The sequence below is a fragment of the Elephas maximus genome, chromosome 19 (genome assembly GCF_024166365.1).
Source record: "Elephas maximus indicus isolate mEleMax1 chromosome 19, mEleMax1 primary haplotype, whole genome shotgun sequence".
In the NCBI taxonomy this organism is placed as follows: Eukaryota; Metazoa; Chordata; class Mammalia; order Proboscidea; family Elephantidae; genus Elephas; species Elephas maximus.
The window spans coordinates 58,483,279-59,055,191 of record NC_064837.1 but is presented as its reverse complement, the minus strand read 5'-3'; the positions used below and the strand labels follow the sequence as shown (position 1 = coordinate 59,055,191).

At 44.8% G+C, this 571,913-nt stretch overlaps 8 protein-coding genes and 1 non-coding gene across 31 annotated transcripts; 4 read left to right on the top strand and 5 right to left on the bottom strand.

Moving 5' to 3' along the window:
* Nucleotides 1-15,423: 15,423 nt before the first annotated feature.
* On the bottom strand, nucleotides 15,424-15,495 carry TRNAQ-UUG (transfer RNA glutamine (anticodon UUG)). The gene has a single exon. It is a non-coding gene; the product is annotated as a tRNA-Gln (tRNA).
* A 49,075-nt stretch (nucleotides 15,496-64,570) lies between these two features.
* Nucleotides 64,571-119,051, top strand: FAM20A (FAM20A golgi associated secretory pathway pseudokinase). Its single transcript, XM_049859242.1, has 11 exons — nucleotides 64,571-65,664; nucleotides 103,938-104,122; nucleotides 105,254-105,304; nucleotides 107,369-107,447; nucleotides 110,772-110,864; nucleotides 111,678-111,793; nucleotides 112,355-112,535; nucleotides 113,589-113,698; nucleotides 114,109-114,190; nucleotides 114,911-114,970; nucleotides 116,226-119,051. The coding sequence occupies exons 1-11, from the start codon at nucleotides 65,261-65,263 to the stop codon at nucleotides 116,488-116,490; spliced, it is 1,626 nt and encodes a 541-aa protein (XP_049715199.1). The 5' UTR covers nucleotides 64,571-65,260; the 3' UTR covers nucleotides 116,491-119,051.
* A 387-nt stretch (nucleotides 119,052-119,438) lies between these two features.
* PRKAR1A (protein kinase cAMP-dependent type I regulatory subunit alpha) lies at nucleotides 119,439-137,409 on the bottom strand. 3 transcript variants are annotated; one of them, XM_049859243.1, is made up of 11 exons: nucleotides 137,100-137,409; nucleotides 133,968-134,152; nucleotides 129,324-129,494; nucleotides 128,407-128,498; nucleotides 127,606-127,667; nucleotides 126,718-126,764; nucleotides 125,848-126,006; nucleotides 124,506-124,566; nucleotides 123,374-123,495; nucleotides 122,131-122,212; nucleotides 119,439-121,616 (listed from the first exon to the last, which is right to left on the bottom strand). In XM_049859243.1, exons 2-11 carry the CDS (start codon nucleotides 134,142-134,144, stop codon nucleotides 121,444-121,446), a joined length of 1,146 nt encoding a protein of 381 aa, XP_049715200.1. In that variant the 5' UTR covers nucleotides 134,145-134,152; nucleotides 137,100-137,409; the 3' UTR covers nucleotides 119,439-121,443. The 3 variants fall into 3 exon arrangements, with proteins under 3 accessions (XP_049715200.1, XP_049715202.1, XP_049715201.1); XM_049859245.1 differs by lacking the exon at nucleotides 137,100-137,409 and adding an exon at nucleotides 136,774-136,866; XM_049859244.1 differs by lacking the exon at nucleotides 137,100-137,409 and adding an exon at nucleotides 136,679-136,767.
* Nucleotides 137,410-175,983: 38,574 nt separating this feature from the next.
* WIPI1 (WD repeat domain, phosphoinositide interacting 1) lies at nucleotides 175,984-224,870 on the top strand. Of its 6 annotated transcripts, XM_049858731.1 has the most exons (14): nucleotides 175,984-176,160; nucleotides 180,803-180,885; nucleotides 182,644-182,813; nucleotides 188,770-188,866; nucleotides 197,252-197,349; nucleotides 198,029-198,121; nucleotides 198,885-198,955; nucleotides 199,807-199,914; nucleotides 202,605-202,769; nucleotides 203,743-203,850; nucleotides 204,503-204,621; nucleotides 205,280-205,380; nucleotides 210,000-210,073; nucleotides 222,749-224,870. In XM_049858731.1, the coding sequence occupies exons 1-14, from the start codon at nucleotides 176,081-176,083 to the stop codon at nucleotides 222,927-222,929; spliced, it is 1,548 nt and encodes a 515-aa protein (XP_049714688.1). In that variant the 5' UTR covers nucleotides 175,984-176,080; the 3' UTR covers nucleotides 222,930-224,870. The 6 variants fall into 6 exon arrangements, 3 of the variants coding, with proteins under 3 accessions (XP_049714688.1, XP_049714689.1, XP_049714690.1); XR_007513931.1 differs by lacking the exons at nucleotides 210,000-210,073; nucleotides 222,749-224,870 and adding an exon at nucleotides 207,295-209,574 and having other exon boundaries at nucleotides 205,280-207,180; XR_007513930.1 differs by lacking the exons at nucleotides 210,000-210,073; nucleotides 222,749-224,870 and adding an exon at nucleotides 207,257-209,574 and having other exon boundaries at nucleotides 205,280-207,180.
* Nucleotides 210,853-344,476, bottom strand: ARSG (arylsulfatase G). 3 transcript variants are annotated; one of them, XM_049858725.1, is made up of 12 exons: nucleotides 344,200-344,476; nucleotides 295,875-296,682; nucleotides 268,753-268,940; nucleotides 264,622-264,669; nucleotides 262,088-262,199; nucleotides 258,975-259,112; nucleotides 246,851-247,047; nucleotides 245,591-245,671; nucleotides 233,896-234,004; nucleotides 227,607-227,727; nucleotides 220,680-220,770; nucleotides 210,853-211,127 (listed from the first exon to the last, which is right to left on the bottom strand). In XM_049858725.1, exons 2-12 carry the CDS (start codon nucleotides 296,090-296,092, stop codon nucleotides 210,853-210,855), a joined length of 1,578 nt encoding a protein of 525 aa, XP_049714682.1. In that variant the 5' UTR covers nucleotides 296,093-296,682; nucleotides 344,200-344,476. The 3 variants fall into 3 exon arrangements, with proteins under 3 accessions (XP_049714682.1, XP_049714683.1, XP_049714684.1); XM_049858726.1 differs by having other exon boundaries at nucleotides 344,214-344,476; XM_049858727.1 differs by lacking the exon at nucleotides 262,088-262,199 and having other exon boundaries at nucleotides 296,509-296,682.
* On the top strand, nucleotides 317,329-335,243 carry SLC16A6 (solute carrier family 16 member 6). 3 transcript variants are annotated; one of them, XM_049858728.1, is made up of 6 exons: nucleotides 317,329-317,524; nucleotides 324,438-324,676; nucleotides 327,865-328,008; nucleotides 329,427-329,555; nucleotides 332,120-332,935; nucleotides 334,179-335,243. In XM_049858728.1, the coding sequence occupies exons 2-6, from the start codon at nucleotides 324,445-324,447 to the stop codon at nucleotides 334,427-334,429; spliced, it is 1,572 nt and encodes a 523-aa protein (XP_049714685.1). In that variant the 5' UTR covers nucleotides 317,329-317,524; nucleotides 324,438-324,444; the 3' UTR covers nucleotides 334,430-335,243. The 3 variants fall into 3 exon arrangements, with proteins under 3 accessions (XP_049714685.1, XP_049714687.1, XP_049714686.1); XM_049858729.1 differs by lacking the exon at nucleotides 317,329-317,524 and adding an exon at nucleotides 317,607-317,927; XM_049858730.1 differs by lacking the exon at nucleotides 329,427-329,555.
* A 2,942-nt stretch (nucleotides 344,477-347,418) lies between the features above and the next one.
* On the bottom strand, nucleotides 347,419-369,380 carry AMZ2 (archaelysin family metallopeptidase 2). 9 transcript variants are annotated; one of them, XM_049860508.1, is made up of 9 exons: nucleotides 369,297-369,380; nucleotides 368,773-368,892; nucleotides 368,368-368,466; nucleotides 367,365-367,647; nucleotides 366,827-367,000; nucleotides 366,584-366,712; nucleotides 352,811-352,974; nucleotides 348,574-348,750; nucleotides 347,419-347,618 (listed from the first exon to the last, which is right to left on the bottom strand). In XM_049860508.1, the coding sequence occupies exons 4-9, from the start codon at nucleotides 367,645-367,647 to the stop codon at nucleotides 347,463-347,465; spliced, it is 1,083 nt and encodes a 360-aa protein (XP_049716465.1). In that variant the 5' UTR covers nucleotides 368,368-368,466; nucleotides 368,773-368,892; nucleotides 369,297-369,380; the 3' UTR covers nucleotides 347,419-347,462. The 9 variants fall into 9 exon arrangements, with proteins under 9 accessions (XP_049716465.1, XP_049716467.1, XP_049716464.1 ...); XM_049860510.1 differs by having other exon boundaries at nucleotides 368,739-368,892; nucleotides 369,287-369,379; XM_049860507.1 differs by having other exon boundaries at nucleotides 369,287-369,379.
* A 22,737-nt stretch (nucleotides 369,381-392,117) lies between these two features.
* Nucleotides 392,118-433,410, bottom strand: GNA13 (G protein subunit alpha 13). Its single transcript, XM_049859738.1, has 4 exons — nucleotides 432,901-433,410; nucleotides 430,312-430,538; nucleotides 398,939-398,989; nucleotides 392,118-393,561 (listed from the first exon to the last, which is right to left on the bottom strand). Exons 1-4 carry the CDS (start codon nucleotides 433,181-433,183, stop codon nucleotides 392,989-392,991), a joined length of 1,134 nt encoding a protein of 377 aa, XP_049715695.1. The 5' UTR covers nucleotides 433,184-433,410; the 3' UTR covers nucleotides 392,118-392,988.
* A 61,778-nt stretch (nucleotides 433,411-495,188) lies between these two features.
* On the top strand, nucleotides 495,189-564,076 carry RGS9 (regulator of G protein signaling 9). Of its 4 annotated transcripts, XM_049859735.1 has the most exons (20): nucleotides 495,189-495,266; nucleotides 495,352-495,416; nucleotides 506,961-507,057; nucleotides 511,813-511,863; nucleotides 513,610-513,716; nucleotides 514,093-514,144; nucleotides 514,395-514,453; nucleotides 514,797-514,873; nucleotides 518,845-518,926; nucleotides 528,468-528,539; nucleotides 539,805-539,834; nucleotides 540,907-540,968; nucleotides 541,984-542,097; nucleotides 543,865-543,980; nucleotides 547,152-547,239; nucleotides 548,651-548,789; nucleotides 549,734-549,819; nucleotides 552,249-552,366; nucleotides 561,065-561,564; nucleotides 563,675-564,076. In XM_049859735.1, exons 2-20 carry the CDS (start codon nucleotides 495,360-495,362, stop codon nucleotides 563,826-563,828), a joined length of 2,061 nt encoding a protein of 686 aa, XP_049715692.1. In that variant the 5' UTR covers nucleotides 495,189-495,266; nucleotides 495,352-495,359; the 3' UTR covers nucleotides 563,829-564,076. The 4 variants fall into 4 exon arrangements, 2 of the variants coding, with proteins under 2 accessions (XP_049715692.1, XP_049715693.1); XR_007514010.1 differs by having other exon boundaries at nucleotides 495,218-495,416; nucleotides 561,065-562,835; nucleotides 563,707-563,755; XR_007514009.1 differs by having other exon boundaries at nucleotides 495,218-495,416; nucleotides 561,065-562,835; nucleotides 563,675-563,739.
* The last annotated feature ends 7,837 nt before the right edge of the window (nucleotides 564,077-571,913 follow it).

Here is a 571,913-nt window from a genome sequence, read left to right as displayed (position 1 = left end):
AATCCACTCGATGGCAACAGGTAGTAGTAGAGCCAATGAGCTACTACAGGACTAATGGAGTCCCTGGGTGGTGCAAACCATTAAGCAGTAGGTTATAATGGAAAGGTTGGAGGTTCAAATTCACCCAGAGACACCTCGGAAGAAAGGCCTGGTGATCTACTTCCGAAAGATCACAGCTACTAGAAACCTATCGAGCACAATTCTACCCTGATGTTTACTAATGAACGAGAGATGAGAATTTTTGGAAGATTGCAGGTATTAATATTTTTTGGTCCCCAAATCACACCTTCTTTGCCTGCATAAAATGCCAGTCCTGGCAGGAAGTACCAGCAACTCCTTGCCACTTAGGAATGAAAATAAGTGTCAACAGGAAACCATGTTTATTTTTTACCACAAGTCAGCTAAACTCCCACACCTATGCTGTGTGTTTCCTCTGCTGGGTGCTGTGAAGAACAGCAAGAAAATGGCCCTCCCCTTCTCTCTTTCTCCCTCATCCCCACCCAAAAAGAACAAACTTGATGCCCAGAGCTGATTTCGACTCATAGTGACCCCGTAAGACAGAGTCCAACTGCCCATAGGTTTTCCAAGGCTGTAATCTTTGTAATCTTCCAAGCTGCTATATTACAGTCCCCCTGTTGGGTACAGAGCGTGTGAAAGATTGCAAAGTAGCCTGGGAGAGGCACAGCTACGGACAGGGGTCAAAAAAGGCTCTTCATCCTACATCGAGGATTCCTCAAGAGATTCACTTGAAGTTCAAGAAAACAAAGAGTTATTTAGTTATGATTATGCTAGTGGGGGAAAACCCTGGTGGCGTAGTAGTTAAGAGCTACAGCTGCTAACCAAAAGGTCAGTGGTTTGAATCCACCAGTTGCTCCCTGGAAACCATATGGGGCAGTTCTATTCTGTCCTATAGGGTTGCTATGAGTCCTAGTCAACTCAACAGCAATGGGTTTGGTTTTTGTTTTCAGATGCTAGCGAGGAGCCCTGGTGGCATAGTGGTTAAGAGCTTAGCCACTAACCAAAAGGTCAGTATTTCGAATCCACCATCTGCTCTTTGGAAACCCTACGGGACAGTTCCACTCTATCCTATACTGGGACTATGAGTTGGAATCGACTTGATGGCAATGTGTTTGGGTTTTTTTTTTTTTTTTGATATGCTGGTGAGGACAAGGTGGCATTTGATGAAAAGCCCTAACATATTATTACTGAGTCACGAGGTAGACAAGGTGGCTGCTGAAAATGTTTCTGTGATGAAATGATGTGGAAGAAAACAATAGAACCCTAAAGCCACAGAATAGGGTGTATGTTTCTGAACCTTGCTCACCAGGGCTAGTTAAGTTTGCCTTCAAAAAATTATTTTGCAAATCCTGGGTGGTGCAAGTAGTTACGCACTCAGATACTAACCAAAAGATTGGCAGCTCAGTACACCCAGAGGCACCTCCGAAGAAAACCCTGGTGATCTGCTTCCAAAAGGTCGCAGCTTAGGAGTCTCTGGGTAGCTTAAATGATTAAGCACTCAATTACTGTCTGAAAAGTTGGCAGTCTGAACCTATCCAGAGGCACCTGGGAAGACAGGCCTGGCGATCTGCCTCTGAAAGTTCACAGCATTGCAAACCCTATTAGTTAGTTCTACTCTGCACATATGGGGTCACTATAAGTTAGAATCGACTCAGTGGCAACTGGAAAAACAAACAAAAAAGATCATTTTGCTCATGATTTCCTCGGTAGATTTTCTTCATCCAGCAGAGGCTTTTCTTGAGAGAAGCTGAAACATGACCACCTGTTCTAATTCCAACTCTTCTTTGAACTTTCATTTAAATTACTATGATCATTCTCAGCCTTCCACAATGACACACCTTGGAAGGCCGAAATGTCTCTGAGGTGCAGGCCTTTAATGAGGATCTTAGTCCAAGAGATATAATTTGACCAGTCTGCCATGAAGCGTTCATCAGCTCAGCTGGGCTTTGCCCCTACTTGCCTTGAACTTCCCTTACCCCCTTAGGATGCACCCAGCTTGGTTCCTTCCCATTTTCTCATGGCATACAAAAAAAAAAATCCAGTGCCATCAAGTCGATTCCGACTCATGGCACCCCTATGTGTTACAGAATAGAACTAGCCCATGTGGCTTTCCTGGCTATAATATTTATGGAAGCAGATCACCAGGCCTTTCTTCCGCAGTGCTGGTGGGTGAGCTCGAACAACCTTTCAGTTAGTAGTCAATCACAAACCATTTGCCCCACCCAGGAATCTTCTCTCATGACATGTTTTTTGTTGTTGTGTGCCATTGAGTCGATTCTGACTCATGGCGACCCTATGTGACAGGGTGGAATTGCCCTATACGGTTGCCTAGGCTATAATCTTTACAGGAGCGGTTTGCCAGGTCTTTTTCTCCCGCAGAGCAACCAGTGGGTTCAAACCACCAACCTCTCAGTTAGCAGCAGAGTGCTTAACCATCGCGCACCAGAGCTCCTACTCTCATGGCATGGCATAGGCACCTGGATATGTCTTTCTGCTGGTATCCATCTGCCCATCCCTTCCAACAACAATAGTATTGTAGTCAACCACTAACAGGCAGATTGGAGAAATATCCTTATGCATGCTCACATGGGCAAAAAACAGCCATCATAAAGTGATTCAACTGAGAAGAAAGTTGTTTTAAAACGTAGTTGCCCTGAGTTTTTCCAAGTGTTGAAGAATCTGGGTCTTTGTTCTGACTCTTTCCCACATGCAGAGGATACTGAAGACTCCTCTCGAAGTTTCAGAAAAGCAAACCGCCAATGTTCTCAATGTAGCGAGGATCTTGAGTGAACAGAAGCTGTGTTTCCCTGGGATTCTGGTATTCATAAGCGTAACTCCGGACCTGGTGGGCACATAAGCTTGATCCAATAAGAACACCTCCACTGTTGGGAGAGAAGCAACAATTTTCTGCAGGGGTCTGTCACTCAGATCAACCTCTCACAGACTTATGCCTCAGTCCTAGGAGGAAGGGGACTACAAACGAGAAGATGGAAATGCTACGAGACCATGGGAACCAAGACAGCATTGTTCTGGAACCAAGAGGCGGTAACTCAAAATGGGAAGAGAGAGGAATCCCTATTTGGTAAGAAACATGAGCAACTTTGGCAACTCAAAGGCATCAGCCGATTAGCAGGTCTCAAGGTTCCCGCACTGACACACTCAGCCTCCTAGGGCGCGCAGCTACATGGGGAGCAAGAATAGGCGCCGGCACCTCTGGGCGAATTGGAGACAGTGCCCTTAGCGGAAATGCCAGCATCTTTAGTGGTGGGTGCCTCCTGCAGCAATGCCCTGGCAAAGTGTCCACATGTAGCTCAGCAGACAGAAAACAACATCAAAGGGGCCTAGGGCAGAAGAAAAAGAACATGACAGCAGCCAGGGGTAACACAAAAATGTGTTTCTCTGCACATAGGAGGCACACCAGGAATAAGGCGCTACCTTCTGTCAAAATGATACTACCCCTCTCTCATTCCTTTCTGAGTTGGCCAGTCTTCCTTACCTTCTCTTCTGAAGTGGCAAACAGCATGTATTTGGGCAATAGATAATGGATCAGTGTGCTGCGATGTGAATAAGAATAAGAAATAAAGCAGTCTGACTTGGAGAGAAAAGAAATAAATAGAGATCATTTTGTTGTTGTTGTTAGATGCTATCTAGTCAATTCCGACCCATAGCAACCCCACATGACAGAGCAGAACTGCCCCATAGGGTTTTCTAGGCTGTGATGTTTACAGGAACAGATCGCCAGCTCTTTCTTCCATGGCGCGCCTGGGTGGGTTCAAACCACCAAGCTTTCAGTTAGCAGCCAATCACGTAACCCCTGTGTCACCAGGGTTCCTTGGGTTCCTCTGAGTAACACTGAAAACGAACACAGGGAAGAATGAGTAGAAGGCATATCAACCCTTCTAATAATGTTCTTTTCATTTAACCGCTTCCCATTCTCACCACCATCCTGTCCAGAGTTAAATATTTGATGAGTAGAGATGTTCACCCCAAAACAATTTCCTGTGTGTTGTTTCCTGCTTGGATTTTGGTCTCCCAGATGCTGACGTTGCAGCCTGCACCAAAGGAAGTGTGGAATGGGAAGACAATGACAAGGCGGACTTGAACCTTAACTGCTGTGTCCTCAGTCCAGATGGGTTTGTCCTTAATTCTCCTGGGCTACTGGTGGGTAAGCCACCGCCATTTGAGCTAGCTAGTACTTTGCCTGGTCTGGTCTTGATTTAAGAGAGGAAGTAAGTCACAAATCCTTATGGGCAAAGATAATTGCAACGGGACATGCTAACCAAAGTCTTTTCCTCATTGTCACTGCATTCAAGATGACTCCATCTCACCAGGCTCTGCCACAGTAGTCTTGCCAGAGCCCGGCCCCAGCCTTCCTGGGCTTTAATGCGGCCATCAGTTAATCTTCGAATTTCTATGCATCCCTTTTCCACTAGATATTCTGTGAAGCTTTAAAGACATTTTTCTTTAGAGCAACAACTCTAAGTTATCTAAAGAATTTTGTACTTGTGCATTTGAAAATCTAATTTTTCAGTTCATAGGTTGATGAATGAAGCGGTCTATTATTTTTACATATACTGTGAACAGGAGTCCCTGAGTGGTGCAGACAGTTAATGTGCTCAGCTGCTAACTGAAAGGTCAGCAGTTCAAACCCACTAGACACCCCACGGAGAAAAGACATGGTTATCTGCTTCCATAAAGACTACAGCCTAGGAAACACTATGGGGCAGTTCTACTCTGTCCTACAAAGTCACTATGAATCGGGATCAACTCAGTGGCACACACCATATTGTGAAGAAGAGTCCCTGGGTGGTATAAATGGTTAACTTGCTCAGCTACTGACTAAAGGTTGGTGATTTGAGTACACCCAGAGACACCTCGGAAAAAAGGTCTGGCAGTCTGCTTCCCAAAGGTCACAGCTATTAAAACCCTATGGAGCACAGTTCTACTCTGACACATAGGGGGTCCCCATGAGTCAGGACTGACTCCACGAGAACGGGTATATGGTCAACTGGCCTAAGGGTTATATGCACAACTCTTGATTCTGTTTTTAGATAATGCTAGCCACTGAAGAAGTTTAGAGTGGGAAAGATTTGGCTAATCCCTCATAACCTTCCTGCCAGGTTATAAGGAAAGCAAGTCTCAGACCAAACTCTGCTTATCACATGGTCATTTAGTCAACATTTATTGGAAGTAGGCACAAAACGGAGCCCTGGTGGAGCAACAATTAAGCGCTTGGTTACTAACCACAAGGTTGCAGTTCGAACCCACCCAGAGGATCCATGGGAGAAAGACCCGGCAATCTGCTCCTGTAAAGATTACAACCATGAAAACTTTATGGGGCAGTTCTACTGTGTCACATGGGGTCACTGTGAGTCAGAATCGACTCAACAGCACCGAACAACAACAACAGGCACAAAACAGTTCACGGAATCAGTTCTGCAGACTCAAGTGAAGCCCTACCTCTCTGTCTTTTGGGTGCTATGAACACCACCTTTAAATGAAAGACTTAGTCAAGACAGACTTAACAGCATTCCAGGAGTCTAATTCAGTTACTCTCAGTTGGCTCCTGGCCACCAGAAATGCTCCAAAACCAGAGGCTGGACACAAGGCCATTTAGTGATCCAGCCTCGGGTGCCCACTCCAAGGGTACAGGCTACAGACCCTGATCATGGAGGGGAGGGATGTCTCTAAAACATTTCAGCCAACCCACAAAACCCAAACACTTCAATTTTCTCCAATGAGGGCTCATTTTTATCAATCATCATGCTCATTACCAAGGTCTTAATTTTACCAATAAAAGCCTTACCAGTAACAATCACTGTGTTATCTAGAAAAGCCTCGGATATTGATAAAAATCTGGATAACAAGCACTTGTAGTAGCTACCTTGGCTGTGGCACCTCTGAAATGCCAGTTATCAGTTCCCACCGAGGTGTTTCTGACTCGTGGCGACTCTATATGTGTCAGAGTAGAACAAGGTTCCACAGGGTTTTTCAGTGTTTTTAATTGTGTTTTAGGCGAAAGTTTACAGCTGAAATTAGTTTCTCATTCAAAAATTTACACAAATCGTTTTGTGGTATTGGTTGCAGTCCCCACAATGTGTCAGCACTCTCCCCTTTTCCCTTTACAAGGGTGCCCCGTGTCCTTTCCTCCAGTTTTCCTGTCCCTTCCTGCCTCCTCATCTTTGCTTTTGGGCAGATGTTGCCCATTAGATCTCTCATACTTGACTGATAGAACTAGGAACCACGTTTCTCGCGTATGTTATTGTTTTATAGGCCTGTCTAATCTTTGGCTGAAAGGTGGCCTTTGGGAGTGGCTTCAGTTCTGGGTTAGCAGGGTATCCAGGGGCCACAGTCTCAGGGGTCTCTCCAGTTCCTGTCAGATCAGTAATTCTGGTCTTTTTTGGGGAATTTGAATTTTGTCCTACATTTTTCTCCTGCTCTGTCCAGAACCCTCTATTCTGATCACTGTCAGCGTGGACGGTGTTGGTAGCCGGGCACCATCTAGCTGTTCTGGGAGACTGTGGTTCATGTGATCCATTAGTGCTTTGGACTGATACTTTCCTTGCATCTTTGGTTTTCTTCATTCTCCTTTGCTCCGAATGTGATGGGACCAACAGATGTATTTTAGATGGCTGCTCCCAAGATTTTAAGGCCCCAGATGCTGCTATTCACCAAAGCAGGATGCAGAACATTTTCAATGGCTGGTTTTTTGGAAGTAGATCACCAAGTTTTTCTTCCAAGGTTCCTCTGAGTGGGCTTGAACCTCCAATCTTTCAGTTAGCAGCCAAATGCATTAACTGTTTGGGCCACCCAGGGACTCCACCTCTGATATAGCCAACTGGATACCCGTACTCCTTCCCGCCCCTGACCTGAACCCCTGCCCTGTGTGAATTCTCGTTTGGAGCGACTGTCTGCCCCTAAATTTGAAACTGAAATGACCAGGCACAAGCATAATTTTACACTGTCTCTGCTAAAGCACTTTAAAATGGAACACTGCAGTTACTTGTTATGACTCGAATTCTAAATCACAGCCTCAGTCAAGCCCATCTTAACTCCTCTGAGTATTCGAGTTTATTATTTCACGTGCGATGCTGGGTGCTTCTTACATGGAGTGTGTAAAGATGAGGATAATTGGCATGATACCCTTGTAATGTTGTGGAAGCAACAGACATGTAAGCACATTCTTTGAGGAAGAAGGAAAAGTGGAGAAGAAATTAAGTGTGTAAGTAGGCTAAGTGAAAAAGCAGCTTGTCTCAAGAGTCCAAATTGAAGCGTTGTTGTTATGCTCTGCGTGTCTTTATGATCCCATTCAAGTGATATGCTTGATGGTAGATTGTTACACCTGGACATGAGGCGTGAGTGAGTTAAAGTATTAACTACCCGGCTGAAAAACGTGTATGTAAACTTGCTTTGATATGTTGTTGCTGTTGAGTTGATTTTCAAATCATAGCAACCCCATGTGACAGAGTAGAACAGCCCCACAGGGTTCTTTAGGCTGAAATCTTTCCAGGGCAGATTGCAGGCTCTTTCTCCCACAGAGCTGCTGGGCAAGTTCAAACCGCCAACGATTGGGTTAGCAGCCGAGCACTTAACCACGGTGCCATTGCAACGCTCCTTTGCTTCAATATAAGAGTAAAATAATAGAGAAGAATGGGAGGAAAGGTGAAGAGTTCTCTTTATACAAGTTGTGTTTAAGTTGCCTATGAAATATGTAAGTGGTGGAGATCCAATGGGTTGTTGGATGTATGGAAGGGGAAATTCTTTATGATTGGGTAAATAAAACAATAAAAAACATGTTTAAATGCCAAGGAGAAGCAGCCTGGGAAGATGTTGATGGTATAGGAGAATTGGGGGGTCATGCATGGAGATTCCAAGAGGCAAAAGAATAAGGCTGGGTGAGAAAGAAACAGAGGAAGGGCCAAGTGCGAGCAAACACATAGCAGCATGAGGAAAAGGGTACAGCAGAGAACACACATCCAGATGGCAGAGACTACAGCTGATGGGGGAGTGAGATGTGATGTGAGGACCTGGGCATCAGGTCTCTAACAAAGAACATTGGTGGCTCAATGATTAAACACTCACCTGTAAACAAAAAGTTCACAGTTCAAACCCACCCAGCCACTCCGTGGGAGAAAGACCTGGTGATCTCCTCCCAAGATTTAAAAAACAAAACAAAAACCCCATTGCCATGGAGTCAACTCCAACTCCTAGTGACCCTGTAGGAAGGAGCAGAGCTCCCCAACAGGGTTTCCGAGGAGGGCCTGGTCAACTCGAACGGCCGACCTTTGGTTAGTAGCCATATCTCTTGACCACAGCTCCCCACCCCGACCCAGTGACACATAAACATGCCTCCTCACCTGGGAAGCCCTCCCACATGCCCCAGTGGATGCTTTCATCCAAGGAAGAATCCAGAAGTTGAAGAGCACCTGAGAAAGCAAACTCACACACAGGTGTGCTTTCTTTTTTTAACGATACCTATTTATAGTTTTATCCGAATTTACGAAAAATTTGGAAAACACTCAAAAAAGCACAAAGAATAGAATTAAAATAACGTCATCTGCACTCCCCTGCCAAAAGTAACCACGTTACCATTTTAAAGTGTACTTCCAGGCTTTTTTTCTTCACATACATGACCTGTAGTTTATTAAAATGGATCCAGTCACATAATAATATATCCTGGATGTTTTTCCATGTCAGGAAATATTCTACTACTACAGTCATTTCAGGGAGCCCAGGTGGCGCAGTGGTTAAGAGCTCGGCTGCTAACCAAAAGGTCAGCAGTTCAAACCCACCAGCAGCTCATCAGGAGAGCAATGTGCCAATCTGCTTCCGTAAAGATGACAGCCTTCGAAACATACGGGGCAGTTCTACTCTGTCCTATAAGGTCGATATGAGTTGGAATCAACTGGATGGCAACGGTTTTTTTTTTTTTTTTTGTAGTCATTTCAGAGGCTACATAAGATTCCATGGTCCAGACTGATTTTCCAATTTTTCATATTTTTTGAAAATTGTGATTGATACACTTGTAAATAAATTATTTCCTTGGGATAAATTCGTAGATATGGAATTGATGAATCAAAAGTTAGGCATATCTGTAAAGCTTTCGAGCCACGGCCAAATTGCCCTGTAGAAACTCTGGATTAGTTTAGTCTCCCACTAGAAGTGTATAAGAGACAACTGTGCCGTCTTCCAAAAACACCAACATTGGGAAGTCCAATCATACCAACCACACAAACTAAAGTTGTCCATCTGCCTCACAGAGGAAGTAGTTAATTGCAGACTGGTCAAGAGCTTGGGCTTTAGAATCAGATATTCCTGGGCTCAAATTTGTGGTTCTGTCACTTACGGTTAGTGAGACTTTCAGCTGGTGATCTTAAAAAAAAAATTAAGGGATAATTGCCAGCCCATCAATTATGCATGTTTAAAGCATACAATTTCAATCATTAAAGAGCTGGAGTGGCTAGGCTAATATCAGACAAAACGGACTTTAAGACAAAGTGTACAATTTGATAAGTTTTGACATATTTATAGTCATGAAAGATTGTGAGCACATCCTTCACCCCCAGAAGTTTTTTCATGCCCTTTTGCAAGCCTTCCCTACCTGCCTTTCCCACTCATATCCTCAAGCAACCACTGATTTTTCTGTCACTCTAAGTCTTTTAGGGAGTCCTGGTGGCAAAGTGGTTAAGAACTCAGGCTGCTAACTAAAAGATGAGCATTCAAATCCACCAGCTGCCCCTTGGGAACCCTACGGGGCAGTTCTTCTCTGTCCTATAGGGTCGCTATGAGTCGTAATTGACTTGAAGGCACACAAGTTAAGTCTAGAGTTTTTTTTAGAGTTTTGTGTAGATAGAACCACACAGTTTGTGCCCTTCTTTGGCTATCTTCTTTCACTCAACATAATTGTTTTTGAGATTCATCCATGTTGTCACATATATCAATAGTTCGTGCTTTTTATTACTATTTGTTTATCTAATCATCTGATCTTCCGATTTTTCATTTCTATTGTAAACGTTGTAGTTAACACACCTGTAGAAAAAAAAACTCTTTGCAGAAATCTATTATTATTTCCTTGGGGAGAATTCCTAGATATATAATGGATGAATCAAAAGATAGGCATATTTATAACACTTTCAAGATATTGCCAAACTATTTGATTATCCAGTCAACTGCTGATGGACATCTGGGTTGTTTCCAGTTTTTGACTACACAAATAAAGCTGTGTCTCTGCTCAAATGTCACCTTATCAGAAAGGCCTTCCGTGACCATCTTATCAGAAGCAATGCCCCATCACTCTCCAGCCCCTCCCTCTGCTTTAATTTTCTTCCTAGAACCTACAGCCAGTATGCAATTTATATTGAATTGCACAACGTCCACCTTTCTCCACCCCGTTAAACATTTTGTTTTATTCACTGCGGTCTCCCCAACCCTATAACTGTGCAGGGCCAAACTCAAGGAGGCAGACCAGCTGGGAAGCTGAGGCAGTAATTTGGAAGAGAGATGATGGGGGCTCTGGACATGGTTAGGGCCTTGAGAATGGAGACTAGACAGCTTCAAAAGACACAAAGAGGTCAAAGTGATAGAGCTTGTCATTGTTTGGATATGGGACTCAAGGAAACAAGAAGAGTCAGGACAGCTCCTGGGTTTAAGGCTTGAGCATCTGTGAGGATGCTAGTGTTACTCACTGATGTGGGGTACTGGAGAAGGAACAGGTTTGGGGGGCAAAGAGGATGAACTCACTCTGGGACTTCAAGAACCTGTAAGACATCCTAGAGGCGCCATTCAGCTGTTGGTTGGCTACATGAATCTGGAGGTCAGGATGACTACTATGTGGATGACAAGTTAACACAAATAGGTGGCAGCTAAAGTTGAGCAAGAGGATGAGGTTACCTGGAAAAGAGTAAGTAGAGTGAGAACAGAGACGGTAGGCCAGAACTATAAGGAAGACCAATGTTCCTGGTCAGAGGGAGGGTGGTCTGCAAAGGTGACAGCTTGGAAAAGTCAGGAGAGAGGAAGGAATATTCTTCTCCTTGATTGACTAGCAGCAGGAAAGAGTCTACTTTTGGCAAAAGGTAAGTGAAAGATTTGGTGAGGGTGAATTTAGGAAACTGGCAAAATCAGGTTAGGGCTGAGGATGGGAAGCTCGAGAGACTGAACGAACAGTTCATGTCAGAGGCTGGATGTCCTGGAGGGAGAAGAACTGTAGCAACAAGTGAGAGTTCAGGATACAGTGGTATAGGGTGGTGTGTATGGGGTAGTGACATCTCGGGAAGCAACAGTCAGGGCTGGTGCTTTCTAAGGATACATGGAATCACGGCAAGCTTACCTCCATAGTACATTATTGGGCAGAGCTAATAAGAGCAACCCCATGGCATCTGTGATAGCCATTGTTCACCGATGTGGACCTTAAACTCAAGTTGTTGAATGATCCCCTAGAATTAGTCATCAACTTTAGTAATCCCCTAGTCTTAGTTATCTAGCTGCTGTAACAGAAATACTGCAAATAGGTGGCTGCAAAGAACAGAAATTTCTTTTCTCACAGCTCTGGAGGCTAAAAGTCCAAATCAGGGTCTTGGCCATGTTGGCTTTTTCCCTGTAGGAGCCCTGGGCGCTCCTTGGTTCCTAGGCTTGGAGACTGTCTTCACACAGCGTCTGTCTTCCCCCTGTCTGTGCACATCCCTCTGTCTATTTTGCTGTTTTTATAACTCAGACATGATTGAGAACACACTCCACTCAAGTATGATCCAATCAACGTATTTTGGGGGGACACAATTTAATCTATCACATCACTACTTACTGACTTGCCTACAAAGACCCCTAACACTCTGGTCTCCCCTACCTTCTCTTCAAAACATAATTCATTTGAATCTTCTAGATTGAATTCACGGAAGTCATCTGTACTAACAAATCCACCTAGATTTGGGAGTTTTGCTTTGTTCTATTAACTGCCTATAAAATGCTAATAAACACAGTTTTTTGGGTTTTTTTTATTTTTTTTTAACAGTTTCCCAGCTACTGGAGAAGAAATAGAAAAGCAAAATTCCACCACAAACAACTCTCACTGAATTTTGATGACGATTCTAAAACTTTCTCTCTGGTACCCAAAAGTAATTACACTCAGTTGGGGCAAAGAAATCATTGTTTTCTAATTATAGAACAGACATTTTATAGAAGCAATTACCCCTACGCCACCAGTAAAAATAATTTAACAAATTGATATTTGATTTAGGAACCAGCTGTGTGATTTTCCCAGCAAGAAACCCTTACTAGAATAAAAGGGTGGTCACTTACATGGACCAAATGCTTTTCAGAGTAGCTCTTCCTTCTGAGATTCCAGGAATTGGGGAGTAAGTGCCTCTTTCCTGCTTCTGTGGAAGCAGGGGGCACTTTATCATGGTGGAGAGGGATTTCATGAGCACATCTTTTTTAGCAAAACCCTGATGTGGAGATGACAAGTTAAAATATTATGATTCCATCCATCATGTTCATAATGCCTTATGCATTTGCATCTCTAAGGAACCAGATCGGAATAAACAAATTCCTGGCACCTTCTCAAATTCTGTTCTCCGGCCTCTATCTCTTAATAATTTCCAGAAGACATGGTGGAAAAAGACGCAATGGTTCATTCTGGGTCAGCTTCCACAGTGAGTGATTGATGTAAGCACTGGAATCTTTCTTATGGTAATGTCTTCAGAAGACAGAGCAATGTGTGGATGTGAGGACATGAGCCCCATTCATTCGGAAACTCAACACGCAACAGAGATGTTTACAACCTGGTTTCATCAGGAAGACATCTCCGGCTCATTTCACTGAAGTAAATGTCAAAGTGGCCTTTGGAATAATAAGACCCAAAAGTTTGTTAGTAGCATCTCTTCTTATGAAACTAGGAACAGTAGCCCTGAAGAGTCATTTGGTATATCAGAAGTTTGGTTCTCACAGCTCTGTTTGCCAAATTGTTGTTTCATTTATAAATGAGAGGCTAGCCTGCAAAAAGAGTGAAGGCCTAGGTTCTAGAACCAAACCTCAAACCTATACAAGAAACTTCAGGGGTGGGACCCAGGAAACTGTATGTGACTCTGATTACCCTTTGGCTCCTTTGATGATATTGTGATTTTTCCTGGAAGCAAGGCTTAAAGAATAACCCAAAAGCAAAGTCTGTTGAAACTGGCGAATTTCAATGATCCTCATAGAACATATAGGCTTGCGGAATATGCAAAAAAGAAAAAGCTACCAGTCCTGCCACGACCTCCTTGGAAAAAAAGTTCATTCAAATGCTGACCATACGCTGATTATTCCCTTTTCCTAGAAGTAGAATTTTTTGGTCAAAGAGTATGAACCTTTTTAGCTTTCTTTTACTTTGGCGTATTTCAAAATACTCTGCACATTTTTCTACATAGAAGTTAAGATAAAACTAATTTAAAACAGCCATGTAATTATTTGCTCAATAGCTAACTCCGTACTGCCCTGTAAGCTACCTGAGGGCAGAGGCCATGACTAGCTCATACCTGACAGCCCGTGTGGAGTGAATGAACTTTATCAAGTCTTCAAACACCAAATTCTGCTGAAGTAAAGAGCTTCAGCTATTTATAAGTTTGTGGGACTCCTAAAAGGAGCCTGCCTTATATAATAAAAATAACATTGAGCTAGGAATTAGAAGACATACGTTAAATTGCACCCATAAGTCACGTCACCTTGAACAAGTCATTTAACCTCTCTGAGCTCCAATTAACACTTTGGCAAAATGGAGATAATAACTTCTGCCCTTCTAGGAGAATGTCACAGGATTAATGAAATAACCTATGAGGTTGAGTTTTATCAACTCTAACAGTCTATGTAGACCTCAGTATTATGACTGTAATAAAAATTTGTGATAAAATTTTCTTGTAATAAAATGAAACATACTTGTGACAGCTATCATTTCCTCCAGGAAACAATTTCTTCAGATTCTTAGAAACGCTTATCATTTTACCATATCGCTGGCATAGACATATCAGCGGAGCCAAGAGCAACCAGAATGGGTAGCTCATTCCAAGCTCTTAGGAAACAGGGTCATGCTTCAGGAAAGGAAACAAATATTTGTTGTTTTGCTTCACATCTAATCTTCACATCACCTCCCAAGGTCATGGGTCGATACTTTTTAGTGGGCAGATCCAGCTCCTCACGGCCTCGCCGCTGTGCCCCCCATCCAGAGTCCTTCATCCCTGAAAGCCATTTTGTACAATGTGACCTCACACCTATGCTCACAGATGATTGGTCTAGGAAAGGACCCTGATCCAAGCTGGCCCAATCAGAGTATCTCTTCTGGGGGCTTGGAAAATGTTAGTCTCCATATTGGCTGAAGCTGTATCCTCTCTCTGTCTCCATTCTTTTCTCTCTGTCCTCCTTCCTCTCTCCTCCCCTTTCCCCCATCTATCTGTAACCACGCACCTAAACCAAGGGGTAGACGAATCACAAAACATTAGTACTTACCATGAACAGTTTTCCCCACAACCATTAAAAACAAGCTTGTGGCTGCACAGAACAATCACACAGAAGAAGCAGACAAATCACTCCCCAGGCCAACAGCTCACTTGAATGCAATGGAGAACATGATATAGATTTTCTGTGCATTTGAAGCAGGAGACCTTTCCTAGCAAGAAACAGCTGTGTGATGCGTGGCACATCAGACAATGAATATGAGAAACCATTTTGAAGAAGCCATGTGTCACCAATCTGGAAGGTCACCAAACAAGTATTTTTAATTAATGACTGACTTTCACAGCCAAGTTTTTACAGGTGTCCTCCAGATCCCCACCCCCAGTAGGTAGCTGAGAAGCAGTCTGGGGGGTGGGGTGGGAGAAGAATGAAGAAACTGGGACGAGAGAAGGAGAAATAATTTTTCCTGGGCTTCTGGTGGCTTTCCTGCTCCTGGTTCTTGTTCTTAAGTTACACGAGACACTCTATCAGTCTTACAAAAAGTCCCTCCTTTTTTTTTTTTTTTTTTATTTTGCTGCTGAGTCCTGGTGGGTCAGTGGTTAAGAGCTCAGCCGCTAACCAAAACGACAACAGTTGGAATCCACCAACTGCTTCTTAGAAATTCTGTGGGGCGGTTCTACTCTGCCCCATAGGGTCGCTATGAGCCGGAATCTACTCCGCAACGGGTTTTTGTTTTTTTTTTTTTGGTTTTGCTGCAGTTGGCTTGAGTGAGGTTCTGATAACTGTAACAAAATAAATCTGTATAATACTGATATTCCCATATATATATCCATTGCTACCGAGTCAATTCCGATTCATAGCGACCCTATAGGACAGAGTAGAACTGCCCATAAAGCTTCCAAGGAGCACCTGGTGGATTCGAACTGCCAACCTTTTGTTTAGCAGCTGTGTCTTAACCACTATACCACCAGGGTTTCTAAAGGTCTAGTGAGGTCCCACCGAGATTTGAACTCGGATCGCTGGATTCAAAGTCCAGAGTGCTAACCATTACACCATGGGACCTGCTGATAGATATTGCAATCTCTTTTTTTGATGAGGAAACTGAGAATCAGAAAATTTAAGTAACTTGCCCAAGATGAAAGATTTTCTTGGCCAAGTTTATCTAGCTCCAAAGCCCAGGTTCTTTCCACTGAACTCACAAGGACAAGGATGTGTCTGAATTATCAAGGTAGCCTGCCTTGTCGATATCTCTCTTCACAGGAAGTCTGCAGGAAGTCATCTCATGAGAGAATCTTCTGGCTCATTCATCGCTCCTCTGTTCCCTTACAATTCATTTGTCTTCCCAGGGTTCTGGTCACGGCACTAGCCTGCCTGTAGGTGAGATGTGAGAGACACTGGGAAAAACTCCACATCCCTGAAATCTTTGGGTCCTGGCTGCTCAGTGAGATGGATTTGGGGGGGCACAGCTTTCAGTACATCTCCTCTGAGACCTGAGGCCAGACAGGGTGCTTGCTGTTTACCCCTCTATTTTTTGTTGGTGTACACAGAGATTTAAAAAAAAAAAAAAAAGATCCCACTGCCCTCCAGTTGATTCCGATTCATAGTGACCCTATAGGACAGAGTAGAACTGCCCCAGAGAGTTTCCAAGGAGCACCTGGTGGATTTGAACTTCCAGTCTTTTGGATAGCAGCTGTAGCACTTAACCACTACGCCACCACGGTTTCCAGAGATTAAAAAGCAAGTAGCTAATTTAATTCCTTCAATTCCTTCCAGTCTGCCAAAGACCAACATACTCTATCTGCCCGCCCACCGTGTTTCACAGACAGGCATTTCTGAAATTGGGGAAGAAGCCTGCCATTGAACTGAATTTATACATTGGAGTTTTCTTTATTTTTGTAAGAAACTGAGGAGAGAGTATATATCACTCACAATCCTACTATCCTAACACTCCCAGTGTTAAGAATTTGGTACATTTTCCTCACAACCTTTTTCTGATGCATCTGTTTATACAACCTTGCTGTAAGTGTTTATCTAATTTTATAAACCACTTTTTTTGGTTTTACTCATCATTATGTCATGAGCATTTCTTCATGTTGCTGCATGGTCTTTATCATGGTGAATTTAAGGATGGGCAAACTCTAAGGCTGTAGTATAATAGTGGTGGACATTTGCAGAGGGTTCGTGACTTTTCTTGCATCTCAATTTCCTCTCTATAATGGCCAATATGCTTATTAGTAACAGTTGAGCCAAATAGTCCCTCTGCCCACTCCCTGGAAGGCAGGACATGGGAGCAGAATATACGTTCAGCCAAGCATGCTCCCACCCAAGGCTTTAAGCCTTGTGAGAAAAACGTAATGGTGCAGGGACACTTACGATACAATTCGCTGTTGCGGAGTTGGCACGGAATTCCAGCAATAGCACGTGGAGTGTCCAATGGTGGTGGTACCAAAGGCAACATCACACCCAGCTCATTCCTGGGGCCTGGCCCTGGCTCTGGTCCCCATTCTCAGTCTTCCTTGGGCCCTAACATTTCCAAGGCAGGTTCCCTCCTCCTTCCCCATGGATTCTGAGACCTCTCAGATAGTCTTACAATAAATTCCTTTTCTGCCTAAACTAGCCAGAGGCAACTCCCATTCCTCACAACCTCACAACTGACTTTTCTCCAACAGCTTGGACAGTTGAGGTCATTCCTTCTACTCAATCAACAACTATTTATTAAACCTCTACCACGTGTCCTCTGCTGTTCTATGAACTAGAAATAATAAATAAAACAGTAGTACAAATAAGTTTTTTATTACATAGAGTTTATATTCTCGTGGAAGTCTAATGTATGTTTTAATGGAAGATAAAGTTATTTCCAAGTTATCACTGTTAAGATTAACAAAATTTTTGAAGAACGAGTTGCCGTCCAATCGATTCCAACTTATGGTGACCCCGTCTGTGTCAGAGTAGAAATGTGCTCCGTAGGGTTCTTCACGGCTGATTTTTTCAAAAGTAGATTGCCAGGCCTTTCTTCCGAGATGTCTCTCAGTGGACTTGAACCACCAACTTTTCAGTTAGCAGGCATTAACCATTTATACCACCCAGGGACTCCAAGCAAAATTTATATAAACCAAAACCCACTGCCGTCGAGTCGATTCCGACTCATAGCGACCCTATAGGACAGAGTAGAACTGCCCCATAGAGTTTCCAAGGAGCGCCTGGTGGATTTGAACTGCCGACCTCTTGGTTAGCAGCCGTAGCACTTAACCACTACGCCACCAGGGTTTCTGAAGCAGAATTTAGAGTAGTGTAAATAGTTGAGGAAATGTGCTTAGAAGGTTCCAAAGGGTTGTTTTTGTTGTTAGTTGCTGTCGAGGCAATTCCAATTCATCGTGACCCCATGCAGACAAAATAGAATTGGGCTCCGTGGCGTCTTCAAGACTGTGACCCTTCGGAAACAGATCACCAGGCCTGTCTTCTGAGGCACCTCTGCATGGGCAGGGGCTCGAATCACAAACCTTACAGCTAGCAGTTGAACACTTAACTGTTTGTGCCATCCAGGAACCTTCCAAAGGCTTGAACCGTCTGCAACCCCTACTCCAGAATGGAGAGCCTGCATTACCTTACCTTGATGCTTGCCTTCTATTTCGTCATTGTCTGCTCTAATGTTTATTTCTTTTCTTCTACCTTCTTTAGCTTTATTTTGCTGATTTTCTCCTAACTTCTTGGAGTGAGTGCTTGGTTAAATAATTTTGAACGTTTCTTCTCTTTTAACATATGCATTTAGGGCATTTTCCTCAAACATGGATTTTACTAGATGTGTGTTGCTATTTAATATTTCCAATATCATTCAATTCAAAATATTTGCCACTTCCCATTATGAATTCTTCTTTGTCCCCATAATTTGTTTATAAGTGTATTTCTCAATATTTTTGTGATTTTTTTTAATCAACTTTATTTAGGTATAAGTTACATACAATAAAAGACACGCATTTTAAGACTACAGTGTAGTGAGTTTTGACAAAGGTTAACACCTGTGTAACCATCACCATAATTAAGATATACAATATTTTCTTCACTCTGAAAGCTTCCCTGAGTCCCAGGCAACCACTGATCTGCTTTCTGTCACTATAGATTAGCTTTGTCTGCTCTAGCTTTTCACATAAATGGAATTATAGACCATGCACTCCTTTGTGAGTGCCTTCTTTGATGAATCATAAATGTCTCAGAATCAGCCTTCTATTGTTGCATGTATCAACATACAACACGGCTGAGTAGTATTCCATTGAATGGATATATCACAGTTTATACCATTCACTGGTGAACATCTGGGTTGTTCCCAGTTTTTAGTGATTATAAATACAACTGCAATAACCATTTGTGTATAATTCTTTTGAGGGACTTCTGTTTTCAACTCTCATATTCAAATACCTAGGAGTGAAATTTTTTAATCGTATGGTAAATGTATAAGCTTTATAAGAAACTTCCAATCTTTTTTCCAAAGTGATTCTACAATTTTACATTTCCAGCAGTAATTAATGAGGTTCTAGTTGCTCCGTGTCCTCACCAACACTTGGTATTGTCAGTCTTTTTAATTTTAGCCCTTCTACTGGTTTTAATTTGCGTTTCTCTGGTGACCGATGATGTTCAGCATCATTTCATGTGTTTTTATGGCCTTTCAAATATCTTCTTCTGTGAAGTATCCACTCAAATATTTCATCTGTCTTTTAATCAGGTATTGTCCTCCTATTATTGAGTTATGAGTGTTCTTTATGTATTCTGAACACAAATTATTTGCATATCTATGTATAGGAAATATTTTATCCCGATCTGTGGCTTGCTTTTTCTTTTCTTTTTTTTTATTGTGCTTTAAGTGAAAGTTTACAGTTCAAGTTAGTTTCTCATACAAAAATTTATATGAGAAATTTTATGTGACCCTATTTGCTCTCCCTATAATGTGACAGCACACTCTTCCTTTCCACCCTGGATTTCCCGTGTCCTTTCAGCCAGCTCCTATCCCTTTCTGCCTTCTCATCTCACCTCCAGACAGGAGCTGCCCATTTAGTCTCATGTAGCTAACAAGTACTCTCTTCACGAGTATCATTTTATGTCTTGTAGTCCAGTCTAATCTTTGCCTGAGGAATTGGCTTTGAGAATGGTTTCAGTTCTGGGCTAACAGAGAGCAAGGAGGCCGTGTTTTCTGGGGTCCCTCCAGTCTCAAGTCAGACCATTAAGTCTGGTCTTTTTCCTAGAATTGGAGGTCTGCACCCCACTTTTCTCCTGCTCCGTCAGGGACTCTCTGTTGTGTTCCCTGTCAGGGCGGTCATTGGTGGTAGCCAGGCACCATCTAGTTCTTCTGGTCTCAGGCTAACAGAGCCTGTGATTTATACGGCCCTTTCTCTCTCTTGGGCTAATATTTTCCTTGTGTGTTTGGTGGTCTTCATTCCCCTTTGCTCCAGATGGGTTGGGATGAATTGATGTATCTTAAATAATTTTGAAGTGGCTACTTGCTAGCTTTTAAGACCCCAGACGCCACACCTTTTCCTTTTTTTAACTGTGTGTTTTGAATAGCAGTAGTTTTCATTTTGATACAATACTACACAGAGGTATAGCTTCTGCCACACCACACAACATTGGTTAATTTCTGGGATGTTCATTTTGTTTTTAAACCCTCCAGTGATAAGATTCAGCGAGGAGTACCGTCAGTCAGTTTTGTCTGTGCCCGCCCATGAGCTTGTGAAAACCTGTCTAGAACTTTGCAATTTGTGAATATGCAGCCTCAATTAAAGTAAATGAGCTGGATGTTTCGAGTGAAAATATCCTTTCTTTTGCCAATTCCAAACCAGGCATCTTACTTTTTGAATTTGATTGCAGTGATGATGTGAACAGGCAGAGCCCAACTTAGTCTTCCACAACAACCCTTTGGGAACGTTTTACATGCAGCTGTGCTTCAAGTCTTGCTATTAAAGTCAGTCTCAGGTTTGTGAAATCAAAGTCCTCAACGTTAGGTATGTTGGAGCCATAATTTCTGTGATGAAGGGAATGATGGAAAATTTACATCTGAAGATTTACCTGCTTTTAGTCCGGTTAAATAAAGACCTTTGTCTGTCTTGGTTTTTTCCCATCTTCATAAACAAGGACCAAGCAAAAAACATAAATAAAATGAGGAAATTTTCAGAAAACCAAACTTATTCGTATGATTATTACTATAAGTTAACATTTATTCTGTTCTTGCCAAAGGTCAAGCATTCATTGTATTAGGCTGTTAATATGCGTTATATTATCTCACTCAAGTATTAGAAGAATCCTACCATATAGACAAGGAGTTCCTGTGTGGCACAAAAGGTTAAGGGCTCGCTACTAACTGAAAGGTTGGCAATTCCAATCCACCCAGATGTGCCTCGGAAGAAATGCTTGGCAATCTATTTCTGAAAAATCATAGTCATTGAAAACTCTGTGGAGCACAGTTCTACTCTAAAACACAAGGGGTCTCCATGAGTCAAAATTGACTCAACAGCAACTTGTTTGTTTGTTTGTTTGTTTGTTTTACCATATACCCAGTGCCCAGTGCCGTTGAGTATAGATACTCCTATTATTCCCATAAGGAGCTCTGGTGGCACAATGATTAAGCACTTGGCTGCTAACTGAAAAGTTAGTGGTCTGAACCCACCAGCCACTCCATGGGAGAAAGATGAGGCAGTCTGCTTTGGTAAAGGTTTACAGCCTTGGAAACCCCGTGGGGCAGTTCTACTCTGTCCTATAGGGTCACTATGAGTCAGAATTTGGCTCAACAGCAATGGGTGTGGTTCTTATTTGAAAGATGAGGAAGCTAAGACTGAGTGAGGTTGAGTAACACGGCCAAGGTCAACTACATATTGGAAGCACCAGAGCCAGGAATCAAATGTACACTTTCTCACTCCAAAGCTGATAGCCTCATCTATCTACCACCCTATACTACATCTGAAAATGTGTTGTCACCAGTATTATCCCAATAACTGAACTAATTACTATTAGTTTATCTCACCTCACTACAAACTCACATAGGGTGTGCTATCTGGATTAGCCACACTTTCAAAACCACAGCCCGGCGAAGTCCTCAGGTGTGCGCTGTTCTCCTTCTTTCTCCAGCTCTGGATCTTCCACCTCTTCTCACTCCACATTTCTTTGGCTGTGATTGGGTGAAGCTGAATTGTTGTTGTACACCATTCAATCAATTACAACTCATATTTAGCGACCCACTGTGACAGAGTGGAATTGCCCCATGGGGTTTTCTTGGCTCTAATCTCTACGGGAGCAGATTGCCAGGTCTTTCCACCGTGGAGACACTAAGTGGGTTTAGTTAGCAACTGAGCACTTAATTGTTACACCATCAAATCCAAGAAACCCAAACTCCTCAGTCTCGTCTATCAGAAACCCATTTGCTGCTGAGTCGATTCCAACTCCTAGAGACCGTATAGGACAGAGTAGAACTGGCCCATAGAGTTTCCAAGGCTATAACTTTTACAGAAGCAGACTGCCACATCTTTCTCCATCAGAGCAGTTGGTGGGTTTGAACTGCCAAACTTTTGATTAGCAGCAGAGCTCTTAACCGCTGTGCCACCAGGGCCCCATGAAAACAATAGTATGAATAAAATGTGCATAAACAAAAAAAACCAAACTCATTGCTGTCGAGTCGATTCCAACTCATAGCAACCCTACAGGACAGAGTAGAACTGCCCCCATAGGGTTTGTAAGGAGCGCCTGGTGGATACGAACTACCAACCTTTTGGTTAGCAGCCATAGCTCTTAGCCACTGTGCCTCCCGGGTTTCCAAAATGTGCATAGGGTGGGAAAAGTAAAAACACACCTAGATCTATGCAAATTACATGGCCATCCATGTGGGCCTTTTATTTTGAAGCAGGGTAATATATTTGAAATATTAAAAAATGTTCTGTCCTTTTTGGCTTTTCCCCCACTTTTAACAGCAAAGCTCTTCTACGCTTATTGATTTAGGAGGTAATGTTAAGAAGGAAAGAGAAAAAAAAAAATCTCTTTTCCTAATTCTGACATTTTAAAGCCTGGATTGTTGGGGGAATAGAAGGGACTCACAACTTGGATTAAATATTTCCAGGAAAATATCTTGAGTAAGAGCAAGGCCATGTGGGAACCAACAACAGGAACAAGGAAGTCTCTACGACATGCTCAGGCCAATGAGGGAGGACCAAATTGGGGGGCAGATGTTTCATCCAATGCCCATACGACCAGATTACATCATGAACTTAATAAATCCATGGGATATGTGTTGTTGTGTGTGTCAAGTCAATTTTAACTCATAGTGACCCTACAGGACAAGGTAGAACCGCCCTGCCCCATAGGGTTTCCACGGCTGTAATCTTTATGGAGGAGGAGCCCTGGTGACACAGTGGTTAAGTTTTCGGCTGCTAACTAAAACATAGGCAGTTCAAACCCACCAGCCACTCCACAGAAGAAGGATGTGGCAGGCTGCTTTGATAAAGATATGGCCTTGTGAACTCTATGGAGCAATTCTACTCTGTCCTGTAGGGTCGCTATGAGTCAGAATCAACTCCGCTGTAACAGGTTTGGTTTGGTTTAATCTTTACATCACAATAAACAGAGGAGGTATTGAAGTTGTCAAAGACTTCATTTTACTTAGATCCACAATCAACACCCATGGAAGCAGCAGTCAAGAAATCAAATGACACATTGCACTGGGCACATGTGCTGCAAAAGACCTCTTTAAAGTATTAAAAACAAAGATATCACTTTGAGGGGTAACGTGCGCCTGACTCAAGCCATGGTACTTTCAATTGCCTTATATGCATGTGAAAGCTGGACAATGAATAAGGAAGACTGAAGAAGAATTGACGCCTTTGAATTATGGTGTTGGTGAAGAATATTGAATATACCATGGACTGCCAGAAGAACGAACAAATCTGCCTTAGAAGTACAGCTGGAATGCTCCTTGGAAGCAAGGATGGCGAGATTACATCTCACGGACTTTTGGACATGTTATCAGGAGCGACCAGTGCCTGGAGAAGAACATCATGCTTAGTAAAGTAGGGAGTCAGCAAAAAAGAGGAAGACTCTCAATGAGATGGACTGACACAGTGGCTGCAACAATGGGCTCAAGCATAACAATGATTGTGAGGATGCCACAGGACCAGGCAGTGTTTATTTCTGTTGTGGGGTCACTATGAGTCAGAACCGACTTGATGACACCTATTAGCAACAATCTCTAAGGGCCCAGATCACCAGGCCTTTTCTCCTGGGGAGCCACTGGTGGGTTCCAACTGCCGGCCTTTGAGTTAGCAGCTGAGCACTGTTTCACCACCAGGGCTCCTATGGGATACCTAGTTCCCCAAAATTTAAGTAGAACCCCAGGAGAGGAAGAAACCCTAAATTAACTGAGATTATGCTTTTTCCAACCTGGGGGAGTTTTTAAAAATAGAAGTTGTTTTTCTTGTACACTCAAGCTTCTAGATTGAGAGTCACACCTATGTCAACTTGTACATTTGAATTCACACCAGGAGAGCATTAATGGCAGACTTGCGTCTCAAAGGGAATCTTCGGAAAGGATAGAGAGGGCTTACAGCACAGTCTGGGAGATTTCTGGACAGCAAGAGGATAGGCAGTGTTTCATGCCAAGTCAGCTGGTATGAAAGGACACTTTGTCTCTTTATAGGCATACCAAAGTAGGAACATCCAACAATTCTGAAACACTTCTTGGGAAAAGGGCCAAAAAGTTATAGAGAGTTAAAGCCCAATACCCTAGACTAACACTGAACCCTCTTGGAACATATTGGGAACCTTGTTTCCCGGCAAAGGCAGAGCTCCGCCTTTGTACCTGGTAGACATGATGCCATTGTTTGCTTCTCTTTCTGAGAGTGGCTAAATAGACTCCCTTTTTAACTGACAAATTTAAAACTAAAAAAAACCCAAACCCACTGCGTCAAGTCAATTCCAACTCATACTGACCCTGCGGGACAGAGTAGAGGTGCCCCATAGGGTTTCCAAGGCTGTAATCTTTACCGAAGCCGACTGCCACATCCTTCTCCCACAGAGCAACTGATGGGTTCGAATGGTCCTTTCAGTTAGCAGCTGTGTATTTAACCACCGTGTCACCAGGGCTCCTTCTAACAAATGTAGGAGGTAGAGATCCATAGAGACATCTGTGCTGAAGCAGGCTTCCCTCGGATACCCAGTGTCTTGTTTCACCCTTGTGAGTTTGTTACTCTACTTCAGGTGGTAGCTGGGCCAGCCTTTTGTACTTCCTGAACCCAAGCGATGTCTTGGGAACAGGGCTGGTAAATAAAAGGCAGGAGAGGTGAGTCCTGCAGCAGTAGAAGTTCTTGGCCTCTCTGGTCCAAGCATGGTCCCAGGATCAGCAGCCATAGTATCGCCTGGGAGCTTGTTGGAATGCTGGACCTCAGGCCGCATCCCAGACTTGCTCATTCAGAATCGGCATTTTCTCAAGATCCCAAAGTGACTTGGAAAACACATTGAAGTGCGAGAAGCAGTGGTCTAGGGAATCAACCTCAAGGTTCTGGAACGACAAAGCCCCCAAGTGCTCTAGCAATAAGAGTTCCTCACGCTGGGAGCTCAGTGTAATCACAGGGTTGGCATGGACCAGAGTGAAGGCCCTCTAGCTGTTGTTGTCGGCTTTGATTTGATTTGGACTCGCAGCGACCTCTCGTGACAGAGTAGAACTGCCCCAGAGGGTTTTCAAGGCTGTGACCTTTTGGAAGCAGATTGCAAGACCTGTCCTTTCAGGAGCCTCTGGGTGGGTTCAAACCACCAACCTTTCCTCTAATAGTTGAGCATGTGAGTATTATTTTTATTTAAATAAACTTGGCTTTTTTTTTTTTTTTAAAGCCTCATCATAAGCAATAAATAACATCTGTGAAATCAGTATTCTGGTGTGCTAGCTGTAAGTTTTCTAATTCTCATTAAAGTGAAACCATAACTATGGGAATAAAAATGTTCACATGTCTATAAAAATGTTACTTAGAACTCCAGGAAGTCTCTCAGTTCCTGCATTAACGTTTTATTAGCTTTCAGCTGCAGTTTAAATGTTTTGACATCAAATCTCTCCACCCAAGTGATCTGTACAAAATCCTTTGGCTTCTAGCTAGGTCAGCCAGCTCAGCTGAGGACCAGAACCACCAATCAATTTGCCCAAGCTAATACAGCCAGTGCAGGGTGGACAGAAGGTTAGACCACACCTTTCTCATTAAGGAGTTGGCGTCCCACCTTCAGGTCCCTGGGTAGTGCAAACGATTTGCTCTTGGCTACTAACTGAAAAGTTGTGGTTCAAACCTACCCAGTGGTATTGCAGGAGAAAGGCCTGGCAATCTGCTTCTGTAAAGATTACAGGCAAGACAACCCAATGGAACAGTTCTACTTTCTAACAAATGGGTCAGAATGAGTCAGAATCAAGTTGATGGCAACAGGTTTGGTTTTCGGTTTTAAGCTCTCCCTAACAAGCACTCAGACAACTGCTGTGTCTACAGCCCCAATACCAAGTCTCCCTGTTTGGGGACTTTTGTCCTATTCCTGTAATTATTTAGAGTCAGGAGCCCTAGTGGCGCAGTGGCTAAGAGCTCGGCTGCTAACAAAAGGTCCACAGTTCAAATCCACCAGCCACCAGCTACTCTGTCCTATAGGGTTGCTATGAGTCAGAATCAACTCAACAGCAATGTGTTTGGGTTTTTTGGGGTTTTGATATTTAGAGTCAGAGTCCCCCTCCTTTCGCATCTAATATGATTGCTGGGTTCCGACTGGAGCTAGAAGTAATGGTTTCTAAATGTCTCGGCTTTCATTTCACAGTTTTTCTGAGTCAGGAAGGCAGGAGCATTTCTAAAGCCGTCAAGATTTCTCTCACCTAACGAAAGCAATGGCTTGGTTTTCCTGCCGTTCTGTTTGTCATAAATCATATATCAAAGGATGAGCCTCGCGGGCCGGATGCCATTCTCCTTAACCATGTACAGCTACTACAAAAGGAATGCAGGAGCCAGCGCTCATGACTGGCAGCCTCCAGCCCAATTATTTCTTTTCTGGTTGTTTTCTGTACATTAACAAGTGACAGCCTAGTGATTCTTGACAACATTAATTAATGGATGAGGAAGGAGAACAAATTAGCACTATCAGCCCTGCATCACGGGAAGCATAACAGCGTTCTTGGACATTATGTTACTAACATTCAGTTCAATTCAGTAAATAATTGTGGAGGACTGCAGGCAACCGCAAGTGCTACATGAGTTATTGATGTTACAAGAACTTGATGTGGCCTCTTACAACCCTCACAGAAGACAATTGTGTCTATTCCGTAAGGATCCCCAAAGAAAAAGTTTTCCATTTCTGTTTATCTAAGTCATTCATTCTCAATGGGGCCAATATCACCCCCAAGGAGACAAAAATTGGTTCTTGGGGAGTGAAACTATCTTAGGTATTACAATGTTTTGTAGCTCTCCAAAGCTCAACTCTACCCAACAAAATCTTATTCCTTAGTATTTAATATCTCTCATTGTTGTCGTTGTTGTTGTCGTTAGGTGCCGTGGAGTCACTTCTGACTCAGAAGTGACCTTACGCTCAACAGAACAAAACGCTGCCCAATTGTGTGCCATCCTCACAATCGTTGCTATGTTTGAACCCATTCTCTCATTAGAGAGAAATTTAATTTAAATTAATTCAAGTTGTTAATGTAATTTAATAATTTAAATTTTTTCCTTGGAGGGAGTGAAATAGTAAAGGAAAGATTGAGAAATAGATCTAAATGAAAGTAGACTTCAAATGTGCTTCTCCTGTGACCTAGCAAATCTGCTTCTACTAAGCCTCCTAGAGAAAGAGTTCCCAAAAGATGTATGTATACAAAGTTGCTGATGGCAGCTTTTAATAGTGAAACAATCGGAACTTCCTTCAGTGGGAAATGGCTGAAAAAACTATGGTACATTTGTATTAAGAAATACTATGTACATGCTGGAAACCCTGGTGGTGTAGTGGTTAACAGCTATGGTTGCTAACCAAAAGGCTGGCAGTTTGAATCCACATAGGTGCTTCTTGAAAAGCCTATGAGTCAGTTCTTCTTTGTCCTATAGGGTTGCTATGAGTTGGAACTGACTCGATGGCAATGTTTTTTGTTTTTGTTTTTTAATATATATTGGAGCCCTGATAGTGCAGTGGTTAAGGGCTACAGCTGTTAACCAAAAGGTCAGTGGTTCCAATTCACTAGCTGCTCCTTGGAAACCCTATGGGGCAGTTCTACTCTGTCCTATAGGGTCACTATGAATCGAAATCAACTCGACAGGGACGGTTTTAGTTTGATTTGTGTATGTATTATACTATATATACTATAATGGAGTCCCAGGATGGTGGAAATGATTAAGCGCTCAACTACTAGCCGAAAGATTGGAGGTTCAAACCCACACAGAGGTGCCTCAGAAGACAGGCCTGTCGATCTTCTTCTGAAAGGCCACGGCATTGAAAACCCTATGGAGTAGTTCTAATCTACACACATGGGGTCTCCATGAGTCAGAACCAACTCGACTTCAACTAACAACATATACTACAGTACTATATTTGTCAGGGGGGAGGGGGGAACCCTGGTGGCGTAGTGGTTAAGTGCTACAGCTGCTAACCAAAAGGTCGGCAGTTCAAATCCTCCAGGCGCTCCTTGGAAACTCTATGGGGCAGTTCTACTCTGACCTATAGGGTCACCATGAGTCAGAATCAACTCGATGGCACTGGGTATGTATGTGTGTGTGTCTTAGTTATCTACAGCTGCTATAACAGAAATACCACAAATGGAAGGCTTTAACCAAAAGAAATTTATTTTCTCGCAGTCTAGTAGGTTACAAGTCCAAATGCAGGGCTTCGGCTCCAGGGGAAGGCTTTTTCTTTCTGTCGGCACTGGGGAAGGTCCTTGTCCTCAATCTTCCCCTGGTCGAGGAGCTTCTCAGGCGCAGGGACCCCGTGTCCAAAGGACGTGCTCTGCTCCTGGTGCTGCTTTCTTGGTGGTTTGAGGTCCCATGTGTGTCTCTGCTCCCTCATCTTTTTTATATCTCAAAAGAGATTGGCTTAAGACACTATCTAATCTTGTAGGTCTCATCAATATAACTGCCTCTAGTCCATTTTATTAACATCATAGTGATAGGATTTACAACACATAGGGAAATCACATCAGATGACAAAATGGTAGACAATCATACAATACTGGGAAACATGGCCTAACCAAGTTAATACACACATTTTGGGGGAACACAATTCAATCCATTACAGTATATATATATGTAAAAGAGTGAAATAAGCCTGCATATAGAAAGAAAAACTGACATGGAGAGGCCCCCAAGTTATATTATTAAGTGAAAAAACAATCTATAGAATACATATGCATGATTACATGTATGTTAAAACAAACACACACCAGATCTATGTGTTTCTACACATACCTGTTATATATATAAATGCAGAGGAAGAGGAATGGAAGGATACGTCCCAAAGTGATAAAGCCAGGTTACCTCTGGAGAAAGGAATGGATTTTGAGGGTAGAAGGGTAGTTGAAGGGGTATAGGGGCTCTTTACTACCTAGTTCTGTGTGTTTTCTTTTTGCATTTTATACCAGAACAGTCATGAGTAACATATAATTAAAGAAAAATAAATAAATAAATAAATAGTAATACAAAAATAAATTCTACCTCATCCACCCACCTACTGCTCTGAAGAAAAGACTTGTCACTTGATTTCTAAGCAAAAGTGGAAATCAAAAGCCTGCATGCTCCAGTTGTATTAAAGTTTCATGTTTTTAATCAAAGGATAGAGAAACGACCTGCCAAGTCTTTGAAAAATCGATTGACTCAGGTTTGAAGTCATAGAAGAAGTAAAAAAGTAAAGAGAAATTGATTTTACTGCATACAAATGAAAAGCTAGTGGGCAACGCTTCTAGGGGTCAGTTTGGCAATGTGTGTCAGGATGTAAAGGAAATGCCCATCAGTCCAGCAGCCCTGCTTCTAGGAATTACCAAGGAAGTTTACTGCTGTGTGCTTTACAATCAAGAAAAATTAGAAATCATTGAAAAGTCCATTAAAAGGGGATTGGATAAGCAAAATATGGCAGATAGATACAAAGGAACGCTTTGTGTTCACTCCGGATGATGATCTATATTTACTGACATGAAAAGAGATCCACAAGATATTATTGTACACAGAAGTAGGTTATAGAAGAGCACAAAGACAATGATTTTATCTGTGTAAAGTTGTATTGTTTATGTGTTTGTATATACACAAGGGGCCTGGTGACATAGTGGCTAAAAAAAGCACTTGGCTGCTAACCAAAAGGTTGGTGGTTCGAACCCAGCAACAGCCCCACGGGAGAAAGATGTGGCAGTCTGCTTCCATAAAGATTACAACCTTGGAAACCATATGGGGCAGTTCTACTCTGTCCTGTAGTATGGCTATGAGTTGGAATCGACTCAGCAGGAGGCAACAGGTTTGATTTTTGGTTTATGTATATGCACAGAGAAGTGTCTGGAAAAGCGTTCACCAAAATATTAACAGGTGGTATCACTGGTTGGTGGGCCTTCAGGTCATTTTTACGTTCTTGTTTGTTTTGTCCTGTATAGCTTCAATGCTGATCAATGCCTGTGACTTAAAAACAACATTATCTTAGATAAAAAAATAACAAATCATAAAATACATGTGTAAGGAAATATACAGAAATAAAGAGGTAAAGTGAGAGAATGAGGAAAATATTTGTATCCACTATAATAGGCAAAGGACTCGCAGGACCGAGCAACACAGCCAGAGATCCCCATCCTGGATCCACCACTAATGGACTGGGTGACATGGGCAAGCTACTGATTGGTCCAAGAGGGATATCCTACATATTTCTCCTTTATCTTCTCCACCAAACTCACTAGTAAACGTAAGTGAACAGTTAATGATAGGTAGATATTTGTCATGAGATTTTAACATGAAAGACAATATTAACTAGCATCGGGAGACAGGAGCAGAGAAAGTGTGTGGGTACTGCACCTGGTGCAACCAAGATATGATGGAACTAGAGCCCCCAGGGAAAGCCCTCGCCCAGTGGAGGACTGCAGTGAGTGGCTCAATGCCACTGCCTCCCTGTCCTCCCATGGAACAATTCTGAGGTTTGTTTCACAGCCTCTCCAAGGGCTCCCAACAGGATTGAGCCCAACTTGTCCACAGCGATAATCCACTCCTTAAACGCAACATTGGTTGGCTGGTCTCCCTGTCTCTCTTTCCCATCTCACCCTCCCTACTCCCTTGCTTCCACTTCCTGAGGGCACCTCTTGAATGAACTGCCTGGTCCCACATCCTTATCTCAAGGTCGTCTTTGCTCACTGTTGCCAGATTTAGCAAATAAAAATAGAGGGTCCCCAGTTAAATAGTATCAGATGAACAATCAATAATTTCATAGTATATCACATGCAATATTCAGAACATACTTACAGTAAAAATTGATTGGGCTTTCACTGGCCAATTCTTTCAGAAGAAGACCATCAGGTCCTTCTTCCTAGTCTGTCTTAGTCTGGAAGCTCCACTGAAGCCCGTCCACCATGGGTGACCATGGTGGTATTTGAGATATCGGTGGCATAGCTTCCAGCATTGTAGCACCGTGCAAGCCACCTCAGTACGACAAACTGACAGACGAATGGTGGAAGAAGTCAATAGTTAATGTATAACGCCAAAAATCAAGAAAGACCATCATAAGCATGTTATTTTTAAAAACATGGATGCAAATAACAAAAGAAACATCTAAAGGAATTGATAGTGGTTGTCTCAGGGAATCAGGATTTGGTGTGACGAAGGGTGGGGTAAAGGACTGTTACCTTTTATTTTATTGTTCATGCTACTACTGGGATTTTTAAATCATGTACAAGCATTACTTTAATTTCAAAAAGTCGTTTTAAAAAGAAAAATTGATCCATTTATTTACATTCCCATTCAGAGTTTTCGAGAGGGTCTCTCTCCCCACACTTGGACCAACATCATTTTTATTTCATCTTAGCTACCCTGATGGGTGAAAAAATTTGTTTCTATTTGTTTCTTTCTGGTACTAATAATTTTGAACACTTGTATTCCTATGTTTCATGAATATTAGTGCTCCTCATTATACAATTTACCCATAAATCTTCAGCCAAGTTTTCTATTGTGGTGTTCTTTGAAAAAAAAAAAAATGTTATATTTGTTTTTATAGGATTTTAATACAATATACATGGCTGACACTACATTTAACTTCAAACCAAGCTAATGACACTGAGAGATGGTAATTTATAAGTTTAAATCGTGGAAATACTACATAAATGCCAAGGTTTCAAACAAAACAAAATAGAATTATTGAGGGCCTATTCTTAGTATGAAAGAGCCTTGGTGGTGCAATGATTAAATGCTCAGTTGCTAACTGAAAGGTCAGCAGTTCTAGCCCACCCAGTGGCTCGATGGGAGAAGAAACCTATTGTCATCGCGTCAATTCTGACTCATAGCAACCCTAGAGGACAGAGGAGAACTCCCCCATAGAGTTCCCAAGGAGTGCCTGGTAGATTTGAACTGCTGACCTTTTGGTTATCAGCTGTAGCTCTTCACAACAACGCCACCAGGGTTTCCATGAGAGAAAGACCTGGAGATCTGCTCCCATAGATATTACATCCTAGAAAACCTTATGGAGCAGTTCCACTCTGTCACACAGAGTCACTATGAGTTGGAATCAACTTGACAGCACACAACAACATTCCTTAGTATGAATGCAAAAACCCACAATATGTTTTTTGGGTACTTACTGGACTAGTGGTTTCAACTGATTTTCCTTAACTTTATGTTGCTTTTACCTAGATCTCTTCCCTTATTTTTTTTAAAATCTTGTTGTATGGTATTTATGGAGCCCTGGTGGCACGGTGGTTAAGAGCTCAGTTGTAACCACAAGGTCAGCAATTCGAATCCACCAGCCACTTCTTGGAAACCCTATGGGGCAGTTCTAATCTGCCCTATAGGGTCGCTATGAGGAGGAATCGACTCGACGGCAACAGGTTTTTTTTTTATGGTATTTATTAGTTTTCTGTTGCTGCCTATCACAAAAGTCAGTGGCTTAAAACAACCAGTATTTGTTTACAAACAATTTCTATGGGTCAGGAATACAGGGGTGGCTTAGCTGAGTGATTCAGGCTCAGGTCTCTCATGAGGTGGCAGCCAAGATGTCGTGGGCTGCCTGGGGCTGGAGGGTCCACTTCCCAGATGGTGTCCTCACATGGCCATTGGCAGGAGGCCTCAGGTTCTGGCTGACTGTGGGCAAGAGGGCTCAGTTCCTCATCACGTGGACTTCCTGCTTAGTACTGCTTGAGGATTCTCATGACTTGGTAGCTGGCTTCCCCCAGCATGACTGGTCTTAGACAGTAAAATGGATGCAGCAATGTTTTTATGACCTAGTCTCAGAAGTCACACTCTACCATTTCTGCAATATCCTATTGCTTATGCTAGTCATCCCTATTCAGTGTGGGAAAGGATTACATGGAGTGTGAAAATTGGGAGACGGGTTATTAGGGACCATCTCGAAGGCTAGCTACTGCAGGTTTTGTTTTGAATTTTTTATTGTGCATTGGATGAAAGTTTACAGAGCAAATTCATTTCCCATTCAATAGTTTATGCGTGAAGTGTTCCGTAACACTGGTTTTATTCCCCACAATGTGTCAGCACTCTCCCCATTTCCTTCCTGGATTCTCCGTTTCCTTTTATCCAGATTTTCTACCCCATCCTGCCTTCTCATCTTTGCTTTTGGACAAATGTTGCCCTTTTAATCTTGTAGAATTGATTGTTCTAAGGAGCATATCCTTCTCAGATGTTATTATTCATTGTATGGGCCTGTCTATGGTTTGGCTGAAAGGTGGTCTCTGGGAATGACTTCCATTCCACTTCAGAAGGGTATTTTAGAGCCATAGTCTTGGGGGTTCTGCAGGTATATATTTTTCTAAGTTTTTATAAACCTTATTGAGGCAAGATGGGACATAAATAAAGAAACAGACACTGGCACATGCAAAGGATCCTAAGTGTTTTACTGTTTTCATCAAATCTAAAATGCCGGAAACTGAAGGATATACCGTTATTCTCTGTCCTTCTAAAAAAAAGAAAACACTGCACATTAAATTATGAAATGATGTTTCCTTATCACTTTGAATTTTTTATTTTCTACTTATCAAAAAACCTGCTTTAGACTTATTTGGAGTGATTTTTCTTATGGTATACCATTCTCACGCCTTAATGAAAAAGAAAATACAAGAGAAATAACACACTTAGAGTCTAAATGTTCTAAATTGCTTCTCAAATCAGAGTCACCACTGCCCACGTTTTCCATGTGGAATTATCCCTCATGACGATTCTCCTGCTGGGTTTTCTTTCACCACACTAACACCGGTTCTGCAAGTTCTGATGTTGGCGCTTTCTCGATCTTACCACAATCAATCACAACAGCCACTTGTTGCTTTGCAATTTCTTTTATCTGTCCTGTGGAATTTCACAGTTTCCCCTGCCTTCTACTGCTTTGGAGGCCTGGAAGTGCAATGGTTAAAAGCTTGCCTGCCAACCAAAAGGTCAGCAGTTCGAATCCACCAGCTGCTCCTTGGAAACCTATGGGTCAGGTCTACTGCATCCTATAGGGTCGCTATGAGTCAGAATTGACTCGACAGCAATGAGTTGGGGTTTTTTTTGTTTGTTTTTTTCCTACTGCTTTGTGTGGCATGGGATCAGATATCCTCTGACGTGTATCTCAGGAAAAATAAATAATACAGCTTCATCCACTCATGAGTGTCTTTCTTTCTTTGGTCCCATGAAAGAGTTAGTCATTGTTTTACAAGAAAACATGAAACTCTGGTCATTCCTCCAACCGTGAATACTTGCTTCATAAATATCAAATTTAAGCTCTGGCTCGCTCACAGGGAGATAGGCTACACTATTCGCAGTGACTTAAAGTTACAAGCTCTTGCATCCTCAGGTCTGTGGACGTGACCTTGACCAGTCAAGGACAGCAGAGGCAACGGAGCACAAACCTCATAGTCACAGCCATGAAAGGCTTCCCTGCCAGTGTAACGTCTCCCCCAGGCTACTGTGTAAATCGTGCTTCCAGCTGAGACAGTGAATGCTCTAAACCTTCACAACCCCTTGATTTTCTGCCACATCTATTTTGCCAACTCCTGACCCTGAATAAATCCAACCATCCAATTTCTCTGTTGCTGCTCCCAGGCTGCCAGGTATTGCTGGAGGAAATTCTAAAACCATGCCGATCGGCTCTGGTACAAATCCAAGCTTCACAGCCTCGTTTGGCTGGTCATTCTCCACGGCTCACGCCATGTGAACTCCCTTTCTGAACCCTCCTACCTTACAGCAGTGAGAAAAACACCTTTCCACACTCTTCCATCCTCCATATCACAAACCAAACCAGTTGCCCTCGAGTCAGTTTGACTCATGGCAACCGCATGTGTGCAGAATAGAACTGTGCTCCATGGGGCTTTCAAGGTTTTGGTAGATCATTAGGCCTTTCTTCTGAGGTGCCTCTGGGTGGGTTCAAACTACTGACCTTTTGGCTAGTAGTTGAACGCTTGTAACCTGACACTACGAATGCCAGTAAATTTCCATTAGTCCTTAAATTAGCCCAAGCCAGGTTTGGCCCACCCCACATGCACAGAAAGGCCAGCTGTGACCACTACTTGACCTCAACAGAGGACGCAGCAACAGGAGGAACAAATCAGAAGGAAAATCATCACCCGGACCCTATTCTGAAGCGAGAGGTCCAACAACCCCCATCACCTCCTGTTTCCTGGCTGCCTTCTAGAATTTTCCCTCCCCAGTACGCCTGCGTGGCCACCATCTTACTGCCCAAATCACATATAAGCCCTGCATTTTTTTTTCCCCCAATAGCTCAGGGAGCTGGATCTGAGGCACTTCTTCCCAGCTTCTTGTTCTGTGCATTGCAATAAAGTTACTGTCTCTTTCTCAAAGACCAGTGTCCAGACAATTGGCAAGTGTGAGCATGCTTGACAAGGACCCATGCTTAACTCTTTTGCCACCCAGGGACATATCACAAGCAGTCAGTCAACCATTTAAAAGCTATCGATTGAGTGCCTTCCATGTGGGAAGCATTGGGAGGACAGCAGTAAGCTAGACCAGATGTCTGCCCAACTTTCAGTAGGGGGACTGACAATGAACAAGTAACCAAATACAAAATATAATCAGATGGTAGGAAGTCCTCTACAAATGCAAGTAAGCCACCAAGCTTACCACATTCCTTCACCAACCAGACTTCCTCACCATTGCTGTTCCCCTGTTTGGAAAGCTCTTGTGGTTATTGTCTGCTGCTGCCAAGTTGGCCCCTAACTCCTGGCAATCTCTTGCACAAAGGAAGGAAACTCTGCCTGGTCCTGCGTCATCCCCATGATCATTTTCAGATGGAACCATTGTGATCCAGAAGGTTCTTAGAGGCACACTTTAGCCTGGGCTATCCCTTCTCGTTGTTAACGTCTTTATTCAAACACCCCTTCATCTCAGAAGTCTTCCTTGACCTCTGAGACCCACATGCCAAGAGGCTCCAAGACTCTGCAGTGATCTTGCAAGGGACATTACAGAAATTTTAGATTCTCAAGGAGAATCCACTGATAGTTGATAGCTTTTGGATGCTGAGGTTCCTTGGTCGAGGTAGTTTACAGTTTCAATATGAGGTCATAGTCCAGTCCTGTTAATAACCTCATGTAATGGCAAAGTTGGGTTTTAGGTGATTGGTGTAATGAAAAGCAAGTAGCATGTGGAAATCAATGTGGAGGAGGAAGTGAGAGTGTGGTGTCCAATCTGATTCCAAGGTGGGGAAGCTGTGCAGCATCCCACTGGCACACACAGATCATTGGCAAGGGAATGCCACTATCTTGGGACAAAAAAAGTATGTTTTTTTCTTTTGATTTATGTGTATTATTTCTTAAAACAGCTACTGTTTTAGGACATGAGTAGTTATTAAGTTGTTTCAACCTAACTACTCAATAAACAGAACTGTTAGGTACTTCTCTCGGCGAAGGCTGCCATGAAAGAATTACCAGTTGCCGTCGAGTTGACTCCGACTCAGGGCGACCATGTGTGTCACAGTAGAACTGTACTTCACAAGGCTTGTGCTGATGATTTTTCAGAAGTAGATTGCCAGGCCTTTCTTCTGAGGTTCTCTGGGTGGATTCAAGCCTCCAACCTTTTGGTTTGCAGCCAAGCACGTTAATCATTGACACCACTCAGGTACTCCGTGCCTAATACAGTGCCTTGTTTATCACACACTCCATGGGAAGGACATAAATTAGAGTCATGCTTCCAAATTCAGAACTAACTCTCTCTCTCTTTCTCTCACTGCCCCCTCAATGGCTCATCTAATTCATGAGTGTGGCAAAAAGGTCAGAGTTTGCTCAACTCAGTCCCTCCCTGTCTTCTCTCATCTGGAAACCAGCCACCTATAGGAACCCTATATTCTACTATAGTTTCATCTGTTGTTGGCCATCTGGAAAGATTATTGGGGCAGGGTCCTTCCCACAAGTAAGGCCACCAATTTGGGGGAGGGGTGTAAGTCTGATCCAAAAAAAACCAAACTAAACCCCTTGACGTCAAGTCAGTTCCAACTCATAGTGACCTTAGAGCAGAACTGCCCCATAGAGTTTCCAAGGAGCAGCTGATGGATTCCAACTGCTGACCTTTTGGTTAGCAGCGGTAGCTCTTAACCACTGTGCCACCAGGGATGCAGGGGAGTGTAAACTGCCTATTGGCCAAATCTAAGCCATACTTTCCAATATAGAGCTTCATGGGTCACAAAGGTGATATTTTGATTTCCATCTGTTTGATTCCTATGTCTATTTTTCAATTGTTCCCAATTAAGGCAGGATAGACGGTTGTTATTTTCTAGGTCATCTCAAAACCTAACATACTACGTGTATTCTCTATGTGTCCTGGATTTAAGTGACTTGAATTTTGTCCCAGAGATTTATTTTTGGTTTTCTCATCCTGAGTAATATTGAGCAAACTAAGCCTTACTTTATAAATAGTATAACAGGAGCATGGTATCTTTCAACTGAGGAAATTGAAACAGTTGGGGCTTGAGAAACATCATTTGTTATTTTACAAACAGTAGGGGTTGGGTGGAAAAAAAAAAAAAAGCAAAATGGATTTTCCATGTCAAATTTCTCTTCATCTGTAAACTCTTCTCAGAGAAATTTATCTGGCTTCCTTTCCCTTTGGTCATTGAATTTAATTTCCCAGGAGTGTTTGTTGTTTTTGTTTTAGTTTAGCTTCTATTCTAAGTTTGTAACATTTTTCCTATCCTTGACGTCCCCGGTCATCTCTCTCCTTAATCTGACACTTCTCTACCATTCCTGCCCTCTACCCCCTACTCTCTGCTTTTATTTTTCAGCAAAGTCCATAGACAACCAAACTCCTGCTTCTCTAAGATCCCTTACGAGCTTTTGCATTCTTTTGTTATTATCCCAAAACATCTGCCAAGTGAACCTTCCACTTTTGGCCTTCATAGCACCTGAGAGACCCATCTTCATCCAGTCCCATTATATCCTTTCTATCTCCTTCTCCCCACTGACTCCTCCCACCTACATTTAAACATGCCCAGGTCTCCCTGTTTAGAAAACTCTTACTTCTCCCATCATTTGTTGCCCACTTCTAGCTACCTTCCCTCTCACCTGCCTTCCCTTCACTCTCAAAAATCTTAAAGCATCGTGATAGACGCTCTACCTGTATTTCCACATCATACAGTGTTGTATGGGGATTGTCCCGTAGCTCCGTGACCTTCTGCTGCTAACCCAGCCACTCGACTGAAAGATGGCTCCTAATGTTCACCAACGGTTCCTTCGTCACCTTCTGCAGTCTTTATTCAGTCTTCATCCTTCTGGCCTCTTTTTCCTAGTCATCCAGTGCTGCTATAACAGAAGTACCACAAGTGGACGGCTTGAACAAAGAGAAATTTATTCTCTCACTGTCTAGTACACTTCACTTCAAGTCCAAATCCAGGACGTCAGCTCCAGGGGAAGGCTTTCTCTGTCTGTCGGCTCTGGAGGAAGGTCCTTGTCATCAGTCTTCCCTTGGTCTGGGAGCATCTCGGCACAGGAACCTCAGGTCCAAATGACACGCTGTGCTCCTGGTGCTGCTTTCTTGGTGGTATGAGGTCCCCATGTCTCTCTGCTAGCTTCTTTCTTTTATATCTCAAAAGAGATTGGCTTAAGACACTACCTAATCTCGCAGACCTCATCAATATAACTGCTGTTAATCCATCGTACTACACCATAGTAATGGGATTTACAACATATAGGAAAATCACCTAAAATGGTGGACAATCACACAATACTGAGAATCATAGCCCAGCTAAGTTGAAAGATATTTTGGGGGGACACAATTCAATCCATGACACTCTTTTACTGCATCTGACACTATGGACCCCTTTTTTGGTTAAGGATACTATCCTACCCTCATCAGCTTATTTACGTGTCTTTTTCCCATGTCATTGTTCGTTGTAGTCAATCCCAACTCATGGCGACCCCAGGTGTGCAGAGTAGAACTGCTCCATGGGGTTTTCAAGGCTGTGACCCTTTGGAAGCAGTTCACCAGGCCCATCTTCTAAGGTGCCTCTCAGTGGGTTTGAGCTGTCAATCTTTCGGCTAGTAGTCGAGTGCCTAACTGTTTGTGCCACTCAGAGATTCCTTTCTTTTTCCAATATTGGCCTCATAGCCTCCTTTCTCCAAAAACTGCAGCTCGGTCCTGGATCTTGATTAACACTGTGGCAGGCACTGACGACTGCCATTCTCAGCTTCTATCTTATTAACAGAACAAGGCGCTCAGCCCAACCAGGGCAAACTGCTTCCCTTCGACAAGGATTGGTGTATGGGTGGGAATGTGGCCCATTTCTGATCAATGATAAGGAGAAGACCTCTGAGGGTTCTAGAAAATACTGTACTCCCTATAAGAGAGGCACAGAAGGAGAAGTATAATGTTGAGCTTAGCACATGTCCAAACTGAGTTGCCTGTGAGATATCCAGGTGGAAGTGTCCAGTCGGCAGTGAAACAGATATGTCCAAAACTCACAAGGACGCACAGATTTGGGAATGTGGACCACACTGCAGAGCACCATGCTCAGCACCCACTTCACCCCTCTTCTAGCAAGGTTTCCTGTCTTGCAGAGGCTCCCGGTTGTTGTTAGCTGCAAACGGTTTGCCCCGACTCATAGCAACCTCATGTATAACGGAATGAAACACTGCCCCGTCTCCCATCATTCCCATTATTGGTTGCGGAAGATCAGACCATTGAAAATCCATAGGGTTTTCATTGGTTGATTTTCAGAAGTGCATTGCCAGGCCTTTCTTCATATTCTGTCTTAGTCTGAAAGCACCACTGAAACCTGTTCAGCGTCATAGCAACACACAAGCCTCCGCTGACAGATGGGTGGTGGCTGTGCGTGAGGTGCATTGGCAGGGACTCAAACCCCAGTCACCCACATGGAAGGCAAGAATTCTACCACTGAACCACCAATGCTCCCCCACAGAGTCTAAAATATTGTAGCTAGGTGTGGCCACGGAATTGCTCTGACCAATGATGTGAGCAGAAGTGTTACATGGGACTTCCAGAAAGACTGCTTAAACTTTGAAGACTCAGGTGGGAGCTAGGCTCTTTTCACCCTTCTGCTTTTTCACCTTTCTTCTGGTGGGATCAAGGATGTGCTGGCTGGAGCTCCAGCAGTCATTTCAACCATGATGTGACCTTGAAGATGGAAGTCACACAACGAAATGTTAGAGAGGAGAGATAGAAGGAACCCAGATTCCAGAATTACCATGAGCCACCATACCAGCCTTGGCCTGAGCACCTCCAGACTTGTTTTACACTTATTTAAGCCACTGTTATTTGGGGTTTAACTGATACACCAAGTCATTATTAATTTATAGGTAATCTCTGGCACAGAGGATAAGAAGAGGCTACATCTGAGCCATGAGAGTGGAAAAGGTCTTCTGGAAAGAGCCTATAGAATGGGAGGAGAAGAATATGCACAGATCCTGGGCAAACTTGATGCAAAGGGCAGAGGAAGACGAATCAGCCAATAAGAGTTCGGAGGAAAAGCCAGAGAGTTAAAAGGATGTGTTAAACCTGAAAACGTGCCACTCAGTTTCCCCTTCAAGAAAGAATGCCCAGCTGCAGGGAGTATGTTTGGTTCACAGCCTCTGGCTGTTAACGCTATCATGGTCCACTTCAGCTTTTAAGCCAAAGTCATGACCTTCTTGGCATATCCCCTAGCCAATGACTGAGCAAGCTATGGGAGGCAAGATCAATTCTTCTTGCAGTGGCCCTTCCAATCGTTGAACAAAGCATTACACAAGGGCCAGGTGACTTCCACCCAACACAGGATTCCTCTCACAGGCCCTCTTTGCTCCAGAGCCCCCCACTGAGCTGACAGAGGTTTTATCACATCTGCATCACAATCTGATGGCTCCCTCTGCCCAGTAGATCATTCATACTGCTTCCCAGAGAACTCAACTAGCACAGAAGATGAGATTACCCATACCCCGTACCACACCCGTTGCTGTCGAGTCGACTCCAACTCATAGCGAACCTATAGGACAGAGTAGGACTGCCCCATAGGGTTTCCATGGCTGGTGGATTCAAATAGTCAACATTTCGGTTAGCGGCCAAACGCTTAACCACTGCACCATATTACATGAGTTAAACTATATTATTTGCTTTGACTACATAAGCATTAAATAATTTACCAAATGAAGGGTAGAAGGTTAGTGATATCCTCAACTAAGCAAAACCACCAAATACAGGTATTCTGAAAGCACTTTACTTTCCAATTACAATAATTAGTCCTCCCCGCTTTTTAAAAAAATTTTTTTAATCTATGTGAACCCAAAATACAACCATTTCCCATCAACATTCTCTCCAAAATATCATCCAGTTCCATTTGCTTACTTTTCTCTTAAGTTTTATCTTGCAATCAAATATTATGTAGGAAAAATGAATTCAAGTGAATTAATAATATCATGGGTAAAGGAATACACTGAAGTTCCTTCATGTGTGTCATTACTGATTACACCCAGATTCAGCTATATTGTGGCATAAATCATATTCACGCAACACTTAACTCCATACAGTATATGCTCCATATAATATGATTAACTTACAAGCAGGTACTAAACCTGTTCCCAGAACCTAATGGCCAGAAGTGTCACTGATAGAATTCATTGAAAAGATTCTTGCTTCTGAGAACCATTTATTTCATAAAGACAGAGGCTCATTTTTCTTTTTCTCCCTCTTATGTCAGTCATCATTTAACTCAAATTACACTTCCAAGAAAAGCACGTATATCTACAAATATGCTGGCATTTCCTTCTTACAAGGAAAATAGCAGACGAGATAAAAATATTTCCCCAAGTCCAGAGAACCACTCACTATTACTGGTATACTATTACAACTCTCTGACAGTCTCTTTCAGGGATCAGAAAAGTACCACCCATGAGTTGAACCTGTCCCACCACTTGTTTTTTGTAAATAAAGTTTTATTAGAATACAGCCATGCCCGTTAGTTTACGTATTGTCTACGACTGCTCGCACTACAACAGCAGAGTCAAGTCATTGCAGCAGAGACAATCTGGATTGCAAAGCTCAAAATATTTACTACCTGACCCTTAACAGAAAAAGCTTGGCAACCCCTGTTCTAATTGAAAAAGCATGGTATGTTCTTACATTTCAGATATTTATTCGTTCACGTCATCAACATCTTAACATGTGTTAACATTAACTGTTTAGAGGTGTCAGTCTGAAATCAGACAATGCTTTTTAAAGACCATGATACCTGCTCTCGTTTTCCTTGAGTGGTTATAATTTTATTAATTTAATTTTTTTTTAATTTTTTTCTACCCAGAAGACACTTAGAATCTTGAGCGCACCACGTGATATTCAGTCATGGGGTTTAAATTTCAAGCTTTAGCACAAAAACAAAAACAACAAATTATTAGTTCCCAAAAGAGACTGGCTATATATAAAACAACAGCTTTAAGAGAAAGAAAAAGGTAATTATGCCCTAACTTCCGTCTTTTATTATTTCTTTTTGGAAAGGTTGCCTCTTGGAATAAAAGATGATAGTCTTTTAGAATGCCTTTCATCCTTGGGTTTTTTGAAGTCAGGAACTTTCCTATTTAAATGGTGCAAAATCTCCCCAGGAACGCATGGGTGAATCACAGCAGGAGAAAGAGAAGGAGGAGGGAGGAGGTCTGCACTGCGAGAAAACCCAACAGGGAGATTCAAGCTTGATTTGCTGCTCTAGATGGTGACAGCCACACATTTGCTCAACATAAAGAGGCCCAGGAGACTGGGTGACTTTCTGGTCTCCAGCTCCCCTGTGTCCAGCTTTTAGCTCTTTTCAGTTTACCCTAGAGAAGAAACAAAATAAAAGTAGGCCTCTGTGACGATTTTGACCCTTCTTCTGATCTTTTTTGATTTCTCCTGATGTTTCCTTTTCTAAGTGGGTATAATTCTTTGGGTTTTTGTGAACCATGGGTTCTGCCATGTTTCTCAGATGCTGAAATCAGCACTTCTCAACGTAGCCCCTAGTTTTTCATATGCCAACGAATTTTCGTTTCCCTTTTAGTTCTAAAGTAATATAAATTTTTTTTGCATAAGCTGCTGAAAAATGCTAGTAAGAAAAAGAAAATTTGAATAATCCATAAATCCTACTACCTGTAGAAATGGCATGGTGGCAGCATCAGGCCTCCTCGTCTAACTTCACTAGACAGAGGAGAGAGAGAGAGAATCACCATTAGTATCAACAGCCCAAGACTGGCTCCTATGAGGTGGAGGTCAGACATACCTCCTCTCCAACCGTTTTATCAATTCTGACACCAGCTGTCACTCCCACAGGACTCTCTACTTCTCCACTGGGTTTGATAATTCATTGCAATGGCCACACAGAACCCACAGACAATACTCACGCCTATTTATTAGGGAAGTAGCAGGTTACAGTTCAGGATCAGAAATGACTCAGGATATAGTTTTTTCATCTGGACAACCTGATCAGGCCTCCCTCAGGAGGCAGGCCTGTCTCTCTGGCCCTTGGCCCCTCGGCCCCTCACCCAGCCTCTGCCCTGCTTGAGCAAGTGTTACAAATCTCTTTAGTTCAGCCAATAACTGCCTGGGGCACCCCACTCCACCAGTAAACCTCAGCCCAAAGGCACTCAACTCTCTCACTCCATGAATCAGCGCACCCAATGTAGCTGCCTCGCTCCGTGGGCTGGGAAGCCCACCCCACTGTCTCACACCTGGTTCTGCTGTTGCTGGTTCTCTGCCATGCTTGCCGCCCTTTCTAGCTGTCTTGCGCTGTCTCCATTGTTATAGCTCTCTGTCTCCTGGGCCTAGGAGGTTCTCAGCACAGGGATCCTGGGTCCAAAGGATGTGCTCCATCCCTAGCTCTTCTTGGTTGTAGTGGGTCCCTGCCATCTGCTCACTTCTCTCTGCTTTTATTTCTTGTAAGATAAAAGTTATGACTCAAGTAAGGGCATGACTTGAACAAGGGTGGTAAGTGTGGTGACTGGGGTAAGGGTGGTGACTTGAGTCACACCCTCTAATAAGGTGGTGACTCAAGATACATCCCATCTTTTAATCTTGCCTTATTAACATAACGGACAACTCATTCCCAAACGGAACCATAATCACAGGCATAGAGGCTAGGAATTACAACACATCACAAAATGGAGGATAATCACATCAGATCACAAAATGAAGGATGGCTGCATCATTACATAACTGCCAAATTACATCATTACCTAACTGAGAAATTACATCATTACATAACTGCCAAACCACTGAAGATCATGGCCCAATCAAGTTTGCGCTTAACCTTGACTATCACAGGTTCCATACACCTTATTTGCGTAAACCCACCCAGTCTTTTGTTGGGGACTAACAAGATTATATGGCAAGAAAGACCATACAGAAGAGCCCCATCTCCCCACACAACCCAAAGAAACCACTGTACATTTTTTATATATATTTATTCACACATGTGGTAGGTTGAATGGTGTCCCTAAAAGATATGTCCACCTGGAATCTGTGAATGTGATCTTATTTGGGAAAAGGGTCTTTTCAGATATAATTACTTAAAGATCACAAGATGAGATTATCCTGTGGGCCCTAAAACCAGTGACAAGTGTCTTTATAAGAAGTGGAGAAGATTCATACGAAGGAGAAGACCAAATGAAGGTGGAGGCAGAGATTGCAGTTATGCTGCCGCAAGTCAAGAAACACTTTGAGTCATCAGAATCTGAGAGATGCAAGGAAGGATTCTGCCCTAGAGCCTTCAGAGGGAGCATGTCCCTGCAGACACCTCGATTTGGATTTCTGGTCTCTCTGGAAGTGTGAGAGAATAAATTTCTATTGTTTTAAGCCACCAAGTTTGTGGCAATATTTGTTACAGCAGACCTAAGAAACTAATAGACTACATTTGTTCAAAAATATTTATTGAACAACACGTACATAAATATTTATTGAACAACTATGAGTCAGATACTGTATCAAGGAACTGGTGAATAAGACGCCAAACCTTCCAAAGTTTTTTTCTATGCATGCATAGATATATATGTATAAATATATTAATAAGTGGGTCATAACATAAGTTATTATTTAATACACCTTTCCACCTAATCAGATAGACATCTTTTCAGGTTAATAAATATGGCTCCATGAACCACTATTTTGCTCAAGCAGTTCTCAATTCGAGAACATTGAGCTTCTTTCAATTTTTTTTTTTTCCTTCTATGTTGAAATAACCATTCTCAGTGGTGTCACTCAGGAGGTTCAGGGGGGAGGTGTGGACCACACCAGGTGACACTGTCAGAGGGGATGACACCAAAATGACTGTCTATAAAAATATCTCTGTAGTCAGTTTAACACCAAAAACATTTTTTGTAAGTTCAGCTTACATGTATCAATATACCTACGAGGCTAAAACTCTATGCTAATTTACTTTTTGAACTTTCTAATGCACTCAAGTCAAGCTGTTATTATACTCAATTACAGTGATGCTTGGAATCACATGGGTTCGTCTGCACATGCTACAACCATGTGTGTGTTTTTTTTTTGTTGTTGCTGCCAGTGTTTTTATAGTCGTTTATTTGGTCAAATTTTCTGGTGTTATATCTACAGCATTGTGGTAATTAGTATTTGTGAACCTATATCAATAGCTTTTTTGAAAACAAAGTAGTAATTAAAGGAAAAGAATAACTGATATACAGGAATTATGATATAAAAGTAACATTAGTACAAAAAACATTACTAAGGATTCCATGTGGTCTGATACGGGAGGAGGTCCGTGTGTGTGTGGTGGCAGGGACACCAGGAGTAACGGCACTGGGTAATAACAACCCTAGTGACACCACTGCCATTCTTTAACATTTATAACATTTTACAGACACCTTTAATTATTTCCTTAAATTTTTAGAAATGGAATTTGGAGGTCAACGTCTACACCAGTTACCAGTTTATTGTCTCTCAGCTCCAAGTTTATCCTTCTTTCCCCTGCTTTCTGATAGTGGACTGGACCCTGTAAACATTTCTCCTCTGCCAGCTGGCACAATGATAAGCTTTGGAGATGGGGGGAAGGGAGGTGCCGCTAGAGGAACACTGTAAGTCTGTAGTGGCAGAAAGACACTTCCCTTCTGGATCTGGTCCTCCATTTTATTTATTCAACATGGGAGCCCAGGAGCCCCCCGTGGATCAGCTCCAACCACAATTCCAGACCACACCTCCCCCACCCTGAAACTGTTTCCACAGTAGCTGTGGCAACATCTTCAGGCAACTGTCTCTCTATCCCATAAGCCACTTCTACAGACCAACTTGGTTGACTATCTCTAGCAAGTTTCTTCACCAGCAGCAATGAGGTTTTCCAGTAGTAGACATTCCCTCTTTAAAGGGATCTAAATCTCAGCCTTGGTAATGATCGTGGTGGTGATGGCGGGGACCCTCTGAGTCCTTAGTTCTTTCATTGTCCATTCTGTCTCAGCCTAGAGGTGGTAGCTGATTTTTTGTACACTGCCACTTCTGAATCCCTTAGAGAGGTCTTACCACACTTACTGGTTAATTTTTTATATTAAAATTTTCCTATTCAAATAACTGGCATGGTTCTGTCTCCTGACTGGACCCTTATAAAGTCTACATGTATCTACATTACCAAATTCACTTCCAGAACAGCTGTTTCGATTTACAATCTCCTCCTCAAGACCTAACCTATTCTGGATATTTCATTCTTTTTTTTATCAACAGAAATATGATTTTTAAAAATTATCTCTTGTTAATTATTTTAACTTGCATTCCTTTGATTACTACTGAAGTAGAGCATTTTTTCACACATTCACCAATTATCAATATTTTCAAAGGACTGTTGAGAATTGACTCAGTGGCAGCTAACAACAACACTGAGAAAAATACATATAGTACAATCCCTTTTACGTGTTTTTAAAGACTATGAGTATCTGTTACAGAAAAATCTGTGAAAGCTGAAACCAGGGCCAGACGAAGGCATGTGAGGGCCCTAAACACTGATAATCTGTGGTGCCCCCTCCTCTGCTTACTCGCACATTCCAAGGGGATATGAGTTAGATAACGTCTTAGTCGTCTAGTGCTGCTACAACGGAAATACCACAAGTGGATGGCTTTAACAAAGAGGAGTTTATCCTCTCACAGTCCAGTCGGCTAGAAGTCCGAATTCGCTATCCACGATGTAACTTCTTTTTAAACGCAACTATAACATCGTTTAGTGATTGAACACAAACGTGGCATATGTCATTTTTGTGAAATGAGATGAACTGGATTATAAAATTTTTAGTGGATGTGTCATACTAAGATTTTCGAGACACTAAGATTTTTACCATATGCCACATTTTCTAAAAAACAATATTCCACATATTCTACATCAAAGCAAGTGAGTCAGTGAACATAGTTGTTTCAACAATCGATATAAAGTTCCGTTGATCTCCCACAACGAAAACTTGCCTTTCAACAGTTTTGCTTTAAAAGGCTCATACTTCAATTCTGATGCTTGTTTCATAATAAATTCTGTAGTTATAAGTGAACAAATGAGAAGATGACATAAAAGAAAATTTAATGATCCAGAAAATATAACAATTTACCATATTTTTAAATAGATCATCTCTAACATGTTAGAATTAAAAACGTTTCTTCCTGTTCTTTGCTCTTACAAATTCCTCAATGATTCCATCACAATTAAGCTGCTGAACAATATCTACTTCCGTACATAAGGAGCCCTGGTGGCACAGTGGTTAAGAGCTTGACTGCTAACCAAAACGTCGGCGGTTCGAATCCACAAGCTGCTACTTAGAGACCTTATGAGGCAGCTCTACTCTGTCCTATAGGGTGCTATGAGTCAGAATCAACTTGACAGCAACAGGTTTGTTTTGTTTTTAAAAAAAAATACGTAATAAGGATAATGAATCAAGTCTTTCTTGAACTGTTGTGTGCTCCCTTTTCCTCGTGTCCTGTCTGCTTAGCATCTATGGGTCTTTGCTTTGCACAACTGGTACCCCTGTTTTGCTGATGCCTTAAGCACATACTTACCTTGCTTATTGGGCAATCGGTCCCTGGCAGGAAACTGTGTAAGGCAGAAACCTATCAGAGAAGGAAAACTCAAATATTTTCCACTAAAAAATGGGTGATAGAAAAGCGGTAAGGCTGGCGAGACCCAGGAAAATAAGGCAGTCCCGTTAAGTTCCAGCTCTCACAGGTTTCACTGTATATTGAAAGAGTCATATTAAACCAACAATGGTTACATCTGGGGAAGGAAACGGGATAGAGGAAAGGAAGAAGGAAGGGGGTTTATTACTCTAAAATGTTGTATATTGCCCAAATATTTTACAAAAAGAAAATATTCCTTATCATTTTCATAATTAAAAATCAGTAAATCATGAAAACAAGGTGCGGCCGATCCCTCTTCCTGGCTACACCTACTGTTGCTGATTGAGTTGTTGCTTCTTTACAGAGCTGAGCAATCAGCTTTGGAAATGGCTTATCTAGACCTGCAACCGCAGGCTCTGGCCCTGACCGCTGACTCCTCACTAAGGCTGAATCTAGAACGCTGAAAGGAAGAGAGGGCTTTGTCCTAAGCTCCTGGGCATGGCAGCTATAGTTCCCATATTTCCTAGGATAGAAGAGTCCTGATTTTTAGTGCACAGCTTTGTTGTAAGAGCATGTGGAAAACCAAAAGTTGGACCCTAAGTCCGGATTTTTATTTCGTAAATTATGGTCACCATATATCCAGGGAGGAGCAGAAGGAGAAGGAGCAAGGAGGCCACAGGGTCCATTTGCTTTTTTCCAGTTACCAGGTGAATCCAGTTGAAGCTTATGACATATGGGACTTGGTCTAATCCAAGTCCCTGGAAGGCACAAACAGTTAAGTGCTTGACTACTAGCCAAAAGGGTGGCGGTTCAAACCCTCCCAGAGGTTTCTCAGAAAACTGGCCTGGCGATCTTCTTCCAAAAGGTCACAGCTTTGAAAACCCTATGGAACAGTTCTACTCTGCACACATGGGGTCACCATGAGTCAGAATCGCCTCTGTGGCAGCTAGCAAGAACAACAAAGTCTAATCCAGAGAAAAGAGGGGTCAACTAGGTCAGCACAGGGATAGGCTGTTCCCAAAACAATAATCATCTTCTACTGCTTTTATCCTTGCCTCCAAATTTTAAAAAAAGCATGAAGAGTTAAGATGATGTAATTACACATATCAAAAAATTGGTAATTTTGTGGTTCTTGTTTGACAGATCTGAAGCATTACCATATTGTATCATACCATACTATACCATACCTGTTGCCATCGAGTTGATTCCAACTCATGGAGACCCCATGTGTTACAGAGTAGAACTGAGCTCCATAAGGTTTTCTTGGCCATGATCTTTACAGAAGCAGATTGCCAGCCTTTTTTGTTTTGTTTTGTTTCTGCAACACCAGTGGGTGGGCTTGAACTGCCAACCTTTCCATTTATAATTGAGAAGAAATCACTTGCAATGCCTCTGGACCTTTCCAAGAAGGAAGCCTCCTTTAATTATCCAGACAGCTACTAGGCTTCTGTTGGGCTCAGCTGCATAGGGATCAGAAATGGAAATGTCAGCCAGTGGGAGCAGAGCAGATTGCCCTACAAATGAAAGGATCAGTGTGGGGTGGAATAAAGAGAAGAGAACTGGCATGGTAAAGTGGAGTTTGTAGAGTGGCAATAAGAGAGTGAGAAAATGACACCATAAAGCACAGACTTCATGAAGAGAGACACATGTATTAAGGATGTTTAGAAAGGTATATACTAAGTGTAGTATTTAAAAAAAAAAAAATTGCCATTGAGTCAGTTCTGACTCATAACGACCCTATAGGACAGAGTAGAACTGCTCCACAGAGGGGAACTGTCCCAAAGGATTTCCAAGACTGTAAACTTTACAGAAGCCAACTGCCACATCTTTCTCCCACAAAGCGACTGGTTGGTTCAAATTGCCCACCTTTCTGTTAGAAGCCAAGTGCTTAACAACTGCGCCACCAGGGCTCCTTTACTTAATCTCACCAGGCCTTAATTGCTTCATCTATGAAATGAGGTGATTGGTCTAGATGATTTCAAGGTCCTGCTAGGTGTAGTGGAAACCCTGGTGGCATACTGGTTAAGTGCTAACCACAAGGTCTGCAGTTCAAATCCACCAGGCACTCCTTGGAAACTCTATGGGGCAGCTCTACTCCGTCCTACAGGGTCGCTATGAGTCAGAATTGACTTCACGTCAATGGGTTTGCTAGATGTAGCATTCCGTGATTCAAAGCTCTTGTCTCTACATTTTGCCAGATATTTACTACCCAGACACTTTGTACCACTTCATAGCACTCCTGGAAGCTGGGCCAAGAAGGCTGACAAAAAGCAAAAGCAAAAAAAAAAAACCCATTGCTGTGGAGCTGATTCCCACTCACAGCGACTCTACAGGACAGAGTGGAACTGCCCCATAGGGTTTCCATGGCTGTAAACTTTACGGAAGCAGACTGCCACATCTAGCGGGTTGGAACAACCAACCTCTCAGTTAGCAGCCGAGGGCTTGCTTCTCCACCCCTCAGCTTTTTAAAGTCATTTGTATTTATTTTAGCCGCATTGATGTTCTGAGGCTGAACTTTGAGCCAGAAGGAGCTATTTATTTGTGCTACATTTGTTTAATGTTTGTCTCACCCACCAGCCCTGAATTCATGTAACAGCTTGGGAGTTGCTAGATAACAGTTAAAACACTTTAAGGCATGACTTTCAAGAGACCCCCCCCCCCCCCCCCCCCCCCGCAACCCTGCCAAAAAAGGAACTTCCCACCTTCTCAGAATAGCTGTGCTGTCAAGGCAGTCAAAGAGGAAACAGAGAAAACACATCTGTTGTTGTTCAGTCTGGCATCTAAAGCTCGCCTGACACGAACAAGGATGCTGCTCGGAACAAGAATTCCACGATCTGAAAGCAGCTACACACATATTTGTGAATGTCTTCCAATTCTAAAATGTAAACACAGTCGATTTAAGTCCAGATTCTTCTTCCACATATTCTTTGCCCTCTGTTATATACCTCCTTTAAAAAGAAAAGGGTGCAAATTTCCCCGACTGCCACCCCTTTTTTAACCTGCTTAAACTTAACACTAAGGCCCAACATTTTATCATTACCGTCTATTTAAGGAAATGGAACAACCGAGGATAGGGAGCCACAAGGTAAATCAAGTCATGTTTTTAATTCAACATTTTAAGTATACAGAAAAGCAAAAGAATAACATGACCAACTTCCGAATACTTATCACTTAACTTTGTCAGATTTTAACACTTTGTAATATATTCTTCAGATCTTTTTTCTAAGAAATAAATCATTTCATATACTTACTGAAGTCTCATGTATAATCTTCAACAAGCCCATTTCTCTCATTTCAACCCCAAATGGAACCACTATGCTGAATTTACCGTTCCTTCTTCAGTATGTTTTTATAATTTTGCTGCATATATATTTATTCAAAAACAACATTAAGAATTATTTTTCCCAGTTATAAAGCTTAAATAGTTACATACTGCTATACACACACGTATACACATACATACCAAAACAAAAACCAAATCCATTGCCATCAAGTCGATTCTGACCCATAACGACCCTATAAGACAGAGGAAAACGCCCCAAAGGGTTTCCAAGGCTGTAATTTTTACCGAAGAGACTGCCACGTCTTTCTCCCTCCAAGCAGCTGGTGGATTTGAACCACTGCTCTTTTGGTAAGCAGCTAAGAGCTCTAACCACTGCACCACCAGGGCTCCTACTTGTATGTAGGATTATATGTATGTACTTACGTAATCTCATATAAGTACTCACACCCATTTACAGCTTGCAGGTGTTTCCACGTTGGGAAATGTAGTTCTCGTTCTTTCATTTAACAGTTGTTTCCCGTGACATGACCATACCACAATTCATTTATTCTTCAATGGGTGGGCATTTCTATTTTTTGCAGTTTGCTATTATAAGCCAGCCCACAGTGAAAATTTGTGTGGATATATATATGCATCCTTTGTTTTTTATCTTATTTTACTTTTAACAAATAGTTAGGAGAATAATATGACAAATAAAGTTGACCATTTCTTATGTACACTATCCTCTCTATGAGGCAGAATCGACTCGACGGCAGTGGGTTTTTTTTTATCCTCTCAACCAGTGGTCTTATAAGCTAATGAGACCAGTCTGTACCAGAATCTTATAAGCCAGGAGGAATCAGCTGATTGAAAAGGAATATTGCTGGCCCTACTTCCAAAGATTTCCAACTCAGTAGATCTCTGGTGTGGCCCTGGAATTTGCATGTTCATAAGCACCCCAGGTAACTCCCTGGTCTATGTTGAGGACTTAAGGTGTTGGTCATAAATAGAAATTTCTGGACTTTCTAGCTGACAATAATAAGAGGACTTGGTACAACTCTGAATCAAAAATGGCTGTCTTAAGCTCATTCCATTCTGGACCTGCCATTCAGAATAGCTTTGTCTCTCCTCTCTCGTTGATGGCTAAGATAGCTGGCAGGGAAAGGTAGAATTGTCCTCACACGTATACACGGCAGTAAAAATTCTGGGGGCATAGATGTCTACGGTTGGCATAACGATCCTATTATTTATCTCTTTCCTTGTATATCACTCTCTCAGTAGGTGCCTTAAGATTCTTAAGATTTAGACGTTCTAACTGAACTGGGTACTGGGTTCTAACTGAACATAATGGTTAACACTCATCAAGAGCCAGATTTTATAAATCTGGGTTTTTATTTTAAATATTCTTTTCCAAACCCTCTCTCCTTCAATACATGAGCACACATAGACCACACGCACAAACACCATTTCTTAAATAATTATTTTATTTTTGTTGTTATTGTTGAGAATATACACAGCAGAATATACGCCAACTTAACAATTTCTGTTTGTACCATTCAGGGACATGGCTTACATTCTTCGAGTTTGGCAACCACTCTTTTTAACCCTTCCTTTTTAAGTTGTTCCTTCCCCGTGAATTCACTGCCCCCTACGGCTCCTATCTAATCTTTAAAGTTGCTACTGTCAGTTTGATCCCATATAGATAGTTCTTAAAAGAGCACAAAGTCCAAGTCAGAGATTCTTTAATAGTTAAGCTAAACCACTCTTTGGTTCTGAGAAGATCTCAGGGAATATTTTTGGTTTAAGGACCAAACCCCCAAAAAACCAAACCCATTGCCGTCTAGTCGATTCCGACTCATTGCGACCTTATAGGACAGAATACAACTGCCCCATAGTGCTTCCAAGGAGCAGCTGGTGGATTCCAACTGCCAACCTTTTGGTTAGCCACTGAGCTCTTAACCACTGCATCACCGGACACCATTTATTCTACAGGATTTTGTTCCTTCTTGGCTACCCACCCTAGATGTACTAAGCAAGCCCTGTGAAGGAAGAAACGGGAAGGAGAAAACAGGCTGGCCCTGTAGTCATGGAGTTAGAGTCTAGTGTAGAAAACCAAGCGCATAAATAAGAAACAGCTAGCCGTGTTTTAAGCAACATGGGAACATATGCAAGATAGAATAGAGCGTAGTGTTCACAAGTTAAGGGAATCTTGTGTTTGCATGTCGGCTTTCTGTTGTTTTCATGATTTAATTCCTAGATATAGCGAGCCTGCTATTTAGCTAGACTGAAAGGAACACAAGTGCTCTTTGCGTTTGCTCCTCTTAATGCATGCAGTGGTCCAGACTCCTAGCCTGCTCAGTGCACTGCTTCATATTATCTCTTAATTGTCTCTTAGGTACAGACAGACCCTGTCTCTCTAATGATAGAAGATGCTTGAAGACAGGAACCACGGTTTATATTTCCTCCGTGTCTCCTGTTGTTGTGTTATTAGGTGCCATCAAGTCAGTTCCAACTCATAGCAACCCCACGTACAACAGAACGAAAAGCTTCCCAGTCCAGTGCCATCCTCACAACCATTACTATGTTTAAGCCCACTGTTGCAGTCACTGTGTCACTCCATCCTGGTGAGGGTCTTCCTCTCTTTCGCTGACCCTCTACTCTACCAAGCGTGATGTCCTTCTCCAGGGACTGGTCCATCCTGATAACACGTCCAAAGTACATTAGACAAAGCGTCTCCTACAAAGTCCCAAGCCATGCCATTTTAATATCACCAATAGTTAAGCCCCTACTGTGTACCAGGCCCCGTGTACGATGCTACAGCTGCAGAGATGGACAAGATCCTGTCCTCGGTGGTTTCCCTTTATTCACGCAACAAACATTCTGTGAACCTTTCCCAAGTGAGAGGCTCTGTTCTCAGACGGAGATGAGCAACACTCTCCCTCTTCACTCAAGCTTCGTAGTCCAATGAGGAAGACAGACACACATACAAACAAGTAAGCACAGCGTGATCAGTGCTTCAACAGGGGCGTATGCAGGACCTATGGGTTTATATCAGAGCACATGGCACAGGGCTTGATGGCCATGAAGAGAGCAGCAGAGAAAACGGGACAAGTGGCCAACGTCTGGAAAGACAATGGGCTTTCTCCAGGTGGGGAAGGGGAAAGGGCTTTTGATTACACGCATGTCTGCGAGAGCATGAGGCACTCGGAATTACAGACACTATTGGGGGGTGGGAACTGGGTGGGGGCATATAAAGGAGAGGTGGAGGATGAAGCTGGAAAGGAAAGCAGAAACCAGACCATGAAGAGCCATTGCCACGAGGCTTATCCAGAGGCACTGAGAAGCTATGGAGGATTCTCAGCAGAACTCTCTTCATGCTAGAAAGCTCACTCTGGCAAGAACACAGGTAGGCACGGAAACGGGACAATATTGGAAGCGGATATATGCAAGAGGGTAAGCAAAAAACGATGAAGCCCTGGATGCATTCAAAAACAGGAAAAATGGGGGAAAAGAGGGGCTGGATTTGCAATGAGAGGCTTGAAGCAGAATGATGGATTCTAGTAAACAGCAGTTTGGGAAAACTTAGGTGTGAACTGAGGGGATGTAGATGAAATTGAAGGAGCCCTGGTGGCGCAGTGGTTAAGCACTTAGCTGCTAACTGAATGCCTCTCCCAGGGAAAAAGATGTGCCAATCTGCTTCCGTAAAGATTACAGCCTTGAAACCCTATGGGGCAGTTCTACTCTGTCTATGGGGTTGCCATGAGTCAGAATTGACTCAACAGTGACGGGTTTTGGGTAGATGAGGCTGAGGTTGCCATGTAGGTATTGCAAGGAGCCTCGATGGCGTAACAGTTAAGCGCCTGGCAGCTAACCAAGAGGGTGGCAGTTTGAACCCACCCCATCCACTCTGTGGGAGAAAGAGTGGTGATCTTCTTAAAGATTACAGCCTAGAAACCCTATGGGGCAGCTTTACTGTGTCGAATGAGGGTCCCTATGAGTCAGAATGGACTGGACGGCACCAAGCAACAGCAGTTATTAGGAGCACGGTTTAACGCCTGACTCCCTCAGCCACTTGCTATGACACCGCTCTAGACACCTCAAAAGTTGCAGGTTTCTAAGAGGGGGCGGAGCCAAGATGGCGGACTAGGCAGACGCTACCTCGGATCCCTCTTACAACAAAGACACGGAAAAACAAGCGAATCGATCACATACATAACAATCTGCGAACCCTGAACAACAAACACAGATTTAGAGACGGAGAACGAACTAATACGGGGAAGCAGCGATTGTTTCCAGAGCCTGGAGCCAGCGTACCAGTCAGGTACGGCACAAGCACAGAGACCTGCTCCACCCTCCTGAACTAACCCCGGGAGGGGGACCAGCCGGTTCCGGCGGGCGGCGTGGGACGCAGCCGGTAGGAGAAGTCCCCGGGAGGCAGTGACTGGTCTTGGAACAGAAAGAGCAGCATCCAAGCCGGGGAACCGTCCCGCAGGGATTTGGACTGGACGCAGGTACGGCATAAACACGGAGAGTTGCTCCACCCCCCTGAACTAACCCCGGGAAGGGGACCAGCCGGGTCGCGCGGGCGGCGTGGGACGCAGCCGGTAGGAGAAGCCCCCGGGAGGCAGCGACTGGGATTGGAGCGGGGAGAACAGCGTCCCAGCCGGGACACTTGGTCACGGCACAAGCACAGGGACCTGCTCCACCCATCTGAACTAACCCCGGGAGGAGGCTCAACTGGTTCTTGGGGCGGCACGGCCACGCGGCTGGAGGGACGAGAAGTCCCCGGGAGGCAGCAACTGATTTTGGAGTCGAGAGTGCACCGTCCCAGTAGGGGAGCCTTGACGCTGGGCGTGGGGCTGGAAGCAGAGGATCTGACCGTGACTCCAGCGGGCCAGACCCCCCGGGGGCAATCTCCACACAGCCAGCACACATAGGCGACGCGCCCGCGGGAATCTCAGATATAATAGTCATTCCAAGCAAGACAAGCACCTCTGGCTATATTCTGAGGTGCTACTCTCCTATCTCTCTGTTCCCTCCCCCACCCTCCCCAGGCGGCTTCATTAACATCTGAATAGCCTGAGCCAGAGGGAGAACTCTGATAGGGATCTGACTGCATTTTTTTTTTAGCGGATTTTCTGGAAAAACTAGTTTCCCAGTGATGGCTCGGAGACAACAATCCATATCAAACCACTTAAAGAAGCAGACCGTGACAGCTTCTCCAACCCCCCAAACAAAAGAATCAAAACCTTTCCCAAATGAAGATACAATCTTGGAATTATCAGATACAGAATATAAAAAACTAATTTACAGAATGCTTAATGATATCACAAATGAAATTAGGATAACTGCAGAAAAAGCCAAGGAACACACTGATAAAACTGTTGAAGAACTCAAAAAGATTATTCAAGAACATAGTGGAAAAATTAATAAGTTGCAAGAATCCATAGAGAGACAACATGTAGAAATCCAAAAGATTAACAATAAAATAACAGAATTAGACAACGCAATAGGAAGTCAGAGGAGCAGACTCGAGCAATTAGAATGCAGACTGGGACATCTGGAGGACCAGGGAATCAACACCAACATAGCTGAAAAAAAATCGGATAAAAGAATTAAAAAAAATGAAGAAACCCTAAGAATTATGTGGGACTCTATCAAGAAGGATAACCTGCGGGTGATTGGAGTCCCAGAACAGGGAGGGGGGACAGAAAACACAGAGAAAATAGTTGAAGAACTCCTGACAGAAAACTTCCCTGACATCATGAAAGACGAAAGGATAGCTATCCAAGATGCTCATCGAACCCCATTTAAGATTGATCCAAAAAGAAAAACACCAAGACATATTATCATCAAACTCACCAAAACCAAAGATAAACAGAAAATTTTAAAAGCAGCCAGGGAGAAAAGAAAGGTTTCCTTCAAGGGAGAATCAATAAGAATATGTTCTGACTACTCAGCAGAAACCATGCAGGCAAGAAGGGAATGGGACGACATATACAGAACACTGAAGGAGAAAAACTGCCAGCCAAGGATCATATACCCAGCAAAACTCTCTCTCAAATATGAAGGCGAAATTAAGATATTTACAGACAAACACAAGTTTAGAGAATTTGCAAAAACCAAACCAAAGCTACAAGAAATACTAAAGGATATTGTTTGGTCAGAGAACCAATAATATCAGATATCAGCACAACACAAGGTCACAAAACAGAACGTCCTGATATCAACTCAAATAGGGAAATCACAAAAACAAATTAAGATTAATTAAAAAAAATAAATAAAAATACACATAACAGGGAATCATGGAAGTCAATAGGTAAAAGATCACAATAATCAAAAAGAGGGACTAAATACAGGAGACATTGAACTGCCATATGGAGAGTGATACAAGGCGATATAGAACAATACAAGTTAGGTTTTTACTTAGAAAAATAGGGGTAAATAATAAGGTAACCACAAAAAGGTATAACAACTCTATAACTCAAGATAAAAACCAAGAAAAACGTAACGACTCAACTAACATAAAGTCAAGCACTATGAAAATGAGGATCTCACAATTTACTAAGAAAAACGCCTCAGCACAAAAAAGTATATGGAAAAATGAAATTGTCAACAACACACATAAAACGGCATCAAAATGACAGCACTAAAAACTTATTTATCTATAATTACCCTGAATGTAAATGGACTAAATGCACCAATAAAGAGACAGAGAGTCACAGACTGGATAAAGAAACACGATCCATCTATATGCTGCCTACAAGAGACACACCTTAGACTTAGAGACACAAACAAACTAAAACTCAAAGGATGGAAAAAAGTATATCAAGCAAACAATAAGCAAAAAAGAAGAGGAGTGGCAATATTAATTTCTGACAAAATAGACTTTAGACTTAAATCCACCACAAAGGATAAAGAAGGACACTATATAATGATAAAAGGGACAATTGATCAGGAAGACATAACCATATTAAATATTTACGCACCCAATGACAGGGCTGCAAGATACATAACTCAAATTTTAACAGAATTGAAAAGCGAGATAGATACCTCCACAATTATAGTAGGAGACTTCAACACACCACTTTCGGAGAAGGACAGGACATCCAGTAAGAAGCTCAACAGAGACACGGAAGATCTAATTACAACAATCAACCAACTTGACCTCATTGACTTATACAGAACTCTCCACCCAACTGCTGCAAAATATACTTTTTTTTCTAGCGCACATGGAACATTCTCTAGAATAGACCACATATTAGGTCATAAAACAAACCTTTGCAGAGTCCAAAACATCGAAATATTACAAAGCATCTTCTCAGACCACAAGGCAATAAAACTAGAGATCAATAACAGAAAAACTAGGGAAAAGAAATCAAATACTTGGAAAATGAACAATACCCTCCTGAAAAAAGACTGGGTTATAGAAGACATCAAGGAGGGAATAAGGAAATTCATAGAAAGCAACGAGAATGAAAATACTTCCTATCAAAACCTCTGGGACACAGCAAAAGCAGTGCTCAGAGGCCAATTTATATCAATAAATGCACACATACAAAAAGAAGAAAGAGCCAAAATCAGAGAACTGTCCCTACAACTTGAACAAATAGAAAGTGAGCAACAAAAGAATCCATCAGGCACCAGAAGAAAACAAATAATAAAAACTAGAGCTGAACTAAATGAATTAGAGAACAGAAAAACAATCGAAAGAATTAACAAAGCCAAAAGCTGGTTCTTTGAAAAAATTAACAAAATTGATAAACCATTGGCTAGACTGACTAAAGAAATACAGGAAAGGAAACAAATAACCCGAATAAGAAATGAGAAGGACCACATCACCACAGAACCAAATGAAATTAAAAGAATCATATCAGATTATTATGAAAAATTGTACTCTAACAAATTTTAAAACCTAGAAGAAATGGATGAATTCCTGGAAAAACACTACCTACCTAAACTAACACATTCAGAAGTAGAACAACTAAATAGACCCATAACAAAAAAAGAGATTGAAAAGGTAATCAAAAAACTCCCAACAAAAAAAAGCCCTGGCCCGGACGGCTTCACTGCAGAGTTCTACCAAACTTTCAGAGAAGAGTTAACACCACTACTACTAAAGGTATTCCAAAGCATAGAAAATGACGGAATACTACCCAACTCATTCTATGAAGCCACCATCTCCCTGATACCAAAACCAGGTAAAGACATTACAAAAAAAGAAAATTATAGACCTATATCCCTCATGAACATTGATGCAAAAATCCTCAACAAAATTCTAGCCAATAGAATCCAACAACACATCAAAAAAATAATTCACCCTGATCAAGTGGGATTTATACCAGGTATGCAAGGCTGGTTTAATATCAGAAAAACCATTAATGTAATCCATCACATAAATAAAACAAAAGACAAAAACCACATGATTTTATCAATTGATGCAGAAAAGGCATTTGACAAAGTCCAACACCCATTCATGATAAAAACTCTTACCAAAATAGGAATTGAAGGAAAATTCCTCAACATAATAAAGGGCATCTATGCAAAGCCAACAGCCAATATCACTCTAAATGGAGAGAACCTGAAAGCATTTCCCTTGAGAACGGGAACCAGACAAGGATGCCCTTTATCACCGCTCTTATTCAACACCGTGTTCAAGTCTTAGCCAGGGCAATTAGGCTAGACAAAGAAATAAAAGGTATCCGGATTGGCAAGGAAGAAGTAAAGTTATCACTATTTGCAGATGACATGATTATATACACAGAAAACCCTAAGGAATCCTCCAGAAAACTACTGAAACTAATAGAAGAGTTTGGCAGAGTCTCAGGTTATAAAATAAACATACAAAAATCACTTGGATTCCTCTACATCAACAAAAAGAACACCGAAGAGGAAATAACCAAATCAATACCATTCACAGTAGCCCCCAAGAAGATAAGATACTTAGGAATAAATCTTACCAAAGATGTAAAAGACCTATACAAAGAAAACTACAAAGCTCTACTACAAGAAATTCAAAAGGACATACTTAAGTGGAAAAACATACCTTGCTCATGGATAGGAAGACTTAACATAGTAAAAACGTCTATTCTACCAAAAGCCATCTATACATTTAATGCACTTCCGATCCAAATTCCAATGTCATATTTTAAGGGGATGGAGAAACAAATCACCAATTTCATGTGGAAGGGAAAGAAGCCCCGGATAAGCAAAGCACTACTGAAAAAGAAGAAGAAAGTGGGAGGCCTCACCTTACCTGACTTCAGAACCTATTATACAGCCACAGTAGTCAAAACAGCCTGGTACTGGTACAACAACAGACACGTAGACCAATGGAACAGAATTGAGAACCCAGACATAGATCCATCCACGTATGAGCAGCTGATATTTGACAAAGGACCAGTGTCAATTAACTGGAGAAAAGATAGCCTTTTTAACAAATGGTGCTGGCATAACTGGATATCCATTTGCAAAAAAATGAAACAGGACCCATACCTCACACCATGCACAAAAACTAACTCCAAGTGGATCAAAGACCTAAACATAAAGACTAAAACGATAAAGATCATGGAAGAAAAAATTGGGACAACCCTAGGAGCCCTAATACAGGGCATAAACAGAATACAAAACATTACCAAAAATGATGAAGAGAAACCAGATAACTGGGAGCTCCTAAAATCAAACACTTATGCTCGTCTAAAGACTTCACCAAAAGAGTAAAAAGACCACCTACAGATTGGGAAAGAATTTTCAGCTATGACATCTCCGACCAGCGCCTGATCTCTAAAATCTACATGATTCTGTCAAAACTCAACCACAAAAAGACAAACAACCCAATCAAGAAGTGGGCAAAGGATATGAACACACGTTTCACTAAAGAAGATATTCAGGCAGCCAACAGATACATGAGAAAATGCTCACGATCATTAGCCATTAGAGAAATGCAAATTAAAACTACGATGAGATTCCATCTCACACCAACTAGACTGGCATTAATCCAAAAAACACAAAATAATAAATGTTGGAGAGGCTGTGGAGAGATTGGAACTCTCATACACTGCTGGTGGGAATGTAAAATGGTACAACCACTTTGGAAATCTATCTGGCGTTATCTTAAACAGTTAGAAATAGAACTACCATACAACCCAGAAATCCCACTCCTCGGAATATACCCTAGAGATACAAGAGCCTTCATACAAACAGATATATGCACACCCATGTTTATTGCAGCTCTGTTTACAATAGCAAAAAGTTGGAAGCAACCAAGGTGTCCATCAACGGATGAATGGGTAAATAAATTGTGGTATATTCACACAATGGAATACTACGCATCGATAAAGAACAGTGACGAATCTCTGAAACATTTCATAACATGGAGGAACCTGGAAGGCATTATGCTGAGCGAAATGAGTCAGAGGCAAAAGGACAAATATTGTATAAGACCACTATTATAAGATCTTGAGAAATAGTAAACCTGAGAAGAACACATACTTTTGTGGTTACGAGGGGGGGAGGGAGGGAGGGTGGGAGAGGGTTTTTTATTGATTAATCAGTAGATAAGAACTGCTTTAGGTGAAGGGAAAGACAACACTCAATACATGGAAGGTCAGCTCAAATGGACTGGACCAAAAGCAAAGAAGTTTCCGGGATAAAATGAATGCTTCAAAGGTCAGCGGAGCAAGCGCGGGGGTCTGGGGAACATGGTTTGCGGGGACTTCTAAGTCAATTGGCAAAATAATTCTATTATGAAATCATTCTGCATCCCACTTTGAAATGTGGCGTCTGGGGTCTTAAATGCTAACAAGCGGCCATCTAAGATGCATCAATTGGTCTCAACCCACATGGAGCAAAGGAAAATGAAGAACACCAAGGCCACACGACAACTAAGAGCCCAAGAGACAGAAAGGGCCACATGAACCAGAGACCTACATCATCCTGAGACCAGAAGAACTAGGTGGTGCCCGGCCACAATCGATGACTGCCCTGACAGGGAGCACAGCAGAGGACCCCTGAGGGAGCAGGAGATCAGTGGGATGCAGACCCCAAATTCTCATAAAAAGACCAAACTTAATGGTCTGACTGAGACTAGAGGAATCCCGGCGGCCATGGTCCCCAGACCTTCTGTTGGCACAGGACAGGAACCATCCCAGAAGACAACTCATCAGACATGAAAGGGACTGGTCAGCGGGTGGGAGAGAGATGCTGATGAAGAGTGAGCTAATTATATCAGGTGGACACTTGAGACTGTGTTGGCAACTCTTGTCTGGAGGGGGGATGGGAGGATAGAGAGAGAGGGAAGCAGGCAAAATTGTCAAGAAAGGAGAGACTGAAAGGGCTGACTCAAGAGGGGGAGAGTAAGTGGGAGTAGGGAGTGAGATGTATGTAAACTTATATGTGACAGACTGATTGGATTTGTAAACGTTCACTTGAAGTTTAATAAAAGTTATAAAAAAAAAAAAAAAGTTGCAGGTTTCTCAGAAATTGGCAACCAGTTAATCTTCAATTCCAGATAAAAAGGAGATGGTTCTTGGAACTCGTTAAATGTCCACCACCATGCCCAAGTGAGTGAAATCACTGGGAATAGTATTCGCCTTGAGGTTTTTCACTGGACTGGGCATTCAGGCCACGTTTTTGTGCTCTTGAAGACGTTCCCTTTGTGGTATCTTCCTTTTTCAGACTTTTCTATTTTTATCCTACCCATGCACAGTCTCTAACCTAACTCAGTGTACTACAGGAACCAACAAGTGATCATAAGTACAGCAAACATATTTAGCACTTATAACATGTGCGAGGGCCATTCTCCACCACCCCTTTGTCTGTTTGTCGAACTGTGGTGGCTTGCATGTTGCTACGATGCTGAAAGCTATGCCACCTATATTCAAATGCCAGCAGGTATCACTCATGGGTGGGCAGGTTTCAGCAGAGCTTCCAGACTAACACAGGCTAGGAAGAAAGGGCTGGTGAACTCCTTCCAAAAATAAGCCGATGGAAAGACTCTGGATCACAACAGAATATTATCCAATGGATTGATCCAACGAGCGTGATGACGCAGGACCACTCACCCTTTCACTCTGTTACATGGGGCCACCAGGAGTCAGAGTCTACTCAATGCCAACCAACAACAGCAACAACAGGGGCCATTTCTAAGCAACGTATATACATCAAAGGCCACAAGAAATCTGCCACTGAACCACAGAGGAAAGAACACTGATCTGAACCCACAAGTCAGAGTGTGTAAAGGTGTGGTAGACTCCAGTAAAGTTGGAGAAGGGGTTAAAAAAAAAAAAAGCCATTGCCCTCAAGTTGATTCCAACTCATAGTAGCCCTGTGTGTTACAGAATAGAACTGCTCCATGGAGTTTTATTGGCTGTAATCTTTATGGAAGCAGGTTGCCAGGCCTTTCTTCCATGGCACTACTGGGTGGGTTTGAACTACCCAGCTTTAGGTTAACAGTTGGGCACAAACCATTTGCACCAGCCAGGGACTCCAAGGACAGGTAGCTCATGGTGGAAGATGTATTCTCCTGAGCCATTCAGCAGGGTGGGCGCCTTCCCAGTCAGACTTGCAAGTTTCTGGACTATCTGAGGAGCAGGAGTTCAGGGCTGGCCTCCACCCTCCTCTCCCCTCCCCTCCCACTTCCTCAAAAGAAAACGGGTGCTGGGCTATAAATGACCTCACAGGATGTCAGGAGGAAGTCCAACGTGTGTCCTCCAGGAATGCATTTGGATGGACTATTTTCACACCAAGGTGGACTCAAAAGGTGGGACAGTAAGTTGGGACGAAACTCCATCCAAACAGGAAATTTCCAAGATTCTAGGTAAAACTGATGCCTTGTTTTTAAATGTCGGGCTTTTTCATTCAGTAAAGTGGGTGTTTCCTGAGCACCTACTACGTGCCAGGCACGTGACATGAAGTGGAAATGAACCCAGTATGTGCCCAGCATGTATTGGAAACACAAAGGAAAAAAAGACAATCCCTCACCGCTCCCCCCCCCAAAAAATGTGGCAAAGTTCACAGGAGAGAACCCAGGCGGGGGCTATGTCCTTTTTCTAAAAAAATAAAAGTCCTGAGCCCGCCCCCCCCCCCCCCCCCCCCCGCCGCTCGAGTCCCCCAAAGTGTCTCTGAACTGAGCCCAGGGCAGGCAAAGTGGGAAGCCTGGGTTGAGGGGGATGGGCGTGGGAGTGGGTTGGCTGACAAGGTGGAAGGGCAGAGGCGGCAGGGGGACCGGGGGTTGGCTAGCGAGCTGCGCCAGAGGCAGGTGCCAGCTGAGAGTGGGCGGAGGTGCGGCGCCTGGCCAGCGGGGGGAGGCCCCGCGCTACCTCTGCCTCCGGGCGCCGGGCGCACAGAGCAGCCAGGAGGAGCCCCTGCTTCGCCAACTCCCCGCTCCCACCGCCGTGCCAGCCAGGGCACGGGCGTCCTCGCCGCCCGCAGAAGGAGCAGTCGCCGCAGCCGCCGAGGAGACAGCATCCTCCCGAGAGCCGCCCCAGGCTCCGCAGTCACCGTCCTCCTCCCGGGGGCGAGCGTTGCCGCCTGCGCTCTCCTCTCCTCCTCGCCGTCGCCCCTGCCCGCCGCTCCGGACCGCACCCGGGGGCTCGTCACCTGCCGCGGGCGCCGGGGCGGGCGGCGCCGGGGAGAGAAGGAGCGAGAACCGGGCGCCCAGGGGACGCCGTCTTCCCGGCTCCACTCTGCACGGGAAAGGCACACCCGCCCACCCCGCGAGCCCCGGCGCTCCCTGCAACCAGTCCCCAAGTTCAGGGGCGGCACCCCTGGCTCCCCAGCTCAGTGGCTGCCGGCCCTCAGGACTCCGGGCGCGTCTTCCGCCTGCGCCCAGGCGCCCTCCTGGGTCCCCGGGGACGGCCCGCGCCTCGCCGCCCCGCGCCCCGACTGGGCCATGCCGGGACTGCGCCGGGACCGCCTGCTGACCCTGCTGCTGCTGGGCGCGCTGCTCTCTGCCGACCTCTACTTCCACCTTTGGCCCCAAGTGCAGCGCCAGCTGCGGCCCCGGGAGGACCCGCCGAGCTGCCCCTGCGCCGGTCGCGCCTCCTCCCCTGCCTCGGGCTCCGCCGCAGCGTCCTCGGACTCCGGCCCGGCCGCGCGCAACTTTTCCCAAGCCGGGCCCCAGACTGAGCCGGGCGGCGACAGCCGCAGCGGCCCGGGCTCCAAGCTGCAGGCCCTCTTCGCGCACCCGCTGTACAGCGTCCCGGAGGAGCCGCCTCTCCTGGGCCCCGAAGACTCGCTACTGGCCGGCCAGGAGGCGCTGCGGTATTACCGGAGGAAAGTGGCCCGGTGGAACAGGTGAGGACCCCGCCCGACCCCCCACGTCGGCCGCCAGTGCGTCCCGCTGCGCCTTCCCCGCCCGCACTCGGCTTGGCCGGCGGCGACGTCCCAAACCCTTAAGCCGGGCGCTTGGCTTAGCGTGTGTGCTCCCCATCTTAACACCCCCTCCCCCAGCTGTTCAGTCTCAGAGTAAGACAGTGCAAGAAAAAGTTTCTAAGCCGCCTCACAGCGAAGAAACTCTCTCCGGACCCTCCCTTTGAGCCACTCTTGTTCACTCCTTAGCCCCACTCGTGTTCCCTGATCCGTTTCTCCTCTTTCGCCTTGTCCTGATGTGGAAGCAGCTGCTGGACTTCGGTTTCTCGGGCTGAGGTTTCCGGGCTGGTTCGAATTCAGCGCTCACCTCTGTTCTTTGGGTAGACTTGGGCGCCTTCCAGAAAGCAACCCTACTGCCCGGAAACCCCTACTCTTTTTCCTTTCCCTTGCCTGGTGTCCTTTTAAAGAGGTCAGCTGGGGCAGGAAGTAAACGGTCATTTCCCACAGCCATTCTCTGTTCGTATTTAAAACGTGGTTTCTCCCTGGAGAGTATTGTAACTTGAAGGCAGTTTTATTACCGCGGTGATTTGGGCCGACTTGAATCTGAGACTTGAGGCTTCAGCAGAGGAGATAAAATTCTGCCTGGGATTGTTTAAAACCCAAAGCAAAATGTAGAGAGAGAGAGGAAAAAAAAAAAAAACTTAGAATAAGAAGGATGCTTTTGCAAAAGAAAGTGGAGTTTTGGAGAAGGCAGATGGTTATTGCTGAGACCAGCTAATGGCAGGAAGCCTTCATCTGGTTAAGGACTCGGTTTTGAAGTACATAACTTGTTTTACATACCACTCACAGCCAGCACTCACTCTTGCGCCACACCCATCGCTTTCCTTAATACAAGAGATTTCAAAATGAGATGTCATCAAGTGCTTTTATAGTGCCTCGGGAGAATGGCAGACCATAAATCTCTGTTGAAACTCAGAGCTAGTCAGATGCCCACATTTAACTGTTTGCTCATTGCTCTGTAGTCCTGAGACTTAGTGAAAATAAAATAAGCCTTCCGAAAGCAAAAAGGGGACGAAGCATGGAGATCTTGGCCGAAATCGCTGTAGTGATTTCAATTGCAGCTCTCTGGCTGATGGTTTTATATTAGAAAGATAGTGGTTCTCCAATCCATGGCTAATTGTGCCCAGTAAAAAAGCAGTTTGAGAGGGCTTTTTCAGACACGGTCGTTTTCAGTATTACCTTCATTTCATCGATAGCACTGGTGTCTGGATCAGTGAACTAGGAAATTTTGCCCTTAGAAATTTTGTGTACCTACCTCATGTGGATTGCAGGTCGTTGGGTGGCACAGATGATTTCTGAGCTCGACTACTAACCCATTTAGAACCACCCAGCAGTGCTGCAGAAGAAAAGCCTGGTGATCTACTTCCATAAAAAGGACAGTTTGAATTTGAAGGTAAGGGACTGTTAGCCCAGTCACTTGCAGACTTTAATCAACGTAGATTAGCATTCGTTTTGTGGTTTTCCATGGTCATAAACTTACTGTGTTACTCTGGTCCCACAGGGAAGGCCAGCAGAATTTTTTTGCAGAAAAGCAAAAAATCATCATCACCCAGCTTGTCTTACAATCTATTCTGAGCTTGATGTGTACACCTCTGTATGTCACAAAAAACGCATTTACTGACCAGAAAAGATCTTGGTTATTTAGTAGATCAATGGGGGTTAGTGACCTTGTGGTATTCAGAGGTAATAGGTAGTTTTGTGAGGTTCGTTGGATATGACAGTTGCGATACATACCCACTGTCACCTCTTTTGAACGCTCAAAATCGCAAGTCCAGGTTTGCAGGCGATAACAGGAGGGTCAGCTGTACTTAGGAAGGTTGAAACGACCTCAGAGGCAGAGAACACCCCACCTTTCCCCAAACTGTAAATGTCCACATGATGATATTAATAAGCATATATGTTGTTACTTATGTCGGTTAAAAATGGAACATGGAGGACTCATTAGCCAGTGGGAATTTGACTCAGGCTTAGAGTTGTATTGTGAGAGAGAGTCATTTATTATGACCTTAAGTGAGCCTGTGCCCTTAGGACACGTGGATCTGCAGAAACCTCTGTGCCTGCCACATGCAACGTGTAACATCAATGAAGGCTCCAGACCTTAGGACAGATAAATAATTGGAACAGACAGCAGAAGAAGAAACAGTGCGTGACTTTGCTGATTGTCTTTCTCTTGCACAGACAGTAGCCCTTTTTGTTTGTAGCTACAACCTAGACAGTATTTTCAGTCTAGTGATTTATAGACATATGTCTGTGCCTCCATGCCCATAATTACCTAGCATTAGCTGGTATCCAGAATAATGGTATCAGCAAACCATTCTCCACATTAGGAGATGTACAGGTAAGAAAATAAGCCAAGTCAGCATTCTTCACCATTTGCCCTGAAGAGACAAATGAGTCTCTCTGAGTAATTTTTTTTCTCTCTTTTTTTTTTTTTGCCACACCAACAAGTAATGCTATGAAATCAGAAAGTATCTTTCTACAACCTGAGTCATTACCAACACCAAAGAAACCAAACCTATTGCCATTGAGTCAATTCTTCCTCATGGCAACTCCATGTGTGCAGAGTAGAACTGTGCTCCACAAGGTTCTCAATAACTGTGACCTTTGAGAAACAGATCACCAGGTACTTCTTCCACCTTTGGGTGGGTTTGAACTAGGGCTTCAAATCCATTCTTCCTGGTTCAGTCATGGCCCAGGAAGCAACACCAGGACAGACACAAATTTTTTAAATTTGGTTGAACCAGAACCATAACTGGAATGGAAAAAATGACAGGTTAAAGTCCTGCTAGAAATTTAATCTCTGTCTTGGAAAACAAAGGCAGCATGTATGTTGTTGCATAGCAACCAAATCTCTCGCCTGTCCGATTTTGCAGAGTCGAAAGAGTGGTGCCCCCCTCAAAGATGGCGGCCAGTCACACCACTTTGAATATGTTTCGCTCTTCTAAGTCCTGGCAATAATCCAGTCACACATTAGGCTCCTGAAAGGGCTCGCTACACCTCTTCCGAGTCTCACATCCCAGGACTTCGACCCATAATTTTTCCCAATCTGGTTATGGTTTCAGAGCACCATGAATTTTTAAAATTTGTGTGTGTTCCAGTTTCACTTCATTGGCCATGACTGAACCAGTTCAAACTGGTTTGAAGCCCTGGCTCGAACTACCAACCTTTTGATTAATAGTTGAGTACTTAACTGACTGCAGCAACCCGAGACTCAATAGCAATTTCAAAAAAAAAAAAAAAAAAATGTTGCTGTCAAGTCGATTGTAACTCAGGACGACTCCATGCTTTACAGAGTAGAACTGCTCCATAGGGTTTTCTTGGCTATAATCTTTACAAAAGCAAATTACCAGGCCTTTCTTTCACGGTGCCACTGGGGGCGGGGGGCATCGAACTGCCAACCTTTAGGTTAGTAGTTGAAAGCAAACCATTCATGCCACCCAGGAACTCCATTACCAATAAACAAAAAACCCACTGCCACCAAGTCGATTTCGACTCATAGCAGCCCTGAAGGACAGAGTAGACCTGCCCCATAGGGTTTCCAAGGCTGTAATCTTTACAGAAATAGACTACCACGTGTTCTTCCCAAGGAGCAGCTAGTGGGTTGGAACCGCCAACTTTTTGATTAGCAGCTGAGGGCTTTAACCGTCACCACCAGGGCTCCTTCCATTACCAGTAAACCAAAACCAAACCCACTGCTGTCAAGTCGATTCCGACTCATAGTGACCTCATAGTAACCCCATTTCCAAGGCTGTAAATTCTACAGAAGCAGACTGCCATATCTTTTTCCCAAGGAACTACCGGTGGTTTCGAACCACTGACCTTTTGATTAGCAGCCAAGCTCTTTAACCACTGTGTCACCAGGGCTCCTTTCCATCACCAGCAGGAGGTAGGTAATAGCCTGTCTTTTCCCTCCCAGCCCATTCCCTTTCAATTTTGCACAGTGGAAGAAGTTTATACACTGTTTTGAATGTTTCAGGTGTTCAGTCAATATTTGTTCATTTGATTTCAACGTTTAGTTGAGCTGAAATGCAAAAGACCAGGCATGTGTAGGGTGGGATGTCAGTGAGCCATCTGACCCTCAAGCTTTCTGCAAATCTCCGCAACCTGCTATTCTTCCCTCCTTCCTTCCCTTTTCCCCTCAAAATGTCACTAAGTGTGGCACAATCCAAGTTAAAAATGCAATCAGGGAAAGTGTTTCTGTCAGATCGTCAGCCGCTGATCACAGCCAGGGAGCCAACACCAGGCTCCATCAGGCACAATGACACATTTGGCACCTGTCTTGAATGGTGAAGAGGAGACAGCACAGGGAGCAAAGGAAATGTCATCTTCACTATTTCAAGCCATCAACTAACAAGCCAGAGTTACGCTGCTGTTAGTCGTTTTCCTTACCAAGCAATGACGTAGGTCAGGGCTTACCTGCAACACAGTTAACAGTTCACTGGTTGCTATCCTTGCATCCTTAAAGGCAGAGCTTTGGATTTCTTCCTTGGCTTTCAAGCTGTCCAAACCGGACATCTGTCCTTTGAAGGTCAAAACTGGCCAGCTCGGCCTGGCCTTTTGCCCCCATATCTTTGGTCAGTTCCTTTGTAACCCTGTGGACTTGGCTGGCAAGGTCAAGCAGGGGGATGGCTCCTCAATCTAGAGACTCCAGCAGCTACGATACAAATTTAATTACTCTCTGCATTTCTTTCTTGACATCGTCCCCAGATAACAAGAAGGTTACATTTTCCTGCAGAATAGGTCAGCAAGTCTTAGACGTGGGGCGGGTATGTGTATGTGTGTGTGCACGCACATGTTTCCCACTATCAGAAGCTCCTGTCTTCTCTACTTGCTGTCGCTGCAAGAAAGCGTGGTCCTCAGTTTCTCTTTGAACATCACAGCAAAGAGACTGGGCAGCTTTTCAAAAGTGACAGTTGTTCAAGGGGAATAAATTGGCTGAAGTTTTTCCGGGGGAAGCTTTGAGAAGATCCAGGAGCCAGGCAGACGGAGGAGAGGGAGGAGAAAAGAGCCAGAAGAGATGAAAAAGAATTCAGCTGGAAATGAGAACTGTCTAGTCTAGGAGTTTTTGAAAGAAAAGCTCCATTCCACCATGGTATTTGTGGAATGAGCATTACCCAGAAATGCTGGTCTCTTTTTTCCCACCCCCTCTTCCTTTCCCCACTCTCACCTTCTTATCCCTTTTCTCCTAATCTCAGGCCAGCCCCAGGCTATTCAGAAATAGAATTCTTCAGAGCAGACAGCTCAACTGTAGCTTGGGTGAAAGTCCAGGTCCTCACCTAGTAGGTAGTGGCGATTGACATTTCCCCAGAGTCAGCAGGGCCTTGGTCTCTCCTCTGATTCTTCTGCTGACGATTCCAGGCTAACAAAGGAAATGGTCTTTCTGTATTTGAAAATGGACCAACCACATCAACCATGACCTGTGTGTGGTTAGCAGAGAGAGTGGGAATCCGACTCCCATTTCCCATCCACCCCACCCTTGTTAGAGCCTTGGAAAAGCGATGGCTGGTGCAAACCGTTAAGCCCTTGACTACTACTAACCAAAAGGTTAGTGGTTCAGACCCACTCTCAGGTACCTTAGGAAAAAGGTCTGGTGATCTGCTTCCAAAAGATCACTACCTTGAAAACCCAATGGGGCAGCTGTACTCTGCAGCACATGAGGTCGCCGTGATTTAGAATCAGCTCGATGGCAACTGTTTGAGTTTTTTGTGGTTGTTGTTGTTTTGGGGGGGTATTGTTTTAGTGGTTTCTGAATCCCTGGATTGTAGCTGGAAGAAACGTCTCCATTCTTCTCAGAATCAAAAACTAATCCAGAAGGCATTTCCCGGTTCCTTCTCCCCATTTCCAAAGCCCAGAACTTATTTCCGTAGCAAAGGCCTAAATCAAGAGACTACCAGTGTGGCTCATCCCAGGAAGACAGGTACTTCCTGTTTCCAAATATATCAGAATGAAGCCCCTTGGCCAAGAATTGAAAGATGCTCTTCAGCTACTCCATTTCTCCCCATCCCTAACACACTCCTCTCACCTCAGCCACATTCTCATCAATCCCGGGACCCCAGCTGTTCAATTCTTTATGTGCGAACCCCCCTACCCGAAACATGCTTTCTGTGTGGCAGGCACTTAGCACAAGCTTGTTAATTTAGGTACCACAACTCCCCTAGAAATAGGCACTTGTGGTAGATAGAACTCCAAGACAGACGTTCAAAATTCCCCCGCCCTGGTGAACATACCCTTTCCTGGATATCCAATCAAATGCTAATCTAGGTTCTGCTTCAAAGGGATCTTGGATCTTACAGATGTAAGTAAAGTCCTGGTGTTTTGCAGATGTAAGGGAGCCCTGGTGGCGTAGTGGTTAAGAGCTCAGCTGCTAACCAGGTCGCCAGTTCAAGTCCACCAGCTGCAGTTCTACTCTGTCCTATAGGGTCACTATGAGTTGGAATCGACCCGACAGTAACAGGTTTTTTTGTTCGTTTGTTTAATAGAGCCCTAGCTGCACAATGGTTAATGTGCTTGGCTGCTAACCAAAAGGTTGGCAGTTCAAACTCACCAACTGCTCCATGGGAAAAAAATGTGGCAGTCTACTTCCATAAAGATCACAGCCTTGGGAACCCTATGGGACAGTTCTGCTCTGTCCTACAAGGTTGCTGTAAGTTGGAATTGACTCAACAGCAGTGGGTTTAATTAAAGTCCCAGATCGGTTGACCTTGAAATAGGGCAATTATTCAGGTGGGCCCATCACATGAGCTCTTTAAAAGCAGAGGGTGTTTTTTTCTCCGGCTTGTTGAAGTCAGAGATTCAAAACACGAGAATGATTTGACATACCATGGCTGGCTTGAAGATGGAGGGGGCCAGTGGCAAGGGATATGAGCGATTTTAGGAGCTGAGACTAGCCCCCAGCTGACAGCAGGCAATGAAACAGGGGCCTCAGTCCAATACCCGAAAGAATGTGAATTCTGCCAACAAGAATGAGGTTGGAAACGGAACAACCAGAACGGGAATAATGAAAATGTTCACACATTGTGCGGAATGTAACTGATGTCACTGAACAACTTGCATAGAAATTGTTTCATGGGAACCTAGACTTCCATGTAAACCTTCACCAAAAACATAATAAAATATTATTAAAAAAAAAAAAAAAAAAGGAATGAGCTTGGAAACAGATTCTTCTCCAGAGCCCCAGATGAGAACTCAACCCAGCTAACACCTTAATTTTAGCCTTCTAAGATCCTGCGCAGAGCCCTGGTGGCACAATGGTTAAGCACTCGACTGCTAACCAGAAGGTTGGTGGTTCAAACCCACCAGCCGCTCCTCGGGAGGAAGATGTGGCAATCTGCTTCCATAAAGATTTCAGCCTTGGAAACCTTATGGGGCAGTTCTGCTCTGTCCTATAAGGTCACTATGATGCAGAACCTACTCGACAGCAACGGGTTTTGTTTGTTTATTTTAAGACCCTGCACAGAGAAGCCAGCCACATCATGCCAGACTTCTGACCTACAAAATAGGTGTTGATTTAAGCCACTAAGTTTGTGGTAATTTGTTACACATCAACAGAAAACAAATATGGTCTTGTTGTTTACTTTGTTTTATAAAGGAAACTGGGGGCAAGGTTATACAATTTGCCCAAGGTCAGGCAGCTAGCAAAGCACAAGCAGGGTTTGTCCCCAGAGGGTCTGGCTCTAGAATCCAGGCTTTTCACCACCAGCTCCACCGCCCAGTGTCCTTAGATGCCTACAGTTTCTAGCTTTTTCTTTTCTGGATGGGCTTTTCCGACTGCCCCCGCCCACTCAGCCCTTCCTTGACTGTACACACCTTCTCTGTGTATACCTGGTTGTTTTTTACACCTATGCACTATTTCCATCTACAGCTTCATGGCAGTTATCTGGAGTTTCACGTGACGATGAGTGACCACTTGCTGTTGGCACGAATGGCCCTCAGTTTGCACATGGTCACTGTTGCACATCTCCTTCACTGTTTGCCATGGGGTGGTGGTTGTTAGCTGCTGTCAAGTCGGCCCACAACTCATGGCAATCTCACGCACAATGGAACGAAGCGCTGCCTGGTCTCACGCAATCCCCTTGATCAGTTGTAGATCAGACAGTGTTCTGCTGTGACCCATGAGGGTGTGATCCATAGGGTAGACCCAGAGTAATTCTTTACAGAACAAATCATTGGGAACAGATGACACTAGAATTTGGGGGTTGCTAGTTGATGGTCTGTTTTCCTCTATTTATATAAAAAAAAAAAAAAAAAAGCATTGAAGGAGAGTTGAGAAAGTGTCATTTGCCAAGAAAGAATGAATTTCTTCAGTTTCATGTGCTTTCTGAGAAGGAGCCGCCAGGCAGTCCTGCATTAAAGAAAAACGAGAAACGCAGAGACCGTGATTTAGCCAAAGTAATCCCGGCTCTGCCCCTTGGCAGGTGCTGACTTGTGTTTTGTTGTGATTATTCATTAAGCTGGAGGCTGATGAGAGCCTGCAGTTTCTGCTGAAGTAGGTTTGTGGAGACCTGGGAGCCGAGTGGGAATGCCATACTAAACAGCTGTGGCTTGAGTGGAGCAGAAGTTACTAGGGGCCAAAGCATCTGTGTACCTGTTAGTACAGACAGGCACACACACATATGTGCCTGATGAAAATCACAGTATAGAAAAAAAAAAACACTCAGCCCTTTTTGTGCCCTGCCGCTTGGCAGAATGCCCTGTGGTCAGAATGTGGAATCTAGACAGAAGTGAATTTGAATGCCTGGGAGATGCCAGTGTCCAGGATTTTCCATCACTGGAGGCTGGCTTTGGAGGCCAAGCACTTGGGGCAGCCAGTGGAATTTGGCCTGTGCAAGAGGCAAGGTTAAGTCCCTGGAAAGGGCCTATTTTATTGGGTTCACTAGTAATAAACCAGATAATGAATTTCAGAAGCCTAAGGGAACAGAAAATAGTGGAACACAATGGTCCCTAAGAAACCAAGAGCCTGAAATAAAATTCAGCAAAATATTGAGAATGAAAGAGAAACTTGAGGGGTGTTGGCACAGGAGCACATAGATTCCAAAGCTGGACCATAAATGTCTAGGTGGATGGGGAAGAGATGAGATTTTAGAAAACTTGGAAATGGTTGATGGCCAAAGTAAAGCAGGGCTATTCAGCCCCGGGAAGTCAAGTACAGCTCTCAGCAAACTTGCCTACAGTTGTCAACATTTGAGTCAAGCTCCAGTGGTTTTAGGTAAATATTTTGATGATGCTAACCAAAACGGAGTCTATATAGAGGGACAGATTGTCTCTCCTGGCCCATTCCAGTGTCTCGTGTGGTCTCAGTTTCACGGATTGAAATGGTATTTGTATACTTCTGGCTCATTTCCTTCAGGGGCTGAGTAATCATGAACCCTGTAGGGAAAGTATATTTATCTCCTCTCACAGTTGAGCTCATGTTCTCTTTACCCTGAGTCAAGAATTACACATAACCAATAGCTCCCCTGAGCACAAAGAGATACCAGAGAAAGTCAGATTGACAAACCACAATTCCGTAATCAAATCAATGTTCTTGTCACAGTGGTTTTTAGATTGGGCTCATTGGGCCCAACTGAGTTCAAGTGCTGAGCTCCACTCGTTCTCTGAAATTTTATGCAAAGTTTGCATTCTGTGCCTATGTGCACTTTCCTAAGCAACAGCTCATTATATTCTCAACGTATTCCCTACATTCGTCAGGATATCCAGCTCTAGCTTAAGTAGGAAAGGGAGATGTAGAGACTCGGGTAACCCAGCCTCAGGAAGGGCAGGAGGAGTTGGCCTCAGAGCAACTAGAAACAGCTTTGGGAACACCATCAGGATTTTCTTTCTTTCTGCCTGTTGTTGTTAGTTGCCACGGACTAGGCTCTGACTTGTGACGATCACCTCATGTACAACAGAATGAAGCCTCGCCCAGTCCTGTGCCATCTTCATGATTGTTGATATGCTTGAGTCCATTGTTGCAGCCACTATGTATTTTAAGTGCCTTCCAACCTAAGGGAGCCCTGGTGGCACAGTGGTTAAGAGTTCAGCTGCTAACCAAAAGGTCAGCACATGGAATCCCCCAGCCGCTCCTTGGAAACCCTATAGGGCAGTTCTACTCTGACCTATAGGGTCACTGTGAGTCAAAATTGGCTCAATAAAAAAAAAAAATAGCAACAGGTTTTTTGGTTTTTTCCTTTAACCTAAGGGGCTCATCTTCCAACAGTATATCAGACAATATTCTGTTGTGATCCACTGAGTTTTCATTGGTTAATTTTCAGAAGTAAGTCACCAGGACTTCATAGTCCGTCTTAGTCTGGAAGCTCCACTGAACCATGTCCACCATGGGTGACCCTGCTGGTATTTGAAATACCAGTGACATAGCTTCCAGCATAATGGCAACACACAAGCCACCACAGTACATCAAATTGACAGACAGGTATCTCTAGTCTCTCATCCCCTCTATGTAGTCCATCGACCTGTCTTCATCTCCTCCTGTGGTGTAAGACATGACCACCAGTGCTCAATATCCTATCAGCTCTGGGGCCAGAGAGGGGTGAGAGCTTCTCCCATCTCCAGAGAGAAAGCTACTGGGCAAAGATGCTAACTGGCCAGGTCTGGAAATACAGCCAGGCTGTAGGGGCTATGATTGCCCCAGCTTGAGGTTGATGCTGGGAAGGTGCAGCTTCCCATTCAGCTTCATTCTGTCGTGCATGCGATCGCCATGAGTTATGGGCCGACTTGACAGCTACTAGCAACAACCCCACAGTGCAGTGTAGAGAAGAGCAGTTTCCCAAAAGCCAGCGAAAGCACAGATGGCAAGGGCCCTGGAGGAACTGCAGTAACCAGAGTGATGCCACTTATGTCTGCTACAATTTCTGACTCCTATCGCCACTGTTAAGGGGCCCTGGTGGTACAGCTATTAAAGCACTCAGCCGCTAACCCACCATCAGCCCCTTGGGGGAATAATGTGGCAATCTACTCCTGTAAAGATTACAGCCTTGGAAACCCTACTCTGTCCTACGGGGTCACTTTGAGTCAGAATCAACTCAATGGCAGTGGGTTTGGTAGGTTTTTATAGCTACTCTTCTGGTATTTTAGTAAGAGCATTCTTAAATAACTGCATTCATAACGAATTCTTAACATGTACAAACTTTTGGTACAAACCATTAAAATCCTCCCAAGGAAATAGAAATCTTAATATATTTGGACATCTCTTAAATTGACCTTACTCTCTTCGTGGGAGCCAAAAAAGAAATTGATGTGGACTCAGCTCATCCATGGGCTCATGAAAAGTCTCTGAAGCAGGAGAAAGAAAACTTGGTGGGGAGCCAAGGTTGTTGTTGGGTGCTGTCAACTGGATTCCAACTCATAGTGACCCCATGTGGCAGAGTAGAACTGCTCTATTGGGCTTTCTTGGCTGTAATGTTTATGGAAGCAGGTCTTTATCCCACGGGGCTGCTGCTGGGTTCGAACTGCCAGCCTTCTGATTAGCAGTTGTGCCACCAGGGCTCCTTCTCTGCGTTAATCCTGAGAACAGCTCTATGGTCTTCAGGCCTAAGTTTCTTGATTTGGAATGAAGAGGGTAAGTCTGTGACCTCACAGCTTTGTTTTCCAAACTTTGAACATCTTCAACCAAGAATTCTTCATCTTCAAAATAAACAAATAAAAATTCTTCTTCAAAGTCTGTCCAGGTGGAAATATGGAGCAATTGATTTCAAGCTATGCTTCATAAACTACCAGGGTTCTAAGAGGTACTTCACAGGTTCTGCAAATGATGGATTACGTTTTGAGTTTAAACACGTATACCTTAAGCAGCATTCCTGGGTGGTGCAAATGGTTGGGACACTCAGCTGTTAACCAAAAGGTTGGAGGTTGGAGTCCACCCAGAGGCACCTTGGAAGAAAGGCCTGGTGACCTACTTCTGGAAAATCAGCCATTGAAAACCCTATGGAACACAGTTCTACTCTGACACACATGGGCTCGCCATGAGTTGGAGATGACTCAATGGCAAGAACTAGTTTTTTGTTTGTTTGTTTAATAATATGCCTTAAGCTAGTTTTGACATGAGAAAACCACACCCATTGTGTTTTGCATCATTGTAGAGCATTGAGCCTGCCGAGAGGTAACTTATGCTTACAGCTAGTTTCCCCTCCCATCTTTGTTTAATTGAGGAAGATCCTGAGGTTGCAAGCTGAGCTGTTAAAACCATTTCCAGTTGGAACTAATGTGTGTTTACCAGTGTTTTTTAATACTCTGCTACCAAAATGATACGTGGAAATTGGATGCTGAAATAAGATTATTCCTGACCTTCATTACCCTTGATTTTGAACGTTTGAGGTAATAATCCTAGTACCCTGACTATTCTCTGAAATTAACTTTTAAAAATAAATTTATATCATTGACCATATAAATTAAATTTATAGCAATAAATTACAAATTTTATCTGTTTTATATACTGGGGAGTTCTGTGTAAGATTTCTTCCACTTCTAGAAATTTCTTGAAAACCACTGATATGGAATATATGTAAATTGAGTAAACTTATTGTTTTCCTTTTCTCTAAAATTTATGTGCCTGAAACACAAGCCTTCTGATCCTCCTCACCACCAACTCTTATCTGTTGCCACTGATGCTATTCTGGTATCTAGTATCTATTGCTACTGACACTGTACAGTACCTGCTCCCTATTTGCCCTCCCCCTTTTTTATGGCTTTGCCACTGTTGTGGCCACTTGAGCATAAGAGAGCTTCTTTTAGGCCCTGCCTCCTGTTGCCTTTTGCTGTGGAACAAACCACTCCAAACTTAGTGGCTTAAAACACAAACACTTTTTTAGCTCATGATCCTGCAAGTCAGCAATTTGGACTGGGCTCAGCAGAGTGGTTCTTCTGGTCTTTGCTGGGCTCACTCAGGCATCTGTGGTCAGCCACTAGATTGGCTTTGCTGATCTTGGCTGCACTCCCTCACATCTCTGGGACCTTGTCTGTGATGGTGTGTGTCACTTCTGCCACATTCTGTTGGCCAAACCCAGTCAAAGGCTATCCGGGGAGATTTGAGTATCTTGGTCCTTGAAGGGGAGTGGTCTACACAATATAGCTCTAGTCTATGGAGCAAAAACTCATGGGAAGTCCCCTCTGCTGGTCGGTTGTATAGCAGTGAGCAGGCAGCTGTCAGTGCTAAGAGCAGCTTCCCCTGGCATCACCCCAGGCTGACCAGGTCTCAGTTGTCCACAGCGTGGATCCACGGCTGACCTACATAAGCTGTGGTGAAACTACTCAACAGGAACCACAGGCACCGCCCTTGCACTGAGGCCCTTCAGAGGCAGGACTTCTCAGAGAACTCACCATTGAAAGAGTGGACTGGATAAAAATACCCTCCCTGCAACTCAGTGGCATCAAAGCAACACAGGAGAAAATTGTGCTCATGTTACAATAATTACGCTATTGTAAAATGATGGTGAGAAATTGAGAATAGATCTTCTAGTATCATATGATTCGAGAAAATTAAATACATCATCAAGGACAGATTTTCTACTACAAACATTGCCTCAGTAGCCTGGAACCTGTGACAGCTAAATGCCTGAGTTGTCACTTCTCTGAAGTTGGAAGAAGTCGGGAGACAAGTCTTTCAGCCGTAAGGTCTCTTAGCATTTCCTGAGCAAGCTCTGAAAAGAAATTCAGTCAGTTTCCGTCATGAATCCAAAGGCTGCATGGCTGTCACTTTATTCTTTTTTAAGATTTTTTTAATCCTTTAGATCGATAAATGAAAGCTAATAGATTATCTGCTAGATAATCTTTTAGATCTATCGTAAAGATCATGATGATATATCACGACATAAACTTAAAATAGTTGAGAAAAATGGATCAAAAGGAAAAATAAGGATACACAAGACTGCCGGAGCCAACAGCGAAGTTAGCTGTACCCAGGGCAGCAGCGACTACGGTAAAAAACAACTATCGGTAAAAAACAGCCAGTTGCCCAGGCTTTACCCGTTGCCATTGAGTTGATTCCTGCTCTTGGTGACCCTGTGTGTGTCCGAGTAGAACTGTGTTTCACAGGGTTTTCAGTGGCTGATTTGTTGGAAGAAGGTGGCCAGGCCTTTCTTCCAAGGTGCCTGTGGGTAGACTTGAACCTCCAACCTTTTAGTTTTAGCCAGTTCACTTAACCATTTGTGCCACCCAGTTGCCCAGGAGGAGTACAATAATTCTGACACTCATTCAGGGTGTGGTGTCCTCCCTGTGCCCCCCAGGGAGGACACTGTGTGGTATAAGAACGAGCATCTTCCACCACAGTGCTATTCTGACACACGTGGGGAGTTGTCATGAGTCGGAATCAACTCAATGGCAACTGCAAAAACATGGACAACTGGCTGTTGTATACCTTGTAGACATGGGCGCTCTTGCCCCTGGGCACAGCTAACTTCACTCTTGGCTCTAACTTCACCAGTGATGGCTCTAGGGCGTCCCTCAGTATAAGCAGATGGCACTGTGCCGTGGAGCAGGTCCATCACATCTTTTCCACCCAGGCCCGGCACCACACAGTCCAGGGGCTCAGCCCTGCTGCCTTATCTTATCTACACAGAATTTAAAGCCTTGAGGTTCTACAGGAATGTTGGAAGGTGCAGCCTGTGGGCAGTCTGTGAAGTTTAATTTTTCTAGCAATGTGTGTGATCCACATTGAGGGGCAATGCATTAAGATCACCCCCCAGCTGCACCTGGATGGCAGCTTTTCAGAATTGTCCTTCAGCACGGAGAAATAGACTTTGCAATTAGCTGAACTCAGAAGTGAGAACAAAGGGCTCTTTATGAAGGTCGTGGAATCAAATGGAATATGTGAGTGAATTCAAAGCCACTGACCTCTGTCCAGAGGTGAGCTGAAGGTCCCAGGGCTGGCCTGGGTTTTCTCCAGACAATACTTTTGGATTTTCTCTGACAAAGGAGCTGATGGACAATCAGTACCTCAAAGCCCAATGCCATGGAATGCTGCTGCAATCCTTTTGGCTGGAAATATATTAAAATAGATTATAACCAAATGTCCACCTTAGGGATTAAAAAAAAAAAATCAATAAAGCAACCGTTGAATGTGTCATTTGAGCAATGTAATGTACTTGTGTACCCTCCAGGTTCAACTCATTGCAAAATGTACACCCCAGGTAACTAAGTCAGAAGTCTTTCTGTCGGCTTATTAGCTCTAAACCCGTTAAAAGGTGGGGGAAGTCAACCAAAAACAATGAGGTTGGATCTATAGTAATTGATCTGCAGCCCTTCATTTTGGCAATAACAGAGCCAGTTGTCTGTTAAGGCTACTTATGTTTTGTGTCATTAAAACGGTTTTATCTCTATTTAGCAAAAACCCTTTCCTCACTGTCTTGGCAAGGAATGCTGTGCCTGACTCATCCAAAGACCTCACTTATTCATTGTGTTAGTCCTCCAGGGCTGCCGTAACATCATGCCACAAACTAGGTGGCTTAGAAGAACAGAATGTATTGTCTTGCAGTTCTGGAAACAAGAAGTTTGAAATCAGGGTGCCAGCCCTGTTGATTCCTTCTGAGCTATCTGAGGGAGGATCTGTTCGAAGCCTCTCCTCTAGCTTCTGGTAACAGCCAGGGATCCTTGGCATTCTTTGGCTTGTAGGTGCATCACTCCACTCTGCTCCTTCATCATCCCATGGCCGTCTTCCCTCTGCCTGTCTCTCCTCTTTTATTAGAACCCCTCACACATTGGATTAGGACCCACTGTGACTTCTGGTTAACTTAACTGATAACATCTTCAAAGATCCTATTTCCAAACAAGGTCATGTTCACAGGTACCAGGGGTTAGGACTCAACATGTCTTTTGGGAGACACAATTCAATCTTTAACACTCGTTAGGGTACAAGTTAAGAAGAAGGTGGGCCAGAGAGGTTGGGTCCCTGCTGGAGATGGTCAGATGGCTCCTTCTTGTCCTTCCATTCTCCTTTTTAAAGCTGCTGCCTCAGAGGGCCTTTCCTGTCCTACCAACTTAAAGGAGTTCCCAGGCATACTCCTTTACCAACCCCTGTTCTATTTTCACCATAGCTCCTAACACAACTTACCATCTTCTTGTCTGTTGATTGGCTTGTTGTCTAACCTCACTAGATTTTAAACTCCTTAAAGTCTGCAGTGAGTTAACTGTGGCCCCCCAGAAAGGAAATGTTCGTGTCTTAATCCACAGAGCCTATGAATATTACCTTATTGGGGTGAGGGGGAGGGAGAAGACTTCGCAGATCTTGAGATGATCCTGCATTTGCATCTTGGATTTCCCAGTGGGGCAAATGTCCTTCAAAGAGAAAGGCAGAGGGAAATTTGGGACAGGCAGGGGAGGAGAAGACAAGGACAGAAGAAAGAAGGTGGTGTGGAGACAGAGACAGAGACTGGAGCGAGGCAGAAGGCTAGGGCAGCCACCAGAACCCAGAAAGGCCCCAGAGGGAGCGCAGCAGTACCTGGCACCTTGATTTTGGACTCCTGGACTCCAGAGCTGTGCGGGAATACATTTCTGTTGTTTTAAGCCACGAAATTGGGGGTAATTTATTACAGCAACCCCAGGAAACTAATACAAGGACCGAGGCCTTGTTTGTTTCTTCAGTGTTGGAACCCCCGTATGTAAAATGTTGCTTGTTCATAGTAGACATTCAGTAAATGTCCAGTAAAGAAATTAGTGAAAGGAGTTCTTAAGAAGCTTTGTAGCTAGGTGAAACCAAAAACTGACCAGATGCTGCCAGGTCAGCTCGAACTCATGGCAACCTCATGTATGTCAGAGTAGAACTGTGCGCCATAGGGTTTGCAATGGCTGATTTTTTAGAAGTAGATTGCCAGGCCTTTCTTCCAAGGTGCCTTTGGGTGGACTCAAACCTCCAACCTTTCAGGTTACTACCGAGCATGTTAACCATTTGCACCACCCAGGGACTCCTTTAATTAGGCAAGTCTGGGTTTAAATCTTGACTCCACCGCATAAGCACTTTTTGACAGAAGGCATATTTTCTTGAGCCTGGGTTTCTTGGTCTGTGAAGTGGGGCCAGTGGGTGACCAGGAGGAGGGAGTGAGACTGATTATGTAACCCACCTAGCACAGGGTGCCTGGTTAGACAGCACTGAGTTATCTGTAGATGGAGAACCACTACGGGCTATTTGGAAACCCTGGTGGAGCAGTGGTTAAGAGCTATGGCAGTTGACCAAAAGATCAGCCATTCAGATCCACCAGCGCTCTGTGGAAACCCTATGGGGCAGTTCTGCTCTGTCCTGTAGGGTCACTATGAGTCAGAATCCACTCGACAGCAAGGGGTTGGTGTGGGTACGGGCTATTTGATACCCATCAATATCCAGCCTTACCAGTTTATGTTTGATACTTAGGTTAATGATGATGAAGAAACAGCTTTTGTTGTCTCCCATTGCCAGGGAAGCACCAACAAGCCCAGACAACGCCCTGGTTTGACTTTGGCACATCTGGTGCTTCGAGAGAGAGAACGTGCATGTATTGATCACTGCGCACTCACGTCCACGTGAAATCCGAAGTGCTTGCAAACAAGGAGAGAACAGAATTGGGTCAGTCTACCCTGGTAGTGTAGCGGTTAAGAGCTATGGCTGCTAACCAAGAGGTCAGCAGTTCGAATCCACCAGGTGCTCCTTGGAAATGCATGGGGCAATTCTGCTCTGCCCTATAGGGTCACTATGAGTTGGAATCGACTCGACAGCAATGGGTTTGGGTTTTTTTTTGGCCCTTTAGTCTGTCAGCTTCAGAAACTACTCCCCTTTTCTCTGTGGGTGCACGCACTCACACACACACACTTCTGAGTAAAAATTAGTCATCTACTATTCCTGAATTATTTAAAATGAGATGAATCCTACAGATTCTAAAAATCTTTTAACAACGATATTTATGAAACTAGTGAGACAGGCTGATCCTTGCTCACTGGAGACCTCTCGCTTCAAACTGTGCCTCCAGTGAACCAGGGGCCTTGAGGACACCTGACACTCAGCACTGACTCTGTGCTAGACAGAAGGTGACCACTTCACAGACTACCTCATTTAATCCTCACAGCAACCCCATAAGATGTGGCTGTTGTTAGTTGCCATCGAGTTGGCTCCAGCTTATGGCTTCTGTGTACCAGAACAAAACCTTGCCCGTTCCTGCACCGTCTTCATGATTGGTGGTTTGTTTGAGTCCCTTGTTGCAGCCACTGTGTCAGTCCATCTCGTGGATGGTTTTCATCTTTTTCGTCAGCCCTCTGCCAAGTATGATCTCCTTTTCTAGCAATTGATCTTTCCTGGTGACATGTCCAAAGTAAGCGAGTCAAAGTCTCGCCATCCTCGCTTCTAAGGAACATTCTGGTTGTATTCCTTCTAGCCTTAGGTCTCGCAGCTCCATAAGCTAGTACTATTGTTATCCTCATTTTCAGATGAGGGACGGGGTTCAGAGAGGTTAAGTTACGCAAGAAACTGGGATGCCAGCGCAGGTGTTTTCAGTGCCAGAGGCAAAATTCTTCCACACTAAGTAAGCTTACCCTTGTCTGAGGGGGGGTCTAGGAAACAGATCTGAGATGAGATTTGTGGTCTGGAGGTTTGTTGGGCAATGCCCTCGGAGTGCCATTCCTTCTCAGCAAGGCCTGGGTGTGGCTGAGACTTCAGTCTTCTCTGAGCTCTGCTATCACTGTGTGTATTATGTTGTCCCACATATTTTTTTGCATGTTATCGTTACTGTCGTCAGGTACTATCGAGTGGGTTCTGACTCATAGCGACCCTGTGTACGACAGAATGAAACACTGCCTGGTCCTGTGCCAGTCTCATAATCATTGTTATGCTTGAGCCCATCGTTGCAGCCACTGTGTCAATCCATCTCGTTGAGGGTCTTCCTCTTTTTTGCCGACCATCTATATTATATACATTTCATGTAATATGATCATCATTTTCTTTGGAGGTGTGCTTCAGTCAGAGAACAACCAAGAGAGATAAACTACGCAGTAATTTGAACAGAGAAAGTTCAAGAGTCCTTTGTTATACCAGGGATTGAAATATGAGGGATGGATTAGTGAGAAGTAAAGAGAACTGTAAAGAATATGGGAATCCCAGAGATAAGAGGCAGCTGCGGCCCCTGGGGCTACGATAGAGGAGGAGACCTGTACCCCAGGGCTGAGACTGCATGGCAGAGAAAGTGCTGTGGTGCCATGCTGGTGGAACTTGCTGGAAAACTCCTTCTGGGCCGGGGTGCTAAAGGAAGCCATGTTCAAGGAGGTGCCATACTACAGACCTTGCTGCAAAGCCTCCCAGGAAGGTGCTGCAGAAGCTGCTGGCTTCCGGGTGCTGCTGGCTGCTGTGACCTCCAGGAGCCGGACGCTGGAGAAACTGCCATGGCAGAAGCCAGACAGAGTGAGCGTGCCAAAGCCAAGAAAAGAAAAGCCCCTTTCTCCTGTTGTGTTCCCTCCAGCACCTTTACCTACAAAGCTTAATATCATACCAGCTGCAAAGGGAAAGATTTAAAGAGCCCAGCTGCACTTTTACTGAGCAAACAATGAGGATGGATTTGGAGCCGAAATGCCATACACTGATAACTGGCACAAGGTGGTTTTTTTTTCTTACATGGTAGGGTTATGGTTTCTGTGTCTGTTTTACTTTTATTTTTTTGCAAGTCTTCTACACTAAAAATACTTTTATAACCAAGGGAAGAAAATCATTATTTGTAGAATCTCCCAGCCATATCCTGATTTCAGACTTGAGTTTGAATCACAACTCTGCCACTTACTAGCAGTATGACCTTGGATAAGTCATTTATAAGGTGCTCTGGTGACGCAATGGCTAAGCGCTCGTGCCAACCCACCCAGCAGTCCTGTGGGAGACAATCGTGGCAATCTGTTTCCATAAAGATAACAGCCTAGGAAACCCTATGGGGCAATTCTACTCTGTCACATGGGGCTGCTATGAGTTGAAATCAAGTTGATGGCACCTAACAACAACAAGTCATTTGTGCTGCCTGGACTGGTTTCTACGTCTTTAAGCCAAAAACCAAACCCGTTGCCGTCAAGTCGATTCCGACTCGTAGTGACCCTATAGGAAAGAGTAGAACTGCCCCATAGGGTTTCCAAGGAGCGCCTGGTGGATTTGAACTGCTGACCTTTTGGTTAGCCTTAGCTCTTAACTACTATGTCACCAGTGTTGCCACATCTTTAAAATGGGGTATTAATAATAATAATAGCTTTATAGGGAGCTGCTGTGAAATTTAATGAGTTAGAATTGCAAAGTGCTAAGAATAGTGTCTAGAACAGTGTGAGTGCTAAAAGGGTTAGCTATTTTCCTTATTATTATTCAGACCAATAAACCCATTTCGGGGGAGTCACTGATTCCTCTTGAATCTGTGATCTCTGCTCACAGGGACAGAGCTCCAAGTGGCCCCACATCTGAGATGATCCATGATATGCCCCTTCTCCTTCAGACTTCCTCTGGGCTCTTCTTCAGCCCAGAAACCCCGCGTCGCTCTCTGGGTAGGTCTTACTCAGCTGCTGAGCTAGGCATGTGGCTCTGGAGGTCAGGATGGGGCTGGGGAGTGGAAATACATGGCCTATTGCGACATAGTGTGAAACCAGCTCGGAGAGGAAGAAGCAATGGTATTTTAACTAGAAGCGGATGAGTTTGCTTTGGAAACCAGCTCATTTGACAAAATCCCACTAAATTCTTGGTACAGTCATTGGTTTCTCAACATCAAAGAGATACGTAGGTTTAGTGTCCCTCCCACCCCCCGGCCCCCACCAGCACCCTGCTCTGTAAGGAGGCTCTGTCACAATTCGGAATCAACCCTTCGTGAACCTCATGGAAGAGCAGAGAAGACTTGGGTCAGAAACATGCCTTTTAACCCTCCTTTTCCCACTTGCTATATGGTTACTTCCATTTTGCTGTTGTTAGTTGCCGTCAGCTAACGTTAGTAGGGAGAAGAATCCCTACTGATCTTTGGTAGACAAGTGGTGTCTTAGTTTCTTACTGTTGAAGTCCAAATTCAGGGTGCTGGCTCTAGGGGATGGCTCTCTCCCTGTCCGCTCTGGGGGAACGTCCTTATCTCTTTTCAGCTTCTGCTCCTCAGTTCCCTGGCAATCTTCAGATCTTTATGTGGTGTGTGTCTTCCCCTCCTTTGTGCTTCCCAATCCGTGCCTAATCTCCTTTTTTTAGATCCCAAAGACACATGCTACGCTGATACAGTCTCATTAATGTATCAAAGAAAGCCATAGTCCCAAATGGGTTTGCGTGGGTTAGGTTTAGGGTTAGGGCTAGGATTAGTGTTAGTTACAGTGTTAAGGTTAGAGTTGGTTATAGTGGTTTAGGATTTACAACACATGTGTTGGGGGGGGGGTCACAGTTCGATCCATAACAAACAGTATGAGTGAGGTATAAGCTTTTGTTGGGTTAAGCCACTGAGATTCCAGTATTAAATTGTTGCTATTGCAGAGCCTAGCCTTCCCTGGCTAACAGGAAAGGTAATGAGTGTAGATGGATTTTGCCCAAATTCAAGTATGAAAGAAATGTAACACTGGTTTATTTTTCTAAGAATCCAATCAAATGGTCCTCTGAACCCCTTTCATTTTGGAATGGTTGAAAATTCAATCTCAGTCAGCACTGGGGCTCCTTCCCACAAGCCCCCAGGGTTGGGAGAATGAATGAATGTCTTTAGGATCTCAAGTAACAGAACATTTGGGGAGGACCCTCTACTCTAGTCCATGCAGTAGTGACGGTTTAGTGGTAGAATTCTCACCTTCCGTATGTGCAAGACCAGGTTCGATTCCCAGCCAATACACCTCATGTGCAGCCACCGCCCATCTGTCAGTGGATGCTTGTGTGTTGCTATGAGGCTGAACAGGCTTCGATGGAGCTCCCAGACTAAGGCAGACGAGGAAGAAAGGTCTAGCAGTCTACTTGTGAAAATCAGTCCATGAAAGCTCTGTGAAGCACAGTGATCCACAACCAATCATGGAGATGGCTCAGGATCACGGAGACAGCACAGCGTTTTGTTCCATTATGCATGGGGTCGCCATGAATTGGGGGGCTACTCGACCCCAGTTGACAACAACTCTAATCCATGTTCCATCACCTGGTCTTGTGCAGGTAGGTGGCCCTGTTGCTTCTACCAAAAAACCAAAAACCAAACCCAGTGCCGTCGAGTAGATTCTGACTCTTAGCGACCCTATAGGACACAGTAGAACTGCCCCATAGAGTTTCCAAGGAGGGCCTGGCAGATTCAAACTGCCGACCCTTTGGTTAGCTTCTATGCCTAGTTCAAACTCAGGGTTATTTGCTGAGGATGGGTTTCTGGCGTTTGAGGTGAGCCTTCCCAGGCACACCACCCAGCCATTGTCCTCTGAGGCCATTGTCCTCTGAGGCCTTGCCACCACCTTGGGTCACCTCCAGGAAACAGGCCAGACACAGGGCCATGAGCCAACTTGCCTTTCCTAATCTTAGAGAATCTGCGTCCTTCCCCAAAAGTTTGTACTTCTTTACCTACTTCCTACTCTCCAGCAAGCTCCTCCCTGCCTGGCATTTTCCTTCACTGAGTTTAAACTTTGAAAAAGAAGAGTTTGTTGTTGTTAGTTGCCATCAAGTCAATGCTGACTCATGACGACCCCATGTGTGCGGAGTAGAATTGCTCCATAGGGTTTTCAAGGCTGAGACCTTTCAGAGGCGCCTCTCCAGGCCTGTCTTCTGAAACACCCCTGGGTGAGTGGGTTCAAACCACCAACCTTTCAGCTAGTAGTCGAGTGCTTGGGGGGAGAACACAGCCAGTGAAGGAGTTAGGGAAGCTTGTTTAAACTTCTGCTTGGTCCTGAATCGTAAACACCCTCTGAGATAAGGAGGCACAGAGGCTTGGCTATTTTCTAATGACAGAAAAAAAAAAAAATGACAGGGGTGGGTAAAATGCCTGAAGAACAGAAAGCACGTGACTATCTGAAAAATTTTTCCTACCACATGGTTGACTGCTCATGCTGAGGCGGAAAATAGGCCCAAATCTGCAGTCATTCTCTCAGTTTATAAATCAGATAGAAAAATAACACCATGCAGATTAGCTGAGCTCACAGGCCAAGGCCCTGAAAGAATTTAATCTGGGTGAGCCACAGAGAAATTTGCTTACGAACCAGGAAAACATGTGCCCCAACCCAGCCCCCTACTGCAAGCCCCTCCACTCAGATCCTCCCATCCTTCAAATGCTGACGCCTAAATGCCGACGCCTATGTGATAAGCATTAAGGCAAAGTTCAGACACTTTAAATATATCTCAGTAAGCCCTGGAGTATTCAAAGAGCTAGGGTGTAGGTTTTTAAGGCTCCTGCTTTTGCTTGGTCCCTTCTGAGTGCCTTTAGCCCCTATTTCTGCTTTCTGCCCTCAGGTAAACGGCACAGGAGAAAGAGGCTATTGATCCAACGTCAGAGTCATTTGCTAATTGTGTGCGTGTGTGCGTGTGTGTGTTTGTGTGTGTGTGTGTGAGAAACATGAATTAGCTAATTTTAGAGTTATACTGTTGGAGGGTGAAAAGAACCAAAATTATGATATCTAAAGGGATCAATACAGGAGCCTAGGTGGTGCAGTGAGTAAGCACTCAGCTGCTAAGGGAAAGTTCAGCAGTTCAAAGCCACCAGTTGAGAAAGATGTGGCAGTCTGCTTCCATAAAGATTACAGCCTTGGAAACCCTGTGGGGCAGTTCTGCTCTGCCCTGTAGGGTCACCATGAGTTGGAATCCACTCAACAGCGGTGGGTTTGGCTTTTTGGTTTAAATGAATCAATATTGCATCTTCTGCAAACAACACATGTGTTGATATCTTATCAATATGCTTGTTAGGTTGGTAAAAGGCTGACGACTAAGTGACTGCTGACTCAAATTTGGTTTTTTAAGCAATTAAACAACATTTTAAATTTTTGCTGTGCAGAAGGTATAGAAGAGTTGTAGGAGTCCCCGAGGAAGGCTTTTGTGCTGTGTACGGCAAATATTAAATTGCACAGAGTCCAAAATCCGTTGTAGCAGTTTTCAGGCCATCGTCGGAGGATTGAGAGCCTTATTTGCTCAGCTCTTAGGTCTATGGCTCTCACCCAGGGTTTCTCGACCTCAGCGCTATTGACATTTTGGGTCAGATAATTGTCTGTCATAGGAGGCTGTCCTGTGCATTGTAAGATGCTTAGCAGCACCCCTTAGCACTCCCCCATGAACTGTGACAACCAAAAACATCTTCAGACACTGCCAGTGTTGCATGGGGGGTAAAATTGGCCCCGATCATGAACCATTGTTCTATACTAAACCCAAAAAAGATACCAATCTCGCTGCCATCAAGTCAATTCTGACTCATAGCAACACTATAGGACACAGTAGAACTCCCCCATGGTTCCAAGGAGCAGAAGATGGATTTGAATTGCCAACCTTTGGTTAGCAGCCGGGCTCTTAACCATTGCTCTTAACCACTCCACTAGGTGGCAATAAGGAGCCCTGGTGGCTCAGTGGTTAAAGAGCTTGGTTGCTAACCAAAAGGTCAGTGGTTCGAACCTACCAGCCGCTCTGTGGGAGAAAGTTGTGGCAGTCTGCTTCGGTAAAGATTTACAGCCTTGGAAACCCTATGGGGCAGTTCTACTCTGTCCTGTAGGGTCGCTATGAGTCGGAATCAACTCAGTGGCAACGGGTTTGATTTAGCACAGGGAAGCAATAGTCTCTTTGGAAAGAAATCAGCTACAGCTGTGGGACCCCCTCAGAATAAACTCGTGAAGTTGCTCTATGAATCATCACGTCACAATTAGCTTGAGGGGCTCCTGGGTCCAGTGCTAATATTTAACGTTTCCCAAAATGTGTTGTGTGCGGCACAGATGGCAGTAGATGTTGCCACATGCTATGGAAAATGGTTTAAGGCATGGTCTGTGAGCAGGAAGCTAGTCTGTGGGACTTCTCAGAGCCTTGACTAGCCTTGTGCGCTTAGTGATTCTCCAAGAGGGGTTATCGTTGGCAGCTCTTCCCAAATTTATTTGCATGGAACCAATGATGTTCATTAGCCATGCTGGTGCTTAGCTCTATGTCCAGGACTAGAATCTGGGAAACTTGGCCCAGCTAGAAGATACCTGCTAGTCCCATGACCTGCTTCTGAGAGCCTCTTAGACCAGGGATTGTTCTTATCCAACCTACCCATGTCTTCAGGTACCAATTGGAAAGTCGTTATAAAGTTAGAGAAGTAGGCTCCTGGCCCAAGTTAAAGTCCCAGCTACTAGAATGTTCCTCTTAGCTTGCCATAGGCATGTAGCTCAGTCTGGGGACATTAATTTGTTAGACCATCCAAACTCAGCAAGATCTGAGCAAAATGGACAATTCTGGCTACTTCAATCAGATCATAAGGGATTTTTAAAAAAGTCACATTTTGGGTCTTGAGAACCTTCCTAATTGTATCTAGAATTTCTGGGTTAGCTAAACAAGTCACTTTATGCCTGGGCGCCCAACTACGTGTACCTAACATTTTCTGACGGTGACTCCACCAAGAATCAGCTTCCTTGCCTTTTCGGCTTCTAGTGGCCACCTGTATTCCTTGCCCATGGCCTCGTCCTCTGTCTTCAAAGTGCATCACTCCAGTCTCTGCTTCTATCATGACATTATCTTGTTCTCTTCTGTGTGCCAAATTTCCCTCTGCCTCTCTCTTATAAGGACCCTTGTGATTATATTTAGGGCCCACTGGGATGAACTTATTGCAGTCAAGTCAATTCTAACTCTTGGTGGCGCCATGTGTTACAGAGTAGAATTGATCCATAGGGTCTTCTTGGCTGTAACCTTTACAGAAGAAGATCACGAGGCCTTTCTTCCACAGTGCAGCTGGGAAGGATAATCTCCAGAATTATCCAGGATAATCTCCTCATCTCAATATCATCAGTTTAAGCACATCTGCAAATTCCTTTTGCCATGTGTTCTGGGGAATAGGACATGGCTGTCTTTTGGGGAAGAGTCCCTGGGTGGTGCAAATGATTAATGCTCTTGACTGCTAACCGAAAGGTTGGAGGTTCAAATCCACCTAGAAGAGCCGCAGAAGAAGGCAGTCATTGAAAATCCTATGGAGTGCAGTTCTACTCTGACACACGTAGGGTCGCCATGATTCAAGGTCACCTCCAGGGCAACTGGTGGTCTTTTGGGGAGCCATTATTCAGCCAACAACAGGGCACCTCCCAGGGATTGCACAGTAGAAGGACGCGCTTTGCCACCAGAAAGCAGGACTCAGGTAACTGGGATATTTAACAGAAGGTACAAATAATTCTTGACAGTCTTCCTTCCTCCACATAAAGCACAGAGGTCCCTACATAAATGGAGCCCCAGAAATCATAATAACAGTAATTCACATAAGCAAGCATTGATTTGAATATGTAACCCTCACCAAAATCCCATAGCATGGGCGCATTCATTAGCCCTGCTTTTCAGATGGAGTGAGGAACAGAGAGGTTAGATAAGTTACCCAAGGTCACACAGCTCTAAGTGGAGGAGCCAGGACTCAGGAGGAGGGACCTGCCTCTCCTGCCCTACCCCTCTCTAGATAATGCAAACCCATTACCAGTAGTGACTCGACTTACAGATACTGGAGTATCGCCACCAACCCCTAAAAGTTGAGCTTTGATTTGTGAGCAGCCCAAAACAAACACACCTACGGGGCTGAAAGACAGACTCCAAGTGTGGAAAGCACTTCTGTCCTGGGAAGTGAAATGAGGAGCAATTGGGGAACTCATCTTGGAATCTGGAAATGGCTGCAGCTCCGCCTTACTGATACTGCCTCCCAGTTCCAGCCAGACTTCCCTTGACCTCAAGGGCACAGAGATAAACAGGTGAGGTGGCAAAGGAACAGAAAGGATGAAATGGGGAATATGCTTTTTGCATCCTTGGGGTGGAGGCAGCGGCGACTCCCGCCTGTTTATGGTGATCAACAGGATTTTGATGATGATTCAACCAGTTCTGCTGAAGGTACCTTTTGGGGGAACATGGGTCATCATACACAATTCTATAGTGAACACATACTGCCAGCAGGAACCCAGTGCTTGAGTCTCAGAATAAAGTCTATTGGAACGCCGAACGCTGAATAGCCATTTCCGAAAGCCCGTGCCCTTCCCAGCCCCAGTCATTGCCACTCAATGCTATCGTTCTGATGTTCTTATATTCAAGGTACCGGGTAGCAAAGTCAAGGAAGTCTGTTAGATAAAGCCCCTGACTTCCCTAAAATAACGCATCTGAAGATGACAGAAACAAAACAAAACAAAAAAACCAAAGCTGTTGATTCCAACTCATAGCAACCCCATAGGACAGAGTAGAATTGCTCCCATAGGGCTTCCAGGGAGCAGCTGGTGGATTCGAACCGCCAACCTTTTGGTTAACAATCATACTTCTTAACTACTTCACCACCAGGACTCCTAAGATGACATATTAGTATTTCTGGATTGCAAATTGCACGATCGCCTGATGGAGGCAAATTCACCGTGAAGCTGGTAAACCTGTAGCTCAGGGCCCCTCTCATGCAGTACTGGGAGCTGTGGAATGTTCTAGGTGGGGAAGGAGCCAAGGTGCAATCAGAAATTAAAAGGACCTAAGTCTTCAAAGCACTAGCAATTTGTGGATATCTTTTCTCATCCTAAATAAAGTCACGTTCATACTTCATTTTATATCCATACTTTACTATTTTCCTCAAAGAAAAAAAAAAAAAAAAAAAAGAAGGCCCCCCAAATTATATATGCTTCAGGCCCCACAAAACCTGCACCCTTCTTGGTGACAGATAAATCGAATAATATGAAGGAGAATTTCTCCAAACTTATCACCACCATGAAAAAAAAAAACCTCTGAGAAAATATTCTCTCTGAGACCGATGGCAAGGATAAGAGCATTGAAACAGACATATGGATCAAACAGATGCACAAATTTAATTTGAAAGCTCTAATGCTTTTATAATTGTCTTTATAGCAGAGTGCTTTAGGAAAGTCATAGAATGAATAAGACCAACCTTATGAGTTCCATTCTGACAAAGAGTCCTAGCGCAATTCCCGTGTTAATGAGATTTCGCCCAGTATCGGTGCCAATTCCTAAAGCTTTTATAGCAGAAAATTTTTCAGGCATGTCAGAACCACCTGTCTGTCCATTTGTCCTACTGTGGTGGCTTGTGTGTTGCTATGATGCTGGAAGCTATGCTACCAGTATTTCAAATTCCAGCAGGGTCGCTCATGGTGGACAGGTTTCAGTGTAGCATCCAGACTAACACAGACTAAGAAGAAAGGCATGGTAATCGACTGTCGAAAATTAGCCATTGGAAACCATATGGATGACAAGAGAATAGTGTTCCATAGAGTGCTAGAAGGTGAGCTCTCAAAACACAGTGGCCTCAACAGTGGACTCAAACATACCAACGACGGTGCAGGACCGGCAGCGTTTTTTTCTGTTGTTACATGGGGTCAACATGAGATGGAGCTGACTCAATGGCAGCTAACAATAAGAATCAGTTATTTATGGAGCATTTGCTGTGTGTATAGCTTTCACCAAATACCAAGGAGGACACAAAAGAAATTGTAAGCTGGTCCTTGCCCCCAAGACACTTAGAGTTTAGAAGAAAACCTGAGGCTATGAATTCTTCAGCTGTGGCTCCATCTGTCTTCTGATGCTCTGGCATGATAACCAGTCGTCTGAGTTTCCAACAAAGAGAATGTTGCCTGAGTGCCCGGCAGCCCCATTCCCCCACCTCCCTCTCACTGCTCTGGGTCCTGGGCACAGATGACCAGATCGCCCTCAACCTCCACAGGTCATCTGTCCTCACCCAGGTCACAGGGCAGGGGGACCCTGTCATGCCTCTCCACACTGCAAGTCACCTCCTAGAGTCGGTCAGAAATAAACAGCTCCAGGAAAGGAGAGGGAATTTAAGCACTTAGAAAATAATCAACGAATTATCGCCGTATTCCTCCCCAGGGGGCCTCAACATGAGCTCTTAAAGCAGAGAGTGTCATTTCTCACAATAGCTCTGTAACCAGTGGGACTTGGCAAAATATAAATCCTAAGTTATAAAATTTCAATAGCTGTATTGAGAGGCCTTAACATCATTGCTTTTGGAAGGGAGCTTTCGGCCAGATGCCAAAGGAAGACTGGTTATGTCAGCTGAAAAGATAGAAGCTGTTTCCCAGGATCAGTTTGGTCTGTCCTGACTCAGGAGAATCAGGAAGCATTGGAGATAACAGGGTGGGGAAGAAGGCAGGCTGGGAGGTGGGATTTCTGGGAATTTTAACTTTATGGCAAACATATGATATCCAAAACCATACAAGTCAACCTCTCAAACTGAGCTTAAGCTTGTTCCCTTGTGTGATTACCATTAAATATCTTTACAGAAAACATACAGAGAGCAATTTTTTTCTTAAAATTAATCTGTATTAGGTTTAATATCAGTGTATGCTGGAATACTGTGATTTGAAAAAATATAAGAAATTTTTTTAAGATACATTTTTTTATTGTACTTTAGATGAAAGTTTACAGAACAAACCAGCTTCTCATTAAACAGTTAGTACACATACTGTGTTATGACATTGGTTACCAACACCACAACATGTCAACACTTTCCCTTCTCAACTTTGGGTTCCCTATTACCAGCTTTCCTGTCCCCTCCTGCCTTCTAGTCCTTACCCCAGCACTGGTGTGCCCCTTTAGTCTCATTTTCTTTATAAACTATGTTATGCCAATTGAGCTAGAGAGACCGTGGGAAACAGCCCTCAGCCCAGTAATTCGGCCCCTCAAGGAGCTTGGATGTGTCCATGAAGCTTCCATGACCTTGCCTTGGACAAGTTGTGCTGGCTTCCCTAGTAACAGAGAGCAATTTGCATAAAGCTGAAACTTGAGTTAGATCAGTGCTGCCCAGTAGAACTTCCTGCGATGTCAGAAATATGAAAGAATGCATTCCAAGTTCAAGAAACAACATGAGGCAGAGAAGAAAGTAGGGGAACATTAAACATAAAGCTTAGGTGGGAGTGTAATGGGGACAAAAAGGGCTAAAGATTAAAAGGGGTTATATTGGGGAATAGGACCCTGGGTGGTGCAAACGGTTTGTGATCAGCTACCAGGTTGGCAGTTCAAATCCACCCAGCAGCACCATGGAAGAAAGGCCTGGTAATCTGCTTCCATAAAGACTATAGTCAAGAAAATCCTATGGAACAGACCTACTCTGCAACACACAGGGTCCCCATGAGTCAAAATCAACTAGAAGCCAATGGGTTTGGTTTTGTTTTGTTCTAATTGGTGATTGTTAGAGTACGGAGTTTGGAGTACATTTAACGGGCAAGAAAAACCAGCGGAAGGATTTTGTAAAAGAAACATGATGGGGGCTGTGCTTTGGGCTGTTAGTTTGGCATTAACAGGGGGATGGGAGGAGCCCCTGTGGTGCATTGGTTAAAGCGCTTGGCTGCTAACCAAAAGGTCAACAGTTAGAACCCACCAGCTGCTCCACAAGGGGAAGATGTGGCAGTTGGCTTCCGTAAAGATTTACAGCCTTGGAAACACTATGAGGCAGTTCAGGCCTGTCACATAGGGTAGCTATGAGTTGGAATCGACTCAATGGCATGGATTTGGCTTTGGGTAACCTTAGGAATTGACAGTTTGCTTTTCATTTTTGGAAAGCAAATGGAGGTCTTGACTTCCTCTTTTGATATTATCCCAGCGTCTCCACTTTAGCAGCCAGTCTGAGAGTATTTGTAGTGTCTCTATTTGCATGTGAGGCTTTGGTGGTTCAGTGGTAGAATTCTCACCTTCCATGCAGGAGACCGAGGCTCCATTCCCAGTCAGTGCACCTCATTCACAGCTACCACCCGTCTGTCAGGGAAGGCTTGCGTGTTGCTACGATGCTGAACAGGTTTCAGCGGGAGCTTCCAAACTAAGATAGAGTAGGAAGAAAGGCCCGGCAATTTACTTCTGAAAATCAGCCAGTGAAAGACCTGTGCATCACAACTGTCCAATCCACAACTGATCATGGAATGCCTCAGGACTGGGCAGCACTTTTTTCCCTCCCGTGGGGCGACCATGATTGAGGGGCCAAATGAATGGCAGCTAACAACGACACAGCATATTTGCATGGTTTGGTACCAAAATAATTTTAAAATAGCTCACCCTCAACCCACAGGGAACCTGTAAATGTCATAGAGGCATCTGGGCCCTGAAAGGAAGCCCCGGTGGTATAGTGGTTAAGAGCTCCCACTACTAATCAATCAAGTGGGGTCAAACCTCTTTCTTCTGTGTCCTCAAGACAAGGAAATTAGGCACCAAGGACATATTTCCAGACCTGAAGCCATGTGGCAAGTGGCCAGGAGTGTGGGGAGCCCGTCTATTATGGTTTGAATTGTGTCTCCTAAAAATATGTGTTTTACATTCTGCCTCCCACTTTGGAGAGTGGGATCTGGGGTCTTAAACACTAGCAAGTGGCCATCTAAGATGCATCAATTGGTCTCAACCCGTCTGGAACAAAGGAAAATGAAGAACACCAAAGACACAAGGTAATTATGACCCCAAGAGGCAGAAACGGCCACATAAAGCAAAGACTACATCAGCCTGAGACCAGAAGAACTAGTGGTGCCCGGCTACAACCGATGACTGCCCTGACAGCGAACACAACAGAGAACCCCTGAGGGAGCAGGAGAGCAGTGGGATGCAGACCCCAAATTCTTGTAAAAAGACCAGACTTAACGGTCTGACTGAGATTAGAAGGACCCTGGAGGTCATGGTCCCCAGACCTTCTGTTAGCCCAAGACAGGAACCATTCCCAAAGCCAACTCTTCAGACAGGGATTGGACTGGACTATGGGATAGAAAATGATACTGGGGAAGAGTGAGCTTCTTGGACCAAGTAGACACACAAGATATGTTGGCATCTCCTGTCTGAAGGGGAGATGAGAGGGTAGAGGGGGTCAGAAGCTGGCTGAATGGACACCAAAAGAGAGAGCGGAGGGAAGGAGCGTGCTGTCTCGTTAGGGGGAGAACAAATTAGAAGTGTATAGCAAGGTGTTTATAAATTTTTGTATGAGAGTCTGACTTGATTTGTAAACTTTAACTTAAAGCACAACAAAAATTAAAAAAAAAAAAATGTGTTTTAAATCCTAACCCCTATACCTATGGTTATAATCCCATTTAACGTTGAGTCTTTTCCTTTGTTATTTTAATGAGAGCATTAGCTTAGAGTGTGTCTTAAGTCCATCTCTCTGGAGACATAAAAGAACAGATTAAGCAAGCAGCAAAAGAGTAGGGACGGGAAAGATAGATGCCAAAGCATAAGAGGATCTCTGAGGAAGAAGCTAAAAAGAGACAAAGACCTTCTTCCAGAGCCAACAGAGAGACAAAGCCTTCACCTTGAGGCGGCACCCTGAACTTGGACTTCTGGCCTCCTCACTGTAAGAAAATAAATTTTTGTTAAAACCACCCACTTGTGGAATTTCTGTTGTAGCAGCACTAGATATGTAAGACACCGCCCAGCCCCTGAGAACCTTCTCCATTCTCCCTGGGTGCACTGAGTCACCCCATCTTCCGTCCTAATCTGGAACACGCCCTGGCTAGTTAATACCCCACCCAGGGACTGTCCTCCATCCCATGAGGAAACAGGGCAAGTTGACACCCTCCAGACACTGAGCTCAGGAGCAAATGAAGAACCCAGCTCTTTCTTAGCCCCACTGGAGCAGCCAAGGTGCTCAGCTCCAGCTTCCCACCCCTCCCCACACTAGCAGACTCCTTTTGTGTCCCCAACCCAGACCTGCCTCAATAGTTAAAGGATGGAAACCACGATTCCTTCTAACGCCTCGGTAATGTGGCCACTGCACCGACGTACCTCAGACAAGCTGCAGCGGATTCCAAGGTCCCTGGATCATCTGCAACCTCACGGAGATGCCAAAGCATGCAAACAGCATGTCTAACCAACAGTGTGGCGTAGATGTCGATCCCTTGCTGTATGGGATGGTCCAAGGGATTTTGCTCTGGCTTGCAAAGCTGGTTGTTTCTAACTATACAGTAGAACTGTGTTGTTAAAACTCGTCATCCACCTGGTCTCTAGTCTCCATAGACAGTAAAAATAATAAAAATAACAACCATCCGTGGATATCGCTACACTGCTCTGTGCTTGGATATCACTACACTTAATTCTCATGACATGCAATGAGGTAGGTGGCAGTATCCGCATTTTACCCAACAGGCAGACTGAGGCTCAGCAGGCATAAATTGCTTCTTAGGACAGGCCTTGTCTTAAGTTTTCTCGTTTGCAAATTAAGGAGAAGAATATGCGTCTCATGGGATGGTTGTAGGAGCAGATGAGAAAGATGAGAAGTTGTGTGTATGGCAACAGCACCCAGCACAATCCTTGAGGTCATGTCACTGGTAAAGGGCAGAACTATGGCTTCACGACCCTACTATTCCACTCCTAATAGTTCTTGCTCAACTCACCGTGCTTATGAATGTCTGTCTTCTGTAATACACTCACCTCATTCCAGCAGAGGTAAAACTTTATCATTGTCATCGTTGTCACAAAAAACAGGCCGCAGGTTTTGATGGCACAAATGGTTTAGCGCTCGACTACTAGTTGGAAGGTTGGCTGTTCGAACCCACCCAGAAGCACGTCGGGAGACAAGCCTGATGATCTGCTTCCAAAAGGTCACAACCTTGAAAACCCTAGAGAGCAGTTCTACGCTGCATACTGCTGCATACTGCATACTGTCACCATGCGTCGGAATCAACTCTACGGCAACATCCTTTATTAGGGAGAGCCAAGAAAAGGTTCATGCTGGATATGGGGACATTTCAGATGGCCCTTGAAGGAGAAGATTCTAACCAAAATGGGCTGAAGTCCTGGAAGCATTCCAAGAAAAAAGATACAGGGTGGTTGAGAAATGCACCTATCATGCTGACCCAGGTGTAAGATAAGATCAGGGAAGCGGTTTTGTTTCAAAAATAAATAAGTCTTGAAAATTCAAGGCCCTCCTAGTCATGAACAAGTTCCTAACCGTTCTTGGATCCTGTGAAGCAGATGAGATGACCAGCCTCCATCCCTCCGTGGTTTGGGCTGTGTAACCTGAGAGCTGTTCCATTTTAGATGGAGAATGTACTCTCCAGTTTGACACACTCCCCACTGCTCCTTATTGCCCTCCATACTGTCTTCCTCACTCATTTATGCTGCCTGCCTGTTTCCCAAAACCAGTGCAATGTGTGACACGTTAGAAGGGAGATTCACCTCTTTCGGGGTGAGTAACAGACACCCAACCCAAACCAGCTAAAGGGAACCTCCAACCTCTCCATTAGCAGCCGAGCACATTAACTGCTCGCACCACCCAGGGACTCCTCCAGAAACAACCAAACTAGTTGCTGTGGAGTCGATTCCAACTTATGGCCACCCCATGTGTGTCAGGGTGGAACTGTGGTCCAGGATTTTCATGTCTGTCACCTTTTGGACGTAGATCACCAGGCCTTTCATCCAAGGCCCTTCTGGGTGGACTCAAACCTCCCACTTTTTGATTAATAGCCAAGCATGTTAACCTGCTGTACTACCTTGCAACTCCCCCAGAAGCAACGGATACTCTAATTTCAGGCAAGGTTTCTGACAAGACATAAACTCTTAACAGCTCTACCTTAACCACTAAAATAACAATGGAAAGGACCTAGTGATAACCTTTCTTCCCTCCCCCTCCCCAGGCCAAGAAGGGTTGGGTCCCTGGCTCTGGCTAGGGTAGAATAAACAAAACCCATTGCCCCGAGTCAATTCCGACTTAGAATGACCCTCTAGAACAGAGTAGAACTGCCTCAGAGGGTTTCCAAGGCTGTAAACCTTTACTGAAGCAGACAGCCACATCTTTGTCCTGCTAGTGGGTTCAAACCACCAACCTTTTGGTTCGCAGCCAAGCACAACCACTGCACCACCAGGGCTTCCTAAGGGCAGGACAGCAAACCAGAAAGCCTGTGTTTCCCCCCTGGCACTACATGTGAAAGTTTCAAAGAGCAATTTGTCCTTGTCCAGAAGTTCCACTCAATTTGCTACCTTTGTTCTTTGATTTGGGTCTGAATCCCCGACTGTTGTCCTAGCTGGAATTCATTAGCTCTCAGCTCCGCTAAAGAAAGCTCGCCCTCCTCCCACTGCTCTCCCCAAACCCGGCTCAGCCAGGCTATTTTCTTCTCTCTCTCCTAACTTACTTGCCCGGCTACACCAGTTCAGGGTGACTGACTGAGCTAAGGACTGTCCGTTTCTTCCTCCAGACTCCCGAGAGAGGCTAGGGGCCACAGAACTTTGTCCTCAGAGAAGCTTTGGAAACTGGAGCCTTGGCCCACGATTTTTAAAAATGAAGATAAATGTTAAGTAAGGAAAACCTGGCAACAGTTTGCCCTTCCACTTCATTTTCACAAAGTGCTAGTTCTCAAGCAGTTGAAGATTTGTCACTTTAGATAATTATATCAGCAGTACAAATTGCTCCTTTCCCTGGGGGGAGAGGGTAGCTGGGCTCAGGGGCCTGCTGTTGACCTTCAGAGGAGAAGCATGTTTTTAGCCCCTGTTGTCACACCCCTAAGCTGGAAGACTGTTCCAGGGCTTTCTCTCTTGGGGGAGAAGTACCAGACATCTTTCTTTCTACTGCTCATGAGACCAAAATCTTAAAATAATAGACTGTCCCCTTGCCTTGCATTGTCTCTTCTGTGTATATATACATCTGTCAGGGCTATGTGGGGGACGGTGTCTCAGTATTACCATACTTTGATACTTGGCTTTACCAGCAGAGGGCAGAAAACACAAACTGGCTGCCAATTTTTGTGGTTGTGGTTGTTTGGCCCACACGGGATTCTTTTTTAGTTATTTTTAAAAGGAGGTTTCCAAAATCTGATCCATACCTGGATTTCTAGCTTTACTTGAAAACTCAAAATAAATGTTTCACCAGAGAAAGGTAAGCTTCATCAGGACAATGAATTTGTTTTGTACGCAGCTGTAGCTCTAGAGCACAGATTAATGTCTGGCAGTAAGTAAATATTGAATGAATGGCAGGGCATGGCTACTGTCAGCCTGAACTTAGTAGCAGCTGTTACCCTTGAGATGGAGAATGTGCTCTCCAGTTTGTCACACTCCCCACCACACCTTATTGTCCTTCAGCGGGCCTTCCTCACTCCTTTATGCTGCCTGCCTGGCTTCTGTAGGCACTTAATCCATGGCCTCTCTTGCCATGAGAGTTCTGCATCTTTGGTTTTAAAAGCCAGCAACCTACTTCTCTTCTCTTGAGTGATCTTGGAGAACTCAGAAATATAAGTCCCAGCCTAACGCTGATAAAACTCCCCAGTGGCTAAATAAAGCCGAAAAATTTCAAGATGTAAGAAACAAATATTACTTAGGGTATATTTTTTAAATAAATAAAACTATATGATTAAAATGAGACCAATTAGCTTTTTAGCCTCTTTTTTGTGAAAAAAATCTGTATCCGTTTTCTGTTACCAAATTACCATAACAAATTACCAACAAACTTAGAGGCTTAAAACAACATCAGTTTATTGCCTCACAGTTCTGGAGGTTAGAAGTCTGGGATGGCATGACTGGGTTCTCTGCTCAGGGTCACACAAGGCTAGAATCAAGGTGCTGGCTGGCTCCATGCTCATCTGGAGCTCGGGGTCCTTTTTCAAGTTCATTCCTGTTATTGGTAGAACTCATTTTCCCACAGTTATAGGACCGAGGTCCCCGTTTCTTTTCTGGCTGTCAGTCGGGAGCTGCTGTCAGTCTTTGTACGTGGGGCCGTCCATCTTCAGAGCCAGCAACAGTGCGTCAAACCCTTCTAATTCTTTGGATATCTCTGACCTCTCCACCTGCTACCAGTCAGAGAAAGCTCTCTGCTTTTAAGGACTCATGTGATTAGATCAGGTCTAGCTGGATAACCTCCTTATCTAAGGTCAACTGAAGGAGCTCTGGTGTTGAAGCAGTTAAGCACTTGGCTGCTAACCAGAAGGTTCACAGTTTGAACTCACCCAGCAGCTCCAAGGGAGAAAGACCTGGTGATCTGCTCCTGTGAAGATTACAGCCTAGGAAACCCTATGGGGGCAGTTCTATCCTGTCACATGGGGTTGCTATGAGTCGAAAATTGACTCGACAGCACTTAATAACAGCAAGGTCAACTGTGCTGTAATGTAACATGATCATGGGGGTGATACCATATCCGCAGGTCCTGGGGATGAAGGCATGGAATCTTGGGGGGAAATTTTAGAATTCTGCCTACCACAAAATCTGTCATACATCTGTGATGTGTAATCTCCGAATGACAAATAATTCAGTCTTTGGCTGCATTAGTAGAAGGAAAACCTCTAGAACGGGAGTGATGGTTGTCTGGCCATCCTCTGCACTGAGAGATCTGTGCCTGGACCATCGCATTTCATTCTGGGTGCTAGAAATAAGAGAGACATGGAAATGCATAGCCAAGTTTGTGAAATGATTCAAATCCCTGGCCAAGGAGGAGCAGTTAAAGGGCCTCAGAAACTTAACCTGGAAATGGAAAGGTGCCGAGGTCACCTGTTAACCATCTTCGAATATTTAAAAGGCTCTATATGAGAGGAATTTGTTCTGGATAACCCTGGTGGGTGAAAGTAAGGCTCACTGATGAAAACTACAGAAAGATTTTGGCTCTGTGTTGAAAAGTATCTTCTAATAGTTAGAGCTGGACTGATTGATTGAGCTACCCTGGATGTTGTGCACCTCCTTCAGTGGGGCCCGTCAAGTATCGAATAGGCCACTCTTTGGTAGGAATGTCATGAAGAGAATGGGAGGTTGGGTTTGATGATCTTTCAGGACTCTTCCAACTCTGAGATCATTACTCAGTGGTCTTGGTTTACCTTACAGTTGCTTCTTTGGTCAACGCCTTCTGTTTGTATCTCCTCTACCTTGTATGCTTGTCTTTGCCCTCATCCATGATGTTGGGTATCACAGTCTGGAATTCAATCCCTAAGTCTTTTGTTCCAGTTGGCTGTTTCAGAATCAAGGTTGTTCTGGGAAGACTCATTAAGCAAATGCTGTGCTTCTTAGGGTTTTCAATGGCTGATTTTTCAGAAGTAGATCACCAGGAGCCTCTGGGTGGATTCAAACTGGCAACCTTTCAATTAGCAGGCAAGTGCAACACCCAGGGGCTTCAGGCAGCACAAAGGCTGGTATCTACTAGGTGCTTCATAAACTTGTTGAATAACAAGGTGCATCAGCAGGTCCTTATATTCTTGTTCCACCAATAAGAAAACTCTTCCTGATCTTTCAGACGACACAAGATGTACAAAGAGCAGCTGAACCTCACCTCCCTGGACCCCCCACTGCAGCTCCGACTCGAGGCCAGCTGGGTCCAGTTCCACCTGGGTATCAACCGCCATGGGCTGTACTCCCGGTCCAGTCCCATCGTCCGCCAACTTCTCCACGACATGGGGCATTTTCCCACCATCAGTGCTGGTGAGGTTCGTGGGATCAGGTGGGGTGACTTTTTCCCAGACAGGCTGGGTAAACCATATCAGGCCAAGCTTCAGGGAAGTATATTAAAGGGTTGACTCTGACAACACATAGATGGAATAATAATTATAAGAACATAGACATTGATCTTCTTTCCTTTTGAAAGAGATCTTGAAACTGTAATCTCATCACAGCCTCATAAGGGAAGCATAAGTAGGTGTTCTTGGCACTTACTTAATGAAAGTCATTGCTACCTTTTATTGAGTGCTTCCTTTGAACATGGCAACCCCATGTGTGTCAGAATAGAATTGTGCTTTGTAGGGTTTTCAATGGCAAGTTTTTCAGAAGTAGATCTCCAGGCCTTTCTTCCGAGGTGCCTCTGGGTGGATTTGAACCACCAACCTTTCGGTTAGCAGCACACGTAGCATCACTATGAGATGGAGTCTTTTCGCCAGCAATTGAGTCTTACTGGTTTCCTTTGAAAGGAGCCCTGGTGGTGCTGTGGTTAAAGCAATGGACTGGTAACTGAAAGGTTGGCGGTTTGAAACCACCAGTGGCTCCACAGGAGAAAGATGTGGCAGTCTGCTTCTGGAGAGATTTATAGCATTGGAAACCCTATGGAGTCGGAATCCACTCAACAGCAACGTGGTTTTTTTTTGTTTGTTTGTTTGTTTCTTTTGAACGAGGCAATATATTCTCTCTTATACAATGACCTTATGACATGGTCAGTATTAATGCTATTTTACAGATGGGAAAACTGAGATGCAGAAAGGCTAAGTAATTTAGCTAGGACCTGGTGGTGGAGCTAAGATTCACGCATAGGTATGCTGGCTGATGCAGGCCATGCTCCCAAGCACTATGACAGCCTAAGTGACACATTAAGTGATTAGCAGTGCATCAGTCTCCTGGCAGGGTGTGTCCACTGAAGACCCCATGAGCATGGGGACTGGGATAGAGCAGGGTAGAGAATGCAGCCAACTAGAGCTCCAGGAGACCCCTACTGTGAGGCAAAGGGCCCCCAGCCACATGGCAGTATCCCCGTCCCTTGGTCTGCACCTGAGTCCGGGGCCCGGTGTGGGTTGCTCTCTCAGGAACAAGGCTAGGTGTTCTCACTGCCCTTCTTCTCCTTCACAGATTACAGTCAGGACGAGAAAGCCTTGCTCGGAGCGTGTGACTGCACCCAGAGTAAGTGACCAGCTCCCTTGCTGTCACAGTCATGCGAACCCCAGGTGCTGGCAGCAACATGCCCCATCCTGGGGGGGGGCCTGGTCAGGAGCCGACGGGGCATGACTCTCTGCCTTTCCCAAGGGAACTCAAAATTGCCTCCCTCCCACCCACAAAGAGGAAAAGGCAAGGAAGAGGGACTCTTGCTGGTCAACATATGGCCCGAGGCCCAGCCTTACCTGCCTATCAGGAGCTTGTTAGAAATGCAGCTCAGGCCCCACCTCCCATTTTCCACATCAGAATCTGCCCTTTAACCAAACTCTCAAGTGATAGGAAAACATTTTCAGATTTAAGAAGCAGTTGTACTAGGCAGTAGTTCACACCCCCAACTGCATGTCTGTCACCTGGGAACTTTTGATTCCTGGTCTGTACCTCCAGGTGTTTTGACTCGATTGTACAGGTGAGGCCCAGGCTCCAGAATTTTTAAAACTCTCCAGGTGATTCTAATGCAACCGAGGTTGAGACCCATTGGGGTAAATGGTTAATAGAACTGAAAAGATAGGAGTGAGCTAGAGCAGAGCTTCTCTGCCAGGGAGCTGGGAGTCCAACAGAGATGGGCCTGGACTCTGACCTGCGCAGGGCCAGAGTAGCCAGGACAGCCCTGGGCACCCAGTCATGAATAGCCTCACCCCTGTCTTAGTCGTCTGGTGCTGCTATAACAGAAGTACCCCAAGTGGTTGGCTTTAACAAAGAGAAACCATTTTCTCACAGTCTAGTAGGCTCGAAGCCCAAATTCTGGGTACAGCTCCAGGAGAAGCCTTTCTCTCTCTCTCAGCTCTCAGGGAAGGACTTGTCATCAATCTTTCCCTTGTCTAGGAGCTTCTTAGCACAGGGACCCCAGGTCCAAAAGACACATTATTCTCCTGGCTCTGGTTTCTTGGTGGTATAAGGTCCCCCTGTCTCTCTGCTCACTTCTCTCTTTTATATCTCAAAAGAGATTGACTTAAAACAAAACTCAATCTTATAGATTGAGTCCTGCCTTATTAACATAACTGCCTCTAATCCGGCCTCACTAACATCGTAGAGGTAGGATTTACAACACACAGAAAAATCACATCAGATGACAAAATGGTGGACAATCACACAATACTGGGAGTCATGGCCTAGTCAAGTTGACACACATTTTTAGAGGACGCAATTCAATCCGTAACACACACTGATCCCAACGTGTGGAACACACATCAGAAATTTCTACATATGATCTGAGATGACAACAATTTAGAGGGGCTGTAGGGTCCGGGGCTTATCTTTTCTTTCATTAAACGAATCAGCTCTTAACTCATGGTGACTCCCTGTGTGTCAAAGTAGAGCTGTGCTCTGTAGGATTTTCAATGGCAGATTTTTCAGAAGTAGAGATCACCAGGCCTTTCTTCTGAGTCCTCTTGATGGACTTGAATCTCTAATCTTTCGGTTAGCAGCCAAGAGCATTAACCGTCTGGACCACTCAGGGACTCCCTTCTTTTATTAAGCACCAGCCATTTGCCATTTGATAGACCACAAAGGCAAGGGAGACTTGTCCCCACTCTCACGGGGCTCACAGCAGGGCCAGGACAGGGGGAGGCAAGTGAGACACCAAGTTTCAGGAGGCAGCTCTCACTGGTCTCACCCTAGCCCCAGCCCTGGCTTATGGTCTTAAATAGGGAGAGTTAGGGAGAAGCCGACCAGTTTAATATAAAAGAACAAATGGCATAACCACAGTCTCTGTGGGTGCAGCTGAGGCACAAAGGGAAACATTTTTTTTGGCATTTCCATTGGGCAGCTATCTGGGGAAACCTGTTTTGGGTTGCCCTTTGTCATACCAACATAAAAACTATTGTCTTGAGCCTGCGGACACACTCTCCATGGCCTGGGACCACGGAGATCACCATGCAAGCTTTGAGAAGCAAATCTTGACACCTAGTCTTCAGGGTTTTATTAAATAAGAGAAAAAAGAGGAAGTCAGCTGGGTTTATTGAATTAACAAAGGGTCACAGCCCTGACCCTGCACTCAGAAACATCGTTAATGCACCCTCTATCCCATTCCAGTCGTGAAACCCAGCGGGGTCCACCTGAAGCTGGTGCTGAGGTTCTCAGACTTCGGGAAGGCCATGTTCAAACCCATGAGGTAAGTGACTGCCTTCCTCGCCACCAGTCACTAGATCCATAAATTGCATTCTCTAAGCCTGATTGGTACATTACCCAAAAAAAAAAAAAAAAACATTGCCATCAAGTCAAATCAGACTCATGGCGACCCCGTGTGTTGCAGAGTAGAACTGTTCCATGGGGTTTTCATGACTGTCATCTTTAATGAAACAGATTGGCAGGCCCTTCCGTTGCAGCAACCCCGGGTGGGTTTGAACCATCAACCCCTTAGGTTAGTAGTCCAGTGCAAACTGCTTGCGCCACCCAGGGACCTACATTACGATGTCTCTAATTTTTAAAAGGAGGAAAAACGACTTACACCTACCGTGTTTCATTTGCGGAAAGTACTTGAACTAACAGCCTAAAACCTCTTCTCTTCTCTAGTCAATTAGAAACAAAATACAAAATTTTCTAACTTTAACCAGCTGGATTTTGTTTTTGTTTGTTTTGGAATATTATGCAAAAATTTCCAACCTTAGGTCACAAAAGCAAGTTTACCTATTCTTAGACCATAACACAAATTTTGATCCCTATTTTTATAAAATGTATCCCCAAACCAAACGTAGTTTCAGTTCACAATGTAAAATTCTTAAAAAATCATGTGTATTTTCCTATACATAATTTAAAGCAAGCAGCGTTTGTTCCTTATGAAGAGGGAAACTGGAAAGTTACCTTTGGAAAATATGTGTCACGGATATAATTACTGTATTTTTAAAATTTGTTGTTAGTTGCTGTCAAGTTCATTCTGACTCATGGCGACTTCACGTGGTTCAGAGTAGAACTGCTCCATAGGGTTTTCAAGGCCGTGACCTTTTGGAAGCAGGTGGCCAGGCCTGTCTTCTGAGGCGCCTCTGGGTCGGTTTGAACTGCCAGGTCTTGGAGATGATGCTTCAGAAAATTCTGAAGGGATTATCCATTCTGATGGACGGGATTCGGATTTAAAAGGAGACTGGGAAACCTGGAAGGTGCTTCCTAGTTTAGACCTTGGGCGATGCTAATTAGGAGAAGTGAGTCAGCTGAGCAAGGAGGGCTGTCCTGTTAAAATAGAATTCTTTTTAAAATCCTTCTAAAATAGAATTCCTCCTTCTAGCAGGGCCTTTCTGTTTCCAGGGCTAGCTGGTGTTTTTTGGCAAAGTGCATATCACTGTTTCAGTGGCTAAACCAAACCAAACCCACTGCTGTTGACTTGATTCCAACTCATAGCAACCCTGTAGGACAAAGTAGAACTGCCCCATAGGGTTTCCAGGAAGTGGCTGGTGGATTTGATCTGCTGACCTGTTGGTTAGCAGCCTGAGCTCTTAACCTAGGGCTATTTATTTACAGCTTTCTGCAATATTACATTTATTTATACTTAAATTGCTTGGGAGCTGTAGTACATCCCACAGGGTGGCTTATAAAATTATTCCAAGATCATCATTCTTCCATGTTTATTAGTATCTAGACAAAGTCAGCCTAGAGGCCAGAAGCCGCCACTCGATGCCCTTACCGGTTGGAAGGCATCACACTTAGGCAGGCTGGCACTTCTCAGGAACCCATTAGAGGTTTTAAAATGTATATAAATTAACATCCTCTACACTGGCCTCCTTCAAGCCCCTGGCTGGGCCCCCTCTTCATGACCCGGCTGAAGTCCTATTATTTCCTCCCAGTCACCCTAAGGCCCAGAACGTTCTCTGTTCTTCAAACTCCAGTCATATGAAATAGCATTTCTAAGGAACTTTCATTCTTGCCTCACATCCCATCTTTCTGAATCCTTGGACATTTGGCTTTATGCTCGCTCTGGTTCCCCTGACCAGTCCCATCTCTTCTGTAGAACAGTGTCTGCATTTCCTTCCTCAACCTGATGGATTTAAAAAAAACAGCCCCTATCACCAAGGAAGATCGCTGGGTGGCAGAAATAGTTTGTGCTAGACTACTAACCCAAAGGCTGGAGGTTTGAACCCACATACTGGTGCTGCAGAAGAAAGCCTTGGTGATCTGCTTCCATAAAGATTGTCGTTGTTGTTGTTGTTAGGTGCCGTCGAGTCAGTTCCGACTCACAGCGACCCTACGCACAACGGAACACAACACCGCCCAGTCCTGCGCCATCCTCACAATCGTTATGCTTGAGCTCCTTGTTGCAGCCACTGTGTCAGTCCATCTCGTTGAGGGTCTTCCTCTTCTCCACTGACCCTGTACTCTGCCAAGCATGATGTCCTTCTCCAGGGACTGCTCCCTCCTGACAACATGTCCAAGGTATGTAAGACGTAGTCTCGCCATCCTTGCTTCTAAGGTGCATTCTGGTTGTACTTCTTCTGAGACAGATTCGTTTGTTCTTTTGGCAGTCCATGGTATATTCAATATAAAAGTTTGCTTTCCATAAGATTTAGTTTATTTTATAAGATTACAGCCAAGAAAATCCTATGGAGCAGTTCTTCTCTGTAACACACGGGGGCATTCTACGTCAGAATTGCCTTGATGGCCGTGGGTTTAGGCTTTTTTGGTTTGGTTTTGTTTTTTCTATCACCAAGTAGGAAACTTGGTTTTGGTGGTGCCAATAGGAGCACCACTGTGAACATACCATGGACTGCCAGGTGGACGAACAAATCTGTCTTGGAAGAAATACAGCCAGAATGCTCCTTAGAAGTGAGGCTAGTGAGACTATGTCTCACATACCTTGGACATGTTATCAGGAGGGACTGGAGAAGGACATCATGCTTGGTAAAGTAGAGGGTCAGGGAAAGAGAGGTAGACCCTCAGTGAAATGGGTTGACCCCGTGGCTGCAACAATGGGCTCAAATATAGCAACGATTGTGAGGATGGTTCAGGACAAGGTAGTGCTTTGGTCTGTTATACACAGGGTGGCTATGAGTCGGAAATGACTCGATGGCACACAACAACATAGGAGCCCTGGTGGTGCAATGGTTAAAGCGCTCAGCTGCTAACCGAAAGGTCAGTGATTTGAGCCCACCAGTTGTGACACAGGAGAAAAGACCTGGTGATCTGATCCTGTAAAGATTTCAGCCTAGGAAAGCCTACGGGTAGTTCTACTCTTTCCTCTAGGGTCCCTGTGAGTTGGAATCAACTCGATGGCACACAACAACAATTCAGGACAGTATTTTGCAGGAAGCCTGGCTCCTTCTACTTTGTATTGTCTTTTCTTAGCCAAGGGAGCCATGAGCCATTCCAGATTTCTTGCTCCATGATCTATGTGTACACACAAAAGCATAAAGGCGTTTTGTCCATTTCTCTCTGGTCAAGCTTATCAGCTGTCTTCTCAGGCTCATAGCTGAGGTCTGAGTCCAGGGCGTGACTCCTTCCTTCCTTCCAGACAGCAGCGAGATGAGGAGACGCCTGAGGACTTTTTCTATTTCATTGACTTCCAGAGACACAACGCTGAGATTGCCGCTTTCCACCTAGACAGGTAGGGCTGGTCGGGCCCCATGATGCTGATAGCAAGGGTCAATCCAGGGAGAGGGAGCCAGGCAGACCCTCAGGTGGGGCCTCTCTGGCGTTTTTCCTTCTGGCTCTGTATCTTCTTCATACCTCAGCAATGCCTTCAAAGCCAGCATGTCCCATCCAACCCCGCTGATTGAGAAACACAAGGTCTTTTAATGTCACGAAAGGAATAACTTATAAAGAAACTAACTCTACCATCCTGGTCAACGTGCCCCCTCGAGTATGACATCGCCCTTTCCCCCACTTTCCTGATCTGAAAATGGGGAGAATGCGCCCACTCCCATTCAGCCCAGGAGTCTTAAGAGTGTGACCTTAAGAGGTGAAAGCACATTCCTAGACTTCCTAGGCCTTCCTGTTTGTCCAGTCATGTGACTCAGAGTGTAGTCCGTGGGCCACAGCATGGTGACCAGCCAGGAGCTTTTTAGAAAAAAGAAAAACAACTTCTCAGGCTTACCCTTGACCTACTGAATCAGAATCTGCATTTCATCACGTTAAATTATGGGAAGGCTGACTTAAAGCACAGCTGGGATGGTAGGAAGGTTTGCCCAGGAGGCTTTGTGGAATAAGGAGTCCATCCCCTTCTCCCACTGCTTTAGACCTGGAATTGCCCTGGGCACTCTCAGCTGAACACTGCAGAGAACCCCCCCTCAGCAGCCACCCTGCTGGGTATGGTCAGGGACACCAGCCAATTTGAAATGTGCACTGGCCTGGGAACAGGACATCTCCTCCCCACTGCCCAGCTATCCCTCAGATCTGAACATGGCTCCCTCTCTTCCAGGATCCTGGACTTCCGACGGGTGCCACCAACAGTGGGAAAGCTAGTGAATGTCACCAAGGAAATCCTAGAGGTCACCAGGAATGAAATCCTGCAGAGTGTTTTCTTTGTCTCTCCAGGTAGAGTACTGGTTAAAGCAATATCCTGGGTCTAAGGCTATGGTAGCCAGCACGCCTGCCATTGCTTTCGGCAGTGGCCTGACCCCTGTCCGTGGGACCCAGTGTGGGTAATAGATGCATTAGGGCGATGGGTGTATGTTGTCATCATATACTCCCACCTGGTCCACTTGAGCATAACACAAGATGAACTGTGAATGGGAAAGGGTTTTGGGTGAGATGCTAACTAGCCTGTGTGGGCATTGAACCTACAACGCTGACCTCCCTGGAATCACATGTTATCCTTCCAAGGTAACAAAGAACATTCTAATCATACAGCTAGGACAAGTGAGGCTGCGCCCCATGCATGCTTTCTCACTCTGAGACATTTGGAAATTGGTACCCAGGAGGCTCAGTTGAGTGGCATTCACTAGTCCCTACATCTGGAAGTGTGGTGTTTCCTTCTCTTTCTCCTCGCCAAGCCGTGCGTTCAGGGTTTCCCTCGCCTCCTAAAGGGTTGCTTGGGGTAGGAAGATGACACCCTCCAAAGCCCTCCTCGTTCCTTCTCTCTCCTCCATCCTCTAGCCAGCAACGTCTGCTTCTTCGCCAAGTGTCCCTACATGTGCAAGACAGAGTATGCTGTTTGTGGCAACCCCCACCTGCTGGAGGGCTCCCTCTCCGCCTTCCTGCCGTCCCTCAACCTGGCCCCCAGGCTGTCTGTGCCCAACCCCTGGATCCGCTCCTACTCGCTGGCAGGAAAAGAAGAGTGAGTCAGCCCCCTGGCCACAGCACCATGCCCTCGGACCTGAAGTCCAGTCCTGCAAGTGACCGCAGTCGCTGTCCCAAGGGCCTGCAGCTAACCTGGCTTTTGGACCCCAAAAGCTGCCTTGATCCTCCTTTGCCTTATTTCATATTGATCCTGGACCAGCTGGCCTGTGTCTGTTCTCTCCCTTTAGTTCATTTTTTCAGTTACAAAGAGCCTACTAAGTACCTAACACTAGGTGCTCGGGGATATAGAAATAATAGACACAGCCTCTACCCTCAAGAAGGTCCATGGTCTAGTAGGGTGGACTGACAGGGAACCAGATGATTACCACACAGTGGGATCCGTGCTGTATGTGAGAGGCACACAAGGAGCCCATGGGAGGGATACCTGCTTCACCTAAGCCTAAAAGACCTATCTTGTTCCTAGTTGTATCCCTAGCACTGACACACTCCCGTGCACATAGTAGGTGCTCAGTTAATATTAGCTGAATGAATGAATCAGTCTGTTGTTCAAGCCACTCTGACTTGTAGTGGGGAGAGAAGTAATCAGGGAAGAATCCCTAGAGGACACAACCTACCCTAAGGGACTTGTAAAGGCTGAATTAGAGCCAGCCAGATATAAGGAAACAAGAGGGGCGTTTTAAGCAGAGGACCATGTGTGAGAGAGGGGGATCCCGAGGGGTTTGGGAGAACTGGAAGGCCTGAGTCCAAGAGGCATAGTGAGAGCAGGTGCAGAGGAAGCAGGTGAGCGACACTGTACCAGCCTTACCCCAGCTGCCATCTTGCCCACCCGGTGCGTGGTCCCCAGCCATCAGTACAGTGCCTAGCACAGAGTGGAAGCTTGATAAATGTACAGTGAAAGGACCCAGAACCTTCTCACCACGTGCAATCTGCAGTCTCTCATGTCCTTGCCCAGGATCCTCCTGAATGTACCCACCTACCACCTAAGAAGCTGCCACCAGCCCAGGGGAGGGTTGGGAGGACAGGTATGGGGAGGGCCCCAACACCTTGCCATCTTGGCTTTTCCAGCCGTAGGACTTCTTCTCACCCTCAGGTGGGAGGTCAATCCGCTTTACTGCGACACAGTGAAACAGATCTACCCGTACAATAGCAGCAACCGGCTCCTCAACGTCATTGACATGGCCATCTTCGACTTCTTGATAGGTGGGTCCCTGTGCTCAGGGCACTTTTCAGAGGGCTCAGATGCTGAGCCGGGTGGGGTTCTCAGTGATGTTGGGAGACAGGACCACCTGGATCATGAGGACTGCCTAACCCTGCACTTCTCACATACCGCACAACTGGTGGGAGTCCAAAAGGGCAAAAGTTAACAAAGAGCTAGGAGCTGAAGGGTCATCATCCGTGAGGGAAGCATACAACCCTGCCACCAGGCCCAAGTGGGCCTTGGATTTGAAGCTAATTGTTCCCCTCACCAAGTAGGAAGGTAGGAAGGGTCACACTACACGTGGACCAGTGGGAGAGCCTAGGGCAAGGCCACAGGCCCAAGAGATGAAGAATCCCACCTTCAAGTGCCCACAGGGGCCAGCCCTGGCTCCAAGTTCTCCCCTTCTTTACAGGAAACATGGACCGCCACCATTATGAGATGTTCACAAAGTTTGGGGATGATGGCTTCCTTATTCACCTGGACAATGCCAGAGGGTACGTGTGACTTCCTGTGTCCCCACATGCCCCTCCTGCAGCCAGTCTTCTTTGTGCAGCTGCTTAGGGAAGCCAGAGGTCCCCAGGGTGAGAGGCCTCCACTATCACATTCCCTGTCGCCGCCTTGTCCTTTTTCCATTTCCCTTTTCCTCCTGATCTTTGCTAAGCACTGCATGATTCTCCTCCAGCTGAAGAGCACTAATGTGCCTCCTCGTGAAACAGACTGAAATTTTCTGTAATTTTTTACTAATGCAACGCTCCTGGAGGCAGAGGACATGGCTTTACTCACTGGCTGACCTTCTGTAGTCGATGGGTAGATGAATGAGTGAGCAAACCACCAAAGGAACTGCTTGGTTTTAACATCTTTGGAGGAGCCCTGGTGGCAGTCGGAACCCACCAGCCGCTCAGTAGGAGAAAGATGTGGCAGTCTGCTTCGGTAAACATGACAGCCTTGGAAACCTTATGGGGCAGTTCTACTCTGTCCCATGGAGTCACTATGAATCAGAATCAACTTGACAGTATCGGGTTTTAACATCCTTGGACACAGTCTTTTGTGACCTGATTGAGGAGAGGGCTGGAGAGTCAGCTGCCATGATCACTGGCATTTTACGGGGAGCTGTAATTTGAAAAAAGGTTGAGTAGAAACAAGGAGAGAGGAAATATTAAGGAAATGACAAAGAGGCTGGCTGGCCACCCACGAGCATCCGTTTCTTCCCCTAGGTTCGGACGACACTCCCATGATGAGCTCTCCATCCTCTCGCCTCTCTCCCAATGCTGCATGTAAGTTTTCAGTGAAAGGGCAGTTAATAGTCATGACACTCGATCCCACCTGCAGCCAAGCTCTGGAGGGAGGTCTTCATCCACTTTTTGTTGGTCTAGGTGATAGGTGGTAGAAGCGTGGCATGAATTCTTATACTACAGCTACAGAATTTTCCCCAGCAACATCTCTTAGACATCTGCATCCTTCAGCAAGATGAATTAGTATCTAATCTTTTAAACCTTTCACTCACCAACTTTAATCCTGAGCCCACTCAGATAATCACCTACTTTTGCAGAGCCTGACAAGTCTTTGATTTTACTCATCAGACCTCTGCTTCACCCAGCACTTACAGAAGCTCATAAATATTACTATTTGATCACCATCTAAGCAAAATCCTGATTAAAGTCCCATAAAACTCGTATCAGATTGAAAGCAAGCACTAAGGCCTTTGCTTGGCCACCATTTCTCTCTAGAGAATGTCTAACCTACTTCCATCTCTCTCTGGTGTTTCCGCCAGGCTTGTAAAATTGTCCACCTGCTCAGCTGCAGTATCCAGAACTAATTATAAATATGTAATTCACACCTAGCAAAACTATCTCATTCCTTCCCAGCTGGGAAGCTCAAAGCAGTGCATGAATATTCGTGGTCGACTTCTTAGGTTAACTTAAATGGGCTTCCCTCTTTGCCTCCCTTCCTCCCACCCAAGCAGGACAGTTGCTTTTCATGCCAAAGGATGGACAATCAAGCTGCTTACCCATCTGAGTCCAAGTCAGATTACCACATAAAAAGAAACCAAAATCCTAAACTCACGATTGGTCTCGTCCCATTTTCATCCCTGATTTTAGAATGTCACAGAAATATTACAAAGTGGGCAAGAAACAACTTAGAGGCTGGCATTACCTAGGACTTCTGAGATGGCAGACAGCGTCATCATTTCACCTACTAGAAACTTCCCAGTGTAATCTCTTTGGAGAATCTGTCACTTCTTTTTTGATGCCCTTAGCGACATCAGAGCAAATGCACAGGGCCCAGCACAGATGGTTCAACAGACCCTTCGCCAAAAGGCAACTGGGCAAAGGGCTGCAAAATACTGGATAAATATCACATTTTATTCATTGTTTTTTATCTGATTTTCATTAAAACGTGCTTGTGAAGACACTGGGGAAGAAGGTTCTCAGAACTTCAGCTACAACAGCTTTGTGGACATAGCAGTCAGTTCAAGCCAGTTACTTCTTTACATTTGCTTATATGGCTCTTATGACTTTGTCCTTTCAGGATAAAAAAGAAAACGCTTCTGCACCTACAGCTGTTGGCCCAAGCCGACTACAGGCTCAGTGATGTGATGCGGGAATCGCTGCTGGATGATCAGCTCACCCCCGTGCTCACAGAGCCTCACCTCCTTGCCCTGGACCGGAGACTCCAAATCATCCTCAAGGCAGTGGAGGGATGCATAGAGACCCACGGGGAAGACAGTGTCATCGCCGGCGGCCCAGCAGAACAGTCAGCCCCATACTCTGGCCCGGTTAAATGGACAAGTTAGGGACCAGAAGTCAGACGTCAGCAGTGGACTCCCAAACGCTGACCACTTCTCCCTTCCACCTACTGATGCTGCTGGCCATGAGTCATGAGCTCAGGAAGGACGTAGGGCACTGGGACTATTTTAAAACCACAAGTGGGATCCACTGAACTTGATCTTTTATTCTTGGTGAGTGGCTTCTAGAGAGAATTGCCTTGGCTCCCTTTCCCAGAAAGCACTGACTTCATAAAGGCCACAGACTAAGCCCTCTGGGAATCTGGATACGGGTCAGGCTTCGAAGTCTTGGAAGCACTGTTCCCAGGACAGTATTAACTGTAACGAATAAAATAAAAGGACATCAAGTGGCTATCTAACTGCCCTTCAGATCCTTATTGTGTCTACAGGTAAAAGGGTAATTCCTGGTCCAGATAAAACACGATCACCTGGCGTATCACAAGGAGGCTAAAAAACTGCAAACAGTAACCCGCGAAGTGGATCAAATGAGACTTCACACTTTCTACCTATGTTCCAGTCCTTGTGACCCAATCTGAATACAAGAATCCCACTGACTGATCTCAGATGACTTCTCAAATCCAGCCATTTCTGTGACAATGGACTGGTTTTCAAATGCCCCAAAACAAAAATTTTGTTGTACTTTACAAACTCACAGTACTGAAGAACTGACCCAAAAAAAATGCAATGCCATCTGACAAAAACTAAGTATTGGCTGTTATCTTTTCCCTCCTTCCTCCCCTAAACCAATCTAGAAGACGAGTTAACTGAATTTGACCACAACAAGCAGAAACCCAACCACTCCCATTGCTGTCAAGTCAATTCCAACTCATAGGGACCCTACAAGACAGAGCAGAACTGCCCCCTAGGGTTTCCAAGGTGCATCTGAATTGCCGACCTTTTGGTTAGCAGCCGTAGCTCTTAACCACTATGACACCAGGGTTTCCACAATATTCAGAGTACTTAAATACATTATTCACTTATCTTTGTGTTATTTTTTGACTAACAAAATTGAGGCTCTATCCTTGAGCCCCAGTGGCACACTGGTTAAGAGCTCAGCTAACCAAAAGGTCAGCAGTTCAAATCCACCAGCTGCTCTTTGGGAAACCCGATGGGACAGTTCTAATCTGTCCTATAGGGTCACTATGAGCCGGAATCAACGGCAACAGGTTTGGCTTTGGTTTGGTCATTTGTCAAAAAATATCAGAAAACAAAGGATTCCATCCCTAGTACTATCAATTCTTCCAACATGTTCATTTTGAACTATTGTTCAACTTCCATGAAATAAAAATTCTCCCGTCTCTATGTAAAACTGTTTCATGTTGTCAGTAACAACTAAAGAATCGTACAGTATGTGAGCTGGTGAGGAGATGAGTTTGAAGGAATTCATCTTAACCTTTTCTAAAGTCAGAAGGACAATTTGTTAAGTATGAAGTCGACACAAAGAAAAAAAGTACTTTGGAGCTCTATTAACAGATGATACAGAAAGCTCTCCATCTAGTGGTGGATTATAAAATCACAAAGCTACTCTGATCAGCTGAACTGGCAGAATGTTCACAAAATGAACACAATTACACTTATTAGCGGTTTTGCTTTTAGGTGGAGTCCAGATGAAGTCACAACTGTGAGCTTATGTTCTAGCTGTTTGTGTACACACTAGCTTCTCTATCAAAATTCCATGGAGTAAGAAGGGAGATTTAAGGTTCTCCTGCCTTTTAAATTCCAGGAACTACAGACTTTACTGGTTGGTAGCTACTATGACAGAAAACTTAGTGGGCATTTTAACTGCTTTTCCAGCCACTGCTCCTTACAGTCATTTTAGTCCATCTAGAAACACACCGCCAGAGTCGAAAGTACAAAGAGGGTTTAGCTATAAATTTGGCAGTACTAAAACTGACATGCTACTTCAGTTTCAAAATGTCAATACTTACATCATGAAAATACAAAAAAAAAAAAAAAAATTCTACATGAGCCACCATTTTGGAGGGAGAATTAAATGATAACAAACCAGGGCAGTCAACTCAGGAAAGTCTTCTTTATAGTCTGTTGTGATTCTGGAGGCTCTGATTTCAATGGGCTGGAGAAAAGGAATCGCTGAACCCAGACAAGGCACACACTGCCACACAGCACAAATTAAAGAACATTCTTCCAGAATACAACACATCTCCAGCTTCACTGTATGTGAAAAAACTGGTATCAATGTACCAATGAGTACAACTTCATCATCTCAGAAATCTGAGTAATAAGCTTCAGAAATAGGCCTTTATGTATGTCACACATAAAAACATAGAAAAAAAACAGAAATACCTAAATACATACGTTAAAGTTAAACCAAAGAGCACGCCAACCCAGAAACGCTGTTTCCCTAGTAAGTCTAAGAAAGGTCCAAGGCACCAGACCCAGTCTTGTCTTCAACGAAAAGGAAATTTTTGGCTTTTGATTTAATCTTTTCCTTCCATGACTCCACAGAGAAATCTGCTACATCTCAATTACCCTGTAAAGAAGGTGTGAGAGCCATTCTTTCACTAACGTGCTGAAGTGAGTATCACTGAAAATAAACACATTACTCTTTTAAAACACTGATCCTATAACATCACTTTTACTTTTCATTCTCACTCAGCAGAGCAAGTTTTGGGGGGATGGAGGACACTGAGAAGAGACAGGAGAAAGGGAAGAAAAACTGATTACATTTAAGATTTTAAATTATTTAGTTTGTTTTTTTTTTATTTGACCTACCGTTAAGACAATCTATAACAAAAAGATAGAGTATATTAGCACATACAGTATAATCAGACCGTTAGGCAAGAAACAATACAAAATGGTCCTTTGGCCATCTATACTTTCTAGAGCAGCAGATTTCATAAACTCACTCACCGAGCTCAGAAATAAAGGCTTCTAAAGCCCTGAATATCAACTAAGACAAACTATGCCATTTGTGATCATTACACATATGCTTAAGATTGCACAAAGATAAAGCTTTAAATGTAAATCATTTTTAAGTTTAGACTTACGTTAAAATTTCTTAGATTAAAAACCACAAAAGGGAGTAAACAGCAAGCCGAATGATTTAAAGGTCAAACTTATATAGAAAGCATGATATGTACCTAAATATACATGAACATGACTATATACATATATGAAACTGTGCAATTTTATGCCATTCTAAATAACTCGATTAAGTACATTTTTGGCATTTAAACAAAGATCAAATTGAGCTTTAAGCTAATAAGAACAATTTTTATTTTTCGCTTTTTAAATATAAAAAGAGCAGCTAAACACAAAGTACAGATCAGAAAGCCCTCATTCAACATATAGATTATCCTGAAAAATAAAAACATTTGTAACAAGGTGACTTTCTCTCCCACATTAAAATGTAAATAAAACCTCCTCCCCAGACTTCTACACCAACCTTGAGACAACCTGAAGTATTCCAATCTGTGAAAAGCTACCACAAGCAATTTAAATGACCTGGGAAAGGGCAGGAGAGGAGGTTAATAATCAGAGCCAGTTGCACACAGATGGAAAAATGCTTGCAGTCACTCCCGAATACACCCCTACATTACATATAAATCACAGTGGAAATAAAAGTGCCTACACTATGGAACAGTGAAATTTTGTTTAAAAAAAAAATAAACGGCTGGGTATCATTGGTGCACATGTAATAATACCACACACAAGGCTGGAAAATACTGAAACACAGTTAAGACTCAACACAACTTTCACTTCAAAAAAAAATTTTTTAAAGTTTACTAGGGAAATAAATGCTAGAGAGGAAAGCAGACCTTCCACAGGACGGCCTTTCAGACCAACGTGAAACAACATGAAACATCCCACCCCATCCCCAACCCACCATAAATCCTAGTTGATGTAAAAAAGGAGGGGGAAAAAGGTTAAAATATTTCTTCCTAAATCTCATGCCCCAAAGAATGTAACAGGGCGAAGGTCCTGACACTGAACTGTGTCCACCTGACATTTCTCCTTTAGCACTTCTCTGTCATGACGTTTGTTCCATCTGTTTCTACTCCCAGCAAATCCAATCTCCTGGAGCCAGAGTTTAGTGAGTGTAGATTACACTGGAGTCAAATGAAGTATGTACGTTCACCAAAAGCTCTAAGTTAACAACCAAGTATGTAGGCCTCAGATCTTGGTCTCAATTCAGCATCTGGTGATCGACATTTGGCACTAGCTGGATAAATGTCTCATCAGAACTTGTGAGAAAAGACAGATGCAGTTAAATCGTAACCAAATCATAAGCTAAGCTGTGGTTTCAAACGGAAAAAGCAGGTAAAAATAAGCACATCTACAGAACTTAAGAAGTGGAGAGGAAACATTGATAATGAGATATAAACAAAAGCTAGCAAATCGACCTGACAAAAATTCTGGTTAAAAAATAAAAATAACTGAACAGATCATATCTGATAATTTTCAAAAATGGACATTTTTCTACCCTTATAGTTTAAATACAGGCAGATGTCTTTCTACTAAGCTTTTTCTATATCCGCTTTTCCTAATCCTTTAAGCTTAATGAGAAATCATTTATTCTATAAAGAAATACAGTATATATGGCCACAGTCTAAAATATGCTTATATCTGGAAAGTTATGTCACTTTTAAAAAAAAGAATCTTGCACTGTAACATCATTACTTTATGAGAATTCATCTGGTGCTGGGATCTGCCTCGCCAAAAAGCATGGCACTCACTGCCCAGATTGAACACTAACACTGCACAAAGAGAAGCAGTAACTGCAAAGTCTCCATAGAACTCTTTCTATTTATTTAACCATGTACGAGCATTCACTTAATGCTCCAAATTAAAAACGGTGCAAGAAAAGCAACTTTTAATATAAACAGACACAAAGCCGTGATGCCAGTGCCCACTTGGCGCTGCAATGAGGGAAAATAAAGCTGTCTGCAAGAGTGAAGCATGGACTGGGGAAAGGAGAAAAGGAGGCTCAGGAGGCAGGTTTCAGACAGACAGTGACACAAAACTGTTGTACTGCTGGATGTTCCGTTTGAGGATATCCGAGCACGGGCCTAGAACACGTTCGAATCTAGGTCGGTCCAGCTTAACGCACTTCAAGGGGCCACGAGCAACCACCGTGGCAGCGCGAGGACGATTCATCAGCAGTGCAATTTCCCCTGCAGAAAGGAAAAGGGGAAGGATGAGAGCAGGCCAACTGCTATGGAAACACCTTTCTCACTTCTAAGAATGAAGGGAAAACAAGTATTTATTTCTCTAGTAACTTCTTACAGACAACACCACATATGCACTTAAAAAAAAAAAATTGATAGATGAGATAATCAATTATTAACTGAGTAAAGGTCACAATTGGGCCCTGGTGGCGCAGTGGTTAAGAGCTCAGGTTGCTAACCAAAAGGTCAGCAGTTTGAATCCACCAGTTGCTCCTTGGAAACTCTACGGGGCAGTTCTACTCTGTCCTACTGGGTCACTATGAGTTGGAATCAACTCAATGGCAACAGGTTTAGTTTTGGCTTTTTTTTTTTCTGAAGGCCAAAATGTCACACTATTTCTCCGGAAACCAAAACAGACTGCAATTAAAAATAATATTCAAGACAACAAAATTATGAAAGACAACAGGATCTCACTGCAGGGGGCTTAAACTAGGCATCTACTGTGAGATAGTCCACATACCAAAGTAATCAGAGGGCCCCAATCTTCCCACTTCAACAAACTCTTCATTTTCTGACCGACGTTGTAGCACAGCAGCTGAACCCTAGAACAAAATCATGAAACAAACAAAAACATTTTCAAATCCTAGGTGACATTTTAAATACCTTAGGTATTTTAGCTATTTTGCAAAAACAAAAGATTCGGTGGTTATTTCAAACCCTGCTTTCATATGATAATAAAAGATAGCCAAAAAGTCAGTCAGTCAGTCAGTCACTACATGAGCTCTGATTCCTATTTTTCTATTTAACCAGTGTGGTCCTCCTACCCCCAGGAACGTTCTTCTCACCAAGTTAAGGTAATTAAAGGGTTCAGACTCAGGGGTTAGCAACCTGCAGCCTGAGGCCAATCCAGTACACTGCCATGTTTTGTAAACAAAGTCTCACATTAGAACATACCTACACCCATTCATTCATATATTAAGTATGGCTGCTTTTGCTGCCCTATAACAAGAGTTGAGTCACTGGGGCAGAGACACTATGGCCCACAAAGCCTAAATTACTTACCACCTGGCTGGCTAGAGTCTCCTAACCCTGGTTCAGATAAAATCAATAACCAACCACCAAGCCACATTCATGGAAATCTGCCATTTGAATCTAGTTGGCAAGTGAGAATATCTGCTATACATTTCTATGGATTATGAAGATTAAAAAAACATGGTAACTTTTAAATTTTTACTATTTACCTTTGATGTCTGTTTGCCAAATAACCCAACCACATGCACCGTAATAAGGAAGTTATAGAATCACCATGGATTGTTATGCTTCATGGTTGCGTTATATTTGGCTTGCACATTGAGGATTAATTTGTGTAGGTCAGGATTTGGCTATTACTTCCTATCTAGGGCTCTTCCTGAAACCCTGCTGGCGTAGTGCTTAAGTGCTATGGCTGCTGACCAGTATGCTGGCAGTTCAAATCCACCAGATGCTCCTGGGAAACTCTATGGGGGCAGTTCTACTCTGTCCTGTAGGGTCACACTGAGTCAGAATTGACTCAGCAGCAATGGGTTTAGGGCTTTTCCAGAATCCTGATTCAAACTCATTTAAAATGTGGTAGCCTGGCAGAAAACCAAACAATGGCATTTCAAATATAATTGTTAAATAAAACTGCCAAGTATTCTTAAGAACTAAAGCTATGTATCAGAATTTGTGCACCTTTTTCCTCCTGTGGTGCGTGACTTTTCAAGTAGCAACTGCAGGTTCCTTACCTCCAAAATAATGAAGAACTCATCCCCTGGTTCTCCCTGCACCACAATTTTCTGCCCATCTTCAAACTGGACCGGTTCCAGCGCATCAGCCACTGTGAGACGTTCCCACTTATCCAGAGACTCTGAAAGAATCCAAAGGATTTCTCTACATGATTTGATGTCGCTAAAAATGTCCAAACAAAATCAAAGTATAAAGTGATTCAACCAAATCACCGTACCCATCAACACTCCAGCAGTGTCTCAGATTAACCCTGTCACCTGTCCTCCATTACCACTAGTCTCAGTAATATTCTCTTATTACCTACAGACGATCCTTAGAGCCTTCCTTGGCAGCCCAGTGACCAGGTTAAGTCATACCAACTGCACCCAGTGGTAAAGGAATAAGAAAACGTAATTAAATATTCCTAAAGGATGCCGTTAGTGCAAATCAAATCTACAATTACTGGACCCAGAAGTAATACTGTCATTACCCACATAATGGATAAGCAATGCAACTATTCCAGAGACAGGATGAGAAGGGGGAAAAAAGAAGTCAATTCAACTGTAACAAAACAACAGCAGAAAACGATTATACAAATGGCCAGTTCCCTCCCAGTGAAGAACAGGTTCTCCCAACGTCTCCAAGTTCACGTAATACACAAAAATATCTCCAATTAACTGGTTTTATTTTAAATTTCAACAAACTAGAGGCATTTTTTCAAAGGATGCCACCAAAGGACACCTAATCTTCCCACAGAGGAAACGCATTCTTGCCAATACTCTTTCCTGAATAAATTCAGCGAGGAAGCATCAGAAACGAGTCACAAAGAACTGTGAATGACTAGTCAGGAGGACGCCTGAAGCAATTCTGTGTCTTCAAGAGGAACTGAGTAGCACAGATAATTCCAGAAGGCTTTTCCCAAGTCCAATCATTTCCAATTAAGAGGTTTTCCATATACTAGCAAATTCAACACTTTAAAATTACTTCTAATTTAATCAAGCCCTTGACTGTCAAATAAAAATTGTGTATTTTTCACTATTAGCAAACAAAAGTATGAGTTAACTACAGTAGTTTTTATGAAGCACAGTAAGTTCTGCTTAAGTATCGCTAACCCTCTAGTGTAACAATTCCCCTCCATCTTCCAGAACTCACCTAAAATCGACACCTTGCTAAGGAACTCCTCGTACATCTTCCGCTTTCTCAGCGTGCTTCCCTAAACACGGAGAAAGTCACAAAAATCGTATTTCAAAAATGTGTATCACAAAATGCTGCAGAATCATTAACTACTAAGTTTCAAACAAATGAACCAAAAAAAACTAGAAAAATTACAGCTTGCAGTGAATTTACAGAATTAAGGAAGTTCTTAAGGTGAGATTACTTTTCTTCATGTTGAAAATGGTGAGTCTCTCTGTTCAGTTCTCTAATAATGCCCTTAGTTACTTGCTCCTACTAAAAGGAAAACCAGGCATACGGCCACAGAAGCTTCCTAAACCCAAAACCCACTGCCGTCGAGTCGATTCCTAGCACCACCATATTGGTAAAATTTTAAACAAGCAAATTACCAGTTCTCAAAAAAATACCCAAGTAATATATGTGATCATAGCTGAATATATTCCTAGCCCACTGTCCTGACCCCTAGCTCCAATTCCACTGAGAAGTAAGGGAATAAACTACTGCCACTTAGGGGCAAAAAATGGATCATAACCCCAAAATTAACTATCTGCAAAAACAGTTAAACACATCTGAGGGAGTGAGAAGGGAAAACAGTAATATATACATACATGCATACACATACACACACACACACATCTCCCAAGTACAGAAAAATTTTAAATTACATTAGACTGCATACTTCCAATTAATCAGACAGGCACTGCACAAATTTAAGAAAACCATTCAGAATGACTAATACCATTAGGTGGAACTTAAAAACATCCAAAGCTCTCTATAAATTCTCACCATGTTCTCAGAAAGTCTGTATCAGCAGAATGTTCCAGTGGTTTTATTATTTTGTTTATTCCTTTAGTGAGCAGGGACGTGATATTTGCATTACTGATAACCCACCCTCACAGTTTAAAGAAGCTGATTACTTCTGAATGGCTTTAAATAACTTCCTGCACTTAACAGCAGCACTTATCAGGCTATCTGTGATGCATAAGGATTAGGTAAGTTACCAAGTGCCTATCAGCAAATGGAGAGATTTCCAAAAGCAAGCTGACCATTACATATACACATTTTTCTTCTGGCCAAACTTTTGCTCTAAAAGATCATGCTACATTGAGCTTAATACAAAGCATTATGTTACGAAACGTAAAAAATATTCTCATTTTAATTTGGTAAGTGCACTATGGGGCACTTCTACTCTGTCTTTTATAGGGTCACTATGAGTCGGAATTGACTCGAGGGCACTGGGTGTTGGTTGTTTTTTAAGTGCAAACATTAGTTACACAGACGTGAACTCTTAATCACACTCCAAAAAACCATGATCTCTTACCATAAGGATTCTTCTATAGCTGTCACGGTCAATACCCCACAGCTTCACGTTTGTCTTTGCTTTGACAGTGGCTGCTCTAGGTGTTCCATAAATCAAAGCCAGTTCTCCAAAGCTCCCTCCTTCCCCAACACTAGTTGCCCATTCATTGTTGACGTAGACCTTAAATGCAAATGACATCAAAGGATTGAGTTTCTCCTACATATACGAATGCATGAGAATTATTTTCAGAATAATTTTTCATTTTTTAGAAGTCAGAATCCTGAGCTTTGTTTACAAAAATAAAACATATTAAGCTTTCAGTCCAAAGAAGAGCAAAGTTGATTTTAATGATGTAAGTGTGTCTGTGATTTACTTAATTTAATTATCTAAGAAAAACGTACTCTGTAGTGATAAGCAGAGGAAAAAGGTTAACAAAGTACTAATAATAATCATACCCATTTACAGAGTATTATGCTAAATACATTACTTGCATTACGTCACTGAATTTTCTCAATTGTAACAGATCAATGCTATTGTTAACCCTGTTTCACTGTAAACAAGATTTACAGAATTAAAAAAGTTGTACTAAGTTTTGTAACTACTAGTGGCTGGATCTAGACTCATTCTGAGGCTCGTCCTACTCCACAGAATGCATGTCCTAACCACCACTCCAGCAGAACTGCATGTCTAGCAAGAGAAATTACCTTTAAAAAGTTTCTCTGTGTCATCAAAATACCTGGCAAAAGGTGCAGATGCAAACACTACTGGAATGTGACACACGGGCTGTAATAGCCCTTCAGAAACACTACTATCCTTGTTCCTTAGAAGTGACAAAAAAATCAACGCATTGACTTTCACGATTATCAGCATAATTTTATTATTAAATCTTACATCCATCTCTCCTTGATCAATCACATAGAAGTTATCGCCTTCATCACCTAAAAGGGAGCAAAGTAAAAAAGTGAGAAGCATATTCCAAATCAAGGAAACACAAAGTAAAACTTTCAAATTAATGTAAAATACTGAATCTACTTTATAGTTATTCCGTGAAATAAAAATCCAGCAATTATTTCAAAAGTCATAAAATTGATCGTTTTTATATCGTATTTCATAGTGAAGAATATCTCTGGAAAAAAATTTTTAAAAAGCGCCATGTGTACAATGATATTGCTCTGTCAACTCTGACAACAAAAAACTAGAAATAAACGATTAAGTAGCAAAGTATCAGATTGCCACTAAATGAAAAAATATATGGTTTATAAATACCCATGCAACATCAAATAAAGAAAAAAGAAAAAAGAGGGCAATACCCAAAAGAGTAGATCCACATTAGTCTACACAGGCAGAAAGGTAAGGACCAATAGACAGCATCAAAGTTTAGAAACACATGGGCTCTATGGTGAAGAATATAGCCATTTTGCTTATTTCCTTTTCTAAAAATGGTTAATAATCAGTACAAAGAATGTATATGATATACAATTACAAAATTCCATACAACACTCAGAATAAAAATGCAAAATTTCCTTTAGTAGTTATTATAAATAAAATCATACTAGATGCTAGGGAAATATTAGGCCCTTGGGGAAAGACTCTGCCCTTTTGCTCAGAGAATTTTAATTCAAGAAACAGAAAAAACTAATAGAATAAAAGAGGACGATGGTAGGATGGAAGAAGAAAAAACCTTCAATAAAAAACACAAAATAAACTCTACATTCTCACCTCCCCACACACACACACACACACAATAATACCATATGGCACAGCAACAGCAGCCCTTACCCTGCTGAATAACAGTCTCTCCAGCAATGAAAGAGACTGGAAACATGGCATCAAAAATATCACTGTAAGGGAGAGAAGGCCTCATGTTACATTTCACGTACGTCTCTTCTGTGGATTTCAATCACTAACTTTAGAATTAAAGGTGCCAAACTTTCAGCCCTGGTGGTCATCAAAGGAACGATTACTAAATCCAACCTGTTGCTGTCCAGTCAAATCCAACTCATAGTGACCCTACAGTACAGAGTACAACTGCCCCATGAGTTTCCAAGGCTGTAATCTTTACGGATGCAGAATGCCCAGCCTTCTCCCTCAGAGCAGCTAGTGGGTTGGAACTGCTAACCTTTCGGTAAGCAGCAGAGCACTTTATGCCCTGTGCCACCTTAATCTCATCCTACTAACAATAACTGTGCACTGCTTTTAAAGTAATTAAACTTTCAGAGTACTTACTTTGGGCAATCATGTGATAATTTTAAATAAAAGCAGAACTGCCCCCGAATTTATCATCATCAAAGATGATGTAATAAAAGCAGAAACTAGAGAATCAGCTGCCATCGAGGTGATTCCGACTCACAGCAGCCCTACAGGGCAGAGTACAACTGCCTCATAGGGTTTCCAAGGCTGTGACCTTTACAGAAGCCGACCGCCACAGCTTCCTCCTGAGGAGCGGCTGGTGGGATTAAACTGCTGACCAGCAGGGCTCCGGAATGCTTATTACTAAGAGCTTTAAAATTCATGACAATGATGAGAATAGTTTCGGACTATAGCCCTACTAGAAAAAATAGTATAAGAACCTGTACCTACCTTCTCTCATTATCATCAAGATGTGAAAACAGCACATTCTTTTCAATGGCTTTGGCTAAAGCAGCCATTGTCTTGTAATCTTTTGGTATAACCTAAAAAAGAATTAAAGGTCAAATGACAATTCCATAAACCAAAAACATTTCATGTTTACAACCTGCATTTCAAGTAAATGTCAAGCTACATTAATGTATTTAAACAAGACTGCTTTGAGTTAAATATTCTCACTACAACACATTTGTATTGTCTTTGATCCACAAAGTAATCAACAAATATTGACTAATTAGTATCTTTGTCTACAGTCAGACCTGTACTTAAAGGCTAGTATTTGGTTTCCAGTTAACAACTAAAAAACAAACCAAAAACACCTTAACCAAGGTCATTATTCCATGGCAAAGCTAAGTATTTTATGACAATTAGTCACTTTTTAAACTGTGACCATGTATTATTAGTTTCACAAGCCTCAAGTGCCAGGACAATTCTGGTCCCCCTTAGGGCTAACAGCATAACTCAAAATGACAGCACAGCTGTGAGAAAAAAGACTAGGACAAATGAAGGTTATAGGATAAAAGGTTAGAAGTCACAATATGAAGTACAAGATGTCAAAAAAACGGACACCATGACTCAGGAGAAAAGGAGCGTCGCCTGCTTGTTCTCCTACTCCAATTCAAAGACATGGAAAAGATAAACCCCCAAATCCCAGTATTTACTGGTTTATAGTCATCACTGGTTATTTCTGCTGTGGGAGTGTTATTACCGAAACCTGTTCTACAGTAACAAAGAGCTGTATGGGAGGAAGTAAGACTGATCCTGTTTTGTATTTTACTTCTCAAAACAACACATGTGTTCATCACCTGAGACCAGATGACTACCATGTAGGTCCCAAAAACATTTCATCGATGTTTAGGTCATCAAACTACCTTTCTAACATAGGATGCAGCATCTTCCTCCGTGTAGACTTCAGCACTGATAGCGCCTCGTCGCCTGCGGCCCTTAACCACTGGGTTAGGCGGGGGAGGAGAGATTTCATCCTCCCGTGAGTCTGCCCGACTGCTTGCTTTCTGCAGAGTCTGAATCTGTTTTGCCTCCTCCTGAAAGAAACAATAATAGGTTTGTAAAATGTGATCGCTGAGCACTTTATGTAGAGTTGGTGTTCTCATTCCAAACACAGTCCATCTCCGTCACTTCAAATCTCTTCCTCTATTACCACTTTGAAAGTTAAGGGTTTTTTAAAAAAACAATTCCAAACGGAAAAAAATAGAGTAAAGTTTGAAAAGATATGCTCTCAAAGGGTTATGGTGTTTCCTCTGATAAGAGCTGTTACAGTTTATTAACAAACAAAAGTCATTAGTACAAAAGCATGTGGAATAATAATGTCATGACAATAATTTATAATGCACGTGATGGTAATAAACTGCAAAACAAAATCCTGGTCAATAAGGATTTTTTGTGCTGCTGCAGATCATAAAAGAATCCCCTGCCCCGAGAAGAATGTTATCCAGGAACAATGCAGACACAGCAAATGATCAAAGACTGTCTAGATCACTGGGTTTGTTCATTCATTCAGTAAGCATTCCCTGGCTCTGCCATGCCAAGTCCTATGCCAGGCAATGGGGATATAAAAACAGGGGAGGGTCTTCAGCCTGGGGAGTTCCCAGTCTAGCTGGGGTCCAGAGCATACCAAATAATTAAACGGTGTAATGGCAACCAAGAATTTAAAAAATAAGTAAGATCACATCTGACAGTACCTCTCCTAGCAGAGCTAGAAGCATTCTTTATTATCAGGGCTTATACCGGAAATTCAGACAAAAAAAGAGTTTACCTGTTTTTAGAAATGACTTCTTATTGAATCAATTTATATAAAAACTGAAACTATTAAACCTTTTTATTTTTCAAACATAGGACCTTAAAAAGAAATTAATCTCAGACCTACAATAAACAATGTGAAAAAAAGAATGCACTGTCTACCACCTTCATGTGACTTCTTCTCCATCATTTTTAAAAATTTCTTTTCAATTCTTAAATGAATTTAACATTTATCAACTATTTTAGGATAGATTTTGATTATTAAAAAAAAAAGACATTAAAGAGATGTCCTCTTTTTTTTTTTTTTTTTTCCTGTATAGTATTCAGCCCTGCTTTTGGAATCAAAATAAGAACTCCATGGAGCAAGAAAAGTTTAGGATACTCATCCAATTGTTAACAGTTTTCACTTCTATCAGTAGAATCTTCATTTCTGTTAACAGTCATGCCTGATTTTTAGTCTCCTTTTGCGGGTATTATTTTTCTCCTTTCTCGGGATTTTCTCGTTTTCGATTCAGAAAAACACAGTAAGAAAAACATGTAACAAAAATATTTAATATTTCACTGCTATTTAATCACAAATGCTTTTACTTCTTCATCCAGTAATTCTACTTCCAGGAATCTACTCTATGATATACATCTGTGTGAAATAACATACATATAAAGTTACTCACCACGTAATTGTTTTCGATAGTAAAACACTGGAAGCAATCTAAATGACCATCAATAGGGATGATTAAATAAATTACAGGACATTTACACAACAGAATGCCTAGCACATTTTGGAAGAGTTAAGGACTTCTTTTATATAGGAAATAGTAAATATACGTTATCTCTGGAACACTCATTGCATCCAAAGAGGGCATCAGGGTGGGCAAGATATTTTCACTGTTAAACCATGCTGTACCTGCAGAATTGTGAACAGTGTGTGAATATGTAACCTATTAAAAAAAAACACATTTCTTAGAAAACTTGCTTCATTTTCATTCTGGTATTCAAATAACCAATAAGGTTTTCCCATTCCCTATTAACACTGAACTAGGAAACTCAAGTCTCCCCAAAGATTGAGTATAAATGAAAACACAAATCCTTAGCCCCAAAATTTGTTATTGCCGTATCAAAAAAATTTTGTGAAGATCGCAAATAACGCCTCATTTGCGACTATATTCTACCTAACTGAATTTCTAAGATAATTTTCATATACCAACAACATGTTGATTTTAACATTTTTTCTGAATTCCAGTCAGTCTTTCTTAAACGGCACTCTGAATAGAGCCTTATCCTAACAATTTGTGGCCGTTACTAAGATCATCCATATCTAATATGTATTATGATACATCCGTCTATCCTATTCCTTGCTGTTGTCATTCTGCTGTCAATCCCCTCCCTCTTCCACTCTTTTACTTACTAAAGCAAACACAAAATCCCAGTCTACTTAGTGGTTAACATCATGTTCTAGAGTCACAGGCTCAAAATCCGTCCCTACCACTCAATGTGTTCACAATTATTCACTCCTTCGCTGTCCTTGCCATTCTTCCCTGTAAACTGCCCACCCCTCTGATTCTGGGTTTGGTTGTATGACTTGCTTTGGCCATGAAATGTAAGAGGACATGCCACACCATATCCATTTGTGGGATTTATCCTCCTTCCCACCCCTCACCCGCAGCTTCTATCCTCTCTCTGCCTTGAAAACAGTGTGCCCTAAATCTATATAGTAGCTGCTCTTTCCACTTCGGCCCCAGAATAAGACACGTGGAGTCACAAAGACAAGATGGATGAGCCCAGCAGAGCTGCTTATGACCAAGAAATAACAGTCTGTTCTAGTAAGTCACTAAAATTTGGGAGATGTACGCTGCTGCGGCCAAAGCTGACTACTACACTGAACACAACTACGGCCTCCTTACTTAATTTCTCTGAGCTTTACTGCTTCCTCTGTAAAACAGTGATAATCATCTACCTCACATATTTGACATAACGAGGTAATGTGTGTAGACTGCTTCACGCAGTACTTGTCACATAGTGGACGCTCAACTGCAATAGCCATTATAATTCCTATGACCTATCATACAAGTAAGGCTCTAATAAACATGTATGTAAAAGAGACTCAAATTCGAGATGACACTCTGCAATACAATGCAGAAGCTTTCAATGAACCAAACATGAGAGTTTTTTGGTGCATTTCTTATTGAGTGGTTGAAGGCACCTGAAATGTAACCCCTAGAAATGGGGAAGAAGTTAAGAATATTGACTTTGAACATAACTGTATTTTCAGACATATAAACCCAACACCTAACATATAGAGCAGTGACTTATTAAAAGGTTGAAGATTTACAGTTTACTTCAAGACCAGGTATCTATCTTCGATCGTAGCTAAAGGACTGTGCACAAGTGAATTAAGATCCTTGAATTATAGGAAAAAGTTTCAGCTGTAAGACATCTAAAAGGCAGTAAGAAGCCAATACACATTAAATCTAAAAATCTCATTTGCAAGGAAATTAATAATTATTTCTTATCTTTGGTTAAAGCTTTAGTATAACAGGCTTTGAAGCTAGTACCACTCATTCAACACCCCCTATAAAAAGACACGCACTTAATGTCTCACCAACTTTATCCCCTCATTTGATGGTTTGTACTGATGTTCACAGAGAAGAGGGATCACCTTACAGTGACCCATTTCAGAACCAGATCTCCAGGAACGCACTTTATTTCAAAACAGGGAACACGAAAGGGCCCTCCTCTACAGTACTTTCATTAACCATATGGAAGTTGTTTAAATAAGAGAAAGTCTGAATTTCTACTGAAATTCCAAGATAGGAAAATTCATGGGGACTAGTTTTGTTTTTTTAATTATTCTAATGACAGTATTAAACACCGATTTTAGCAAACAGCTTTTCAAGGAAACAGTAGAAAATATCTCATCACTGAGTCACCCATTTTTTGAGTACACACACTATTTCTAATGAACGCTACTGATTAAGAAATTTTCTAAATCAATGGAAAATTTACATGTATCTCAATTATGTAATTAAAGATAATTAATGATCATATACCTGAGAAATTTTCCCCCAATTAGCTCCCAATCATTATGAACCACCTGTAAACTTTGATATGCAAGAGTAAACCTGTAAATCCATTCTGCTAATTTAAAGCAGCGAATCAATCAAAACTACTCAGACTACATGTAGCAACCTAGGCTTCTTCACTCATCACGTCTTAAGGGATATAAACTGAAGCACTGCCCTCGATGGAAAATGATCATTTTGCCTAAAAAACCATGTACCATATACTTAGGTCCCACTGACATACACAATGGAAATGAACAACAAAGATTAAAAACTGGACTAATTTTTCCCAATGGGAAAAAAAATCCTGACCAAAAATTGCTCGTCAAGCTTACCTGCTTTGTCGAAGAGACAAGCATGACCTTCTTTCTTTAGAATCTTCTCATTTCATCTAACTGCTGTACTACTTCTGATCAATTTTAGCTGTTACAGTCAATTTTATTCATTAATTAAAAGCTACAAGGAATTCTGTTTGGAAACCCTTTGTTAGCCAAGTAAACTTAGTATATAAATTAATTTCCCAATTAAAATTATTAAATTACTATAAATGCCTTAACTGTATTTCTCATTTAAATTGTTTGAGATGGTTTATTTGGTCAGAATTCTTTCTCCCCCAAAAGGTACAAATTAACAACATTTTACTCTATCAATTTAACACTCGTCAGGGTCATCTCATCACCTCCCCACATTTATTTGTACCTTCTCCAACCTCTCAAAGTACTCCCGCAGGAATGCCATGGGCCTCTCGGGTCGCGCAGTGCACAACTGCACAATAGAATCCTTGAGCAGCGCCTGAATGTTGTGCTTCTGGACGTACAGCTCACATTCCCGGAGGCTCCGCTCCTCCTCGCTGGCGGCAGGGCTGCCGGACGCCATGGTTTTCCCTACAGGAAAAAACAAACATATGCTGCATACGCCATTTCTAATAGGCAAACACCAATCTAGTCTTTGACCTGCCAAATTCACAGGCAAGTGATTCACAGGGATTTTTTTTTTTCCCCACTAAATTTTTTTTTTTTTAAAGGGAGAGGTGGGCCCTAAGCAATAAAATAGACAGCATTCTTCCAAAAAAGTGTTTCATTTAGTTCATACAGTAGATCTGGACTCTGCAGGCAGCAACAGCGAGAGGCAATAACCTCAGCTCCTGGGAGGAAGTATGAGCCACTATTCCCTGCAGAGGCGGGCTGCTGAGAAGTCAAGCCCTTAAGGAAATTTCATTCACTTCTCCCCTGCAAAAGACATCATGATGACGTGGGAAGTGTGTAAACGGTAAACAGGGCAGAGAGTTGCAAGGCCACACAGGTCAGCTCTAAATGAAAGCAAGTAAGCACAACGAAGAACATCTGACATTCCCTGCACGTAACTCCTGTCCCACAGGGATCTCCTGATGTTACACAGCAAACCACTGGAGCAAAGAATCTGATTAGCCAACTACTAAAGTAATCACAAAGTCAAAAGACACAAATGGAACCCCAAATGAGTTTTCAAAGCAATCTTTTATTCTAGAATCAATCACTTACCAGATTCCAGCCCTAAATAACAGAATTACCCAGTGGTTTTAAGGAGGAAAGATCTTAAGCAATTAAGAGTAGAAGATAAAAAGCATGGTCCCCTCTACTCTGCAACTGAATTTAATACTAATCAGACTTTTTTTCAATTATAATGCAAAACCACAAACCAGAGAGATGAAACTCTAAATGTAAAAGTTGAGAAACAGAAATACCAGGATAAAGAGCTATTCTAAAGTGCTACACTGTTACTCATTTTGTTGTGACAACTTTCATAATAAAGGTCAGTAACAAGTAGACTAATTAATAGACCCTGAGAAAGTTTGTGGCTCCTTGACAAGCCCATAAATTAGAGGCCATGGAAAAAGAATCATGCTGCTATTTCAAAAAAAAGCACTCAAAAAAAAGTTTCTTTACTTTAGGATAGGTTTATACCAGTCACTTTTTCATGTCAGTCAATTACAATCACATGAACAGAAATACATTCAGTAAAATTTTCTGCATTTCAAATAATACTGAAGGCCACCATGAACAATGATAAATCAGATCTTTTTGCTTCAAAACATTCAGATGTATTTCAGAAATATCCATAGAACTATGCAGCTGATCAGCGAAATCATTCAAAGAGCAGGTCCTTGGCTGGTAGAGATGAAAAGAATTGGGTCCAAGAGGAGAGACCGTTCTTGTTTGAAACAAAGTAATGTATTCAAAAGACAAAAAAGACATTGGTAATAAGGCAGTATATGAATAAAAATGCCCCAAGATTAATGCAGTCACAAAGTGAATCTCTGAATTCCACAATCTTAATATTTGTAATTGACTATCTCTGGATTCGCCCTGTATTTATATTCATTTTAAAAACCCTCAACAACTTAGCTTTCCCCTCAAAATCACTTAACTACATTAAAACTTACTGTATTGTCTCTACCCATAAGGAAACATTCACACTCTTTCTTTTGGAAATGCAGTTGTGATAAAATTCAGTGTCAAAAGGATTACACGCAAAGACTTAAATATTTTGAGAAACTTCCTGATTCAGACCGCAACCCCTCAGACCGGCCAAGCAACACTTCGTTGGGGTCATTCTGAAGCCTTAGCTTTCCTTCCTCTGCTAAAAAGATGTCACTCCTGAGAATCTCTCCAGTAGTAAGTCATCTGGCACCATACAAGCAAGGAGCTGGAGGAGTAATAGCTATCGCGTCTTTTCGAGAGGAAGGACAGCACAGTGTCCTTCACTTGGCTTCTGCCACGGTCATGACCACAAAACGCAAGGAGGCCGACCCCTCCTCCTACTCTAGTCGGGAGGCCGCGGGGGAGGGGAGAACCGGGAAAGGGCAATGAAGGGGGACAAAAAAATTTAGGGGCCAGGCCAAAATCATCGTGTGGGGGGAAACGGTCCCGGGAAGGCCAGAGAAAACGACGGCTGGAAATGACAGGAGGGAGACGGAGCAGAGAGGAGAAGAACTGCTGCGCCTCCAGACCAGGCAGAACCATCGGGGGCAACGATGGCGAATTCCAGCAAAATCGAGCTGCCGTCCTTCAGGAAAGGGGGGCGGGCGAGCGCGGAGACCGCGACGCGCGAGGGCGGAGGCGGCCGGGTGCCGAGGGCCGGGGGAGGCCGCAGGGACCGCGCGGGCGGGGGGCGGGGCCGCCGGGGAGCCCTGGCCCGAAGCAGACGCCCCGGCGACCCGGAGGCTTCGGGTTTGCAGACCCAGGACGGGGGCGCGGCCTGGGGCGCGGGCCTGCAGAGAAGCGCCTGTAGAGGCCGGGGAGGGGCAGGGGGTGCGGCCGTCCCCTGCAGGTCGCTCCCCGAGACGCCATCTTGGATCGGTCCAGCGCCCCCAAACGGGCGGCAGGGCAACAAAACGCGCCGCCCCAGGCCCCCCGGCCAACCCCACTTACCTAGTGACGGGCGGCGGCGGGCACGGGACTGCAGGTGCGAGGCTGCGGCGTGCCGAGCTCCCTCAGCGCTTCCCTCCCAGCCCCGCTCCACTCACCGATAAGCGGCTCCGCGGCGGCTCCACCGGAAACGACCGCGCCACGGCCAATCAGCGCTCGGCTGCTGACGTCAATGCGCCTCGCTCTGGCCAGAGCCGTCGCCCTGGCAACCTTAAAGGCGCAGCAGCCCTGCTCGCTTCCCGCCCCCACCCACCGACCCCCAGTTGAGCAGCGCTCGCCCCTACTCATTCTAAAATCGTCTCCTGCTTTTCTTTCCGTCTCACAGCGTCCCTCCTCTGCAGCCCTTTTCCCACTCCCACCTCTTCTTTCCCCACGCTCTCCAGTACCGTTCTACCCTCCTTCCTGTTCATCCGCCCTTCCTTACCTGTTCCTCTTTGGATGTCTCAGGTCCCCTTTATTCGTTCTTCTGCACCTCGCTCCCTCTCCCCGGGGCTCTAGTGCGCTCCCCTCTCTCCTCTTCTGTCTACTCCTTTCCTCTCTCCTCCCCGCTCTCAGGCCTCCTTCGACGCCTCTGCCTTTTCTCCTCCCTCTCTACCACCCCCGAGCCGGCCCACGTGGGTCGTCTCGAATGACAGATGGGCGACTCCGCCCCACGGCCCCTGCAGGGAAGGACGCGGGGCCGGGGGCCGGGAGATTCCTGCGGCTTCCAGGCCCGGGAGGGGGCGGAGGCCCTGGCGGATCTGCTGCAGCTGCGCCACCGGCCGAGCGCGGGCGGATGCCGGGGATGCACACGCCCCGCCGCTCATCCTATGCAGGGCCAGCGCCGCGCGGTGCTCCAGGCTAGCGCAGCCATCGGTCCAGGAAATCTGAGCCCTGCCAAGACTCTGCTTGGCGGTCCAAGCCACTCTCCCCTCTGGAGGAGCTGTCGTCAATGGGGACCACACCGTCTCCATGGGCACAAGACCCAGGAAAGGACTTCGTCAGGGCCCACGAGGAGGCCCGAGTCTTTCTAGAATCCGACGTGCCCTCCCCCCCCCACCCCCATCATCATGCCTGACCCCACATGGTAATAAATGGAGAGCCATGCAGATTGTCACAAACGCTCTATCAGCACACAAGAAACGTAGACTGCCTGCAAAAACTGCACTAATACGGGAAACTCAGGCAAAAAGCGACTTCTTTAGCCCTTCAGACATTTCTTTCCATCAGAATATCTGCTCTCATCTGCCGCAGGGGACAGTTTTAGACGGATAAGAGTGCTAAATGAAGGAAGAAGGCCATTCAAGGACATGAATCCAAGTGTCTGGCCAGTAGCTTTTGTGCTCACATCCTATATAGCTCTAGGGCTGTATCTGTAAAATGCACGAAGGATTTAACAGTATAAAAAAAGGGGGGGGGTGTAAAACAGATAATTTTTATTGTATAAAAATTTTATATTGATTACAGGTTGAAATGCTAATATTCTGGACATATTAGGTTAAATATTATTAAAATCATTCACCTTTGTTATTTACTTTTTTGAAGGAAGCTTAGTGGCACAGTGGTCAAGCCCTGGGCTGCTAACCAAAGGTCTGCAGCTCGAACCCTCCAGCTGCTTTGCAGGAGAAAGATGTGGCACTCTGCTTTCATAAAGATTTACAACCTTGGGAACCCAGTGGGGCAGTTCTACCCTGTTCTGTAGGGTCACTGAGTCAGAATCCACTCCACGGCAACAGGTTTGATTTTTCATTAGGACATTTTAAATATAACAGGGCTCCCATTATATTTCTGTTGGACGGCACTGGCTTAGGGATCCAACCGCTCCCCTAAATCCATCAGGTTATGATGAGGGTCCTGCTCATCAGCGTACTTATTTTATTCAGTTATGCTTATCCCTTGCTTTCTGCTAGTCAGAGGAAGCAAAGGCAATATCAGAGAGCTGATTAGGCCCACGGGTGGGAATATAGGAGGAAAGTTTCTCCCCCCACCGACCCCCCACATGTTGGCCGTTGGCCTTTTCCCAGGGACGGAGTGGACCGAATGGGGGATTAAAGACAGAGTCCCAGTCATATAAGATTTCACCCTTGTCGATACAAAGAAGGGACTGATAAACTGAACTCTGAGCTGGCAAGCAAGAGAGGGAATTTGATAGCATTGAGCAGGCCCGGTCATGTTCTAGGAAGAAACCTTGCTGTCAGATAAATCCGAGTTTGGTTTCAGGCTCTGCCACCTGGACTTAATCTCCATGAGCCTCAGTTTCTTTATTTGTAAAAGGATAAGCAGAGCTGCACTGAAATTAATTAACAGATAATAACGGCAAACACATACAGCACTTACTAAGTTCCAGGCACTAAGTGCTTTACACATAATAATTTAATCTTCATAATAACTCTCTGACATAGGTAATAGTATTATTATTGTTATTGTTATAGAAGGAAAAGGAGGCACAGAGAAGTACAATGACTTTCCCAAGGCCACACAGCTAGTGGGATTCACACCCAGGCAGTAATCTTAATAACTCTCCTTGGCAGTATATGCATAAATGAAGTTCCACCATAGCATGTTGTTGTTGTTAGGTGCCCTCATGTCGATTCAGACACATAGTGAGCCCATGTGACAGTAAAACTGCCCCACAGGTTTTCCTATGCTGTCATAATCTTTATGGGAGCGCACCTCCAGGTCTTTCTCACTCGGAGCCACTGGAAGATTTGCTGAGCCCTTAACCATTGCGCCACCAGGGCTCCTTCAGCATGGTGTGAGATGCATTAAATAAATGTTGATTTACTCCCCATTTCTCTTCCTCTTTCCTAAAGAGCTACCCAAACTACAAGGTTTAGAACTGAGTTATTCTGTGTCCCCCCATTAGTGCTACCTTCCTAAGGCACTCAAGGTACTTAGGACAAGGAAACAAGCTAGCTGGTGACATTGAGCCCAATGCTTTGAGTGGCAGCTGCTTCCTTGCTCTGGCCTGGGTGTGTGTCCCCATTCAGCTGCATTCAGGCGCTAGGCCAGCCACGGGCCGTTTCCTGTGTCAGCCGGCACAACCTTGTTCTAGCTGCCAAATCCTCATATGCTGGAGCTTCAAAAGACAGAAAGGGAAACGGGCAGCAGGTCCTTGAGCCTGGGCGAGCTTACCGAGACAGCTGTTCGGAAAAGCCAAACAGCCTCGGTGGTTTCCAAATGGCGCAGATACTCCTCCAGAGCTGCTGTGCCACTGAGAGAAAAAGACCGACTTATAAATTATGTTTCATGACCCGTGGACATGACCTATGTTCCACTGTAGTTTCAGTGTGGCTTCCTCTTTGCCAGAAGCCCTCTGCCCTTGATCCAAAGGTCTGCTGGCCTTACCTTTGGCCCGTGTCCTGTTATTGTCGTTGGGTGCCATCGAGTCAATCCTGACTCACAGCGACCCCATGTGACAGAATAGAACAACCCATAGGGTTTCCTAGGCTGTAATCTTTACCAGAGCGGATCTCCAGGTCTTTTTTCCCAAGGAGCCACTGGGTGGATTCGAACCACCAACCTTTTGATTAGCAGCTGAGCACCTAACCACTGTACCGCAAGGGCTCTTTGGCCTGTGTCCTAGAAGAGCTCAAAAAAAAAAAAAGGTTTCTTGGGTAGTAGGGTTGTAAGTAAATTTATCCCTTTAAAACAGTATTCCTTAATTGCTGTGATAATGTTTGTACAACATCAAAATTTTTCTAAAGAATAATAATTACCAGTGGTATATTTAGTAAGCAGGAGTAACACTAAGAGAACTGAAATATAAAAGGAAGGAATATTCTGGTGACCCACTTCTTAGTGGTCAAGTTTAAAGCTTCCATTGGTTAAGGATAGATCTATGTATTCGAGATTTCAAGGGTTGTTCCTGATTGGCATAGCACCAAGCTTGTGTCTTACACCCTCCCAGACACTGTATCAGCCCCAATATGGTTTCGGTAAACTCCTTTCCAGTTTGGGTCACCTAGAGTTTATTTCTTTGCTTTGTTGTTGTTGTTAGGTGCCTCGAGTCAGTTCCGACTCATAGCGACCCTATGCACAACAGAACAAAACACTGCCCCATCTTGCGCCATCCTTACAATCATTATGCTTGAGCTCATTGTTGCAGCCACTGTGTCAATCTGTCTCATTGAGGGTCTTCCTCCTTTCTGCTGACCCTGTACTTTACCAAGCATGATGTCCTTCTCCAGGGACTGATCCCTCCTGACAACATGTCCAAAGTATATAAGAGGCAGTCTCACCATCCTTGCTTCTAAGGAGCATTCTGATTGTACTTCTTCCAAGACAGATTTTTTCTTTCTTCTGGCAGTCCATAGTGTATTCAATATTCTTCACCAACACCACAATTCAAAGGCTTCAGTTCTTCTTCAGTCTTCCTTATTCATTATCCAGCTTTCACATGCATATGATGCAATTGAAAATACCATGGCTTGGCTCAGACGCACCTTTCTTTGCTTGCAGATTAGAATTCTGGCTGAGGTAAATCCCTTATCCTGTCTTGTTGTTAGTTGCCATCCATGCATGGCAGCCAGTGTCTGCAGACTAAAACTGCTCCAAAGGGTTTTCAAGGCTGTGACATTCAAAAGCAGATCACCAGGCCTGTCTACCTAAGCACCTCTGGGTGAGTTCGAAACCACCAGTCTTTCGGCTACAAGTCAAGCACTTTACCATTTGTGCCACACAGGCACCTTATCCTGTCCTGGAAAATAATATTAATAAGCATCTCTAGGAAACGACCTATTAGCTGATGTGTGGTCTGCATGTCATCCAAGAAGGGAAGACCATGAGAAGGTGACCACAGTCAGTCCATGGAAAGTCACAACTGCATGGAAAGTCCCAATTGGCTGGCCACGTCTTTACCAACCCTGGTCCACCCAGCCCGATGGTGCCAGCCTGGAGCAGGAACTCTGGTCAGTGGCTATCACTTAGAACTGATTGCTCAACAATGCAGCGGTGGTCTCCACTGCAGAGGATCACTACAAAAACCCATGTATACGCTGAAGAAAATTGTAAGCAAGTTTACAACACCTACAATGAGACACCCTGGATGCCTTTTCCACTTTGAAATAATCAGTTTCTACAGAACAGTCAATAATGGTCATTGGCAAGCCTTAATCATGAATCAAGGAGCCATGGTGATGCAGTGGTTAAGCGCTTGTCTGCTGGTTAGGTCAGAGATTTGTATCCACCAGCCACTCAGTGGGAAAAGATGTGGCAGTCTGCTTCCATAAATTCAGATTATAGCCTTGGAAATCCTGTGTGGTGGTTCTGTTCTGTCCTGTAGGGTCCCAATAAGTCGCATTGACAATCATGAGTTGGAAACGATTCAATGGCAACAGGTGATTGTTGGCCTTTCCGGACTGAATCCTGGCTTGCTGTCCCAGCCCTGCCTGCTCCTAGATTTGGATTCATATTTGTGCCCATTCCAAAGGAAGGTATTTCAACGGAATACGGAATTTATCGAACAACAGCATTAATATCACATGCAAGTAAAATTATGCTGAAGATAATTCAAAAATGGTTGCAGCAGTACATTTACAGGGAACTGTCAGAAATTCAAGCTGGATTCAGAAGAGGACCTGGAATGAGGGATATCATAGCTGATGTCACATGGATTTTGGCTGAAAGCAGAGAGTACCAGAAAGATGCTTGCTGCATTTTATTGATTACACAAAGGCATTCAACTGTGTGGATCTTAACAAATTATGAATAACATTTCAAAGGATAGGAATTCCAGAACACTTAATCGTGCTTATGCGGACCCTGTACATAGACCAAGACACAGTCGTTCGAAAAGAACAAGGAGATACTGCGTGGTTTAAAGTCAGGAAAAGTGTTTGTCAGGGTTGTATCCTTTGGTGAAAGGATACAAGACTTATTCAGTCTATGTTGTTAGGTGCTGTCGAGTCAGTTCCAACTCATAGACACCCTGCATACAACAGAGTGAAACACTGCCTGGTCCTGTGCCCTCCTCACAATCACTGCTATGTTTGAGCCTGTTATTGTAGCCACTGTGTCAATTCATCTTGTTGAGGGTCTTCCTCTTTTTCACTGACCCTCTACTTTACCAAGCATGACGTCCTTCTCCAGGGACTGGTCCCTCCTGGTAACACTTTCAAAGTAGGTGAGATAAAGTCTTGCCATCCGTGCTTCTAAGGAGCATTCTGGCTGTACTTCTTCCGAGACAGATTTGCTCGTTCTTCTGGCAGTCCATGGTATATTCAGTGTTCTTTGCCAACACTGTGATTTAAACGCATTAATTCTTCTTCGGTCTTCTTTATTCATTGTCCAGCTTTCGCATGCATGTGAGACAATTTAAAATACCATGGCTTGGGTCAGATGCACCTTAGTCTTCAAAGTGACATCTTTGCTTTTTAACACAATCTATATGCTAACCTAATAATCTGAGAAGCTGGACTATATGAAGAAGAATGCGGCATCAGGATTGGAGGAAGACCTGTTAACAACCTGCAATATGCAGATGACACAACGTTGCTATTGAAAGCAAAGAGGATTTGAAGCACTTACTGATGAAGTCAAAGGCTACACTCAGCACGGACTACACCCCAACATCAAACCAAAAATCCAAACCTGTTGCCATTGAGTCAATTCCAACTCATAGCATCCCTAGAGAAGAGAGCAGAACTGTGCGATAGAGTTTCCAAGGAGTGCCTGGTGGATTCGAACTGCCTGCCTTTATGGTTAGCACCTGTAGCACTTAACCACTATGCCACCAGGGTTTCCATCAAGAAAACAAAAATCCTCACAACTGGACCAATAAGCAACATCACGGTAAATGGAGAAGAGATTGAAGTTGTCAAGGATTTTGTTTTACCTGGATCCACAATCAACACCTACGGAAGCAGCAGTCAAGAAATCATAGGATGCATTGCATTGGCCAAATCTGCAGTAAAAGATTTCTTTAAAGTGTTAAAAGGCAAAGATGTTGCCTTGAGGACTAAGGTGCATCTGACCGAAGCCATGGTATTTTCAATCGTCTCATATGCACGCAAAAGCTGGGCAATGAATAAGGAAGACGGAAAGAAGAAGAATCGATGCCTTTGAATCATGGTGTTGGAGAAGAATATTAAGTACAGGATGAACTGCCAGAAGAATGAACAAATCGGTCTTGGAAGAAGTATAGTCAGAACGCCCCTTAGAAGCAAGGATGGCAAGACTTCATCTCACTTACTTTGGGCATGCTATCAGGAGGGACCAGTTCCTGGAGAAGGACATCATGCTTGGTAAAGTAGAAAATCAAAACCAAACCCTTTGCCGTTGAGTCGATTCCAACTAATACCAACTCCATAGGACAGAGTAGAACTGCCCCACAGGGTTTCCAGGGAGCAGCTGGTAGATTCAAACTGCCGACATTTTTGGTTAGCAGTTGAACTCTTAACCACTGTGCCACTGGGGCTTCTGGTAAAGTAGAGGGTCACTGAAAAGAGGAAGTACCTCAAGGAGATGGATTGACACAGTGGCTGCAACAATGGGCTCAAACATAGCAACAGTTGTGAGGATGGCACAGGACTGGGCAGTGTTTCCTTCTGTTGTGCATAGGGTCTCCATGAGTTGGAACTGACTTGATGACACCTAACAACAACAACAACAACATGGAGTTCGATGTCCAGTTTCTGAATGTTTTCTCACCCTTCATTGCTGAAGTGGTCCTACCTGCTCCTACTCCTCTCCTCTTTCTCTTTCCGTGACGTCTCTGTTCTCTGAACTCAGTATGGTATTTATTTGTAGCTGACCTCCCGGCCATGACTCCAGAATAAGAAAAGTTTGTGGTTTTGCAGAAGGGTTTCTCACAAACCCTCTTATTCTCCTATCCCCTTGATGAAGTCTAACTTCTGGTCCCAGTGATGGTATCAAATATTCTTCTTAAGCCCTAGTTGGGAGGAGTATAAAACAAAACCCTTCGCTGTCAAGTAGATTCAGACTCATAGCGACCCTATAGGACAGAGTAGAACTACCACATAGGGTTTCCAAGGAGCAGCTGGTGAATTCTTAACCACTGCGCCCAACACAAATTCTTGAAGAACTAAAACTAAGGGGGGGTGGGTATTGTTGGTTACCAGCTAAAGTGGCGCCATCAAGTGGCAATAGTGTAGACAGAGTTTAGGATTCACGTCAGCTTTGAAAACGTGTTGGGTGCTTAGATTCCGACTCATAGAACTCCATGTGACAGAGTAGTACTGCCCTGTAGGGTTTTGGTGGCATAGTGGTTAAGTGCTATGGTTGCTAAGCAAAAGGGGCGCAGTTCAAATCCACCAGGCACTCCTGGCAAACTCTATGGGGCAGTTCTACTTTGTCTTGTAGGGTCACTATGAGTCGGAATCAAGTTCACGGTAAAGAATTTGGTTTTTGGTTTAATCTTTACAGAAGCAGGTCGCCAGGTCTTTCTTCCAAGGAGCTGCTGGGTAGATGCAACCGAGTGTTTAACCATGGTGCCACCATATATGGCCGGGACTTTATTATAATGTCACCTTACCTCAAATTTGCATAACTGTAACTCACTCATTTTTATCTGCATTGTACCTGGAGCTATAGGGCCGCTATGAGCCAGAATTGACTCTACGGCAGCAGTTTTTTTTTCTTTTTTGGAACCTGGAGCTGACGGGGGCATTCATTCATTTAGTCATTCAATATAGTTTCATGGGGGCCTCCCCTGGGCCAGGAACTGTTAATGGGCACTGGCACGAACAAGGATGAGCCAAAGGCAGCCTCTACTGTCGGGGAGCTTCCGGTCAGTCTTAGGGGAGGGGCAGAAAAATACACATACGGTGGGCATGGGGTGTGTTGTAAATCCTTCCCAGAGGAAATACCATCTAAACTGAGATAAGAAAAACGAGGAAGAATTGGCGAAGAGAGGGAAGGAACACTTTACGGCATGAGGAAACATGCCAAACACTCAGAGGTGAGAGGGTGCTGAATGTAGGGCATTTGGGGAACTGCAAGTACTTCAGGACACATGGGGCCAGAAACTATGAAGGGAGTGGGCAAAAGATGAGTCTGAATGAAGAGGCCATGACAATCAGGATAAGAAACACATACACACACGGAGTGCTGACTTTGGGCCAGGAACTGTTTTGACTGTACAACATTTTGAGGTAAGCACTATTGTTATTCCCATTTTACAGATGAGGAATCTAAGGCAGAAAGAAGTTAAATAACTTGCCCAACTCAGCAGCTGGGAAAAGGTGGAGCTGGAGTGTGAACCAGGATCTTAAAGCCACGCTAAGGAATTTGGGCTTCCACCTGAGAGCAATGGAAGACCTTTAGGAGGGGTGGGACCTGGTCAGAGGGATTTTAGACAGGTCAGAGGTTGCCAGCGTGTTCTCGGGTGCCAGCAACAAGATTGAAACAGATGATATTTGGGAGTCAACACGTGGGGAAGATGCCAACAGAATCAGAGCCAGTCCCAGAATCACAGGGCAGGAGGATGAGATGGAATCAGGGTCAATTGCCAGGTTTCCAAGAACTCAGTGGGGAGCCACCAGGATCCCAGCCAAGGCTCGGGGAGACAAGGGCACGGGAGTACACCTCCCTGGCTCAGGGCTGCTTTTCCAAGGTGGAAGCATCCTCAGCCTGCTTGGGCTGTACTATACCCCAATCCTGACACCAAGTTAGCTTTTCAGACATATCTTCCCGCATGCATCCTGGGTCTTCACCCCGTTTTGTTATTGATACCAGACACATTCACAAAAGGATAGAAGAAGCACTGTAATAAATAGACATATAATTACATTAAAATATGAATAAGAATAAACATCAGGATCAAAAGAAACAAATAGGAGCAAAATTCAAGCTTTGGTGGGGACAGGGCAAGCTGTAAGGCTCTCCTCTTATTGCTAGGATTAAGCTCAAGTATGACTTTAACACTCTCAGTCAAAGTGAAAAAGGAGACAAGGTCATTTCCATGGTTCTTACTGACAGAAAAGAGGAAGTGCACTCATCTGTCAAGAAAGCTTTCGTTGTCCTTGGCTAACCCATTGCCTTGAGTTGGTTCCAACTCATGGTGACTCCACGTGTGTCAGAGCAGAACTGTTCTCCATAGGATTTTCAATGGCTGATTTTTTGAAGATCAGAAGGTCTTTCTTCCAAGTACCTCTGGGTGGAGTCGAACTGTCAACCTTTCAGGCAGCCACTGACTGGGTTTGCATCACCCAGGAACTTCAGTCCTTGGCTAGAGAAGTTCTAATGTGAGTTTTCAAATGCAACTACCTTATACCTAACACCCTCTCTAGGTTTCCAATGCCACACCTTTGTTTAGATCATTGCATCCACCTAGATTATAAGCACATAACTACCAATCAAAATTCTTCCCCTATTTCAAAGCCCAGCTTAAGTAGTTTGGCAGCCATGGAGATGTCTCTTTCTTCCTCATTCAGATGTTCATTTCCTCATTTATTCCCTGCTTTGTTTCCACTTCTTTCTTGCCACTCATCACATTCTGGTATATGTTACAGTTCAATGTGTAAATGTCTTATCTTAGTGAGGTGGTATAGCCTATTAATTAGAGTCGCAGCTCTGGAGTCAGACAACCTGGGTTCCACATTTGCCACTCAGGCGTGTGACCTTAGGCTAGTTACTTAAACTCTCCAAGCTTCAGTTTTCTCATCTGTAAAGTGGGAACTTTAGGAGTATCATTCTTGTTTCCCTAGAACAATGCCTGGCACACAGTGAACTATCACATCGTTATCAGCATCTCCTGGAACTGAGCTGCCCGATGCAGTTGCCACTAGCCACCGGTGGCTACTTAAATTTAAATTAATTATAATCAAATAAAATTAAAAATCACTTCCTCAGTGGCCTAGCCACATTTCAAGTGCCACATGTGACTACACCTACAACTCACCAACTATCTCATTACCTGACATTTCACATTAGCGACAATAATAAAGAAATCTAATATCCAACTATTTTGTGCATTAACAATGTACGTCTGGCAGTAATGAAGTAAGGTGAGAGTAACGCTGGCTGTGATGGTGAAGGTTATGTGTCAACTTGGCTGGGCCACGATTCTCAGTAGTTTGACAGCTATATAATAACATGATCTGGCAGTTATGTAATGATGTAATTTGTTAGTTATGTAGTCATCTTGCATTTTGTGATCTAATTTGGTCATCCTCCATTTTCACACAATGCCGATTTTTGCATAATAACCTGGTCTTTGGAATCTAACCATGTTGATAAGTGAGGAGAAGGGGTAGTGGCTACCATATTGGACAGTGCAGATATAGACAGACCATTTCCATCACTGCAGAAGGTTCTATTGGATAGACACAGTCTAAAGCAGGGAATAGTAATTTATTTTTTTCTGTGAAGGGCCAGATAGTAATGCTTTGGACTTCACAGCCATATAGTCCCTATCGCAACTACTCAACCCCACATTCTCCTCATCAGGCAAATTACTAAGGCCAGCCTAGAGTCAAGGGAGAGGGAAATTAAACCCTATCGAAACGGAAAGAATGTCAGAGACTTTGTGGCCATCTTTATTGCTGTTGTTAGTTGCCATCGAGTTGGCTCTGACTCGTGGCAATACTAAGTACAACAGAATGAAATGTTGCCCAGTCCTCACCATCTTCACTGTTATTGGCATCTTTATGATCAGGGCCATTTTTAATCTGCCACAGCTAGAAATAGGGAGCCAGTAAAGTATACACTGAGCCCTGGTAGTGCTGTAGATAAGACCTCAATTGCTAACCGAAAGGTTGGCAGTTTGAATCCACCAGGCATGCCTTGGAAACCCTATGGGGCAGTTCTACTCTGTCCTGTAGGGTCACTAAGAGTCAGGTTTTAGTCTTTCTGAGGGAAAATCACCAAGTCTTTCTTCTTCGGAGCCACTGGATGGGTTTGAACTGTCAACCTTTCAGTTAGCAGCTGAGCGCTTAGCCACTGTGCCACCAGGGCTCTTTATCTGGCACGTAGAAGATCCTAAACAAATACTTGTTAAATGAGTGAATGAATGAATACTAGAAAGATTAGTAGCACAAAAAAAAAAGGGATAGAAAACGTTGACTTAAATTATAACTATATGCCTGTCTCTAGAAAGCATAATGCACGCTAAATAAATATTGACTTACTAATTTGGTGGGCTTTATTTGAAAACTCTAGAATGTAAAAATGTACCTGGTGATAAAATTTATTTTCCACTGGTAGGATTATGGGTAACTTTAGTTATATATACTTTTCTGATTTTTATTAATAAAATACTATTTTGAGGTCTATGTCCCTGGCACTGTGCTATGTGTGTACAAGAATGTCTTAGTAAATTCACACATCAGCTCAGGGAGGTAACTAGCGTTAGTGTGCCCATTTACACTTGGGTAACTGAGGCATGGAAATCCCGGTGGCACAGTGGTTAAGAGCTACGCTGCTGACAAAAAGGTTGGCAGTTCGAATCCACCAGGTGCTCCTTGGAAACCACATGGGGCAGTCAGTCCTACTCTGTCCTATAGGGTCACTACGAGTTGGAATCCACTTGACAGCAACAGGTTTGGTTTTTTGTTTATTTGTTTTAACTGAGGTGTATTAGATTTAAAAATAAAAAAAAAAGTAATTGCTGTTGAGTTGATGCCCACTTACAGCAACTCTATAGGACAGAGTAAAACTGCTCCACAGGATTTTCAAGGAGCAGCTGGTAGATTCAAACTGCTGACCTTTTTGTTAGCAGCTGAGCTCTTAAATGCTGCACCACTATGGCTCCCGCATTACATAAGTGACATACAATTAACACTGCCAGTCAGCAATGGAGCTGGAATTCAAACTCACCTTTGGTTTCAGGGCAAGAGCACAAAGCCACTGCATCATACTGCTACTTTCTACAATAAGCATAACTTATTTTCATAACGTGAAAAGAGAGGGGAAAATCTTATTGAAAAGAAAAAGAAGAGGTGAGGTTAAGGGGGGAGTAAGAACCTCCTTATAGTAAAGAGTTTTTGTCTCCTGACACTATCACAGATTTCAGCCCTACGATTTTCATAAAACAGCCTCCTGAAAAGTTCTTTGTGCTATCAAGACTCCATAGTCCCGTAGACATTAATAATCTCCTGGGATCTTCTCTACTTAGTCCAGGCATCAGTCTGACTAATGTGAAATTAGTTGCAAAGTTGGCTGACTCCTGGGAAATTCTTTTCTTCCACTTCAGTCAACCGTTCACCAAATCACTAAACGTGCTCTGGACTGCAGGACTTGATCATTGAACTTAGAGTATGTTTCTTCAGAATCAGTCTCGTAACCATGATTTTTTTTTTTTTTTTTTTAATGAAATTGTAGCTCTTTAGGCTTTTCGAGAATAATTCGGAATTTTTCCTACTTAACTCACCATAATCCCTTGTCTCCAAAGCTTTGGATGCAAAATAAAGCCTCTACCTCTGGGGTGCAGGCATGGCCGCCATTTTACAAACACGGAAAGGGAAGTAGGGCAAGTTAAAAAGTCCTATTTCCAGAGCAAAAGATCAGAGGGTTAAAATAAGAAGGGGTCACTAAAACAGAAATATTTTTAGAAAGCTTAACTCACTAGAAGTAACAGATATCTTCTCCATTTTACTTGGCCCTCTCTCTTTTAAAAAGCAAACCTACTGTGTATTAATACAGCACAATCCAAGGACGTGAAAACCTCCCAGGTCTAGGACAACATCCTTGTACAACATTAGCTCGTTTTAGGCGTCATCAGCATTCAACTATTTGAGAAGTGAAGTCAAGCAATGCCTCCCTCTCTCCACCTGTGTTGAGCTAACCTTTAATTCTAGACAAATAGCACTGTGTGTGCAAACTACTGATTTTTTCAGAATTTTTCCAAGATGGTTTGGTGGGTAAATAATCTAATCAACAAAAAAGGCAGCCCACCATTCTGGCCTTGAGTCTAGTAAATCATGGAAGTTCAGGTTGGCCTTTGCACAGACACATCTGAATTGCCTTTATGGAGATACATCTCCATGTATCTCTTACAAAGTAGACCGCCAATTTGTTAGTTCTTTGCTGTTGTGGTAGAAAGCAAGTTTATTTTAAAGTGAATAGAAGAAATATAACTTTGCTGTAAACAGTTAATTTAACACTGTCCACTAACTCACTGCATTTATTTTCAAGACATGTTCAGAGACATTTACTTAGTTTGGATTGTTCCCAGGATCTGAGACTTCACCTACACCCTGCTTGCTTTGTGTGTTTTATTGAATGACATTATTGTATTTATCAGCCCTTCCTGGCTAAATTGGTTGAGATTCTAAAACCGACTTATGGATTGAATTGTGTCCCCCCCAAAATGTGTGTTGTAAACCCCAACCCTTATACCTGTGGTTATAATCCCATTTGGGAGTGGATTTTTTGTTATGTTAATGAGACAGTATTAGTGTAGAGTGTGTCTTAAGTCAATCTCTTTTGAGATATCAAAGAGATTAAACAAGCAGTTAAGAACCTGAGATGAGGGAAGGGAGATGCCAAGCCACATGAAGATCACCCAGGAGCAAAAGCTCCAAAGAGACGAGGATCTTCCCCCAGAGCCAACAGAGAGAGAAAGCTTTCCCTGAATTCAGACTTCTAGTCTCCTGAATAGTGAGAAAATAGATTTCTGTTTGTTAAAGGTACTCATTTGTGGTATTTCTGTTATAGCAGCCCTAGAGAACTAAGATACTGACCCCAAAAGAAGTTTCTCAACCTGATAAAGGGCTTCAGTGAAAAACCTACAGCTAACATTTTACTTAATGATGAAAAACTGAATGCTTTCCATCTAAGATCAGCATCAAGGGCAAGGATGTCCACTCTCGTCACTTCTATCTGCCTTGTGCTGGGGGTTCTGGTTGACCCTCCAGCATGAGTGAGCCTGCTGAAACCAAGACAGGACCCAGCTCCCGGAATCATGAGAAATAATAAATCATTGTTTCAAGCCACTAAATTTTGGAGTGGTTTGTCATGCAACAAAAGTTAGCCAACACAAGAAGATATCTTGTCTCCGGTAGCATAGTTTTTTCTTAGCGATAAGCACATTTAGACCTCTTTAAACTTAATCTAGAACTGTTTAAAAGTATAGAACCCACTGTATTAATATGCTTGTTAAAGAATCTAGGCATATTTGAAACTTTAAGAATTTGTAACATCTAATTAGTTTTTTTAAGAGAATTTGGCCTATGAAAAATAATTTCAACTGTGTAATTGAATAATTGATTTTGACTGGTGATTCTGAGTTGAAATATTGCTAAGTCTATTTATAGTATTAGAACTTTCTAGAGAACTTAAGAATTATCATATTTCTAATTTATTAAATTAATGTATTAAATTTATAAAAATTACTTAGGCATTTAGAAAGTTTTCTCAGTCAATAACAATGTTTTTAAAAGAACATATTTTAAATACACTTATGCAATTTAAGTGCAATTTAAAATATTTTCTAAAGGCTTAATTGACTACATTTGTATGCAGGACTAAATATATTATTATGTCCACAAGGACAATTAACTAGATTCAGATATGGCCATATATGAAGCCAAGTTTATAATTAAAGATTTTTTTTTTGCCTAGGAAATTTATATCTTGCTCCAAATTGTCTGCCAGCCTGATGCAAGAAAGATTTCATATGTGTTGAAAGTAAATAGTCTTCTGATCTGCTGAAAGCAATTTGAAGATGTCTGACCCTTCCTCTGTCCACAGACCCACCTTAGTCAAATTTTACAATGGAAATGATGGGTAGGCATGCGAGGCTACCCATTCTCCCCATTCCTGGTTCACCTTTCTTGGTGTGGACTGTATTTGGTTTGATAACGCCAAGCTTGGTCAGCATGTATAAACCTCACCCCGTGTCCAGGGCAAGTGCCAGGGAGTCAAGGAGGGACAGAATATGAAAACAGAGGAATTTTTAAATGGCTGTCTTTGCTGTTTAGAATATTTATTTTCATCCTCTTAATAAGCTAGTCGGAAACCCTGGTGGCGTAGTGGTTAAGTGCTATGGCTGCTAACCAAAAGGTCGGCAGCTCCAATCCACCAGGCACTCCTTAGAAACTCTATGGGGCAGTTCTACTCTGTCCTCTAGGGCCACTGTGAGTCAGAATTGACTCCACGGCAATGGCAACGGCAACGGGAGCACCTTGTTGTTGTTGTTAGTTGCCTGTGAGTCGATTCTGACTCATGGTGACTAACTTCATGTGTTACAGAGTGGAACTGCTCCATACGGTTTCCAAGGCTATAATCTTAACAGAAGGGGTTTTCCGGGGCTTTTCTTCCACTGTACCACTGGGGGAAGGGGAGTTCAAATCACCAGCCTTTAGGTTAGCAGTCAAGCACAAACTGTTTGCTCTGCCTAGGGACCATTGCCCAGCCCATATTAGGTGCTTAAGTAATATTATGTGACTAGATGAATGAAGGAATGAGTAAGTATCCCAGGGATCCAGCAAAATGAAAGACTACAATAACGAGAAAAATTTCCTGCTATCATCATCTGAAAATTCTGAATCAAATATAACAATGTTTTTAATGCATAGCTAAGCTTCCAAAAAAGAAAAGGAAATCCTCAGGGCTAGAAACAGAAAAGGCACTAAAAACCAGAGCTGCAAGAGGGTGAGTGATGCTGTAACTGGGTAGGGAGAGACGTGACTATTAGACCTGGTACACTACAGGCTTAGATTTCATTGCCTACAGAGTCATAGAAGATAGGGCCTTGGACCTGCATGAGACAAGGAATTGTGGCAAGGATCCCTGTATAAATGCAGGTTCTTTGAAAGTCCACCACTACAAAGGTCTACAAGGGTAGAAAAGGAAAACTATCTAACAGCCCAAGGAGGCAAAGAAGTGTATTTCCATCCAAGGTCTGGAAGAAATAAAAAAAAATTTCCTGAAACCTTAAAAGTATGGCTCCCAGACACCCTTTTAGCTCAGTAATGAAGTCACTGCTGAGGTTCACCCTTTAGCCAAAGATTAGACAGGCCCATAAAACAAAATGAGACTAAAGGGGCATAACAGCTCAGGGGCAAGAACTGGAACGCAGGAGGGGACAGGAAAGCTGATAATAGGGAACCCAAGGTCGAGTACGGAGAGTGTTGATATGTCATGGGGTCGTTAACCAATGCCATAAAACAATATGTGTACTAAATGTTTAATGAGAAACTAGTTCTCATTAGATGTAAACCTTCATCTAAACCACAATTAAAAAAAAAAAAATTCTCCAGAGAAATTGAAGCCCCCAGTCTGTATTTTTGGAGCCCTGGTGACACAGTGGTTAAGAGCTCAGATGCAAACCAAAAAATCAGCAGTTTGAATCCACCAGCCGCTCCTTGGAAACTCTATGGGGCGTATAGGCTCACCATGAATTGGAATCAACTTAATGACAGTGGGTTTGGTGTTGTTTGGTTTGGTCTGTATTTTATGTTGGTTTGAATCTCAAAGGTATAGCAGCTATATATATAACAGCTATATACAACATTTTAAAAGGTCCCAGGATAATGATACCTATGAGGCATTTAACAGAAGAAAAAAAAAAAAAAAACATTTTTCAGGGATACTCCCATAACATAGGCCAAAAGGTATTCCCACAGATAAATGGCCCAGGTGATGAGCTCAAAATCAAAAATTAATGCACAAAAACTTCGGATTATGTAACAACCTGGAAAATACTTTCAATGAAGTATGTTTAAAATAATTAAAAGCGCTAAATAAAGAATCACACTTCTAAGGAGGGGGGAACAAGACTCCAGGAAAGAAGAACGGGTAAAATTTTAAAAGAATCAAGTAACTTCTAAAAATGAAAAATATACACATTGAAATTCAAAGCTCAGGAGACTCTATTAAACAGCATGTTAAACGCAGAAAAAGAAAATTCATGGATTTGAAGAAAAGACTGATAACTTTTTATGAGGTTAAGAAAGTTCCATTCTATTCTCAGCTTGCTGAGAACTTTTTTCTTGAATGGATGTTGAAACTTATCTATCCACTGAGAGATCTATTGAGAGAATTGTATGATTCCCCCCTTCACCTATTAATTTGTTGAAATTGCATACAATGCATAAATTGATTTCCAAATGTTAAACCATCTTCTCATAATAAAAAAAAAATTTAGACTTTTTTTTTGTGATTTTTTTTATTGTACTTTAAATGAAGGTTTACAGAACGAACTAGATTCTCATTAAACAGTTAGTACACATATTGTTTTACGACATTGGTTAACAACCCCATGACATGTCAACACACTCCCCTTCTTGACCTCAGGTTCCCTATTACCAGCTTTCCTGTCCCCTCTTGCCTTCTAGTCCTTGCCCCGGGCTGGTGTGCCCCTTCAGTCTTATTTTGTTTTATGGGCCTGTCTAATCTTTGGCTGAACGGTGAACCTCAGGAGTGACTTCATTACTGAGCTAAAAGGGTGTCCAGGCCATACTCTTAGGGTTTCTCCAGGCTCTGTCAGGCCAGTAAGTGTGGGACCCTATATTGTGATCCCTGTCAGAGCAGTCAGTGGTGGTAGCCAGGCACCATCTAGTTGTACTGGATTCACTCTGGTGGAGGCCGTGGTAGTTGTGATCCATTAGTTCTTTGGACTAATCTTGTATCTTCAGTTTTCATTCCCCCTTGGTCCTGACAGGGTGAGATGAGTGGAGCATTTTAGATGACCACTAACAGGTTTGTTTTTTTTTTTTTTAATAACTTTTATTAAGCTTCAAGTGAAGATTTACAAATCCAATCAGTCTGTCACATATAAGTTTACATACACCTCACTCCCTACTCCCACTTGCTCTCCCCCTCTTGAGTCAGCCCTTTCAGTCTCTCCTTTCTTGACAATTTTGCCGGCTTCCCTCTCTCTCTATCCTCCCATCCCCTCTCCAGACAAGAGTTGCCAACACAATCTCAAGTGTCCACCTGATATAATTAGCTCACTCTTCATCAGTGTCACTCTCCCACCCGCTGACCAGTCCCTTTCATGTCTGATGAGTTGTCTTCTGGGATGGTTCCTGTCCTGTGCCAACAGAAGGTCTGGGGACCATGGCCGCCGGGATTCCTCTAGTCTCAGTCAGACCATTAAGTTTGGTCTTTTTATGAGAATTTGGGGTCTGTATCCCACTGATCTCCTGCTCCCTCAGGGGTTCTCTGCTGTGCTCCCTGTCAGGGCAGTCATCGATTGTGGCCGGGCACCAACTAGTTCTTCTGGTCTCAGGATGATGTAGGTCTCTGGTTCATGTGGCCCTTTCTGTCTCTTGGGCTCTTAGTTGTCGTGTGGCCTTGGTGTTCTTCATTTTCCTTTGCTCCAGGTGGGTTGAGACCAATTGATGCATCTTAGATGGCCGCTTGTTAGCATTTAAGACCCCAGACGCCACATTTCAAAGTGGGATGCAGAATGATTTCATAATAGAATTATTTTGCCAATTGACTTAGAAGTCCCCACAAAGCATGTTCCCCAGACCCCCGCGCTTGCTCTGCTGACCTTTGAAGCATTCATTTTATCCCGGAAACTTCTTTGCTTTTGGACCAGTCCATTTGAGCTGACCTTCCATGTATTGAGTGTTGTCTTTCCCTTCACCTAAAGCAGTTCTTATCTACTGATTAATCAATAAAAAAAACCTCTCCCACTCTCCCTCCCTCCCCCCCTCGTAACCACAAAAGTATGTGTTCTTCTCAGGTTTACTATTTCTCAAGATCTTATAATAGTGGTCTTACACAATATTTGTCCTTTTGCCTCTGACTAATTTCGCTCAGCATAATGCCTTCCAGGTTCCTCCATGTTATGAAATGTTTCAGAGATTCGTCACTGTTCTGTATCGATGCGTAGTATTCCATTGTGTGAATATACCACAATTTATTTACCCATTCATCCGTTGATGGACACCTTGGTTGCTTCCAACTTTTTGCTATTGTAAACAGAGCTGCAATAAACATGGGTTTAATAAAAAATTTTTTTAAATATATCTTTCTTAAAATGTGTCATCAATTGATTGATTTAAACCAATAAGAAAACCTGAGTGTTTTAATTTTGAATGTTGGTGTTCTTTGGTTTTTATTATATAATCTGATTGAGAAACCTTGACTGGGAGCTTCGAGAGGCACCACCTGACACCCTGCTCTGCTGACCGTTCATCACACGACCGGAGGCTGCTGCTGCTTTCCTGCTGCCAGCCTTCTCACTATGTGTGACAACAGCCAGCCGGAGATCAAGCAGGCCCCTGGGACACTGCTGTCCAAGTCACCCAACCCTCATCCTGTGCACACACCAGGAGGCCAGGGCCGGAAATAACCTCCCATCAGCATCCCCTTCATTCCTTCGGAAGCACGCTTCACCTTTTTAAAAACAGCCACAACGACAGCTGGTTCCCTACCTTTCCAAAAATTTGCCCCAGGAAAAAAGCAGAGTTGATCTGACTTAATGCTCTAAATTTGGAAATTTTCAGGCTTCAGATTTTTCAGCAGAACTGAAGATAGCTAAACTATGTACAGCTATATAATATATATAAAAAAAAAGTGACTGTAAAATGTATGCTAATGGTTTGGGAAAGATTGGCAAGAACCAAAACATTACATTGAGTGTATGTATAAATCAACACCTATTCCTTTCTTTAAGAGTTTCTCTTCTTGTTAATAAGTTTTCAGTTGGAAAATTAATACATGCATGTGTTTAAAAATCGAAACAATGCAAAATTTTTGTTGTTAGGTGCCATCAAGTCGGTTCCGACTCACACTGACCCTATGTACCATAGAACGAAACACTGCCCAGTCCTGCGCCACCTCACAATCATTGTTATGCTTGAACCCATTGTTGCAGCCACTGTGTCAATCCATCTCATTGAGGGTCTTCCTCTTTCCCGCTGACCTTGCACTTTACCAAGTATGATGGTCATCTCCAGGGACTGATCCCTCCTGGCAACATGTCCAAAGTATATAAGACGCAGGCTCTCTGTTCTTGCTTCTAAGGAGCATTCTGGTTGTACTTTTTCCAAGACAGATTTGTTTGTTCTTTTGGCAGTCCATAGTATATTCAATATTCTTCACCAACACCACAATTCGAAGGCATCAATTCTTCTTCTGTCTTCCTTATTCATTGCCCAGCTTTAGCATGCATATGATGCCATTGAAAATACCATGGCTCAGGTCAGGCGTTCCTTCGTCTTCAAGATGACATCTTTGTTTTTCAACAGTTTAAAGAGTTCCTTTGCAGCAGATTTGCCCAATGCAATGCCTCTTGTGATTTCTTGACTGCTGCTTCCATGGGTGTTGATTTTGGATCCAAGTAAAATGAAATCGTTGACAACTTCAATCTTTTCTTTGTTTACCATGATGTTACTTATTGGTCCAGTTGTAAGGATTTTTGTTTTCATGTTGAGGTGTAATCCATACTGAAGGCTGTGGTCTTCGAACTTCATCAGTAAGTGCTTCAAGTCCTCTTTCAGCAAGCAAAGTTGTGTCATCTGCATAACACAGTTGTTAATGAGTTTTCCTCCAATCCCGATGCCCCGTTCCTCTTCACATAGTTCAGCTTCTTGGATTATTTGCTCAGGGTACAGATTGAATAGGCATGTGAAAGGGTACAACCCAGAGGCACACCTTTTCTGATTTAAACCACAAAGTAGCCCCTTGTTCTGTCCGAACAACTGCCTCTTGACCTATGTTCAGGTTCCTATGAGCACAATTAAATGTTCTGGAGTTCCCTTTCTTCATAATGGTATCAACAATTTGTTACGATCCACAAAGTCAAATGCCTTTGCAAAGCCAATAAAACACAGGTAAACATCCTTCTGGTATTCTCTGCTTTCAGCACTGATACTCCTGGTTCCACATCCTCTTCTGAATCCAGCTTGAATTTGTGGCAGTTCCCTGTCAAAACACTGCCACAGGAACTTTTGAATGATCTTCAGCAAAATTTTGCTCAAGTGTGATATTAATAATATTGTTTGATAATTTCTGCATTCAATTGGGTCACCTTTCTTGGGAATAGGCATAAATATGGATCTCCTTCAGTCGGTTGGCCACGTAACTATCTTCCAAATTTCTTGACATAGACGAGTGAGCACTTCTGGTGCTGCATCCTTTTGTTGAAACATCTCACTTGATATTCCACCAATTCCTGGAGCCTTGTTTTTCACCAATGCCTTCAGAGCAGCTTGGACTTCTTCCTTCAGTACTATCAGTTCCCGATCATTTGCTACCTCTTGAAATGGTTGAACACCAACCAATTCTTTTTGGTATAATGACTCTGTGTATTCTTTCCATCTTCTTTTGATGCTTCCTGCATCATTAATATTCTTCCCATAGACTCCTTCACTATTGCAACTCAAGGCTTGAATTTTTTCTTCAGTTCTTTCAGCTTGAGAAATGCTGAACTTGTTCTTGCCTTTTGGTTTCTATCTCCAGTTCTTTGCACATGTCATTTTAATACTTTACCTTGTCTTCTCTAGCCACCCTTGGAAACCTTCAGTTTTTTTTTTTACTTCATTTCTTCCTTTTGTTTTAACTGCTCGACGTTCAGGAGCCAGTTTCAGGGTCTCTTCTGACATCCATTTTGGTCTTTTTGGTCTTTCTTTGCTGTCTTTTTAATGACTTCTTGCTTTCTTCATGTATAATGTCCTCGATGTCATCCCACAACTCACCTGGTCTTCCATCATTAGCGTTCAATGCATCAAGTCTATTCTTGAGACAGTCTCTAAATTCAGGTGCGATATACTCAAGGTTGTACTTTGGGTCTCATTGACTTGTAATTTTCTTCAGTTTCAACTTGAACTTGCGTATGAGCTATTGATGGTCTATTCCACAGTTGGCCCCTGGCCTTGTTCTGATGGATGATATTGAACTTTTCCATTATCTCTTTCCACAGATGTAGTCGATTTGATTCCTCTGTATTCCATCTGGCAAGGTCCATGTGTATAGTCACCATTTATGTCGGTGAAAAAAGGTATTTGCAATGAAGAAGTCGTTGGTCTTGCAAAACTCTATCATGTGATCTCCGGCATCGTTTCTATCACCAAGGCCATATTTTCCAACTACCTATCCTTCTTCTTTGTTTCCAACGTCCACATTCCAATCACCAGTAATTATCAGTGCACCCTGATTGCATGTTCGATCAATTTCAGACTGCAAAAGCTAGTAAAAAAAAAAAAAAACTTCAATTTCTTCATCTTTGGCCTTAGGGGTTGGTGCGTAAACTGAATAATAGTCGTATTAGCTGGTTTTTCTTGCAGGCATGTGGATATTACCCTATCACTGACACTATTGTACTTCAGGATAGGTTTTGAAAGGCTTTTTTTGATGATGAATGAGGTGCCAGTCCTCTTTAAGTTGTCATTCCCAGCATAGTAGGCCATATGATTGTCTGAGTTAAAATGACCAATACCAGTCCATTTCAGCTCACTAATGCGTAGGATATTAATGTTTATGTGGTAAACTCACTCCTACATCATTCTCCCAATCTCCAAAGTTTTGGGGAATGGGAAAAACAAAAACCAAACCCACTGCCCCTGAGTTGATTCTGACTCACAACAACCCTATAGAACAGAGTAGAACTGCCCCGTAGGGTTTCCAAGGCTGTAAGTCTTCAAGAAAGCAGACTGCCACATCTTTCTCCCAAGGAGCAGCTGGTGGGTTTGAACTGCTGGCCAACCTTTCCATTAGCAGCTCAGCCCTTAACCGTGGCACCACCAGGGCTTCTTGGGGAATGGGAAAGGAACTGGAAATCACCATTTCCAGTTTCTCTCAGTCTTTCTAGAAATCACCTGTGCATATTCAAGAGAGATAGATCAGTTGATGGGTAGAAAGAGATTTAGATCAGCTCCATATTTAAACAGAAAGACAGATCAATAGATTTTATTTTTACACAAATGGGAGCTTACTATATATACTGTTTGACTTCTTACTTTTTTTTTTTTACTGACAATGTATAAGTTTCAAACACCTCCTTCTGCTGATTTTATTTTGTTTTCATAATTTTAATAGAAAATACAGGCATGTTGCACAAAATTCAGAAACTATTGAGGCAAAAACCCATCTCCCTCCTTTTCCATCTCTGAGTCTCTCAGCCCATCTCCTTGGAGGCAAACACTATCCAGTTTCTGGGACTCACCTCTAAAAATATACTGTGCAAATATAAGTATAGCAAGATGCTGTGTAGAATATTTCCTGTTGTGTCTGAATTTTGCCTGAAGCCCCTAAGCTGCTGATAATATGTGACAAATATCCCCACATTCTCAAAGAGGTGCTAGAAATATCCTTTTAAGACTTACTAGAAGATGGCGGAATTGGTCCAAGGAGTATCAGTCTCCATCACCCAAAAGCAGGAAGTCTTCAGAGGAGGGAGTAGGGAGGAGTAGAGACTGTATTGGCTTTTCTTCTTCTTTCCTATGAAGGAGGAAAAGCAGGTGCACACCCCTGCCTCCCACACACACACCTCAACCCATGTGAGGGGAGCTGTAAGAACACACACCTGTAGAGCTTGGAGGTACCTACAGAAAGAGGAAATAGGTATCTTCCCCACCTGACAGAAGCACAGGGGGCTTCATGAGCATGTGATCTTTGCCATCACCCAGGGCCCTGGCACTTGGCTGAATGCCCTGTCGCCATCTTGAAATCCTTCATTTTATCTTTAAACTTCTGTATTGTAAGTGAAGTATTACAGAATAATGGTGAATGTGGTGGAGAAAAGCCAGAAGGCAGGCACAGACTTATTCACCAGATAACAGACAGCACAGACACTGAACAATTGGCCTGATGGCCCAGGGCACATGTGATGCCTGGGGAAGTCAGAGGATCATGGGGCCCCGAGGTAGCCAGGCCAGGACTCGGACCCCGCTTGGTTGGAGTAACAGTGGCAGCAAGTCTCCACGTGTGGGCAGCACTGGGTCCTACCATCTCTGCGTCATCTGCATATATATCACTCTCCAGCCTGAACACTGGGGCAGGAACCTTTGTCAATAAATTGTTACAAAAGAAAAGTGTATACCGGACGTTGCAATAAAGCATCAGGAAGTTATTAGAATTCTTCAAAGAGTTTACCATCTCTGATTTTGAAACTGCTGCAATATTGCCACCCAAATATCCAAAGACTTAGAAATAGACATCCAATATAAAAATCATTGCATTTAATGGGACTCAGAAGAAAGGCTGTGGGTGGTACTGGGGACAGGAGCTGAGGAGGAGAGTCACCCAGGTCTGCCCAAGAGCACACACCCAGATCTGTCATAGGCAGTATCCAAGAACCACAGGTGGGTCCATGAGAGAACAGGCGTTGGGATAGCTGCCCTAATGGAAGTCATGTTAGGTAAGAGAAAATTACGGGGCATCTGTGGCTCAGGCACACCCCTCTCCTTCCATCTGCTCCCCTCATCCCAAATCAAGAGAAGACAGACATGGGATGAGAAGGAGGAAATGGGGAAGAAGTATAATAGCAGCTCAGAAGTTTTAAATGAGCTGTGAATCTGAAGCTTTGATATTAGACATAACTGGACTGCTCCGCTCCCTGAAAGAACTCAAAAACTTAGGGAATCAGCTCGAGGTGTGTGTATGGAGACTGGGGGATCATAGTTACAGAAAAATAAGCTATCTCCTGTTTATATCCCCACTGAGTTTAGGTAAGAAACCAGTTACATGTGTACATCAATACACATATTTTAAAATACAAACGAAAGCATATTATAGACCTTGTGCCACCTTGATTTTTTTTCACGTAGCAATGTATCTTAACCTGTTGCCATCAAGTCAATTCCAACTCACAGCAACCCTATAAGGACAGAGTAGGACTGCCCCACAGGGTTTTCAAGGAGTGGCTAGTGGATTCGAACTGTTGACCTTTTGGTTAGCAACCAAGCTATCAATCACTGTGCCACCAGGGCTCCACAATATATCTTAGAGATGACTTTATATCAGTACCTACTCTAGTTGTTAGCTGCCCGTCCAGTCAGCCCCAAACTCACGACAACTCCATGCACAATGCTGCCCAGTCCTGTGTTGTCCTATGATTGATTGCAGGACAGATCATAGCTGATTTTCAGAGGCAGGTTGCCAGGCCTTTCTTCCTACCTCATCTTAGGAAGCTCCACTGAAACCTTTCAGCATCACAGCAACACACAGGCCTCCACTGACAGGCGATGGTTGCACATGAGGTATGTTGGCCTGGAATCAAACCCAGGTCTCCTGCTTGGAAGCTGAGAACGCTACCACTGAGCTGCCCACGTCCCTTTTTGATGACCGTATTGCATGTCATTTATTGTCGTTATTTTAGTCGCCGTGGAGTGGGCTCTGACTCGTAGCAACCTTATCTATAACAGAAACAGATGTTGCACGGTCCTGCACCATCTCCGTGAGCCTTTTTAGCCCATTTGCTATAGCTATTTTTATGACATCTACAGCTGTACCAAAGGAGATGCGGTGGTGCAATGGTTAAAGAGCTCGTCTGCAAATTTGGCGGTTCGAACCCACCAGCTACTTCTCAGGAGAAAGATGTGTGTCAGTCTGCTTTCGTAAAGGTTCACAGCCTCAGATACTCTATGGGGCAGTTCTACTCTGTCCTATAGGGTCGCTATGAGTTGGAATCGACTCGTTGGCAGTAGGTTTAGGTTTGTTTTTTTGATAGCTCTACCATAATTAATGTAACCTGTCCCCTAATGATAGGCGTTTAGTTGTTCTTCAGTCTTCTGTTATGGATATACTACTTTTCAAATCAGAAAAAAAAATTGACTTGTTTTTAGTTACACAACACTGAAAGAAAAAAAAAGATTTAGATTTTTGATTCCTTGATTCATTTATGCAAAATACTCAGGTATAATTTCTACAGTGAATTCTTAATTGTTTCTGGGTTTCTTTCCCCCTATGGAAATCAAGCATTTGACGGCCAAAGACACATGTTTTTGGTGTAAAAGAGATTTGTGTATGGCAGTCACCACTTACGAACTTTGCATCTTTGGATAAATTATTTAAGTTTCCTGAGCCACCATTTCTTTGTCTGTGAAATGAAGATGACAATTCCTACCTGGGAGTGTTGAAATAAGTGTTGGAAGTGCTATTGGGAAAACACGGAGCATGCTGAACAAAGGCACACGTTTTACTGTTGTTTTTTGGTTTTGTGTTGATGTGTGTGTGTGAGTGCAACAAGTGTGCAAACTTTGGTTCACTTTTTTGTCATTTACTACGCGTCTTGGCTGCCTTTGACGATGATATAGTCTTAAGGAACATAAGTGTATATCTATACTAGCTAAGCAAAGAATATTGAAGAGAAAAATAACAAAGTTTAAAGACTATGCAGTTCAAAGGCAAAGAGAAATCTCCCTCTCCATTAATATGGAGCCTTTGTTCTCAATGTGTTCTCCAAGGACCCCTGGGGCTACCAAGACTCTCGGGGATTCTGTGCGGTCGAAACCTTTTCAAAGTAATACTCAGATGTATTTGCTTTTTTCACTCTCATTCTGTCCTGAGTGAGACAGGTGATATCCCCACAGATTGAGTGCAGAAGCAGATATGAGAATTCAGGTGTCTTCTATTATAACAGACATTAAAGAAATTTGCCGTAATGTAAAACAATGCCTTCCCTTACTCTATGGGGGGTGGGGGGTTGGGGCCCTGGAAACAAGAAAAAATATTTTGTCAATGTTACCATGTAATCCATTTACTATTATTTTAAAATAATTAGTGTTTTCTAAATTATTCTCAGTTTTCATTTCTGTTGCAATAAATAATGTTAGATATAACCCACATGAGCAAAAGCTCTCTGGAGTCCTCAATAATTTTTAAAAGTGTAAAAGAGGTCCAAAAATTTGAGAGCCACTAATATAGTTAATTGACATTTGGTTATTTAAAAAAAAAAAAAAAACTCAGTTACCATCAAGTGACTCCAACTCATGGTGACCCCAGGTGTGACAGAGTAGAACTGCACTCCATAGGGTTTTCAATGGCTGATTTTTCAGAAGTAGATTGCCTGGCCTTTCTTCCAAGGCTCCTCTGGGTGTATATGAAATTCCAACTTTTCAGTTAGCAGCCAAGGGCATTAACCGTTTGTATTACCCAGTGATTCTTCATTTGGTAATAACAGTAGTTAAATTTGGGCAATGCCATTTTTCTGAGAGTCAAAAAAAAAAGAAAAAAGACATTCATTATCAGTTGACAAAACCTAATTTTCATATGATTTAAATTATTGGTTCTGCAAGTCAGTCAGCAAATATTTCATGAGCAACTGCTGTGTGGACAGACAGTTCTTCAGGTGCTGAGAGAAGATGCGTGGAGTTAACATTCTAGATGGAGGACACAGACAGTAAATACATAAAGAAATAAACAAGTAATTTCAGATTGTGATAACTGCTTTGAAGGAAATACACAGGCTAATGTGATAAGAATTCCTGGGAGTGAAAGGAACTGGGCTATGCAGTTATTGGAAATTATATGCCTTTTCAGAAGGACCCAAGATACTATACTATACTATGTTCATGGATTGGGAGACTAGAAGAAAGGAAAATAACAGGCTACCACACCAACAGCTGACACATAAAACCAAGGGAAATGAGTGATACCTGTCCTTGACGTGGGATAAATCCCTTTTTGAAAGGAAGAACTCTTCCACCATTCCCTGGGAGTTGCTCAGCAGGGTTCTTTCAAGAGCTCTGGAGAGAGAGCCCATTAGGAATGTCCTTGGAAGTCCAGAAGTCCACACTGATGTTCCCTGGAATGAAAGTCAGAGGCAGGCAGAGCATTCTGGAGAGCAAGGTCGGATGAGGGTCATCTGTAGTGAGACTCAGACCCCCATGTATGGGGATGTATCCCCTGAAGGGAAACACAGAGAAGAACTGCGGACTCAGGAAAGAGCCACTTTAAATCTTTATGATGTGTGTTGTCTGCTGGATGTATTTTTGTAGGGCTCCTAATTTTTTTTTTTTTTTTTCCTAACTAGTCCCTGGAACTGAGCTCCCATAAAAAATTAGAAGCCTAACAAAGAACATCTCTGACACAAAGAAATAAGGAAAAACCCAATTCACACCCACTTGTGATATGCATCAGAGAAAATTTAGTCATGTTTTTTTAGAAATCACACTAGCTCTTTATTCCTTGTGCGTATTTGCAATCAATGAGGAAAATAGGAGAGCATGTACATAACAGGCATGAAAATAAACGGGTGCATTCAGTTTTAGCCAATCAGCACTTGCCAGTTCACATTTCCATTTGTAACAGAGGTTCTCACTCCTCAGCAATGTGTGACAGAGAGCTGCTGTAGCAGCTCTGCACTCAAGCCAGCATCCTTTCTGATAAGAAAAAAAACTCTTATAGTGCTGCTAAAATTAAAGGAATGCTCAAAACGTCAAGCCAGGACATTTCATTCCAGCTCTCCACCAGTGAACAATCTCCCATTAGATCGTATCTCCCCTCATGACTTCAGCTAAGATCTCTTCACTGATGACTCCCGGAGCTTCTTCTCCAACTCAGATATTTCCCCCAAGCTCCAGACAATATCACTGCCTCCTAGACATTCCCTCTTTGATGTCCCATAAGATCTTCACAGTCAAAGGGACTGTGTTCTTTTCCTCGGGCTGCCATAAGAAAGTACCTCAAACAGGATGGCTTATAAGAACAGACTGTTATTGTCTCATAGTTCTGGAGTCTAGGAGTTCAAAACCAGGGTGTCAGCCATGTTGGTTCCTTCTGAGGGCTTGGAGGGAGAATCTGCTCCGTGCTTCTCCCCTAGCTTCTGGAGACAGCCAACAATCCTTGGTATTCCAATCTCTGCTTCATCTTCATGCAGACATCTTCACTCTGTGTATCTCGCTGTGTCTCCTCTATAAGGACACCATTCATATTGGATTGGGACCCACCCTTCTGCATTATGACCTCATGTTAACCTCACTGATAATATCTCCAAAGACTCTATTTCCAAACCAGGTCACAGTCACTGGTACCAGCGGTTAGAAATCATTTATCTGCCCCAAAGATCAACATATCTTTTGGGGGACACACTTCAATCCGAAACAGGAACCCATGGTTCAGGTTCCCCAAAGCTGTTTCTCTCTCACTTTATATATCTCAGTGATCAACTCCATATTCCCCTCTTACAAGATACCTGTGCAGTGAAGATCCCCAGGCTGAACCTAAGGTGAGATGCAATCACGTCCTGGCAGATCTGAAGAACTGGTAGGGCGTCAAGGGGGTTAAGCAATAGAATAAAAGATAATAACGGAAACAACAGGCCAGAGAGGCAGTCTGGCATCTGTCTCAGATACTGATCCCTTGCCTTGGTGCCATGCATCACATCTGAGCTTTATAACGATCCAGGATTACGCATTGAAGCTGAACAAGCTTCTCTATGATACGAGGCTGTATTGCCTGGTGTCAGAGTCTGACCCAGCATGAGAGAGGAACCTTGAGAATATCTTGTGGCTCTGGCTCAGTAAGAGCTCTGGGGGAGCCCGCACTACTTGGATGTCCTGAGGGTTTGAGATTTGCAGACGTGGCATAAAACGTCACAGTTTTCATAGTGGACACCAACAGCCATGGCAGTAGTGAGGCGTCACCCTCAAGGGGCTTCATCAGCAGGGACATCCATGTGGGCATATACAAAAGGGCAGGTGTCCTGCATGTATGAGGCATTCCCAGGGACTGCCAGTAACTACTGGGAAAGGCTTTGAAGAGGCTGAGTGCCCTAAAGAAGTTAGAAGCAAGAGCCAGTGAAATTTGGGTAACTCCTGATAACGCAAACCCAATTTGTACAAACAAGCCAGTGAGGCCTGCAGAAACCTGTATTCTACCTCTATCCCCTAGCCACCACCTGAGTTCAAGTCTCATTCTCTCCACCCTGGACTGATGCGACAGCATCCCACCTGGTCTCCGCATCTACTCACCCACCCTTCCCCTCCATCCTCTATTCTGCTGTCGAAGGAGCTTTCTCTAAGATGTACGTCTGTTTCTGTGGGTCACCACTGCCTACGTTCTCACCACAACTCAGGCGTGCTGAGGAAACGTGCCTTGTTTTGCCCAGAACCAATCTAGTCCAGACATCCGTCCACCCCCAAAAAAGTCCAAGGAGGCCCAGGGCAGGAAGAAGGGGTATTAAGCCCTAATCAAGCTAAAAGAGCCCCTAGTACAATGTTCAGCCAAAAATATTAGCAGAATGAAGGACCAGGCAGACAAGAGGCAACTTAGAAAAATAATACATGCATTTCCTAAGTTTTCTTTCTCATTGACTGTATAGTCCTCACACCTCTTGTTCAGCATACACTGTTTTCCAGTTGGTACAACAAGGCATTATAGATGGGGTGCAATGTCTCCACTTCAGAATCACAGAACTTTCTAGGAGGACCAGTTGCCCACTGCCATCAAGTCCATCTGAAGCAAGGTAACCCCAGGTGTGTCGGAGTAGAACTGTGTTCCGGAGGGTGTTCAGTGGCTGATTTTTCAGATGTAGATCGCCTGGCCTTTCTTCCGCTCTGCTTCTGGACGAATTCGAATCTCCAAACTTTCAGTTAGCGGCACGCGCGTTAACTGTCTGCACCACCCAGAGACTCTCAAGTGCCCTTACACTATTTTTCTTCTCAGCATTCAGCACTCTATAGCATACTACATATGTTATTTGTTTTTGTTTCTGGCCTCCCTACTCATGCGGGAGGGGTTTTTGATGCATCCCCAGGGCCTAAAATCGTGGCTGGCACATAATAAACACTTGACAGATATTTGTTAAATGAATGAATGAATGTGTGAGTCCCTTCCACACTTCTCCCACAGGGGAAGCAGTGAGGGTGGCCTCTATGTTTTGCATTTTTAAACAATTGAAAGGATTTGAAAGAACATGTAGGGAAGCCTTGGGGACTCTTCCTCTAGGACTTTATACAAAAGGTTAATACAATTGGGAGGTTTGAGTTCACCCAGAGGCACCTTGGAAGAAAGCCTTGGTAATCTACTTGAGAAAAATCAGCCGCTGCAAACCCTACGGAGCACAGTTCTACTCTGTCACACATAAGTCGCCAAGACTTGGCGTTGGTTCCGCAGCAACTGGTTGTATTCATTTCTTACCCCTCAAGCCAGCTTTTCCTTCAAGGTCAGCCTCTACTAGTGGGTGTTTTGCTGTGGGTCACTAGATGGCAGTATTGACCAAGAATCGCGGGATTCTTAGCACTCCCAGGCCTTTGAAGTTCCTTTCCTCCCCAGACCAAACCCGTTGCCTTGGAGTTGATTCCAAATGATAGCAACCCCAGAGGACAGAGTAAAGCTGCCGCACATGGTTTCCAAGGAGCAGCTGGTGGATTTGAACTGCAAACCGTTTGGTTAGCAGCTGAGCTCTTAACCACTGCGCCACCGGGGCTCCTTGTTCATGCCAGAGGTGACGAATTCCACGGAAGGTTACCGCTTTCTACACCATCTTTCTGGACTAGGAGGAAACCCAGAGTCATACAGCATTACTTATCAACCAGCCCATTCCCTCCCATAAAATCAGGTTAACTCTTTGTTGGGAAGCACAGGATGCTTTTTAACATTTCTAGTAATGCCCCAAATTCACTGGTTCTTGCTTTTACTTTCTTTAGGGCACTCGGCCCCCTTCAAAGCCTTTCCCAGTAATTACTGGAAGTCCCTGGGACTGCCTCACACATGCAGGACTCCTGCTCTACTACCACAGCAATACTCAAAGCTACTGGTTTACTAGTTGTTGTATATCGTCTAGTTGATTCCGGCTCATAGTGACCCTAAAGGACAGAGCAGAACTGCCCCATAGGGTTTCCTAGGCTGTAATCTTTTTTTTGTGTGTGTGTGTACTTTAGAGGAAGATTTACAGAACACACTAGCTTCTCATTAAACAGTTAGTACACGTATTGTTTTGTGACATTGGTTACCAACTCAACGACATGTCAACACTCTCCCTTCTCAACCTTGGGTTCCCTATTACCAGCTTTCCTGTCCCCTCCTGCTTTCTAGCCCTCACCCCTGGGCTGGTGTATGCATTTAGTCTCCTTTTGTTTTATTGGCCTTTCTAATCTATGGCTGAAGGGTGAACCTCAGGAGTGACTTCATTACTGATGTAAAAGATTTTCCGGGGGCCATACTCTAGGGGTTTCTCTAGCCTCTGTCAGGCCATTAAGTCAGGTCTTTTTTTGTGAGTTAGAATTTTGTTTTACATTTTTCTCCAGCTATGTCTGTGACGGAAACCCTGGTGGCGTAGTGGTTAAGTGCTACGGCTGCTAACCCAAGGGTCAGCAGTTCGGATCCGCCAGGCGCTCCTTGGAAACTCTATGGGGCAGTTCTACTCTGTCCTATAGGGTCGCTATGAGTCGGAATTGACTCGACGGCACTGGGTTGGGTTCTGTCTGTGACACTCTATTGTGATCCCTGTCAGAGGAGTCAGTGGTGGTAGCCGGGCACCATCTAGTTGTGTTGGACTTAGCCTGGTGGAGGCCGTGGTATTTGTGGTCCATTAGCCCTTTGGGCTAATCTTTCCATTGTGTCTTTGGTTTTCTTCATTCTTCCTTGCTCCGGACGGGGTGAGACCAGTGAAGTATCTTCTATGGCTGCTCACAAGCTTTTAAGACCCCAGACGCCACTCACCAAAGTAGAATGTAGAACACTTTCCTTATAAACTATCTTATGCCAATTGAGTTAGATGTTCCCCGAAACCATGGTCCCCACCCAAGGCTGTAATCTTAATGGGGGAGATCACCAAATGTTTTCTCCCCTCAAGCCAACCTTTCAGCTGTTCATTCAGTTATATATTCATTCAGGAAGACAGCTTTCTTTCAGTTGAGCGCTTAGTCATTGCACCACTAGGGCTCCTGGTTTAGTAATACACTTGGCAAATGAGCAAAGCTTGGTTCCCTTTGTAAAACTGAAGGACTCTGCGCTCTCCCCTTGCACTTGGCTGGTGGCCCTCTTGGCCAGTCCTACCTCTTTCTCTCTACCCCTTGCCTCTCTGTCCCTTTATAGGATGCAGTACAGGTGAAGATGCCAGTTCTATATCTAGTCTCTAGCCACAGCAGTCTCAGAGGCAGCATGGTGTGGCAACCTGGGAACTGGGCAGAGCTGAGCACAAAATATACCTCCATCACAAAGTGGTCTGGGATCTTTGCAACTTACTGAACTCTCAACCTTGGTTTACCCACCTGTGTGATGGGGATAAAAACTCCTGGCCCAGACAGATGTAGCGAGCATTAAACAAGAAAATCTGTGATGCTCCAAGCTCAGCTTTCAGTAAAACTTTATTTCCCATTCCCGTACACCACCTAGAGTTAAACTCGAAAACTTAAGTCCGCGTGATTGGCCGACCTGTCAAATCCTCCTCTTTATTCCCAGCTGGACTTAAGATGTTCTAGGAAACACAGACTCCATAGTTCAAAACCTTCTATGTTCGTTGCCTACCTTAGCGCCAGGTATGTTGGCAACTATACAGGTAGGAAGCTACTGTCTTCCTGAATGACTATCAGCTTATCAGCAAGTATTTATCAAGAACCTATGATTTGCCCCGGCATTTTCCAAAGATTAATCTGGAAGCAAAAATAAGGCAGATGGATGAGGGGAGAGAATAAAGACAAAGACACTAGTTATTCTCTTCAGTGAAACACCACTGTTTGCTACTCTTGTGAGGAAAATAAAAGTCAAGGAATATTAGAATGGTTGTTGGTCCCCTACCCTGTCTTTTTTAAATCAATAAAACCAGAAATCATGGTTCCATTTGGGGAGGAAGGGTAATTAATAGGAGTTGTTCATTCGCAGCAGACTGAGCCTATGATTAGAAACGAAACAAAAAAGCCCAGTGTGCCCGTTGCTCAGCCTGCTCTGGTTGGGATTTCCTGTTTGCCAACCGGGAAGCATCACCTTGCCCAGAACTCACCCCGAAGCCCAACCCTCCCCTTTTACTCTGGAACTGTCAGGTCGACTCCTTCAGCTTCCTTCACATTTGACACAACACCCCTCACCCTCCATCTTATCTGTTCTCTGTTGTCCTTGAGCCCTTCCTCCTTCACCCCTTCTCAAAGTATTACCCTGCGCTTGTCCATTAGGGTTCAACTCTTCGTCAGTCCAAATTCTGAGGGCTGAGACATCTCAGAAAAGAAAAAGGAGATTATTTCATGTGACTTGGTTTTATAAAGAGCCCTGGTGGCACAGTGGTGAAGAGTTCGGCTGCTAACCAAAAGGTCAGCAGTTCAAATTCACCAGTGCTCCTTGGAAACCCTATGGGCAGTTCTGCACTGTCCTATAGGGTTGCTATGAGTAGGAATCAACTTGACAGCAACAGGTTTAGTTTGTTTTGTTTTGTTTCCTTTGGTTGTTTTTTTTTTTTTTAAATAGAAGGTTTTTTTTTTTTTTTTTTAAAAAAAAAAAGAAGACAAGAGTGGTGCCTGTTCACCCAGTAGTTACTCTAATTATAGACAGTTGGGTGTTATGGGCAACCATATCTGGTGACAAGAGGGTTGCGTCAGACAGGATGTCTCATTTCCAACTTCCCCTGTTAATGCCCTGTGCATGTCCTAATCAGCATTTTAAAATTACAGCCTGCTTGTTACACAAATAGGAAGTCTTCCCATTGGTTGAATCATGGACTGCAATTTCTCATTACCAAGGATGTTTAATTTCCCGAGTCCAGCTTTAGCCTCCCAGGTTTTGCTGATTTACTCTTTCCTTTAGGAGTAATGGACATTTTTCTGGGAAAAGATGGATATTTAGGAATTTCAGTTGTAAGGAGACAAAGCCAAGATCTTGTGTACATTGCAGTAAAGAGTTGTGATTTTGTTTTTGTTTTGTTTTCTCCAACATCCTTTGTCACTCTTATTTAGCAGAGAAATTTCCTTTTCCAAGAATGTGGAAGCCTTAGGATGCCATAAGCCCAACATTCAGGTCAGGAGTTGCCCCTCCCATAGAATTCAGAACTAGAAAAATAAATAAATAAAGCAGCCTGACAGCAGATGAATTCAGTACCTCTTATTTAAAAATCTGCCTTGGTTTTTTTTATATGAATGGACTTCCTGGGTTTCTGTTTTGTTTTGTTTTGAGGGTGGAACCTCTCAAAGGGACTGTGTAAGCCTCTACCTAACATAGGTCACAAACTGGCCCTCCACAAACCACATGCAGCCACTAGATACATTTAGTTTGGCCCACATGATGTTTTTTAAAAAATAAGAATTAGTTGTCAACATTTTTAATTCTTACGTAAAAACAAAGATTTCTGTATTGTCTTAGAAAAAAAATACAACCAACTCAGGCAGAGGCGGTAACAGAAAACATACCAGGGGGTAGGGGGGGCCTGAACCTTCATTCCAGCGAATATTCAGTTCCGCTACCTCAACATGTGTGAAACTAAAAACAGTAAAACCTGCAAAAGCCAGAACCTGTGTAAGGCGGAAACCTGTCAGAGGAGGAAAATGCAAGTATTTTCCACTAGGACTGATAGAAAAGCGGTAAGACTGTACTCCCTCAGAGGCAAAAAACTGGCAAGACCCGGAAAAACAAGGCGGTCCCATCCAGTTTAGGCTCTCAAAGGTTTCATTGTGCAGCTTCCTAAATCCCTGCTGGTTTATGGTTTCTGAAAGCAGCATAATGGACTTCCCATTTCCTAACCAAGGAATCAGCTTTGACTCTTCCCTCTTCTTCCCTGCCCCCGCCATCTACCCTACCACCACAATTCACTGTTCATTTCCTCAAGACTCCACTCGGGGCAACATGGGAGCCACCAACCAAGTGCACACTTCGAATGCAGCCAGTGCGAACTGAGGTATGGTGTAAGGGAAAAATACACACCGGAGTTAGAACAATTAGTACTAAAATAAAAAATAAGTAAACTAGCTCATTAATAATTTTTGTATCGATTTTATATATTCTCTATTGATTTTTTTAGGAGCCCTGGTAGCACAGCAGTTAAGCACTCGGCTGCTAACTAAAAGGTCCGCCGTTGGCATCCACCAGCCACTCGTTGGAAACCCCATGGGGCAGTTGTACTCTGCTCTACAGGGTCGCTATGAGTCGATACCGACTTGATGAAAATGGGTTTAGCTCATTAATAATTTTATGTGGATTTTTAAATATTGATTGCCTGTTTAAATGACAATACTTTTTGATACACAGAGTTAAATAAAACATATTATTAAAATTAATTTGCCTGTTTCTTTTTAGCTTTTTTCATGTAGCTTCTAGAGAAGTTAAAATTACATACGGTACCCGCATTTGCAGTGCACAGTTCTTTTCTGTTGGCCAGCACTGCCTCAAAACATTTCTGGGGCTTGCCCTAAGCTTTCTGGTCCCACTGCCATCACATTAGCCTAGGTTTTCACTTCCCTTCACTTGTAGAATTTCACATCAGTCCCCTAAAGCCCTGGTAGCACAATGGCTAAGAGCATGGCTGCTAACAAAAAGATTGGCAGTTTGAACCCACCCACCAGCCACTTCTTGGAAACCCTATGGGGCAGTTCTACTCTGTCCTATCGGTTCACTGTGAATCGGAATTGACTCAGTGGCAACAGGTTTTTGGTAATCTGTAAAGAGGTCTGGTGGGCCAGTGGTTAAGTATTTGGCAGCTAACCAAAAGGTTGGTGGTTTGAACCCACCAGCTGCTATGTAAGAGAAAAGTGTGGCAGACCGCTTCTGTAAAGATCTCAGCCTTGGAAACCCTGCGGGGCGTTCTACCCTGTCCTATAGAGTTGCTGTCTTGATGGCAATGGGTTTCATTTTTTTTTTTTTAATCTGTTTTGCACACACTGGCTTAGTCTATCTGCCTAGAACACTGTTCTTATCATGAAACACTCCCGCTGGAAAGCTAACATCAGCTACCAACTATCAACATAAAGTCCGTGCTCTCGATAATAACAGTTTCTACTTTAAAAGCCTTACTATGTACTTTATGTATGTTGCCTTATGCAATTGGCTCAATCATCCAGCACCAAACATTCCAGAATAGTGGTTTTCTAAATGGAACAAAAAGGACTGCAGCATTTGGCTGAGCTGGGGGGGACCCAACGGGGGGAGCACCTTTAATCTGAGAGGTGGCAAAAGGACGCAGTTAAAACATCCAAATAACAGTTCTTTTCATGTCCAATGGCTTACAACACCTCAGGAGCAACTAAAGGGTAATCGATATCTGTGGATCTATGAGCTGAAGTATTTTTTACATCAGTTGAGAGAAAAGAAAAATAGAACTGAGAGAAGAAACTGCTAGATTTGCATCTCAGAAACCCAAAACCAGAAGTCCAACTCAAAAAGCTTAAGTGAAATAGTACTCTTTGCTCATTCCATTCTAGATTCAAGGTTCCAAAATACATGTAGCTTGGTCACAAATGAGGTAAATTTGAATGACACCAATGTGAAGTGCTGTGGTATAACAACAGTGAAAATATCATCTACGAGATTTGAAATGACATGAATTAAAGATTCCTCGAAGCACCGTATAAATTCAAAGCTGGCAGAATTACTGATTCATAAACTCTGGTTTATGATGGTGAATTCTACTTGGCAATATGCATTTGATTTAGGAACAGAAATCCCTGTCATGATTCATCTCAAATGTGAGTTTTGAATTGTCCCGAGTATTCAAGACTGCATCCCTTTTCATAAAATACACCTTCCTAGACGCGTTTTGTCTCATTTTTTTTCAGCTACAGGTCAGATAGGTTTTGCCAAACGCTGTTTAGCAGAGTCATTGGGTTCAGGGTCTTGAAATCAAACAAATACGCGTGCTACCGTTTACTGTGTGTGTTAAAATTTAGGCAAATTATTTAACGTTCTGTGCTTCAGTTGCCTCTTCTGTAAATTGGGAATAATGCTTTGCTCAGTTTCTTTTTTCTTTTAAGAATTCAACGAGATAATATGCACAGTTAATACATCGCTTAGCAGGTAGTAGTTCTCAGCAGCCGGCAATGGATAACTTCTTATCTGTCTGGCCATAGCATCCCCGTTTTAGAAACTTTTCTCAAAGCAGCTTGGAGACTCTACAAAAGGGTGGGACTTTGGCGTCTGAAGCTCCCTACTGAACTCTGCGAAGCTTAATATGCAGAGTCACACCTGACAGGGGTTTGGGTGGGGTGGGAAGGAGCGCGTCCGCCTGTTCCCTCTGCTGCGGCCCTGATGCAGAAGCTGGACCGCAGCCAACAGGTCTGACCTCAGCCACCCTTGTTCTTTCTCCCCCTCCCCTGGGCCACACTGGCAATGAAAACACCACCACGTGGCCTGCAGCCGCTGCGTCACGCACCTTTGCCCAATGGCGAGCCTTATGGCAGGCCGGCGGTCAAGTCGCCAGCCGGGGTGGTTCCGCCCACACTCGCCAAGGATTGGCCAAGAGAGCTGAACGCGCCCGCCACGGTATGCACTTGTAACCAATAGCGGCCTGCAGCGGGGGCCCCGCCCCGTCAGCTGCTCCTCTCCGCGGGACTGGCAGGAGGGGCGGGGCGAAGCAGGGAAGGCGGGGCGGGGCTAGAGGCGGGGAGGGGGGAATGAGAGGGGGCGGGGAGCCCGGCCCTCCGAGCCCGGGCGACCGGCTGCTGAGGTGGCTGTCGGCGGCCCGGAGCTGCGGCTTCGCCGGGTCGAGACCCGATGGCTGCCGAGGCCGCGGACGCCCCTCCGGGCGGGCTCGAGCCGACGCTTAGCTGCTTTTCTTTCAACCAGGACTGCACGTAAGCCGACCGCCAGCCCTGCTGGGGTCAGGGGTGGGGGATGTCGCGACCGACGGGGTGGGGGGCGGCAGCCTGTGGGCAACTTGTAACGAGAGAGGCGCGGTTCTCCGCCCCAGAAGTTCCTCTGCGGGACGGCCAGTGACTGCACGGACGGGTTCGGGTCTTGTTACCCCCTCCCCCTCTTTCTCCTTCCTTCCCTTGCAGTGGGGGGCTCACCCAGCACCCCTCCACCGCGGGCGGAGAGCCAGGAGGGGCGGCGAAGGAAGGGAGTCAGCAGAGAGAGTGGGGTGCAGAGAGGCTAAGGGGTGTGGGGGGGCGGTGGAAAAGCGGGTGACCCAGGTGGGGGTCTGGAGAGGAGGAGCCGTGCCCACAACAAAGGGGACGGGAGGGGAGGGGGAAGCGGCAAGTTGATCCAAGATGTTGTAGTAGGGGCCCAGGGAGGTGGGAGTAAAGGAGAAACTTTCCCATTTGTCCTTGAGCATCTTAACGTGGCATTTGGGCAGGGCCTGGGACAAAGGCAGCCTATCCCCTTGGCCAGGCCAGCCCCTGTCCCAGCTCCAGTCCAGGGCATCCTGCCTGCCCGCACCCTGGATGTAAAGAACTTTTCTATTTCTCTCGCTGTTCCCACATAGCCCACCCAGCCAGGCCAGGCCTCTTCCTAGGAGTCAAAAGAGCCATTCCCTGGCCCAAACCATCTTCTCTGGGAGGGACGAGCACCAGCCTGTTGCTTTTCAGTGGATTTTTAATGTCTCGCTTTGATGTTCACATTTGGACTTTGACCAGAGAGCCGGGTGTTGCTGAAATGTGTTTCAGGCATCCCAAGGATTCCCTGTCTTAGAAGCTAAGGCCTGTTCCCTTCCCTCTTTTCACAAAATTGCTAGAAACGAGCCCTCAGACTGTATGAAATAACCTCCTTGGAATGTGTGCCCTGAGCATCAGGCTGGGATGACAGCTTCCCAGTCTCCCACTTCCTGCTGTACCAGTTTCTGTTGTGTTCCCTGTTTGGAATCTGTTTCCAGCTTGTGTCTTGGCCGCATGTGACTGAGCTGTGCTAATATTGAACATTCGCTGGTGTAATTAAGGCTATCACGTACCATAAGCAACCTTGCCTTCCATTCGCTTTGTGTTCCTGTTTAAAAACAGCCTGTGCTGAACAATATGCCTTTGTTTGAAAAAACTGTATGTGTAATCGTACAATCGAGCTGCTCCACAGCTTGGGAAGATGAGTGGCTTTCAAGCTTTTCTTCACCACAACCCACAATAAGAAATACGGATTGCAACAGCACCCAACCCCCATTTACGTATAAAGAAATAAAACAACCAAACCCGTTGCCTTCCAGTAGATTCTGACTCATAGTGACCCTATAGGACAGAGTAGAACTGCCCCACGGGGCTTCCAAGGCTGTAGATCTTTACAGGAGCAGACTGTCACATCTTTCCCCTGCAGAGCAGCTAGTGACCTTTTGGCTAGCAGCTGAGCACTTTAACCACTGCACCATTATGCCACCAGGGCTCCAGTTACATATATCACTGAAAAAAAGATCCACAAAGTAGCGTTTACCTTTATTATGTGACACATTTTGGTATTTTCTTTTTTAAAAGCTGCTTGTGCACCACTGAGTTGTTTTTACAGTCCATTCCTGGGTTGAGACCTGCACTTTAAAAAATGATGTCTAGATACAATTCTGATGTTTTGTAAGAAACATTTTGCAAGAGGGTATGACTGTTGAAATGCATGGGGGCTGTTTTCCTTCCCAAATCAACACACGTTAAAGAGGGGAGTTAGTTTGCTTATTAGTAGTAAATGTTCTAAATTCTTCCTTGCAGCAGTGTTTATCCGATTTTTTGTTAAAGGCTAATTTTAGTTCTAGTTATCAAATAACACAGAGTAAGTCCCAGCTGTCTATAGCAATTGGATAAGAATGTTATTTTCCAAACTGTAGAGTGCTTTGAAAGTTAATTTCCTTAGTTCTGTTCTCTTGGATGAAGGCTGTGCTGGGCAGCTCTGCCTTGACTATAAATAAAAGTTCTTGTCACAGGCAGTTGCTTTGAGCCTTGGAGGGTATGACATTGGATTTTAAAACAAGTCACACCCCTTAGCGAATACCTTCAGGCATATCAGTTTTGTTTTTTGTTTTTTTCTATACTCCTCGGCTGAGCTTGGGATCCAGTATTTGTGGAGGTGGATGAAGGCAACTAACCTTTATCAAGCTCCTACATTCATACTTCATACTTGCACTGGGCTAAACAATTTAGGGACATTTTTTCATTTGGTTAGTAATATGTATTTGTCCCAAACCCTATTCCCGTGAGAGGTGACAAGAATTTTTTTTTTTCTACAGAAAGCCTTATGGGTAAAAAAGGTCTATGTCTGAACTCCTTGATTTAGAGTCGTAATCTTTTGTTGTGATTGATCGTGATTGATCGGTTGTTTAGAACAATAATAGTGACCACAGTGCCATATTCTCATATGTAAATTTCTTCTGTTCCAGGAGCAGGGCTTATGTTTGAAAATTAAATTGCTCTTTTGGTTAATGTTATATGACTGTAGTTACAGTGTTGTTTTTCCTTGACTTGCTAACTTTCCAAATCCCAGTTTGCAACAAAAAGCGTCTTGGTTTATACAAAAATGTTTATGTGAAGAAAATTTAAAAACACTGCCTGGTTTGAAGTTTTAAGATGCTTCTGGCTGACTCTTCCAGTTGCCATTTGTCATTGTTGGTGCTGGATGTCAACCCCCAGTTGTAACTGCAGTGGGCTGTTACGCCAATATCTAACACACCAGTTTAGCTGTGTAGCAGGTGTAGGGCCAAGGGACCGAACCAGCCACCTTGCTGATTACAAGTTGACTAGAGTCACCTATGACTGTGTCCCAGAGAACAACAAATGTGTGAGTGGGGAAAAAAAAAAAAAAAGCCAAGGATAAGCATGTGACCTTCTGTTTTTTAGGTTAGTGAAACAAGAGCCCTGGCCAGCCAGGCTTGGACTAGTAAGTTTCTTATTTTAGGATATGTTTCCCAGGGAAGCACAAATCTCAACGTTTCATATTTTCATTTTAAATGTGAAAGGTGGACTGGTTTACATTTTAAGGTCCATTTCTGCCCTGACCTCCCACTTTCTCAGGATGGAAGGACTCAGGGCCAGACTGCTCATTTTGAGTACACTCCAATTAAGGTTTGATTCATTGCTTAAGTGCTGAGAGCAAAGTAAGAGGGAGCTGGGGTAGGATCCCCAGAAGCCTCTGGCCTAGCCCAGCCTCTGAACCAGTTGATTCCATCACAAGGCCAAGGAGATCTGGGTTCCCACTCTGTATCTGTTGGTTGGAAAGTGAAAAATTAAGAAAACCAGATTTTTTTTTTTAGCCACGTTGTCCCAGATAAATGTTTAATTTTTTGCTTTGTTGTTTGGTTGTGATGATATTTTTGTGAACAGAGTATACAGCGGAGGTCTTAACCCTAGCTCTACGTTAGTACTTGAAGAACTTCAAAAAAAATCCAATTAAGTGAAAATCTCGGGCCTGCGGGACAGGCTAGACAGTCATTGGTATTTTATTAAGCACCCTGGGTGATTTAATGTGTATCCAGCCATGAGAGCTACTAGTATAAAGTACCCAGGGTGTTTTTATGGCTTTTAAACTGATGAAAGGAAACATGGACTAAATTTCACCTGTTAGAGGAGCCCTGGTGGTGTAGTGGTTAAGCACTTGGCCGCTAACCGAAAGGTCGGTGGTTTGAACCCACCAGTCACTCCATGAGAGAAAGATATGCAGTCTGCATCCATAAAGATTTGCAGCCTTGGAAACCCTATGGTCCAGTTCTGCTGTGTCCTGTAGGGTCACTATGAGTTGGAATTGACTTGATGGTGATGGCAATGGGATGCCTACTATAAGGAGCCCTGGTGGTACAGTGGTTAAGCACTCAGCTGCTAACAGAAAAGTTGATGATTCAAACCCACCAGCCACTCCATGGGAGAAAGATGTGGCAATCTGCTTCCATAAAGATTTATAGCCCAGGAAACCCTATAGTGCAGTTCTACCCTATCCTATAGGGTCGCTCTGAGCCAGTCAACTTGATGGCACACAACAACAACAATCAACATGCTTACTGTAGGCAGCTGGATGGTGCAAATGGTTAAGTGCACCACTACAGCTGAAAGGTTGGTGGTTCAAACCCACCCAGAGACACCTCAGAAGACAGGCTGGCAATCTGCTTCCAAATGGTTACAGCCTTGAAAACCCTACAGAGCTCTTCTACTCTGCACACATAGGGTCACCACGAGTCAGAATCAATTCAACAGCAACTAACAACAGCAACAACATCCCTACTCCAGGTCCCTGGGTGATGCAATGGTTTGCTCTCAGCTACTAACTCAAAGGTTGATAGTTCAAAAGCACCTGGCAGTGCCTCTGAAGAGAAGCCTGGCGAGCTGCTTCCCAAACATCACAGCCACAAAAACCATATGGAGCACAGTTCTACTCTGCACACATGGGGTCGCCATGAGTTGGAATGGACTCAACAGCAACTGGAAAAATGAGGGGGCAGGAGCATGGGGGAGCAGAAGGAAAGGGGTGTTTATTTTCCAGCAGATTCGTGGTTGGAATATAGTAATGTTATCATTCACTTGCTGTCATTATCTTCCACAGATCCCTAGCAATTGGAACCAAAGCTGGTTATAAGCTGTTTTCCTTGAGTTCTGTGGAGCAACTGGACCAAGTCCATGGAAGCAGTAAGTGTGTGGGGTTCTGGGGAATCCCATATCCCCCCTCTAGCTTTTACACTATGGTGCTGCTGAGCGTTCTGCTTTTTCCTCCCTGGCCCATCACACTTAAGGAGTCAGTGGTTTTCCAATTTAAATATAAATTATTGCCACCACTTGCTTAAAAAAGCCATAGTGAAGCACTTATTAAAATTTGGCAATCATTTAGGTAACATTTTCTTTTATATCCTGAAATTCTTTGTTTGCAATCATATTCTTAGCAATTTTTCCATATAAATATATGCACAGCCATCAATTTTTACAAATCATCAACCCAAAAGATCACTCGTGACTTCTTTTTGCCATTATATTGAGTCTGTAGGATATTGGTAACAGTCATTCAGTTATGGAAGTATTTTCTTTATTTTAATACAATAATGCTATTCTATTTCCATAGTCCATATCAAAGATGTGAAATGCTTCAGTTAGTATTAAAAGTAATTTCACTTAGAAACATGACTCTCTCATTTTCTCTGGGTAAGTAATAGCTTCTGCCAGCATGATGGTGAAGAATGCACAACCTTTGGATTTCCTAGAAAGAAAGTGGTTTGGGAAATAACATTATGGGCTCCAAACTTATTTGTAAGGAGCCCTGGTGGTGTAACAGTTAAGCGCTCAGCTGCTAATCCAAAGGTTGGTAGTTCAAACCCACCCAGTGGTTCCACAGGAAAAAGACCTGGTGATCTGCCTCCTTAAAGGTTACGGCCAAGAAAACCCTATGAGGCAGTTTCCACTCTGTCACCCTGGGTCGCTATGAGTCGAAAATCTCCGTGACAGCACCTAACAACAACAATTTATTGGTAGGGTCTTAGTTTTATTTTCATGAGTTTTTTGCTCTGTTCTGACCTGTGTTGTTCCCTGTGTGAACACACATAGGAAAAGCATGTTCTCAGAAAGAGTCTGCAACCTGTCGTTGCTCAAGAGGCTTACTACCTTACATCCTTCCTGAATACAGAAATGCTTTTCTGGTCATGGTACTGATGTCCAGATTGTTTTCAACAGGGGAAGGGAATCCAGAGAGGAGCAGAGAGCACAGCGTGACCGGGGAGAACAGAATTTACTATGTAACTACCCGGGCCCATGGCAGTTCCCTTCTTAACAATGGGGACAAGAAGAATTCTGAAAACCGAGGCTCCCAGCAGAGTGGCCACTCCTTTCAGATTCTCTCACAGGGGAAGTGTATATTTAGATGGTCCAAACCTTCCAAAGAGCCTTGGTGGCGTAGTAGTTAAGAACTTGGTTGCTAACCAAAAGGTCGGTAGTTCAAATCCACCAGGCATTCCTTGGAAACCCTATGGGACGGTTCTACTCTGTCCTATAGGGTCACTTTGAGTCAGAATTGACTCGACAGCAGTGGGTTTAAACCTTCCAAATGTGTTCTACAAAGCAGTGGAGCCATAGAGCTCAGAAGGGGCCATTCAAGGGGCCCTGAAATACAGTGGGCATCAAGGGTAGCTCTGGAAATCCTGACTGTGTCTAAATCACTAGCCACACAAGGGTTTTCTTCACTGTAGGTATTTGGAGAGGGCTTTAGAACTGCTACCTCAGGAAACAGTTACAGTTCCACTGTGGAAAAAAATAATCATTGAAACAGAACTAATGGAGCTCATGCAGCCAGCAGTGCTAGAGAAAGTTCATAAGCCGGCGTCAGCTGTGCTCACGCTGTGGAGACGGGAAGCTTCTTCCCAGAGAGCGAGCCTGTAACCCCGCTGCCTCTTCCCCTCCCAGATGAAATCCCAGATGTCTACATCGTCGAGCGCCTCTTCTCCAGCAGCCTGGTGGTGGTGGTCAGTCACACGAAGCCGCGGCAGATGAACGTGTATCACTTCAAAAAAGGCACAGAGATCTGTAACTACAGCTACTCCAGCAACATCCTCTCCATAAGGCTGAACCGGCAAGTAAGTGGGGCCACACTCTCGGGGCTTCTGCTAATTCGAGCCAAAGAAAAAGATGAAGTGTCTTTAAAACAGATGTCATGTTCTAAAAAGGATTTTAATCCTGAGACCTAATATTATGTTAGGAGTCTCTGGGTGGCACAGACGGTCAAGCATTCAGCTAGTACCCCAATGTTAGGAGGTTTGAATCTACCCAGAGGTGCCTCAGAAGAAAGGCCTGGCAGTCTACTTCCAAACGGTCACAGCCATTGAAAACCCTGTGAAGCACAGTTCTACTCTGAAACCCATAAGGTCGCCATGGGTTGGAAGTGACTCAGTGGCAGCTGGTTTATGGTAAGGCGGTTTTAGTCCATGCTCTTCGTTTTTTTGCGGCGGGTCTTCTCTGGTCCTTCTGCCTCGTGTTCTTTCTCAAGCAGTGGCCACTGGCTAGGTGAGGCCCCTCCCTGTGGGTCTGAATCTGGCTCTGAAACCATCCTGCCAGCCACTGCACAGGTGGTGTTATACCAGAGGGAAGCTTCTGGTTTGGGCCCTAGATGGCAGCCTTCATTCAGGGTGGCGGCACTGCCTCTGAGAATAGACTCCTGAGGAAACCGTGGGATCCGCCTGTGTTACTTCTGAAGCCAGTCCTTAAAATAGCCCCTCTCGTGCCATCCGCTCGGGCTTTCCTAGCCGGCCAGGTCCCCAGCCTCAGGCTTCCATTTTTCTTCTTCCCAGCTAACCTTTGTAGATTCTTTCTCCTAGTGTTTTCTTTGTTGAAAGAAGGAGTATTCTTATCTCAAATACGCAGTGTATTCTCTTTAAAAATGTAAACTCTTCTTAAGTAAGTATTTGGGATGTTAGCAGAGTCTCCCTTGAAGGATCCTAAATCCTGTGAAGGCAGGGGCTGTGTCAGCTTTGTTCACTACCGTGGACGTGACGCAAGAGAAGTGCCTGAAACATACTCATTACCTATGTTTCCTGACTTAAATCAGTTAGCAAATAGATTCTTCATGTGACCACGCGTATCCGTCTATTACATCTTCGCAGGAAGGGGAAGCTGTTGCATTTATGAAGGGTGATTTTCTCTTCTTTCTTTGTATCCAAACTATTAAGTGCTAATTGATTTTTTTAATATTTTTTAAAAAGAACAAAGTGCTTTCATGAGAAGGAAGAGATTGTTTTTTTGAGTTGATCGACTATTGGTGTGTGTGTGGTGAAAATATATACAACAAAACGTTTACCTATTCAAGAATTTCTGCATGTCTAATTCAGCGACAGGATTACATTCTTCATGTTGTGCAGCCATCCTCACTCTCCTTTTTGGAATATTCCACCACCATTAACATAAACTCAGCGCTCCATAAGCAAAACCTCCCACTCCCCCATCCCTACCCCTGGTAACCACGAAAATCTTCGGTTTCTGTATACTTGCTTATTTCACATAAGTGAGATCATACTGCATTTGTCCTTTCACGACGGACTGATTTCGTTCGGCGTCATGTTTTCAAGGTTCATCCATGTCGTGGCCTGCATTGGGACTTCATCTCTCTTTATGGCTGAGTATAGCCCACTGCAAGTATATACCTGGATCAGCTATTTTGATTGAGAATCCACTTTAGTCTGTATAAAGCCATGTGGGAGAAAATAGCTGGGAAATGGGGCGTGGGGATTTTTGCGCAAGGAGTAAAGAAGAAAAGAAACCAGGTTCTTGGTAAGGGAGGGAAAGACAGTTCGAGAGTTTGCTTCTTGTAGGCTTTTAAGCGAAGTCTTGCTCAAGTGCTTTATGCTGAAATCTGTTGATAGCACATTAAATTTCATTGCAGAATTTTATATCATTGTCTATTTGGAATCGACTCGACGGCACTGGGTTTTGTTTTCTGGGTTATACTAGTAAGTGATATATGAAGGTGAAATGTCTTTTTTTTTTTTCCCCCCTGCCTGATTATCTTTTTCAAGATTGTTGGAGCAAATGTTCTATACAGTAAGCAAAGATCAGAACACTCCAATAGTGTCTATGGTGTCTATTTGTATAATTTCCCCCTCGTTTGAGCTCTGGTGTTTTCATTAGCAGGTGTCTGCATCTGTTTAGCCACTTGGTGCTGGCCCTTCCATTAGTAAAACTGGTTGCCAGTGAGTTGATTCAATTCATGGCAACCCCATGTATGTCTGAATAGACTATGCTCCATAGGGTTTTCAATGGCGATTTTTTGGAAGTAAATTGCCAGACCTTTCTTCTGAGGCACCTCTGGGTGGACTCAAACCTCCAACCTTTTGGTTAGTAGGCAAGCGCATCAACTATTGCACCACTCAGGGACTTCCTCTTCTTAGTAACACTCAGTAATGTTAAGATTCTCATCCCCCATCTGCTAACGGGTATTAATGCACCTGGAAAAACCCAGCAATTAATGACAGAGCTGATCAGAGCCCAGTCTAACAGTTCTCAGTTCCTTTGGCATTTCTGAGGAAGCAGGTGATTGGAAACATGTTTTGGGTTTGCTTTTCGGAAAACTTCCTTGTTTGGGACTTAACAACCTTTGGTCCTAGGAAGTAAGGAGACAGAAACTGCAGCAGCTCCTCCTTGCCAGTGGGGTCCACTGCGGTGCCTGAGGCCACACGTCCCATTCCCTGGTGGTCCGCCCGCTGTTCGTCTCATCTTCAGGTAGCCCGTTCCTTTTTTAAGGCCAGGAAAAGATTGAGAATTTGTGTGCGGAATTATGAGAAAACAAAATCCATAATTTCCTCTAAATACACAGAAAGGAAGACTGTTTAGAAATTGCGGTTTTTCAGTATTTAAATGAGGAAATGTGCCTTATGGCATAAAGGCAGTCAATCAGATGTATTGTGATATGTTCTTTAACTGGCTGCTCTGAGGGGCTCTTGTCCAGATGGAGGTTGAGCCTCTGTAGCTAAATCTATGGTGCTCAAGGGCAGAAGCTGTAAATATGTTTTTAGATTGTTAAAGGAGCTATTACTTGTAAAACCTAGAAAAGTCAAGGTGAGCGAGAGCAATGGGGAATGAGCTGAGGTGAAGGTAAGCCCGCAGGTCTGCCGAGAATGGACGCTGACTGGTGAAGAAAGCAATTACCAGGGACCACCCATCTGTCAGTTTGTCATACTGTGGTGGCTTGCGTGTTGCTGTGATGATGGAAGCTATGCCACCAGTATTTCAAATATTAGCAGGGTCACCCATGGTGGATGGATTTTAGCAGAGCTTCCAGGCTAAAACAGACCTGCATCTACTCCTGAAGATTAGCCAATTAAAACCCTACAAATCATAACAGAATATTGTCTGATTTCATGCTGGAAGATGAGCCCCCTGAGTTGGAAGGTACTCAAAATACACAGTGGCTGCAACAACGGATTCAAGCACACCCACCACTGTGAAGATGGCGCAGGACCAGGCAACATTTCATTGTTGTTCGTGAGGTCGCCATGAGTCAGAGCTGACTTGACAGCAGCTGGCAACAACACTCATCCCAGAAGCATGACTCACATGAACTTGAGACCGAGTGTCTCCTCTTCCCCTCCCAGTGTTTTCTGTTTTTCCCCCATTTTATCCTTGTCTGTGGCCAGCAGAGTGATTCACCACCTGAGGTTCAGCAGAGTGGACCACAGAGCAGATGGTGCTGTTAGAGCTGGTGGGAAAAGATACAGAGCAGGTCAAGCAAGCTGGATGCAGAAGCTGTTCCTACAGTAGGCATATGTGGTGGACCCCTGTAATGGGGACTTGGGTGTGGCGGTGGGACACAAGAGGGTATCAGAAACCTAAGAATGTAAGCAAAAGAAAACAAACCTGCCGCTGACAAGTCGATTCCAACTCACAGTGACCTTATAAAACAGAGTAGAACTGCCCCATAGAGTTTCCAAGGAGCACCTGGTGGATTAGAACAGCTGACCTTTTGATTAGCAGCCATAGCACTTCACCACTACACCACCGGGGTTTCCTTAAGCAAGCATAGCATAATGTAGTCCAAACTATACTTGGACACGTCATCAGGAAGGGCCAGTCGCTAGAGAAGAATATCATGTTTGCTGCTAAAGCAGCAGGTCATCGAACAAAGAAAACCCTCAGTGAGATGGACTGACACAACAGCCTCAACAATGGCCTCAAACATAGCAACAATCATGGAAATGATGCAGGACTGGGCACCGTTTTATTTCCTTGTAGGTAAGGTCGCCATGAGTCAGCGCTAACTCAACAGCAGATGACCACAACAACAATAGTAAGTGGTAGCAAAAGGGAAAATGACCAGGTAAATCAGAGAATAAATATTTCATGCAGAAACACTAATATTTCTTGTCATCAATTTTGAGACCCTGTTAGAATTATTTTGCCTCACAGCACCCAGTCTGAGACCTACGGCCACAGAACCTTCATTCACATTGAGAAAGGTTTTCAATTTTATTTTTCTATCTGTTTAAAGTTGCTGGTCTCCATTTTTCTGAGCTGTGATGGGAAAGCAGTAGGGCAGGCATTGTCCACTTGGAGACCCTGCAGCCTTTTTTGTAGTATTTTTAGAGACGCTTCCACCTGCCATTCCTTGGAATGAAAGGGTCTGGCCCAGAAGCAATGGTTTTCACACTTTGGTGAGGGTGCGAATCACCCGGGGTACTTCCTTAGAGCCCTCCCAAATCAGAATCGCCAGGAAGTCCAGGGCTCGCTCCTGCTGCTCATCAAAGTCTGAGAACCACCAGGCGAGAGGGGAGCAGGAGCAGGGGCCTGGGACTGGAGGAGTAGATGGCTGATCAGTGTGAAAGGCGCTGCCAGGCCTACGGTTCTTCCCCAGCAGCTCCTCATCAGGACCTGACATTGTCATGTCACTGGGCACAACGTCATATTCCTGTAAACACCTGGCACAGGAGCCCCTGGGCCCTGTTCCTACTGAGCAGACAGCAAAGCCATTGGGGGAAAAAGAAACAAAACCCGTTGCCATCGAGTCAGTTCCAATTCATGGCAGCCTCATGTCTTAGAGTAAAACTGCTCCTTAGGATTTTCTTGGAGCCCTGGTGGTGTAGTGGTTAAGAGCTTAGCTGCTAACCAAAAGGTCAGCAGTTCGAATCCACCAGTCGCTCCTTGGAAACCCTATGGGGCAGTTCTCTGCCCTGTAGGGCCGCTATGAATTGGAATTGACTCTACAGCAACGGGATTGGTTTGGTTTGGTTTATGGAAGTGGATAGCTAGGCCTCTCTTCCATGGCACCACCTTTTGGTTGGCAGCTGAGCACAAACCGTTTGGACCACCCAGGGACTACTGTGGCCTTTGGAAAGAAGCTGTAAGCCTGACAAGTCTGACAAGTTTCCATTTGAAGTGGACGAGAAGGGTCTACCCCACTGGGAAGGGGGGGCACCGCAGAGAGGAGCTGAGCTACAGGGGCCTGCAGGGGGACACACAGAGATGTTCATGTGGGGCTGAAGGGCTTCTGGAATTCCAGGGCTTGAGGGAAGGGCACAAAAGTGGGTCTGAAGGAGTTGGAGTGGAAAGAAGTTAAAACTGGTAGTTATTTGGAGATTGATAAAGCATGAGGTCCGGTGATTCTTTAGAGAGAGCAAAGAAGCTCCATCTGTGGTCTGTGTAAGAGGGAGACCTTTGTTATGAACATCGCAAAGGGAGCCTGTCAAATGGGAACAGGAGCCAGAGAGGCTACCCGAATTTGTCATAAATGGCAAAGGGAAACTGGTCAGGGGTGTTCAGAATCCTAGTTCTCAGCAAATGGGAAAATACAAAATAAATCTCAGTTTCTAAATACAATTTCTTAAAATCTCTTATTTTCTGTTCAGGTAAGGAAAACTGTGTGTGCGTGTGCGCACGCGCGTAAATACATCATCACAAACATGTCTTACATAAATTCCGTCATGAAAATTCTTTCTCCTTCAGAATTAGACTCCAGTTTAGGACTTGTCTCTGAGATGAGGGGTTTGGATTTGGTCAGCTCCTTTTCCAGAACTGGTCCAGAGGACTGATGCGTCTGTGTGATTACAGAGGCTGCTGGTGTGCCTGGAGGGGTCCATTTACATTCACAACATTAAAGACATGAAGCTGCTGAAGACCATCCTGGACATCCCTGCAAACCCCACAGGTGAGCGCCAAACACGGGATAGATGCCCCCCAAATCTCAGGTCCCGGGGCTCCTGTTACAGGCTGTCATTCCACCTAAATGGAAAACTTCAAGCAGTACTCCTGCTTTATAATTTTTTTTTTTATATAAAGCAAAAAGTTTTATTCAGCGTATATTCAAAAGGGCAAATGTGGAAAACAGACAAGCGTGTTGCCATAGCCATGTCTGCCCAAGTCCAGAGAATATTACCAAATAGGCAAGAATGGCAAAACAGACAAGCATGCTGCCACAGCCATGTCTGCCAGAGTCCAAGGAAGGTTACAGTCATCAGTATATATTAACTTTACAAACGGGCAAAACCATTGAAAGCTTAGCCTTTTCACAGATTGGCTAGAAACTGTGATCTTACATTTTGAATTGTCTTTCTTAACAATCTCATTGGTGCAGGTTTCAGTAAAGACAGTCAAGAGGGTCCTCGTTGGCCCAACAATTTTCTATTCACTAAATGTCAATAGAAAAAGATAAGAGTGGAAAGTCTTTTGTGTTCTGTTCGACTGGCTTTATGTGAAAATTTCCTAAAAGATATTTTCCAAGATTATCCTATCTATTGTCTTTATACCTCAAGGCCCAGTTGATGTGTGTTTGTGAATCTTTGTGAACCCAGCTCCAGCTGGATCACACTCTATGCTCAAGAACAGGGAATAATGGCTCCCATATTATTTCCTAAATCATTCCCTCCTTTTGATCAGAGCTTGGAGATAACATATCAATGAAGCCTTGGTGGCATTTACCATGGAGCTTTGTTTGAATGATGGCAGATTCAGATTGTGTTAGGCTGTGCATCCCACAGGAGAGCTGCGTGGTCGTAATCCCAGCCTGAGATTAACCCCCTGCGTCTGGGACCCATTCTCAACAAATACATCCAGGCGTTTAAGATAGCTGTGTGGGCGATTTCACGCATCTGATGTTCAAAGGGGTTTGTTGACCCCTAGTTATTTTGTATGGCTCTTTAGCATGGAGTAGGTGTAATAACTAGAAGCAGGTTGTGACTTGGTGTGTCTGCATAACTCGGAGAAAGATAATCAGAACCTTAAAGAGTTTGTTTTATTACATTACAAGGCAGTATCTCTACTTGGGTGACACGTTAGGATGTTGGACTTTACTCAGTTCATGGGATTTACCACTGGTTAATAAAGTTCTGGCATTTAAGAATGGGAATAATTTGGGTTTGTCAGATTAAAAAAGCAGATGATGATGTTTTATGAATTCATTAAGGTAGAAGTAAAAGAAAAAGAAGTCCTTCATTGTCTGGTAAAGTGGGGAGTCATCATGCCAGAATAATTTATGTATCTCATGATTCAGATTAATATTTGTAAGTTGTATTCTAGTTCAGCTTCCTTAAATGACTGCTACAGGTTGCGATGAAGTCTATGAAATGCTTTCATTATGTATGGTAGTTTTAGTTGCCTAATTCTTTGACTTTTCTTAAATATTAAGGTCTGTGTGGCCCAGCACAAGTCACCTAAGCTCTGAGCCTCAGTTACCTTAGCTGTAAAGTGGAACAGTAATGCCTATCTCATGGAATCGGCCAAGAAGTAAAGGAGGTACTGTTAGTGACCGTGCCCAGCACAGAGCCTGCCCTGCAATGAGTATTTCCTCTGCCTCTCCTCCTCCTCTTCACCTCAGTTATACAGATGGCCCTTTGCTGTGGATTTGAGTGCTTTACAGTTTCAGCTCTTATAAAATATTTTAAAAGAGTAAAGCAGTTCAGGCAATTACAAAGTTCTGTGAGAAGAAGACTTTGAAACCATATTTCACAAAATGGTAGATGGTAAATCAAGGAGCTATGGTGGCAGGTTTTGTTTGCTTTAAGAATGAAAGGTTGAAATAAACTGGAACAGTACTTACTGAAGACATACTACGTGCTGGGTCTTTAGTAGGCTCTTCAGGTACAGATATGGACCCCACGTACCAGGAACCCAAAATGTAGCCCTCCGCTAGTTGCCTGAGGCCGTCGCTGTCTGAGACCGTGAGACAAAGGGTCTAAAGGCCTTGGTAGCATGTAGACCCAGTGCTTAGCTGCAGGGTGAAGCGAAAATACGCTCTCATAATAGGATGTGAAAAGAGGGTAGTGGTGGTCAGTGGCAGGGATCTCGCCTACCATGCGGGAGACCCAGGTTCAGTTCCTGGCCAGGGCACCCCATGTACAGCCACCACTCATATGTCAGTGGAGTCTTGAGTGTTTTTATGATACTGAACAGGTTTCAGCAGAGTTTTCGGACTAAAACGGATGAGGAAGAAAGGCCTGGAAAAATACATCCAAAAACTAGCCAGGGGAAACCCTATGGATCACGGTGGCCCAATCTGCAACTGATCACCAGGCAGTGTTTCATTCCTTTGTGCATGGAGTCACCATGAGTTAGGGGCCGACCCAAGGGCAGCTAACAAGAACAACAACCGTAGGCTGTGAGAGGTGCCACGGAGTCTGAGTGGGTCTCAACAAGGGCTGGGCCTGAGCTGCACCTTGATGGATTTGGGGAGGGACGTTCAGGCAGGCAGAAAGCTAGCTACAGGCTGTCTTTGGCTCTAAGGGTCTTTGCAAAGAGGGGAGCTGGGTGCAGCCAGTGCCTGCAGAGGAGAGGTGGGTGGTTAGCGCTGCGGCTAGCTTCCCTCCCTCATAGCTGTCAAGGCCCAGCCCCATGTGAGAAGGGAAGTTTATTCCCATTTACTGTTATTTTTTAGCAAATAGAGCGGTTTTTCTCAGCCCACGAAACTCATTGGATTGTTTCACGTCTTACAGTGTAAGCAGGGAGAAAAGAAGTCTGAAAGTGTGAGAGCTGTGTGTGTTCTCGTGTGACAATTTGAAGTGTTTGTAAATGGAATGGTTTTTTTTTCTCAGGAATAAATGCATCCGGGGTGAAAAGGGGGAGAGTGCTGACACATTGCGGGACTGCAACCAGTATCACATAATAATTTGTGTATAAATTTTTGAATGAGAAACTAATAATTTTCACTGTAAACTTTCACCTAAAGCACAATAAATTTAAAAAAAAAAAAAAAGAAAGAAACAATGGAAGGGTTTTCCCTATCTCAGTTGAACATCATGAATGGATTCAAGGGTAGATACAGCATTTTATTCCGGAAAACCAGGGCAGAGTTGACCAAAATGTGTATTATGAGGCCTTTGACATCCTTTGGAGAGATAACGCAAGACCTCGGCAAATCCTCAAGTTTATAATTATCACCTTGACTTATACTTAGCTCACTATCTTCTTCAGTAAAATGGAGACGATAATGTTTACCCCAGAGAGGCAGTATGGTAAGGGGTAACTAAGGTCACGGTGAGTGAATGAAAGAAAAGACACATTTACTGTGTACACGCTGGAGGGTCAGCCAGGCCCACTCCCTAACCCAGCCTCCATCCTGGAGGGCAGCCTCACACAGGTCAAAGTTGTGCTTCAGGGACATGACCAGTTCCTCACTCCAGAACCTTTTGAGGACTCGTAACCTGTCACAACCATGAAGATAAAACCCTCAGATGCCTAGTTGTTGTGGTTGTTAGCTGCTATCGAGTCCGCCCTGACTCACGGAGACCCCGTGCATAATGGAGCCAAACCCCGCCCAGTCCTATGCCATCCGCATGATGGTTGGTGGATCAGGCCATTGTGATCCCTAGGGTTTTCGCTGGCTCATTTTTGGAAATATATTGCCAGGCCTTCCTTTCCAGTCTGTCTTAGTCCGGAAGCTCCACTGAAATCTGTTCAGCCTCACAGCAACACTTAAACCTCCACTGACAGACAGGCGGTGGCTTCGCTTGAGACGCATTGGCTAGGAATCGAACCTGGGTCCCCTGTATGGAGGGCAAGAATTCTACCACTGAACCACCAGGGCCTGCAACAGATGCCTAGTTGTTGTTGTTAGTTGCTGTCAAGTTGAGACTGAGTCTCTTTGACTTATTCTCATTCTCTATTTTTTCAAACAGAAATGTAAAATGGAAACCCTGGCTCTTAATATTATAAATCCATAGTAGATACACAAGGAAGATAGAATACATACCTAATTGAGTTTAACACGTAAATTGCAAATGTATTTTGACTTAGCGGACTGCAAATAAATTAGACATCCTGAGCCCTACTGTTGCTTCGCACTCAGTATCTAATGCAGCTGTAAATTTCCATCCCTTTGTCTTTGTTTGTGTCATGCCCATTCCTGTTGTGTCAAAGATTGCAGGCTGTTTCCTTTAAAGAGTTTGGCCAGATGAGGTTCCGAGCTAATTTCCTGCTAGCACAGCAGTCTATGCACGGAGCAGTCGAGGGTGGAATTGTCATCAAAGATCTCCCAGCTGCAGAACTCAGTGGTTCGTAGACCTTTGCAACCGTTAACAGAACGTCCACCACGCAGCAGTGTGTATAACAGGACAAAGTTGTGGATTTTTCCCCAGCAAGTCCTCTGGAAATGGAAACACTACAAATATGTTGTTGTTAGGTGCCGTTGAGTCGATTTCAACTTATAGCAACCCCATGTGACAGAGTAGAACTGCCCCATAGGGTTTTCTTGGTTGTAATCTTTTATGGAAACAGAGCGTCAGGTCTTTCTCCCATGAAGCCATTGAGTGGGTTCCAACCACCAGCCTTTCAGTTAGCAGCTGAGCATTTAATCATTTGTGCCACCAAGGCTCCTCTTGGCCTGTAGTAGTAAGAAGCATCTGCAGTACAGAGGAGATCCCCTTCCCTTCTGTTTCTGAAAATTGGGAAACCCGTTTTGAGGCATGAAACAACTCAGAGGGAGCTGCATCTTATAAATCGCCGTTAAGTAGCTTTAAGTTTGGCAGGTAATGCTATAAATACCAAGAGGAGAAGGGTTTAGAACCGCAGGTTCTGATCGCCCTCCAATCCCAGCTGATGATGCCACTGGTTCTTGAATTGATAGCAGACACTTCTAGCTGTAGACGAATTACAGCCAAACAATGCCAGTGAAATTATGGCTGACAACGATTTATGAAAATGTGTGTCAATTCTAAAACAAGTCCGAAAGGCACATCAGAACCTAACTCCTACATAGAAAAAAGACTGGAAGAAAATATATCCAAGTGTTGAAAACAGTAAAAAGTCTTTGGGTTTGAGAATTATGGATTTTTTTCTCTTTATATTTTTGGGGCTTTGTACATTTTCTACAGCATCACTTTTGTATTTTAAAATAATAAAGAAAAAGCCCATTTCCTTCCAAAGACAGGGTTTGTGCGACACTTGCAATGGGAACAGAACACAGGTAGAATGGTGACACCTAAGCCTGAAGAAAAGTCTCCATACTCTCCTTGAGTGTTTCACAAGCTAGAAAGATACATCACTCAGCTGGCTGGTTCATCTGAGACTTGGACCAGAAGAAATCGAGGGAACCCGTGGGAGGCATTTCTGAGCACCTTCATTAAGTGTGCCAGGGTGGGTGAGCAGGATCCCTTGGCTAAATTCAGCTGGACTGGCAGAGATTCCAACCCTGGGGCAAAACTGTCAAGTAAAGTGGTATGTGTCAGAATACACTTGTCCTAGCCATTACCCTTTGTTGTTTTCTCACCAGAATCTAGTGCCATGTAACCCTACATTAGGTATTACAGAAAGTTCAATGTCATCGAGAAAGTTTAAGCCTTTACTACTTTTTACGATATTTACATTTTAGCATAAAACTCTGAGGGGCAACTGAAAGTATTTGCCCCAAGGCTTCTACACATAGACCTCCTAGCCTGCCACACAGATGTGCCCGATATGTTCAAAGGGAGGAGGCAAGTCCGTGAAGACTTGGCATCTTGAAATGTTACAGCTGGAAAGAACCCTAAGACCGCTGTAGCGCCTTACTTCATGGATAGGAAACAGGCATGGCAGGGCCAGAGAACCTGGCCAGAGCCCCATAGGTGGTGGCAGACCTGAGTCTTGAACCCAGGTCCTCAGCCTGTCTCTGGCAGATAAACGTTCTTAAAATTCTGCCTTTTGTTTTTAACAGCTTTATTGAAATATAATTCACACGCCATACAATTCACTTATTTAAAGCATGCAACCCAGGGGCTTTTAGTATAGTCACGGAGTTGATGCAGTCATCACCACAATCAATTTTAGAACGTTTTCTAAATGACTTAAACATTTTCGTCACCCCAAAAAGAAAACCTCCACCTCTTAGCCATCATCCCCAAGTCCCTTAGCCCCCAGCCCTAATGTACTTTTCGTCTCTATAGATGGGCATATTTCTGCACCTTCTATTAAATGTTATCATACAGTATGTTGTCTGTTGGGACTTCTTTCAAGGTTCATCCATGCTGTAGTGGGTACCGCTATTTGAATTTTTCTATGGCCCGATACTATCCCATTGTATGGATGTGCCGTATTTCATTTATCCATTCATCAGTTGATAAACATTTGGGTTGGTTCCAATTTTTGCCTTTTAGGAATAGTGCTGCTGTAAACATTTATGTACAAGTTTTCATGTGGACATGTGTTTTCATTTCTTCTGGGTATATACCTAGGAGTGGAAATGCTGTGTCATATGGTAACTCTGTGTTTGTTTTAAGGAGCTTCCAGACTCTTCTCCAAAGCAGCTGCCCCATTTTGCATTCCATCCAGCATTATATAGGGGCTCCAATTTCTCCACATTTTTGCCAACTCTTTTTATTGTCTTTTTTATTATAGCCATACTTGCTGTGTGCCGTCGAGTCGATTCCGACTCACAGTGACCCTGTAGGACAGAGTAGAACTGCTCCATAGGGTTTCCAAAGAGTGGCTGGTGGATACGAACTGCCGACCTTTTGGTTAACAGCCTGAGCTCCTAACCACTTCACCACCAGGGCTCTGTAACCATGCTAGTATCTCGTTGTGGTTTTGATTAACATTGCCTTTTTAATGATATATGTGCTCAGAAACCTTCAGTAGTTACCCATGCACTTCCATTATAAGGTCTTAACTCTTTGGCATGGCACTCCTATCCTGCCACACTTGCCCCATTCTAATCTCAATGTTCTTTCCCGTAGCTGCCCCTGTGGAAAGCCACCATGTGGGCCAGCCCAGTCTCCTGATTGTCTTCCCTCCCCAGCTTCCCAAGACCAGAACGCCTCCTGCCTGCCTGGCTGTTCTTCATGAAAGTACATTTGGATTGCGAAGATGCCATGGGGAATTAGGGTTCCCAGAGCGAAACTGGGAAGGAATGCCTGGTCTCTTCTAAGGCCAGGACCATGACCTTGAACGTACAAAGTGGCTGCAGGGGTGCCAGAACATGCAGTTAGGGGTGCTGGGACTCAGTCACTTTCCTCCAGTAGGTCTGCTCGGCAGCTGATAAGAGGGCAGCCCTGCCTGTGTGCTCAGCAAAGCCATAGCAGGAGGTAGGACTTAGTTCCAATTCTCAACGTGTGATTTTTTGTTTCTCTGCCTTTCCCCACAGCAGATTAAGTAACATACATTTCAGCCTGATTGAATTTTTTTTTTTTAATGCTTTTATAAGAAACTCACTTAAACGTAATTTATAACAAGACATCTTAAATAAAAAAAGCTGTCTTTGCATAATTTTCTGGAAGTTCCTGTTCTGGTGAGCGCTTTGGTTCTATGGAATTCCTTGAATTCACTGCCGTGATGTACGTCTCTGTTAATCTAAGCCATTGGTGTGGAAATCCAAATGGCATTGAGAACCCCACCCTTCAATCTTCTGGTAAATAAAATGGCTTTTGTTTGGTTCATTGGTTTCCGTGGCTGTTTCCTCTTCCAGAATATTGTCGAAGCGTCTTAAAGCCACACTGTCGCCGCTGTTTAGCTTGGTAGGTGGCATGGCACACCATCTCCACGGCAGGTGCAGACTTGGCATGAACTTCCACTCTGGAGGTCCCACCTCCTTCTCCAGGCAGGACGTGTGGCTCAGAAATGAATTGTGTCTAAAGAGGACCTGTCCTCCCCATTTCCCTTTCTCCAGTTTGAAATTACGTCAACTATGTTTAATCACCTGCAGAAAGGCTAACAGATACTGACCTTTGGACAACAGAGTTACTTATTCCAGCCAATTCTCATGTAGCCCTAGAGGGCAATGGAACAGGAAGCGAAGCAGGTGTTGTTTCAGAGCCCTGGGGTAACACGTGAAGAGGAGCATTTTTAATATTCTAAATTCTGATTGTGTGGCTGCAGAGAGGGCATGGCCAGGATGAGATCTTCCCCTTTGAATGAATGTACGTTATTGAAATCGCTCGATTAGCATAATCAACTGAAAGTAAAGGTCTTGGAAGCCATTCCTCCCCTCACCAGTAGGTGGCACTACAGCTGTATTGTTCCCAGGTGTCCTTTTCAACCAGGCCATTTCTCTGCCCTGGAAAGAAAACACAAAAACCAAACCTGTTGCTGTAGATTCAATTCTGACTCACATCTGCTGTGTTTGTTTTGCCAGGTCTGTGTGCCCTCTCTATCAACCATTCCAATTCTTATTTGGCCTATCCTGGGAGCCTGACAACAGGGGAGATTGTGCTTTATGACGGAAACTCCCTGGTAAGTTGACAGTGGTCCAGATGCAACCCAGGGCACCTCCTAGGCTGTGTGGCTGATGGAAGGTGATGAGGAGGCTCAGTTGTAGTGAGGTGCGGAGGCGTAAGGGACACGGGGAGTTTGTTCTGCCCACCAAGGTGGGTGTGGAAAAGGGAAGGGGATGACCGTGTATAAATGGGGTTTGCTCTGGGGCTTGCCATCAGCCAGCATAACGGCAGGGCAGCTGCCAGGCTAAGTTGGGCATCTGTGCAGAGTGGAAACCACCTGCCAGCTGAGGGCTGATTGTCTGGTTGACTGCGTCACACTGCACCGTGTCCTATGGCTGCTTCACACTTCCTGCCTCTGGTCTCCCAGGCTGCACAGGGCAGGGCAGCACTGCTGTGGGCAGTCCCCTGAGGACACACGCGGGGGGGGGCCCATGGCTTCATGTGGCTTCGGCACACAACATGGGTGTCCGCTTCCCTGAGGGCAGGAAGCAGGATAGAAACAGAGTGGGCCTTGAAGCAATGTCTTGACACACCGGACAAGGAGGTGCAGTTTATATGCAGGTGGTCTGGAGGGAGAAATGGAGAGCCCAACCAGTGAGGGAGAGTGTCTCAGAAGAAAAGAGAACGAATGAGGAAGATGGAGTCCGACTTCCCTCTTACTCAGCGTCAGTACCCATGTCTCCTTACACCAACAGAAAACAGTCTGCACTATCGCTGCTCATGAGGGAATGCTGGCGGCCATCGCCTTCAACTCCTCAGGCTCCAAACTAGCGAGCGCGTCTGAAAAGGTGAGCATAAACCTCTGGCATCCGAGCTGCTCCTCTCCAGGACTTTGGTGGGTGGCTCTGGGGATGACCAAACAGCTGATGGGATGAGACCAGCGATTTGAGGACTACCTGGTGCCTGGACCCACTCGGAATTTGTTTCACAATGACAACAGCCCCTATCTGTTGTGGTGTACGACTCATTCTCAAACTCAGCAGACCCAAGGTCTGCACCACGCTAGATACTGCAAGAGACTTTGCCCCCAAACTTGTGCTCTTATCAAGAAATGTGCCTGCAGATCGTCCCTAGATATACATGGATGCTGCACTCCTTAAACATCGTATAAACAAAATGCTCTGCTGTAGAGGAGGAAAGATTAATCTCAGCCAGCTGGACTAAGCAGAGGGTGACCAAGCTGAATTTCCAATGCCATGAAAAGCAGGTGTATTTTGACAGGCTGAGGCTGGAGAGGCTAGGAAGGGAGAGCAATCTGAGCAAGACACGCACACGCGCACACATATGCTCATGCACACACCCACATGTGCGTGCACACACACACACCCTCGGGCTGGGGTGGGGAGGGGGCAGAGAGACAGAGAACGTTTAAAACATGTTCCAAGAATTGCTTACGCGGCACATACACAAACAAAAACCCTCTACACTTGACACTTTGTGTTTCCTCCTCAGAGACAGATGTACAAAACCAAAAACACAAGTTTCTCTCTAAAGGAAAATCTCTGTGGAGAGATTAGTGGTTCTGAAATGTTTTCCTGCTTTCTTTTCCAGGGCACAGTCATCCGGGTGTTCTCGGTACCTGACGGGCAAAAGCTCTATGAGTTCCGGAGGGGGATGAAAAGGTCTGTGTTCAGTGTAAACCCATTTTAAAGCACCCACACAATGCCTGCAGTGGACGGCTGGCAGCCACCTAGGGCGAGGACGGAGGGCAGCCCTGTGCCTCCTCTCACCTCGAGGAAGTGTAACTACTTTCTCAGGTAATTGGCTTGGCCGCCCCATTTAGTGCTTAATAAAGCTGAGAGCATAGCTGCTGCCTTAGCAGTGGAACTCAGCCACGAGAGTTCTTTGTTGATGTGGGCATGGTTGGCTGGCAAAGGAGAAACCAGAGAGCTAAGGGGTCACAATCCAAAAATAATTCTTGATTCCCTTCTATGAAAATGAAGGGGTTCAGTGGTAGAAGTCTCACCTTCCACATGGGAGACCTGTCTTGGATTTGCATACAACGCACCTCACGTGCAGCTACCACCCGTCTGTCAGTGGAGGCTTGCGTGTTGCTTTGACGCCGAACAGGTTTCAGTGGCGCTTCCTGACTAAGATGGGCTAGGAAGAAAGGTTTGATGATGTCCTTCTGAAAATCAGCCAGTGACAGCGCTATCAATCACAACGGCCCAATCTACAACCAGTCATGGGGATGGTTAAGGGCAGCGTTTTGTTCTGTTGTGCATGGGCTCCCCAGCCTGGCGGCTCAGTGTTTAAGAGCTCAGCTGCTAACCAAAATGTCGGCAGTTCAAACCCCCCAGCTCCTCCTTGGAAGCCCTGTGGGGCGGTTCTAAATGGGAATAGCCTAACAGTGAAGGGATTTTAGAGTACCAGGCGCTCCTCAGGATGTAGCTGTTTTAGAATGCTCATCTGTGCACGCTAAGGCAGTGCCCTCGCTCTCTGGCTCACTGGCCCTGTGCTGCTGTGTCTCTAGGTACGTGACCATCAGCTCCCTGGTGTTCAGTATGGACTCGCAGTTCCTCTGTGCCTCCAGCAACACCGAGACTGTGCACATCTTCAAGCTGGAGCACCTCTCCGACAGGCAAGTACGGCGCCAGCCGTAGAGCACGCAGCAGCCCAAGAGGCGCCCACGAGACTGCAGAGGCCAGGCCCTGGGCGTCTGTACGACCGTCCTCTGCCAGAATAAGTGCTTTCTTTATTTCTGAATGCCATAAGTGTAGCTGTGCTTGTTACGTCTTCACGAAGTGGTGAGTATGTGGCGGAACAAATGAGAGTACAAAATCTGGGGTCACCGTCCTGAGCTCGCATCCTGGCTCTGCCCCTCATGAGCCATAAGACCTTGGACAAGTAATTAAATCTTTCCATACCTTGGTTTCCTCATCTGACAAATGAACATAGTAATAGTATATGCATCTTAGGGTTGTTGCGAAGATTAAATAAGTTAATTGACCTAAAGCATTTAGTGTAGTGCCTGGCATATGGTAAGCACTAATACGAGTTAGCCAGTGTAGCTATTAAAAAAATACACACACACGTTTGTTTGTTGGCCTCTGAAAATCCTCCCAAGGTCACCAGCAGCCAAGTCACCAGCTCAGTGGATTTATCAGTCCTGCTCCTGCCTTCCCTCCAGAAGCCTGCCCCCTGGCGTTGGAAACCCTGGGCTGCTGTCTCCTTGCCCCTGCATCTTTGCCCCTCTGAGCGATCCCTGTGCTTGTGTATCCTGAGGCCCCTTGTTTGCCCCGTGGTTCTTCTTACTCTGCAAACTTTACCCAGAGATTATATATGTATCTTCTAGACTTTTCTATCACTTCTTCAGATGGCTTGGAAAAGCGCAAGCCCTGACCTCTTCCGAAGCTTTGATTCATCATCTGATATAATCAATTTGAACATTGGATGGTGGCTGAACTGTCCAGACACCTTTCAGCCTGAGATCCCGGGATCTGATGATCTCAAACAGCTCGCTTCACTAGTCTCCATGGGGCTTTTTACTGGGGCATAAAATGGCCATTTGAACTCAGTTCCCTCTCCAGGCTTTCCTGCTTCTGTCAGTGACCTCAGAGAATAGGGAATAAAACCCTACAGTCATTCTGGACTGTCTGCTAGACCGTATAGGAAGTGTCTGTAGGCCCTTGATGATAAGGCTCCCGATTGCCTCCTCATTCCTGTTTCTCTGGCCATCGGCCTTCCCAAAGTCTTCGGTATCTCTCGTCTGGTCTGTTTCATTACCCTTCTATTTGGTTTCATTCCTTCTAGTCTTTTTTACGAATTCATCTGCTATCTTCTTGCCAGATTAATCTTCCTAACCCCTCTTTGTCCTTGGGAATGAAGTCCCAGTTCCTCTAGCCTGACTTTCAAGATTTTCCACAGTGGGCCCTGGGGCACCTTATCTTCTGCTGCAGCCTTGCAGACTCTTCCACCTCAACCAGACCAGCTTGTTTTGACTCCCGAATACACTGTTTATCTGCGTAGGCATCTGCAGCGCCCTCCTCTGGTCCCCGCTGGCTCTGAGTGAGGCCCACCTACAGAGCTCAGCCCGGTGACCTCTGCCCCCAGAACCGCTGCAGCTGTTCTTATAAAATAGCATTTGCCGTCTGTCAGGCACTATACTAAGCCCCCCACATACGTCACCTCTTTACTTCCCAGCAGCCCTGTCAGGTATGTTTCTGGGATCACCCCTGTGTTTCGATGAGATGTGGGGACTGAGAGATTAAGGACCTTTTCCCTCCTCTGTGGACCTGGAGTAGCAGCAGCTTGTATTCATTGCTTACAGTGTTTCGTGTCTCTGTCTGTGCTCTGCCTCCTCCTTGAGTGCAGGATCTGGGTATTACACTGCTTTGGAAATCCCAGTCCTTAGCACAGAGCTCTGGGCAAGCAGTACCAGTAAGCTCTGTGGTGCTTGGGATCAGAGAATCAGAGTAGTACGACTAAATGGGTCATGGTCACTTTCAGACGAGAACACCAAGGCCCGGAGAGGTTTTCCGGCCATCACCTAGCCAAGTGGTAACAGTGAGAAATCAATCCCAGGACTTCTAAGTCCCGGCACATGTCCGGACCAGGATCTGGTCCCAGCAGGTATACTTCTGGGATTGGCTGCAGTAGCCCTGGCCCTCAGTGTGCTGCCCACTGCACAGAGCACAGAGACAAGTCCATCCTCAGGTCTCTCCCCAGCAGGGCAGTCCCCCCTTTGTCTGGCAGAGACCCTGGGATGAAGTTTGATGACTGCAGGGGACATACCAGGTCCCTTTGAATCCTTTCCACTATTAGGAACTACGGGTACTTGGTGGCTCCGGGCTGTAATTAACACCTGCCCTGAGCATTGTGTCCCGAGGCTTACCTCCCACTCGGGCTGTTACCTCCCACGCAGAAGCCTTAAAATCAAGATCAGTCTGTTCTTCTGGGAGCCCAGAGCTAGGCTTGAGCTTCCTTTACAGAGTCCAGGTATCAACCCCTGGCAGCCCCGCCCCAGCCCTCTTTTGGAAATCTAGGAATCAGACTAATGGCCAGATTCAGCTTTGCTAATGGAAGGGCGCAGTGCACTGGGAACCTCTTAGCAGCTTCAAACGCTCCCCTTTAGGACAAACAGGCCCTCGGTGCCATTCTGTGATTGCCAGGATAATGTGTCCCCAGTTGTTCCAGGTGGGCAGAACATTATGCTAAGGCACAGTTTCTTCCTGTCGTGGTGAGCGCAGCTAATGACATCTGGGTGGTTAGCTTATCTGGGCAATGTGGCGCCAGCAGCTCGGTGCCATCTTCTGCTCATTGCCCCCCCAGCCGCCCAGAAGAGCCCGTGACCTGGAGCGGCTACGTGGGAAAGGTGTTCATGGCTGCCAGCAACTACCTCCCTGCCCAAGTGTCAGACATGATGAATCAGGACAGGGCCTTTGCCACCGGGCGGCTGCATTTCTCCGGGCAGAGGAACATCTGCACCCTGTCAACGTACGTATGGCGCCACCCTCTCAGAACAGGCATAAACTTTGATAAGTGTATTTTCCCAAAGCACAAAACCCCTGCGCGTGTGAAGAAAAAAGAAAAGACGGCCAAACAGAAGGGTGAACAGAATCAAAACCCTGTGGCCCAGCTGTGTTCCCTCAGCTGCTGCTCCTGCCTGATTTTAATATGTATTCTCAGGGGCAGCAGGAAGCTGGCGTGGAAATTTTGGTTATGATGACGTGATCTGGAACCTGCAGTACAGTGTTGTTTAGAAGTGGTGAGAGTAGATACCCTTGTCTTATTCTTGATTGTGTTTTTACAAAATTATGAAAAAAGTCTCTAGTTCCATTATCTAGGTTCAGGCACCTGTGGGGTTAATGGATGTTTTATCGAAGCTGATACTTTATTGAAGAAGTTTAAATATTAAAAAAAAATTTAATAAAACTGTCCAGCAAGGATGCTGAGCTAAGTTTGCATTTTTGCCCTTTCTGCCACTTTTAAAGGCAAGACACATATAAGATAAATAAACCAAACCAGTTGCCGTTGGGTAGATTCCAGCTCAAGGTGACCCCATGTGTTTCAGAGTGGAACTGTGCTCCATAGGGTTTTCAGTGGCTGATTTTTGGAAGTTGATTGCCAGGCGTTTCTTCCGAGGTGCCTCTGGTTGAATTTTAACTTACAAACTTTTGGTTAGGAGCCAGGTGCCTAGCAGATAGAAGACATCTCCTTTAGGTAAACTAAAGTTTTAGCTGGTGGCAGCTTTTCAAAGAATAATAGTGTCTACATACATTGCAGTTATGTTTCTAGGCAAGAAATAATCCTGAAGGTAGAGCCAGAAACCCAGACCCTGGGATCGGTGGGCTAGGGGTTTGTTTGTGGCTGGAGAAGTTGTCGGTGATGGCTAGAGCGAGGCTGGATTGGAGGCAGTCCATTACTCACCTCTGTTGTAACCTCAGTTCATGTTTCACTTGGCTCTTAGGATCCAGAAATTGCCAAGGCTGCTGGTCGCCTCATCCGACGGACACCTATACATCTACAATTTGGACCCTCAGGATGGGGGAGAGTGCGTGTTGATCAAGACCCACAGGTGAAGATGCTGGTTTTCAGAAAGACAGCTGTCAGGGCTGCTTTTGTAGAGTTGTCACTTCTCCGAGAACAATGACACGTTCAGTGCCCTCACCCTTTGTTGCTTCATCGCCAGGATCTCAGTGGCAAACCTGTAGTAGGTGTCAGCTTTGTGGGGGCCCCACGTCAGGTGCCAGGATGAGTAACCTTCAAAATGTAATGTCTCCCTGCGTGGTCTTTACTCACAGTACAGTTCCTAGCGCATAATGGGGATTCAAAATGTTTACTGAATTGAACCCATCAGCGCTCATGACTTCCACGCCGAAGTGCAGGGTGACCACTCTTCCTGCTGTGGGCAGGATGTAGTGCGATGCCCACTGTTCCTCTGCCACGGATGCCCTCCTCGTTAGCATGTCTTAGCGCCTTTGCCAGGTGTAGCCACGGATCAATCTTGATTTATTAAATAAAGAGAAATGGGTCATTTTGAGCTGAGTGCTTGCCTCCCGCTCACTAAAGGTCATTTCAGTTCATGCTGAACTAGTAGCGTCCTGATGGGTCTATAATTTAAACTCGGGCGGCCCAGCATGTGCTTCCTAGTGCGTTTCCTTTTGAAGGTGTTCTGGATGTGTGATGATTCTTTCTTTCTTTCCCCGCCTTTTAATTGCTGCAATTAGCTTGCTTGGCTCAGAAACAACAGAAGAGAATAAAGAAAATGACCTCAGACCTTCGATACCTCAGTCTTATGCAGCAACTGTAGCCAGACCCAGCACATCTTCAGCCTCCACGGTACCAGGTGAGCAGATGCAGGGCCCGTCTCCCTTTGTTGTCGTCATGGTTGTCACTCTCCCTGATTGATCTGTTTCCTCACAAGTGAGATCACGGTCAAAACAAAACGAAAAAATTATTGAGGTGATCCCAACTCATGGCAATCCCTTGTGTTTCAGAGTAGAACTGCATCCCCCAGGGTTTTCAATGACTAATCTTGTGGAAACAGATCTTCCAGACCTTTCTTCTGCAGCACCACTAGGTGGCTTCGAATCTCCAACCTTTCAGTTAGCAGTGGAGTGAAAACCACTTGCGCCATCCAGGGAGCTGAGGCCGCAGTAATAGTCTTTAAACTCAGGTCCTTCAAGATGGCAGGCATAGCGCAGGTTGATAATTTCTATAACAAGTAGCTTTAACCCATTGCCTCCATGAGTATTTCAAAGAGGTGTAAAATTTTAGGCATCTGGGAGGGAAGGGTGGCCCACTCACCACTCAGAGGCTTTGAGGCCATAAATGGTGGTGGATTTTGGCTCATCTCAGAAAGCACAGTCACTCTAGTTCGAAGTCAAAGACTACCTCCATGGTTTTCTTCGATTCTCCATTTTTTCTGAGGTCCAACTCTGGATCATGTCTTAAGAATAGACACACGGCTTTCATCTCTGGCATTTCTCCTTCTTGTTTTCCAGGTTATTCTGAGGACGGCGGGGCGCTCCGAGGAGAGGTTATTCCTGAACACGAGTTTGCAACGGGACCAGTGTGTCTTGATGATGAGAATGAATTTCCCCCTGTGAGCATTAGGAACCCTTAAAGGGGCAGCTCAGTCTGTATGCTAGAAGAAAGCCTTCACCTTGTACACGAGGCGAAGTGACTTTCCTCTTACGTAGTCTGTAATGACTAATCCTCTTCACTAATACCGAGAAAGCCGTAGAAAGTTGATTGTACTGTGGTGCTTCAGATCCTGCAGACGAGCCGTTAGGCGTCCCGCTAAACCCTGACAGCATTAGAATAACCAAGTACTAATCCAGGGAGCCCTTGGCTGGCCTCACATTCAGAGGCCTGAAATCCTTTACTTTGGCTTCTGTAGCGCCATCATTGCTGCTCCTAAGGTAGTAGGCACGTATGCCTGGGTAAAGTGCTTCTTTTCTTGGGCTCCTAAGGATGCTTTTGTGGAATGCAGCCTTCGTGGTGCTGAAGGTGAGGCTTTCTCAGGGCTAGGCTGTGTGTGCAGGACCCTGAGTCTGGGCTGTTGCCTGCAGGCGAACTCAGCTTCCCCCGTCCCCAGCCTGTCTTGGGCAGAACTCGCCAGCAGCAGCAGCCAGCACTCATTCATGAACAGTCGTGTGGACCCACAGGTTTGAGCTCACCTGGGCACCTTAGGCTGGCTGCTCAGCTGCCCCAGCTGTTCTGGCAAGAGGGGCCCAGGATTGGCTGGGCACTAGGCTTGGCTGCTTCTAGCATCTGAGACTGCAGAGAAGGATGGCTGCGGGGCTGCCTTAGCTTCTAATTCTTCAAGCTTCCATTCAAAGCAACATATAGGTTCCTCCTGTGAACTTCAGCTAGAAAACACCCCCGATAGTCAACCTGCAGCCATTTAGAGTGGAGGCAGCATTTAGGCCATGACTTGGAGAGCCAGCCGACCTGAGTCTCCTGGAGCCAGAGAGAGCTAGCTGTTAGGTCTTGCTTGCAGAGTTTTCTTCTGATGATTGTTTTGTGTTGGTGGGATTCTGTTTGCAAAAGGCTGGAGCGCAGGGCTGGCTCATTCTCCCACAGATCCACGGGGCAATCTAGTAAGCAGATTTGGCTCACAAAGCTGGTGTGGGGCCCTCTCCTTCTACAACTGTTTGTGTATAAAGAGGAGTGGGGAGCTGTAATTTCCCCTGGCTCCATTTGAGGCTGAGCTTTAAATTTCTGGCTTTTCATAGATAAGCTGCCAAATACACCGCCAACTTACTTTTCAGTGCTGGGGTGCAGTGGCTCTTAAAAATACTAATTATAAATTAACAAATGCCTGTTGGCTTGCTGCCCAATTATAAACCAGTTTTACCTTTGGGTCCTTTTGGCCCCAATGAGCCATAAAGAGTATTTCTGAGTCCCCAGAAGTTGGTGGTTATTTGCCTGAAGGTGCATCATCCAAGAGCTAGAGTTCTCTAAGGGAGACGCAGCGGGGAGGAACGTGACCAGCGCGCTCCACCGAGGCTTTGCACCTTCACTCACTAGGTTTCATTTCAGCAGTTTTGGTAAAAGTCTGTGATTGCTCTAAGAGAGTATTAGATTATTAATTATATGCTTAATTACCACCTGAGTAAACCTCAGAGCCTTTTATATTTGCAGAACGGGGGTGTTTCGGACATTGGCATTTACGAGGTGGTTTCTTGCCAAAGAAAACCTGTATAAAAAGAATAGGCACCCTGGGTAAACCATTTGTTTGGGGGAAAAGAAACTGGAGATGCTTAAGAACTAGTGCTAAAAATGGCCCCGTGGCCCATTCACCTGGGCACAGCCAGGATGCCAGGTGAGCGCCTGTTCACCTGGCACGGCCAGGATGCCGGGTGAGCATCTGTTCACCTGGGCATGGCCAGGATGCCAGGTGAGCGCCCGTTCACCTGTGCACGGCCAGGATGCCAGGTGAGCGCCCGTTCACCTGTGCACGGCCAGGATGCCAGGTGAGCGCCCGTTTACCTGTGCACGGCCAGGATGCCAGGTGAGCGCCCGTTTACCTGTGCACGGCCAGGATGCCAGGTGAGCGCCCGTTTACCTGTGCATGGCCAGGAAGCTGGATGAGCGTCAGTTTTCCTGTGCACAGCCAGGATGCTGAGTGAGTGCACCTGTTCACCTGTCTCCCTCTCAAGGACCAAGTGTGAATGTTGATTTAAATCCTTTGGAGATTTTTATTTATGTGTAAGGAATACTTCCTGCCTGCAAGATTGTTGGGTCACTGAACCAATGGTCCCTGGAATGATTGTTTAAAAAAGTTGTTGTTGAGTTGATTCCGACTCATGGCAACCCCACATGTTGCAGAGTAGAGCTGCACTGCATAGGGTTTTCAAGGCTATGATCTTTCAGAAGCAGATTGCCAGACCTTTTTACCGGGGTGCCTCTGGGCAGGTTTGAACCTCCAACCTTTTGGCTGACCACTTAACCTGTTTGCACTACCCAGGGGCTCCAGAATGGTCCTAAGACATTAGCAAGCTGGGCAGCCCCTACGAGCGGAGCTGGGTGCTGACATTATGGAGGCCATCAAAGGACCAAAGACCACAGCCTTGGCCTCCAGCCTGCAGCGTAGATGGCGAGGAGAGAGGCAGGCCCCTGCACAGTACTGGCCTGGTAACAGGGGCAGGCCTTCTCATCTGGCCACGGAAGTACCAGGAGCCTGAGAGCTCCTGGGATGTCCCCTCTGCACAGACAGTTCGGGCATGTCCTTGTAGACAGAAACCATGGACCTGAGATGCTGGAAAACGTCCTCTGTCTTTATTCTGAATTCATGCCTATTGCAAACACTAGGGTAGGGTTCACATTTTCATTCACAGTCTTTAAAAACACCTGGGATTGCAAAAGGAATCCAGAGCCTCGGCTTGGTTAAAATCACCTCCCTTATAAATATGAACACAGGCTTGCGAGATAACCTGCATGAGGCTTGGATACAACAAAGCCTACCTGAGCCTTTGCCTTAAGGAAGTGGGTTATTATGTTGTTGTGTGCCGTGGAGTCGATTCTGACTCATAGTCACCCTAGAGGACAGAGTGGAACTGCCCCATAGGGTTTCCTACGCTGTGATCTTTATGGAAGGAGACTGCCACAGCTTTATCCCACAGAGTGGCTGGTGGGTTCCACATGCCGACCTTTCTGTTAGCAGCCGAGCACTTAACCATTGCACCACCAGCACACCACAAGCCATCTTTTTTAAATAGACTGACACTGTCCTGGATATGATCACTCATCTCCTTGGGATGTACTTTGCTGCAAGAACAGTGAAAAAACAAGAGAATTGATCATTTCTGGTGCCTTAGAAAGATGTCGTAGTCAGACGGGTGAGCAGCTTTCGCTTCAGTAACAAGCCATCCTTTACAAAGTCTGTGTTTTTCTGAGCATCACCTTAATCTCGTGACCAAGAGTAAGGGCACTGGAACCAAGGGTATTTACTGACTTTGTTAAAAATGAGTTAGCAGTCAGCGTTTACACATAAGATGAGCATTAAAAAAAAAAAATACACATATACATATAAATACACACACGTTTTAGATGCAGTCAGTATTTTCTGAAACTGTGCCATACTAGTCTACACCTAAATAAGCTGGGTGGATCTTCTGTAGCCATGAGTGTGGGTCAGTCTGTGGACGGACAGACAAGAGGCACCCACCCTTTCCCTGCTGACCCCGCAGGGGACAGTCTGTTGCTAACACAGCCTTCCTCACAGCCTCTTCTGGGAAAGAGTAAGGCCATTCTGTTTTGATTTTGGTAGATAATCTTGTGCCGTGGAAGTCAGAAGGGCAAAACGAAGCAGTCATGATGAGCAGCACACCTCAGAAATCAGGACAGCCCCTGTCAGGTGGTTTTGGAGAAGAATGGCGTGCAGTTGTGTGAACAGAAAGGGGGGCAGGCGTCCCGGGTGCGCCGCTGCCTAACCACAGGACCTGGTGAACTGTCACCAAACACTGCTCAGCCCTGGCTGCCAGCGGGTGCAGCTGGCATTGTGTGTACTCATACTATTTAAAATATGTTAAAACCGTAGTGTAAATGCTAACTAACCATACTGGTACATAACCAGAATTTTCTATTCAGAAGGGCATCCTTTTTAAATGTATGCTATGTAAAAATGTACTTATAAGAAAATCTCTTTGAATTGTATTTCTTGTACATGACATACATATATAAAGAGAGAAACTATTTTAGCCAGGCAAAATATTTTTGCAGTGATTGGAATAAATCATGTATTATCTTTGAGTCCCATTTAGGACACTAATAATAAAATCATGGCAATGCATTTTTTAGTTTAGTTTTTTTTTTTTTTTTAATTTATTCCTTTGAAGGCTTAAAAGGAAGATGAACTCCTAAAATCTTTAAAATACAGTCATCTGACCTTTAAAAGTGGGGAGGCCATGGGCTTGTCGTGGCCTTGTCGTCTCTGAGACCTAGAAACAGATCTTCTTCTTATTGGTGGCTGTCAAGTTTGCCCTGAATCATGGCGACCTTACATAAAACAGAACAAAAGGTCGCCCAGTCCTGTGCCATCTTCACAATCATTGGTATGTTCAAGTCCATTGTTGCAGCCACTGTGTATTTTGAGTGCCTTCCAACCTAGGGGGCTTCATCTTCCAACACTATTATCAGAGAATATTCTAGAAACAAATCTAACTTTGTCTAGATCATTGTTACTCAAAGCATCCTTCCTTTCCCCCTCCCCACCAGTTTGCTGGACACAGGATCTCAGACCCTATCCCGGACGAAGTGAGTCAGGATCTGCATTTTCACAAGATCCCCAGGTGATTCGTAGGCATGTTAAAGATGGAGACGCTGTGCTCCAGATATCGGTCAGAATGAATCAGTGCTGAAATGGCCAGCAAAACTGGGAACATAGCAACGGAACTAAAATGTATTGAGTGCCTGTCTGTGTCAGGTAATGTGCCAGCCATGTTCATTTATTGACTTATTTAATCCTCAGAGTCGGCTTGCAAGGTAGTTACTAATGAAGCTAAAACTCTGAGAGGTTAAATTGCCCAAGTTCAAAGGCTGGGGTTTGATCCGGAGCCTGACTCCAAAGCCTGTGTGCTTTCCATTATACACACCGACTGCTCCAGGCTCGCTCAGCTCAGCTGTTGTCTGTAGCTGGTTAGGACACAGCCTACATGGAGAAGGGGCGGCACGGAGTATGCGAAGGGGTGGCTTCAAAACAAATTCTGAGACATATTTTTAAAGCATATATAACTGTTATTGGTTGCCATTGAGTCAGGATTAGTATCTGGCTATTAAGGCAGTCCTAAACGTTGTCCGGTCCTGTGCTATCTTCCAGCACCATATTGGACGATATTCTGTTGTGCTCCATAGGGTTTTCATTGGCTAATTTTCAGAAGTAGATCTTCAGGCCTTTCTTCTTAGTCTTAGTCTGGAAGCTCTGCTGAAACCTGTCTACCATGGGTAACCCTGCAAGCCACCACAGACTGATAGATGGGTGCTGGAACTGTAGAGAGGGTAAAACTGAAGCATGGAAATGAGCCAGACCCATCTAACTTCCCAGTATCCCTCCTGTGGAAAAATCAGCGTGTTACACGGTTTGGCAGCGGCAGGCAATTTGGTAGGGATTACAGCAGGGAGCTACTGAAGGATCCTGAGTGTAATCTGCACTGGAGACGTTGTCCTCAGAAACGTCCTGAAGGACATCTGCCAGAACCTTTCTGACCATGGGCAGTACGGCCTGGTATTCGGTACCACCTCTTTCTAGAGGCACACCTTCGGCAACGTCGTCTTCTAGATTAAAAATAAGTGGAAGCTCATGGTGCTGCTCAGGGCCGACGCTCCCATCACAGGCTTTGGCTCCACCTGGAAAGAAGATGACAACACATAACTTATTCCCCCAACTTGAGCCCTGCATTGTAAAGAGCAAAGCTGTGGTGATTAGACGTTAGTTCTCCCGTGCCAGAATGTGAACGTTCAAGTGACTGCTCTCCCGGTAAAGAAGTTACCTCAGGAATATCTGCTCATTCTAAAGAGGGCCCTGTGGCCCAAAACGATTTTGGAACTTCTTGGAACTTGCCTGTAGAGCCAGTAGGACATTCACTCAAATATCTTTAATCTCTGCCCTTTGGAAGGAAATGTTATTTTACTGGAAATTTTTTTTTTTTTTTCTTGGATACTGAAAGGAATTCAGTCTGGCAAATTACACAGGAAGGCAAGGTGAGTAATCTCGCTTTAGGGTGAGGATGAAATGCTTGTATGAATTAGACCCTGGCAGCCGCAAAGGAAGAGTGACAAAGTTTGGAGTGATGGTGGCGTCCTTGGCTCTTGATGATTCAGATGACTTATTTATTTTTTTGGCCTTTTCCATACAAAAAGTATTAAGATCTCTGACAGAAATGAATATAACTGAATAAACAAAAGGAGTAAAAGCAAAGGATGTTGTTAGATGCCATGAGGTTGATTTTTGACTCACAGTGACCCCATGTGACAGAGTAAACCTGCCCCATAGAGTTTTCTAGGCTGTAATCTTTACCAGAGCAGATCACCAGGTCTTTCTCCTACAGAGCTGCTGGGTGGGTTTGAACCACCAGCCTTTCAGTTAGTGCCACCAGGGCTCCTTAAGCAAAGGATAGCCCTCAGAAATACAGGCGCTCCTAAGTGCCTAGAAAATAAAGCGCTTTCCCCTTGGGGCACTCCCCAGTCTGTGTCTCATGGAGAAAGTAGAACTCAGGCAGAAAGCTGAGTCTCTTTGGCTTCAGGCGTCAGAGAACGGAGGTCAGGGATGCCACCATAGATAAAAATTGAGGGAAATCTTGGAGAGGAGGGGGACATACAGGAGAAGACCCCAAATTGGCATATAAACTCCCTTTGAATTCTTGACTGACACCTTAAGTTTGCATGCTCAAGGGAGACTCCAGGGAGCCTCAAAAAGCAGCAGCTGACAGGTTGAGAGCCCTGGTGGCTTGCGGGTTAAGGGCTTGGCTGCTAACCAAAAGGTCAGCAGTTTGAATCCACTAGCCACTCCTTGGAAACCCTGGGGGGCAGTTCTACTCTGGCAGTGGGTTCTAGCAGGTTGAAATAGCTCAAAAGCTGGTTTTTGCTGTTTCCCATCACAGAAGAGTCTAGTTCAGGGTGTGAGCTCCATTAAATTGAGAAGCTTGATATACACCTCAGACTTTCCACTGATGTCCCAAAAGGTCCATACTAGAAGTAAAGACCATGACCCAGGACTAAGGGATCTGCCCTAAGATTAAGGGCAAAATCTGAAAGAGACTAGTCCTAACAAAGTGTAAGACCAAGTCTCCACAAGTTCAAGGGACTCAACTAGTAATTTAACTAAAAATCAATGCTCTTCAGAGCAAGATAACAGAAACCAGAATTTCTACAATGTATCATCTACAATGTCCAGTTTACGATTAAAACACGCATGCACACAAACTACTAAATATACAAAGAAGCAGGAAAATGTGGCCCACATGAAGAAGCTGACTCAGAGATGGCCCAGACGTCGGAATTAGCAGGCAAGAACCTAGAGTAGCTACTGTAAGTATGTTCAAGGACTTAGAGGGGAAAAAAGGTCATAATGGTGAAGAGATAGGGAATCTTAGCAGAGATATGGAAACTATAAAAAACAACCAAAATGGGAATTCTAAAACTAAAATGTAAATTACAGGATGAAAAAAAAATCATTAAATGGATTTAGCAGATACCCACAACAAAATTAATTAGAAATTACAAAAATAAGATAGAAAGCCCCAAATTTTAGAAATTAAAATAACACATTTCCAAATAACCTATGGGTCAAAAAAGAAATTTCAGAATATTTCCAACTGAATGGTAATGGAAATAAAACATCAGAGTTTATAAGATACAGATAAAGCAGTGCTTTTAAGGAAATTTGTAGCTATCAATGCTTATATTAGAAATAAGAAAGGTATAAATTCAATCATATAAATTTCCACCTTAGCTAGAAAAAGAAGAATACAAAGTAAGGAAAAAATAATAGAAATAAAAGCAGAAACTAATGACATAAAAACAAACAATAAAGAAAATTAAGTCAAAAGTTGGTTCTTCGAAAAGATTCCTTAAAAGGTTAATGAGGAAATAAGAACAAGTTTGTGCCAGTAATTTGACAACTCAGATGACATACGCAAATTCTTTGAAAATACAACTTACCAAAGCTAGTACAAGAAGAAATAGAAAATCTGAATACCCCTATACCTATTCAAGAAGTTAGATTTGCAATTAAAAAAACTTTTCTACCAGGAAATCTCCAGGCCCAAATAGTTTCACTGGTGAAAATTCAAACATTTAAGAAAGAAACCATACCAATCTTCTACAAACTGAGAAAACAGAAAAAAGAACACTTCCTAACTCATTTTATGGGGTCAGTGAAACCCTGCCATCAAACCCTGGCACAGGCATTACAAGTAAGGAAAATTATAGACCAATACTCTCATGAACATGGATGCAAAAATTTTAAACAAAATCTTAGAGAATCAAACCCAGCAATGTAAAAACAGTAATATGTCATAACTAAGTGGGGTTTATCCAGGAATGCAAAGTTGGTTTAACATTTGAAAATCAACCAGTGTAATTCACAGCATTAAGAGAGTATGTCTACAGGCCAGGCTGGGGTTTGAACCTGAGTCTGACTCCAAAGCCTGTGTGCTTTCCATTACACAGGCTGACTGCTCCAGGCTGGCTTGGCTCAGTTGTCGTCTGTAGCTGGTTAGGACACAGCCTACATGGAGAAGGGGCGGCTTGGAGTGTACAAAGGGGTGGCTTCAAAACAAATTCTGAGACATATTTTTAAAGTATATGTAGCTGTTGTTGGTTGCCACTGAGTCAGGATTAGATTTGGCTATTAAAGCAGCCCCAAACATGGTCCTGTCCTGTGCTATCTGCATTTCACTCTGTGTAAAATACGGTCTTAGTTATTTAAAAAAGAAAAAACAATAAGGTACCTTAATTCTAGACCAAGCATGAAAACAGACTACTAGTTCAAACCACTCCTAGTTCACATAGGGAGCTCCTGGGTGGTGCAGTTAATGCACTAGGCTGTTAATCCTAAGGTTGACAGTTCAAATCCATCCAGAGGCATCTCGGAAAAAAGGCCTGGTGATCTACTTCCAAAAAAATCAGCCAGTGAAAACCCTATGGAGCACAGTTCTACTCTAACACATGAAATCTCCATGAGTCAGAATCGGTTCAACGGCAACTGGTATAACTGGTATAGTTCATGGCCATAAAAACAGACCCTCGTCACAGGAGAACACACATCTTTCTCTCATATGTTGTTGTTGTTGTTGTTGGGTGCCATGGAGTTGGTTCTGACTCTTAGTGACCCTCTGTACAACAGAAGGAAACACTGCCCAGTCCTGCACCAACCTCATAATCGTTATGCTTGAGCCCATTGTTGCAGCCACTGTGTCAATCCATCTTGTTGAGGATTTTCCTCTTTTCTGATGACCTTTTGCCGTACAAAGCGTGATTTCCTTCTCCAGGGAATGGTCCCTCCTGATAACAGGGCCAAAGTATGTGAGATGAAGTCTCACCATCCTCGCTTCAAAGGAGCACTCTGGCTGTAGTTCTCCCAAGACAGACTTCTTCGTTCTATTGGCAGTCTATGGTATATCAATATTCTTCACCAACACCATAATTCAAAGGCATCAATTATTCTTCCATCTTCCTTATTTATTGTCCAGCTTTCGCGTGCACATGAGGCAACTGAAAATATCATGGCTTGGGGTCAGGCATACTTTAATCCTCAAAGTGACATCTTTGCTTTTCAACACTCTCAAGAGGTCTTTTGCAGCAGATTTTCCCAATGCAATACATCCCTTGATTTCTTTTTTTTTTTTTAATTAATTTTTATTAAGCTTCAAGTGAACATTTACCATTCCAATCAGTCTGTCACATGTAGGTTTATATACATCTTACTCCCTTCTCCCACTTGCTCTCCCCCTCTTGAGTCAGCCTTTTCAGTCTCTCGTTTCGTGCCAATTTTGCCATCTTCCCTCTCTCTCTATCTTCCCATCCCCTCTCCAGTCAAGAGTTGCCAACACACTCTCCAGTGTCCACCTGATTTAATTAGCTCACTCTTCATCAGCATCTCTCTCCCCCCCACTGACCAGTCCTTTTCATGCCTGATGATTTGTCTTCGGGGATGGTTCCTGTCCTGTGCCATCAGAAGTTCTGGGGAGCATTGTCTCTGGGATTCCTTCCCTTGATTTCTTGATTGTTGCTTCCATGGGCACTGATTGCGGATCCAAGTACAATGAAATCCTTGACAACTTCAATATTTTCTCCTTTTCTCATGCTGTTGCCTATTGGTGCAATTGTGAGAATTTTTGTGTTCTTTATGTTAAGATGTAATCCACACTGAAGGCTAGAGTCTTTGATCTTCAGCAGTAAGTGCTTCAAGTCTTCTTAGTTTTCAGCAAGCAAGGTTGTGTCATCTGCATATCGAAGGTTATTAATGAGTCTTCCTTCCAATCATGATACCACGTTCTTCTTCATGTAGTCCAGATTCTCCAGCTTCTTATACTGTTTACTAGCATATAGACTGAAGAAGTATGGTGAAAGGATACAAACCTGACAAGTGCCTTTCCTAATTTTAAACTACATAGTATCCCCTTGTTCTGTTCAAACGACAGCCACTTAATCTATGTCCAGGTTCCTCATGAGCACAGTTAAGTGTTCTGGAATTCCCATTCTTTGAATTGTTATCCATAATTTGTTATGATCCACACAGTCAAATGTCTTAGCAGAGTCAATAAAGCACGGGTAAACATCTTTCTGGTATTCTCTGCTTTCAGCCAAGATCCATCTGACATCAGCAATGATGTAGCCCTTGTTCCATGTCCTCCTCTGAATCTGGCTTGAATTTCCGGCAATACCCTGCTTGTATACTTCTGCAGCCACTTTTGAATGATCTTCAGCAAAATTTTACTTGTGTGTGATATTAACGATATTGTTCAATAATTTTCGCGTTCTGTTGGATCACCTTTCTTTGAAATGAGTACAAATATGGACCTCTTCCAGTCACTTGGCCAGGAAGCTGCCTTCTAAACTTCTTGGCATAGAGGAGTGACCATCTCCAGCACCGCATCCGTTTGTTGAAACATCCCAATTGGTATTCCATCAATTCCTGGAGCCTTGGTTTTTTTTGCCAATGCCTTCAGTGCAGCTTGGACTTCTTCCTTCAGTACCATCAGTTCTTGCTCATATGCTGCCTCCTGAAATGGTTGAATGTTGACCAGTTCTTTTTGGTATAGTGACTCTGTGTATTTCTTCCATGCTCTTTTGCTGCTTCCTGGATTGTTCAATATTCTGACCATAGAATCTTTCAACATTGCAACTCAAAGCTTGAAATTTTTCTTCAGTTCTTTCAGCTTGAGAAATGCGGAGCATATTTTGCCCCTTTGGTTTTCTAACTCCAGGTCTTTGCACATGTCATTATAATACTTTGTCTTCTCAAGCTGCCTTTTGAAACCTTCTGTTTAGTTCTTTTACTTCATCATTTCTTACATTTGCTTCAGCTGCTCTACATGTATGAGCAAGTTTCAGAGTCTCTTCTGACACCCATTTTGGTCTTCTTTCTTTCCTGTCTTCTTAATGACCCCTTGTTTTCTTCACGTATGATGTCCTTGATGTCATCCCATAACTTGTATGGTCTTTGGTATTAGCGTTCAATGCATCAAATCTATTCTTGAGGTGGTCTCCAGATTCAGGTGGGACATACTCAAGGTCGTAGTTTGGCTCTCATAGACTTGTTCTAATTTTCTTCAGTTTCAGCTTGAACTTGCATATGAGCAACTGATGGTCTGTTCTGTAGTCTGCCCCTAGCCTTGTCCTGACTGATGATATTGAGCTTTTCCATCATCTCTTTCCACAGATGTAGTCAATTTGATTCCTGTGTACTCCATCCAGTGAGGTCCACATGTATAGCAGCTGTTTATGTTGTTGAAAAAAGGTATTCTCAATGAGAAGTCGTTGGTCTTGTGAAATTTTATCATGTGACCTCCAGTGTCATTTCTGTCGACAAGGCTGTATTTTCCAACTACCGATCCTTTTTCTTTGTTTCCAACTTTTGAATTCCAATCACCAGTAACTATCAATGCATCTTGACTGCATGTTTGATCAATTTTAGACTGCACAAGTTGGTAAACATCTCCAATTTCCTCATCCTTGGCATTAGTGGTTGGTGTGTAAATTTGAATAATAGTCCTATTAACTGGTCTTCCTTGTAGGCATGTGGATATTATCCTATCACTGACAGCGCTGTACTTCAGGGCAGATCTTGAAATGTTCTTTTTGACAATGAATGCGATGCCATTCCTCTTCAATTTGTCATTCCCAGCGTAGTAGACCATAGGATTGTTTGATTCAAAATGGCCAATACCAGTCCATTTCAGCTCACTAATGCCTACTATATCAATCTTTATGCTTTCCATTTCATTGTTGATGACTTCCAATTTTCCTCGATTTTTTCTTCATACATTCCATGCTCCGATTATTAATGGATGTTTGCAGCTGTTTCTTCTTTTTGCATCATGCTGCATCAGCAAATGAAGGTTCCAAAAGCTTGACTCCATTCATGTCTTTAAGGTCGACTCTACTATGAGGAGGCAGCTCTTCCCCAGTCACCTTCTGAGTGCCTTCCAACCTGAGGGGCTTATCTTCCGGCCCTATCTCAGACAATGTTCTGCTGCTCTCCATAAGGTTTTCACTGGCCAGTTATTTCAGAAATAGATCACCAGGTCTTTCTTCCTAGTTTGTCTTAGTCTGGAAGCTCTGCTGAAACCTGTCCATCATGGGTGACCCTGCTGGGATTTGAAATACTGGTGGCATAGCTTTCAGCATCACAGCAATACACAAGCCACCACAGTACAACAAAATGACAGATGTGTGGTGATTCTCTAATATAAAACCAAACCATTGCCATCGAGTCAATTCAGACTCATAGTGACCCTATGGGACAGAGTAGAACTGCCCTTTAGGGTTTCCAAGGAGCGACTGGCGGATTTGAACTGCCAGCCTTTTGGTTAGCAGCCAAGTTCTTAACCATCGCTCCATCAGGGCTCCATTCTCTAATATAAACCAAAAACCAAACCTATTGCCGTTGAGTTAATTCCAACTCATAGGACCCTATAGGACAGAGTAGAACTGCCCCATAGGGTTTCCAAGGAGCACCTGGTGGATTTGAACTGCCAACCTTTTGGTTAGCAGCAGAGTTCTTAACCACTGCCCCACCAAGGTTTCCATTCTCTAATATAGAGACATCTAATATAGTAGATATCAATTCATCTTGTTTATCTAAAAACAGTTTTAAATAATTAAGATGCAAATTTTAAAAGATGGTGAGGGGAACCATGAGAACACAGACATCCCTGTTTCATACTATTTGGAATTTTCATCTGATCTCCTCTTCATCCTGACTCTCCTGGGAGCTCAGTGACTTCTCCAAAGAACAGCCTTCTCCTGGGGATTTTAATTCCTGTCTGATTGTGATCATTCTAAGCAATCCTATTACTTCATAGTAACACAATTCCAATATTGTGGTGCCAAGGGCTTTCTGGCAGGGTTATCACTTCTGAAATTAACTCAGTCTGGAGATCCCATACCGCTTAGATAACGTAATGTAAGGACTCTAACATATTTTTGCGCAAATAACGCGCGCTTTCTATGTTTGTTTGCCAACCACTCCCTCTCCCCGTCCTTGAGAGGTATTCTTGTAAAGGCCACTGTGCAAATTCTTTTTCACACGTGCCATAATCTAGAGACTTTTCATGTGAAAACATAACAAATGTCTTACTGGTTCGCGTTTTAGGTTTTGGAGAATCAAAGATTCTTGTGACATTTTTAATCTCCCTCGAGGTATGAACTCAGAGAACTGGTCTTGTTTTTATGCTATATTTCTTGGAGATCATTTATTTACACTCAAGGGAAATAATTTTTGTTCTTCATTATTTAACTCTTTGTAAAGCTCTAACTTTACATAACAGAATCTAATTGGAATCCACATCAGATTTTGTTTTGCTTTTTTATTTGTTGTTTTCAGTCATTAAAATTAAGTTTGGAAAAAAAAAAGTTTGGAAGGGAAACCTAATTTGCTGCATAAAATTTCACCTAAACGCAATATTATTTTTAAAAAATTATTCCTCAAGAAAAAAACACTGTCTTAATTATATTTGTATGACCTTCACCTAGCACACTGCCTAAAACATAAGAGGCATGCAATACATGTTGGTTTGAATAAACGAATAAAGGCTTTAAAAAAAAATTAAGTTTGGGGTTCCTACTAGGTACATGTGTCAAGCCCTCAGAACAACAAAGATTAAAGAGCTTAAGGAGCTCTGAGTTTAAAGAACATAAAATTAGTAAACCAAACCAAACCTGTTGTTATTGACTCGTTTACGACTCATAGCGACTGTACTCGACAGAACAGAACTGCCCTGTAGGGTTTCCAAGGAGTGGCTGGTGGATTCGAACTGCCAGCCTTTTGGTTAGCAGCCGAATGTTTAACCTCTGCACCACCAGGGCTCCAAAATTAGTAGGAGAAACCAAATACGTTTGTAAATCACTGGTACATATGGTAGCTTTAGGGTCACCATGAGTTGGCACTGACTGAATGGTGACTGACAACAACATAAATGGCAGAATGTGATAAATATCAGAGTTCTCCCTCCCATCAGAAGAGGGAAAAATCCTACGCAGCTGGAAACATTAGAGGAAGCTTTATGAGCAAAGTGGCCTTTGATTTGGGTCCTTTGAAGCTGAAGGAGATTTTGATTTGGAGGCCAAGGAGGGCAGGGCATTGCTCTTGGAGAAATAAGGCCAGAAAGGCTGAGGGACCCAGGACCGAGAGAGTCTGAATTCAGTCAGTGGCAAGAAGCCACTGGAGGATTTTGAGAGCCATCCTGACCCGCTGTCATGTTTCTAACGTATTATACATGTAGGACAGTTCCAGAGAGAAACAAGAAACAGAGACTTCTGTCGGTTTGCTAAGTAAACCTCTAAAGTCTGTTTTCTGAAAGAGTCTATTGTTAGGTAAATTGCACTTTAAAATATCCCTGGGCTTCCATTTAATGTGCGGCCAAAGTGGCATTTAAAGCATAACAAAGGAACGAAACGTTTTTCATTGGGGGGGGGGGGGAAGAGCTGTATAAATGTGCTGAGCTAGCTCTGAGCTTGCCTAGGAATTCCACTGAACAGTAGAAAGACCTTGTTTGTGTATTTGTGGATGCACAGGGCCAGTGCTGGGCCCTTCTGCCAAGCCCAGGGTTCAGGTGGCACCTTCAGCGGTGCTGAGAGCTCCCTGAGGGAGGGCAGCTCGCTGGAAGGAGTGAGAATCCAGTAGGAGGGGGACAGGGCGCAGGCGGGAAGCAGAGCTGGGGGCCACGCACTCACCGGTGACATAGAAGGCCTTGTACTGCTCCAGGCGCACCGTCTGCAGCCCTCCGTACTCTCCGGCTGCCCCACTGTTGGGGTGAAACAGCACCTGAGAAAGGGTCGCAGGATTTACTAACAAGAAAATCACGACACATACTCCCTGGGAGGCATTGTCATGGTCCGCCCTCCCCACCACACACACTATTCCCACCAGCTAAACCCACCCTGACAGACACAGGCCTGTGGTCCACACTGGCTTCCTCCGGTGGCCTCTAGGCGGGCTGCCTGTGAAATGCCTCTTTTGCTAGTTGATGGCTCAGAGTGGGTCACAGCTTCAGGCCAGGGGGGGAAAGCTCTTCATGGGTAGGAGACCAGATTCCTGGCCCGGGATTGGCTACATAATTTGCAGGGCTCAGTGTAAAATGAAAATGCAGGGTAACTCATTTAAAAATTAAGAATTTCAAGACAGCCACCAAAAAACTCACACCCATTGCTTTCCAGGAGCCCTGGTAGTGTAGTGGTTAAGAGCTTGGCTGTTAAACAGAAGGTCAGCAGTTCGAATCCACTTGCCACTCCTTGGAAACCCTATAGGGCAGTTCTACTCTGTCCTATAGGGTGACTATAAGTCAGAATCCACTGGGCGGCAACAGGTTTAGTTTTTTAGCTTGTTGTTGTCTAGTCACTTCTGACTCATGGTGACCCCATGTGTTACAGAGTGGAACTGCTCCATAGGGTTTTCTTGGCTGTAATCTTTTACAGAAGCAGATCGCCAGGCCTCTCTTCCATGGTGCCACCGGATGGTTTTAGCCAAACCTTTAGGTTAGTAGTTGCATGCAAACCATTTGCGCCACCTAGGGACCCAAGGCAGCCACAGCTGACCTTTAAAGCAAACACAGGGCTCTTCTAAGCATGGGTACCTGTGTGACTGCACAGGTCACATGCCCGTGAGGCCAGGCCTATCTGGGTCCCACCCCTCAGAGTGTCTAATCCCATAAGTTCAGGATGGGCCTGAGGATCTGCATGGCTAACAAACATTCCCAGGGATCCTGAGGCAGGTGATCCTTACATCAAGTGGACTCTGTAACTCGCACCCGAACAACATGGCGTAAGAAGACACTCTTAAGAGGGCAGCTCAGTGGGATTTCCGTTTGGGAACCTGAAGGGAAATATCCTCTCTGGAACGGGGCACAGTCCAATCTCTGAGCGTTCCCTCACCTTTGACTCAATCCTCTTCTATTTGGACAAGGAAATCTTTCCCCGTCAGTCACAGATGATAGAATTACCCCAAAGAATGGAAACCTCAATTCAGGCTCCCCAGGGAAGGACTGGGCACAAAGTGAATGACCAGTGTCCTTGGTAGGCTGGTGGGTTTGGATGGGGGTGCAAGCCCGCCCTGCTATGAATCATGAACGTATAGATCACTGGAAAGGCGCTTATGTGATTCAGAGTTTCCACGGAGCTAAAGAAAAAAGGGAAGAAAAAAAAATGAGAAACATCTGTTGGAGCAGTAAACAGCTGTCCCCCCAAGTTTCACAGTTCTGAGAGGATACCTTGGGGGTAGGGCACCTCCCACACCTGCCGTCTGCCGTGCTCTCGTGACTGTCCTGCAAGTACCCCATGCCTGGGCAAGCGTGATGACAGCAGACTCTTTCCAAACAGGAAAAGGCATCGGAGCTCTCAAGCTCTCATTTCTTCCATCCCCAAGGAAAGCCAAGCCTCTCACCGCACGAGGCTGTTTTGCTTCCTTCTTGAGAAGGCAGGAAGCATGAGACTTGGAAAACCTATTGTCAGATGATCTATGATGCACCAAGACATCCAGAAGACGAGCGACAAGGTTTGCAGGTTCAAGGAACTGCTATTACTTTGAGCCTAAGTAACACAAATCCCACAAGGGTGGGCTGCTTTGTTCAGAATATTTATTCGGTGGCGTTACCAGAGGCAACTTCCACAATCCAAGAGGAAGCAAGTCTGTGGGAGAGCTCATTCCCAGAAACCTAGATGGGTTTTGGAGAAGTTGTATATGCCTTTTTTTCCTTTTAAGCAGACGGAACTGATTATGGCTTTCTTTCTTGTTTATATCAACATAGGAAGGACGTTGGCAAATTTACACATGAATCCAAGCTGAAGACATTTCCTCTCCAGACGCCTGGTCAGAATTTCAAAGATGACCTTATATTCTGCAAACGTGTTGGGTTTTCTTGGTTGCCCTCCTTATCCGTGCGCTTGCTTGCTTTCTTGCTTGCTTTGCTTTATTTGTTGGTTTTTTAAGTGTGTTAAATACAGTGTGATGGATCGCTTTTTTGTGGCCTGTCTCGCCATGGTCTTGTAACACCCACCCAAGGGATTGGGTGGGATTATACAAATAACGTAATTGTGGCCCACCAAGGGGACTGGATAGCTTGTTAATAATGAAAATAAAATTCATGACACCCATGCAGGGATAGGACCATGTAAATAAGGTCTATGGAACCCTAATGAAGGGATTGGTCAGTTTTGCCATCCCACTAGGCTTAAAATGAGCCATCCCAGAGGTGGGACAGAGAGGATCTCAAAACCACCAAGAAAATCCAAGAGTGGAGCACGTCCTTGGGACTCAGGATCCCTGTGCTGAGAAGCTCCTGGAACCAGGAGACAGAGAAAGAGAGAGAGAGAGCTGTAACACTGAAGACGGCAAGAAGTGGTGGCAGAGAAATGGTGGCAGGAAAGACCCACAGGAGAGACAGGCAGGAGACGGTGCAGTGGGCTTCCCAGCTCATGGAGCAATAAAGCTGAGTACCTTCAGGCAGGAGGCCTGATGGTGGAGTAGGGTGTCTCTTGGCACTTGGTGGAGCTAGGCTTGTCAGCCCACAGGGCACCTTCAGCTAAGGCTTACTGGTGGAGTAGCGTGCCTCTCAGCACTTATTGGCAAAGCTAAAAGAGCGTTGTAACACTTGTCCAAGCAGGGCAGAGGCCAAGGGGCCAGAGAGAGGCACACCGGTGGGCATGGCTAGAAAGAGGCTGTCCTGATGGAAGAACTGTATCTGGAGCATTCCTAAACCTGAATTGTAACCTATTACTTCCCTAATAAACCCCATAATTGTGAATATTGTCTGTGAGTTCTGCGCGGCCATTGCAACAAATTATCAAACTCAGCAGAGAAGTAGAGAGTGCTGTGGGAGGGACAGTTGGTGTCAGAACTGGTAAAGACAGTAGAGAGAGGAGACATGTCTGACCTCCGCCTCACAGCAATCCAGCCTTGGGCTGTTGATCTGGATTCTCCTTCCCCTGGTGAAGTTACAGGTGAGACGCTGCCTCCATGCCATTCTTACATCAGATCCTGCAGGCCGGTGCTTATGGCATGCCATCCCCAAAAGGTGGGGTCCTCCACCTCACCAGGCAGAGATGTGCACCTCCTGGTCACCAAAAGGGTGGACAAGGCAGTCAGTCCTTTGCGTGCCACTCCTGACTGGGTCTTCCACCACTAGAGTCCTTCCTAAGAGAAGCGATGGAGCGCCTGCTGCTCCTTCTTGCGCATAGGGCCTCAAGGCTGCGCCAAGCATTTTCTGACCCACTGCAGCCCCAGGCTGGGTCAGGCTGGTCAGATGCAGAGCCCTAGGGAAGGCTTCCAGAGCCTTTAGGGAGGGCTTCCAGTTTGTTGGCAATTTTTGGACCTAGCTTATTATGACCACATGCTGACATTACAACTTCCAGCTTCTATCTAGGAATGGGGATACTTGGTTCTGGACTGTGGCCCGTCCCTTCCCTGCTCTCATCTCCCTCCTTGCAGTTGCCCTCACTCCTGGGCCCAAACCTATGATAATCAGAGCAGACGGCCTAGTAGATTCAAGAATAGGTGATGTGGTATCAGCTGCTCTGGTTTGTTCCCAGAGGCTGATGAAGCGGGTGGTGAGAAGACCATTCAGTATGAGCACTTATAACCCAGTATTTGCCACTACACCTCTCAAGATAGGGCCTAGGGAAGTGGCCAGCGGGTACGTGGCTTTAGGTTGCTTCATCTTCAACCTTCAATTCTTGGTTACTTCACTGGCAGAATGGGGAAGAACTCAATTGCTCAGAAGTATTTGCATATTGTTTTGAACTGAATGTCTAGGAGTTACTGTAAACTTCTTCAAACTGAACAGTTTCAACCCACAAGATCCTTGTAAGCCCTGGAGATAACTGAGGGCAAACACAATTAAATCGTGCTTATTAAAAAATCTATATGTAAACACGTGTATGTGTGCGTCTGTACATACACACACACACACACACACACACATATACATGCACGCACACACACATATGGAATCCCCAGGTGATGCAAATGGTAACGTACTTGCAGCTAACCAAAAGGTTGGCGGTTTGAATCCACCCAGAGGCAGCTCCAAAGAAAGGCCTGGTAATCTACTTCTAAAAAATCAGTCACTAAAAACCCTAAGGAGCACAGTTCTACTCTGACGCACACGGGGTCCCCATGGATCGGAACCGACTTGACAGCAAGTAAGCACCACATACTATATATATATATCCATATATATGTAAATATAATGTTAATATTATGTAATAGTTAATAATATAATCACTCATATTTTTATCTACTGACCTTCCCCACAATTATTACAAATTTGAGACTATTTAGTCTCTTTAGTCCTATTACTTTGCTTCAGTAGAGAGCGCTGAACAGAGAAGACTAAACCCCAATTCAGGGCCAACAACTACCTATGTTGCCCTCCAACCCCAAATCTCTCAAGCATCTTCGCTAACATTGCAGGCATCCAGTGCTCTGAGAGGCTGGGTGTGGCCCACAGGTGCCAGCACCCACTGCTTTTACCCTTGAAGATACCATCAGCAACTTCCTGCAGGCACTAAGTTATGGTGGTTTCCTTCTGGGCCTTGGGATGTGGTTAGGGAACCAATCAGCAGTGGCCCCAGCTGAGTTACCGCACATCCTCCATCCCCATGGAAACCCCAAACCATGTTGGGACTTGTATCTGGTTCTCTTACCTGGTTTCTGGGCCTAACCCTTTTGGGCACCAGACCAGTCACCGTTAGCCCTAGGCTGGGGCGTCGCGACTTGGCAGAGAGCTGCGACTAGCTGCTACAGTGTTTCCGAAAGAGACTGAGAGCCCTCCTGTTGAGAACGGAAGTTCTAACTCAAAGGAGCTGGCTTCCACAGGCAGGACCAGCATGTCAAGGCGACCACAGTCCTTGAAGCACTTCCTGGTGACCCTGATTATCCTATTAGTAGCCACGGTAATAAACACTCGTAATAAACACTCCAGGGCACCTCTCTACTGACGTCTTTGATAACCCCCCAGGGTCACACGCTGCTAACTTCCAAGCTAAAGACGGAAACCATCTTCCTGCTGAGCTTGTCCGGACAAGGGCTAGGTGTGGGAGGTGTGCAGATCTGGAGGTCAGATATTCTGCGGAAAAGCAGGACTTCTTCAGAGGAAATTGCAGGCATAATTGGACAACCCCTCAAACCGACGTTAATGTTCACAGGAGCACCAATGGCAGGCTGAGGACCATCACCAGCTGGCTGGGGGAGGATGGGGAAGGGCGCCTCAGAAACCGCAGTCCATTGGAGCAGCATTTGAGTCATTTCCATGTGGCCCTCAGTAAAGACGTAAATAGACCTTTGATGTGCGGGTCCCTAACTGAGGAGCTGCGTGCTCAAAGGGCCATACAAAGGGGGCTCTGTGTTCCTCCAGCCTCCTTCCCTCCTCCCGCCTCCTCTTCCTTTTGGTGAAAGGAAAACACACGGAAATGACAGGGAAAGGCCACCAGGCCTGACATTTCCTGGCTCTCGCTGCCACCAAGTGCTTCAGAGCGCACTGAAGAGGGGACGCGGAGGAAGCTGATGCTGGGAACCGGAAGCCCAGAGCTTGTGCCAGGGGTTGCTTGATCAGGAGCAGGCTGCAGAGCTGTGTACTCAGCTCTGCCGGAGCCAGGGCTAGCAGGCTTAACGACCTCGCTGTCCTGCCGCCCAAGGGGGTATTCATTCACTCATTCGTTCATTCATTCATCCAATCTGCACTGACTGGATTCTGGCTGGATGCTAGGCACTGTGTTAGGTGCACTAAGAATTCAGTGGTGAACCTGAGAGCTGAGGTCCCTGCCCTCCGGAAGCTTCCATCCTATCTTCGTCTCCTAGTGCTGCTGTAACAGAAATACAAGTGGGTGGCTTCAAGAACAGAAATTTATTTTCTCCCAGTTTAGGAGGCCAGAACTCTGCATTCAGGGCACTGGCTCTAGGGGAAGACTCTCTCTCTGTTGACTCCGGAGGAAGGTCCCTGTCCCCTTTAGCTCCTGTAGTTCCTGCGGGCCTTGATGCCTTAGCAATCTTCAAGTGACATCAGTCCCCTCCCCCACCCCCCCAATTTGTATTTGCTTGTCTCTGTGTCTAATCTGCTCTTTTTGGAACTCAAAAATAACATGGCCTCATTAACATAACAAAGAAAACCCTATTTCCAAATGGGATCACATCCACAGGTAAAGCATTCAGGACCCAACACATATTTTTGGGGGGACACAATTCAATTCATAACATGTTCTAATGGGGGAGCCCAATAATAAACAAATCACAGACATTAGTCAGCCATCTCATCCAACAAATTGTACTGGGTACCTCCTCTATGCCAGAAAATGAAATATATGTGAAAAACGCCATCGTACTTTATAGGGAGAAAGCATCAATGTACACCCACCCTCAGGCAAATGGTTAAATATAAATCCAGATGGATGAACTGGATCCATTACAGGGGAAGGGGAGAGGGGAGTGGAAAGGGAGGTTCATCTCAAAGGATTCCCCCCTTGGGGCTTCTTAAGCTGGGGCTGGACCAGCCACTTGCAAGCACCTTCTGTAGGACATGTCTATCTGCACCAAGGTAGAAGGTCCCAGGTGAGAGGTGGCTGCTGAACTGCTGAAGAGGCTGGAGGGCTGCAGATTTCTTTTCCACTTACCCTGTGCCCAGTCTGCAATCGGCCGAAGAGGACCTCAGAGGCATCTAGACCATCAAAGTGCCGGTCCGGGGGCAGGCTAGCCTGGGCCAGGGCCACAACAGTGGGAAAGATGTCCAGGACACTGCAGGAAGAACAAGACCACATTGGCCCCAGGCTGCTCCCAGACTATTTCCTTGGCCACACTGTGGTCAAAACCTACCCAAACCAGCCCAAGACCTAGCACTGGCAGCCTCCTGTGTGGCCTGCCACTCTCTGCCTGCCTATCTTCAGGGTCCACTTCAGACCATGCTCCTACAAGAAGCAGAGTGCTGCAGTGGTTCAGCACCTAGGCTCTGCAGCCAAGTTGTTGCTTGGGTTCAAATCCCTGCTCTGCCACTTGCTATCTAGCTTCTCGATGCCTCAGTCTTCTGCTCTCTAAAATGGATATACTAATAATAGTGCCCGCCTCCCAGGGTGGTTGTGTGGATAAAACATAGGTAAGGCACTTAGGAGAAGGCCTGGCACTTGGAATGTGTTCATTGAATGTTTGTTTTATACTTATTCACAGGTACATCACTACTAACTTATCTCACTAGGATCTAAGAGTCCTACCTGTCACCAACCAGGCCACAGCCACTCACTTAGAGGGAACAGTGTGCGACAGGTGTCTGCAAAAGAATGTTCACTTTGATTTCCAGTCCTTGCTTCTTTGCGGTAAATATTTAATCTTTGTTTAGAATACCATGATACATGAAACATTTCTCCCCTCCCTCCTTTTCTTTCCCCCACTCCAAAATAGTAAATGTTTGTTGTAGGTAAAATCAGTGCACACCGAAATACAAAAGAGAAAATACACAAACAGTCCTATCACCCAAAGGCAACCACTGTCAGCATTTTGGTGTGTTTCATTAATGTGCTTTTTTTAAGTCACGTAGTTCAGTTTTACCACTATTCAACATGGCCCCCTCCAGCCTGCTGTGCTCACGTCAGGAAAAGCTTCTCAGCAAGGGTAGATGGGCTTTGAATAAATATAAAACAGGGATGTTGATCTGAGGGCCAGGCCAACTGAGTCAGTGGACTTGACTGAACCAGGAGCAGGGTCAACGTGAGGCTAGACTTCTCCAGGAAAAGCCCTGGGCATCCTGAATGCTGGGCACCACAGCAAACTTTGGCTCACTCATGGAGCAGCCACTAGTTAAAAAAAAAAAAAAAAGTAGTGGTCATCAAGGATACTCCAGCTCATGGCAACCCCATGTCTGTGGGAGTAGAACTGTGCTCTGTAGGCCTTTCTTCTAGAAGCACCTCTGGGTGAAATCGGACCTCCAACCTTTCAATTAGTAGCCCAGGCATTAATGGCTTGCACCACCCAGGGACTCCTCCAAAGACCACATCGCCCCACTTTCCCCACCCTGTGGTCCAGGGAGGTCTCTATCCTCCCAGGGGGGCTGCAGATCTGGCCAGCTCCTTCCCCTCCCCAGTGCTCAGCCTACGAGCCCAGGCAGAATCTCCTCATTGATTACAGTACAGAGTGTTTTCTGGTTTGCCTTCACAGGCCATGTAGCTGGTGGCTTATCTCTCCAGATACGCACTCCAGGAGCTGGCATCCCACACTAAAGCCGACTGAAGGAGTTCACAGTGAGCACTTGCAAAGTACAAAACGGTCCAGAGAGCTGTCCAAAGTCCAAGGTTCCTGCCACAAATCGGAAGCAAAGAGCACCCGCCCTGCCGTCTGAAAAGGCTGCGGTGGTGTGAGCTTTCTCTAAATTGCACCCTTAAGAGAGGAGATCAGCATCATATATGTGTCAGATCACCGAACAAGAAAAACAGGATCTGCATTAGATTTTGGAATGTATTGTATACTTCCTTGCATCTTATTTTTTCTCCTCTAGCATGAAGTTGGGTTTGGGTTAGCATGAAGTTTAAGCAACCTAATTATAATTAGGGTATAGCCCTAATTCTAATACAGAATCCTAGTGTCTCAGAGCTGGGCAGGAACCTCAGAGGTACGAGTCCACCAGAAGCACAAAGAAAATCTCTCACCAATGACAAAAGCTTCAACACCTCCGGTGACTCACGGCACCCCAGTCCTGTGTTGGCAAGCTCGGACTGTCAAAAAGTCCCTCCTTATGTAATGGTGGGAAGCCAAGCCCCCAAGGTCAGCTCTGGAAGAGGGAGGCACACTCTGGCACACACAGCCCTGTGGCCATCCCAGGGCTGGGCCCCCAGTCTAGGCCATGAACTTGCCCAGCAGTAAAACATGTGCATCTATTATACACTGGAGATGGGACTAGGAGTGGTAGTGGGTGTGAGACCACCCCCCGTCCCTTCCCACCCCTGCCCACTTCCAGACATAGGAAAGAGGAGGGAACCCTGAGGGCGACAGCTGAACCACTAGACTCTAAAAACCACAGGAAAACCAACTCCTTGCAGCCTGGGCTGAAACTTCATCCCCTTATAGCTTCTACTTCCAGAACATTGGCGCCTTGTAGTTTCTACTTCCCGAGCATTCGCTCCTTGTAGTTTCTACTTCCAGGACCTAGTTCTGTGCCTCCAGACAGTACCTGTTGCCGTTCAGTCAATTCCGACTCATAGCGACCCTGTAGGACAGGGTAGAACTGCCCCATAGGGTTTCCAGGGAGCAGCTGGTGGATTCGAACTGCTAACCTTTTGGTTAGCAGCCTAGCTTTTAACCGCTGAGCCACCAGGACTCCCTAGGACAGTATAGAATCCCGGAATCCCTGTGCTACATGACTGATTACCTTTCAGATAACTGAAGACTGCTACAAGGTACCCCTAGGGGATTATCTGTGCTCCTAGCTAATAGCAGCTTTAGCTGTCTTTCAAATGAGACTGTTTCTAGTCCTTTTTACCATTTTGATCACCTTTTACTTGCCCCCAGTTTGTCTCCAAAAGAGTGAACCTCAGCTTTGGGCACAGGTGAGGGCCTCTCAGCTCAGCTGCAGAGCAGATTCTTCACTTTCTTGTGACAACCCCCCACAACAAAGTATTATCTGCCAAAATGTCAACTGAGCTGAAGCTGAGAAATCTTGCATTAGAATTTTAAGTTAAAACCACCAGACCTTTTTCACAAGCTCTACCAAAGCCCTGTCCTCCCCAAGGTAAGCTCCTAAACATCAGGAATTTTTGTCTGATTTCTTCATTCCTTTTTTTTTTTTTAATATCCCAGTCCCTAGTACAATGATTGACCCATAGTTGGCCACAACTATAAATATTTGTTGAATAAATGAATTTCCCCCATTCTGTGATTGTGTCATTGAGCTTTGGGTCAAGACCTTTCTTTAATCTTATTACATCCCCTGGTTGTACACCAAAAAATTAACATTGGTTATCTGTAAAAGGGAGGGGACTAGAGTGGACTCCCTTCACCACCCCTGCTCCCCCCGCCCCACACACAGATTTTTACTTTCTGGTATTTACAGTGAGTATTACATCAACTTGACATCAACTTGACTACTAACTGAAGGCCATAATTCATTGGGGCCACTGGAATATAGGTTTAAGAGACTCTGGCCCCGGCTCTGAGTGGCTTAAGGGAATAATCTCTGATCTTAAGGAAGATCTATATTCCTCTTAGGAATAAAGTGCTAGAATAAATAAGAAGTCCAAGCTGAAGTGCCTGGCTGGGCTCCCAAGAACTTGAAGTATGAGCATCAGTTTCTCGCATAAGCATCAAGATGACATTCTTCTTAGAGCTAGGCTTTGTGGGAATTTGGGGGGAAAGGCACTAGGCACACAGCAACCTGCCTAGGCAGTAAGAAAGCTCCAGCCAAGTTTGCTTTGCATGGATTCATGTAGGGAAATAGGTGAATTCTATTAAGAAACTTTCCTGCTACAATCAGGACTAATTTAATACCAAAAATTATCTGAAGACCGGCTAATGTGGTGTGTTAGCCTTGTGCTGGTAAAACTCCCCCAGTGGGGCCTGGGGCCTCAAGGAAATGTACCACCTTGTACCAAGACTTGCTTCTTTTGGTCACCAGGAAAAAAAAAAAAAAAAAACCCATTGCTGTCGAGCCAATTCCGACTCATAGCAACCCTATAGGACGGAGTATAGCTGCCCCAAGGATTTCCAAGGAGCGCCTGGTGGATTCAAACTGCTGACCTTTTGGTTAGCAGCCACAGCTCTTAACCACTATGCCACCAGGGTTTCCAAGACTATCCCTTAAGTGAGTTGCCACCTTTAAGGCCCTAAGTCATCAACAAGATGCCATTTTATCATGGTGCAGTGATGAACGTAGGTGCAAATGCAGATCTCAAATGAGAAGTGCATGCTCAGTTTTTGGTGACGTAACTTGAGAGACTGTTGAGTTATCTGGGCATGTGCAACCCAGCCCATGAACTTGGCCCCTCTCAATAAGCACCCTGACTACACCAAGCCAGTCCTATAAAAAGCAGCCCGCCTGGCCCTCTTCCCAGCCAGCCTGACATCACAGACTCCAGCCTGTGTTCTTGTTGTCACACCTGCTGGCACCCACTGACAGCATACTGCCCCCTCCTGAGTGCAAAGGGCTGTCCTGGAGTTCCTGGGGGCCCCACAGGCTGCCAGAGACAATTCCTACCACCCTCTACTTTGGCCCACCAGACCCGTTTACCCTTTCCTTCCCTGGGCTTCAGTCTCTCCCTTCGTCTCCACTGGGTCTGAGGATACTGGCAGGTGCCAATCAAGTTTGATTTTTTCGACTAGACTGTGTTCTTTATATCAGAGCCCATTCAGCTAATGGGCAAGAAACTTTGGAACTAGGAAATCAGTCTTTAACCAGACCAGAAACTCTGGGCATGTGACCAAGCACCAACTTCTGTGGAGAGCCCACCTTGTTAATGAATACAGGGCAGAACCATGGTGAGGAAGTCCCTGTCTGAATTAGCAGAGAGTCTGCATTATAAGCCCTGATTACACAACCCCAATGACAATGCTTTCACATGGCACACCACAGCCAAGTTCTTTGCCAAGAAGCTGGCCTCTCGTGTCTACTTAATGGGGAGATAAGAGTGATGGTGAGATATTATCACATTTACAGTTGCCCTTTTAATCAAAAGAGCCCTGATGGCACAGTGGTTAAGTGCTTAGCTGCTAACTGAAAGGTCAGTGGTTCAAACCCACCAGTCACTCTGCAGGAGGAAGATGTGGCAGTCTGCTTCTAAAAAGATTACAGCCTTGGAAACCCTATGGGTTTCTACTCTGTCCTATAGGGTCACTATGAGTTGGAACTGACTTGATGGCAGTGGGTTTTGGTTTGTTCTAATAAAAGAAGCACCCCGTGACTCACTCATTGTAGGAGCTTCATTGCCAGAGGCAGGAAGAGTGTCCTCACCTAGGGATTCATTCATCGGCTACCGGCCCAATGGGGCCACCTCCCTTCCAGGGCAAGTGGGCATCCTTTCTTGGGACCATCTGACTGCCAGTGAGTGACAGGCTGGCTCCACACGGTCATCCTTAGGATACCTATACTGCTCCGAAGGACAGAATAATTAGGGCTCGAATAATACATTCCCTCCTCTGTGCTTGGCCCAGGCCACGAGATGAGCCCCTGCTGTCCTCTTTTGCTTCTTTCTCTTCAGCAGGGAGTCCCTGGGTGGCAGAAATGATTGTTCGGCTGCTAACTGGAAGGTTGGTGGTTCGAGACCATTCAGAGACACTTCAGAAGAAAGGCCTGGTGATCTACTTCCAAAATATCAGCCTTTGAAAACCCTATGCTACCAATAAAAAAAAAAAAAATGAAAACACTATGAAGCACGGTTCTACTCTGCCACACATGGGGCTACTCTGAGTGGGGATCAACTCGACAGCAACTCGTTTGGCATTGGGTTTTTCTCTTCAGCAGACACTGCCATGACTCGGTGCTAAAGGAAGTGAAATGCACCCCAAGCCCCTCTGCGCTCAGACGTTATCCCTAGAGGATAGCCTGATAGGAGGCCCAAGGCACTAGTTAATTAGGACATGTGATTACCTTATAGACAAATCCTTACGGACCTTATTGACAAATCCACGCTGCCATAATCCGAGTGCTAGTAGTAGCAGGCACACCTGGCTTCTTTTTGACTTGGATTCTCTTCCTTCTCGTTTCCTCCCTTAGAGCATTTTCTTCCCAGAAAGACCCATCTGGGCCAGGAATTCCTAGGGCTTCCCAAATTTCTCTTTCCTTCCTGCTGGCCGTCCACCTCCAGCCAGCCATCTGCCTCCACCCAAATGCACATGGTGGCTGAGCTTCCTGATGTCTCTAGCCACCCGAGCAGCCATAGTTTTTCTTGCTCTGAACCCCAAAGTCTCAAGGTCATTTGGAACTTGTACCTTAACAAAGCAGTGCTGGTGACATTGACAGGGATTCTGCCAGGCCAGTAAGCCAGAGCTGGGACCCGGTGTCCTCCTTCCCATGTAGTCTGCTTGGCTGGGCTTCCCCCTGTAAGAGGAGGGGAGGAAGGTGGTTCACAGATGATAATAACTCGAGACATCTTTTCAGCTACGCGATAGTCTCTGGGAGGACAGACCCTCTCTGAGAGTTTCCAATAATCCCAGTAAAGGAGTGACTTCTCTTAGTAAACAGTGATTTCTACCCAACTAGCAAATATTTTTCAATAAATGAGTTTATTTTACTGGGCTGAACATATGTAAACAGTTCCCCCCGTCACTCTCTGTGGAATCACACCATTTTATTTTCTCCACGGCACTTTCACCACTTGAAATGATCTCGTTTGTTGATTTACTTGCTTCTTGTGTGTTTTTACACCCTGAGAGCAGGCACTACATCAGCCTCGTTCACTCTGAGCAGTGCCGAGATACAGCAGATGCTTAACAAATATTGGTTGGATAAATGAATTTGTCTCAGGATCATAATGTTGAGGATGAAAAAGCGCACTTATATGAAAAAAGAGAGACTTGGAAGCTCCCCCCGTCCCCCAGCTATTCATTCTGCCCCATGGCCCACAACTGGTCTGGCATTGATTTTATTGTTTTATTTTGCTTTTCCTTGAATTAACGTGTTGTTACGATGTTGTGGGGACAGTGTTAGTAACAGCTCTTGACTCTTAGGGAGGTGGGAAGAGCCGAGGAGGTGCAATCTATGAATTTCCACTTTGGTAATTAAGGGAATTATTTTTGTAACCACTTAGTCAAAAGGGACCACCAGTGTAATGATGACCAGCAGGCTGGAAGGGATGAGGTCATGCTTTACGGAAACATCCTGCAGACACGTTGCACTGAATTCACCGTGACCACCCCCACCCCCCCACACACCCCACCCTCATGCTGGTTGAGCCAGAGGCCAAGGATTCCACAAAGTTAGCGTGTAAAAAGCCCTTCCAAGGCAAACGCTGTCTGTGCCTCACACATCCCGTGGTCATGCAATGTCCCCATGTTTGGCTGGCGGGAAGAATAAAAGCAATGATGATGACGGGGGTGAAAACAAAAGCTCTGAACTCACACTGCCACAAGCGGCACCTTTGATGTTCCTGGCCCAGCACACCACACGGGAAATGCTCAGCATTCCTGGGACCTCCTCCTGACCAGCTTTGGGGACCTCCAAGTGTTAAAGTACAAACAAAACACAAAACTCACGTCCTATGGACTGTTTAGGAGCCCTGGTGGTGCAGTGGTTAAGAGCTCCGTGGCTAATTAAAAGGTCGGCGGTTCGAACCCACCAGCCGCACCAAGGAGGAAAGATGTGGCAATCTGCTTCCATAGTGATTTACAGCCTTGGAAACCCTATGGGGCAGTTCTACCCTGTCCCATAGGGTCACTATGAGTCAGAATCGACTTGAGATGGGTTTGGTTTGGGTTTTACGGACTGTTTAAAGTATGGGGCTGGCAAAACCAACTGGAGTTTGTGCAGGCTAAGGGAAGTGCTTCGATCTAGACTGGCATTTCTCAAATACATTATTCCCATTTTGAGCCACCTTCATAAGTGCATATAGAGTCTACTCCTAATTATTCAGGCATATGGAACAGGGGATCCGGAATTGCAGCAAGCATAAAATGCACTTCCACGTGGCTTTGGAATGCGTGACTTCTGCTTCAGCTTAAGGCCAAAGAGTAGAGAGGAAGTATCCACCATAATGGTGCTGGAGCTCGCTCTGCAGATCGTTCCGCCCCCGCGAGGGGCATTGCGTGGATGCTTGTGGTATGGGTAGATGGAAATATGGAGCCTGTTTATTTGCATCTCCATGGTGGACAAATCCAAACAGACTTGCTTGACCTTTAAGGACAGATGTTAAGGAAGGGTAAAGGCTTCAGTTCAAAGAAAACAGCCATTAGCTCTGAAGGTCAATCAGAAGGCGGGAGCTGTGTGGGCAAAGAGCACCAGAGAACACACACAGGAGTTGGTCTCTGCCCCCCAAGAGGTTTCTAGAAGGGTAAAACAAAAAACCAAAATCATTGCCATCAAGTCAATTCCAACTCATGGTGACCCTGTGTGTGCAGAGGAGAACTGCACTCCATAGGGCTTTCAAGGCTGTGTGAACTTTCAGAAGCAGATCACTAGGCCTTTCTTTCAACGTCCTTCTGGGTGGGTTCCAACTGCCAACGTTTCAGATAGTAGTCAAGCCCTTAACTGTTTTCACCACCCAGGGACTCCTCCAGAAGGGTAAACTGCCCCCTAATTAATACATTTTCCTTCTCCAAATCCCAGTTTCTCACTGGCACTGCTAAGGTTAGGCAAAACTTAAAAAGCTCCCACTAGCTCGGAATCGACTCGACGGCACTGGGTATGGGTAGCATTATTTATGGGTCCCCAGGGTTATCAGCTGCCTGTGCTTGTGGTGTACCTACCCCAGCAAAGGCTGAATCCCAGGAGAGCTGCCCCTGGTCCCCTAATTATCATCAGTGATCTTGCCCCTACTAAAGGAAACTCAGTTCAAGTTCACCATCATAATAACGGTAACAATGGTATCTAAGCACCAAGTTGCTGGGGGCTGTGGTCCTTCCATGTGGGAGACCCAGGTTCAATTCTTGGCCAGTACCACCACCCATCTGTCAGTGGAGGCTCGCGTGTTGCTACGATGCTAAACAGTCCCAGTGGAGCTGCCAGGCTAAGACAAACCAGGAAGAAAGGCCTAGCGATCTACTTCCAGAAAATCAGCTAATGAAAACCCTTTGGATCACATGGTCCGATCCCAATTGTACATAGGGTCACTATGAATTGGGGCTGACTAGACGGCAGCTAACAACATAACAAAGCACCAATTTAAGTGCTTCTAAACATAATGAGTTCTTCCCACATAATCTCATTGAATCCTTAGGACAACCTTGTGAGCTAGGCACTATTATCTCCATTTGATGAGAAAAGTTCAGAGAAGTTAAGTAATTTGCCCAAGGTCACACAGCTAGCAAACGGTAGCTATCTGAATCCAGGTCTAACTACACAGCCAGCACGCTGCCTATTGCATTACTCTGTCACTTAAAGGTGAACGCAATGAAACAGTTAAACCTTTTAGGATGGCAGGTCCCATCCCTGAATGCATGTTACAATCGCTACGGGAGCTTTTAAAAAATACCCAGGTCAAAGCTCCTTCCCCAGAGGTTGTGATTTTATTACCCTGGATTGAGACCTGGACATCAATAACTTTTAAAGCTCTCCTGTCTGACACCGTGGAGAGCCACCATTCCAGGGGAAAGAGGGTAAGAGACAAGATGGAGGCATAGACCCGCTGCGTTTAAAATGAAATATAGCTTTGTTGTTGTCGTTGGGTGCCATCAAGTCAATTCCAACTCATGGTGACCCTATGTGACAGAGCAGAACTGCCCCATAGGGTTTTCTTGGCTTATGTGGTTTTAAATCGCAGGTTTTATACTGCCCACACCTTTATGCCATAGGATCATAAATGTGACCCTGTAAGTTACAATCAGCAAGAACAATAGATAAGTCCTAAAATTAAACTTCTATGCACTCTCAGTTTCAAAAGCTATTTGTTAGTTTAGCTAAACCTTGATCAATGGCATTGGATGTTAAAAGTGTTGGTTGTGCTTGGCTCTCTGTTAAGAAATGCCCATCTTAGGGCCAGGAGAATGCATTTCTGTGCACTTGTGGTCAGTTGTGACTCTAATTAAGGCAGAACCTCTTACTTAAAGCAGTAAATATTTAGCTTCAGCAACCAAAATATAAACAGAACCATGATTCATGAGTTTGCTTACTTATTCTTCCCTGGCCACGGAAGTGAAGTGGCACTCTGTGATGCGTGGAGACAGGGCAGGCCGAGGGAGAAAAGGACCCGGCTGCCGTGCTTCCCTGAGTCAGAAAGGCCAAGTGGCTAACGTGGAGGGCCATCAACTTCTCAGTGTGGTAGACTCACCAGGAAAATTTATCCAAAGTTTGGACTCCTGGGTTCCACCCCAGAAATTCTAATAAGTCTGGGGTGGGGCTCTGGTTCTGGGTGATTCTGAAGCCAATGGTTAGAGGACCAGACTTTGAGAAATATTAGCAAGGTAAGCAGAAAGACACCTTTGGAGCCAGGTAGATTTGAGTTCTAATCCCAGTGCTGCCTTGAGCAGAATCCTTAACTTCCTTTAGTCTCAATCCCATCAGCTATAAAGGAAAACACAATCCGACTTATCTCCTGGGGAAAAGTTACTCAGGACAATGCATATAAAGTTCAGAGCGAGGTGCTTTGGCACTGGGCCTGCGTCGGAAGCGCCCAACAAATGCAATCCAAAAGCAACCCAAACTACAAACAGGTAGAAAATAGCAGAAGTAGCAACCTGGCAGCTCACACAGGGAACCCGGCCCTCTGACACTTTGGGCTGGCGTGCACCATATACACATATGTTGTTGTTGTTAGGTGCCGTTGAGTCGGTTCCGACTCATAGCAACCCTATGCACAACAGAATGAAACACTGCCCAGTCCTGTGCCATCCTCACAATTGTTGCTATGTTTGAGCCCATTGTTGCATCAACTGTGTCAATCTATCTTGTTGATGGTCTTCCTTCCTCTTTTTTGATGACTGTCTACTTTACCAAGCGTGATGTCCTTCTCCAGGGACTGATTCCTCCAAACAAAAAATCTATATATATATATATATTTTAAATAATTTTGAATGTCATTAAACAGGGCCCTCTCTCCAATTTACTGAATCTCTAACACTCCCCATGACTTAACAAAAACAAACATTTGTTCGTTTCCGTTACCTGCCTTGGCCCACAAAGCCATATGAATCTGTGACTCAGGTAGGAGAACTTGCCTGTTTTGAAAAGCACACGTTCCATCACCTTTGTTGCTAGATATGAACAGGTGCCCTTGCCAAGGGTGCCAGGAGCACTCACTTCTCTAGGGACACAGGGCAGCTGGGCCTCTGCTCGGACCCAGGACCGGCTGACCTGGGGTGGCCCTGAGTGTGGTAAGGGGGACATTCTGACCAAGCCTGACGGCCAAAGGCCAGGAAGGAGACACAACTCGACTTCCACGGGTCGCCTACCAGGTAGCCCTGCCCCCAGCCAGGGCCCACAGCCAGCGTCCCCAGTCCCTGGTCCCCCTCATCCCTGTATCCCTCAGCTAGCTGCACCTCTGCCCTTCCCCCGCGGCACCTCCATCCCAAGCTGGAAGAAGGCCCAGGATGCAGAGCTGCTTCCTGGTGGGAAAGGTTATGCAACAACCTGATAGCATCAAATTACAAACAACCAAGGTCTCCTAGAAGCCACGGATGCCAAATTCAACAGAATGTTTCCTCATCACCAAGGGGGAGGAAGGAACAGTTCTGCTCTTCAAATAAAGCCAGAAAAGATTTTCCAGACCTAGGAGCCGTCAGTCAGGGGGAAAACAGGGTGTCCTTCTCTCCTGGGTGGGAACTAGGTCTGGGGTGGGGAAGGGAACACTGGCAGCTCTAAACCAGGCCTCCTCGCCTGCTGTGGGCTCCAGTCCTCCGTGGGCAGGCTCCTCGTGCCCTTTTGGCTGGAGAAGGCAGGACTGCTCTGCCCCCTACTGCCCCCAAACCGCTCAGTGTCACCTTATCCCTGCAGGGGTGGGCCAAGCCAAGTGGGGCATCCTCACTCGGGCACAGGGTGAAAAGCTGACTCCAGGAGACGCTGCCTCATCCCATCAGCTGAGCTGAGCGGCTTGGCCAGGAAAGGAAAGGGAAGACAGGAGGGGGGCCTGGGGCCTCAGCATGGGGGGAGGCAGCACGTGGCCTGACTTAGCAGGTTGGCTGCAGGGAGAAAGAAGCAGGGCTCCGGTACTGTTTGTCCTTCTTCGTTGCGAAAACATTGACTGTCTTCTGTCTTTAGTGGGCTCTCAAGACTGGCCCCCTTACAGCAGAATGCGTGGACACCCCACTGAAGGGGAACCTGGGTGAGGAGGTGCCGGGGGTCCAGAAAGACCCCAGCCGCCTTGACCTGAGCTCCCTTGCCACACCCCAGCCTCACGGCTGGCCCCTGCCCAGCTGCACTCAGGCTTTCCGAGTCCCGCAGCAGTGTTCCAGGCAGAGAGGAAGGAGGAAGCCATGAAACAGTTGACAGGAAACCTGTCTGGAGAATGAGCAAGGAGAAGTGTTCACCCTGAGGCAACTGGCTTTCAGGCGAAGTTCGCTTTCAGGCAAAGTTCGCTTTCAGGCGAAGTTCGCCTTCAGGCTCTCCTGGGGAAAAAAAGAGAGAGGCAGCCAGCTCCTCCCCGCCCTGAATTCAAACGCTGTGCCCCACGGGTACCACATCAAGTCACAACGTTGGGGTAATAACCTGCCCCACAATGTGTGCAGCTTTAAAATGACCGCATTCCTGGTTCAGTGCAAAATGTCCAATGACAGAAGCCCAGAACACTTTTAAATTAAATTATTCTTGTGTTATTTTGAGGGGGCAGTGGTGGTTCAGAGGTAGAATTCTTGTCTTCCACGTGGGAGACCCAGGTTTGATCTCTGGTGGCCAATACACCTTATGTCCAGCCACACGTATCTGTCAGTGGAAGCTTGCATGCTGCTGTGATGCTGGACAGGTTTCGGTGAAGCTTCCAGACTAAGACAGACTAGGAAGAAAGGCCTGGCAATCTACTTCTGAAAATCAGCCAATGAAAACCCTATGGATCATGACAGTGCATGGCCCCATAAGTCAGGGGCCACCTGGACGGCAGCTAACAACAATGACGACATACATTATTTTAAGTTGCCTGTATATGCTGGCAAAACAATAACAACAACAAAAAGTTGCCATCGAGATGATTCTTTTTCAAGGCATTTTCTGATCCCCTTTCAATTCTTCCCTTCTTGGGACTTGCTGCTTTTTTTTCCTCTAGGGTGAAGATTGACTCTAATGAGCCTAGTAGAGATCAAGCACAAGACTACATCCTAGATGATCATCACACAGTGCAGGGCTGGGGGGAGGTGTCGCCCCGCCTTACAGAGGAGGAAGCTGAGCTCAGAGAAGACACAGGATCAGCGCTGGCTCCCAAGCCCAGTAATCAAGCCCCGTCTGCACCTCCAAAGCCATTCACTCTTTCTACCTTGCCCTCTGCCTCCCACAGACAGAGAAGGGTCCAGTGGCTGGAGACATTTTCCTTGACAATTCTGAGGTCCAAAGAAGCAAGACAGGATTTTCCAGATAGCTGGGTAGTCAGTCAGGTATAACAACGTGTGAATAATAGCAGTCAAGTGGTCAGGGAAGGAGCCAGCAGCAGTCAGATGGGGAGGCCCCCCTACTCACTGGCCTAGGCTAGGGCCCTTCCTCAGTCTGTTTCCTCATCTAGCCACCAGAGTGGTTGGGCTGAAGATCCCTAAGGTGTCTGCCAACTCTGGCATTCCTTGAACCCAGGGGTATTCCTGGAGGTTTTGTCACCAACTTCTCCCATTTATAACTTTTGGCTCAGTGGAAATAACCTGGTACCTGCCCCTCTCTTCACTCCCATTCCCCATGCTGGAGGGATCTTTTAAAATTGAATACAGTGCTGGGGGAGGGGAAGTGGGGGTGACTGCCTAATGGGTCCAGGGCTTTCTGCTGGGGCGATGAAAACGTTTTCAAACTAGAGAGAGGTGGTGGCTGCACAGCACAGTGGGTGTACTAAATGCCACTGAGCCATACGCTAAAATGGTGAATTTTATGCTCTGTGAACCCTGGTGGCATAGTGGTTAAGTACTACGGCTGCTAACTAAAGGGTTGGCAGTTCGAATCTGCCAGGCGCTCCTTAGAAACTCTATGGGCAGTTCTACTCTGTCCTATACGGACGCTATGAGTCGGAATCGACTCGACAGCACAGGGTTTGGGTTTTTTTTGGTTTTGACCTTCACCTTAATTAAAAAAAAAAAAAAAAGTGGGGTGTCACTCTCTTAAAATCCTTCCATGATTCCACATTTCTTTAGAATGAAGGCCAAAATCATTAGCCTGAAAGAAAAGACCTTCAAACTTGGGGCCCTGCCTTCCCCTCAACCTCATCTCTCCCTACTCTACCTGTCCTCCCCACCCCAACAATCTCCAGACACGCTGAGACACCGGCAGCTCCCCAGGGCATGGCCAGCTCTCTGCACTTCTCCACATTGCCCAGGCTGCTGCCCTTGCCCAGAGCCCCCTCCCCAAAATCCCTGCTGTCTCCTCCTCATTCTTCAAGACATGAGCCACCTTCTTGAAGCCTCCTTGTTCCCCTCCTGTCTGGGTGAGGTGTTTGCATGCTCCCCTCTGCCATAGCGTTCTTACCTGTATTATAATCACCTGTTCAAGTGTTTGCTTCCAGCACTGTCTAATAAAACATTCCGCAGTGATGGAAATTTACACCGTGCCGGATTTGGTAGCTACGCCCTTGAAGTGCAGCTAGTGAGACAAAGAAATGGACTATTTCATTTAAATTTAAGTAATTTTAATTTTTATACTTACATGTGGCTAGTGGCTACCATATTAGACACTGTGGCTCTAGACAGAAGGTTCTCCAATTTTAACCTGTGTCTGAATCACCCGAAAGACTTGTTAAAATAGTTTGCTGAGACCCATCCCCAGAGTGTCTGATTCAGTAATTCTGGCAGGGAGGGAAGAGGTAGGGGGAAGAGGCCCTGGAGTTTGCATTTCTAACAGGTTCCCAGGTGGTGCTAGTCCCAGGGCAAAATAAGAATCACTGCTTTACACTTGAAAGCTCTAGACCCAGACTCAGATGGCCTAAACTTGGATGCTCTAGATGGGTGGTTCTCAAAATGTGGTCTCAGAACCACCTGCATCATCATCACCTGGGGGCTTGTTAGAGATGCAAATTCCCCATCTCCACCCCAGACCTACAGGCTTGGAGATGCATTTCTACAGGACCCCCAGGGGCTGCCTACCCAGGACAATCTGAGAAACACTGCTGTAGGCTGTAATTCCTTGAGGTCAGGGGCTCTGAGGGTCTTTGTATCCCCACCACTGAGCATAGTTCCAGACACATAGTAGGTGCACAGACAAAAGCTTGTAGGAGGGAGGAGGGACAGGAGAGGTGCAGAAGGGCTGCCCAGCTAGGAAATGGATTTCTTATGCGAAAAAGTTCTCCCTTCAAAGAATGGGGCCCCTGCCCAAGTCCTTAAACCTGACTCACTATTTCATAACTGCCTGTGGGAGGAACAGACAAGCTAAGGTGGGTCCTCCAGACAGGAGGTCAGCATGTCAACTTGGGGAACAGAGTGTTCCTCAGGAAAGAGCCAGCTTACTTGCTGGTGCTTCTCCTCCACATCCCTGTTCCCCATGGCTTCTGGACTCCTGCCTCTGAGGGTCTGATCTGTAGGCTCTTCCAGACTCTCTAATTGAGCATCAGTGATGATAGCCTGGCAGTGTACCAGGTCCAGAAACAAGGAATTATAATCAGCTAATGCAAAAAAGATCCCTGGCGACACAAACTACTACAACCAAGCACTCGACTACTAGCCAAAAGGTTGGCTGTTCAAACCCACTCAGAGGCATCTCGGAAGACAAGCCTGGCAATCTGCTTCTGAAAGGTCACAGCCATTAAAAACCCTACGGAGCACAGGTCTCTGCACACATGGGGTCACCATGTGTCAGAACTGATTCTAGGCCAACTAACAACAACGATGCAAAAACGCCACTCCAGAGGACACACTGTATTTCTCTAGGCTACCGTTGCTTGCAGGCATCAGACACATCACCACCTCTAAGCCTCGCTAGCATCTTCTCTTGATCCAACTCTCCCCAGGAATCAGAACATAAATCAGTGTTCTTGAACGAGAGAGGACCAAAGAAATCTATTTAGAGAGAAAGAAACCAACACCCCAAGAATGAAGTCTCTGGCCCAGGGTCACTGAGCAGGTGTGGCCAGGTGGTACCTCGTTCATCTGTCTCTCAGTTCAAATCTCCATACACAAGACATGGAGATTCTGTAGCTGCTCACTTGTAAAGTTCTCAGGGGAGCTGACACAGGGGACTCCAGCTTAAAGGTGAAAAACAAAACTGAAAGATTAGCACTTCCTTCTCGCCACCAGCCACAACGTGCAAGAATGTTCTAGTTTCTAGGTAGCTGCAAATATCCTGCCAGGCTCATATGAAAGGGGGCTTGTGTCTTCTGACCTGCAGACAGCTGGGGGCCATAGCTCAGAGAGGCTGGACAACAGGGAAAGCCCAGCCCCAGACTTAAAAATCTGCCAGACGTTCCTCAAAAGGGGTCATCAGGAGCCAAACCCACCTCTGAAGCCCTTGTGTACAAGAGCCTTCTAACACTTTTATTTTAATTTTTTATAAAACAAATAATACCAATTTGTTATGGGGGAAAAAAGTGGGAAAATCACCTCAATACTGGTCCCACCCATACCCAGAGGTAATTGCTACTAATCTTTTGTTGCTTTTGTTGCCTCTTTGAAGTCTTTTTTCTTCTGAGAATAAGTATGCTTAATTTTTACAGAATAAATCATACCTTTCTTACTGTTTTATAAGCTGCTTTATTCACTGATAGGAATCTGCCGAGGGCCATAAACATGCCTCATTTGAATGCTCCTTAGAATGGACGTATCATGATTTCTTTAAGCAGTCCTCTCTTGCTGGACGCTGGGGTCGTGTCCAACTATTGAAAAATCAAAGCCTGGCGCCTGAACATCTTTTTACAGCCATCTTTGTGCCCTTGGCTCGTTATTTCCTTAAGACAAATACTTAGAAGAGGAATCTCTGCATCAATCCTTTGGTCCAGGCTGCCAATTTGCACCCCCTCCATGGCTGCTCTCAAGGAGCCCTGGTGGTGCAACAGCTAAGCACTCAGCTGCTAACTAAAAGGTCGGCAGTTCAAACCCACCCAGTGGTTCTGCAGGATAAAGACCTGGTGATCTGCTCCTGTGAAGATTACAGCCTAGAAAAGCCTCGGGGGCAGTTCCACTCTGTCACAGGGGGTTGCTATGAGTCAAAGCCGATGCAACAGCACCTACCAACAACACGGCTGCTATCTCTGAATCGAGGCCTTGTGGGGAAGACTTCCCAGAGCAGGTAAGAGCCTAGCTGGAGGCTGGAGGATAGTTAGGTCGAGACAGAGGCACCTGCAAGAGCACCAGCTTTGACTTCGGGAGAAAGCCTGGCTCCATCCTCAAAAACTGTGTGACTCAGGCCTGTTACTGAACCTCTCTGACACTCTCTTTTCCCCTCTGTAAATGGAGCTATTAACGCCTACCTTTTTTTTTTGCTATTTTGAGAATCAGAGAAATATATGTAAAACACGGTGCCCAGGTGAGCACTAAATATTTCTTAAATACACGGAATGAATTAATGGTTGGATGGTTGAAGGGATGACTTTTTAAAAAGAAGAGAAGCAAGGATAGCAGGATGAATGGAAAGGCAAAGCATACTTGTTGGAAGGTTGGTGGACTGGCTTGTCGGGAGAGGGCTGGTTCCCTTAGGGGAATCCTGGCAGAAAAGGGAGAAAAGGATGGTCCAGGCTGAACAGAAACTTTCTCTCTGTCTCAACTTGTTTCTTCTTCTCTGGGAGCAAGTGGCAGGTGAGCAACTTTGTCCCTGTTTCATAGTGATGCACCGGAGCCCCAGGTATAGCTTGGCCCTCCCAGAGGCAGAATCCCACACCCCAGCCTGGGCTCAGCACCCACAATGGGACCTAACCCCAACTGAGCCCCTTACCTTGTCGAGTTTGCCACAATCCAGTGTAGGGACCCATGCTTCCTGCCAGCTCACACTTCTGAGCCCATGGGCCATTGTCACCTGGAAATGAACAAACAAGCAAACAAACAAACAAAAAAACACATAATAATCAAGAAGCTGGTTTGCCAACTCTGCTTCTGTGGCCTCATATTCTTGAGTACAATAGGGGCTGGCTAGACAGACTGGTAATAATAAATATGACCACTGCCCTTGAAAAACTACCCTTTATCTGAGCCGGCCTCTGCTTGGCTTTCCCTGCCCCAGGCTAGCCCCGTCTGCAGTCTCTTGCCTTTGCTACCTTTGCCTTTTTATACAGTATTATACAGATGGTACCATCACCACCACTATTTACTGATCACCTATTATGCACCCAGAGCTTCACAAACATCATCTCATAATCCCCCAACAACGCTAAGAAGGAGGTTTTATTATTAGCTCAGTTTTGCAGACACAAGACATAGGCTAAGTAACTTCGAGCCACGCTCTCTACCTTAGAGAGATTAAGTAACTTCCCCGATAGTAGATAAGGACTCAAACCCACATTTCTACCTGACCTGAAAACAGTGTTTTTAATTACTGCTCTTGATCCAGACAAGGGCCTGAGCCGCACCTGCATGTGTGAGCCCTTTGAAAACCAGCTGCTGCCTAGTCAGCTCTGACTCAGGGGGCCCCCGTGTGTGTCAGAGTAGAACTGAGCTCATTACCGTTTTCAATGACTGGCTTTTTGGAAGTAGTTTGCCAGGACCTTCTTCTGAGGCACTTCTGGGTGGACTCGAACCCCCAGTCTTCCAATTAGCAGTCGAGCATGTAAACTTTTGAGCCCTTTGAAGGGGTCACTAGTTTGACTCCACTAAGGCCACCCACCCAGAAGATGTGACCTGGTGGCTGGAGAGGGTGGCAAAGAGGGAGTCTGAGAGCTGCCAGAGGACTATACAACCTCTAATGTCAAAGTCACTCATTAGCAGCAAAAGCAAAACCTAGATAGCCCTAATCAATACCTAAGGGGCCAGCAGAGAGTCTGCTCTCTGTGCAAGCTTTCCTAGGGGCTCAGCCTTGGAGGCTCCAAGAGCCAGATGCTTAGCATTCAAGCCAAAACATATTAGCAGGGCCCTAAGTTCAAAGCAAGTCCCCTGCCCCGTTAAAGGGGCTGCACCGACTAGACACACCTCTTGGCGGGGAGGGGTGGGGAGTGCCGGGTGGGTTATCCGTTAGACCACAGTTAGGCTTGGACTGCTTTACCTGTAAACCAGAGGAATGTGTTCCCTTTTGCCGTGCGGTCAACTTTGTCCTTGATCTGGCCCACCAGGCTGTCCATCTCCCGGAGACCCGCAGCGTACAGCCTTCGGCCTGGTGGGCCAGCTGATGGCCGGGTCACAGATAAGGGCACATGCATGTGGGCCAGGCCCACATAGAGCAGAAAGGGTCTCCCACTGGCGCTGGAATGGGAGGGCCAAGAGGTAACTCAACACAAGGCTTACCGGTTTGCCCAGTGCCTCAGGGGAAACCCCCAATAGCTTCCCCATCAACAGACACCCTGCGCGCTCCGAAAATACACATTCACCCACAGTGTCCGAAAAATGAGGGAATAATCTGGGTAGCCAATTACAAATGATAATAAATGTAATAATAATTACTGTCCCTTAACATTTACTGAAGGAAGCCTGGTAGCACAACGGTTAAGTGCTCGGCCGCTAACCGAAAGATCGGTGGTTCACACCCACCCAGCTGATTCACAGGAGAAAAGACCTAGTGATCCACTCCTGTAAAGATTACGGCCTAGGGAACCCTATGTAGCAGCTCTACTCTGTCCTATGTGTCTCTTTGGGTTCGAATTGACTTGACAGCACACAACAATACATTTACTGAGAGCTTATTAAATGGGGGTCAGGTTGTTGAAGTTCATTCTCATAATAACCTCCTGTTCCCATTTTCAGATGAAGAATCAGAGGCTTAGAGGGATTAAAGAATTCACCAAGCTTACGAAATTAGTAAGTACCAAGGCCTAAACTCAAACTCAGGTCTGGGCAAGAGCAAAGCCCTGCCTTTAACTGCGGCACTCTGAAGTCTAAGGCAAACATATTTTTACATTTTATCTGCTATTTGGCAGCATGCAGACCAGAACATCCATTCCCAGCCTCATCCTTTTCGAAGAGATGAGCACATGGTTCAAGTTGACCTCTGGGAATTCCAAGGAGGAACATGACCTCCAGAGAACATGCAGATCAAGTCTCTGTTAGAGGCCCAGGCGCCAGGCCGCTTCTTTCTAATCCTAAAAATTCAGAAAAGGCCCAGAAAGAAGGGCGTGAAGGGAGCAGCAGCCTCCAAAGCTAAAGCCACTTGGCCTCTGTTACCACTCCGAAAACTTCCTGTCTGCCCCCAACCCCATTTGAAGCTAAGGAACAGGACCAAGGGCAACTGCAGAACCACATCACCTTTCTCCTTCTACAGCAGCAGGGATCCCTGTGGAGCCCGCTCGGCCACAGGCCACACCCATAGGGAGGGGTTCTTCAGAGAACACAGAGTAAGGGTGGTGGGAGATCTCGGTCAAGTTGCACATAGAGTGGGGATAAAAGCACAGGCCTTTTTATACCATTTAACCCAGAGATGGAGTCCCTGTTACAAACTGTTAATGGCCTCAGCTGCTAACCGAAAGGCTGGAGGTTTGAGCACACCCAGAGGCACCTTGGAAGAAAGGCCTGGCAATCTAGTTCTGAAAAATCAGCCATTGAAAACCCTATGGAGCACAATCCTACTCTGACACACCTGGGTCAACATGAGTCCAACTCGAGGATAATTGGTTTGGTTTTTTTTTTGGGGTAACCCAGAGATCCGACTTTCAAACTGGCCCAAGGGTCCTTCTGCACTTACCCCAACTTACACTGCCCCACACGAAGTCTTCTGAGTCCACCCAGCCTCAGCTCTGCATTGAAACTGTGTCCTTGGGAGCACCCGGTCTCTGGACTCTCAGGCTTACCTGACTGGGACTATGCCTGAACTCAGCTCTCTAACTGGAATAAAACTCAGGTCACAAGTTCCAAGACAGGGGCCTCTGCCTTCCCCATTTTAATCAGCAGCTTCTCTGCACATTTTGTAGAGTTGTGCTGTCCATTGCAATCGCACTAGCCACATATGGCTATTACTTAAATTAACCAAAGTAAAAGAAAGTGAAATTAAAAAACTCAGTGTCTCAGTTGCCCTAGTCACATTTCAAATGCTCAGAGACCACATTGGCTAGTGGCTACCATACTGGATAGCACAGATCTACAGGGTGACTATCAGTCGGAATCGACTCAACAGCAATGGGTTCGATTGTTTTTTGGGTTGGAACACTTCCATCACTGCAGAAGGCTCTACTGGACATCACTGCCCTAGGGCATCTGCCAACCCTCCCCAGGCTGATCGTGCGCAGTTGTGTAGGTTGTGTCCTGCAGCAAGATCCCCTGCTGAGGGAAAGAGTGGGGGCTTAATTCCAGCCCACACTATACTGGCTAAACTGGGCACCCTGGTACAGGTCGGTGCCCACCCAGAAGGGACAATTTTTTCTAATTTGCAGATGGATACCATATTTCAAGGAACCCTAGTGGAGCAATGGTTAAGCACTTGGCTGCTAACCGAAAAGCTGGTGGTTTGAACCCTCCCAGTGGCTCTGAGGGAGAAAGACCTGGCAATCTGCTCCAGTAAAGATTATCCTCCCAAATAAATAAGCTCATCGCCATCAAGTTGATTCCAACCCATAGCGACCCCATAGGACAGAGTAGGGCTGCGCCATACAGCTTCCAAGGCTGTTATCTTTACAGAAGCAGACTGCCATATCTTTCTCCCTCAGAACAGCTCGTTGGTTCAAACCGCCAACCTTTCAGTTAGCAGCTGAGCATTTAACCACTGCACCACCAGGGCTCCTTCCCATAAAGATTACAGCCTAAAAAACCCTATGGGGCAGTTCTACTCTATCACATGGGGTCGAAATGAGTCAAAAATCGACCCAACAGCACCCAATACCACCACCATATTGCAGTGGTATGTTGGAGCTGGCTCAAATTTCAGGAGTTTTAGAAGCCAGTTTTAAGCGTGGCCATCGTTAAAAATTAAATTAACTATATTAAAAGCACAGATAATAAATACTTTTCACTTCCTGATTGTTTTACTACATCTTACTATTTTTTTTTGGTTGGGTTTACTATTACCTGTGCTGTCGAGGTTATTTATGTCTGTTGTGTCTGTCTAGTGGAAGTACTACTTGTGCTTCATCCCTTCCCAACTGGGCATTCGGTGGTGTCCCGTTGTTGTTGTGAGTTGCCATTGAATTGATTCTGACTTATGCGACCCCATGTTATAGAGTAGAGCTGTACTCCATAGGGTGTTCTTGGCTATAATCTTAACAGAAGCAGATCACCAGGCCTATCTTCCACTGTACCAATGGATGGGTTTGAACTGCCAGCCTTAGTAGCTTGAAATCAGTTGCAGTGAGAGCATTTACACCACATACATTGGCAAACACTATAAATTAGATTTTCCCCCTGAAGAATCGGCTGTTGGACTTACCACTAGGTATGGGTTAGGGATGGTCCCATCGCCCATCCTTTGTCCCATCCCCCATCTCCAGTCCTCCAAACTCCCACACATACACATGGTTTCTCAAGATCACATTCACACACTGGGCCGGAGGTTGGAAGGGAGATGAGGAGAGATGGCAGAGTAGGCAGGTTGACGTGTTTGGGCTCTGGAGACCTGCATCCAAACCCCAGGGCTTTAGGCTTTTGTGTTGAACTTCATGGCTGGATGACTCTGGACAACTAACCTCCAATATCTGTAAAGTGGGGAATCATACTTCCCCCTATAGGGATTGCAACTGATGACACAAAACAATTTGTGTATAAAGTTTCGAATGAGAAGCTAATTTGCTCTGTAAAACTTCACCTAAAGCAGAATAAAACTAAAACAATAAAAAAAAGATGCAAAGAACTACTTTAAACAAAACAAAAACAAACTCGTTGCCCTCGAGTCGATTCTGACTCACAGTGGCCCTATAGTTACCAAGAAAAAGAAATCAAATGATGTATTGCATTGGGCAAACCTGCTGCAAAAGACCTCTTTAAAGTGTTTAAAAGCAAAGGTGTCACCTTGAGAAGTAAGGTGCACCTGACCCCAGCCATGGTGTTTTCAGTCACCTCATATGCATGTGGAAGCTGGACGATGAGTAAGGAAGACCCAAGAAGAATTGAATTATGATGTTGGTGAAGAATATTGAATACATCATGGAGTGCCAAAAGAATGAACAAATCCATCTTGGAAGAACAGCCAGAATGCTTCTTAGAATCAAGGATGACAATACTTCGTCTCACATACTTTGGGCATATTATCAAAAGGGACCAGTCCCTGGAGAAGGACATCATGTTTGTTAAAGCAGAGAGTCAGCAAAAAAAAAAGGAAGACCCTCAACAAGATGGACTGACACAGTGGCTGCAACACTGGGCTCAAGCGCAGCAACAGCTCTGAGGATGATGCAGGACCGGGCAGTGTTTCATTCTGGGTCGCTATCAGTTGGAACCCACTTGACAGCACCTAACAACAACAACATATGTAAAAGAAGGTAATCGAAAAACTTACTTAGGTATAATATGCTGTCTTTTTAAAAGACCTGTGCCCGCGCTGAACTCAGAATGGTAATCATGATTCAATAAAATAAAAATAATTCTAATTTTTTTTTAAATGTGGAAAGGGTATGAGAAAGCAATTTAAAAAAAGAAATAAAAGTGCTGGATAAATACTGGGAAATTTAGGGTCTAACTGCTATTCAATAAATAAATAATATAGCAAAGACAAACATCAAAAAAAAAAAAATCATACCTGCCCCACAGGGTTGTTGTACCCATAGTAAATATTTAAGAAACTGTAGCCCTTTATTATAACTGTGGCTCATACATGCTAGCAGTAGTATGACACCTCGGGGGAGGGTGCCTCCTTCCCCAAATTCTGATAGCAAGCTAGAATTCACAAAGATGGCAGAGCCCCCAGACACAACCCCTGGAGACATCTGACCCCCAGACCACCCCTTCATTATGCCCTCATGCTCAATGGGAAAAGGCGGGGGGGGAGGCCCTTGTGCATTAAAAATTAAAAAGCAGATTCCAAGACCCGTAACCCAAACCCATTGCTGCTGAGTCAATTTTGACTCATAGCAGCCCTATAGGACAGAGTAGCACTGCCCCGTAGGGTTTCCAAGGCTGTCATCATTATGGAAGCAGACTGCCACATCTTTCTCCCATGGAGTGGCTGGCGGGTTTGAAACACCTACCTCTCAGTTTAACTACTGGGTCACAAGGGCTCCTATATTAGAAGCCAGTATGATTCAATTTTTGTTTTAAAAACATGTTTATTCATCTGCACAGAATAAGGCTAGGACATACTCAGACATGCTAAAGCGGTTATCTCTGGGGTGGGATTTAAGGTAATTTTTTTTTCTGTTCGTTCATCTCTGTTTTGAGAGATTTCTAAAGCAGAACACATGCTATTTGCGAAGCACAACAAGAGAAGTGGTGAGTAGAAAAGAACAAAACAAGGAAGATTCTGGAGGGAACATTCCAGGAAAGGAGTACAGGCAGGGCTCAGAGAGGCACTAAAGATTACGATCAGAGACAGCCAAGCCCGGGAAAATCAGCAGGTCAGCAATGAAACCTCAAGAGGCACCTGCTTCTCTTGAAGGGTCCCCAGCCGGTGCTGGATTGGAGACAGCCAGGCCTGCAGGTGGAAACAGGCCACCCTCGTGCAGAGAGGCCTGGCACCTGCCCACCCAGCTCCTCCAGGTCCCTGACTCTCACTCTGTTGGTGTCTCCCCTTGGGTTGAATGAATGGTGGGCCTCTCTGGAATGGCCCATAATGATAGCCACTGACCCCCACATGGCACTGACTCCCTTCAGGCCTTGGCATTACAGACAACCTTCTCAAACCCAGACTTGACTGTCAGCTCCCTTCTGGGGCTCACGGCAGCTTGCAGGGTCACCCCAAACTCCTGAGCCTAGCATTCCAGGGCCTTCCTGGGTCCTTTCAGCTTTACATTCCTTCCCCCTCAAAGCCTCCTAATGGCAGCTTCCCTAACCCCCTCACCTTCTCGGCCCTTCTCTGCCGAGCCCAGGCAGTGGTTTTCCTGCAGTATTCGTCCTGGTATCTTTCCTAAAATCACTTCATCAATTCCTAAGACCCAGCTCAAAAGCGTACAGTGACATTGAGCTTCGGTTAAGGGTGATGGGAAAATTTGGAAACGGAGACTCACGATGGTTCAACAACTTTGCAAATGTAATTATGACACTGAACTGTACATGTAAAAAAATGTTGAAATGGCATATATTTTTGTTATATATATATATTTGTTGTTGTTGTTATTAGGTGCCAGTGAGTTGATTTTGACTCATAGAGACCCCAAGCGACAGAGTAGAGCCCCCCATAGGGTTTTCTAGGCTGTAAGCTTTACAAGAACAGATCACCAGGTCATTTTCCCGCAGAGCTACTGGGTGGTTCCAACCGCCAACCTTTTGGTTAGCAGCCAAGTGCTTAACTGTTGTACCACCAGGGCTCCTACATACATATTTACCACAATTTAAAATAAAATTTAAAAAAAGTCAACTCTGAGGCTCCGCAGCTGCCCCCAGGTCATGGACTGCTTCCTCCTTCCTGTTCCCACCACTCTCTGGCCCTTCTATTTTGTTCCTCTGACCCCGCATTGATCACACAGCACAGCCTGCATTAAAGCCAGGTTCTGCCTATCTGCTCCTTGCCTAGCCTGAGAGTTACTCAAAGGCAAGGGCAAGTCTAAATCATGTTTGCACCCCTTTCACAATGTCCAAACACCTTCGGGGCTGCACAATGTAACTCACTCATTTCTTCATTCGAGGAACACTTATTAAGCTCTGGAAACCCTGGTGGCATAGTGGTTAAGCACTACGGCTACTAACCAAATGGTAGGCAGTTCGAATCTGCCAGGTGCTCCTTGGAAATTCCATGGAGCAGTTCTAATCTGCCCTATAGGGTCGCTATGAGTCGGCATCAACTCGACGGCAGCGGGGTTTTATTAATCTTTAAATATGTCCCAAGCACCAGAGATAGAGTGAACTCGATAAATCTGACCTCCACCCTCTTCCACCTTATCCTCTAATTGGGACAGGAGAGAGAAAAATGCAACTAAAAAAGCAATCAGAGGAAAACACTCTGGCGGTTCCTCAAAAAGGTAAACACAGAATTACCATATGATCCTTCAATTCCGCTTCTAGGTATATAAAAAAAAAAAAAATTTTTTTTATACCCTCCAAAAATTAAAAGCAGGAGTGCAAACGGATACTTGTATACCCATGTTCAATTGCAGCACTATTCACGATAGCCCAAAGTGGAAACAGCCTAAATGTCCCTCAACAGATGAATGGATAAACAGAATGTGCTGAATATATACAGTGGTAAAGAAAAAGGAAGTCCTGATGCGTGCCACAACAGGGATGAACCTTGAAAATATTATGTTGAGTGAAATAAGTCAGTCACAAAGGAACAACTATTGTATGACAGCACTTACATGAAACATCCAGAATAGGCAAGAGTACAGAGATCCAAGTTTATTAGTGGTTACCTGGGCGGGTGGGGGCACGAAGGAAGACACAATGCTTAGGGGACACTAAACTTCTGTTAATGGTGACAGAAAAATTCAAGAATGATTAATGGTCATGGCTGAACAACACGAGGGACATATCTAACGTCACCGAACCGTACACATGAAGATCATTGAAATGGTGAATATTTTGTTACCTACGTATTTACCACAATAAAAAAAAAAAAGGAACCAGAGAATTATCTACAAATTGAGTAGGCGTGACGGGGGAAAGTACAGGATGTTGTGGAGGGTACAATAGGAAAACCAAACCAGGCTTGGGGTGGGAGGGGCAAGGAGGGGTCCCTGAGAAAGCGAGACCTGAAGGATCAGGGCTCACTAGGTTGGGACTGTGCCCAGTGGCCATTCAACAGGGAGAGAAGAGCACAGGGGAAGACACTGAAGGAGGAAGGCGTTAGGTCTGTAGCTATTCATAGTTCAGTTGTTGTTGTTAGTCGCTGTCCAGTCAGCTGTGACTCACGGTGACCTTATGTATACTGGAACAAAAGGTTGCCCCATCCTTCGTCATCTTCATGATTGTGGATACGTTTGAGCCTATTCATTTACTTACTGTTTCACCCTGAGCATCCAAGCAGGAGGAAGAAGGGATAAGGAGGTGAGAATCGGGTTGGAGCTGCCTGAGGGTAGGTGCAGGTTGATGTTACCTGGGAGCTGGGTGAGAGGAAAGATGAGGAGGTGACAGCCACATAGTGGAAGCACTTAGACAAGCCAGGAGGGACAGCAGTGGGGGTGTGGGGATCAAGTAAAAGAGGGAAGCGAGATGGTACTGGAGATCCTACCTCATGAAAGCTGGGGCTTGTTTTTCCTGTGCGCCTATAGGGCCTAATTCTGAATGAAAAATGCCCTGAAACATTGGCCACAACCAGTCAACACAGCAACCCCATGTATGTCAGAGTAGAACTGCACCCCATACGGTTTTCAACGGCCGATTGTTCGGAAGTGGATCACCAGCCCTTTCTTCTGAGATGTCTCTGGGTGAACTCAAACCCCCAGCCTTTTGGTTAGCAGTCAAGTGCACTAACTGTTTGCACTACCCATACATCCCAGACTTCCCAGCGGCTCTGATGTCAAATATCCTAAGCCCTGGTGTGTAGTGGTTAAGTGCTACGGCTGCTAACCAAAAGGTTGGCAGTTCGAATCCACCAGGCACTCCTTGGAAACTCTGTGGGGCAGTTCTACTCTGTCCTATAGGGTTGCTATGAGTCGGAATCAACTCTTTGGCAATGGGTTTGGGTTTTTGGTTTTTAAGCCACCATTCATCCTCTTGCCCAAGACGCTGACAGTGTTGGATTTTACCTGAACCCTGTCATCCTAGGAAACAGTAATGCTTAAAGAAATCCCTACCCTTTGTGTTCAAGAAAACAGCTGACTGCAAAAAACCTCCCTTCCCGTATAACTTAGATAAGGTTCACCGAGGTCCCTTGTTTATCTATGACAAGGTCAGACACAGACCCCTCCAAATTCCCAATCCTTGCCTAGTAAATGAGTAACCAAATTGTTTGCCCCCACGGATCAGTCAGAAACAGTGTTTGTTAACCAAACTTCTGTTAAGCTTTTCTCCTTCCTCCCAGTCCCTGAACTTTGGCCCCCCCTCAGCCTGAGCCAATATCCCACCCCTCTGGAAGGACCCCTCGTAGAGAATGGGTTGACCTCAGCAGAAACTGTTCTGATTTACTCCCCCATCACGTCACCCTTTCACCCCACCTCTCCACACCTGGGCATTTTCTAGCCTCACTTACTCTCAGGCTCGATTAAAGAAAAATCCCTTTTCCCGTACCCTGATACCTTGCACATCTCTCTGTTATGACAGATCCCTCGCCCTATTGGAATAGTCTGTTTCCCCTTTCCTTTCTGAATAATCTTCTCCTTATCAAAGACTGGACTGGGTTTTTATCTGACAACGCTCTTCCTTCTCAGCCCCTGTGTCCCCTATTCAGGTTCAACGTGCTGTCCCAGACTCCCTAAGGAGCAGAGGATTGGCTACTCCGTGACCAGGAGCCCAGGCTCTCTGCGCTTCCTTTTCTGCCTATTCTAGCTTCGCCTTCTGCTTAAAAGACCCAATTCAAGTATGAGCCTTCAGCACTGATGGTGGGTAAACACCCAAATACAAAGTCCAAGAAATCTTAGGGTGGGGCGCCTTCCATGCCCAAACCCAGAATAGAGTCCAAGAAGGAACAAGGTTAAGTTCCTGAGCGGTGCAAATGGTTAGTGCACTCAGCAGCTAACCAAAAGATGGGAGGTTCAAGATCACCCAAAGGCACCTCAGAGGAAAGGTTGGGAGATCTACTTCTGAAAAATCGGCCATTGAAAACCCTAAGGAGCACAGTTCTACTGGCTGTGAGTCGGGGCTGACTTGCTGGCAACTGGTTTTACTGGTAGTCGTTGTGGACGTGAATTCTCACTGAGGATATTGCCGTGAGTAGGAATTGACCCGAAGGCAACTGGTTGCTGGTTTACACATACTTATATTTTATATCAATAAGTATAGGTCTACATATATCAATGCACATAAGTTTAAGAGCAGGAAGCCACACTCTAGGGATACCTGGTACTTTTGACAAACAGATCGAGGTGGGGGGAGGGGTCAGAGGTGGGGGCGGTGCTCCTGGAGGAGAAAGAACCACAGAGCCGGAGGCCCTTTTGGCTGACACTCAGAGAACCTTGGAAGAATGGGCATGCCGAATCCTATAGAAATCAGCAGGTCTGAGGATTACCTCCCGTAAAGTTAAAAACCAACAGGACTCACGTAGCTTTCAGCTTAGTAACTAATCCATAGACCTGCAAACTCTTCACCTTTTTCACATGATAAGGAGATTGTTAGCTGGTTTGTCTGTCTTTTAACTGATTAATTAACTGGCAGATGACCACCTCAGAGTGGACGTTAAAGGTCCTACGTCCCAGCCCGCCACTATGGCTTCCTCTCAGAACGCTCCTTGGTTGGAGGCCCTCAAGGCACGAGTGGACTGTTGTCCCAGCCTTGAAGCACTCTATAGTCACAAGGGACAGGGCCTTGGACCCCCTTGAAACTCCAGGGAGCTGGGAAATACTCAACGCTCCAGATTGGAGAAGGGCTTTTCACATCAGCAATGTGGAAAAAACCCTATTTCTCAGAAAGTCCTGAAAAACCATTAAGATTGCAATCTCTGAAGCCTTAAGGAGCTGCTCCCAAGATGAAGGCCTTCAGCAGGTTTTATTATCAAGAAATAAATGACTGGATCTGCCAACCTGGCTACCTCTGCTCTCCCCTCTAGAAAATTCCAGCGCGACGGAGGGAGGGGAAGGTGCGGATGGAGTAGGGGGATCCTTGCACACTTAAGGGCTGGTATGATCATGGTTATCCATGAGTGGAGTCCATTTTTAATTCTACACAAGCAGACAGCCACATGGCCTGCTTTTTTTTTTTTTTTCCCATTTAGGCCAAAAGGCTGTAAAAAATACCAGGCAGCGGTATGAGGGGTCAGGACGGGGCGTGAGGTGGAGGAGGGGAGTGCCTGCCTGTGTGTGAGGACTTGTACCCAAGGTGAGTACACACAGTTGGGGAGTTGTCCGTTGTTTCACAATCTCCACGACCCTGACCTGACAGAGGTTGCAAACCAGCAGCCCTCCCACCTATGTGATTTGTTAGAGACCCACTGTGGTCTGGTGTTGCTTCTTGTTATTCTTAATTTGCAGTAGTTGCGAACGTTGGAAGACCAGGAGGCTTCGCAGAAGAGCCAGGTATCCTGTCTGTCTTGTAAAATGGCAAAAATCTGACCATACCAGGCTCACAGTCCCACATAGCAACAAGCAGCTAGAACTAGGTAGTGGCTGCTCCTTTAGATGGGGGATGTGCTCTCAAGTTCACCACAGGCTGCACCACTCCCTAAGGCCTTACACTCAGCCTGCTTCCCAGTGTAAGGTTACCTACCTGGGCCTTGTAGTGCTGGAATTTGAAACCTTTTGTGATAGACTGAATAATGGCCCCCTAAAAAAAAAAAAATTTTTTTTTTTTTTTTTTAAGAGTCTGTAGTGGTTAAGAGCTACAGCTGCTAACCAAAAGGTCAGCAGTTCGAATCCACCAGGCGCTCCTTGGAAACCGTAGGGGGCAGTTCTACTCTGTCCTATAGGGTCGCTATGAGTTGGAATCGACTCGACGGCAATGGGTAAGAGTCTGTGAATGTTCCTTTATATGGCAAAAGGGACCTTGCAGATGTGATTAAGCTAGGGACCTTGCAATAGAAAGGGAATCACAAATGTCCTTGTAAGAGGGAGCTTTGGCTACAGAAGAGGAGAAAGCAAATATGAAAAAAGAAGTAGAGATTGAAGTGTTGCAACCATAAACCACAGGATGCCGACAGCAGCCACCAGAAGCTGGAAGAAGCACTGGAGCCTCCAGAAGGAACCGGACTGCCAACACCTTGGTTTTAGCTCCATAAGACTCATTTTAGACTTCTGACCTCCAGAACTGTAGGAGAATAAATTCCTGTTGTTTTAGATACTACAGCACAGTCAGAACAGGGATATTGTTCAGCTCCCATGAACTCCGGAACATGTCGTAGAGCTTCTAACTCATGCCTGGAGATTCCAGGGGAAACTGTTTTTCAGTTTTATTTACAGGGGACACACAGGTACCCATCTCTTTGTTGAGCAACGAAACCTACAGTATCTTTGGGAGTGCTGAGGCCAGGGGACACTGTGGGTGCTGCGGGTGGCGGCAACACTTGAGGTCTTTACCTGGCATGCTGGATGAACTGGGTGGCTTTCTCAGCATACTTCTGTGCCAGACTGCTCAAGTTCACCGGCTGCTCAACAATGGTGAGGTTCTCGTACAGAGGAAGCGCCACGTCCACGTAACATGCCCTCTCAGGATTCCTGGGTGGAAAGCACACACGGTAGCCTATTCATTTCCACACCCTAAGTAGTCATAAGTCGAAGCAAAATGTTTTAATGCAGCAATGCACATAAAAACAAAACTCTCAACAGCATGGCCCAAATGCTTTTGCCAATCTGCCATTTCCTCCAAGAGTAAAACCAATATAATACACCAGGTCGTTACATGAAAATTGTCCTTATGCAAAATGGAGGATGACCAGATCAGATCACAAAATGGAGGATGACTACATCATTACATAGCTTCCAAATTACATCATTACATAGCTGCCAAACCACTGAGGATCATGACCCAGCCAAGCTGACACATAACCTTCACCATCACAGCCAGCATTACTCTCGCCTCGTGCCCTGGCATTCATTACTGCCAGACATACATTGTTAATGTGCAAAATAGTCGGATAGTAGATTTTTTACTGTTGTCATAAATGTGAGATGTTGGATAACAAGAAGGTCGATAAGTGAGGGGTAGGTGTAGTTCCTTCTATTCCTTTTGAATAGGGGTTTATGCTCTTTGGACAAGCCACACATTACATAAAGCTGCCATAACCATTTCTCACAAAGACTCTTGGGAGCTGGGGACATTATTACTCCCATTTTGCAGGGAGAGAAGATGAGGTCTAAACAGGCTAAATTCATCAAGCAGAGTCTACCAGCCAATCAGTGAACCTGTCTCTGGCGTTTTCCACTGCCCTGCCTAAATGAGGGCCTCTATCTATGATGAAAGGAGCCCTGGTGGCACAATGGTTAAGTGCTCAGCTACTAACCAAAAGGTTGATGGTCTGAACCCACCCAGCAGGTATGCAAGAGAAAGACTTGACAACCTGCTTCTGTAAAGATTGAGCCCAAAAAACCCTATGGGGCAGTTCTACTCTGCCATATGGGGTCGCTATGAGTCAGAATCACTCAACAGCAACAGATTTGGTTTTCAACGGGTTGGCTGATGTATGTCATACCTCGTTAGGGCCAGAGGGTACCAGATATAACGACAGGTTTGGCCCCCAGCCACAGCCGGTAGAGAAGGCAGTGGGAGCCTCTCACACTGTACTGAGCACTTGAATCACCTGGGCATGTTGTTCAAATGCAGGTCGTCAGGGGTGGGGCCTGAGACTCAGCATCTCAGACAAGCCCCCTGGGGACACCCACGCTACTGAGGAGAAGGCTTTAGAGAATATGGACTCTGGACTTAAAGAAGCCTGGATTGGAATCTCCATTCCTCTTACCAGTTCCAGAAGGAGCCTCAGTGGCACGATGGTTAAGCACTCGGCTGCTAACCAAAAGGTTGGTGGTTTGAACCCACTCAGCAGCTCCATGGTAGAAAGACCTGGCAATCGACTTCCATAGAGATTACAGCCTAGGAAACCCTATGGGGCAGTTCTTCTTGTCACATGAGGTTACCATGACTCGGAATCAACTTGACGACACTTAACAAGACCAGTTCCAGTGTAACCTGGGCAGGGTAAGCTTTCTTACCTGTGAAGTCAGGATAAATACCTGCCTCACTCAGTGGCTGTGTGGATTACAGTTAGTACACAGCCTGCCTAAACAATAACAATTTCTCAATAAACAGCCATTATTATAGCCATTATTTTGTTATTAACGAGCCAGCTGAGACTCATCTTCCCCAAGTGCTTCTGATACCTGAGAGCTTACAAATAACAGCAGTACACTTTCTGTACAAGAGGAGCACACGTCTGCACTGCTTTGTGACTTGAACGAGGCTGATTATCTTTTTCTGATAATAAATGCATTGCATGCTCGTTATAGAATATTTGGAAAATATGACGCAAAATCAGAAACTGAAAGCCCCGTAGTCCCACCACTAGACAGAATCATTGTTCACATTTTGACATATTCCCTTTTAGTCTCTCTCGATAGGACTATAACCTTATGGTAGAAATATAGCTAAGACTGTAGTGTTGATAGCTTGTTTCCTGCTTTTTTCACTAGAGCCAGAATGCTCCTTAGATGTATGGTGAGACTACATCTCGCATATGTGGACATGTTATCAGGAGGGACCGGTCCCTGGAGAAGGACATCATGCTTGGTAAAGTAGAGGGTCAGCAAAAGAGAAGACCCTCAGCAAGATGGACTGACACAGTGGCTGCGACAATGGGCTCAAGCGTAACAATAATCCCGAGGATGGTTCAGGACCGGGCAGTGTCTTCTTCTGTTGTACGCGGGGTTGCTATGAGTCGGAACCGACTCGAGGGCACCTAACAACAACAATATTATAGCAGGAGCATTTGCCCACTTCACTGACTATGTTTTAAAAACATCCCGTTTAATGCCTGCATGGCATTCCAACACCAGAATGCCAGTCGACTTGTCCAGCGGAGGGTGAGGCTGGCAGGCAGCCCTGCGCAATTTTTCTGTATCCTTCCTTATGTCCAGAGTCTGAGCCAGGTGAGTGGGCCAGGAGCAAAGCCAACAGGCAGAGGAGGAGAGGGGCCCACTGGTGTGAGGCCTTGGCAGCACTAGGCTCCCCTCAGCTGAGCTGAACAGACCAAGGGACATGGAAGATTCCAGCAGAAGAATTTCACTGGCCTCATCTTTGCCGTAAGTTTTCTTGCACTCAGTGCTAATAGTGCATTTAAATCTGCACCGAATGCACACCTATCTTGCATTCTGTCTTAATTGTTGCCTGCTAGGCTTTCTCACTTACTCCTGCTAGACCAGCCCCTTAGGACCTCAGCTTGTTCTGGAGCCCATAGCAAATGCCTTAAATAAACCAAAAAAAAGAAACACAAACCAGTTGCAGTCGAGTCGACTCCAACTCATGGCAACGGCACGTGTGTCAGAGCAGAACTGTGCTCCACAGGGTTTTCAATGGCTGATTTTATAGAAGTAGATCACCAGGCCTTTCTTCCGAGGTGCCTCTGGGTGGAGTCAAACCTCCAACCTTTCAGTTAGCAGCCAAGTGTGTTAACTCTTTGCACCACAATAGTATTTATTACCTTGATGGTCCACTCTGCTGTGGACAGGCTGGACAAGGAGGGTGGTTATATCCCGGGGTATCAGTACAGCCCATATCATTGCTGTATGGGATTCCAAAGTAGTAATCGAAACCTAGAAGAAGAGCAACTGGTTAGCACCCCTACTTGGCTGCTATTGTTCTATGTGCCGGCATTCTTACACCCATGACAGAAGTTTCATTTCCTCTGATTTAATACTGCAGGGTTATGGAGTATGCAATTAAAAGAGGATTAGATTAACATTTCTTTGTAGCATGCAAAGAAAAGCACGTTGCTGGGTTCTCTGGCTGTGAGACTAGATTGGCCAAACATCTCGTGACCAGAGCTAACCCACACTGGGAGGAAGTGGAGAGAATTATTACTGAACACCTAACATTCCCAGCGTAACGACTAACACATCCAGTAAGTATCTGGTGCAGATCTACAACATGCATGACACTTGAACGGATACAAAAAAATAAGTCCTGTCCTCAAGAGGCTTCCCATCTGAAGGAGAAAGAAGATATGTAGATTAAGCTATGAGATTAATAGGTAAGCCAATAAGACAGAGCAGATGTGACTCGCAGATGCTGGGGATGGGACAGGGTCCGGGCAGGAATCTTGAAATGCTTCTTAAAGGAGATGGCATTTCAGTGTGGGCTCAGAGGTTGGCAGGATTTGGGTTTAGGGTGATGGGGTAGAGGCAGGGGAAGAAAGGATGTGAGTGCTAAGTTGAGACCTGAATATGTTAAACTTCTTCTGAGACCCTCCCTCATCCCATCTCTTCCCCAACCCAAGGTGGTATCTCAAGGATATAGCTACATATGCAAACAGAATGCAATGCACAAATGCTCTAGAAAAGGGAAACCTCCCCCAGTTACCCAGGTAACTGATTCCATTCTCTTGATTTCCCTAGATGGAGATACAACATCCACCCTTCTCTCAGTTTGTGGTACTGTGTTGGCTCTTGTATTGCTGTGATACTGGACTATGCCATCGGTATTTCAAATACCAGCAGGGTCACCCATGGTGGGCAGGTTTCAGTGGAGCTTCCAGATTAAGGCAGCTAGGAAGAAAGGCCTGGCAATCTACTTCTGAAAATCAGCCAGCGAAAATCCTATGGATCACAACAGAACACTGTCCAATATAGTGCTGGAAGACGAGCCCCCTTAGGCTGGAAGGCTTTTTCCATAAAAAGCTGGAAAGTGAATATTTTAGGTTTCACAGGCCAGATGGTCTCTGTTGAGGCTACTCAGCTCTGCCACGGTAGTGCAAAGGCAGCCACAAGGCAACATAAATAAATGAGTGTGGCTGTGTTCCGATAAAAAATAAAACTTTATTTATAAAAACGGATGGTGGACTGCATGTGGGCTGTGGTGGCCACGGTTTGCTAACCTCTGCTCTATGCTATAGATGTCCTCAGATGCCAGCGTTAGGAAGAGGTCTCATTGTACTTGCTGATCTGACAAACAATGAAGGGCAGCAGGATGGGTCTGGATATATAGAAGGGATACGTGATTGGGTTTGGCATCATCCAGGGAGGGGTTATAGGGACAGCCATGAGGCTGATGGGGCACCAAGCGGTACTCCATGCAGAGGGGACAAGAGGCAGGAGGGAAGAGGAGTGAACTAACTGGGAGCCAGGAATCAAGGAACCACAGTGTACCTGAATGCCTGAGTCAGAGCCTTTAGGGACTGTCTGGTACAGCAATAGCAAATGTCAGTGGTTACTCTCTCTTTCCATTCCCACAATGTTGTTGTTAGGTGCCGTCAAGTCAGTTCCAGCTCAGAGCGACCCCATGTACAACAGAACAAATGCTGCCCAGTCCTGCACCATCCCCACAATTGTTGCTATGTTTAAGCCTATTGTTGCAGCCACTGTGTTAATCCATCTCACTGAGGGTCTTCCACTTTATCGCTGACCGTCTATTTTACCAAGCTCTCACAGTAGACATCATGAATCCATCATGGCACCACTTCCTGCTAGGGGGGACCCTGTCTCATCACTCTTTCTAGCAAATGGCTCCAGAAGCACATGCACTCAAGACATTGCCACCCTGACACAGTCGAAGCCCTCACTTGTCAAGTGTGAAAACTAGATACCAGGGAGGAAAAGTAAGTTCCTGGAATAGTTAGTGGGAAATTCCCCCATCTGCCATTTTTAGAAAGCTCAAAGGGGAGCCCTGGGCATCTCAAATGTGCCCAAGTGATCTTGCAAACGGGGAAATCCTAATTTAGGAAGAAAGTACCCCAAGGACCAAAGCAGTTGCCCTCAAGTCAATCCTAACTTGTGTCAGTGCTCCATGGGGTCTTTAATGGCTGATTTTTTGGAACTGGATCGCCAGGCCTTTCTTCTGAAGCACCTCATGGTGGATTCTGACCTCCAACCTTTTGGTCAGCAGCCAAGCACGTTAACCGTTTGTACCACCCAGGGATCCCCCCAAGGGGCAGGATTGCTTAAACATTCATGAAGTTCTTCTACATGGAGATTTTTATTTTCTATCTCCCGGGTAACAAATCCCCAAAAGAATTCTTACCACGAAAGTTGGGGTGATAAGAGCCATGGTGCCCAAGATGCCATTTGCCTGTAGAAAAACAAGAGAGAGACGTTCAGAGGAATCCCAGTGGGGGCACGCAGAGCCTCTGGGAGCTGATTAAACACTCAGTTCTCCACCGGCTTTGCCCTTTACCAAGTACTAGCACAGAGAGCTCACAAACGTGGCGAGAGAGCCACATCCTGCTTTCTGGGACTGAGAGGGAGGCCACTGGGAGACTGCAAGCAAGTAAGGACGACTCGGGGCCCAAGCAGGAATGCCAGCATGCAGAGGGGAAGGCAGGCTGTTGGCAGCGACCACAACCACCACCACCAGGAAAGCCAGTTGCCCTAGAGTTGACTCCAACCCAGAGCAACCCCATGCGTGCCGGAGTGGAACTGTGCTCTATAGGGTTTCCAATAGCTAGATTTTTTTTGGAAGCAGATTGCCAGGCCTTTCTTCCAAGGTGCCTCTGGGCAGACTCAAACCTCCAACCTTTCAGTTAGCAATGGAGTGCATTAGTCATTTGCACCACCCACGGACTCCAAAAACCTGTTGCCACCAAGTCAGCCCCAACTCATGGTGACCCTATGTGTGTCAGAGTAGAACTGTGCTCCACAGGGTTTTCAATGGCTGATTTTTCGGAAGTCGGCTGCCACGCCCATTACACCCTCCTCTCCGCATTCTTGTAGGGAAAGTGGGGGGCCTGCAAAGGCCCCAGGCAGCCCCGGGTGCTTGAACATTCCCCTGCGCTGTCTGGGAGGTGCTCAGTTCCCGGTCGGTGTTGTCAGCTTCTTCCCTGGCCAGCGTCCTCCACCTGCAGAGGCTGCCCCAGAGAACGCCTTCCTGCTACAGTTCACGTGCTGAGACATCACCAGGCCAGCAAATAAGGAAGCCCAGCCCCACTGCCGTTGGTTGTTCTGGAAATGGGTTGGGTTCGGGGAGAATAATTGGACACCGTGGGAAGAGCTCTGACGACGCTGGAACTCTTTGACTAGCTAAATAGGCTCTGAGGAGTATACCCCAGGGAAATCACCCACAAGGCAAGGAGGAAAGGAAAAGAACATTGAACTAAGACCTAAATAGTGGTGGCATTAAACAAACACTAAACAGGAACCGGAGTATGGCCGAGCAGATAATTTTGCGTGGCCTCAATAAAAACACTACAAAGCTCTCTTCTAAAGACAAATGCATATAGCAAAAATTAACAAACGGTGAATTTTGGCAGAAGGCACGTAGGTGTCCATTATTCTCTTTTTGGAGCTGCTCTGTAGGTTTGAAAAAAATGCAATATGAAAGTTGAGGGGGAAAAAGACAAGTGAATGGACTGAGCACTACATGGAAATATAAAATCACCAGAGGGAAGTAGAGGCACGCCAACTATGTAGATACGCACAAACACTGACCAAGATTAGATGCAAAGTGTGAGTGTAGGTTTTTTATTTTCCCTAAGTGTGTCCTTTAGTTCATAATTTCAACACCTGGAAGTGATTAAACATCCAGGACCTTCAGAAGATGTATCGAGTAGTGAGAGGTATAGGAATGGTAGCTAAACTCTTGGCCTGTAACCAGCTGCTTCTTGGTGTTGTTAGGTACCATCGAGTCAACTCCAACTCATGGCGACCTTATCATAACAGAACAAAACGCTGCTGGTCCTGTGCCATCTTCATGATTGTTTGAGTACGTGTGAGCCCACTGTTGTGTGTGTCAAGCCAACTCATTGAGGCTTTCCCACGTTTTCACTGACCTCCACTTCACTAAACACGATGTCCTTTTCTAGGGATCAGTCTTCCCTAATGATGTGTCCAAAGTAAGCGAGTCTAAGTCTCTCCATTTCTATTTCTAAAGGGACATTCTCATTGTATTTCTTCTAAGGCTGATTTGATTATTCTCTTGGCAGTCCATGATATGTTCAATATTCTAGGAAAAAAGGCCTGGAGATCTACTTCTGAAAATTAGCCACTGAAAACCCTGTGGATCAGTTGCTTACTTGGGGCTTAAAGGAGTGAAGGGGGAGGGGCAAATGAGATCAAATCCAGCTCAAGAAGAATCCAGCTCCCCACTGGGGCATAAGGTGTTAGACAGCTCTGAGGTTAAACCCAGCGAGCTGTAAGTAGTAAGTGAAGTGATTTGTGCACTGTGTCTCGTGAGGATGCTCCACTCATACTGGGAGCTTCACAAATGGTCATGGCCAATGCTGATACTATTAACATTACTAACCCCAGGGTGTGGGGAGAAAGGTATCTCAAAAGGAAAGTAGAATTGGACCTTAATTGGCTCCTCCCCCTGCCAGCTGGGGCTCAACCCTGGGACAATGAGTACCACACTCTGTCTGACCTTCTGTAAAAGTATGTTATGGAGGGCGGGGGTGGTTCAGTGGTAGAATTCTCGCCTTCCACGCACAAGACCTGGGTCAGATTCTCAGCCAGGACACCTCATGTGCAGCCACCACCCTCCTGTCCGTGGAGGCCTGCATGTTGCTATGATTCTGATCAAGTTTCGGCAGAGCTTCCAAACTAAGACAGACCAGGAAGAAAGGCCTGGAGGTCTACTTCCAAAAATCAACCAGTGAAAATCCTATGGATCACGATGGTCTGATCCCCAACCAATCATCAGGACGGTGCAGGAACAGGTAGCATTTTGTTCTATTGTGCAGCCCTGTTATGAGTCAGGGGCTGAGGTGACTGCAGCTAACAACATCAACAAAATATGTTAGGTTCCTTGACACAGCAGAGGAAGGACCAATCTCAGAAGGCCAGCCCTTGTTCTGGGTAAAGCAGCCTCCTACAGGTGAACTTGGGAAGCCCTGGGCACCAATAACACACCCACAGGGACTGTCCCTGTCCCCTGTTCACTCTGTTCCTCTGCACACTCTCCCTTGCCACTTCATGTGTGGGGGAGGGAGCAGGAATCCCAAGGGACTCAGTCTTTGGGAGGAAAAATAACAAGCACAGGCAGCTGGAGGATGCTGTTGGGGCTGCAGCATTTTAGTAGTCTCAGAGGTGAGACAGGCAGCAAGGCTGTGCAGGTAAAAGCCAGATAGATCTGTCTAGATCCAGCCTTTACCAGCTCCTGGCTAGGTAACTTGGAACAAGTCTCTTCACCTGTCCGAAAATCAGTTTTCTCAACTATAAAATGGGAGAAATAATACTAGTAATACCAACCATCTTAGACAGCACGCATCCCCATGCCCTGGTGTAAACACTTAACTCAATGTTGAGTAACACACACACACACACACACACACATACACACACACACACACTTTGCTGGCGAGTCGATTCTGACTCAATGTGGCCCCATAGGGCAGAGTAGAGCAGCCCCCATAGACTTTCCAAGGATTGCTTGGTGGATTCGAACTGCTGACCTTTCGGTTAACAGTCGCAGCTCTTAACGACTACGCCACCAGCCTAAAAAACTGAAAAAGGGAAAGACATTGGACAATCTGGCTGATTGCCTACCCTACACCCATGTCGCCATCTATCCTGCTACTAGAGCTTAGTTTTGCTTGGGGAGGGAGGTGGGGGGGGGTGGAGGATCAACGTGTCCAAGCCCAAGTCAACCATTCTAATCCTGTCGCTAATTTCTTTCTTGTCGCTAGGGATGGCCACGTGACCCAGCTCCAGCCAATCAGACGTAAGTACAAGTTCCGGAGGCCAAGGGAGTGTCTGAAAAGATTTGCTTTCCTGCTCAAAGGGGACAAACGAGGCTGGCACCACCTCTCTCTTCTTCCTCCCTTAAACCCAACCGCAGTGGATGGCACTGCAGCTGCTGAACTGAGCCATGAAGCAACAAGCCTGAGGACAAAAGCCAGCACGCTAAGGATGGCAGGGCAGAGGGACAGAAAACCGCTGGCTCTAACTGACTTCTTTGAGTAGTGGAGCTACAGGAAGCCAAAGCTGGCCTCTAAGCTTGGTATACCGTGAGAAAACAGCTCCGTGTATCTTTCCATCCGTTACGTCGTCTTGTCAGTTTCCTGCAGCTGAAAGCATTCCTAATTTATATAGCGAGAGGTGAAAAGAAGAAAGCAGGCACGAACAGAATGGCCGCAGCAAGTCGAGCCTATGCTAACCAGCAGCCACCAGAGTAAACACAGCTGGAAGATGGGGGCTCAGGCTGCAGGACCCGTGTTACCTATCATGCCGGTGATGTATCCAGCCTCTTGCAGCACCTCTGCCAAGGTGGTCTCGTTGAGCGGAAGGCCCCCCACAGACGTGACTGCAAAGTTGTGGGTGACCCCATTGCGAAGACCAAGCCGGCCCGTGAGCAGAGAGGCGCGGGAGGGCGAGCAGGTGGAAGCGGCTGCGTGGAAATCCACAAACCTGCGTGGGAAGGAAACCACCTGATCAGGACCCCCACAAACCACAAAAGGCAATCAAAGAGAAGGCGCAATTCCCACTCAATTCCTGGGAATCTGGGAAGGGGAGGGGGCAGTGGGAGGGAAGGGAGGGGTGGCGAGGGGAGGGGAAGGAAGGAGTCTTGTCTCAAAAAAGGGAGGGAGCAATGGTTTTCCTGAGCACATTCACAAAAAGTGGCACCTTTCTAACATTTAAAGAGAATACGCTGGCATGAAATCTGCAAGAATAGGGAGCGTTAGGATTTGCTGTGTCGTAAAGAGATGTGCGCAGTCCCTGGTTGGTGCGAACATGCTGGCCTGCTAACCGAAACGATGGTCAAGTCTACTCGGAGGAGCCTAAGAGGAAAGGCCTGGTGATCTATTTCCAAAAAATCAGCCGTTGAAAACCCTGTGGAGCACAGTTCTCCTCTGACCCAGGCAGGGTGGCCATGTGTTGGCGTTGACTCGACAGCCCCTGGTTACAGATATGAAGAGGCACGGGGGGATCAGGAAACCACGCCTGTAGGGAGAAGATGGAAGAGGGGCAGCTCCGTTCCCACCCACAGAGCCGCTGCCGCCCCTGCCGCGGGTGGGCCCACCGCTTGCGTGAAAGCCTTCTGGCTAGGCCATAACCCTGAACGTGGAAGATGGCAGCCTCCCAATGCCCTCTGACAAGGACGCTGAAGAGGCCAGGCCACCTCCTTGCTCAAGAGCTAATGATCCTGTGGGAAGAGCACCTTTGCTCACTGCCTGAACCTCAGACAGAGGACAGCCTGGGGCACGAAAATGGGGAAGCACACACAGATCCCTGTTTCTATGCAAAGGCAACTCTGGCGAAAGACATGGGGCAGCGCTGAATGGAAACGTGATTGTTTAAAATGGATTCCTCCAGGAAGTCACTTACAAAGCCTCTCTCTGGCCTCCAGGACCACCTATAAACAAAACTCCTTTGAATCTCTAATGCTTTCAGGCTCCAAGGCAATGCCCCAGTCTGCTTACAGCAAACAGGGCCTAGAGCCCGTGCCCTTCACCATGATTTTGGTGTCTCCAGAGGTGATGGCCCTGGGCAGGCACTGAGGTCTGCAAAATGATACAATGGGGTCCACTCTTTTCTTGTTTTTCTTCTTTTCTCATATTAAGCAAGTTTAGAGATTGCCTTAGTTCTCTAATGCTGCTGTAACAGAAATATCACAAGGAGGTGGCTTTAACAAACAGAAATTTATTTTCTTACAGTTTAGGAAGCTAGAAGTCTGAATTCAGGGCACCAGCTCTAGGAGAAGGCTTTCTCTCTGTCAGCTCTGGGGGAATGTCCTTGTCTCTTTTTAGTTTTGGCTCCTGGGTGATCTTCATGTGGCTTGGCATCTCTCTTCCCCGATTTCTGCTTGCTAGCATGAGTTTAATCTCTTATATCTCAAAAGAGATTGACTCAAGATACAGCCTATACTAATCCTGTCTCATTAACATAACAAAGACAATCCATTCTCAAATGGGATTATAACCACAAGCATAGAGGTTAGGATTTACAACACACATTTGCGGGGGGGGGGGGGGGAGCACAATTCATTCCATAACAGAAATTACAAGAGAAAATTCTGTTTTAAAATTTGCAAACTTAGAGGAAAATGCCCAAAGAGATCCTCTCAGTAAGCAGCAAAGGCCGACTGGGCCACGTGTCAGCTGCTCTAGAGGTCTTCAGTGAGAAAGTTAGTTATTTATAACTGAGGAGGGCGTTCACTGTTTTACTCATTTATTCTAAAAATGCAGTAGCCATGGACAGATGCTGTGATAGATTTGAAAGAAGCAAAGAAACAGTCATTGTCCTTTATGAATGTACCATGAATGAATGAAAGTCCTATGAGGTAAGTTCCAGTTTACTATTAAGAGTTACAACCATTTATTTAGCACATACTTTTCTGGTGGCACAGTGGTTAAGTGTTCAGATGCTAACAAAAAGTTTGGCAGCTCAAATCCAGCAGATGCTCCTTGGAAACCCAGTGGGGCAACTCTGCTTTGTCCCATAGGGTCACTATGAGTCAGAATTGACTCGGTGGCAATGGGTGTGGTCTTTTTTGTTTGGTTGTTTGTTTATGCGCACTCCCACATGTCTGTTGGGTTGTTGTACTGTGGTGGCTTAAGTGTAGCTGTGATACTGGAAGCTATACCACTGATATTTCAAATACCAGCAGGGTAACCCATGGACGACAGGTTTCAGCAGAGCTTCGAGACTAAGAAACACTAGAAAGAAGGACCTGGCAGTCTACGTCTGAAAAACTGGCCAATGAAAACCTTATGAACAGCAGCAGAACACTGCTGCTACAGTGCCAGAAGATGAGCCCCTCAGGTTGGAAGACGCACAAAATACGACAGGGGAAGGTCTGCTTCCTTAAAGTAAAGGATAAGGAAGCAAGCAGAGAGTTGGGGACCTCATACCACCAAGAAATCAGCACGAGGAGCAGAGAGTGTCCTTTGGACATGGGGTCCCTGTGCCTGAGAAGCTCCTCAACCAGGTGAAGATTGAGGACAAGGACCTTCCTCCAGAGCCAACAGAGAGAGAGAGAAAGCCTTTCCCTGGAGCTGACGCCTTGAGTTTGGACTTGTAACCTACTAGACTGTGAGAAAATAAATTTCTCTTTGTAAAAGCCATCCACTTGTGGCATTTCTGTTAGAGCAGCAGTAGATAACTAAGACATTGGCTAGGAGAATACCACGAAGATGTTTACCTGTGTTTTAATGGCTATACGAAGGCATACTACTATGTGGATCATAACAAATTACGGATAACATTGCAAAGAATGGGAATTCCAGAACGCTTAACTGTGCTCATGAGAAACCTGTGTACATAGACCAAGAGGCAGCCATTCGAACAGAACAAGGGGATAGCACATGGTTTAAAGTCAGGAAAGGTGCACGTCAGGGCTGTATCCTTTCATCATACCTATTCAATCTGTATGCTGAGCAAATAATCCGAGAAGCTGGACTATATAAAGAAGAACGTGGCATTAGGATTGGTGGAAAACTTGTTAACAACCTGCGATACACAGATGACACAATGTTGCTTGCTAAAGGTGAAGAGGACTTGAAGCACTTACTGATGAAGATCAAAGACCACGGCCTTCAGTATGGATTACACCTCAACATAAAGAAAACAAAAATCCTCACAACTGGACCACTAAGCAACATCATGATAAACAGAGAAAAGATTGAAGTTGTCAAGGATTTCATTTTACTTGGATCCACAACCAGCACCTATGAGAGCAGTCAAGAAATCAAAATGACATATTGCATTGGACAAATTTGCTGCAAAAGACCTCTTTAAAGTGTTGAAAAATGAAGATGTCACTTTGAGGACTAAGGTGCACGTGACCCAAGCCATGGTATTTTCAATTGCCTCATATGCATGCGAAAGCTGAGCTATGAATAAGGAAGACTGAAGAATCGATGCCTTTGAATTATGGTGTTGGCAAAAAATATTGAATATACCATGGACTGCCATTAGAATGAACAAGTCTGTCTTGAAAGAAGTACAGCCAAAGTGTTCCTTGGAAGCAAGGGTGGTGAGACTTTGTCTCACGGACTTTGGACACATTATCAGGAGGGACTAGTCCCTGGAGAAGGACATCATGCTTCGTAAGGTAGAGGATCATCAAAAAAGAGGAAGACTCTCAACAGGATAGATTGACACAGTGGCTGCTATAATGGCCTCAAACATAGCAACAATTGTGAGGATAGTGGAAGACCAGGCAGCGTTTTGTTCTGTTTTACATGGGATTTCTTTAAGCCAGAACCAACTCGAGGGCACTCTGTTTATATAGTCTATTATACTGTGGTGACTTTCATGTTGTCATGATGCTGGAAGATATCTCATTGGTATTTCAAATATCAGTAGGGTCACCTGTTTTGGAACAAGGTTCATCAGAGCTTTCTAACTAAGACAGAGTAAGAAGAAAGGCCTAGCAATCTAGTTCTGAAAAGAGTCAATGGAAACCTTATGGATCACAACAAAATATTGTCTGACATTATGCTGGAAGATGAACCCCCTTAGAAGACACACCAAATACACAGTGGCCCTGACAATGGACTTGAGCATACCAACAAACACGAAGATGGCACCAAGCAACGTTTCATTCTGTCGTACATGATATAGCATGACTCAGAGCTAACGCGATGGAAACTATTACAAGCACACACTTGACATATATTAAAGCATTTAATCCTCACAATGGCCCTGGGATGTGGTATGATGTTGATGTTGCTGTTAGGTGCCACTGAGTCCATTTCAACTCACAGCAACCCGATAGGACAGAGTAGAACTGCCCACAGAGTTTCTTAGGCTGTAATCCTCATGGGATCAGATCACCAGGTCTTTCTCCTGTGAAGCTGCTGGGTGGGTTTGAACCACCAACCTTTCAGTTAGCAGCTGAGCACTTAACTATCATGCCACCAGGGAATGATAAGGATCCCCATTTTATAGGTAAGGAAACTGAGGCAGAAGGAGGCTAAAAAAACTTGCCACACACTGCTATAAATGGCAGAGCCATGGTTTGACCCAGGCATTTTGTTCCAGAGCTCACACTCCCAGCCACTGTGCCTGTAGTATTCAAAAATTCTGCGCTTGTGCCGTTAAACCAGGTTGCCCCTGTTAGGAAGTCCAGAAACTTGTCTCAAAAGTCAGAGGGATGGGGCTGGGGAGACTTACTCTATAGCCAGTCTTGGGGGGAAGGAGAACCCCCAAGAGATAGAATGAGGTTTTAAAGTGGAGAGGAAGAAGGGCCCAGTCCCCCAGGCCCACTGTAAAGTAGGCAATACGGCACCGGCCTTGAGGCTTAACAATCCAAAGACCATATGGTGTCAAACATACACACACATGCATGCAAAAACACACTCATGCACACGTGTGCACTGACACAGGCATACAGACACACGCATGTGAACTGAGGAAACTATTACTGGCTTCTATTGAGCATCAGAAAGCTTCCTAAGGTGATAAATCACTGGTATGGGCTATTCAGGGAGGCTGGGGAGCTTCCAACCTGGAAAACCTTTCAAAGAAAATCCAGACATCTGAACATCTGAAGACAGGAGGCTGTACCTAATAGCCTCCAGTTCCCTTGAGCAAACCTTGCAATGATTCTAATAATTCAAGCTTCTGGAACAAGGAGAGTCCACTTAGCTTCCTCATCTCCAGGCACTCCCCAGCCCACTCCAAACTGGCTCCCTCACTCTGGACTCCAGGAATCTCTCCTGTCACCCAGGGAGCTCTGCTGACAGCTCTTTTCTGGAAGCCTCCCTCCTTCACCTTCCAGACCTGTCTTCATCCTCCTTTGGGCTCCTGACCACTCTTTTTCTCCTCCATTGTGGGCTTGTCTTTCTCTGCCCGTCTCTAAGAAGTCAGAGGCTCCAGGACCCCCTCTCTCCAGACCTCTTTTCTTCTTACTTCTCACACATCCTATGGGAGGTCTCATGTTGTCCCTCTCTCTCCAGTCTCTGGGTGGTGCAAACAGTTAACACACTCAGCTGCTAACCCAAAGGTTGAAGGTTCAAGTCCACTTAGAGGCACTGCCTTAGCTATCTTGTGCTGCTATAACAGAAATGCCACATGTGGATGGCTTTAACAAACAGAGGTTTATTCTCTCACAGTTCAGGAGGCTAGAAGTCTGAATTCAGGGCGCCAGCTCTAGGGGAAGGCTTTGGGGGAAGGTCCTTGTCATCAATCTTCCCCTGGTCTAGGAGCATCTCAGTGAAGGGACCCTGGATCCAAAGAACTCACACCTTTCCTGGTTCTTGTTTCTTGGTGGTATGAGATCCCCATAACTGCTTGCTTCTCTCTTTTGTATCTCAAGAGATTGACTCAAAATACAACCTAATCTTGTAGTTTGAGTCCTGCCTCATTAACATAACTGCCTCTAATTCTGCCGCATCAACGTCATAGAGTTAGGATTTACAACACATAAGAAAATCACTTCAGATGACAAGATGGTGGACAATCACACAATATTGGGAAACGTGGCCCAGCCAACTTGACACACATTTTGGGGGGAACAGAATTCAATCCACAACAGGCACCTTGGAAGAAAGGCCCAACAACTGGCTCCTGAAAAACCAGCCGTTGAAAACCCTGTGGAGCAGTTCTATTCTAACATGCACGGGGTCACCATGAGTTGGAACTGACTCGATGCTATCTGGTTCTGGTTACATTTGGGGGTAGTTTGTTACTCAGCAATGCATAACCAGAACAATGTCTCTCTCACTAGACGATATTTGGTTCACTATTGTGTCCCTAGCACTAGCACAAAGTAGGGGCTACAAAATGTACACTGACTGGACAACCCCACTATTCACTTCGCTTTTGCACAACGTAACAAGTCTGAAAAAAGAGACACGGGCCTGGGTTCCAGAAGATAGGTTAATTCCCTGACGCCACTTTTTTTCAAGGCAACAAATGGTAAAGAAGGGACATGGTCACTGAGCTACTTGGAAGTGCTGGCCCAGCCCTGAAACCACTCTCTCTCTTGGAGCCAGCTTGTGTGATACCTCTGTCTGAAAAAATGTGGGTGGCGAAGGCAGGTGCGCCAATGTTGGGTTCGGACGTGAGAGTGTGAGGCTCAGCTCAGGCTTTACACCTGCCAGCACTTCCTTCCTGAGCCTCAGTCTCTTTTAGGGGCTGGAAGAATCCTTGCAGCCTGGGCGCCTGGGGGAATCTCCCAGGCATGTGCATTTCTCAAAGCTTCCTAATACCATCCAAACATACTAGGGCCATGAGGTCAAATTACTGGGGCAAAATCCAGGGCCCTGATATTGCGGGTAGCTGGAATTCCAAATGGGTCCCACTTGTAGCTCATACCTTTGCTCCCAAGACAAATGTCCACCTCTACCCAGCTTTTCTTCTTCTCTTCCTGCATCCACACACCCAGTGCAAAACATCCACACAAGGGCTCTCCTATTCTACACTCCTAAATGTTCCTCTAATAATAATTATTTCTCCAGTATTGAATGCTTACAGAGGACTCATTGTAACCCAGGCACTTTTCTAAGCATTTACATACATTAAGGCATAACCATTTGTTGCCCTGGACTCATCCAGGTTTGAAATTGTCGTTCTCTATGGGCTGGCCCAAGCTTGTCCATGTCATCTCTTTATTTGCAACAGCAGGACCCACTGCACAATTTGTGGGGCTCAGTGCAAATGAATATGTACATGTCCCCTTGTTCAAAAATTACTAAACAATGGAGTAAGGTGTATATAAGCTTATATGTGACAGACTGACTTGATTTGTAAACATTCACTTAAAGCTCAATAAAAATTATTTTAAAAAAAGATAGCATGAAGAGTCAAAAAAAAAAAATTACTAAACATTTCAAGATGGCGACAGTAGTGCATTAAATCAAGGGCGGCCCTTCTAAGCATGGGACCCCCTGGGACTACAGAGGTTACATACCCGTGAAGCTGGCCCTGCACAACAGCATTGATCCTCTCTTGAGCCCCAGTCACTCCTCAGCCCACTGGGCTTCCCAGAGCCAGGGGAAAAAGGCCCGTTGGTGTCAGGACCCCAGACATTACTCCTTTTGGCACTTGGTTGTTTCCTTTGTCGTCTCTGCAATGTCTGGTTCATCTTTAGATGTTTTCCTGCACAGCTGCTCCTCCCCTCCCAGTCTTTCCTAACTTAGTAAATAGCACCATCTTCCACCCAGTTACTCAAGCCAAAGGAATCATCTGTGATTCCTCTTTCCCTCACAGCTATTAACATGTCCTATCAACCCTACTTCCAAATACATCCAGAAGCTACCCTTTATGGATTGCATTGTGTCTGCCAAAAATATGTGTCAACTTGGCTAGGCCATGACTCCCAGTATTACGTGCTTGTCCTCCATTTTGTGATTTGATATAATTTTCTTATGTATTATAAACCCTAATCTCTGCCTGTGGTTAATGGGGCAAGGCTAGGTTATGTTAAAGAGGGTTAGGGTGAGATGCGACACTCTTACTCAGGTCACAGGCCTGATCCATGTAAGGAGAGTTTCCCTGGGCTATGGCCTGCATCACTCTTTATCTTATAAGAGATAAAAGGAGAGAAAAGCAAGCAGAGAGATAGGAACCTCATACTACTAAGAAAAGAAGTGCTGGGAGCACATCCCTTGGACCTGGGGTCCCTGCATTGAGAAGTTACTAGACCAGGGGAAGATTGATGACAAGGACCTTCCCCTAGAACCTACAGAGAGAAAAAGCCTTCCCCTGGAGCTGGTGCCCTGAATTCAGACTTCTAGCCTCCTAAACTATGAGAGAACAAATTTCTGTTTGTTAAAGCCATTCACTTGTGGTGTTTCTGTTATAGCAGCACTAGATAGACACTATCCATTTCTCTCCATTGACCTGCTAACATCCCAGTCTAAGGCAACATCGTCTTGCACCCAGCCCACTACCATAGTCTCCATATTGTTTCCACACCAGGGCTGCCATGCTGTATAACTCTAGGGGGCACCATTCACACCAGGAGTTGAGTAGTACATAGCCTGCCCAGCTATATGTGATGGCCCTGCTCCCCACATCCAATTCCTATCCTCAACCACCACCACCCCACATTTTCCAAAAGCAGCCAAAGTAACTCCAAAAATGTTTATTAGCTGTCTTAGTTATCTAGTGCTGCTGTAACAGAAATGCCACAAATGCATAGCTTTAACAAACAAATTTATTTTCTCACAGTTTAAGAGGCTAGGAGTCCGAATTCAGGGTGCCAGCTCTAGGGGAAAGTTTTCTCTCTCTGTTGGCTCTGAAGGAAGGTCTTTGTCTCTTCTGAGCTTCTGCTCCTGTGCAGTTTTCATGTGGCTTGGCCTCTCTCTTTCCCCATCTTTGCTAGATTGCTTGCTTGTTTAATCTCTTTTGTATCTCAAGAAAGATTGACTCAAGACAGACCCAACACTAATTCTGTCTCATTACCATAATAAAGGCAATCCATTCCCAAATGGAATTATAACCACAGGCATAGCGGTTAGGAAGTAAAACACATATTTGGCGGGTCGGGAGACATAATTCAATCCATAACATCAGCTAACTTTAGTCCCTGGCTTGAAATCCTGTACAGGGTTCTCATGCAATAAAAATAAAACCCAAAGTCATTACCATGGTCTATGGACCCTACATTGGAGCTTTCCAGGCAGGAAGCTGGAATACACTGATGGGTCCAAATGGATCATGGTCTTCCAAGATAGTTTTCGCCTCAGCCGCTGGGGCAGCCGGGGGAAGGTGGGAGGGGGCCTGAGGCAACTGGAGGCTCCAGGGCCACCTTGTCAGTTGCCTCTGCCTATGGCCTGCACAACTCCAGGGAAAGCAATCCCTGTAGAGTATCGTGTGAGAGAGTCCTTGGATGGGGCCCGAGGCCCTGGTGGAGGGAGACCCAGGCTGGCTGCCTCCAACTCTCTCAGTGGAATTCCCTAGAGAAAGGCACAAATATCATTCATTTCTGTGTGTGACACAGCCCAGGGTCTACACCATCCAAGTTGTCTTCCTACAACACCCCAAACTCAGTCCTGCCTCAGGCCCTTCTTATGTTCCCTCTGCCTGGAACACTTTGCTCTGGTTCCCACAAGGTGGCTTCTTCCTGCCCTCTGAGTCTCAGTGCCTATTTTGTTCCCTCAGTGAGGCCTTCCGGACCAATCACTCTCCACTGCATCACCGTTTTACTTTGTGGCCCTCATCGTATCGGACATCATCATTCTCATGGATTTGTCTCCTCGCAAGTCACCAGGCTCCCTCATCTTGAATGGAGTTCCATGAGAGCATGGGTGTGTCTGCCACCCTCACCATTTTCCCTGAGCTTAGAACAGGATCTGGTTCCTGACCTCAGGAAGGCTGTTTCTCCACTGTTGGCCATTCAGGTCCTGCACTCTACCTGGTGAGACCCACTTCTGGTCTGCTGGGACAGAGTAGCCTGCCTTGACGCCACTTTGCTCAACGGGGGTTCTCTGCAGGCACCAAGACTTAACCTGGTTATGCAGACATTGAGATGCCATTGGACATCCCTCCCTTCACTCGTCATTCCGCTCTTCCTCCAAATGGGTACATACACGTTTCAATGATCTGCTGCACCACTTCACCTGTGAGCTGCTGGCTTAGTTCAACCAACCACAACAGAGCCACCTGGGGAGCTAGAGGAATGAGGAAATAAGAGCCCCTTCCATCAGAGCTTACACTCTAGCAGAAGTGTCAAGACATATTAGGATACATCAAAATGAGACAAGCGCCATCAGAGACAGGTAACTTAATCCTAAGTCTCAGTATCCTTGTCTGCAAAATGGGCACCATCACACCTACCTTGCCAGGTGATTTGGAGATCCAATGAGATGACACACAAAAGGTACCTAGCACAGTGCCTGATAGAGTGGTTTTTTAAAAAGTCATACTAGTAAACATGGTTACTGTCCTCACTAGCTAAGGGGGAGTAAGAGAACGTTCCAGAAAGGAAGCCGTGGGCAGGGCCATGAATGGTTAAAATTTCAGGGGTGAGTGTCACTTGTTGGCTACTGGTCCTGTGCTGGCCTTTTGTTCACTGCCAGGGTACAGGTCACCTCTGCCTCGACATGTGCAGAGTCCTCTCTCCCAAAGCCTGACCCCCCCTCCACCAACCCCCGGATCACCCTGGCTGGAAACCGAGGCATCGTCTTCAACTCAGTTACATGTAAGCTGACACCTAAAGTATAAACAGGCATTAACTTTATGTCTTATAATAATAAAAATAGCTACCACTTATCAGGTGGCCACCACCTTAATCATATTACATACAATATTTCTAAACTTTAAAACAACCTATAAGAGAGGTTAGAGAGGTATCAGAATTCCCATTTTACAGATAAGGAAACCAAAGCCAAGAGAGCTTAAGTAGCTTTCTCAAGGCCACACAGCTAGTACAGGTGCAGAATGTGTCTTATTCCACCCACGCCTGGCAAGTCCATTCCAACTCACAGCGAGCCTATAGGACAGAGTAGAACCACCCCATAGGGTTTCCAAGGCCGTAATTTTTACAGAGGCAGACTGCCACAGCTTTCTCCTGCGGAGCAGCTGGTGGGTTCAAACCACTGACCTTTTGGTTAGCAGCTGAGCACTTAACCACTGTGCCACCAGGGCTCCTGTCTTACTCCAAGGCCTAATGGTTGGGCTACATTAAAGACTGTTGGGCCCTACAGTTTGGAAATGACAGAACTAGAATTTGAACCCAGGCCTGCCCAACCCAAATCCTGTCCTTTCCACTCTGGAGGCAACTGAGTGAAGGCTGGCTGGGGCTCAGTCAGCCTGCACAAGGTATTATGTTAACTAGGTCACTGTTACAGGAGCTGGTCTTGGGCTGTGGAGACCTGAGACACAGTCTTGGTGGTGCCAGCCCCAAGAGCCTGACTCACATCTGCACGAACCATGTGAGCCCAAGAGAGACATAGAGTGCCCATATCCCCCACTGACTTCCAAGAAGGCTCACAGGATCCCGCGTGCCAGCACAGTCAACATGTTTACATGGGAAATCAGAATCTAAAGTTTGCCATGGTGAGTGTGGAACTCATTAATGCTGTTGTTGTTAATTGCTCTCGAGTCAGCCCCCAACTCATGGTCACCCCATGCACAACAAAGCAAAATGCTTCCCAGTCCTATGCCATCCCCACGGTCATTTGTGGGTCAGACGGTAGTGATCTATAGGGTTCTCGTTGGCTGATTTTCAGAAGTAGATTGCCTGGCCTTTCTTCCTAGTCCATCTTAGTCTGGAAGCTCCTCTGAAACGTATTCAGCACCAGAGCAGCACGAAAGCCTCTACTGACAGACAGGTGGTGGCTACATACGAGACGCATTGGTGTCATGGATTGAATTATGTCCCCCCAAAATATCTGTCAATTTAGCTAGGCCATGATTTTCAGTATTGTGTGATCGTCCACCATTTTATGTGATTTTCTTGTATGTTGTAAATCCTATCACTATGATGTAATAAGATGGATTAGCAGCAGTTATATTGATAGGTCTACAAGATTAGATAGTGTCTTAAGCCAATCTCTTCAGAGATAGAGAGAAGCAAGCAGAGAGACATGGGGACCTCATACCATCAAGAAAGCAGTGCTGGGAGCAGTGTGCATCCTTTGGACCTGAGGTTCCTGCGTTGAGATGCTCCCAGACCAAGGGAAGATTGATGGTAAGGACCTTCCTCCAGAGCCGACAGGGAGAGAAAGACTGGCGCCGTGAATTTGGACTTCTAGCCTACTGGATTGTGAGAGAATAAACTTCTCTTTGTTAAAGCCATCCACTTGTGGTGTTTCTGTTATAGCAGCACTAGGTGACTAAGACAGTTGGTCACCAGGCTTCAAACCTGGGTCTCCCACATGGAAGGCGAGAATTCTGCCACAGTCCACATTCATTAATGCTAAGAAAATTCATAATGTATGATAGAAAAAGTCCGTTAGTTTGCTAAGCCCGAGGGACTTTTGTCCACTGTGGATTGAGCTTTACCAGTGGGGCTGGGATACACAAAAGCTGTTGACCACCGTTTCTTCTTGCCTGGAAGTACCAAAAATACATTGCTCGAATGGTCCACCTGCTTGCTCATTTTTAACGGGCTGCCCTGAGTCTTGTGTCTCCTTGGATATGTTAATGCCGTCATCTTGGGAATAGGTAGAGCATGTTTTTACAGCAAGATACAGCTTTGAGTTCCTTCACAGACTGTCGGTTCCATGAGGACAATGCTTAGGGTTGCAACTCCAGCCCCAAGCACAGTGCCTGGCACAGTGGGGCTGCTCCATAAATACCTGGAGAATGAACAAACAAAACTAGAAGAGAAAAGCCAGGTCGTTTGATTGAAAGAAAAAAAAATTAATCCATCTGCGCATAATTGTTTAAGCTGCAGATTTAGGACTCAATTCTTTCCCCACAGTGTGTTAAACTTCATTATCTAACTCTCAGAAACAATCTTGTTTACTTTATTTTCCAAGCCTTCAGAGTGAACTGATTGTAACCCCTCTCCCCGCCACCCCCCAACCACCTCCCACCTCAAATAAACAACTAACAACACCCTGTACAGCCAGATGAACTCACTTGCAGGTCACCCTTTTTCCCTCTCCTGGCTGCTGTCTTCAGTTGGTGGGGACTAATTAATAAGCGATAAAATGGTCTTGCTATTTGGAAAGATTCTTTGTTTTTCCCCCAGATTTATCGGGGCAGGCTCAGGCCGGTTCACCAACAGGGGTCCTAATTAAAGGCTGAAAATAAATGGTAAAGCAAAGCTGGAGCTACAGAGCCAGACATTACAGCAGCCCTGTTAACAGGAAAATCAACGCAAATTAAGACACAGCCAGACAGAAACCAAAGCAACTTGCCATTGCATAAATTACGTGTATTAGAACTGGGTAACGCTGGCGCTGGAAAGGCTGCCATAAAAGCCCTGAAGAGACATAACATCGTGAAGTTAAGTGTGTCCAGCCTTCATTTACAAGGAATTTAAAATAGATGATGATACTCTCTATGGCCACTTTCTAAATTGCTATGTGACTGGAATAAAAACCATTCTTGCCCCATTCATAATTCAAAGGCTGGGAGGTGGAAACAGATTTTAAAAGTCATTTGCCATTGCGTTTATTTGTACAGGAGTCCCTGTGAGGTGCGAAACTGGTTAATGCCCTTGGCTGCTAACTGAAAGGTTGATTGAGTCCACCAAGAGGCACCTCAGAAGAAAGGCCTGGCAATCTGCTTCTGAAAAATCGTCGATGGAAAACCCTATGGAACACAGTTCTACTCAAACTCACATGGGGTCGCCATGAGTCGGAGCTAACTTGATGGCAACTGGTTGTGTGTATGTGGGACAGGATGGGACGTAGAAACTGGAAAGGTGGTGAAATAGGACTTAGACGTAGGGAGAACTGGCTCACCTCAGCCTCGATGTTGTTTTCTGTTAAATGGGATGACAACAGCTGACGCATCTCTCAGAAGGCTGTTGTGGGGTTCTGTGAGATAACTGAGGCAAGGAGATAATTGAGATGATGCGTACACAGATGCCTTGTAAACTAGATGCAAATGTCGCAGCAAAAAGTGAACTTGCTATGTCTGTGTTTATTTATTCATTCAGTTATTCATTCATCCTCTTGTTCTTTTGAAAGAAAGACGCCAGGCAGCTGAGCTCGGTATGATCCTGGGCAATTTCCCCCTTTCCTTTTCACATTCTCCTTGTGGGTAAGAGCATGTTCACACTCAAGGAAGGACACACACAAGGTATATGACAACAGGACACACACACGGAGCATCTCAGTGCCTCCTGGGCTTGTCAATTCTCTCCAATGCCATGAGCATGACCATGAGCCAAGTAAGCCATCCTGGAGCTTCCTGCAATCTTTCCTCTGCCCCAGCCTCTAGTGTGGCCAACCTACCTCTAGTAAGCTGGAGCAGCCCACCTCAAGTGCAGCCCAGATAGCTTCAGTGCTTCAGGGCTCCCCACTGCCTGCAGGGTCAGGTCCAAACACTCAGGTATGGTACACAAAGCCCTTGACCAGGGGCTCCATCCAGCCAGACAGCCTCCCACTCCCTGACCCAGGAGTACTAACCACTAGAATATAAACACCCTAAGACCGAGGATTTTTGATTGTTTAGATCATTGATGTATTCCCAACACCCGGGACGGTGCCTAGGCGAGGCTCAGTGAGTATTGGCTGAGTGAATGGGCAGCTTCCAGTTCCAGGTCTTGGCATGTGCTTTTCCCTCTGTCTACAACACTCCTCCTGCCTCATCTGCTTAATTCCAACTCATGTTAAAGTCTCAGCACTCAGGTCATAACAGATAACCTTTGTTGAGTAACTCCTGGCTTTGTTCTAGAGAAATGTTCTTTTCCAGTATCCCTGCACCACTATCTCACTCTGAGTGCCAGCCCAGGGCCTTTCTCATTCTTGACTACAGCCAAATTATAATTAATGTCTTAATTCTATCCCCTAAGCTGTCAGTTCAGAGTGCCTGGATGATGCAAATTGTTAGCACTTGGCTGCTAACTGAAAGGTTAGAGGTTCAAGTCCACCCAGAGGCACCTTGGAAGAAAGGCCTTCAATCCACTTCTAAAAAATCAGCCATTGAAAACCCTATGGAGCACAGTTCTACCCTGACACACATGGGGTTGCCATGAGTTGGAGTCAACTGGACAGAACTGGTATAAGCTGTCAGTTCAGTTACATCCCACTCCTGCTATAAAGGTACCAGGGGTGGGTGACACACCAGGAATTCCTGCTCTTGGTGACATTACCATTCTAAAAGCTGGGCTTCTTGCCTTTGTTTGCCACCAGGACATAAGCCTCTTGAGGGCAGAGCTGGCCGCGGTCTCCCAGCATTTGTCCCATGACCTGCTCTTAGTTGGAATTCATTACCTAATGACTATACTTGGAAGGCTGAAGAGAGTTACCTAATGACGGTAATTGGACGGGCTATTTTGAACTCTCTGGGTAAGCGGATTGGCACCAAAGTCCTCTAGTTAATCTTTCAGTTCCTGTTTTCCAAGATCGTCTATCATCTAGATCATCGTGTTCCTGTGTGGCCACATCTATTTATTAACAGAGCCCAGGTGAAAACCTGTAGTCTCTTTGGTTTCACCTTCGCCCTTCCCTCAGTTGATAAGCGGGCATTATGTAATGTTTATATCTATTTGATATACACCCAAGTGCAAAGATGTAAAGCTGACTACCACAAGATGCTGGGAGCTTACAGTGTGAAGATAGGATAAACCAAAAAACCCAATCCGTTGCCATAGATCAACTCCAACCCATAGCAACCCTATAGGACAGAGGAGAACTGCCCCACAGGGTTTCCAAGGCTGTAATCTTTATGGAAGCAGGCTGCCACATCTTTCTCCCACCGAGCAGCTGAGTGTTAAAGTTAACCACTGTGCCAATAGGGCTGGGACCTCCTAAAACAAACATCTCAGAGTGAATGGTGAAGGTCAGCAGACAAGGGGCTTTCTCCCTCATGATGGTCTGCCCACCCCGAATCAATCTAAGTGACTGTATCTGGGGGTTGGATCAAGATGGAAGGGGATTACATGGTAAGGGCAATCTTTTCTCCCTAATATATGCCTTGCTCAGAATGTCCTTTCTACCCTAACTTGAAGAGCACCCACCAGACACCCACCTGACAATCTTCTGCAGTTCTGAGTGCCAGCTTGGGTCTTGTCTCCCTTTGTTGTTGTTGTTAGGTGCCATCGAGTCAGTTCCGACTCATAGCAATCCTATGCACAACGAAACAAAACACTGCCTGGTCCTGTACCATCCTCAAAATTGTTATTATGCTTGATCCCATTGTTGCAGCCACTATGTCAATTCATCTCATTGAGCATCTTCCTCTTTTTCACTGACCCTCTATTTTAACAAGCGTGATGTCCTTCTCTAGGCACTGATTGCTCTGGATAACATGTCCAAAGTATGTGAGATGTAGTCTCACCATCCTTGCTTCTAAGGAGCATTCTGGCTATACTTCTCCCAGTACAGATTTGTTCATTCTTTTGGCAGTCCATGGTATATTCAATATTCTTTGCCGACATCACAATTCAAAGGCATCAATTCTTCTTCAGTCTTCCTTATTCACTGTCCAAATTTCACATGCATATGAGGTGATTGAAAACACCATGGCTTGGGTCAGGTGCACCTTAGTCCTCCAGGTGACATCTTTGCTTTTCAACACTTTAAAGAGGTCTTTTGCTGCAGATTTGCTCAATGCAATGCGTTGCTTGATTTCTTGACTGCTGCTTCCATGGGTGTTGACTGTGGATCCAAGTAAAATGAAATCCTTGACAATCTCAATCTTTTCTCCGTTTATCATGATATTCATTATTGGTTCAGTTGTGAGCATTTCTGTTTTCTTTATGTCGAAGTGTAATGCATACTGAAGTCTGTGGTCTTTGATCTTCATCAGTAAAGTGCTTCAAGTCTTCTTCACTTTCAGCAAGCAAGGTTGTGTCATCTGCATAATGAAGGTTGTTAATGAGTCTTCCTCCAATCCAGATGCCCCGTTCTTCCTCATATAGTCCAGCTTCTCAGATTATCTGCTCAGCGCACAGATTGAATACGTATGGTGAAAGGATACAACCCTGATGCACACCTTTCCTGACTTTAAACCACGCACTATCCCCTTGTTCTGTTCCAATGACTGCCTCTTGATCCATGTACAGATTCCTCATGAGCACAATTAAGTGTTCCAGAATTCCCATTCTCTGCAATGTTGTCCATAATTTGTTATGATCCACACAGTCGAATGCCGTTGCATAGTCAATAAAACACAGGTAAACATCTTTCTGGAATTCTCTGCTTTCAGCCAGGATCCATCTGACATCAGCAATGATATCCCTGGTTCCACATCCTCTTCTAAATCCAGCTTGATTTTCTGGCAGTTCCATGTCGAGACACTGCTGCAGCCACCTTTGAATGATCTTCAGCAAAATTTTGCTTGCATGGGATATTAATGACATTGTTTGATAATTTTCACATTCAGTTGGATTGCCTTTCTTGGGAATAGGCATAAATATGGATCTTTTCCAGTCGATTGGTCAGGTAGCTGTCTTCAAATTTCTTGGCATAGATGAGCGAGCACTTCCACTGCTGCATACGTTTTTTGAAACATCTCAGCTGGTATCTGTCAATTCCCAGAGCCTTGTTTTTCGCCAATGCCTTCAGTGCAGCTTGGACTTCTTCCTTCAGTACCGTTGGTTCCTGGTCATATGCCACCTCCTGAAATGGTTGAATGCCAGCCAATTATATCTGATATAGTGACTCTGTATATTCCTTCCATCTTCTTTTGATGCTTCTGACATCATTTAATATTTTCCCCGTAGAATCCTTCAGTTTTGCAACTTGAGGCTTGAATTTTTTCTGCAATTCTTTCAGTTTGAGAAATGCTGAGTGTGTTCTCCCCTTTTGGTTTTCTATCTCCAGGTCTTTGCACATGTCATCATAATACTTTGTCTTCTTGAGCTGCCCTTTGAAATCTTCTGTTCAGCTCTTTTACTACATCATTTTTTCCTTTTGCTTTAGCTACTCGATGTTCAAGAGCAAGTTTCAGAGTCTCTTCTGACATCCATTTAGGTCTTTTTTCTCTCCAGTTCTGAGTGCCAGCTTGGGTCTCGTCCGCCTTTGAGTTACTGCAAAATGGGGGAGGATGGCTAAGAAAGAGTCCTAGCAGTTAAGAAATGAATGGATTTTTGCCAAAAGCCAATTCTGAAAGCAGAAGTCAAACCAGGTGTTTGGCTGAATTGACAGGTCAGTTCATTTCTCACTGAGGGCCTTTATGGGAACAGCCTCAAGCCCTGAGAAGCTCTGACCTTCCGGTGGTGAGTATTGATCTTTGAATCCTAGCTAAGCCACTGCCTACAACTCTTAGCATCATCAGCGGCAGCATCGGCTTGACTCAAAATTAAATTAGGAGCATGGAAGGAAGAGAGATCAAAGTATAAAGTAAATATATTGCAAATCAATTTGCATAAGTAAATGTATTTACAGTATACTGGCAACCTTACTTCTCAGTCAGCCTGGCAGACAAGTGACTGGGCAGTGTCTGGGCTTTGCCGGCTGTGACCACTTCTCTTCCACCATCAGTGGTCTTTCTCCTCTCTCCCCAAAGACTTCTGGATCATTACTGCTCTGAAGCTCAAACCTCAGATTGGAAATCCACTGCTTGAATCCAGTCACCCAACCAGGAGCCACATGCAGTTACTTTCCAACCTGAGAATGTTCAGGAAATATGTTGCTTGTTTCATCCCACGTGAAACCAGCGCTGGCCTTCTTTGCATGTGTTGCTGACAAGAACGAAACTAGGGTTGGATTATCGAGGTTATTCATCGGGTTCTCGTGGTGTTTTGAATATTTGTCAGACTGTTTGGAGAGCTGGAAAAGGTGCCAAAGCAATGCACTTGTCCATTTTTCTTTTTTTTAAAGCATAAGCAATTCCTTCCTCTACTTCAGATTGTGATGCAAGTTGCCTTACGTTCCTCCCTTTCCCAATTGCTTGAAATTTTTAAGTTTTAGTTGACTTCTAAGCCTCTGGCATTTTCACTTAAATTCCAACATTTCAATTTTCTTCTGATTATCTTATCATTTTTTAACTTACAAATGTTCAATTGGATTGCCCAGCTCAGATTTGCAAAGAGCACTGGCCAAACAAGAGCCCACCAGGTCAAGGGCAAAACATTTTGACTGTTCAGCCTCCTGACAAGCACAGGGCACACAAGGGCACTCACTGAACACTGGGGAGTGCCAAACGAGATGCCCTCTGGGAAGGAGATGTTTGCTGATTTGCGGTCGATTTCATTGTTTTCGTCGATGGATTGTGTTTTAGTATTTTTAAGGTGGGTGATCTGCAAACTAGTTAATTCACAAACTAGATCATCTTCCTCGCATGGTGGAGAGCTGACTACAGTAGTAAAAAGCAATTAATTTCTCTCTGGGACTCCGTTTCCCCAGGAGTGATAAGGTGATGTGGCTACTCTCTGACCCAGGCTACTGTGAAGCTATGTGAGCTCAAGTCTTGAGATTTAAGGGCACAATCCTTATTTTATCTCCATGTAAATGGAGTTTAGGAAAACTGGAAATGAATGCCAAGATACAGAGGAAATGAAAGGCTCTACTTTTCTTCGCTCAAGCATTCTTTTTTTTTTTCCATGCAGCAATAGATGACATCACAAACATGTTATGAATTGTGCCCGCTACATCCACAAAATTGGCAAACTGCATCTACCATACCCAGGTTAGCAAAATAAATAAATTAAATAAAAACTAATGGTGTGTCCAGGCAGGAGCTTTGGGAAATTTGGTCTACGAATGAGCAGATTCTGGGAGAACAGCTAAACTCTATGGCATAGCTTAGGGAAGGGTGGAGTTTGGGGTGTGAACAGAGTCAGATGCTGTTGGAACATACAAAAAACAAAAACAAAAAACCCTTGCCATTGAGTTGATTCCAGCTCACAGCGACCCTATAGGACAGAGTAGAACTGCCCCATAGGGTTTCCAAGGCTGTAAATCTTTAAGGAAGCAAATCATCTCATCTTTCTCCCACGGAGCATCTGGTGGGTTCAAACCACCAACATTCAGCTTGCAGCTAAGGGCTTAACCACTACACCAACATAAGCTGAGAAAATATGCATGGCCCTCCAGCCAGGGGAGGGCAGCAAGAAGAGCAAGGCAGTGGGGCCAGGGTTATAGGAACAACCACAGCTAACAAATATCAACACCAGCATGTGCCAGGTACTCTTTTAATGCCTTACATGACTTAACTCATTTACTCCTCAAAATAACCCTGTGGTGTAGATGCCATGGCTGTTCCATTTTAGAGATGAGGAAACTGAGGCTCCATGAGGTTTAGTAACTAGTCTAATGCCCCAGAGTTAGTAAAAAACAGACCCAGGCAGCCAAGAAGTAAGAGGAACATAGAGTGATGGTGAGAATCAAATGAGTAATATCCAGAACCTGGCACCTGGCAAACAGTTAGTCAAGGGGTAGCTACTGTTGCAACTGTTGTGTTGATTCAAATACAGGCGACAGCCCAATGGGAAAGGGGCCCCAGAAATCCTTTGCAGGTTACCCCCATAGGGAGTAACAGAGTGGTCCCCGGGACCCCATTTCTTCCTTCCCTGATTTATCATCTGAAACTTTCATCATGCAAAGCTGTCAATTTGATAATTCAAACTGACCTTGTTTATAATAACAATACGGAGCCCTGGTGACTTAAGCAGCTCCTCTGCTAACCAAAAACTGGTAGTTTGAACTCACCCAGCCACTCGGAGAAAGACATGGCGATCTGCTCTCATAAAGACTGCTGTCGTTGGGTGCTGTCAAGTCAGTTCCGAGTCATAGCACCCCTAGGTACGACACAACAAAACACTGCCCAGTCCTGCACCATCCTCACAATCGTTACGCTTGAGGCCGTTGTTGCAGCCACTGCATCAATCCATCTCGTCGAGGGTCTTCCTCTTTTTCCGATGACCCTGTACTTTACCAAGCACGATGTCCTTCTCCAGGAACTGGTTCTTCCTGATAACATGTCCCAAGTACATGAGATGAAGCCTTGCCATCTTTACTTCTAAGGAGCATTCTAGCCGTACTTCTTCCAAGAGAGTTTTTTCTTTCTTCTGGCAGTTCATGGTATATTCAATACTCTTTGCCAACACCATAATTCAAAGGCATCGATTCTTCTTCTATCTTCCAGCTTTCACATGCATATGAGGCAATTGAAAATACCATGACTTGGGTCAGGCGCACCTTAGTCCTTAATGTGACATCTTTGCTTTTTAACACTTTAAAGAGGTCTTTTGCCGCAGATTTGCTCAATGCAATGTGTCCTTTGATTTCTTGGCTGCTGCTTCCATGGGCATTGACTGTGGATTCAAGTAAAATGAAATTTTCGACAACTTCCATCTTTTCTCCATTCATCATGATGTTGGTTTTTGGTCCAGTGTGAAGATTTTTTGTTTCCTTTATGTTGAGGTGTAATCCATACTGAATGCTGTGGTCTTTGATCTTCATCAGTAAGTGCTTTAGGTCCTCTTCACTTTCAGCAAGCAAGGTTGTGTCATCTGCATAAACACAGGTTGTTAATGAGTCTTCCTTTAATCCTGATGCCCCGTTCTTCTTCATACAGTCCAGTGTCTTGGATTATTCGCTCAACATACAGATGGAATAAGTATGGTGAAAGGATACAACCCTGACACACACCTTTCCTGACTTTAAACCCGCAGTATCCTCTTGTTCTGTTCAAACGACTGTCTCTTTCTACAGGTCACTCACGAGCACAATTAAGTGTTCTAGAATTCCCATTCTCTGCAATGTTGTCCATAATTTGTTATGATCCACACAGTCAAGGGCCTTTGCATACTCAATAAAACACAGGTATTCTTTCTGGCATTCTCTGCTTTCAGCCAAGATCCATCTGACATCAGCAATGATATCCCTCGTTCCATGTCCTCTTCTGAATCTGGCTTGAATTTGTGGCAGTTCCCTGCAACCATTTTTGAATGATCTTCAGCAAAATTTTACTTGCGCATGGTATTAATGATACTGTTTGATAATTTCTGCATTCTCTTGGATCATTTTCTTTGGAATGGGCACAAATATGGGTCTCTTCCAGTCGGTTCGCCAAGTAGCTATCTTCCAAATTTCTTGGCAGAGATGAGTGAGCACTTCCAGCACGGCACCTGTTTGCTGAAACATCCCAATTGATATTCCATCAATTCCTGGAGGCTTGTTTTTCGCCAATGCCTTCAGTGCAGCTTGGACTTCTTCCTTCAGTACTATCAGTTCTTGATCATATGCTGTCTCCTGAAATGGCTGAATATCAACCCATTCTTTTTGGTACAGTGACTCTATGTATTCCTTCCACTTTCTCCTGATGCTTCCTGCATCATTTAATATTTTCCCTGTAGAATTCTTCAATATTGCAACTCCAGGCTTGAATTTTCTCTGCAGTGCTTTTAGCTTGAGAAATGCCAAGCGTGTTCTTTCTTTTGGTTTTCTAACTCCAGGTCTTCGCACATTTCATTCATATATAATACTTTACTTTGTCTTCTCAAGTCACCCTCTGAAATCTTGTTTAGCTCTTTTACTTCATCATTCTTCCTTTTGCTTTAGCTGTTCTATGTTCAAGAGCAAGTTTCAGAGTCTCTTCTAATACCCATTTTGGTCTTTTCTTTCTTTTTAATGACTCTTTCTTTCTTCATGTATGATGTCCTTGATGTCATTACATAACTCATCTGGTCTTCAGTCATTAGTGTTCAATGTGTCAAATCTATTCTTGAGATGGCCTCTAAATTCAGGTGGGATATACTCAAGGTCATATTCTGGCTCTTGTGGACTTGTTCTAATTCTCTTCAGTTTCAACTCGAACCTGCATATGAGCAATTCATGATGGTCTGTTCCACAGTCAGCCTCTGGCCTTGTTCTGACTAATGATATTGAGCGTTTCCATCATTTCTTTCCACAGATGTAGGCAATTTGATTCATGTGTATTCTCTCTGGTGAGGTCCACATGGATAGCCACTGTTTATATTGTTGAAAAAAGGTATTTGTAATGAAGAAGTAGTTGGTCTTGCAAAATTCTATCATGCCATCTCTGGTGTTGTTTCTATCACCAAGACCATATTTTCCAACTGCTTTTCCTTCTTCTTTGTTTCCAACTTTTGCATTCCAATCACCAATAATTATCAATGCATCTTGATGGCATATTTGATCAATTTCAGAATATAAAAGTTGGTAAAATTCTTCAATTTCTTCATCTTTGGCCTTAGTGGTTGGTGTGTAAATTTGAATAATGATCGTACTAACTGATCTTCCTTGTAGGTGTAGAGATATTATCCTATCACTAACAGCATTGTACTTCAGGACAGATCTTGAAATGTTCTTTCTGTTTGACGATAAATGCAACATCATTCTTCTTCAATTTGTCACTCCCGGCATAGTCCAATTCAAAATGTCTAATTCAAAATGGCCAATATCAGTCCATTTCAGCTCACTAATGCCTAGGATGTGAATGAATATGCATTCAATATCATTTTTGATGACTTCCAATTTTCCTAGATTCATCCTTCATCCATTCCACTTTCCGATTACTAATGGATGTTTGCAGCTGCTTCTTCTTGTTTTGAGTCATGCCACACCAGGAAATGAAGGTCCTGAAAACTTGACCCCATCCATGTCATTAAGGTCGAATCTAGTCTGAGGCAGCAGCTCTTCCCCATTTGTGTTTTGAGGGCCTTCCCACCTGAGGGGCTCATCTTCTGGTATTATATCAGACAATGTTCCGCTGCTGTTCATAAGGTTTTGACTGGCCGATCTTTTTCAGGAGACTGCCAGGCCCTTCTTCCTATTCTGTCTTAGTCTGGAAGTCACAAAGATTACAGCCAAGAAAACCCGATAGGACAATTCTACTCTGTAACACAGGAGGTCACGATGAGTAACAATCAACTCGACAGCAACTAACAACAACAAAAGAACAATAACAAGCATAACAACAGCTAACATTCATCCAGCCTGGTGGCACAGTGGTTAAGAGCTGGGCTGCTAATCAAAAAGTCGGCGGTTCAAATCCACCGCCGCTCCTTGGAAACCCTGCAGGTCAGTTCTGCCCTGTCCTATAGGGTTGCCACGAGTCAGAGTCGACTTGATGGGAACGGCTTTCTTCCTTTTCCAGGGGGAAAGGTACTGCGTGCTACGCTCTGGGATAATTTACTTGGATAGGTTACTTCATTTAATCTCACAGCTTCCTATGAGGCTGGTACTGTTATCCCCATTCACAGGAGAGAAAAGCAAAGCTCTGCGGGATAACGTAGCTTACCCAGGTCACACAGGTAGAAAGCAGCAGAGGCAGGATTTGAACCCAAGCAGTCTGGCTTAAGAGCTTGCCCTCTTAAGTACGATATTTAGCCTTAAAACCAAAAACCGAACCTACCACCATCGAGTTGATTCCAACTCATAGCAACCCTATAGGACAGAGTAGAACTGACCCACAGGGTTTCCAAGGAGCACCTGTGGGATTCAAACTGCTGACCTTTTGGTTAGCAGCTGTAGCTCTTAACTGCTACACCAGCAGGATTTCCATATTTAGTCTTAGGTGTGGCAAACATTTATTGAGCACCTGGCACATTAGACTATGTGAAAGGTAAGTACAGAGATAAGTAGTATTGCTAATACAAAGGAGAGAATAGAAACGATACTTTCTCAAGCCACTCTGAGACCTCTTTGGCCATAAGAGTTTGTGTCTGAAAGCCACGGTTCCCTGCTGGCCATGAGTAGGCAGCCAGGAGAAACCTCAGCCTCACAGGAAGGCTGGCTTTCCTGTTAACAAAGCACAGAGCAAAGAGACCTCAAATCAGAGGGCCGTCTGCCTGGCCACTGTCACAGGTTCAGGTAAAGAGAATACCTTCACAGAGGGGAGAACCATGGACCACCAAGCTGTATCTGTATCTGGCCTCCGAGGCACTCTTTCTGCTTAGGGTGAGCACATGCGGGCAGAGAGGGCTTGTGAGAAGAAAGCCTAGATCTTGCCATCTTGGTTTAAATAATGGGCCTGATATTTCCCCAGTGACCCACTTACAACCAAAGCAGAAGTTTTTTTAAGCATTTGACAACCCAGGACCCTTAGAGGACATGGTGAATGCTATAGATCACTGTCTCTCCAGAAAAAAAAAAAAACTCCCACATGCAAAATTTGGGGTGACATTTCAGGATGTCTTAGACTCTCCTAAGATTCCTTTATTGATTAACAAAGATTTATTAATTGCCTACTATGGTCCAGGAAGCATTGGTGGTTCAGTAGCAGAATTTTAGCCTTCCACATAGGAGACCCAGGTTTCACTCCCAGCCAATGCACTTCACGTGCAGCCTCTCAGTGGAGGCTCGCATGTCGCTACGATGCGGAACAGGTTTCAGCAGAGCATCCAGACTAAGATAGACTAGAAGGAAAAGCCTGGCGATCCACTGCTGAAAATCAGCCTGTGGGTCACAATGGTCTGATCTGTAACCAGTCATGAGGATAGTGCAGAACTAGGCAGCGTTTCTTTCCATTGTGCATGGGATTGCCGCAGTAGGGGGCTGAGTCAGCAACAGCCGGCAACAACAACTACGTGCCAGGCACAGTGCTAGGTGCTGGGAACATAAGTGTATGGGGGGGGAGGGGTAGACAGGGCCCTGCCTTCCCAAAGCCCAGAGCCAGAAAGGAAGTCAGATGGCTAAACAATCACCATGAAAAGCAACAAGGGCCATGGCAAAGAGAGTACAGGGTGCATTGGAGGCACCTGAGAAATGGTTTCCTGAGTACCTGATGTGGAATTGAGGCCTAAACGGTGAGTAGAAATTAATTAACCAGGGGAAGTACAGCAGGAAGAAGGAACCCAAAGGAGACACCCAAAGAGTGAGGCAGCAAGTCAACAGAGATGAAGGGCAGTAAGGAGAACCAGTGTGGAGTGTGGGCCAGTCTTGTTAGCTGCTATGCAGGGTGTGGATTTTATCTCGAGGGCCACAGAGCGTCTTTGAAAAGTTGGAAGCAGAGGAGTGAGTTTCTAGAAAGTTCACCCTGACTGAGGAAAGGAAGACGGACTACAGTGGGGTGAGACCAGATGCAGGGACGCCAGGGGGTCTGCATCTCAGGGGCAAAGCTTTAAGTTCAAGAATGCAAGTGGCCAAAACTCCAAGGAGATGCCCCACACATTGTCCTAATGAGCTAGCTGGAACCATTCCCACTGAGCCAAATGGAGAAGCTTAACCCAGTGCAGATGAGACCCGAGTTGGTCAGTCAGATCAGCATTAGCCTGAGAAGAAAAGCCACAAGTCTAAATGCTCCGACACTTGTTCTCGGTCTGAGGCATTTGAACAAAACTCTGTGCTGGCTCTTTTACAAGCACATCAACCCATTCAGATGCACACCTCTCCCTTTCTGCATCCCTGAGAGTTCGGTGCTCCTTATGTGGACCAGTATGTCACAGTATGCCTTTGAGTGTGGTACTAAACAGCTATGTGTATGATAGAGGTCTCTCCATAGCTCAGCTGCCTAGCTGACTTTTAGTTGCTTTTCAAAGATCACCTTCTTCCTTGCAGCCACAGGACTCCAAAAAATGTTGATATAGGCTCACATAATCCTTACTTTCCTTTAAACTCAACTTCTCTGCCAGATAGCACGTACCTTGGGGGCAAGGATTTTATCTCGTTCATCTCTGTATTCCCAGTTCCTAATATACACACGCACACGAACATGCACACACAATAAATGTTATCGGATGGATGGATGGATGGATGGATTTCTTCATATGCTGTAAGGGCTTCCAACCAAATAGATATACAAATTAATCAAATCAACATGGATTCATCTACGGCTCTTTAAGTGCTTTAAACTGCCCCCCCAAGAGTTGTCAGTGTAAAACACCCAAGGAGATGCTAACTTGGCATCTTCGAGACTTACCGCATTCCTCCCGAAGCCATCTTATCAAGGTGGGCCGTGTCCTTTGTTTCTGCCCAGTTCGCTCCCAGGTCACCCCACCCCATGTCATCTGCCAAAATGATCACAAAATTTGGTTTCTGGCCTCCAGTCTTCCCACTGAAGCGAAAATCCACCACAGGATAAAAAAATCCCAGGAAACTCAAGCCCACTATCAAAACCTTTAGAAAAAGCCAGCCCATGGTGGTAAGAAAAGGGTTCCAGTTGTTGGGGTGATGTCGAGCCACCCCGAGAGATGATTCCGAGAGCTCCCTTCGGCTCACTTTCAGTGTAGGACGTCCTTGGAGTGAGCCTGTGGGGTTTGCAGGAAGATAGGTGTAAGTGGGAGCTGCAGTGGGGATGGCAGTGATGGCTATAGGAACAGTGGGGGCTGCAGAAATGATGACCCCCTCTGAAGTCCTGATTTGGGAAAGTGAGGAAATTTACACCCCGAATTCGATTTAACCCTTTTCCGTAAATGTTATCCCACCAGCAGCCTACAGCTCAGTAGGATCACTGATTCGTGCATCAGTTAGGCCTCAGTGTCAACAACTTCTTTTTCACTTGGGTTCTATGTACCGTTGCACAGTTAACTTATCATGGCCACTTAGAAAGTGACCTTTATGTGTTGGAGCAGTAGCATAAGCCTCGCATCTGTCTGGGATCCCAGCTGGTAGCTGCAGGATAAGTTCTCACATCTGCAGAACACCTGGATGTTCTAGAAGCCGCAGACGGCCCCGAATGGGTTTCTGAGTTCCAGATGGCTCAGGGCTTCATGTTTCTGTAAGATTTCCTGAAAGAACAAAAATTGACAAGAAAACAGTGTTAAAACTGCCAGTGCAGCTGTGTTTTACTCAGTAGCTTAGGAAATGATCACTTTTCCATGCCAACAGATGTTTTCCCTCTTATTTGAATATTTCACTGGTTCATCAGTTTCTCCACGTGAAAAATAGCGATGATAATAATATTTGCAATGGGCCTATAGTCACAGGGCTGGACGCAACATTAGAAATTGTTTCTCTCAACCCACTCAACTGCAAAGATGAGAATACTGAGGATCAGCGTTCTGGACGGAGTCAGGGCCAGCACTCCGCTCTGCCAAATCCCAGGCCATACTTCCCACCACCATGCTCCTCTGATTCACAAGGAATTCCCAAGCCAGTCATGGTTTTATCAAGCCCATTGCAAATTTTACAGAAAAGGGCGAGAGCCTTTTTACCAAGACATGACTCTGTAACAGGAACACCGTAAACTAGTATTTCTATATAATATTGTTGATAAAAATTAATTTGGGGGAAAAAAGGAAATGTTTAAAAAAAAGCTAATGAAGGATACATGGGTGTTTACTATAAAACTTAATTTTGCTGTATGCTTGAAAAGCTTCACATAAAAATTTTTAAGAAAAGGAAATGTATCCCTTTAAATCCTGAGAGTGTAAGTTTTACTAAGAAAATCTAAAGATTCTTGAGATCAGTGCTTCCCACACTTGAGGTGCATATGAGTTCAGCTGGGAAGTTTACCAAAATGCATCTTCAGTAGGTATGCCCAGGGCCTGGGATTCTAGACTTCTAACAAGCTCCCAGGTGAGCTCTATCTGCTAGTCCTTGGACCACACTTCGAGTAGCAAGATGCTAGAAAACACAAACATCGTGAATCTGGTCTTAGAAGAAAAGAGGAACTGCACAACCTAACTGAAAATGACTCAGCTTCAGTGGACAAGCACAAAGTAACAAATCAGATTGTTTTTTGTTTTGTTTTGTTTTTTTTCCAGATTGAGTTTTGAAAGACAGGAATTCAAGGTTATACTCTCAGCTGGAGGTTGCAAATGAAGCAGGGGATAAAACCATATTACTCCTAGTTCACTTAAAAGCCCTAAATTTACAAGGTTACTAAGGAGACAGGAGCCCTGATGGTGCAAACAGTTAAGCACTTGGCTGCTTACAGAAAGGTTGGTGGTTCAAACCCACCCAGCTGCTCCATGGGAGAAAGACCTGGCAATCTGCTTCTGTAAAGATTGTTGTTGTTGTTGTGTGCTGTTGAGTCAATTCAACGTCATAATGACCCTACAGGACAGAACAGAACTGCCCCATAGGGTTTTCTAGGCTGTAATCTTTAAGGAAGCAGACTGCCACATCTTTCTCCTGCAGAGTGACTGATGGGTTCAAACTACCGACCTTCATTCAGGTTAGCAGCCAAGCACTTAACCATTGCGCTACCAGGGCTCCTTAAAGATTACAGTCAAGAAATCTTTATGGGGCAGTCTACTCTGTCACATGGGTTCACTATGAATTGGAATCGACTTAATGGCATCCAACAACTAAGGAGACAGGAGAGTTGACTTCTGGGCCAAATAGCCAAACACGAACCTCAGTTGAACATCCAACCCATGGAGAGTATTAAAGGAGAACCAATTTATAATACATAACAATGTTGCTAGGGCTGAGTTTACAACACATGTTATTTCCAATTGTGTAGCCCAGCCCTTGAGAAAGAAATGCCCAGTTGACTAAGCCAGTCGGCCAAACTCAATGGTCAACCGAAGTGGATGGGAATGGCTGGAAGTATGTAAATTCTGGAACACCTAGAAAAACTCAAAAGGATGGGCAGACACACTTAATCAAAATAAAAGGAAGTCCAAGTAAACAGTCATGGTCATCTGAAGGCCAATGAATCAATTGTTCAGAAATGCAAATTTTTCCATTTTCCAAAAGAAGAGTTACTATTTCAAACTCAATTAAATTCAACTGGTATTTGTTGATCTTGAGGCCCCAAAGACTTCTCCCTTTCTAGAAGAAAGAGCCCATGCACAAGGATGGAGCTTAACCAGCACTTGTTGACCAGCTAGTTGATTCCCAGCCTCCTTCTCCTGGCTTCTGACCATGAGCAACAGTCACAGGAAGCTTTTCTTCTTAAGGCTACTTAGCTTGGAACACTAGAGTGGCCTCATTGCTCGTCAATAATCCATTTTGCAATGACCCAACACGGAAGACTTCAGACAAAAAAATTTACTTAAGGAAGAAGCTAAACTTAAGGTGGGAACATAACCAGACTTTGTTTTTCTTTATAGTTCTATGATAAAACATTCCTTTCAGGATTTCTAAAAAGAATCATTTAATACTTAAAATTTTTCATAGGATAGAAATAGCCTAATCCAGCCAGTACACCATTGTATTATCCTTCATGCTCACACCTCTAGGGAGACATTTAATCCTTTCCACATTTTTTTTAACTGGAGGAAAGGGCAAACCAGGCATTCAAAGAATGGACTCCAAGCCATGGGCTTTGATTAAGGTCCAAGCTGAGATTGTGAGCTCCGGTGCCCTGAAGAAAATGGCCCCAGTTGCTGACATCTGCTGTTACTTTCTCAACTTTTTATTTTTTCAAGGCAAACTTCTTTATTAATTGAGCTAAACTATTGCTTGCTTAGTTTCACAATGGCTTCATGGGATAGTTTTGATTCGAGGTTTAAAGGTTATTTCTGGGCAATAGATTCAAGGGTTCCCCGGTCTTGATAGGTCCAGTAAGTCTAGTTTCCATATGAATTTGGGGTTCTGTTCCCCAACTTTTCTCCTTTTGGCCAGGATCCATTTTTGGGTCCTGGATGAAAATGTTCAGTGATGGTAGCTGGGCACCATCTATTTCTTCTGGTCTCATGGCAGAGGAGGTAGTAGCTCAGGAGGTAACTGAACCTGCAGTCCATTTCCTTTCCCAGTTCCTGGGTCTCCTTCTTGCTCTGCTTTTCAGGCAAATAGAGACCAATTCTTGTATTTTGGGTGGCTGCTCACAAGCTTGTAAGACCGCAGGCACTACTCACCAAACTAGTAGGTGGATCAACTTTTTCTATATGCATCACCCTCTGATGTTCAGAAAGAAGAGCAGGCACAGGCAAAGAGAACTCCACTGTACTAAAGAAGTAAGGGGGAGTCTGGCAAATAAAACACCCACCCCTTCCTTGACCACCTTACTCAACAAATCTCACAATGAAGGCCCATGTATTTCATCAGGACACAATCGACCAGGAGATCCTTGCTGAGCCCTAGGGTGCTGTGATGGTTAATGTTATGTGTCAACTTGGCTAGGCCATGATTCTCAGTGGTTTGGCAGACATTTTGTAATCTGACGTGAGCAGCTAATCAGTTGGAAAGGGGGTTCCCTTGGGGGGTGGCTTGCATCCAATATATATGGATGTTCTGGCAAAGTTTGCTATCTCTTGAGCCTGCACTCATCTCCTGGTCTGACCTCCGGTTCTTGGCGAAGCCTTCAGCCAGGCCCTGACCTTCTGATTATGGATTCACCAGCTCCTGAAACCCCGTGAGCCTGCAGCCTGCTACCTGACCTGCAGATTTGGGGTTTGTCAGTCCTTGCAACCATGTGAGTCAGGAGAAGGATTTGGCCTGCCACCTTACCCATGGATTTAGGATTTGCCAGGCCCCACAACTGTGTGAGCCATTTCCTTGAAGTAAATCTCTCTTTCTATATATTTATATATATACTTCACTGCGTTTTGCTCCTCTAGAAAATTCAGCCTAAAACAATCAGGAGTAGACTGAACTTCAGTTGCCAATCCACTTTACCAATGATTTGCATCCTTCTCTGTTGTTAGCTGCAGTCCACTTGGTCCCTGACTCACGGTGACCCCATACACAATGAAACAAAACGTGTCATCCCTATGACTGGTTGCAGATCTGACCACTGTGATCCACAGGGTTTTCACTGGCTGATTTTCAGAAATAGATGAACAGGCCTTTCTTCCTAGTCCTTCTTAGTCTGGAAGCTCCACTGAAACTGTTCAGCATCATAGCAACATGCACCCCCACTGACAGACGGGTGGTGGCAGTGCATGAGATACATCGGTCAGCAATTGAACCTCGATCTCCCACATGGAAGGCAAGAATTCTACCACTGAACCACTGCTGTCCTCTGCATCCTTGTCAATGACCCCCGTTTTAGAACAGAGCTGCTAGATATGCTCCCTTCAGTTTCTGGGCTCACTTATGAGGAAGGCACCAAGGAGAAGTGAAATAATCAGCAAGCAGGCTATAGGCCAGAAGGATTGAGAAGCAAAGATAAGGCAACTCAAAGATCAGATGAGCAGCGCCTGAATACCCTAGAGCTGGAAGTCCTTGGGTTTCCTGAGCAGTTCACTCCATCACCTGACCCTGGCTCCCCATGGGCCCCCTGCAGCCAAGCATCCTCCTAGAGAGCCTTGAAAACAGCTGAAATAACAAGAAGATCGGCAGACTTTTTTGGCAGAGGGCTCTGTTGGTTTTCCAGAGACAAAAGCTTCTGATGAGTCAAAGCCAAAAGAGACAAAGGTGGGGGGGGGGGTCCCTCTGGTTGCAGAGTTCATTTGTTTTACCCACAAAATCAGAGCGTGCTCTTGTGGGCTGGCTTTGGGGCTAGAAGTCACACTGGCTCTGCCAGGTGGGGTGCTGGGTGCCAGCCGTCAAAGTGTAGTCTGAAACAATGGCTCATGTGTTCAGTCATTCATCCACCAAAGGTGGACTGAGTGACAGGTCTCAATCTAGGCACTGGGCACACAGCAGTGAACGGAACAAACAAAAGCCCTGGACCAAGAAATAAAATTAATACCATCAGGAAAGCTTAAGCGCTAGGAAGAAAATCAAAGCAGGAAGGAGACCCAGAGCATGAAGGTAGAAAGGTGCAAAGTTAAAAAGAGTGGTGGGGGAAGACCTCACTGAAAAGGTGGTATAAGCCATCCCCAGATTACAAACAAGTTCCATACCTAAATCAGCCTTGAAGCCAAATTTGTACATAAGTTGGAACAGTGAGGTACGGTTCGTACTTAACGTCGGTTGGTCAGTTTGTCGTGGTATATAGTATATAGTGACCTTTCTATGCATAAAAAACATGAAACAAACACTTCCAGATACACTAAAACATCTTTAACATAATAATACAGTAATAAGAATATAATAGTAATAATAATAACGTTTTGATGCATGTCACAAAGTAGTGCCCATTTGTTATTACAAACCATTGTATTTACCTCGAATTTTTAATATGATAGGCTTTTGGGGGGCTGTTTTGAAACCGCAGGTGGTACATAAACAGGCATTCTAGCCCGGGGACTGCCTGTATTTTGTATAACAATCCATAGGAGGTAGGGGAGTGAGCTCTGCAGCTCTCCGGGAAACACACAGCAGGCACAGCAAGCAGCAAGTGCAAAGGTCTGGCAGGTCTGAGGAGCAACAAGGAAGCCACTTGATGGAGGAGCAAAGGGTGAGACAGGGCGAGAATCTGAGGAGCCATAGAGGAAATGAAAGTGGGGCTTAGACAGACTTTTACTAAGCGAGATTGGACCCCAGGGAGGGTTTGACCAGGAGTGGCCAGACCTGACTTACATTGTAACAGAATCCCTCTGGCTGCTCTGTTGCTAATGAACAAAGGCACTGCAGGGTAGCAAGGGGAGAAGCTGAGGAGCCCACTGCATCAGTCCAGGTGAGTATAGGTGAGGCAGTGCTAGAGTGAGTCAGCAAAATGCCTAGGGCACAAAACCTGCAGAAGCAGCGCTCCCCCAAAGGGGTGACCCTGCACCTGCACTGCCCTGAGAGTGAGTGTGACCTCCTTAAATTTTGCAGCTAGGGCGCCTCATTTGCCTCCGGTGCTCTGGTGGTGCAGTGGTTAAGCACTCAGCTACTAACCAAAAGGTCAGCAGTTCGAACCCACCAGCCATTCAGCGGGAGAAAGACTTGGCAATCTGCTCCTGAAAAGATTAAACCAAAAACCCATTGCCATCGAGTCAATTCTGACTCATAGCAACCCAATAGAACAGAGCAGAACTGCTCCACGGGGTTTACAAAGGAGCATTTGGTAGATTCAAACTGCTGATCTTTTGGTTAGCAGCCAAACAATTACTGTATGGCCTCGGAACCCTATGGGTCAGTTGTACTCTGTTACATGGGGTCGCTGTGAGTTGGAATCAACTCAACAGCACACAACAACAGTCTGGGATGGCAAGACCTCGTCTTGCTTACTTTGGACACATCATCAGGAAAAACTAATCACTAGAAAAGGGCATCATGATTGGTAAAGTAGAGGGTCAGCAAAAACTAGGGAAACCCTCAGTGAGATAGACTGGCACAATAGCCACAGCAATGGGCTCAAACATATCGAAGATCATGAAGATAGTGCAGGACCAGGCAACATTTTGCTCTTTTTTTTTTTTACACATAAGGTTGGAAACCCTGGAGGTGTAGTGGTTAAGTGCTACGGCTGCTAACCAAAAAGTCAGCAGTTCGAATCCACCAGGTGCTCCTTGGGGCAGTTCTACTTTGTCCTGTAGGGTCGTTATGAGTCAGAATTGATTCGGTGGCAACAGGTTTGTTTTTTTATTTTTGTTTATACATAGGTTACCATGAGTTGGAGTCGAACTGACAGCAACTAACAGCAAGTGTAGGCCTAAAAAAAAAAAAAAAAAAGGTGGACAGAAAAACCCAGTTACTTCAGTATTCGGAACAAATGGCTATTTAATGTCAAAGTGTAATAGACATTCTCTTGGCCCCTTCTTTAGCCCTCGACCCCAACGTGTCAGTTTGGGGCTGGCCCAATCTTGAAAGATCACTTGTTGGAGTGTATCTGGGAGGCTGGTCTTCGCTACAACAGAGGTTGCAGAGGACATTCTTGATCGGAACTTCCATCCAGGCTGGGAGAGCGATTCCACTTAGGTAATAAGCAACTAATTGAAATGAGTTTTGGAATTGCAAAGTAATGGTGCCTCTGGATAAGTCTGGAATTCATGGCGTATCCTTGTTGTTGGGTGCCATCAAGTTGATTCCAACTCATAGCCACCCCACGTGATAGAGCAGAGCTGCCCCATAGAGTTTTCTTGGCTGTAATCTTTACGGAAGCTGATCAGGAGGTCTTTCTCCCTCAGAGCTGCTGGGCAGGTTTGAATCACCAACCTTTTGGTTGGCAGCCGAGTGCTTAACCAGGGCACCTTCAGCTGATTGAAAAGCATTTTTTTTTTTTTTTTTTTAAGCTTTTAGACTTCAGGCCAGACTCTGTTGTTGGAAATAATACTTCTCTGACCTGGACGATGCCAGGAAGCCCAGCCCTAGGGGGCTTATGAGGCTGGAGCCTCCTATTGGAGCTGTCACAAAATGAAGCCATGTGGCAGGAGCCAATTTGGGAGAGCAGCGGTGGTGTCAGGTCATGCATCTAAAACCCAGTGGCCCTGCGGAAATGATACTGGGGTCCTGGAGCACGGGTCAGAAAAAAGCAGAGAGTGGATGGGCCTCTGAGCACCCTTTCTCTAATATGCTGTTCTCCACGTGAAAAATCATGAGGGCTGTCAAGTAGAAATGGCTCAAGGTCAAATACATGAAATCAGGTCCCTGGAAGCCTATTTCCCAAAATGATCGGGGACTTTTCGCAAAGCTATTGTCTTAGTTATCCAGTGCTGCTCTGACAGAAATACAAGTGGATGGCTTTAACAAACAGAAATGTGTTCTCTCACAGCTTAGGACACTAGCAGTCAGAATTCAGGGCACCAGCTCCCGGCGAAAGCTTTCTCTCTCTGTCAGTCCTGGGGGAAAGTCCTCGTCATCAATCTTACCCTGGTCTAGGAGCTTCTCAGTGCAGGAACCACAGGTCCAAAGGACACCCTTCCCTCCCAGCACTTCTTCCTGGGCGGTATGGTGTCCCTATCTCTCTGCTGGTTTCTCTCTCCTTTTATCTCTTGTAAGATAAAAGGTGATGGGGGCCACACCCCAGGGAAACTCCCCTGACATGGGATCAGGACTATGACATGAGTAAGGGTATTGCATCCCACCGTAATCCTCTTTAACACGACCTAATCCTGCCTCATTAACATCATAGAGGTTAGGATTCACAACACATAGGAAAATTACATCAGATCACAAAATGGAGGATAACCACATAATACTGGGGATCATGGCCTAGCCAAGTGGACACACATTTTTAGGGGACACAATTCAATCCATTAATAGCTGTATTTACTTATTATTTGTTAAACATTTTATGCTTAAAAAGGAGCCCTGGTGGCACAGTGGTTAAGCGTTTGTCTGCTAACTAAAAAATCGGCAGTTCGAACCCACCAACTGCTCCCCAGGAAAAAAATGTGGCAGTCTGCTTCTGTAAAGATTACAGCCTTGGAAACCCTATGGGGCAGTTCTACTCTGTCCTACAGGGTCGCTATGAGTCAGAATCCACTCGACAGCAACTGGTTTATGTTTAACATATTATTTGTTAAACAGCATAGATTGTTGTTATAGTGTTTATAATTAATGTGTTCAACAACATATACAAAAGCTGAAAAACTCCGCTTCCCTAACATTCAGATTCAACAGTTATCAACATATGGCCTGTCTTGTTTCCTCTTGCTCCCCTTGACTTCCCTTCTACTCACCCTCCACATACACAGAATTCTTTTTAAGCAAACCCCAGATATCATATCATTTTGTACATAAATATTGCTATGCAGCTCTCTAAAATATTTTTTAAGAATAACTACATTCGCATTACTATCCCTTTAAAAATTAACAATAATTCTTTTAAACCAGTTGCCTAGTGAATGGATTCCGACTCATGGCAACACCATATGTGCTGAAGCTGAACTGTTCTCCAGGGGGTTTTTGGTGGCTGGTTTTTCAGAAGTGGATTGCCAGGTCTTTCCTCCAAGGCACCTCTGTGTGGACTTGAACCTCCAACCTTTAGGTCAGCAACTGAACTTGTTGTTTAGTATTATAAAAGGCTCAATCAGTGTTCAAAGATCCCCTATTGTCTCATCTTTTTTTTTTTTTTTTACAGTTGGTTTGTTCAAATCAGGATCTAAACAAGGTCTACACATTGCATTTAGCTCATGTGTCTTTTTTCATGTATAGGTTTCCCCTCTCTCTCTTTTTCCCTGCAATATACTTGTTAAATATACTGGGGCATTTGTTCTATAAAATTGCTCAAATTTTGGATTTGGCCGACTGCATCCCCATGATGTCATTTAAAAGGTTCCCCCAGCCCCTCTTTTCTCTGCAGACTGGTCTGTTGATCTAGAGGTGAGATCAGATTCAGGTTCAAGTTTTTAGCAGTCCCACCTCATGCATCTTACCTTTCTCTTTGTTACACCAAGGCAAGAGAACTTTGTCACACCCAGATTAATCAGCAGGTTCACGTGTTAACGTTGTCATTTTCGTCTTTGCGATTTTTGCAGGGAAAGTAGGGGATTTCTCTTAAACGTGATATACTATCTTTTCTATTTTTGTGGATTTATCCTCGCCCCTGGATTTGTTCTGCCTCCTGGGTGGTGTAAAATGGTTAATGGTCTGGGCTGCTAACCAAAAGGTTGGAAGTTCAAGTCCACCCAGAGGCACCTCAGAAGAACGTCCTGGTCACTTACTTCTGAAAAACAAGCCATTCAAAACCGTATGGAGCACAGTTCTACCCTGACGCACATGGGCAGGCCACGAATCTGGGCCAACTTGACAGGAACTGGTTAACTTCAATTAAATGTCTTGGAGTCCTTCTAAGTTTACCTGACAACCTCTGAGGCTGAGACTGAGGCTCAGGCCAGGGCAGGGGCAGAGGTAAGAGTAAGACCAAATTTGAAAGAGAGAGAAAAAAAAAAAAAAAAAACTCAATTCAGTTACTTAACACATTTGCCCCTCAGGTGGTTGATTTTGGGGATGTGTTTGGCCTGTTTCCAGAAGAATGTACCCAGGATTCATTCACTAGCTGTGTGACCTTGGACAAGTTACCGAACCTCTCTGTGCTCGGTTTCCTCACTTACCTAACAGTGGAGCCACTGTAAACTCCCCAAACTCAAACACAATGTGATAATAAAATGACCTGATGCAAGGAAAACCTGAGCACAGTGCCCGCGCCCAGTAAGTGCTCAGACCTGTTGCTACTATCATTACACCTCTTGATTGTTTCGTGGATAAAGCAATAACAAATATGAGAGCACTGGGAAAAAGTACTACGCTAGCCCAAAGCGTTACTAAAATTAATAAACAAAACTATTCTGAGTGGAGATGATGAAACCTGGGCTCCCTGCATCTATTGGCTGAATCTTTGCCAGCACTCTTTGTCATCGTGCTCTGCTGTTGGATTCTCAGCCCAAGAAAGTAGAAGCTGCGGACACCACTGTCACAACAACGAAGGGAAAACGACAAGTCATTCCAGCTTGCATTTTCAAACCTTCAGACTGCGGTTCCTTCCTTGTCCCACAATGTCTTGGCCGCCTCTGCCATTTTGATAAAACCTGAGCCAGGTATCCTTGGCCAGGCAGACTCTGCTGGCAGCTGGCATGCTGCTTGGAGGGCGCTACACCAAAAAACCAAACCTGTTGCCATCAAGTTGATTTCGACTCATAGCAACCCTACAGGACAAAGTAGAACTGCCCCTGGGGTTTCCAAGGAGCACCTGGTGGATTCAAACTGCCAGCCTTCTGGTTAGCAGCTGTAGCTCTTAACCACTACGCCACCAGGGTAGGACGCTACCTACCAGCAAATCTGGTTTTGGACAATATAACCGTATGAGGTCAAGATGTAGAGTGGGGTGTGGAGATCCCCCTTTGCTTTTACCAATTGAAAGTAGAGATTACGCTTCAATATCAGAAACATTCAATCTAGGATGGAAGCTCCTTGAGGGAAGGAGTGTTTGCCTGTTTTATGCACTGCATGATCCTGGTGCCAGGAGTCCTGGTGGTACAGTGGTTAAACTCTAGGTTAGGTCAGTGGTTCATGTGGCAGTCTGCTTTTGTAAAGATTTACAGCCTTGGAAACACGATGAGGAAGTTCCGCTCTATCCTATAGGGCTGCTACAAGTTGGAACTGACTCGCCACCAGCGGGTTTGGTTGTTTTGTTCATCTTGATACCTAGTATGTAAAAAAATATATCTATATTTACATATATATACACACACACACACACATATGTATATATTTGTCTTTGAGTCAACTCCAACTCACGGCAACCCCATGTGTGTCAGAGTAAAACTTTGTTCCATAGGGGTTTCAATGGCAGATTTTTTAGAAGTACATCACTAGGCCCTTCTTCCGAGGCACCTCTGGATGGACTCGAACCTCCAACCTTTTGGTTACAGCTGAGCGTGTTAACTGCACCACCCAGGGATGCCAGCTAGCACATAGGGTGTCCAGTAGATTCTTGCTGAATGAAGGCATCTAATATGAACAACTACGGCCAAGCAGGCTCCCTCTTGCCTTGAAAACCCAGCTTTATTTAATCATTTCCCTAACCTCAGATGGGCTTTCCAAGTTCCCCTTCTTCTGAGATGTTCACTTATACTTGCTCACTTGTAAAATTGCACTTGTTGAAATGCTGCTTTAAGTAATAATCACACATCGGTCCTGTCTTCTGAACTAGGCAGTAAACACTTTGCGAGAAGGGACCACATCCTCTGGGGTGAGGTTTTGTGGTCTGCGAGGCTACTGCATTCATCATGGCTCACAAGTGGGCTGTGGACAGGCAGGGGCTTCTCAGGGAGAGGAAGAATGAAGTGGAATGGAAGGACTGACACTCCCCACGCCCGGCCCCACATGTATCCCTCAATTTCACCAACCACGTCAGGGGAGGGCTTCTCCCTGCCTCTTGCCCACAACACAATCCCAGAGCCCCCTGCTAGCTTCTTTGAGTCAGCGCCTTGTTGCTGTTGTTAGCTGACATCCAGTCGGCCCTGACTCATGGTGACGCCACGCACAACAGACAAAGCGCTACCCAGTTGTGCTCCAACCTCATGACTGGTTACACATCAGACTATCGCGATCCATAGGGTTTCCATTGGCTGATTTTCAGAAGTAAATCGCCAGGCCTTTCTTCCTAGTTCCTCTTAGCCTGGAAGCTCCCCAGAAACCTATTCAGAGTCATAGCAACACACAAGCCTCCACTGACACACAGTGGCTGCAAATGAGGTGCACTGGCTGGGAATTGAACCCGGGTCTCTCACATGAAAGGTGAGAGTTATATCACTGGACCACCAACGACCCCATTGTTTTCTCCCTAGTAATCCGGAAATGCATGGATGCATGTCCCTAAATGGAAGCTTAACTTTGCATATTGTTTCAGGAGCATGAATGAAGGAAGGTGAGGCCAGATAAAGACTGTGCCTGTTTAGACAAGGTGTGGACAGCCAGCATCTCCCTTCAGGTAAGGAACAGAGCTGGAGAACAGGTTTCTATCCCTTGGGCCTGGGAGAACCTGGTGGGTGGGGTGACTTCCACAAGCACCCGGAGAAAGCCTGATTTCATCGGGCAAATTCCACCGGCCCCACGCACAGCACGAACCTCAAACAACACTCTCCAGAATTTCCAACCAGATTTCGTGACTCACGACTGTGTCGTAAAAGCTTAATAGGACCTATATTTATTCCTAAAAGCAACATGATTAAAAATAATTTGTTCCGAGTTTTTTTTTTACAACTTCTGCAACAGGCTTGAGATGGTTTTCAGAGGCCTCCCCAAGATGAAGTTCTCTATTTATTGATTCATTTTTCTTTCTTTTGAAGTAGTGACAGGATGACAAAAATACGGCAGCAATGAACGATGCCAACTGAGCAGTCTGGGAAGAGAATTCAGTGTTAAAAGCAAATAAACGTACTCCCCTGTAAAGGAGACGCACCCAGTGATAGGTCACCGTAAGCAAGGAATGGCAGCCAAGCGTGGTAGCAGTCAGAGCGCTAGAGGCCTCCACTGCCTGGGTGGGGAGGTGCCCTCACTGTCCACAAATACAGCATGCCGTTTCCTACCTGCCTCCCTCCCATGCTACTAACCACCCTGCCCCTCCCTTAGCTCAACCCCTTCACCCTCACCAGGCCTTCCCTGCCTGTTTGAGGACTCACTGACCCCATCCTTCAATCCCCCCATGTCTTAGTTATTGTCTTAGTTATCTAGTGCTGCTATAACAGAAATACCACAAGAGGATGTCTTTAACAAACAGAAATGTATTCTCTCACAGTCTAGGAAGCTAGAAGTCTGAATCCATGACGTCAGCTCCTAGGGAAGGCTTTCTCTGTCGATTCTGGGGGAAGGTCCTTGTCATCAATCTTCCCCTGGTCTAGGAGCTTCTCAGCACAGGGACCACGGGTCCAAAGGGCACCCTCTGCTCCCAGCACTTGTGTCTTGGGGGCATGATGTCCCTATCGCTCTGCTTGGATCACGAAATAGAGGACAACCACATAACGCTGGGGATCATGGCCTAGCCAGGTTGACATATATTTTGGGGGTCACTATTCAATTCATGACAGGTGGGAACTACATCTTTCTTATGGTCCTATTAATATGGGCAACAATCAGTGACCTTCAATTTTTTTTTTTGCTTGGCAATCCCCTAAGAAAATTTTGAAAAAAAAAATAATAAACCTCCTGAAACAGTTTTAAGTCAGTATCTCGAATGTTTCATTGTAACTTTAAATAGCTGTAAAACACATAATTTTTATTGTACTTGTAAATGTTCAACTTTAAAATAAAGCTATTAACCTACTCTTTTAAATGAATCTAGTGTAATATAAATACCATAACAATTTGCTATCCACTATTCATTTAAAAATGACGAGATTTCTCATTGTCAGAAATTTTATATCGTTTCTTTTTCTTTTGCTCAAAACTGTATTTCCATTCAACTCGCCCCGCAGAATTCTATTCCAACATAATAAACTTCTGAGGCGTTGACAGTTCAAGGGGTAAAATCCTTGCCTATCATGTGTGAGACGCGGGTCAGTTCCTGGCCAATGTACTTCAAGCACAGCCACCACCCGTCCGTCAGTGGAGGCTCGCGTGTTGCTATGATGCTGAACAGGTTTTAGTTTCTTCCAAACTAAGACAGGCTGCGAAGAAAGGCCTGGCAACCTACTTCCATAAATCAGCCAATGAAAACCCTATGGATTACAACAGTCCAGTCCACAACCGTTGTCAAGGATTTCATTTTACTTGGATCCATAATCAACACCCATGGAGGCAGCAGTCAAGATATCAAATGACCCATTACAGCGGGCAAATCTGCTGCAAAAGACCCCTTTAAAGTGTGAAAAAGCAATGATGTCACTTTAAGGACTAAGGTGAGCCAGACCCAAGCCATAATATTTTTAATCGCCTCATATACATGTGAAAACTGGACAATAAGGAAAACTGAAGAAGAACTGGTGCCTCTGAATTGTGGTGTTGGCAAAGAATACTGAATATACCATTGGTTGCCAAAAGAATGAACAAATCTGTCTCGGAAGAAGTACAGCCAGAAACCTCCTTAGAAGCAAGGTTGGCGAGGCTACGTCTCACATACTTTGGACATGTTATCAGGAGGGACCAGTCCCTGGAGAAGGGCATCATGCTTGGTAAAGTAAAGGGTCAGTAAAAAAAAAGGAAGACCCTTATGAGATGGACTGGCAAAGTGGCTGCAACAATGGGATCAGGCATAAGAATGATCGTGTGGATGGTGCAGGATTGGGCAGTGTTTTGCACTGTTGTACAGAGGGCCTGCTATGAATTAGAACCAACTCGACAACACCTAATAACAAGCCACAACTGATCATGGGGATGGTGTGGGACTGTGCAGTGTTTAGATCTACTGTGCATGACGGTCGCCATGAGTCAGGTGCCAACTCAACACCAAAAAAAAAAAAAAAAAAAACCAACAAGTAATAAACTTCTACGTTCAAAAGTCCTTTTTTAGTTGCCTTATCCTACTTTCCTGCAATACAAACTTTGTATATAAATTGAAATTCAATGTTTTACTTTCTTCCAAGTGTAAAAAATTCCCTTCTGGAATTGAGTTACTATCACAATTATTATTGTAAGTAATAAGTTATAATAAATCAACACACATTACAAATTTTGACAAATTATTATTAAGCATAAAAGTAAATTTTATTGGAAATGCATCTTTAGCAAGACAGCCTGGAGGACGGGCCATACTGACTTGGAGAAAGGTGGTTTCCCCGGCATCAGTATTTCTATTTCCCCTCCAGAGGCTTTTACAGCTAGAGCAACGTACCACGGTAAGACTCTTTGTGATGGTTAGGGCTGTGTGTCACCTTGGCTGGGCCATGATTCTCAGTGGTTTGGCAGTTACATAATAATGCAATCACCTCTACGATGAGATCTGATATAATGTAATTTCCTCGATGCTGAGATCTGCTATGAGCAGCCAATTAGTTGAAAGGGCATTCCCTTGCGGGTATGGCCTGCACCCAATATACATGGACTTTCTGGCAAAGCTCACTGGCTTTTGCTCTGCTCTGGATCCTGCATTCAGCTCATCATCATCTGATCTCTGGTTGTTGGGACTTCAACCAGCAGCCTGCCATCTTACCTGCCAATCTTGGGTTTGTTAGCCCCTGCAGCTACATGAATCAGGAAAAGCCTCCAGCTTCCAGTCTGACACCTGGCCCCCAGACTTGGGACTTTCCACAGGAGTCATTTCCTTAATATAAATCTCTCTCTCTATATATATATGTACACAGAAACCCTGGCAGCATAGTGGTTAAGAGCTACAGCTGCTAATTAAAAGGTCGGCAGTTGAAATCCATCAGACGTTTCTTAGAAACCCTATGGGGCAGTTCTACTCTGCCCTGTAAGGTCGCTATGAGTTGGAATCGACTCAACAGAAGGGATTTGGTTTTGGGTATATATATATATATATATATATATATATATATATATATATACACACACAAACACATATGTATGCTTTGCTGGTTTTGCTTCCATAGAGAACCCAGCCTAAAACACCCTTCCTCTGGTAGGGGAGGCCAACTGTGCAGGAAAAATATGGAACACTTAGCCTCCACCGCAGGCAAGTTCTCAGCTGCATTTTTGGGAAAAGTTGATATCCTAAAAACAGATTCCCCTAAACTATCCGTATCCAAGACTCCTTCGGCAAATCTTCAAATCCCACCTCCCCTGAGAACATACATTCCTGCAAACTGTCAAATGTTGGAGGTGGGGTGGAGGGCCCACAAACCTAAGTTAAACCCAGGATATTGACCAGGAGTTCCTGGATGAAAAAATTTGAAAGGCTGTCTGGTGCCTGGAGGAAAAAAAAAAAAAAACAGTTGCTTTGAGTTGCCTCCAACTCATGGTGATCCCATGTGCGTCTGAACAGAACTACACTCCATACGGTTTTCAATGGCTGGTTTTTCAGAAGTAGATCACCAGGCCTTTCTTCCAAGGTGCCTCTGGGTAGATTTGAATCACCATCTTTTGGTTGGCAGCTGAGCATGTCAACCATTGGCACCACTCAGGGACGTCATTGCCTGGAGAAGCAGATATTAAAATTTTAAAACAAGAATTTGCTTCCATCCAATACAAGTTAAGTCTAGGGCACTCAAAACATAGGCCTCTAGGTGAGATAATGGGGGTGGGGGAGCTACAGGTTCAAGAGGGGAAGAGGTCACATACACCCTCTTCTTTGGCTGCCCTGAAGACCCAGCCCTGAAAGCAGGCCTGCAGGACCCTCCCCTCAGAGCTCCATGTGAGATTCCTGCCCATCTACTTACCCCAAGTTGGAGTTCTCACAGGCTGGTAAATGCAGTGAGCTTATTTGCAAGCCAGGGTCATATCTGCCTAGCAACCCAACATGCAGACTTTAAGAGACTATAAACATGGACAGAGAACAGGCAGGCCAGCTCAGCACAAAAGGATCTGTTCTCATGCAAATAGACCTAAACAAGAGGGCTAGAAAAGAGAGACCAGTGGAGACAGCTCTGAGGAGCCAACTCATTTCCCAAGATGTTTAGGGATTTTTTCAGGGCATCATTCTAGCCTTGCCCACTGGAAACAAAGGGCCAGAGGGGCTCTGCCTGCCACCTGGCTCGGGACAGACACGACAGAAGAGGCTAAGAGGGGACCAGGGGCCTTCACTTACTTTCCTGAATTTTCTGGTCCTGTACTCCAGATTCCAAAGGTTCTTTTGTTCTTACTTAGAACTAAACAGAGTTTTGTTTGGGGGGGGTTTGATTAGCATGGTAAACAAGTAGTGCTTTCCCTCGTTTTGCTTTCCCTGAAGGAATGAAAGAAGCAGGGGTTTTCACGCTTGGTCTCACCGGGATTGAGGAGACATGGTGAAGCCAGCCTTTAACCAGGGCGGGCAAAAGTCAGTGTTTGCACTGGCAGGGCTGGGTGGAGACTGTGTTTCCGGTCACCTCTCCATGATCTAAAGGCAGATGGTAAATGACCTCTTTGGATGAGCATACAGGGACACCAGCTGCAAAAAGGGCCAGTTGTGTAACCTTGGGCAAATCCCTCCAGGACTCTGGACCTCTCTTTACCCATCTGTAGAGTGAAGATGACGACAATGTCCACTTCAGAAGTCCGCTGACGGGGTTAAAATTAGGTCATGTATGTATGGCACTTAATACAGTGTCAGGAAAAATGTGAGCACACAAACCACAACAATGACATGTCTTGTTGAGACTTGGATCCAATTTTTGGCCAACATATGTCATGTGCAGCCACCACCCACCTGTCAGTGGTGGACTGTGTTGCTTGATCCTGAACACGTTTCAGTGGAGCTTCCAAGCTTAGGGGGACTAGGAAGAAAGGCCTGGAGATCCACTTCTGAAAATCTGCTAATGAAAACCCTATGGATCGATCACAGTGGTCTGATTCACAACCAATCATGGAGATGGTGTGGGACCGGGCAGTATTTCGCTCCAGCGTGCATGGATCGCCATGAATCAGGGGCCGACTCGAAGGCAGCTAACAGCAACTATGACCCCCAACAGCCAGGAGTTTCATTTGCTCAAACACTCAGATGTGACTTATCCAATCATTCATTCACCTCTAGGGCTCTTGGCATTATCTGTCTGGTTTTTTAAATCAAGAAACTGAAGCATTAAGCTCTTATGTAACTTGCTTGGAGTCACCCAGTTATAAATGATGGGCTGCCCCCCAGGTTCCTAAGCAGGACTCAACACAATACAGGCTGCGTCGTATTAAATGGAACGTTTCCAGAGTGACGGCACTAATGCCCTGCAAGATCCTAAATGTCAAAGGTTACTGTGTTTTAGCATTAAGTGGTTTCACTTTAGGAGTCCCTGGGTATTGTAAAAGGTTAAGGGTGAGGCTACTAACCAAAAGGCTGGCGGTTTGAACCCTCCCGAAGGCACCTCAGAAGAAAGGCCTGGCACCCTGCTTCTGAAAGTTCATAGCCATGAAAGCCCTATGGAGTGCAGTTCTACTCTGCAACACATGGAGTCGCCATGAGTCAGAATCCACTCAGTGGCAACTGATTTTTTTCATTTGGTTTTCACATGATTAAAATCAGTTTCTAAATACCACTGCAAGTTAATTCTTTGAAGAACAAGCCATAAAAGGATGATCTGTGTTGGAGTCAGCAATTAGGCTTGGTAAGCCATAAATACTAACAACAAAAGCTAATGGCTACTGAGGACTTACCATATGTTACCAAATACTCCTCACTTTACAGACGTCATAAATTATATCCTTCAACTCTGGGAAGTTCTGCCGTTATCCCCATTTTACAGATTTGAAAGCTGATGCTCCAAGAAGTTAAGTTACTCATACAAGGTTGCAAAGCTATTCAGTGGCACTCTGCCTCTACAGTACTGGCCAAAACAGGGCACTTTGCACCAACACACTTGCTCCCTACCTAACCCACACCAGAGCTTGGTAACACCAATGGCTGGCATTTAACCCTGCAGAAAAACTTGCCGTCCAGTGGATTCCCACTCATAGTGACCCTATAGGACAGAGCAGAGCTGCCCCATAGGGTTTCCAAGGCTATAATCTTTACAGAAGCAGACTGCCACATCTTTCTCCCAGGGAGCAGCTGGTGGGTTCCTACCACTGACCTTTCAGTTAGCAGACCAGTGCTTAACCACTGCACCACCCACCCACTGTCATCAAGTCAATTCAACTCATAGCAACCCTATAGGGTTTCTGAGGCTGTAAATCTCTTCAGAAGCAGACTGCCACATCTTTCTCTCGCTGAGCCACTGGTGGTTTCCAACTACTGACCTTTTGGTTAGCAGTCCCTCACTTTAAACACTGTCATTAACCCAGCGGACCCTATCGTAAAATAGCGAGAAATCAGGCTCCTCCCGGTGGTGGCCCTCCGTGCACACACTCCCAAACTAGGCTCTTTTGAGTTACTGACATCCCAAGGACATTCCCCCGAATCCCAACGAAGAGAGCAGCCGGTGCCAACCGCCTGTGAGGGAATGCAGAGAAAAAGGCTTTGCTTTGGAACAGGCCTCACAGTGGCCCTGGGTGTGACGTGGAGGCCAGGAAGCCAAGCCTACGCCCTCGCGGGCTCTGAAATGCCTGGGATCTAACACTGCTTTGTGCCCACGACAGGTCGTAACTGTGGCTTCCTGTGCATCACCTGCTTAGTTCACAGGGACGCTGGGGTAGGGGACTTCGGGATGAGGGCCACGTAGTCCCCAAACCTCCGGGTCCCGCATGAGGCGGCTAGCTGCCTCAGGGTAGGGCAGCCATGCACCTGTGTGGAAGTGGCCTCCTGGCTGGAAGGGAGGGTGCGCGTGCGCCCCGGCCCGGGATGCTGACTCAGCCCGGCGGCTCACATCCCTCTCGCGAAACGCGGATGCTATAGCTGCTGCCTGCTGCTGCTGCAAAGTGAGGGGAGAGCACAAGGCACCCGTAGCAGCCCGGCCGCTCGCTCCCTAGGGCCCTCTGCAACACACCCGCCTCCCTCCCCCGGAAGGGTGCGCGAGTTGACGAAATTGAGGGAAGTGGGCACTGGAGGAGGAACTCAGGGTCCGTGGCGCCGCGCGCGCAGCTCACACCCAAACTGGAAGGAACCTGTTCTGCCCAGGGCGAGCGCGGAGCCGGCGGAGCCGCCGCAGCCGCGAGCAGTGCGCGGGGCCAGCCCCGGCGCGCGCACGCCCTCTAACCCCCAAATCCTCAGGGCTGGGCGGTGGGCGCGCCAGGGGGCTGCGGGTGCGGGGCAGCCCGGGGGACCCGCGCGCGCGCCCAACCTGGAGTACCCAGAGGAAGGGTGGCGGGCGCACCCGAACTCCCCCGCAAGCCCGCGCTCCCCATTTGCATTGCAGCACAGCGCCTGGTTGGTCGGGCCCCTTGCGCACAACGGTGCCCGGGGGCTCTGGGGGGACGCCGTGCCAAGGACCCCGGCGGCCCTGGTGGAGGCAGCCCCATGGGATCCCGGGGACGCGGATGCCGTTACCTTCTGTGACCCCCAGCCCGGGCCGCAGACAGGCGTGCGCGCGCGCGGCGCGGCCCCGGTCCACGTGGGCGGGCGCGCGCGCGCCAGGCCAGCCCCCTCCGCGGCGCTCTGCGCTCGCAGCACATGGTCGGCGGCGGCGCGCCCCCGAGGCCGGCGGAGACCGGCTACAGCCGGTATAGGATAAGAGATAGACAGCGACGCGGGGCCGGGGCGCGGGCAGCAGCACGCACGGCCCGGGCGCAGGCGGGCGGGGGGCGGGGGGAGGGTGTGGCGGGGGTGCCCGAGGCGAGGGGCCGGGGCCGGGGCGCAGCGGACCCTGCGCGCTGGGCTCACCGGCCGAGACCAACTTGTGATAGGCTTGGGCCCACGCCCTAAGGGGTTAAACGCGTTCTCATGTTACCCAGCGGCTTATAAGGAGGGGGAGGCCAAGCCTCCGCCTTATTGGGAGCCTTTTGGGGTTTATTCTCTTCCCTTCTAACTTGGTGAGTTGGTTTTATTATTTTACACGTTCAAAAGTTTGATTGTGGGGTGTGGGTTTTTTTTTTTTTTAATCTGTGTTGGGAGCTTTTTGGGGGGGGAGCGGAGGAAATCACTTAACATCTTAACATTTCGGAGAGGTTATTCCGAAAAATATTCTCTGACAGTTGGGAATGCTCAAGGCCACCAAGATGACGCGCTCTCCGGTGTGGATAGCCGAGAGTTGGCAGTCTGGGGCCCGGGTAGTTTGGGGCCGGGAAGTCCATAAATAAAGGGCAGGCTTTTGGGTGCCTCCAGCCCTGGGTTAGGTACTCCGGGCCGCCAGACGAGGTGCGAGCGGCGGGCTTGGCCCCTACGAGGATTTCCCGCATGAAGTTGCCGGCGCGTCACAAGAGCGAAATGTCAGAGGTACCTTCCCCAGGCTCGCGCGCGCACAGCGGGCGGCCACTGTGAGGCAGCGCGAGGGAAAGTGGGGCTCCCTGTCTCCTCGGTCCCCATGCTCCCCGGGGCAGCCCAGATGAACCCCCCGGGGGAAGGCCGGGATTTCCCTGCAGAGTGCCCGTCCTACACCTTGACCATCAGAGCTGTCAGCCGCTGACGGCTGGTCCCGCGCAACTTCCAAGGTTCCCGGGGCTGCCAGCCGCAAGAAAGCGCCGGTGTAGGCGAGCAGTTCTGTAGCGAGGGAGGGTGGGTCTGTAGAGGAAATGGGCTGTTTCCTTCTGGGATGTTGTTTTTCTCTAACTACCCCCAACAGACAGGTGATAGAACTTTGTTAGATGGCATGTAAAATGTCACCCAACACGGGGGGCGTCAGCCTTAGAAAGAGCTGCCCGGAGCTAACTGGGTTAGACCAATCAGAACTTGTCAACCTGGAAGCCAGTGCCGGCTCTTTCTCGCAGGAGGCGGCTTCTACCCTGGGAGTGAGATTTCTCAGGAATCTTACGGTTTTTGCAAATCATATAAGACGGGTGTCTCGTTTGCAAAAAAAAAAAAAAAAGAAGCCAAGTGCTTGTCCTGAAATCTCTGCAAGTGATGCATCGGCTCATGTCCAAAGCAGCATTTTATAACATTTTTTGTGTCAAAAACACATCCTCCCCAGGCTTAAGGGCCAGTGCAGCCAAGTGGTAAAGCTCCTGCTCTCCTCAGGAGTGCCACTAACCCTAAGCTTGCTCTCTGTGGTGCCCACAACGGGCTCTCCTCTGGAGCTCCTGAGAAGGACCCTTAAATATAGGAGTTCAGGTTTCAACGTCATGGTCTTGTAAAATGGGCGAATCGGTGGTATCAAATGATTCAGAGCTGCTCTGGCTGCAGTTCAGGGCAGGTTAGGGATTTTTTTTTTTTTTAATAGAGAATTCAAATGAACTTCACCCAAATACTGCCTGGCTTTGATGACCTGGGCCGGAAACAACTTGTCCGAAGCTGTTCTCCAGGCTCCGCCTTTAAGAAGAACTGAGATTCACAGTACTTTTGCGGAGGCTCTGTCTCCCCCACCCCCGGCCCCCTTAGCCTTTGCCCTTTCTATCCAAAGCTTGCATTTTGAATTTTGTTCTGAGCTGTTTCTGGACTAACATATCTCTTTGGTCTATAATAATCTGATATTTTGCATTTTTCATGCCTTCAAAACCAAAAAACCAAACCCATTGCTATCCAACCTATAACAATTCACAGGAACCCTGTAGGACAGAGCAGAACTACCCCATAGGGTTTCCAAGTCTGTAACCTTTATGGAAGCAGACTGCCACATCTTTCTCCTGCACGGCTGGTGGGTTCACACTACCAACCTTTAGGCTAGTAGCCAAGTGCTAAACCATTGTGCCACCAGGGCTCCGTTATGCTTTCAGTTCAAATCTTTTCTCAACAAATCTCATCACATTGAAACTCTGAGGTAGAGCAGATTTCTAAGCCTTGACAAAATACATTTATCTAAGGTGATGGTTTAAGCAATCAAATGGTAATAGAAAGTAATACAGTTTGCCCAACGCATTGTCATTCAGCTTCTCTCTGAAGAACATTGGGCCGAAGGGAAGATAGCTGCTAGGAACCCTCGTTCAGAATTGTGGATTTTAGAGCTGGAAGACCTGAGAGACAGCTTTATCTAATTCCCTTGTTTTACAGAGGATGAAACTGAGGGATTAAGTGCTTTCAAGCCAGTTAGTTGTAAAACACATTCAACAAATATTGCCTGGGGGTCTCATGAAAACAAAGTCTTGGACCTTGCCTTCTAAAGACTTGAGCGAGTTGAAAAGGATGAGAGGCAAGTAGAACAAGTCAGTGTTGAAGGATTGTAAATTCTTAGGGAGGAGATCAGAGATCTTCAGAGTCTAGTTCTAACCCCTCAGTTACCAGTAGAGGACACTGAAAATGAAGGGTGAAGCCATTCGCCCAAGACACAGGGTCATTCAACTTGCCCCACCAGTTAGATCCCCACACAGGAAACTCATACTTCTTACCATCAGATTAATCCAGGCGCCCGTAAAGTCGAAGTGGGACAGATAACTTCCATGTTCTGGAATTCCTAGAGGCTTCCAAGCAGCTGGAGCCTTGGTGGCGCAGTGGTTAAGAGCTACGGCTGCTAACGGCAATTCTAATCCACCAGGCACTCCTTGGAAATCCCATGGGATAGTTCCACTCTGTCCTACAGGAAACCCTGGTAGTGTAGTGGCTAAGTGCTACGTCTGCTAACCGAAGGATCGGCAGTTCAAATCCACCAGGCGCTCCTTAGAAACTCTGTGGGGCGGTTCTACTCTGTCCTATAGGGTTGCTATGAGTCGGAATCGACTCGATGGCACTGGGTTTGGTTTTTTGGTTCCAAGCAACTGAGTTCAAAATTCAAAATTACTTGCTTTGTTTGCAGAGGCAGATGGGTTTAAGCCAATTGGCCTTCTGAATGAATGGCAGAAAGAACAGGAGCCAGGAAAGGATTTATTCTGCAACCAGGGACTTCCTTGTTTTGTGACTGGTTTTACAGGGTAGGGCTGTGTGTTGCTTCAGGAGTATCCCAAGACTCCTACTCTGCTTAAACCAAAAAAAAAAAAAAAAAACCAAATCCACTGCCGTTGAGTCGATTCCGGCTCATAGCAACCCTATAGGACAGAGTAGAACTGCCCCATAGAGTTTCCAAGGAGCGCCTGGCGGATTGGAACTGCCGACCTTTTGGTTAGCAGCTGTAGCACTTAACCACTGTGCTACCAGGGTTTCCCCCACTCTGCTTAGTAAATGTTTATCGAGCCCATATTATATACCGAACGCTATGCCAGGCACTGGGTCTGGAAAGAGCTGGTGCCTGCCCTATAGGGTCATGTATTTGAAAGGCAGAAGTTATTGTCTAGTAAGTTTTAAGAACCAGTTTATTCTGTTATTCTGTATTTATCAGATAATATACATCTGTAATATTTTATATTTCTTATAGAAAGTATTTCTTGTTTCCAAAGCTAAACATAATAGGATATAGGATGCTTTAGGGTGATGAAGGCATAAACCTGGAGCATCAGCTTTCCTTTATGATGATCCCAGTAGTAAGACAGCTTCTGCCCTCCAAAAACCAGAGAGTGTGGGTGAAAAGTTATATTTGGATCGATCTCCCGTAGAGTAATGCAGATGTAAAACAAAGTTTAAAAAAAAAGTTAAAGGAATCAGTCACTCAAAAGGGGCCCAGAAAGTGGAGCTAACAGAAGTCGAGCTGTCAGAAGTCTGCCATCTTCTCATGGGCCTATCAGGGATCGTATCTAACGAGTGTCCAGCTCCTTTACACCCACATTTGCAAGAATTATACAGCATTTGCACGTTCTTGGTAGCTCAGGTTGCTTGGGCCATCAAGTTTGGCCGTAGGAATCAACCAATTAATAGAACCAATAACCAGTTGCCATTGAGTCAATTCCAATTCATGGCGACCCTGTGTGTGTCAGAGCGGAACTGTGCTCCACAGGCTTTTCAGTGGCTGGGTTTTTGGAAGTAGATCAGCAGGCCTTTTTTCTGAAGCACCTCTAGGTGGACTTGACCCTCCAATCCTTTGGTTAGCAGGCTATCACGTTAACCATTTGTACCACCCAGGAACTCCTGGCTAACAGAACTCGGTGCTACAAACGAAAGTGTCCATAAAGTTGGATGGAACTTTAAAGATTATCTTATCCAGCCTCCTTCGTTGACTAGTGAGGAACTCAGGCCCAGGGAGGTAAAGTCACTTTGCCAAGGTCACACAGTTGAGAGGCAAAACAGTTCACAGACCTCTTTATACCTAGAGATCAAGATGGTTTTATATTTTAAAATTGTTTTCTCACCATCTCATCTCCATATAAAACACTTCCCTCTCGGCCCTTTAAAATACTGACCTGCAGGCTGATACAACAGTACCTGGGAGGCAAAAAATCTAATTCTGGACCATTTTGGACAAGTCACTTCTCTTCTCTGGGGCTCGGTAGCCTCGTTTTACAAACAGGAATTGAACAAGACGTTAGAGCAGACATTCCCTTTCGGCTTTAACATTCTGTAATTCTAACTCCATTCTGTGGCTATGGTTTGATCCTAACCGGCCACTGTGCAAGTGCAAACAACTGTTCAGAACAGAAGCAAGGTGAAAAATCAGCCTGACATAAAAAATAGCAATCCAGTACTACTGATCTAAATGCAGTCCAACAAAAAGATTCTGTGTCTTGATCCTGCAGTGATTTTAGGCTAGAGAGAGAGTCAGCTTATCTCTTTGAGACCCTTATCAATTTTACCCCAATATATTTTTATTCAAGTGGGTCCTGAGCTCTCCATTAAAACTTGAGGACCCTATGGGCACCCTCTGGGATAGAACAGTCATGCCCATATGGTCTTGTACTTAACACACTTCATCCTGACTACTTGTCAGGAATGTGCTGAACCCTAGAAGGCTGGGGCTGAATCATCTTAAATATGATAGGTTCAGTCCTGAGGTGCTTTATTATTTATCATCAGCAAATATTCAAGTCCAGGAGGCAGAGACCAACTGTCTTTTCACTGTAATATCCCCAGTCCTGCCATAGGGCTGGCACCTAATAGGTACTTTGTTGAATGTATCATTAAAAGCTGTGTGCAGGGTACTATAGGGAATACAGAGATGTAGGCCCCAGACTTTGTTTTCCAGGAGCATACAATTTAATTAAGGAAATAAGAGGTATGCGTAAAAGTAGATGATACCCCATCTTTAAATGATACCTGCCCCATGAAGGAGAGAGCGCCTTAGGTTGAGTTGGTTGGAGGCAGCATTATGGAGGGAGGATTTGATGGAGCTAAGGAGCCCTGGTGGTGCAACGGTTAAGTGCTCGGAACTAAGTGGAAGATTGTCAGTTCACAGCCACCCAACAGCTCTGCGGAAGAAAGACCTGGTGATCTCGCATAAAGATTACCCCTAAACCTGTTGCTGTCGAGTCGATTCCAACTCATAGCGACTTTATAAGACAGAGTAGAACTGCCCCCATGAGGTTCCCAAAGCTGTAATCTTTAGGGTAGCAGATCGCCACATCTTTCTCTTGTGGAGTGGCTGATGGGTTCAAGCCAATGGGCTAACCATTCCTTTCCCCAGAACAACAATAACATGCCAGCTATAGAGCAGGCCACCAGGTGGGGAAAGGGCAGGCCAAAGCACGCTTGTTAGAAACTAGAGGGTGAGGTGGGCGAGTCAGGTCTGAGGCCAAGGAGAAATAGGGCTACAAAGATAGGTTGGGATCCAATTATGAAGGACATCGAAAGTCCCACTAATTAGTAGAGTCTATCCTTCAGCAAGAGGGAAGGCATTGAAAAAAACCTGAGCAGAAAAATGTCATGACAGTGCAGCATTTCAAAAAGATTCACCGTGCTAAACACACAGCCAGTTCAGAAGCCCTTAAAAGGCCTCAAAAGGAAAAGCTCAAACTAATGGCCTGATTTGTTAATTAGAATCCATTGAGTTGATTTCGACTCCTAGTGACCCCATGTGACAGAGCAGAACTGCCCCATAGTCTTCTAGATCTTTCTCCGTCATATCTGCTGCGTGGATTCGAACCGCCAACCTTTTGATTAACAGCCAAGTGCTTAATGGTTGCGCTACCAGGCCTCCCCAGTGGCCTGATAAAGGAATGAAATATGTCCCTAAAGGCTAAGGACCCAACAGCTGCAGGCCAGCCACCACCACTTCCCCTCCCCTCCACATCCCAGGATTAAACATGATTCTGAAGCCAACACTGGGTATTACTGAGTTTTTTGTTTTTGTTCTTTTGTGTTCCGAATCTTAAAACTGTAGTGTGGTTTTCACTCCTCCAGCCACAGCTACCTCATCCTGAGAGTGATTTTTGAAAGGCTGATGAAGGCAGGAGGGAGGTTATTGGAACCTCAGTGGCTGGAGGGCAGGCTCCTGGCTCCCATCTTAAATCAGTTGCTTTCCAGGTCAGGAACACTGATGACAAACTATTTATTCTCTTGCTGCTCCGTCTACATCTTGAACTATTTTACTGTCCTTCACACCTTTTCATTTACTCTCAAGCTTGACACATCAACATATTTCAAAATGCAGAGGCCTCTGCAGCAGAGACCATGAGCTTCTAAAAGCATCTTGTTGGTGTGTGCCCTCAAGTTGGTTGCAACTCATAAGAAAAAAACAAAACAAAAACCCACTGCCATCGAGTTGATTCTCAATCATAGCAACCCTAGGGTTTCCTAGGCTGTAAATCTTTACAGAAGCAGACTGCCACACCTTTCTCCTGCAGAAGGCTGGTAGGTTCGAACCACCAACCTTGCAGTTAGCAGCTGAGTGTCTTAACTATTGTGCCACCAAGGTTCCTTTGAGTAAATGTTAAGGGACATGATTTAAATATTCAACAACATAAGAAATTTGGTAAGTAGTTCATATCTGTTATTTTGCTAAAGTGTGTTAGAATCATCAGCTCTCATGCGATTGCTGATTTTTTTTTTTTTTTTCAGATTAAGAATGACCCAAAAGAAATCAAAGCTTTGTTCCAGAGCCAATGTTTATACTCAAGTGCCTGATGGAGGATGGGGCTGGGCAGTAGCTGTTTCTTTTTTCTTCGTCGAAGTCTTTACCTATGGCATCATCAAATCGTTTGGTGTTTTCTTTAACGACTTAATGGACAGTTTTGATGAATCAAATAGCAAGATCTCATGGATAGTATCAATATGTGTGTTTGTCCTAACATTTACAGGTTAGTGCATCTTTCAGCTTAAACACAATATAAGCTTAAGCCCCTTTGACTTTGCCTATGTACATAAAGGTTTATGATGTGTTTCCTTATATGACTTGTAGTCCCTTTCTAGCCTCAAGTAATACGGTTTTTTGGTGGGGAGGGGTGGGAAGAAACAAGAGGCACTGACGAAAAAGTCTTATTTGCCAGCCTTACCTGCCTTCAATTTAACACATGTATATAAACACCTACTGTACGGAAACCCTGGTGGCATAGTGGTTAAGAGCTATGGCTGCCAACCAGAAGGCTGGCAATTTGAATCCACCAGGCACTCCTTGGAAATTCTATGGGGCAGTTTACTCTGTCCTGTAGGGTTGCTATGAGTTGGAATCAACTCGATGGCAGCAGGTTTCATTTTTTCTTTTCTGGTTTTGTATGCATAGTCTTAAGATACTATAGATTACTGTAAGGATAGCTGTCAACCCTAGTTCTGTGGGGATGTAATCATTTTCTAAAGTATAGGGCATACTAGTCCCTGGTGTCATAAAAACATGGTTAGGAAAGCAGGTTGGAAATATGTAAATGTGGACCATGAAGAGGAAAAATGGGGTATATAACAGGACATAACATAAAATTACAAATATTGCCCGGAGGTGACACTCTGAGTTCCTTAAAGGGCTTTACTGATTAACCATTTTGCAATACTTCCACACCCAACAGGATAAAATAAAATAGGGTTTTTAGGATAATGTCATACAGGCCTAATTGGAACACGCGTTCTAGGTCACCTGTCGGTTCATCTGTCTGTCGGCAGCCATGCTGACAGTTTTCTGAGAGAACAACAAGGCTGCCGAACTTACCTCAGAAAGTTAACCAGCTGATCTTAAACACCCTTAACTTTATCCTAACATCCTGTCACAGAACTATTATCTCTGAAGTTAAGTAAAATAAAAACCAAACCCATTGCTGCAAAGTCGATTGCAACTCCTAGCAATCCTATAGGACAGAGTTAGAACTACCCTGAGGGGTTTCAAGGATTGACTGATGGATTTGAATTGCTGACCTTTTGATTAGCAGCTGAGCTCTTAACCAGTGCATCACTAGTTAGTTTTCAGCCATATAGTACCTTAAAGAAGCAGCTCCATCGGTTTTTACCTATTGGGTAAGGTAGGAATTTCTTGTATTTCTCCTAATTACTGCCTCCTATGCTTCATGGAAACCCTGGTGGCGTAGTGGTTAAGTGCTATGGCTGCTAACCTAAAGGTCAGCAGTTCAAATCCACCAGGTGCTCCTTGGAAACTCTATGGGGCAGTTCTACTCTGTCCTATAGGGTCGCTATGAGTTGGAATTGACTCAACGGCAACGGGTTTGGTTTTCAGGTTTATGAGCTTCATGGAATAGCTCCTATGTCCAGTTTAATTGAATATTGTGGTTGTTAGCTGCCATCCAGTTGGCCCTTGAATCATGGAGATGCCAAGCACAGTGGAATGAAATCCTCCGGGGTCCTGTGCCATCCCTGTGATCGGTTGCAGATCGGACCACTGTGATCCTTAGGGTTTTCATTGGCTGATTTTTGTAAGTAGATCAGTAGGCCTTTCTTTCTTGTCTGTCTTAGTCTAGAAGCTCCACTGAAACCTATTGGGCATCATAGCAACATGCAAGCCTCCACTGACAGGCAGAACTCTGCAGAAGGTGCATTGGCGGGGAATCAAACCCGGGTCTCCCGCATGGAAGGCAAGAATTCTACCACCGAACCACCACTGCCCTCCATTTTGAGTATTAAAATATTTAATTTTTAAGTTGTGGAATGTTTGCCTTCTCAGAAAGAATTTAAATAACCTAGAACTAGCATTTCCCATCTGGTAATCTAAATAAAAAGAAAATCCAAAAGCTTAAGTTTTAGCTCTTTTATAACCGAAGATAACAATGTAGTCAATGAGAAGGTTCTGTTTAATACTGTTTAATTGTTTTAGAAGTCATATTCCAGTAGCTAATGCTTTAAACCAACCTACTGCCTAAAAATCATAATAGTTTTATTATGAGCTATATATTCAATATGAGTTTGCATTCTACTAACAAACGTAATAGTATGTGTGGACAACCCCAGCAAAATTGAATCCTTTTTTTTTTTTCTCGCTTCACATATGGGTCACCCTGAGTCAGAATCAACTCCAGTGGAATGAACTCTACCCAGCATGTTCTCTGTTTGCCCCAGCTCTCAGTTCGCCACATGTTGGCTTAAGTAACCAGAAAACTATTTTTCCAGATTAAAATGTACTAGGCATAATAGGGGGCATAATAGGAGGTCCAGTGGAAGAATTCTCGCCTTCTATGGGGGAGACTCGGGTTTGACTCCCAGACAGTGCACCTCATGTGCAGCCACCACCCATCTGTCCCTGGAGGTTTGCATGCTGCTATGATGCTGAACAGGATTCAGTGGAGCTTCCAGACTAAGAGGGACTAGGAAGAAAGGCCTGGAGATCTACTTCTGAAAACCAGCCAGTGAAAACCCTATGGATCACAGTGGTCCAATCTGGAACTGATCGTGGGGATGGTGCAGGACCCCGCAGCATTCTGTCATTCATGGGGTCAGCCACCATGTGTCGGGGGCCTAGTCAATGACAGCTAACAATAACAAAGCATTATAGAGTCTAGAGCTAAGCTAAAAAAGCTAAGCAGAGAATAATTCATCAGCCATCTTAACATATATGTGCCATAGCTCTTCTTTAGGTATAACTGAGAAGTGACCGTGTTCGTTTTCAGAAGTTTCAGATGAAGCTAAGCTAGAGTGTGACCCTAAATGGAGCTTTTCAAAAAGAACTCAAAGCAATGAGTATAGAAGGAAAACAATTCAAGCAGTTGTTTTTGCTTCATAGTAAATACAATTGTTACCACAGCATAACATAAATTAAATGCATACTTAATTTTGCAGGCACTGCTTGGTAAGTCAAAATCTTTCATCTAAAAAGATAGATAAAAGTTTTACACAATTACTCTGGCTTTTTCTTTAAGGAACCTGGAGAATTTTATCCAATTTGAACAAATACTAAAATAATAATTCCTCAACCGACTTAAATAACCATTGCATATAATTTACGGTAGATTTTACATTGTCTCTCCATGTCGAAGACTTGAAAGAAGAGATTTTATTGCCGCTAACGCTGAAGCCTTTATGAGTTAAAATATTGCTTTATGTTCTTTTAATCCAGCTCCTCTCAGCACAGTCCTGAGCAACCGTTTTGGACACCGGCTGGTGGTGATGGTTGGAGGGCTGCTTGTCACCACAGGAATGGTGATGGCCTCCTTTTCACAAGCCGTTTACCATATGTACATCACAGTGGGGATCATCTCTGGTAAGTGTTTCTCCTTAACTCAAAAGTTCTCTACATACTTAGTTTCTGGGTTTGAAGAACAAGGAAGAAGAAGGAGGCAATTAAACACTTGTCCAGACTGAAGTTCCTGAGTGGCGTAAATGCTTAAGCGCTCAACTACTAGCCCAAAGGTTGATGGTTTGAACCCACCCAGAAGCGCCTTGGAAGACAGGCCTGGTGATCTACTTCCAAAAGGCCACAGCCTTGAAAATCCTATGGACCAGTTCTCCTCCACACACATGGGGTCACCATGAGTCAGAATCGACTTGATGGCAACTAACGGCAACAACCCCCGGATTGTATTTCTCTTTTATTTTTTTCCTCTAAAATGAATAATGTTTCACATCATGGCTTTTGAACTGGGTTATATGGACTCCAGGGAATATGGGAACCTATTCTCAAGTGCCCAGGAGTTTTCATTTGATTTTTTAATTCACCAATGATAACTTCCCTTTTGCTTTATTTTATAACCAAAAGACATCATCTTACAACCAAAACCTTGAATTTCTTTAGCCAGTATTTCCCTAATCAAGGGTCTGAAGATCTCAGGCTGTAGGGGAGGGTATAGTGCGCTGAACTTATTCTTGGGGGTCTGAGAAGCCTTTTTCCCTTTAAAAGGCATCCATACACTACTCACAGATGGTAGATACAGATACATAGACAGTTAAGATTTGCACTTAAAATTTTTCATATATTTTCTCAAATATCAAAAGACTTATTTCTTTCCAAGTAGGAGTCTTACACAAAAAGTATATTCAATAATTGTTGTGTTCATTGTGAATTATATAAATCTGAAAAAGAAACGCAGAATTTTAGAAAAAGCCAGAAAACATTTTTTCTACTCTCGTTTGGTAACTTAAACCAAAACCAAACCAAACTCGTTGCTGCCGAGTCAATTCCAACTCACAGCGACCCTTTAAGACAGAGTAGAACTGCCCCATAGGGTTTCCAAGGAGCAGCTGGTGGATTTGAGTTGTCGACCGTTTTGGTTAAAAGCTGAACTCTTACCACTGTGCCACCAGGGCTCCTTGGTCACTTAAGGGTCACTTGGCAAAAATGAGGGAAACCCTCAGTGAGATGGATTGACACAATACCAACAGTCATGAAGATGGCACAGGCCTAGGCAACCTTCTGTTATACCACGCCAACGTTCTGGTTGCTATGAATGGAGCCGACGCAACCGCAACTAACAGCAACATGCACCCCAAAACAACAGTTACGGCTTCTCCAGGCCTTTAGTGGAAGTTGTTTTTTCTCTGCTACATCACCTTTCTCCGGAATGAATTATATGGCTGACAGAGCTTATTTTAAAAAGCAGAAACAGAAAACCCAGACCTTGGAATGCATCCTTCTAGCATGAGTGTGTCGTTCTCACCGCTTGTTTTTACTTGCTTTCACAGGTTTGGGATACTGCTTTAGCTTTCTGCCAACTGTCACCATTCTGTCACAGTACTTTGACAGAAGGCGCTCCGTGGTTACTGCAGTTGCTTCTACGGGAGAATGTTTTGCTGTGTTTGCTTTTGCACCAGGTATATGGACCGCAGTAGTCTACATATCCATGTGGAATAGGGGAAGCCACTCAGTTATTCTTGCCGTGCTAACTTTTGCCAATGGTCAGCTAATGGACGATTTTAACTGTATGTCTCATTAAAGGTTAATGAGCCCTGGTGGTGCAATGGTTAAGCGACCAGCTGCTAACTGACAAGGTTGATGGTTCAAACCTACCCAATGGCTCTGCAGAAGAAAGAGCCATAATCCCATAAAGATTACAGCCTAGGAAGCCCTATGGGGCAGCTCTACTCTGTCCTGTAGGGTCACTATGAGTTGGAATCAACTCAACAGCACCAAACAACAATGAAAGGTTTTTGGCCTTCTGTTTTCCAGAACATTTCTAGGATATATCCTCCCTAACCGTGTAGTGGTTAAGAGCTCAGCTGTTAATCAAAAGGTCGGCAGTTCGAATCCACCAGCTGCTCCTTGGAAACCCTATGAGGCCATTCTACTCTATCCTATAGGTCGCTATGAGTCGGAATTGACAGCAACCAGTCTGAGTTTTTTTGGAACTCCCATTTTAGAAAATCAAACCATTTTAATAATAGTCTACCCATATGTAATACTTGTTGCCATCGAATTACACTCTACCAAGGAGTAGACAGACCACCCTGGAGACCCAGTGCCTTTTGTACCCTGCCCTTTCCTGATGAGTGTGCCAGTGGACTGCATCTTGTCCTAAGGAGATACGTGTACACATGTTAGGCGTGACATGTCATAATGTCTGCAGCTTTTTATATGGTTTGGAACAATATGTGTGTTAATAAACATAAAACCCCAACTCCTTGCCGCCGAGTCGATTCCAACTGATAGTGATCCTATAAGACAGAATAGAACTGCCCGCATTGGGTTTCCAAGGATCAACTGGTGGATTCCAACTGCCCACCTTTTGGTTAGCAGCCGTGGCTCTTAACCATTGTGCCACCAGGGCTCCAATGAATATATAGAGACAGTGTATATAGAGAGACAGGCATATAGACAGACAGAGACTGAGGAGAATGTTCATTGTTGAATTTTGGTGACGGGTGGGCATATCGGTGTCATTCTTTCTGCTTTCCTGGCAGTTTGAAATTTTTCAAAAGAAAATGTTGAGGGGAGAGAGACTAGGTGGACTGTGAGTGCCCTCAAGGGAGAGACTGGTCTTGACCAGCTTTGTTCCCCTGGCACTTGGCACAGGACCTGGCACCCAGTAGGCACTCAAGAAGTGTTGAGCAGAGAAAGAAAAAGTAAACTGATTATTGCCAGATGAGTATGAGGCACTTTGCAATACCCAAGAAAACCAAGGGCAAATAACCTTACATTAGACATAGGGTGGGAGTCACCTATTAGCAGATATCTTGCAAGTCTATGTTTTCCATTGTAATGCGGGGAGCAAGAGCTGTGAGCAAAACAGGCTACAAAAGTAACTTGTGCCTCAGCCAAGGGATGGGGCCTCTTTTCCTGCTAAACCTATAGTCTGGTCAATCGAGTTATTCTGTCATACTGGACTGTTAGCGCTCAGAGAGTCAGAAGATAGTACCATGAAATTATAATGAATACTTAATCTTCTGGGATGATGAAGAAGATACTTTAAGATCTTGTGGGGCCTACACTGTCCCATTGTAACTATGGAGCTTATGCTCCCTCTGGCCCTATCCTTGGAGCCCTGGTGGCACAGTGCTTAAGAGCTCGGCTGCTAACCGAAAGGTCACAGTTCGAATCCACCAGCCATTCCTTGGAAACCCTAAAGGACAGTTCTACTCTGTCCTACACGGGTGGCTGTGAGTCAGAGTCAACTGGAAGGCAACAAGTATTTTTTTGTTTGTTTGTGTTTTGGTTTAGCCATATCCTCAGTCTCACATGTCGGTGTCCAGCCCACCCTCCAGGCTGCCTCTCATCATCAGCCTAGGTTCCAACTTAATGGCAGGAGGGAGAACTCAGGTAGTTAAACACATACCACCAGGTAGAAACTGGAGAATCATTTAATTCTGGGATAATCATATGAGTTTTTAGATTCTTAGTCCATTTTTTAAATTTAATCCATTACTCCTAAGGATTGAATAACTGGGTGTATAATGATACAGATCAGAGATCCACAAACTGTTTTTGTAAATGACCAGATAGTAAATATTTTAGGTTTTGTGGATTATATGGTCTCTGTCACAGCTACTCTGCTGTTAGGGCACGAGAGCAGCCATAGACCATGCAAGTGAATAAAAGTTGCTGGGTTCCAATCAAACTTTATTAAAAACAGGCCGTGGGCCGAATTTGGCCTTCGAGCTGCAGTTTGCTGAACGCTGATGTGGCTCACAAACATAATTCGCTTCTTGTGCCTCTACTTGGCAAAATGTACCCTCCAAAACTCTTTCTGAGCCCTGGGGTGTAAATTTTTGTTTTGTAGATAATAATCGTTACGTACATTTTCTCCTTATGGATTCAGAAACGTAGAATTTAGGATGGCACAGGTTGACTACATTCACACTGCTGAATAAACTTACCTGCTGGATCCCCAGTCCATTGCTGACCTTAGGTTTTATTTCTCCTTCGCTCCCGCCTATTCAAGCAATCACGGCTCTGAAGGAGAGCATCGGCTGGAGAAACAGCCTCCTCTTTGTGGGCCTGCTACAGTTAAACATTGTCGTCTGTGGGTCGCTGCTAAGACCGATTATTATCAGAGCGCCAGGGTCACCAAAAACCACCACCCAGGAAAATCGGAAAGAAGTGCAATATATGCTTGAAAATGAGAAAACACGCACCTCAATCGACTCCATTGACTCAGGAGTAGAACTAACTACCTCACCTAAAAATGTGCCTAGTCAGATGAACGTGGAACTGGAGCCCAAGGCTGACATACAACAGAACCTGGTGAACACCAACTCCAGGCAAAGCTGTAAGAAAGTCCCGCTATTAGACTTCTCGATTCTGAAAGAGAAAAGTTTTATTTGTTATGCATTATTTGGTCTGTTTGCTACACTGGGATTCTTTGCACCTCCCTTGTACATTATTCCTTTGGGCATCAGTCTGGGCATCGATCAGGATCGCTCTGCTTTCTTATTATCAGCAATGGCAATTGCTGAAGTTTTTGGAAGAATCGGAGCTGGCTTGGTCCTCAACAAAGAGCCCATTCGGAAGATCTACATTGAGCTCATCTGTGTCATCTTATTGACTGTGTCTCTGTTCGCCTTTACTTTTGCTACTGAATTCTGGGGACTTATGTCCTGTAGCATATTTTTTGGTTTTATGGTGGGAACAGTAGGAGGTACCCACATTCCACTGCTGGCTGAAGAGGATGTAGTGGGTATTGAGAGGATGTCTTCTGCAGCTGGAGTCTATGTCTTCATTCAGAGCATATCAGGACTGGCTGGACCACCCCTTGCAGGTAATTTAAATCCATGAAATACAAACCCTTGTCTACTCTCCCGTTACTGGTTGTGCTAGCGTCCTGTCCCAGCCTAATAACAAATCTACTGATTTATATATGAATTTTTAGAACTGGTAGGGAGAAAGGCATCGGTGGTTCAGTGGTAGAATCCTCACCTTCCAGGAGGGAGGCCTGGGTTTGATTCCTGCCAGTGGACCTCATGCATAGCCACCGCCCATCTGTCTTAAAGCTTCTGTGTGCCTGTGATACTGAAAGGTTTCAGCAGAGTTTCTAAACTAAGATAGACTAGGAAGAAAGGCCTCATGGTCTCCTTGTGAAAATCAGTTGATAAAAACCCTATGGAATACAATAATCTGATCTCTAAACCATCACGGGGATAGTGCAGGACTGGGCAACGTTTCATTCCATCGTGCATTGGGTCACCACAATTTGGTGGCTGACTTGATGGCAGCTAACACAACAACAGAAATTAGAGATTACATGAGCCAACCCTCTTGGTTTAAATATGAGGAAACTGAAGCCAAAGATTTAAGCCAAAGGTCGTAGGATAAATTAGTGACCAAGTCAGGATTAAAACCCATGTCTTCAGTCTAAGCTGCCCCACGCTCTTTCTACCATCTTGCCTTGCCTAATGTTAGAGGGGAACCCATGGATTTATAACCTTAGAACCCATGACCATGGAATAACGGAAGTATGGGGCTTCTGTAAGTCAGCTGCCCTTCTTAAGGAAGGTGTTAGGGAACTGAGCACATAGCAGCCCTCAGCACATACGTAATTGATTACTATAGACTATTTCCTTGTAGGAGGGACGTAAGTAGGATTCAGATCCTAGATCTGAAATAGGTCCTTAAAGTTATTGTGATTAGAAGTCTTAACTCCATGTTAAAAGATACCTGGAGTGAGCACAAATGAAAATAAATAGCTTTTTCCTTACTTCAGAACATTACATTTTTAAAAAAGCATGCATCTCACTGTCCTGTGTGCTAGCTTCTCTACTATGACATGTTAGCAACTTAATTTTCTGAGGTGCTGAGTATTTTGTATACTTGCGTAATTTATTTTTTTTCTCACCAGGCTAGAAAAGATTCTTACCATCGACACCTTTTTTTTTTCTTTAGAAAAAGAAAATAAAACAAAGAAGGCAAAGAAACTGAGAAGTTTGTGAATGATGGGAGGCTGAGTAAGAAGGGGTTTGTGTTCAGTAGGTCAGTTGTTAACAAATGCTCCTACTTCCTCCCAGGTCTGCTGGTGGACCAAAGCAAAATATACAGCAGAGCCTTCTACTCCTGTGCTGCAGGGATGACCATGGCAGCCATGTGCCTCGCACTTGTGAGACCCTGTAAAAAGGGACTGTGCCAGCGGCGGCATTCAGAGGAAACAAAGGCAGAGATTCATCACAGAAAAGCTTTACAGGACATCCCTGAAGACTTCCTTGAAATGGATCTTGGAAAAAATGAGCATCGAGTTCATATGCAAACAGAGCCTGTATGACTTGCTTTCCTGTAACATCAGCTGCCATGTTGGCTGGTGAAGGGTGGGGAGTGGAGGGTGGCGTGGGAGGGAGCAGGGAAGGAGAGGAGCTAACCACTCTACTCCACTATCAAAATACATTTTCAAGGGAAAGTCTATGTGAACAGCACTATCAACATCCTTTTTTCCTTTTTAAGTTTGCCTTTTTGCTTATTTTTCAAAGCCAAAACAAAAACAACCAAACACTCTTCCATGTATAAATCTGGCTCTATTCAGTAGCAGTACAAAAATACACACAGAAGGACTCTTTGGTTCACGTTCTGGTTTTAAAATAGTGATATGAATTGGTAAAGTGGTTTAAGAATTCTCACAGGTGATCAACTACTATCTTATAAAATGCCGTCTAGCCCAGGTCACCGAAATGAAATTGGCCGTTCCAAAACAATCGTAAGATCATTTTTTTTAATGGCTAATTTTCAAAAATATACATTTTTAAATATCCCTTGGCAAACACTGAAGTTGCCATTTGAAAATTATGGCCTCTTCGTTTTCCAAATACTTCATGGACATGAAACACGGTTTAAGACCAAACGTTTGCCTAATGAACAGAAATTCAAGAAATCTGTAGAACTTGAACTTCATAAATGTGAAGATGACCACTTTTTTTATGGCCAGTCATTACCACAAGTATTTCAATACAGAATACACAGAGTGGCGTTCAAAAATGTGTTTCCTGTTGCTTTAATTATTCAGCAATATGTGATTATAGTACCTTTAATTTAAACCACTATTTATTATTAAGTTATTCTAGGATGAGTAATCAAAAGATGTAAAATCTGAGACATAATCAGCATTTTTACCTCCTTTCTGCAATCCTTTAAATGCCTCAAAGAATACTTCTACTCTTGTAAAGTTACTCTCATAAAAGGGCCAAGTTCGAATGATTCTTCTATTTGATTAAAGGCAACGTGTGCTATTTAAAGGGGGCAAGAATGAATAGCAAGTCGCCTTAGCTTTTTAAAGTAATTTTATTTCATCACCTGAGAACACTTGAGGATCTTCTTTGATCAGAACCGTATTTCATTGAATTGTTGAAGCATTTCCGATTTTAAAAAAATGAGAAATGTTTCAACAATTCTGATCAAAGGAGATCCTCAAGTGTTCTTTAAAAACATCAAACTGTTAAAGCATTTCTATATTTCACATGGGGTAGCAGAGACATTTATTTTACCATCGTGCGCTAGAAGTTCCGATTCCATCTTACAGCAGACGTCACGTGACTGTACTAAGCTGCCATAGGTATTGGTCGTTGGGTTTTTTTGGAGTTACACTACATGTATAGTCTTTCTCGTTTTAACATTTTTTTGTAAAGAGGGCAAATTTAAGGAGAACAGGTGGGCTACTTGCTGATTTCTCCTCTCACCCTACAGTTGTGGTTAGTGCTCGCTGCCTGTCTTTATTCATCTTCACTGTTACTTTGTGACAACTCAGGGGGAAAAAAATAACAGCCTAGTTTGGTTACAGGTATTTCTCTGCACTGAAATGAAAGTGACATAGTTCATCACCACCCGCTACATTTTGTACAGCATTTTATCAGCCATAGAAATAGGACAATCTGTAAGACTCTGGGGGGCGAGGGGGGAGATGACAAAGTGTCAGGAACACACAGGCACACCTAAAGCACGGTGGATGTAGCAATTCTTCTGTCACTGCTTGAGAAGGACTTTGAGCTCGTGGCAGTTCTGCAGACTTACATGACTTCAGCACTTTACAACATGTTTTTTTTACTATGAATGTTCAAATACAATTTAATATTTATAACTGATTTTTGAGGGATCTGCTCTATGTCCATTCTGTTAACTGCATGGAAAAAACCAAAACGTATGCCAATTTCAGTATGCCAGTAATCCAGGTTTTACATGTTGGGAAGAAAACAAAAAACAGGATAGCTGATTTGTTCTGTGTTAGTGACTTTCTGGTACTTGTAGATTCGCAATAAACTTATGGCTTTTTTATTTAAAGAGACTGATTTCTTCTGCTATAAAGTTGGTTTTTGTTTTTGTTTTAACTGAATTATAATCTTATCAACATTCATTGTTTGGTCCAGTAAAAGTTAAAAGAAGTTCAAGGATGATTCGTAACTCTTCTCCTCTGCAAAATCTTTTAGCTCTACTAGAAACATACACAGGAGCCCTGGTGGCACAGTGGTTAAGCACTCAGCCGTTAACTGAAAAGTCAGTGGTTTGAACCCACCAGCTGCTCAGAGGGAGAAAGATGTGGCAGTCTGCTTCGGGAAAGATTACAGCCTCGGAAACCCTACAGGGCATTTCCACTTGTCAGAATCGACTCGATGGCAATGGTTTTTGGGTTTTTTTTAGAGACACATAAAAGTGCTTGTGGAATTATTTCTTAATGAGAAATACATGAATGAAATGGTATCATAGTAGCCACAGAGAGTAACAGGCTAGGCCTATCAAAAGTAGTAAGCGCAGATAAGGCTATCTATACTGTAAATATACTATAAAAATATTAATAATCAAAATTAATATACTATAGGGTCACTATGAGTCGGAATTGACGACACTGGGTTTGGTTTTTTTTTTTTTTTAATCTATACTCGGTGTAAACAGTTAAAAGGGCAGTTCGAACCCGCCCAAAGGCACCTTGGAAAACAAGCCTGGCAATCTGCTTCCGAAAGGTCACAGCCTTGAAAACTCTATGGAGAAGCTCTCTGCACGCATGGGTGCCATGAGTCAGCGTGGACCTGACAGCTGCTAACAACATACTCAGTTACAGAATAGTCCTAAGAACCGTAAAACCGTACTAACCTCTAAATAAACAGCACAGACTTTATGCCAGGGATTGGCAAACTTCTTTTGTGAAGGTCCAAACCAACACTAAACCCACTGCCACTGAGTCAATTCCAATTCGTAGTGACCCTATAAGGACCGAGTAGAACTCCCACAGAGTTTCCAAGGCTGTAATCCTAACAGAAGCAGACTACCACATCTTTCTCCCTCAGAGCAGCTGGTGGGTTTGAACTGCCGACCTTTCTGTTGGCAGCCGGGCACTTCAACCACTGCGCCACCAGGGCTCCTTTGTAAAGGTCCAGATAGTAAATATTTTAGGCTTTGCAGGCCAGATGGTCTCTGTCGAAACTACTCAACTCTGCCCTGCCCGTTGTAGCATGAAAACAGCCATAGACAATATGTAAAGCAAGGCTGCATTTTGATAAACTTTACTTATAGACACTGACATTCAAATTTCATTAAACTTTCACACATAATTAAATGTTATTTTTTTTTTCAATCACTGAAAAATGTCAAAACCATTCTTAGTTTGCAGTCTATTAAAAAAAAAAAATAGGCAGTGGGCTGGATTTGGTCCACGGGCCATCATTTCTTTACCTGCTCTACGCAGCTGTGGCGCTGGAATGGGTCAGAGCCACCAGTAGCACATCTCTGTAGTCACACAACCTGCTTGTTTCTGTGATGCTGACCAGGTTTCACTGGAGCTTCCAGACTAAGACACACTAGGAAGAAAGGCCTGGCGATCCACTTCCCAAAATCGGCCAATTAAAACCCTATGGATCACAACAGTCGAGTGATGCTAACAGTCCTGACTGATATGAAAGGATTTTTGTGGTCGAAGTAATTCTTAGATCACAGGTATCAAAGCTGATAGCACATTCATCAATGATTAGTTTTCACTTCCTGTGGCTGAGAAGGTTCTGGTTTAACCTTACTGACGGAATATTGCAGTACAAATGTAAACCGTTTCCTCCCCTAAAATAAAATTCTCCTGGCTGTAAAAATGAGTTAAAGATCCTATGTTCTTATAAGACAAATGCATCCTTACTTGATACAAGGTCTTTAGACCTTTTAACAAAGTTATTGATTTTATACTCCAACGATATGGAATGTAAGGAGCCCTGGTGGCACAACGGTTAAGCACTCGGGTGCTAACCGAAAGGTCGGTAGTTCGAACCCACCAGTGGCTCCATGGAAGAGAAGACCTGGTGATCTCTCCCATAGATTACAGCCTAGGAAACCTTATGGGGCAGTTCTACTCTGTCCAACAGTGTCACTCTGAGTTGGAATCAACTCAACAACACACAACAACAATACAATGTGTAATGTAGCTTCTGTGCTTTTATTTTCCTTTCCTTTAGCTTAAAATGCCTGGTGATAAAATAAAAAATGAATTCTAAGTCAGGGCTCCTGTGGCCCACCCATCTATTCAAGTCATGTCTATTACACTTAAACTTGCATACCCCATCCCAAATGTTCTCAGTCAGAAATGATCAGGAATCCTTATTTTAAAAAGCTTCTAGGTAATAGGACTTACTTATAGGGACCCATCATTTAGAGGCCATTTGCTTATGAGCGTTAAACTTAGAGTGGCCAATTTAAAGGCAGTTTAAAAATGTTGCACCCTAAGTGGTCATGCATGTAAATATACAGTGCATTGAGAAGAGAAGCTGTCCTTGTTTCCAGATTTGTCTTTTAATAATAGACGCATGCCCTAAACGTGGGCAGTGATGGTCCAGTGGTAGAATTCCCACCTTCCATGAGGAAAGCCCAGGTTTGATTCCCAGCCAGTGCACCTCATGCGCAGCCATCACCCATCTGCCAGTGGAGGCTTGCGTATTGCCATGATGCTCAACAGGTTTCAGCGGAGCTTCCAGACTAAAACGAACTAGGAAGAAAGGCCTGGCGATCTAGTTCCCAAAATCAGCCAATGAAAACTCTATGGATTACAACAGTCTGATCCACAATAGGTCATGGGGGTGGCGCAGGACTGGGCAGCATTTCTTTCCATCGTGCATGGGTCAGTATGAGTGAGAGGCTGACTCCACGGAAGCTAATTTGTCCTAAGTGAGGACTACAGCCTCCAAACAGGAAGGCCAACCACTCCTGCGTAAGTAAGGACTCGAGGTCCCCCTAGTGTTCAGTTTCCCTAATGACTCCCTGAAGTTTCAGAATTAAAAAAAACCGGCAAGCAAATTCTGGGACTTGCAACTTTGTTTTTCATGTAAAAACACTCTCACACCCATATCAAGATTACTATCGATTCCCAGAGGGGAAATTAGACAGCAAACTGATATCCTGAAGCATTTGATTTATAATGGCTTTTTAAATATAGCTCACCAAAGGTTGTTGAAAGAAAAGACAAACTGTGGCCACGTATTTCTGTATCTCTCCAGCCACTCCTGGAAACACTGGTGGCGTAGTGGTTAAGTGCTACAGCTGCTAACGGAAAGGTTGGCAGTTTGAATCCACCAGGTGCTCCTTGGAAATCACATGGGGCAGTTCTACTCTGTCCTATAGGGTCACTATATGAGTCGGAAATGACTTGAAGGGTTTGCGTTTTGTTTTTGTTTTTTGTTGTTTCCACAACTCCAGAACGAGCACATTAATTATCCTAGCAACTTCACCAGTCGCCATCCAGTCAATTCTAACTCATGGCCACACCATGTGTCAGAGTAGAACTACGCTTCATAAGGTTTTCAGTGGCTGATGTGTTCAGAAGTAGATCTCCAGGGCTTACTTCCGAGGTCCCTCTAGGTGGACTCGAACCACCAGCCTTTCAGTTAGCAGTCAAGTGCGTTAACCATTTGCACCTGAAGACTCCCACATTACCAACTTACTACCCTAGAATTCAACCCCAAAACTTGAAGCATCTTCTCTACATCGATGATGTGTACTTGGAGTCCCAGCCTGGCCCGAGAGCTAGAGTGAACATATCCAATGTCTGTATGACAACACCTGGATCCCAGCTAGCATCTCCAACTTAAGATGCCCTCAGCGGAACCCCGGATGGGCCTCCCCAAACCTGATCCTCCACAAATCCAAGTGGCTCTTTTTCTAAATACATCCATAATCTCACTGCTTTTGCCACCTCCACCACTACCCCAATCCAAGCCAGTATCATCTTGGCTGGATTATTGCAACAATTGTTCAGTTGGTTTGCCCACTAGAAGCAACTGCTAGTGGCCACTCTTGCCACTCGCCCCTATCTCTGCCCCCTCCCTCCACCTTAATCTTCCATACAGCAGCCTCGGTGATCCTTTAAAAGCCCAAGTCAGGCCCAATCACATTTAGAATCAGAAATTCTTATCAACAGGCCCTACGCAAACTGACCGCTGGTGATCCATCTCATTTCATCTGTTACTTTCCCTCTTGCTCCCACTACTCTAGCCACACTGGCCTTCTTACTGTTCCCTGACACACCAAGCCTCAGGCTTTAGCATTTGTGGTTCCCTTGGCCTGGTACACTGTTACCTTAGATATGTACATGGTGTGGTCAACCCTACAAATTGGTCACCTCCAAAAGTTACCTTCCTGGGGAGGCATTCCTGATCATCCTACCCGAATGACTACCTGTTTCTATCCCTTTATGCTAACCTCAAAGGGGGGCGCAAATGGTTAAACATCTGACTTCTAACAGAAAGGCTGACCTTTCAAACCCACCCAGAGGTGCCTCAGAAGAAAGGCCTGGCAACCTGCTTCTGAAAGATCACAGCCTTGAAAACTCTACGAAGTGCAGTTCTACTCTGCACATATAGGTTCTCCATGAGTCAGAATCGACCTGACGGCAACTGGAAAAACCCTGACTTTGTGTTATAAAAATATTTGTTTACTCATTTATTACCTGTCTCGCCCACTAGTATATTAGGGTAGCAGTTTTTTGTTTACTAGTATATCCCCAAGGCTTCAAGCAGGACCCAGTCCAAAGTTGTTGAATGAATGAGCACCGGAATGAATGAGTTCTTCATTTTTCCCTAACCTAAAAAATATATATATAAACTACACAAAAGGAGAACATGGTACCTATTTATGGTTACAGCTCAAGAGAGCGGTGCTGCTAAGAACAGCGGGGTGGCCACAGGACACTGAACACATTGTGCTCAGAACCTACTGATCCCAGCATCTGAGGGTGGGTCTTAGAGTACCCAGTGGTAGTGTCCTATATGGCATGGGTCAGCTGTAAGGAAGAAAACATCGATCCATGAGAAGAAACTGAACAAACAGTGGGAAGAAATAAACACTAGGGCAGGTATGCAAGTGTAGGGCTATGAGTTTTCACATATTACCAGAGCAGATTATTTTAACGTAAACTAAACTTGAGTGGGAGCCCTGGTGGCATGGTGGTTAAGAGTTCTGCTGCTAGCCAAAAGGTCGGCAGTTTAAATCCACCAGCTGCTCCTTGGAAACTCATGGCAGTTCTACTCAGTCCTATACTGTCACTATGAGCTGGAATCAATGCAACAGCAATGGGTTTAACCTTGGGTGGAGCAAACTATTAACGCATTCAGTTGCTAACTGAAAGATTGGAGGTTTGAGTCCACCCAGAGGCACCTCAGAAGAAAGGTGTGGCAGTCTATTTCTGAAACATCAGCCATCAAAAACCCTATGAAGCACAGTTCTACTCTGACATACATGGGCTCACCATGAATCGGAATCAACTAGATGGCAACTGGTTGTACTGGTATTTTCCAGTACATTTTTTTTTATTGTACTTTAGATGAACATTTACAGAACAAACTAGTTTCTCGTTAAACTGTTAGTACACATAGTATTTTATGACATTGGTTAACAACCCGACGACATGTCAACACTTTCCTTTCTCAACCTTGGGTTCCCTATCACCAGCCTTCCTGTCCCCTCTTGCCTTCTAGTCCTTGCCTCTGGGCTGGTGTGCCCCTTTAGTCTTGTTTTGTATTATGGGCCTGTCTAACCTTTGGCTGAAGGGTGAACCTCAGGAGTGACTTTATTACTGAGCTAAAACGGTATCCGGGGACCATACTCTCAAGGTTTCTCCAGTCTCTGTGAGGCCAGTCAGTCTGGTCTTTTTTGCGAGTTAGAATTTTGTTCTACATTTTTCTCTAGCTCTGGCTGGGACCCTCCATTGTGATCCCTGTCAGAGCAGTCACTGGCACCATCTAGCTGTACTGGACTCAGACCGGTGGAGGCTGTGGTAAATGTGGTCCATTAGTCCTTTGGACTCATCTTTCCCTTGCGTCTTTAGTTTTCTTCATTCTCCCTTGCTTCCAAAGGGGTGAGACCAGTGGAGTACCTTAGGTGGCCACTCACAGACTTTTAAAACCCCAGACGCTACTCACCAAAGTAGAATGTAGAACATTTTCTTTATAAACTCTGTTACGCCAATTGAGCTGATGTTCCCCGAGACCATGGTCCCCACAGCCCTCAGCCCAACAATTCAGTTTCTCGGGGAGTTTGGATGTGTCTATGGAGCTTTCATGACCTTGTCTTGTATAGTTTGTGCTGCCTTCCCCAGAACTGTGTCCAATACACATTTTTTGAATGATGCTTTTTTCCTAACGTCTCAGCTGGTAGCCAGTGCTTTCCTGGATACGGAACTTTTTTTTTTTTAAGCTCAACCAGAAGTACAGAGAATAATTTTTCTGACTTTTAGCAATCCCACATGGCCCCACTTAAATGGGAAAGTAGTTGAAAGAAAGCTTAATCTTATAATTCCTTCTATAAACAAACTGAAAAAAAAAAAAAAAGGTTAGGTTTCCAGCTTGTGGTGTTTTACTTCTTAATAGATCATGTGCTACAGTGAAAACAGTGCAGAGCTCAAAATTGGGGCAACTTGGGACCTGGTCCCTTTTTTTGTCACTGGCTTAACTATACACAAGTTTACTTGGCTGCTTCAGGCTTGTTTCCTTACCTTTGAAATGAACCAAAAAATCTCCACATCTTTAACACTTCACAACACTGCCTTCCAAAAAAGAAAACACATTTAGAGGGGATGACAGGCCCTTGGCAATCAAACGGAGGTAAAAAAAAAAAAAAAAAAAAAATCAGCCACAGAGAATAATAGCAAGATCCAAAGTGCAATCCATATGGAATCCAGAGGCTCTCGGTGCCATACCCTTTCAGCTTATATGTCGATACTTATGTACTGCCAGAAAATCATTGTGGCTTATTATTTAAATAAGCCTTTTCCCTGCTATTAACTCAATTTCATAGGTACATCTTTCCACATAAGCAAGAAATCTGTACTCATCCAGAGCTGCACTGTCCAATACTGTGGTTGCGAACCACTTGGGGCTATTAAGCGCTTGAAATGTGTCCAGTCCCAATGGAGATGAACTTTAAGTCTAAAATACACACTGGAATTTGAAAACTTAGTAAAAAAAAAAAAAAATGCAAAATACCTCAATAATTTTTTATATTAACTACATACTAAAATATCATGGATGTATTGGGTTAAATGAAATATATCATTAATTTTAATTTCATCTGCCGCTTCTTGCATTTTCTGATGTCCCAGGGTGTGTAAACAGAAACCGGGGAGGTTTGAGTCCACCCAGAGGCTCCTCAGACGAATGGCCTGGCGATCTCTTTCCAAAAAAACAGCCCTTGTAAACCCTATGGAGCACAGTTCTACTCTGACACACATGGGGTCGCCATGCGTCAGAACTGACACCACAGGGAATGGTTTGGTTTTTTTTTTAATGTGGCTACTAACCCAAAAACCAAACCCACTGCCTTGGAGTGGATTCCGACTCATAGCAACCCTATAGGGTTTCCAAGGCTGTAAATCTTTTACCGAAGCTTTCCCTTGGGGCGGCTGGTGGGTTGAACCACCGACCTTTAACCACTGGCCACCAGGGCTCCCTGCGGCTACTAGAAAACTTAAAATGTCCGGTGTGGCTCATGTTATATTCCTATTGGACCGTGCTGCTCTAGATTCCAGGGCCTAGAAAGTGCCCAAGTCAAATTCTAAAGTAAAACCCTCGTTAGGCGCTGTCCTCAGACCTGGTGTCACTCACTGCTCTGCGGGCGGCGCCATCCTGACTCCGAGGGCCACGCTGTGCTTCCTGAGAGCGCTGCGCACCAGAGAGCAGTGGAGGCTGTCCCCGCGGGTCCCTGGCGCGGGCCTCTGACGCCCGGTGCCCGGCTGCCGACCCCACACTGCCCGGCCCGCAGGGGAAGCCCGGGGCGGCCGGAAGCAGCGACGCGCGGCAGCGCCCGGCTGCGCGTCCCAGGCGCCCGCGGGCCTGGCCGAGCCCGGACGGCGCCGCTTCCTGTCGGGAAGGTGGCAGGGCAGCTGGAGCGACGCTGCTGCCTGCTACGATTTAGCGCTCCGGCTCCCAGAGGGGAATGTGTGCTTCAAAAAGCACGCTGGATAAGATCCAGTGGGTGTTGTTAGTTACCACAGAGACGGTCCCCACTCTTGGCGACCACAGGTGAGCAAAGTACAACTGTGCGCCATAGGGTTTTCAAAGCTGTGATCTATCGGAAGCAGATCTCCAGGCCAGGCTTCAGAGGCGCCTCTGGGTAGGCTGGAGTCACCACCCTTTCACCAGGAGTGAAGGCTTAACCATCTGCACCATCCAAAACCAAAAACCTAACCCTTTGCTCTCCACTTGATTCCAAATCACAGTGACCCTACAGGATAGAGTAGAACTGCCCCATAGTGTTTCCAGGAGCAGCTGGTAGCTTTGAACTGCTGACCTTGCAGTTGGCCTGTGACTTCTTAACCATTCCACCACCAGGACTCTAAAGACTGATGGATAATCCTTTACAAAAGCCCCTCACCGTTAAAAGCCTTTGTGAATGGAAATGTTAAAGCCTAATCCTTTGACTGGAGGGATAATTCTAATTCCCTGGGCACCAGGGAACAGGAACTATGGCATGTACAAGTAGCATCTCACATTTATTTCTAAAATCATGTTTTAAAATTTATTCTCTTTATTATTTAAAAAAAAACTTCTAAAAACTTTGTTCACTCAGCATTGCAGGGCAAAATCTGCTTTAATTTTTGTTACTGAGTAAAATAAAAAATTTTTTAACTACCAAGTTTTAAAAACCAAGTTTTAACTATAGTACATAAAATTTGCAGTAGACAAATGATATTTTTTATCCAACTAAAACCCTAAGAAACTGTCCAAAAGTAAATATGATCATTATACACAGCTCGACGTGATAACTGCTGAATAAATGCCTATTACATAAAATTTCAGTCACGTTTGTTGTTAGCTGCCATTCAGGTAGCACCTAACTCATGGGGACCCTGGTCCTGCACCATCTCCATGATCAGCTGGGGATCAGACCATTGTGAAGCACAGAGTTTTCAGTGATTTTTGAAAATAGATTGCCAGGTCTTTCTCCCTTAGTCTGGAAGCTCCACTGAAACCTACTCAGCAACACAGGGTTGCTGACAGATGGGTGATGGCTACACAGGAGCTACACTGGCTGGGAATCAAACCTGGGTCTCCTGCACGGAAGACAGGAATTCTACCACTGAGCCTCACTGCCCCCATGTCATATTTAGTCCCACTTTTAACAAGAGTGAATGAGTTAAAATTGTTTGCCTGTTCTTCCTGGTCTCACAATTCAGAGTAGACGCAAACGGACTATCTTGTCCAAGTCTCTGAACCCCCAACTTCTACATCCAGCCACATCTGCATGTGTGATGAACACTGACCTACAGGACTGACAGTGTGCTTAACTTACAGGAAAATAAAAGTGAACAGACCTGACGATAATTAGAAGTACATTATTCAAAGATGAATTAAAACCCGTAACAGAATCCACAGAATTCCAGGCTCCATCAGGTTCTCTTTTCAGTATTAGAACAACCACGTATCCTCTCTCCAATTAATTTTAATGGCAAACCACCATTTCCTAAAATGACTTAAAAAAGGTTTAATCAAGCAGGAAAGTGAATCTAAGGGAGATGACTGATTCTGTTATAAACTGTGCTTCAAATCACACGGCATGATAACAATGAAATAAATGAAAGAATTTAGATTTCAAAGTACCAATGAAATAATTACCTTTCTTCAATACTAAGAAAATAATTATGTCGAGGTAAGATGGGATAGTGGGGAATGCAGTCTGCTCACCAGCACTGAGAAAAATTCAGTAATATCGTGAAATAGTAACTTCTAGATTTCTCGTGTACTATGTGTGCCAGGATATCACTGACCTGACACAGTCTGCAAGTCTGAAGTTTTCAACCTGCTTCCCCCAGGGCAGTAGGGTCAATGTTCACTGCCCGGGATTCTTGGCACTCCAACAGGTAACCCCATCGCACTCTCCCCCTACTCAAGTAACTTCACAATGCAAAGAAGCAAGAAAGACACTGTTACAGGAATAAACCTAAAACCTGTCCTAAATCTGCAGAAAAAGCAAAACTCAAACAAAGGGAAGTACCATTATAACAAATTATTGGCAAGACCCCTCCCAAACGACTATGCATTTCTGTTATAACTGAGAACTGCCAAAGGCACCCACCCCCCAAAAGGTTGCTGTGGTATGAGTACCACTGTTACTTTCACATTTAAATATTCTTGAAAGGCAGTCACATTTTAAGCTGCTACAGCCTGAAATTAGCTGTTGCTTCTTTCAGGGATACGCTGACAGTTGGCAGTGAAAAAAAGGAGGTACAGCACACCAGCAAATAGGCAAAGTTCACAGAAGAGGAGGCGAGATGTGAATAGAGGGTGCCAGGGCACAAGACAGTTCACCCTGTGACCTGGCTGGGCCTCAAAGAGAGGGCGCATCGCTTCTCAAAACCGAACCCAGAACCACGCCCTGGAAATTATGTCGGCTGGAAATCTTGCCCTGAGACATACATTCCATTGCTCTTGGGTCAGTTCCAACTCATAGTGACCTTATAGGACAGAGTAGAACTGCCCCATAGGGTTTCCAAGGATCAGCTGGTGGATTTGAACTGCTGACCTTCTGGGGGACATACATAGCTTATGTATTTATTTCCTTACTAGTTACTGTTAGTCCAATTCTCTTGTGGGACATAAACGTATGTGAAGGAAGAAAATGAAGTGCTGGCTGCCATAGACCAGTCTGCTACCAGATAGAAGATAAAGCATATAGAGCTGTAAATATTCAAAATGAGCCCCATTTCAAGGTTCAGGTGCTTTAAAGAAGGCTCTGTTGTGTTACTTTGACAGTGCACTATCAGTAAGGACTTAGGTTACTCCAATGAGGTACTCCACCAAAATGACAGCATAATATGTATGTATTTTATTTTAATTACTCCTATTTGAAGGTCCTTATTTTTGGAGAACAGCAAGGCATTTCATTATCCACTCTTTCCATTCCTTAAAGGCTTCCACACGTTTCGGTAAATTCACATTTCCCTCACGACTATGTTTTGGTGTTACTCCAGGTTTGTTGGAAGGTTCATCATCAATCCACCTCAACAATGCCTGGAAAAACCAAAAACAGCCATGTTTTAACAGACCACAACAAAACAGTCCCAGGCAAGAAAAAATACTAGCTTCCAAATGAGTCAATTATGATCCATTACTCTATGAGGATATTGTATTTGACGGAGATGGTTATGAATATGAGACAATACTTACGATGATAAACAGCATGAACAAGCGTATGTCAAAAAACACACAAACCATGATTACAAATTGTGGTCAAAAGGGTGCACAGGAGAAGAAAAGAAAGACACCAATTCTCACACTGGTTTTTCAGGTGGTAAGATGATGACATTCTTTTCTCAACGAGCCAAACATTCCACAAGGCAGTTACACTGCACTTGCAATTTGACACGAACGTGTACATACGGCAGTGCACACACACTTGTGGGCAGACATATGTCTGTGAAGACGTGTGGTAGCCACGTGTATGTGCACTCATCTGAATGAGCAGTTATAAGCATGGGTAAGTCCTGTGGATGTCTACTGACTGATCTGGGGGCACAAGGGGGCACGCACACACTGAGGTTAGGTACTTTCCTTCTTCCTTCTTCAAGAAAATCATCCTTTCCTCCGAATGAACATCATTACCCTCTGTGCTGGATTTGAAAGATAAATCACCTCCACACACTCATATAGTTTAAAAAAGAATTTTGCCACACATATCAGTGTTTATTCTGTTCCTCAAAAGTAAAGCTCTCTTGCCTGAAACGGATGGGAAATCAAGAAATCTCTTCCAGCATTTCTCATTGAACTACATGAGTGAAGTACAGGTTCAAGTTTGTAAAAAGGGTATTTCTTTGCATTTTTTTTTTTAAACCACAGTTTCCTGCTTATCTTTGCACTAATTTCTTCTGATAAATGACAGCCCTAGAGAAGGACTTAATAGAAAATGGCAGTTTGCTCCTTAGACAACCACTTCCCTTCCCCCGCCCCTCCTGCCCTGCCCATTTACTTTGTATCTTTCTACTATGTTGAAGCCAATGGCACACTGCAACTTGCGTAAACAGATGGGACAAAGGTTTGGAGGGCGCCGGTCGGCTTCTTCCAAGTGGTTGGAGCCTTGCATCAGGCATGAGAGCCACTGGCAGTGTCGCATTCCAAAGATGTGTCCAATCTCATGGGTCAAAGTCTGCAAGACATTCATGTTGAGGCCTTATACGTCACCATCATCAGCAAAGAGTTACACAGCCCCTCAGTTTCTTGCTTTTCCAAGAAACCAATTTACAGGAATCAGCTCCCTCAGCATCATCACCGAAGCTTCCATCTGCCTCCATCATTTCCCTAAATGTCTTACTGCCTTCCTTACCCACTGCCGCCGAATCAGTTCTGACTCATAACAACCCTACAGGACAGGGAAGAGCTGCCCCATAAGATTTCCAAAGCTCCCTATCTTTATGGAAGCAGACTGCCACATCTCTCTCCTGAGGAGCGAACCGCCAACCTTTCGGTTAGCAGCAGAGTGCTTTAACCACTGTGCCATCACTTCCTCCCTTACCAAAAACCAAACTATTGCCGTCAAGTCAATTCCAACTCAGAGCGACCCTACAGGACAGAGTAAAACTGCCCCATAGGGTTTCCAAGAAGTGGCTGGTGGTTTCAAAATGCCAACCTTTGGGTTAGCAGCCAAATTCTTTTACCACTGTGCTACCAGAGCACCTTACTACACTTAATTCTTTAATTCCTTTCCCTCAGGGCTTTGATTGGGTTCATTCCAATTTGAACCCCTGCTGAGACTTTGCATTTCCACCCCAGATACACTGAATCAGAATCTACATTTTAACAAGAACTTCAGGTAATTCTTACGTGTAATAAATTCCCGAGAACCATTGCTCTGCTAGTGGGTCTCAGAATTGGTCCCTAACCAGCAGTATTAACACTGCCTGGGAACTTGTTAGAAATGCAAATTCTCAGCAGGTGTTCAAACCAGAATGAACCGGTTCAAAGCCCTGCTTTCCCTTGACCTGGGTTCCTCAGCCTCAGCACCCTGACACACTGGGTGGCATAAATCTTTGTTGTAGCAGGCAGTCTTTTGCACCGTAGAATGTTTTAATGGCATCCCTGGCCTCCACTCACTGGACGCCCTAGCTGGTTGTGACAACTAAAAATGTCTCCAGACATTGCCAGATGTTCCTGGGAGCAGGTGGAGGCAAAAGGGCCCCTGGCAGCAAACTACAGCTTTAGACCAGTGGGGTACTTGTTAGAATCTGGAGTCTAGGACCCCTCCCCCAGACATGCTGACTCAGGAAGTCCAGGGAGAGGGCTCAATCTGTATTTTTAACAAGCACTCAGGCGATGCTGATGCAGGGGGACCACGGGAACATACTTTGAAAACATTGTTCTGAGACCAGTCAGTCTCAAACCCCAACAAATAATCCTGGTGAAAGCAGAGATTCTCTGGCTAAAGGAGAAGCCTATGGCTATGGAGATGAGGAAAAATGTGGAAACAGGCTTTCTAAAGAGCAGGTGTGGGGAGACAGAGCTGCAGTCTGAGATTTCAACCTGAAGGTAGACTGGAGCCCAAGAAGGAAGGTCCATTCTCCCTAAGCGGCCTGACATGTCCTCCAAAGGCCTGGGGATGATGATCGTGGCAGACTCCTGGATCATCCAGGGAGCTCCCTAAGCTGATGCACGAGGACAATGCACGCCCAAAACTCCCTACCATCCCCACTAACAAGTTTCTACCCTAGAATTAACTGACAGTGGTTGCCTTACAAAGGGACTACAGAAATTAAAGGAAGTAGCTATCATCCTAAAGTGTTGGATCCCAAACCTTCATGGTCAGTAGCAGGCAGACTGCTAAGAAACCCAAGATAATAAAAAGTGACGACTTGAGTTTTCTGGGAGAACAAGGGAAAGCAGCAGTTGGTGGCCATGTGGGGAGCAAAAAACCCTGCGGATCCAACTTTCTCCAGTCCATACTGACCAACTTCAGTGGGCCCTTCAACGGTAGCCAGCCTGAACTCCTCACCCTAGTATACATGTCAAGCAGTATCTGATCTTTGTACCTCGTATCAGCTATCTCTCTGCTGAGAAGAGCATTTTCTTTGCTCTACTTCTTGTCCACTGAGTTGGTTTCTATCTACTCAACTTTCAAGACTCAACTCAAAGCAACACTACCTCTATGAAAGCCTTTCCTGGCCTTCCAATTAACAGGATCCCTACCTTGGGGCCGACTATTCTGTGTATACATCACACTGCATTTTTGCCATCCTATATAGGGTCACTATGAGTCGGAATCAGCTCGACAGCACCGGGTTTGTTTGTTTTTTTTTTTTTAATTGTACTTAACTATCTATGTATCTGTCTCCCCTACCAGACCATGTACTTTGAGGGCAAGGCGAGGGCTGTATCTGACCTCTTTTTGTATCCCCAGCACTTAGCACAATGCCTGGTAAAAACAACAACAACAAAATAACAGGTGCTCAGTAAACGCATTTATAATTAGTCCCAGAGAATCTGCATTCGTTCTTTGAGCACTTAGGTGACTGTTGTCTCCTTCAAGCAAGCACCTTAAGATGGAAATAACATCTCTTATTTCATTTGTACCCCCCACAGAGCCTGATACAGTTTGATTTATCCAGAACAGTGGACAGCAAACTGTAGCCTTCAGGCCAACCCAGCCCACCACCTATTTTGTATGGCTCATGAGCTGAGAATGATTTTTACATTTTTAAATGTTTGGGAAAAAAATCAGAAGAATTAATATTTTATGACAAGTGAAAATCATGTAAAATCCAAACTTCAGTGTCTACAAATAAAGTTTTATTAACACACAGCCACCTGCATTCACTTACACGTTCTCTGGCTACTTTCTCGCTGTAACAGCAGAGCTAAGCAGCTGCACAGAGACCTATGCCCCACAATGCCTAAAGTATTTACTACCTGGCCCTTTATAGGAAAAGTTTGCCAACCCCTAATTTAGAAGATACAATCGAAAGGAACTATTAAAACAAAAGAATAACGTGTTAAAAGCAAGAAAGATTAAATTTTTTTTTCTATACAAATTATGCTCAGGCTCAACAGACTGTGAGGATGGTGAAGAAGAGGGCAGTGTTTCGTTCTGTTGTACACTGGGTGGCTATGAGTCGGCACCTACTCAGTAGCACCTAACAACAACAATACTAATTATACAACGATGAGTTAACACAGCCCAGGCAGAAAAATCGTAACAGGCTTCTATCATTTTGATTAAAGTTTTTCTAAAGAAATAAAAATCACCCAGTGTTCTAAAATTTTAACTTCTCTCAGACATATTTCAGTTGGAAGACATTGAGTTTAAAACCAGCATCATGAGTTTTCACTGTCATAAAAGACAATTCAACTAACAATATTTCAAATTATATTAAGAACTGAAATTAGACATGACAATTATCTCAAGACTGAAAAGAAAACAAAATTCAGCCTTACTTATTCAATGGCACTGACCTCCCTATGTTTACGATCATTTCCATGACTACTTCTGGGCACCTTATCACCAAGAACCACCCATCACATCCATCATGGAATGTAAAGAGTAGGCTACCTGTTCTTTAAACTTAAATTCTGGAGTTAAAATAACAGTGAGGCTGTAGGTACAGCAGAGGCCACGTATAACTAACAGGACAAAAAAACTGGCATGGATATTATAAATTTCAATATTAAGGTACTCATTTGAATTCCTTTTTTATTATTTCAGTTAAGCGATATCCATCAAAGGTATGCAAATAATAAAACTCATTCATAATATTATCTTAAACCTACTGCTGTCGAGTTGATTCTGACTCATAGCGACACCATGGAGTTTCCAAGGCTGTGCATCTTTATGAAGAAGACTGCTACATCTTTCTCCTGTGGAGCCACTAGTGGTTTCAAACTCCTGACCTTGTGGTTAGTAGTCTACTGCATTAACCACTGTGCCACCAACCAAAAAAAAGACAAAACCTGTTGCCACTGAGTCGATTCCAACTCATAGCGACCCTACAGGACAGAGTAGAACTGCCCCATAGAGTTTCCAAGGAGCGCCTGGTGGATTCAAATTGCTGACTTTTTGGTTAGCAGCCATAGCTCTTAACCACTACCCCACCAGGGTTTCCACTGTGCCACCAGGGCTCCAATATTATCTTAACGACTGTTTATTCACAATGTAGGGAATTAAGGTCTCTTAAAAAAAAAAAAAAAAAAGTCCCCGTAGGATTTCTGAAACAACGCACCTTACATGATCGAAGCAGAAAAACACTAGTGATTTCAGGAATATAATAGTTATCAAAAACTGAATATTCACTTGAAGATGATTTCTCCAGCTTCTTCACTTTGCCTTCATAGCGTGAGCTGTAAAAATCACTGCCATACCTGGCAAAGCTGAATATCCCCACACCTACAAAAACAGGAAAAGCAACAGCAGAATGAGGGCAAGATGTCTGAAGGAAAAGACAAGAAGCCTGCTACAGCTTCTGGCGAGAGAGGACACAGCCGTGCTACCATGTTCACAGTCTAGTATGCTTCAGGTCTACAACATAAAGGAGGACTTCTGCCCCACAGTGCCACGCAAAGCTTCTCCTTTTTCTGCTATCCAATTTGCCCTGGCCTGTAACACTCAATGGATTTGAGATCAAATTCTTCAGAAATTACAAGTTCCAGAGAGTTCCTACCCCCACCCCCCAAAAAATCTTTTTCTCGAATAGTCCAAATCAAGTGCTCCAAGGGAGCAATGGAAAATAATCGCGGTTCTACCCCTGAAGAACACAATAAACAGATCCCGGTTTCATGTGCATCAGAGTGAGGGTTCCTGCCCTTGCCTCATGCAGTCTCCGTGAGGAATACTGCCCTCCCCACTGTCCCTGATGTCTTGGTGATGATGTTTTGGGCCATGGAACCCTGTCCCCTTCTCAGCTATAACTGACTAGACTGGCACAGGCATTTGATCCCAAAGTAATCAATCTAAATGTTGACCAAGAGCTATAAATTTATGTAGCTGATGAAAAAAGATGAGCTGAGCCAATCAGGGTTTCGGGGAAATTTGCACAAAGAAACAGAAAAACAAATTACTAGGTAAGGTGGGATGGGCAAGAAGATAAAACTAGGAGGGCCAAATTCCTATGAAATTATGGGTACTTAGTAAAGAGAGGAAAGCATTGCAAAGGGAACAAAGAAATAGAGACACCACAAGACAGAGAAACCACAAGACCCCTAAGAGGGATGGAGAGAGCAGCCAGCCCTCAAACTGCTTTGACTTCTAACAGCTTTTCATTTCTAGGTTCACTTTACGGGTATCTTTACAATAACCCCCCTTTTCTTTTGATTAACAGAATTATAATAGCTAGCCTTTATTAAGCTCTTACCAAGTACCCAAGACCATGTATGCTGCCTTCCATGCCTTATCTTCATCATCGCAGCAACCCTATGAGACTGGCGCTACCTCATTTGGAGAATGAAGAAACTGAGGCTGAGAAACTTGCCTAGGGTCTTGCACAGTGTACCTGGTGGAGCCCAGGGTCACACAGGGTGAAAATGGGCAAGTCCAGGAAATCTAACTTATGTACAGTATTGCCACAACCAGAGAGTCTTACAACTAAGTCCGGTCCAAGGGGAAAGTGAAGGCGGAGAGAGAGAAAGAAGGCTCTTTTTCATGAAACATAATCCATATACTCAGTTACATGGTACGGCTTCAGGCCCTAAATAAAAGCACAGCATAATCACTTACAAATGGAGATTATACTGACTCTAACTAAAAGCAATTTGGAGATTCCCTCAAAATGCTGTTGTTCTATTATTTTTGTAAATGGGTTAATTCTTCACATAAAGGATCACTATATTAAGAAAACATATTAAATGAGTACTCTAGGAATGTCACCTTCGATGTTAACGCACCATTCAAATTAATGTATCAGCACATAAAGCTTTACCAACTTTAAGACCTATGGTTCTCAACCTTTACTGAGCAAGATTATCTACAGAACAGGTGATTCTTGCTTAAAATGCATCCAACTGGGTCCTATCCTCACAATTTCTGGTTCCTTCTGAGGGAGGACCCCGTAATTATGAGCAAATGAAAGTATCCAGGTACCACCTTCAGAGTTTTTGATGAAGATAGTTCTGAAGTAGCCCCAGTAATCCCTCCCCCTCTTTTTTAGTGTTTTCTTCCAAATTTTTAAAAAATCTTTTATTTATTGTGTCCTAAGTGAAAGTTTACAAATCAAGTCAGTCTCTCATACAAAAAGTTATACACGCCTTGCTATGTACTCCTAGCTGCTCTCCCCCTCATGAGACAGCATATTCCTCCTTTTTATCCTCTATTCCCTGTGTCCATTCAACCAGCTCCTGTCCCCCTCCTTCCTTCTCATCTCACCTCCAGGCAGGAGTTGCCCACATAGTCTCATGTCTCTACTTGGGCCAAGAGGCTCACTCCTCACCATTATCATTATCTATCTTATAGTCCAGTCCAATCCCTGTCTGAAGAGTTGACTTCGGGAATGGTTCCAATCTTGGGCTAACAAAGGGTCTGGGGGCCATGACCTCCTGGGTCCCTCTAGTCTCAGTCAGACCATTAAGCCTGGTCTTTTTACGAGAGTTTGAGGTCTGCATCCCACCGCTCTCCTGCTCCATCAGGGCAGTGATTGGTGGTAGCCAGGTACCATCTAGTTCTTCCAGTCTCAGGCTGATGTAGTCTCTAGTTTATGTGGCCCTTTCTGTCTCTTGGGCTCATCTTTACCATGACTTTGGTGTTCTTCATTCTCCTTTGCTCCAGGTGGGTTGAGAAGTAATCTCCATTTTAAAAAAATTTCTCAAAGTAATTCTGATGCTAGAACTCTTCACACTACATGCTGAGAAACTACAGGGGAACAGTGTTTTTCATAAGGCAGGTGGTGACTAAACCATCCTGCACTATCCCCGTGACATTTTGCAGATCTGATCATTGTGACCCATAGGACTTTCATTGGCTGATTTTCACAAGTAAACTGCCAGGCCATTCTCCCTAGTCTGTCTTAGTCTGGAAGCTCCACTGAAGCCTGTTCAGCATCATAGCAACAAGCAAGCCTCCACTGACAGACAGGTGGGTAGCTTCGCATGAGGTGCATCGGCCTAGGAATCAAACCTGGATCCTCTGGATGGAATGTGAGAATTCTACCGCTGAACCACCACTGCCCTCTAGTGATTAACTAAACCAAAAACAACCAAACCCAGTGCTGTGGAGTCGATTTCGACTCACGGTGACCCTATAGGGTAGAGTAGAACTGCCCCAAAGAGTTTCCAAGGAGCACCTGGAGGATTCGAACTGCCGACCTTTTGGTTAGCAGCCATAGCACTTAACCAGTATGTCACTAACTAGGGGGTCATAAAATCAGAACATTAAAAAAAATTAAAATTAACTAGACAGTATCAGAGTTAATTGCACATAAATCCAAAACCAAACCTGCTGCCATCAAGTCGATTCTAACTCCTAGCGATCCATCAGGACAGAGCAGAACTGCCCCATGGAATTTCCAAGAAGCACCTGGTGGATTTGAACTGCTGACCTCTTGGTTAGCAGTCACAGCTCTTAACCACTATGTCACCGTCACCAGGGTTTCCATAATTGTGCACAGAACATGTAAACGTTGCTTTGTTAGTCTTGTTTCAGATCTACGTATCCTCTATGGAGTATGTATCTATAAATATATCTTAATAATATTCTTTATCTTTACAATCTTATCTAAATGTTCTTATACACATACACCCTATTTTATTTTTGAACTGCTGGTTGTGGAAGAAAACTTTCTCTTTTCTGCTAATTAAAAAAAAAGGCGGGGGGAGGTCATTTTAACTAACCCAGGAACTGCTAGCAGCTATCTTGCAACCTTGAGGGAGATAACTTGCAAAGAATACTGCCAACGCTGAGGAAACAGAGCTCAAAAATGGAGAGAGAAATACTGCTTTTTGCCACATAATCTGAGCTACTGGAGAAGCCCTGGTGGCGCACTGGGTAAACGCTCAGCGGCTAACCGAAAGATTGGCAGTTCAAACCCACTAGCCGCTCTGTGGGAAAAAGATGTGGCAGTCCGCTTCTATAAAGATTACAGCCTTGGAAACCCTATGGGGCAGTTCTACTCTGTTCTACAGGGTCACTGTGATTGGGAATCGACTCCAGGGCAATGGGCTTGGCTTTCGATTTTTACTGATACTCTCAAAGCCTGCTGAGTGATGCTGAATTAACCCAACAGCTAACTCCACTGGGTTAAATAGCACTTTAAGAAAAGACTAGGAAACCCATTTGTGTGTACATGTAAAGGAGCAAACACACTGCTGTATTTCACTCTATCTGTACATATAAATACTGCTTAATCAAGGAGCAGTGGCTACAGAACATTCCATTGCACAAAGAATTAGAAACACAAACAGCACCTCCTTCCCTCCATTAAGTCACAGTCCACGTCAGTGAACAAGCCTCAAGCTCAGGACAGAGATGCCTGGCAAAGTGTGAGAGCACCCAGCTTACGTGAGCTGCTTTTGTGCTCCAGTTTTACAAAGGCCTAAAAAAAAAAAATTTTTTTTTTTTTTAGGCCTGCAAACCTCTTCCCCTCTCCCCAACCCCCTTTTAAGCACAACTCTATTTGTTGCTGGTATCTAGCAACCAGAATAAACACCCTGTAATTGACTTCCTGTGTTACATTTAGGTTCTATCAACCATCTCTGCATACATGGAGAACATAATCTGATGCACAACTCACTCCACAGTACACCGGGTTGCTTTATAACCCAACCTGTTTACAGTATTACTTTTATTTAGTCTTGCTGTCAGTTGCTATTTCAAAGTAATTAAAGTGTTTTTTGCGGGGGGCGGTAAGGAAGGTGTGTACAAATGAATTCACGGTAAGTTTGTGCAAGCTAACTTGACCCAACAAGAAGGCTCCTCAGCCCTCCCTTGGAAAGTGCCGACTGATACTGGAAACTTCGGGAACGACGGCACTCTGGCAGTCAAAAAACTAAATCTATCCATGTGCCACAAGTGACCTCCTCTGGCCAAACAAGCCTGGACAGATTTCACAGTGCTACCTTTCACAGGAACATTTTCTTCTTCTAATAATCCTACAAAAAGAAACTCATTTTCTTTAGGAATTAAATATTCCTCAATTTTAAAATGCCAACCTACGTAAACGAGGAGCAAACAAGGTCATATACGGTAAGATGCTGTCTTACTGCGTGGCAGAGCAATCCCGCTGTCCGACGACAGCCTTCTTCATGGCAGGCAATATTTAAGGCTTATTTTAAAGGGAAGGGATGAAAGTAGAAACAGTTCCAGGGAACGTTTCCTGATCTACTCCAGTGCCTAACATAATTTTTTAAATATCTGGATAAGTGAACAAATTGTTCTAAAATTACTTTTAATGTTTCCATCTCTAACAGGTTAATAACAACAGGGGAGTGCGTCTGATAAAAAGCCAGAACTCAGAACACACCACACAACTCAGGAAGACAGGAGTGAGCCAAATCTCAGAGACGGTGTGTTGACAGGGTCTACACGGACCACACATAAACGGAGAACTAAAGATGAAGGCACTGGTGGAACAAGAGACTCTGCAACTTCCCTGGCCCCCTGCCTTCCTGTTCTGGTTCAAACCCCTGCTGAAAATTTGCATTTTTACCCCAGATATACCGAATCAGAATCCACATTTTAACAAGATCCCCAGGTGATTCTTATATGTAATAAATTTTGAGAACCACTGCTCTACTAGAGGATCCCTGGTAGCACAATGGTTAAGAGCTCAGGCTGCTAACCAAAAGGTCGGCAGCTTTAATCCACCAGTTGCTCCATGGAAACCCTATGGGGCAGTTCTACTCTGTCCTCTAGGATGGTTGTGAGTCAGTAACAGGTTTGGTTTTTGGTTTGGGTCTACTAGTGGATCTCAGAATTGTATTAGCACTGCCTGGGGGAACTTGTTAGAAATGCAAATTCTCTCTGCAGGGGTTCAAACTGGTAAAAAAGAGTATCTGTCATGGAAATCCCTTACTCCAACCCAAACCTTGAGGCTAATGTAACATCCAGACACATCATAAACTCTCAGTACAGTTCCTGCTACTTACTAACCCCAGGAGGCTAAGGTTGTGTGCCAGCTGTGTCCATCCCAACCCATAGCAGCCTTATATGATAGAGAAGAACCGCCCTACAGGGTTTACTAGGCTATAATCTTCACAAAAGCAGATCGCCAGGTCTTTACGACCTTTCTGTTAGTAGCCGAGAGTTTAATCATTGCACCACCAGGGCTCCTTAGAAGGCTAATGGGAAACCCTTTGTTTGTTGGTCTTTTCCCCTCTGAGCCTGTCCTAGATCCCGGAGGATGAGGGTAGAGAAAGAAGAATAAAAATGGAAAGGTGGGGATAAGGAGAGAAGTGGAGAAGAGGCAAAAAGAAGGAAAAAAAGATAAATATGATTTGCTTATAGATCCTTTCCAACTCCCAATATTACCACACAGGGTTCCTAACCAACCAGAGTTTATTGTATCTCTAGATCAAAGAGTGAAGCTGACTTTTTTAGGTTAAAAAATACATGTCATAAGCCACAGGATGAGAAGGACTTTAAAATCAGTCAATGGCTACTCCATCGATGCAAAATGACTACAAAGTCAAGAGTTAAAAAAAAAAAGTAGGGAGATTCTCACTTACGTTAATGATGGATCAAATACCTCTAATTTAAACTTTCCTCCTACATCACTTAAATTCAACATTTGTTGTGCTGAATGCCTACATGTGCCCCAGGCCTAGCGTTAGGCACTTCTATGCAATTTATCTCAAAATGACTCTTCGAAATAGGTATTACCGTCTTCGAGATCATGTAGGTAGTGAATGGCCGACCTGGGGAGGAGCCTAGATCATCAGAATCTATCAACAGTGCACTACCCACTATAGCCAAACTGAAAATACTATACATACTATAAACTTTCTTTTTAAATATGGTTCTTTCTTTCCCTAAATTTTAATTATTTTGTTGTTGAGAATATACACAGCAAAAAAAAAAAAAAAAATCACCCATTGCTGTCGACTCGATTCTAATAGCAACCCTATGGGATGGCACAGACCTGCCCCAGAGGGTTCCCAAGGAGCAGCTGGTAGATTCAAACTGCCAACCTTCTGGTTAGCAGCCTAAGCTCTTAACCACTATGTCACCAGGGCGCCACCAATTCAACAGTTTCCACATTTACAATTTAGTGACACTGATTACGTTCTTTGAGTGTGCAACCATTCTTTTCTGAATTGCTCCTCCCTCATTAACATAAACTCACAGCCCCCTAAGGTTCCTATCTAATCTTTCCAGTTGCTGTTGTCAACTTAATCCCACAAAGACAGTTCTGAAAAGAGCACAATGATCAAGGCAGACTTTTTTTTCTAGTTAACCTATTGTTCGGTTTTAAGAGGACTTCAGGTGGTATTTTTGGTTTAAAGTTTAAAGATTATCTCACAGCAACAGTTTCAGGGGTTCATCTACCCTCCATGGCTCCAGCAAGTCTAGAGCTCATGAGAATTTGAAATTCTGTGCTGCATTTTCCCTCTTTTGATCAGGATTCTTCTATGGAATCTTTGATCACCAAAATGTTCATTAATGGTAGCCAGGCACCATCCAGTTCTTCTGGTCTCATGGCAAAGGAGGCATCTGTTCATGGAGGCAATTAGCCACACATTTCATATTCTCCTTCTACTGCCGACTCTCCTTCTTCCTCTGTTGTTCTAGGTGAATAAGAGACCAATTGTTGCGCCTCGGATCCCAGGTACTACGCAACGATAAAGGAGGTAAAACAAAAGCACTAAACATGTCATTAGGCCAATTAACTGGGATGTTCCATGAAACCATGACCCATGAGGTGTTTGGTTGTACATAAGGAGCCTCAGCAGCTTTTTTTTTTTTTTTGTCATTGTTTTAAATGTTATCATACAACTTTTGACAATTCAGCTTTTCACAGGTGTACAACTTATTGACAGCAATTACAATAATTGGCTGTGCAACCTTACCCTTAATTGATGTAATCTTTCCATCACCATTAATCCCCCTTTGAACCACTGGTAACCACCAATAAACTTTGGTCTCTATACATTTGTCTGTTCTTGTCTTTTGATATAAGTGAGGTATCACAATATTTGTCCTTTTTTGGCTGGATTATTTCATTCAGCATAATGTGACTTCAACCTCCATCCATACTGTGGCATGTATCAAGACTTCATTTTTCCTACTGGCTGAGCAGTATTCCATTCTACGTGTGTTCCACTTTTGTTTATCCATTCATCTGCTGATGGGCATTTAGGTTGTTTCCACCTTTTGGTTACTGTGAATAGTGTTGCAATGAACACTGGTGTACAAGTCTTAGTGTCTGAGTCTCTGCTTTCGAGTCTTTTGGGTATATAACTGGGAGTAATCACTGGGTCATACGGAAGCTCTATTTACAGTTTTTTGAGAAACAACCACACAGTTTTCCACAATAGCTTTCCATTTTGCATTCCCACCACCAATGAATAAGGGTTCCAATTTCCCCACATCCTTGCCAATATTTGTCATTTTCTGTTTTTTTTTTTTTTTTATCTATCTTAGCCATCCTAGTGGGAGTGAAATGGTATCTCATTGTGGTTTTGATTTGCATCTCTCTGATGGCTAATGGCGCTGGGCATCTTTTCAGGTATTTGGTGGCCATCTGAATGTCCTCTTTGGTGAAATGTCTACTGAAGTCCTTTGCCCATTTTACGACAGGGTTATTTGTCTTTTTGTTAACTTGTCAAAGTCTTATATATATTTTGGTTATTGGACTGTCTGATACACAATATGTTTCCGAAGATATTCTCCCAGACAGTAGCTCGTCTTTTCATTTTTTTGGTAAAGTCTTTTGATGAACAAAAGTTTTCAATTTTTATGAAGTTCCATTTATTTATTTTGTCTTTTGCTGTTTGTGCCTCTGTTATTATATTAGATGATTCATTGTTAAAAGCTAGGCCTGACAGTGTTGCCCTTGCTTGTTCTTCTAAAAAGTCTAAGGTTTTAGTTTACACATTTTGGTCCTCAATCCATTTTTGTTTTTGTGGAGGGTGTAAGACATGGATCCTGTTTCATTTTTCTGCATATGGAAATCCAATTTTTGCAGCACCATTTATTGAAGAGACTCTTCTTTCCCCACCGAATGGACTTTCCCCACTGAATGGATTTGTCAAAAATCAGTTGGACACAGATGTGTGGGCTTGTTTCTGTTCTCTCAGTTTTATTCCATTGGTCTGTGTGTCTACTGTTATACGAGTGCCAGGCTGTTTTGATTACTGTAGCTGTACAGTATGTTTTAAAGTCAGAAACGTGGGTTCTCCAACTTTGTTCTTCTTTTTCAACACCGTTTTAGCTATTTGGGGCCTCTTGACATTCCATATAATGTTGAGGATTGGTTTTTCTATTTTTGTAAAGAAAGCTACTGGAATTTTGATCGGGATTGTGTTGATCTATAGATTGCTTTGGGTAACGTCATAGCCTGAACTATATCCCCCAAAAATGTGTGTTAATTTGGCTAGGCCATGATTCCCAGTATTGTATAACTGTCCACCATTTTGTCATTTCATGTGATTTTCCTATGTGTTAAAAATCCTACTTCTATGATGTTAATGAGGCAAAATTAGAGGCAGTTATGTTAATGAGGCAGGACCCAATCTATAAGATTAGTCAATCTCTTTGGATATATAAAAGAGAAAAGAAAGCGAAGAAACAGAGGGACCTCATACTACCAAGAAATTAGTGCCAGGAGCAGAGCCTGTCCTTTGGACCCAGGGTTCCCAAGCTGAGAACGTCCTAGGCCAGAGGAAACTGATGACAATGACCTTTCTCCAGAGTCAAGAGAGAGAAAAGTTTTCCCTTGGAGCTGGCACCCTGAATTTGGATTTCTAACCTACTGGACTGTGAGAGAATAAACTTGTTTGTTAAAGCTGTCCACTTGTGATATTTCTGTTATAGCAGCACTAGATAACTAAGACGAGTAGTGTTGACATTTTAACAGTATTAGTCTTCCAGTCCATGAACATGGAACATCTTTCCATTTACTTAAGTCTTTTTTAATCTCCTTCAGCAATGTTTTATAGTTTTCATCAAGTAAGTCCTTCACTTCCCTGGTTAAATTTATTCTTAGGTATTTTACTCTCATAGATGTTATTGCAAATGGAGTTGTTTTCCTAATTTCCCTTTCAGATTTCTCACTGCTAGTGTATAGAAACCCAACTGATTTGTTTGTTGACCTTGTACCCTGCAACTTTGCTAAATTCCTCTATTAGCTATAAAAGTTTTCTTGTGGACTCTTCAGGATTTTCTAAATATAGGATCATATCATCCAGAAATAAAGATAATTTTACTTCTTCTCTTCCAATCTGGATACCTTTTCTTTTTCTTGTCTTATTGCTCTGGCTAGGACTTCTAATCCAATATTAAATAGAAGTAGTAAGGGTGTGCACCCTTGTCTTGTTCCCGTTCAAGAGGAAAGCTCTCAGTCTTTCTCCATTAAGTATAATGTTCACTGCTGGCTTTTTCTATATACCTTGAATCATATTGAGAAATTTTCCTTCTATTCCAATCTTTTTCAGGCTTTTCATCAAGAAAGGGTGTTGGATTTTATCAAATGCTTTTTCTGCATCCATAGAAATGATAATGTGGTTCTTTTCCTTTGTTCTATTGATATGGTGTATTATGTTGATTGATTTTCTTAATGTTGAACCATTCCTGCATTCCTGTAATAAATCCCACTTGGGCATGGTGTGTAACTTTTGTAATATGCTGTTGGATTCTGTTTGCTAGTATTTTGTTGAGGAATTTTGCATCTATATTCATAAGAGATATTGGCCTGTTTTTGTTTTTTTTTTTTTCCTTTTCTCCTGGTGTCTTTGCCTGGTTTGGGATCAGGGTTATGTTTGCTTCACAGAATGAATTAGGAAGTATTCCTTCCTTCTCTATTTTTTGGAAGAGTTTAAAAAGTATTGTTGTCTATTCTTCTCTAAATGTTTGGTAGAACTCCCCAGTGATGCCATCTGGTCAGCGCTTTTTTCTGTTGGGAGGTTTTGATCACTGATTTGATCTCTTCACTTGTTATGGGTCTGTTGAAACTTTCTATTTCCTCTTGAGTCAGTTTGAGTAGGTTGTGTGCTTCTAAAGAACTGCTTCTAAGAATCTGTCCATTTCACCTAGGTTATCCAGCTTCTTACCATAAGCTGTTCATAATACTCTGTCACAATTCTGTTCATTTCTATCCAGTCAGTTGTAACACCCCCTCTTTCATTTTTAAGTTTGGTTATTTCCATCTTTTCTTTGTCAGTCTAGTTAAAGGTCTATCAATTTTACTGAATGCTATACAGTTTTAAATATCGAAATTATAGTTGTTGGAATTCTGTCCCTCTTTTAACATTTTCAAATATTCTTAAGTTGAGAACATTTCTACCAACAATCTCAAAAAAGAGATACCGTCGCACCAACAATAACCAAAAAAACGAGTGTATGGTCACATGTGTATTTGTATAGGCATGTATGTTTACAAGCAGATACGGATGTGTGCATATGGATGCACAGACAGAAGTATCTACAGGTTGATTTTCTGGGTTTGAAGGCTTAGGACCTTAATCTCATGGGACAACTCAGTTAATTGGCACAATATAATTCACAAAGTTCATGTTCAGCATCCTGGTGACGTGAGTAGTGCCTGGGGTTTTAAAAGATTCCAAGTAGCCATCTAAGATACAACTACTGGTCTCTCTGTACTCATCCGGGCCAAAACAGAAAGAAGGAAACCAAAGTCTCAGAGGTGAAATTAGTCTACACGGCTCAGGGCCTACACAAGCCACAGCCTCATCTACCTTGAGACTAGAAGAACTAGATGGTGCCCAGCTACCACTACTGATCATTATGATCAGGGCCACAACAGATGGACCCTGACAGAATGGGAGAAAAATGCAAAATAGAACTCAAATTTTTAAAAAGTTCAGACTTACTGGACCAGTTAAAACTAGATGACTCCCTGAGACTATCACTCTGAGATACTCTTTAAACCCTGAACTGAAACTATTCCCTAAGGTCACATTTTAACAAAATAATAGATTGGCACACAAAATAAAGGATATTACCCGTGAATGTGGTGCTCCACTAAAAAACCATCTATATGCTACTTTGGTGAGTAGTGTCTGGGGTCTTAAAAGCTTGTGAGCGTCCATCTAACATACTCTACTGGTCTTACCCTTCTGGAGCAAGGGATAATCAAGAAAACTGAAGACATAAGAGAAAGGTTAGTCCAAAGGACTAATGGACCACAACTACCACAGCCTCCACCAGACTGAGTCCAGTACAACTACATGGTGCCCGGGTACCACCACTGGCCACTCTGACAGGAATCACAATAAAAGAGTCCCAAAAAGAGCTGAAGAAAAACGTAGAATAAAATTCTAACTCATGAAAAAAGACCAGGCTTACTGGCCTGACAGAGACTGGAGAAACCCCAAGAGTATGGCCCCTGGACACCCTTTTAGCTCAGTAACGAAGTCACTCCTGAGGTTCACCCTTCAGCCAAAGATTAGACAGGCCCATAAAACAAAATGAGACTAAAGGAGTACACCAGCCCAGGGGCAGGGACTAGAAGGCAGGAGGAGACAGGAAAGCTGGTAATAGGGAACCCAAGGTCAAGAAGGGAGAGTGTTGACATGTTGTAGGGTTAACTAATGTCATAAAACACTTTATGTACTAACTGCCTAATGAGAAACTAGTTTGTTCTATAAACCTTCATCTAAAGTACAATTGAAAAAAAAAAGAAATAGCAGTTGTATTAAAAGGAAAAAAAAAGTCAGAATTTCAAACACGTACATGCACACACACACACAAAAAAAATCCTTGCCCTGCCCTAGTTGGCTAGGTAAACCTTAACAAATAACTTCACTCTTAAAGCCTCAGTTTTTTTATCTGCAAAATGGGCAAAACCATTCTGACCTCACTCTGGCCCTGCTGTAAGGTCCAAAGGAAACACTGCACATAAAAGTGGCTAGCATAGCACCAGGCAGCTAGCAAGCATAATTAAACATTTTCTAAAACCAATATGAATGGGAATGGCTAGCCAGAAATAAAGTCTAATTAGAAAATAATTACGTAAGCCAAACCTTTGAATGGTTAATGGTGAAAATAAAAATCTTCTCTCCCTCTCTATTCCATTTTCCATTTAATATTGGACATAATGTCACAACTAAGGGCCAGGACTTTGTGAAAGTTACTGTCTTCTATGGTACTAAGCTGGATTTGTAAAAAAAAAATAAACTAGTGCATTGAAAAAAAAAAAAGAGAATAAACGGTATTTTTCGTGACAAATTTTCAAATGCAAAATTATTAATCACCAAATAACTGCCAAAGAAAATATAAAATTCAAGCAATATTCATATAATAAGGGGGAAAGAAACCTACCTACTTTGGCCTGAGCTGACTACTAACTAAAGAATATACACCCTAATATGTATTATGGAGTTTAATAAAAAATATTTTGAGTTCCTCTAAGCAAGGATCTCTGGTAGTGCAATGGATGAGCACCCAGCTGTTGTTTGAGCCCATAAGTAGCTCCGCAGGAAAAAAGACCTGGCAACCTGCTTCTGTAAAGACTACACCCTGTGGGGCAGTTCCACTCTGCCATACAGGGTCACTATGAGTCGGAAGAGACTCAACAGTACACAACACCAAGGATGTTGTGGTAAATAGATAAAAATAAGCTTCTGTTTTTTCATTACACATCCTTAAAAAAAAAGAAAAAAAAAACCCATCTATGAGACCAAAAGGTCAACAATTACTCAAAAGTAAAGATGAGACGATAAGGGGGCAGGGAAACTAGAGCACTAGAGACGGTACCACCAGAATGCAATTAAAGAGGATATTGACACAGACTGAAAATTTTAACTAATGGCTCTGAACAATCTGTATAGAAATTATCAAATTTGCTGTGTAAACTTTCATCAAAAACAGAATAAACATTATTAAAAAAATATACCATCTGTCAAAGAGGCTTGTCCAAAGACAAAATTCCAGGAGTCTCTTGGGTAAAGATCAATCATTGTTATCCCCACAACACAGAAGGCATTTTCTGGTTTCTTCCTTTTTAAGAATGTTAGGATGTCCCCTGTTTAAAAAGGAATGTATGTGTGTATATTATATTTATATATATATACATTTATATATGTAACACATATATACCTTCTCTACTCAACTCAAATTGTGAAACTGTTTAACTCACCTGCATGAATTTGCAGGTTTTGTGTGTGAGCATTGACCCTGAAGGAACATCTCGTTGCAGAAACAGGAATGGGTTCCAGGAGTTTTACTGTCAAGCCATAGAAAAATGCTTCACAGTAGCCCTTAAGCCACTTAATATATTCTTCACTGATAATTCTGGTGTTTCCCAGAGATCCTGTAATACCAAAGAAAATTTTAAAATAGACTTTAAGATGGATTAAAATATTCAGTCTTTGCACCCAAGTCTATAAATTAGAAATAAAAACAACTCTAATTTTTCAACACACCCTTATCATATCATCAAGGAATGGCCTCATTCACTGATGTGAGTATGAATTAAAGAACAACAGAATACCCTCTTTAAAGTCAGTTCAGCTACAAAACCTCTATCATTGCAATGAATGTTACAAATGATCATGCGGTGTAGTTATATAAGACCACAAAAATTGTCCACTCGAATCAGACTAATATCCCAAACTCTCCCCAACAACAGCACCACTGCAAAACCAAACCAAAATCAGTATATTACAAACATGTACCAATAGACTGTATGTATATACTGCTTTTCTCTGGAGACGGTGTCTTTCTTTTAGGGTCATTGAAAAACTGTTCAAAGTCTTGAGGGGCCTCAGGATGGGAGGTAATCCAATCTGACTCCGAATGCAAGGTAATAGGTTCAAAGAGAGCACTGTTTGGCTGAAAGGCTTCGTTCATCAAGCGCCGTTCCCCAGCATCTAAGCTCTCATACTGAGACACAAGCGCTGGAGTCTTTGAGATGAGAGCTGTTTTCAGTGTCTGTTCAGAGTGCCGTATGGTTTGCATCTATCAAAAAGACACAAATAGTCAAATATAAAATGAATATCCATACCCATACCTGCTCTCCATCAAATCAAAAAACCAAACCCGTTGCTGTTGAGTCAACTGCGACCCATAGCAACCCCATGTGTTTCAGAGCAGAACTGCTCTAGAGGGCTCTCTTGGCTGCAATCTTTATGAAAACAGACTGCTAGGCCTTTCTTCCACAGTGCTGTTGGGTGGGTTCAAACTGCCAACCTTTAGATTAGTAGTTGAGCACAGATAACTTTAATCTGCCTGTCTTCCATATATATCTCTACTTTTTCCCTGGAACAGAAAGTAAATCACTAATTGCTGATGCTCTTTGGTTTCCCTATTTCCAATCAATTTCTTGGGGAGGGTGTCTAAGACGCTGAAAAGAAAATCATGACGCTCATTCCTCCATCTCACATGGAACTTGCTCCCACTATAAAAACTAGTGATGACTGTAACAGCATGACCTGATATCCAATTTCCCTCTGTCATGTGGGTAATAAAAACAATATTATGAACTGACTCATGAGGGCCACATGAAAAACACTCATTCCTTTCAACGTGACTCAATGATGCTCACTAACAGAGAACTAAGTTCTGACACTTCTATACTTTAACTGAAAGCTTGAGAAGATATATCCCAGCCACCGAAGTTTATTGCCTCAAAAATATTTCAACTGGGGAAGGAATCAGAGGACAAAAAGCCAGACTCACAATGACAAGCCTCTTCCATTCATGCCATGTTCCTATGCAGAACTTTCATCCTTCCCTTTGAATAGGTCAAAGAGCTGTTCCACCGCGAGGCTTTCTGAGCTAGAAAAGGAAAAAACTGCACATCTGTCTGCATCGTATCATATTCTCTAATGATCTAGATTTTCCGGTTAATGATAGGCAACTGATAGGAAAACTTAAGCCAATGGCTGTTCTGACTGAACAGCTGAACCCTAGAGTTCAAGAATGTATCAGGGATTACGGGTCAGTGATCTCTGCAGTCAAAGCTCTACCTTACCACACAGATGGTGAAACATGACCTCTCCTACAGGACAAACTATAAAGAAAGCTATCTCCTCCTGTATCCTACCTACCTTTAAAAAACGAGGCTCCCACTGAAGTTTTTACCTTGCAAGGACTGGCATGTCTGGGCCCGACCGTGGAAGTGCTGTTCAGGGTGGCTTCACCCTAATATAAACAAGGCAGCGTGTACGGTCAGGCGGCCTTCTCTGGCTTCCCAGGCCTGACCTGGGTAAAAAAAGATGGGCGGGGCGGGGGTAGACAGGGTCACTTCGGTAGGCCAGAGGAGAAGGATGCTTCAGCGCTAAGACCAGAACACTGGGGGGGGGGGGGTACCAGGAGGCCTTGGTCACGCTAGCTGGTTGCCCATAGCAACTCGCACTTTGGGCTCAGAGCCGCAGAAGGGACCCTGCCCTAGGCTGGGGGTGGAGCGGGGGCTCCCCCCAGACTCTTGCCTCGCCTTTTCTCCCCAAGGAGCCGAACGGAGCGTCCTGAAAGGCCAGGATTCGCTCCCCGAGATTCCCCTGTGTCCCTGCCGCGGCCTCCCCTCGTACAACGGACATCGACCGTCCCCTCCTCTACTACCGGCTGCCCAGCCCAGAAGAAGCCGCCGGGCTCTGACCGTGACACACCGTGGCCCTCAGCCCACAGGCCCCGACGCAGCCCGCCCGCTTCCGCGGCGGCCCCTACGCGCGTGCGCGCCACACCCGCCGCGCCCGTCGCACCTCCCGCCACGCCACGCCCCATCGCGCCTCGCGCCACGCCACGACCCGTCGTGCAGCGTCCGCACCCCGCCCCGCGCCCCGCCCCGCCAACCAATGCCCCGCCTCACTCCCCGCCCCGTCGTCCAATGCCCCGCCTCACGCCCCGCCCCGCCGCCCAATGCCCCGCCTCACGCCCCGCCCCGTTGCGCAACGCTACGCCTCATGGCGCGAGACGGCCTGGTGGGCGCGCAACCCGAGGCCCCGCTGCAGCTGCGGGCTCGGTCGCCTTGAGGATCGCGAGGGGGCGACGAGGCGCCGAAATCCGCCCCAGCCGACGCCTCTTTCCTCTCGCCCTAGCGAGGCGCCGCGGCCTGGATTCAAGGGCCCCCCTCGGGCTGGGCGGGTTTCGGGGAAGCTGGGGCGAGGCGGCCGGCGGCGGGGGCGGCCTGGTGCGGCCTGGTGCGGCCGCAGCTCCCCGCCCGGCCCGGCCCGGCCGAAGCAGCGTCGCTGGGTTTGCATGTTTGTGAACGTGCGCAGTGGGCCGTGGGCTTGAGAAGCGCGCTCGGTTTGACTAACCCGCCGGCTCCAAAAAAAAGCCGGCCTTCGCCGCAGGGTGACTCACCGCCTGGGCGCACTCCCCGGGTGGCGTCAGCCGCGGGACTTTCCCTTCTTTATTTGGTTAGAGCGGGTGTCAGCTGCCCGGGCGCCGGGGAAACCAAGACGCAGGTGGAGCACGCGGCGTCCGGGGCGATGAGGCTGATGCTACAGGGTTTCTCAGTTCCACCCTGACGTGCGTCTCCCAGATGCTCAAAGTCCAGAGAGAGACTGGGAAGCAGAAAAGGCACTGAGTGGCTTCTTAAACTCCCCGGGCCTCGCTGTTCTCATCTGGAAATGACACAGTAGTTGGGTTCGGTTCCCTAAGGCCTCCTTCCACGCAGGCATCCCTGATGCACCCCTCGTGCATCGCAGCACCCATCAGACAGTAGGACAGGGTCGACGTACAGCCGGTTACTGCCACTGAGTTCTTCAATTACAAATCGCTACCAGATCAGCATCCCCTCTCCCTGTGAGGTTAGGTGTGGCCCTCCGGTCCTGCAAAGAACCCCGCTTACCCCCCCCACCCACGTCCATCCCCTCACCCCTATCCAACTTAGGTCATTCTTCCCCAGATTTGTCCCAGGGTCTTTACCTCTTTTCTTCTAGCAACTTCCCACAAAAGAAGGCTGCGGAAGCCCTATTCGATGATAAACTTTTTTCCTCAAACTACCACTTTTTTCCACTGGTTTATTTTTCAAGTCCTCACCTTAAGTGACCAGTTTTTCTCCTTGGACACCACATCTTCCCTCCCAGCCTTCCCGATGTGTGCTCCAGAATTCTCTGAAGTCTTCATTTTTTCATTTCCAAGCCATTGTCCTGTCACTACAAGGCAACCTGTGTTGAAGTCCAGTCCGTTCATTTTACCATACTCTGCTTTTTCCTCATCCTAACTCCTTCCCAATGCCCAGCACAGGCATCCCTGGCACAGATTTCCCGATGACTTCTGCACTTATTGTTGTCTTCACCCTGACCCCTTGTTGACTCAACTTAGGGAGGGAGGCGGGGGAAGGAGGGGGGGAAAGCCCGCTGCCATCTAGTCCAACTCATAGTGACCCCCTAGGGCAGAGTGGAACTGCCCATCTGATTTCCAAGGTGTGACTGGTGGACTTGAACTGTTTCCTTTTGTTTAGCAGCTGAGTTCTTAACCCCTGCACCATCAGGGCTCCTGGCTCTCCTTCGAGGAATGTAATTCTATAGGTGTTCAGTCTTCAACTCTAATGATCACCTCAGCTTCTCTCATGTTACTTGTTTCCCTCTTGGACCTAGAAATCGCAGAATTCATTCTTTGACCACAGTGCCCGCATCGACCCTTGCCTGAACCCATTTTTCAGTAATAGGGCATGCATGTCATGCCTGTTCAAATTGGGAGTACTAATGCATCATTCACTGGTTCTTGAGAAATACCAAGGTTTCTTAAAATAATTTCAGGCTTATAGACAAGTTGTAACTGGAAGCTTCTTTTCTGGGGCCATGGCCTTTTTCCCAAGGAAAGGTCATTTAGTAACCTGCTGTCAGTGTTCTGGAAGCAGGGTGCAGTAGGGAGCCTGAGGGTCCCACTAAAGAGGGTGCAGATCTTGAATCTGGTAATTTGGGGTCCCGAAGTTCCTTGGTGGGAGAGCAGCCCAGAGGAGGTGAGATAGCTTGGGGGAGGGTGCTGCAGTCCAAACGATTTAGGGCACTGGGACCTGGATGCCAAAAGGGAAGTGGCAAGATGGAAATGAAAGTTATGCTTAAATTGTGCTCAGAATCAAGGCTACGTGCAGAGGAGCAGGAGTTGATGCTCCCTCAGGCACTACGTAGAACCCTAGCCCCAAACACCCAGCTCAGCTAGGGCCGGAAGAGCCACATTCTGCCTTCCAAACAACCAACTTAGAATTGATCTCTTGGCGCCTGTGCTGCTTGCAAACTGAGGCTTGGTTTGCCTGTAACGGGCCAGCTCTGGCAGTGCCTCAGGAGAGAGGCCATTAGCAGAAATGAAAAGCGAGAAATCTCTTAGTCCATTAGGTTAAAAGAGGATTTTTTCTATCTTTTATTATTTATGATTTGTGACTTCAGTCACTGTTTCCGGGAACAAACAGATTGTTACAGTTCTACTTGAACTTACTGGAGCAGATAGATGCTTATCATCAATCATGCTACAAATCGCTAAGCAGTCACTAAGGCCCTTGGTGCTGTGGCTTCTTTTGCAATTCTTTGATGTCAGGCAAGTTATTTTTTATGCCTCAGGCAGTTTCCAAAAGCTTTCACAATCTCATATGTATATCTACATATACACACATTTATCATATACACCTGTACATGCGTGTATCTATAACATACATACACAGATTTACTCGTATGTAATGAATACAGTAAACTCAAAACCTGTCGCCATGAAGTTGATTCTGACTCACAGCGACCCCTATAGGACAGAGTAGAACTAACCCATAGGGTTTCTAAGGCTGCGATCTTTACAGAAGGAGATTGCCACATCTTTCTTCTGCAGAGCTGCTGGTTGATTTAAATTGCCGACCTTTCTGTTAACAGCTAAGTGCTTAACCAGTACACCTAAACAGATTTTATTTTTTACTTTAAGAGTGATGCTTTCTGAAAAATAGGCATTAGGTGTGCCAAGGATCCCTTGTAGCATTTAAGAATACTTGAGAGGGTGCTAAGGAAGTTAGCATGAGGGTAGGGAAAAGGCCCAGGTCAGGTGGTGTCTCTGACCACCGGAGGAGGTCATGGTTTCCGGGGTGGCTTCCCCAGCCCCTGCCTAAGGATGACAGCATGGTCTCTTGTGCTAGATCTGAAATTTTCAGTTTTTCTTTCACGTTCCCCTTTTCAGTCTCCAAGGGGAAGGGTGAGCCTGGATTAGACATTCAGATGAAAAGAGGAAGTGTCTCACCAGTAACCAAACATAAAACAGCAACCCACTCGGCGGTGAACTCTATGGAAATACTGAAGATGTCCTCTGCATTCGCTTAGAGTTTTCTGGGGAGGGGACAGCTGCTGCCCAAAGAAACCATCTTCCTTCTGGCCAGGTCAGTTCAGGGAGCCGACAGAGACAGGTGGGCACCTAGCTGGAGGGCCGCCCGGGGATTCTGATCTGAGGCAGGAAAGGCCTTCATGCCCTTGTATGTCCCTCAAGGCTTCTTCCCCACAAGTGGACAACATGGGGAGGCAGGCTCTGTTAAATGCACATGACATTAACACCTTGCCTCAAATTCACTCTCCAAGTCAGTCCACAACTACCTGCTGAGCATCTGTGGGGCCCAGTTGATGCTAACTTAAGGAAGGACAGGTCCCTGAAAGACTTGGAGGGACTGACAACTCTTTGAGGAATAAAAACGAAAACCAAACCCATTGCCATCGAGTCAATTCCGATTCATAGAGACCCTATAGGGCAGAGTAGAACTGCCCCATAGGGTTTCCAAGGAGCACCTGGTGGATTCAGACTGCCAACCTTTTGGTTAGCAGCTGTAGCTCTTAACCTCTACACCACTAGGGTTTCCCTTTGAGGAACAGGATATGACAAACTAATGATGGAAAGTTGCAAGTGATGGAGGCAAGTGTGGTGCCAAGGAACCTGGAAAGAGAGGGTCTGCCAGAGGTAAAATACATTTCTGCCTGAGTCAACATAATGAAGGACAGAAGAGTAAGCAAAAAAACAAAGTCACCCCTGGTCCCTCTGCCCAGAAATAACCTGTGTCAACATAGCTGAACTTTGAGATTTTTCATCTGTGGTGGGTTTTTTTTTTTTTTTTTTTTTCCTTAAACACAGTTGTGATCATGTGGAATCTCCAGAATTTTACCTTCTGATTTTTAAGTCTATTTCTTACTCCAGAATGAATACTGTACGTATGAGGACGTTCATCACTAGCATCTCAATCAACTAAATACAGTTACAATCTCCCAATAAAACATCATTGTTGTTCTTGTCAGGAAATGGCAAGTCATTTCCAACTGATAGCGACCCTATGTAAAACAGAAGGAAGCACTGCCCAGGCCCGCGCCACCCTCACGATCGTCGCTGTGCCTGAGCCCATTGTTGCTGCCCCTGTGTCAGTCCCTCTCACTGAGGGTCTTCCTCTTTTTCTCTGACCTTCTGCTTTACCGAGCATGATGACCTTTTCCAGGGACTGGACCCTCCTGATAACATGTCCCAAGCATGTGAGACGCAGTCTGGCCATCCTTCCTTCTAAGGAGCATTCTGCCTGCACTTCTTCCCAGACAGATTTGTTCGTTCTTCTGGCAGTCCACGGTATATTCAATATTCTTCGCCAACACCACAATTCAAAGGTGTCAATTCTTATTCGGACTTCCTTATTCATTGTCCAGCTTTCACATGCATATGAGGCGATTGAAAACACCATGGCATGGATCAGGCACATTTTAGTCCTTAAAGTGACATCTTTGCTTTTTTAACACTTTAAAGAGGTCTTTTGCAGCGGATTTGCCCAATGCAATGTGTCCTTTGATTTTTGACTGCTGCTTGACATTGACATTATGCAATCATTAATAAGATTGATCTCGTGGCATATTTGTTACCATGGCAGGCTAGCCCCAAGGTCTCGCTGAATTTTTGAGCCTGTTTGTATAAAAACGTGGGGGGAGGGGAGGAGGAACATGAGAGTACATGTGTATGAAGAAGGATGTTTGTCAAAATATTAATAATGATTCTCTCTAGGAGGGCTTTTTGTGGTTTTTACTTTTTCCTTATGTTAATTTTTCTGCAGTGAGGATTCATCTGTTACATGTATTTATTTTGAATAAAATGTTGTATAAACCTGTGCTTACTGATATATATGGGTATATAAGCCAGCAACCAGATGCCGTTGAGTCAGTTCTAGCTCGTGGCTATCCCATGTGTGTCAGAGTAGAACTGTGCTCCACGGGGTTTCCAATGGCTCATTTATTGGAAGTAGATCACCAGGCCTTTCTTTCAAGGCACCTCTGGGTAGACTTGAGCCTCCAACTTTTTGGTTAGCAGGTGAGTGTGTTAACGGTGTGCACCATCCAGGCATTCCATAAGTACGTATATTGTTGTTGTTGCTGTGTCGATTCCAACTCGTAGCAACCCTATAGGACAGAGTAGAACTGGCCCATAGGGTTTCCTAGGCTGAAATCTTTATAGGAATAGATTGCCACTGTCTTTTCTCCCACAGAGCAGCTGGTGGGTTCCAACCCCACATCTTTTGGTTAGCAGCAGACTTCCTGTAGTGAGTCAAAATGAGGGTTACAAGACATATATGCTATGATACCATTTCCTAAATTAATTATTAAGAAACCCTGGTGATGTAGTGGTTAAGAGCTATGGCTGCTAACCAAAATGTCGGCAGTTCAAATCCACCAGGTGCTCCTTGGAAACTCTATGGGGCAGTTCTACCCTCTCCTAGAGGGTTGTTCCCTATGAGTGGGAGTTGATTCCGCAGCAATTTTTTTTTTTTAAGTTAGCTCTGGAGGGTGGCACAATGTTGAGTCTTCTTTTTAAAAAACTTGTTAGCTAGCGTTCTGTTTTTTAAAAGACTCTATTATATTTTAAACAATAATGATCTTTCTATTGCAGAGAGGAAAAAAAGAAATATTTTGGGCTAAGTGTTGAAGGAGTAGCGATTGACCAATCCAAAAAAGCAGGAGAAGACAGTCTTGGCTGAGGGAACAGCATGTACCAAAGGCACAAAGTCACAACAAAACACGGCCTGTTTGTCAAAACTTATCATACCTGGCATCTGACACTGAGCGCTCCCTCCTGGAAGCTCTCCTCCTTGCCTTTCTAGGTCACTGTTCTCTCAGGGATTCTCAGAGGCATTGGTCAGCCAGGCAGGCACCTACAGGGGGCCCTGAGGGAACAAGGCATGGACTAGCCACTGTGGTTTTGTTCGGTGCAGTGTCCATAGAGATTATGAAGATCACACCAACCTATTTCCCAATACTCCACGGGCTCAGGTCTGCACACCACAGTGGGGAAAACATGGAATCTATCAACAGTGGATTTGGGTTCAAGTAGAGACACCACTGTTTTCTCAATGGCACCGTCACCATCTTGGACAAGAAAATTTACCTCTCTGGGACTCAGTGTCTTTATCCACAAAATGGGGACAGTAAGAATTTTTACCCTGATGGCATAGTGGTTAAGTGCTACAGCTGCTAACCAAAGGTTCGGCAGTTCGAATCCGTCAGGCACTCCTTGGAAACTCTATGGGGCAGTTCTACTCTGTCCTATAGGTTCGCTATGAGTCAGAATCAACTCGACAGTGCTGGGTTGGGTGGGGTTATTGAGAAGATTAAATAACATAGGAGAAGCCCCTTACGACAAGCTGTTCACAATCAGAAGGTGCCGACTACAGTAGTAATCACAGGAAAAACACGAAGCCCTGACATTTTAACAGGTTGTCTTTTGCTAAGAAATCAGAGCTCACGACAAATACTTGTGATTTATCCTCGTGATTTGACATGTTGGTCACAAGTTCTAATTATGGAAGTGCTCTCTGACAAAAGTCTGTTGACACGAGTCACCGGAAGTGGTTTAACTTTCTAGACCTGGGACTCTCCTATGAAGGATTTGGTGATTTTATATATATAAAGAATAATATATATTCATTACATAAATATACTTTTTAGAGCCCTGGTGGCACAGTGGTTAAGAGCTACGGCTGGTAACCAAAAGGTTGGCAGTTCGAATCCCCTAGCCGCTCCTTTGAAACCCTATGGGGCAGTTCTACATTGTCCTATAGGGTCAGTATGGATCAGAATCAACTTGATGGTAATGGGTTGTTGTTTATATATATATATTTAATATGTATATATAAAAATATATGTTCATGATATATATATAATAAATAAAGAAGACTGAAGATACCTTTGAATTATGGTGTTGGCAAAGAATATTTAAATACACCATGGACAAACCTGTCTTGAAAGAAGTAGAGCCAGAATGCTCGTTAGAAGCAATGATGGTGAGACTTCATCCCACAGACTTTGAAAAAGTTATCAGGAGGCATCAGTCCTTGGAGGACAATATGCTCAGTAAAGCAGAGCATTAGTGAAAAAGAGGAAAACCCTCAACGAGATGGATTGACACGGTGGGTACAACAACGGGCTCAAGCACAGCGATGATTGTGAGGATGGTACAGGACCAGGCAGCGTTTTGTTATACAAAGGGTCGCTATAAGTCAAAACCGACTGGACGACACCTAACAACAACAAACTTATCTTTAGACATATATATATATTTTAAACATACATCTATTTTTAGACATATATATTGTTGTTGTTGTGTGCCGTCGAGTCAATTCTGACCCATAACAACCTTATAGCAAGAGTAGAACTGCCCCATATGGTTTAATCTTTATGGAAATGACTGCCACATTTTCCTCCTGCTAGTGGATTCAAACCATCAACCTTTTGGTTAGCAACCAAGGGTTTTAACCACTGTGCCACCAGGACTCCTCTGTGAAGCAGCAGGAGGTAAAAATAACTTGCCGGAGTCTCCTCCCTCTTCCTTGCCCTCCTCCTCTGTCTCTGTTTAGCTTCCCTCATGTTACACACACATCTCTGTTGATTCAGGGTCCGTCCGGCCTGGTAATGTGGGCAAAACATTTTAAATGGTAATTCAGATAAGTTTCATCCTCTCATAAAACACAAACGCGGGTGTGAGAGAGGGGTAATGATGTCACTTTCTTTCAAGGGTGAATATTTCTTCCTCCTTACTATTTGGATTTCTTATCTGGAGTCTCCTTCAGCTCGTTTTCTGAATCGCCCAGGTATTGGTTAATGTTTAAAGCTCCTCTCCGCGTGATCCTAGGGCAAAGCAGTTAGGAACACAGACATTGGTTTCAGGAAGCTGTGGCTTTGCATCTCAGCTGTGCCACTTGCTGACTGTGGCCTTGGACAGGGATTACTACATTTCTCTATGTCTATTTCTTTAGCTCTAAACCTGGGACAGAGGGTTGTTGTAAGTATTTATTAAGCACTCAATAAACGCTAAAAACCCGAAAACACCAGCTGCCATGGAATTGGTTCTGACTCACGGAGAGCATACACGTGTCAGAGTAGAACGGTGCTCCATGGGGTCTTCGGTGGCTAACGTTTCAGAAGTAGATTGACGGGACTTTCTTCAGAGACTCCTCTGTGTGGACTCAAACCGCCAACTTTTCAGTTAGCAGCCAAGCACATTCATCCTTTGCACCACCTACGGACTCAATTAATGCTACTATTATTATGGAAACCCTGCTGGCTTAGTGGTTAAGAGCTACAGCTGCTAATCAGGTTGGCAGTTCAAATCCACCAGGTGCCCCTTGGAAACCATATGGGGCAGTTCTACTCTGTGCTATAGGGTCGCTGTGAGTTGGAATCGACTCGACGGCAATGGGTTTTGGGTTCATTATTATGCACTTACACCCTGTCTTAGTCATCTTGTACTAGTATAACAGGAATACCACAAGTGGATGGCTTTAACAAAGAGAACTTTATTCTCTTACAGTCTAGTAGGTTAAAAGTCTACATTCAGGGTGTCAGCTCCAGGGAAAGCCTTTCTCTCTCTCTGTCGGCTCTGGAGGAAGGTCCTCGTCCTCTACTTCCCATGGTCGAGGAGCTTCTCAGGCGCAGGGACCCCTGGACCAAAGGACGCACTCTGCTCCTGTTGCTGCTTTCTTGGTAGTATGTGTTCCCCAGCTCTCTGCTTGAGAGATAAAAGGTGGTATAGGCCACACCCCAGGGAAACTCCCTTTACCTTGGATCAGGGGGGTGACCTGAGTAAGTGTGGTGTTACAATCCCACCCTAATCCTCTCAACATAAAATTACAATCGCAAAATGGAGGACAACCACACAATACTGGGAATCATGGCCTAACCAAGTTGATACACATATTTTGGGGGGACATAACTCAACCCATGACACGCCCTAGATAAATGGATTGTGCCATTTGCAGTTGTAGAAACTCAGAAAAAGAGTGCAGTGGGTGAAAGAAACTATAACTTATTGATGTTACCTAGGATGACCCAGCATAGCAAGAATGGATCAGCCTCACACTGTCCAAAGCTCATGGAGAGAATGGTCTAGAAAAGCCCCAGTGCCGTTTTATTTAATCATTACCCTCAGAGGGCTGAATACTTATGCTCAAAAACGAGCAGATCCACTCCCAGAGGCATGAGAAACCAACTTGGTAACAAGTTTGCACGGTGACATGGAAATTAGGTTGAGCCTAGTGGCCTGCGTCACTCAAAAAAACAAATACAAACAAAAATAAAACCAACCCCAATACCGTGGAGTGAATCCCAACTTATTGCAACCCTATAGGACAGAGTAGAACTGTCCCCTAGGGTTTCCAAAGAGCCACTGGTGGATTCGAACTAGCAACCTATTGGTTAGCAGCCAAGGTTTTAAGCCACTGTGCCACCAGGGCTCCTGTGTCACTCAAAAGCCTGGTAAATCCACCTGCATACTAAGGTCAGAATGTCTCAGACCTGGAAGACGGTGTTCCTAGGACAATATGGGAGAGAATGACCAACGTTTGTCTCTTTGACCTCTATTTTCTATTGCTGATTGACCCCTTTCTGACTAGCACATTCTTAAGATACGTTACAAGAGGAAGTTAGAAGTGTTTTTATAGGCATACTTTTCTTACGTACTCCAATTACAATCAAGTCTTGCTGAGTGGCCCATTCTGATTTTACATATATCTGTTGTAATCCACTATGTGCTAGTTTTCTGGTTTAAAATTCCAAGTGGACATTGCCAGATAAAACACATGATACCCAGTTAAATTTGAATTTCAGATAAGCAACACATACTTTTTAGTATAAGCATGTCCCACGTATTGCTTGGGATATACTTATACTGAAAAATTTTGTGTTGCTTTCTGAAATTCTAATTAACTGGGCATCCTCTATTTTTATCTGTTTAATCTGGCAACCCCATTTCCAAATTATTGGAGGTGGTAGTGTCCTCAATGTCATATAATCTATACACAGTTCTGGGAAGGGAAGAAGGTAATGCTTTATGCTCAAAGATACGTCCACACAAATAGTAAATATCACCCCATGTAAGGTATGGTGCTAGTGACTTGGGGAGAGTAAAGTCTGGTAAAATACAAGCCCTGACCTCAGGGACTGTAGAGTGTGAAGTATGCAAATAACTCCAATGCGGGGGGCGGGGGAGGGCAGAATGCAAGAGCCTTTGGGAGGGGCTCTAAGTGCTGTGGGTGTCAGGGGGAGAGAAGATTACATTCTCTTAAAGGGGCTGGATGACGAAAGGTTTCTTGTAGGGGTGGATTTGAGAAGCACCTTGAAAATATGTCAACAGGGGGAGACTGAGTCCAGCATTCCTGGGAGAAGCAATGATTTGAGCACACATGAAAAAGGAAATTCGAGGCAGGTTTGGTGGCTTCTTCTGGTCAGAGCTGCTACTAACTACTAGTTGCTATTGAGTTGATCTTACCTTATGGAGACTTCAGGTGTGTCACAGTAGAACTGTGCTCTATAGGGTGTTTTATTATTATTATTATTGATAATTATATTAACAATTCTTTATTGGCTTGCTTGGAGTGTGCAAGCGCTTTATTTTAAATAATTTTATTTTTGTTAGTGTTGTTGAGAATATACACAGCAGAACATACACCAGTTCAACAGTCTCTACGTGTACAACTCAGTGACATTGATCACATTCTTCGAGTTGTGCAACCACTCTCACCCTCATTTTCTCAGTTGGTCCTCCCCCATTAAGATGAACTCACTGCCCTCTAAGTTTCCCATCTAATCCTTTGAGTTGCCGTTGGCAATTTGATCCCATATAGATAGATCTTAAAAGAGCATGATGGTCAAGGCAGACATTTTTTACTAGTTAAGTTAAACTATTGTTTGGTTTTAAGAAGACTTCAGGGGATTTTTATTTTTGCTTTAAGGTTTAAAGATTATCTCAGGGCAATTGTTTCAGGCATTCATCAAGCCTCTAGTGTTTCAGAAAGTCTGGATTCCATGAGAATTTGAAATTCCATTCTCCATTTGTTCCCTTCTGATCAGGATTCTTCTATAGAACCTTTGATCAAAATGTTCAGTAATAAGGAGTCCCTGGGTGGCATAGTCGTTAAGAGCTTGGCTGCTAACCAAAAATGTTCAGTAATGGTAGATGGGCACCATCCCATTCTTCCAGTCTCATGGCAAAGGAGGTGGTTGTTCATGGAGGCACTCCATATGGTTTTCAATGGCTGATTCTTTGGAAGCGGATCACCCGGCCTTTCTTCTGAGGCTCCTCTGGGTGGGCTCAAATCACCAACATTTGGTTAATAGCTAAGCATGTTAACCATTTGTACCACCCTGTGCTTCCTGGACAGAACATAGAGGGCATAAAGAGGCAAAGAGGAAAATAAAGCTAGAAAAAGTAGGTCAGATTAAGTAAACATACAAACAGAAACAAACCAAAAAAAGAACCCAGAGTCACCGAAACTTTTTGTAAATACAATTTTCAAACACTGAAATGTCCCCTAATATTCTCTTGGGAGAGAAGGTCGAGTTTAACCTTATTCCCTAAGGACTTGATCTTATCATATCTACAGTAAGTTGCATTCACATATAGATGCTGCCACAACTTAGCTGACTCTTGGGTGCAAGTGGAGGGTATGAGAAAGAATCAGATATGTTCAAGCAAAGCAGTGACTGTCTAGGTGAAGGTGGCCCACGGAAGGAAATACAGACATCTCTCGTTTTATAGATTAAATGCCATCCAGAGAAGCTGACCAAGAAATGAATTTCCCAAAAGTACATTATTTCTCTGTTTTTCAATAAAAAATGAGAATCCTGGACTCTCAAGCCTAACCTCCCAATTTATTGCGTGGCCTTTCCCATTGCCGTTGAGTCAATTCTGACTCATAGCGACCCTATAGGACAGAGTAGAACTGCCCCATAGAGTTTGCAAGGTGCGGCTGGTACATTTGAACTGCTGACCTTTTGGTTAGCAGTGGATCCCTTAACCACTGTGCCACAGGGTTCCTGGTATGTGGCCTTTAGCAAGTGTTATAAGCTTAAAGCTGGAATGAGACTCAGTTTTGTCACTTGTAAAATGAAGTGGTGGTTGAAATTGCTACATTTTCTGTCAACCAATCCCAAGGATACCTCTTGGTAATGAAGGGATTGGCAGTATGACAGGCTTTGTCAGGTGGCCCCATGGCACCTGAGGTCTCCTCAGTCCTTTCTCAATAAAACAAAACATTGACCAAGCAGCTCCTAGGAATGAGCCATTGTGAGGGGTACCTCAAGATTTAGTCCCCACCTGGAGAGATAAGATATATATAGTAGTTTGTTAGATCCTCAGCCCCAGCGAACCATGCCTCCTGGTATTCCTGCCTCCATAGACCCCTCCCCTTGAATCTGGGCTGCTTAAACCAATAGAGGCAGCTTCCCAGTTTAGGCCAATGCCTTCAGCAAGCCCTGCGGATTCCACGTTTGCATTCTTGGGAGCCCTAAACCATCACATCACAAACTGGCTATCCTGCTGGGAGGCGGGGGGGGGGGGGGGGGCGGGGACCACATGGAGAGGGGGAGACCCTGTGGTTCTGCAGAGGAGAACCAAGGAACAAAGCCAGGCTTGTGCCCCCTGGGGCAGCTAGCTAACCAGGCAGCCCCCACACTTCTGAGCCAAAGTAGCTGAGACCCCTGACATGGGAGTGGAGACACCTTCTGGGATGTTCCAGCCAACCCCATTGGGCCCTGTTTAAATTCCTGACCCACAGAACTAAGAGCAAATAGCATCTCTGTTGCTTTAAGTCGCAAAGTTTCTGAGTAGTTTGTTACACAGCAGTAGGTAAGGAAACCAGTAAAATGCCCATAAAAATGTCAGGAATCTGCGCCGTCTGGCTGGTCGGGTTCCTCAGGGTGAAAAGAAAGGGACGTGCCCAGTTTAACCACAGGCAGGAGCGTTCACTGTGGGAGGCCGAACGGAATTCCCTGTGAGGACCCCAGGGTTCTGGACCCAGGTGGGAGTGGACGACAGGCTTCTCAGCTCTTGCTTAGAACCCTGAGCTGAGGGGCCTACCCCCGACTTGGTTCAGCCACGGCTGTGCCTCCCCACCAGTGGCAATGCCAGGGAGAGCTGTCTTCCAGAGGGTGGGTTGGGTGTCCTGGAGTCAGAGGTGTTTCCACTGGGCGGAATGCTGTCAGGCACCCACCTTCCAGGCAGTGGCAAAAGCTGAAAGAGCCAGACAGTAGCAAAAGTGGTGGTGGAGGAGGGATGGAGACAGGAACCGACCCCACGAGGCAGCAAAGGCAGCTGCCAGGATCTCCTTCCATCAAGCCAGGACAGAAAGCAGAGCTCGGCACTGACGTAGAGGATCACGGGCCACAGAATGGCGCACATGAGGAGGGTGACAACATTCAGAGGACTGGACAGGACTGCAGGGAAGTTTCACGGGCAAGGACAGGCTCAGGGCATTCTGCACACAGGGGACTCTCCTCCAGAATGAGCAGTAGCAGGAGTGCAGACCTCTGGCTGTGGAGGTGGGCCATTGGGGCAGCGGAGGGTAGGTGTTGGCCAGGAAAGGCAGGTGAGAACAGTGAATACCAGGCCAAGGCAGTATATGGAAGGACTGTCATTGCGGGCAGGGCTTGTGTCTGGTCCACTGTGTTCCCCTGCCTTCCAGCGGCTAGCACAGAGTAGATGTTCCATAAATGTTTGCTGAATGGATGGACTTGGCCTCTAGGTGCTGGGGAGGCATTGAAGCTATTTCTGCAGGGGTAACACAAGGCAAAAAAAAAAAAAAAGTTAGGGGGCATTGGTGGTTTAGTGGTAGAATTCTCCCCTTCGATGTGGGAGGCTGGGGTTAGATTCTGGCCCAATACATCTCAGGCACAGCCACCACCCGTCTGTCAGTGGAGGCTTGTGGGTTGCTCTGATGAACAGGTTTCAGTGGAGCTGCCAGACTAAGATGGACTAGGAAGAGAGGCCTGGCGATCTGCTTCCAAAAATCAGCCAGTGTAAACCTTGTGGGTCACAACCGTCTGATCTGTAACAGATTGCAAGGATGGAGCAGGTCTGGGCAGTGTTTTGTTCCTTTGTGCGTGGGGTCACCATGAGCTGAGGATCAGTTTGTTGTTGGTTGACAGCAGCTAAGAACGACAACAATGACAACATAAGTAAAAGCAGTAAAAGAGATGCTGGTTGGATTGGCCCAAGAGGAGACTGGACAGAGAAAGCCAGTGAGGCTTCTATAGTCTCTCCATGAGAGGAGACGAGGACAGGGCCAAAGAGGGGACAGCAGGCTGGAGATAAAGGGGTGGAAGGAGCATGGTTCTCAGGAAGAATTTTACCAGCCTTGCCATGGAATCGTTCCGTGACGTGGGCAAGTCACTGTCTCTCTCTAGGGCCCAGCCCCATCTCTGGAAATTCAAGGAGATAGACAAGAACTTCCCCTCTGCTCAGAGATTTGGTGATCAATATAAAGTGTGGGTGGGGTGGTGTCAGGGAGAGGAAGGAGCTAGAAGGTCACAGATGGCTCTCAGGAAGGCAATGGAGAAAATGATGTGGATTGTGGGCAGAAAAAGGAAGTCAGCCGGGAGAGCTGAGCTGGGAGGGAAAGATGACGCATTTGCTGTTAGGGAAGTGTGGAGGTGAGGCAGGCACATCTCCAGAGTAAACAGGCAGCAGAGGGACAAAATCACAGCTACCGGAACATTCCCTTCGCTACTGACTGTATTAGCTAAAAGATGGCCCCCCAAAAGAGAGCCATGTCCTAGTCCCTGGAAAAAGGGTCTTTGCAGATGGGATTAAGTTAAGGATCTTGAGATGGGGGATTATCCTGGATTATACAAAGCCCATGTTCCTATCCCCCAAATCACAGGCGTATCCTATACCCTCTCCTTAAGGGACTAATGGCAAAGAGAACTCAGCTGCTAACCTAAAGGTTGGAGGTTCGGGTCCACCCAGAAGCACCTCGGAAGAAAGGCCTTGCAATCTACACCTGAATTATCAGCCATCGAAGACCCTGTGGAGTGCAGTTCTACTGTGACACACGTGGGGTCACCATGAATCTGAATTGGATCCACAGCAACTGATAGTTAAGTCGGAGGGAAGGAAATAAGAAGGGAAGGCTCGTTGGAAAGGCAACTTGATGCTAGAACCTAAATGCCTTGACTGCCAGGCCAGGGAATTGGAGCTTTATTTTGTTGTATGTGCTTTGGAAAGATTTTAGGCTGTATAGAAAACCTCCACTAGTTTTATGCCCATTATTTCCATAAGGTTGGGCACCCAGCCCATATTTGGAATGTATTCCCCTCTTACATTGACTTACAGCATCTTTCCCAAAAGATGTTGTTGTTTTGTGCCATCAAGTCCATTCTGACTTCTGGTGATCCCATGTGACAGAGCAGAACTGCCCCAGGGGATTTCCTAAATAAAAAAATTTTTTTTTTTTTTTAATCTTTAGGGGAAGATCGCCAGGTTTTTTCTCCTGAAGAGCCACCGGTGGGTTTGAACTGATGACCTTACAGTTAGCAGCCGAGTACTTCTTTCTCAAACTATAACCTGCTACAAATGGAGAGATTGCTTGTATAAAATCAGTTTTTATCTGTAATTTCTTCAATACAGCTGAACTATGGGTGCTGTATTTCTCCCTGGAGGATAAAGTTTTTGAGTAACTACTCTGACATTAAACCATCTTGCTGCATCTTACAAAGCTTACTAGAACTGGGTTTTTCCATGTAAAATACCAGGAAGATAAAATGAAACAGCTATACTTTTTCTCTCTCAAGGTCAACATTGTTTGGCCTTCTCCAAGTTTCACCTCACATGCTTGTTCCCTCCATTCTCCAATGCTGAACAGGGACAGAAAAACAAGTATAAGTCTCAAGCTGCAATGGAATTAATTACAAAAGGATTATCAACTTTTAAAAAGACTTCGCTGGTTTTGTTTTCCTTCCACGTACCTTCATGGGGCAAAGAAAAATCAACACACTCTTCCACTCAGAATAAGTGTTAATTCTGGCCACAACTTTCCTCAGTATTCTTGTGGCAAACACAGAAGCTTAACATAGCTGCCATGAATAGTTATTTTGTATCAAATACTTGTTTGAGCCTTTTGTTTCCTTGGTGTACTTAGAGAGAAAAGGGAACCCTTGTGAAATATAGCGGCACAGTGTTTTCACGGATACTTCTTGCTGTAACCACAATACTGTATTTCAGGTGCCTCATTAATTTCTGAGGAAAAACTACAGCACGTATGTGAAAACATTGCCTGAGGTCATCAGTTTTTTGAAGCTTCGCCAAATTTCCGCAAAAGAAACCCGTGGGTTAACCTATAAGCCTTGCCTTCCCAAAAGACTAGAGTCTCTCTTTTTCAACAACCCACATTGTGAGCAATATCAGGTCATCTTGAGACAGCATCCTATGCCAAAGACATGTGATTGTCAGATCAATCATGATTGTGCCAAAATACTTTGCAAGACAGTAGTTTTGAGTTTTAACTCTTTCCTTTTACAATAATGAATATTCCCTTGTTTCTAACAATGAGGGTGTTAGTTGCCTTCAAATAGATTCCGACTCACTCATGGCTAGCTTAAGAAAAAAAAAAGTTTTTAAGGAAGGGGCTTCTTGGTTTGGGGGATTCAAATGTTCAAGTGAGTTTAAACTTGTCAGTTGCCCTCAAGCTGATTCCGCCTCATGGCAACCACATGGGCGCAGAATAGAAATAGGCTCTACAGGGTTTTCAAGGCTGTGACTTTTTGGCAGATTGCCAGGCCTATCTTCAGAGGGGCCGCTGAGTGGGTTTGAACTGCATACCTTTTAGTTAGTAGTCCGGCGCTTAACTGTTTGGGCCACAACTTGAAAGGATCTAAATCTCTCCCAGAAAGCCTTTTAATGAACTGTTTCCAAAATCACAGGTTTTTAGGTATTTAGAAATTAAGATCGAATTTTTCTACCTCAATGTTTCTTGGACCGATGGTGAAATGTCACGTTAAATGCAAGGCCATGGAACAGAATTTTCCTTTGCCAGAGAGGCAGGGAGCCCACAGGCCTCAGGACATTTACAACTGCTTTGCAATTTCAACTGCAGGGAAGGAAAACCCTTCATTCTGCCTTGGAGGAGGGGAGAAAAGTACATGCACACCTTTCAGTACATGCGTGTGTGCCAGTTAAGAAAAGGTATAAACCTGCTAGGAATTACTTAACAGCTCCTAATGTAGCTGAAGCTTTAAAGGGCAAAGATGAGGGGTCCACATGCTCTGATAGGATTGGTACTTCACCTCTGTGGCCGCAAAATCCCCTAGCCCATCTACTCATGAGAAAAAACATCAACTCTCAATAGACATTCTACAAAATATTTGCCCAGTACTCCTCAACACTGTCAACGTCACCAAAAACAAGGACAGTCTGAGTAACTGTCACAGCCAAGACGTGCCTAAGGAGACACAATGACTAAATGCAACAGTGTTCTTGATAAAATGCTGGAACAGAAAAGGGGCATTAAGGAGAAATAAGGAAATTGGAATGAAGTATTGATGAGTTAATAGTAATCAGCATTGGTTCATGAATCGTGACAAATGCACCACGCCAATTTAAGAGGTGAATTAGAGAAGCCATTATAAGGGGTGTGGAACACTGGCAACTCTGTACTATCTTTGCAATTTTTCTGTATATACCTTAAAAGTGTATGGATGAGTGGTAACATGGTTTGTTTTGTAAACACTGTGTCAATTGCTATAGACATAATAGCATTACTTCTGCCAGCTGAAGGAACCACAAGCCCAGATACATGTTAACGGTTTCAGCTAGTATAAGAGGAGCAGAAAGACAAAAGGTTCCCCTTCCCCTACTCGACGTCAAAACACATGAAGTGTCTATGAACTTTCTGGGAAGAAGTCCACATCTCCATCTTTAGTAAGGGAAAGTTTATGGTCTGATAGAAAGGCCAAGTACTGTCAGAGAGCTGCCAGAATAGACATTTCTGTGCCTAAAGTCACTAGATGAGATTTTTACTTTCAAACTTTTAAGCTATTGGCTTTACACTTTATATTTATCAAATGTTAGTTGAAATAACATCATAGTACTGAAGAGTTTATAAATGTTTATTAAACGTCAGTAATTTTTACAAAGCAAATATTAATAGCAAGAGGCAGAATGTTTGCAAAATATGTACAAAAGTAAAAAGCCTTAATGAACTAGCAACTCATAAAATCAAACCGTTCTTTCTACTTTTAGACCTCCTTTAGAAATAATTTATTGCCAATCCTGAACTAAAGCACTGACAGAAAAGAAATTTACAGTATCAGATAATGTGCTTAGTTCCTGGAAAGTTATAAAAAAGATATATGTATATGAAAAAAACAAAACCTAAGCCACAATACTTTTATACAGAGCCGATACAAATCATGGTTTGTTAGGTACAGTGTGAGGCTGTTAGAAAATACACTTTTTGATGAGGCTTCTTGGGCTAAATAAGCTCTCGCCACAGGATAGTAGTATAGAAAAGCCATTTAAAACATATGCGATTCTGCTTTCAAGTAAGAGGTAAAGAAAAGGTAAATGGCATAGTTTGTTTCATTGTTACATATATTTTTCAAGAATTAATCCCTACTTGCCCCCATCCCTTTTTTTCTTGGTACCATCAACTAGACACGACTGAGGACAAAGTCATCACCTACTATGGCAAGAAACGTTATAAGCAAGCTTTCTAAATACAAACCAAAAATCACATTCTGAGAAAGTAGCACATTGCTATTGTGATACTCACTGCCTGAAAATTCATGCAGAGTGGGCCTTGGCATACTTCGATCCACCTGGAAGTTTCCATCGTTATCATCAACGGCAGACTTGGATAGGTTATAAAATCTCTTTTAACCCAGAAAATACTGTCCTATCATTAATGCTTTAAGAACAATCAGTGTCCCACATAAGCTCCGGTATCTAAACCAAGATGGTTGGGCTTAAATGCCAACAATGTAAACACATTTATTTAAATGCTAACTACACATCCAAGTAGACACAGCAATACTAGTGGTACAAACATTGAACTTCAAAATGAAGTTAATAATAATTTACCACGCTAATACCTACTTGATGGTACCTGAAAAAGTCATCAAGGCCACCTTGTTTAAAATGTTCAGGTTTAGATTTATACTTCAATCTGTAGTATAAATTTATTAAGCCCTAACCTCGTACCATAAAATACTAGGTATGTACTGTATTATCTGCTTCATTTAGGACCTGGAGACATACACACACCGACTCACATACAATCTCTCTCTTCCTCATGGTTACTAGATTGGGAAGCCAACTTGTATCCTATCACTTAAAAAGAAAAAAAAATCAGTACTTTGAATCAAGTGGTACAAAACATGGGTAGATCACCGGTAACGAATGTGACTCGTCTAACATGTCAAAATGCTGGGAGAGGGGGCAGAGTGACCCAGTCCAACGACAGCATTTCCAACTGAAAAAGACGTGTGCAAAATTTCTGTTAGTGATTCCTCAAACTACAATAAATGAAAAAGTAACAGACTGACTTTCTCTAGATTTATTATGGGCTTTGTTACAAATGTCTGACTGGCTTTACAGGCATCATTTCATGGATTCAAACAAGAAATTAAGAGTTAACACTGATATTTGGTTTTTTGGTTACTTACATACGAAGAAATTAACAACGCTACAAATTGCAATGGAGAGAATTTTGCTTCGAATATATCATTATGTAATGAAAGCACCAATTTCAGGGCTTCTTAACTGTGATTTGAGTGGACATGATAGAGCATATCTTGGCAACTTTATTCTTCATATAAATAAGTCATAACCAGGTATGTGTATGAATGCTGAAAATACATTTCATCAAAAGCATAAATACAAATACTTGGGTATGCATTGAAAGGTAAGGTTTACCCATTCTTGCTTACAAAAACTATTATAGGGCATAGGGCTTTGACTGACTCTAAATCAATACTTATCATAATCATTTCTGGTATTAAGGTAACTTTGAAGGTTCTACTTTAAACCAACCACTGCCACCCAACTGAATAGGATTTCAGAGGTTAACCAGCAGCCAGCAGTCTTACTCTCTGTAAAGTACATGCCAATGTAACTTCTTAAAAGAAAACAAAAAATAAGGATCTTTTTCACTTTACTTTGCCTCCTTTGTTGCAGTTACTCTCTAGCTCTCAAGTGCCCTTTCCAGACAATAAAATGGAAATGAAGATTTCAATTTAATAAAATATTTGGCAGAGAGCAACAGTTCAGGTTACTAAAATTAATATTTTAGTGGCAGATACACATCTTGAATTATTTAGATCTTCAGAAAACATGTGACAAAACCCTTTCCCCTAAAAAAATCAAGGCCTAAATTTGTGTTGTTCTTGGATTTATAAGGCAACTCTGTCTGGTATAAATTTGTTCAAGGGCAATGAAGACACTTGTGTGGTATTTCTTGAGAATTAAGAGAGAAGGCAATCAGGCTTAAGAACAGAATGTAGTATAGAATTAGGCACGTTTTATTCCAAAACAAAACCATGAAAACTTGGAAAATTGAACACACCAAAAGAACATTAAATTTAAATTACTTTTTTAGAGATTGTGTGTATGTGTGTTGGGGGGGGAGGGAAACAGCATAGTGAAAATTGTAATACCCTTTCAATTCTGTTCCTAAATTTCATCTCCTTCTTCATACAGTGGTATTTCAAACAGATCTGGTTTTCATTCTATAGGTATAAGGCTCCTTCAAATGTTTTAAAAATACAGTATATAAAAAATGTGGTCTAAAGCCTTTAGACTGAACCTTACCATTCTACTGGATATTCACACACATCTGGAAGTAAATATATGTAATTTACTGTCTCAAAATATATTCTAGACTTTATTTTAAAAGAATATTGACTGGGACATCGTACACATCAAGCAAGAGAATCACAAAGCCCAAAAATAATACCGTATCTATGCGGTTTAACACTTCTTGGTGGTGGTCAAAATGGAGAAACTTGGTGATTTCTGCTCTGTCAGGCAGTATTTATAGCTCAGGGCACCGATATTAAGTAAGACTGAGTTTCCTTTATATACAGGGAATTTATTTAGCCTTCAGTGGAGATAGATTAACATTTGATAATTCAATAAAACTACTGGCTAAATTTATATTTAGACTCTCCATTGAACAGTCCAATGTTACTGTGCACATATTCAGAGATATTCATTAGCACAGAAATGATGCTAAACCTGTGAATTCCAACAGTGTATTCTTTTTGGCAAGAAGCAGTTGATTATTTAGACATGCATCAACTATACTACGCACACTTGCATTATGATGCCGGCTACATGTTTGTAGCTCATGTATTACCAATGCATGAACACTGGAAGTTGCTATGTATACGAGGATGGGAACTTAAAATGCAAGAACAGAAGCTATGTTAGGAACAATCTCTGGTTAGCTCACTGAAAAGCCCAGCCTTATACCCAATGGTAGAATACACCAAGCAAAACTGTCTTGGAAAGACTGGGCGATCCGTAATGTTGACCAGTCTTTCCAAGGGCTTTCTAACCAAAAAATACCTGAGAACAGTCAGCTATACTGTAAAGTGGCAGATATCACAGTCTTAATCACAATTTTCAGGAGAAGGAGAAAAGCTGTCACACTTTTCAAACTGTCACCAGCCTTAAACATCTGTTTCTCTAAACCCAATTCTAACACTACATACAACCTACAAGACAGTATTTTTATGATTGCAAACCAGCCATTCTGATGAGTTCACCATAAAAGCCTCCGTAATCATAAAGTTACTTTGTTCTAACTTGGTAAGTGGTGAGGGGTGGCCAAATGTAATCAACTTTAGGTGTGAACTAAAAAATTACTACTTATCCTTAGAAGCAGTCTTTAACATTTAAAATGTACCTCAAAAAAGCTGGTATTCCATAAACAATAACTACACAAACATGCATATACTGCATCTTTTAGCGATACACCAAGAATGACTAGGAGGCTCGAATAATGCCTTCTTGAATATTTGACAGGAAAATACTGCCCTTGGCAAGCTCCAAATAAAGGAGGGGGGAAAAAAAAAACCCATAAATGCCACAATCTGGAGTTGAAGGGAATGGACAAGAGAGCAAAAAAAAAAAAAGATGTCTGTGATGGTCACAGAATGATTTCCTACAGCAAAGACCCAAATCATCTGAGACAGGATTTAAAAGTTTGAGGGTTAAGACACACGATATTCTGGAAAGGGTATGTTTATTCAGAAAGTTCTGCTACCAAGTTGCTTGCAGTGTTTAGTTGCCGTGAGGCCAGGATGTTTCACATACGGCACATTAATTACAGGATAATTAAATATGTAAAAGGCAAATTCCATTTCCCTCATTACTTCTGATCAAAACACTCTATGGCATCTGCTTGCCTTTTGCTCCCCCATACCATCTGTGAACTCATCAGCATGAGACAGACCAGAAATCCTTATGTAAACCTTCAAACACTATGAACATCACCTTCAGAAACCACAGACATTTGAGAAACAAAATAACTGCTGGGTGTACAAGCAATTACAAAAACATGAAGGCTAAATCTGTGTAAACCTACCGAATGACATTCCTTAGCTCAAACTTCTTTCCAATAGCCCTTTCAAAAGAGGTCGTCACCATAAAGGTAGGCAACAAGTGTTACTGCTATGTGTAATAAGGCAGACAAAAGATAGCTTACTTACTTTGTTCGTTCTTAGTCTCATACCTGCAAATATTTAAGGACATCTTCTATACTTGGCACTACAGAATTCAGTTTGAAAAGTGGACTAATGTAAAGCCTGAAATACACCTATAGTCTGAGGTCTGCCAGGAAATTACAACTTGACTCAAGTGCAAGCCGTACTGAAACAGATCCAAGCCTAAACTTCAGCAGATATTGGCAATGTGTTATTCAGCAGCTCTCAGCCACAAACCAAAGTCCACAGAAGACGGACTAAGATTTCCAAGAAGTTAAACATAGAATCAAGATTTTTCTAATTCCTGTTGTAAACTGCTATTTTAAAAAACAAAACACAAACAGAAAACAATCAAAAACACAAAAAGATATTAAAATAGCGAGTCTTTTGTACATCACTGTAGCATAAGCTGCTTGAGGTTGTCGTGAAGAATAGTATCCTTCACATCACGGAAAACGAGGCGGATGTTTTCTGTGTTGATAGCAGTGGTGAAGTGGTGGTATAAGGGCTTCTGCTGCTGGTCCCGGCGTTTGTTACGGAAACATTCCACCAGGAATTTTTGGACGTCTCTTAAGCAGTGGGGATCCCCTTCAAATTCTAAGAAATAGTCTTTGATGCTGACAATCTGCACTTTCTCCTCGAGCAAGTCTGTCTTGTTTAAGAAGAGTATTATGGAGACGTTGCTGAAAACCCGGTTGTTGACGATGGTTTCAAAAATGTTCAGAGATTCTGTAAGGCGATTGGTCAGTCGGTCTTCCATAAGCACCTGGTCAAATTCACTTGAGGAAACAAGGAACAGTATTGATGTCACACTGTCAAAGCACTCAAACCAACGTTTCCTTTCTGATCTTTGACCCCCTACATCAACCATTTTGAAAGGAACGTTTTTAATTTCAAAGTCGTACTCATGAATGCCTTTGGTGGGTCTTCTGGCAAGCAGAATATCTTGTTGTGATGGAATGTAATCCTAGAAAAGAAAAGCATTGGTTTATCCTTAGTAATTTAAGTAATTATTAGAGATTTTTATGTCATATTAACTGATCTAGTGAATGGACATGTCAACAAAATAATCTTTTTAATATTTCCTGGTAACATTAAAGCATCGATACTATTATTATGCTCATTATAAAATGCCAAGACACATTAAAAAGGTAGCGTACAAAGACTGGTTCAAAATTCACACCAATGACCAGCATCTACGATTGTCTTCACCCCTGCAATACTAATCAAATTTCAGTTTCATCTACCAGTTGTCTCCCCCCACCCCGCTATATGTCCATCTTCACTGCTACATCTCACCTTTACCTACTCTGAGCTCCAGCCAGAGCGATCTTACTGGTCACACAATCACCTGTTCCCTACCTGCTCCCTGGTCCTCTGTTGAAAGCAATAGGACCTGACATGCCAATTCATGAGGACCACTCCCCAGTTCAAGGTTTTGTCCACCTCCGCTAGCCCATCCTAAATGTCCATTTGCTGTGCATCCCCCTTCACGACTCAGAACGTGTACACTGGGTCGCCGTGTCATCGCTGCTGTTGTATTACGTGTAGGAAACACTCTACTCTAACTACTGAGCCAGACTTCAGGGCACTTCTTAGTTTGGTTTCCAGGTGCAGTCTGAGTAGCTCTGCTCCAGCCTTCTCATTTACTGGCCCAGGAGCTCACCACTAGTCGCTTACTCTGAATACCATGCCCTTTGCCTGTGAGATGGAGATGTGACGCCTGGCCAGCCTGCCTTGGAGAGTTGTGGCAAACATCAAGTGAGCTCTTCTCTGTGAACAGGATCCGTGAACTAGGACCCTGAACAAATGGAAGATGCTTTTCTCACCAGTTACTCCTAACAGCACACTTCCATGTGCAATGGAACAGGTGTTTCTTCTCAGCCTAGTATTTTTCCAGAACTCTAACATAGCTTTTTAGCAATACGCAACAGGGTAGCTTTTAATAATATGATTTAGGTTGTTTCCAACTTTTTTTGCTGCAATTAAAATTCTCATGCACATGACATTTTTCTGCTTCTGGGCTATTTCCTGAGACTAACCAGGAATAAGATTATAAGGTCAAAGGCTGTAAACATTTTGATGACACTGGACACTTACTGCCAAATTGCTTTTCAGAAAGGTGGTACCAAGGTGCAATACACGTGTGTGCTACTTGCTTCAGAAATATGCCAGTAACGGGCTTTCTTTTTTTTAATTTCCTAATTCTCTATTTAAAAAAAAAAAGGTTTTTTTGGCCTAAAACCTAGTTAGGAAACTGCAGGCTAACGCACATGAAGCGCAGGACTAGGACAACGTGACCAAGGAGTGAATGGCCTGGCAGAGTACAGTGCAGGGATTCCACGTGTGAATTCTAGAGCCAGCTCGCCACATACCAGCTGTATGACGCTGGGCAATTCACTTCACCTCTCTCAATCTGCTCACTTATAAAATATAGATAATAACATCCACAGGGTTCCTGTGAGGATGAAATGAGTTAAGTGAGTAAAGCACTTAAGAACCACGTCTACAAAGTCTACATGTCAGCTGTCACCGTTAGGTCCACCATGACTGCTGCTGCTACCGCCCACCGCCACTGCCCACGGAGAGAGGGAAAAGGAAGCCTGGGACAGCAAGTACAATTCCATTCAAATCTCTTACTTTTAAATGCTCACCAGTTGTTTGCCCTTGACAAGCCTACTGACATTCAAGCACAACATAGCCATTAAGAAAACTCATCTTCTTCCTCACCAAGCCACGTAAGTCCAATCAGTTTGCTTTCCTTTCTCCTTCCTGCCCCACCAACACCAGGGTTTTTTAAGTCTCCCAGTCCTCTTGGGCTCCCCTCTCTCTGTCATCTCCTATTTTGTATCGTATCCTGTCACTCCTTTGGCTCTCTTTCGTATACTTACCCTCTCATCTTTATTCCCACTGCCCCCACTTTTTATCATCTTTGGTATGGACCACCATTTCCTCACTAGTTTGCCTCCAGGATCTCACACCTCTCGGATCCATCTCTCAGCCACTCTCAGCCTCTGCCTAGGCTAACCCTCCTGTGTCTTGGCTCCAAAACTTACAGTGGGGTTTCTAGGCATCAGACGCAAACCCTGATGACTGGCTTTCAGCACCCTCCTGACCTCTTCACCCCTTGTTTTCTGGAATTGACAGACTCTGCTCTGCATGTACGAGCTCACCACAAGGGCCTGCATCAAGGCCTGCACAGACTTTCACTTCTTGATACCTTACATGTTCATTCACTTACCCGACAGTGTGATGAACAATGTATAAAAACCCATGCTACTGCCTTCTGGAAATCTGTTTGTACGAGTTAGAGCCCAGCACTTCATGCACCCTTCATCAGACAGACATGCTTCCTAAACCTAAACACACACAGGGTCTCTCACCTTGGTGTGCTGCACCTTCTCTTTACATATCTAAACCCACCCCTTCTTGGGCAGTTCAGGTTCATTTACTCTTACCGACCAGCTCCAACTTCTCTGGCCAAAGCACCTCTCTCCAGTCTATGAACTAATATCATCTTTGTGATCAGTATCATTTAATTGTCCTCTGCTTATTTTATGTATGTCAGTTTTGTCTCTCTGACTAGACTGGGATGCTTAAATATAGAGATCAAAGACCCAAACAGCTAACACTGAGCGTTTACTATGTGCAAGGCACCTTTCTAAACATCGTACAGGTTTATTTCATGAAACCGTCTCAAAACCCTAAAAGGCCAGTTTTCTCTCTATACTCATGTTACGGATGAAGAAACAATGGTTTAGAGAGTCAGAAATGACTTGACAGCAAGTAACAACAACAACAGCAGGGTCACACAGAGCCAGTCTATGATGGAGCTGGGATCTGAACCTGGGAGGTCTGGCTGCACAGTCCATGTCCTTGACCCCTGTGCTGTTCTCCTCCCAGGGGGTCATAGGACTCAGCACAAGTGGGGCTTCGATGGCCCTGGTACTTCAGTAAGAGACAGAGGAGCGAATATAGTCATATCGCTTGTCCAATATGCACAAAATGGATGGCAAATTCGCAGCACAAAACCAAACCAAACCAAATCAGCTGCTGTCAAGTTGATGACAACTCATGACAATCCCATGAGTGCCAAGAACTGCACTCCATAGGGTTTTCAATGCTGTGACCTTTTGGAAGCAGACTGCCAGGCCTTTCTTCTGAGGCATCTTTTGGTGGGTTCAAACTGCCAACCTTTTGGTTAGTAGTCCAGCACTCAAACATCTGCCCCACCCAGGGACTCCAACCCAGGCCTCTTCTTCCATCCTTTCTAACTATTTACTGAGCACAGCACTTTTTCCTTTTTATTCCAGGTGTGGCCTCTGAATTGTTCTCAACATAGTGCTCTAAGCAGCTACTATGAATTGACTGGAGTTGGCCTAGATCACTCAATCAAAAGCTGCTGCTTCTTTTTTAATGTACTAGTTTTGATAACTGTATTATGGTTACATAAGATTTTGCATTTAAGAGAAGTTTTTTTTTTTTTTTTTAGTAAAAGGTACACAGGAACTTTAAAAAAAAATATTTTAGTGTTTTAGGTGAAGGTTTACACAGAAAATCACGTTCCTATTTCACAATTTTTATACTAATTGTTCCATGACATTGGTTACAATTTTCACAAATGTGTTAGCATTCTCATTATTTCCATTCTGTTTGTTCTGTTTCCACTGATCTAACTTCCCGTCCACTCCTTGCCTTCTCATCTTTGCCTTTGATAAATACTGACCGTTTGGTCTCATATAGATGATTGTTTAAGGGACGCATTACTCACAGGTGATACTGTTCATTTTATAAGCCAATCTATTATTTGGCTGAAAGCCACTCTAAGAGTAGCTTCAATGTCAAAACTATTTGTTGAGTGTCTACTGCATGCCAGGCACTGTCACTAGGCACCAGGAACTCAACTTTTCATGATCAAGAGATGAGTCCTCATGGAAAGAGGTGGGTAAAAAACAAGTAAACCTATAAATAAAGTAGTAATCACTACTTTATGAATGCAGTAAGGAAAAAAAATCAAGCGCTGAGATTAAGAGTTGAGAGGACCTACTCTGAATGGTATGCTCAGGGAAGGTCCACGTGGAGAAGTAAATTGAGGAGAGGAGGCCAAGTCAGTACTGTTTAAATTGGAAAATATGAAATAACTCTTATAAAATCAGTTTATCTATGAGGATGTTTCTCCGTTTGGCCTATTACTTACTTTGTAAGGCTCAGAATCTGACCAGATGAAAAAATGCTTATGAAACAGATCTTAATAAAAAGTTTTACTAATGTGGACCAAATGAGCAAAAACAGATAAATATGGAGATCTCAACATCTGAGGGACTCTGCGTCTAGAAACCAAACACACTGGCTTAAAGGCAGGCAAATGTAATTTTTTAAAAGTACAGGGCAAATGCAAAATTAATCTTGCAAAGCAAAAAGAAGGTACTTTTTTCACATGTCCTAAATATGCTGTTAGGCTACTTTTCTACCTGCGACAGGTTTCACTTTGTGCCTTCCCTCAGTTATATATACATATATTTTAAGTTAAAAACCATATTAAACCTATTAAAAGACTATATTAAAATTCATAACAGAATTTTGCTTTAAGGGAGGCAAACGACACTATGACAGATTTAGCGGGCAACAAACGACTCTAGGGCAATGGCTTTCAAACATTTCCTACGCAGCAAAAATCTTTCTTCCAATAAACTCTTCTGCTGAAGTCCAAGCCGTAGAACAGACCCGCGCCAGCCACATCACCAGGGGGCTGCTGGCTCTGAGGAACACACTGCGGGAAAATAATAAACTCTCCAAGGGTGGCTCCTGCCCCTGCCTCGTGGAGTCTCTTCAGCTGGCCTTCAGAATCTAGCCCTCCTACACTGTTAACACAAAGGGTCCTGAACTGGAAAATGCTGGTGCCAACGTTCTGAAATCATTCAACCCACTGTGTTCTTTCTGTTTCTACTCGCAAGGAAGAAAAAAAGACACTGAAGTGTAACAGATTAAGTGCAATCTCATTTTCAAACACAAACTTCTTTTGTAAACGGTTTTACTTTCATGAAATAGTGGATGCGGCATTTCTGGAGGGAACTGCAGCGACCTGAATGGTAGACAGACAAAAAAGGACAGGCTCCCAATTGAAAAATTAAAATATCTTTTCATTTTGGGGGAAAAAAATTCAGTATTTTTAGCTACTAATCAGAAAGCAGAAAAAGACATGAAACTACAACTAGAAAAAAGCAGATAGCTTAATATACAATTTTCCTAAATATTCTGACAAGTCGTCCTACAACAAAAACATCAACATCCTGAGTACTGCTTTCCAATGGCAATAAACATCAACATTAAGTTCACAAACTTACTTGTTCTCCAAGTTTATCCAAATTATCCAGGAAATATTTTACAGATTCACCCTAAAAACAAGAAAAAAAAATGAATAGATATTAGGGCTTGGAAATAGGAGCTCTTGTTACAACAGTTTATATTATCCTGTCTGGTTGAACACTTAATCCAAACACACTTGCTTAGTCACCAATTTCAGACTGAAGAGCGAACTCTTGCAAAAACATAAAAACTCTGCCTCTGGCATGAAATGCTCCATCTGAAAAGCCCCGTTAATTTCACAAATGCTTTACAAAAGGATAACCCAAGTGACCACCTGTTGGCATGGGACACATGCGTGCTTCTTCGTACACCATGTACCAAGAGGGAAGATGCGACTAAAGGTGACAACTGGTGTGGAGACAAACGTAAATCTACACCCCAAATTTAAGTGGGATTCTTTTAGGTCTACATTTTTCTATCAAGTTTACAGCAAATGGTGATTATCGCCTACAGAAATAAGATGAGAACACCGTATAAAATATCCCAAGTAACAGGTATAACCTGGACAGACACACCTGGCTTGAAAGGTGTCTGGATAATGCTCCAGGCTTCACGTCTCCCATAAGAGAGTCCCCCCTCATCAGTGGCCCATTCTAACTGAGGCCCTGATTTCTATCTATCAGACTCCAGACAACTGCAAACATAACTACATGGGAGAACATTCCTAAAAGGAAATAACTCGACCAGAGGACAGGCAGATTGGAGGGGAACCGTTTGGGGAAAGAAGGGCTTCCTGTCTTAGTTTCCCAATTCCCTCCCTACATTTTCACTTTCCCTGTTGGATTCCTACTACATGCTGTGTTTCCATTCCTGAAGCTGCGCCACAAGCTCCTTTCTGCAGGCAGTACTTCTTTAGTGCACAGCAGAGTCACCTGAAGATCTTTTACAACTGCAGGTTCTGACTGAGTAGGTCTGGGGTGGGGCCCAGGATCATACTTTGAGTCACAAGACCTTAAAGAAACAGTTTTCAAACTTTTTGGCCTCATCAGGGCCCCTTTATTCTTAAGATTCTTGAGGCTCACAAAGAGCTTTTTTACTTATGTTGTTGTGTACTGTCGAGTTGATTCAACTCATAGCGACCCTATGTGACAGAGCAGAACTGTCCCATTAAGTTTTCTAGGCTGTAATCTTTACGGAAGCAGACTGCCAAGTATTTCTCCCATGCAGTGGCTGGTGGATTTGAACCGTCAACCTTGCGGTTAGCAGTTGAGTGCTTAACCACTGTGCCACCAGAGTTCCTTTTCATTTATGTAGGTTATGGCTAGTGATATTTACCAATTTTACTAACAAAAGCAAAACTGAGAAATTTTAAAAAATATTATCAGTTCATTAAAAAATATCAATAAACCCAGTACATGTAAACATCAGTATTTCTGTATGTCTTAATAGAAAACAGCTGGATTTTCATATCTGCTTCACCATTCACAGTGCTGCAATAGGTTATTTTGGTTGAAGTATACAAAGAAAACATGGTCTCACAAGGAATGTGGCTGGAAAAGGGAGGGATATTTTAATAACCTATTCAGATAGTTGTAAATATCCTTCTTAGTTACTACATCAAAACTTGACAAGTGGTAGTTTCTTAAAGGCTAGCTACCCTGTGAAATCGGAAACCTCATCAACAAATCTCCATACTGTTCTGCTTAAAAAAAAAAAAAAAAATACCCCACTGGCCTATCCTGAACTTTGAATGGATCTTTTACCCACGCTTATTTTATAACATTAGACATTGAGTTGTGGGTGACTGAGTTAGGCAGGTCTCTCAAATATTGACACATTTCTTTATACAAAATAAACGATCATATTCCATTAATATCACCAGTGACCTTATCAGAAATCCGGAATATCCGGACGTTGTCGAACTGAAAGTTTTCCGAAAGTCTAACTTTTACCTGAAAGTTCAATTTTTATCACTGACAACAAATACTCTTTTATTTTTCTTGAAGTGACAGTCTCAATTACTTCATTCTTTTTTTAAAAAAATATCTGCCAACTGCCCAAGTCTACTAAATAAGTCAGTTGTTCTTTGAAGTGAAAATGGTGTTTCACTAAAATGTGGCTACTACAGCTCACAACACAACCCGCTGCACAAATGCTTTCTTTCCCTTGAGACACTCATCCTGCTGAATATGCTGCTGGAGTGCTTTCAGTGGCCCTCCCATTTTGTCATTCGACTAGAAGTAGTAAAGACATGTGGACTCAAGGGTTGAGATTTAATACAATTAATAATTTGTACTGCTTAATCAAGGACATTGTTCAGTGAAGCTGGATTTATTTTTAATTTTTTCACTGCAAATGCATACCAAAGAAAACCCAAAACCATTGCTTTCGAGTCGATTCTGACTCATAGCGACCCTACAGGACAGAGTAGAACTGCCCCATAGAGTTTCCACGGAGTACCTAGTGGATTCGAACTGCTGACCTTTTGGTTAGCAACTGCAGCTCTGAACCACTAGGCCGCCAGGATGGCAGTGAAGGACACGTGTAGTCCAGTTTGGGGCCAATGCACTCATCCACTTTCACCCACTGTCGTTCTGCACCATCACGCCAAGTGTCAACACAGTGAAAAAGGGAAATACCTTCTCAGTATCATTATGAAGCGTTTTGAAGTGGAAGATTCCCCGGTCAGGGCTTCCGGATCCCCAGGGGTCCGTTGGACCACACTTTGAGAATTGTTGCCTTAAAGGTTATCATGGAGGGGTACGTGTGTACACATATGTGGTGGTGATGACGGGTGGGAGTGTCTGTGATTTCCTCGTGACCGTAATTGGCGGTGAAATGATTTTGTTTTTCTGGATCTGGGATATTGGTACAGTATTAAGATATGTCTAGTATCAAAGGTACTGGGTGTGTTTTTAGTATCAAAGGTGATTTTTAGGAGAAAGGAGAGGGTTATTTGGTCAAATCTGTCTGGATATTGTGCATACATCACCCACTTTAGTAAAAAAATATGTTCATTTTTTGATGGATAACATCATAGGCAAAATGGATACCAGGATTTATCGTTAAATAATGACATCAATATTTACTTATAGGGCTTTTTATACAACCCAAATGAAGTTACACATTTAAAGTACTTAAAAAATAAAATCCCAAAACACATCACCAACTTTGTTACACTAGACAAATACAAGGTAAAAGACAGTCGATCTAGTCATGGATGAGTCAGACTAACAAAACCGTTACCCTTTTGGTAATGTGTGTACCTGAATAGTTACGTAATATTAAATATTTTAAATGAAATTTAACACATCTCAAAAATGTTTCTGATGGGTAGTATTATGCACTGCATTTATGGCTTGTTTTTTTCTTGAATTTAGAAGTATAATAAATTTACTGAAGGCAATTTGAAAATTAGCAGAAAGTACAAAGAAGGAAATAGGCAACAATCGCTAATTCTACCACTCAGAAAGAACCAGCTAACATTTGAGGATATTTCCTTCCAATTATTATTATTTTTTTTTTTTGGGTATATTCAACATGATTTGAGACAACTTTGCATACTGATTTTTTCCATTTAAGCAAATTTTAATTTTAACAGTCACATAATAATCCCTAGTATTTATATGCTAAAAATTAAATAAAACCATTAACCTAATGTTGGGTATTTGAGTTATTTCCTTTTTGACACACACAAAAAACACTGAAATAATGTTGTGATAAACAGCTTTCAGCACATAGCTTTATGTGTTTTTTGGATTATGTTTTAGTAATCTCAGGATTACTAAGGCAAAGAGTGTAAATATTTTTAAGACTTCTAATATTACCTCAGAGGTCCTACCAATTTTCTTTTACCCCCCACAGGCAAGCATTGAGTTTATTCTTAAATAGTGACTCTATGATGAAAATAAACTAAGCCAAGATCATATAAGAACAAGGGTTTTGCAGATACTTCTATAATTAAGGTACAAATTTAGAGGCTCCACATTGTAGTGACTGATATTTTTTTAGGGGCCCCAGAGCAAGGGAGCTCTGCTTAAGAGAAAATAACACCTCCCACATCCAAGTCAACAATAAAAGTTCAACTACACAAAAATTCATTTCAGTACATATCGTTACCTTAACTGAAGGCTGAACAAATGAAAGATACAGTAACCTTAAGATGAACATATTAGTATTATCTAAAGCAGCAACTCCCTCTTTTTTAAAAAAGATAATTTAGAAGCTCATTTTTCCACTTAGCATTAGGGGAATGATTTAATAAATGATGGTTATTTGATGACTGTGAATCCTCAAATAACAATTATATTTTATATAACTGCTACACATGAGATATATAGACCATTAAGTGTTAAATTAAAATACAGCAGATTACAAAATGTAGGTCCACAATCCCTTAACCACAATTCTAAAATTTAAAAAGGGTAAGAAACAAATCTTTTGCAAGCCTGGCACCGACACTCAGATTGCAGTGTTGAAACTGATGCGAGGTTCTCTACAGTCTCTGTTTATGCTCTTAGTGAAGCTATTCAAAGGTTGTGCCGCAAAAAAAGTGGATATTACATCACAGACCGTGTATGTATTACTGTATTATCCTTCTGAAAGAGAAAAATTCTTAATTCCGTAACACGTCTGGACTGAAGGATTTATAAGACTATGTATTCGTATTGTGTACGCTTTAATCTGAATCATCTGAAGTGTAGACAAATGTAATTGGTGGCATTACAGATGACTATATTATCTTAAGAGACAAAAAGAGAGAAATCACCCTAGATTTGTTCTTCTCCTGCATTATAAAATACACACACACACACACACACACACAGAAAAGTGTATGTGCTCTTACTAAATTTCAACTTCTGGTGAAAAAAGTTGTATCAGGAGAATTTACAAAGCCCTTTGTATACTCAAGACTGTATAAAGTATAAATAAAAATATTTATAATCCATTTTCACATTTCAATGTGTGGGTTATCTCAAATATTTTAAATTGTAAATTAGGTGCCCTACTGCCAAGTGACTGTACTCTGCCTTCTCCCCTACCACTCAGTTGGTATCCATTCAAGGACCACAAACACTTTTCTACGTTATGCCTATGAAAAATATCTTTTGGCTTAAAATAATTTCCCAATCAAAAGAGGATATGTTAAAATATCACTTTATATCATAGATGATACTGATTGATACTTCTAGTAAGAACTGAGAGTAGAAGACATAAGAACAGGTTAATAATCTTTTAATGCATGTGGTTGTAAACTAAAGCCTTAATACTGTTAAAGAAAAAAAATTAAATTTAAATTTTCTACAATTTACCATAAGGGTTGAGATTAAAAAAAAAAATCAAGTTTCCCCAAATTGAACTAGCACCCTGAAATAAATGATTTTAAACACATAACACACACACACACTCATCCATGTGTGAACACACAAACTTTAAAAGGATGAGTACTTTGCTGAATTAGATAATCTGGGGGAAACTTCTCACAAGAGCTTTTAAGAGTTTTACTGACAATGCCTCAAAGAGAAAGCCTGTCTTTCCACTATCTCAAGAGAAATACCAAATAAAAAAATATTTACAAAATGCATATCACAGTTCAATCATGAAAGACACAGAAACAAACGGTCTGTCTCCAGTAAACCCAAGAGCTCTGGATCAGCTCCTGCTGACTGTGCTTTAGTGTCCCTATGAAAATTTTATATCTAGCTCACTGCCTGGCATCGGTAGCCCCTTCACCCTAAAAGTGTTTGGCAAATAAAGTATGAATTACTGAGAGGAAATTTCCCCCAAGTATAGTTTTTCTAAGAATTTCAGAAGAAGTTATCAAAAGTCCCCTAGTTGTCAATTACTGTGTTGTTGTTCTTAGTTGCCCTTGAGTTGATTCTGACTCATGGTGACCTCATGTGCAGAGGAAAACTGCTCCACAGGGCCTTTGGGCCTATCACCTTTGGGAAATAGAACACCAAGCCTTTCTTCCAAAGCACCTCTTGGTAGGCTGGAACCATCAATCTTTCAGCTAGTAGTAGTCAGTCAAGTGCTTAACTGTTTATGCCGCCCAGTTGCCTCCGTCTAACTTTAGTGTTAGGGAAAAGGTGTGAATTCTAGTCTTTTCTCTAATACTGAGTTTCTAAACAAGTCTCCCAACTTGTACAGGCTGCCTTAGTTTCCCTATCAGTAAAATGAGGAAGTCCAGTGGATAATCACTAAAGTCCTGTCCTGCTCAACAATGAGAGTTTGCACCACTGATTTAAGTTCTCCTTTCATTATACGTCATGTGTCCATTAATCTTGAATTCACTTTCATTGTGACTTGTCATTCAAGTTAAGTTGCTTAGTCTCTTCGCTAAAAAAGAAGAAGATTATTTTGTGCCTTGGGCAAGAACTATTCTGGGTTCTAAGACTCACTTTTTGCGGGCTATTTTATCAGAAGATTATGATTTGAGGCTCTCTTATAAAATTTTCCCAGTCCATTTTACGTTACTCAAGGGAATCTGTAACAAAATTCCAAAGAAAATTCACTTCACACCTGTGTGACTTCTTCATATTTTATATCATTCTTTAGTTCTTTTTCCTCAGTTTAGAACACTGAGGTAACTTTCTAGATTATTGTAGTAAGCTTACAAAACAAAGTAGCACAACACTCTGAAAAGTCTTGAAATATTTCTTTAGTCTTGTGGATATTTACGTACCATCTAAACAATGGCATGGCAGCCACTCGACCTGGGCTCTAGTTGTAAGAGAAAGACTTTGCTATCAAAAAGACAATGAACACCGGTAAGCTTAAGTTTCCTCAAGTATAAAATGATGATAGATGACGTTAGCTCCAGTGTCCTTTTCAGTTTTAAATTCTATGAGTTTTATGAACTATATTTAATATCAGCTTTGTAAAGTCATGTCTAAGCTAAGAATGACTTCGATGTTGTCTCCCATTCACAAAAATCATTTGTTGTAGTCTTTCTCTGCCTACAAAGACAAAACAGGTCAAGGGTACTACATTTGAAGGTAACAGAAAAGCTGAGAACACAAATAATAATTTCTACTAAATAAAATCATAGTCATAGAGACTTAGCATTTTCTTTGCCCAGTGACTGAACAAGTGGCAGATTTAGTCAATGTTCTCTTCAGCAACAGCTAACATATACAAAGGATTCAGAATATATTACACTTTAAAAAGACATGGAATTTAAGCTGGACAGAAGAATAAGTGAGGAGAAATTACCTGCTTTTTTAGAAGAACATAATCAAATACAGGCAGCTTTATTATAGAAAACAGTACAAAGTATAGATTTTAGCTTCAAAGTCTGATCCATGCCTAAAGGATACTATGGCAGTGTCTGTAGAGATGATGATGAAATGTATTTCTAAAAAGCAATACATAGTCTATGAAGCACCTCACTGCTACAGCCCACAGTCCTATAGGAAAATTATTTACAACCACAGGTGCTGTCATGAATCACAGCTGTGGAAAAGGTTGGTTGAGAGCCACTGGATTATCCCTTTTATGTATCTAGATTCTACAGCAGGGGTTGGCAAACTATGGCCTTCTAGCCAAATCCAGCCCACCATCTGTTTTTGCACGGCTCGTAAGTTAAGAATGGGTTTTACATTTCTAAATGATAAATAAAAAAAAAAAAATTAAAAGAATATTTCATGACATGCAAAAGCTATATGAAATTCAAATTTCAGCATCCATACATAAAGTTGTATTGGAACACAGCCATGCTCATTTGGCTATGTACTGTCTATGGCTGCTTTCATGTTATAATGGCAGAGTTGAGTGGTTTTGACAGAGGCCGAGTGTGGCTCTCCCCTGACTGCACCACTGCTGGGCACTTGACTCATGGTGAAGCAGTTTTAACTCCACAACATTTCAAGTGCCACCAAAACTGCCATACCACGACCCATTACCAGACAAAGCATTCTTCATAATATTCTCAACTCACAGGAAAGCAAACATCAGAAGAACTACAAGAATTTAAAATGAAACAGTTCATCACAGCAGAATTTCTTCACAAAAATGAGGAGACTGCAATCGAGGTTTCCAAGTGGCTCACTTATTAGTCAAGCAAGGGATGCTGTTCACCAATGGTGAGTTAATTAACTGGTGTTTTAATGCAACAGCCAAAGAAGCATGTCTGGAGAAAACAAGCTTGTTTAAGACTATTAGCCTTTCAGTGAGAAGAGTGGCTCAAAGACCTGAGGACATTTTTGACAAACATCAGTAGTCAATAAAAAAATAAGGCAAGTGATTGCAATGGTTTTCCCTGGCTCCCGGTGAGTCAACAAATGCTACAGATACTGCTCAGTTGTTTATTTGAGGAGTCAATGTCAAGTGTGAAGTGACTGAAGAATCAGCCTATCTGAATGGTCTGTGTGGAAGAGCTACAGGTGAGAATGTTTTCAAATTTGTTGAGAAAACCCTGAATGAGCATACCCTGAATTAAAATATGCCAGGATATGTTACAACTGATGGAGGTAAAAACATGTGGGGCAAAAAAGGGCATACTATGTTTTGTTTTTTTTTTTAATCTACTATTACCTGTTGCTGTCAAGTCGATTCCGACTCACAGCAACGCTCTAGGACTGAGCAGAACTGCCCCACAGGGTTTCCAAGAAGTGGCTGGTGGACTTGAACTGCAGACCTTTTGGTTAGCAGCCAAGCTCTTAACCACGGTACCACTAGGGTTCCCAAAAAAAGAGGGGAGGGGGGTTTATTTGGGCAAATTTAGAAAGCTTGAGAAAATGGGTATTCCTTGTATTATTCATCAGCAGGTACGTTGTGGGAAATACCCGAATCTATAGTACCAACGTCAGTGAACATTTGTCAGAAACTGAAGCTGCGTACCCTGACTTACACCACCATGCAGTTCGAGGGTTTAGCAGTGGAAGTTCCATGGAGATTTACTAAGCTTAGGGGTGAAATCAACTTTCTTCTGAGTGAGAAGAATCATCCTCAGCCACTGTTGTGGACCGCTGATTGGCTACGGAAATTAGCTTTGGCTGCAGACTTCATAATATTTCTTAATGAATCTAGCCCCCAAATTAAAAGGTAAAACAGCACTTTTGGTGAAACTTATCCTGTGGTAAAGTCATTTCAACTACAACTAGTACTGCTTGAATCACAAGCAATGTCAAACTGCTTTATACACTTTCTTTGCTGTCAAAACTTAAAACAAGAAGTGAGACCTCTATTCTCACACAAATCTACAGTGGGTATATCTTCCAAACTCAATAGTTTCAGAAGCGTATTTCAGACCCTAATGCAGGTGCACAGGAAATTTTCATATTTCAAAATCTGTTTGTCTGTATACCTGAGGTGTTCTCACCTAACCTTAAATTGGAAGTGGTTAATCTGCAACGTAGTAACATGCTATGAAGCAAACGTTGAGAAGAGTCTAACAAAATTATATAAATGTCTTCCAAGCAATGAATATGCTCAATTAAAACCATATGCTCATTTGGCAAGGGGAAATACAAAAATCTCTTCATAGATCAGCATTAATGGACAATCACTGGCAATCCATTTTGATGACAGGGAACACTGGATTTTTAAAGCCCAATTATGCAAAATGTTATACCCCCAAGAAACAACCTCATTCTGCTCATCAGTAGACTAAAAAAAAAGAGACTAGTATTACAAAAATATTGTAAACAATTAACATATTTTTAAAATTTCATCAATAAAAATTTGTGAAAATTTGTTTTATCTGGTTGTATAAATATCTATATAACGTCCTGGATTTTGACTCTTGGCCTGCAAGCCGAAAATACACTATCTGACCCTTTACTGACTGCTGTTCTAGACCAATGGTTCTTAATCCTGACAGTGCATCAGGACTGTCTAATGTGCTCATTAAAAATACAGACTCCCAGATCTACCCCACATCTACCAAATCAAAACCTTAACAAACTCTGGAAGAAGTGATTCTGATGTAGCTTCCTTGGCATCAGTTCAGATTTGGACATACATTTTACTCAGAATTGGATTTTAAGTCAGTTTAGCCTTTTAGGATTAATTATACTAAATCAGCTGTTTGGTTTTTTTTTTTATGCCTTGTAAAAATGCCAAGGACATTAAGAAACTAGATTAAAAACTTATTTTAGTTTTATCTTATTACAAAAATAGGTTTCAAGTAACAGTTACTTTCTTCATAATTAAACTAGAGACACAAGAAACACATGAGAACCTTCATTTGGTATATGTGAATTGTGACATAAATAGAATGAAGTTGACATTCAGAGCTTTCCCTTTTCTGTAACTGATTTGGCTATTCAGACCTTCTTAACTCCGACTTCATTACAGTTCTAGCTGCCTGCCTCTCCACACCCCTAGAGCCTAGTTTCAAAGGTCCACCATAGTCCACAGCCTTCAAGTTACCAACTTGAGATTTCTGTGGTTAAAAATTAATGAGCCTGGCATGCCAGATATAACACCGTTAAGCTGCTAAAAAAAAAAAAGGCACAAGTGAGAAAAGCCATTAGAACTGCTACTCCTACTTTAGCAATAGGATGCCGAATTGAAGCCTCAATTAAACTTACAAAATTAATTTGCTTCTATAATAGACACCTAAACACTTTGCGAAAAACCTCTTCAACGTGTTAAAAAGCAAATATGTCACTTTGAGGACTCAGGTGTGCCTGACGCAAGCCATGGTATTTTCAATCGCCTCATATGCATGGGAAAGGTGGACAATGAATAAGGAAGAGTGAAAAAGGACTGATGCATTTGAATTACGGTGTTGGCAAAGAATACTAAATATACCATTTCAGAAGAAGGAACAAATCTGTCTTGGAAGGAAAAAAAAAAAAAACGAAACCCAGTGCTGTCGAGTCAGATTATGACTCATAGCGACCCTATAGGACAGAGTAGAACTGCCCCATAGAGTTTCCAAGGAGCGCCTGGTGGATTAGAACTGCTGACCCTTTGGTTAAGCAGCCGTAGTACTTAACCACTACGCCACCAGGACAGCCAGAATGCTCCTTAGCTCAAGGGTGGAGGGACTCTGTCTCACTTATTTTGGACATATTATCAGGAGGGACCCGTCCCTTGAGAAGGACATTGTGCTTGGTAAAGTAGAGGGTCGTGAAAGACAGGAAGACCTTTAAGGAGATGGAATGGCACAGTGGCTGCAACAATGGGCAAAAACATAACAATGATTGTGAGGTTGGTGCAGGACTGCGCACTGTTTCGTTCTATTGTACACAGGGTCACTATGAGTCGGAATCGACTAAAAGGCACCTAACAATAACAACAAACTTTGCATGACAGATAAATAAGGCAATTCCAAGTGCTTAAATAAGAAAGTTCTCCATATTTTTACATGGTAAACAGCTAAAAATTGAACTGTGAGATGAAAACAGCATATCAAATATAAATAACGTATCAGCTTTTAATTTTTCGCAGTTAAATGGAGAGGCCTAGTGTGTCAATTATTTGACATTAGAGTTGTTAATCATCACAGCAAAACCATAAACTGTAGCATTTTCCATATTCCGTAATCACAAATTATGATAAAATCATTGCCAAAAAAAAAAAAGAAAGAAAAACGCATAACAAAAACCAAAATCATACCTAACGCCTAAACTAATCTTAAAGCTTTCAAATCAAGACCACACAGGGCAGCAATAATTCACACTACACTGCAACGCATCACGGTATCACTTTATCCCCAAAGGGAGTAATAAAACCCAAAACAAAAAAAACCCAGTGCTGTTAAAGGGAGTAATAGTGATCTATAAATAGCACCAGTTCCAAAAAGCCACAACTGGAAAATCATCTACAACCTGAATGCAGGCTTTCCATTAAAAAAAAAAAAGTACTCCTTACACCATAAAACAAATTCGTAGTATGTAAAATAAAGCCATGTCCATAGAGAAAGCACAATTAAGGAAGTAACTTTGGCCAAATGAATCTAACACTAAAGAATTACGATTATACCGAAAATATGAATCTGATGGGAAAATTCAAGATGAACTTCAGGGTAGTAAGCATTCAAGATCTAATACAGTATAACCTCCCATCCCCTTTAAAAATAACACACAGGAAAAGGAGACTCATCAAAATTTAATACTGGGTATAAGAATAAATAAATTTACCGTTTTTTCAGTCTGCCCTCAAGATTCACCATTCTCTGGAGCAGGAGGAAAGAAACTATTTTATGAAAATTCAGCTTACTGACATCCTGAACACTTCTTCATGTTCTGATGCTAACACTTATGTCCCTTCTCTTGCCTCAGAAATTCGAAGTACAACTGTCTTCCTCCAATCATCAGGGTCTATTTATGTAGTAAAACCAAATTTCCACGTCGGGGTCCTTTAAATATGAAAGAGACTCGTCTGCTTAAACTTCCACAGCCTTTCTATCAGTAAGTCTCCTTTGGCATGAGTCACTTTCTACCTTGCACCCACCCAATCATCTGTGTACTTGTCTTATCTCCCTTTCTACAACGCATTGCTCCTGGGGACAGAGTTCATGTCTTATGTGTAGTTGCATCCCTCCTACCACTTGCTTATAGTAAGTGTTTAATATTTGTGTGTGAAAAAAATGGACTCCTTGGGAGTAGGAATATTATTCCTTCCTGTATCCCTACTATTTGTGTTTAATATACGCCTTAGGTGCTTCTGGCTGGATTCAACCTTCTGAATAACAGCTGAGCACTTAACTGTTTGCACCAGCCAGGGATTCCCCAAGGAACCCAGCCAATTCTAATTCCCACCCTCCCATCTGCTTTTCCACCACTTATTCTTCCAATCTGCACCCTTCCATCTCTGTCTCCCTCTCCTCTCTCTCTCCCTCTCCTCTCTCTCTCTCTCTCTCTCACACACACACACACACACACACACACACACACACACTTTCCTAAGAGCTACCATCTTTACATGCAGTCTCTAGAGTCTGGCCTTCCCCATCAAGTGATACCTTCCTTAAAGAGAAACCACAGTTTTTGTTTTAAAAAGGGGAGAGGAGCTGTTACTGGTATAATATTGGCAAGTTCACCTGACTGAGAAACATCAGGGATGTTGGGGAAAACAGGGTCATAACTGAAGGATCAAGGATACAATTCACTTGAGTTGTTCAGTTAAAAATTACCAAGAACTATCTAGAATGAGTGAAAGATAACAGTCTCAATGATAAAGGCTGAATTAATTGCACAGTTAGCATTTCAAGTTCAAACTCTCTAGCTAGACCTACTGATGTCACCAATCTATCTCCTACCTTTCTGTATAAAAAGTGCTCCAATCAAAAGGAATCTCCGGATACTCCTTGAAAATGTTGTGCATGTTCCTACAACATCTACCTAACACCACCCCCCATACCTTTCCCCACCCCCACCTCCTCATCTGACTTCCCTTTCAGATAAGGTTCAAACCCTCCATCTTACTGTTATACACATACAGGGAGGGACAAAGCCAGACTTTGAATTGTAAGGGAGCTTAGAGAACAACTAACTTTATTCTCCATTTTACAGATAAGAAGTCTGATAGGGAAGTAAGGTCACTCATCTATTTTAGTGGCAGAACCAAGACCTGAATGCAAAATATTCTGATTCTTCGTCTAGTTTTTTTCCCCCATTATATCATGGTGGTGCAGTGGTTAAGCGCTTGCTTGACTGCTAACCGAAAGGTCAGTGGTTCGAACCCACAAGCCACTCTGTGGGAGAGAGACGTGGCAGTCTGCTTCTGCAAAGACTACAGTCTTAGAAACCCTATGGGCAGTTCTGCTCTGCCGTATAGGGTCGCTATGAGTCAGAACCAACTTGACAGCAGTGGTTTCTACCCTGGGTGTTTTCCCACTTCCATATCAACTTCTCAACTCTCAGCAATCTTACTCTTCACTGAATTATCTATTGCACTTACGGTTTATACCTCAGTTACAACTTCTTTATTTTTATACAGAGTCCCATATGTAAAAATCTAGACTGCAAGACCGATTAGCACATACACCATCTCGGACCTCTCTGTATCTCAGAAGAGGAATATTACCTTGCACACAACAAGAGCTACAGAAGAATCTACTGAATTTCTTGTATTAAAACTTCCCCTTTACGACATCCTGTTTCCATCTTATTATTTCTGCAAATGTCAGCATCGTTACAAGCATAATATACTGAGCAGGAAAGTTTTTTGTGAAGTAACCTTCTATCACTAAAGCCCATTTATTTATAAAGATATAAATACATCTAGTAACCAAACGTAGAATATTAGGATATCAAGAGATCAACTCAAACTTATATGGCTAAGTTCTTCAGAGGCATGAAATGCATTAACTTTTTCCATTGTATCGGAACACTTCTTATTTGAAAAGCACTGTGGTCAGTGGTATGGGGAGGGTGCTAAAGTAAAACGGGAAGATCCTTCTCCCTAAAAGTAACCACTAAATGTTAGTATCAATTTAAAAAAAAAAAGTCACTAAACATGATATAAAGTATCCTGATAGTTCAAAGGGAATAATATTCAGATACAATTTGGTAAGGGCAAACATGACGTAAATCTGAGGACTGCTTTTTTGCTGAGCAGATTTAGGAATTGGCAAAACATACTTCCAACGTTTCCCCAAATGCAAATTCGAAGTAACGATCCAGCAAGGCAAACATGCTACCAAGCTAGATCTCCAGGTAGAAGTGCAGAGCCACAAATCACTCAGAATTTAAAAGGCTTCTGTGATACACTTCTAACGACTACTATTAGGGAATCTGACAAACATCAAATTCTGCCAGTAAGAACTGTAGGTAATATGCATCACACATGTAATGAGTTTCACTTTATAGGGCTGTTTCACAGACAAATGATATCATGAAAGCCAGAAGAACACTGCACGCAAGTGGGCCATGCAAGTGTGTTTGCCACTAAACTTCTGTTAAGGGTGATGGTGTGATGTGGGAATGGACAAGGGTGATTGTTGGACAACACAATGAACAAAATGTCACTGGTTTGTACACGAGAGATTGTTGAAATGTCAAATGTTTTGTTACCTATGTATTTACCACAATTTAAAAAAAATGTTTGCTACTAAAATGAACCATCATTGTTTAATCTTTTAAAATGTCTCAAATTTTAATTACAGGCCAATTAAGTATGTCTGTGAACGGAAGGAAATTCACTTTGAAAAAAAGTCAATTACAAAGGATAAAATAGCGAATTAAACAGTATCCCATTTTTTAAAGATTAGTCCAAAGGACTAACAGACCACACCTACCATGGCCTCTACCAGACTGAGTCTAGTACAGCTAGATGGTGCCCGGCTACCACCATCAACTGCTCCAACAGGGATCACAATAGAGGGTCCCAGGCAGAGCCAGGGAAAATGTAGAACAAAATTCTAACTCAAAAAAAAGACCACACTTATTGGTCTGACAGAGACTGGAGAAACCTTGAGAGTATGGCCCCCAGACACCCTCTTAGCTCACTAATGAAGTCACTCCTGAGGTTCACCCTTCAGCCAAAGATTAGATAGGCCCGTAAAACAAAACAAGACTAAAAGGGAGCACCAGCCCAAGGGCAAGGAGTAGAAGGAAGGAGGGAACAGGAAAGCTGGTAATAGAGAACCCGAGGTCGAGAGAGGAGAGTGTTGCCATGTCGTGGGGTTGGTAACCAATGTCATACAACATTATGTGTACCAACTTTAACTAGAAACTAGTTTGTTCCGTAAACCTTCACCTAAAGTACAATTTCAAAAGAAAGAATTATAAAAAAAAGTATCCCATTTTTATGTGTTGAGACCTTTTTAATTAAGACTAGCATCACCTAAAATAATCTTTTGTCTAAAAGTAAATAAAATAGTTCAAGAAATATTAAAATTTGAAGAAAATTTATATTACCAAGATAACTAAAGAGTGAGAAATTTTCTTTTGGAAGCTAAGTATACATGCAATTCTGAAAATGACAGCATAACTCAAAGTTAATATCCAGTTTCTCTTTATGTAGAGAACCTACAACTAGCCCAGTGCTATAAACAGCAAGACATTTCCTGAAGAAGTGCTAGTATACTACAAAATAGATATTTGTGTCCTAAAACGGCTAAGCCCAATGGTTTAAAGTGGTTTACGCTCTTTCTGAGCATATTTAAGCCCTTCCCTTTCCAAGTTTGGGATATTTCAAAGAGAAAAAAGAACACAGAGAAACGAGAGAAAGCTAGAAAACTGCATTTACTCCTTAAATTGATGACAACTGTGAGACACCTCTACTTACATAAGGTTTTTGTATACCCATAATAAAGGAGCCCTGGTGGTATAGTGGTTAAAGTGCTTGGCCACTAACTCAAAGGTCTGTGGTTTGAATCCACCAGCTGCTCCACTAGAGAAAGATGTGGCAGTCTGCTTCTGTAAAGATTACAGCCTCAGAAGCCCTATGGGGCAGTCCTACTCCGTCCTATAAGGTCCCTGTGGGTCAGAACTGACTCGACAGCAGTTGGTTTGGTTTGGTTTTATACCCATAGTATACCTTTAATCACCATCAGTCTTATAATCCCCAAACGAATCCATGCCAAAAAGTTCTCTCAATGTTCATCAGGCAGTTTTCATTAAGTATATGCTTGGAGAAATCTATTCAACAGGAAACTTACTAACTTGCTAAATTTGACCAAGACAGGTTCCCCCAATAATTCATATTTGTATACATTAATAATTCCAAGTTCTGGGAAAGTCTTGATGAAGTTACATCTAAATAAGGTATCTTTGGATAAATACTCTAAGAATAGACTGTGTAATAAGGCTTTCAGCAACAATCAAACACCAAATATAAGTAAGGCACAAAATGGAAATGTTTTGGCTTAAAACTGGTTCACATGAATCAAGAATCTTCATTTTAATCTAGGTATGTGACTTGATAACAAAGATAAGTGATATTTCCTATTATTTAAAGACTCAATTTCCCATCCTATCTGTCCTTTCTCTATTTTCTCTCCACGTAGTCACGGGAAAATACGAAATGTACCATGATACTGCTCTGCCCCACTATATACCTGAAATCTAAGATTCTACTATACGTAACTCCTTAAAGACAGTAAACATAAAACTGGGCCTGATTTAAGAGCTCGTTCATAGCTTGAAAACAACTCTAACACGGGAAGATCTTGAAACCATCCTATTTCAAATATTTGAACTATACCACCACTACAATGTTCTAAAATTATACAGATATTTTTATTGGGGTTCTCTGTCATTTTTCCCCACCTTAATTTTTATTTTAAAATAAAATGTAAAAAAGAAATTACCTGAGAAGGCCTTCCTGGGGCAGGGGCCAGCTTTATGCCAGGCTAGCTTTACACGCAGGGTGGACATACAAAATGCCCCTCCTGGTTCTCTGAGCTTACTGCTGAGCAGCTTCACATCTTTCATTTATTGTCCTTCCAGCATTCTCATTTTGCCTGGTCTTCACAAAGAACCTATTTTATTGCTCCTTAACTTTGAGACTATTTTTTTTTTTAAATGACAAAAAACATGAAAGCATTTGATGTGGCCCATATCACATGCTTTTAATAACAGCAATATTATCACTAAAATGTACAGTACTATTTACTCTGCAAATTGCCCTTTTTTAACCATTGTTAATAAATTCCTCTTAATATCAAATTTTTTAGTTAGACTTATCACCAAAACATTATAAGGCTAATGATCTTAGTTTTCTAAGAGTACTCCTGTAGTCCCACCAAATTCCACTTTATGCATTAAACAAGGTATACGATGCAATTTAGTAATCCTCCTCCTACAGAAATCACAAAAAAAGACCTTATTTTATTGCAATGCTTCATCCTGGAGAAAAGCTGAAAGTTTAACTCATCTGTCTAATAAGCACTTATAGGTACGTATCTACCTTATAAATCTAAGCTGTTTGTTATGTCTTAAAGTACCAATTATTCTCAAAGCTCTATTTAAGAATTACAGCCATTTCTTTGAAATAATACAGGTTTCAGAGTGGAGGCCAGAGTTTTTAAAAATCTTCCTCGCTTAAAAATTAAGTATAAATATTGAATGTGAGAAGGGAGCTTTAATACCGCGGATATGGACTAGCTCTGACATAATGTACGATGCTGCCTATGGGACCCTGAGGCCTGTGTTCGATATTCACTGCCATGCTTTCCTGTTCCCCTTAATAACAAAATCAGCTCAACACTGACCTGGCAGCAGGCACTGATTTGCCAGCAAATTTTGAACTATTTCTCACGTTCATCAGTGCTTAGAGCATTTGCAGGTTTCACAGCTTTACTCTCTGATGGGATTGACTGGGTGTGGGTGGGGGCAAATAAGGGGAGGGGGAGCAAGTACTTCTTGCAGGCTGTGTGGAGCTTCTCTGCTGGCGAGAGCTTATTCCATATGTTACCATTTAGCACCAACATGTTCTGTCCATAAAATAATACACAAGGAAGAGTGTTCTACTTAATACGCTCACATCCATTTCTAGAAGAATGTCTCACTGGTCCCCTGAGAAAATCACCTCCTCCAGGAAATGCTCATGGTGCAGCATTAAATGAACAGGATATAAAATTGTGCAGAAAATACTGAAAAGTTTATCTCAACATTCAATATTGTATTCAAATGCCGGAAGGAAATACACCAAAATGTCAACAAAGATGTCTTGGGGTGGTAGCATAACGGCTCACTGGATGAGTTTTTCAATGAACGCATATGTTTTAAAATTCAAACGTTTAAAAAGCCAGTTTGGATTCTGGAGCCTGCAAGTCATTCCCTCAAAAATAAAACAAAAACCAACTCCCTACTTTTCATTTTTCACAATAATAACACCAAAAAGCTTAGAATTTTTGAGACTTGAAAAATTCCTCAAAGTTGAAATACTTTTTTGAAGGGGCCCAGCACATACTATCCCAACAATATATAAAGGAATATTCAATTCTGCCAGAATCAGAACCTTTTGGTAGTAAATTTTTATTTTTTTTGATTCTCAAAAAGAAAATAACCTCGCTTGTTTAAAAACAAACAAAAAAAGCAGTCTTCCAATACAGGACATACCTCCTGAATAGTTTCAACCTGCCCCCTATCTAAATAGAGGGGCACTTCATGAATGCACACCAGATGGCTCTACTCTATGACGATGGGCTACAATATACCTTGAGATCCCCATAACTCAAATACTATGCGATAATCAAAACAGATTTATAAATAATTCTATGCTAAGATCACACAGCAGGTGAGAAGAAAACCCAGGTCTTTTTATTGACAGTTTAATGTTCAATCCATCCTCCCAAACTCTCTCATCAGCAGAGACGCTCCAAACTGCTTACAAGTACTAGCTCCCCCACCCTTATCTGCCCCCGCCGACACCCAGTCAATCCCATCAGAGGGTAAAGCTGTGAAACCTGCAAATGTTTCTAAGCACTGATGAACGTGGGAAATAGTTCAAAATTTGCTGGCAAATCAGTGCCTGCTGCCAGGTCAGTGTGGAGCTGATTTTGTTATTAAGGGAAACAGGAAAGCATGGCAGTGAATATCAAACATATCAAACACAGGCCTCAGAGTCCCATAGCCCTGAATTTGAATCTTGGCTCTACAACCAAAGCTAGCTATGACCCTGACCTGGGTCTTAACCTCTATGGGCCTATGTGTTATCTACAAAATGAAGTGAATTGAAGAACTACATGCTCTCTTAGCTCCTTTCTAGGTTAGTAAACACTTAGTGATTCTGCACAGTCTTGGTAGAAAAGCTATAAATGCAGTGTACTGTAGCATTTATTATATAATTCGCACCCTCTCTTCACTTATCTGCTCCCCTCTGGATTGGCACACCCCATAAGGCACCTTGAGTTTTCCAAGGACTAGTCCGGGCCCAGAACACAGCATGGGCAGGCAGTCAATACATCTTTGTTAAAGGAACAAAAGAATGAATGAACACCCTGTATGTAACAGATTGAGTTACTGCTCTTAGTAAATAGGAAATGATCGCAAGTAAAATAATTAAGTACAAAGTGAAAAACGCTTCTGTGTTTGCCTGGCCTAACAGATTAACAGTATTATTAGTTAACTCTTCTGAGAGTAGAATTCAAAGAAATTGGTAAATATAAACATAATGTCTTCTCGAACTTTAAAAGGGCCTGAAAAAAACCACAATGGGCAAATGTGCTTCAAAAGACCTCTTTAGAGTGTTAAAAAGCAAAGACGCCACTTTGAGGACTAAGGTGCACCTGACCCAAGCCATGGTATTTTCAATCCTCTCAGATGCATGCGAAAGCTGGATGATGAATAAGGAAGACTGAAGAAGAACTGATGTCTCTGAATTATGGTGCTAGCAAAGAATACTGAATATACCATGGACTGCCAAGAAGGGCAAACAAATCTGTCTTAGAAGAAGTACAGCCAGAATGCTCCTCAGAAGGATGTCGAAACTACGTCTCACACACTTTGAACATGTCATCAGGAGGGACCAGTCCCTGGAGAAGGACATCACACTTGGCAGAAGATGAGCAAGATAGCACGACGCACGGGCTGCAACGATGAGTTCAAGCATAGCAATGATTCTGAGAATGACACAGGACCAGGCAGTGTTTCGTTCGTTCTGTTGTACATAAGGTCGTGGTGAGTTTGAACTGACTCAATGGCACCTAACAACAACAAAAAACCACAACCTACTAAGTTAAGGGTGGAAAGTACTGCAAAAGTGATATGAAACAGTTGGCTTGATTTCAAGTGAACCTTCTCCACTTCCTCACCTTTCTTCCAACTTCAAGCCCTTCTAGACCAGCTTCCTCCTCACCATGTCACCTGCCATGTCAGCAATAACCTTCCTCTTGCCAAAATCAACGGACACGTCAGCCTTCACCTTACTAGACCTCTCTCAGTGATATGTGATGTCACTGACCATGTTTTTTCTTTTTGAAACACTTTTCTGGCTTCCATGATGTGACATAATCTCGATTTCTCCTACCTTTCTGGTAATTTCTTCTGGTGTCCTCTCCTCTGAACATTCATTCTCAAAAGGTTGGGAGCTTCCTCAATAACATGAGCCCCCACTGCTTCTCTTTTTACACCCTTTCCTTGGGTAAACTGTGCATCCTATAGGCTTTAAATTTCACCTGAATAAAACAACTTCTAAATTTCTACTTCTAGTTCAAAACTCTGTGTTCTGGATTCCAGACTATAAACCATCTACTTGATATCTCCGCCTTTATGCCTCACTGAGATCTCAACCCAATATGCCCAAAGTGAACTCTTCATCTTCCTCCTCAAATCCCTTTCTCCCGCAATCTTTCCATTTCAGGAAAAAACACTTCTATCCACCTAGTTGTTAAATCCAGGAACCAGGGTCATTCTTAACACATGCCTCTCTTCCTCGCCCCACATCCAATCTATCAGAATCCCAATGATTTCCACTACGAAGCTACCAAGGGCTTTCTTGTGCTTACCAGCTTTTATACTTGCTCTTCATTTTTCATATTTGAGGATAAAAGAATTCAGGTTATCTTATTGAAACCAGATTAAAAAAAACTGGATACTCTTAAAATACTGCCTTAATACTTGCATAGAGAATAAAATATGATTATGTAAAAACATCAGTTGGACATACACATATTCTTATGAAAAAGAATGTTTATTTCTACAGAATGAAACTTTTTAATCAAATAAAGAGTTTTCTTTTTCAAAAAAAAGATATCTTACATCAGGGTCAAATGTGCAAGATACTACAAACAGGTGGGAACCCTGGTTCTCTTACTAATTATAACGCCAACCTTAAAACTGGTTGCAAGATTTGATCATAACAACATAATTCAAAAAGTGAAGAAAAAATTGAGCAAGTACAACTCTCCTTGCCCTAGTAGAGTTGAAATGTATATAATTTATACAGTAATAATTTAAAGTCCCTACCATTTTTGAAGCTGTAGCTAATAAACAAAGACAGTTCTACTGCAAACACGGCAAATTAGTAGCAGTTAAAAATAGCAAATAATTTGCATTGCAATATTTTTCTTAACTGAATTGCCTTAACTCATACTTCTCTTGTTTAAAATTTCAACTAGGATAAACAGTATTTGCAGTTTTCTGAATACACAGCACTCACTCATTTAGATTTAAAAAAAACCTATACATAAATTTAGAGAACATCTTCTATCTGAATAGACATTTCTTTGTCTAAGCAGGTTCATGTACTCACTTGCTAGGCTCAGTGCAGGTAGCACAGAGGTGACAGGCAATAACCTGTGAGCAATCTTTCCGCAACCTATGAAATCTGATGCAGTTGCTCATTACTGGTAGCTTCCACCAGTTTTTCTTTTGGCTGATAGCAATAAATGGATACAACGATACTTCACTTCCTGTAGCCTAAATGCCAATCACACGCTATGACAGACTCGCTATAAAATACCTATTGAGGAATTTCATTTTACTTAATCAACAATTAAATTAAAAAAAAAAAAAAAAGTTATCCAGAGAATAGGAAAACAACTAGGATGCTGAAAAGGAGAGTGAAAGTCTCAGACCTCAATTACTCCTGCTATTCTTTAACCTTCCACAACCCACTGCCTTCCAGTAGAATTTCAACTCATAGCGAAACTATAAGGCAGGGTAGAACTACAGAAGACTGCCACATCTTTCTCCTAAAGAGTAATTGGTGGGTTCAAACCATGACCTTTCAGTTAGCAGCTGAGCTCTTAACCTCTGCGCCACAAGGGCTCCCCTTAACCTTTCTGTAACAGTTAAAAGAGAAATGTTCTCCTAACAGGCTAAAGAACTGAAAGATACCTTTACCTTTATTTATTTTTGGAGGGGGGAGGTATAGAATAGTTGTGTTTGCTGGTCAATAATATTTTTAAATGCTAAAATCAATAAAATGATTTTCTACCCTTTGGGGGTGGGGGTGCATATTTGAAACTGGTTTATTTTGCTCCATGAGAAAAGAAGCCAAAACACCCTCGTTAACTGAACCCTCACCATGCCTCCAACAAGTATAATCATGGGAAATGGCAGAAAGGTGGGGGTGGACGGGATGAGGGGGGAGGGCACAGGAGACAAAGGGCAGGGAGGGAAACAGATAGAAGGCAAGCAGCAGCACCTTTGGTGGGAGTGGCACCTAAGCCAAAGGTTATCTCACCAGTCTTCAAGCTGAAGATAAGAATTTGGCTAATTCTGCCTACACACTTGAAGCTATAGTTTCAGGCACACATTTCCCAAACGATTAAATAATTCTGCCTATAAATCTCACAGTGAAAATGGGAAAGGTCAAAACTGTTGAGTTTCACCACACATCTGTTATGCTTTCTTTATGTTCAAAGTACTTTCATTACCATTATTACATTTGATTCCTTAGACCTGTTCATGATTTCTAAATCATTTACAAATATATACAAGGACTAGCCATAAAGATACAGACCCATCGTTTAGAAAATGTTTGTTCAAAATGAAAACATAAGCAAAGGGCTTTCAGAAACAACATCACCATGGCTGTTAGGCAGTAGATTAGGCAATTTTTTTTTAAGTTTATATACTGTTCAAGGAGATGTAAAACATGCAGTCAATATAATCAAAAGTAAAATAAAATCATCTGATCTGAGTCAGTATGATGATTTATGTAAGAAAAAAGCAGTGAGCATAAAATCAGCACAGAGCCAGTTTTCACAGGGACCCTGGCCTGGAATACTGGGAGCAGAGACATTCTGCAGTATTTAGAACTCCGAATTTCTGCACTGGTAATCCAAATCAGAGAGTGAAACAAATCGAAGTTTACAAGTGTTTTTTTTTTTTAAAGCTATTAATCATTTATGTACATATGGTACATTGGTTATATGAATGACTAACAATACTACAGTTAATACATCAAGCACTGTGCCAAGGGCTTCACATGGATTATGCTACGTAATCCTCCCAACAACTAGTAATAGCAGGTCCTGTGATCTTCGCATTTTAGAGAAGACATGGAGAGGCTGAGGGACTCGCCCCAGCTCACAGTGAGAGATGAAGCCAAGACATGAGCTCTGGCTGGCCATCTTCCACCTTCTCCTGTGTCACAGCAGAAAACCATGTTGAATTTTAAGATCATCACACTAAAATGTTTTACAATGTGTAATATAAGTCGATAAATTAGAACTAGGTTTTTCCTAATTTGTTTGGAAGATAAAAAGTAAAGAAAGTCATATATAGCACAACCAAGCACATAGGTCTTACTACTTAGGCCAAAATACAAAATTAATCAATGGACAGTACTTCTACTAAACAATCTGCCTCTACTGCAGAGTATGTAACAGGGATGAAAAAATCCACCCGCTGCACTGATTCAAAAATCTCTTTGGTTTGACCTGCCAAAAGAAGAGAGATAAAATTTGAAAGATTAAGGTAAACAACCACCGTAACAGCAACAGACTGGTAACTTTAGCCAAGGCCACTAAAAGTCCGGTTTTCAAAGCAAAACTACTTCCTTGATCCACATCAGCCCACTGGAATACCACTGTGCTAACAAGGATATGTTGGAGCCCTGGTGGCACAGTGGTTGAGAACTACAGCTGCTAACCAAAAGGTTAGCAGTATGAATCCATCAGCTGCTCCTTGGACTCTGTCCTGTAAGGTGGCTATGAGGATATAACACAACATTTTATAAAAAAAATATACATTCATAATATAGTCAAAGATGACATACTATATAGCTAGAAAAAATGAGGTACCTTCAAGCAAGAAAATAAAAACCACTGCTGATTTCTAGAAAGGTGCCCTTAAAAAAAAAAAGTAGTTTCTTACCGGACAAATAATTTGCGGCCAAGTACAATCTGGGGTGCTCAGATGCAGAATGAAAACTGACAAATACATGATAGACATTTCAAAGGAATTCATGAAAACAACAGAAAGCAAGTGTTCTGATATCCTTCTCCACAAACAAAAGACCACTCTGGGCAACTGCATGCCAGATACGTGCTAATGTGATAAAGGACATGTCCTGGGAAAGGTGCAGCCGCCTCTTTCACAGAACTGGTCAGTGCTGAACTTGTTTTCCACGGCACACTGAAAACCATGTTCAGGACAGAACATCAGGTGAGGATCACTAGTACAGGCAGTCTTCCAGGAGAAGAAGATTCAAACAGAGCCTTTACCATGATCAATGGCGGACAGGATGAACCATACCACTCGCAGTAAAGATACCACTAATGTCACTGAAAATTATTCATAGCATAACTACAATCTCAGGGAAAAAAATATGGTACAAAGCTATCGTCGAAGTCCAAAATGTAAAAAGAACTATGTGACATTGCAATGCTGTGTATTACTAATAAAATCTTACACATACTTAAAATAACATGCTAGCAACTTAACAGATGGTGCGTTGCTCATTTGTGTGTATGAGTGGTCAGAGCCTGGGAATGAAAGGAAGGAGGGGTGTTCCACGGATATAACGCTTCAGGACTTGCAAAACGGGCGGCCAGAGGTGTGGAGGAGGAGTCTGAAGACCAAGGTGCCAGTGTCTATCCTATTACAAATTACTAGCTCTGAGGTCTGAAGCATCTCATTGAACCTCTCTGCATCTCAATTTTTTAGCTGCATAATGGGAATGATGTCACGTCTCCTGTTTCTCTCATAGGTTTTTTTTAATATGATAATGTATGTGGATAGAGCTTTGAAAAGTACAGAGCTATTTTCTATAAAACATAAGGTCTTAGAAGAGGATATGCTCATCAGCACTGTGAATTAATTTTCTGAAGAAAGAAACTGGCACCAGTTTTGGGCTACTATGACTGGATTCCCAACTTGGTTGGGCGGCTGCCTACGTATAAAAGAGCAACAGGGAATATCAATCCAGGGAGGCCTTTTGGCCGCTCTGCCTTTTTGTAAAGTGAGTTTACAAACCTTTTTCCTGAGTCAGGCCCACATTCTAAGAGTTCTGAAACTAACATCTAGTTTTCATAACAAAGCTATTCCTTTGATCCGTCTCTTAGAGATCTGGTACACACTGTCAGGGCAGCATTAGTTACTGTACCACTAGCCTGGGTTAGCAATCAAAGGTAATACAGAAAGCAGCACAGTAGTTTACAATTCTGAGCCCAGGGCCAGATACCCCACAGCCAGTCAAGTTTCTATCCCCACCCCAAAAAAGACATACACATATGAACACATCAACGTGACACAACACATCAAAGTGATACATCTATATGCGTATGTACGTATACACATCTATCTCACAAAGCTGTATTAAAAGTATAAACACACGCCAAAACATTCTCTTTTTTAAAATGTAAACAACACTATAGCTCTGGGTTCCCAAGGTTTGGAAAAAATATAACCACTCTGACATCTGATCAAACTCACCGAAGAGAAATTCTACCTATAGAGACCTAAATTTTAAAATCTCTACCATCTCTAATGTTGTATATGATCCCTACGTTATGCAGGAGAAGCCCTGGTGGCACAGTGGCTAAGCGCTCGGCTGTTAACTGAAAGGTCAGTCGTTCAAACCCACCAGCCACTCCAAGGGAGAAAGACGTGGTAGTCTGCTTCTGTAAAGATTTACAGCCTTGGGAATCCTGCAGGGCAGTTCTACTTTGTCCTATAGGGTCCCCATGAGTCAGAATCAACTTGTCGGCAATCCAAACCAAAACCAAACCCAGTGCCGTCGAGTCGATTCTGACTCAGAGCGGCTGAATGGGGTTATGCTATATAGACTGAAATGTTTTACCTTCACCCTAGTATCAGCAGATACAAGCAATGGTATCAGCAACTCAAGATCAAAGTTCTTACTCGATTTTATTCACAGAGAATACTGACCGACTCCTTCTCCAAAGGAACAATAGTATTTTACAAATAAAAGCAGTAACTGATGCACTTTTTTTTAAGCAAATTCAAATTAGTGTTAAAAGAATAAATAAATGCCTCTCATTCTGTCATATTTCAAATACATGCTACTACACAAAGACATTAATATTTTAGCCCAAACTGGTCTCTGTTTTATTTCACTGGAACTTAGCTCTTCTTTATAAGCCAATTCCCCCAGAAGCTACATAGTTACTCTGTAACACAAATTGAGGGAAGAATCTCTGTCTTAATGAATAAGCCACTCTATCAGCTTTGGAGAGTTGTAACTTTGAAGCACAAACTGTACCATTCAAGTGAGAAAAATTAAGTCTAACCAAAGGAACCAAGATAACGAAGAAAAACAATTTTGGTTTCAGGAATTGCAAAGAAAGATTGGTCATTACAAGAAGCTGTCCTAATGCTGACAATGCTAAACTGTTTACAGAGACTAGGAAGTGGTGGGGCGTTCCTCCCAGCGTCACACGCACTTTCCTGTCCTATAAATCAGTTCTACAAATTCTGCTTATACTCCTGAATAAGTACATGTAAATCCAGATTCAAAACAAAATTCACTGGCAGTGGCTGCCAGCATTTTACTAGTTTTGATACATTTCTACAATCGTATCATTTTCCAGCAACTGCGACCCCCTTCTCTTTCGTCATTTCAGTTACCAAATTCTCTGTTGTCACATGAGAAGTTTCTCCACAGACAGACAATCTCCTTAGTGCAGTGGCAGGCTATACTAACTGTATCGTCCAAGCAAAATATTACAAATATTTAACCCAGTATTAAAAGAAACAATGCTTCTTAGGGTGTATTCTCCTCAACGTTCTGGATTATAATAACTAGAAAGGTACCTTAAACTATAACCAGAACATGAATCTTAAGTTTTTCTTTTTCTACGGTAAGCTACTTAGCTTACCCACAGAATTAACCAGAAAAGGAAATGTTTGGGAACTAGGGAAAGAAAACATTCATGTTTGCACCCAAAAATATTACTGACATAACCGGTCTGCTAAAAACTTCACCTGTGATGTCAATACCCTACACCTCTTGTCTGAAGGGGTTTAGGGTATTCATCGTAAGCAAAACGTAAATCAAGGAGGGCCTTAAAAACCATCAGCACTTATTTCTGCATTTCAATTTACAGAAATAAATTTAATAATCAATGATTAACAAAAAGGCTAATTTCAGTTACTTTATCTGTCAACTCCTCTCGTTTTCCCTGATATTTAATTTTTTATCCATGATCCAAAAATATGCATTGATACATACAATAAAAAAGGAAAACTATGATAATACAAAGATTACTCATCTCCTAGAAAATTAACAAACTAGACAGGAATAATTCATACTTCCCAGAAGAAAATGGATACAGAATTTTTTTTTTTTTTTCTAGAAGAACCTTTAACTCAGAGGTCAAGGGCTGAGGAAATAAAGTGCCAGGCCCTATGCTAACGAGAGAGAAAAAGACAAACAAGGCATACCAAAGAAGCTTCTAATTTAGTGGGAGAGCCAAACACAAATGTAAATAACTCTAAGTCACAGCAGACTATGATGAGGTAGAAAGCAAACACGCTAAAAAGAGCACAGGGCACAGAGAGACCAAATCAACTAGGGATGTCCGTTAAAAATACAGATCACTGGGCCCCAGCCCAGACTCCTGAATCGGATCCTCTGGTGGTGGTGTCTGGGAATCTGCTTTTGAAATTTGATTTATTTTTAAACAGGCATCCCAAGTGAATCCGATGCAAGGGGTCCATGGATCACAGTTAGTCACATCAAAATCTGATTACCACTGCTCTAAGCAAAGGGAAAACTTTAATGAACAGATGTGGTAAATCAAAAATCTGGGCTGAGGGACTACATAAAGAGAGCCACGGAAGCAGAAAATCAGTGTACGTGGGAATTAAGAGGTTACATAATGTGCTCAGTGGCCTAATGAAACATAATGCGGGAATGGTGAGTAGGCTAGCTAGGGTCTTGACTCACACAAAGAAGCTGAACTCTGTTCTGGAGGCAACAGAGAATGATCAAAGCTTGCTGAGGAGACCCATGCTGAGAGGTACTAAGACAATAATATAAAGGAGGAAAAGACAGCACTTGGAGATCTGCTGTAAGCAGACTAACAGAAGGAACTGAAGACGACTTGGAGAGAAATTTTAATAAGCCAAGTGTCTTCCCAATGCCCAACTCTATACTAAGCAGCACAGACCATCCAAAAGTATAAATGTTACTATTCAACATATTAATTGAGCACCTACTAGATGTACCAGGTATTGTTAACAATGCCGAGGGTACACACAGGAAAACAAACCCTGTCCTCCAGGAGCTGAAAATCTAGATTTCACTCTGTTCCTTTTTTGTGTCCCTACTTTTTACGAAAAACAAGTATTTCTGGAACCTGCCCTTTCTCAGCTTTGAGGCTTTTGCTCCTAAAGCGTGAGCTGGCTCAAGTCAAGAACACGCGAATCCTCATCCTGAATGGTTTTACCTATTTGCTCTTAATGCTTTCTGAATAAGGAAGATGCGTCAGTCTTGAGGAGACTATAAGATGTGAACATCAAAATTCAAGAAACGTCAGTATAAGCCAACTTCAATTAAATGGGCTTCACGCAAATACGGAACTTTCCCACAGGGAACTTCGTAGTACACAGCCGCTCGTTTGTTCATTCAGTCAGTATGTACGTTTATTAGAGATGGATGTTTCTTCCCCGATCTAGAAGGATGAATAATGGCCTGAAAAAAACATGTACTGAAAAGTGTGGTTTGCTGAGAAGATGAACTGAGGAGAAAGAATGAACAGCGCTTAGAAAACAGAAGGGAAGGTAAAGGAAGATGAGAAGGGGTGTGTGGAGGGACTTATGCAAGCAAGACTGCTGAAAAGAAAATAAAACTGACCAAAGGACAAAAGTTAACCAGAAGTCTGGGAATTGCATGGAGGTCACTTGTCAAGTTAAACTCATAATTTCCAATATATAATGCTGCCAATCACTCAATTTCAATGGTAATGTCAGACAGTCCCTGCCTTTCAGAAGTGGAAGGAGCCCCGGTGGCAAAGTGTTTAAAGCACTTGGCTCCTAACTGAAAAGTCGGCGGTGTGAATGAACCCACCAGCCACTCCTCAGGAGAAAAATGTGGCAGTCTGCTTTCGTAAAGATTACAGCTTTGGAAACCCTGTGAGGCAGTTTTACCCAGTCCTCTAGTTTCACTATGAGTTGGAATTCTCCTGGAAGACAATGCTGTTCCTCGGAAGAAAGATGTAAAGATTACAGCCTTGGAAGCGCTATGTGGCAGTTCTACCCTGTCCTACAGGGTTGCTGTGAGTTGGAATCGACTCAACGGCAGTTGGCTTGGTTTTCTGGTTCAGAAACGGACAAATTACTCGATAAGAAGAAACAAGATATGTAAGACAGTACATAATCAAGTCATATAGAAGCCATAATTCAAAGAAAATAAAGCTTAAGATGGCAGTTTTTTAAAAAGCTGTCATGAACACTTTTCTAGAACTTTTAACACCCAAGCCTGTTTAAATTCAAATTGTAACAGCACAGACTGCTGGATGTCCATCATTTTGTAACCACGCCCATAATGTTGGTCACTTTAATGTTGGTGACATCACCAAACAACTTTCTAAGCAATTTTAGTTTTAACTGTCACTTTATTTTGATGACCCAAAAGATCACACTACATTAAGACATTTAGGATCTGAACTTCCTCCAAACTGCAGATGAGCCTAAATTGCTATCACTGCTGCAATCTTTCAGGTCTTTGGTAAATGAAACCCAGAATACAATCAAAGCATTCACAATTAAATTAAAAATCGCTTGATTAGAAACCGATCTGATTAGTACTTGTATATCTTTAACCTGGATCTGATTCTTTTCTACCCTCTCTTCACTGCGTGTAACCGTGTTTATGGGTAGTCTTGTTCACGGCAAAGTGGGAAAAATAAATGTAAAATAGTTTACTAAGAAGGAACATTTTACACAATGTGCCTAGAGGCATAAAAAAAAAAAGCAAAATGCGAATATATAAAAAGCACATTTACTGTCAAATATTACCATAAATTGTAATCTCTCTCTATATTACACTGGAGCCCTGGGGGCGCAGTGGTTAAGAACTCAGCTGCTAACCAAGATGGTCAACAGTTTGAATCAACCAGCAGCTCCTTGGAAACCCTATGGGGCAGTTCTACTCTATCCTGCAGGGTCACTATGAGTTGGAACCAACTCCACGGCATCCAGCAACAACATATATTAAACCAACATGTACCATAAAATGAGTACTTCTGACACCTATACAGAAACACGCCAACAGCTAGATTCAGTTACTGAACTCTTATTCCAAGAGTAAAATATCAACTTTTTAGAAGGATTAATATTGTCATTATAATTAAGAAAAAGTTATTTTTTAAAAGAACAAAATTAGAAGAAAGTGCCTAAGAGAATCGTTACTTCAAAAAAATGACTAATTAAATATACTGGCTTGAAAACTCTGTGGCGTTTACCTTATTTTTATCTTGTTTGGTAATATACTTATAGATAGCTAAGACAGATAACAATTCAAGATTTCTTAGGCCATGATTCTGGGTACATTGTTGTATTGTGGACGTCACTGAATAAAGGGTGCTGACATCAAGAATTGTTAAATATCATTAAAATAAAGTCACAATATTTTAAAAAAGCCAATCTCTTACCAGTTGAAATTCTCGACGCCGGTCATAGGCATGCTGTATGCCACTATCTGCCCATAAGGCTCTTATAGCAGGAAGATACTGTAGGAACACCCTGGTTTCCACCATTCCCTGGGCCGCCATGGGTGACCGTGTGTCAAATGCCATCATCTTCTCTCCATTGAATTGGTTTGTATTATCTCCCCAAGGAATGTGAAGCTTCTCTCGAGCATCTACCAGCACCCTCATGCCTTTGTTTAAAAAAAAAAAAAAGTATGGGGAGGAGTCATTAAACATTCTTATATGTTTTACTCCTTAGAAAACACCAGAATTTCTTTCTTAGACCTCTTAACTACTCCAGGCCCACCTCCTCCAAAAATGAAGACCAACATTAAACATCCACCCTTAACTTCTCAGATTTTAAAAACTCTTGCTCACACTCCTAAAATGAGAACCTTGGAGAGCAAATACTGATAACACACTTGCTCCTTCTGAAGGATTTTAAAATGTACTAATTTATAAAATAACTTCCGGGGTAAAAAGTGGTCACAAGACAGCCAAAACCACTGAAGGAAAAAGAAACTATGCTGCACAGCCTGATGTCCAGGCTCTGAAGGAAAGGAGTCCGTCCAAAAGGCATTCATCTACCAAATGCCAAGAACTAGGCGTTACCATTCTGCATTGCTTGTCCCCTAGGCACCCTGCCTAACCCCAACCCTGAGTCTTCTAGGAACACCTTAAAAACTCAAAAACTTCTCCTAGACCAAGCTTCGAATCAATCTAAGTTACAGGATGGCCTTAGATTTCCCTAAAAGGTAGGAAGACCAACAGCAAAAAGATACAAAACCAGGCATTTCAACTCAGAGGTTAGTTCAAATCCAGTATTTCTATTACTAAACTGTTAGGGTCTTAACAATCGCACACCTTTAGGTCATTTGGATAACTGAAAAAACTATTCCGCTGTCAATTTTTGCAACAAGCCAACACCTACAAAAAAACTAATGTCTAATGACCTCATCTCATTATCAATACTCAAAACGGGTCTCATTTCCGACGCAGTGTACATTAAGAACCAGTTGTTTACCTGGCCCATAATCAGTTAAAATGTTGAATCTATTCATTAACATAATTCCTTAAATTCGGCTGCAGCAAGATACAAAGGTACCTTCAATTAAGGGCTGGCAAGGCAGAGGCAGTGGCCTTGAAAGAGACCTTAATTAGGTTTCCTGCTGACCATTAAGGCAGAGTAAATACAACTGCTTTTCACAGCTTAACTGGAGGGGTACCAGGGCTAAGGGCTCACTGTGGTCTGTAAACCCCAGGCTGAGCTTTTTCTCTGGCTCCTAACCCACACTGCCTCCCTCTCTGGAGCAGTTTTCCTCTACCAAACCCTGGGAGAGAAAGGAAAAAAAAAAAAAAGTGACATGAAAGACTTTCTTAAGCACTTCCTGAACAAAAATCCCACGGAAAAAAACACTGCTTGACAAGATATGAAATCGGTAGCAAACTACCAGATAATTGCTACCCAGACAAAATAGAGAATCCTGATGCATCTGAAGTATTTTAAGCTAAAAATATTGGAAACTAACAGAAAGGAATGCTAATTATCATTCCAATCACAAAATAAAAACCATCGTCTCTAATTCTTTGAAAGTTCAGAAATAAAAATCCTGTGTACTTCTCACTTAAGAACAACGTTTACCATTTTAATTAATTAAAAAAAAAATACTGTCAAACAGAAGCGGAGTCTATGATCCAACCCCATCCCATGCTAACTCACTGACTCAACCTGTGCGGGACTCACATCACCTTTAGACCAAAAATTCTTCATATTATTACACAATTGCACTGAAGCAGTACACCCCCATATCCCCTACCCCTTATTTAGCAAAAAGGAGAGCAGAACATATTGCACACAGACTACAGGCAAACATCCTGCCTGACCGTGACAATGAGGTGAAAAACCACTGATGCTAATTTTTCAGAGTTACTGTATGGGTCTCCTCTTTCCTGGTGCCAGCAAAGTGAAAACGACACCCTCAAGTTTCACATCCTTTCCCAAAAGAGTCCCAAAAGCTGTCACCCTTCGCCCTTGACAAGTCTCTGGCAAAAGTTTCCTCATTGCCGACGGTTCCAGAACTCCCTTGCTCAGGAGGCGGTCAAGGAAACCATGCAACTCGGGTCACCCACCCGGGGCAGCGAGGTTCGGCCGACAGCTCTGGGGCAGGGGAGAAAGGGGCAGGGTCTGGGGTCGGCTCTCGGGTTTTCCAGCCTCGTCTGGAAGGAGGAACACAGGCCAGGTGACCCGCACCCCGAGGCACCCGGCTCTCCTAACTTCCCTCTCGGAGGAGCCAGAGCTGGAAATGGGGTGGGGGTGGGGGCTGGCCGTGACCCCCAAGGGGGCAGCAAGGAGAAAGCTGGGCGCCCACCGAGCATTCCCTGAGCCGACGGAGAGGGCGCCCGGGGACTGGCAGGGCCAGGGCCCGGGGCGCGCCCCCTTGCCGCCCGCCCAGCTCGTGCGCGAGGCACGGAGTGCGCGAGGGCGGTGCCCGGCCTCGGGCCCCCGGCCCCTGCCGAGCCGGCCCTTCCTTCGCCCCCGGCCGAGCCCAGCACCTTTGATCACGTTGCTGTAGATGGTGGGGCGGAACTCCTCGCGCGCGCGCTGGTCGAAGTCCTGCCCGTGGATGATCCGCATCTGCTTCAGGAAGGTGGACTTGCCGCTCTCGCCCGCGCCCAGCAGCAGGATCTTCACCAGCCGCTTCACGTAGGTCTTCTCCCGGGACAGGCATTTGTCGATCTCCTTGGACTTGCGCTGCTGCTCGGCCTCGCCGCTCGTCAGCACGCAGCCGGGGAAGCACACGGACAGCACGGACCGCGACGGCAGGAAGTCCGCCATCTTGCCGCCGCCGCCGCCTCGGCGGGCCCCTCCGGCTCCCTCCACCTCCTCCGCGGGCGGCGGGCGGCTCGGGCTCCGCGGCTCAAGGGCGGGGAGCGCTGCGGCGGCCCGAGCGCGCCCGGGGAGGGAGGGAACGAGCGAACTGACTCGCAGGGCGAGCCGGCCAGGGCGGGCCGGGAGAGCCGGGGAGGGAGGGAAGGAGGCGGGCCCGGGAGGGGCGGTGGCCCCGGCAGCGTGCGCGCGCCTGCCGCCTCCCGGGGGCGCGCGCGCACGGCCTCCGCAGCCCCAGTCTCGTGGCGGGCCCGGGCCGGCGAATCACGCGGTCGCTCGCTGGCTGGTGTGTCCGCGGCCGCCGCCGGGCCCGCGCCAGGAGGCCGGGAGCCGCGGTCACGTGGTCTCGGGCCTGGCGGGACGCAGTGGGCGCGGCGGACGCCTGCGGAGCGCGACTTTCTGTTTCTTTTTAATTAAGGCCTGCTCCGTGGAGCCGGCTGCCGAGTCCCAGACGCTGCCCTTTGGGCTCCCTCTCTCCCGAGAAAGGCCGCCCTTTCTCCCGAGTTTCATGGCCGCCGCCTGCTGTCAGCGTTCCCTCGCCTTATTTCGAAGCCATTGGGTCAAAAGTGATTCAAACAACGGGCGCCAGTCTGAAAGGTTTTTGGTGCATTTTCTTACGGTGGCACCCTTGATGCTAAGTCAAGATCGTCCGTCCTTCCTTCCAGCTCTTGGTGGCATTCTCAGACCCCTGCAAGTATCCCCCTTTGGGGAGAAAGAACTGGAGTTGATATTAATCTGAGATGTGCTAGGAGGGTCTGTTAACAGCTCCCTAACGTGGATCCCTGCCCGAGCTGCGTAATGCTGTGCAGCGCTACAATCGGGATGGTAGCGGCAGAGGGTGAGGTCATGGTGAAAATCCCCCAAACCGGACACTGTGATGCAGGCTCTTCCCTACAAGGAAGCGAAAAGCAAACTCACCGAGGACGAGAGCAGGCACATTTTAGGTTTCCCGCGGGATTACAGAGGATATGACCAGCCAAGGGACTTTTCTGCCCTACCAGCAGATTCAGAGCAGGACACCTGAAAGGGCTGCCCGGAAGACAAGCCTGACAAGTGACAACGGGGTTGGCAGGGAGACTCGGGTAGCAAGGACCCAACCGACGTTTTCATTCTTAGTGTTCAGTTTCAAGTGGAAAAAGCCGGTTTAATCTGCCTGTTTGGGGGCAGTGCAACCTAATGCTCCTTGGTGTGGGCTCCTGTAGTGTGGAAACTTCCTGTGTGTCAGGGAATTGGGGCAAGGGGTCAGGACTTGGAGAAGCTCCTAAGCAGTCAAATTTAAAAATCACTGCTAATCAGTGACTGTTACGGGTTGGATTAATGACTGAACAGCCTCATGACTCAGAAAGTTTGCAGTGAACAATGCCTGTAGTAGGGTTGTCTCCTTTGCCCAGCCAAGCCCAGGGGTGGACAATCTACAATATACAAAGTAGGATGGGCTCACTCCTGTATCTGTGGGTTGATAGGGTCGGAATACTGGGTAGTGCTGTCAGGCGACATGAATGGTAAAACTGTACCCTGAGTGAAGGATCACTTTCTAGTCTCAGCAAGTCCATGAAAGATTAATTTCTGCCCAGTGCAGGGTATAGCATCTGTCCCAAGCATGGATCGTATGGGGACTCCAGGTGCTAATCTGAGCTCTGCTGCAAAGACAGGAGGAGGGAAGTCTATGTTAGGTAGCTGGCATCTTTTTTTTTTCCTTCCAAAAGTATGTGCTATATAATGGAGAACCAAGGATGCCTAGAAGGCAGGAGGGTATTCCTGCCCAGCCAGTTCATGTTCCAACATGCAGAGCAGCAGAGAAAGCTGTTCAAAGCCCTACCTGTAGCCTTGCCTTGGAACAAGCCTGGCTCTAATGGAGCCGGGTTGCACTAAGCAGTGGTTCTGGAAAAAAGACCTTTTTGAGCCCAGCCTGAGGCTCAGCTGCAGCTGTCCAACAGCCTCTAACTGTCCAGTGATCAAGACTCCTTGTAATTGTGAAAATAAAAATGAACTAGGGGTTTATTGGTACCTTAAAAAGTTAAACACAAGATTACCATATGATCTAGCAATTCTACCTATAGGTATACCCCAAAGGATTGAAAGCAGGCATTCAAACAAAAACTTGTACATGAATGTATGTAGCAGCACTATTACCAAAAGCTGGAAACGATCAAATTCTCATGAACTAATAAACAAAATGTGGTAATATACATGTTGTTGTTGTTGTTAGTTGCCATCAATTCAACTCTGACTCCTAGTGACCCCATGTATGCAGAGGAGAACACCACTCTATTGAGTTTTCAAGGTTGTGACCTTTCAAAAAGCAGATTGTCAAGTCTGTCTTCCAAGGCACCTCTGGGTGGGTTCCAGCCGCCAACCTTTGGTCTCGCAAGTAGTTAATTGTTTAACTGTTTCGTCACCCAGGGACGTATGATGGAATATTATTTGGCTATAAAAAGGGATGAAGTACTGACACATGCTACAATATAGATGAACCTTGAAGACTTATGCTAAGTGAAAGAAACCAGGCACAACGGGCCACATATTGAATGATCCCACTTACATGAAACATCCAGAATAGGAAAATCCACAGAGAATGAAGGGGGGCTAGTGGTTGCCAGGGGGTGGAGAGGGGAGGAGGGGAGATGGGAAGTGACTGCTTAAGAGGTACACCCATTGCCTTCCTTGGAAACCCTGGTGGTGTGGTGGTTAAGAGCTATGGCTGCCTGCTGGTGTGAATGTAAAATGGTACAACCACTTTGGAAATCGATTTGGTGCTTCCTTAAAAATCTAGAAATAGAACTACTATATGATCCAACAATCTCACTCCTTGGAATATATCCTAGAGAAATAAGAGCTTTTACACAAACGGATATATGCACACCCATGTTCATTGCAGCACTATTTACAATAGCAAAAAATGGAAGCAACCAAGGTGCCCATCAATGGATGACTGGATAAATAAATTATGGTATATTCACACAATGGAATACTACGCATCGATAAAGAACAGTGATGAATTTGTGAAACATTTCATAACACGAAGGAACCTGGAAGGCATTATGCTGAGTGAAATTAGTTGCAAAAGGACAAATACTGTATAAGACCACTATTATAAGAACTCAAGAAATAGTTTAAACAGAGAAGAAAATATTCTTCGATGGTTACGAGAAGGGGGAGGGAGGGAGGGCGGGAGGGGGTATTCACTAATTAGATAGTAGATAAGAACTACTTTAGGTGACGGGAAAGGCAACACACAATACAAGGGAGGTCAGCACAACTGGACTAAACCAAAAGCAAAGAAGTTTCCGGAATAAACTGAATGCTTTGAAGGCCAGCGTAGCAGGGGTGGGGGTTTGGGGACCATGGTTTCAGGGGACATCTAAGTCAATTGGCATAATAAAATCTATTAAGAAAACATTCTGCATCCCACCTTGGAGAGAGGCGTCTGGGGTCTTAAACGCTAACAAGCGGCCATCTAAGATGCATCAATCGGTCTCAACCCACCTGGATCAAAGGAGAACGAAGAACACCAAGAACACAAGGTAATTATGAGCCCAAGAGACAGAAAAGGTCACGTAAACCAGACGCTACATCAGCCTGAGACCAGAAGAGCTAGATGGTGCCTGGCTACAACTGATGACTGCCCTGACAGGGAACACAACAGAGAACCCCTGAGGGAGCATGAGAGCAGTGGGATGCAGACCCCAAATTCTCATAAAAAGACCAGACTTAATGGTCTGACTGAGACTAGAAGGACCCCAGTGGTCATGGCCCCCAGACCTTCTGTTGGCCCAGGGCAGGAATCATTCCCAAAGCCAACTCTTCAGACATGGATTGGACTGTGCAATGGGTTGGAGAGGGATGCTGGTGAGGAGTGAGCTTCTTGGATCAGGTGGACACTTGAGACTATGTTGGCATCTCCTGCCTGAAGGGGAGATGAGAGGGTAGAGGAGGTTAGAAGCTGACGAAAGGACACAAAAAGAGAGAGTAGAGGGAGGGAGCGGGCTGTCTCATTAGGAGGAGAGCAATTGGGAGTATGTAGCAAGGTGTATATAAGTTTTTGTGTGAGAGACTGACTTGATTTGTAAACTTTCACTTAAAGCACAAAAAAAAAAAAAAAAAAAAAAAAAAGAGCTACAGCTGCTAACCAGAAGGTCAGCAGTTTGAATCCACCAGGCGCTCCTTGGAAACCCTATGGGGCAATTCTACTCCGTCCTGTAGGGTCACTATGAGTCAGAATCGACTCAACAGCAGCAGGTTTATAGCCGTCCTTGAGTTGATTCTGACTTAGTGACCCTATAGAACAGAGTAGAACTACCCCGTACACTTTCCAAGGCTGTAGTGTTTATGGAAGCAGACTGCCACATCGTTCTCCCACAGATCAGCTGGTGGGTTCGAATTGACGGCCTCTCAGTTAGCAGCTGAATGTTTAACCACTGCACCACCAGGGGTCCTTACTTAATAGGTACAGGTTTTCCTTTTGAGGTGTGAAAGTGTTCTGGATCTAGATAGAGATGATGGTTGCACGACATTATAAATATACTAAATACCACTGAATTGTACACTTTAAAAATGGTTAAAATGGTGAATTTTATGTTATGTGACTTTTGCCACGTAGAGAAAAATGAGTTAGGGAGTACATTTTCCATTAAAAAAAAAATCACTAACATCATTTAACATTGAAATGCCCACTGTGTGCATTACTCAATGAATGAAAGTGCCATTATGTTTATTTTTAAAACAAGAGTAACAATTTAAATTATTTGCCAGAGAAACGAATCTACTCTAGCCATCACTGTCAGTTTACATTGCAGTGATACTAGTAACATTTTAATTTTCAGATAGATTTGTTTCACACCTGAAAAAAAAGAATTCAGAGTTTTTAAGGGAGTATAGAGTATATGGGTTAAGATGGAATCTGCTGGGTACTGTATTTCCAAAAGACCCAGATGTTAATTCATTTGAAACATCTGTACTATTGCTAGCCAGTCAATCGTCTGCAGAGTAGACATTCAGCTGCCCAGTGGAGGTGTGGTCAAATGATTGTCATGGTGATTAGTGGCAATGCTTATTTCTTTCTGGAAACTCAGTCTGGTGGCAAAAGTCTTGCATGATAAATAATGAAAGGTGTGACTAAAAATGTAGAAAAATGTTTGCAAATGAGCTTTCTCCTTTAAGGTGTTTAAGAAGGAACAAACCCTTGCCAACAACACTGCCCATATTTGACACCTATTTATAGCTCTTCTGTTGGAAACACACAAAAAAAAGTTGGGGCGGGGGCTTCTTACCTTGTAGTCTCAGCTTGTTTTCAATGTTAAAAAGTGGCATTACTGAGCCTGTTTACCAACCTTTCTGCCAAATAACCCTGGGCTGTGTACAAAAATCAGGATTATCCACAAAGGACAAAAATGTGTTAGTTACCCTCAGATATGTTCCGAAGAATGTGCCAGAGGCTCTTGGAACAATTCCAAAAGAGCAGTTAAAAAAAAAAAAGCCCAAAACATTTTGAAGGATGGGAAATAGAACTTAGTGTTTTGCCTGCCAAGGTGACTCCTCGGGCTGGAACAACACCCACTTGGATATGTTTAACTAATAATAATGATGGTTAAACCTTGTGTTAATTTTCCAATAAGAATGTTGACACATCCAACAACCCTCTTCTGTCTCGTCATTAACATAATATGGGTGGAGTCTAAACCTTTCTTACTCGTGAAACAGGTAAGGACTTCTCATCCCTTCCTTTCCCTGATAGGGAAAGGAAGGGAATTCCCTAACCTTCCTATGATACAAGTCTCTTACACTTGCATAATATTTTAAACATCCAAAGCACTTCGACCTACTTGATGTCATTTTCTGCCCTGCAAGAACAGGGACCATTAAGCTCACTCCTATTTGACAAGAGGGAGCTGGGGGGAGAAAAGTTGAAGAGACTCAAAACCTCACCCTGGCCAGTAGAGAGCCAGGCCTAGAGCCCCATCCAGTGCTCTTTCTGTTTGCTAGAATCACCATAAGAATCACCAACGCCCAGATGTATGAAGTCTGAGAAACAAGTAGCTGACTGTACTTAAGCACTGTTGTTGTTAGCTGTGAAGTCAGCCCCAACTCTTGGGGCCCCATGCACAATGAATGATCCATGTGGATTTCATTGGTTGCTTTCAGAAGGAAGTAGATCTCCAGGCCTTTCTTCCTAGTCTGTCTTAGTGTAGAAGCTCTGCTGAAACTTATTCATCATCATGAGGTGCATTGGCTGGGAATCGAACCTCAGGTCTCCCACATGGAAGGTGAGAATTCTACCACTGAACTTCCACTGCTTGTCCATACTTAACCACAGAGTCCAGTAGTTTTGTTAGTTCTGTTGTTGCTGTTGGGTGCCATCAAGTCAAGTCTGATTCATAGTGACCCCATGTGGCAGGGTAGAATGGTCCTATGGGGTTTTCAAAAGCCCTGCTGGTGCAGTGGTTAAGTGCTCGGCTGCTAACTGAAAGGTGGGCAGATCCAACCCCCAGCCATCTGCAGGAGAAAGATGTGGCAGGCAGCTTCCGTAAAAATTACAACCTTGGAAATCCTATGGGGCAGTTCTACTCTGTCCTACAGGATCGCTATGAGTTGGAATTGACTCAACAGCAATGAGTATAGGCTTTTCTAGGCTGTAATCTTTACGGAAGCAGATCATCAGGTCTTTCTCCCTCAGAGCATCTGGTAGGTTCAAACTGCCAAACTTTCAGTTAGCAGCTGAGCACTTAAACCTTTTGTCACTGGGGCCCCCCTGTTTGTTTGTCTATTTTTCCAGCCTCTTTCTGATGACTACCCCCTTGAAGCTGACCTGCTTTTAGGCTGATTCTGGTAAGAATTTTCATACTTTGAGTTCAGCTTCTATGAAATGTTCCCAGGTGACTGATATAGAAATAAGAAAACAGGAGCCATGGTTACAGCAATATTTATGGAGCGGGTAAGCTCCATGGAGCCTTGGTGGTGCAGTGGTTAAACGCTTGGCTGCTAACCTAAAGGTTGGCGATTTGAAGCCACCAGGTGCTCTTTAGGAGAAAGATGTGACAGTCTGCTTCTGTGAAAGATATATGGCCTTGGAAACCCTATGGGGCAGTTCCACTCTGTCCTATAGGGTTGCTATGAGTTGGAATCCACTTGACAGCAACAGGCTTTTGGTAAGCTTTGTATATTTGCTTAATGTGGGGTAGATTTGGGAAAGTAACTTTTTTTGGTAATGAAATTTGATGGTGCCGTTACCAGAATAAGCGTTTCATGTGGAAGGTTTCTGACGCAACTAGGCACGTAGAATTGCTGGTGGGGGTTTTTGTTGCTGTTAATAATGGAAAACACGACCTTAGTTATTGGTTGCATTTTTCTCAGCCTCTGATCTGTGAGCTGCTGTTGACCAGCCGTGACCTCAGCTCACTTGAAGTCAGAAGCCTGTGCTGTCTTAGAGACCCATGTCACCGCTCTGCTCGTACCAACCCTTGTTGTTGTTGTTAGTTGCTGCTGAGTCCAATCCACCCCATGGTGACCCCATGTGAGCAGAATAGAACGTCTCCACAGGGACTTCAAGGCTATGACCTTTTGGGAGCAGATCACCAGGCCTGTCTTCCCAGATACCCCTGGGTGGGTTTGAACCACCAACCTTTTGGTAGTTGAATGCTTAACGGTCTGTGCCACCCAGGGCTTCCTATATTTTGAAGGTGGTGTTGTTGTTGTGTGCCGTAGAGTTGATTCTGACTCATAGTAAACCCACGTGACAGAGCAAAACTGCCCCAGAGGGTTTTCTTGGCGACTCGATGGCAGTGGGTTAATCTTTGAAGAAAGCAGATCGCCAGGTCTGTCTTCCAAAGCACCTCTGGGTGGGTTTCAGCTGCCAGTGGTTGAGCACTTAACCATTTGGACCTACTTATGGGCAATCAGTTTACCTAACACTAAACGCAAGGCTTTGCCTGTAAATCTGAGATTCTTTCTGAGAAACTCGAAACACCCTGCCAAGTCCTTTCCTTTGTTTTCCCTTACAGCTTTTAAAGATGAGGAATACTTTTTATCTTTTATTGCTTGTAAATGGTCTGCACCTTTCCAGAAACAAGTACCAAACCCATTGCTGTCGAGTCGATCCTAATTCATAATACTCTTATAGGACAGGTTAGAACTGCCCCATAGTGTTTCCAAGGAGTGGCTGGTGGATTCAAACTGCCGACCTTCTAGTTAGCAGCCAAGCACTTAACCACTGTACCACCAAGGCTCCAGAAACAGGTAAGGGCTTTATAAGATAAATTCGGTTTCTCTGGAGCCCTGGTGGCGCAGTGGTTAAGACCTACGGGCTGCTAACCAAAAGGTCAGCAGTTCTGATCTACCAGCTACTCCTTCAAAACCCTATGGGGAAGCTCTACCCTGTCCTATAGACTTGTTATAAGTCAGAATCGATTCAGTGGGAGTGGGTTTGGTTGGTCTGGTTCGATTTCTCCAGTGAAATTCGAGTCTGCAGATTCTGGATTTATTCCTGTCTTAAAATCCTCTGCTCCCAAGCTGGCAACGGCGCGTTTTCTTTCCCACAGAACACTGGGTTAGCAGGCTGGGACCTGCCATTTCCAGGAACCACACTCCTGGCTGGCTGGCTGGCTGGGTCTACAGGTAGCGTCACATGCTATGACCTGTAGACCTACCCTTTGCAGGAGCATCAGCTGGTTGAACTCACCATCAAGCAGTAACAACTCACACACAAGCCCTGAGAAAAGGGTGCATATGGTTTTTGTCAGATGTTCATTTCCAAATTCCTTTGTCAACTACTGGAGTCCCTGGGTGGTATAAACAGTTAATGCATTAGACTGCTAACTGAAAGGTTGGAGGTTCGAGTCCACTCAGTGGTGCATTGAAAGAAAGTCCTGCTGATCTACTTCCAAAAAGAAAAAGACAGCCATTGAAAACCCTATGGAGCACAGTTCTACTGTGATACACGTGGGTTGCCATGAATTGGAATTGGCTGGACAGCAACTGGTAAACTGTTGTCAACAGCTATGGAAAGGAAAGGCTATCATGATAGGATTCAAGGAAAGAGTACCTGCTGGGTCAGAATGACAGAACGGGAGGTCTGGAAGATGAGGTGCTGTTGCTGAGGTCCCTCTCTTGTTTTAGTTGCTACATCTGTCTCCTAGCCATAGGAGGGTGTCATGGATTGGATTGTGTCCCCCAAAATATGTGTCAACTTGGTTAGGCCATGATTCCCATTATTGTGTGGTTGTCCTCCATTTTGTGATTATAATTTTATGGTAAAGAGGATTAGAGTGGGATTTTTTTTTACCCAGGTCACATTCCTGATTTAATGTGAATGGAGTTTACCTGGCGTGTGGCCTGGAGCACAGTTTTATTTCTCAAGAGATAAAAAGGAAAGGGAAGCTAACCGAGAGGGGGACCTCATACCACCAAGAAAGCAGTGCCAGAATCAGAGCATGTCCTTTGGACCTGGGGTCTGTGCGTGGAGGAACTCCTAGTCTGGGGAAAGATTGATGAGAAGGCCAACAGAGAGAGAAGCCTTCCCCTGGAGCTGACGCCCCTGAATTTGGATTTTTAGCCTACTTTACTGTGAAGAGGAAAGCCTGGTGGCATAGTGGTAAAGTGCTACGGCTGCTAATGAAGAGGGTGGCAGTTCAAATCTGCCAGGCGCTCTTTGGAAACTCTATAGGGCAGTTCTACTCCGTCCTATAGGATCGCTATGAGTTGGAATCCACTCGACGGCAGAGGGTTTGGTTTTTTGTTTTTTTACTCTGAAGAAATAAATTTTTCCTTGTTAAAGCCGTCCACTTGTGGTATTTCTGTTACAGCAGCAACAGATAACTAAGACAGAGAGTTATGCCAAGCCTTTCCACGTGAAGGGAATCCCTGGCGATACAAGCGGTTTTGGCTGCTAACTGAATGTTTGGAGGTTCGAATCCACCCAGAGACACCTGGGGAGAAAAACCTGGCAATCTCCTTCCAAAAGGTCACAAACATTGAAATCCCTATGGAACACAGTTCTACACTCACACTCTTGAGTAAGAATCAACTCGACAGCAGCTGGTAACACGAGATGGTGAGAGAAGGAAATAAAGGCAAGGGGGCACGGCTCAACGTGTGTCAGGTGATTTTGTACCTATGGTTGTTTTTCCCTTTCCTTTGGTTATTGGAGCCCTGGTTGCACAGTGACTAAGAGCTCAGGCTGCTAACTAAAAGGTCAGCAGTTTGAATCCACCAGTTGCTCCTTGGCAACCACATGGGGCCATTCTATTGTGTCCTGTTGGGTTGCTATGAGTCGGAATCGACTCGACAGCAACGGGTTTAGTTTTTTTGGTTCGCTAATAGAGAGAACGGTAATAGGGAAAGGTTTCTGAAAGGTTTCTGATCTGTGATAGTGAAGTTTCTGAAGTAATCGGCTTTTCTGTCTAAACCATAGGAGCCCTGTCCCATTGTTCGCTGGTCATTTTATTTTCCAGAGAAGGCATGTAGTACTGTGATCAGCGCTTGGACGAGAACTCTGTTAACATATCTGAGTCTTGAATTTCATCTTGGTAAAATAGGCGTAATCGTGCATAAAGATTTGTTGTGACGATTAAAGCATAGAACAAGTGCACTCAGTGTCTGTCCATAAATGGGAGGTGCAGTTTTAGACTCTGAGGAAGGAGCGAGCAAACTTCTTTTTTTTTCCAATTATTTTATTGTTATCGTTGTTGAGAATATACACAGCAGAACATACACTAATTCATCAATTTCTACATGAACAATTCAGTGATACTGGTTACACTCTTCGAGTTGTGCCACCGTTCTCACCCTCCTTTTCTCAGTTGTTTCTTCCTCATTAACATAAACTCCCTGCGCCCTAGGTTTCCTATCTAATCTTTCAAGGTGCTGGTGTCAATCTGATCCCATACAGATAGATTTTAAAAAAGCACAATGTTCAAGGCAGACATTCTTGACTCGTTAAGCTAAAGTATTTTTTGGTTTTAAGATGACTTCAGGGGATATTTTGGTTTAAGGTTTAAAGATTATCTCAGAGCAATAGTTTTGGAGGTTCATCTAGCCTCAGTGGCTCCAGAAAGTCTGGGTTCTATGAGAATTTGAAATTCTGTTCTGCATTTCCCCCTTTCTGATCAAGTTTCTTCTAAAGAATCTTTAATCAAAACGTTCCATTAATGGTAGCTGGACACCATCCAGTTCTTTTCTCACGGTAAGGGAGGCAATTAGCCACACATTCCCTACCCTTGTCCTATTCCTGACGCACTTTTTTCCCCATGGAGCAACCAGACTTCCTTAAAAGTCCTTTGAATATTTAGCAATATTGTCATTGTCTGAATATTCTCCCTATGTCTTTCCTAAGCCCCTCCTATGGTTTAAGCATATTTCTTCTCTTTGCTATGCTCAGGTTCACTCACAGCAGCTGATGTGCCCTCCAACAGGATCAGTTTCTGGCCGAAATTGCCTGATTCAATAACAAACAAAATACGTGAGTATCAGGGGTTGCCCCCAAACTCTGAAAAGGGGAGGATTTTATTTGTTCCCACCATGAAACACCAGGAGACTAAGGAATCACCTCCTCAAACAGAGAGCAGAAGTTCAAGGGAAGATGTGGCACAATGAATTAAGACCATGGGCTTTGTTTTCTAATCTGTAAAATGGGTATAATAATCTCAGAGTGTTTCTGTTAGGGTTATATGAGATGACAGAGCAGGCTTCCAGTCCACGTGACTATGTTTCTTTTTGTTCAGATGCTGAACTGGGGTCTATCTCACAAGGTCATGGGCAATTAGGATGTAGGGAAGGGGGTTCATGGGCAAGCATGTGGATACCTCAGCCCACATGCTCTGTCCGCCCCTTCTCTCAATGGCCAGCATTGACCCCTCAGGCCTCTGAAGTGGTCTATTCCTTCAGGAGAGACCTACACCCAAAGCAGTGGGCTTGTCCTGCTTGAATAAGGAACTTTGGGATCCCTGGTACCTGGAGTTTGGCCTGGGGTTGGGGGAGAGTGCAGGCTCTGAGAGGCTCTCTTGGCCTTGCTGGTGGGTAGGGCAGTACCAGGAAAGGGCCCTAGCAGGACCCTCTAAACCACAAGACCTGAGATGGAGTCCTCTCTTGCCCGGAACTTAGGGCTGTACCAGCTGGAAGGATATAATAACATCTAAATTACCTCCACCTTGTGGGGGCTGAATGAGACCTCGAAAGCTCCCAAGTTCCCAGGTTCTTGAAATGAATTCCAACGGTGAAAACTTCTGACTGTTTGGCTGAGATATTTACTTTTAAATCATTCGTTAGCCAGCCCTTGTCTGGGGACTGTTTGTACCGCTCCTGTAAGATCACGCTGAGGCTCCAGGGCATCATTGCCCTTCCCAAGGCCACCCCAGGCAGGAAGCCAAAGAATGTTTTCTAGAACAGCAGACCCATAAATGGCATCTTTGCACTCATCATCAGTTAATGTTTCACACTGGATTTCTTTCTGCTGAAGGCCTCAGGGAAAGTGAAGAAACAGTTACATCCAAGGGGTTAAATGCGGCTCTGAGAGGGGGGTGGGGTAGTGCAGGTGAGCTCAGGTCCTGTGCAACACCCCTAAAGCCACAAACAGACTCCTCCACATGCCTTATGAGCTATGCCTACGTTTAGAGGGGCAGAAGGCACTAGGGGTTCCAGGTTTAAAAAGATGAATAATTACTGCCTTAGGCAGTTTTCTCCCTAAGAATCCAGGAGATTACAGAGCCTCTCGGTTAAGTTGTCATAACAACTAAGGAATGAAGATTTGGGAGCTATTTCATTTCTCTGTAGACAGACGTACTTGACCCAATAGACCCAGTTTTATGCCCACCCCAACGATGCCAGCCATTTTTCTCGTTTGGTGAGCAGTGGTAGAAAGTACCCAAGGTCCTTCCTGTTCACTTTCTAATCCATATTCTCCACTCCTTCCTTCCCGAGCCCCCTCAGCCCTTTGTCCCCTGACCCGTACCGCTTCTTTCTCCAAGCCCCAGACTCCCAGCCCTTTGTTTCCCTATTACCCCTCTTTCCCAGCCCTCCCCTAGCTCCCCCAGTCTTTCCTTCCTCTCTCTCCCTCCCTTCCCTATCCTTCCCAGCCCTTCACACCCAGCTCCCTCCCCATTCTGGTTGAGGTACCCAGCCTCTGAGGGCCGATAGCATCCTAACCTCCCTCCATCACAGCATTTGTCACAATTGTCCCCTCTCTCACTGTGATGGTTAAGGTTGTGTGTCAACTTGGCTGGGCCATGATTCTCAGTGGTTTGGTGATCACATGATGTTGTCATCACCTCCATGATGAGATCTGCTGTAAGTAGCCAATCAGTTGAAAGGGAGTTTCCTTGGGTGTGTGACCTGCATCGAATATAAGTGGACATTCTGGCGAGGCTTGTGGGCTTTTTGCTCACGCTGGATCCTGCAGCTGGCTCCTGTTCATCTGACCTCCATCTCTTGGGACTTGAGCTAGCAGCTTACCTGAGGCCTTGCCTGCCAATCTTGGGATTCATTGATCTTTGCAGCCTGTGAGTAAGAGCCCTGCTTTCTGACTTGCCAATCTTGGGTTCGCCAGCCCCTGCGGCTATGCGAATCAGGAGGAGGCTCTATCCTGACCCACGGACTTGGGATGTTCCAGCCTCTACAACCGAGTGAGCCATTTCCTTGATACAAATCTCTCTCCATATATATTTATATGTTTTACTGGTTTTGCTTTTCTGGAGAACCCAGGCTAAGACACTCACCTACCGTGCCAGAATGTGGGCTCTTTGAGGCAAAGGACATAGCTAACTCACCTTCATATCTCCAGCATCTAGCGTGGCATACAGTAGAGGCTCAATGAATGTACGTAACTTAAATGAGTAGGCACCACCTGCCTACTGCCAGCCCTGTTCCCTGCATTTCTGATGTTTAAGAGCTGGATTTGGACCCTCCAGGATGTAGTGACCTACTGCAATGACAAAAGAGGAGACTATTAGCTTAGCCCCACTTGTTAGAACCAGGGTCTGGGACAAAGTGTGGCAAGAATGGACCTTGCTACACACTACGATAACTTGGACTGGTTAGATAATGCCAAATTGGGAGTTATTCAGTGACTAGAAGTAGCTGGAAGGTGTGTGTGCGTGTGTGTGTGTGTGTGTGTGTGTGTGTGTGTGTTGGGAAGGGGAGGATCAGACACTTAGATACATAGACATCAAGTAGTCTGCTCACAGTGGAACAGGTAGGACTGTCAAGTTTTCCTGTGTGGATCAGAATAAATTAGAACTTGAGCCATTCTTACATATAGCAAATGGTTATCATACTCAGTTGCTAACAAAAAAGGTTGGGAATTTGAACCCACCCAGAAGTGCCTTGGAAGAAAGGTCTGGCAATCTACTTCTGTTAAATCAGCCATTGAAAACCCTATGGAGTGCAGTTCTACTCTGACATGCTTGGGGTCTCCATGAGTCAGAATCAACTCAATGGCAACTAGTTTTCTCAGGGATGAGGTTGGGCATGGGGTTGGAAAGATCATGCGTGAGGGTCAGGCAGACATGGGTTCAAATCCTCCCTCATGTATCTCTCAGGGTCCTGGCATAAACCACCTAAACTCTCTGAGGTTCATTTTACTTATCTGAGAGGATTGAGTGCAATAACCTATGTAAAACCTATGTAAAGCACCTAGCAAAGAGCCTGGCCTATGTTGTCGTTATGTGCCGTCAAGTCTGTTCCAGCTCATAGCAACCCTATGTACAACAGAACAAAACCCTGCCTGTCCTGTGCCATCCTCACAATTGTTGCTGTGTTTGAGTCCATTGTTGCAGCCACTGTGTCAATCCGTCTCATTAAGGGTCTTCCTCTCTTTCACTGACCCTCTATTTTTTTATTCTTTTTTAAAATTGTACTTCAGATGAAGGTTTACAGAACTAGTTTCTCGTCAGTTAGTACACACATTGTTCTATGACATTGGTTAACAATCCCACGACATGTCAACTCTCTCCCTTCTCGACCTTGGGTTCCCTATTACCAGCTTTCCTGTTCCCTCCTGACTTCCAGTCCCTGTCCCAGGGCTGGTGCGCCCCTTTAGTCTTGTTTTATTCCATGGGCCTGTTCAATCTTTGGCTGAAGGGTGAACCTCAGGAGTGACTGAAAGGGTGTCTGGGGGCCATACTCTTAGTGTTTCTCTAGTCTCTGTCAGGCCAGCAAGTCTGGTCTTTCTCTTTGAATTAGAACATTGTTCTACATTTTTCTCCAGTTCTGTCCGGGACCCTCTATCGTGATCCCTGTCAGGGAGGTCAGTGGTGGTAGCCGGGTACCATCTCATTGTACTGGACTCAGTCAGGTGGAGGCTGTGGTAGATATGGTCCCTTAGTCCTTTGGACTAATCTTTCCCTTGTATCTATAGTTTTCTTCATTCTTCCTTGTTCCCGAAGGAGTGAGACCAGTAGAGTATCCTAGATGGCTGCTCATAGTCTTTTAATACCTCAGACGCTACTCACCAAAGTAGAATGTAGAACATATTCTTTTTAAATTATGTTATGCCAATTGAGCTAGATATTCCTTGCGATCATGGTCCCCACAGCCCTCAGCCCAGCAATTCAGTCCCTCAGGGAGTTTGGATGCATCTACGGAGCTACCATGGCCTTGCCTTGTACAGGTTGCTCTGGCTTCCCCAGTACTGTGTACTGTCTTACCCTTCAGCAAAGTTTCCACATATCTATTGGCTTTGGCTATTAACTGCTTTTCCATCCCCACCTCTCCTCTCCTCTCCCCTCCCTTGCAACCATCAAAGATTGTTTCTTTTTGTATGTAAATCTTTATAAGAGTATTCACAGTAGTGTCTCATACAATCTTTGTCCTTTTGTGATCGACTAATTTCACTCAGCATAATGCCCTCCAGATTCATCCATGTTATAAGATGCTTTACAGATTCATTGTTGTTCTTTATCGTTGTGTATTACTCCATTGTGTGTATGTATCACAGTTTGTTTATCCATTCATCTGTTGATGGGCATCTAGATTGTTTCCACCTTTTTGCTATTGTGAACAATGCTGCAATGAACATGGGCATGCGTATGTCCATTCGTGTGACGACTCATTTCTGTAGGATATATTCCTAGGAGTGGGACTGCTGGATGGTATGATATTTCTATTTCTAGCTTTCTAAGGAAGCACTAAATCATTTTCCAAAATGGTTCTATCATTTTGCATTCCCACCAGCACCGTATAAGTGTTCCAATATCCCTGCAGGCTCTCCAACATTTGTTATTTCCTGTTTTATTGATTCGTGCCAGAAATGCGGGGGTGAGATGGTATCTCATTGTCATTTTGATTTGCATTTCTCTAATGGCCAGCTTTTTGAGCATTTCCTCATGTGTCTGTGGGCCGCTTGAATGTCGTCTTTGGTGAGGTGTCTGTTCATTTCCTTTGCCCAGTTTTTAATCTGACCCTCTATTTTACCAAGCATTGTGTCTTTCTCCAGGGACTGGTCCCCCCATAACATGTTCAAAGTATGTGAGATGAAGTCTCGCCATTTTCACTTATAAGGAGCATTCCGGCTGTACTCTTTCCAAGACAGATTTGGCCCATATTAGGTATGAGGAAATAGTATTTGCTGCTATGATTGGGGATTAAAAGCACTTAAAATGATTTAGTTATCAAGACAAAGCACGTATACAGGCAGTCCCTGGGTTACAAATGAGATTCGTTTCTAAGTCTGTCTTTAAGTTGAATTCGTAAGTAAGTTGGAACAGGTCCATACGGATCTTATTTAGCATCAGTTAGTCAAATATTTGGAGCTTTGGTGGTGCAGTGGTTAACAGCTTGGCTGCTAACCAAAAGGTCGGCAGTTTGAATTCACCAGCTGCTGATTGGAAACCCTATAGGGCAGTTCTACCCTGTCCTATAGGGTCACTATGAGCTGGAATCGACTTGACGGCAACGGGTTTGGTTTTTTGGGTTTAGTCAAATATTTGTCTTAGTATATTGTATACATTTTACCTTTCTGTGCATATAAAACACTTAAGAAATCTTCCAAATGCACTGAAACACCTTAAACATAATTATATAATACAGCAATAAAAAAATTAACTACATACAGTACTGTACTGAAGAGAGAGAAGCTGTGTGTGTGTAGGTACATAGTACTGTAAAAAAAAAAAACACTAGAGAAACAGTTTAGATAGAAATTAAAAGAAAACCAGATGGTGATTAAAGGTTAACGCTCTTTCCATCAATGCGTTGCATACCAGAAGGGGTGTTTGTGAGTGATAATATGAATAATTGGATGATGCAGGAGAAGATGATGACAAGCTGACCACTGTTGACGATGACGGGCCTGGTGTTGGAGAGGATGGACATGGCGCTGGAGAGTTGGGGTTTGGTTCCCCTGCTGGAGGCTGGGAGAGTGGTTACTAGTGGGGTCAGTTTCTTGAAGTAGGCATCAGGGGAGGTTTGTACAGAGCTTTGCTTTTCATAAACGGTCTTGCAGCAGCTGAAGCCCTCAGTGACTGTACGGTAAACTTTTCCGTGTCAGGATCTTGCTGCTCTAACTTTGCCACTCTTGCTTCAATGAGATGAAAGTCTTCCGCTCTCTCATCAAAAATTTTTTCAGTTCTGGAGTTTTTAGGTCCCACTCTTCTTCCTCAAACGCTATCATCTGCTACTCTAATTGCTTTAAGAATGCGTTGTCTACAGCATGCCTGTCTAATAGAAATATAATGCCAGCCACAAATGTACTTTCAAATTTTCTAGTAGCCACATTAAAAAAATTAAAATTGATTTTGATAATATATTTTATTAAACCCCGTGTATCTAAGATATCATTTCAACATATAATCAGTATAAAGATTATGGAGATATTTTAATTTGTTGGGGGCGGTATGGTGTCTTCAAAGTCCTGTGTGTATTTTACGCTTACGAGCACACCTCAATTCAGAAGCTAAATTTTCATCGGAGCTACACGATCTGTGTTGACATGTCATACAACATACAGTTGGAAAAGGAGATTCTAAGTTGTTCCAAGCATACCTAGAACTTTTCCAATAACTTAGTTGAGCGTATCTTTAAATTTAAATGAATTGAAGTTAAAAGTAATTCAATTCCTCAGTGGCACGAGCTGTATTTCAAGAGCTCAATTGCCACGTTGAGCTAGTGGCTATTTCCTGGCCCCATTCATGAGAAGTGGGTCAGGAATCTTGAATGACAGGAAATGAGGAAACATGTGGGGAAGGGCAATGCAGGCTGCTGGAACAGCAGAGGAGGCATGCACCTGGCACGTGCCCAGGACTACACAGAAGCCAGTTTGATTGGAGCCAACAAGTTGAGCCTCAAGAGGCAGGGTGGAGTCAGACTGAAAGGGCTGGATACCGGGTGGATTACGAGGTTGGAATTTACTCTCCTGTTAAACAGAAAGCGCTGGAATATTTTTGAGCAGCAGGTGGGTGACACGCGCATGGTTTTAGGATGATTCACCTGGCATCCGTGCCCCGAGGGGGTGGATAGTGGTTAGCAGTAGCCAGGGATTCTCCTGTGTGGAGATAGCCCCTGGCTCAAGTTAAGCCTGGAGCCCTGGTAGAGCAGTGGTTAAGAACTTGGCTGCTAACCAAAAGGTCAGCAGTTCAAATCCACCAGCTGCTCCTTGGAAGCGGTATGGGGCAGTTCTGCTCTGTCCTATAGGATCTCTATGAGTCAGAATCAACTCAACGGCAGTGGGTTTGGTTTTTGGGTTTTTTAATGCAGAGCCCATGGAATCATCTGGAGACTTTACAAAGCCAGACTCAGCAGGAGGTAGAAACGAACCAGGCTCTTTAGAGTGAAGGCAAGGAACAAGGCAGAGATAGCGGAAGGCGTGGGGCATGCGTGCATGGGAGACTGGGTCCCCACTGAGAGGCTTAAGGAACCAGGGTGCCTCTGCCAGTAGGGAAGCGGCTACTCTCGGAGACAGATGAACCGAGGCCCAGAAGTCTCACATACATATATATATATTTTAAATAATTTTTATTGTGCTTTAAGTGAAAGTTTACAAATCAAGTCAGTCTCTCACACAAAAACCCATATACACCTTGCTACACACTCCCAGCTACTCTCCCCCAATGAGACAGGCCATCATATTTTTTTTATGAGGTTTTTTTTCAGCAATGTATAATTTATAACACCACCCCACCCTCTGAATCACGCGGCAACCCTGAACTTTGCCCAGAGTCTCTGAGATTGTGAAAGACACTCTTTGGTTCCAGGGAACCCTTTGGGAGTGCTGGGTCCAGGGCGGAGCCACAGGAAGGGCCCTCCATTCTCAGGAGTCAGGGAGAGGGCTGGGCGACGAGCTTTTTTATTCCCCTAACTGACCTCTTCCTTGGGAGAAGCACTGCCTCTGAAGCACACCCGGGTTTTGCAGTAATGATAAGGGGGAACGGCTCTGCACAGGAGCTGGTCTCTCTCCACCCCTCAGCTCTGCTAACCCTCCACTGCTCTGAGTCAGCATCATCCCCAGTCTCCACTGCAGATGGTCCAGGTCAAAAGCAAGCTTCGGGGAGCTGCTGGCACACAGGGACCGACCAATGGACTGTGCTTCCTACTGCCTGAAACAAGCCTCATAGGGCCTTGTCCTGGCACGTGGGGAGGACCTGCTTGGTGCTTGTGTCTGGGAGCACAGGGGAGAAGGAGTTTACAAGGAGTTTACAGTGGATGAGACAGACTTGGCAACCAGCCACATCTGCATTAAGTGCTCTATGCTAGGAGAGGGGCAGAGACAGCTGCCCAGCTATGGAAGCCACAGCGTCTCCACTGGCCTGGGTGCTTGGTATGGGCATCTCTGAAAGGAGGAGGTGGGGTTTGGGTTGGGGTTTGAAAGAAGGGGTGAGGACAAGGGCAATGGGAGGAAGGCATTCTGGGCTGGGGGAACAACATCAGGGTGAAGGTCAGGAGGCGTGGAGTAACAGTGGGATAACAATGAGAGGATGAAGGGCCCTAGGTAGTGCAAATGGTTTGTGGTTCCAGCCCACCCAGCAGTACTGAGGAAGAAAGTCCTGGCCATCTGCTTCTGTTACGATTACAGCCAAGAAAGCCCTACGGAACAGTTTTAATCTGTAACACACGGGGTTGCCATGAATCAGAATCGACGGCAACCATCAACGACGAGATGATGACGGTGTCATCGGCTATTGAGCTCTTGCAGCCTGTGAGGCCCTGTGCCCAGGGCTTCTCATCCCCATTTCTCAGATGAGGAGAATGAAGCTCCAAGCAGTGACGTGCACTTGTCCAAGGTCACATTCAAGGGACAGTGCTGATTCAGACCCAGAAACCCCTGGCTATTCCACTCCTGTAAGCAGCACGGTGCATTCCAAGATCTGCAAGTCACTCAGCACCATCCTGGGAGCACTCAGGAAGCCCAAACTGATCTGCAGACGTCAGGTTTTATTATTGCTGTGATGAGGAGACCACAGTCCTTCAGTACGGCTTCATGAGGTACTCCCTTATGCTCACTGGGATAGCTACGAGAGTGGTAGAGTTGGTTCCTAACAGGATGGGGAGAGGACACTTGAGTGACCATTGTGGCTCTGCCCCGAGTGTTAGCGGCAGGTTAGCAGCATGCGGAGTGGCCTGCACTCCCTGTGTTCCCAAGCGGCCGAGTCCCCGTGGCTGGATGAGTTGGGCAGGCACTTCCTGCCGGCACTGTCCGGGCACCTGGCCCAGACAAGATTTTCTAGGTCAGCCTGGTCTGTCTTCAGCCTGTCCTGAGGATGCAGTTTGTGTAAACTGCAGAGCTTGGCGGCGTGCTGTGTAAACACAGACTATCTCCCCCTTCAACATTTCCTCTGGGGAGGCTCCTCCTCCAACTGATACTCAAGTCAACCTTCTTATCAACTGGGGCTTCCTACCCTGATACAAGGAAGCTATTAAAGTCCACTTCCTGGCATTGCCTTGACCCCACTGGGACACATTTGCATTGAAGCCAATGTTCCTGAGAGCAGAGTTTTTTTTTTTTTTTTTTTCACACTCCAAAAGTTCATTATTCGAGTCTCAAATCCCCCAAACGAGCCTGCAGGAATTTTGTGTTTTTAGTCAAGGTCTGTATCCTCAACGTTTACTTTCTAGTCCGGTGAGTTTAAACGTGTTTACTTGGCTTTCCAGGCCCTCCTCAAGTTGGCCCAGCTGCCTTTTAATCTTCTTTCTAGACCTGTTTTCCTTCCCAGGGTCAGCCTTCCCTCCACTATCCTTCAAATAGGTCCTACTCAGCTCCTCTTTTAAACTTCTCCTCATGCCGTGCTCTGCCTCCTTCTGACCCTTCTGAAAGCACTACCCCTCTGTCTTCCCAAGTCCTACTGAAGTAAGGGGTGGAAGGAAAAATGACGAGCGAAGGATATCCCTCAGGATTTAACTTAAAAAAATCCAAACATTCCCTCTGCACTCCAAACATTCCTTCCCACCTTCATTTTTCTCCCTTTCATTTCAATTTCTACAGCACTCATCATCTCTGCCACACAATTTAGTACTTGTGGTGGTCAGCCTCCAAGATGGCCCCCAGCGAGCCTCCAGTAGTCATGCTGTTGTGTAGTCCCCTCCCAACTAGGATGGCTTGTGCTACCAATAGGATATTGTGTCACAGAGTGTGACTTCTGAGGCCAGGTCATAAAAGACATTGTGGCTTCTGCCTGCTTTCTTGGATCACTTGCTGGGGGAGAAGCCAACCACCATATTGTGAGGACACTCAAGTAGCCCTATGGAGGAGGCCATGTGGCGAATTGAGGCCTCTTGCCAATAGCTAGCACCAACTTGTCAGCCATATGAGTGAGCCATCTTAGAAGCAGATCCTATCAGGCCTCAGCCAACAGCTTGTTTGGGGGCTTATCCGCAATTGCATGAGAGGCTCTGAGTCAAAGCCATGCAGTGAAGATACTCCCAAATTCCTGACCCACTGAAACTATGTGAAACAATAAAATTTTATTGCTGTTTTAAGCCACTAAGTTATTGGGTAACTTGTTGCGCAGCAATACATAACTAATTCAGTACTTAATAATAAAAATGGTAATAACAACGGCAGTTAACATTACTGAGTGTTTGGTACGTACCAGGCACTGCTTGGCATTTTATATGTAATATCTCATTTAACAGTGTATTCAACAAGAACAATAGTAATAACTAATATTTACAATATGCCAGAAATATTATTCCCTTTAATCCTTATAATGGCCATATAGAGTTGTTGTCGTTAGGTGCCACTGAGTCTCTTTCAACTTATAGAGACCCCATGTACAACATAATGGAACACCGCTGGGTCCTGGGCCATCCTCACAATTGTTGCTATGTTTCAGTTCATTGTTGCAGCCACTGTGTCAATCTATCTTGTAGAGAGTCTTCTTTCTCCCTGACCCTTTACTTTACCACATGATGTCATTCTGCAGGGACTAGTCTCTCCTGATAACATGTCCAAAGCCCAAGTCTTGCCATCCTCACTTCTAAGGAGCATTCTGGCTGTACTTCTTCCAAGACAGATTTGTTCGTTCTTTTGGCAGTCCATGGTATGTATTCAATATTCTTCACCAACACCATAATTCAAAGGCATCAGTTCTTCTTTAGTCTTCCTTATTCATTGTTTAGCTTTCACATGCACATGAGGTGATTGAAAATACCGTGGCTTGGTTAGAGCACAACTCAGTCCTCTAAGTGACATCTTTGCTTTTTAACATTTTAGAGGTCTTTTGCACCAGACCTGCCCAATGCAATATGTTGTTTGATTTCTTTACTGCTGCTTCCATGGGCGTTTTCCATATAAGGAAATTGAGACAGAGAGAAGTTAAGCAACACATCCAGGGCAGACAGCTTAGACGTGGCAGAGCTGGGATCTGAAGCCAGGCTGGTTGTAAAGCCCGTACCCCAACCAATACGCCTACATCGTTTGTGCTGTGCCAAGTGTGTGAGCCTACAACCAGTCTTTTCTAGAGACCATGCCTTTTGCTTTGATTCTCCACCAACATGTGCACATAACAAAGGCTCCATAAATGCTTGCAGGTGCTGCAACCCTGAGCTCGGTATTCAATCACTCAACCAGTCCATGGTGGCAGTTGTCAAATGCAAATACAGTAGAACTTTTTCCAGGCATGAGTAGAACTGCCGCTGCACAGGGAGACCAAGAAAAAGGCACTGTGTGAAGAAATTTCTTTTTTTTACAGACTCTCATGAGGAGTCTGGAGTTCTGTGGCCCAGTTAAGTGCCTGGCCACTAGCCAAAAGTTGGCTGTTTGAATCCACCCAGAGGTGCCTTAAAAGAGAGACCTGAAGGTTTACTTCCAAAAGATCATAGCCATTGCAAACCCTGTGGAATGCAGCGCTACTCTGAAACACATGGAGTCGCTATGAGTTGGAATTGATTCAACGGGATCTTTTTTTTTTTTTTTTTAAATGAGCCATTTCACTCTGACTGGTTTCTCCAGTGACCAAATATGAAGACAAGATGGTGCCACGAGATTTGACCTGTGGCCGCTTATGTTCTGGGATGCTCCAGACTCTTATCCTGCCATTCTGGCGTTGTTGGCTCCCACCACGAACCCTGGGGACATTAAAAATTCCTCTTCCATTTACCAATCAGAGACTCGGCCGGACCTTTGGCCTCTGTTTCACTTAAAAGCACAACCACCAAAATTCCACATAAAGTCATCAGCTAGCTTCAGATCTTGCCTCCTGGTCTGGGAGTCTGAGCTTTGAGGGTCTGGGAAAAGAGTGTGTGGATTTTCTGCAGAATTGTGGAGCCCTTGTTCAAGTTGGTCATGGTCACGTGGTGCTAGAAGGAGCCTGCTAGAATGGGCAACAAACCCTCAGCTAAGTTGGTTACTTCGTGTCATTTGCACCACCATTGACCTGACAACTCAGCAACTGCTTTAAAAATTCATTTTACCGAATATTTGTTAAGCTCCTTTAAGGAGCGAAACCCTTAAGGAGCCCTGATGGGGCTTTAAGCAAGCGCTCAGCCGCTAAACCAAAGGTCAGCAGTTCAACCCCTTTCAGCCGCTCTTTGGGAGAAAGACCCCGTGATCTGCTCTCGTAAAGATTACAGCCTGGGCAGTCCTATGGGGCAGCTCTACTGTATCACACGGGGTTGCTATGAGTTGAAATCTACTGGCACCTAACAACAAAAACAGGAGTGACACCCTGACCATAGGATTAATAGGATAGGGTCCCTGCCTCCTGAAGTGCTGATCTCTAGTGAGGAAGGCTGGTAAGTGTGTAACACGTTATTCAGTTCATTTTAAGGGCCTGAAGCTGGGGTTGGGGTCGGGGGGAAGAGATGTTGAGTATGGAAGTTATGGGGCTCCAGTTTTCAAATTGGAACATCATGGCTATGGCCACTTAAATATCACCCACTCAGCTGCCTGCATCTGGTAGCAGGATGGCAGGATGGATGGAAAGTGCTGCTTTTACATCATGTTCCAGGGGCTTCCTGGAAAGGCAGAAAGAAGAAAAAGAAAGCACAGGCTCTTGAGTCCCAGCTTGCTTCTCTCCACGGAGCTGTGAGTCACCCTTGGGAAACAGCAAAACCCACCAGAACATCCTGAAATGACTTGGTCGTTTTGACCACAGCATGAGACCCAATATGTCTCAGGGGCGGGGTGGTGTGAGTGTGCATGAAAGCTATACCAGGCTTGTAGATTCCTCTTGAAACCCTGAACTCTCCATGGGCTCCTGGTGCTTGTTGTTGTTATTGTTAGCTGTCATCAAGTTGGCTCTGACTCACGGGGACCTTAAGTATAACAGAACGAAACTTTGCGTGGTCCTGCATCATCTTCACGATCACTGGTGTGTTTGAGTTCATCGTTGCGGCTTTTGTGTCAATCCATCTCATTAAGGGCTTCCCTCATTTTCTCTGATCCTCTACTAAACACGACGTCCTTTTCTAGCAATTGGTCTTTCCTGATGATGTGCCCAAAGTGGAGGAGTTGAATTCCGCTATCCTCGCTTCTAAGCAACATTCCAGTTGTATTTCTTCTAAGACTGAAAACCCTGGTGCCTTCGTTGATCAGAATTTCACTGATCGAATAATCAGCAGTGAAAGTCAACAGGTGTTAGGTCCTCAGGTTTACAGTGACTGCCTGTCACAGACCACTGGGGGCACTACCGTAGAGTCGGAAGCCTACATTTTAAATCTGTGACTGTTGGAGATCCACTCAGTATTCCTGGTAGAGCCCCGGGGAGGCCCCTCCTTCAGTTAGTATTATAAGGACCCCAGTCTCATGGTGCCTAGGTATTTTGAGCCTTTTTCTGCATCAGCCTCCCTTGCCTATTAGCAAGACCCAGAGCAGCATAACATGGTGATCAAAAGTATGAATTGTGGAGCTAGAAGGACTTGGGTTTGACATTTAATCCAAACCTTCTACCAGTTCTCTGAACTTGGCGTGTCATTGCAACTTGAACTTTCTGAGTGCCAGTTTCCTCCCCCTCTAAAAGAGGGATAATAATACCTCACAATGTCTGTAGAAAGGAGTCACAGATGATAGATCTAGCACCTAGAACACCTGGATCAATAACTACTTTGTTGAATTAAAAAAAAAAAAAAAGTAAACATATATTTCTTGGCCTTGAGAGGCAATCTAATAATGGGTGAGAAAGAGGAGATGGACCTAAGCGAAGAATTACAACGGAGTGTGATGCCAGAGAAAATGGGAATGTGTACAAGGTAGAGTAGTAAGTAGCAGAGAGGAAGGCCTGGGAGTCTTCATGGAGGAGGTGACACCCTGAACAGGGTTTGAAGGTTGAATAAGAGTCTGATGGGCATAGGCAAGGAGGTGTGAAACAAGCAACCTGGTATTGCAGGAAAAAAAAGTGCAAGGGAAGGAGGCGTAGGAGATGAGGCAGAAAAGGTAGGCCAGGAACAGGTCATGAATGGCTTTGTGTGCTCTCCAAAGAAACATGGACTTTATTTAGCTCCTGTGAGTGACTGAGAGATACTGCAAGATTTGGGGTATCAATCAAGTCTTGGAGGAAACAGATGATATATTCATCTGTTTAATACAGGAACTATTTATAAAGGTTTGAGAAAGGTTTAGGGAACCCAACAAAGGGTGGTGTGGTACCCCAGGTTTAGCAATAGCAGGAACTATCAGTGCTTCTAGACCAGAAAATCCAAAAACAAAAAACCAAACCTGTTTCAGTACAATCAATTCCGACTCATAGCAACCCTATAGGACAGAGTAGAACTGCCCCATAGAGTTTCCAAGTAGTGACTGGTGGATTCAAACTGCCAACCTTTTGGTTAGCAACCGAGCTCTTGACCACTTTGCCACCAGCGTTCCAGAAGAGCCAAGGAAGTCCGTGGCAACTGTAGGAGGGGCTGCCTGACTGGGGCATGGGCTTTGGTAGAGGCAGACATCATGGACGACCCATGGAGCTGAATGATTAAACACCCTCACCTCTTCCTACCCTCCAATCTCCTGACCCAATCAGAATGGGAAGTAAGCCCAGGTGATGTGGTCTGTAGAAGCCAGCTTTCCAAGGCATAACAGCATGGAGAGGGTGGAGAGGGGATCTGGAGAAGCAGACGAAAAGTATCCATCCCAGAGAGTCAGCTGATGGTTTGAAGGAACGGAGACTGGGGAAGGGAACTGGAAGTAGCTGGCAAGAGATGATCTGATCCTAAACTAAAGCCTTGTAGAAGGTTTGGAAAGGCAAGGACAGAACTGAAAGAAATTTAGGAGGGAGAATTGACCATACTTGGTAACCACATAGTTGTAGAGGATGAGAGAGAACGAATTTCTAGAGGTTTAAAAGCAAAAAACCAAACCCATTGCTGTCAAGTCAATTCCAACTTATAGCAACCCTATAGGACAGAGTAGAACTGCCCCATAGAGTTTCCAAGGAGTGGCTGGTCCATTTGAACTGCTCCACCTTTTGATTAGGAGCCATAGCACTTAACCACTACACAACCAGGGTTTCCTTCTAGAGGCTTAGGCTTGGATAACTACATGACTGTTGGTGCTATCAACTCAGGAAGAAAAAACAATAGGAAGAGCAGGTTTTCATTTTGCTTGAGGGTTTGGGGGGAGGGAGGGATAGTGTGGCACTAGTAACTCACTTTTGGATATATTGAGGAGCTAGAGGGGCATTCTAGACTGGATGTCTACAGGTAGGTAGTGATATGGGTCCAGAAGTCAACTGTCCAATAAGTAGCCACTAACCACATGTGGCTATTTAAATTTAAATTAATTAAAATTAAATAACATTTAAAATTCAGTTCCTCAGACATGCTAGCCATATTGGTAGTACTCAATGACCCATGTGGTTAGTGGCTACCATGCTAGACAGCTCAGTTTCTTAGAACAGTTTCGTCATTACGGAAAGTTCTATTGAATAGTCCTGGTCTAGAAAAGAGGAGAGAAATGGAGACTTGGAAATCATCAACATATAAGGGATGGTTAACCATCATGGGATGGGTGAGACTAACTTGAACAACATGGAGACTGAGAAGTGCACTACGGGTATAACCTTACAAAACATATACCTTAAATGGGTAACTTAAGGATCCAGCTAAGAAGACCAAGAAGCCGCAGTTGGATGTTGAAGAACTAGAATAGTGTCCCAGGAATCAAAGTACGGTCTCAAGAAACGGGAAGTGAGCAGGGTGAAATGTCACAGACAGGACAAGAAAAGGAATGAAGGGCATCTCTTGGACCTGGCAATTGGGAGATCATTTGTGGAGAAAGCAGTGAAGTGGAGCAATGGGGACCGAATCCAGACTGAACCAGGTCAGGGAGTAGAGAGGAGGAGAGGATATGGATAGCCAGTGAGGCCCCTTTCTCTGCCCAGAGAGCTTAGAATAGAAGGGCTAGAAAGAAATAGGCTGGTAGCTGGCAGAGGATGGAAGAGAGGGAGGCGAAGGTCACATATATTTTTTTAAAGATAGGAATGGCTTTAGTGTATTTATAGATCAAGAGGGAAGGAGACAGCAGAGAGAGTGAGAGAGCAAGAGAGAGCGTGAAGGCGAGAGAATGAATACAGCAGCGAGAGGAGCAAGGTCTAAGAGGGGATAGGCGGAAACGGAATTGAGGACACACACAGCTGGAGGGGGTGGCTTTGAACAGGGAAAAGGATGCATTAATCTCTTTCACTCACAAGAGAAGAAAGGGGTGGGTGAAGATGAGTTTGTTGTGAAGGAGAATAGAAGTCAAGGCTGCTTAGCCAAGAGAAGAGAGTGGAGGTTTGGTTGGGGATTCAGTAGAGGGGCTGACACGTGGAATAGATGCTGAGGGAATGCAGAGGAACCACCAAGGTCGAAGAGGGTGTGTGTAGTTTGGGGACCCAAGTCCAAACATGTTGCTGTTGAGTCGATTCTGACTCAAAGCGACCCTGTAGGACAGAGTAGAACTGCCCCATAGGGTTTCCAAGGCTGTAATCTTTATGGAAGCAGACTGCCACATCTTTCTTCCATGGAGTAGCTGGTGGTTTGAACTGCCCACCTTTTGGTTAGCAGCTGAGCACTTAACCACTGTGCCACCAGGGCTCCTATCCTTCAGATGGGACTGGCGTGATTTCCTAGTTGTGTTTCCTCCGTTTTCTCTTATCCACTTGCACATAGAACTAGACCAGGCCTGGGGGACTGGAGGGAAAGTCCATCAGAATCACCAGGATGGGAAGGCCTGAAAAGGCTGTTGAAAAGTTCATTCTCAGGGTTGACCTGGAGTCCAGGCTGAGCAGGGCAGGAAGGGTAGCCAGCAAGGGGCTGGTACCTGGGAGGCATTAGGAGGTTGACCTGGGCGGTGGAGAGTGGGTGAGAGGTGAGTGATGGAGAGACAGCTGGAGGACAGGTGCTGGCTCATGGGCAAGGAAAGGAAATCTAGGTATTGAAGGCAGCATATTTCTGGACCTGAAGGACAAGGTCCAAGTGTGGCTGTGGGCATGGATGGCTGAAGTGAAGAGGTGGCAGTGGTCCTTGGGGCTGCATAAGTCAAGAACTCATGAGATTGGGAAGTTGGATGTGTCACCCAGTGAGACTCTGAGATCACCCAAGATGAGGCCGAGAGATTGAATGTAGGGAGGAACTTGGAGGCAGATACCTGACTCGGTGGAAGGTGGCAAAGCTAGGTGGAGTGAACCTCAGAGGAGGAGTCATGGTTTGGGAGTGTCAGAGAAGCTAGGCAAAGCCAGTGCTTGTTGCCATCTTGGGCATAAGGGGGGTAGGGCGGGGGAGCTAGGGAGGCGATATCGGTTGTTAAACTCACTCAGGGCAAAGTTCTGCAGGGAACACTGTGGGGACAGAGGGGACTGTGCTTAGGAAGGGGTTTCCGGGGGGCACAGCGGGTGTAAGAGAGAGGGTAGGCGGACGGACAGGTGTGCAGTGCAGGCGCAGGCTGGCGGGTGTGAGGAAGTTGTCCAAGCCCCTGCTGTGCCCTTGGGGACGCTCAAAGCCCAGAGGGACACAGAGCCCCAGGGGAGGGGTGAGTTACAAGCGAGGCAGAGTCAGGGCTAAAGAAGGGAAGAGGAAGGAAGCATGGCTCTGATGGGCACGGGGAGAAGTTCCGGAAGGGGGTGGTTTGGGGACTACATTGACCATCTAAGATGCGGGGGGAGGGGATTCTAGGCAGAAGGAAAGGCAAGAGCAAAAAGTAAGAGGTTCATTATATGCCCAGGAAAAAGCAAGTTGCTTGAAATGGCTGAAGAAGGTGCACGTTAAGGAGTGGGGAGAGGTGATGGCTGGAAAATTAGATCAGGGCTAACCTTGGAATGCCAGGATGAAGGGCATGGCCTTCACCTGGGAGGCACTTGGGAGTCATTGAAGATTCTTGAGGAAGGGATAAACAGGGTGTTAGCAGTCCTTCAGGAAGATAATAAATTCTTGGGTTTGGATTTTAAAAGGGGGTCCCAGGGTGGCTCGGCTACTAACCAAAAGGTTGGCAGTTCAAATCTGCCCAGAGGTGCCTGGGAAGAAAGGCCCAGCAATCTACTTCCAAAAGATCACAGCCTGGAAAACCCTGTGGAGCGCAGTGCTACTCAGATGCACACGGGTTCACCGTGAATTGGAATCGACTTGAGAGCAACCGATTTGGTGTTTTCAGGTTTAAGAAAAAGTTTGGTGCCTGCTGGTGGCCTTGGCTTTGAACCTAGAAGGGGTGCCTAGCAAAGAAGAGAAAAAGGAGAAAGCAAGAACTTCTGCTTCCAAGGGGGTGGGGTGGAGAGAGGGAGGGAGAAGAGAAGCAGTGTTAGACCCACATGGGAGCAAAGTCAGAGCGAGGGAGATGGGATTTGAAACTTTCAGTCTGAATAAAATAGTACTAGTGGATGTTAAACAAAATTCTCACAGGTGCTCATATTTTTACATCCTTTGCGTATCCTGGATCAGTCAGCTTCCTGCACCCTTCCAGATGTTGCCATTCCCAGGAAAATCAGGGGCAGAAAGCAGAGGTGGTGGGAACGTTGCAAAGTCCCTTGCTTTGGAAAGTCACAGTTCAACACGCTTGCTTGCTACTTCCCCAGGACCCTACTCCTCACTGAAGGTGCCGCCTGCTGAAAGCAGAAGGCAGAGCTGGGGGTCCAGGGTGACTGAGCCTGAGCCACTCCGTGTCCTATTGCAGAAACACCAGGGAGGATCTTGGTAGCCTGTGTCACCAGATAACCCTTGACTGAGTCAGTTTTACCAAAGTGGCCCGGTGTGGGGTTAAGAGTGTGGACTCTGGAACACGCCTGGGATCAGACCTCAACTCTGCCACTTACCAGCCACATGACCCTCCCTGGGCAAGTTATTTAAAGCCTCTGTGACTCAGTTTCCCCACCTGTAAAATGGGGATCATAATTGTATCTTCCTTGCAGGGATGTTAGTGTAAGGGCTCACACCCCGTAAACATCCAGTAAATATTAGTTATTATCCTTTAGCATTCTCTGTACCCCAGGGAGTCCTGACAAAGAAGGGAGCCCCCCACCCCCTTCCAGGAGAGGCAGCTCCATGGTGTGGAGTGACGGCACTTTAGACCTCCCATCCTGGGGCAGTATTCCCTGACTCTTAACTGGGAACATGGCAGTGTGTCCTGACGTGGGGGCCTGGTAGGGGTGGACATGTCTGTCTAGAATGCTTGCCACTGGGAATTCAGCTTGGGGAGGGGGAGTCTCACCTAAGTTCAGATAGCCTTAGCACTAAAACCTGGTCTTCCACGCAGACAGCCAAGGGCTCCCATAAAACCCTAGAGTGTGGGGTCTATGATGGGGCATACCATACTGCCCTCTTCCCCTGGCTGCATGGGATAAACTGAGGATCAAAAAAACACTTTTATTTCTGATAAAGGCTACGCTGGAGACCTTAGCTTAGACAGCCAACTAGGCAGAACCTACCCTGTCCCACCAATGAAAGACTAGGGCTTCCTGTTGTTGTTGGGTGACTCTGAGTGGATTTTTGACTCCTAGTGACCACATGTAGGGTCGCTATGAGTCGGAATTGACTTGACGGCACTGGGTTTGGTTTGGGTTAGTGACCCCATGGAGCCCTGGTGGTGTGGTGGCTGAGTGATATGGCTCTTAACCAAAAGGTCGGCAGCTCAAATCCACCAGCTGCTTCTTGGAAATCCTATGGGGCAGTTCCTCCAGGGTCAACAACGGGTTTAGTGATCCCATGTGACAGAATAGAACTGCCCCACAGCGGGTAGGGAAACCCTGGCGGTGTAGTGATTAAGAGCTATGGCTGCTAACCAAAAGGTAAACAGTTCAAATCTACCAGGCGCTTCTTGGAAACTCCATGGGGCAATTCTACTCTGTCCTATAGAGTCGCTATGAGTCAGAATCAACTTGACGGCAGCGAGTGTAGGGGGTAGAGTTTTCTAGGCTGTACAGGAGCAGGTTGCCAGGCCTTTCCACCCTGCGGCTGGGTGGGTTCGCACCGCCCGTGTTTCAGTTAGAGGCCAAGCATTTATTTAACCCATCGCACCATTAGGACTTCCTAGGATGGTGTAACGCAGAACAGATGTGGCCTGCAGGAAGCTCCTGCTTCCAAGTCAAGGGGGCAGCCGGGTTGTTCAACCCAAATGTGCGGTTCAGATGAGTCACCCACCTCCTCTGGCAGAGCTAGGGAAAGGGTGGGGTGAGGCTGGGAGGGCTACAGCTTAGAGAGCCGGGCTCAAGGAAGAAGACATCAGGAAGGAGAGCAAGCCTTCCCACTAAGGAGCCACCTCTCTTGTTTCTCTATTTATCCCACAAACATTTCTGCCAAGCTTATTGTATGGAGGTGCAACGCAGCTTAACAGTCAAGTCCATGGACTTTGAAGCTGGACTGTGAAGGTTCAAATCCCAGCTCTGTGACTTCCTAGTTCTGTGCCACATTCCCGTCATGCCTCAGCATTCTCACCTGAACAGTGGGGTGTTGTAAAGCTTAAACGAAGGATCTTTGAGACACTTAAAACAGTTGCCTCCTCACCACTGGCAATACATGAGCATTTTTGTTATCATTATTGTTACCTGAAAGGCCTTGCAGGAGTTTTGAGGAAATAGAAGCCATGGTTCTAGAACTGCAGTAACAGAAAGATCCTTGTTGTGGGGTTGATTCCAACCCCGTGTGACACAGCAGAACTGCTCTACAGGGTTTTCTAGGCTGCATTCTTTACAGGAGATTTCAAGGTCTTTCTTCCGAGGTGCCACTGGGTGGGTTTAAACCACTAGCCTTTTGGTTAGCAGCTGCGTACTTAACCTTTGCGCCGCCGGGGCTCCTTAGATAGGCCTTACTGCTACCTTATGTAAAGGGATTTTAATTAAATGTCTGCACATCCATAGATGGGCAACAAGAACAATGGAAAGCTGGGCCCCTCAGTGGCTGGAGCTGAACAGGCAGAAACCAACGTTTCTGGGGCTGTTGGGGCCCCCATTGCTGCATCCCACTGGTCTTTCTGAATCTCCTTCTCTCATGCATTCCCATATATTCACTGGGAGCCTGCTATGCCCTAGGCACGGTGCCAAGTGCTGGGAATACCCAGTTCCAAAACCACTTCCACATTTTAGGGATTTGTCAGAGCAGAACCTCTACTCTCTGTGCCAAATCCTGTCTTAGTTATCTAGTGCTGCCGTAACAGAAATACTCAAGTAGGCGGCTTTATTAGAACAGGGATTTTTTTTTTCACTCACAGTTCAGTAGGCTAGAAGCCTGAGGCATGGCTCTAGGGGGAGGTCCTTCCTTGACCTTAGTCCTGGGAGTTCCCTGACATCTGTCTTCCTGCCTGGGTGTGTCTCTATGTCTATTCTGGTCTTTTTATAACTCAGAAGTGATTAGGTTTAGGATCTACCCTACACTGGTATGACCTCATTAACATAACAAAAGAAAAACCCCTATTTCCAAACTGGGTTGTATTTACAGGTACCAAACCAGAGGAAAACCAAACCAAACCAAACCAGTAGCCTTTGACTCACGGAGACAGCATGTGTATCAGTGTAGAACCAGGTGCATTCCATAGGGTTTTCAGTGGCTGTGACCTTTCAGAAGTAGGTCATCAGGCCTTTCTTCCAGTGAGCCTCTGCGTGGGTTCAAAATGACAAGCTTTTGATTAGTAGCCAAGCGCTTAACTGTTTACGCCACGCAGGGTCTCTATTTACAAGTACAGGGGTTAGGATTTCAACACTTATTTTCGGGGGACACAATTCAATCCATAACACTGTAATGAACACATGTATTACTTTACTCAAATCAAGTCATAATGATCCTATAGGGCAGAGTAGAACTTCCAAGGCTGTAAGCTTTATGGAAGCAGACTGCCACATCGTTCTCCAAAAGAGCGGCTGGTGGGTTTCAACGGCCGACCTTTCGGTTAGCAGCTGAGTGCTTACCCACTGCACCATCAGGGTTCCTATACTGCTTTAATAGTGGCGAAAAAACCTTGCAAAAGCACAGATGTCAGTGTTATTCAGCAGAACTCACCTGACTCTGGTTTAAGGGAGGGACGTCGTGTGATCTCCCAGGGAAGATGGTGAGAAGGGCCAGGATTGCCATCTTTGCCTTTGGTAATTTCTAGTCAGTGATTCTGGGAAGTGTCTGCTCTGGATTCATTGTAGGAACTCCATTCCTCAGGATGGAAACGATGGGGGGAACATCTTTTATTAGAGAATAGCAGAATGGGGGTGACCAGGAGATCTTAGGTCAGATCATTCTACATGGCACTGCCAAAGTCGGCACCATCCACTCGCCCTCACTCACTGGCTCATCTCTGGGAGGCGGAGCAGTTTGTTTTTGGAAATGATGGAGATGCAGGTTGAAGAGCAGAATTCCAGGCTTGCCAGAAGGACATCCATTTACTGATGAGCCTAGACAATTGATTTGGATGGCTGGAGGTGCTCTAAGCAATTGTCTTGTCAGGATAGCAAGATGGCATTTATCAAACTCAAATACATCTTCACCAGACTGTTCTTCCTCTAAGAAGTATCTTGAACTAAAAATAAAACACTGAGGTTCAAAAACATATTTTGATAAATATAAATCTCGAAGAATTTGAGACTGTCTATTTTTTCTTTCTCCCTCATTTTGTCCAATCCATCAAGCCGTCTCCCACGCACCATTCAAATATACCTTTTGGAATATATATTTGCCCTGGTGGTGCAAACGGTTAAGGACTCTGTTGCTAACTGTAGGGCTGATGGTTCAAACCCACTTTGAGGGAGATAGATCTGGCAATTTGCTTCCATAAAGGTTACAGTCAAGAAAACCCTAATGGGCAGTTTTACTCTGTCACATGGGGTCGCTATGAAGCACAATCGACTCAACAGTACCTAACAACAACATATTCATTCCAAAACAGGAGTTGTTGTGGTTATCAAAAGAAAAAGTCCAAAAATGAAACCAATGGTATATGAATTCAAATAGGAAAAGAGTGGAGAAAAAATTAGCAGCGTTTCATTCCAGCTGCTGAAGGGAGCATGATGCCAGATTGAAAGTGTCCTGGTGGCCAAGATGAAGAAGGAAACATGTTACACTTTTCTCTTGTCCTGAAAAAAGGAAATATTATCTTTTTTTTTTTTTAAGGGAAGACAGTTTTTCTTGGTCCTAAACTGTGAAAGAAATTTCTCCTGTGGCACATGGTAAAGAAGTAGTATGGACAATACCTTGACAACGGTTTGGGGTCAAATGAGAAATTTTTTAAGAAGAAATTCACACGTCTAGTTTGTGTAATGACTTTCGACAGCAGTTGAAAATCCTAACATTGATGTTTAATCCAGAGATGCTGATTCAGTGAGGACATCGCGTCAGTTCTTGAAGGCACGCTGGGTTGAGCTTACACTGGCAAAAACTTTTGAATGCAACTGCTATTTTCTAATATGTTAGCCACTCTTTTGCATCTTTGTTTGAAAACATAAACACTGTGTTATCACTGTTTTCATCCAAGTCACTGTTTGTGATTTTTAACAGGATATGCAGTTTGGGATGAATCTTGTGACATGCATAGAGACCCATTTGTATGTCAGCACAGATCCACTCATGAGGAATTGGGGGTGTGGTCGTTCAGCCACGACTACTTAAGTTAGCTCTTCTCTGATCTATTTATTTACTTATTTATACCATGTCTGTTTGATTCAGTGAGGCATAGGGGAGATGTATAAAAATCAAATGCCAAAGTATGAATTAAAAATCAGGGCCAAGGGAACCAAAAAGTATATGTGCAGGTATATATATAGGCATATACGTGTATAGGTATGTATATATGTGTATATAGATACAAATGTATGCATATATTTATGTATATACATCTATGTGACTATATGCACATATATGTAGATATATAATGAAGCACACAGAGGAGCACCATTATAGATACTCCTTAGACATAACCAAATACCTCGAGGGACTGGATTTCTGGGTTTGAAGTATTAGGACCACAGTCTCATAGGACGTCTTGGTCAATTGACATAATGTAGTTCATAAAGTGGTGTTCTACATCCTAGTCTGGTGAGTAGTGTCTGGAGTCTTAAAAGCTTGTGAGTAGTCGTCTAAGACACAACTGTTGTTCTCTACTCGTCCAGAGTTGTAGCCATGAAAAAAGAGAAAGAAGGAACGCAAAGACTCAAAGAAGAAAATAGTTTATAGGACAAATATTCTACATGAACCACGGCCTCATCTAAAACGAGACCAGAAGAACTAGATGGTACCTGGCTACCATTATCGACCATTCTATTCAGGGTCACAGTAGACTGACCTTGATAGAATGGGAGAAGAATATGGAACAGAACCTCAAATTTCTAAAGAAAGAAAGAAAATCAACAACAACAAAAAACCCAGACCTACTGGGCTGGTTGAGGCTGGAGGATTCCCCAAGACTATTGCCCTGAGATACTCTTCAAACCTTGAACCTAAACTAACCCCTGAGGTCACTTTGTAGCTAAATAACAAATTGGTAAAAAAAATAATATCACGTGGAAGTAATGTGCTCCTTTAAAAAACCAAGTGGTAACGTTGGTGAAGGGTAGGGGAAAAAAAAAATCACCTATACGAGACCAACAGTCAACAATTATTTTAAAACAAACGTGAGAATGGAAGGGACAGGGAAACTAGATTAACGGAAATGGAACAACCAGAAGGAAAATAATGAGAAAGTCGACGTATTGTGAAGAATGTAAGCAATGTCACTGAACAACTTGTGTAGAAACTGTTGAAAGGAAACCTAAATTGCTGTGTAAACCTTTGCTGAAAACACAGTAAAATATTATTTAAAAAAAAAAATCAGGGCCAAGGGAAACAAATTAAATACAGAGTCAAGAGCAGGGCAGATGTAGGGTGAGGTTGAACAGAATGAAGACCTGATGGCAATAAAGGCCTACTACTGCTACAAATTGGCTTTGAGCTTCCTGGAGAGTGGGGGGCAAAGTATACTTCTTCCTGTTTTGTCCACAAAACGTCTTGCTGAAATACAGCTGTACTATGTCTCTGTTGTTGTTAGCTTCCAACCAGTTGGCCCCTGACTCATTTCCACGTACAATGGAAAAAAATGCATCCTGGTCCTGTGCCATCCCATGATAGGTTGTGAATCGGAGTGTTGTGATCTGTAGGATTTTCCATGCCGGGTTTTTCCGAAGTAGACCATCAGGCCTTTCTTCCTAGTCTGTCTTTGTCTGGAAGCTCTAATGAAACCTGTTCAGGATCCTAGCAACAGGCAAACCTCCACTGACAGACTGGTGGTGGTCTGCTCAGGAATTGAACTCAGGTCTTCCGCATGGGAAAGGAGAATTCTACCACTGAACCACCAATGCCTCACATATCTACATATTTACACACATACATGCATATGCATATACATAAATAGTGCAGTCTCTAGTTATGGTAATTTAAAAGAGCCTCAAGAGACATAAGAGACGCTATTGTCCATTGGGCACACACCTCGTGTCAGGCACCGTTCTAAGTGTTATTATAGGCATTAAGTCAGCAATTTTCAACTAAAAAAATCCACACCACGAAGAGCGTGCTGTTACCATCCTCCCTGATCAGATGACGAAAATAAAGCCCAGAGAGGTTCCCCAAGTCCCCTGAGATAAGTGGCAAAGGCAAGTTTGAAGCAGGCCCATCTGGCGGGTGAGCAGCTTTCTTCACCAGCATGCACAGACCGCTGCCCCTCATTAACTGGGAGGGGCACCTGACAGGCAGGTATCATTACCACCCTCTCGCTTGTTTCCCCCTCTTAGATGAGGAAACTGACCCTTAGAAAGTTTCAGTAATTTGCTAAAGGCCCTTCAATGACATGATGGCAGTTTCGGTTGGGATCCAAAGTCCTTTGGACTATTTTCACTTCCCCAAGCTTTAGTCATGGGTCCCTTGCTGCGACAGATCCTCCCCGTCACAGGTCCCTGAAACGCAGGTCTCACCTGAGGCTCCTGAATCCAGGCGGAGTCGGACGCCGCCCCCTGGTGGCAGGTGGGCGCAAGCGCAGCGCATGCTAATAAACCCGCGGAGCTGCTCGCTGATTGGCTGGCGGGGATTCCAAGTTGCCTCCCATGGGGGCTGGTGCGGAGAGAGTCAAGGAGCGCGGCGGGCAGCAGCACCCGGGTCAGCCAACTCCTCTCGACGCCCAGGGCTCCTCGGGGGAGCCCAGCTGCCTCGTGCACTGGGGGTCTCTCCGTTTCTCTACTATTTGTCTTCTGGGGCTGAATTCACCCAGGGTCCAGGATGACGATCCGACACCAAGGCCAGCAGGACAGGCCCAGGATGGCCTTTCTCCCAAAGGTAACCGGACCCTCACCTGGGCCCGGGAGGGGATAAGGAGCCAAGTCTGGGAAGTGGCCGAGGAGAAGTCGAGGGGGCACGGGAGCGCTTGGGCAGGAGTCAGGCCCATCAGGGCCTCCCTTAGGTGCGTTAGTGCCGTTTGATTTTGTTAAATGACTGGTATGTGTTGTGATAGAAAATCCGTTCAGGTTTCCAAGCTGCCTGGTGGTACTGAAGAATCGGCACTGCTTGGGCAGAAAGTTGGAGGCTGAAAGAACCTGTTACCAGGAGCCGAAGTGCAGGGAGTGCTGTTAGCAGGGGCGGCCCAGCTCTGAGCCACGGAAGGTAACAAGACACCCAGATGTTCACTTCATTAGCTCCTGCATGCTGCTGTTTCCGGATCTGAAGCCCAGTATTTTCAAGTTTAAACAGCTCTTGCACACATAGACCACAATAAACACAGCTCGAAACGCAGTGGTCGCCACGTGTCCAATCCCTCGGGTCCCTTGATTGGGTTTGAATTGATGTGTCTGGGTTTTTCTATATCCTAACCTCATTCTACACCACTTCCCATTCTGTCAGTAGGTCGGTCAGCCAACCAGTTGCCATTCAGTCGGTTTCTGACTCATGGTGACCCCATGCGTGTCAGAGCAGAACTGTGCTCCATGGGGTTTTCAATGGTGGAGTTTTTGGAAGTGGATCACCAGGCCTTTCCTCTGAGGTGCCTCTGGGTGGACTTGAACCTCTAACCTTTTGATTAGCAGCCAAGCACTTAACTGTAACACCCAGGGACTCCAGGCTAGTCAAGCAGTATGTATTGAGAGGATAGCATATGCTGAGCATTGCTCTAGGGACCAGGGGTACAGTGATGAACAAAGCAGGCCTGGCCACCATCCTTGATGAGCCCTGAGACCATGTGACCCACCCAAGGGCAGCTAAACAGTGCCCAGCTGTGGGGGATGTAGGTTGACTGAAGACTGGCCCACCACAGGGGCCCTTAGGACTCACCTAGTCAAATAAATGTACTTTCTACCAGGGCTTCAAACTGATTCTGGTCAGGTTCTGAACCCCTTTTGAGAATTTGCTGAGACTTTGCATTTCTAACAAGTTCCTAGGAAGTTATACATAAGAATCACCTAGGGATCTTAATAAAATGTAGATGCAGATTCAGTATATTTGGGGTGGAAATACAAATTCTCAGCAGGGGTTGGAACAGAACACGTAGGTTGGAAGCCCTGTTTTCTGCATGAGCCCAGCTCACTCAGCCGCTACAGGCAGAGCTGGAAGTTGACTGTAGCAGGTGCTGCCGGTGGCCCACCCAAGGCCTCCTGGCCTGTGCAGGTCCAGTACCTGCCGGTGGCTTCTATTGCAACCACCTGAGGCTCTCTGCCCAGGGGTTTTCTCTGGTCATAGGAACATGACTGGCAAACGTGTGGCCAGAAGTGCCAGGGAGTAGATGGCCAGGAGCAGTCTGCAACTGACAACCAATGGAAGTTGGGGGATAAATACCTAGCTTCCACCACTCTCAGGTGGGACGTTCTGAGGGTTGTTCTACACTGTGTCTTCCAGAGGCTCCCAGTGGAACAGAACTCCAGTAGCCCACAGGGGTAACCTGCCTCACTTCCTTAATGCCCTACGAATGCTTCCTGGACTTAGTCCTCTCACCAATGATTATTACCCCCATTTTATAGGTAAGGAAACTGAGACTAGCAAGGGCCAAGCCAACACTGTATCACCGTCGGTGTGATACAGTAAAGCTGGTCTCGCTACAATGGTGGAAACATCCTGGGTACAATGAGACTTGATCCCCCTACTGGAAAAGAATGCAGTGGTTCTGGATCATGACTTACATCTTTGCACAGCGAAGCGTGTGGTTATTGTTGTCCTCCGGGAAGCCCTCCCTGGCTTCTAGGGAAACCCTACTTCCTGAGCTCTTACAGCGTGACAGCCACTAGATAGGAGGAGACGCTGTGAACATGGCTGGATACCATAATGAAGCTGTCACTTTCTGATGCTTTTGGTGACTGCCTGCGTTCCTCAGGGAGCCCTGGTGGAGCAGTCATTAAGAGCTCAGCTGCTAACCAAAAAGTTGGCAGTTCAAATCTACCAGCCACTCCTTGGAAACCCTGTGGGGCAGTTCTATTCCATCCTATAGGGTCGCTATGAGTCAGAATTGACTTGACGGCAATGAGTTTTAAATGAATTTACATGGGAAAAGCTCAGAGGAAAATTAATTTTTACCGTAATGAGAAAGCCCTCCAAAACCAAACTCGTTGTTATCGAGTTGATTCCAACTCATAGTGACCCTATAGGACAGAATAGAACTGCCCCATAGGATTTCTAAGGAGCAGCTGGTGGATTTGAACTGTCGACCTTTTGGTTAGCAGCCAAGCTCTTACCACTACACCACTAGGGCTCCAAAAAAGGGCTCCAAGACTCCCTAAAAATGTTTGTGGCACACACGTTTCCCTCATTCCAGCAAATTCTTCCTTAGTGCAAACTGAGCCCGGCCCCTAGAAAGGAATCTGCCTCTCCTCATTATGTCTTTAAAATAGTTCTTGTTAATCCCTTTGAAAGTCAGTTTTGCACTCCTCATAACTAGATTTTTTTTTTTTTAAACACAAAGGGAAAGGAGTGGATCTGCTGATATTTTTATCAGAGGAGTTTAAATTTCTAACTGGCAAAGCAGGTACAGCTCCTCCATCCAGTGCTGAGCTCCGCCTCCTCTGTATAAACAAGAAGGTTGTTTCATCCAATGAAGTACGGTATTTTGAGTAAACATGATTTCTAATCTGAAAATTTATGAGGAGGAAGCTTTAAGCCCTGTCATCAGAAACTAGCATAACAGGGTGTGTGTGTGTGCGCGCGCGTGCGCGCGCACACGCGTACGCTGGGGAGGGACAGCTGGCCGCTGCCAGAAGCAGTGACTCCTGCTGGCTCCTTGTTCCGCTGGTCATCCTGGAGAAGTGGACCGCCTCTCAGCCCACCCTCAGCACCCTCCTGGGCAGTGTCTCTTTGCTCCCATCTTTGCTGGCTGCATGGCTGACCCAGTGGCCTGAGATGCTGCCAGGCCCTGACATCGCAGAAGGCCAAGGACTGCAGCTCCTCATGGAGTGGAAATGAATAGTTTCTGTTCTAACACAATTCTGTGAGCCAAGAAAATGTCTGTGAAAATAAAAGGTACTGCCAGTCCTGCATGAGGAGCCCCAGGTGCCACCTGGCTCCAGCAGTATCCTGTACATGGGCTGACCAACTGACACTGTGCCCAGGCATGCCAGGCTGGGAGACTGTCTTCATGGCATGGACTGCATACCTGACCTCGGCCCATTTCTTGACATTGTGTCTCAGCTGCAAATGCTGGTTTAGCAACAAAGGCTGAAACTCACACTGTCTTATACTGCATAAGACCCTCCAAAGGGAGGGTCTGTGTCTTATACATCTTTGTAATTCCTGAGTTAGCATGATACTCGGTTGTATCGCCCACCAGAGGGTCTTCTCAGGCAGCTCATCTAAACATTCACGTTCACCCATAAGCCACACTTGCACTCATCTACTCAGAAGGACATAGAACAGGAAGCACAGCTGGTTGGCAGGGCAGATTCAGGGTTTCCTTTTCTATGGGTCTTTGCAGCCATGCACGTAGCTGTCTGGAAGCTATCTTTTCCCCAGGGGATGGCTCAGGTACAGGATGAGGTGGGTGTAGAAATCAGCCTGGCATAAAAGCCCCATTTCCCACAGGAGCCATTATTTCTTACAACAACTCTCTGATATAGCTTTCAGGATCCCTGTAGTTACAAGAGTCACCACTATCAGGAAAGCCCAAAGCTGTGACTTCCTAGTAGGGATTATAGTTCTCCAACCAGATGCGGGTGACCAATTAGGGGTCACTTTTACCATAAGCAGTATGCCTGGCAACAAAATTGACATACCACCTTAATAGGTTATGGGGAACAGGGGGAGAGTTACCGTAGCCAGCCTCCAAGATGGCCATCAATGATCCCTGTATCCTGTATTCATGCCCTCCTACACTGAATACAGCTGACCTGTGTAACCACTACGCTACTGGAAAAATGATGGCATGGGACTTCTGAGGTTAGATCATAAAAGACTTTGTGGCCTTGCTCTCTTGGATCACTTGCTCTGGAAGAAACCAGCTGCCATGTTGTGAGGACACTCAAGCAGCCCTATGGAAGAGACCTTGTGGTAAGGAACTGAGGCCTCCTGCCAACAGCCATGTGGGTAAGCCATCTTGGAAGTGGGTCTTCCAGCCCCATGCCAGCCTTCAGATGAATGTGGCTCTGGCCGACACCTAGACTACAATCTCATGAAAGACCTTGATGCAGAGCCACCCAACTAAGCTGCTGCCAGATTCCTGAGCCATAGAAACTGTGAGATAACAAGTGTTTGTTGTGATAAGCCACTAAGTTTTGTGGCAGTTTGTTACTCAACAATAGATAACTAATCCAAGAGTTACCTAAAGGTTAAATTCCCATTCCGTAGGAGAAAGGGTTTCGTTAATCCTTTGCCCACTCTGTTCATTTAAGAAAATGCTTGATGAATAAAGAATGAAATGAACAGAAAATTACCCAAGAAATTTTTTGTTTTTTTATTGCACGAAGGAATAAAACATTGAAAAATAGGGAATTAGAATAATTGGGATGATATACAAGCAGTGAATATGAATGAGCTATAAGCCAAAAAAAAAAAAAATCCAAACCCATTGCTGTTGATTCAATTCTGACTCATAGTGGCCCTATAGGGTTCCCAAGGCTGTACATCTTTATGGAAGCAGACTGCCACATCTTTCTCCTTTGGAGCGGCTAGTGGGTTCAAACCAACAACCTTTTTGGTTAATAGCTGAGTGCTTAACCACTGTGCCACCAAGGCTCCTGAATGAGCTACACCTAATTGCAATTATATGGATTATTATTAGTACCATACTGTTGCATGAAAAAAGCTAGTCCCAGAGGACAAAATACAGTGAGGCACCTATTTGATAAAATTTAAAAGTAAAACTAAACAATATATTGTTTATATAAACACATGTGATTAAAAAAGGAAAGGCAAGGGAGCGATGAAGTACAAGGTTTAGGATAGTGGTCCCGCCTGGAGACAGGGAGGCCCAGGGATTGGTTGAAGAGAGAAGCAGATTGGTAACTGTCAGTTGTTGGTAATACCGGTTCATGGGTATTCCTAGTATCATTAAACAAAAAATAAATAAAAGGGTGAAGCATGTTCCATGGCCTAGAATTATGAGTAGCCCAATTCAGTAATCCTGAGGTCCAATAAAAAGGGGTGATGGTGATGCGTGTTAGTCTAAGGCCTGTAAAAGGGAAGAATGCCATTCAAATTTGAAACACCGGTAGTTCAATGTGAAATGAAGACGGTGATCAGTGACATGGGGGCCATTATACACAGAACAGATGATTTCTAGGCTATTTAGGAGTAAAAGGCAGTGTATTTCAGGATACTATGAATGTTGACATATGACAAGAATGATACATTTCATACCCTGCTGAAAACCTGATTCTGAAGACGGCTGATGATGGGCCAAAAGTATGTGCTATGACCAGGGTCTGGGGAGCCCTCTGCCCCATAGATGATTCTGTTCCTTCTCCTGTCAGTCACAGAGAGTTCTCAGTATTCATATTGACAGCCTCCCACCATAACCCTCCTCTCAAAGCAATCTTTGCTTCTTGCCTGTAATGCTTAGATACAGCTGGGGGAGGGGGAAAGGGGACCTGAGATTCCCATCTGGGCCAAGTCTCCATGGGCCTAAGCCATGTACTTAGCGACCCATGAGCTTCCTCTAGAAGCACCAGCTTCTTTGTTCATGTTTATGCAAGGAGAACCATAAACAGGTAGGCAACATTGGGCTTATAGAGATCAGTGTAGAATTGGAGTAAAAACCCTAGTAAGAAACCACAGTATCTCCAAGGATACAAGAAAAAAGAAACAGAAGCCAGAGTCTTCATTAACTTCCAAGGGCAGACAGCCGTAAGGGCAAGCTCTGAGAGTCCGATCAGAGAGAGAGCAATGTTTCAGTCCCAGCCTGGCAGAGACGAAATGCAGCATTTCTCCTTCCACTGCTGGGCAGCTGCACCTTGCTGTAGCTTGGTGGTCTTAGCCCACTGCCCTTGCTCCCTCCCTCCCCAACTCCTGACATGCTTCTCACCCCACTGTCCTGCTTCATCGTGCTCTCTCCAGAACTTCCCACACAATCTGAGTTTTCTCTGCACTTGCTCAGTGATGTACCCATATACGAGTCTGGGCATCCTCTGACTCATGGTCAGGAGCTATGGCAGCATGAACAGCACCAGGAGCTGCCCTTCTGCATCGATGTCTGGACTCAGCCTAGTATGGCAAAGTTCGTGGAGTGTGCTGACAATCTCACGGGCTGTTGGCATCACCTGGTATGAGACAGTTGGAGTAAGGAGCTGCACTTCTGGCCCTGTTGTCTTCTTTTTCCACATTCTCCATTCCAGGTCCCTCTTGCTCAAGTGGAACATGGGGATTCTAGGTTCTTGGGTCCTTTAATGCTGTGACCATTATTCACTTGTCATGGATAGGTTCTGCAGAGCCAAAACACCAAGAGCTCTGAAAATTCCTCATGATTCTGCTTCAGGGCCACTCCTCCAGTATAATACATCACTATCAATGGAGGTAAATGACAACTGTTGTTGGGGACAGCTATAAAATATACAGAAAGCCAGTTACTACTGGAATTTATCAATTAGAAAGGGAGAAAAAGCTACCAAAATAATGATGGTTACAATAGCTCAACGATGGACAAAACTGATTGAGACTTCTATGAAACGGAAGGAGTCCCTGGTTAATGTGCTTGGCTGCCAACTGAAAGGTTGGAGGTTCGAGTCTACCCTGAGGCACCTTGGAAGAAAGGCCTGGTGATCTACTTCTGAAAAATGAGCCATTGAAGACCCTTTGGAGCACAGTTCTACTCTGCCATACATGGGGTTGCCATGAGTCAGAACTGATTTGCTGACAGCTTTTTTTTTAGTACTTCAGTAACTAAGCTATCCTAAATGGAGTTCAAGATGGATCATTGTACTAAATTTTATTCTATAATGTTAGAGCAAGATTCCAGTGAGTGTTACTTAATGTAGACACACATCACACTTAAATGGTTTTATTTATATGTTGAGAAAATGTTAATCATATCTCACTTAAGTAGGCCCTTCTAGGAGCCTACTAACAAATTTCCTAGGTTTGTCACTAAGAAGCCCTGAATTTAATGAATTGTAGAACTTTCAATTAGAACAATTCACACTTTTCCAAATAATTATTTTCGTTTTATAATTATATACTGATAATATTTGCTCAATAATATTGAGAGCTGTTATCTATAATGTATGTAGGAGGAAGGTCAAGGAGGGTAAAATATTTGTACTTTTTTAAAGGTTCTATGGCATGTGGTACTTCACTTTCAAAAAGTAGATCTGAAATGCCTTTTGAGAGGTGAGAGTGTCTTTTGCGCCGACCTGTGCCCAGGTAGGTGAATGACTTCTTTATGCCAGCTTTTCCCAGAATGTGTTCTGGGAAAAAACATGTTGGAAAGATATTGATAGCATGCTTCCTTAAGAGCTTTTGTGAACAAAATGCTTGAGACACAAGCTCCATTAACAAAGTTAAGCAAGTTCCATTACTCCATATTGCAGGGCTTCTCAGAACAATTTAATATCCTATTATTAACTGCTTGTCGATAAGAGACTATACTTCAAATTCCAAAGTTACTTGTCTACCTTTTATTTCCCCCTTAGGAACACATTATGGTAAAAGTCTCTCTATAAAACATTTCCAACACAATCTCACATTTACTGTCAGCAAAGGACACCAGTTTCACAAATGACCATACAGTAGAACGTGCCTATGAAAACTTTCGTAAGCTGCAATGGCATAAAGCGAAGAAGCCAATACCATTAAATTTTCATGGGGAAATTCTTTGAGCATTCCCAGACCCAAAAAATAACCTACCAAATACCACATAACACATAAAACCTAAAATAACACTAACATAGTAAAAGACTGAAGTTATCAAGGATTTTCATTTTACTTGGATCCATAATCAACACCCATGGAAGCAGCAGTCAAGAAATCAGAGGACATATTGCACTGGGCAAATCTGCTGCAAAAGACCTCTTTAAAGTGTTCATAAGCAAAGACGTCACCTTGAAGACTAAGGTGTGCCTGATCCAAGCCATGGTGTTTTCCATTGACTTGTATGCATGTGAAAGCTGGACAATGAAGAACAAAGACCAAAGAATTGATGCCTTTGAATTGTGGTGTTGGTGAAGAATACTGAATATACCATGGGCTGCCAAAAGAACGAACAAATCTGTCTTGGACGAAGTACAACCAGAATGTTCCTTGGAAGCAAGGATGGCAAGACTACTCTCACGGACTTTGGACATGTTATCTGGAAGGTTCAGTCCCTGGAGAAGGACATCATGCTTGGTAAAGCAGAGGGTCAGCGAAAGAGGAAGACCCTCAAGGGGATGGACTGACACACCTGGCTGCAACAACGGACTGAAGCATAGCAACGATTGTGAGGATGACGCCAAGACCGGAGAGTGTTTCCTTCTGTTGTTCAGAGGGTCGCTATGAGTCAGAACCGACTCGATGGCACCTAACAACAACACAGTAAAAGCAGGAATGATATGATACACAGCTTACATAAAGTAGAAACTCCTGGGGAAGGAGATTGGCAGTGCCACTCTTGCTGCTCTGGGTGCCCACTGCCTGTTAAACGGCTTGCTGCAAAACAGATGTTGAACGCTATTTCCTCTTCTTGTGAAAATTCTCTTTGGATTTCTTTCAGTCAGCGAAAACAGGTACTAATGTAGATCTTTCATAAAAGCCAAGAAGCGGAAAACGAACTTTCAAAAATGGGGCATACCTCTATACCACTATCCAATCATCTGAAGTGGGGTGGGACAGCAGAACTGCATTTTAAAACCGGTAACACTCCAATTAAAGTTTAGGCAGCTAGCCCGTGTGGCAAGGGGCTCATCTGGGAAAAAGAACCCAGGCAAGTATTTTGCAAGTAACCTAAAATCGCATGAGTCCCGTTCCTCCTTGGCAAGAGAACCCGACCCTAAACCTTCATTCTCCCACAGGGAGGGCATTCTGACCGCTTCCACCCTGGTACTTCTCGTCTTTCCCAACTTTCTCATTCTGCTTATTCCCATTTTCCCCAAACCTTCTTCCAGGTCCGTACTACAGCATCGTTTTACCTAACTTCTCTCTCCCATATCTGGCCACAAACAGTATGTATTTTGTTTCAGTTGACTTTTTAAAATAGGCAAGTTAGGTTTCTCTATCTCAGACACATGAAAACGACCCCTAAATTATATATTTTAAAACTGGGGTGTCATTTTCATTATTTCCCATGAGCCGGCTGGCCTCGAGCAGCTATAAAAACCAAAAAAGTTCACATCTCGGTCTATTCGAGGGGCCGAGCCTCAGGCATCACACTTTGGAGAGATGGACCCCGGCCCCAAGGGCTTCAAACTAGCCCCTCCACGGAGCCTTCAGTCCTGCGGAGGCGCAGCCCACGGTCCCCGGGCCGGCCTTTAGGGGCCCGCGCCCATGCCGCCAGGAACATGGCGACAGTAACACGCTGACCAGCCTTCCTCCTCCTCGCGCTCCCGCCTTCAACGTACACGCGCGATAAGAACGCATCCGGAAGTGGGTGACTGAGAAGCCGGTAGTGGGCCGCCTCCGGGAAGCGCCGCCGGAAGCCCCACATCCGAGAGCCGGCGCTTCCTCTCTAGGAGTCTGGAGGATTCCACATCTCTATGGTCTGGCCCCGCGCGGCGCGTCCAGGGCTGGGCGGGAAAGAGCGCGGGTCAACCTCAGTCGGAACTCTTCCTGATCCCGCCACGCCCTGCGCACCTGGGCACCACCAGCGGAGGTCTGGAAATTGCTGTCATCACGAGTTTTTTAAAAAATGAAAGTACAGGAACTCAATAAAAAAAAAAAGAAAATAGGCCGCCCCAAAACGCCCCGAGCGGATTTCTAGCCGTTTTTTTCCCTCGTGTATGGGTACGTGCATTTTTTATTGCTATGAGTTCTAACTATCATGCAATAATACCGCAGAAACGACCCGAAGTAATTAAAATAATAATAGTAATGTCTTATATTTGAAGTCCCTTTTGAATTTGAATCCCAGGCTGGGGGCGGACCTGCTCTCCTGATCTCTTTTCACAGACCCCGCCCTTCTGTCCCCCAGTATCGCAGGGATGAGGGGGCACACTGATTGTCAAGTCAAAGGTTCATGTTAGTCCACTTCCACCTACTCTCTAACTTGGATTTTCCCCTCTAAAAAGAGAAAGGGGGGAACATAGACAAAACTTCAGAATCTAGTAAAATTTGAGTAAAATTAGAATTGTTTAGGTTTAAAGAAATGTAATAGTACCCAATACAAATAAAGGTATAGTGAAATTAGTCCGTTCTGGGCAGAGTGTAGGGTACTCCTGGGTGGTGCAAAAGGTTTGTTCTTGACTACTAACCTATAGGCTGGCAGTTTGAACCCACCCAGTGGCACCAAGGAAGAAAGGCCTGGCAACCTGGCAAAGATTACAGCCAAGAAAACCCTATAATGAGGTTCTACTCTGTAATATGGAGGCAGGATGAGTCAGAACTGACTCCAGCACAACGGGTTGGTTGGTTTGTTTTTATCTGGTAGGGCAGAGTGTAAATGTATGCACTCCTGTTGAAAAAGCATTTGACATTCTGTATCAAAAAGTGTTCACGCTCTGACCCATGGGATCCCATCTGTGGAAAATTTATGCCAAGCAAATAATCCAAGAGAAAAGAGAACTGGCATTTCTGAAGCTATTCTCTGGTGGACTCCTGTTGTTTTTGTTTGCCCAACATCCACTTTCTGGATGTTGTAACACTGATTTTTCTTTGGGAAACCAACCAGCTCTCAATCCACTTCCCAGTGAGCACATGACCCAGGCCTGTCCAATCAGAATATCCCAGCATACGATAGCTTTAACTTCATCAATTGAGGAGCCAGACTGCCTGCTCCCAATCCTGGTTCTCCCTCTTAATGGCTGCATAACTTTCAGCTTATTCATTAGCCTGCGACTCAGTTTACTAGTTTGTCGTGTGGGAATGTTAATAAATAGATACCTACCTCATAGGGTTGTAAACCAAACCAAACCAAACCCAGTGCCATCGAGTCGATTCCGACTCATAGTGACTGTATAGACGGAGTAGAACTGCCCCATACAGTTTCCAAGGAGCGCCTGGCAGATTCGAACTGCTGACCCTTTGGTTAGCAGCCATAGCACTTAACCACTACACCGCCAGTGTTTCCCATAGGGTTGTAGCAAGGACTAAATGAATAAAGCACATGTAATGTTGCCTGGTATGTCGTACCATTATGTCCTACCTCCACGCCTTTGATCAATATTTCCCCCTCCTGGCAGGCTCCTTCCACCTTTCTTTTCTCCTTTACTTTTTTTCCTTTTGCCTTCCACATACTTCAGTATCATCTATTGCATTATCCCAGGCATTTTATATCTTTCTTTCTTCCTGAACTTGTAATCCTCTGAAAGGAGGACCATGTCCTATTCACCTTTGTACCTCGGATACCTAACACAATTTCCACCCCAGAAACGGTGCACAATAAAGGTTTGTTGAATAAAATGGAATACTCTCTAACTCAGCAGACAGTGTTGGAACAATTAATGAAAACCTCATAAACCATAGAAGATAAACAAAACGAAAATAGAACTACATGCAGCTAGAACAATTTTCTTACAAAACATGGCTTGACCCCTAGGGATTGCAGATCTCACTTCTCCCCCAGCCCTGGGCTTGCTTGCTCCCATGTGGTAGGTGGATGAGTTCTGGGATACCTAAGGTCCACCTTCTGAATTCCTGCTTCTTTTTTCTGCCTTAGAACTCGTCTCTTCCCTCAAAGATTGGCACAAGAAATGGAATCTGGCCACTTAGCTAAGAGGGCAAGATACAGGAGTTGGGACTTTCAAAGGTGGCTCAGATTGGGGTAAGGACGAGGTTCAGTATGTGGCCATGGAAGTGAGTGACTGATGTGAAGCAGAGCAAAAGTCATGGGAAGGAAGTAGGTCAAGAGACTGTGAGACTCAGGAGTTTGGTGGGTCATCAACTAGGATCTTAAAAGTGCTCAGGATGAGGGCATGAGGAGGATGTGGGTAAGGTGCCCAAGTTCCGGGGAGACATATGGAGGAAAACAAATGAGAGCAAAATGAGGCCTCAGAGTGGTAGAGCTGAGTGTCTGAGGCTCAGAGGAGGAAGTGTTTAGCACAAAAGCGGAAGAACAATGGCTTGGAAGTGGCAGTGGTAAGCTTGGGGCACTCCTCATCCAGCCAGGAAATAGGGAGGATGACATGGGAACAAAGCAGCCTCACCTGTAATGGAAGCGCCTTTTTGCATTTAGGGCATAATCCTGGTAGAACCTTCTGTGAGGACTGTGTTTATGAGGAGACAGCAGAAGAAGAAAGGACAGCAAAGGAAGATAGATGGGTGGGGAGATGGGTAGAGTAGGGTTAGGGTGAAAGACTGGGAGAAAGTCGTACGAGCAGTGGTGTGCTGGGCCCCGCTTGTGCCTGCTTGAGAGAGCTAGCTGATCATGCGTGTCTCTCCGCAGCTCTGGTTTGTAGACTGTGTTCGGTGACATCACATTGGTAGGCATATTTACACCATGGAAATTGGCAAACGCTACAAGTCAGTCTCTTCTTACCTCCCACACCCACCCCCCAAAAAAGCCAGAAAACCTCCGCTTACACAAGTCACTGACTGGACTTACCCTTGATGAAACACATTGACTAGGGGGAGATGTAAGATCCGTACCAAATATTTGCAAACTAGACAGGCAGTGGTGGTTAAGTGGCAGTGCTCTCACTTCCTGTGTGGGAGACCCAGGTCTGATTCTGAGCCAATGCATTTTATGCGCAGCCACCACCAGTCTGTCAGCGGAGGCTGGTGTGTCGCTACAATGCTGAACAGGTTTCGGTGGAGCGTCCAGACTAAGACAGACTAGGAAGAAAGGCCTGGCAATCTACTTCTGAAAATCAGCCAATGAAAACCCTATGGATCACAGTCTGACCCCTAACTATCATGGGGATGGTGCAGGACCAGGCAGCATTTTGTTCCATTGTGCATGAGGTTACCATGAGGCACTACTCAATGGCAGCTAACAACAATCTGCAATCCATTGTGATGCACAGAAGATGCCACATGTATGACTCAATGCCAAATAAGTGAGGAGGAGGGAGGCATCCCCAAAGAGGGGGACTTGATATAGTGTTTTAGGCTGGGTTCTCTAGAGAAGCAAAACTAGCAAAGCATATAAATATGTATGTAGAGAGATCTATATCAAGGAAATAGCTCATGTGGTTGTAGAGGCTGGAACGTCCCATGTCCATGGGTCACGAGAGAGACTTCTCCTGATTCACGCAGCCTTAGGGGCTGGTGAACCCCAGGTCGGCAGGTCAAGAGCAGGGCTCTTGCTCACAGGCTGCGAAGATCGATGAATTCCAAGATCGGCAGGCAAGACCGTAGGTAAACTGCTAGCTCAAGTCCCAAGAACTGGAGGTCAGACGAACAGGAGCCAGCTGCAGGATCCGGCATGAACAACAGCCCATGAGCCTTGTCAGAATGGCCATTTATATTTGATGCAGGCCACACGCCCAAGGAAACTCCCTTTCAAATCGATTGGCTACTCACAGCAGATCTCACCATGGAAGGGATCACATTGTATCAAATCTCACCGTGGATGTGATCGCATCATCATCTGACCGCCAAACCACTGAGAATCATGGCACGGACAAGTTGATCCACAACCTGGAGAGGTGGGGTCTGCAGAGGTAGGATTTCATTTGTCAGAGACGTGGAAGAGGGGATTTTCAGTAGAACAGTTGGTGAGAGAAAAGACCTAGAGGTGAGAAAATCCAACGTGTGCCAGAGAAAAAGCCCATTCTGGCCTGGTTATGTTGGGGTGCAGAGAAAGTTCAGCTGAAAAATCAGATTGGGCCAGAGTATAAAAGAATGAATGAAAGAATGAACTTTATTAAGGAAGCACCTGGGAGCCACTGAAGATTTTCGAGCAACAGAGAGACATCATAATAGCAATACCGAATCCTCTGGGTTTGTACATTTTTATGGAGATACAATTCACATACCATAAAATTTACCCATTTAAAGTGTACAATTCACTAGTTTTAGTATATTCACAAGGCTGTACAACCATTGAAACCAAACCAAACCCATTGCTGTCAAGTTGATTCTGACTCATGGCGACCCTATAGGGCAGAGTAGTACTGCCCATAGGGTTTCCAAGGAGCAGCTGGTGGATTTGAACTGCTGATCTTTTGTTTAGCAGCAGAGGCCTTAACCACCACACTATCAGGACTCTATACAACCATTACCACTCTCTAATTCCAGAACATTTCCATCACCCTAGACAGAAACCCTGCTCATTAGCCCTCACTCCCCATTACCTCCACCCCCAAGGATTTGTACCCTCTACAAAACACCATGTTTGGTGTCCACAGAATGAATTGAATTTTGAACCCCGAAGGGCTGTCTAGCAAAGAACAAAGAGAGAAGGGAAAAGAGCAGAACTAATTTTCCAAGGTCCAGATGATGCATCCAAAAAAACCCAAACCCAAACCCAGTGCCGTCGAGTCGATTCCAACTCATAGTGACTCTACAGGACGGAGTAGACCTGCCCCATAGAGTTTCCAAAGAGTGCCTGGCGGATTTGAACTGCTGACCCTTTGGTTGGCAGCCGTAGCACTTAACCACTACGCAACCAGGGTTCTGATGCAACCAAAGAGAGGAAAAAAAAAAAGTGCAGATTAGATCCACATGGGAGCAAAGAGAAATGAGCACATGGCAAAGTGAATTTTGGAAATCCAACACCTGAATAAAGTGGAAGTTGTGGATTTTAAAAAATACTTGCAGGGGCTAATGCTTTTATATCCTTTGCATATCCTGTATCAGCCATCTTCCCATACCAAATAGAGCCATTCCTGGGGAAAACAAGGGAAAAAAGCAAAAGGGGTGGGAATATTGGGAAATTCTTTGCTTTGGAAAGTCCCAAGAAAGACAGTTGCTTGCTTCTCCCCTCTCGGCTTCTCACAAATGGTGTGGTAGCTGCTAGAAGCAGGAGGGGGAGCTGGGAACCCAGGTGTGTGCCTGAGGGCCCCTCATCCCCATCACAGTCAGGGCAGGGGGAATCGATTGCGATTTGAAGAAACACCAAGGAAGCCACAACTACCCAGGAAGGTCTTGGTGGCCAGTGTTGCGAGATGACCCCTGAGCTGCCATACAGCCTGCTTAAGCATGGTTGGCGGGATGGGTGTGTCTGTCAAAAAGAGGGTTTCAATAAGACTAATACAAATAGGGCATACCAAGTAGTACAGTTTTCCGGGGGCCTCTTCTGCTAAACTGGGCTCCTTTTGTCCCTCCTGTCTCTGGTCACTTGCAGCAGCAGTGGTTGGGGGTGTGTTAAGGGTGGCCTTCAGCTCTTCTTCATGTCTGCCACATGGAATTCCATCTGGGGTGGCTGACTGAAGCCCTGGTGGTACAATGGTTAAGAGCATAGCTCCTAGCCAAAAGGTCTGCAGTTTGACTCCATGGAAACCTTATAGGGCAGTTCTACTCTGTCTTTTAGGGTTGCCATGAGTTGGAATCAACTCAAAGGCAACAGGTTTTTTTTTTTTTCTAAATCCAGAGGGGCCTAAACAACAACAACAAAAAACCAGTTGCGGTTGAGTTGGTGGCTACCCCATGTGTTGCAGAGTAGAATTGTGCTCCATGAGGTTCTCGTGGCTGTGACCTTTTGGAAGCAGATAGCAGGCCTTTATCTGAGGTGCCTCTAAGTGGGCTTGCATTGCCTTTCACGCCACCCAGGGACAGCCTAAGCCAAACTAAAAATCCAAACCTGTTGCCATCGAGTTGATTCCGCCTCATAGTGAGCCTATAGGACAGAGTAGAACTGCCCCATAAGGTTTCTTCCAAGGAGCAGCTGGTGGATTGGAACTGCTGACCTTTTGGTTAGCAGCCGAGCTCTTAGCCACTGTCCTACCAGGGCTCCAACCAGGGATGGTGTAAAAACCAAAACACCAAACCCAGTGCCATCAAGTAGATTCTGACTCATAGCGACCCTATAGGACAGAGTAGAACGGCCCCATAGAGTTTCCAAGGAGCACCTGGCAGATTCAAACTGCTGACCTTTTGGTTAGCAGCCGTAGCACTTAACCACTATGCCACCTCTGCCACCCAGGTAACCTGGCATGTACCCTTTGGGGCTGACAGGGCTTTTCTTTTTTAATTCTACTAAGAATACTAAAGTCGTATGATTTAAAAACGGGGGGTGGGGGGGGGACTTTTGAATTCATCGAGACTGATTCTTTTTTACTAGTAAGAAACGAAAGAATCAGAGAGGTTAGATAACTTGATCCAAGTCACCCATCCAACTAATCCATAGTGACAGAAAGCAGATTGGTGCTTGCCTGGGGACAGAGGGGTCGAGGGGACCAGGGCAGGAATCACAAACAAATACAAGAAAACTTTTGGGGGTCATGAGTATATTCACTATCTTGATTGTGGAGATGGTTTGTTTCATAACTGCACATATGTATAAAAGCTTATCAAATTGTACACTTTAATGTGTGCAGTTTATCGTATGTCAATTATGCCTTGATAAAACTGTTTTTTTTTTTTAAAGTTGTCCATCTGGTTAGAAGCAGGGCAGGAGTCAGAAAACACAGCTTGTGCTTTGAGACCTTCACACTTCCCCTCACCTGGAGTGCTGTCTTAAAACCAAAGTCTGTTTGAAGTCCTAAAAATGCCTTTTCCTATACCGTCCTTCGTTAAGCTCTGTGTTTCCAAATTTTGGTAATGCAAGGGAATAACAGCCTTAAAAACACAAAGTAGCAGATGTCATTTGACAGTTCCCATCTGACCTGGTCTGTAGATAGACTGAAGTGTACCCAAGAGCGGGGAGGAGGTGGGACAGAGAGAAGCATGGCTGTGTTCTACTTTCGTGGGCTCATCTCCAGCAATGCTTGTGAACAGTGTCTGCTCTGGACACATGCATTGAATTTAATTGAGGATAAAAAAAAAGATATGAGGCATGAGGCTTTTATCATAGGACTATATTTTGTGGTGGTAGTTGGTGGTCCTCGCTGGGCCAAAAGAGTTTCTGAGCAATCTCTGAATAAGGAAAAGGCAGAAAAGCGTTCCAGAAAGTTCCAAACCTTCTTTTTCTTCCTCTCTTCCTGATCAAAACACCCAGGGCCAGCCCCTGGAGATCTAAGAGAGATTCTTTGTGGAAGATGGATGTACAGGGAGGAGATGGGTGTGTTCCACCTACACTGCTCTTTATTGCTTAAGTGGAGCTGACCAATGAGGGTGTACAGGAAGGCTCTGACCGGCTGGCCTGCTATGCTCACTCTGTTGAAAATAAGGTGCTCCAGTTTTCCTGCCAGAATACATTTTCACAAGCTATTGCTTTTCCAGCAGGCCCTGGGAAGAAACATTCATGCATCTAAGAGCTTCCCCAACTTCTGTTATAGATGGAAACCCTTGTGGTGTAGCGGTTAAGAGCTACGGCTACTAACCAAAAGGTTGGCAGTTTGAATCCACCAGGTACTCTTTGGAAACTCTATGAGGCAGTTCTACTCTGTCTTATAGGGTCACTCTGAGTCGGAATCAACAAGACGGCAGCAGGTTTGGTGTTTTGGTTTTCTGTTATAGATTGAATTGTGACTCCCAAAAATATGTGTTGCCAATCCTAGCCCCTATATATGTGGATATAATCCCATCTGGGAATAGGGTTGTCTTAGTCATCTAGTGCTGCTATAACAGAAATACCACAAATGGATGGCTTTAACAAAGAGGAATTTATTTCCTCACAGTAAAACAGGCTAAAAGTACAAATTCAGGGCGTGAGCTCCAGGGAAAGGCTTTCTCTCACTGTTGACTCTGGAGGAAGGTCCTTCTCACCAATCTTCTCCTGGACGAGGAGCTTCTCCACGCAGAAACTCTGGGCCCAAAGAATGCATTCTGCTTCCGGTGCTGCTTTCTTGGTGGTATGAGGTCCCTGTCTCTCTGCTCACTTCCCTCTTTTATATCCCAAAAGAGATTGGCCTAAGACACAATCCAATCTTGAGTCCTGCCTCATTAACATAAATGCTGCCTCTTCCCCCCTTATTAACATCATAGAGGCAGGATTTATAATACATAGGAAAATGACATCAGATTACAAAATGGTGGACAATCACACGATACTGGGAATCACGGCCTAGCCAAAATGATACATATGTTTTTGGGGGACACAATTCAATCCATGTAAGATTTTCTGTTATGTTTATGTGTTATGTCATATAGGGTGTCTTAAACCAATCACTTTTGAGATATAAGTGGAGCAGATTAGGCCCATAAGCAAGAGAGGACAAATGGGGGAAGATTGATACCATGTGGAGATCACCAAGGAACGGAAGAACAGAGCTGAAGAGAGACAAGGACCTGCCTCCGGGACTGACAGAGAGAGAGAGAGCCTTCCCCTAGAGCTGGCACCCTGAATTCGGACTTCTAGTCTCCTGAACAGTGAGGAAATAAACTTCTGTTCTTTAAAGCCATCCACCGGTGGAATTTCTGCTCTAGCAGCTCTAAGAAACTAAGACACCTCTCTATGATTTTTTAAAATCGAAAATTACCCTTGTAATCAATTAAGACAAGACATAATTATAGGAACTGAGAGCTTGGCAGAGGCATAGGCAGCCATCCTGGCAGTCAAGTGAATCCAGCAAGATTTCTGTCCTTGTCAGAGAGAAGGCAATGCGGGTGTGGGCGGTGCCATTACTGAGCTGCCCCAAGTGCTTGGGGACACTGGGTGAACTGAGCCCTCCCTTCTGGTATCTAGGGTAGCATAGAAATTTAACCCACTGTGCTACTGCTTCTCCATTTGCCTCCCCTGTGTCCGTGCTGCCTCTCCCCCAATCCTTTGCCCTTCTTTGTTCTGCTCTGACCCTGACAGGCTTCATCACCCAGCCTCCCTTGTCCTCTGACTTCTGGTCAGGACTGAAGAATGGGAGGCATCAACCAGAGACTGAGGGCAGGAGGAGAGAGAGTTGGGTGTATTTATTCCTCTGGCTTCCTTGGGCACTGGCTGTGTCTCAAGACGACAACCCCTGCAAGGTGGCCTCTCCACCAGGGCGCTGGCTGTCCGTCTTTTGAGGCCCAGGCAATGGCAAAGGCAATGGCTTCCCACAGTTGCTATTCTTGGTTGCTTCAACATCCTCTGTTGTTGTTCCTAGTTGCTGTCGAGTAGATTCTGACTCATGGTGAACGAATGTGTTACAGAGTAGAGCTGCCCCATAGAGATTTCTTGGCTCTGATCTTAACGGAAGCAGGTTGACAGGCCTTTTCTCCTATACTACTGCTGGGTGGGTTCAAACTGCCAACCTTTAGGTTAGCAGTTGAGCACAAACTGTTTGTACCACCTATGAACCTTCAACATCTTGTAATAGTTCTCCTAACCCCACTGCTCCTCTGTAAGAGGTAGCTTCATAGAAGTCTCTGCTGGGAAGAGGCCTGATGCATCCACCATACTGAAATTAACTGTTTACAATTCTGTCCCTCCTCCTAGACTGAGAGAAGGGATCAAGGGCAGGGGCCTTGTCTATTTAAGCTTTGTATCCCCAGCACCACAGAGGTGGTTCAGTGGTCAAATTCTTGCCTTCCAAGCAGGAGACCGTGGTTGGATTCCCACCAATGTATCTCATGCACAGACACCACCCGTATGTTGGTGGAAGTTTGCGTGTTGCTATGACGCTGAACGGGTTTCAGTAGCGCTTCCACACTAAGACTAGGGAAAAAGGTCTGCTGATTGACTCCCCCAAAATCACTCAGTGTAAACCCTATGTATCACAACAGTCTGATCCACAGCTGATCATGGAGGTGGTGCAGGACCAAGCATTTTGTTCCAGCATGCCTGGGGTTGCTGTGCGTCAGCGGCTGACTTGATGGCGGATAACAACACAATTCCCAGCATTTAGTACAGTGAACTGAACTACATCGTTGAGCTGACTAGAGGTGTTGGGGCGTTTTCCTGAGGAGGTGACCTTAGACCTGGGTTTTAAAGGGTATCTGCTGCGAGTGTGTGCTCTGAGGATGACTGCGTCATTGTGCCGGATGAGGCGTTATACAACAGGGGATAAGGTCCAGGTGTGTGTAGGTCACGTCATTAGTATTAAGGGCTGCATGACCCAAATTTAAGTGCTGACTCACACCCTTTTGTTGATAATGATGATGAGGACATGGATGACAAGAGATGATGATGATGATGTTGATGATGGAATGTGAATGTTCTCTATGTGAGTGAGTTACAGGAAGGTGTGATTTTAGTACTATGTCCCTCTGCCATATTTGCATTTCTGGTCAATCTTTTCATTGAGGTATAGTTTATATACAACAAAATGCCCTAAATTTATGTGTCCAGCTACCTCACCCATCAAGATAAAGAACATTTCTAGCTCTCCAAAAAGTTCCCTTATGCCCCTTTCCATTCAACCCCTGACTCACACTCTTCAAACCCCTCTGCCACCAAAGCAAACCACTGTTCAGATTTCTATTGCCAAATTTACTCTTGTGTCTTCTAGAACTTCTTATAATTGTTCATACAGTAGGTACGCTTTTCTTCTGGTTTCTTTTGCTAACAATGTTTCTTTTACTTTCTTATTGTGCTTTAGATGAAGGTTTACAGAGCAAATTCATTTCTCCTTAAACAATTAATACACATATTGTTTTGTGACATTGGTTGCTGTCATGAATTGAATTGTGTCCCCACAAAATATCTGTCAGCTTGGCTAGGTCATGATTCCCTTGTATGATTGTGTGGTTGTCTACCATTTTATCATTGGATGTGATTTTCCTGTGTGTTGTAAATCCTATCACTATGATGTAATAAGAAGGATTAGTGGCAGTTACAATGATGAGTTCTACAAGGTTAGGTAGTGTCTTAAGCCAATCTCTTTTGAGATATAAAAGACAGAAGCGAGCAGAGAGACATGGGAACCTCATACCACTAAGAAAGCAGCGCTGGGAGCAGAGTGCATCCTTTGGACCTGAGGTTCCTGCGCTGGGATGCTCCCAGACCAAGGGAAGACTGATGGCAAGGACCTCCCTCCAGAGATGACAGAGAGAGAAAGCCTTCTCCTGGAGCTGGTGCCCTGAATTCAGACTTCTAGCCTACTGGATTATGAGAGAATATGCTTCTCTTTGTTAAAACCGTGCACTTGTGGTATTTCTGTTATAGCAGCACTATATGACTAACACCGTTGCCAACCCCATGACATGTCCACACTCTCCCCTTCTTGACCTTGGTTTCCCCATTTCCATTCGTCCAGCTTTCGTTTCCCTTCCTACCTTCTCATCCTTGCCACTGGGCTGGTGTGCACATATAGTCTGGTATACATTGTTGAGCTATGTGTATTATTGTTTGCTTTAAGGGCTTGTCTAATCTTTGGCTGAAGAGTGAAACTCAGGAGTGACCTCAGTACTGAGTTAAAAGAGTGTCTGGGGGCCATACTCTCAGAGTTTCTCCAGTCTCTGTCAAACCAGTAAGTCTGGTCTTTTTTTGTGAGTTAAAGTTTTGTTCTACATTTTTCTCCAGCTCTTTCTGGAATCCTCTATTGTGATCATTGCCAGAGCAGTCGGTGATGGTAGCCGGGCACTGTCTAGTTGCACCGGAGTCAGTCTGGTGGAGGCTGTGGTAGTTGTGGTCCATTAGTCTTTTGGACTAATCTTTCCCTTGTGTCTTTGGTTTTCTACATTCTCCCTTGCTCTAGATGGGGTGGGACCAGTGGAGTATCTTAGATCTTTTGCTAACATAATGTTTTTGAGATTCATCCATGTTGTGTGTGCATCTGTAGTTTATTACTTTTTGTTGCTAATAGTATTCCATTGTGTGAATAAGTCACAATTTATTTTTCCATTCACATAATAGTGAGCATGTAGGTTATTACCAGTATTTAGAAACAACTTGTCCCTTTATGTCATTCATTGCTCTGAAAAATGTTGATGTTTAAAAGATCTCAATCAATTTTGCTGTATTTGGAACACAGTCAGCCCTCAAACACCCTGGGTAATCTAGTCAGGGAGACGGTATGTAAATAAGCAAAATTCTCTAAAAAGTTAAGGAAAAATGGGACAGCTACATACTCACATATGATCATGATAGGATAGATGTTACAAGTGGTATATCATTAATTACTAACTGTCATGGATTGAATTGTGTCCCACAAAAATATGTGTATCAATGTGGCTAGACCATGATTCCCAGTATTGTGTGATTGTCCACCATTTTGTCTTCTGATGTGATTTTCCTCTGTGTTGTAAACCCTGCCTCTACTGACTGGAGGGCACTGGGTGGGTCTGGGTATGATGTTAATGAGGTGGAATAGGTGGCAGTTATGTTAATGAGGCAGGACTCAATCTGCAAGATTGGATTGTGCCTTGAGCCAATCTCTTTTGGGATATAAAAGAGAGAAGCAAGCAGAGAGACAGGGGGATCTCATATCACCAAGAAAGCAGCGCCATGAGCAGAGCGCACCCTTCGGACCCTGGGTCCCTGTGCTGAAAGCTCTTCGACCAAGGGAAGATTGATGACAACCATCTTCCTCCAGAGCCAACAGAGAGAAAAAGCCTTCCCCTGGAGCTGACACCCTGAATTTGGACTTCTATCCTAGTAGACTGTGAGAGAATAAATTTCTCTTTGTTAAAGCTATCCACTTGTGGTATTTCTGTTATAGCAGCACTAGATAACTAAGACACTAACCAAATTCTACAGTTATCCCATGGACTAAAAGCCTTGCTTTTACAGCCAGATTGCCTGGATTCTGATCCCAGCCCCACCATCTAAGTCTACAGCCTCTGTGTCTAGTCAACTAGAGGTTGTCTTTTTTCTGTTTGAAAACCTCCAGAATTGGGGAGTTCTCCCCTTCACGATGAAGTCCATTCACCCCACAGATTAGAAAGCAGCCTCTCAATAGGTTCCACTCAGAGGTCCTAGTTCTACCTTCAGGAGCCACCCATGCAAAAGAAGCCGAAGCACTCTGGTATGTGCCAGCTTTTCAGGTAATTGAGGGTGGCCACCATGTCCTTTCGAAGGTTTTTCTTTTCTAGGCTACTTGGCTGCAGTTTCTTTGAGAAGGTATCTCATCCTCCTGGTCCCCTTCCTTTCAGACCCTCACCTGGGACCCTCTTCTCAAAGTATGGCTTCTAGAAGTCCTAGCCCAGTGCTCTGGGGGTTAGACTACAACCTTCCACCCTTCCTTCTTCACTTCCTTCCTTTCTTCTTTTTGACCAACCTCTCACCAATTCCTCTGCTAGTCAGTCAAAGCAGCAGCACCTATGATTTTTTCTAAACATTTATTCAGGGCCAGGCACTGTGGTTCACATTTCCCCCTTAAACGATTATAGCAACCCTTCTATGGGGTACTTTACCCCACCTTTTATTTTTACTTTTTCAGGTACGGAAATTTAGACCTAAAGATTTTAAGGAACTTGACCAAGGCCGCCCAGGTGGCTAGTGGCAGAGTTGGGATGTTTCCCATTTTGCTTTATTAGTAACGCCACCTTGTCTTATTTCTATACATCACTCTGCCTCAAGTTAAAACGCTCCCTCCCTGCGACAGATCCTCCCCTTCACAGGTCCCTGAAACGCAGGTCTCACCTGAGGCTCCCGAGTCCAGGCGGAGTTGGGCGCCGCCCCCTGGTGGCAGGTGGGCGCAAGCGCAGTGCATGCTAATAAGCCCGCGAAGCCGCAGGCTGATTGGCTGGAGCGGATTCCAGCTGCTTCCCAAGGGGGCTGGTGCAGAGAGAGTCGAGGGGCGCAGCGGGCAGTAGCACCCCCGTCAGCCAACTCCTTTCGACGCCCAGGGTTCGTGGGAGCCCAGCTGGCTAGTGCACTGTGGGGGGTCTTTCCATTTTTCTCCCATTTATTTTCTGGGTCTGAATTCACTCAGGGTCCAGGATGACGATCCGACACCAAGGCCAGCAGTACAGGCCCAGGATGGCCTTTCTCCCAAAGGTAACCCGACCCTCACCTGGACCCGGGAGGGGGTAAGGAGCCAAGTCTGGGAAGTGGCCGAGGAGAAGTCGAGGAGGCACGGGAGCGCATGGGCAGGAGTCAGGGGCATCCCTTTTGATGTGTTAGTGCCGGTTGATTTTTTAAAATGACTTACTTGCTGTGTCTTTTGTCTCTTAAAGACTGTAGCGGTTAGCTTTCCATGTAACCTGTTTATAGCGGAGAACGTGAAGCCACGGGTGGTGCTTGGGTGATCTGCTGCAGGAGGAAAACAACCTGTTACTGGGTTCAGCCGAGACTGGACCAGCTTTGAGACAGCCTCCTGATGTTGTTATAAGACGTCCAGATGTTTAATGAACTAATGCCTACATTTTGGCCATTTTTCTGATCCCAAACTGCAGTGTTTTGAAGTGTGTGTGTGTGCGTGAGGTAGGCGGTGGTGGCTGTGTACACAACGACCATAAAAATCGTTCGATTTGTGGGATAGAGGGCCAGTACATTTTCCATGCCTGAGATCCCTCCTTGGAGTGTGTGTACCTGTGTACCCTGGACCCTCTGTGCTGGCAGCAGGAGTCAGGGCTCTCCCTTTCTATGGCAAACGCCTGCCCAGACCCAGTGGTCAGGCACAGGCTGTCTGTCCCGGGTGGACATGTGGGCGGTGGGATGCACCTTGTAGGGTGATGCATTCGGGGTTAAAGTCGCTCATTTTTTTCCAGGTCTTTTGAGAGAACCAGTGTCGGAAGAGATCCACAAAGGATTAGGTCTCAGGTCACTTGTCTGCCCTTCCTTCCAACCACACCGCTTTTCACAGCACAGTGTCCATCTTCTTAGGCTTACCTTGTTGAGTAGAATTAGCTGGATGCTTTGTGACAGGCCATGCCCTAAGCCCTTGGAACTCAGCAGATTAGACCAGCCGGTGAACAACTGTCCTGATTTGCCTGGGACTGATTTTCCCGGGACATGGAACTTCCATCATTAAAACTGGGATCATCCCTGGCACACCAGAACGGTTGGTCACCCTGGGTCCACCTACTTCAAGCTTGTGCTCATATCCAGGGTAGTAGAGGTGCAAGGATCATAGATGAAACGGAGGTGGAACGCTATCTCAGAGAGAACCCCGAGAGCTTGTATTGTAAGCACCAGCTCCTAAAAGGGGAAGAAACTATCGAAGCCTGATATCTAAAAGCCATAAATCATCTTCCAGGCTTTATTCCAGGGCTGCCTTCTTCTCCCAGGCAGGACAGATCCGGCCTGGAGGCTCAGAGAGTCTGGGGACATTCTGTTTGCTTTGGGATTCTCAGGCATTCTTTTTCATCACGAGTGTTATCTAGTAGATTTTCGTTTCTTGCCTCCACCACCTGACTGGTGTCTTGGTCTCCAGCCTCTTTTTCCTCTATCCAGCCTCTTCTCCTCCACCCCCGCCTCCTCTATTCCACCCCAGCTTCCCTTATTCCACCCCAGCCTCCTCTTCTCCATCCAGTCTCCCTGCCTTCATCCCAGGCTCCTTTCCTCCACCCAGCCTCCTCTGATCCATCCAGCCTCCCCTCCTCCATTCAGCCATCGCTCTACTCCATTCCAGCCTCCTCTCCTCCACCCAGGCCTCCTCTCCTCCACCCCAGCCTACCTTCCTCCACTCTAGCCTCCTCTCATCCATCCAGCCTTCCTGCCTTTACCCCAGCCTCCCCTCCTCCATCCGGCCATCACCTCCCTCCACTCCAGCCTCCCCTTCTCCACCCCAGCCTCTTTTCCTCCATCCTAGCCTCCCTTTCTCCCCTCCAACCTCTCTTCCTCTTCTGCAGCCATTACTCTCCTCTGTCCAGCCTCTGCTTCTTACTCCAGCCATCACTTTTCTCTCCTCCAGCTTTCCCTCCTTTACTTCAGTTTTCTGGCCCTTAAGGTGAGCCAGCTGAATGAGGTGCCCAGCTTTCTGGAGAAGGGCCTTGACCCAAGCAATATGGACAAGGGTGCAGCTGTCAGTCAAACTCATTCAGTGAAGATTTATGAAGCATATTGGGCCCCAGATGCGCCCTGTGGCTCACCTTGTCTCCTCTATTTCATAAGATGGCAGTTACTATCACCATTTTAAAGAGAAGCACACTGAGGCTCAGAGACGTTAAGCAACTTGCCCCAGTCACACAGCCAGTATGGAAAAAATACAGGGCTGGCCATCGTGTGTTGTCCAATGTGATACCACTATGAACTTCTCCATGCCGTAGGGCCGAGTGTGGAGGTTGTGGGAAGGTCCGACTAAGTGTTCCCTGGGGGATGCAGACCTGAGAATTGCAGGATGGGCAGGGGGCTTCAGGCAGAGAGAAGGATGTTTCCGGTAGAAGGAAGGGCATGTGCGGAGGCCCAGAGGTCCGGAAAATCATATGGGTTTGAGGATGTGTGGCTCTGTAGGGGTTGAGTTTGAAGGACCAGGGAGTGGGAGGCTGGAAAGGTAGGCAGGGGCCAGATGGGCTCATAACCAGCCTTTTGAATGTTCTGAAGTTGATTTGATTTTATTCTGTCCAAAGCAACTGAGGAATTTGGAACAGGCAAGGGGGACGGGCAGATTTACAAATTAAAAACACCCCTGGTGTGAGTGAGAGGAACCAGGGGACTTTTTCTTCCTTTCCCTGAGTTAAGAGTCCACTTGGGGTCCTCCTGTGCCCCCAGACTCCAGCTGCCTGGGAAGTGTTGGCTTCTTACAGGGAGGGGGAGAGATGTGGCTAAGGGCCCTTCTTTCCCCTGTGGCCCCCAGGCTTTCATACCACAACCTCCACCTCAGCCTCCAGGCAGCCCCTGGGGAGAGTTGCCCAGCCGGCCACCCGCTGCTGCCTTTGGTTTCTGTGGGAGGCCTGGTGCCTGGACCCCCCAGGGAGGGACTTTGGGCTTGTGTAAGATGTGGTGGAGAGGGGCAGAGAGCCCACCTGTCTGGGACCTTGTCCAAGGGAGTTAGCTGGATGACACACATGCTCACAGCCTGCTGTGGCCTCCGGCCCCAGGGCTCTTGTCCAGCAGGCCTGGCCATCTGGGGTGAAGTGAAAATTCAGTTATTAAAGTCCTCTGCTTTCCCATTGGACCTTGGGAAACAGATGAGCTTGGGGAGGACCATAGGGAGTGGGGATGTGAACGAGGCTTGAGCAGAATTGAGATGATGATGACACACAGTGGCCAGAGAAGCATGCATGTGGACCATCTCCTGTGGCCCCCCGCAAGGGGTGGGGGAGTAGGGAGGTGGTGGGTGGGGGAGGGGCTCTTGTTCTAGTTCCAGCCCATCCTCCTTCTGTGATTCCCAGGTCACCATCCCAGCCAGTACCAGTTGCCACTGACGTGGGGATCGGCCACGGGCGTGACTTTCTTGGTGCCACATGCAAAACCACTTTGTTAGAATCCTTTGCTTTCTGGTGTGGCTGGTGGCATCTCTTTTTGCTTGGGAAGGCGATGCAGAAACAGAAATATTGAGGCAAACGGGGCAGAGTGTGCTGTCTGTTGCTTGTATCATTCTTTCATTCAATACACATACATAGGAAGCACTTATGTGCTAGGTGCTGGGGCAAAAGGAGACACAGCCCCTGTCCTCTGGGAGCTTAGAGTCTAGTGGAAACAGGGTGGTGTATAAATAAGGATTATGAAGTGTTGCGTAGATTGTGGCAGACATTTTTTTTTAATTAACTTTTATTAAGCTTCAAGTGAACGTTTACAAATCCAATCAGTCTGTCACATATAAGTTTACATACATCTTACTCCGTACTTCCACTTGCTCTCCCCCTCTTGAGTCAGCCCTTTCAGTCTCTCCTTTCTTGACAATTTTGCCAGCTTCCAACTCTCTCTATCCTCCCATCCCCCCTCCAGACAAGAGTTGCCAACACAATCTCAAGTGTCCACCTGATACAATTAGCTCACTCTTCATCAGCGTCTCTCTCCCACCCGCTGACCAGTCCTTTTCATGTCTGATGAGTTGTCTTCGGGGATGGTTCCTGTCCTGTGCCAACAGGTCTGGGGAGCATGGCCGCCGGGATTCCTCTAGTCTCAGTCAGACCATTAAGTTTGGTCTTTTTATGAGAATTTGGGGTCTGCATCCCACTGATCTCCTGCTCCCTCAGGGGTCCTCTGCTGTGCTCCCTGTCAGGGCAGTCATCGATTGTGGCCGGGCACCAACTAGTTCTTCTGGTCTCAGGGTGATGTAGGTCTCTGGTTCATGTGGCCCTTTCTGTCTCTTGGGCTCTTAGTTGTCGTGTGGCCTTGGTGTTCTTCATTTTCCTTTGCTCCAGGTGGGTTGAGACCAATTGATGCATCTTAGATGGCCGCTTGTTGGCATTTAAGACCCCAGACGTGTGGCAGACATTTTTAAAGGAAACGTATAGCACATGGCATTGCCGTGAGTCAGAATTGGTTTGACTGGTTTGGTATTTGGATTGTGGTTTTTATACAACACAAAGGAGGGAGGGGTCAGTTCTGCCGGGGGTGGGGAGAATCAGAACAGGTTTCTTAAGGGAGTTTGCTGCTGAGTTGAGGTGTGAAAAACTAGTAGTTTTTTTTGCCAGGAGCCTGGGATGATGAGTGATGTGTTAGGCAAACATGAACATGGACGAATGAAATAGCATGGCGATTTAGGGGCCTCAAAAGAGCCTGGAATAGTGGGCCCAGGGTAGGCAGGTGATGGGTAAGCGGGCCCAGAATTGGAGGGCTTCAGAAGCCACACTAAGGAGTTCAATGCTTTCTGTGTTCAACGAGAAACTGTTTGAAGATTCAAAATCAGGGGTGAGTAAAATGAGCTGGTGTATATGCTAGAAAGATGATTCTGACTAGAGAGTATCAGGGCTACTCAGCCCTGCCTGCACTTTTACAAATATTGATATCCAGGTATCATCCTGAGTTTCTGATTACCTCGTGTCTTAGTTACCTAGTGCTGCTGTAACACAAATACCACACGTAGGTGGCTTTAAGGGACAGACATTTATTATCTCACACTTCTAGAGGCTAAAAGTTCAAATCAGGGCCTTGAGTGTGTTAATCCCTCCCTGGTTGGTAACCCTGGACATTCCTTGGTTTCTTGCCTTATAGTCAGTTTTCACATGGTGTCTGTCTTTCCCTCTGTGTGTGAGTGTGTGTGTGTGTGTGTGTGTACACATATCCGTGTCTATGCTTCTCCTTATATAACTCAGAAGTGATTAGTTTTAGGATCCACCTTACACAGGTATGAACTTAACTGGCTGATTAGATTGCATTATGGAAGTTGATCACATTACATTAGATTAGATTATATCCACAGGTATAGAGATTAGGATTCCAACACATATTTTGGGGAGAACACAATTCAATCCATAACACTTGGCCTGAAGTGGGGCCCAAGCATGAATCTTTTTCAAAAGACTGTTCAGGTGATTTGAATGTGCAGCTGGGATGAAAGTCCCTGGGACATTTGGCAATATCTGAAGACACTTTTGGTTGTCACAGCTGGGTAGTAAGTGGTGCTGGCATCTCATGGGTAGGGGCTAGGGATGTTGCTGAACATCCTACAATACACAGGACAGCTTACCCTCATCCCCCACAACAAAGAATCATCTGGCTCAAAACACTGAGAGTGCTGCAGTCGAAACTTTGGGCTAGGGGACACACCGGAGGCTGGAGACATGCCACTGGAAGGCAGACGGCAGAGAGGCAGCGTCCAGGAGGGAGGTTAGATCGCCTGCCATGGAGGCAGGATTTCACGGATAGAGAAGAGACGTGTCAAAACACAAAGCTAGAGGCAAGAGAAGTTGGCCACTACTTGGCCAAGGCATCTGGATGCTCCCTGGAGTTTTGTCGATGGTGGAAAGCGAAGGTTCTGGAGAAAGACCATTAAACCCTAAAAAAAGGCACAGTGCAGGGGAGGGTGGATGGGACGTGGGTGGAAATCCCTGGAGCCTGCTGGCCTTTGTGGCCACGCTTATTAGCAGGAATGCCTGCTCTATTAGTTGTTCAGGGTCACTTTCCCCATCTCTGTACAGGAAAGTACTGATTGTTATTGTCCCCCTGGGAGCCTTCTCTGGCTTAAAGGAAAATTCCAGTCCCGGAGATCTTAGCAGTGAGTGACAGCTCCTTAATGCGAGGAGGAGCAGTGTGGGCGTGGGCGGGGGGATGTTGAAGCCATCAAAGCCATCATTTCTGATCCTTCAGTGATGGGGTTCCCTGACACGCCTGCAGTTACACCTCTGCGTGTTGACATCTGAGAGAGGACATGGGGGCGGAGACCCCTTGACACACATGCCCCCGAGCATGGGGTCAGACAGGGTCTAGCAGTGGCCTGGTTACACAGCCTTTATCGTTGCCTGGGAACGAGATCTGGCTGATTCTTCATTTGGGAGGAGCTGAGTCTGGCACAGACAGAGTGGGGACATTGGATTAGCAGAAGGGGGTGGCTGTCTCCAGAGCATTACCCACAGGATGCAAGGAGGAAGGTGCTGAGAGTTTGCAGCCATTTGGAGCAGGAAGGCACGGGCCTCTCGCTCTCTGGAGAACTTGGGGAGCCATTCAGATTCCCTCCTGTCTGTGGTGGACAGGAGGTTTTTGTGACTGAGGTGAAAGATAGAACATACCAGTTAGCAGTTGCCGTTGCATTGACTCCGACTCGTGGAGACCCTCTGTGTGTCACAATAGAACTGTGCACCACAGGAGTTTCAACAACTGTGACCTTCCAGAAGTAGGTCACCAAGCCTTTCTTTTGAGATGCCTCTGGGTGGACTCAAAGCACCAACTTTTAGGTTAGTAGCTGAGCACATTAATCTTTTGCACCCCCAGGGACTCCGTGTAACACACAGTCTCTCAGAAATAGTGTCACAAGCCAGAATTCTATGGTGTCCTCTTTGGGGGCTTGGGGGAACTCTCCATAAACCCATTGCTCATGAGTTGATTCCAACTCATAGTGAGCCAACAGGGCAGAGTAGAACTGCCCCACAGGGTTTTCAAGAAGTGGCTGGTGGATTTGAACTGCTGACCTTTTGGTTAGTAGCTGAGCTCTTAACCACTGCGCTACCAGGGCTCAGAGGAGTTTATATGAGGAAAGGTCTGAGGAAAATTGATTGAGATTCTAATGGGCCGAACACCCTAAAAATGTTGGTGAGGTGTATGTGATGTTCCCACCTCCCACCCTACCCTCCCCTTCTGCAAAGGGGGTACACCTGCTAGAAAGAAACCTAACTCCTCTCATTGTTTTAAAAATAACTCTCATTATTCCTCCTCTGAAGGTTATTTTCAAACTCTTTATAACTAGTTTTTTTTTTTTTTTTTTTTAATGCAAAGAAGGAATTAAACCCGCTAACTTTCTATCAGAAACTCAAGTTTCTACCCTGTAAGGCAGATTCCTATTTTGTCTCCAGTACACAGACCCACCTGTGTCCATGGAGTGCTGTTGTTTTGTCTTTTAAAACATTTGAATAAGTGTGTTCTTTGATGTGGCAGCTGATGTGGGCAAGGGAAGGCTTGGGCACTCCTTGGAAAATCAGAGCGCTCCTGGGAGTACCATAAAAATTGGTGACTCACGGTTAGCTGAGAGTTCTGGAAGGAGTGACTCCCGTGGCTCCTCAGTCCCCTGGCCATCCCTGAGGAGCCAGGCTGCCTCCCCACCCACCCTCAGCACCCTCCTGGGCCTTGTCCTTTTGCTCTCTGTAGGCCACATGGCTGACCCAGCGGCCCGAGTTGCTGCCACATCCTGACAACATAAAGAGCCAAAAACTGCAGCTCCAAATGGAGCCAGAGTGAATGGTTTTTGTTTGAGAACAATTCTGAGAGCCAAGAAAGTGTCAGTGAAAACAAAGCATGCTGTCTTTCTGAGGAGCCTCAGGTGCCACCTGGGCCTGGCAGCGTCCTGCACACGGGCTGACCTGCTGGCGCTGTGTCCGGGGCTGTGGGACAGTGAGGCTGTCCTCACAGGCTCTTCTACACGCCTGGCTTCAACCTGTTTGTCCAGATTGTGTTTCAGTGGTAGATGCTGGTGTTATGGGTTGAACTGTGCCCTTCCCCTAAAAAACTTGTTGAAGCCCTAACCCCCAATACCTGTGAACCCGACCTTGTTTAGAAATAGAGTCTTTGGAGATGTTATCAGTTAGGTTAATATAAGTTCATACGGGAGTAAAAACCAAAAACCAAACCCATTGCCATGGAGTCAATTCCAACTCATAGTGACCCTAGAGGGCAGAGTAGAACTCCCCATAGGGTTTCCAAGGGTGGCTGGTAGATTCGAACTGCTGACCTTTTGGTTAGCAGCTGAGCTTTTCACCACAGTGCCACCAGGGCTTCCGTACTGGACTAAGGGGATCCTGATCCTATATGAAGGAGCCCTGGTGTTGCAGTGGCCAAGCACACAGCTGCTAACCAAAAGGTCAGTGGTTCAAACCCATCAGCTGCTCTGTAGGAAAAAAGACCTGGTGATCTGCTCCCGCAAAGATTTACAGCTTAGGAAACCCTGTGGGTCAGTTCTCCTCTGTCCAATAGGGTTGCTATGAGTTGGAATCGACTCAACGGCAGACAGCTACAACAGCAACCCTACGTGAGTGATGTCCTTATACAAGGGAACAGATGCAGACACAGGGACACAGAGGAAGGGCACTAGGCGATGCTTTACGTGGAGCCGTCAGAAGCTAGGCGAGAGGCGTGGAACAGCTTCTCTCTCAGAAGCCCTTGGGAGGAATCAGCATGGCAGACACCCTGATTGGGACTTCTAGCCTCCAGAACCGTGAAACCATACCTTTCTGTTCTCATAAGCCCCCCAGTTTGTGCTATTTTGTTATGCAGCCCTAGGACACTAAGACAGCTGGTTTAGCTACAAAGGCTGAGATAGGGAATCCCACCCCTCAGTGTTGTTGAATTAGGGCATTGTCCCACACGCCTTCTATGGAAGGTGGGAGCCTTCCCAGGGCCCCAGCAGTAGGTGGGAGACTTTCAGCTTCAGGAACAAATGGGCTGAGTGGGAGGTGGTGGGCAGAATTCTTCTAATTTAGGACTCCCCTGCGTCACCTCCAATGCAGCCAGGTCAGTCTCTTCATTTTCCTGCATGGTGAGACCCGCTCCCCTGGAGTGCAGTGCCCTCCTCACCATCTAGGGACATCCTACTTGCTCTCTGTGCACACTATTTGATTCTCAGCCATCCTCCTCTTTTCCTGACTCATGTTGCAATTAGCAGCTTCCCTATTTTTTAATCCACAATTCAGTCTGCAATTAACAAAAAAAAACCCCAAACCTACTGCTATCGAGTGGATTCCAACTCATAGCCACCCTATAGGACAGAGTAGAACTGCCCCATAGATTCCAAGTAGCGCCTGATGGATTCAAACTGCCAACCTCTTGGTTAGCAGCTATAGCACTTAACCATTACACCACCAGGGTTTCCAGTCTGCAATTACTACGTAATAAATACGGTATGCACAGCACTCTCCTAAGCTCTTTAAATGCTTCATCTCATTTAATCTTCACAATATCTCAATGACGTCGTCGTCGTTGTTGTTGTTACTGTTGGCTGCTGTTGAGTAGGCCCCTGACTCATGACAACCCAACATACAGCAGAACGAAACCCTGCCTGATCCAGTGTGCCATCCCCATATCGGCTGTGCACTGTATCAGGCAATATTCTGTTGTGATCCATAAAATTCTCATTGGCCTTTCTTCCTAATCCATTTTTTTGTCTGGAAGCTCCACTGAAACTTGTTCAGCATCAAAGGAACACTCAAGCCTCCACTGACAGCTGGCGGTGGCCATGCATGAGGTGCATTGGCCGGGAATCGAACCCAGGTCTCCTGCATGGAAAACCAGAATTCTACCTCTGAACCACCAATGACTTCCACTCTGTAACTGCTATGTTGTAAATACTTACTGTGTGCACATCGCTCTACTAAGTGCTTTAAATGCTTAAACTCAATGAATCTTCACAACATCCCTATGGATGTTGTAGGCACTATTATAATCTCTATTTTACAGAGAAATCAGCCTTAGTGAAGTTTAGTAATTTATGTAAGGCCTCTAGTTTATAAATTGGGGTGAGGATTTGAATTGACCTTCCCCTGCACCTGAAGCCCTAAATTTTATATTAACTTTTGATTCTTATACAACTCATCTCCCCAACTCTCTGAAGACTGGGACTAGGCCTTTCATTTTTTTTTCCCCCACAGTACTGAGCACTTACTATATGCTCAGTAAATACTTACATTTGACTGGTTACTAGAGCTGAGTTTTTATGCTCAGGCATCTAAACACAGCCCTGCATGTAAAGTTTCAAAGATGTACCAATTGTACAAATGCCAGTAGTATTGATGGTTCTAATCATAACCACTAGCATTTGTCTCTCTCTTTATGAAGAAAATTTTCGTGATTATTTAACTAGATTATAAAAGGAACCGTGTCAATTATTAGAGCTCATGTTATGACTGCCCCCATTTTAGGGTATCAGAAGGTTGAGTGAGTTCAGGGATGTTGAATGAGTTGCCCATGACTTTTCTCGCAGTTCTAGAGGCTCAAAGTCAGGCTCTCGGCTGTGTTGATTCCATCTGTGAACCTCTCTCCTCGTTTTTGGAGTTTACTGGCAATATTTGGTGTTCCTTTGCTGGTAGATGGCTTCTCAGATGGCATCTATCTTCACCTTGTGTGTATCTCTTTGCCTATTCTACTCTTCATAACTCAGAAGTGATTTGGACTAGGACCCACCTGATTCTGGTATGGAGCCCTGGTGGCACAGTGGTTAAGAGCTACAGCTGCTAACCAAAAGGTCAGCAGTTCAAATCCACCAGGCGCTCCTTGGAAACTCTGTGGGCGCAGTTCTACTCTGTCCTATAGAGTCGCTCTGAGTCAGAATTGATGCGACGGCAACTGATTTGGTTTTTGGTTTTGTGCTGGTATGGAGCCCTGGTGGTACAGTGGTTAAGAGCTATGGCTGCAATCCAAAAGTTTGACAATTTGAATCCACCAGCCACTCCCTGGAAACCCTATGGGGAGTTCTACTGTGTCCTCTAGGGTCGTTATAAGTTGAAATTGACTCGATGGCAATTGGTTTGGTTTGGTTGGCCTCGTTAACCTATCAATAGAAAACCGCAGTTTCCACACAGGGTGATATTTACAGGTTCAGGGATTAGGACTTCAACATAACATTTTGGGGGACACAAGTTAATCTATAACCATAACTCAACGTTCTCTCAGCCATCAGCCACATTTCCAAAAGGCAGGCCAGATTACGCTGCTCTCTGGCAACAGCTGCTAGAATAAAACCCAAACTCTGGGAGTGGCTTTTGAGGCTCACTGGGAGATACAGCTGCCTTTAAGCTTTATCTCCCGCTATTTTCCGTTCCACATATACACAGTGAACTGTAGCAAAATCCTTTTTCATAAAGTCCCATCTTAAAAGCCTCTCTGGAATCTCTCGGTCAGAATGAATCTCTTTGAGTTTCACACACAGGAAAGCCTTCCTGTCGGTGAGGTACACACTTGGTTCTTCTTGACTCTGCTTGCTGATAATCCATCGTTGTATTCTTGACAGGGTCTTGCTCAACTGCATTTTGAAATGTTTCACCACAGCCAGCCTTTTCTGCTGTTTTCCAGATTGAAGCACTGGTGAAGGACATGCAGAACCCAGAGTTGGGGGTCCGAGTGCAGAACCAGAGGGTCCTGGTCACCAACGTCCCTCACGCCATGACAGGTGATGTATCCTGTGACTCAGTCTTGGCCTGGAACAGACCACATGCAATGGTTGGCAAACTATGGCCCACATAGCGCCTTCAGGAAGATTTGCCATCTCTGCATCTTAAATGACGGGGGAATGGGGAGCAAAGGCACCCTGAAAACTCTACCCATCAGTTCTGCTGTTTGAAGAGCTACTCTGGTCTCTAGCCACAGCCTGTGTTTGTATAAAGTTTTATTGGTACACAGCCACCCCATATTGTCTATGACTTCTTTACAACAGCAGAGTTGAGTAGTTGTGTCAGAGACCACAGACCCGATGCTCTGTAAAGACGAAAATATTTACTATCCAGCCCTTTACAGAATAAGTTAACTAACCCCTGGACTACAGTCTCCTCCTGAGGGAGGGGTCAGGGAGGAAGGAGAAAAGGAGTCAATAGGTCACTTCTTGAAGCCATTCCACCCAGGAGGTCATCACTAAAAAACCTTTACTGTTGTTGCCTTTTTGTTTATTTTGTTTTTAATGAAATCAGATAGAAAAAACAAAACGAAACCCCCAAAAACCCTGTTTGGAAAAATAGAAAAAAAGCTGGCCTTTGTTTTGCTCCACTCTTCCTACCTTCTAACTCATATTTAGACCCTTCTAACTAACCCCCCCCCCCCCCGGGGGATGGCACTCTTGTCTCCTCTCTCCGTGTGGCCTTAAGGGCTTGCAGATCATCATTCGAAGCTATTGTCAGAAGGGACTGGACACCAAAATGAGAATGCATTTTGACCTATGTGTTATATGTGTTTATGATCATGGATTTGTAGTAGAATGCATATTTTGTATAGAGGCATATTGCCTACAGAACAGACAACGTCTTGAAGCACCAGTCTGGGACGCCCAGTGGGCCATGCTGGTGAACCCTCACTCTCTGCCCCACCCATGACCTATTAAGTTTTCATTTAAGGCACCCTTGTCTTTTCAGGGGAAAGCTGACTGTTCCCGTTTTTGACTGCGTGGAAGAAGGGGTCCCCCTACTTGTAAAATGCCACTCAGGGTTCGTTGAGTGCAAGCAACAGAAAACCAGTTCTCGCTAGTTGAAGCAAAAAAAAAGGATTGATTGGAATGCTACAGGGCAGCTCTCACACATATAAAGGGAAAATTGATGAACTTGACTTGGGAAAGGCTAGAGACCAGAGTAATTCCCTAAAGAGTGAAGACTGACTGGCAGCCTTTTCAGGGTGCCTTTGCTATCCCCTATCATTTAAGATGCAGCTGTGGCAAATCTTCCAGAAGGCATCCCTGACCCCCGCCTCCCTCCCTAGCCCTGGCTGTCATTTGTTCTGGTCTGAATTCTCCACTGGACTGGGAGGCTCTCACGGGGAGAGATCTCATCTTACTCGTTGGACAACCTCAGAGCTTAGCATAGCCATGGTTGATAGTGGTTGTTCAATGACAGTTTATTGAATGTGTGAATCCATCTAACATTAGGCAAAGAGCACTGGATGGTGAGTCAGGCACCTTGGGATTGGATCCTTGGAGTGTCTGCTATTAGCTGTATAGCCCAGTCTCGGTTTTCCCATATGTAAAGCAGCAATAGCAATCCCTGTCTAAGGAATTATTGCCAGACTGGTGGCACGGTGGTTAAAGTGCTGGACTGCTAACCAAAAGGTCGGTGGTTTGAAACCTCCAGTGGCTCCGTGGGAGAAAGATGTGGCAGTCTGCTTCTGTAGAGATTTACAGCCTTGGAAACCCTATAGGGGTCGCTATGGGTTGGAATTGACCTGATGGCAGTGGGTTTGGTTTTTTTGGTTTAGCATTGTGCAAGTGTGCAGCACCAGGGGACACTCAATGGATGGTGAGAACTACCCCTCTCCATCAGCTGTGTGAGTTAACGCTCACAGTAAAGTTAGGAGTAGATATAACTGTCCACTTTTTGCAGATGGGGCAGTTGAGACATAAAGGAGGTCAGCTATTTGCCCTGTTCCACTAGGGTAATATGTGACTGAGCCTGGATTGCAGTCCAGCAGTGTTACTCCAGACAGAGGCCGCAGTGTTTCAGCGGTAGCATTTTCGCCTTCTACGTGGGAGACCTGGGTTTGATTCCTGGCCAATGCGCCTCACGTGCAGCCACCACTCGTCTGTCAGTGGAGCTTGTGTGTTGCTCTGATGCTGAGTAGGTTTCAGTGGAGCTACCAGGCTAAGATGGACTAGGAAGAAAGGCTTGGAGATTCACTTGCGAAAATCAGCCAATGAAAGCCCTATCGATCACAACGGTCCAATACCCAACCATTCATGGGGATGACGCAGGACTGGGCAGTAGTTTGTTCACCATGAGTTGGGGGCCAACTCCACAGCAGCTAGTGACAATGGCATGTCGCTTCAGAGTCCACACCGTTATCTTCCATCACCGTGCACAAGCTGCCTTTCTTCCTTGTACTCTGGGTGCATTTGGTCCCTGGATTTGGCCACAGCGCCCACCCCTGACTTCTTTGGCCTTGTCTTCCTGCCGGGGTGAATCCCAGCTGCTGTAGCCACAGAACCCACAGCGAAGCCCTAGTCCTGCGACATCGGCACTGAGAGAAACAAGTTGGGTAATCTGCCATCTGACTTCTTGGGGTGACAGGTGACCCAGGGCTTCCTGGGAATGAAGGTGCCTGGCGCGGGAGCCTGAGCAGCTTGTGTGCTGCTGCGGAGGCCACATGGTGCAGACGCCGGTGGCACCATAATCATATTTGCTCTATTTCAGGAAGCAGTCAAGTGGATGGAAAAACCCTTGGCTCCTGGGTGGAGAGAGCTAATCAGTCTACTCTCTGTCCCTCCTCAGTCTGCACACCATGGTAGAGCATGTCAAGGAAGACTGGGAGTGGAAAGCCGAAAACGCTCCATCCTAGCATGTAAAGTCGAATTTGAGATGATGAATTTTACTTCTGAGCAGCCTAAAATCAGTTTTCCTCAATTTGATTCTGAGTTATGGGGACCCTGCGTTTCAGAGTAGAATGGCCTTCTAAAGGGTTTTCATGGCTGTGACCTTTTAGAAGCAGATCGCCAGGACTGTTTTCTGAGGCACCTCTGGGTGGGTTCCAACTGCCAACCTTCTAGTTAGTAGCTCAGAGCTTAAGCGTTTGTGCCTCCTAGGGACTTTTTTTGAGCAGTCAACTAGGGGTGAATACAGCTAAGAGCAACAGAAGGAGAACCCATTGAGAGCAAGAGTGGTGAGCATGGGCAAGGTAAGAGATAAAATGGGCTTATGGGCCTCTCTGGAGGATTCCAGAAGGCACGCCCTTCACTGCCTCCAAGCAGCAGAGTGTCATTTGTGACTGTCTGGTAACAGGGCACGGACACTGGGGTCTCAGGCCCTGAGCTTCCCTCGTGGGTTGCCACCCTCCTTGGTGTAGTTTGCAGGCAGGGGACTTAACTTGGCCTTGGAAACCAGACTACAACCACAGGAAAATGTGTTCATTGGCATTTGTGAGGTAGCATCTGAGTTGGGGTACTTGGTTCCAGGGCACCCCATCTTGCTTCTGAGATGATGCTGTCCTCCTACAAGGAGCACTCTCTGCCTATGGAACCCATTCCTGGCCAATGTACCTCCTGTGCAGCCACCATCCGTCTGTCCATGGAAGCTTGTGTGTTGCTATGATGCTGAACAGGTTTCAGCGGAGCTTCCATGCAAAGATGGGCTAGGAAGAAAGTCCTAGAAATTTACTTGTGAAAATCAGCCAGTGAAAACCCTGTAGATCACAATGGTCCGATACACAGCTAATCGCGGGGATGGCGCAGGACCGGGCAGAGCCCAGTGGTACTCTGTAGTAGGTCTAGACTTGTTGGCAGAAGTTGGCTTGCCTTGGCCCCTAGACAAAATCAGAATCCTTGCAGAGTGGGTGGAAGGGGCCCAGCTGTCTTCTGAACTTGGCCCTGCCTGCCTCCCTGCTCTTTTTCATGCCGCTGTGATGATGCAGTGGTTAAATGTTTGTCTGCTAACCAAAAGATTGGCACTTCGAATCCATCAGCCACACCTTCGAAATTCTACGGGGAATCCTACCCTACTCTGTCCTATAGGGTTGCTATGAGTCGGAACTGACTTGATGGCAATGGGCTTTTTTTTTTTTTTTTTTTTAGTGCATTATTCCCAGGCCACCCCTAGAATTTGCAGGGCCCAGGGCAAGAGTACAAACGGGGGCCAACGTACCATATGTCCAGGGTTACAGATCAACCTACAAGGTGTTACCTAAATACGTCCCATCCTCCGACCTTGACAAAGGTATTGTCAGAAAGACCTGGAAGGCCAGGTTTGAATTTAGAATTCCCTGATACCTTAGAGTTCTGGGCATAAGATACGCCCCCATCCCATCCCTTCTTCTCCCACCCTGGCTCTGTTTCACTCCCGTGTGTCCAGGCTCCATCCAGAGCCCCCCAAACAGCTGCCTCCGTCTGTGTTTTCACTGTTAAGACTTAGTCTGTTTACTTTCTGATTGTTCAACGACAGTCCATGCACAAATTATTGTAGGTAATAAAAGAAGGACCCTGAGAGAGGTCAAGATTGGGTGTGTGGAGAGGAGATTAAGCGGGATATCTGTCTGGAGTCAAACCACGGATGACCCTGAATTATAGGCTGTGGAGTTCAGACTGAATGAAACGGAGAGTCCCTGAGGGCTTGGAGCAGGACAGGGATGAGATCAGCTCTGAGCAGTGAGGAGGACCATGAGTCGACAGCGTAGAGGAGGGCGTGGAGGCTGGACATGGGTCAGGATTCTGTGACAATGACCAAATATTTTTGTTCTACAGGAAGTGACGTTCTACAGTGGATCGTTGACCGGCTGTGGATCTCCAGTCTGGGTAAGAGTCTGTCCAGCCTTCCGTTGCTGGGAACTGCTGTGTTCACAGTGGAGCCTCTGGGGGGTGAAACAATTAACACGCTCGGCTTCAAACTGAAAGGTTGGAGGTTTGAGTCCACGCAGAAGCACCTCAGAAGAAAGGTCTGGCAATCTCCTTCCCAAAAACCAGCCATTGAAAACCCTATGGAGCACAGTTATACTCTGACACATGGGGACTCCGAGAGTTGGAGTAAATCCGACAGCAACTGGTTTTCCCAGCACCCGTAGACATCTTCAGAGGGTAGAAACTCAGCGGAGGCTTAGTCTGTGTCTCTGAGAAATTTACATTTTAGTTGTTGAGACAAGACCTTCATGTGTGAAATAACCAGGATCAAAAGCTAGGGGGTGATCATTTGGGGAGAAAATATTGAGAAAATGTAAATAATGTAACTGGAGAAGAGTCAATCAGGGAAGACTTCTTGGAGGGGGTGATGTGTACAGCTGGTCTTGAAAGAAGGGCTGGGGAAAAGGAGCTCCGAGGGTATTTCCAGAAGGGGAAACTAGCAAGAACAATGTCATAGAAATGGAGGAACAAGAACTGGGGTGGGTGGTAATGAGGGAAATTGGAAGCAAGGGCTTCAGCTGGGTTTGGAGAGGGGAAGAGTGGGACTGTACCAGGAATAGTTGCAGATTCCAAGTTTCATCTGGGAGATAGGCAGTAGGGAGCCATGGGAGAACTCACAGTGACCCTATAGGACATAGCCCAACTGCTTAATAGGGTTTCCAAGGAGCAGCTGGCGGATTTGAACTGCTGACCTTTTGCTTAGCAGCCTGAGCTCTTAACCACTATGCCATCAAGGCTCCATGATTGCTGTATGGAATCTATCTACGAGGTTTGGCAGCAATTTGAGGAATGGATTGGAGCAGAAAGAATCTGGGGCCCAGCATTCCCACCAGAAAAAAGATTGTATCACAAAGCATTAAAAAAAAAAAATGATGAGGGTCTGCTCATGACAGAGAGATTGGGTTTGAGGGAGCGTCAGGAAGGAAGTTTTCCCAAACCCTGGAGGCTGAGCTGGGCTAGGATGTGGGTTGATCAGAGCACAGAGTGAGTCCGGAGGATTGGTAGAGCTGAATCCTCTCCTCGGCATGGAAAGATGCAGGCTCTCATCAGTGCTTTGGCCACAATGGCTTCTAAGAAAGAACCAGGAAGGTTTTTCTTTAATTACTGCAAATCCAGAAATAAGGCTATGTTGCCAAACGAACTAGAGGGATGTGGGAATTCAAGTGATGTGGAGAGGAGTGAGAAGATCTGGACCCGGGATGCAGGCAGAGCTGAGCTTGAGATAGAAGTTGACAGTAACTTCTCTTTGAGTGAGGAAGATTGTGGGCCAAGCAGAAACATTCTCTCCCCATTCCTGTGGTCTTCTCCAGACCCAAGGGCCTGAAGAAGCTTCTCCAAGATTTCCCCAAGGGTCACCCTCAAACCGTCTAGGTAGGACCAGCCATGGCATGAGTTAAAATCCAGGTTCCCAGGCTCCCCTCCAGACACACTGAGTTGTCATGCTGGGCTGTGGTGGGCGTCCTCCGTTTTGCATACTCCCAGCTGATACTTTCCACTGTAAGGTTCAGGGACCACTGTCCTCACTCTTCAGATAGGGTGGGGCATATCTCCTGGAGTTTGAAGTAATCTATGGAGGCTCGGCAATGAGGCTTCTGTTTTTGGGCCCCTACTCTTAACTTTCATGTCTGAACTGCTTCCTTCCAGAGGCCCAGAACTTGGGCAACTTTATTGTCAAGTATGGCTACATTTATCCCCTGCAAGACCCCAAGAATCTTGTTCTCAAGCCTGACAGCAGCCTCTACCGATTTCAGGTGAGTCTTGGCCTTGACCTTGGATCTATTCCCATAGGTTGTCATCTTATTGAAAAGATAAATGGTTGGCTTCATATTCTCAGTGATTAAAAAAACCCATTGCTGTCAAGTCGATTCTGACTCATAGCGACCCTATAGGACAGCGTAGAACTGCCCCATAGGATTTCCAAGGAACACCTGGTGGATTTGAACTACCGACCTTTTGGTTAGCAGCCAAAGAGCTTAACATTACGCCACCAGGGTTTCCTGTCAGTGATTAGGACTTTTGAAATGGTGGAGGGAGGTAAGGTGTAGATTTATCTCATAAGTCACAGAGTTGGGAGTGCATGGAGTCACAACAAGTGTCTAAGCGTAGTTTCCCTGGTTTCTTTTATAGACGCCGTATTTCTGGCCCACACAGCAGTGGCCGGCTGAAGATACAGACTACGGTAAATCTTGGCCCCTGTATCTGCCTCGAGTAATGCTTAGCGTGCTATTTATTTACTTGCTGCATTCTGGTGACATTTGTCTTGCTGTCATCATGACCTTTATGTCAGCTCACATCAGTGTTGGGAGTCTTCCCAGGGGGAAGGGACCCGGTCTGCTGAGCAGTCTCTCCAACAAGCCGAGCACAAGAGCCTCATGCATGAGGAGACTGCAGATGATGATGATGGAAAATGCCACTGTTTTCTCTTCCAGCCATCTATCTAGCCAAGCGAAATATCAAGAAGAAAGGGGTTTTAGAAGAATATGAAAAGGTAGGAAGATGATTTCAATCTTTATGGATTTGTGATGCTCTACTGTTGAATACTAAGTTTCTGTAGTCTTCTTCACCCCCAATCCTCTCTTCCTAATCAGAATTGGGATATATTTATTTTTTTAAAGCCAATCCAAGCAAAGGAAGGCGTGTTGTGAGGGCTTTCTGGGAGTCCCGAGCTATGCTTTGAAGGAACACCTTTGCAAAGCTAGGGTGGGAGATGATTTCTTGGTGTTGGTGTTGCCGTGGAGCCAGGGTCATGCCCTGGTTGACTTAGGACTTCCTGCCCTGTTGTGTGCACATGTCATGGGGCTCAGTGTTCTCATTTTGTTTTCCTTCTCTAGGAAAATTATAATTTCTTGAACAAAAAGATTAACTACAAGTGGGACTTTGTCATTATGCAGGCCAAAGAGCAGTACAGGTGAGTGAGAGGAGATTGCATTCATCCTTTGCTTGGCTTTCCTCTCTCCTTTGTCTCCTTCTATTAAGAGAAGTCCTTATTGGGCATTTATGTGCCAAACACTGGGCATAGGGAATAGAAAGACACAGTCCATATTTGATCATATCTTTCCTTCACTCCTCAAACCTTTTCTTCCTCCAGTATTGCCCACATTAGTACAAGAAACCACCATCTACCTCCTGTCCTCCTGCCTCTCATTTGATGGGTCCTTTCAGCCCTGGTACTACCACTAGTGAAATCCCTTCCTGTCTGCCTCCACCGCCCCTACCCTGGTTAAGCCAACCTCACTGTCAGTTGAACCAGCAAACCAACTGTTTGCTTCCATTTTTCCCATGCAAATAGGATCAAGTCACTTCCTTCAAAGAAGCTATCGGAGAGTTCTCAGTTCCAGTGTCACTTCCTCAAAGACGCTCTTCTGATTAGTTTTTGCTTATATAGACCACCTGAGAACTTAGTGGCTCAAAACAGCAACAATTATTTTACTGCCTCTCACAGTTTCTGTGGGCTAGGAATTCATGAAGGATTCAGTTGGGAAGTTCTGGCTTGGAGTCTTCAAGTGATTGCAGTCAGACAGTTGTAGCTTCTGAGCCTCTCCATTTAGTTTAGCTTGGGCTTCCTCATAACATGGCTACATCAGGGCAATTGGATTGGTTACATGTAGCTGAAAGCATATATTAAGAGCAAATATTCCAGTGAGGAAGTGGCAACTGTCCCACCTTTTATGGCCCAGCCTTACAAGTCACACAGTGCCATTTCTGCCATACTCTGTTGGTCAAAGCAGTCACAAAAGCCAACCCAGTTTCAAGAGAAGGGTTCATAGACTTACACCTTAATGGAAAAAGCGTCAAAGAATTTGTAGACAGGTTTAAAAATCACCACAGAGGCCATCCCTGATTCTATGTTATAGTACCATGAATATTTCCCTATTGCACACAGGTGTTGTTGTTACTAGGTGCTGTTGAGTCAGTCCTGACTCATAGCGACCCTATATACAACGGAGTAAAACACTGCCCAGTCCTGCACCACCCTCACAATCATTGCTATGCTCGAGTCCATTGTTGCAGCCACTGGGTCAATCCATCTCACTGAGGGTCTTCCTTTTTTTTTTGCTGACCCTCTGCTTTACCAAGCATGATGTCCTTCTCCAGGAACTGGTCCTTCCTTACAACATGTCCAAAGTGTGTGAGATGAAGTCTCACCATCCTCACTTCTAAGGAGCATTCCGGCTGTACTTCTTCCAGGCAGACTTGTTTGTTCTTCTGGCAGTCCGTGCTATATTCAATATTCTTCACCAACATTGTAATTCAAAGTCGTCAATTCTTCTTCAGGCATGCCTATTCATTGTCCAGCTTTCCCGTACATATGATGCAATTGAAAATATCATGGCTTGCGTCTGACACACCTTAGTCCTCAAAGTGACCTCCTTGCTTTTCAACACTTTAAAGATGTCTTTTGCAGTAGATTTGCCCAATGCAATATATCCTCTGATTTCTTGACTGCTACTTCCATGGGCATTCATTGTGGCTCCAAGTAAAACGAAACCCTTGACAACTTCAATATTTTCTTCATTTATCGTGATGTTACTTCTTGGTCCAGTTGTGAGGATTTTTGTTTTCTTCGTGTTTACCATATGTACTGCAATTTGTAATTCTCTATTTCTTGACTATTTGTGTAATGTTTAGACCACAAACTATTCTAGGGCAGGATCTATGTCTCCTTGGTTCAATAATATACTCTCAGTGCCTGGAACATAATGGAATCTCAGTAAGTATATGAATGAATAAATGAATGCATGAATGATTAAGTGAATGCTGTTGCTATAAATGAAAACAAAAACAGAACTCATAACATAATAAGCTAAAACAATTCCTAGTTTACTGGCTATCCCAGATTCCATTTATTACAGCTCTTGTCCAATGACATGTATCACAGAAAAGCAAAGCTAGAAAGGACTGTGGGGGTAATTTAGCAACTGACTTTGTTTACAGGACTGTCCAGTGCTACGGAAACTCTGTAGTTAGTGCCTCAGGCCTTCTGTGGCTCATCCTCCTGAAGACAGGAGCTTGTTAGCCTGGTAGAAAATCCAGTTAGGTTGGCAAGGGGAAGTTAGGGCAACCATGTTTATATTTAATTCCTAAACGAGGTTGGTCAAATACCCCACTGGAATGGCACTGTTCACTCCATCTGGCTCTATGGGTGTTATTCACAGTACGTTAGCTGGAGAACAAATCCACTCACTCTGCCTCATAGAGGGAATGTGCATCATCCCACGTTGCCTGGGAAAACAAGTATTGCTGAGTACGAGCTCAGGTCGCCGTGGAAATGGTACTGAATGAGGCCCACAGGGTGATCATTATTGCTACCTTTCTCCTGTAGAAGGAAAGTCCAGCATCATTTCCTACCCACGATGGGAGAGGGGGAGCCTGAGAGATAAGGGGGGTGATAAATAGCCTTTTGCAATTGTGTGTTGGGCTCAGAGAAAGGCCTGACTTGGCATGAACTCTCTGGAGTGACAGAGTGGAACTGACAGGTAGGGAGGAAGGGGAACTCCTGGGGCCAGCATTTTCCCCATCACAAGCTTTGGCTTTGATTTCTGCCCACTTGTTCAGATGTTGATTATGTTTTTTGCCAAAGCAGGGAAAAATTACAATGCCAGGTGGTCAAATGCCAGCCCAGAATTTTATTCATTTCTCACTCTAGTAGTGAAGTCAGCGGAGCCGATTTGATTCTAGGGCTAATCACGGGGGCATGATTTCACTGCAGCTCAGTGTTGTCAGCAAAAAGCAGAACTCTGGGCCAGACCTCCACCTCTTCCCTCACCTCCATCTCCTCCATCCTCCCGCATCACTCCCACTACCCCACCACCTCCACCGTCCCCACCACCCTCATCGCCTGCACCACCTCCATCTCCTCTGCCACCTCCATCCTCCCCCATCACTCCCGCTACCCCCCACCTCCACCACCCCCACCACCTTCATCACCTTTACCACCTCCACCACCCCCATCACCTTTATCACCTCCACCGCCACTCCCACCATCTTCATCACCTCCACCACCCCCACCACCTCCATCTCCTCTACCACCTCCATCCTCCCCGTCACTCCCGCTACCCCCCCACCTCTGCTTCCACCACCTTCACTACCCTACCACATTCAGCACCTCCATTATCTTCCCCACCTCCACCACCCCTTTGCGTCCACCACCTCTACCTTCTCTACCACCTCCGCTTTCACCACATCCACCACCACCCCCACCACCTCCATCCCCACCACCTCCATCACCTCCACCACCTCCATCACTTCCACCACCTCCACCACCTCCATCACCTCCATCACCACCACCCCCACCCCCTCCACTACCTCTACCACTTCCATCACCTCCCTCACCCCCACCACCCCCATTGCCTCCATCACCCCCATCACCTCCACCACCTCCACTGCTTCCATCACCTCTCTTGCCTCCACCACCACCACCTCCACCACCTCTATCACCTCCATCACCACCACCCCCACCCTCTCCACTACCTCCACCACTTCCATCACCTCCACCACCTCTACCACCCCACCACCTCCATCACCTCCACCATCTCTATCACCTCCATCACCATCACCACTCCCACCACCCCACCACCTCCACCACCTCCATCGCCACTTCTACCACTTGCTCACAATATGATACTGGGTGGGAAATTTGTTCCCTGCTCTGTGAAGTGAGGAAGGGCCACTGGGAGGGTTAAATGAGTTCATACATACAAAAGAAGTTAGAAGGGACCTGACACTTAAGTGCCACACTAGAGTTTGCTGTTATTATTATGGCAAACATAGGCATTTGGGCAGATTGGAGAGGGTGGTCCAGGTGGTTATGGAGGGTGCCATCATTGACCAAAAGATGCAAAGTATCACTGGCCTTAAATATGACTTTTGATTTTTCAGGGCTGGAAAGGAAAGGAACAAAGCAGACAGGTATGCCCTGGATTGTCAGGAAAAGGCATATTGGCTGGTCCACCGATGCCCTGTGAGTATTATCCTTCCTGGCTTTCAGCATCTCTTCTTGTGCCTCTCCACCCTTACCCCATATGCACCATCCATCTGCCAACTCATCTCCCTCTGGGGCTAGAATTGAATCAGCAGGAGGAGCTTCCCAGTGATGGGTCAGCATCCAAGTGCGTCTTGGCTGGAAGAGGAAGTACACTGTCTGGATGGGGTCTACTCATGGCCCATCTGTTGGTGTTAGGAGTAAGTGAAATTGTCTAAGGGAAGGACCCTAATGAGTTTGTCTATTATGAAGGCTGGGACCTTTTATTGGCCAGCATGCCGTGTCTTGGAAAAGGAATGTAAGAAGAAAAAACCAGACTCCAAAGCAGAAAAATGAAATGTTGTAGAGAACTGAAACTCTGCATAGCCAAGCCCACACTTCGTGTCTCTTGCTCCCTTTCCTTTTCCTCTCCTGGATCCAGTCCGCAGGAATTGAGATGGAGGAGGAGAGAAGGGAATAAACATGTACTAAGCTTCTCATGGCATGGAGGACAGTGCATCTCTGGTCTTGGCACTTTTCGTGACCCAGAGAAACAAGTTGCACATAACGAGTGTAACTTGTCACAGCTCGTCACTGGGAAATGGAAGCCTCCTCCCCCAGCACAGAGAACCAGGTGCTGCTGCCACCCATTGTAGTCAGCTCTGGTGCCTCAGTTTCCTCCTGTGTCAGACCATGTGCTGCCTACTTATCACGGGGAATGGGAGATGTGAAAGGGATTCTGGAAAGGGAAGAGTTGGAAACAAGTGTTCCTCCTCCCCCTCTTTCAGTTTCTTGCTTGCCAGGCTTCTGAAATTCTCAGAACCAGGAAGTGGACTAGTCCTGGTATCAAAGCTTATAGGTTTTTAAACTTCAGGTCCATCAGATTTTGACTGTTTTGTTTATTTTCCTTCTATATTCAAAACCAATTCCCTTAACGAGTTCCATCTGTTGAGGCATCTATTTGGATACCTTGTTGCTGAGTAAGGTCCTGGGGTTGATGCCCAAGCAGCTTGCTTGGTTTTGCTTTGTTTCAGGGCTCCATCTCTAGGTAAACCATTATACAAATGCCCAGCATGGGTCCCTGGGGGCTGAGTGACTGAGCACAGGGTCCTGGACAGACTGCCACGTGCATGCCTCCCTGCTGGTAGCTCAGGAGTGAGATCTTTGTATGAGAAGGGAGCAGCATGTTGCTCATGCTGTACTTGGTGACCTGTTCCAGACGAGGGGAGCCTTGCTGAGGATAAGGGAGAAGGGCGTATGGGTCACTCACTTGGCAAGATGCCTTGGTGACCAGGGCACTCATGACTGAGGAAATCCTGCTCCTTGCAGGATGGAGGATGGCTTTTATAATGCATGTAGGGACTCTGCAGTGTGGTAATGCCCATGTGACTGCAGTCCTGCAAAGTCAGTTACTGACTGTGCCCGTGATCTGCCAAGGGCCCTCTTCGCTCCCATCCTGATCGGAAAACTAGATCATCTGAGTTTTCCCTTGTTCTCCTAGAGTAAGTTCTCAGCCCCCACATCAGGCAAGTGGCTGAGGGGCTCTTCGCAGTGTGAAACAGAAGTACACGAACATCACGACATGTCTCCGCCACGACCACCTTCATCACCACCACCTCCACCATCTCCATCACCTCCACTATCACCACCACCATTGTCTCACCGTCACCTCTATCGTGACCACCTCCACAACCACCACTTCTACCACCCCCACCTCAACTGCCTCCATACCTCCACCACCACCATTGTCATTGTTGTCGTCATCATCAGCATCATCATTGCAAGAGACCTAAACTGAGAACTTACAGTGTGCTGGGCACTGCACTAAGCATTTTACATTCACTGTGTTATATAATCTTTGTAGCCCTGTTCCTGTTTTAGTGATAAGCAAGCTGAGGCTCAGAGATGTTGATAATCTGTATACAGCTAGTAAGTGACACAGGAATTGAACCCACATACAGCCAACTGCAGAGCCTTCTCTCTTAAACACAATACTCTTCTGCCTCTCACACAATGTCATGTGATGTCTTAATACGTTTAAGGCCTCTTTGTAGCCTCGCTGATTATTAGAACATAGTGTGAGTCACTGTGGTCTAATAAATGTAGTGCCTGGGTACAAATGTGGCTGGTCCCTCTTTGATCAAGTTCACAATCTGACTTTGATGTACTCTAAACAGTCATAAAACTACTAGGACATGAAACTGCTCTTCACATCTAATCTCTCTCACTACTGCTTCCCTAAACCAAAACTGGACCAGTGGTCAGATGACACCACTTGTCTGTCACTTTTTTGTGTTGTGGCAGCTTGCATGTTGCTATGGTGCTGGAAGTTATACCATTGGTATTTCAAATACCAGTACGGTCACCCATGGTGGACACGGTTCAGCAGAGGTTCCAGACTAAGATAGACTAGGAAGGAAGACCTGGTGATCTGTTTCTGAAAATCAGTCAATGAAAATCCTTTGGAACATTGTCTGATATAGTGCTGGAAGATAAGCCTCTTAGGTTGGAAAGCACTTAAAATACTCAGTGCCCATAACAATGGACTTAAGCGTTACCAAGGATTGCAAAGATGACACAACACCAGGCAGTGTTTTGTTCTGTTGTACATGGGGTCGCCATGAATCACAACCAACTTGATGCCGCCCACCACCACCACCACCAACAGTCAAAATGAGGCAGAGTGCATCCAGACCCTGTTCTCCTAGACTTTTTGAAAAATGCCCTCAACCTTTTGTTGGTCTGAGCAGGGTGGAAGGTGCTCTGTTGGAAGAGCATCCTACTGGAAAAGTAGCTCAGCCTGGAATTGAGCAATCTGACTGACAACCCCAGGAAGCCCAGGAGCTTATGGGCTGTCAGACTGTCTCCAGGAGACCCAAACAAGCTTTCAGTCTAGTGGGAGAGGAGCCAGCCAAAGCAAACAAAGCATTTGGCACTGGGGAGTGTGAAGCAGCCAATATGTGGACTATCACCAACTGTTGTAGCTTGAGAGTCAGTCCCTAGCTTTTGAATCAATTTATTTATTTGTTCACTGGTCTATTCATTAATCCGTGAAGCCTTTGTTGAGCCAGGTCTGGAGTTATGGAGCACTTTGCTCTGTGCCTGTGCTCTGACATGGATTATCTCATTTGAACCTGACCATGACCCTATGAAGTGGGAGTACCATCATCCCCATTATTCAGATGGGGAAATCAAGGCTGAGAGAGAAAAAAGTAGCTTGCCTGGTGCTAGGGTATGAATCCACATCTGTCTGACTCCAAAGCCTGAAGTGTGGCTGCTGTATGAGGAGGACCCTCACGTGGTTCCTTTCTCACCTCAGGGAGCTCTAAACCCAAATTACCATATCTTAGGTGAGCTGTGCCGCCCCCGAAATGAGACTCAGGTGCTGAGGGCACCAAGAGAGGGGTAATTGAATTAGGGAGGGAAGGAATGTCATGCCAGACTTTGGAACAGAGGCACTGTCACTGGTAGAGGCCGAGATTAAATGTAGCTGGCGGTGGCTGAGTGATTCTACCCCAGTCTTCTTGGGCCCCGGGCCCAAATGCCATCATGAGTCAGAATCCTGCGATGGTGGGAAATGACGTTCCTCTCCCGTCCGTTATCTAAAGGGAACAAAGTCCTGGTCAGAGCACAACGCAAACAACAGTCAGTCAGGTGTGTAAATGAATGGGGAGAAATGTCATTTTGGGAGCATCTGTGCATCTTTGCTGTCCCACCCGTACCTTCTGCCTCCTGATGACCTAGCCCACTGCTCCAGCCTGGTAGTGTGGACGGAGGCTGCCTTCAGCGGATGTGTGCTCTAAGTCAAGAGGTCACCGGTGTGAAAATCAAGCTCTGTGGCCCTTGTTTTAACCACCTGTCCCTGGATGGTACAAAAAATTAAGCTCTTGACTGCTAACTGAAAGGTTGAAAATTCAAGCCCACCTAGAGGTGCCTCAGGAGAAAGGCCTGGTGACCTACTTCTGAAAAATCAGCCTTTGAAAACCCACTGGAGCACGGTTCTACTCTGACCCACGTGGGGTCACCATGAATTGGAATCAACTCGGTGGCTACTGGTTTGGTTTTTGGTTTCAACCACCTACACAAACCCTTGCCAGAGAAGGAGATGTCTGCCCTCCATTTCCTGTTGAGGCTGCTAAACAGCCAACAGTAGAGGATGGTAAAATAAATTAAGATATATCCACATGATGGAATATTGTGAAGCTATTAAAATAATATTTTCAAAGGCCATTTAATGACCTGGGAAATGTCTGACGTATCATATCATAAAACCAGGATGGAAAGCTACATATACTCTATGGTCCAGATTTCCTTAAAAAATATACATATACATACACAGAAAGACAGACAAACACACTCGGACACCAGACAGACAGACACACAGATAGACAAACAGATACACACAGACAGACAGATGCACACATACATATGTAGTTGTTAGTTGCCATTGAGTTAACCCCAGCTCATGGCGACTCCATGTACAGCAGAATGAAACACTGCCTGGTCCTGAGCTGTTTTCATGATCATTGGTATACTCAAGTCCATTGTTGCAGCTACTGTGTATTTTGAGTGCCTTCCAGCCTTCCAACCTAGGGGGGTGGTCTTCCAGCACTATATCAGACAATATTTTTTGTGATCCATAAAATTTTCATTGGCCAATTTTCGGAAGTAGATCATCAGGCCTTTCTTCCTAGTCTGTCTTACCCTGGAAGCTCTGCTGAAACCTGTCTACCATGAGTGACCCTGCACCTACTAGGCAATGGGATACTTGGGTTATGAGCCAAGACAGACATGGCTCGTGCCTTCAAGAAGCTGACAGTCTGGTGGAGAGACAAAGATTAACCAACTATGACACAAATAAATGTGTAAAGGACAGACTATCATGGCAGCTTGTAAGGGGCAGGGGTCCTGTATCAGATGAGGGGTCAGGGAGCACCTCTCTGTGGAGGTGACATTCAAGCTGAGGTCTGCTCAAAGCAGCCTTCTCCAAGCCCTCAATCTGAAATCATCTCCCCCAGTTCAGCCTCATCTCTGTCTCTTTACTCTGTTTTTTTTTTTTTATAAAGCCATCTGGTATTTTATTTGTTTATATTTTCTGTCTATGCATTAAAAAGGTCTTAACTAATACTTGGGGAAAAGAATGGGTGATGAGAGAAGGAGAGAAGGGACAGGAGGGACGTGGTAGAGTGACACCGAGAAGTGTGTGTCCCTCCCATCCTGGCCTGGCTCTGGAATACTGATTCCTGGGGATGTCACCTCACCATGGAGCAATCATGGGGGCACACAAGGTCCCCTCCTAACCGAAAAAATGAAGCATTTAGCAAATTGCCCCTTAGGCTTATGGCTGAGGAATAGTCTTTGGAGATGTCACGCTGTGGCATTTGTGGTTCCTCCAGCTGACAGGGTGAGGCTGGCCTCCTCTGGAGGACTTCCTGAGTGGGGCCCTGGGGTTGAAAAGTCTGTGTGCCCCTTATCTCCTGGCTGCCCACCGCAGAAGCGTGCTACTGCCGTTGTTTCCTGTGCACTGACAGTCAGTGCTGGGCTATCTTCCTTCAAGCACCCTCTTGCGTGCCAGCGACTGCATCAGTGGTGGCGCTGGTGACCATCACAGTGGACAAGAGACTTTAGGCTGTCTGAAGAATGAGTAAATGAATGAGTGACTGGAGCTGGGGGAGTCTCCTGGACTAGTAGAGGCAGAAAGGCAGCCCCTTGGGGGAGTTTTGGAGGCAGGAGAACTGGGATGGGACCACCCGGATGCGTTCCCAGCTCCATCTGGAACAACCACCCACAAGGATGCTGAGAGGAGGCAGGATCCAGCAGGGTGTTCTGGAGAGCTGGCAGGGAAAGCAAGGAGGGGCTGGAATGGGACAGGCAGGAGAATAAAGGAGCCTGGTGGGTGACTGATGGTTGTGAGAGTCTGTCTCAGTCTGGGCAGCTGAGGGCACCTCCTGTGTTGATTGTGGTTACCCATGTGCACCAGTGAGCACCCGGGCAGCCAAATTTGTATCTCAGAGCATGCAGCAGGTTGGAGAGGAAGAGTTGGCTTTGAATTCTAGACTCGGACAGATGACCACACTGAAGCTGCTGAGGCTGCGCAAGTATCAGATGTGCAAGACCAGCCAGACGGAGGCTGCAGAGGCACATGGGCGTGGGAGGGATGTGTGTGTGTGTGCATGTGTGGCTTGTCCCCAGTCTCATGGGGGCATTTCTCTGTACGAGATGGAGGAGTAGCCCCTAGAACCCACCGTAGACAAAAGCACTGATTTGAGATGACCACCCCTCTCTATGCTAAGTTGGACTCTATTGAAGGCTGGCTTGGATACTTGGACTGTCCCCTCATAGCACTTGTCACCACTGCAGTTCATCATTTGTGTGATTAATTGCCAAGTGGCTGCCTCCCCCACAAGACAGGAAGTTCCTAGAGAGCGGGGTCTCGTATCATTCACCAGGGACTTCCTACAGCCCAGTAGAATGTCCAGCACATAAAAAGTGCCTAATAATAAATAGGCAAGGGCTCGGGCAAGAATCCGCCACCAGTCTATCAGTTTGTTGTACTGTGGTGGCCTGTGTACTGCTGTGATGCTGGAAGCTGTGCCACCGGTATTTCAAATAGCAGCAGGATCATCCATAGGGACAGGTTTCAGCAGAGCTTCCAGACTAAGACAAACTAGGAAGAAGGTCTCAGCAATCTACTTCTAAAAAAAAATATTGGCAAGTGGAAACCTTATGAATAGCAGCGGAACATGGTCTGATACAGTGGTGGAAGATGAGCCCCTCAGGTTGGAAGGCACTCAAAAGGTGACTGGGGAAGAACCGTTTATTCAAAGTAGAGCTGACCTTAATGACGTGGAAAGCTTTCGGGACCTTCATTTGCTGATGTGGCATAAGTCAAAATGAGAAGAAACAGCTGCAAACATCCATTAATAATTGGGACCTGGAATGTACAAAGCATGAATCTATGAAAACTGGAACTTGTCAGAATGAACTGGAATGCATAAAGATTGATAGCCTAGGCATTAGTGAGCTGAAATGGACTGGTATTGGCCATTATGAATTGGACAATCAAAGGGTGTCTTGAGAAGACAAAGTAAAGAATTTAATGAAATGTGCAAAGACCTGGAGTTAGAAAACCAAAAGGATAGAACACGCTCGGCATTTCTCAAGCTGAAAGAACTAAAGAAAAAATTCAAGCCCCAAGTTGCAATATTAAAGGGTTCTATAAAAAAAAAAAATTTTTTTTTTTTTTTTTTTTTTTTTTTATGGCGGTGTGGAAACCCTGGTGGTGTAGCAATGAAGCGCTACAGCTACAACCAAAAGGTCGGCAGTTCAAATCCACCAGGCACTCCTTGGAAACTCTATGGGGCAGTTCTACCCTGTCCTCTAGGGTGGCTATGAGTCAGGATTGACTCAACGGTGATGGATTTTTTTGGGGGGGGGGGAGGTTATAGTGATTTTGGTTTGGTTTTGATGGTGATGTAGTGGTTAAGTGCTACAGCTGCTAACCAAATAGTTGGCAGTTAGAACCCACCAGCTGATCCTTGGAAACCCTATGGGGCAGTTCTACTCTGTCCTATAGGGTCATTCCAAGTAGGAATCAACTTGATGGCAATGGGTTTGGTTTATGGGCAAAATATTGAACGACGCAGAAAGCGTCAGAAGAAGATGGAAGGAATACAAACAGTCACCGTACCAAAAAGACTTGGTCAATGTTCAACCATTTCAGTAGGTGCATATGGTCAAGAACTGATGGTATTGAAGGAAAAAGTCCATGCGACACTGAAGGCATTGGTGAAAAACAAGGCTCCAGGAATTGATGGAATACCAACTGAGATGTTTCAACAAACCAGTGCAATGCTGCAAATGCTTACTTGTCTATACCAAGAAATTTGGAAGACAGCTATCTGGTCAACCAAATGGAAGGGATCCAAATTTGTGCCCATTCCAGAGAAGGGTGATCCAACAGAATGCAGAAATTATTGAACAATACCATTAATATCACACACAAGTAAAATCTTGCTGAAGATCATTCAAAATCGGTTGCAGCAGTACATCGACAGGGAACTGCTAGAAATTCAGGCCAGATTCAGAAGAGGACATGGAACAAGGGATGTAATGGTTAAGATTGTGTGTCAACTTGTCTGGGCCATGATTCTCAGTGTTTATAGGTGATCACCCCCATGATGGGATCTGCAGTGAGTAGCCAGTCAGTTGAAGGAAAGTTTCCCTTTCCTTGTCCTCCTCCCGACCTATTTTCCATTTCCTTCTTTTCTCTCTTGCTTGCCTAGGTTTATGCCCAGCATTTGCCCTGATGGTAGCCTAGGGAGCTAGGATTGCCAGATTTAGCAAATAAGAATGCAGGACACCCTGTTAAATTTGACTTTTATATAAGTAGTGAATAATTTGTGTACTAATATTTGTATACTTATTATACACTTATACTAAAAATTGTTATATATGAAACATTTTATTGAAAATATAAAATTACATGTAAAATTATTCATTGTTATGTGAAACATATTTCATATAAAATTATACATAAAAATTATTCATTGTTATCTGACAACCCGACATCAGAGCTAAACAGGTGTCTGACCCTATTAATGAGGCTGAAACTGATGGCGAGAATATCTAGTTACCCATCCCCCCATTCTCTGCTCCAGGGTACCCAGTCTGGTTACAGCACATACTGTTGAGTATTTGATGGGTGCCTGGTGCCAAACCAGCATGGAGCGAAGTAAAAGGCTCAAATTTCTGGCTGCAAGGAGTTTAGAGAGACCAAATAAAATCAACTGGAGAGTTGGGCTGCCTGATTGGAGAAGGGAACTGACAAAGATGGCTGACCCAACTTTGGGCCAGGTCTTTTATGTACAAATTCTCAGAATGGACACACTCCCCTTGCTCTTTAATAGCTACCCAGTGTTGAGAGCTTTATAGGCCATCTCATTAAATCCTCACAATAACCTGCCAGGTAGGAGGGGCCACCTCCCTTTCATAGAATGGGTAGTGAGTACAGAAAGGAGGAGCAGCTTCCCAAGATCTTTTGCACAGATTGGAAGTGGCAGGGCCAGGATTGGAACCCACAGGTGTCTGACTGAAACAGGGACTCACCCAAAGCGTTGCACAATTATGTTGCTTTCTTCTGCTTCCCTGCCCTTCCAAGGACAGAAGCCAAGTAGGATGGGGAAGGAGTACTGCAGGAAGATCTGGAAGTCCCATGTACCAATGCCAGTGAGCTCTCACTGAGCCTGAGTGTTATTCATCCTTCCACCCACCCTTCATTCCGTCTGTCCGTCCGTCCATCCATCATTTGACAATCCCACTATATTAGGTCCATCACCACTATGCCATGGTGACAGAACAATCCCCACAGACCTCACCAGCTCACCTGGTGGGTCTTACACACTCTTTTAACTTCCTGTAGGCTTGGCATCAAGTCTTCTCAGCTCAAACTCACAACTGGCAGCTTGGCCAAGACCTAAAGTTAATCAATAACTGGACACTCTTCCTGTCACGGTCCTTATGCTGTCTTTATTCCATTCAGCCAGGAGCGAAAAATGTGCTGGACTATGGCCTGGACCGAGTGACCAATCCAAATGAAGTTAAGGTAAACCAGGTACGTCTCTGCACTCAGAGGTTTTCGGTGGAAGCTGTGTACTTTGGGCAGAGCCCAAGTCAGGTTCTGAGGCTGGAAGGGTGTCCACACATCTATTCATGTGTATTGGGGCACCTATATCTCCCCTTTGAGACTGAATGAAGAGAGGAGGGCTATGGGCTCTGCGATACCAGGTCAGGGGAGGGGAGAGGCCTTGGAAGAGTCTTGGGTAAATAGAGGCTATAATTGGAGGGAGACAGAGAATGTGGATGCCAGTCAGAGCAAATAAGACCTAGATCATTGGTTTTCAAGCTTTCTGAGTCACTGTATCCTTTGCAAATCTGATGACTTTGGGATTCCACCGAGAGGTGCACAGACATTTTACTCACAATTTCAGCCAGGCCCCGGACTCCCAGAAGACTACAGGCCCCAGGTTTAAAACCCCTGGCCAACCACCTTCGAATTTTTTTTTTTTTTAATTTTTATTGTGCTTTAAGTGGAAGTTTACAAATCAAGTCAGTCTCTCACACAAAAACTTATATACACCTTGCTACATATTGCTCTCCCCCTAATGAGACAGCCTGCTCTCTCCCTCCACTCTCTCTTTTCGTGTCCATTTTGCCAGCTTCTAACACCCTCTACCTTCTCATCTCCCCTCCAGGGAGGAGGTGCCAACATAGTCTCAAGTGTCCACCTGATCCAAGAAGCTCACTCCTCACCAGCATCCCTCTCCAACCCATTGTCCAGTCCAATCCATGTCTGAAGAGTTGATTTGGGAATGGTTCCTGTCCCAGGCCAACAGAAGGCCTGGGGGCCATGACCACTGGGGTCCTTCTAGTCTCAGTCGGACCATTAAGTCTGGTCTTTTTATGAGAATTTGGGGTCTGCATCCCACTGCTCTCCTACTCCCTCAGGGATTTTCTGTTGTGTTCCCTGTCAGGGCAGTCATCGGTTGTAGCCGGGCACCATCTAGCTCTTCTGGTCTCAGGCTGATGTAGTCTCTGGTTTATGTGACCACCTTTGAATTTAAACCTTAATCGTATGACATATCATACTTTGGAATCCTAGTGAGTTAATTCCTCACTTGGCTTTCCGAAGATGCTCCTGGACTTCTTGTTTTAAAAGGATCGTTTCCCCAAGTAGGCCACCTTTCTTGATGGATGGTCAATTTCCTACTTTTTTTTTTAATTTAAAGAAATACAGCTCACAAGCCGTTGAAACAGTGAGCATCCAGTCAGGGGAGCTCGATCTTGGCATGATTGACATTTTGGGCTGGATATTCTTTGGGGGGGCTGTACTGTGCACTGTAGAATGTTTAGGAGCATCTTTGACCTCTACCCACTAGATGCCAATAGCACTGTGCCTTCCTCTCCCTACCTCCCTGAGCTCTGACAATCAAAAATGTCTCTAGACATTGCCAATGTCCCCGAGAGGCAAAATTACCCTGGTTGAGAGCCCTGGGTACAAGTAACCAACCAACCAGTTGCTGTCGAGTCAATTCTGACTCATGGTGACTTCACGTGTGTCAGAGTATAACAGTCCACCATAGGGTTTTCAATGGCTGGCTTTTTGGAAAGATTGCCAGGCCTTTCTTTTGAGGTGCCTCTGGGTGGACTTGAATCACCAACCTTTCAGTTAACGGCTGAACACATTATAAACCAGCCTAAAATCCATTAAACCTGTTGCCGTTGAGTTGATTCCAACTCACAGAGACCCTATAGGACAGACTAGAACTGCCCCATAGAGTTTCCAAGGAGCATCTGGTAGATTCTAACTGCTGACCTTTTGGTTGGCAGCCATAGCACTTAACCACTATGGCACCAGGGTTTCCTAAAATCCATTAGATGGTTTGATTTGAGGCAAACTTGTTGGCCTTGTGTGTCGTCTATAAGGCCTGGCAGTGCCTTAAGGCCTGAGTGGGGGCTGAGAGGGATGAGTGGGAAAGGAGGAAGAAGGAAGTTGAAGGGCAGGACAAAGGTGCCAGGTAGCTCTGTGGCAGGTGTACTTCTGCCGCCTGGGATCTGGAACTCAGGAGGCTGTGGGGGGCCCCCACCTGTGTGACTGAAGCCCCGGTTTAGGGAGAGAGGCCCTGAGGAGTGGGATGTAGAGCCTCTAGAGGGTGTCACCCATGGGCATCGTTAGGCGCCTCTCCACAGCTCAGAGTGACCGAGCTCTGAGCTCCGATACATACCGCACTCTCAGCCCTCGGCAGCCTTTTCCACTTTGCACTTGTCAGATAACAGATAATTGCTGAGGCCTTGTAGGCTTTTTTTTTTTTTTTAATTTGTAGGCTTGTAGGCTTGGTTGCCATGGAAACAGAATCCTCAAGTAAAATACTGAACCCAGGAGGAAGATTTGCTTTTTTATGGATAACTGGCAGCTCTGGAAACCTCTCTGGGGTGGAGGAGGGGGAGGGAGGAGGCGGAAAGCCTCTCAGGCACCCTGACCTGTGGGAGGTTTGATTCTGAAGGGCACGTCGTCTGTAAGCCAAGTACTTCTCATGGGAGGCCACTCAGGATTTTGCTTGTGTGTGTTGTGTGTGTGTGAAGTGTTGTGAGATTGTATATGTGTTTGAGTGTGAGTTTATAAGAGTATATGTATGACTGTGTGAGTGTGTGTGTGAGTGTGTGAGTTTGTGAGCATATGACTGTGTAAGAGTATGTGATGTGTGAGTGTGTGACAGTGTGAATGTGAGTATACGTGTGCGTGTGTAAGAGTATGTGGTGTGTGTGTTTCAGTGTATGTGTGTGTGTGAGTGTCTGAGTATGTGGAGTGTGTGTGTGAGTGCGTGTGGGGTGTGCGTGAGTGTGTGTCTCAATGTGTGTGAGTGTGTGTGAGTCTTTGAGTCTGTGGGGGGTGTGTGTGTGAGTGTGTGCAAGTGTGTGGGGGACGTGTATGAGCGTGTGTGTGTGAGCATGTGTGGGGTGTGTATGAGCATGTGTGTGAGCGCGAGTGGGGTGTGCGTATGGTGGGGGTGGAGGTGAGGGGTGCTCTTTTAACTTCAGCTCTGGGGAGGTCAGATGTGGAGCAGAGCTGCTCCATCCGTGGGGAGACAGCCCTCTTCACTGAGGAAGCACCTTCCTGCTCACTGGCGGTCAGGCTGAGGGGACAAGAACAGGAGCCATTTCTTGCCAGATGCTGGCACTAACCTCAGCCCGGAGTCAGAGCATGCAGACTCGGTGTGTGGGGCCTGAGCGATGCTTCGCCGGGTGATGTTTGACACGCCTGTGCTTTTTGTTTTGTTTGCTCATTGTGGTCACTTATTCTCTCTTTCTCTCTCTTCCACCAGCTTTCTTTCTCCTGTCTGGGTACTCTGGCTGCTGTGGCGTCTTAAGAAGAATAAAAAGCCGTAATTCTCATTTGAGCGGGGCCCTTCCTGTGTCCTCCCCCAGGCCAGCCCCAGCCTGTCTGCCTGCTCCAGCTGTTCCGGAAATGGAGGCTGGTGCTCAGCTTCATCCGTTTGCAGCATTTCCCACCGTTTGGCTGAGTGTCCGTGCTCTAGAGTCCCGTTTTTCCACACTTCTCTGCCCTGAGAGGAGAGGGGTCGTCAAAATGCAGTCCCTGCGAGGTCTTAGGAGAGCAGAGGTTTCAGAGCTCTGTCTCAGGGCAGAGAAAAGAGCTCCCAGTACAGGAGCTGGTTTGCAGAAAGAGGTCATTTCTGAGAATTAGTAAAATCTTAAAAAACAATACCTGTTTTGTGTAAATGGAGGCAAATAACTCAAAAGAAACACCGCTGAAGTATAAAGAGGAGTCCCCGGGCGCTGCAAACAGTTAAGCCCTCAGCTGCTAACCTAAAGGTTGGAGGTTCAAGTCTACCCAGAGATGCCTCAGAAGAAAGGCCTGGTGATCTAATTCCAAAAAATCAGCCACTGAAAACCTATGGTCCACAGTTCTACTCTGACACATACGGGGTCACCCTGAGTTGGAGTCGACTCCATGGCAACCAGTTTCAAGTGTAAGAAAGAAGGCCGTTAGGGCGGCAGGCATCTAGGGCTACTGGGTGGCCCATTTCCTGAGGCTGATGGCACTGGCCCACGTGGCCCCCAACCCTGGGAGGAATGGCCGTGGCCAGGGCCATACCCCAGAGCATGTCTTCCTTCCTTTGGGTACCTTGAAGCTTACAGGGTGCCAAGTGTGCCTAGCCTTCCACCTTCCTTTTATTCCAGAGAGACGCTGACCCTGCAGAGGACAGGCTGAGCAGAGGCTGGGGACTGCCTGGGCGTGGGGAGTGGTGTGGCCAGTGGTGGCCAGGAAGTGACAGAAGCAGGGTCTGCTCAGGACAGGGGTATCGTTGTCACTTAATGAGGCGGGGCCCTGCGGTATTCTGCAAAGACCTTTAGCATCCAGATGAGTCCCAGCTCTGCCACTCACTGGCTGTGTGATCTTGGGCAAGCTGTCGAGACAGTCAAAGTTGCAGTTTCCTCATCTGTAAAATGGAAATAATAACAACCCCTTCCTCAGAGGACTAAATGAGGTCATTTATGTGAAGTGTCCCGAATGGCATAGGACTTGTGGACTCTCCACAAACAGCAGCCATTTTTGTTATTATAACCACCCCCATCTGCTGTGGGAGCGATAGTTGATGGGGATCTGTAGGCCCTAGACCCCACTTTGGGGGCTGTACCTAGATAATTTGCTTTCCTTGTACCTTCTCATTAGGAGCCCTGGGGGTGCGCTTGGCGGCTGACTGAATGGTCTGCGGTTCACACCCACCAGCCGCTCTGTGGGAGAAGAGACCTGGCGATCTGTTCCTGTAAAGATCTACAGCCTTGGAACCCTATGGGGCAGTTCTACTCTGTCCTATAGGGTCACTATGAGTCGTAATCAACTCAATGACACACAACAGCATCGTACTTCTCATTTTTCTACCTTGGTTGGAGACCGGGGAAGGAAGATACACACCAATCTCAACCTCTCTGCTAGTCCAATAAATAGCCGCTGGGAACAGCACAGTTCAGACTGGCCTGCACACTGGTTTGTGGGTAAAAGACTGCACTATTGCTCCACCAAATTAAATACCATGTTCTGCAGAGCGCTCAGCCTGGAGCCCTCCGTGAGCAAAACTAAACCAACCCATTGCCATTGCGGTGACTCTGACCCATGGCGACCCCACCTATGTCAGAATGAAACTGTGCTCTGTAGGGTTTCAGTGGTTGATTTTTTCAAAGTAGATTGCCAGGCCTTTCTTCTGAGGCACCTCTGGTTGGACCTGCACCTCCAGCCTTTGGCAGCTGAGTGTGTTATCCACTTGCACCCCCTGACCAGGGCCCCTCAATGAGCAAAAGCCCCCCATAGACTCCCACCAGTAGGGGGCTAGCTGGCTTCTTCTTGTGGTCTCCTGCTTGAAAGGAGCTGGCTGGGGGCAGGGACGACTCTAATGTCTGACGTTTGCCGGAAGCTTGCCTAGCAACAGCTCAGTTAAGATCCACAACAACCTGAGGAAGTAAACAGCGTTGTTTTATGGTTGAGGAAACAGGCCAAGAGAAGAGGTAACTCGTCCAAGGCACACAGCTCGAAAGCGGTAAAGCCGGGGCTGGAACCTCAGCTGATGGGTCTGCGAGCCCACTCTGTGTCCTGCCTGATGTTTGCTAATGTCCACTGCCTGACTTTCAGAAATTTTGCTGGATTTCATTAAGTCATTGTAGCCGCTTGGTAAGACTGGCAGTATTTCCATTTTTCAATTGACAAAACCAAAACAGAGCAATTTAGCAGTTGCCCAGGGTAGCCCACCAGGAATCAAACCCAGGACTTTTCAGTTCTATAGCTCCTGCTCTTCCGTGATACACCATTACCCCTCTCCTCTCCACCCGCCAAGCCCCTAGGTCCTCCACCCGAGGCAGCTTTCACAGCATGTGACCTGAGCGGTCCCCAGGGCCCTACGCTCAGAAGAGCTCCATGCTTGGTTTAACGTTCTGTTCTCACCATCTTAAAATTCTTAATACTCTTTTGAACAAGACTTACATTTTCATTTTGCAATGCTGTCGTTGACTCATATCAACCCTGTGTGACAGAGTCCAATTGCCCCATAGGGTTTTCCAGGGTGTAATCTACTGAAGCAGGTCGCCAGTTCTTTTTCTTGTGGAGCTGCTACATGGGTTCCAACTGCCAACTGTTTGGTTGGCAGCCGACTGTTTAACCGTTATGCCACCGAGACTCCTTCATTTTGCACTGGGCCCTGCAAATTACGTAGCCCTCCTGCTTCCACCTGGTCTGGAAGAAGTACGGGCCAGGCCAGATACTTGCTTCAGGTGATCATAATCTCAGGGCTCTGGTTCCGTGGACAGGTACCTCTCACCCGTCCGCTTTGCGTCAACCACTTGAGTTTCTGGATTTCCTGGTTTCTGACTTTTGTCCCTCTCTCTGCCCTCAGTGCCTGTGTCGCTGACTCCTCTTGGTTGTCCCACCTTGGGGTTTCATTCTGATGCTTGCCCACATCTTCTACCTCTGTTAATTCGCAGATTCCTGCCTGGGTACCTGGCCCTAGAGTCCTTGCTTTATCCCTGCCATGGGCTCCTGTTCTCCTGTCTGTCTGTCTGGCGGCGGCCCCAGGGCCTCTCAGGGGCATGACCCTGCAATCGTCCCTGACCTTTCCTGCCCTGCCTCAACGTCTGCCTGCAGCCAGCTCAGTCCAGGTTCCGGAGCCAGCAGGACAGCCACAGAGCTGTGTCAACAAGCTCTCGATGTGTCCCTATTTGGGCAACTCTGCAAGGGAAAATAATAAGCTGTGAGAATTCCAAGAATTCAGAGCATCCAAGGGTCCTTAGGCAGCTCTTCCTTTGGTAGCAAAGTGTGCCACTCTGAGGAGGAATCAAGAAATGGGCTTCACCCCAGGAGGGCCAAGTGTGGAGAAAGGAGGCGACGTACACGTGAATTCCAGGGCGAAGCTGTTTATTGTATCCTGAGGTGGTTTTCTTTGAATGGCCGTAGAAGGGTGTGTGTGTATTTATAGGTGTATATCTATGAAAAAAAAATTTTTTTTTAATCTATGTACACCTATAAAAATATATATATGTATTTTAAAATAATTTTACTTTAAAATAATGCTTGGTGTGACCTTCGATCGAGTAATAATAATATTAATAGTAGGCTTGCTGGATTTAGGAAATAAAAATACAGGATGTCCAATTAAATTTGAATTTTAGATAAATAATGAATAATTTTAAGTGTGTCTTAAATATTCCATGGGTGTCCTGTATTGAGTCTGGAAATTAGGGTCAAAATCATACTACGGACGTTCTCAGCAGCAGTACATTAACCGTAAGTAATAGCCACTGTATATTGAATCTTTGCTATATACCAGTCACCTTATGTCTATTAGCTCATTTAATCCCTTTTTCTATCCTTTTACAAGTGTGGAAACAGGCCCCGATATGCTCAATTACTTGTTCAAGGTCACATAACCAATAAGCGATGGAACCAGGATTTTGACCTTGGTCTGATCTCAAAGCCCATGCTTTCCTAAACAACCCTCCCCCTCGGAGATCAAATTGTCTCCGAAAAGCCCAGAACCTTCTCCCCACACCACTCCAAAACACATGTACTCCTAGAAGAACAAAGATATCCAGGATGTCAACCTAGAGGAAGCTGGTCCCAGGGACATCTTTTTAAAAAACTAGTAATAAGAACTAAAATTCATATGGACAATCCGAGGTAAGGGTAGGGAAGATGCCGTCTCAAGTGAATCCTGTAATTGGAACGAGCTCTTTAGAGACCGATGCCCAGAAGATAGCTGCTCATTCCAGGCATCAGAAAATAAAAAGCAAAGCACAGCAGATGCAAGGCCTTAAAAAGGTAATAAAGTCAAATTAAGTTTAAAAAAAAAAAAGAAGTGAATCAAAAACAAACACAAAAAAACAACAAAATCCTGGAAGATGGAGATAATGGCCCCAGAAGCAAACGTTTCAGGCCAAGCAAAGGAACACCCGGAGAGGCAGAGTAAAAACGTGTGTGGTGGTGAGTTCCCAGTGCAGCGCCCCCTGGAGCCCAGCGAGCACCAGGACAGATGGAGAAGTCCCACCCACTTCGACAGAGTTTGTCCAATCAGGAGCTGCACAGATGCAAGGCACAGAGCAGGGGCCCACAAGAAGTTTGATCTTGGGTCCTGGGCACTTTGATGGAGGGTGTTGATGATGTTGGCTGCTGATCACGTCCCCGGTATGATTCCCATCTTCACCGTCATGAGTGTTTGAATTAGAGTGTGTCCCATGTTTGCATTGCATCTTGTGATGGGGCGCTCCCCCTCCGTTTGTTTGGACTTTAAATGATTCGACAGAGTCATTCCATCCTGCAGCATTCTGAGCTTCAGGCCAAGGAAGGAAGTGGTAAAAACGACAGGCTAGGCAGGACAGAGTGAATAGGCTCATCTATTTTATGTTTCTGATGGATCAGTCCTCAAGTTTGCAAAGAAAGAGACCTGCTCATTTGGTTCAAGTGCAAGGGCACTGGAATCAGGCAGAGCTGAATCTGAATCCTGACTCAGCCAATTCCTGACCAGGAGATGTTGGGAAAGTTTCCATAACCTCTCAGAACCTCGGTTTCTTCAGAGGAAAATCACAGTAATAAGACCTTCCTCCTAAGGGTGGAAACGAGGAGTCCTGGTGACGCAGTGGTAAAAGCAATCGACTGCTAACTGAGAGGTCGGTGGTTTGAAACCACCAGCAGCTTGCGGGAGAAAGATGTGGCAGTCTGCTTCCTTAGAGATTTACAGCCTTGGAAACCCATTGAAAGAGGTGTAAATTGCTTGGTCTTCGCTGCTGTTGTTGTTAGTTGCAGTCTAGTCGATTTTGACTCATGGCAACCCTGTGTGTGCAGAGTAGAACTGTTCCATAGGGTTTTCAGGGCTGTGACCTTTCGGAAGTAGTTTGCAAGGCCTTTCTTCTGAGGCACCGGTGGTCTTCCGGTTAGTGTGCTATCCATGGACTCCTGCTAGTTGTTGTTGTTGGGTGCCATCAAGTTGATTTGAACGCATAGGGACCCCATGTGACACAGTAGAACTACCCCATAGGGTTTTCTAGGCTATAATCTTTATGGGAGCAGATGGCCAGGCCTTTCTCCCAAACAGCTCCTGGGTGGGTTCTACGCAGTTATTATTAAGCAAAAATCCAGCTTCTACTTTGAGCAGAGGGCACAGACCAGTAGATGCTGCTCTGAATAACCTACTCCAGCGCGACTCTAGCAGAAGGATCTAATTATATTAGATTCGAATGCAAATCCACTCTGGCCCCAGGATCCTTTTCTACCTGACACGTGTCTGCTAAAGCAGTGCCTTATGTTGGGAGAGAACACAAAGAAATAATCCACGTGGTTGCCAAAATATTTAACTCATTTGGGTAGTGTTTTCAATTCTTTAAGTGGAAAAAAGTCCTATTAATCTTAGAAAACATCCCCATTTTTTAGGCTTCCATGCACAGTCATCAAGTATTCGATATTTATTGAGCATCTACTCTGTACGAGGTGCTGTGCTAGGAAATACGGAAGCCAACAAGATAGACAGTTTCCTTGCCCTAAAAGATACCTAGTAGGTGACACATATGTTATACAAAGTCACACAAATAAATATATAATTATAGTTGTGATAAGTGCTGCAGAGGAAGTCAGGGTGTATGGCTGTCCAAAACAGGGAGGCCTATCTGAGCTTTACCTTTCTGAGATAACTCCCCCTACTGGCTCCAGCCCGGACCCTTCAGAAAAAGATTTCCTGTGCAAAGCAATTACATAAAAGCAATCCAATGAAGCAAAATGAGCTCATGCATGGATTAGGTGAGGTGACTGTGTGACATTTCAGATTTGTCTCTCCTTTATGTTTTCTCAGTGGACATGGGCCAGTGCTTGTTTTTCTAACTGGCTAAGGGAAGTAGTGTTCACCTCAGGCTTCTGACTCTATTCTAAGTAAACACTTGGTCACATTAAGCAGCTTGACTATTCTAACTAACCAGACCAACCAACTGCAGTCAAGTTGATTCTGACTCGTGGTGACCCCATGGGTGTCAGAGAAGAACTGTGCTCCATAGAGTTTTCAATGGCTGATTTTTCGGAAGTAGATCCCCAGGCCTTTCTCTTGAGTTACCTCTGGGTAACCAGCGTTTTGGTTAGCAGCCAAACATGTTAATCATTGTTCCACCAGGGACTCCTTGCATGGATATTAGCCCTCAGGAATTAAGATGCTCAGTTTGGAGTATAAGAGTCAACACCAAGTAGCACCTGGACACAAGAAAACATAAGAAAACTGAGACTGGAATCACCACTGTGCCCGACCTCAAAGAGATGCATAGGGCAGAAAAGTGATGCCAAGAAAGTGTGTCCCTCTTGGATTGAAGATCTATGCATTTTAGGAGACAGATCTGCTAGGAGCTTCTAAGAGCCTAAACTCAGAGTCCCTCTTGGAGCTATCCTTTCTCTGGCATAACCCCAAGGGATCAGAGAGGGAACGCCCTGCAGCTCATCCCCAGCATTAACTTGACCTTCCACATTGCAACTCAGCCCTGGGACTCAGCTGGAAGCTGACGCTGGTCTTGAGTTTTCTAATCACGTGCTTTATTTTTGGCAATGTAACTTTTTCTTTCAACTTGTGGTATTAGTCAAGTTGTCATAAATATCTGAGGAATGAGCCTCACCATTCATTTGTTCATTCATAGCTCTCCCCTGTGAGAGAAGAAGCAGACACTCAAGCTTCACACTAGTTTCCCTGTTGTCATCTCTCATTCCATTTAAGATAGTTCTGTAGACACTAGGTTCAAGTGGAACCAACCCCAAACTTAGTTTTTAATTCATCTTGGCCTTTAGGAGAACAGTATGAAGTTATGGGCTTGAATACAAATCCACTCTGAACCCAGGATTCTTTCCTGCCTGAAATGTGTATCTGCTAAACCCATTGCCATCGAGTCGATGCTGACTCATAGCGACCCTATAGGATGGAGTAGAACTGCCCCATGGGGTTTCCAAGGAGCAGCTGGTGGATTTGAACTGCCAACCTTTTGGTTAGAAGCTGAGCTCTTAACCTCTGTGCTGCCAGGGCTCCGTGTCTGTTAACTCAGTGCCTTATGCTGGGTGAAAATGGAAACAGATAATTAGTGTGGTTTCCGTCACCAAATCTCTGAGTTGATATCATTTTCCATTGGTTGGGCAGGATCGGGTGGAGCTGGTGGCAGTGAAGGGAAATCTTGCCTTTTAAGTAGGAAAAGATGGACAGTTTTCTCATAGGGAATGATTTTTGTTTTTCAAACAGATATTTGATCTGTAGTGATTCAATGAAAACTGTTTAATGGTTTTTGTTTTTTTGTTTTACAGAAACAAACAATCACTGCTGTCAAAAAAGAGGTAATTAGTTTCCCAAATACCAGCCAAGTTTGATTCTAAATCTGCTAACAAATTACATAGACTTTGGCTGGATGCTCTATACTCTGGAATGAAATGGAAACCATGTGAAATGTTCAAACAATCTTTTCCAAACTGATGGACAGCACAGGATGACAAACCATCTCTGTAAGATCTAAGTGGGGCTAATGCTGAGACCCAGGACAGGAAGCACCGTCGGGAAGTACCCCAACAAGACACAGATCAGCAGGATGGACAGAGGGGGACGTGGGCATGATTGCTATGGCGTGTCCCATAACCACCTCCTACAACTACAGGGCCTTGCAGAATCTATCCAGGGTGGCACATGGCCTGTTTTGGCACATCTTGAGTCTGGGGGTTAAGATAGAACCCTGGTGAGCGTGCACAGTAGAGGTGGGATATGTCAGTGGGTATCTGACCAGGGAAGAAGGTGGCGGAGGAGGGGGATGGCTTGCTCCTGCAGAAGCTGGGGAGCCAGGAAGACTGAGTATGTCACCACTGCTAGGGCCCACTCTCTTCTTCCATCAGCCCCAGGCATGTGAGGGAAAAGCCAAACATTTGCCCCCATGTCTTGGTTTAATGGTCATTGTTTGCCAGTTGTTGTCCAGCCGATTCCAACCACCTGTGTGTCAGAGTAGACCTGTGCTCCATGAGGTTTTCAATGGCTGATTTTTTCAGAAATAGATTGCTAGGCCTTTCTTCCAAGGTGCCTCCAGGTAGATTCAAACCTCCAATCTTTGGGTTAGCAGCCAAGCATGTTAACCACTGACCACCCAGGGACTCCTTAAAGTTCATTAGAACGTTTGTTTTCAGCTGGTGTCTTTCCCAGACCATCACGCGATGGGTTAAGGAGGCCACTAATTTGGAGTTTGCTGTCACCTGTCTACAGTGGACCTGAGCCCTGTTGGTACTAAGGTGGCTGGCTTGAGAGGATGGGGTGGAGTGTTGTGATGGAGAAATGGCCTCTAATTTTGGAGTTCGTATGTAAATATCAGTGTCAGGGACACTCAGGGTGGGGTAGTTGGACATCTTCTAACAACTGTGTCTCTTCCAGATCATGTATTACCAACAGGCCTTGTTGAGGTCCACGGTGAAGTCTTCAGTGTCCCTTGGAGGGTATGTCCCTGATCAGAAAATGTGAGGTTTGAGCAATAGTCAAGAGGAGAACTTTTGCTTTAAGGCAAACTTGACAAGTCACGGACTGGTTTACGATCTTAAAGGCAAAACCAGTGTTGTGTGTACTTAATTTCTAGACCTTCCCTCAGAATAAACCTTCAGATCTCATCTTTTATTAGACAAAATCAGGGGTAGGTGAGGCTCTAAACAAATTCTGTCAGCTTTCTTGGAGTTTCCTTTTACGTGGATAGGGAAGGCGGGAAGAGTTGAAAGTCCATAGATTGGAACATACGTGGATCCAAGATAGACTTTGTTCCTGTCATTAACCATTCTGATTTATTAGGGATATACGAGTTATGTTTACTGGCTCGGTGTATTGTTAAATGTCCATTGTTAATCTTTTATTTAAATGCCATTTAGGATAAATTGGAAATCTATGTTTGATATATTGAACTTCTAGGCTACCTTGATCCAAACAGGACATTATTTGGGAGACATGGCTTTGGATTTTAAAAACTCATGGTGAAATGTAAAAAAGCCATCTTTTAATGAAATAGGTTCAGAGAAATTGCAAAGGGACTGGGTTGGGAGACAAGGTTTAGTTTCACAAGTAGAACAAGGACCACCCAAAAACCAAACCCCTTGCCCTCAGGTCAATTCTGACTCATAGCAACTCTCTAGGACCGAGTAGAACTGCCCACAGGGTTTCCAAAGCTGTAAATCTTCACAGAAGCAGACTGCCACATCTTTCTCCCATGGAGCGGGTGGTGGGTTCAAATCGCTGACCTTTTTGGTTTTCGATTTTAACCATTGAGCCACCAAGCCTCCTTAGAACAAGGGTAGATCTTGTCAAATACCTGCCAAACCAAAGGAATAGTAGAGGGTGTTTCTAAAAAGACAGTAATAACTATGCAACTAAATTGATAAAGGAAAAGAACAAGTTGGTCAATCAACCTATTGATTTAGTCTCTTGGGTGTTGAACTTGTAGGACATCATCTTCCATTTACTTTTCAGGATTGTCAAGTACAGTGAGCAGTTCTCTTCCAACGATGCCTTCATGTCAGGCTGCCTCCCCAGCAATCCTTGGATAACAGATGACACCCAGTTCTGGGACTTAAATGCCAAATTGTATGTATTCAATACATTGTTTTTAACTGCTTTATTGAGATATAATTTACGTGCCATACAACCCACCCATTTAAAGTTTACAATTCAGTGGTTTTTAGTGTATTTACAAGGTTGTGCTACCATCCAAACCCAAACCAAACCTGTTGCTGTAGTCTATTCTGACTCCTAGCAACCCTATCGGACAGAGTAGAACTGCCCCAGACGGTTTCCAAGGTTGTAATCTTCATGGAAACAGACCGCCATAGCTTTCTCCTGTGGAGCAGCTGGTAGGTTCAGCCCGCCGACCTTTTGGTTAGCAGCTGAGCACGTAACCCCTGCACCACCAAGGCGTCTTGTGCAACCATCACCACTGTCTAATTCTAGAACTTTTCCTTCGCCCAAAAAAGAAACACTGTATCCTTTAACCATCACACCTGTATGCCCCCCGGCCCTAGGCAACCACTAATCTACTTTCTGTTTCTATATATTTGCCTATTCTGGACATTTAATATAAATGCAGTCACACAATATGTGGTCTTTTGTGACCAGATTTTTTCACTTAGCATAAATGAAGTAGTTTTACATTAGCATCGTGTTTTCAAGGCTCATCCAGGTCGTAGCATGTGTCAATACTTCATTCCTTTCTAGGGTGGACTAATATTCCATTGTATGGATGTAGATCACATTTTGTGTATCCATTCATCAGCTGATTGACATTTGGGTTGCTTCTACCTTTGGCTGTTGTGAATAGTTCTGCCATGAACATTTGTGTACAGGTTTTTGTGTGGACATATATTTTCTTTTTTGGGGGGTGTATACTTAGCAGTGGCATTTCTGGGTCAAATGTTAACTCTGTGTTTAACAACATATTATTATTATTTTTTTTAACTTTTATTGAGCTTCAAGTAAACGTTTACAAATCAAGTCAGACTGTCACATATAAGTTTATGTACACCTTACTCCATACTCCCACTTGCTCTCCCCCTAATGAGTCAGCCCTTCCAGTCTCTCCTTTCGTGACAATTTTGCCAGCTTCCAACTCTCTATCCTCCCATCCTCCCTCCAGACAGGAGATGCCAACACAGTCTCAAGTGTCCACCTGATACAGATAGCTCAGTCTTCATCAGCATCTCTCTTCTGCCCACTGTCCAGTCCCTTCCATGTCTGATGAGTTGTCTTTGGGAATGGTTCCTGTCCTGGGCCAACAGAAGGTTTGGGGACCATGACCACTGGGATTCCTCTAGTCTCAGTCAGACCATTAAGTATGGTCTTTTTGTGAGAGTTTGGGGTCTGCATTAACAACACATTATTTTTGAAAAGAAAAAAATCATCTTTACAGCTTTGCCTATTTGCTATCTAATTAGAGTAGAAATAAGTTCCTGGAGAGCAGGGATGGAAACCTGCCGTGTTAATTATACCGCTCACTCCTTTGCTCTGTTTATGAATTTTGAATGGTTGTCATTGCCAGTGGTGCTGCTCTGATGGTACAGAAGCCAAGGAGGGGCTGAGTTTGACACCCCCCCCACGCACTGTAGGCATCCTCACCTTTGGGATGGCAACTTTGTTGAGGTGAGGCCAGGGCACTTGTTTGAGGCTGCATTTTCCTATCAAGTGAAGACTTGGCTTGTAGGTTTATGCAGTGATTGGGAGGGTTGGATTGAGCCCTGGACCATAGGACTGATGGAGAGTAGGGGGGCTAAAGCCCCTCGCCCCACCCAGTGGCCACCTGGCCCAGCCCTTGTGTCTGCACTGTCTGTTTGATTTACAAATCGCCCGCCCTCCTTGCAGGGTGGAAATTCCAACCAAGATGCGAGTGGAGCGATGGGCCTTCAACTTCAACGAATTAATCCGAGACCCCAAGGGCCGACAAAGCTTCCAGTACTTTCTCAAGAAAGAATTCAGCGGTGGGTTTTTTTTTTTTTTTTTTTTTAATAAGTAATGCTTTTTTCTATCTGGCATAGGGTTTTGGGGATTTCTCCACAGATGTTCCTGTGGCTTTGCTTGTGCTCTTTAACAGGAGCTCCCTTTTTCCACTTTCAGAATCATAGCTGAGTCCAGGGCTCGTGCTTTCCGTGGGTTCAAAGAGGCCCCACGGTCTGGGGAAAAATGGAGTCTGCTCAAAGTCCCCGTGGGCGTTATTCACATTTCCAAGGCTCCACCTGCTCTGTGGAAACCCTGGTTGCCTAGCCGTTAAGAGCTATGGCTGCTAACCAACAGGTCAGAGTTCGAATCCACCAGGCTTTCCTTGGAAACCCTAGGGGGCAGTTCTACTCTGTCCTATGGGGCACTATGAGTTGGAGTCAACTTGACAGCATGGGTTTGGTTTTTTTAATTATTTTTTTTATCTCCTCTGTGCCACCCCTACTTGATCAACTTGATCCTCAGACCACCAGCCCAGGAGCACACCCAGCCCCTGCACTCCCCTTGCCGCCAAGGGCAGCTCCTCAGGAAAACCTAAAAGGAAGGGCAGGGCAAAGGCAAGCTTTCCCGTTTTGTCTCACAGCCTGATTTCCTTCAGCTCAGTGGTTTTCTGGCTGCACCTTCATTGACCTGGGGATCTTTTAACACACATGTTTGCCTGCATCCTATCCCCCCCCAAAAAAAACCTATCGCTGTAGAGTCAGTTGCGACTCATAAAACCCTATAAGACAGAATAGAACTACCCCATAGGGCTTCCAAGGAGCACCTGGTGGATTTGAACAGCTGACCTTTTGGTTAGCAGCCAAGCTCTTAACCACTACGCCACCAGGGTTTCCATCCCATCCCCTGAGGTCCTTATTTAATTGACTTGGGGTTGGAGCACTAATGTTTTGAAAATTCCAGAGGTAATTCCGATGCACAGCCACGATTGAGAACCACTGCCTTAGCCCATTGTATGTATAAAAAAACCAGACCAAATCAGTTGCCTTCAGAGTCGATACAGACTCCTGGCGACCCCATCTGTATGGATATACCACAGTTTATTCATTCATCAGTTGGTGGACGTTTGGTTGTTTTGACTTTTTGGCTGTTGTGAATGATGCCGCTATGAACATTTGCGCACACGGTTTTGTATGTTCTTTTACTTTTGACCCTGACTTCCTCAGGGCCTCAGGAATGTGAGAATTGTAACGAATGAGTAGGGCCACATTTGTATCCCGCCTCTGCATACCTCATTATGGTGGGTACTTGTGACTTCTTAATTACACAGCACTGAGTACCGTCTCGGAAAACCAAGAGGCCAGATAAGAACCAAGTTCATCAGGCTGCGGATTCAATTGGCTTCACCACCTTCGTTGAAATAGTTACCTTCATGGGATTCATTCAGTTCCCCATTGAGTCCCCAGCCCTGGGGGGGCATCACATCTGTGGCATAGTGGTGAACTCCAGCGGCTAACCAAAAGGTTGGCAGTTTGATTCTACCAGGCGGTCCTTGGAAACTGTATGGGGCAGCTCTACTCTGTCCTGTAGGGTCCCTATGAGTTGGAATTGACTCCACGGCAATGGGTTAGGCTTTTTTTTTTTCTGTTTTTGGTACTTAGGCTGCTTACTAGCCAAGACCCAGTTGTCTGTGGGGTTGCTCCTGAAACTAATTCTACTTGACATGTCATTAGCCGGTTTGACTGCTGGTTGTAGAATATTACGTTATGTTGTGGATTGTTGAAAATCCTTCTCCTTGATCAAGCCTAATTGCCATGATATAATAAAACCCAGAAAAGATGGATGGAACAGGGATGGGCCAGAAACAACTGGCAAACAAGTGGATGGGGGTCCATCTAGTGGCCTAGTGGCAAATTACACCCTATCTCAGCCACCCCAGTTGAAAACCAGTTGCGGACAAGTTGACTCCCACTCATGGCGACCCCACTTGTGTTAGAGTAGAACTGTGCTCCCTAGAGTTTTCAGTGGTTGGTTTTCCAGAAATAAATCACCAGGCCTTTCTTCTGAGGTGCCTCTGGGTGGACTGGAACCTCCAACCTTTTGATTAGCAGCTGAGTGTGTTAATTGTTTGCACCACCCAAGGACTCATTATCCCACCTAGACGTTCTTTAATAATGGTGAGAATTCAACAAGAAGATTTCCCTGGATTATTGAAACCCTGTTAATGTCAACTTCTTCATCAGGCTCCTGAAGCCTTGGGTATGAACAGGACAGATAAATCACCAGTTTACCAATATAATTTAAAACATTAAAAAAATTATTTTAATATATAAGATATAATTCACATATTATAAAATTCACCCTTATAAAGTATACAACTCAGTGGCTTTTTAGTATAGTCACAAACTTGCACAACCATCACCACTTGTAATAGCAGAACGTTTTCGTCACCCCCAAAAGAACCTTGTAACCATCAGAAGTCACTCTCCACCCTACCCCTGACCCTCAGCCCTAGGCATCCACCCATCTACCTTCTGTCTGTATAGATTTGCCTGTTCTGAACATTTCATATAAATGGAATCATGGACTATGTAGCCTTTGTCTTCTTTCACTTAGCATAATACTCTCAGTGTTCATCCATGTTATAGCAGGTATCAGTACTTTATTCCTTTTTATGGCTGAATAATATTCCATTGTGTGGATATATCACATTTGTTTATCCATTCTTCCGTTGGTGGACATTTGGGTTGTTTTGACCATTATGAATGATGCTGCTATGAACGTTTGTGCACAGGCTTTTGGGTGCACTTTAATTTTAACCCTAAGCAAGTAACTGACTTTTGCTATGGGCAAGAGGGTCTGCGTTGCACTTGATGTACAATTGGCTGGCTGTTTACTTACACTAGGGATCTCAGTCATGTGAACACCCTGAAGTTCATGGTGAAGAGGAAGAGCCTCTATAGAGTTACAAACACAATTGTCCAGACTTCTCTAGTATGAAATACAGGGAGCTTTCCAGAAAATACCGTGGCTCCTTCCCTCCAGGAGTATCTTGTCTAATCTCACATGTGTGCTGGATTATTTTGCAGAAGAAACAACTTTCTCCAGGCCAGGGAGCTGAACCTACCCTAGCTGACTCTTTTCTTTCTTCTTTTCTTCTCCCCACTTGTTTCCTGTCTGGCTTTTGTCTGCGTGGACTCCTCCTCCCTATGCAGGGGAGAATCTGGGATTCTGGGAAGCCTGTGAGGACCTGAAGTACGGAGATCAGTCCAAGGTCAAGGAGAAGGCAGAGGAGATTTACAAGTGAGGATTAGCCAGATGGTTGGAGAAGCCTCCCCTTCAGCCTCCCCGGGTTTGGTTTGAGGTTGGAGATGGAAAGGGGGGTGCCACACCCGGGTGGCTGCCTGAGCTTTTGCAGCACTGGTCACTACACACCTTACCACTGTTCTGCAGGGTTTGGGAGTTCCTCTGAAGAACACCTGGTGAGACATGTGATGTTCTTTTGGACTTTTGGTGTCCTTCCTTTAACGGATCCAGGCTGGACCATTCCAGTTTGCTGACAGGAGCTCACAGTTTTGAAGGACTAGCTTGGGCCCTCACTTGCTCTCACACTTAGAGCCTCCCATACCCTTGTGCAAAACTGACCACCTTCTCACCCAGGGAGGGACTCTGCACACCAAGAGAAACGGGGTGGGGGGACTCTGTGGGCCCAGGAAGCGCTCATGACGCCCTTGCCTACAGTAACTGGTGCCCGACTGCCTCGTACACAGAGACACGCGCACAGCTCCTACTTCCAAGTCTGCTGCAAGGGACATGGCGCCATCACGTCTACATCAGCTTCCTCCCTGGCTCCCAGTGACGTGAATCTTCCTTTGAATTCCAAAAATTTTCACCTTTTCCTCTGGAGGGTGGGAAAGTACCCATGTGACTGTTTCTAACCTCTAGTGGGTCCATATTGAAAGTACTGGTAGAGCCCTGAGTGCCTGAAATGCCAGGAGCGCCAAGGACTCAGGGAGGGAGGTCGATACTGGGTTTAGCTGGGGAATTGGCCTGTATGCCCAAACTTCCAGGTGTTGCGATTATGGGATGCCCCCAAGTCAGTATTTCAGATTTGTCGCTGAACACACTTAGACTGGGCCCAAAGGGGAGCTGAGACCCCAGAACGCCTCTGGTGAGTAAGAAGTCTGAAGCTGTCAGGCTGGAGGCGGGGTTCTTCATCCTAATGGCTAGCACATACCCGTACTGGGCTTACCCCACTTTCCTTTTGCTCTCTCTTCTAGAAGTTGGGAGCCTTAAAGTTAAATATTTACATTCCCAGTAGTAGCATGGCGGTTCTCTTGCTTTTAGGGAAATGTATCTGACAACTTGTTAAACATTTTTCACCACATCAGTTGCTGTTGGGTCAACTTGAACTCATGGCCACCCCAGGTGTGTCAGAGCAGAACTGTGCTCCACAGGATTTTCAATGCTGGTTTTTCAGAAGTAGGTCGCCAGGCCTTTCTTCTCAGGCACCTCTGGGTAGACGTGAACCTTGAGCCTTTTGGTTAGTAGCCAAGCATGTTAACCGCTGGCAAAATCTTTAGTGTCTCCTAAAAAGGGACCCCCACCTTGGATAACCTGGGTCAGGTCAGCTCCTCCCTTCTGAGCAGTTGACAACTTTTCATTAACGGACTTGGGTTTAGATACCTTTGCTAAGATTTTCCTCCCACCCCAGGCTATTCCTGGCCCCAGGGGCAAGGCGATGGATAAACATAGACGGCAAGACCATGGACATCACGGTCAAGGGGCTGAGGCATCCCCATCGCTATGTGCTGGATGCTGCACAAACCCACATCTACATGCTCATGAAGAAGGTAAGTTGGGTCTGTGCTGAGGATATGTGTGTACCAGGAAGCCCTTCCATTTCCAGAGGCCTGGGAACCTCTTTAGATTTAGAATAGAGAGAAGCAACATCTGGCCATCCCTTCATCTGTGTCGGGACATAAAGTCGTGAACTGTCTCTTCCACCACCCCGTGGCTCCCTGGCTGGGGAAGACCACTTGGGGACGTTGCCTGCATTCTCTCTCTCCGCAGTAATAATGCCAGTAGTAATAATGACTGGTGGTGCAGTGGTTAAGTGCTCAGCTGCTAACTATAAGGCTGGCAGTTCGAACCCAGCAGCTGCTGCATGGAAAAAGATGTGGCAGTCTGCTTCCATCAAGGTTACAGCCTTGGAAGCCCTGTGGGGGCAGTTCTACCCTGTCCTATAGTGTTGCTACAAGTCGGAATCAACTTTACAGCAATGGGTTTTTGGTTTGGTTGTTGTCGTTAGTTGCCATTGCACGACCCTGACTCGTGCCAACCCTGTGTACAACAGAACGAAACGTTGTCAATGCTGTGCCGTCTTCGTGATTGTTGGTATATTTGAGTCTGCATTACAGCCAGCCCTTTCTTCAGAGGTGCCTCTGGGTGGACTCGAACCACCAACCTTTCTGTTAGCAGCTGAGCCTTTCACTGTCTGTGCCACCCAGGGGTTCTATCCCTAGAGTTTTGGATTCAGCAGGTCTGCAGTAGGCTCCAGGAATGTGCATTTCCAAGAAGCTCCCAGGTGAAATGAATGCTCCTGGCCCAGAGGCTGCACTTGAGAACTGCTGCTGTAGATGCTATCTGATATAAATGCCTTTCACACAAGGAGCCATTTTCTCTTAACATTGCCATCGTACTGTCCCGGGGGGAAAGCTTGAAAACAGCGAGCATATTCCTTTGATTTGACACTTTCCCTCTCGTAATTACTGTTTTTTTCTTTTGTTCCCGCTAGGATTCTTATGCTCGCTACTTGAAATCTCCGATCTATAAGGAAATGCTGGCCAAGGCTATTGAGCCTCAAGAAACCACTAAGAGAAGGCAAGTGGAATTGTCTGTAATTGCTGGTTGCCCGCTGTGGAGTTTACAGAAAACGAAAGGTCTCTTTCAACCAAATCACTGTTATTGAGATATTTGCTTGATGAAAATATTGAGGCCTGGGAAGTATTGCTCGCTTAGGGAATGATGGCCTCATTTGCTTCATAATGCCCTAAAATCACTCTAGCAAGATTTCCGAGTAATTACTGCCAATAACATTGGTTTCCCTAATGTTGATTTGAAAGCATTTTGACTATCAGAATGATAAATGACCCTTATCACAAATGCAAGCCTCTTATTGGCTGTTTAATTGCTCCCCTTTTCTACTTCCAACAGATACAGGGAAATTGATTTAGCTTCATCCCGGTGTCCTTGTAATGTCCCAAGACCTTAGGGAGAATAGCAGATGGCACCCCAAAAGAAAACGCTAGGCCATTAGGGGAAATAAACAGTAACAGCCCGAGTATTCTTGCTGCCTCAGGGGACTGCCATTGAGAAGTCTGCTAACTTGCCCAGTCTCACTTTCCTCACTGGGGATGTAGGTCATTTCGCCTTGCAGAACCATTGGAACCAAGGATGAAATAATGTTCCGAGGGGCAGTTTGAACTCTTTTTGGCAAAAAACAAACACAAACAAACCAACCAATCAAAAACTCCATAGGGATTGAAGATTCAAAACAGTAACCAAACGACAACTTGAACAAAGCCAGGGGACTTTGGCAGAGGTTTTCATAGCATCGGTTGCATGTCCCCCCAGGGTTGGTAAATGTTCCCCTGTTTGCTGGCTCAGCCCACGCTGGGCTCTTTTCCAGCGTCTTCAGTCAATTCAAAAGCGGGGGAGGGTGATTAGGCCAGAGCCTTTATCAAAGGAGCTTAAAAAAAAAAATCCCAACTTGGTTTCATTCTTGAGAATAATGGTCCTGTTATGAAAAGGACAGAAAGGAAGCCTTTGTGGTGTCATTCTACTAGGTTTATGTGTAAGGACAGGAGTTCAGTGTCCCTGGGGACTTGAAAGCTTCTCCCTTAAGCCACAAGAAAGGGCCCTAATAGCTCCAGACATTCTGCCAGAAAGTAGTGGGGACGGAAGAGGAGTCTCGCACTTCTCTCTCCAGACAGTTTCTAAGCTGGGGCAGGCATGAGAACTCAGCTGGGATCCTTCCTGGGGCAGACCAGGTGCTTTGAGTGCTGGGGTGGCATCGGACCTCTGGCAGAACGCTTGGCTTTGCTGTGGGGTATTGCAGTCTGGTAATGTGCCTTTGTCTAGTGTGAAGCTCAAAAAGTGTACCTGTGGGAACTGCAGTGAACGGGAGTCTGTGCTATGACCATCAGGTGTAAGACAATGTGTAAAAGTAAATTTTTCCAGGACAAGTCAAACCTAGCTCCAAGCTTCCTCCTTGGTGGGGCTGGTGAGAGACCCAATACCAGGCATTACTGGTGTGAGGGAGCCCTTCTTCTCCCTCAGGAAGATACCACAGTCCTTGGGGGCTTATGTAGTCTGGAAATTTGGTGTCGGTCCAGGGTATTCAGTCTGCCATTGCTGGTTGTTTTCCAAGCCTATGGCACCCTCAAAAGTGGGAGGCTTCGCCACTCACAGCCTCTGCAAAACTCAGACATCTGGAGCTTGGCCCTCACTCCCAAGGCTGTGGTAGAGAGAACCTGGTCCCAGGAATCTATGTTTGTTTCCAGCCAGAGAGTCTGCCACCCTCCAGAGTACTGTGTTTGAGTAGGGAACAAGTCCAGCTCCGGCCCCTTCCCTCTTTCTCTGCCCATTGGGACCTAGCCTCTTGGACAGTCTTTTCTTCCTTCTGGAGCCTTGGAAGCAAAAGCTCTAACTCTCCTCTGGGGTAAGAACCCTAGGCTTTCAGTCCCCAATTCCTCCTTGCCCCCTTTGTCTGTGAAGACCCTACAGGAAGTTAAGGTACCAAGTTGATTTCTAAGTACGGCAGAGGGTGTGTCTGTAATCTTCAGACCAGAAGAATCTCACCTAACCTACCAGTATCCAGTTGCTGCTGATTCAACTCATGGAGTCCCCATGTGTGTCAGAGTAGAACTGTGCTCCATAGGGTTTTCAGTGGCGTATTTCTTAGAAGTAGATTCCAAGCTTTCTTTTGAGGTGACTCTGGGTAGACTCAAACCTCCAGCCTTTGGGTTAGCAGCTGACTGAGGGCATTAGCCATTTGCATCACTCAGGGACTTCTGCCTAACCTAACCAGAAATCTGATGGGAGTTGTTACTTCCTCTGTTCCCATCCCCCAAAGAGGGGAAAAGAGCTAAGGTTGAACACACTGTCTGAGGACCCCACTTGAGGTTCTCCTGGAGAATGAGGGGAACAATTCCAGGTGTGGCCTTCCAGCCCCACCCTGCACAGGAGTCACTGAGTCATTCGGGGAAGCAGTGTGGCTTTCTGCCAACCGCCAATCCTATCCTTTCCAGCTCGAGTCTCCTGTTTATGCGGCGCCACCTCCGCTCCAGCCCAAGCCCCGTCATCCTGAGGCAGCTGGAAGAAGAAGCCAAGGCTCGAGAAGCAGCCAACACTGTGGACATCACCCAGGTCATGAGCAAGCTGGACCGTAGGAGCCAACTCAAAAGGGAGCTGCCTCCTAAATAAATCTACAATCCTGGGGGTGGGGGAAAGGTGTGTGGGAGAGCCAAACAAAGGTAGGGTCAGAGTATTGGGGAGTCCATTCCCCCACTCCCCGGTAGTAGGGCAGTGAAGTCATCGGATTCATCCTGCATTCCCCTGACATCCTGTACTGAGTCAACTTCCCAATACCATAGCAACTAGAGCTAGTTCTCCCACTTCAACTCACCAAGGGATGGGGTTGGTCAGTGATGGGGGAGGGGGTGTCACCTGGCTCAGTTGCTATGTGTCCATCTATTTTCCCTTAGGGAGTTCTCGAAGTGAGAATAATAGAGGAAACAGGCTGGTTTGTGTGCCAGCATTTGATTTGGGAAAATTAAAGTGAACGTGTCTCCTCAGCCTCAAGGTATTGCCCTTTTAGGCACGTTTGCTTAGAATAATTTTATGAAGTTCTTCATTCCATGCTCTCAATTTAGACTTATTTCTAAAATAGTCTTTGAGATCCCTTCAAGGGGCTAGTTGCAGGGCTCCTTGAACTTTCTCTGGCATCCTCTGTTATACCTGCTAAGACATTTCTCTTGTTGAGCTTGTTTTTAATCACATTTACTTGAGGGTTGGTGGGCTGTCTCATTCCTTCTTGCCTCCCAACCCCTTTATACATGCTGGGGGAATGAATGGCTGATGGGAATGAAGGACTTAGGCCTGAGACCTCTAGAGTAGTCAAGGTAAATGGCCCTCTGAGGAGCAGCTTTTAGACTCAAGAACAAAGGTGCTGATGTCTTCATTCATAGGAAGAGGACATCTGTGACATTTTCAAGATGAGTCGAACTCAAAGATAATACTCTCATGGATGTTTCCTAGATGTTGATGCTTCCTTCTTCTGCAGCTGTAGCCCAGGCCCATCCTTATGGTCAGGAGTGGATGGAGAGGACAGTACAAACTTTTACCTTGGGACACCTGGAAAGAAATTCTCAAAATTAGGCTTACTCCATACAACTGTGTATGGAGATAGAACAAGCAAATGAGCAAAAGATCAACCTTGCACAGCTGGAAGACTCATGCACTGAGCACATTTATTGAGTGCCTGCTACGTGCCAGGCATTGGATCAAACAGGCATGGTCCCTGTCCTTGTGGAGCTTGTAGTCTAGGACTGACAATGAAAATTCAGCAAGCTATATCAGTTAGCTGCTGCTGTATAACAAAAAACCATGACGTGACAATGGCATACAACAAGTGTTTGTTGCTTGTGCATATAGGATCATCTAGGAGGCTCTGTTGATCTTGCCTGGGCTCACTCACATGTCTGTGGGTTGGCTCCTGCTGGTTGATCCACAGTAGCCTAGGCTGAGAAGAGTGGGATGATTCTATTGTATTTCATATGTCTCTCATCCTCCCAACAGGCTGGTCTGGCCGTAATTCCATGGCAATGGCAGAATTGCAAGGGACCAAGTGGAAACACATACGGTTTCTTGAGGTCTAGGCTTAGAACGTATCTCTTCCATCTCATTTCATTGGCCAAAAAAAAAAAAAAAAAAAAGCACAAAGACAGCCTAGATTTAAGGGGTGGGAAATGGTCTCCATCTCTTTAGTGAGAAAAATTGCAAAGCGACGTGGCAAAGGACATGGAGACAAGGAAGGGTGAAGAATAAGGTCATTGTTGCATTCAACAACATAAACACATGCGTGATAAAACCTGTAGAATGTGTTAGAAAGGAAACAAACACAATGCTGTGATAGGGAAGATTGGAGGAATAGTATAGATTAAGGAGGCCTCTCTGAAGAGGTGAGAAATAGTTGGCAGTACCAAGGATGTGGGCTAGGCAAGGAGAGCTTTCCAGGCAGAGGGGGTGAAGGCCCAAAACTGGTAAATCATTCAGAGTGAACTGAAAGACCAGGTGAATGGAGCCTGGTAAACAACGAGGCTATGGTACAAGATGAGGTTAGAGAGGTGGGCAGGGGCCAGATCACTGAGGACCTTCTTGGACATTGTGAGGAGTTTGTGGCCATTGGTTTCGTGTTAGCAGAATGATTCCAATCCAAAATATGGGAGCTTACTTTCCTGAATTTCACTATAGTCTTAGACTAGTTTATACTCTGAAAGAGCATGGTGAGACACACTTTGTTCACCTCTCTTTTGAAGAATGTTGGAGTCCCCCAACTCTGGAAGGTACCCCAAGCACACATTTCAGGTAATGAACCCTTGTAAACTGAGGAACTTGAAGAGAGAGGGACCATGTCTACCTCACTATCCACTTGGAGTCTGACGCCTGAGGTCTAGCAGGTTCTCCATAAACATGTGTTGTATGCATGCATGCATTTGTAAATAAGTGAATGGGTGGAAAGAGCCCTGGATTTGAAAAAGGTCTCCTGGGCTCTGGTGCTGGCTCTACCCTAGTCATATTGTCTTAGCAAGTCACTTCATCTCTCTGTTTCCTGTTTATGAAATGAGGGGTTGAAACCAGATCCACATTTCTCAAAATGGACTTCGTGAATCCTAGCGAGTACTCAACCTGGGGCATCAATTTTATTTTAAAATTTAGAATAAGAGGAAAGTTAGGTTAATTTTTAAAATTTCATATGAAAATAATCATGAATATATTATGAAGTAGAATACAATATGTACATGAATTTTTTACGATAAAATTGGAGACATCAAAGACATTTCCTGCTTGGCTGTGGCAGGTTCAGGCTTGGTTCTCAGACTCCTGGGGGAGCATGTTTACTCAGCTTTCCTGCTGTTTGGCATACTTTAGTGGGGAAGTTTGGGAAGCATGAAGTCAGAGAATATTTACTGTCGCTTCTAGTTACTCCATATGAGCTGATATCACACACCTTAAAAAATGGTGGTGGTGGGTATTAAATATATCTTCACGGCATGGACCATGTCTTATTCATCTTTTGTTCAACCACCCACCACTCCACTCCCTACAGGTTCCTAGCTCTGTGGCAGGCACATAGGAGGTCTTCCCCAAACATTGATGGAATACCTACTCAATGTCAGACACAAAGATACCGCAATCTAATGGCAGACTCAGGCATGTAAACAAAGTAGGTGGTCATTCTTTACTGACAACTACCGAGCAAAAAGAGAAATGGATTGGTCTTAGAGTTCTATTGTGTGATGAAACAAAACATTCAAGTTCTTCTTGACCTAGATTCTCCCTCCACCTCTGGCCCTCAACAAGAAGTTAAAAATGTGATTCTGGAGAGAGATATTTCTCTACCATTCAGTCCTGTTTTAGGCACAGGGAATACAGAATTGAATAAAACTGTCAAAATCTGATTTCATGGCATTTACATTCAAAAGCAGGTTCGAGTGATTCTGAGTTATGGAAAGGGAGAGATTTTAGATGGGTTCATTCACATGAAAGTGGTTGTTGGAGCTGTGAGAGTAGATGAGAACTCAAGGGGGGGAGGGTGGAGAGCAGGGGCAAAGAAGGCCAAGAGAAATGTTGGAGAAGCCACATTTTAAAAGTTCAAGAGAAGGGAGAGCTGAGTAGAGAGAGAGAGAGAGAGAGCTGTTAGAACGTGTCTCTGAAGAGGTGAGGGTAGGACGTGAATCGGTGGTCAACAGTGTTGCAGTGGAGACAGTTGGTGCTCACTAAACATTACGTGTGCACCATTGCATTTCCCAGACTCCTGTGCAGTTAGGTTGGGGCCATGTGACTAGTTCTGGCCAACGGACTATGCTGAAGCTGTTGAGAGCCTGATGATCCACCTCCATCTCTCTCTCTTTTTTCTGCTGTGGTGACTTTGGAGTCCACATTATCTTCCACATAGCGCAACCACAAGATGGAGGAGGCCACCTGGCCCTTCATACTGGACTTTATGTGAACAAACAGTGGACCTGTATTGTATGAAGTGCCTGAGAGTTTGGTGTCACTGAAGCATAGCTCATCCTGTCCTGACTAATGAAATGTCAAAGGCTGTGGGAGTTGAGTATATTGAGGACTAAGAGGCCACTGGGCTTAGCAGTCAGGAAACCACTTGAGAGATATGAGTGGGCGATTTCTTTGAAATAGGGTAGAAGCCAGGTTTCATGGGGATGAGAGCGAATATGTTGGGACAGTGGGAAGGGACTAGTAGGAGGTGCCATGTATACTGCATGCCCAACCTGAATGCTACCTTCTCCTCCCCTCCTGCTCCCAGGAAGTGTGAGTTCAGGTGGCCACGAGGTCTCCTGAGAATTTTAGCTGCTTTCCAAGGACAGATAAGGAATTGCATGTCTGCGCCCCTCTGCTTTGCCTGCCATTAAAAAGCCCGTGCTTGTGTTCTCACGTCGACATGCCTCTCCATTTCATGCTCTTGTCCCCTTGCACAATAAAAAGGCAGAACAGAAAAAATTCAAGCCCTTCGTCACTGTGTCTGTGTCGTGTCACATTTCTTTGCAGCGTGTCTTGCATGCCATGGCTTTTCTGCTTCACAGGGTGGGGTGTGGGCTGGAGGGGCTGGGTCTCTGAGAACACGCCCCACGTCTCTGTGGGAGGGCCCAAGCCCAGGGCTTCTGGTGCCCTGGTAGGAGGGGCTAGAAAAGGCATCCTGCTTAGCGCTTCCACAGCCAATTGGGGTAGTGGCTGTTAGCCCAGAAGAAACGACTGTCTCAGGCCAGGTAAGTGAAGCAGAACAGTGGCCACCTTCCTTATACGTCCTGTCATTTATCGCGGGAAGCATACAGTCTGGAAAAGAGTAGGTTCTGGTAGAGGAGTGAGGTGGGGAGAGGAAGATAGGGAGGAGGGTGGAAGGAAGGCACAGAATTGGGGGCGGGCATGGAGTGGCGAAGGAGCCCTGGTGGTGCAGTGGTTAGGTGCTTGACTGCTAACCCAAAGGTCAATGGTTTGAACCCACCAGCCACTCTGTGGGAGAAAGATGCGGCAATCTGCTTCCGTAAAGATTTACAGCCTTGGAAACCCTATGGGGACAGTTTTGCTCTGTCCTGTAGGGTCGCTGTATGCTGGGAATGGCTCAATAGCAATGGGTTTGGTTATTTTGGTTTATAGAGTGACTCACCCAGTCATTAGCTGTGTCATTTTGGACAAGTTGTGTCACTTCCGTGGACTTCCGTTTCCCTAGTGTGAAGTGGGGTTTATAACAAAAGTTCACTGCAAATTCTGAATAAGTGGGATTCTAGTTAATGGACCAGGAGGTCTTCAGCCAATTGTTGGAGGGGAATTTTAATGCCTTTCTATCTATCGTTTTCCAATTTTGATATTGTGGCCCACGCTATAGGACCCCAATGTCTTGTCTCAACCCTATAAGTGATGGGATGGCAATGTGGGCCAGTGGGAAAAGCAGGAGCTTTGGGCCTGCACAGACCTGGGCTCGGATTCCCACTTGGTCACTGTTATCTATTTTGCTGTGTCACGAATTACCACAAGTGTTGAAGCTTGAAACAACACCCATTTCTTAGCTCACAATTGTCCAGGTAAGGTTTGGTTGGGTTCTATACTCAGGTTCTCACACTCAAGGTGACTACCAGATTGTGTTTTCATCTCTGCGATCTTGGGAGGAATCCACTTTCAAGCTCAATCACACTGTTGGCAGGATTCAGGTCCTTGGGGTTTTAGAACTGACAGTCCCGTTTCCTTGTTGGCTGTCAGCCAGGGCCACTCTCCGCTCTTAGGAGTTGCCCACATTCCTTGCCATGCAGCCCCCTCCATTTTCAAAGCCAGTAGTGGAGAATTTCTCCCTCTCATTTTTTTAAAAATATCTTTTTTATTTTGGTGAAAATATACGCAGTCATATGCCATCTCAATAGTTTCTACATGTACAATTCAGTGACATTGATTACATTCTTCAAGTTGTTCAACCATTGTCACCCTCCTTTTCTGAGTTGTTCCTCCCCCATTAACATAAACTCACTGCCCCTTAAGTTTCCTATCTAATCTTTCCAGCTGCTGTTGCCAATTTGATCCCGTATACACAGATCTTAAAAGAGCCCAGTGCTCAAAGCAGACATTCTTGACTAGTTAAGCTAGACTGTTGTTTGGTTCTAAGAAGACTTCAGGGGATATTTTTTGTTTAGGGTTTAAAGATTATCTCAGGACAATAATTTTTGGGGTTCATCCAGCCTTCGTAGTTCCAGAAAGTCTAGATTCCATGAGAATTTGAGTTGTGCAACCATTCTCGCCCTCCTTTTCCAAATTGTTCCTCCCCTATTAACATAAACTCCCTGCCCCCTAAGCTTCCTATCTCACCTTTTGAGTTGCTGTTGTCAATTTGATCCCATATAGATAGTTCTTTATTATTTTTTTATTAAAAATTTTTTTTATTATACTTCAGGTAGAGGTTTACAGCTCAAGTTAGTTTCTCATTCAACAATTTATACATATTATTTTGTGACATTTCTCTCTCATGTGTTTAATCTCTCCGACTTCTTCTGTCTCTGATATCTAGACCCAGATTTAAAGGGCTCATGTGGTTAGATCAGGGCCACCTGAGTGATCTCCCTTTTAAAAGTCAACTCTACCAGCCCACCTAATCCCATCACATTCACAGTTCACATCCACACACGGGGCAGCTGCGGGGAATCTTTGGGGTCATCTTAGAATTCTGCCTACTAGTCCCTTAAATAGTTGTGAGAGCCTGGGGAGGGAGTCAGCCTCCCAAAACCCAATTTCATCTTCTCTAAACTGGGCTGGTTATAAGGATTTGCAGTGCGCCTAGCGCATAATAGAGCTTAATAAATTATAGGGCCATCCTCTTTCACCTAACAGTTGTCTTTCAAACCCTTCACCAGGGTCCAGCCCTCATCTTGTCATTACAAAGGCACTGCTCTCCTTAGGTGGTGTCCCGGGGAAACACACCTCCCTATGGGATGGGAGCCGAGGGGAGCCGATTAGAAGCACAGTGCAAAACTGCTTTGACTTGCTGGGTACAGCAGTGACCTTGGGTGTTTGTTAGAAAATGCTTTCTCTAAATTGCACTCCAAGATTCTCCTTAAGTGGGCCTGGGACAGGGCCCAGATTTCTGTTTGTAACAAGCATCCCGGCTGGTTCTGATGCAGGTGGCCTGCAGGCCACATTGAGAAATCCAGTGTGCCGTTATGAGCCCAGAATCTGGAGTCAGCAAACTTGGTGTTAAAGACTGCCCCAGCATTCCCACAAGGTACCCTTGGGGAGTTGCTTGGCCTCTTGAAGCACTAATTTCCTTATTTGTGAAACGGGCTCATAATAACTGCTTCACAAAGTGGCTGTGAGGAGTCAGTGCAATAATCCCTGTAAATGGTTCAATTGCATTTGCTAAATTCTTACTGTTTTAATAATAGTAATAATTATTATAGCCCAGCGTCCCCTGGCCTTGCTTGGCCTTGGCTCTGGTTTGCTGGCTGTGGGAGTCTGTGCAACGGGACAGAAGCAGGTTTCTGAGCTGCTGTTTCAGATGGAATCTTGTTTGAAGTTCAGGGAGCTGGTGGGAGAGAAAGGAGACATCCCAGCTCCAGCCCTTTGTGGCCTCCTTGTCTTGCTCTTCCTCCAAAGCCTTCCTTGGGTTCATCTGCCTTTCCGTCCAGTGTCCTGGAGATCAGGCCAGGCTCTGCAGAAGCAAGCAACCTCCTGGTCAGGGCCCGGGGCTGCACTCCTCTAGCCCTGGGGCTGTTACTAGGCCTGGGGGCAGGCAGGCCCCTCTGAGCAGGACTCTGTGTGGCTGTGGCAGTTTCAAAGAGTTTGTTCTTTGCTGAAGTCATTTCCAATTCTCTCTTGGTGGCAGCGTTGATACATCTGTCCAGGAGCCCCCAGGACCAACTCAGGCCCCCAGCTCCCTCACGTTGGGCTTTGATGTGGCCACAGAAGGCTCCAGAGGGGACACAGCAGACCAGGCCAGTGGGCCCTTGTGCTCTGTGAAGGGAAGACAGGTTGAAAGAAGAGAAAATCTCCAAAATTCTGAATTTCTTCTGTCAGTTCCGACAAAGTTTTCTCCAGCTCCTTCAGCTGAGAACACACCGGGTCCACCATCCCTGCCCGAAAGCTCTAAGGCCTGGGACCTGGTGGCCCAGGGAGGTTTAAACACTCCCTCTTTCTCCACTGAACCCTCCCTTATTCCTGTATTTCCTCAGTTTCCTTCTTCCCACCATCCCCAGCTTCCATACCCAGCCTCTCTTTCGGCTGCCCCTAGTCTGCCTGAGCTGAGGCATGGGAAGGTCTGGGGCTGGACCATCCCCAAGGTGTGGTCCGTGCAGACATGAGCAGGGGTCCAGAGCATGTTGGGTGGTCTCAGGACTGAAGGAATCAGCAAAACATGAGGCGACTGTTTCTGTCCCCCTGTTGCTCTTAGTCCTTACATGGGGGGAGCAAGGGTGGGGAAGGGGTGAGACAGGGTGTGATACTAAGCATTGATCATTTGGGGACTGGTATTGAGGGGGCAACCAGGAACTCTGATTGGCCACACTACAGCATCCCAGGCCTAGCAGAAGGCCAGTTTGTGCCTTGGGTGCAACTGCCCGGACTTGGGGACAGCAGCTAGAACTCAGGGATCAGCAGGTCCGTGGGCAGGAGGTTCGGTGTGGCCGCACCTTTGTCACAGGCAGCTTTGGCACCTTTTCCAGTTCCCCAGGAGGCAGCCATGCCAGGCCTGCTCTCTGAGCCGTGGAGGGTATTAGGGTAGCGAGGCAGCCTCACCGTATCTGCCAGGCCACATAGCTCACCACTGGGCTCTCTGCTTTCCTCTCCACAGCGGCACCAGCACACCACTCCCAGCCCCCACCTGGCTGTGTACACCGGGACCTGTGTGCCTCCCTCGCCTTCCAGCCCCTTCTCCTCATCCTGCCGCTCCCCGAGGAGGCCCTTCCCCTCACCTGGCCGCTTCCGACGGCCCAGCAGCACCATCTGCCCCTCGCCCATTAGGGTGGCCTTGGGCAGCTCCCCCGGCCTGGAGCAGGAGGGTGAGACCAGCAGGTCCAGTGTCTGCCGTGGGCCTTCCGTCGCCGAGGGCAGCGAGGCCTCCGTGGACTCGGAGCTGAGCTCAGGCTGCCCCCAGCCCCGCGCCCAGCCCAGGGCGCCACCCAAGGCCCGCGTGGCTCTGTCCTTCAGCAGGTTTCTGAGGCGCGGCTGTTTGACCTCACCCGTCTTTGCCAGGCTCTCACCTAAGTGCCCCCCTGTGCCTCACGGCAAGGTGCAGCCCCTGGGGGATGGGGGCCAGCAGCTGTCCCGGCTGAGACCCAAAAAGGTGGCCAAGTAAGAACCAGAAGGGGTGGTGCTCTGTGTGTACGTGTGCATGCATGTCTACGATTCTGTGTGTGTCTGTGTATGTACGTGTGTGTGTGCATGTATGTCTGTGAATGTGTGTGTGTGTGCATGTTTTGTGTGTCTGTGTGTGCATGTTTTGTGTGTCTGTATGTGCATGCATGTGTGTCTGTGTGTGCTACTTTCTGTATGTATGGGTGTGTGTGCATGCGTTTGTACGTATGTCTCTGTAGTGCATGTGAGTCGTAACTCTGTGGTGTGGCCGTGGTCTAGAACTTGGGGCAAGCGGAGTGGTGGTGGTAGTGAGAATTCTGGGGAAGCAGATATCACACACAGGCTGTTCATATCCCTGGGCTGCTGGAAATCGGAACAGGTGTGTTTTTATTTTTTCCATCCTTTTTTTTTTTTCCTTCTACGTTCTTCTGTGTCTGTATGTCCCTGGGTGGCGCAAATGCTACTAACCGAAAGGTTGGCAGTTTGAGTCTATCCAGAGGTACCTTAGAAGAAAGGCCTGGCTATCTACTTCCGAAAAATCAGCCATTGAAAATCTTGTAGAGCACAGGTCTACTCTGGCACGCATGCGGTCGCCATGAGTCAGAATTGGCAAGTGCCTTTGTTTCTTTCATGCTCATACCCACCCTGCCCCGTTTTTCAAGGGCAGTGAAGGTCAGTGGCAGCAATGGGACCCAAACATGGTGATGATATGTGGAGGCTGTGGTTCCAGGGGCCCCATAGCTCCACGTAGGCACCTCGCCCCCACCTCCCTCTTAGGAGACCTGCCACCCTGCCTGCACACACACACAGAACTCAGCAGAGCTGGCAGGGATCCTCTCTCCAGCAGAAATTTCTGCGGAACGTGCCCAGCCTCTCCCTGAGAGGGGGTCCCTCTGAACTCCATTTTGGGTGGTCCTGCAAGCCCGACCTCTGAGAGCCCCAAGTGCCCCGGGGGCAGATCTCTGGGTGCAGAGCACAGACAACCCCCGGGCCAGGGGAAGAAAGAAAACTTGTAGAACGATGCAAAACCCAGCGTTGGCCCCACTTTATTTGGTTTTGGAGAGGCAGTCAGGGCACCCCGCGCCAACCCAAATGCTCCTATTTAGCCCTCACTGGCTTTGGAGAAGGAAGACTCTGTGCAAGGTCTTAGGTTGCCATGGATACCCGAGGAGCGAGGCCTCTGCTGAGCAGAAGTTATTACTCCTCTCCTGACTGTGTCTGTCCAGGGAGGCCCAGGGAAGAGGGACTCCGGATGCCTTAGGAGAGAGGTCAGCATCCAACGTGGACGTCCTACTGATTTTCCCAACTCACCCCCTGGGGAACGTTCTAGCTTTGTAACCATGGTGTGCCTGAAACAGAGGCATTAGCTGCTCGGATCCCTTGGCCACTGAAACACTTTCAGAAACTCAGTGTTGTTCCTCCTCCCCCTTCCTGAGAAGGAGAAGAGGGAACAGGTGTGCTTCTTTGTCATCTTTTTTCTTCTTCTATGCTATTGTAGGAGCCCTGGTGGTACAGTGGTTAAGTATTGGGCTGCTAACCAAAAGGTCAGCAGTTCGAATCCACCAGAAGCTCCTTGGAAACCCCATGGGGCAGTTCTACTCTGTCCTATAGGACCGCTATGAGTCACAATCGACTCGATGGGTAACTTTTTTTTTTTACATTATTTTAAAAGAATCTGTCCTCAGGAGGCGATGCTTCATCGTAAGGCAGTAAAGAGGGTGAGAATCAGGTGCTGGTATATCCTATGGAGGAGCCCTGGTGGCACAGCAGTTAAGCACTTGGTCAGTGGCGGTTCAAACCCACCAGCCACTCCCTGGGAGAAAGATGTGGCAGCTTTCTTCTGGAAAGAGTTACAGCCTTGGAAACCCTATGGGGCAGTTCTGCTCTGCCCGATAGGGTCACTATGAATGGGAATTGACTGGATGGCAGTGGGTTAGGGTGCTCTGCTGATTCCCGTCACTGACGCTTTGCATACGCTGTCTGCCGTGCCCCATCATTGCAGACACAGCTTTTGGTAGACTAGCCTGTGCCGTTAGGGATGTCAGGGCCAGCTAGGGGTTTGTGGTCCTTCCTGCCCACACTCCTTGCTCTTCTCTTGCCCCGGAAGCTTTTTCCAGATCAAAATGGATGTGCCTACAGGGAGCGGGACCTGCCTGATGGACTCGGAGGAGGATGGTGCGGCGGGCGAGTCGAGTGACCGGGCCACGGAAAAGGAGGTTATCTGTCCCTGGGAGAGCCTGGCTGAGGGCAAAGCAGGCTGACCCGAGGCCGACCCGGAAGCTCCTGCTGGGAGTCCAGCTCCACCCAGGCTGAATGGGGCACAGGGCATGCTTGTCTCGAACCAAAGTGCATTAAGATCATATTAGGGGACCAGAGAGACAAAATGGGGAAGGGTGCTCTGTCTGGGCCCCCAGTGGCCACCTGCTTCCCTTCTTCCTGGCCTCTCCTCCCTTGGGCAGAAGAAAGACCTGTGAACCAGAAGACCTTATTGCTGCCTTAAAATCGATAAATGGTTAACTTGTAAGAGTCTCTTTTTGATTGGAATGGCGGTGTGTTTCTGGTTTTATTAAGCTAAACTCTTGTGTTTGGTTTTCTGGATAAAAGGGATATGGAGTCACTACTAGGAACTCCTTGGTTTGCACATGATGTTTTTAAGCTTCCCAGGGGCACCATCCAGCATGTGGCATCTCACAGGGAGGGGTGGAGGGAAGGCCGGGAAGAAAGGCACAAGTCTAGGATGCTAGGTGTTGCTTCAGACCCTCTGAGAAGCAGGCAGAATTAGACGGGGAGGTGGTTATTAGGGGAAACACCTGAGAAGTATAACGGCTGGGTGCTGGGGCAGTTGGGGGGACCCTGAAGGCCACAGTGCAGGGCTGACTTCTGGGAATGGAAGAAAATAAAAATCTCTATGTAGAGGACTGTATGAACATTTAAGCCACCCTGCCCCTTGGTGGGGGAGTCCCTGGGTGATGCAAATGGTTAACACACTTGGCTGTAAACTGAAAGGTTAGAGGTTCAAGTCCTCCCAGAGACATCTTCAAAGAAAGGCCTGGTGATCTACTTCCGAAAAATCAGGCATTGGAAACCCTACGGAACACAGTCCTACTGTGACTCATGTGGGGTTGCCGTGAGTCCGGTTGACCAATGGCACCTGATTTGGAGGTGGTTGGCACCTATTTTTTATTCTCAGGCTTTGGGGCCACAGCAGAAATGGAGACAGAAAGAGTCCATTTTTAACATCCCCTTTCATTTGTCCAGGTTCTGGAACATGGTGATCTTCCTTCTCTAGAAAGTGTTTATCAGAGCAGGTTTCTCCAGCAGTTCAAAGGTGGTTGCCCCTTTCCCTCTGGGGAGAGGACCCTTGTCAGCCTCTTAAGGCTGTGAATTCACTGAGTTTTCAAGGAGACACTGGTTTCCCTTGTTATTTGCTTGGAAAGAAAGGAAGAAAGTTCATTAAGGAGTCTGTACTGGTCACTTACTCAAGGAGACCCTGGTGCCCTGATGCCCGGAAGGTGGGCTGAGGAGTCTGAGGCGAGTACCTCTTCTTCCCACACCTCGGCCTCAGAGGCCCAGCCCTCCACTCTGAGCAGCCGCCTTCCCCTCACGCTTCACCAGAAGAGGGAGTCCGAGGCTCACGGATCCCCAAAGAGAGGCTTCTGGGATTTTCCCTAGAGGAAAAGAATTTGGAGAGGAACTGGAGGGAGGCAGTTTCCTTGATGGAAAGCCAGGGGAGAGAGCTGAGGAAGGGACCTGCCTTCCCTGTAAGCTTTGTCCTCCTGTGCTCAGTTCCATGATCCCGGAGCTGACCCACGCAGAGACCAGGAGAGAGAAGCCTTTGTGGGCCTCATTGCTCCCTCACTGTCCTGTGGAATTCCGGCAGGGTTCTCCTGGGTGCTGTTCCTGATGGGAACAAGGAAGGGGGTGCTCTGTTCCTCTTGGCTTTTGGTGAGGACTGACACTCTATGAAAAACTCCTGAAAACTCCCTCTGCCTCCTGCCCACTGCTGCCCACGTGAAAGTCATCTCCTGTGTCAAGCTCTGACTTCTGGAACAGAAATGATTAAGCCTCATTCGTCTTTCCCTCCTCAGCAGAGTGGTTTATCAGCTCCTCTGTTGAGGAGGTGAGGCTGAAGGACTGGGGCATTTGTGGAGGCAGAGTGGGGTGGTCTGTATGGGAATAATGGTATCAGAAAACAAGCTTTTCAATTTCTCAGCTGATGGAAGGGACCTGGACGTGGCCATATGGTGGGGGATTGAGAGAGGGCAAGTTCACTTTTATCTAGGGAGAACACAACAAGGGCATTTAAACCCCTGGGAGTAGGGGCGTTATCTTAGGGACTGCTGGTTTGGGGTATAAGCACTGCGTACGTCAGCAGGTATGAAAGGAAGAAGGGAGGAAGGAGATCATCTGTGTGCATAGAGATGGGTGTGTGTGTGGGTGTGTGTGTGAGTGTGTGTGTGCCTGTGTAAGACCAGGTGGTCTGTGTGTGCATGGAGCCTCTGTGTGGAGCTTTCGTAGAAGGCTGACTGCAGTGGGGAGGGGTAGGCACATCCCCATACAGCAGTAGGAGTCCCTGGGTTAATGGTTAAGCAATGGTTAGTGGTTAAGCACATGGTTAAGCTCTCGACTACTCGCTGACAGATTGGTGGTTCAAACCCACCCAGAGGCGCCTTGGAAGACAGGCCTGGCGATCTGCTTCCAAAAGGTCACGGCCTTGAAAACCCTATGGAGCACTTCTACTCTGTACACAGGGGTCGCCATGAGTTGGAATCGACTCAACAGCAACTAACAACAACAATGCAACAGTCACTCAGAGGTGGACTTGAAGACCACAGTGCATAAGGAAAAACATCGCCGTATGGCACTGTCAGGAGCTCAGTGTTAATGAACAACGTTTTTGTCTTCCTGAACCCCTAAACGTTTAGGAAGAAGTGAGCACAACTTGTTAGACAAGGGAGCTGGGGTGCAGGGAGGTTCAATGGACATGGCCAAGGTCGTGCTCTGGGATGGTTTTGGACAGAATTATAGCATTTTTATTAAAAAAAAAAAAAAAAAACTCGTTCATAGCCCATATTCCAATCTGCTTTTGCCACCCCCATGCCCCAATCCATAAGTAGGCACCAAATTGCCTTGTCCTGAAGGACCGGGTATTGGGGTTTTTGGGATTCCACCAATCATAACTGACATAGTTACATTTAAAGAGCCCTTTGTGGTACACAGTGAAATTCTCCTCAGTGCTTGCATTTAATCCTCACTATAGTTTTTTTTTTATAGCTCTATGATCCCTGGTGGCACAGTGGTTAAGAGCTACGGCTCCTAACCAAAAGGTCGGCAGTTCAAATCCACCAGTCACTCTTTGGAAACTCTTTGGGGCGGTTGTACTCTGTCCTCTGGGTTGCTATGAATCGGAATCTACCCAATGGCAACAAGCCTGGCGCTGTGAAGGTGCCCTGGTGATGCAGTGTTTAAGAACTTGGCTGCTAACCAAAAGGTTGGCAGTTCGAACCCACCAGCTGCTCCATGGGAGAAAGATATGGCAGTCTGCTTCTGTAAAGATTACAGCCTAGGAAACCCTATGGGTTAGTTCTACTCTGTCCTATAGGGTCGCTATGAGTTGAAATTGATTTGAGGGCAATGGGCTTGGTTTTGTTTTATAGTGCTGTTGTGGGGAGGGAGCAGGGAAGCATCACTCTGTGATTCCATTGCTTATAAAGGTAGAATGCTCCAGTCCAAGTCTTCTGATACCAAGTTGAATACACTTTATTTTCCTTGTGTATTGTATTTTTATGCAAATATGCACCCCTTCTACCTTAGTTTGCCACTGCAGGGATGCATATTTTTTGACAGCAACATATATATATATATATATATATGAATTTAAAAATACAAAGAAGTTCAATGAACAATGTAACAAGTACCCATATACACATCTTCTAGAATTGATGAATTTTAATGTTTTGCTGTACCTTTTTTTTTTTTTTAAGGTAAAACGATACCTCTGCCCTCCTACCTCCTATCTCTCTTTCTCCTGTGTCAGGGGTCAGCAAAGCTTTTCAGTCCAGGGCCAGATAGCGAATATATTAGTCTTTGTGGGGCTGTACAAAACCACATAGTTTTGGTTTTCGGGGGGGAACTGATTTCAGCCTTCTTGTTGCAGTTCTGCACTTGAGGTTGCTGGTGCCCCCACCCCTTCCCCAGTAATGCAATCTATCCCACTGGCCCCTGAATCAGGCCTCAGGATGTCAGTATGGGGTTGGGCCATCCTGACCCCAGAAAGTGACTTCGGCCCCTCAGGCATACCCTGGTCCCTCAATGTGGGGCGTTCTGCCCTGGAGATGCTGGCTTCAGGGTTGTGGAAGTAGAAGAGGCAGGTTCTGCAGACTACTGCTTAAAATTCACGTTGCCATAGCAGCGTGACACTCTGTCCGGTGATCCTGCCCACAGGGCTTTGATCTCGGGATGGCAGGGCTGCTTTGCTCTTTAGCTGGTTCTAGGGAGGGACATTGCCTTGGGATCAAGCTTTGGCTTTGCTCCTGGGCCTGGGGACTGTCCCAGAAGTGGGAAGCAAGGGACAGGAAGACAGAGCATGAGCCCCTTAGAAGTCTGCTGAGCCCTGAGAATGCAATTCTAGTCTGAGGGAGTCGGCTCGAAACCCTCAGGGCAAGAGATCTCAGTTCTAGAGAGAGAGCAGTTGGATGGGTCTGTAATGAGAAGATCGGTGTGCACAGCTCGGCTTGGGAGAAAAGAGGGAAGAAGATGGTTTGTGCTTGCTTTTAATAGCAGAGCTAAGGAAGCCGGGTGGTATATAAATAGATGTGGCTGAGCTCAGCAAGTCTCGGCAATGTTGATAATTTAAGCATTCATTCAGCACATGTTTATTGAGAATCTACTTTGTGGCAGCGCTGGGAGATACAAGAATGGCTCACACAGTTTCAGCCCCCAAGGAATTTCCAAGCTGTCAGGATACAAAACCAAAAAAAAAAAAAAAACAAAACCCGGTTGTCATGGAGTCAGTTCCGGCTAGTGGTGACCCCTGTGTGTCAGAGTAGAAATATGCTCCATAGGATTTTCAGTGACTGGTTTTTCAGAAGTAGATCACCAGGCCTTTGTTCTGAGGTGCCTCTGGGTGGATTGAACCTCCAGCCTTTAGGTTAGCAGCTGAATATGTTAACCGTTTGTGCCACTCAGGGACTCCTCAGGGTACAAAAGTATGCACTGAAATAATACAAAGCAGAATGATCATTCCCTAGGGAATACAGAGTTTCAGAGGGGGAGAAGCACCCCACTGGTGCAATCAGGCTATCCGTAGAGGGATTTGGGTTGAACTTTCAATGGCAGGGAGATGAAAAGGAAAGAATTCCAGGCCAAGGTCAAGGCCAGAGGATAGAGAGGGGATGTGTTCAAGGAACAACAAGGAGTTCAGCTTACTAAAGGGATGTTGTCGTTGTTATTGCTAGCTGCCATCCGGTCAGCCCCTGACTCATGGCAACCTCAGGCAGAAGAGAGCATGGTAGGAGATAGTGGCCTAAAGTCAGGCTGACCCCAGAGCTGAGCTGAGCTTAGAATTAATTTGATAAGAAATGAGGAACCATGAGAGGCTTTTTAAAAATAATTGTGGTAGAATAAGTCCCTGGGTAATGTAAATATTTAAGGACCTGGTTACCAACTGAAAGGTTGGTTTTTCAAACCCATCCAGAGGTGACTTGGAAGAAAGGCCTGGAAATCTACTTCCAAAAAATCAGCCAGTGAAAACCGTATGAAGCACAGTTCTAATCTGGCACATACGTGATCTCCATAAGTCAGAATCAACTCTGTAGCAACTGGAAAGGAAATACATATATATATTCAGTGACATTAACTACAATTGCCATATCGTGCAACCATCATCACTGTCCATTTCCAAATTTTTTCATCACCCTAAACAGAAACTCAGCGCCCCTTAAGCAATAACTCCCTTGTCCTCCCCCTACCCATCCCCTGGTAAACACTAATAAACTTTGGTCTCTATGCATTTGCCTCTCCTGGATATTTCACATAGGTGGGACCATACACTATTTGCCCTTTTTGTCTGGCTTATTTCATTCATCGTAATGTGTTCAAGGTTCACCTGTGCCATAGTGTGCCTGATGGTGGCTGATCAGAGCCACACTTTAGACAAATGAATCTGGAGGCCTGTGTAGGCTGGGCTGGGCTAAAGAGTGAAGCAACAGTAGACTGAAAGGCAAGTTTTTAAATCTCTGTAGAACTGAAGAGGAAAAGGTGATGGCAATGGGTTTGGAAAGGGAACAATAGTCAGAGGGGGTTGTCTTAGTCTCACTGAAGCATATATAAATATATATAGAGAGAAATTTACTTCGAGCAAATAGCTCGTACAATCATGGGAACTGGCAAGTCCCAAATTCATGGATGTGGTGGCAGGATGAAGCTTCTGCTGGTTCACGTGTCTGCAGGCTCTGGCAAACCCCAAATCTGCATGTCAGGTGGCTGGCTGGAGACCTCTGCTGCTCTCAGGGTTGCTGGGGTTGGCAAATCCAAGATCTGTGGGTCAGGTGGCAGGCCAGAGACTTCTGCAGGCTTACATCCCAAGAACCAGAGGTCAGGCCATGAGAAGAACGCAGGGTTTAGAAAGAGAGCGAGTTTGCCAGAACATCCATTTATGTACTGGAGACAGGCCACACCCCCAGAAAACTCCCCTTTCAACTGACTGGCTGCTGACATCATGTCACATCACAAAGGGGAAGGTGATCACACAGCATCTGCCAAACCACGGAGAATCATATCCCAGCCAGGTTGACACATAACATAAACTATTATGGGGTGAACAGGACCTAGAATGTGTCATCAAGAAAAAGGAGAGGGCAAAGTCAAAGATGGCTGAGACTGTGAAACTTAGTACATCAGAGAATGGTGCTCACCGTTCCACTGGATGGAACCAGAGAATCGGGAGGAGGAACTGGCTCGGGGGAGATACATTCATGAAGTTGAGTTTGAAAATGCAGAATTAGCCCTTAGAAGAGAAGTTAGGACTGGAGTTATAGCCTTTGGAGATAGATATAATGAAAAAGCTGAAGCCCTGGAAATAGACGAGGGTGTTGAGGGACAGAGTGGAGGGTCAGAAGAGGTATAAAACCAAAATCTGGAGGAGAGTTGACCTAGAGGCAAGAAGAGAAGCCAGAGGTGAAGACATAGTGAGAAAGCTGGTGAAGACTAAGTGAGGTCTATATGGTGGAAGAGAATAGACAAGAGTTTGAGAAGTGTCTGGAATGTGGTAAGCACTCGCTGTGTCAGCAGTCATCTGCAGTAGAGAATTCAAGCCGATGAAAGAAGTGATGGGGAAATGAAGATACAGAAGAAAGAGGGAGATTCTAGAGTGATGCTTCTGAGTGGGTAAAAGACGATGGGATGTATACACAATGGGAAGGAAGAGCTTCTATTGGGTGCACAGATAGTTCATCCATAGCAGCAGAGAAGGCAGAGTTCACAGGTGCAGACACGGAGAGGTGGGTGGACGTGGTGGTGGGAACCATGAACATACTCTTGGGATGGCTTCCATATTCTTAGCGAGAGGAGAGAGGGAGGAGATACTGGGGGCTTGGAGAGACAGAAGATGGGGAATTGATGCGGAGGAGAGTAGAAGTGGGAATTGACGAGGGGGTTGTGGAGGACTGGTAGGCAGCACTGGAGATCCACTCGTGGTTAGAGAGTCTGAGTTTACCTGGAGGCCACTCGAGGTGGTTGTGTGTGTTGTGATGGTGCTGTGTCACAACACACAGTTTTCACAGGAAATGCCTCAGCCCACCAGTAACTTATGTGTCCAAATATATATCCTTCAATTCATTTCCCATGCCAGCTGACTCTAAATATTTGACCTCGTAAGTCATGTTTTTGGTGACTTTCAACTCTTTCTCCTTTTCCCAAAGCATAGTTGCAATTCCCTCCTAATAACACTCTTATGTAGTCTGTAGAAGAAATGCTTTAACCTTACACAACATTTTCTTTCACATTTCTCTTCTTCCCTTAAACCTGCTGTGTGTGAGGAGGGGTGCAAAAGTAGTATTATTTTTCCTTCCCTGATACATATTCATGATTGTTTATGTTCCATCTGTAGCTCAGTGGTTCCCAAGCTTTGCACTACCAAAGACCCTTTTATTATTCCATTCCATCCATGTATACCATGTTTAAGGGAATTTAGAAGTGGAGTTTATTTAGCATTCATATGTTTTCCCATTTTATTAATTAAATATTACATAGCTCCCAATGAGCTGTTCTGATTCTTAGCCGCCCTGACATTTTTCAGGATGGTGCAAGTCATTCATATGTCCAGAGCCTAATGTGAGGGCTGGAGG

Coding starts and splice junctions, on each gene's coding strand:
- WIPI1 (XM_049858731.1), top strand. CDS start 176,081: ATGGCTGCCGAGGCCGCGGACGCCCCTCCGGGCGGGCTCGAGCCGACG. Junction 203,851..204,502: donor GTGTTGATCAAGACCCACAG/GTGAAGATGCTG, acceptor TGCTGCAATTAG/CTTGCTTGGCTCAGAAACAA. Junction 210,074..222,748: donor CATTTTCACAAGATCCCCAG/GTGATTCGTAGG, acceptor ATATCAACATAG/GAAGGACGTTGGCAAATTTA.
- GNA13 (XM_049859738.1), bottom strand. CDS start 433,183: ATGGCGGACTTCCTGCCGTCGCGGTCCGTGCTGTCCGTGTGCTTCCCC. Junction 430,539..432,900: donor CTACAGCAACGTGATCAAAG/GTGCTGGGCTCG, acceptor TTTTAAACAAAG/GCATGAGGGTGCTGGTAGAT. Junction 393,562..398,938: donor TGGATAAACTTGGAGAACAA/GTAAGTTTGTGA, acceptor TTTCTTTTCTAG/GATTACATTCCATCACAACA.
- ARSG (XM_049858725.1), bottom strand. CDS start 296,092: ATGGGCTGGCTTTTTCTAAAGGTTTTGATAGTGGGCTTGAGTTTCCTG. Junction 259,113..262,087: donor CAGCAGAGTGGACCATCAAG/GTAATAAATACT, acceptor CTTTCCACCCAG/GAATCCTGAGAGGGCATGTT. Junction 211,128..220,679: donor CAAGGCCTTCTATGTCACCG/GTGAGTGCGTGG, acceptor TCTTCTTTCCAG/GTGGAGCCAAAGCCTGTGAT.
- PRKAR1A (XM_049859243.1), bottom strand. CDS start 134,144: ATGGCGTCCGGCAGCCCTGCCGCCAGCGAGGAGGAGCGGAGCCTCCGG. Junction 123,496..124,505: donor TAGCAAGGTGTCGATTTTAG/GTGAGTTCTGGA, acceptor GGATTCTTTCAG/AGTCTCTGGATAAGTGGGAA. Junction 121,617..122,130: donor GGGGCCCTCTGATTACTTTG/GTATGTGGACTA, acceptor TCCTTTCTGCAG/GGGAAATTGCACTGCTGATG.
- RGS9 (XM_049859735.1), top strand. CDS start 495,360: ATGACGATCCGACACCAAGGCCAGCAGTACAGGCCCAGGATGGCCTTT. Junction 548,790..549,733: donor TCTACATGCTCATGAAGAAG/GTAAGTTGGGTC, acceptor TGTTCCCGCTAG/GATTCTTATGCTCGCTACTT. Junction 552,367..561,064: donor ACACTGTGGACATCACCCAG/GTCATGAGCAAG, acceptor TCCTCTCCACAG/CGGCACCAGCACACCACTCC.
- FAM20A (XM_049859242.1), top strand. CDS start 65,261: ATGCCGGGACTGCGCCGGGACCGCCTGCTGACCCTGCTGCTGCTGGGC. Junction 112,536..113,588: donor TCGCTGGCAGGAAAAGAAGA/GTGAGTCAGCCC, acceptor TCTCACCCTCAG/GTGGGAGGTCAATCCGCTTT. Junction 114,191..114,910: donor CACCTGGACAATGCCAGAGG/GTACGTGTGACT, acceptor TTCTTCCCCTAG/GTTCGGACGACACTCCCATG.
- SLC16A6 (XM_049858728.1), top strand. CDS start 324,445: ATGACCCAAAAGAAATCAAAGCTTTGTTCCAGAGCCAATGTTTATACT. Junction 324,677..327,864: donor GTTTGTCCTAACATTTACAG/GTTAGTGCATCT, acceptor CTTTTAATCCAG/CTCCTCTCAGCACAGTCCTG. Junction 329,556..332,119: donor TGTGTTTGCTTTTGCACCAG/GTATATGGACCG, acceptor CGCCTATTCAAG/CAATCACGGCTCTGAAGGAG.
- AMZ2 (XM_049860508.1), bottom strand. CDS start 367,647: ATGCAAACCATACGGCACTCTGAACAGACACTGAAAACAGCTCTCATC. Junction 366,713..366,826: donor AAACCTGCAAATTCATGCAG/GTGAGTTAAACA, acceptor CTTTTTAAACAG/GGGACATCCTAACATTCTTA. Junction 347,619..348,573: donor ACATAGTAGAAAGATACAAA/GTAAATGGGCAG, acceptor TGGTTTTTCCAG/GCATTGTTGAGGTGGATTGA.